At 44.0% G+C, this 576,716-nt stretch overlaps 3 protein-coding genes across 5 annotated transcripts; 2 read left to right on the top strand and 1 right to left on the bottom strand.

The window, feature by feature from the left end:
- Positions 1–190,380: 190,380 nt before the first annotated feature.
- Positions 190,381–517,260, bottom strand: XRCC4 (X-ray repair cross complementing 4). Of its 2 annotated transcripts, XM_066601897.1 has the most exons (9): positions 517,182–517,260; positions 506,191–506,267; positions 465,537–465,681; positions 463,261–463,451; positions 343,116–343,282; positions 336,639–336,782; positions 336,237–336,325; positions 300,270–300,426; positions 190,381–191,153 (listed from the first exon to the last, which is right to left on the bottom strand). In XM_066601897.1, exons 3-9 carry the CDS (start codon positions 465,673–465,675, stop codon positions 191,042–191,044), a joined length of 999 nt encoding a protein of 332 aa, XP_066457994.1. In that variant the 5' UTR covers positions 465,676–465,681; positions 506,191–506,267; positions 517,182–517,260; the 3' UTR covers positions 190,381–191,041. The 2 variants fall into 2 exon arrangements, with proteins under 2 accessions (XP_066457994.1, XP_066457995.1); XM_066601898.1 differs by lacking the exons at positions 506,191–506,267; positions 517,182–517,260 and adding an exon at positions 478,285–478,306.
- Positions 517,261–517,378: 118 nt separating this feature from the next.
- Positions 517,379–545,881, top strand: TMEM167A (transmembrane protein 167A). The gene is made up of 4 exons (XM_066602960.1): positions 517,379–517,496; positions 541,015–541,124; positions 542,808–542,842; positions 545,443–545,881. Exons 1-4 carry the CDS (start codon positions 517,494–517,496, stop codon positions 545,511–545,513), a joined length of 219 nt encoding a protein of 72 aa, XP_066459057.1. The 5' UTR covers positions 517,379–517,493; the 3' UTR covers positions 545,514–545,881.
- Positions 520,028–523,936, top strand: LOC136627668 (lamina-associated polypeptide 2, isoforms alpha/zeta-like). Of its 2 annotated transcripts, none has more exons than XM_066602959.1 (2): positions 520,028–521,398; positions 523,476–523,936. In XM_066602959.1, exons 1-2 carry the CDS (start codon positions 520,342–520,344, stop codon positions 523,502–523,504), a joined length of 1,086 nt encoding a protein of 361 aa, XP_066459056.1. In that variant the 5' UTR covers positions 520,028–520,341; the 3' UTR covers positions 523,505–523,936. The 2 variants fall into 2 exon arrangements, 1 of the variants encoding a protein (XP_066459056.1); XR_010792813.1 differs by lacking the exon at positions 520,028–521,398 and adding an exon at positions 522,273–522,779.
- Positions 545,882–576,716: the final 30,835 nt, after the last annotated feature.

Raw genomic sequence — 576,716 nt, 5'->3', positions numbered from 1 at the left:
ACCTGTATTAAGCACAACATTACTACCTCAGCTGTGTTGGGCAATGCAATGGGATATTTTTATGTACCGCCGGTGGGTTCCAGGGAGCCACCCATGCTGTAGGTGCACACAGAGTTTAACCTACATCTGTCCACTTGTAAAGAACTCCAGTCTGACTGGGGCATGCAGTGTGGGCCGAAGCCCACCTGTATTAAGCACAACATTACTACCTCAGCTGTGTTGGGCAATGCAATGGGATATTTCTATGTACCGCCGGTGGCTTCCTGGCACCCACCCATGCTGTGGGTCCACAGGGAATTATAAATGCATCTGATTCCACTTGTAAAGAACCCCAGTCAGACTGGGGCATGCAGTGTGGGCCGAAGCCCACCTGCATTAAGCACGACATTACTACCTCAGCTGTGTTGGGCAATGCAATGGGATATTTTTGTGTATCGCCGGTGGGTTCCAGGGAGCCACCCATGCTGTCGGTCGACAGGGACTTCACAATAGGGAGTTGTACCTGCCTGTGTCTATGAATTAAAAAGCCCGGTCTGACTGGGGCATGCAGAGACACCTTGACAGAATGAATAGTGTGTGGCACATAGGTTCCCCATTGCTATGCCCACATGTGCAGCTCCTGATGACGGTGGCACAGGATTCTATTTCTCATTGCTTATGTACAGCATTGTGGGCTATCGCCCCGCCCCTTTTAAAGAGGGTCGCTGCCTAGCCGTGCCAACCCTCTGCAGTGTGTGCCTGCGGTTCCTCGTCATGGCAGACGCACTTCTAAATAGACATGAGGGTGGTGTGGCATGAGGGCAGCTGAAGGCTGCGCAGGGACACTTTGGTGTGCGCTGTGGGGGGGAGGGGGGGGTTGGGCAGCATGTAACCCAGGAGAAGTGGCAGCGGAGTGTCATGCAGGCAGTGATTGTGCTTTGTTGGAGGTAGTGTGGTGCTTAGCAAAGGTATGCCATGCTAATGAGGGCTTTTCAGAAGTAAAAGTTTTTGGGAGGGGCCCACTCTTGCCGCTATTGTGGCTTAATAGTGGGACCTGTGAACTTGAGATGCAGCCCAACATGTAGCCCCTCGCCTGCCCTATCCGTTGCTGTGTCGTTCCCATCACTTTCTTGAATTGCCCAGATTTTCACACAAGGAAACCTTAGCGAGCATCGGCGAAATACAAAAATGCTCGGGTCGCCCATTGACTTCAATGGGGTTCGTTACTCGAAACGAACCCTCGAGCATTGCGATAATTTCGTCCCGAGTAACGAGCACCCGAGCATTTTGGTGCTCGCTCATCTCTATTAATAAAGTTTCAGAGCACATGAGTAAAGCTTCATTTACATCACATTGCCGGCATACAGCTGTGGTGTAAAAGAAGAAAAAGAATATTGCAAAGTGTCATCAGAAATCAGTAAAGTACTATATAGTTGGCATCCATTTAATCAATCTGTTGAAATTCTATCCCTTTGCACAATGAAGAGTGTCATAATACCCCTTCAGCCATGATAATGAAATTCACATGGAAGTGTAAAAGAAGATTACGTCATTTCATTCAGAGAAGTACATGCAGATTATTTTCTTGTGCAGCTATGGTTACAAACAATGAAGAGTTGATATGGCAGAAGTTATTAATAGGGGATATTGAAGGATGGGTCACTGCGAGCCTCTCTTGCACTTACTGTAGCAACACTTAGCAGTTTGATGAAGACTTATTATCAGTGGCAACACAATAGAAGAAGTAAACTATTTGTAAAACAATTGTGTCCATAAAATGCACATGTTACTACTACAGAGGACATGGTACTTATGGAATGTGATGCAGATCCAATGAGAATATATGTGTGTGTACAAGGGCATTGGTGTGATTAGCAACTGATCAGATAAAACAGAGAAACTCGTTATCTCATGCTACTTTAGACAAGAAAAAGCTGAAAAATCCAAACCTGAATTGTACAAAAATTTGTATATTTGGAAAAGTAATTTCCCATGAATAATGCTCTAATCCTAATAGGATATCTTGTGATGATGGAACATGATGTCACATAATGAGGAAATGTTGATCACGTTGGGACTATGATAGCACAGAAGGAATTCCAACATTAACCCCTTAGTGACCAAGCTTTTTAGTTTTTTTCCATTTTCGTTTTTTCCTCCCCGCTTTTAAATTTTTTTTTAACTCCTTTACTTATCTGTTGACATAGCTATATGAGGGCTTGTTTTTTGCAAAACAAGTTGTATTTTTCAATGGTACTATTTAATATACCATATAACCTACTGAAAAAATGTTTAAAAAAATTAAAGTGGTAAAAAATTGAAAAAAAATGAAATTCCGCCACAAGCTGCAGCAAAAATTATGCAATAACTTTATTCTATTTGTCAGTATGATTACAACGATACCAAACTTGCATCGTTTTTTTTTGCTTTTTGCTATTCTACTTGCATTTTTTCCAAATAATTTTTTTAAATTATTTTCTGCCTCCATCTTCTGCGTGCAATAGCTTTTTTTTTTTTTCTTCAATGTAGTTATGCGAGGGATCATTTTTTGTGGGATGTCCTGTAGTTTGCATTGGTACTATTTTGGAATACAAACGACTATTTGATCGCTTTTTATTGTTTTTTGAGACAGGGTGACCAAAAAAGCGCATTTCTTTTTTTTGTTTGTTTTTCTTCGGATGACATTCACCACGTGGGGTAAATAATGCATTATGTTGATAGATCTGACTTTTATGGATCCAACAATACCAAATATGTATTTTGGTTTTATTATTTAGATTATTTTATTATAAATATGGCAAAAGGGTTTTTTTAAACTTTTTTTATTAGTATTTTTAATAATTAGTAAAACTTTATTGATTGTATATATATATATATTTTTTTTTTACCCAGTCCCCCTATGGGACAACAACATGTGATGCTTTGATCGCTCCTGCAGTATGATGTAATGCCATAGCATTACATCATACTGCAATCTGACAGGCAGTCTATCAAGTCACCCCACGGGATGTCTTGATAGGCATTCTGCCATGACAGCCCTGGGGCCCTTCAGAAGGCCCTTGTCTGCCATTATACCCACACGGTTCCCTGCGATCTCATCATGGTGTGCCGTATGGGACCCACGAACATCGGTTGGAGGATTTAAATGTCACTGTCAGAATTGACAGTGGCATTTCAAGGGTTAACAGCCCCGATTAGCCGCACAGCTCATCAGAGCTGTTGTCCGTGGGTGTCAGCTGTAAGAAACAGCCGGCGCCTGTGCGATCTCCTTCCATACACGTCCTGCATCGGCAAGACATAAAAACACTATAGGGCGGCCACTGAGGTGTACTTTAGTTACCAGTAAATCTTCGACTTGTACTCAGTCTCACTCCTGAAGTGAGGGTGCCTTTTTCGGGGTGGGTGCTTCACTATTTTTTCAAACACTATATGTGCCCAGACCAGAACGGCTTAGGAGCCATAGCAGAAAACAATTAGTTATAGGGATTATAGAACACTCTTTCGACTATCTATTAAAAATGGATTTCTCTGTATATACATTGAACACACACTAAAAACTCTGAGTGAACCTCCTTACATACAGTTCTGTTGCTCTTCCCCCCTTTTTTACGGTTGTCATGTGTTTTTCTATAAAGTCCAAATTTGGTTCAAACAAAAGCTAAACAAAAAAGAAACAACAGCAATGAATAATCAGACTAGTTAATTAATCCCATCTGTGTGAGGTTATCTGTTGACCTAGCCTTAGTATAGTCCACAAAGGACATGGAAACCTACACATGGGTGTGTTGTGTATCTGGCTATTTACATGTGCCGCTAAATTGCCTATAGAATCACTTTCTTGGTAATCATGCGGTGCAATTAAGTTGTAACATGTGTGGCCACCATTATTCATTAAAAACCGTAAATTACACTCTATACTTGAAAGTGAAATCTCCAGATTTCTAGTCGGGGACTGATTACCCACCCGGGAATACCATTGAAAGATATAAACATGTGCGATCATCAGTTTGTACTGATGGAAAACAGAACAGGAATTAGATTTGAGTGATTACTTATCTTATATTATCGACCCACAAACAAACTCCAGACACTTTAAAGTAGCACTAAACCTTAAGGGTAAAGTGAAGCTTATAGAAGGAGCTGCTAATATCATTCATAAATATGGGTTTCAATGTTTCTTGAGGTTCCCAAAAAGGGGATATTTGAAAGAAGGTCGAAATAATGAAGGCAAAGATTTTTTTCTTATTAGTTTTTATAAGACACTAAGTCAAAGCTTAAATTTCCCTAAAAATGTAAATATATAAAGTATATACCCTGCCTCACATGAACTAACTCATTATAATTCTTTACACATATTTATACTACATAGCATGACCACTTTATTAAAGACACCCACTGAGTAGAGCGTTGCACTTCCTTTGGCCTTCAGAACCTCAGCAATTGCAATTCATCATTGATAGCCTCGATCCACAAGTATCAAACACCATTGCTCTACCTCTACCAGCCTTGACTGCTATTCTAACTTTACGTTAAAACAGCACTATACAGCAGCATCCACTTATCTGACTCCTAACTTGGAGTGACTTTCAATCCAAGTGATGTCCTGCCTCTCCACAGGATGGATCCAAACCTGCTCACCAACGTTCAATAAACAGCAACAAAAGGAGGCAGCATCCACGGCAGTAGCGTATCCAATAAAAGGAGCTTTAATTTATCATGGTCCCACGTACAGCATTAAAACAGATGCAAAAAATGTGGCGACGTTTCGATCCAATAGGATCTTTATCAAGCCCAGGGGCCCATTCTAACTGTCCCATCTGCATGGAGCAACAGAAATCTGGTGTCACAGCTGTCTGGTTCTGTCATGGAAACTGACCAATAAATACTGAAACAGGGGACAGGGATACACTGGATGATGCTTAGAGCACATGGGATTACTGGGTCACTAGAAATGCAGGACAATATGGCTGGCAGTGATAGAAATGGAGGTAAAGCCTAAAGTCTCCTTAATCTAACTAAACCCGCCTGTTATGTTCGTGTGGGCAAATGAGCACCGGACCCACACAAACTGGACTAAGAAAGAATAGGGAACACCAGGTGAACTACACAGATTTGCACCTCTCCCTATATACTACTAGGGTTCGGGTTAGGGTTGAGTGGGGAAATCGCCACAAAAAAGGGCGGCCCAGCGGTGTTGGATCTGGGACCTTGCTGCTCCTAGGAACCCACACACCCTGGATAGGACACAAACATGCCACCACTGACAGAAACAATTGGACAGAATAAGAAGACATACAGTGCCAGAATCACACCATACAGCAGGCAAAATGCAAACACTAATAGCAGATGTTAATCCTATAAATGTCAGGTATTAGTTGACATTTTGATCAAAATATGGCAGATAGCAGGCCACATCATGGCTCCCGGTAATATTACTAGTCCCTACACTAAACAGGAGACCAGTGACATAACCAAACAAACACGAAACACAAACCTTTCTTGCAGCCACCACACATAGAACCTGTGATTGTTCCCAGCAAGAGAAACCATATAATCTTGCAGATATGATACCTTTTAATGGCTAACAAAAATACATGATGTAATAGCGAGCTTGTGAACCTCTTGGGCTCTTCGTCAGGCTAAAAAGGCCTTTTTAGCCTGAGGAAGAGCCCGAGAGGTTCGCAAGCTCACTATTACATCATGTATTTTTGTTAGCCATTAAAAGGTATCATATCTGCAAGATTACTTGGTTTCTCTTGCTGGGAACAATCAAATTTTGTTCTACTGGCTAACATGGTAGCAAACCTTTGTTTTCATCATACATAGAACCTGTTCACACCACAGAATGAGAACAGAGACAGCTGACCACACCCACACCTGAGAAGACAGCTTCATGTGTACTGACACAGAGCGATTGTCTGGCTGACACATACAGGCCCAGCCAGCACAATCCCCAACACCTGAGCAGGAGAACTCCAAAGTACCAGTAGTCCTACAGGTCTCTGGGGACAGACATGACATTGCCAATTAAGAGGAGCATCTACCCAAAAAAAGGGTGACCCCACTTAAAGAAATTCACTAGATTCTTTATACATCCCTAGGTGTAAAATAAAGAAGAGGGAAAATTTGAGAACAAGGCAGGATGGAAAAGGCAAAAGAACAAGACAAGGACAAAGTACAAGAGTAACCAAATTGAGAACAGATGAAGTCTGAAATCCAAAGTGCATTAAAAGAAGTCACAAATGAAACTCAGAAGCACAAGACAAAACATCCCTAACCACTGAGCTTAACCTGAATACAAATGTACTACCAGCATCCTCTGTCAAAAGCAGTTGCAAGAAATACCTTAGGAAAGACAATAATGGGTTTGCTGTAGCAATAGACAGCCCAGCCAGCCTATTAGCACTATAACAGAAGTGAGAGGTTTCTCTCTCAACGTCCAGTGCCAAATGCAACTGCGCATGCTCAGTGCCATCTGGATTAATCTGACCAAGAGATGTTTTTTCACTGCCCAGTGATCCAATTTTTGTGCTCTTTTGTCAACTGGATTCTCATCTTTCTGTTTCTCTTAGACAGAAATAATATTCAAACTGGTCATCTGCTGTGCTAAGGAACGATGAGTTGTACATTTGTACTCAATATTTGGAAAACCAGTGTTCTATGCAGCAACAATTCACTTGACTGAACACTGCTTGTTTATTAGAGCGATTCTTGACATCCTTTTCTGACCCTTTTCCCCAACAAGTTGTTTACATCAACAGGATCCCCTTTTTCTGGATGTTTCTTGATTAAACCATTCTTGGTATACTCTTGATACTGACTATTGCATACAAAAAACCTCACGTGGTTGTTGGTTTTTGAAATATTGACCCTGACTAGTCTAGCACCAATGACCAGATCTCATTCAAAGTTGCTCAGATCAGTTTATTTTCTCATTCTAATGTGAATTCACACTGAAACTGATCCACGGAAAACGTGCTCCCTTGTTTTTATGCTGCACACTAGGGTCTAATTTCCATACACGGAAGCCTCAATTGTGTAAAAGGCCGGTATCTATTCTAAATGGGCTATTCAGCATATATTTCTTTTAATTTATCCATAATATTCAGATCTGATCTTAATATACTTCATGATACTGTGTTTGAAGCCAGTCATTCCCAGGACATCGGCCAGGTTAAATCAATGTGCTAAGCTCTCATGACTTTCTATTAGCCATCTATAAACCACATTAGGAGTATCGTGTGTCTAGATGAGGGAAGTAAGACTATGATGGTCAGCTCTGGGTGTGAGAGTATCGAGTTCTTTAGTGCTTTCCCTTTGGCATTCTCCCTATTCATATTAGTTATTACTTTGTCTTTGACTTATTCTGTACCTCAAAGTAAGTTATTGGCAGTTTGTAAAACATAAAATTGAAAGTCATCCCGGTTTCACTCTTAATCGAAATCGTAGCAATTACAAAAGGCCAAGACTTGCAAATGGGATAATAAATGACTGGACTCTAGCTTGTTCCTTGTAATCCAATGCAGATTTAGTAGACTGCTGCCTGACTGACACACAGTATATCATTCCCATCAATATAACATGACGCAGTTATAAGCTGGATAAAAGAACAAAGGAACATCTATGCAGACAAGCAGCTTTTTTTTATCTATGGTTAAATCTCACAGCGATCACAAAAGACAAAACACTTTAAATATGAATTGTATAAAATGTAAACTGCAAATGTCTATAAAAAGTGGCTAGCAAAAGTAAATATTCAGTAATACAGTTCATATATTTACTACTTCACCAGAGATTTAGTGCCAAGTTGATTTTAAGATGACGTAGATAGAATTTTATCAGTGAACGTCTTTTGTATCAAAGCTAGATGACAAAATATTTGACTTGTCCTAAAGGGGAGATCCAGTCAAAATGATTTTCCAATGTGTCATAGATATACGTGAAAAGATCACATTGGTAGAACTAAATATTAATGTTAAGTGAAGTGAAACAATCAAACACGGTTTCAGGTAGAACTTTGCTAAAAGTTCAGTTCAGCATGAACCCAAATCTCAGGTGATTCATCTCAGCCTAACCTACTAAAATGGCTTTTTCTTACTCTTCCTTTTCTTCTTCCTCTTCATTTTCTTCTTTTTCTTCCTTTTCTTCTTCTTTGTCCTCTTCCTCTCCATTTTCCTTTTTCTTTTCTTTTTTCTCTTTATTTTCTTCTTCTTTCTCTTTATTTTCTTCTTCTTTATTAACTTTGCCTTAAAAACAATTTAAAAGTACTTAGACACATTCCTATGTTACCGGAGTTTTATGCAGAGCCTTTATAGCTTTTAGACAGTATTATACACCAGTTTTAGGGGATTGGTGAAGGTTCAGTTTGGAGTAATTCAGATCGAACCAAACTTTTTGACCAAATTTGGTGAACCAGCCAAACTGAACTTTTGAAAAGTGTGATCCTCACTACTGAACATAATACAGACTGTGACTTTCAGGATCTCTAGACAGCTGAGTAACAACCTATACAGACAGATTAATGGATGTCATTAGTGGTTTTCACCAGCTATTAGCTCAAGATAACTCAGCAATGGATCAGAAAATAATAACAGACTTCTTATAAAAAAGCAACAAAGCTACATATAATTCTGGGAAATGTTTTCTTCATCTGGCTCAGATTTCATTCCAACTAATGAGTTTCCCACAACATCCAGCAGTTGTTTTCTGCAGGACGACTGCAGTATAATCTAAAACAGGGATCCCACCAATTTGCATCTATTCATCTTTGCTTAGTCCTGATCTTGGATAAATTATAAAATTCTGTCTGCCTGCAATCACCACTAGGGGAAGATTACTGTACACGGTTTTATATAGAACTCATTGACTTTAACATTAAATTTTACTTCACTACGGTCTTAAGCTATACCAGATGAAATACTTTTGGAAGAGGTTTGTATATATGTGTAAGACAACCCTTATGTGTCAGATATATTTAATTCACCCTACACCCCACCATGACAAGTTCACTTGAACAGTTTTAAAAAGGGAAAAGTTTGTTCTATAAGAAGTAGATTTGTTTAAAATGTTTTAAGAATCATTTAGTATTTAGAGCATCTTTATGCATAAATATTTTTTACCCTGTAACAGGGGGTAAATTTTAAGTGCTGCTTATGAGACCTACAGTATATAAGCCTTAGGCCTTGTTAACACGAGTGTTGTATTGCATGCGCGTATGTGAGTGCAAAACAGCACTGCACAGATGTGCAAAAAAAGTGCGTGAACGAAGCTGCGTGCCCATTGCTTTCAATGGGGCCGCTGCTGCCGGCGGCCCCATTGAAAGCAATGGGATGCCGGCAACCTCTGTAGTGATTGTCGGGGAAGGGCTTTAAATTGAAGCCCTTCCTTCAAAATCTTCTCTAGCTTGTGTAAAAAAAATATATATATATGTATACACTCACCTCTCCGCCACTGTCGGGGCTTGGCGCATCTAGCCGCTTGGCTCACTAGCTCTGTACTGAGGCTCTTTCAGCAGGCGGGGATTTAAAATCCCCACCTCCTGAAAGGGCTGTGTCTGATTGGCTGAGCGCTCAGCCAATTACAGGCAGTGCTCAGCCATTCATTGAATGACAGCTGAGCGCTGCCTGTGATTGGTGACAGCGGTCAGCCATTCATTGAATTCTGTGACAGCTGTGGCAGGGGATTCTTTACTCCCCGCAGGGAGTGCCATCATCACTGAACACTGTGACAGTGCTGTCACAGTGTTCAGTAATAAGGGAACTACTTGTGGGGAATACTTATGCGCAGCCTGGACCTATGTGGTGCATGCATGTCCTATCTTTTGCAGGTGTGCGAATTTGCAGGCCTGCAAAACACTGACATGTGAACACACTATAGGAAAAAAATGGTTCTAATAGAAAAAAATGGTTCAAATACATGCTCGTGTGAACGAGGCCTAAAGCTGTACACAGATTTTATTAGTACAAGAGCTACAATTTTAACTGTTTTGTACCATTATGACAATGCAAAAAATTCTGTGTAAATATGGCCATGGTTTGGTTGAAGAAACACTCAATTGATATTGTTTAGAATTATGTGTACAGAAATCCATATTGTGTTTCAGGATGTTAAAATACACAGAACAACAGTAAAACTATGCCAAAAATGCAACCTCTGGGGCACATTGTAGTGACAAAAATGGCACAGCATGTCCTGAAAAATAGAACAATGTGAATGGAATCTCCTAATATCCTATTCATCTCAACTAAAAGTTTTGAAGAAGCAGCGTAAGGCCGGTTTCACACGGCCAGAAAACTTTTGTGTGTTATGAGATGTACAAATTTTGTGCAAATATGAACTTCATTTTTTTGAATGAAGTCACATACATCACTGCTTGTCCTATCTTTTTCTGTTCCTTGGAACGGATCGCCCATTGTTTTCAATAAGGCATCACGAGTGCGATGTAATGTTTCCCATTGAAAACAATCCTCTGATGTGGCATTACTGAAGTGATGGGAGACGATTTTGCCAGAAATACCCCTCGTATCGAGTTTCTCAGCCCAATATAGTGCTCGCCTGTGCGATAATTGATTTTCTATTGCTATTTCCACATTCTAGTTAGCAATGTTTTTGAGAAAAAGGGACAAACATAGATAGAACATGTATTAATGGGACATTTCAAAACTTTCGTAAATTCCCATGAAAGGAAGTATGCAACACACTCTGCATTCAATCATGCTGTATGTATGTATATATATATATATATATATATATATATATATATATATATATATATATATATATATATATATATATATATATATATAAGCTGGACTCGGTACATTTCTACCAACTCTAATTCCAACAAAATACCAAATTAGTACTCTGACTCCAATTACACGACTCCGACTCCACAGTCCTGAAATTGACAACAGAATGAGCTTTAGAAAACATCATCTAAATACCTTGTACTGTAAGTTGTTACAGATCTGTAGTAAAAAAACAACAACAAAAATCCATGAAAAATCAGCAAGGTGTAAATTCACCCTAAACCATCTGGCCACTGCAGTAACTTATTGATGCAGTTTAACATTGTCAGTGAGAACTTCTACAACAGTGAACAAGCAGCGCTTAGTATGTGAAAGAAAAATCAAAGCTTATCATACAAATTTCCTTTCTTCTTAATGATCAAATTGGTCTCTATGCCACAAAACAATTAACCTAGATTCTAGTTATTAATCTTAAAAACAGAGGCATCTTCTGTAGTCTACAGTCAGCTGTTCTTCACTTCTATGGGTGATGTAGACCAGATTCAAGTGCATGGATTCCATCAGAAGTAATCTTCATACAGTGTTTGGTAAAAAGTCAATAAAACAGCAAGACAGAAAGTACTCATAAAAGAGAAAAAAGTGTTTTGTAGTACAGAGGGGCTGACAACAAAAGGCAATAGATAACACACAATAGGAGTAAAGATCCATTTACATGGGACTAGCTGTCGGGCAAACGATGCCTGCCACTTGTCCGAGTGATGCTCACTCCTGAGCTGTTACACAGGAGTGAGTATCGTTGGCATCACTCACAGCGCTGCCGGAATAGAAGTAGAGCGGCCGGGGAGCGTTCTTCCCCCACCAGCCTCCATTCACAGTTAGCAGACAGTTGTTCAAGAGTGAACAACTGCTATTTACACTGAATGGTGCGTTACTCGCTTTTTTGAATGCCGAAACGGAACGACTGAACAACTCTTGCTCAATCGTTCAGTCGCTGCATGCATTTACATGGGACAATTAGCATTCAAATTCTTTATGGACCGCAATGCGTTTCAGTATTGGAACAATATCTTCCTCAGGACTTTGATAAACACCAGAATTGAGCCTCATTTATCGAAACATTCTAAAACAAAGACTTTCTTTGTTACCCATAGCAGCCAATCATAGCCCAGATTTCATTTTACCAAAACAGCTTAAGAAATTAAAGCTGTGCTGTGATTGGTTGATATGTGCAAGAAAGACAGTTTCTATAGATGAGGCCCATTATCTTCGGTTTGGTTTTATTTATGTATGTTATTTTTACTGCACTGTTTATCCTTTGTTACATATAATTGATTTCCCTTTTATTTCCATCTTTGACTGTCAATTGATGTAATCCCTGTGTTACATCATGTGTTTATGACATGCTGTATTCACCTGCACTTTTAAAAACACTCTTGAGTATTCTGTGATTGTCAGAGTCAGAAGAAGGATCTGTTCCAGCACTGAAACACATTGGCGTTAATTAGGTATTTCCTCTATCCTGCTGCCTTGGTCCTGTCTAGCATGCCCAGAATCCCCACATCTTCTCTACCATTTCTTCTGCAATAAAACAGCAAGGCTTCTATGTAAGAAGAATGATACCACATCCTGCATACTTGCTCATTTTGCTTTTACTTTGTCAGCACACAGTATGAAGTTGATCGCATACTGCAGTTAGCATTGCACTCCACTATCTCCCTCCCATGTACTTTTTAATAATCTTTATTTCTATACCGCACACATATTCTGCTGCACTGTACATCACTTGACATAATCTATACTTGAAGACATAAGCTGTACTTTACATATGAGATCAGAAGTCAATCCATGCATTCCCATTGCTTTTGATCAAAATTCAATATCTCGATTACTGCAAAGTTCCCTGGTGTTCAACACAATAAATGAAGATGCTTCTGTGCGAATAAAAAAGAAAAAAATATGAAAAAGGAGGAGATTTAGTCTGTTTGCCTACAAAACAGGCTGCAGTGAGCCTATGTTATACAGTTCTTCTTTGAATAAATGGCTTGATCATCCTGTGGCCACTTGGCTATCTATCGGAACCCTGTGGATGTGGATTGATTTGGAGACTTCTTGTTAGGGGATTGGAGGTCCTTTTGGCAGTAGAGGTGTTAAAAAAAGGTCGCAGGACTAGCCGAAACGCGTCCAGCTCCTTGACAACTTGTCTTTCATGATGTCTTTTCCCTGAAAATAAAAGATTTTAGACGTTGAAGCCTACCTACCTCTTTTTTACAATCGCCTTGTTATCCACTGAAGCTGACGGTTTTTTTTGGTTTGGGCTCCGTTTACTATCATCGCCTGGCTACGGGGTCCCCGCTATGAAGGGTGAGCTTTATTTTTTCTTACCACACATCTTTTGGCAGTACAATTTTCTGGCTTTAATTAAAAGTTATCTTGGCTACAAAGTGTGGTAGTATGTCTTTGGTAGACATTACCACCATGCCAGGTGAGTTCTCCTATATTCAAACCACCATCATGTTAGACATGGAGAGCTGTCCTTCCTGTTTTTCCTAAGCGCATGTTTCTTGCCTGTTGCAGGATAGGAAATATCCCTTACAGATGGAAATACAGGAACTTGTCCACAATGCAGAGTATCTGTGGTTACAAGCAGCACCAGGCTGCCATTTATTGAGAACCTGTAACAAGGTATAAGCACCATAAACTAAGTTATTGTCCTCATACAGCAGGTTCACTTGAGTCTGGGGAGGTATTTCTTATACTTACCCGGCTTCCCAATCCAACACTTTCACCCCCCGCAAAAGTCAGCACAGACTGTGCAGGATCACAGCCAATTGTATCGCACTGACTTTCAGGGATGATAGCCCTACATTGGAAAGCCGGGTAAGTATAAGAAATACCTCCCCAGACTCCATGGAACCTATCTTATGAGCACCATAGTTTATGGTGTTCATACCTGTGGACAGGCTCCCTTTAAGAAATAAGAGCCAAGAATAGAGTAACAGCACAAGGTATAAGCAAGGAAATATTTGTTCATCATACTCACAGACAAATCGCATAAGACCAGGTTCACATGGCTGTATGCGTAAAACCCTGCGTGAGTCACACAGGGCTTTACTGTAGTGGAGTCGGCGGTGAGCTGGCCTATTGCCACATATGGCAGCGATATTGTACTGCGCATGAAAGCATATCTTGTGTACACTGTCATGATGCACAGTCTTCCTGGGGGGGGGTTGTTTAAATTTTCCACACTGTTATGTTGTAATTGAGTATGGGCAGCGTTGATTACATGCCCAGAGAGAATAATGGGCTTTCTTGCGTGTAATAGCATGGAAAAATAGAACATGCCACATTCTTTTTTTGCACTCACAGCTTATGCAAAACAGCATAAGGTAATTTATTTGATTGCTTGCGAATTACCATGTATTGCACGTGTAATACACAGAAATCTTACACTCGTCTAACCCTGGCCTAAGTCAGATGTCAAAATCATGACACTGCTGACACAGACAAGCTATACAGGAGCCCTGTGGACACTGTATTCAGGCAGTTACTCCAATCTTGGCCCTCGTTGGCTGAAATATTTTTTTTATTCTAATGATGTATTGAGACAAATTGCAATAGTCCGAATGAAGTCATTATTACTGTCGAGTGAAGTTTTGAAAAGTTCAGTTCAGCCAGTCTGACAAACTTCACTAAAAAGTTTGGTTTGGTCCAAATTGGAACTTTGCCTGTACCCCTAAAATTAGTGTATAACACTGTTTAAGAGCCATGAAACCACCTTATTTTTCTTCTTCTTCTTCATATGTTAGTACTGCTGTCTTGGAGTCCTAGCCTTCTAGGTCCAACTCTGACCATGTGCTTGGTCAGATTTGAACTTAGGACCCTAGTGCTACAAGGCAACAGTGCCAACCACTGAGCCACCTCCTTCCTCCTCCAAAGAAGAAGACAAACACCGGGATATCACAGAAATTCCTTTCAGGTGTTATCTTTGGTCAGGAAGAAAACAAAAGAAGCATGGTGGCTTAGTGGTTAGCACTGTTGTCTGGGAAGTGCTGGGTCCTAGGTTCAAATCCGATGATGCTGATCTTGAAGAGGAAGAAGACTTTTAGTGGGTTTGACCAAGACGAACCACCCAAAGTTCAAATTTATACCAAACATTTAGCAAAGCTTAAACCCGAAACAGGGTTTGACTGTTACAGTTTACTCAACGCTACTAATTATTCAAGCTTCAATGTTTTACATCATTTTATACTACCTACAAAAGAAAACTTCCATGGCAGGGCAGATCTGAAGCCTAGGTCTTCGAGTGCAAAACTTTGTGTTCATTGACTTATAACATCCACTGTAGTTGATTTATATTATACACAATATTTTTCCCACATCAAGTAAATACATTTAGACAGAACTAATAAGTTTCTATATTTCTGGAAATATTCAGAAATCCTATATAGAAAATCCATTCTGCCACTGAGCAAGATTTTATTACAGAACTCTTGACATTGAGTAAGTCAGTTCTTGGCTTCCTTACTGCAATGATCCCATTGGAAATAAAGTCCATGGTAGACTAATCCAACATACTGCTTATAAAGTGCTTTTATCACCATGATTCATCTCTCAAATATTTCATTTAGACTTGGATAACCTGCTTAACTGCTCCCAATAATGTAGTCAAATACAATTTCAGTTGCATGTCCAGGAGTTTAGTGGGATAAAATTAGCTCCTTGTTATAGTGTTCTTGATTATTAAAGGTTGTTGGATATTGAACAGCAACTACTAGGTCTTCAATGTACATCTGTTTGAAGGAAGGAAAAATAGATCACTAGATTACTCATGAGTGTCTGCCACCGGAATACCAGGGACTGGATACGAAGGATGATACTGGGTCACCAAGGAATAGGCATTATGTCAGAAGCATTAGGGTTCTGTGGGTCGTTAAAAATGGGCACTATACCTACTATATTTATAACATCAGAAATAGGCAGCACTCCAAGTGCTTAAAGTGAAGATGAGGTGGTTTCTTTAGTTATCATGTGTGTCACGACGGTGTTACGTTTTAAGGCTTTTTCACATGACCAAGTGATTGAGCACAAATGTTTGTAGGAGCGATCATTTGCCTGATCATGAAGCTGTGTGGATATGCCCCCAATAGAGATGAGCGAACGTACTCGTCCGAGCTTGATACTCGTTCGAGTATGAGCGTGTTCGAGATGCTCGTTACTAGAGGCGAGCACCACGCGATGTTCGAGTTACTTTCACTTTCATCTCTGAGACGTTAGCGCGCTTTTCTGGCCAATAGAAAGACAGGGAAGGCATTACAACTTCCCCCTGCGACGTACAAGCCCTATACCACCCCCCTGCAGTGAGTGGCTGGCGAGATCAGGTGTCACCCGAGTATATAAATCGGGCCCTCCCGCGGCTCGCCACGGATGCATTCTGACAGAGATCAGGGACAGTGCTGCTGGTGCCGGAGCTGCTATAGGGAGAGCGTTAGGAGTGATTTTAGGCTTCAAGAACCCCAACGGTCCTTCTTAGGGCCACATCTGACCGTGTGCAGTACTGTGGAGGCTGCTTTTAGCAGTGTTGCACAATTTTTTTTGGATAGCCATTATCTGCTATTTATCCTTCTCTGCAGAAGTATCGCATCCTGGTGTATAGTGGGGATGCAGACATGGCCGTCAACTTTCTGGGCATTGAATGGTTTGTGAATGGACTCGACTTGGAGGTAAGCAGACTTAAGTGATCATGTAGGATATTGTATTAAACATTTTCTGCATCTTTCATACAAGTTTTATATCTGCTACTCAGTAATTCTTTGTGATTTGTATTCACTTCTGTATGTACAGCCGGTGGGATCCAGGGAGCCACCCATGCTGTCGGTCCACACGGAGTTGTAACTGCATGTGTCCACTTCTAAAGAACCCCAGTCTGACTGGGGCATGCAGACACCTTGACAGAATGAATAGTGTGTGGCACATAGGTTCCCCATTGCTATGCCCACGTGTGCAGCTCCTGATGGCGGTGGCACCGGATTATATTTCTCATTGCTTCTGTACAGCATTGTGGGCTATCGCCCCGCCCCTTTTAAAGAGGGTCGCTGCCTAGCCGTGCCAACCCTCTGCAGTGTGTGCCTGCGGTTCCTCCTCATGGCAGACGCACTTATAAATAGACATGAGGGTGGTGTGGCTATGAGGCCAGCGTGTGGCATGAGTGCAGCTGAAGGCTGCGCAGGGACACTTTGGTGTGCGCTGTGGACACTGGGTCATGCGGGGGGGGGGGGTTGGGCAGCATGTAACCCAGGAGAAGTGGCAGCGGAGTGTCATGCAGGCAGTGATTGTGCTTTGTTGGAGGTAGTGTGGTGCTTAGCTAAGGTATGCATTGCTAATGAGGGCTTTTCAGAAGTAAAAGTTGTTGGGAGGGGGGGGGTCCACTCTTGCCGCTATTGTGGCTTAATAGTGGGACCTGGGAACTTGAGATGCAGCCCAACATGTAGCCCCTCGCCTGCCCTATCCGTTGCTGTGTCGTTCCCATCACTTTCTTGAATTGCCCAGATTTTCACAAATGAAAACCTTAGCGGAGCATAGGTCCCATACAAAAATGCTCGGGTCGCCCATTGACTTCAATGGGGTTCGTTACTCGAAACGAACCCTCGAGCATCGCGATAATTTCGTCCCGAGTAACGAGCACCCGAGCATTTTGGTGCTCGCTCATCTCTAGCCCCCAATCATCTGACAAATGAGCAGCTACTCATTTGTCGGTGCATTCTATTGCCTATCTCCACGTGTGAACAATGAAAGTGTGTTGAGAAGGAATCACTGCATAAATGATTGTTCATCCCCGTATTAGGCAATGTAAAAGCCATTATCATGAATGCCAATCTCATTGATTGGCACTCATCCATTGGCAGGAATCAGCCCTTGAAAAATAACCTTTAGCTATAATTAATATGGTTTCAATAAATTTAGTGCTCTAAAGCTGGTTTCTTCATTTAAATTAGTTTCTGCCCGTAATTGAGTCATGCAATTAAGAGCAGTATTTGGAAACCTAGTTGATATGGTGTCACTGGATTCTTGATTGCTGCAAGGTGGTAGTATTATTAGCTGAGTCAACCATGGTTATATGTTGTTTTATTCATTTTTTTCAGTGCAACGCAAAGTCGCAAAGCATCCTTATTAAGGACTTTGGATGCTAACAGCATAAGAGGACAATTCAAAGCGATCAAAGATGCATGTCACATATACTGCAATATATAGAAGGTTCAGAGTCAACGTTGGTTACATTATCTACATATAGATAAGGTTGAGCATACTAGAACTGATTATTGCACTCACATTTTACCAGCTTTGCCTTAGATGCTTGCTCTTCTGCTGGTTAGAAGCCAACAAAAAGATGATTTGGTATGGCCACATGGAATAGTTTCTAGTATACAGTTGGAATGCACGATGCTCAAGCTTTACATTTAACTTCACAAAACTGTACAAAAGTTACTACTCGGTACATTCTATATCGAGGTCAAAAGAGTATTCAATTATACTATTCATATAACCTATAAAGGACTATATCACTATATATAGTAAAAGATAACCTTACCTGCCAATAATGTTATTAGGATCCATTAGACAGACAGACAAGAGTCAAAATCAGTGTAAAGCCAACCCTCACTTGGTTTTATATATATATATATATATATATATATATATATATATATATATATATATGAGATTAGCATTCATTGTAAGAAGCTGCTTTTACAGGGGCAGATAATCTACTTGTGCTAACAACCATTGACTGACAATGAGCATGTCAGTCAGCACTCATTACCACCATGTGCATGGGCAGATTATCTGCTCTATGGGGACGACTGATCATTAACACTATTATTCATCCCCCTATAGCTGTCATTGTTGGGGTGCTCATCTCCCATTTTCATGGAGACAAGGGCATAGCTAAAGGTCCATGGGCCCAGGTGCTAGAAGTTGAGCTTGGGCCCCCATGCCTACTGCTCTTCATGGCTGCTGGCTGCGATGTGCCCGAAACATTAAGTTGCATCACTAGGTCTCTTCAGTGGCCTAGTGATGCGCCTCTGCAAGAGACGTTGCTAGAATTTTAAAAGACTAAGGGCACAAGCTCCGAAACACATGTGTCACTCTCCACCAAAAGAGAAGCAAAAAAATAAAGCATACAGGACACATATGTTAGAAAACTGATCACAGATGAAGCCTTCTATGATCAGCATCATTCATTGACCCTTATGACCACTTCCAGCCACCACTTAGCTCTGTACACTCTCCCTATGCAGCCGCTACCAACTCCTCGCAGTGCTACCTACACACTAATAGTGCACCATTCTGCTGTTGACCACAGTTACAGTGTGAGATTCTGTTTGCCCCCATAGTTATAATGTGCCCCTCCATTTGGCCCAAGTCACATTTCACACTTTCATTTTCACCCATACAGCTAGTATACTCATAGGCACATGCAAAAAAACTGTCATCTGACTTCGCCCTTATAGTGTAAAACACTGCAAACATCTGCGCTCCCCTGGCCTAGGGGCCAGGTCACTATTGTGACCCCTGCGACCCCTATAGCTACGCTACTGTATGGAGAGATGTGTAGCCAGCCAGCAAGCATTTTTAATCTCATCTAAACAACATGATCAGCCAATGAGCAAGCATTTGTTCATTGGTTGATCATTTTGCATACCCTAAATATTGGTCAGACGAACATTTATAGGAACATTTTGTCTTGAAAGTGTGCCTGTGTAGATGGACCTTTAGGCATGAGTGCACAACCTGCGGCCCAGGGGCCACATGCAAACTAGAATGGCATTCTATGTAACCCACGTGCTTGTCACCGGCATGCTTGTCTGTATTTTGCTGCTTATATGTATTTTAAATGTTAAAGAGAAGAGGAGAGGCGTATAGCGCAAGAACAGGGATGATTAAGTACTAATAGTGCACTGTGTGAACATTTCTGAGACTCCCATATATTGGAAGAATGGGGGTCTCATGACCCCATTAGGGAAATCCAAGAAAGAGTGGCCATACATAATTGCAGCTATTTTCATTGTAGCTTATTGAAGAAACGAAACATTCAGCTGTTACAGAAATTCACATACACAACAATAGAGAGATGGATATATGGTTTCTGCAGTGGGAATGGGCAGAAAAGGGACACCCATTCCCTGGATAAGTGTCAATTCCACTTCCCAATTGGCAGATATTTATGGCATATTCTTTTGATATGTCATAAATGTCTCAGATGATAACACCTTATTTTAAGAATCAAACTGGAAACCTCCTGAGCTCCAGTTGGTATCTCTCACAATCCAGCCTGCGGACAGTTCCCCTGCATGACTCTCAGCCTTGTTCCTTGATCCGAGTTATCTAGTACCAGCGCATAATTATTGCTTCTGCACTAGCCATTGATCAAGCTCCACTTCTGAGTGCTCCTCTGCTTTTTAATTGAGACCTTCTGCTATTGACCCCTGGCTTTCTTTCTGGCAACGCTACCTGCCTTCTCTTTTTTTTTACCGCGACACTGAGACCTTCTGATATGATCCCTGGCTTCCCTCCTGACAACACGACATGCCTCCATCCACACCTGCAGCTACTACACCTGAGGCTCCAACTCAGTGCCTGATACCGCTACACCCTTTTATGTTTTATTGCCGCCCTTGGATTTGGTTCAATCTGACAATTTCACTCATTGACCAGAAAAGGTTGTGCACCCTACTTTAAGAGGAGCATTGGTCTGAAAACTAGTCTAATGGGAAGCATTATTCCTTAGGTTTCACACATTACTGTCTAGCATTTTGGTCAGACGGCTGCCACGTGACGGGTCACAGAAATCAATGATCTTCTGATAATTCTACACATACACACTTGTATATTCTTCTAAACTGTTTTATATTTCTGCAACTCAATGAAACGAGACAAGAAAAAATGTTTTTCTTGACCTACTCGACAATACCGCCCTATGAACTTGCTTTAGTAATCTGCCCAAAAGGTCATTTTTAATCAGCGTGTCCAATCCAAATCTCGGGCACCTAGAGTCCTCACAGCTCCTCACTTTGATTAAACAACCTTTCGTAAAATACTAAAGGACACTTTGTTGATCAGCATTATTTCTCAGTGTGGTTAAAGTGTGAAGTAGCGTCTATTAAATGGCAGGGTGTGATAGAGAGACTGGCGAGCACAATAAAGTGAAAGTGAAGATTGGCCTCAGACATAACCAAATCCAGACAATTTCAACAGCTTACTCATTCCTATTATGCTGCGTCCAGTTCATTAAGTAAAATTTCCCTGCCAAACATCACTCAGTTCTGCCTTCATCTGTTACGGGTGGGGACCTGGAACAGCTGAGATTTAATGTTAACCTCTGTGGAGCTTGAGAGTTCTAGAATGTGAAGAAATTGGCTATGAAGAGCAGCTGGCATGAAATGTAGGAACAAGCAATAAGATATGTTTACATATATAAAGTTATCACCTGTTGCACCTTAATATAAGAAGCTATAGAAAGTGGCTGCTACTAAAGAGCACAAGCAGAAACACATGGTAACAGCACTCAAATACATAAGTCTAATGTGTATACGAGCCACATTAAAAAATGCTAAGTTCTTGGTATATAGATTGATCAAAGTATATTGGCCCATCCACCAACATCTAAGTGACCATGGTATCGGATGGGTCCCAACACTAAGGGCTTCGACGGACGAATGTGTGCACAGATACGCTCGCCGCGGCGAAGCGTATTTGCGCATGAACAAGGTTTGGAGATGGCAATAGTCAGGCTGATACGCGTGTGCCAGCGCATAGTACTATAATTTTAGCGCTTGGAATGCCAGTATATATGCGCGCATGATACTCCCTTCCCATGGATTTGAATGGCTATTTAACACCTAATAAGGGCCAGCTGTCTTCTTTTCCCTGCATTGTCCACAACATCACACCCTTCCCTTTGCTTGTTTTAAGTGTGAGTTGCACATGCGCAAAAACCGGCACAAACATGTTTGTCTGTTAAAACCCTTATACCAGGCATATGATGGTGGAGTGTGGCTGCCTCCGCCTTGTCGCGCACTCCCTCCCATCTGCCTCCTTTCCCTTTACTTACATCATATAAATTAATAAGCTACTTTCCTTGGTTTTATTTGTAGGGGTAGGCCCAAGAGTGATGTATGCTAAAAGGTAGGAACTAGAGATGAGCGAGCACCCAAATGCTCGGGTCCGCGTTATTCGAGTTGAGCTTTTTGTAAAATTCGAGAGCTCTACTCGAGTAACGAACCCCACTGACTACAATGGGAGACTCGAGCATTTTTGTATGTGGGACGCCGGGTGCCGAGCTTTTTCTTTTTTTTTTTTCTTGGTTCGTGTTCGTTCTCTCACGCGCGTGTGGCGGGGAGGGGCCAAAACAGGCACGTCACAGCGGGGAGGAGCGAAAAGCTGGGGCGGGGTCGAACATAATTCGATGCTCGTTCGAGTAACGAGCACCATCGAGTACGCTAATACTCGAACGAGCATCAAGCTCGGCAGAGTACGTTAGCTCAACTCTAGTAGAAACCTATCTTTCACAGGTCATAATTAAACCATATGCCTGGTATTAGTGTTAGGACCCATCCGAAAGCATGGTCACTTGGACGTTAGTGTATGGGCCAACATACTTTGTTCAAACTACATACTAAGAACCTTGCATTTTCTAATGAGGTTAGTGTATATATTTAAGTTATGCATTTTTCTGATAAAAAATGCATTTGAGTGCGGTAGCCATGTGATTCTGCTTGTACCAATCATTAGTGACATTATCATTTACAGCAGCCTATTATCTCAATCCCATGCATTTTATTGTGTATTAAGTAAGAGAAACCAATTGTAATGCATATAAATATAGTAAGATATGTATGATTAGCAAGCAATTTTGGTTAAAAAATTCATTACATATTGAATATTTAAAGGGGTTATTGAGCAGCAAAAAATAAACTGAAATCAGCTCAGATTGTAGGGGAAATTAAAAAGAAGATATACTCACCGATGTGCTGTGCTCCATTTTTCTTCACTTCTGGCTGCAGCAAGCCAATGATGTCACCAACACCAGAGACATGTGAGCATAGCAGCCAATGACTTGCTCACTTTGGCCATTGATTAGCCGCAGACGTCACTTGTTGGGACATGATGACCACTTCTGAAGGTGGAAGTGAAAAACATCTTGAGACCAGGCACCAGCAGAACAGAAGTGATTGGGATCAGGTAAAGTGAGTATGAGTCCTAGTGCATGGGATGACAGCTTAAGCCTCCAACAGTTGTCCCAATGATTGTCGCTCACCAAATAGAGGTGGGGTGTGCCAGAAATCTCTTTCGGGCCATTTGCCTCCATGTAGAGCATTTAGCAGTTGTCCCAATGATTATCGCTCACCGAATAGAGGTGGGGTGTGCCAGAAATCTCTTTTGGGCCATTTGCCTCCATTTAGAGCATTTAGCAGTTGTCCCAATGATTATCGCTCTTGTGCTTAAATACAGGAGCGAATCACTCACTGAATGGAGGCAGAGTACACTGGAGACCTCTTCCAGCTGCTGTCCACCTCATATATGAACAACTGACTGTTTAGACGAGCCAAACATCACTTATTGTTTTGCCTGCATAAACTGAACGATGAACGATAAGAAAAAAAAATTATTGTTTGTCTTTCAGTCGTTGGCCACATTTACACTGCATGATTATCATTCAGTTTTGCACAATCGAGCAAATAACTGAATGATAACTGTTCCATGTAAAAGGGCCCTATGACTTCTTTTTTGCTTTTACTGCCTGAGGCTTTTGTTCCTGGAGAGATAAGACACTTCCACAGGTATCTGGCAGCAGGTTTTACCCTCTCTAGATTCAGAACACTTGTAAACTTGGTCACACTGAGTGTGCATGTGTATGGGGATGAGAAGAAAAATTCCTGTCTAATGTGTATGGCCTAACCCCTGACATATTTCTCAGGTTTATTAATTCTTCCAGCAGAACAGGCATTCCAGCTAATTAGTCTGTAGAAGTAATGACATGAAAATTTCATTTTGAAAAGAGTTTTAAAACTTGAACCAACAACTCTATACCCCAACCAGTGCCCAAGTGTTTCCTTCTAAATACTGCCATACAGAGCTTTGAATCAGCACCTGTGTCAATCAACATCCAAACTGCCGATCAACACCCAAATAATAGGATCACAAGTATCAAAACCTTTCCCAAATAACCAAAAACAAAAGTAAAAATATAATACCACCCACCCTCCTTGACCCAGACGATGATCCCTGGCGTGCGTGTCACAGGTGCAGAGGAGAAAATGCTGTGGTGGATCCCAGGAAATTAGCAATAAGGTGAACGTTGGGAACTATGGCACCACAAAACAATACATTTTTATTGACGACTCTTTTTCATAGGAGAGTTGGTGCTTATGCATTTCAGCTTGAATGACCTTATTCATAGTCTAGAATAACAGTAGAATCCACAACTAAAAAAACCTATAAAGGAAATGATATGATATCTAACATAACAAATAGCATAATATGCATAATGAGATACCTCTCCGACAATATCAAACACTAACAACATAACCTATCAACACAGGTATGCAGGTCGTCAGTATTGGGTCACCCGCCTGGCACAAGGCGGAAACTGGTTTCATAAGTAATTGTTAAGAGAGGCCTATTGGATTTTTAAACTCAACACTTGATATCCAGCAGGTTTTGACTATGGAACAGATTTGATGTACCTTTATTGATAGGTTATATCGTTAGCATATAATATTGTCACAGGGTTAGCTCATTATGCACATTTATGCTGTACAAGCTGGAACGCATAAGTGTTGCTTTTAACATGTGCCCAACCACCTTTTAAAAGAGTCTTCAATAAAAATGTAAGCTTTATGGTGCTGGAACTCACTTCATCTTATTGCTCATTTACATAATAACTCCATCCGTGTTGAAATAATATTGCTATACAGCACCCACATGCCCTCATCTAGTGTCATAAAATTGCCACTTAACGTATACAGTGTCGAAATAATTTTGTAATACACTGATGCAATAATCCAGCCAAACAGAGCCCATGTTGCCTCTAAGTGGATACAATTGTAAATTAGGTTTTCTTTAACCATCATGTCAGTCCATTCCTGTTTTTTCTAACCATATACAGGGACATAGCTAGGATGGGCTATCGGGGCTTGTGAATCAAGTGCTGCTTAGCAGAGGGGTGCCAACAAGCAACTTTGCCTTAGGGTGACTACCCACTAGCATTTGCGAATTTGCTTTTTACAAGGTGTCTATGAGGCTTTCTAATATTAAAAACGCATTGCGGCAAAATCGCAATTTACAGCGAAATTGCAATTTTGCGCGATGCGACTTTAACACTAGCAAGTCCCATAGACCCCTGGAGAAAAAAAAATGCTGTGATTTTCACAGTAAAAAAGAACTGTAGTGGGTAGTCACCCTTAGCTGGGGTATTTATTGTATATGTAAGAATAGGACAGCAAATTAAACCTTGCCCATTGAAGAAAAGAGTAGCTAAAGTACGATATATCGTTGCCATATGGGTGTTTTCTAGCCACTGCATCCTGTAAGAGCTTGTCCATATACATGTATGTTAGCTGCATATTTTATGCATAATTGTTTATCCCAAAACCATCCAGAAGGAAATAGGAACAACTTTCTGTATTACTGTCCTGCTGGGAGTTCTCCCAATTGGGATACCATTTAACTAATAGTAAATAATAAAGGGAGTACAAATGTATGTTCTTATGTAGATGAGCTTTAATATCACAGTCATCTTGAATAATCCTATATGGCTGTGAGCAATCTCATGATTTGCGTGGCTGAAGGTATGTACATAGAGATGAGCGAACGTACTCGTTTAGGGCTATTTCGCAATCGAGCATCGCTTTTTTCGAGTAACTGCCTACTCGGGTGAAAAGATTCAGGGGCGCCGGGGGTGAGCGGGGGGCTGCAGAGGGGAGTGGGGGGGGGAGAGAGAGAGAGCTCCCCCCTGTTCCCCACTGCTACCCCCTGCTCCACCACGCCGCCCCCCAAATCTTTTCACCCGAGTAGGCAGTTACTCGAAAAAAGCGATGCTCGATTGCGAAATAGCCCTAAATGAGTACGTTCGCTCATCACTATATGTACAGTATATCACCCTAGCCCTCCAAAACTCGATAGCATTATTCATTCCAGATATGATTTTAGGGTTAAAAGCTAGCCTCACTTTATTTTAATGGATGAACTTTGCTACATTAAGAGGGCTGATTGTACCTAGAATAGTCTGGCATAGAGACAAGTGGCTTGGTATTTTAAAAAGAGGTATGATCTGTTGCCTTGATATTTATGACCTATTCTATCCATATAAAGATGAAAAAGTGATCTTTTTACCATAATGCAAATAAAATCAGAAAAATGATTACTTTCCTTATCCAAACACTGACCTTTCTAAGCAGTAGAAGTGTTGAAATATGTTGTATATCAAAGTATACCAGTGAGCTACAAAGTAAAATGTTACCTTGTTCATTTACTTTTAGGAAACTAGATACCGTTGTCTACTGGAATATGCCCAAGTACTTTTATGTAATAGTAATGATGAACACATGCTTGCATCATCACTAAATTTACTGACATAACTATAGGGGATGGGATTGCACCCAGGCCCAGGAGCCTTAGGGGGCCCATAAGATCTCTCATTTCCATAGAGGGAGCCCAGTACTATGAATAAAGCATTATAGTTGGGGGCCCTGTTACAGATTTTGCATTGGGGCCCAGGAGCTTCTAGTTACGCCTCTGCATTAAGGGCTTAAGAGAAGTGAGGGGGAGCCCCAAGATAAACGTTTGCACCCGGGCCCATGAGCCCTTAGCTATGCCCCTGAATCTAAATTGTCATGCTTGGGATTGCGGCTCTTTCAACTTCTTCCACAAACCCATGTCATGATATTAATTTGAACAAATGCAAAAACCAACAAATGTAATGCCTTACTATTGAGAGAAATCACTTTCACTTTTATGATCAACCAACTCTAGCTTTGTTGCTGTGGCTAAAAAAATTATCCGATTGTCAATGCTGTCGGCATTTCAGTTACATCATAACTTGACCACACAATAACCACGTTGTGCTCACATGACACCTGGGGGCATGTTCAGCCTAAAATCTCCTGACATGTACACCAAACATATGGCCCAACTGTGCATCTCTATCATTATGCAATTGCATGTGTTGAACACTATTATTATTATTATTATTATTATATTTCTTCTTTACAGGATATATTATATCATACGGTCCATTCAGTGTTTTATATCGAAAACAATATATAAGTAGCATAAAACCTTTGTAAATTGTTCTAAATTTTTTTTACATTAACTCAAATTTTAAGATATTTTTTTTCTATTGTTTACAATAGAACACGTATATAGTGCTGTGCAGAACTAAGCAGAAGTTTTAGGCAGGTGTGGAAAAAAGACTTTTTTCAAAAATAGGTGTCCAAATGAATCGAAATTTATTCTGCTGCAGAACGATGACCTCAAATAAAAAGCTAATGTCATTAAGAACTATCATCAGCATAAAGAAGAACAAGGAGTCCTGGAAGTGATGATATGCCCCCAACAAAGCCCTGATCTCAGCATCATTCAGTCTGTCAACATGAAGAGCCTACAGGTATTAGTGTATCTTGAGGCCACCGGAAGATAGGGGTTTGATAGGAGGAACGCCCCTGTCAGACCCCTAGCTCCCGATTGGCTCAAGATGCAATGGTTTTGCAAGGAGGTACGAGCTACAAACCGGGGACGCAAGTTAAATTGCAGAGGAGCCAAAGCGGGACCCATATAGCTGGAGGAGTCGGACCCGGGGACGGCAGTTACAGCGCTCCCGCATGCTTTGGCCACGGGGGGAGCGAAAGCGGCTTTAAACTTTTACATTGCTACAGGAGTGGTATCCGGCAACAGCAGCGGCGGCCCCACTAGCAGCTGTACCAGATGCTGTGCCCGCAGGGGGAGTGGCAGCATCAGACTACTAGGCTGGTGCTGGGTGACTGAGAGCAGGGGACAGCAGCAGGATGGCACTGACACTGCTCCTGCCTGGTTCGGCCGCAGAGGGAGCGGAATACTTCTGTGCTGCTGCTGGGTGAGTGACAGCAGGGGACAGCTGCAGCGACTGCACTCACACTGCTCCCTCCAGGTTCGGCCGCAGGGGGAGCGGCAGTGGGAGCAGACACTGCCGGAGGTGGTGGGGGGGGCTGTCTGAACCATAGAAAAAGCAGAGTCCCCAAATTTGTCACAGGGATGGAGGGTTAAGGTTAGGGGTTAGTGAAACAGTTAGCCTTATATTATAAGAGTAAGGCCAACTGTGACACTTACCCCTTACCCTAACTCTCCATCCCTGTCAGTAATCACTGCAGCTGCTGCAGGAGCTTAGTAGGCTGCCAGGGCCTGCAGCCCATCGAGCTCTGCAGCCAATCAGCTACAGGGGGCGTCAACCCCCCTGTCAATCTTGACTCTACCAGTTCTTCCTGGTGGTCACAGGAGGTCTGTGATTAGTTCTCCGAGATGTTTGGAACAACCTCTCTGCTGGGGGATGATTTTATATATATATATATATATATATATATATATATACACATATATATATCATCTCTCGGCAGCTGACATGCTGAATGTGCATCCTATAGCATATCCTGGCCTTGTGGTATTTTCCAAGAATGGAACAACTATATATAATATAGTCATTTTTATATATGACCTGTTGTATATTATAATAATATGGAATAATATAAGTAAATTGCTATAATGCAAAGTGTTACAGACATTTTTCCTTGCTGCAGGATACAGTTGTGTCATATTGCAGTAAACTGAATACACAGAAATGCTAAGTGACAATACAAATTACTGTGGCTAAAATTAAATTAATTTATTATGCCAAATCCTTAATAATGGTCTCTTTACAGGATTTGGCTTCTTTAAGTTTCAAATTTGGCATAAAATCATAATGGAATACTTTGTAAAATACACAATAGTTGTCATTTATAAGGGGCCAATATCTCTCTATCCAAACTGGAATCAATTTGTGTCACTATGTTGATTTATGTAGCAAAGCTGTGTCACTTCTCTGTGTAACAGTCTGGAATGACTGTTCTGTTAAGAGGAAGACATCGTTGGAAGGGCATCAGAATACATTCATCAAAATAGTTTCCTTGTCGGTTGCTAGTGTTATCAAGGGTGTTGAATGCCAAAATCCTATGCCATGTCTTTAATATTAATCCACTTAAAATATTAAATCCAAAAAAGAAATAACATGGCCAGCACATCCAGTTCATGTAGTGATCTATTGTTCCTGTGCAATCTATAAAAGAATGAACATGAGGTTCTTAGTGGAGGTTTGGTAAAACTGTAGAAACTTACTTGCCACTTCACAGTGATCCTTTTTAAGTGGGTGCCTACTAGAGATGAGCGAACCTACTCGTTTCGAGTAATTACTCGCTGGAGCACCACGATTTTCGAGTACTTCCGTACTCGGGTGAAAAGATTCGGGGGGCGCTGGGGGGCGGGGGGAGGCGTGACGGAGTGGGGGGTAGCAGCGGTGAACAGGGGGAGCCCTCTCTCTCTCCCTCTCCCCCCCCCCACTCCCCGCTGCAACCCCCCACTCACCCACAGCGCCCCCCCGAATCTTTTCGCCCGAGTACGGAAGTACTTGAAAATCGCGGTGCTCGGGCGAAAAAGGGGAGTGGCCGAGTAGGTTCGCTCATCTCTAGTGCCTAGTTTAACATTATGTGAAGAACCACATAGTAGCAAATGCTGCCTCAAAACAGAGTGAGGAAACAGCCCAGTAGCTATAACGACCCAAGTTGGGCATTAGTCTAGACTTCCTCTATGGTGGTCACCTTTCTTGGGGAAATAAAAATGTCTTTCAGTACTTGCATGACCCCGAGACATAAACCAGGAGCAGATTATGTAACAACCAAATAGTTTAATGAACAAATTTATGAAGCACCTCTTACCACTAGTAGGTAATGAAAAAATCCAAACTCACAAATAAATGACAGGAATAGGAACCAATGGATCATATTGATAGTAGTCAGATAATGGAGCAGATTGTTGATGAAAATAAGATATAACTACCTGAGAATAACTAACCCTAATGCTAGCTTTCCCAATATATTTCCCTAATCTATTACCAATATTAAACCTAACACCAGACACTACTGTCCCTGAGCAACCCTAAGATATCCCTAATGGAAACCCTATCTGAAATACTGTCCCTGACAAACAATGAGAGGGAACTAGGACCAAGAGATAAGAAAACTAAGCTGAGCAGAGTTGGATTAAAGCCAGATACAAACATGGAAAAGCAAACAAGCTGCAAGACTAGGGCTTCTTCTACACTGAGCAATAAATCGTTCACACAAACAAATGGCCAACAATGACAGAGTTCACTCGTTTTCCCATGCAGCCTGTTTATACAGGCAGATAAATCGTTCTCAATTTTGTTTGCATATCGTTCAGTCATTCCCATTCACTGTGCCAGTGAATGTGAAAGACTAAACAATCGCTCTTTACACACAATGACATGCGAACAATTATTTTTATGTCTGCATAAAACAAAGGATGAATGAGAAGCAAATGAATTCTCATTCAGTGTTCAATTGTTGGCTGTGTTTATGTAGTGGCCCAGTACAACGGGGACCCTTCTTTAATGGTGTGTAGGCTCAGTCTTGTGTTGCCAGTATCTTTCATGTTGCAAGATTTGTGTGCATTGGATATCTGCAGCACTGAATGAGTTACGTGTCTGGTATGTGGATGACTGTCTGGTTTTGCATCGTTTTGTCCGTCACGTGATGATGCCTGAGTTATGTGTTCTGAGTCTGAGTGGGAAAGTGGAGAGTTCCGTTCTGTTCCTGTCCGAAAGCGGAGTGCAAGGCAGCTGTCTGTGGGTACCTTCAATTCACAGACACAGAATAGCTGCAAGGATGGCCTAGTGAGTGTGGGGACTACTATTCCCTAGCGGTTTGGCAGCATCTTCTAAGCTGTGAATGAGAACTAGTAGAGTCAGAGAGAGAGAGAGAGAGAGAGAGAAGAAAGTGTGGTATGGGCCAGGACCTACAGATAACTGTTCTGTTCATGAAGTTGAGTAATACGATCAATCGCCTGTCCATTTCCGGAGGCTGTGTCTTAAACAGTACTCGTGTGTGTGTGGATTTACTCCATCACCCAGGAATCCCCCCACGGAAGCTACATGGGAGAGGATTTACTCCACCATCCAGGAATCCCCCACTGTGGAAGAAACAGTGGCATCACGAAATAAAAACAGGACTCAAGGTAATCCATCACTTGGGTTCCCCTTTCATTAACCCGCCCTTGGACATGTCACCGGTTACCCTCCACGGGAAAGCTGATAGAGCCACCGTGACAAGGTCAAACTCTACCCCGCTGTCTCCTAGGTCGTGACCTGCTTCTCAGTCACTGCATTTATGCTTAATTAATCTTTCAAATTCGCACAATCCAACAATTTTTTGAACAATAATCATTCAGTGTAAAATGACCCTAAGCAAGGACTGGATTAGAAAACCACAGGAGCAAACTATGCTAACAGTACGCAAATCTAGGCTAGAAGTTAAAGGCAAAGATAGGAACAAGATATTAGAAGCAAACAAGAAATGCTGGATTTAAAAACACACAACATACACTATAATCAGCAACAGATTGCAGAAGCCAGGAACAAGAAGGCCATCCCCAAAATGAGTCTGGGCTGTTGCAGAGTGGTCAGATTACCCACTCTTATTGGACAATTGCATAACAAGCACCCTAAAACCAAACTACATTATTATTGTAGTTGTAATTATGTCACATTTAAGTCAGGAGGTTGTAGAAGCTGTGTTCAATTAATCCTATAAGGTTATAGTGGAGAATGTAACATTTTTTCAACACTGAAGGTACATAATAATTTCAAACTGAGGTTCTTTGGGCACAACATAGGACATTACTCTGAGAGCCTACCCTCCATAAATACAGAACATGTTTTAATACCAAACATTGTTGTTATCATTGCATACACAGGACACATTATCAATAAGATCGAATAGGCTATTTAGGTGTCAAGTGACTGTCTCCAATGTCAGCTCCAAATGTGGTTTTCTTCTGACTTGACCTACCGGTATGAGGCTCTTTATTGTGCAAGAATCTGAAAGATCCTCTGATGGGAAAGTTCAACCCTATAACTAATATATGCACTCTTTAAATGAGCTTAGCCTTGAAAGCAAACACAGGCTGTATCCAACAAATCACGACCAGAGCCCAAATTCCATTAATGTATTTCACGAAGAAAAGGAAACAACTAATTTCTGAGTAATAGCAACACCCTGCATTTCATCATGTATACAATTAAAAGGCATGTGGAAGTGAATCAGTGTTATCATATTGTTAACACATTCCTATACAGCTGCCAATTCATTTTGGAATGAATGGAAAGCCTCGGACGATAAGCAGAACCCTATTAATGTTTATGATTTATAAAATTAATTCATTCCATAATGTAAATAGATTTCAGTGATTCAGTGACCAGGAATATCTAGATTTGATACAACAAACATGGCTTAAATAATCTAGACCCTTTATTTAACCATATAACATAGTGAGAACTTGCATTACCTTTTCACAACAGATGCATTACCATCTGCCAGTTAGTAATGTGTATATGACAACCAGAGGCCACAATTACTACTTTATGACCATCATAATCTTATATGTGAAAGAGCCTGTGTCTGTGAAATCTTGTGAAAGAAGACATATCTCTGATGATAATCATGAATCTGCTCTGTGGGGGGACACTGTCGTTGGGTGAGACTTAGAAGACCCAACATACAAATGGTTCAATAAATAAGGTAACTGGCGGCATAAGCGGATGCAGGTGAAGACTGCTTTATTGCCTCATCACCATGACAGCAACGTTTCGGCCATATTGTCCTTCTTCAAGCTATTAAAGCAGTTTTCACCTGCATCCGCTTATGCTGCCAGCAATAAAGCAGTTTTCACCTGCATCCGCTTATGCTGCCAGCAATAAAGCAGTTTTCACCTGCATCCGCTTATGCTGCCAGTTACTTTATTTATTGGACGATTTATCAATTGGAGTCTCTCTGGTTTGGATTCCTTCCCTGGCTTCTGCATGTTTTAGCCTGACCCAGTGTGGGACGATTTTGGTGCTGCTAGTTGGACCATCTATTTTTTGGACCACATACAAATGGTTGTCAGCCTGTTCTGTCAAAATTGTCATTATCTGACTGCTTTTATGTTGTGGACAGCCAGCTTATTTTAGAAGAGGTGTAAAAGAGCTAAGGCTCCGGCACAACCTGTATGCAAGAAGGAGAATGAAGCTGATGATATTGATTAAAAAAAACTTTTATTTTGAACCAGCAGGTTCAAAATAAAGCACTTTTTTTAAACATTATCATGGGCTTCATTCTCCTTCCAGTTAGCACTTTCCAACAGGTTGTGCCAGAGCCTTAGCTCTGTTTCAACTTTTCTAGTAACAACATTGAATGCTAACATGACCTTTGGTCAACTAGTATACTAAACTGTCAGTACCTTCTATATATCATCTTCGTAATATTTTCTAGTACCCAAAACATTTGTGTCCCATCCCTGTTATGGTCTCCCCTTAAAGCGGTTGTCCCACGTGGGAAGCAGACAGCTTCATATATTGTCTAGTGGCATGGGTTGGTACTGTAGATTGAGTTCTATTGAAGTGAATGAAGATGGCTTTTGAGCGATAATCGTTATGTCTAAATGTGCCCATCTTTCAGTTTTCTGCCAAATGACGGTTTTCAGTTCTGCTTGAAAACCATTGTTCAGCAGAACAGCTGATAAGCAGGACCGCACGCTGTGCTCGGCCCGTGGTAAGCTGATGACAGCTGATAACATTGTATCCGCCGTTCTCAGCTGTCAGCCACTGGCAGGTCAAAGCAAAAGTAATCAGGAAACAGCAGGTGGTCTGTTCCCTGATTACAGCTCCTGGCGGCTCACACACTGATTCTTGGTACTAATAGGCATTAATGCCAAGTAGTAGTTTATGCAAAATGATCACTCAAAAGCCATATTTTGAGCAATTATCTTTGCCCTGTAAATGCACCCTTACTCTTGCTTAATACAGCCTATTTTAGAAGACAATAGCATGTTAAACATGTCTTAAAAGAGTTTTCCCCACAATTAAGGGCTTGTTCACATCAGTGTTTTGAACGTTTTTTTTTTTCTTTAATGGAATGGATAGTAAAACAGAATGCAACTGTAAACAAACAGGAACCATAATCACAATAGATGGGTCCATTAAAAAAATGGACAGTTTCTATAGTTTTGGGGGGTTTTCTTCCATTTACATCTGTTTTCAAATAATCGTTTTGTATTCTTTTGTCTCTCTAATCTTCTGTGCATGCTCACTTCAAAACAGATCCATCAAATGGACATCAAAGACGACACCAAACAGAAACTTTTCCTTTCAGTTCTGCCACTGGTTGATTATAAAGAAAAAAAACAAACAATAAAAGGAAGTATTTTTTCTGTTTGATTTCAGTTTTTTTGTGTGAAAACAATAGCACAACAGTCTGCACTATTTCCAATAAAAAAATAGAGCAGTAGCAATCTGAGCTGAACTGAATCACTTCAGTACCTATGGAAATGAGAAGTTAGAGTGACCCTTTGGGCCTGGAAAAACATTGATGGCCGCACCAGTTTCTCTGACTGTCTGATATAAACTGTGCATTAGTATGCATCATTAGTCTAAGACATTACACCTGCTTTGATTGACCCATTCTGTCCACGTGGAAAGCGTCAGCCAGTCACATCAACACGTAGTATCTTAGACGAACAATTTATACTATACAGTGTGCTGCAGGTAGTCAGAGAAGCTGGTGTGGCCATCTTTGCTCTTCCAGAACCGGAGGGTCACTTTAAATGGAACTGTTGTTTTCCATTTGGCTGCTCCTCAGATGGACAGCTAAATAGATATGAATAAGCACTTACATTTATAGTATATCAATTTGAAAACTTATAAGTCTGACTGGTGGAAGTCAATTACTGGGACATGAGAATAGAAGTTTCTGTTTTTCCCTTAGACACGTAGAGAGCAACTGCAGTAGACTGCCCCTTACAGAACTCATGGCAAAACCTATACTGCCCTGGTGTGATCTCAATTCTCACTCTGTTTGACTATATTACAAACATCTATTTACTATTGATGTGTGAGGTCTGGCAGCTGGGATAACCAAAATCCTGAGAATAGGAATTGCTGCTCCCCTGCTCTCTTTCTGTCTGTCTCTCTATTGCTTTCTCTGTCTCTCTATCACTCTATGTCTGTCTATCACTCTGTCTGTCTCTCTATTGCTCTGTCTGTCTCACTATCTCTCTCTTTCTGTCTATCGCTCTCTCTGTCTCTCTATCGCTTTCTTTCTGTGTTTCTATCACTCTTTCTCTCACTGTCTCTCTCTCTATCGCTCTCTGTCTCTATCACTCTCTCACTGTCTCTCTATTGCTCTCTGTCTGTCTCTCTGCTCTCTCTGTCTTTATTTCTCTCTCACTTTGTCTCTCTATTGCTCTCTCTCTGTCTCTCTATCATTGTCTCTCTCTACATCGCTGTCTCTCTATCGCTCTTTCTCTCACTGTCTCTCTCTCTACCGCTCTCGTTCTGTCTGTCTCTCTACCGCTCTTGGTCGTGTAGTGTATGGTGCAGCTTAGCAGTGTATGCTGTGTTGCTTAGCAGCGCTTCACTCAGTCCAGTGCATGCCTGAAGCACAGCAGCGCCACCCATAGACTTAACATTGTAAATTTCATCCTGCCTGACAGTCCCTGAATGTATTACACTCACATTTGATGATTTTACGGCACGGGGTGCATGTGTGTCATCTAATGACACCAACATCATACACCAAAGTTAAAGCAAAGGGGTCAAAGTGTGGTGCAAGAAAAAGCATGTAGGCTTATTTATATTTGATGTACATGGATATTCTCCAATAAACTGAAAAGATTGAAGATCTAAAGTTTTACTGTTTGGATGGTTTACACTATATGGGTTCTTGTACATGCTGGGGATGATCCAAGGTAACTAAAGCAGATTGCTGCTAATTGCTGGACTGTACTTGGACTTCCTATTGTCTGAATATCAAGCCAAGTTAGCAGTAATTGACTGCAGTTACCACGGATCATCCACTGCATGTTCAGGCAACTTATTACTGCCTTCTTCAAAATTGGAATTAATTAAGAACTTCTAGGTTCACTCTACTAGAATAGTGCTGAGCGAACCGAAGCAGTAGAACCCTGTTTGAGGTTGAACTTTGCTAAAATTTGGTTTAGCACGAGCCCGAATTAAGCTTTTGGGAAAGTTCTATCTTGAGTAGGGTTCTACTGGTTAGGTTCACTCAACACTAGTCCTGAATGCTGATGTACAGTATAACACTATCTAAGAGCTATTAAAGCCCTATAAGCACTCTCAGACAATTGACTTTTGGAAAAGTTCAGCGAACCTGCCAAACCAAGCTTCTTACTATACTAGAAATTAGAGGATTTGGCAGCAAAATAGATGTTTTCTACAAAATGTCAGAAATGTATTCATTTTTTTAGTTTTAATTTAGACTGATGTTCATTTTACTTTGTGTGGAAGTGAAAAATATATCAATTCATATGGCACACTATCAGATAACAATCAGGATGAATGAATAATATGGGATGAACACTATTATCATTGATTATTAGAGAAAACATTTTTTCAATCCCATTTATTCCCAGCCATTCTTTTTTTGCGTAGCAAAGAGTATCTCATAACAGACAGGAGTGGGTGGTCCCTCCTATTTATTTTTTCTTCTAATTTTTCATTATTGAAAAGGGGGAAAAATGAAGAAGAAAAATAAGAAGTAATTTTTGTTACATGATATGAAGAAGTGAAGTCATTTAAAAAACACATAATAGGTGGAGGGAGGAGGGAGTGGCCATAAAGAAAACAGGATTTGCTGCCTATATGTAGATAGATCACTTTTAGAAGGCTGGGAATCAGACAGCGAAGTGGCTGTTGGCACAAATTGGGGAGAGAGCAGGAAATGAGAACAAGTTATACAAAAGCTGTCATATTTAAGTGAGCCCAGTCTGAGGGTAGGATATTTACATTGCTTCTTCCCTTTTGGGAATGGTATATTTACTCTGGATTAATTGTATCTGACGTTCTGGATTATTTGAAATTGTTTATTGAATTTATGTTTAGGTAGAACAACTTTATCTCCCTCCTGACACAAGACTCTTTGTGCTAAAGTCATTTTCTCAAGATTAAACCATCCAGCCAAACTCATAGTTAGAAAGTCATCTCTAACCTAATGTTCCCACCACAGCAAAAGACTCACTTAAATACTTTTTGACAAAACTTAATTTCATGTTGCTATTATAGCTACAACATTTTCTGCAGCACTGTGCAAAGATCAGCATCATGTACATTAGTTCTTGTTCCCAACAGGGCTCACAATCTAATTTCCTTGTCTCTGACCCCTAAACAGTTGTTATTGTTATTATGATTATTTTTTTAAAGCACCATTAATTCCAAGGTGCTGTATAAGGGTGCATTCACACAAGCATGTGGGTATATAAATGCGCAAAAAAACACTCATCTGCTAGAACCATTGGTTCCCTTATGATGTGTTCACATGTTCGTGTTTTACAGGAAGGTAAATGCACGTACCTGCAAAACATATGACATGCATGCACCATAGGTCCATAGTGCGTGTCAATATTCCCTGCGGGGAGTCCCCTTGTCACTGAACACTGTGACAGCACTGTCATAGTGTTCAATGACAAGGGGACTCCCTGCGGGGATTAAAGAATCCCCTGTCATAGCTGTGACAGCTGTAGAAGAGGGTTTCTTCATCTCCATGGGGAGTCTCCTCATCACTGAACACTGTGGCAGCACTGTCAAAGAATTCAGTGACAAGGGGACCCCCCCTGGGCCTGAAGAATTACTCTGCTACAGCTGTTACAGCTGTGGCACAGGAGCCCTATGTTCTCCCTTTGTTGTCAATGGGACCGGTGCTTCTGCAGCCCCATTGAAAGCAATGGGCTGCTGGCAAACCCTGAAAGGATTTTCAGGGAAGGGCTTTAAATATAAGCCCTTCCCTGAAAATCATCCGTAGAATGTGTTAAAAAAAAATCAGCCCCGTGAGGAGTCCCCTTGTCACTGAACACAATAGGGTTCACTAATGAGGGGACTCCCCGCAGAGATGAAGAACTCCTTGGCCACAGCTCTAGCAGAGGGTCGTGATCTTTTCTGTATGTAGTCAATAGGGCCACCGCTGCTGCCACTGACTCCAAGGCATCCAGGCCCCTCTTGAGCTATTTAGTGAGTTCCTCATCACCACGTCCTCAGTAGAAATTTCCATAGTCTCACTGGTCTTACAGTAAAGAACCCCCTTCTATGTCGGTGTAGAAACCTTTTTACTTCTAGAAGATGTAGAGGATGCCCCCTCGTTACAGTCACAGTCCTGGGTATAAATAGATGATGTAAGAGATCTCTGTATTGTCCCCTGATATATCTATACAGGTCGCCCCTCAGCCATCTTTTTTCTAACCTAAATAACTCCAATTTAGATAACCTCTCTGGGTATTGTAGTCCGCCCATACCATTTATTACTTTAGTTGCCCACCTGAACCCACTTAAGCTCTGATATGTCCTTCTTGAGTAATGGTGCCCAAAACTGTACGCAATATTCTATGTGTGGTCTGACCAGTGACTTGTAAAGATGAAAAACAATGTTCTCGTCATGTGCCCCTAGACCTCATTTGATACACCCTATGATCCTATTTGCCTTGGCAGCAGCTGCCTGACACTGGTTGCTCCAGTTGAGCTTACAGTTAATTAAAATCCCCAGGTCCTTTTCCATGTAGGTGTTTCCCAGTTGTTTCTTCTTTAGTGTGCAATGGTGGCATGTATTTCCTCTGCCCATGTGCATAATGTATGACTTTGACTTTACATTGAATTCCAGTGATGCTGATTGTACATTTAGGAAATGCATTTATTTATTTTTAGAGATGAGCGAACGTACTCGTCCGAGCTTGATATTCGTGCGAATATTACGGTGTTCGGGATGCTCGTTACTCGTAACGAGTACCACGCGGTGTTCCAGTTACTTTCAGTTTCCTCTCTGAGACGTTAGCGCGCTTTTCTGGCCAATTGAAAGACAGGGAAGGCATTACAACTTCCCCCTGTGACGTTCAAGCCCTATACCACCCCCCTGCTGTGAGTGGCTGGGGCGATCAGATGTCACCCGAGTATAAAAGTCGGCCCCTCCCGCGGCTCGCCTCAGATGTCTTGTGAGTTAGCTGAGGGAAAGTGCTGTTCTATTGGAGTTGCTGTAGGGAGAGTGTTTGTAGTGAGTGTAGGCTTCAAGAACCCCAACGGTCCTTCTTAGGGCCACATCTACGTGTGTGTAGGCTGCTGTTAGCAGTGGAGAAATTTATTTTTTTTCTCAAAATCGGCAGTGCAGAGCATTGCACCCGGTATTAGGGACAGAAGTGGTGCTTAGGCAGGGAGAGTGTTAGGAGTGAGTGTAGCCTTCAAGAACCTCAACGGTCCTTTCTAGGGCCACATTTAACTGTGTGGAGTACTGTGCAGGCTGCTGTTAGCTGTGTTGCTTTTTTTTTTTTTTTCTCAAAATCGGCGGTGCAGAGCATTGCACCCTCCATTGATACTACAGGCACAGAATTGTGTAGGCAGGGCCACAACACAGTTATTAGTCATTGAATAGACGCAGTGGACCTATCCTTTTAAACAAAAGGGAAAAAAGTATATTTGCCCTGCCTCTGTCAGTCCTAAGGGCTCTGGGTACGTGTGTGCTGCGTGGAGAACGTAAAAAAATCAGACGCAACCAGCTACGGTTGAGTGCAGCCTTGCGCCAATTTCTTTCCTGCCTGGGAAATACCTGCTCTGCCACAGTTAATAACTCTGCAACAGTAAAGTTCTGTGACACTTTTGCAGGGCCGCAACACAGTGTCAGTTATTAAACTTATTATTCAGTGAATAGACGCAGTGGGCCTATCCTTTTAAACAAAAGGGAAAAAAGTATATTTGCCCTGCCTCTGTCAGTGCTAAGGGCTCTGGGTACGTGTGTGCTGCGTGGAGAACGTAAAAAAATCAGACGCAACCAGCTACGGTTGAGTGCAGCCTTGCGCCAATTTCTTTCCTGCCTGGGAAATACCTGCTCTGCCACAGTTAATAACTCTGCAACAGTAAAGTTCTGTGACACTTTTGCAGGGCCGCAACACAGTGTCAGTTATTAAACTTATTATTCAGTGAATAGACGCAGTGGGCCTATCCTTTTAAACAAAAGGGAAAAAAGTATATTTGCCCTGCCTCTGTCAGTCCTAAGGGCTCTGGGTACGTGTGTGCTGCGTGGAGAATGTAAAAAAATCAGACGCAACCAGCTACGGTTGAGTGCAGCCTTGCGCCAATTTCTTTCCTGCCTGGGAAATACCTGCTCTGCCACAGTTAATAACTCTGCAATAGTAAAGTTCTGTGACACTTTTGCAGGGCCGCAACACAGTGTCAGTTATTAAACTTATTATTCAGTGAATAGACGCAGTGGGCCTATCCTTTTAAACAAAAGGGAAAAAAGTATATTTTCCCTGCCTCTGTCAGTCCTAAGGGCTCTGGGTACGTGTGTGCTGCGTGGAGAACGTAAAAAAATCAGACGCAACCAGCTACGGTTGAGTGCAGCCTTGCACCAATTTCTATCCTGCCTGGGAAATACCTGCTCTGCCACAGTTAATAACTCTGCAACAGTAAAGTTCTGTGACACTTTTGCAGGGCCGCAACACAGTTATTAAACTTATTATTCATTCACTAGAGGCAGTGGGCCTTTCCTTTTTTAAAAAAAGTTAAAAAATTATATTTGGCCTGCAGGCTTGCGCCAATTTCTTTCCTGCCTGTGAAATCAAATCACTGCTAATACAGCATGCTGAGGGGTAGGGGTAGGCCTAGAGGACGTGGACGCGGCCGAGGACGCGGAGGGCCAAGTGAGGGTGTGGGCACAGGCCGAGCCAGTGCGGTGTCCAGGGGTAGAGGCAGGGCCAGACCGAATAATCCACCGTTTCCCAAAGCGCCCCCTCGTGCCATGCCACCCTGCACAGGTCAAGGTGCTCTACAGTGTGGCAGTTTTTCACAGAGACGCCTGACGACCGACGAACTGTAGTGTGCAACCTTTGTCGCGCCAAGATCAGCTGGGGAGGCACCACCAACAGCATGCGCAGGCATATGATGGCCAAGCACCCCACAAGGTGGGACGATGCCCGTTCACCGCCTCCGGTTTGCACCACTGCCTCTCCCCCTGTGCCCCAACCTGCCACTGAGATCCAACCCCCCTCTGAGGACACAGGCACTACCGTCTCCTGGCCTGCACCCACACCATCACCTCCGCTGTCCTCGGCCCCATCCAGCAATGTCTCTCAGCGTAGCGTCCAGACGTCACTAGTGCCACAGTTTGAGCGCAAGCGCAAGTACGACGCCACGCACCCGCACGCTCAAGCGTTAACCGTGCACATTGCAAAATTGATCAGCCTAGAGATGCTGCCGTATAGGCTTGTGGAAATGGAGGCTTTCAAAAGCATGATGGCGGCGGCTGCCCCGCGCTACTCGGTTCCCAGTCGCCACTACTTTTCCCGATGTGCCGTCCCAGGCCTGCACGACCACGTCTCCCGCAACATTGTACGCGCCCTCACCAACGCGGTTACTGCCAAGGTCCACTTAACAACGGACACGTGGACAAGCACAGGCGGGCAGGGCCACTATATCTCCCTGACGGCACATTGGGTGAATTTAGTGGAGGCTGGGACAGAGTCAGAGCCTGGGACCGCTCACGTCCTACCCACCCCCAGAATTGCGGGCCACAGCTCGGTGGTGGTATCTGCGGCGGTGTATGCTTCCTCCACTAAAGCACCTTCCTCCTCCTCCTCCTCCAACGCAACCTCTGTCTCGCAATCAAGATGTGTCAGCAGCACGTCGCCAGCAGTCGGTGTCACGCGGCGTGGCAGCACAGCGGTGGGCAAGCGTCAGCAGGCCGTGCTGAAACTACTCAGCTTAGGAGAGAAGAGGCACACGGCCCACGAACTGCTGCAGGGTCTGACAGAGCAGACCGACCACTGGCTTGCGCCGCTAAGCCTCCAACCGGGCATGGTCGTGTGTGACAACGGCCGTAAGCTGGTGGCGGCTCTGCAGCTCGGCAGCCTCACGCACGTGCCATGCCTGGCCCATGTCTTTAATTTGCTGGTTCAGCGCTTTCTGAAAAGCTACCCCCACTTGTCATACCTGCTCGGAAAGGTGCGCCAGCTCTGCGCACATTTCCGCAAATCCCACACGTACGCTGCCACCCTGCGGACACTGCAACATCGGTTTAATCTGCCAGTGCACCGACTGCTGTGCGACGTGCCCACACAGTGGAACTCTACGCTCCACATGTTGGCCAGACTCTATGAGCAGCGTAGAGCTATAGTGGAACACCAACTCCAACTTGCGCGGCGCAGTGGGAGTCAGCCTCCTCAATTATTTACAGAAGAGTGGCCCTGGTTGGCAGCCATCTGCCAGGTCCTTGGAAAATTTGAGGAGTCTACCCAGGTGGTGAGCGGCGATGCTGCAATCATTAGCATCACCATTCCTCTGCTATGCATCTTGAGAAGTTCCCTGCAAAGCATAAAGGCAGACGCTTTGCGCTCGGAAACAGAGCCGGGGGAAGACAGTATGTCGCTGGATAGTCAGAGCACCCTCCTGTCTATATCTCAGCGCGGTGAGGAGGAGGAGGAGGAGGAGGAGGAAGAAGATGAGGAGGAGGGGGAAGAGACATCTTGGCCCACTGCTGACGGTACCCATGTTGCTTGCCTGTCATCCTTTCAGCGTGTATGGCCTGAGGAGGAGGAAGAGGAGGAGGAGGAGGATCCTGAAAGTGATCTTCCTAGTGAAGACAGCCATGTGTTGCGTACAGGTACCCTGGCACACATGGCTGACTTCATGTTAGGATGCCTTTCTCGTGACCCTCGCGTTACACGCATTCTGGCCACTACGGATTACTGGGTGTACACACTGCTCGACCCACGGTATAAGGAGAGCCTTTGCACTCTCATTCCCGAAGAGGAAAGGGGTTCGAGAATGATGCTATACCACAGGGCGCTGGTGGACAAACTGATGGTAAACTTCCCATCCGACAGCGCTAGTGGCAGAAGGCGCAGTTCCGAGGGCCAGGTAGCAGGGGAGGCGCAGAGATCAGGCAGCATGTACAGCGCAGGCAGGGGAACATTCTCCAAGGCCTTTGCCAGCTTTATGGCTCCCCAGCAAGACTGTGTCACCGCTCCCCAGTCAAGGCTGAGTCGGCGGGAGCACTGTAAAAGGATGGTGAGGGAGTACGTAGCCGATCGCACGACCGTCCTCCGTGACGCCTCTGCCACCTACAACTACTGGGTGTCGAAGCTGGACACGTGGCCTGAACTCGCGCTGTATGCCCTGGAGGTGCTTGCTTGTCCTGCGGCTAGCGTCTTGTCAGAGAGTGTGTTTAGTGTGGCTGGGGGAATCATCACGGATAAGCGTACCCACCTGTCAACCGACAGTGCCGACAGGCTTACACTCATCAAGATGAACAAAGCCTGGATTTCCCCAGACTTCTCTTCTCCAACAGCGGACAGCAGCGATACCTAAGCAATACGTAGGCTGCACCCGCGGATGGAAGCATCGTTCTCTCTCACCATCCAAAACGGGGACATTTCTGCTTCATCAATCTGTGTATAATATTCCTCCTCCTCCTCCTCCTGCTCCTCCTCCTGAAACCTCACGTAATCACGCCGAACGGGCAATTTTTCTTAGGGCCACAAGGCTCACTCATATAATTTTTCTAAACAATTTTTATACGTTTCAATGCTCTTAAAAGCGTTGAAACTTTAACTTCAACCAATTTTTCGTTAAACTGGGCTGCCTCCAGGCCTAGTTACCACTTAAGCCACATTAACCAAAGCGATTAATGGGTTTCACCTGCCCTCTTGGTTGGCCATGGCCAATTTTTCTGATGTACATTAGTACTGTTGATACAGCAATTTTTGTGGGCCCTCGCCTACAGTGTAATCAAATGAATTTTTAGCCCACCTGCATTACAGCTGACGTTACATCCGCTGTGTTGGGCAATGCAATGGGATATATTTATGTACCGCCGGTGACTTCCTGGCACCCACCCATGCTGTGGGTCCACAGAGAATTATAAATGCATCTGAAACCACATCTAAAGAACCCCAGTCAGACTGGGGCATGCAGTGTGGGCCGAAGCCCACCTGCATTAAGCACGACATTACTACCTCAGCTGTGTTGGGCAATGCAATGGGATATTTTTATGTACCGCCGGTGGGTTCCAGGGAGCCACCCATGCTGTCGGTCGACAGGGACTTCACAATAGGGAGTTGTACCTGCCTGTGTCTATGAATTAAAAAGCCCGGTCTGACTGGGGCATGCAGAGACACCTTGACAGAATGAATAGTGTGTGGCACATAGGTTCCCCATTGCTATGCCCACGTGTGCAGCTCCTGATGGCGGTGGCACAGGATTCTATTTCTCATTGCTTCTGTACAGCATTGTGGGCTATCGCCCCGCCCCTTTTAAAGAGGGTCGCTGCCTAGCCGTGCCAACCCTCTGCAGTGTGTGCCTGCGGTTCCTCGTCATGGCAGACGCACTTCTAAATAGACATGAGGGTGGTGTGGCATGAGGGCAGCTGAAGGCTGCGCAGGGATACTTTGGTGTGCGCTGTGGGTGGGAGGGGGGGCGGTTGGGCAGCATGTAACCCAGGAGAAGTGGCAGTGGAGTGTCATGCAGGCAGTGATTGTGCTTTGTTGGAGGTAGTGTGGTGCTTAGCAAAGGTATGCCATGCTAATGAGGCCTTTTCAGAAGTAAAAGTTTTTGGGAGGGGGGGGGCCCACTCTTGCCGCTATTGTGGCTTAATAGTGGGACCTGTGAACTTGAGATGCAGCCCAACATGTAGCCCCTCGCCTGCCCTATCCGTTGCTGTGTCGTTCCCATCACTTTCTTGAATTGCCCAGATTTTCACACAAGGAAACCTTAGCGAGCATCGGCGAAATACAAAAATGCTCGGGTCACCCATTGACTTCAATGGGGTTCGTTACTCGAAACGAACCCTCGAGCATCGCGATAAGTTCGTCCCGAGTAACGAGCACCCGAGAGTTTTGGTGCTCGCTCATCTCTATTTATTTTGCTTTGCTGCTTTAGTACATTATCTGCAGTAGTAACTTCACAATGTAATCACTCACATTATTCCCTCTACCCAATAGAGATCACAATCTAGCTTGCCTACCACATACGCATTACAGAGAATTTCACAGGAAGCCTATTGGTATGTTTTGGGGGTTGTGGCATGAAACACACGCATCCCTGTAGCAGAACAAATAAACGCTGTGCAGATGTTGTCCTGGTCAGTTTTTTGAAACCCAAAAACCCAGTACTACATCTGAAAGTAAAATCCATACAGTGGTATGCTTTAAAAAAATCACAAAATAATATATAGAAGTCATAAAAAACTTATAAATATCACAGAATGACTACCAATAAAGCTTAACATTTAATCATAATTTAGTAGAAATCTCCATAAGCTATAAATATTTAATAGAAACTGTTTAAACAACGCGGTGGACACTCACGGGTCAGGCGGTAAAAAATAAACCTACCTTACAATGGCCCTAGAGTCATGTTCCTGCCTATAATTATATGGAATAGCCACCCTGAAAAGAACAATCCCAACCGGAACCTCCTGATATGCAACTATTGCGCTCTAATAAAACTATGGGCAAAAAATAAAAAAACTAAATATATATATATAGATAAAGAAAAACTATAGTGGTCTTCAGTATTTACATCATACTAAACATTGTCCACATTACATAAATTATGGCTACTACACTTATACCATAAAATATATGTATGCTATAGCCGGCAAGGGCACACCTACTGTATCACTTAGGTTTCAATAAGAAATCCTCTCATGTGCATAAACTCTGACATGTTTCCCTAGGCCTTACACAAGCCATAGTTCATCAGGATGGAGACACTAACAATTCATGAGCATACATTCTAAATTTTAATGGCAGTCATTCCATGATATTTATTGGTACTCTATAAGACAGAAGAGTGCATTAAGTTGTGTTATGCCATGATGGATAATGCTACATGGAAAAAGGAAAAACTTACTTTCCTATAGCTTTCCTGCCTGGCTCATCAGTGTGTGACCTGGCATTACATGTATTTGCTATAACACTTTATATTTCAGCAACACGAATGATCTCCATTTGTCAATGACCATTCTATGCCAAATTAGCCTGTCCTTGGCATGTAAGACTGGCTTGGAATCCTTGGCTCCATTGACTTGGCAAGGAGAAATTTAAGTGGAGGAAGGTTTAAACACTCATGGGGCGAAAATAGGTTCATTTATTTAGGGGGTCTTTATTGCAAAAACTATTGAGCTGCTTAATGTAAACTGGAATCATATTAAACAACATATCCTAAGAGTCAAATAACCGAATATATGAAAAAATAAGCTCTCAAGTGTTATGAAAATTTGTATTAGTAAGATAAATGTTTTATATTTTGAGCGCATAATTCCTCTGAGGCCCCAGGCAGGCATCAGCTGGGATATACCGATATTAATGGCTACTTTTATATGGGTTTAAACTGAGCAAAATAAATGTGCACAAAAGTGACTTAGGGACTTACTATGTTACATTTGGAAACTCACTGCCTGTACCAGGTTAGGCTTTTAACCCCTTCCCGCTCCATGACGTACCGGTACGTCATGGCAGGCTGGTACTTCGCGCAAAATGATGTACCGATACGTCATCGGAATAGTGCGAGATCATGACTGACCTCGCACTATCCCGCAGCGGGAGCCGGCTGTCAGTCACAGCCGGCGTCCCGCTGCAAAAGCGGGGGGGGGCATCGGAAATGCGCCCCCCCGCTGTTAACCCCTTCCCTGCCGCGATCTAAGTAGATTGCGGCAGGAAAAGAGTTCACAGAGGGAGCGCGCTCCCTCTGTGTCTCCGGCCGGCTCCCGCGATGCGAGAGCCCGGCCTGTCACCATGGCAACAGGACGCTAGACACTGGCATCCTGTATTGCCTATGCCTATGCCTATGCTGTATAAGCGATAAGGCATGGCAGAGCAGTAGCTCTGCCATGCCTTATCACAGCGATCATAGGCATAGTGCTGCAAGTCCCTCAGAGGGACTCAAATAGTGTAAAAAAAAGAAAAGAAAAATGTTAAAAAAAGAAAAATGTAAAAAAAAACCTTTTTTGTGCTTTTTCTAATATTAGCATAAAAAAACCGAAAAAAAATTTAAAACCCCACATATTGGGTATTGACGCGTCCGTAACGACGTGTACAAAAGTTGAACACGCTTTTTATTTTGTACAGCAAAAAGCGTTTTTAAAAAACGCTAAAAAACAGAGGCAAAATGCTAATTTTTAGCATTTTGCCTCCCAAAAAATGCAATAAAAGTGATCAAAAAAGCCATACATTCCCCAAAATGGTACCAATAAACACTACAGCTCGTCTCGCAAAAAATATGCCCTTATAAAGCTCTGTACATAGAAAAATAAAAAAGTTACAGGGCTTTGAATGCAGCTATAGAGAAAAAAAGATTTCCAAAAAAAATAGGGTTTTTATTGCAAAAAAGTGTAAAAACCTAAAAAAAATATAAGAATTTTGGTATCGTTGTAACCGTACCGACCCGCAGAAAAAATTTAGTGTGTCATGTATGCTACATGATTATTGCTGTAAAAAAAAAACAAAAAAAAACCTATGGCAGAATTGATGCGTTTTCTCTCCCTGTTATCATAAAAAAAATAATAAATGTTTTACGATATAGTCTATGTACCCAAAAGTAGCACCGATAAAAACTACAGCTCGCCATGCAAAAAACAAGCCCTTATACGGCCGCGTCGACGGAAAAATAAAAAAGTTATGGCTTTTGAAAAATGGAGATGGAAAAATACCAAAAATCGCTTGGTCCTCAACGCCAAAATAGGTTATGTCATTAAGTGGTTAATGAGGATCCAGGGCTGGCTTTTTATATCCAGAGCTTTTTTAATAAGCATTACATTGACCCATGCTTGTAGCCTATCCTGCTAAGTATTTAAATAGGATTTGTCATGTCCTCGGGTCAGTGGGCTGACTGTACAGCTTTACAGGCATGACCCCGCTAAATCAAGTATGGTTTACCTTTTCTGTCTACTAACCCCCTCCCTATCATTTTCCCACAGCAACTTCATTTAGTTTTGCCTCTGGGCATTTTGAATCTGTCAAGTGGGTGGTCTCCACAGCTCATTATCAATGGATGACATCAGATTTGATTGATAGTAAGTGGAGAGGACCCCCCCACACTTGACAGATAAAAAGTGCCAGTATGCAAAACTAATGGAGGTTGGTGTGGGAGAATGGTGTGAGCAGACACAAACAACAAGCTGCAATTGAGTCAGCAGAGCCACAGCTGCAAAGGGTATGCCAGCCAGCACCATTGACCCGAGGACTTGATAGTTCTTCAAATATATGCTCCAAGCATGGGTTGATATGGTGAAAAATAAGGAAGGGATTTTTTTCAAACATAAAGACTGCAAGTTCAAGTACCCTATGGGGACTAAAAAAATGGTAAAAATAAGATGAATAAAGTTTTTTTTAATTATTATAACAAATTAAAAAAATTGAAAGTTTTTAAGAAACCCTTTTTGACATTTTCAACATAAAAAAGAAGAAAAAAATATGCAGTATCAACGCATCCATAAAAGTCTAATCTATTAAAACAATGTATCATTTATCCTGCACAGTTAACTCTGTCAGAGAAGAAACACAGAACACTAAAATTGCCCTTTTTTGGTCACCCAGTGTCCAAGGAAAAGTTATATAAAAAGTGATCAAAAAAAGATATCTTCTCCAGAAGGGTGTCAGTAGAAATTACAGGTTGTCCTGCAAAAGCATGCCTGCACACAACCCTATTGACAGCAAAATAAAAAAAGTCATGGCAGTGAGAAAATGGCAACAGAAAGCAATTTAAAAAACATCTTATTTTATACAGACTGTGCAACAAAAACAACTATATAAATTTAGTATAGCTGTATTCGCACTTATCCAAGAGTACAGTTAACATGTCATTTTTGCCACATGGTTTATGCCATAAGAGCAACCTCCTCCCCCAAAAAACAGAAAAATTGATTTTTTTTCCACTTCATCCCACTTAGACTTTTTTTTACGTATTTCAGTACATTAAATGGTACCATTGAAAAATACTACTTTTTCGCACTGGAAACAAGCCATCAGATGACTACATTGATGGAAAAATAAAGAAGTTATGATTTTTTGACAGCGATACGGGAAACCAAAAAGAAAGAAAACATGGAATTGCTCAGAAGTGAATGGGTTAAAATATGCATAAGGGATAACTAGTCACAGTGGGGAATGTTGTGCTATATATTATACTACTATAAAACAGAATGGTAAAATACAATGTAGATTATAATCCCTGATAAGGATATATTCACACATGGTAGATTCATTGCAGACATTTCGGCGATTGAAAAGTCCTTTTCATACATCTGAATGGGTTTGTCTTCGTAGCTTGTGCATGGATTTCTGTAAGTCCTATTCAGACGTCTGGGACAGTCCCAGAATCAACTGCAGTAACTGTGTCACATGCAAACATGCAGTATCCTTATCCGTGTGCGGCACATATAGTATTACTGCATCCTGAAGTCTCTGCCTTGAATAGTCATCTTTCTTATACTTGTAGCTCTCCTATAGTTTGCATCCCACACCACAACACAGATTTTTCTCATTTCCATATCTTCATTTACAAAATAAAAAAAAGTCAATGGTTTGCTTTAATAGGAAGCAGGCACGAGCAGTGACGTACTAAATTACCCCGCAAGATGATAAAAGAAGCAGGAACTCATAGAAGGTGATTGTGACAGAAAAGCTGCGACGTTCACTGAGCGTACAATGGGTGCTGACAGGCAGATGACAGGCGCGTCATCTCACAACACTAAATGAAACATCAGCTATCTGTATCGGATTATAATTTTCAACTTCCGCAGATAACATAACATGGAGAATCATTAGTGTCATTTGTCTGCAGTGTGTTTCAGAGTTATTGGACATCTTTATTTCAGATCTCATGTCATTATGGAAATGTAGACTTGTTGCTGAACATGTTGGCTAAAGCAGAACCTGGCTCGATATTAAAGAAAATGTAGATGTTGTATTGTGGTTAAAGGCTTTTTGATTAGCAGAACTCACAATTTCATGAACTTTTTGATCTTGATTTCTGGACTTGTAATGTACCCTGCACTGAAACAAAATGACATAAATAACAAAATTATAAACCCCAAAACATTTTCATCTGGATACAAGGGAGTAGATATCAGGGGAGTGCTAAAGTGGCAGCCACACCCCAGCCCTAGGCGTGCGGGGTTCATATGGTGGGGGCTCAGAAGCTGAGCCAACTCCATATATGACCGGTGTTGGCTGCCTCTTATCCCATCTTCAGAATTTATCTCATCATAAAAAAACTACACAATGCCAGAATTGAACTTTTTTAGTCACTCTGTCTGCAAGAAATTTTTTTATAAAGAGTGAACAAAAGGTCGTATGTACTCCAAAATTATGGTACCAATAAAAACCACAGTTTGTCCGGCAAAAAAAATAAGCCCTCACACAACCACATCGACGGATGAGCGACCTTGAAAAACTCCATGTAGATGTTTCCTTAGTCAGATTTATACCTAGGACTCGAGCACTGCAAGGCAACAGTGATAAACTCTTAGTCACAACTAGAGATGAGTGAGCACCCAAATGCTCAAGTCCACGTTATTCGAGTCGAGCTTTTCGTAAAATTCGAGAGCTCTACTCGAGTAACGATCCCCATTGACTACAATGGAAGACTCGAGCATTTTTGTATGTGGGACGCCCGATGCCGAGCTTTTTTTTTTTCTAGGTCTCTCTCTCTCCCCAGACAAAAAATTCGCCAATGACACGCACTGCGTCGTGGCGGGGAGGGGCCAAAACAGGCACGTCACAGCAGGAAGGAGCCAAAAACTGGTGCGGAGTCGAACACGTTCGAGTAACGAGCACCATCGAGTATGCTAATACTCGAACGAGCATCAAGCTCGACAGAGTATGTTTGCTCAACTCTAGTCACAACACTTCCTTTTAATTATTTTAAGGAGGAGCAGGAGAGGAACAAAACAAAAACACACAAAGAGAACATAAAAACACAATATAGATATTGTCCTTAGTGCCGAATCCAGGACTCCAGCGCTACAAGGCAACAGCACTATCCTCTAAGCCACAACATCTCTTTTTCCTTCCCCCAAGAAAAATAACAAACACAAAGAGAACCTTTAAGTGTCAAATAGATATTGTCCTCGGTCAGATTTGAACCTAGGACTCTAGTTCTGCAAGGCAACAGTGCCACTGAACCACCATGCTTCTTCTATGTTCTTTTTTTTTTCTTCCTCCTCCTCCTCCTTCCCACTTCAGAACAAGAAGGAAAAGAAACACATGGGGACCATAAACACTTCATGCATGATCTTGTCCATGGTCAGATTTAAATCCTAGGACCCCAGCCGTGCTAATCGCTGAACCACGCTTATTTCTGGGCTCTTAGAAAGTGTTCAATATTTGTTTTATGGGTTTTTATGAACCTCTGGGTCAGCAGAATCAAATTACCTGAGGTTCAGGTTCTTGCCGAGCTGAATTTAGCAAAGTTGGACTTGAATAAGCGGTTCCACAGGTCTGGTATGAGCATCTCTAGCTCTGAAGTTTGTCTCCCAACACCCAATATCTGATTTAAAAAAGTGAATAGGTCATGCTATATAACACTCATGACATGCAGAGAAAATGGCAAAGGGTCCTTAGAACATTCATTCTTTTAGTCAGTGGGGGTACTAGAGATTGGAACCCCACCAATCTGCAAATTATGACAATTTAATTTTTATTTATGGGAAAGTAATTTACCATTATATCATAAAGCTATTTATTTTTTCTCTCTTTCTCAGCAATCACAGCACAACCCCCAGCTAGGAGCTACAACAACATTCAAAAAACCATATGTATCATTTCAGTTTACATAATCCTGACCAAGCACCTAAAGGGACTTCATGTATATTTTCTCCAAACTACTAAAAGCGAGGATCTTGTGATGTACAGATTGAAATAATAACAATTTATGTCATACTTTTTTCCTTTCTTTAAAAGAAAATGAAAAGCCGTTAAAATCATAAATTGATTATCCTCCACTACAATGTATAGCCATCTACTTTGGTCAGAAGTATATAGTGGGTTTTGTTTATGGGAATGGGATTTTATTCTGACATATGCCGTATGGCACTCTTGAGAATATAGCAGTCTTTATGAAATTACATAAAGTGCAAAATATATGAAATACATTTCTACCTCCAAGATTTTACACAATTATCATTAATCAGGAGATGCGTAATTGTAAATTTTACCATGGTCAGAACACAGATCTCTACATGGCTTTTATATAATCACAGCCAAATTAGTGTAAGAATCATTCCAGCATAGAGGTACTCAGAATCTCTTCAGTAAGTCATTAGTAGCGCTTAGTTTAAATACTTTTTGATTGATCTTTATTCTGTGGAAAGTTTGATGAAGTCTACTATTATTGGCATAACAAGTTTTGACATTGAATTGAATCCCAGAATCTTTAGCGCTCAATCTATGTTTGATGCTATGTACAGTTCAGCTTCATTCACTTAAATGAGGATAAGATGCAATTCCAATCACAGCCCATGTACTAATGTGTCGCTGTTTCTGGGGAAAAAACACCAGACCTTTTTTTCTAGTCCTGGAAAACCCATTAAAATAGTTATTTCGTGAAGGGTAATTTTTTTTGAAATTCTGAGGACATGAAAGCTGTTACTCCCACAATCCTGAGAACAGATCTGGTGCCCAATGCCATGTTCCTACCAGAAAGAGGCAAAAAAGAAGTGTCTAACTGTTCTTCATGGGAAATATTCTTTGTCTTGAGGTTTCTATACCAAAGAGCTTTGTCGCCTTTTGCTTTTCTGCTTGTTGAAGATACCATGTACTTAAGAAATAAGTGGTTGCCCATCCTCATGGTTACTCAAATAGACAGTAGTCTAGAAACATATAGAGAACTTTATTATATATTTAATTACATAAAATACAAAAGTACATATGTAAATATGAATAGCATAACTGCATAAGGCAACTTGACTTGTAAAATGACCGACTATTAATTCGATGAAAGTACTGTTGAGTAATTGATTTTCCTTCCAATAAGCTTCAATGGTCAGCTTTATTATTTGTCTTTTTGTTTTATTTTTTTATACAGTAGATGAAATTTACGTTCTTGAAAATTTTATAATTTTCTCAAATTTAGTGCGCCTTAAACACAAAAAACTTAAGTGTAACAGTCATATCATGTTAATACTGTATATAAGGTCTTTCCAAAAATTTGCTGAAATTGTCAACAGTTAAGCTGATGAGTGATCAAATTATTTATTTGGTGCCGAATTGAGTAATAAAAGGGTGGATATGCAAAATATTTATAAGCAGAGGGTTATAGGATTCATTTGAGCTAGCTGTGAGGACACCAATACTCATATTAGTCAGAGAAGTCTCAATGGAATTATGGGAGTGGTGGCCAATTTGTTTTACATCCAACCGAATAATAGGATATTACGCAATTTTAGACCATATGACAGAAAACAAAATGTTTGAAAACTGTTAAGCTTTAGGGATCTGCCATAAGCCTAGAACACACTAGTGTATTTGGGGCTGTGTGCTGTCCATGTAAATCACATGGCAGCAAATGGTCACATTATAGCTTCTGATGCTTTGCATATTGATATTTGTTTCACACAGACTGATGGTCTTTGTCAAACAAATCATTGCATGTCCTATTCCATGGATGAGATAATAGAATATGCTAATGCACAGGTGTCCTTTGCCATCCAATGCAAGTTGCATCCAAGTCTCTCGGGTGCAACTTGAACACGGGAAGTGTGCACTCAACCTTACTTGAAGTAAATAAGCATTGACCTTTTAAGTATGGCACATTAGATTGACTTTATAATGAAGTATCCCTTCAGAAGTAGTAATAATGAAGCATCCATCACATGATTGGGTGGCTCTCCTGACTTCCTCATAAACATGCATTATTGTCTCTGCCATGTATGCATGTCTGTTTCAATGGGAGGTGGAGAACCAGCTGTAATCAGACCCAAATAACAGTGTAGGGAAATTTTTTGATTTAAAAGGAAAAGTGTCCTGCTTTATTAAACAAGTGCCATGTGTTTAATAAAGCAGGACACTTTTCCTTTTAAATCAAACAATTTTCCTACACTGTTATTTGTATTTGCTGGAACCGCCAGGACTGGGCGGGTGAAGTTTGATCTAGGAAGTGTATCTGTGGGAGCAGTTCAATGCAAGTTCTCTGGAAAGGTGAGCTTCTCGATTTCATTTTTGTGTGTAATCAGACCCCTCTGGTGGCAGCATTTATCTCCAATGGGGAGAAAGGACTTGATACTTTGAAATCCAGCATACCTGATCTTTATTTTGGATACTGTATCTACTGTTTTAGTACTACTAAGCTACCGTATCTACTGTCAGTGGACAGAGAAAATCCGACCAACAATGAACAAGATGGCTAGATACAATCAAGGCCACCATGAACATGTCAATAGCGGAACTGAAAGAAGCAGTCAAAGACAGGAATGCGTGGAGAACATTGATCCATAAAGTGACCGAAGATCGGTTGTGACTGAATGGATAATCATCATCTACTGTTTTAAGAAGTCATTGATTTGTTCTAGATGTTAAGCAGTTTGCCTGTTTGGGTTGATGATGCCTATAGACAAATAAATACAGTTGCTCACAGCCTTTATTGTCTACAGCTACTTAAAAAGGACACTAAACTCGAAATCACGTGATTTGCAGTATACTTGTAAAGCACTTGAATGTTATCTGTTCTTCCTTTGAAGTCGACTTTAAAGTCTGGGAAAACCTGAACTTTAGTGTTTATCGGCAAGATCTCTAACATGTAGTCAATAACGTATCAGCCCTAATTATTAACCTCCTTCAAAACTCAAGATTTAAATTTTTTTATTTACATTCTCTCTTCCCCGCCTTCCAAGAACCATAGCTTTATTTTTCTGTCCATGCAGTTGTATGGGAGCTTGTTTTTTTGTGGGTTGAGTTGTATTTTTTTTAATAGTACCATATATTTTATGGAAAACGTTTTAAAAAATACAGCGGGGTAAACTTTTAAAATACACAATCGCACCATTTTTTGGGAGGTTACGTTTTTACGTCAATTGTGGTGCAGTAAAAACAACATGTACACTTTATTCCATGGGTCAGTGCAATTACAGTGATGCCAAATTTATATTGTTTTTTATGTTTTACTACTTGTATAATTAAAGATGTTACATCCTTTGGGTGCACCTTGACGCAGCATGGCCGTAGGAGTGGTATCGCGTTCAAACAGGATGTGCTGGCTGGAATACCAAAGGGACAGTGAACTGCATATTGGGAACTGGACTCACGGACAGACATAACTGAAGGACTGACAAACGATAAAAACACTTACCTTGCATACCTACATACATAACAGATGGAATTGCTATAAAAGTACGAGGTATAGGTTCATGAATTGGTGAAGTCACTTAATCCCCCAAGCCCAAATTTCAGGATCCTCATTGTCTTGCGGTTCCCTACTCTAACGAGACAACATCCACCAGAACCCTGCCTGCAAGCTGGTTGATCACCCCAATAAGGGCGAGCCCGTACTGTAACTTAAAGACCTCACAAGCCAAGAGATAATACATGATCCAGCAGGCAGGACACAGTTTAAACCAACACACTAAGGCTAGCATACAACACAGAACACCATTAACACTGAACATGCCTGTTTACACCAGATGTCTGGCCACCTGCACAGACACTGAACACGACACGGTTCATACACATATACACTACCGTTCAAAAGTTTGGGGTCACCCAAACAATTTTGTGTTTTCCATGAAAAGTCACACTTATTCACCACCATGCGTTGTGAAATGAATAGAAAATAGAGTCAAGACATTGACAAGGTTAGAAATAATGACTTGTATTTGAAATAACATTGTTTTTACATCAAACTTTGCTTTCGTCAAAGAATCCTCCTTTTGCAGCAATTACAGCATTGCACACCTTTGACATTCTAGCTGTTAATTTGTTGAGGTAAGCTTGTGAAAATGCACCCCACGCTTCTAGAAGCATCTCCCACAAGTTGGATTGGTTGGATGGGCACTTCTGGCGTACCATACGGTCAAGCTGCTCCCACAACAGCTCAATGGGGTTCAGATCTGGTGACTGCGCTGGCCACTCCATTACCGATAGAATACCAGCTGCCTGCTTCTGCTGTAAATAGTTCTTGCACAATTTGGAGGTGTGTTTAGGGTCATTGTCCTGTTGTAGGATGAAATTGGTTCCAATCAAGCGCTGTCCACTGGGTATGGCATGGCGTTGCAAAATGGAGTGATAGCCTTCCTTATTCAGAATCCCTTTTACCCTGTACAAATCTCCCACCTTACCAGCACCAAAGCAACCCCAGACCATCACATTACCTCCACCATGCTTAACAGATGGCGTCAGGCATTCTTCCAGCATCTTTTCATTTGTTCTGCGTCTCACAAACGTTCTTCTTTGTGATCCAAACACCTCAAACTTGGATTCATCCGTCCACAACACTTTTTTCCAGTCTTCCTCTGTCCAATGTCTGTGTTCTTTTGCCCATCTTAATCTTTTTCTTTTATTGGCCAGTCTCAGATATGGCTTTTTCTTTGCCACTCTGCCCTGAAGCCCAAAATCCCACAGCCGCCTCTTCACTGTAGATGTTGACACTGGTGTTTTGGGGTACTATTTAATGAAGATGCCAGTTGGGTACCTGTGAGGCGTCTGTTTCTCAAACTAGAGACTCTAATGTGCTTATCTTCTTGCTTAGTTGTGCAACGCGGCCTCCCACTTCTTTTTCTACTCTGGTTAGAGCCTGTTTGTGCTGTCCTCTGAAGGGAGTAGTACACACCGTTGTAGGAAATCTTCAATTTCTTAGCAATTTCTCGCATGGAATAGCCTTCTTTTCTAAGAACAAGAATAGACTGTCGAGTTTCAGATGAAAGTTCTCTTTTTCTGGCCATTTTGAGCGTTTAATTGACACCACAAATGTGATGCTCCAGAAACTCAATCTGCTCACAGGAAGGTCAGTTTTGTAGCTTCTGTAACGAGCTAGACTGTTTTCAGATGTGTGAACATGATTGCACAAGGGTTTTCTAATCATCAATTAGCCTTCTGAGCCAATGAGCAAACACATTGTACCATTAGAACACTGGAGTGATAGTTGCTGGAAATGGGCCTCTATACACCTTTGTAGATATTGCACAAAAAACCAGGCATTTGCAGCTAGAATAGTCATTTACCACATTAGCAATGTATAGAGTGCATTTGTTTAAAGTTAGGACTAGTTTAAAGTTATCTTCATTGAAAAGTACAGTGCTTTTCCTTCAAAAATAAGGACATTTCAATGTGACCCCAAACTTTTGAACGGTAGTGTACATTGAACATGCCTGTTCACACCAAATGTGCAGACACCTGCAAAGACCCACAGAACACATCACTGTTCACACACATATACACTGAACATGCCTGTTCACACCAGATATTCAGCCACCTGCACAGACACTGAACACGACACTGTTCACACACATATGCTTGAACATGCCTGTTCACACCAGATGTCAAGACACCTGCACAGACCCACAGAACACATCACTGTTCACACACATATACACTGAACATGCCTGTTCACACCAGATATTCAGCCACCTGCACAGACACTGAACACTACACTGTTCACACACATATACGTTGAACATGCCTGTTCACACCAGATGTCAAGACACCTGCACAGACCCACAGAACACATCACTGTTCACACACACATACACTGAACATGCCTGTTCATACCAGATATTCGGTCACCTGCACAGACACTGAACACTACACTGTTCACACACATATACGTTGAACATGCCTGTTCACACCAGATGTCAAGACACCTGCACAGACCCACAGAACACATCACTGTCAACACACATATACACTGAACACATAACAGGCATGCAGGAGAATCAGACCCTAGACTGAAGGAATATCAGCTTCCTTTAGCAAAGAGACTGGTATATATATATATATATATATATATATATATATATATATATATATATATATATATATATATAAATATATGAAGTAGACCCGTGAAGATGGGCTGGCGGGAGGAACTCCACACCCAGCCAGCCCAATTATCCCTCACCTGTGAAGCTGTGCTTACAGAAACCTGTAGTACCACAAGCCCCAGGAGCACACACCTAACAAAAGAATTTTTTTTAACATAAAATTACTTTCTGTTTCCATATTCTAAGAACCTTAACCCCTTCTTTTTTAGCGAACTACACTACATGAGGATTTTTTTCAATTCACTTCATCTTGATTGCACTAGTTTCATCAATAGAAAAAAATGCCAAGCAACATATTGGACTTTAGCAGTCTGAATAAGACTACATATTTTTTTGCTGACCAAAAGCATTGAAAAACTACAGACTAATAGCTTAGAACTAATTCAGTTTTATAAAAAAAAAAGGCACTAAAGCCAAAAAACATATGGAACAACATATATGAAAGTGTTCTCAATTTTGCCTATCCATCAAGACTCTTGACATGGAACTAAAACCTCAACATTTTCTTATTCTCTTTTGACTGTATCCTATCTTCTTTATAGATCCATGACATGCACTGGCCTCTGCAACCTTAGTTTTCAGTCTTGCACATATAAGGTAAAGCCAAGAAGAAAGGAATGATTATCATTGGGACAACCTGTTGGGCATCCGCATCCGACAGGTTGTCCCATGGGAGTACTGTAAAATTCACTGGATAGCCATCTTGACATGTCATTGTGTTGTTAAATATTCCATGTGAACAGCTGCCTGAGATTTCAGACTCATTCTGAATGATCATGTCCGCTTGCTTGTTTGATTTAAGAGCTCTTTTATATGGCACAACCTGTCAGATGCAGATGCCCAAATTTGAATATGCCATAAAAGTCTGAGGTGGGAACACCCCTTTAAGAGGGTTGAACACTACAGACAAACCTTTTGTATGTGCACTAACGGAAAATAAGTACACCCTTAAGGAAATTCCCACTCAGGACCCTGTCTATATTTCAATGTGGAGAACCTCTAAAAAATTTTTGTTCTCCAGGACCTAACTGAGGATGCAGCAGTTGGCTCATTTATTTTGGATAGTACCGCGGGCACCAGGTGAGTCCCCTCCTATTTCTACACATGTTCTGAGAATATATATCTATAATACACCTTGAGCGCTGTTCCTAAAATATTACTACAGGACTTAACAGAACCATATATTACATAGTTGACAGTAGAACACTATGGTGCTAACTACTGCTGACTAGTAATTAGTTCATCGTTAGGAGAGTATTCTAAAGAAGGTTGTTTGTTCTAGGTGAACAACAACTTATTTTACACATATTGAAGCACATTAACTATTGATAACACACCAGTTTTCTAGCGCATATTGCATCAGAAAGCTGCTTTACATACTATGTACCACATTTATGATGTGTCTGGAAAAGAGGTGTGGCATTACTGAAGGTGTGTGGCTTTGTAGGAAAGTGGGTGTGGCCTAAAGACAATTTCTGCACAAAAAAATGTTAAAACATTTTGATGCCAATTAGGTTGTAAAACTAAGACAACTCATAAGTCGTATAAACCTAGACTAGACAGTCTAAAGATGCAGCAGATTTATTATCCAGAAGAGTCACCGTAATAAATCTGGTGCATTTTAAGGGAACATTCACATGGTAGAATCCGTGTCAGATTTTTCCATGCAGATTCTGCTTCTAAATTCTTGGACAGAAATCACTAAGCCACAGATTTTTACCTTGACTTTGCATTTGAGCTTACTTATGTGAATCTCCCAATGCAGACTCACCATGAAATCCACAAAAACTGACATGTCCATTTTCTTTCTTTCCATTCATGGATTTCAAATCCATGTGGGGAAAGAAATCTATGCTGTATACACGACAGTACAGATTCACATTGACAATAATGGAGCAGTTTAGAGATGTGAATTCGTTGTGGAATTCATACTGTGAGACAGTGACTGACAAAGTGCTGGAGGGCGGATACGTGCCACCGAGTGGCCTGGGCTTGGTGGAGGAAGCCAGCATTTGTGTGTCAGTAACACTAAGTTACTGACACGGTGTAGTTTGTAAGTGGCTCCAAGCCGCATAGTCTGGGCTGGCTTTTCCTGGAGTGGTCAAAGCGAAGGGTGGGATGGCCACTCCCACGTACCAGGTGAGGCTGGTAACAGGCCTTATAAAGCCTGGGCCTGCAGGTCTTGGAGGGGTGTGGGCTGAGAAGGCCAGAGGTTTACAGGGAGACGCCCCTAACCTCACCACCACCTGGGAGAGGTGGTGAGACCTCTGCAGGTCTGGGGAACAGACTGGCTGTGCGCAGAAAGAAGTATTCTGACAAGTGAGTAGTCAGGTCTGAGCTATGTGTAGTGAGTGCTCAGATGAGCAGGTGTTTATTTCTGTTTTTACTTTATGTTTGCTGCAATAAACCCAGGCGAAGCCTGGATTAAAGAACTTTATTGCCTGGTGTCACTGTCTCTGGCCGTGGACGCCCTGGCAGCTAACTTACCCTGATGCTAATACCTCACAATACGGATTCCATGTGGATTCTGCATCAAATCCCTGGTAAGAATCCGCTGGGTGAACATACCATAAAACTGTCTAGTCTACGATTGCACTGTCTAATAGAGATGAGCGAACGTACTCGTCCGAGCTTGATATTCGTGCGAATATTAGGGTGTTCGGGATGCTCGTTACTCGTAACGAGTACCACGCGGTGTTCCGGTTACTTTCAGTTTCCTCTCTGAGACGTTAGCACGCTTTTCTGGCCAATTGAAAGACAGGGAAGGCATTACAACTTCCCCCTGTGACGTTCAAGCCCTATACCACCCCCCTGCTGTGAGTGGCTGGAAAGATCAGATGTCACCCGAGTATAAAAGTCGGCCCCTCCCGCGGCTCGCCACACATGCCTTGTGAGTTAGCTGAGGGAAAGTACTATCGTGCTGGTGCTGCTGTAGGGAGAGCGTTAGGAGTCAGTGTAGGCTTCAAGAACCCCAACGGTCCTTCTCAGGGCCACATCTACCTGTGTGCAGGCTGCTGCTAGCAGTGTTTTTTTTTTTTTTTTCTCAAAATCGGCAGTGCAGAGCATTGCACCCGGCATTAGGGACAGAAGTGGTGTATAGGCAGGGAGAGTGTTAGGAGTGAGTGTAGCCTTCAAGAACCTCAACGGTCCTTTCTAGGGCCAAATTTAACCGTGTGCAGTACTGTGCTGGCTGCTGTTAGCAGTGTTGCATTTTTTTTTTTCTTCTAAAAATCGTCTGTGCAGAGCATTGCATCCTCCATTGATACTACAGGGATAGAATTGTGTAGGCAGGGCCACAACACAGTTATTGTTCATTGAATATACGCAGTGGGTCCTTCCCTTTGCTAAAAAGGACAAAAAATTATATTTGGCCTGCCTGTGTCAGTCCTAAGGTCTCCGTGTACGTGTGTGCTGCGTGGAGAACGTACAAAAATCAGACGCAACCAGCTACGGTTTACTGTAGGCTTGCGCCATTGTCTTTCCTGACTGGCAAATACCTGCTCTGCTAGAGTTAATAACTCTGCTACACTATAGTTGTGTGACACTTTTTGAGGGCCACGCCACAGATATTAAACTTCTTGTTCATTGAATATACGCAGTGGGGCCCCCCCTTTGCAAAAAAGCGAATTCAATTAATTATATTTGGCCTGCCTGTGTCAGTCCTAAGGTCTCCGTGTACGTGTGTGCTGCGTGGACAACGTACAAAAATCAGACGCAACCAGCTACGGTTGAGTGCAGCCTTGCGCCATTGTCTTTCCTGACTGGCAAATACCTGCTCTGCTAGAGTTAATAACTCTGCTACACTATAGTTGTGTGACACTTTTTGAGGGCCACACCACAGATATTAAACTTCTTGTTCATTGAATATCCGCAGTGGGGCCCTCCCTTTGCAAAAAAGCGAATTCAATTAATTATATTTGGCCTGCCTGTGTCAGTCCTAAGGTCTCCGTGTACGTGTGTGCTGCGTGGAGAACGTACAAAAATCAGACACAACCAGCTACGGTTGAGTGCAGCCTTGCGCCAATTTCTTTCCTGCCTGGGAAATCAAATCACTGGTAATACAGCATGCTGAGGGGTAGGGGTAAGCCTAGAGGACGTGGACGTGGACGTGGCCGAGGACGCGTAGGCCCAAGTGAGGGTGTGGGCACAGGCCGAGCTCCTGATCCAGGTGTGTCGCAGCCGACTGCTGCGCGATTAGGAGAGAGGCACGTTTCTGGCGTCCCCACATTCATCGCCCAATTAATGGGTCCACGCGGGAGACCTTTATTAGAAAATGAGCAGTGTGAGCAGGTCCTGTCCTGGATGGCAGAAAGTGCTTTGAGCAACCTATCGTCCAGCCACAGTTCTGCGCCGTCCACTGCTGCAAATCCGAATCCTCTGTCTGCTGCTCCTCCTTCCTCCCAGCCTCCTCACTCCACTACAATGACACCTGCTCAGGAGCGGGAACACTCCCAGGAACTGTTCTCGGGCCCCTGCTCAGATTGGGCAGCAGTGGTTCCTCTCCCACCAGAGGAGTTTATCGTCACTGATGCCCAACCATTCGAAAGTTCCCGGGGTCCGGGGGAAGAGGCTGGGGACTTCCGCCAACTGTCTCAAGAACTTTCTGTGGGTGAGGAGGACGATGACGATGAGACACAGTTGTCTTGCAGTGAGGTAGTAGTAAGGGCAGTAAGTCCAAGGGAGCAGCGCACAGAGGATTCGGAGGAAGAGCAGCAGGACGATGAGGTGACTGACCCCACCTGGTGTGCAACGCCTACTCAGGACAGGTCTTCAGAGGGGGAGGCAAGGGCATCAGCAGGGCAGGTTGCAAGAGGCAGTGCGGTGGCCAGGGGTAGAGGCAGGGCCAGACCGAATAATCCACCAAGTGTTTCCCAAAGCACACCCTCGCGCCATGCCACCCTGCAGAGGCCGAGGTGCTCTAAGGTCTGGCAGTTTTTCACAGAGACACCTGACGACCGACGAACAGTGGTGTGCAACCTTTGTCGCGCCAAGATCAGCCGGGGAGCCACCACCAACAGCCTCACCACCACCAGCATGCACAGACATATGATGGCCAAGCACCCCACAAGGTGGGACGAAGGCCGTTCACCGCCTCCAGTTTGCACCGCTGCCTCTCCCCCTGTGCCCCAACCTGCCACTGAGATCCAACCTCCCTCTCAGGACACAGGCACAACCGTCTCATGGCCTGCACCCACACCCTCACCTCCGCTGTCCTCGGCCCCATCCAGCAATGTCTCGCACCGCACAGTCCAGCCGTCGCTAGCGCAAGTGTTGGAGCGCAAGTATGCCACCACGCACCCGTACGCTCAATCGTTAACCGTCCACATAGCCAAATTTATCAGCCTTGAGATGCTGCCGTATAGGGTTGTGGAAACGGAGTCCTTCAAAGCTATGATGGCGGCGGCGGCCCCGCGCTACTCAGTTCCCAGTCGCCACTACTTTTCCCGATGTGCCGTCCCAGCCCTGCACGACCACGTCTCCCGCAACATTGTACGCGCCCTCACCAATGCGGTTAGTGGCCAGGTCCACTTAACTACGGACACGTGGACAAGCACAGGCGGGCAGGGCCACTACATCTACCTGACGGCACATTGGGTGAATTTAGTGGAGGCTGGGACAGAGTCAGAGCCTGGGACCGCTCACGTCCTACCCACCCCCAGAATTGCGGGCCACAGCTCGGTGGTGGTATCTGCGGCGGTGTATGCTTCTTCCACTAAAGCACCCTCCTCCTCCTCCTCCTCCTCAACCTCTGTCTCGCAATCTAGATGTGTCAGCAGCAGCAGGACGTCGCCAGCAGTCGGTGTCGCGCGGCGTGGCAGCACAGCGGTGGGCAAGCGTCAGCAGGCCGTGCTGAAACTACTCAGCTTAGGAGATAGGAGGCACACGGCCCACGAATTGCTGCAGGGTCTGACAGAGCAGACGGACCGTTGGCTTGCGCCGCTGAGCCTCCAACCGGGCATGGTCGTGTGTGACAACGGCCGTAACCTGGTGGCGGCTCTGCAGCTCGGCAGCCTCACGCACGTGCCATGCCTGGCCCACGTCTTTAATTTGGTGGTTCAGCGCTTTCTGAAAAGCTACCCACGCTTGTCAGACCTGCTCGTAAAGGTGCGCCGGCTCTGCGCACATTTCCGCAAGTCCCACACGGACGCTGCCACCCTTCGCACCCTGCAACATCGGTTTAATCTGCCAGTGCACCGACTGCTGTGCGACGTGCCCACACGGTGGAACTCTACGCTCCACATGTTGGCTAGGCTCTATGAGCAGCGTAGAGCTATAGTGGAATACCAACTCCAACATGGGCGGCGCAGTGGGAGTCAGCCTCCTCAATTCTTTTCAGAAGAGTGGCCCTGGTTGGCAGACATCTGCCAGGTCCTTCGAAACTTTGATCAGTCTACCCAGGTGGTGAGCGGCGATGCTGCAATCATTAGCGTCACCATTCCTCTGCTATGCATCTTGAGAACTTCCCTGCAAACCATAAAGGCAGCCGCTTTGCGCTCGGAAACAGAGCCGGGGTAAGACAGTATGTCGCTGGATAGTCAGAGCACCCTCCTGTCTATATCTCAGCGCGTTCAGGAGGAGGAGGAGGAGGATGAGGAGGATGAGGAGGAGGGGGAAGAGACAGCTTGGCCCACTGCTGACGGTACACATGCTGCTGGGCTGTCATCATTTCAGCGTGTATGGCCTGAGGAGGAGGAGGAGGAGGAGGATCCTGAAAGTGATCTTCCTAGTGCGGACAGCCATGTGTTGCGTACAGGTACCCTGGCACACATGGCTGACTTCATGTTAGGATGCCTTTCTCGTGACCCTCGCATTCAACGCATTCTGGCCACTACGGATTACTGGGTGTACACACTGCTCGACCCACGCTATAAGGAGAACCTTCCCAGTCTCATTCCCGAAGAGGAAAGGGGTTCGAGAGCGTTGCTATACCACAGGACCCTGGCGGACAAGCTGATGGTAAAATTCCCATCCGACAGCGCTAGTGGCAGAAGGCGCAGTTCCGAGGGCCAGGTAGCAGGGGAGGTGCGTAGATCGAGCAGCATGTACAGCCCAGACAGTGCAACAGTCTTTAAGGGCCTGGCCAGCTTTATGGCTCCCCAGCAAGACTGTGTCACCGCTCCCCAGTCAAGGCTGAGTCGGCGGGAGCACTGTAAAAGGAAGGTGAGGGAGTACGTAGCGGATCGCACGACCATCCTCGGTGACGCCTCTGCCCCCTACAACTACTGGGTGTCGAAGCTGGACACGTGGCCTGAACTCGCGCTGTATGCCCTGGAGGTGCTTGCTTGTCCTGCGGCTAGCGTCTTGTCGGAGAGGGTGTTTAGTGCGGCTGGGGGAATCATCACAGATAAGCGTACCCGCCTGTCAACCGACAGTGCCGACAGGCTAACACTCATCAAGATGAACAAAGCCTGGATTTCCCCAGACTTCTCTTCTCCACCAGCGGACAGCAGCGATACGTAAGCAATACGTAGGCTGCACCCGCGGATGGAAGCTACGTTCTCTCTCACCATCCAAAACGGGGACATTTCTGCTTCATCAATCTGTGTCTAATATTCCTCCTCCTCCTCCTGCTCCTCCTCCTGAAACCTCACGTAATCACGCTGAACGGGCAATTTTTCTTAGGGCCACAAGGCTCACTCATCTAATTTTTAGAAATAATTTTTATATGTTTCAATGCTCTTAAAAGCGTTGAAACTTTAACTTGAACCAATTTTTCGTTAAACTGGGCTGCCTCCAGGCCTAGTTACCACTTAAGCCACATTAACCAAAGCGATTAATGGGTTTCACCTGCCATCTTGGTTGGGCATGGCCAATTTTTACTGAGGTACATTAGTACTGTTGGTACACCAATTTTTTGGGGCCCTCACCTACAGTGTAATCATAGCAATTTGTATGTTCTTCGCCTGCACTCATGGTACAGAAAGGTGTGTGGGGTTGGCCTACACTTTAGCTACATAAATGTAACTTGGGCCTTGGCTATACTGCAGCTACTGAAATGGAACTAAGACTGCGCTCCCACTATACTGCTGCTTCGGAATTGTTACTGGGGCCTGTCTTGAGTGCTACTATTGCTGACATGGAACTAAGACTGCGCTCCCACTATACTGCTGCTTCGGAATTGTTACTGGGGCCTGTCTTGAGTGCTACTATTGCTGACATGGAACGAAGACTGCGCTCCCACTATACTGCTGCTTCGGAATTGTTACTGGTGCCTGTCTTGAGTGCTACTATTGCTGACATGGAACGAAGACTGCGCTCCCGCTATAATGCTGCTTCGGAATTGTTACTGGGGCCTGTCTTGAGTGCTACTATTGCTGACATGGAACGAAGACTGCGCTCCCGCTATAATGCTGCTAGTGATATGTTAGTGGGGCCTGTCCTAATGCTACGGCTGAAATGTTACGAATTCTGGGCTCTGCCTATACCGCTGCTAATGGTATGTCTCTGGGGTGTGGAAACAGAGGCTTCCCAAAGACATGATGGCGGCGAGGCCATTTCCCACCAACGCGGTTACTGTTAAGGTGCATATAACCACGGACACGTGTAGAGGACACGTAGTGCCTCAAAAACATCCCCCTCCTCCTCCAACAGGGAAAACAAACATTCTTGGCAAATGCCTTTGCATTGGTTCGTCTGGTGGCAGTCCAAGAATTTCACCTTTACCGACACTACAAGAGAGCCCCCCCACCATCCCCCCGCCACGGCCCACTTAATCCTGGCCACATTCCGAAAACCAACAAAATAAAACCGCGCTACTAGGTCCGCAGTCACCACCACATTACCACCAACGCGGTTACTGTTAAGGTGCATATTACCAGTCTGACTGGGGCATGCAGAGACACCTTGACAGAATGAATAGTGTGTGGCACATAGGTTCCCCATTGCTATGCCCACGTGTGCAGCTCCTGATGGCGGTGGCACAGGATTCTATTTCTCATTGCTTCTGTACAGCATTGTGGGCTATCGCCCCGCCCCTTTTAAAGAGGGTCGCTGCCTAGCCATGCCAACCCTCTGCAGTGTGTGCCTGCGGTTCCTCCTCATGGCAGACGCACTTCTAAATAGACATGAGTGTGGCGTGGCATGAGGGCAGCTGAAGGCTGCGCAGGGACACTTTGGTGTGCGCTGTGGGGGGGAGGGGGGGGCGGTTGGGCAGCATGTAAGCCAGGAGAAGTGGCAGTGGAGTGTCATGCAGGCAGTGATTGTGCTTTGTTGGAGGTAGTGTGGTGCTTAGCTAAGGTATGCATTGCTAATGAGGGCTTTTCAGAAGTAAAGTTTTTGGGAGGGGGGGGCCCACTCTTGCCGCTATTGTGGCTTAATAGTGGGACCTGTGAACTTGAGATGCAGCCCAACATGTAGCCCCTCGCCTGCCCTGTCCATTGCTGTGTCGTTCCCATCACTTTCTTGAATTGCCCAGATTTTCACACAAGGAAACCTTAGCGAGCATCGGCGAAATACAAAAATGCTCGGGTCGCCCATTGACTTCAATGGGGTTCGTTATTCGAAACGAACCCTCGAGCATCGCGAAAAGTTCGTTCCGAGTAACGAGCACCCGAGCATTTTGGTGCTCGCTCATCTCTACTGTCTAACCTTTAAGCTGGAGCTACACTGTAACATGTGTCATGAGACATGAAGATCTTGTGTTGCATTGTGACATTGCATCTAAGGATTGTCGATTGTGTCACGTTACAACCTGTGACCTAGCGACACTGTAATATGAAAGTCGCTATAAATCCTAATCGGTTGAATTTAGGTCACAATTTGCAGGCATCTTTTCCACCATAGATGTCAATATAAGTTGCAGGCAAATACAATTTGCCTGAGACCTGTCTATGGCTCTGAAACACTCACATAACAGCAAATCACAGAAAAGTGGTACATATTTGACAGTCATGTGACATGTAGTGCTAGCCTTAGATAGCATTAGTAAATCAGCCCCATTGTGAGAAGACCCAGGCCACTGGACAACACAATTGCACTTCAAAGAGCTGAAAGACATGAGTATCAAGATGGATGGATACAGTTAGGAAACTTGGAGAACCATAACTGAAGGCTGGTCACTTTGAAGAAAAAACCAATGATATAAATGTAAAAAGTTGAAACCAAAATAACAATACTGTTTCTGGAAACACTGATTTTAGCGGTATACCTGAATATAGATGAGTATCTTGTTAATCAGTTTTAACTACTCTTTCAGGCCTAAGTTTGTTAAAAGTTCAGCTTGGTGCAAAACAGCAAGACAACAGTATATATACCCATTTCAGAGGCATTGGTGAAGTTCCGGTTGAGTTCAAACTAATTCGGACCAAACCAAACTTTGATGGAATTCGTTGGACCTGCCAAACTTAACTTTTCAAAAGTTCACTCAACACTAATTATAACATTACAGATGAGCCTTTGATGAAACGTGATTAAACAAAATCTTAAAGGGGTTCTCAATTTTTCCTACTCTGGTCCTCCTGTTCATGAGGAATAAGAGGACTTTCTAACTATTTTTTCTTTACAAATAAACTTGTAGATTGCACAAAAAGGGTGTCCGTGATGCAGCCATGTGACATACTGACAGCAGGAATAAGCACTGCGTGCAATGTACAGGTGTCTCATTCAATCAACAGACAGTAAGAACAAGGGCAAGGGGACATTTATGGACCTGAGCACAATTTTTAAATGCAGGTCAGTGGGTGCCATTGGGAACATGGGCATATTCCTTAAAATATGTAATGAACAAGTCCTTCTATTCTAAGGCTAAATAAAAAATAACTCTATGTACCCCTTTAATACTATCTAATTATATATTTATTAGGATTTTAAATGTTTAACTTCAGAGCACTACTGCTACTGCTGATGCCGATTACACATACCTAGGTAGTATCATCACTAGTGTTGAGTAATTATTGAAATAATCGGCTCATAAGTGACCAACCAAATTAAAAAAAAAAAAAATTGTGAATCGAGACTCCTAATTCCAACATTCATTAAAATCAGTATGAGTGAAAATCAGGTTCTCTAATTTGGCTTCCTTGAACAACAGTGGAGGTGGTGGTAGCAGCGGCTCAGTGGTTACTACTACTGCTGCATTAGTGGGGTCCCAAGCCCAAATCCCGTTTAAAGTCAGATTCAAACCTAGAACTCCAGCACTGCAAGGCAGCAGTGCTGAGCCAACTCACCTGACCTTTCTGCTTAAAGCAGAGAGCCAGTATTTTGACGATTTTTGCTAACAAAAGGATTAGGATGATCTGATCCAATTTAGCAAAAATTGGGCCAATTTTATCGCCCAGCCAATCACGATGAGCAACACTAATTGTCACTATTATTTAAGCAATTTTGTACTAGAGTCATGCCAGGTCACTGAGGGTAAACGTACACGTTATACTCTGCCTTTATTAAGAAGTACCCGTGAGCGGTGTGGGCTTCTGCAATGTATTAATGCCATTACCATACTGCACGCATTTTATGCAGGTTTACAGAATAACCTGTAAGGCATTTGGCAATTCATTTTGTAGGAAGTATAAAAGAAACACATTAATAAGTAAATTCTTTGTTCTCTGAAACATTTCGCCACATTGGATTGTCTCTTAGGATATTTCCTATTTTTATCATTACTGTTGAATACCAGGAACATGGCCAGCTGCACATTCATTATAAGGCATAGCACTGAAAGAAACCGCAACAGTTACTCATGTCATGATTCAACGGTGTCCCACCTAGATATATAGCTGGATACAGAGTGTCTACCTCCCTTATATCACTGGCCTTAAACTAGATTTCCAGACCATGAAGCTATCATTTTGGAAAAGGATAAATCCCATCAAACACTCTGTGATGCTAATGGCTAATGTCTCTTCTATAATGTGCCAAATAACCAAATGACTTTGACCCAGTAATCTAAATCATTGCGGAGGATCACCCAGGAGTTACTGTTATGCACTACGAACGCCATCTGCTAGTATCTGTGTTTTATGTTCTAGTGATGCATAAAATCCTCCATGTGTTCAGTCAAAGATGGAAGGAATTTAACAAACCTTTTATGCTTCTTTCCACCCATTTAAAATGACCGCACCACTTTTACAATGTGACAAGAACTTATTACGTAGGCACTCCCATTAAGGATGGAAAAAGGCTGGTGGTGGATTTTTTCATTTTAGCACATTTCTGACACCCTTTTCTTATCCAAACAAGTCACTTTGTTTTATGTTACACCATCTTCATGAGCCGTTTTTTACAAAATGCAGACCAACATAGGGAGAATCAGATCAGTGCTACTACCATGTAGTTTAGAAAAGATAATATCTATCTTGGGATTATTCCAATTACCAGATTGGAGTCAAGAAGGAAGTTTTTTCCTTAAATGCAGAAAATTGGCTTCTACTTCATTGGGTTGCTTTTTTGCCTTCCTCTGTATCAACATTGGGGGGTAATAGGCTGAACTAGATGGACATGTCTTTTTTTTGGCCTTACATACAGTACTATGTTACTATCTACTTATCTAATCCTATGTTATGCAGGTTCAACTGGCCAATCCTTGAATCCGCCAATGAGCCCAGATTCAGAAACAATATCAGTGCACAGCCATCACAGGACCCATGAGCTCCACCAAAATACAACCCTACGAGCGGTTTCACACACAGACATTTCTTTTAAGTGCCACAGCAGTTTTTGATGCAGTTTTTATTTTTTTGCCAAAGTTAGACTTGAACATGAATGGGAAGTATATGTCCTTCCTTTACATTTCCCATTTCTTTTGAATTCACTCCTGGCTTTGGCTCAAAAAAATTACATCAAAAATTGCCACGAAAACTGTGGATTTTCCCCCCAAAAAAGTTGTGTGTGCATCTATCCTAAGGTCTCTTTCAGACAAACATATTTTACCTGGTACTTGGTGTGTGTTTTGTAGACCATAATACAGAGCTAATGTAAATCTATATGTCTATTCACTGCGTTTGTTTAAAAAAATGCAGCATGCACTACTTTTCTCCTTTTTGGCCTGTGTTTGCATTCATTGACATTATATCCTATTGGGCAAATACAGATGCATATTTGCCCTGTAGAACATAAAATCAATGGCAGGAAATATGGAGGCAAATACTGATAAAATACTGATGACATATGGTAGCAATGTTATCTGTAACACATCCATATTACAAATCCATGTTACAGACATGTGACTATATGCTCAGCTATCTGACACTGGCTTTAGGGTGAATTCACACACAACATTTTTTGGAAAATCGAAGTAGTTTTTTTTTAGCAGTTTTCAATGTAGCTTTTTGAGCCAAAGCCAAAAGTAGAGTCAAATGGAATGGGAAATATACAGAAAGGAGTTAGGTTGGGTTCGCATTGCGCTAGTGAGTATGTTCATGTGTTTCATCTTGGGGTTTTCTCTGAATTGCCTTAAACAGTATTCAGATTAAACCCAGAATGGGATTCACTTTACTCAATCAAATAAAGACCAAAGCTACAAATTTTGGTCTTTGTTTGAAATGGCTTCTATTAATTTCTGTTGTTTTTGGAAGAAAGAACAATGCAGGCAAATCAGGCCAAAAATAATAATAAACGAAAACCATGTTTAACTGGAGACCAAAGTTTGCAACTTTGACCTCTGTGTGACTAATTAACTGTCAGTAGACAATGGTTCCAATTGGGGTTCATCTGACCATTTTCAGAGAAAACTAGACAGTACTATTCAGACAGAACCTCAAGATGGAAAGGTTAAGTGTACACATCAATGCAGTGTGAACCCAGCTATACTTCTTCCTGGTTGATCCACTTTAGACTTTCGCTCAAAAAACTGCATCAAATACTGCCATGGCATTCTTCCAAAAAAAGCTGTGTATGAAGCCACCCTAAATGGGAAACTCTCAACTGATTGTTGTGAGTCTTGAAGGGGGCATCTACTTTGGGCAATTCCTTTACGTTAAGAGAGTTCTCTGAAAATAAGTTGATCACAAAGGGCCCCGCTGATATTATCCAAAGTGATCATTTGTAATCTGCAGAGGAATGTGATATATTTCTGTTACATGTCAATATTATGTCAACAGGATAGTTAGAATTAGTAATTCAATAAATCTACTTAATCCTGATCTATTGATCAGAATTGGGATAATTTGTAGAAAAGGGACTGATGGATTCGACTAGATAAGGGAATGGTCATCAAAAAAAGGGTAGTGAGGTCATCTGAAGAAATATGCATGTAGTATAAATATTAGAGATGAGCGAGCATACTCGTCCGAGCTTGATGCTCGTTCGAGTATTAGGGTGCTCGAGATGCTCATTACTCGAGACGAGCACCACGCGGTACTCGTCTCGATTAAACGAGCACTGACCATTGAATTCAATGAAGCCGGCAATACAGCCGGCTCTATTGAAAGCAATGGGCTGCCAGCGATTGCGGGATGAATTGTCGGGAAGAGCTTAAATATATAAGCCCTTCCCTGCAATTCATCTAGAAATGTGTAAAAATAAAAAATATATATATACTCACCTGGTCCCGGCAGAACGATGTTAGCCCATTGAATTCAATGGAGCCGGCAATACAGCCGACTCCATTGAAAGTAATGGGCTGCCGGCGATCGCGGGATGAATTGTCGGGAAGGAGTTAAATATATAAGCCCTTCCCTGCAATTCATCCAGAAATGTGTAAAAATAAAAAATATATACATACTCACCTGGTCCTGGCAGACGGAGTTCAGCGCGGCAGGCTGCAGTTCTCCTGAACTGCTCTGAACAGCTGTCAGTAGTATTCAGCAGCCGGGGATTTAAAATCCCCGCCTGCTGAATGAGATGCACAGCCTGACCAATCAGAGGCATCCCTCACTCTTATTGGCTCAGGGACAGCTCTCAGCTGTCCCTGCGCTGAGCCAATCAGAGGCAGCCCTCACTCACCCATTCATGAATTCATCCCGCGATCGCTGGCAGCCCATTGCTTTCAATGGAGTCGGCTGTATTGCCGGCTCCATTGAATTCAATGGGCTAACATCGTTCTGCCGGGACCAGGTGAGTATATATATATTTTTTATTTTTACACATTTCTAGATGAATTGCAGGGAAGGGCTTATATATTTAACCCCTTCCCGACAATTCATCCCACGATCGCCGGCAGCCCATTGCTTTCAATGGAGTCGGCTGTATTGCCGGCTCCATTGAATTCAATGGGCTAACATCGTTCTTCTCTGCCACAGCTGTTACAGCTGTGGCAGAGGAGAACGATCTTTACGCTGACAGTGTGTGTGTGTGTGGGGGGGGGGGTCTCACTCTTGCCGCTATTGTGGCTTAATAGTGGGACCTGGGAACTTGAGATGCAGCCCAAAATGTAGCTCCTCGCCTGCCCTATTCGTTTCTGTGTCGTTTCCATCACTTTCTTGTGTTTTGCAGATTTTCACTAATGAAAACCTTAGCGAGCATCGGCGATATACAAAAATGCTCGAGTCACCCATTGACTTCAATGGGGTTCGTTACTCGAAACGAACTCTCGAGCATCACTGAAAGTTCGACTCGAGTAACGAGCACCCGAGCATTTTGGTGCTCGCTCATCTCTAATAAATATGTATAATTCAATTTAAACTTTTCTTACAAAATGTTGAAAAATAAGTGAATAAAACATGAACAAAATAGGAATAGTGCTGTCCTGAACTAGAGATATTAATTCCCGTACGTTCACCATGTAACTTGAGAAGGGGTGAGGGCAGTGTATGAAAGAGACTTGAAGAAAACATTTGTTTGAAAACGTGGGTGGGAAAAACAGTAAGGACTCTAAATGCCTGGGCCAGAGTACCACTTAGGACATCCTCCTACATGAACATACTGTTTACTGAGTATATACAGCTGCTTGAAAGGTGGGTGGTTTGCAGTTTAATGGTACCTGCTTTATTGTACTTTAAAGACATTTACAATTTAAAAAGAAAACTTTAATTGAAGACATTCAAAGCATAAGGTTCCCAAATGCAAAAGGTAACATTAAGCCACCACATGCTTCACACAGTGCTCCAAAATCTAATTGCTTATATTTTAGACAAACTTCTGATTCCCTATTACTCTCTGGTTTATATTCAACAGGAAACAGCTTAAAGGAACAGGACACAAAATAAAGTCTTATGTATAGTAGAAGTCCAATATTCAGGGATCTACAGAAACATAGTGACATCAGCTTAGGCAGCCCAATTAAGAAAAGAGTTTTGAATCTGCTGGTCCCACCAAAAGTGGCTGGTTCAGCCAATATTCATCTAATGTGTATGGAATTTAAAAGGGTCTTATTAGATCAAAAATAGGAACAATTGTGTTAGGGCTGTGCTTGGTATTACAAGCCTCATTCAAGTAAATGAAGCTGAGCTGCAATACCAAGCATAGCCTATAGACAAGAGTGGTGCTCTACCCGGGAAAAAAGCAGTCTCTCTTTTTTTTTTATTTTATAAAGCCTTTAAACTGTATTTAATAGAAAGCTCTACCTTTTTGAGCAGTATATGTTATGTTTATTGCAATACCAGTAATTCCCTAATACATACTGTAAACAAGTCCTCCACGGGAGTGGGGGCGGCAAAGACACACTTGGACCAGGAGGTGAACAAAACTTACTTCAGTTTTATTTTGAGGTAAACTCCAAGCAAAAGCAAAACAGAAAAGTCCTTTCAAAATAATAGGTGCACCACGCAGAGTGCTCAGGTCCATACAATAAGGTGTTGCTCCCTCCTCAGCTTGACAGGCACTGACTCCCTGGAGCTGCAGTCTTTTATGCCCCCATTAACGGGATCAGTGCCTACAGTTGAGCCTCCTAAGAACCAGGGTGAAGTTGTGAACTGGACCGCCACCCTGTCCAGACTAAGAGCCTTGTCACCCTTGCATTCTTTTCCTTATTTTGCTTCATCCAGGTCAAGGGGGCATGGTCGGACACCAATTTGAACTCTCTCCCCAAGAGATAGTACCTCAATGTTTCCAGTGACCATTTTACCGCTAAACATTCACGTTCAACAATAGCATAATTCTTCTCCGCAGGAGATAGTTTCCAGCTTGAATACAGTACTGGATGTTCTTCCCCATTTATGGACTCCCAACCCTACATTAGAAGCATCCGTCCACACAATAAACTCTTTCAAAAAGTCGGCCGTTATCAATACTGGCTGTTGGCAAAGGGCCGAATTTAAATTTTGAAAGGCCTGCTCGGCCTCGGTTGTCCATGCCACCATTACTGACTTGCCCCCTTTCGTCAAGTCCGTAAGTGCTGCTGTAATGGAAGCAAAATTAGGCACGAACCTACGGTAGTACCCAGTCATTCCTAAAAAGGCTCTGCCCTGTTTTTTTGTTAAAGGTCTAGGCCATGCCTGTATGGCCTCTACCTTGTTGATCTGGGGTTTAATGACGCCATGGCCAATAACATAGCCAAGGTACTTGGCTTCCTTCAGGGCTAGTGCATATTTTCCAGGGTTTAAGGTTAAACCTGCCCCTTTTATGACATCCATGACCGCCTGTACCTCTTTCAATCGGTACTCTAGACTACGAAATCGTCTAGGTACGCGGCAGAATAGTTGCGGTGAGACCTCAAAATCCAATCCATTAACCTTTGAAAGGTAGCAGGCACGCCATGTAAACCAAACGGCATGTATTTGTACTGAAACAGGCCCTCTGGGTTTGAGAAGGCCGTTTTCTCTTTGGCCTTGTCAGTCAGAGGTATTTGCCAGTACCCTTTAGTAAGGTCAAGTGTGGTGATATATCTGGCATTACCCAGTCTCTCAATTAATTCATCAACCCTGGGCATGGGATATGCATCAAATTTGGAGATTTCCTTTAACTTCCTGAAATCATTGCAAAACCTCCAAGTACCGTCTGGTTTGGGGACTAACACAATGGGGCTTGACCACTCACTTTTTAATTCCTCTATCACTCCTAATTCCAGCATGCGCTTAACCTCAGCAGAAACTGCTTCCCTACGTGCTTCTGGGCTCCTATACGGTTTTAAGCTTACCTTCATCCCGGGTTCAGTTATGATATCATGTGTTATGACGTGTGTACGACCAGGCCGGTCAAAGAATTTGTCTCTATTTCTTTGTAGGAACTCTTTTGCCTCCTGCCGTTGGCACACCGAGAGGGCCTCACCTACTCTAACATTGGGCAAGGAGGGCTGCGGTGCACCCCTCCTGATGGTTGAGGTAGCCAAAGCTTCTCTATCCTTCCAGAGTTTTACTAAATTAACATGGTACACCTGATACAGCTTTCTTTTCCCCGGCTGATGCATTCTATAGTTTACGTCGCCTACTTTCTCAACGATTTCGTAGGGACCCTGCCATCTAGCGAGGAATTTACTCTCTACAGTAGGCACCAAGATGAGAACTCAGTCACCGGGACTAAAAGTTCTCACCCTGGCAGAACGATTGTACACTCTGCTTTGGGCCTCCTGTGCCCTCTGCAAGTGTTCCCTGACAATGGGCATTACAGTATTAATGCGGACCTGCATTTGAGCCACGTGCTCTGTGACGCTCCTATAGTGAGTAGACTCGGTCTCCCAGGTTTCTCTGGCTATATCCAACAACCCTTTGGGGTGCCGACTGTATAGCAACTCAAATGGCGAGAAGCCTGTGGTACTTCCCGTATGGCAAACATGAGATAAGGTAACAGACGGTCCCAGTCCCAACCATCTTTCTCTACTACCCACTTTAGCATTTGCTTCAGGGTCTTATTGAACCTCTCCACCAACCCGTCCGTCTGAGGGTGTTGGTTCGTATGTGGTCAATTTTAAAGAGTTGGCACAATTCTTTCATTACTTTGGACATGATGGGGGTCCCTTGTTCTGAAAGGATTTCCTTGGGAAGACCTACTCTGGAGAACATAAGGGACAACTCTCGTGCAATGTTTTTGGCAGTAGGGCTTCTTAAGGGGATTGCCTCAGGGTATCGAATAGTATAATCTAACATGACCAAAATGTATTGATGTCCTTTAGCCAACTTGACTATGAGACCCACTAAATCCATTACAGTTCTTTCAAAGGGAACCTCTATAATCGGGAGAGGCACTAAGGGACTGCAGAAGTGCGACACAGGAGTGGTGATCTGACAGGTGGGGCATGACTTAAAGTACTCCTTTATGTCCTTGTATACCCCTGGCCAGAAAAACCTTTGAAGAATTCTGTCCTGTGTTTAATCAGTTCCTAAATGTCCTCTTAATGCATGATTATGTGCGAAGTCTAGCACCTAGCGCCTGTACGGCTTTGGCACAACCAACTGTTCCACCACTTTCCCGCTTGTTTTTGTCACTCTATACAACAAGTTATTATTCATGGCAAAATGGGGGAACCGTTGGTCAGAACCCGGTTCCTGTAACACACCATTTATCACTACGACATTTTCTTTTGCATTGACAAGCGTGGGGTCCCTTAACTGGGCTGTCCCAAAGTTCCCAGGTGCATCCTCCAGATCGGACACATCCTGAACCGAGGGGTAGACTTCCTCTTCAGCATCATCTCCAGCCAAGACCTGGAAAGGAAAAGTTACATCCTCTGATTCAACGTCCACATTTACCCAGCTATCCTGCGAAGATGTAAGGTCAGCTGGGTTTGCGTCAGTCTCTTTAGAAGGGGTTGTCATTTTCCCTCACAAGTCCCAGAATACAGGGAAATCGCGTGCCAATATCACGCTGTGCATTAACCCTTTGACAACATCTACCGTACATCGTAGGTCACGGCTCCGACATGAGTTTCAAAGTTACACTGTGCCATAGGATACACCCTTGTATCACCGTGTATACATACCACACTCATGTGCTTACCTGGTATGAAGCCTTCTGCTACTTGGCTGGCATGCACTAAGGTATAACGATCCACCACGACCTTATCAACCATCTGGGCGGGTGTGTAAATGTCCGGATCCAGCCATTTTTTTACCAGATGGTACAGGTCAAACATCTGCGACCTGGCTGATTGGTCAGAACTGTAGCTCCAATTATGCACTCTCAGAGCCCGGACCGCCGCCATAACACCTAGATGAGCCAGGATCTCTGCTTTTGTAGCCAGGATCTCTGTAATTGGACCTTGCAATATTATGAGAGGTGTTTGCAGTTTTAAAATAGGACACCATCTTGCGTCCGTATTGAGGCATTGTGCTTTAGTGCACCGCATGGACATAACATAAAGACCAGTATTACTGTTTGCTGCAGACCCCTGTGCAGTATGCACCTGTGTTTTATTCCTTCTACTGACTGACTGGCGTCCACACTTAGCCTATACGGATAAATCCTGTGCATGCTTTGTCAGCAGGAGGGATTTCCACCTTTTCTCTCTGGGCTGTGCACTCTTTTTGCAGACTTGTGACTGAGGCCGGTTGTTTAAGTCACAGAGGTTCTAATTAGAGGTGCACAATTTTTGTTACGCCTTCCAATTTACCATCTTTGCCTTGGTATCAGGACCTTTTTAGATAAATCCTGTACACGTGCGTGGTTTGGAGCAGTTGCCTTAAGGGTCCAGAGGCCCCTTTTTTAAAGCGGAGGAACTGTTAGGTTCTGCGTCTGGGACCTGTGGTTCTACAGGTTTCCATGAGCACAGCTTCACAGGTTAGGGTTAATTGAGCTGGCTGGGTGTGGTGTTTCTCCAGCCAATCCCCTCTGGTCTGCTGCATATAAAAACAAGCATCTCTTGGTAGTAGATACTGGTCATTTTAGTGTTTTACTCATTTTACTCTGTTGATGCACTCTGTGTTTACCCAACCTAAAAGCTGGTGCTATGCATGTTTGCTGAAGTGTCTCTCTCACCTTCCCTGAGGACAGTCTGGACACCTGTAGTCCTTGTCTGCATCTTCCCTTTCCTTTTCCTTTGACAGGTGCAGCCTCCAGATGTCCTATGTGTGTGTCAGATGGGTGATGCCTGACATTGTTCCCTGTATGTCAGCATGGTAGCTGACTTACTATCCCCTTGGGGTGAGGACACTTGGACTAGCTATGGTTTTCTATCTGTATGCATGTGAGTTCTGGGTGGGGTTCCTGTTCTATGTGGTATTTAATACCATGTGTGTAGGTGTGAACAGAGACTTGTCTTGTATGCCTTTGCAAGTGGCCAGACATGTGGTGTATGTGCAGTCCTGTTCTGTGTGGTGTGCATTACCGGGTATGTTGGTGTGAATAGCGACGTGTACTGAATGTCTGTGCAGGTGGGCAGACATGAGGTGTGAACTGTCGCATTCTGTGTTTAGTGTGTGTGAACAGTGTCACGTCCTGTGTTTTGTACATATCTCCAGGTTCCTAATCAGGGATAGCCAGGTCCCAGATGAAGACAGTGGGGCTGTCCTTATCAGGACAATCATCCCGCTTTTAGGCAGGGATTCCACACTTTCCCTGATAAGTAAGGGACAGGTGACCTTTTATCTTTACCTGGAGAGGTGTAATTGGTCCTTGCAAACGCTGCCAGTGTATTGCGGTTTTATTAGGACACCATCTCGCGTCTGTGCTTAGGTGTGGCGCTGTAGTGCGCCGCATGGATGTAACAATTATTTTTGTTTTGCCTTCCTCTGGATCAACAAGGCAGGGTTGGACACAGGCTGAACTTGATGGACATTGTCTTCTTTCAGCCTAACATACTATGTTACTATGTTACTCCAATCAAACCTACAGGCATAATGAATCTGCTGAACGCTCCATGTTCCCAGGCTGGGACTATATACAGACTAAGCTTGTGTGACAGCTCCAGTTGAAACTGTTGTGAAGTCCAAGGGTCGGGGGCTGGTTGTTGGACTGAGCCCTTGAGTACTTGTGAGACAGGTATTTGCTTCCATAGTAATCAGAGGATTTGATTTACATGTCAGAAATGATAAAATCACAGAGATGAGAGAAAAAATAAAGACATTATTCACTGAAAAGGAAACCAGTGATGCAACACCTGATAGCCTGCAGGCCAGGCACAATGGCCGTAGACTCTAGTAGAATGCAGTGAGCCATACGATAATTTGGAGGAGCTACTTGTTCAATGCAGACTAATAATGCAATCCACTCACTCAACCCAGCCCAGATTGGGGAGGAGTGACTGCAAACAAACATAGTCTACAAATGTGAACGGATACCAAAGACACCAACCACAGATAGGTGCGCCACACTATACAGGGTCTACTGCGATTGTGCCTGGCCTGCAGTCTATCAGGCATTGCATTACTGGCTTCCTTTTCAGTGAATACATGTCAAAAATGCTCTCGGACCACACCCATATGAAGAAGACACCAGACGCCACATGATGCTTCTAAACTTTACAAACATAGACTGGCTTAATGATAACTGGTACAGATGGTGATAAATCTTACCTTTTTCCAGGTAGGTGTGTAGGGCCTTACAGAAAAGAAACCTCATGACAGGGTAATCACAAAGTCTACACAGCATCCAGTGTAGCTCTGAGCAGGCACAACTCTTAATATCCCGTAGGGACTTCCCATGATCAGCACGCCTAACTCTATTTACTCCCTGTTCTGCTCCAAAACTGCAAATGCTCTCCTCAGTTTATCTTGTCTCTACATTGGCCTCAATTACACAAATTTAAAAAAAACACATGCTTCAGAATGACCCATCAATACCATGTAAACCCTTTACAGTTGCATGACTTTTACTCATTACTGACTGCTTGCAATCAATTTTTGTGCAACACAATGCTGCTGTAGAAGATTCCATCTGCAGTTCTCGCCTTAGAAGGAACTCATGTCATCAATTTGAGGAATTCCAGTGCCTGCAGTGTCCTGATGCTATCTACAATATTATTGCAGTTACTATGAAGCAATATTTTTCCATTGTCATAGTTACTATATATTACAGCTCTTGTTGCAGTGTATTGTAGTTACTATAGTTACCGTATTATACTTACTATTGGAATACCGTATATACCGGCGTATAAGGCGACGGGGCGTATAAGACGACCCCCCAACTGTCACCTTATACGCCGGTATTCAGTGGAGAAAAAAAAAAAATTTTTATTACTCACCTCCCACGGCGTTCTGTCGCGCTCCGGCAGGATGTCGCTCGCTCCTCGTCCCCGCCGCAGCATAGCTTTCTGAATGTGGGGCTTGAAATCCCCGCTTCCAGAAAGCTAATACACACGCCGGCAGCCATGACATCATTGAATGGCTGTGATTGGCTAAAGCACACGTGGCTTCAGCCAATCACACTATTCAATGACATCATTGAATGGGTGTGATTGCTAACACGTGCGCCTTCAGCCAATCACAGCCATTCAATGATGTCATTGAATAGTGTGATTGGCTGAAGCCACGTGTGCTTTAGCCAATCACAGCCATTCAATGCTGTCATGGCTGCCGGCGTGTGTATTAGCTTTCTGGAAGCGGGGATTTCAAGCCCCGCATTCAGAAAGCTATGCTGCGGCGGGGACGAGGAGCGAGCGACAGCCTGCCGGAGCGAGCGACATCCTGCCGGAGCGCGACAGAACGCCGTGGGAGGTGAGTAATAAAATTTTTTTTTTTTACACTTTTTTTTTTTTGTATTACCGGCGCATAAGACGACCCCCGACTGCAGAGCAGATTTTTCGGGGTTCAAAAGTCGTCTTATACGCCGGTATATACGGTATCTTTAGAATTTTCACAATCTTCTGAAGTACTGGTTATTATTATATATTGCAAAACAGGGTTATTTCCAAAACTATCATTTTCTTCATATCTGCAGGAAAAGGGAATTAGTCAAAATTGTAATGAAGACATTACAGACAATAACTGGGAAGTTTTATAAATGTATGCATTTTGAACGCTGCTGGAAACGAATGATGACAATTTATTTTTCTAAAAAAGTGTGTGGCTAAGCAGTTTCTATATTGTAAATTAGGGGATTACATGCTGCATTTTTTTAAATACAGTCTAGCTACTCTCTGTGTACACAATCAGTATTGACTATATTTAACTACTGATAATCACTTCCATAGCGATAAAAAATAATTTGACAACATAGTTATGTTTGTGTGAACAGAATTCGAATGAAAGCTCTCACAATGTCATACGCTGATCAATGTTATAATGGGTTAATCATAAGAGTGCACATAAACTCACAGCCAGAGATTTCTCAATAGACTTGTAGGATATATGCAGTTACAAGCCAGTGAGAATGGAGCAAATTGTAACACATTTGTGAAAATGGTAAAGGTGGCATGATAAATTATCTGTAAGACTAGGTTCATTCCTATGCCAAGCATTTCCATTTTTTTGTTCCATAAGAGAAGCAGAAAGCCAAAAATAACAAATAGCACAATTCATCAGAAAACAAACACAAAGAGTACCTGACAAACTCCATTGGCTTTTGGGTTTCCGTCATAGTTTCCGTCATTTCACTGGAAAATATAGTGCAACATGATGTGCTATTTTTACCAGAAGAAACTGCGATGGAAGCTCCAAATGGAACCTCTGACAGATATGAACACAGCTTTACTTACTACTAGAGATGAGCAAGTATACTTGCTAAAGGCAATTGCTCGAGCGAGCATTGCCTTTAGCCAGTACCTGCCTGCTCGAGACTGAAGGTTCGGGTGCCGGCGGCGGGCAGGGAGCTGCGGGGAAGAGCGGGGAGGAACGGAGGGGAGATCTCTCTCTCCCTCTCCCCCCCCCCCCCCCCCCCGCTCCCTCCTGCTGACAGCCGCTACTCACCGTCCCCCCGCGCCGGCACCCGAACCTTCAGTCTCGAGCGGGCAGGTATTCGCTAAAGGCAATGCTCGCTCGAGCAATTGCCTTTAGCGAGTATACTCACTCATCTCTACTTACTACACATTATGTCACCTTATCTCTGATATATGTATGCACTAACATTTTCTGACAAATAATTGGGGACACCCTAAATAAATGTAACATATTTTATGAGTCCTCTTGCCCACACCATTCTTCTATCAACTTTGTCTAACTTTTGCACTAGGTGTCTAATGCTTATTAAAAAATTGATGTCATGTGTCAGGGCTCGAATCTACAACCTCCTGTGCTCTAGTTGGTGGCTCTCCATAATGAGCTATTCAGCCTTGGACAGTTCCCCTGCATATTTTGACCTTGTTTCAAGATCCTACTATCCAGCCCCTGTTCTAGCTCCGCCTGTTCCTGATTAGGGCTTCCTATAAGAGCCTGGCCATGACATTCCTTCCTTGCATGATTATCTTGCTCCACAGCATTGGTCAAGCTCTACTTCTGCCTGCTGCTCTGCAATTACTATAAAACCACTTGATACCGACTTCTGGCTTCTCTTCTGACTACGCTACCCACCTCATCCATCTATACTGCAAACAGAAACCCCTCATTGCTGACACTGGCTTCCCTTATGACTACGCTATCTGCCGTATCCACCTGTACTGCAAACCAAGACCTCCGTTGCTGACAGAACCTCCGTTCTGTCTCTTCCCTGACTGTTCTCCAGAACTGCAGCTGCTACACATGAGGTTTCACCCTAGTGCCTGAAACTACTAAATCATGTGCTAATTTTGAGCATACACAGACTCTGCAGGTGACATAAGAGATTTAGGAATTCCTTCCTGCTATTTTATATATATATATATATATATATATATATATATATATATATATATATACACACACAAACAACTACAAACAAAAGTTGTACAAATTTTTATATATATATATATATATATATATATATATATATAGTAAAGATGTGATTCTTTGTTTTTCATAGGCTCCTACATGCCTTGATAAATCTCGCCAAACTTGGTACAAATACTCTTCATGATTCAACTTAAAGTGCTAGGGGGTTTAAACTGTTTGTTGGTCATAGCCCTTCACAGATATAGACGAACTAAAAAAATATTTTATTAAACCCTTGTTAAAATTTAAGACGTGGGCTGACAAACAACACAAAAAGCAAACAACAAAGTGACAAAGTTAGAGCAGTTTGGGGATAGGCAGTCAAGGTGGGACTGCTGAACCCTCAGGACAAAATAATCTATAATGATAGCCAGTAACGCATCAAGACTCAATGGTCTATAATAATGTCTGGTGACTCATCAAGATTAGATATCCTGACATATAGTGCCCAAAAAATTTTTCTGGCACTATATGAGTAACAGACAGCTATCTTGATCGGTGCATTAGTGATATTGGACCAATCAGATGCTGGCATAAAGATGCGGATGGATTCCTGGCGTGCGTTAGAAAGAAGACAGAATAGGTTACAGCTCAACGCGTTTCCCTACTGTCGTTACCAGTAGTTCATCAGGAGCTATATATGTTTTATGATAGCACCAACTCAATGAGACCAATAGAAGCTGAAGTAAAGCTGTAGTAAGGCATATGCCTTGACTCAGCATCAGAGTTAGAGGCTCTTGCTTTTGATTTCTTTATTTTCATTTACTTTGATTTGGTACCGCTGCACTTTATTGCTAAATAGGGATAGCTTATTACTCTTAGGTAGCAAGCTTAAATAATCTTTGCCTTGATATTCTTTAGCTCTTGCCAATAGTGCTGAATTTTTCCAAGTAGCTTTACTACAGCTTCTATTGGTCTCATTGACCATTTGAACGAACTGCCCAATATTCTTTCAACTGGGTGAATCGTTTTCTGATATATTTTTGCTCCCTATCTGGCGCAATGTAAAATCGTAAGGGGCAACTGTCCTCTTCTGCATTGTCCAATTCAGTGCTTTGATTCTATACGATACCTCTTCAATTAGAAGTGATAGGGTTATTTTAATCCCTTGCTCATATCAAGTTGGTGCTATCATAAAACGTATATAGCTCCTGATGAACTACTGGTAACGACAGTAGGGAAACGCATTGAGCTGTAATCTTTTCTGTCTTCTTTCTAACGCACGCCAGGAATCCATCCGCATCCTTATGCCAGCATCTGATTGGTCCAATATCACTAATGCACCGATCAAGATAGCTGTCTGTTACTCATACAATGCCAAAATTCTTGGGCATCGTATGTTAGGATATCTAATCTTGACGAGTCACCAGACATTATTATAGACCATTGAGTCTTGATGCGTTACTGGCTATCATTATAGATTATTTTGTCCTGAGGGTTCAGCAGTCCCACCTTGACTGCCTATCCCCAAACTGCTCTAACTTTGTCACTTAGTTGTTTGTTTTTTGTGTTGTTTGTCAGCCCACGTCTAAAACTTTAACAAGGGTTTAATAAAATATTTTTTTAGTTCGTCTATATCTGTGAAGGGCTTCTATACTAAATATATAGACATATCTCTGCCTCTGCGATCTTCTAGTTTGTTGGTCATAGCAACCAATCACAGCACAGCTTTCATTTTACTAGAGCAGTTTAAGGAATGATGATTAGTCGCTAAGTGCCACAGACACAGTTTTTTACACAGTTTCAATAAATGGGGCATATGTGTATAGATGGGGCGCATCATATATGGTAAAATAAGATGTTTTGTGATTACGAATAATTTAGATGTGTGGCGGATCTAGAATTCCTAAAAAAAAACGGAAACCCATCAGACAAGGCAAGCCAAAAGTAATGAAAGTAAAATTACCTCAAGCAAGCGAGAAAAGTGAACACTTTGACCAACGACAAGAATGAGCTAGAAAGAGCCAGGACATCGAGGGCTGCAGAGACCCTGGAACAGTATGAGGCCAGAATTCTAAATGAGAAAAACAGAACAAGTGCATCAAGAGTGGCAAGGCATTACAATTTGTTGCTTGAAGGTTTCAAAAGATGATCTTTACAAGGACTACGATCAACATCTAAATGCTATTATTGGATAAATGAGCCAAACGTCGTATGTAGCTACTGTCACAACAAGAAATTAAAAAGGTAGTCTCCTGGAATTTGCTGTAGGCCTGGCAACCCAGGCAATGTAGCTATATTAGCGAGTGCATTTATAAATGTAATGCTCAGGCTAAATATATTTATGAAGCAATTTTTACAGCACATCAATTTTAATTATAAAATATGGACAGGACTATAGAGTCATCTTCAGTGCTACTCAATTTTCAATTTTTAGCCACCTTTTTTGTCTGACCCAGCACTGTTTTAAGTTTCCATCATAGTCATTTTTCTAGAGTCCTCAGGCAGAGCAAAAGATGAACAAATTTGCCCAACTGTTATTATATGACTGTATTTTGCATCTTTAAATTAGGCATGAATGGGGTTATGTACCATTAAGCAATTTATTACATCCCGTGCTCATAAACTCCTTACGCACATTTGTGGTGACAAATTAGGAAACATGACTTTTCCAGGAAGTTTCACTTTATCTTGAGTTTATTTTGCTGTGTTTGTAGTTTAACTATAGTAAAATAAGAAAATATCTCACATTCAAACAATATCTAAATGTTAAAAAATTACAAACAAAAGCTTTACGAATACTTTATATTTATATAAAAGTTATTTCCCATCATTTACTAAGATGGAGAGAGTTCTGAATTTTACTTTATTTTTTTATGAATGGAGCAAAAAATAAAAAATAAAGATGGGGAAGGAGCCCTTAGCAAATGTTTTATTAGATATCATGAAATTGGGAGTATTTCGGTGACTTTTCCAGCTGTGATATATTGCCGAAGCAGCTCAGGTGAACTTCAGCTGTATACTATAAAAGTCATTTTCCTAGCAGCTGCAGTTTGCGCTTCATTATTGTGGGTTGTCTGCACTATACTGTAGAACAGATGTGCTGGACAAAGATGAATGGTTCTCCCACGAATCTGCTTCTCTCAATTGTTTGGTTGGGCCATTGGATAAAAAATACGTTTAGTTAGCTAGAAGTTGAACACAGAACTGAGATATAACATTCATCTAACTCAAAATAATTGAGCATTAGTTAGTGCTACATTATAAAAGCAGGACGGAGTCAACCCTTTCAGGACTGAGGGCCATTAAAATATTTTAGATTAATGCCTTCGAAAGTTGAGGGTTTTTTTTATTTCATACTCTACCAATTTTTTTGCAGAACATTCAGGCCTTTTTTATAGGATTAAGGGTGCGTTCACACAAGCGTGTTTTTGTGCATACATACGCACAAAAAGACTCTTATATTTGCAACAATGCATTCCCTATGGTGTGTTCACATGTCCATACTTTGCAGGTGCGTGCCTGCAAAGATAGGACATGCGTGCACCATAGGGAATGCACGCATTGTTTTCAACGGAGCCGTGGCTGCTGCGGCGGCTCCATTGAAGTCAATGGTCTGCTGGCTCCCTGCATTCCTTTTCAGGGAAGGACTTTACATATAAGCTGTTTCCTGAAAAAGAAAAATTTTTGTGTAAAAAAAAAAATGCAGGCATTCTCTTCAATGGAGCTGCTGCTGCTGCCGGCGGCTTCATTGAAGACAATGGTCTGCTGGCACACCTGAATTGTTTTTCAGGGAAGAGCTTTACATATAAGCTCTTCCCTGAAAAAGAAAAATTTTAGTGTTAAAAAAAAATACTTACCTGTCCACCGCTGCTGTGTCCCCCGCAGGGATGAAGAACACATCTGCCGCATGCGGCAGATGTTTCCTCCATCCCCACAAGTTAAGAGAATTCCCCGAAAGAATGACGGGCGAGAGCTGCCTGTGATTGGCTGAGCAGCAGCCGCGGCTCCATTGACAACAAGCACGCAGCTGTGTTCACGCACGTTTTTGCTCGTACCTAGGTGCGGACGTATGTACGCACCTAAGTACGCACCAAAACACGCTCGTGTGAACGTACCCTAAGATAGTACTACTAGCTATCTGGCATCTGTACGTGGCGGTAAAGCAGTTGGGTGTAATTTGTTTTTGGTTAAATTTAAAGGGAATGTTTCATCAGAAAATTACCAATTATACCAATTACATTTTTGTGTTAAACATCTTTTAAGAATTTTTGCTGATTTTTTTTTGTTTTCGATAATCTATCTTGTAAAAAAAATCCTACAATCTGGCATTTTTCACACTGACTATCAATAGTGCTACACTTCCTGATCTGTAGAGAAAACTTTGTGTTATCTCACTAACATCGCAGGCAGAATACACTGAAAGCCAATTACTAGAGATGAGCGAACACCAAAATGTTCGGGTGTTCGTTATTCGTAACGAACTTCCCGTGATGCTCGAGGGTTCGTTTCGAACAACGAACCCCATTGAAGTCAATGGGCGACCAGAACATTTTTGTATTTCGCCGATGCTCGCTAAGGTTTTCATGTGTGAAAATCTGGGCAATTCAGGAAAGTGATGGGAATGACACAGTGACGGATAGGGCAGGCGAGGGGCTACATGTTGGGCTGCATCCTAAGTTCACAGGTCCCACTATTAAGCCACAATAGCGGCAAGAGTGGGCCCCCCCCCCCTCCCAACAACTTTTACTTCTGAAAAGCGCTCATTAGCATGGCATACCTTTGCTAAGCACCACACTACCTCCAACAAAGCACAATCACTGCCTGCATGACACTCCACTGCCACTTCTCCTGAGTTACATGCTGCCCAACCGCACCCCCTCCCCCCCACAGCGCACACCAAAGTGTCCCTGCGCAGCCTTCAGCTGCCCTCATGCCACACCACGCTCATGTCTATTTAGAATTGCGTCTGCCATGACGAGGGACCGCAGGCATACACTGCAGAGGTTGGCACGGCTAGGCAGCGACCCTCTTTAAAAGTGGCGGAGCGATAGCCCACAATGCTGTACAGAAGCAATGAGAAATAGAATCCTGTGCCACCGCCATCAGGAGCTGCACACGTGGGCATAGCAATGGGGAACCTATGTGCCACACACTATTCATTCTGTCAAGGTGTCTGCATGCCCCAGTCAGACCGGGCTTTTTAATTCATAGACACAGGCAGGTACAACTCCCTATTGTGAAGTCCCTGTCGACCCACAGCATGGGTGGCTCCCTGGAACCCACCGGCGGTACACAAAAATATCCCATTGCATTGCCCAACACAGCTGAGGTAGTAATGTCGTGCGTAATACAGGTGGGCTTCGGCCCACACTGCATGCCCCAGTCAGACTGGGATTCTTTACAAGTGGACACATGTAGGTTTAACTCCCTGTGGACCCACTGCCTGGGTGGGTGCCAGGAAGCCACCGGCGGTACATAGAAATATCCCATTGCATTGCCCAACACAGCTGAGGTAGTAATGTCGTGCGTAATACAGGTGGGCTTCGGCCCACACTGCATGCCCCAGTCAGACGGGTTCTTTAGAAGTGTACAGATGTATTAAAAACTCAGTGTGCACCTACAGCATGGGTGGCTCCCTGGAACCCACCGGCGGTACACAAAAATATCCCATTGCATTGCCCAACACAGCTGAGGTAGTAATGTCGTGCGTAATATAGGTGGGCTTCGGCCCACACTGCATGCCCCAGTCAGACGGGTTCTTTAGAAGTGTACAGATGTATTAAAAACTCAGTGTGCACCTACAGCATGGGTGGCTCCCTGGAACCCACCGACGGTACACAAAAATATCCCATTGCATTGCCCAACACAGCTGAGGTAACGTCAGCTGTAATGCAGGTGGGCTAAAAATTAATTTGATTACACTGTAGGCGAGGGCCCACAAAAATTGCTGTATCAACAGTACTAATGTACATCCCAAAAATTGGCCATGGCCAGCCAAGAGGGCAGGTGAAACCCATTAATCGCTTTGGTTAATGTGGCTTAAGTGGTAACTAGGCCTGGAGGCAGCCCAGTGTAACGAAAAATTGGTTCAAGTTAAAGTTCCAATGCTTTTAAGCGCATTGAAACTTATAAAAATTGTTCTGAAAAATTATTTGAGTGAGCCTTGTGGCCCTAAGAAAAATTGCCCGTTCAGCGTGATTACGTGAGGTTTCAGGAGGTGGAGCAGGAGGAGGAGGAGGAGGAATATTAGACACAGATTGATGAAGCAGAAATGTCCCCGTTTTGGATGGTGAGAGAGAACGTAGCTTCCATCCGCGGGTGCAGCCTACGTATTGCTTACGTATCGCTGCTGTCCGCTGGTGGAGAACAGAAGTCTGGGGAAATCCAGCCTTTGTTCATCTTGATGAGTGTTAGCCTGTCGGCACTGTCGGTTGACAAGCGGCTACGCTTATCTGTGATGATTCCCCCAGCCGCACTAAACACCCTCTCCGACAACACGCTAGCCGCAGGACAAGCAAGCACCTCAAGGGCATACAGGGCTAGTTCAGGCCACGTGTCCAGCTTCGACACCCAGTAGTTGTAGGGGGCAGAGGCGTCACCAAGGATGGTCGTGCGATCCGCTACGTACTCCCTCACCATCCTTTTGCAGTGCTCCCGCCGACTCAGCCGTGACTGGGGAGCGGTGACACAGTCTTGGTGGGGAGCCATAAAGCTGGCCAGGCCCTTAAAGACTGTTGCACTGCCTGGGATGTACATGCTGCTCGATCTACGCACATCCCCTGCAACATGGCCCTCGGAACTGCGCCTTCTGCCACTAGCGCTGTCGGCTGGGAATTTTACCATCAGCTTGTCCGCAAGGGTCCTGTGGTATAGCAACACTCTCGAACCCCTTTCCTCTTCGGGAATCAGAGTGGGCAGGTTCTCCTTATACCGTGGATCGAGCAGTGTGTACACCCAGTAATCCGTAGTGGCCAGAATGCGTGCAACGCGAGGGTCACGAGAAAGGCATCCTAACATGAAGTCAGCCATGTGTGCCAGGGTACCTGTACGCAACACATGGCTGTCTTCACTAGGAAGATCACTATCAGGATCCTCCTCCTCCTCCTCCTCCTCCTCCTCCTCAGGCCATACACGCTGAAAGGATGACAGGCAATCAGCCGGTGTACCGTCAGCAGCGGGCCAAGCTGTCTCTTCCCCCTCCTCCTCATCCTCCTCATGCTCCTCCTCCTCCTCCTGTACGCGCTGAGAAATAGACAGGAGGGTGCCCTGACTATCCAGCGGCATACTGTCTTCCCCCGCCCCCGTTTCCGAGCGCAAAGCAGCTGCCTTTATGGTTTGCAGGGAATTTCTCAAGATGCATAGCAGAGGAATGGTGACGCTAATGATTGTAGCATCGCCGCTCACCACCTGGGTAGACTCCTCAAAATTACCAAGGACATGGCAGATGTCTGCCAACCAGGCCCACTCTTCTGAAAGGAATTGAGGAGGCTGACTCCCACTGCGCCGCCCATGTTGGAGTTGGTATTCGACTATAGCTCTACGCTGTTCATAGAGCCTGGCCAACATGTGGAGCGTAGAGTTCCACCGTGTGGGCACGTCGCACAGCAGTCGGTGCACTGGCAGCTTAAAGTGATGTTGCAGGGTGCGCAGGGTGGCAGCGTCCGTGTGGGACTTGCGGAAATGTGCGCAGAGCCGGCGCGCCTTTACGAGCAGGTCTGACAAGCGTGGGTAGCTTTTCAGAAACCGCTGAACCACCAAATTAAAGACGTGGGCCAGGCATGGCACGTGCGTGAGGCTGCCGAGCTGCAGAGCCGCCACCAGGTTACGGCCGTTGTCACACACGACCATGCCCGGTTGGAGGCTCAGCGGCGCAAGCCAGCGGTCGGTCTGCTGTGTCAGACCCTGCAGCAGTTCGTGGGCCGTGTGCCTCTTATCGCCTAAGCTGAGTAGTTTCAGCACGGCCTGCTGACGCTTGCCCACCGCTGTGCTGCCACACCGCGCGACACCGACTGCTGGCGACATGCTGCTGCTAACACATCTTGATTGTGAGACAGAGGAGGAGGAGGAGGAGGAGGGTGCTTTAGTGGAGGAAGCATACACCTCCGCAGATACCAGCACCGAGCTGGGGCCCGCAATTCTGGGGGTGGGTAGGACGTGAGCGGTCCCAGGCTCTGACTCTGTCCCAGCCTCCACTAAATTCACCCAATGTGCCGTCAGGGAGATGTAGTGGCCCTGCCCGCCTGTGCTTGTCCACGTGTCCGTAGTTAAGTGGACCGTGGCAGTAACCGCGTTGGTGAGGGCGCGCACAATGTTGCGGGAGACGTGGTCGTGCAGGGCTGGGACGGCACATCGGGAAAAGTAGTGGCGATTGGGAACTGAGTAGCGCGGGGCCGCCGCCTCCATGATACTTTTGAAGGACTCCGTTTCCACAACCCTATACGGCAGCATCTCAAGGCTGATGAATTTTGCGATGCGGACGGTTAACGTTTGAGCGTGCGGGTGCGTGGCGGCGTACTTGCGCTTGCGCTCGAACACTTGCGCAAGCGACGGCTGAACGGTGCGCTGAACTACACTGCTGGATGGGGCCGAGGACAGCGGAGATGAGGGTGTGGGTGCAGGCCATGAGGCGGTAGTGCCTGTGTCCTGAGAGGGGGGTTGCATCTCAGTGGCAGGTTGGGGCACAGGGGGAGAGGCAGGGGTGCAAACCGGAGGCGGTGAACGGCCTTTGTCCCACCTTGCGGGGTGCTTGGCCATCATATGTCTGCGCATGGTGGTGGTGGTGAGGCTGTTGGTGTTGGCTCCCCGGCTGAGCTTTGCGCGACAAAGGTTGCACACCACTGTTCGTCGGTCGTCAGTCGTCTCTGTGAAAAACTGCCAGACCTTAGAGCACCTCGGCCTCCGCAGGGTGGCATGGCGCGAGGGGGCGCTTTGGGAAACACTTGGTGGATTATTCGGTCTGGCCCTGCCTCTACCCCTGGCCACTGCACTGCCTCTTGCAACCTGCCCTGCTGCTGCCCTTGACTCCCCCTCTGAAGACCTGTCCTCCTGAGTAAGCGTTGCACACCAGGTGGGGTCAGTCACCTCATCGTCCTGCTGCTCTTCCTCCGAATCCTCTGTGCGCTGCTCCCTGGGACTTACTGCCCTTACTACTACCTCACTGCAAGACAACTGTGTCTGATCGTCATCGTCCTCCTCACCCACAGAAAGTTGTTGAGACAGTTGGCGGAAGTCCCCAGCCTCTTCCCCCGGACCCCGGGAACTTTCGAATGGTTGGGCATCAGTGACGATAAACTCCTCTGGTGGGAGAGGAACCGCTGCTGCCCAATCTAAGCAGGGGCCCGAGAACAGTTCCTGGGAGTGTTCCCGCTCCTGAGCAGGTGTCATTGTAGTGGAGTGAGGAGGCTGGGAGGAAGGAGGAGCAGCAGACAGAGGATTCGGATTGGCAGCAGTGGACGGCGCAGAACTGCGGGTAGACGATAGGTTGCTCGAAGCACTTTCTGCCATCCAGGACAGGACCTGCTCACACTGCTCATTTTCTAATAACCGTCTCCCGCGTGGACCCATTAATTGGGCGATGAATGTGGGGACGCCAGAAACGTGCCTCTCTCCTAATCGCGCAGCAGTCGGCTGCGACACACCTGGATCAGGAGCTTGGCCTGTGCCCACACCCTGACTTGGCCCTCCGCGTCCTCGGCCGCGTCCACGTCCTCTAGGCCTACCCCTACCCCTCAGCATGCTGTATTACCAGTGATTTGATTTCACAGGCAGGAAATAAATTGGCGCAAGACTGCAGGCCAAATATAATTTTTGCCCTTTTTGGAAAACGAAAGGCCCCACTGCCTCTAGTGAATGAATTATCTAAGTTTAATAACTGTGCTGTGTCCCTGCTTATGTGTCACAGAACGTGAGGGTAGCAGAGTTATTATAACTCTTGGAGAGCAGGTATTTTTTTTCCCAATTAAGGAAAGCAAATGGCGAACCCAGCAGTAAAGCGTAGCTGGGTGCGTATGATTTAGCAATGTTTTTCACGCAGCTCACACGTCTCCACAGGCGTAAGGACGGACACAGGCTGGACAAATAGATTTGTTTTCAGTTTTTTCCCACCAACAGGCAGCACTGCGTATATTCAATGAACCGGAGAAGTTTAATAACTGTGCTGTGTCCCTGCTTATGTGTCACAGAACGTGAGGGTAGCAGAGTTATTATAACTCTTGGAGAGCAGGTATTTTTTTTCCCAATTAAGGAAAGCAAATGGCGAACCCAGCAGTAAAGCGTAGCTGGGTGCGTATGATTTAGCAATGTTTTTCACGCAGCTCACACGTCTCCACAGGCGTAAGGACGGACAGAGGCTGGACAAATAGATTTGTTTTCAGTTTTTTCCCACCAACAGGCAGCACTGCGTATATTCAATGAACCGGAGAAGTTTAATAACTGTGCTGTGTCCCTGCTTATGTGTCACAGAACGTGAGGGTAGCAGAGTTATTATAACTCTTGGAGAGCAGGTATTTTTTTTCCCAATTAAGGAAAGCAAATGGCGAACCCAGCAGTAAAGCGTAGCTGGGTGCGTATGATTTAGCAATGTTTTTCACGCAGCTCACACGTCTCCACAGGCGTAAGGACGGACAGAGGCTGGACAAATAGATTTGTTTTCAGTTTTTTCCCACCAACAGGCAGCACTGCGTATATTCAATGAACCGGAGAAGTTTAATAACTGTGCTGTGTCCCTGCTTATGTGTCACAGAACGTGAGGGTAGCAGAGTTATTATAACTCTTGGAGAGCAGGTATTTTTTTTCCCAATTAAGGAAAGCAAATGGCGAACCCAGCAGTAAAGCGTAGCTGGGTGCGTATGATTTAGCAATGTTTTTCACGCAGCTCACACGTCTCCACAGGCGTAAGGACGGACACAGGCTGGACAAATAGATTTGTTTTCAGTTTTTTCCCACCAACAGGCAGCACTGCGTATATTCAATGAACCTGAGAAGTTTAATAACTGTGCTGTGTCCCTGCTTATGTGTCACAGAACGTGAGGGTAGCAGAGTTATTAACTGTGGCAGAGCAGGTATTTTTTTTCCCAATTAAGGAAAGCAAATGGCGAAACCAGCAGTAAAGCGTAGCTGGGTGCGTATGATTTAGCAATGTTTTTCACGCAGCTCACACGTCTCCACAGGCGTAAGGACGGACACAGGCTGGACAAATAGATTTGTTTTCAGTTTTTTCCCACCAACAGGCAGCACTGCGTATATTCAATGAACCTGAGAAGTTTAATAACTGTGCTGTGTCCCTGCTTATGTGTCACAGAACGTGAGGGTAGCAGAGTTATTAACTGTGGCAGAGCAGGTATTTTTTTTCCCAATTAAGGAAAGCAAATGGCGAAACCAGCAGTAAAGCGTAGCTGGGTGCGTATGATTTAGCAATGTTTTTCACGCAGCTCACACGTCTCCACAGGCGTAAGGACGGACACAGGCTGGACAAATAGATTTGTTTTCAGTTTTTTCCCACCAACAGGCAGCACTGCGTATATTCAATGAACCTGAGAAGTTTAATAACTGTGCTGTGTCCCTGCTTATGTGTCACAGAACGTGAGGGTAGCAGAGTTATTAACTGTGGCAGAGCAGGTATTTTTTTTCCCAATTAAGGAAAGCAAATGGCGAAACCAGCAGTAAAGCGTAGCTGGGTGCGTATGATTTAGCAATGTTTTTCACGCAGCTCACACGTCTCCACAGGCGTAAGGACGGACACAGGCTGGACAAATAGATTTGTTTTCAGTTTTTTCCCACCAACAGGCAGCACTGCGTATATTCAATGAACCTGAGAAGTTTAATAACTGTGCTGTGTCCCTGCTTATGTGTCACAGAACGTGAGGGTAGCAGAGTTATTATAACTCTTGGAGAGCAGGTATTTTTTTTCCCAATTAAGGAAAGCAAATGGCGAAACCAGCAGTAAAGCGTAGCTGGGTGCGTATGATTTAGCAATGTTTTTCACGCAGCTCACACGTCTCCACAGGCGTAAGGACGGACAGAGGCTGGACAAATAGATTTGTTTTCAGTTTTTTCCCACCAACAGGCAGCACTGCGTATATTCAATGAACCTGAGAAGTTTAATAACTGTGCTGTGTCCCTGCTTATGTGTCACAGAACGTGAGGGTAGCAGAGTTATTATAACTCTTGGAGAGCAGGTATTTTTTTTCCCAATTAAGGAAAGCAAATGGCGAACCCAGCAGTAAAGCGTAGCTGGGTGCGTATGATTTAGCAATGTTTTTCACGCAGCTCACACGTCTCCACAGGCGTAAGGACGGACACAGGCTGGACAAATAGATTTGTTTTCAGTTTTTTCCCACCAACAGGCAGCACTGCGTATATTCAATGAACCTGAGAAGTTTAATAACTGTGCTGTGTCCCTGCTTATGTGTCACAGAACGTGAGGGTAGCAGAGTTATTATAACTCTTGGAGAGCAGGTATTTTTTTTCCCAATTAAGGAAAGCAAATGGCGAACCCAGCAGTAAAGCGTAGCTGGCTGCGTATGATTTAGCAATGTTTTTCACGCAGCTCACACGTGTCCACCGCCCGTAAGGACGGACAGAGGCTGGACAAATAGATTTGTTTTCAGTTTTTTCCCACCAACAGGCAGCACTGCGTATATTCTATGAATAATAACTGTGTTGTGGCCCTGCCTATACAATTCTTTCCCTGCAGTATCAATGGAGGGTGGAATGCTCTGCAGAGGCGATTTTGAGAAGCCCAAAAAAAATGCAGCACAGCCAACAGCAGCCTGGACAGTACTGCACACGGATAAATATGGCCCTAGAAAGGACCGTTGAGGTTCTTGAAGGCTACACTCACTCCTAACACTCTCCCTGCCTATGCAGCACTTCTGTCCCTAATGCCAGGTGCAACGGTCTGCAGAGGCGATTTTGAGAAAAAAAAAAATCCCACTGCTAACAGCAGCCAACACACAGCTATCAGTGGCCCTAATAAGGACCTTTGGGGGGTCTTGAAGCCTACACTAACTACCAATTCTTTCCCTACAGCAGCTCCGGTATAAACAGCACTGTCCCTCATCTAACTCACACCGCATCTGAGGCGAGCCGCGGGAGGGGCCGACTTTTATATTAGGCGAACACCTGATCTCGCCAGCCACTCACAGCAGGGGGGTGGTATAGGGCTTAAACGTTGCAGGGGGAAGTTGTAATGCCTTCCCTGTCTTTCAATTGGCCAGAAAAGCGCGCTAACGTCTCAGGGAAGGAAGTGAAAGTAACCAGAACACCGCATGGTGTTCGTCACGAATAACGAACATCCCGAACACCCTAATATTCGCACGAATATCAAGCTCGGACGAACACGTTCGCTCATCTCTACCAATTACACCTTGTTTGGCATTTTAGTAACAAAGACATTTTTTTTCTCTTCTTTGTCACATTAGTAAGGTCAATTTATCATCATGATATCTTGGGATGGAAAAGTGCAGTGTACTATTAAAAATAATCAGCCATCAAACTGCTGATGTAAATATACAGATTGTAGACTGAATAGACTATAGATTATAGTCTCATTTTTGGCTTTTCCGCTTTTTTTTTACTCTCATATAATGTAGATGGCTCTGTAAGGCTTTTAAAGAAACTTGTCAGCACCTTTGAGCCCCATAAACTACATTATGGGTCTCAAAGTAGAGGGAACATGGAGTCCGGGGAGCTGCTTTTTGTACTCACTGAGTACCCCATTCCAGCACTGTGCCCCCAAAAAATCAGTGCGCACACAGCATGACACTTTTCAGAAGGTTGTGTGTGCGTGTTGATTTTTAGGCACACAGCGCTGGAACAGGGGAACCGGTGAGTATAAAAAGCAACTACCCAAACTTTTGAATTACCTCAATTTTGAGCCCCATAATGTAGTTTATGGGGCTCAAAGGTGCCAACAGGTTCTCTTTAAAAATACTTAAAGGTAATCTATCTATCTATCTATCTATCTATCTATCTATCTATCTATCTCCTATCTATCTATCTATCTATCTATCTATCTATCTCATATCTATTTTATTTCTTTGTGAGTTACTGATGAACATTTCTTCTTTCGTAGGTGGCGAAGATTTCCAGACATCTTTGCTGTATTACCTTTATACTAACCGCTAGTATATACTGTATAATCATATGTGCTGTTTAGCATGTAGGAATTTCTCTGTATCTTATTAACATATTCCTTCTCCTTAGCACTAATTACTACAAAATGTGTTACATTTCCATATACCATTAACACATTTACCTTATCCATCTGGGTGACATAATAAAACCCCTATCATTAAAGGGGTGGTCTCGCGAAACCAAGTGGGGTTATACACTTCCGTATGGCCATATTAATGCACTTTGTAATGTACATTGTGCATTAAATATGAGCCATACAGAAGTTATTCCACTTACCTGCTCCGTTGCTGGCGTCCTCGTCTCCATGGTTCCGTCTAAATTCGCTGGCAGCTTGCTTTTTTAGACGCGCTTGCGCAGTCCGGTCTTCTCCATTCAGCACGAGCCGCTTCAGTGTGCTCCCCGCTACAGCTCTTCTGCGCATGCGCAGACGAGCTGTCACTGCTCGGGAGCGCGCTGAAGCGGCCATTCTGCACCATCCTCTGTTAGAGGAAGGTGCAGAAACTGGAGCTGCCCAGCGGAGAAGACCAGCCCAGCCCAGCCGCCCCGAGAAGCCTCCCAGGTAAGTGATGGGTCGGGGGGGGCTGCCGCTGCGCCGGGCTGCGCCGGGGGGGGGGCTGCCGCTGCGCCGGGGGAGCTAGCGCTAGGCCGGGGGGGCTGTCGCTGCGATGGGGGGGGGCTGTCGCTGCGATGGGGGGGGCTGTCGCTAGGCCGGGGGAGCTAGCGCTAGGCCGGGGGGGCTGTCGCTGCGATGGGGGGGGCTGTCGCTAGGCCGGGGGGGCTGTCGCTAGGCCGGGGGAGCTAGCGCTAGGCCGGGGGGGCTGTCGCTAGGCCGGGGGGGGCTGTCGCTGCGATGGGGGGGGCTGTCGCTAGGCCGGGGGGGCTGTCGCTAGGCCGGGGGAGCTAGCGCTAGGCCGGGGGGGCTGTCGCTAGGCCGGGGGAGCTAGCGCTAGGCCGGGGGGGGGCTGTCGCTGCGCCGGGGGAGCTAGCGCTGGGGAGCCGGGGGCTAGCGCCGGTTACCTGCTGTCTGGTCGGCGGCTGCGGGGCGTCTGGTCGGCGGCTGCGATGCGTCCGGTTGCCATGGAGACACAGCTGGCGGCGTCTCGGGAGCGCGCACGTCGGGCTGCAGCGAGCGACTGGGAAAGAGCCGGCGGCCATCTTGAGGAAACTTTTATAACTTGCTGAAACGCTGGAACGGTAAGTACGAACCAGCTAGAAATGTCATTTACAGGGGGGCTTTGTAATGTGTGTTTAATGGGGGGGACTGGGCAAAAAAAAAAATTAACTGCTTCCTCGAGACATCTCCTTTAACAGGCTTTTCCCGATGTGGTGTTAAGAGGCTTTACAAGCAAAAACTGATTTATGACTGAGATAAATACACAAGCGCTCTAATGAAATAGCTTTCACTTACAAATTATGGCGGATAACATCATTATCTACTGTGAGTGTTTATCATCATCATCATTTCAGACATATTGCAGTTACTGTTCTCCTGTTTTACGTCCTCAAATGGATGAAGAGCTGTAATGTTATATGATCCTGCTGAATGAAATTGCATGATTACATTATAGGCTATATTTGATTGCTTGTGGTATCTGTGAGAAAACTCCTGTCACATACACTAAATGGGCAGTTCATTGGCGACATCCACCCTTTTATGATTGAGCCTCTCTCTATGCAAATTAGACACATGACTCTGGAGTGCAGCATAAAATAAGGAGACCAGATGTCACGATTTAGGAGGAACCGTCTGTTTGTCCTGCTTTCGGGATGTCTGGCCTGCTTTTGCACCGCTTTTGAGATGCTGGGTCACCATGAAAGTGATTACCAGCCGGGGTCCCGTAGCTCCCTGGCTGGTAATCACTTTGGTAATTGCTTTGAAGACAAGGAGGGGGTAAGTATATGGGTTTCAGGGGGCTCAATTTCTACGGTAGTAGGGCCAAGTCGGGATCCAGGTGACCACCAAGATGTTGAATATCAAATCTTTTTTTACATCATACAACAGGCAGGTAGGAAATGCAACATGCCTACCTACCTGTTGTATGACGTAATAAAAATATTTGATATTCAACATCTTGGTGGTCACCTGTACACCGACTTGGAGGAGCCTGAGGGTTCTTTTATCTGGACTTTGGATATTCTGCTTTGGTTTGCCACCTGTTTCTCTAGTGAGCAAAAATCCCCCAGCCATCTCTCCTTGAACTATCAGGATCAAGACCAGTGTCAGAGGTGCATCATGGTTTGATATGTGACTCTGGACTTCTAGGTGCTAGTGGAGTGTTCACATTGGGAGCCTCCACTGGGCAGCAGGTAAGTGCCATCCTTCATTTTCCTACATAAGAATCTTTTTGCTTCTATTGAGGCAGATTGGATAGTAAATATTTGGCATTATGGAGCACTGTCCACATTTGTATATTACTATTACCACTGAGGCCAAAATAGAGGCCACTATTACTACTTAGGCCACTGTGGGGGACACTATTACTACTGAGGCCACTGTGGGGGTCACTATTATGACTGGGGCCAATATAGGGGACACTATTCCTACTGAGGCCATACTTCAAGCTGAATTACGGTATGTTTACATGTGACGGAAATGTTGCAGAATGTCCACAGTGGAAATTTCCATAGCAAATTATGCTGAATTTCCGTATCCAAAAAACAGTCAAAATCCACACCATTGCTGAGGATTTTGACTGGAAATAAGTCGCATATCCGCAGCTGATTTCATACTTCCCACTGTCAGCGCTCCCCGGTTTCCAGTTTCTAGTGGCCTGGTCAGATGCAGTGCTGCTGCTCAGGTGATGGTGGTCGGGTGAGGCCACTACAGTGGGAAATCTTCGGAGGACTGAGGAGGAGCGCCGCATAGAATGAAATCAGCTGCAGATACGCATCTGATTTTCAGTCAAAATCTGCACCAATATTACAGATTTTGACTGTTTTTTGGATGTGGAAAAGCTGCGGAATTTGCTTCCTGTCTTCTTTGAAATGGCCCTGTCCTTTTTATAACGACAGAGGTAGAATCATGTCATAATAAGCCCCCTGACAGCACCTTTTTGTCCAGCTTTGACCCTGGGAGAATCTGTTCACTTTAGCATAAAATCAAGTAATGCTTCTTTTAGACTGAATGAGAACTGCACGATTCTCATTTGCAAAAGCGAGCGAGATGCAAACATCATCACAAACTCACATTCGCTATGTGAAACACTGAACAAGATGTGTTTAAACGGAATTACATTGAACAAGCCAACGATGATATTTAGTCCTCCAAAACCTAAACAAGTCGTTGGCTCGCATTTAGACTGAACAATCATTCACTTTCATTCTTTTGGATGTTTTGTGAACAATAATCATTCTGTCTAAACAAACCTTACATTTTCTGTAGATCAATGTTAGTGGGAATCCACATTATAATAAGAAAATCAAGCAATCTAAGTTACTTAAGAAGGCCTGGTCATCAGCGCTCAGTGCTGGCCCTAGGTTAGATAATACCCTGTGGATGCTAGACTAACTGGGTCCAGCTTTTTAAAAACTGCCAACCTTGTGGCAACTTTGTGTACCAAGAATGGTGTGATCAAGGAAAAACATCCAGTAAATGGGGTTCTAATGGACATAAGCAACTCATCGACAAAAGGGGTCAGAGAAGGATGTCAAGAATCATTTTGATGAACAAAGGCTGCATAGCCAAGCAAATTGCAGCCTAATATAATGTGTCTGAATGACCAACTCATCGCTTGATCAGATGAATCAAGATTTCTGTTGCACCATGCTAATGGAAGGCCCAGAGTTTGGTGCATGGAGCATGCATCAATGAACCCTTCCTGCCAGCTGTTCAGAGCATCTCAGTACCTCCATTTAATCAGCAACTGCAAGAAGCCCTTACACACCCACAACTGGTGATTGGCTGGCTAGCCAACACATTGAGGACTCTGGAGGCCGGTGCCCTGTGCCCTGAGGATGGTCTTTTTTAAAGCAGCATGCAGCTCGTTGGCCGGCTCCTCCAGCTATGTCGTAGTGACACCGGCATGCTGACAGCGGTCCGCACACAAGCATATAGCTGGAAGCTGCAGCTGTAGCACTCCTCACAATATAGGGCAGCAGACTGCTGAAGCAGTCCGTCTGTCTCAACCAGAGGCTCCACCACTAACCTTCTGCCAGCTGTAACTCCTCGGCATGCCCGCTAGTGGACATGGCAGTCCGGTGGCGCCATGTGTCAGTGCGGCAGCAGTGGTGATTCTGGCAAAGGGGGAGATGTGTGCTATTCTCAGGGAATGGGCGGCGTACACAGTGCCACTAGTGGACGGGACCGGACCACAGCCACGTGAGTGACAGCAGGGCCGGGTGATCGGGGCGACAGTAGGGGACACGTCAGTGGGGCAGCAGGGAGCTGTGTAAGCGCAGTGGTGGGGGGAGAGACTGATAGCAGGACCAGCTGATTGGGGCGACAGGAACGGACATGGCACACGGCTGACGGGGACATGTGTGAGCGCAGCGGCAGGGGCACTCTGGCGGACACATGTGTGAACTTCTCAGGTCTCAGGGGGATGGACGGTACATCTGTCTATGGAGAGCTGGGCATCCAATGAGCAGATGTACCCATCACCTGAATGTACCCTATAACTGTGTGCGCCCAACCCATGTCTCCACCCATACATCCGGTGGAGACAAGATGCACCAGTACCCACACACATAAGAGCATTGAATACTAAAAAAGTCCTTGTGACAAACAAACAGGGAAAGTGAAACACACAGTGAACAAAAATAAAGCATGTGTAATTATGGCTCAGACATTCAACTGGAATTTCTCAATATGTTCCTAGCCAAAAAACTCAGGCAAATATAAGTATGTGAGCCCGAAGTAGATTCTATCCCTAGTGAGTCCAGGCTCCCCAAGGTCACCACTCATAGGGCACTTCCTGATTAAGAGACTATGGTTCACCTACAGAACGTCATTGGGCCATCTTGTGTGCACACAGTGTCTACACCTCCCTGTGTATTACTGTACCTGTCCATAACTGATAGCCATGGCCTAGTTACTAACCATAACAAATTCTAGAGCTCATCTTAGTAAAAAAGCATTTTCTCTTTCAGGGAGCAGTCACAAGTTGCCAAAATGCTGCGGGAAAATCTGCAATGGAAAAGTTTACTTTTAAAGTGAATGGGATTAAAGCAAATCCCATTCACACAGAGTAAAAAAACAGTTGTGGATTTTCTACTATAAGCGTACTGCAACTCTAACCTGCAGATTTGCTGTGGATCCGTGGAAGAAATTCCCCAATAAATGTGCAGCATTTCCGCTATGTGTGAACACACCATTAAGTGGACTCCATATGGAGGCACGTGGAGTTCCTATGGTTCCCTCTTATGAACCTACACATATACAGTGTACCCCCTACAGGCTCTATATATGTGGCTCTTCATGTGCATGAGACATTAAGGTGCTGACACACATTAGACTAAAGTTGATGAGAATGGACGATTTCAACTAAAACAATCGTTGATCAGTAGAAGTTTAACAGTGATTAATTATTTTAGCCGACCTATCACAGACGGTCATTGACGGGAAATAAGTTTTAATTTTTCGTCCAGAAGTCAAACAAAGGATGTTTCATTCTCACTAAAGTTCTTTTGTCTATTGCCGGGTGTCATTTAACATGTATGGGCAGTTTGAACAACCATGACCGCCTAAAACGTGTAGGGCTGTGTCTGTGAAATAATCATTCACCAGACTATCATTAGTTCTACTTTTGTTCAACCTTTACCGCACTTCTGTGTTATGTGTATGGCCACTTTAAGGCTGGTCAATGATTATTTACTGAAGAAATACCTATTTTTATTCAGAATGAATTTACTGATTGACATGTAATTTATTTTAATTGACTGTCAAAAATAATTCTCTCTTTACTTGAATTTCATAAAATAATGACCTTTAAAAAGAGAAATTGCTTTTGACAAAAACAGCAATTTCTATTCAATTTGTTTTTATTATTGTGGATTGTATTATACAAACCACTTCTTTCATTGATTTCCTTGCTATAGCTGCAGTATGAAAATGTCAAATAGACGTTTAATTAGAAGAACCAAAATGGAGATGAAGAAACAACAGTTTGGATCTTTAGACATAACAAAAAGAAATAATCTTTCCTTTAAGAAGGATTTCCTAATTGTAAATTGCCCTGTAGAACTTTCCCTGACTTAGTCATTGTGACTCTCACCCTAGCAGAATGTATTAATCACAGGGTGGAGTGGGCAGATGTCCCAAAATTAACCATGGACCAGCAGTTCTGGAGGCCTACAGGTGTTTCTAAATCATGATCGAGTACACGCAGACAGTTAAGTGAACATATAAGACAAACCAGACCACGCTGATGTCCTGAAGAAAGAGGACAGGAAGATACGATAACCTGACTTAAGAGTTAAATCGAAGGTTACTGGAAAGTATCTGCAGATCTGCTTCATACTTCAGACCTTTCCTAGAAGAACTTCTATTGGCTTTTATTGACAAACGAGGGCAAGCTGTACCCTGCTGGTAGGAACACTTCATACTGATATGAAATACACAGTCCTGGATCAGGTACATTATGCATTGATTATACGATAATTAACGGGACAGTAAAAAACACATACGTTTGTAGTGCACAGTCTGCAAACAAAAGAGGCTGTTTAAGATACTTTTTTTTTCTAAAGTTAGAAAATGTTCTAAAATAAAAAAAGTACACAAGTTTGATTCCCTGCCTCTCCGAAGCCCCAGACTTTGTTTACATGACTGGAACAGTGATGTGGTCATATACACACATGACTATGGCAACGAATAACTAACTTCAGTGGTTTCATGTCATAAACCGCTGAGACCAATTGGGTTCCGCAGTCATATGGGTATACGGACATGTTACTGCTGCAGCCATGTAAACAGACATCAGTGGGAAGGATGAGAGTGGCAGTGAGAGTGGTAGTGCTGGAACTCTGTAGGATCAAACCAGTGAGCATAGCTTCTTTTTCAATTTTAGAACATTTCCTACCTTTAGTAAAAAATACTTCGACCACGCCTTTAGGACAATAATATGACAACATTGATTTACTTTCATCAAGGGGAATTCATTCCATTCTCCAATATTTTACTATCACATGCCCCTCACATGTACTTAATGAGTAGCCCCATTTTACTATCCTACATCTATGGATGACTGTATATAAAGAAGACAAGTGTCAGAAGTCGGAAAATTTGAAAGAGTGATTTCAATGTAACCAGGAGTGAGCCAAGGAAAAATAGGAGGTTTCTTCAAGAAATAAGCACATTCTGCTGTGCTTTCTTGCACAGTTAAAAAGGGATGCTAAGAATATTACCCTGATAAAGGTGAAATGGACATTTTTGGCTTTCATCAGATAAGGGAACTAATGGCTACATTTGGCCTACACCAAGTATGTTCACATAACGAAATGTGAATAGAGACTTACAAGGCTATCATTAACGTGACCACCATCAGCAATATATTTAATGTTTATAGTCACATAAAAAAGAAGAAAAAAAAACGCTAAATAAAAAAAAAAGTAAAATAATTTTTTTAAACCCTGATTTAAAGGGCTAGTCCAACATATTTTTTTGCTTATAAACATGTTCCCCAAGCTATAAAATAATAAAGAGAGATGAGCGAGCACCAAAATGCTCGGGTGCTCGTTACTCGATTCGAACTTCCCGCGATGCTCGAGGGTTCGTTTCGAGTAACGAACCCCATTGAAGTCAATGGGCGACCCGAGCGTTTTTGTATATCGCCGATGCTCGCTAAGGTTTTCATTTGTGAAAATCTGGGCAATTCAAGAAAGTGATGGGAACGACACAGAAACGGATAGGGCAGGCGAGGGGCTACATGTTGGGCTGCATCTCAAGTTCCCAGGTCCCACTATTAAGCCACAATAGCGGCAAGAGTGGCCCCCCCCCCTCCCAACAACTTTTACTTCTGAAAAGCCCTCATTAGCATGGCATACCTTAGCTAAGCACCACACTACCTCCAACAAAGCACAATCACTGCCTGCATGACACTCCACTGCCACTTCTCCTGGGTTACATGCTGCCGAACCCCCCCCCCCCCCCCCCCCGCACACCAAAGTGTCCCTGCGCAGCCTTCAGCTGCCCTCATGCCACGCCACCCTCATGTCTATTTATAAGTGTGTCTGCCATGAGGAGGAACCGCAGGCACACACTGCAGAGGGTTGGCAGGGCAGCGACCCTCTTTAAAAGGGGCGGGGCGATAGCCCACAATGCTGTACAGAAGCAATGAGAACTCCAATCCTGTGCCACCTCCATCAGGAGCTGCAAACGTGGGCATAGCAATGGGGAATCCATGTGCCACACAGTATTCATTCTGTCAAGGTGTCGCATAGCTCAATCCACACTGCAAGGGGAAAGCCGTCAGCGCTCTGCCCCCTACCCAAGTCAGTCAGTGCCTTTGTGCCAGACAGGTCAGACACCGCGATGGGAACTAAGTTTGCACCAACAGCATAGGGGGGTCCTAGGAAGCCCAAGACATGAACAAAAAATTGATCTGAGCGGCCGAACATGGCAGACTTGCACCACGCCCACGACATAGGCCTCGGCCCACAGCTTCAGCAATCCTAGGCAGGAAGCGGACTTTCACTGCACCAAGGACATAGGCCTCTGCACAAACCCTCAGCAATTGCGGGCCTACAGCGGACTCCTATGCTAGCGTAGCTGTGCACGTCACATTAGCGCTGTATTGCTCCTGTAGTTTGTCCCAATGCAGTGCCCCGGATAGAAGAGCTAACGTCAGATTAAATACAGGTGGGTTTCGGCCCACACTGCATGCCCCAGTTAGACCGGGGTTTTTAATACATAGACACAGGCAGGTACAACTCATTAATGTGAAGTCCGTGTGGACGAACAGCATGGGTGGCTCCCTGGAACCCACCGGCGGTACATAAATATATCCCATTGCAGTGCCTAGCACAGCTGAGGTAATGTCAGGTTTAATGCAGATGGGCTTCGGCCTACACTGCATGCCCCAGTCAGACTGGGGTTCTTTATAAGTAGACACATGCAGTTACAACTCCGTGTGGACCGACAGCATGGGTGGGTCCCAGGAAGCCACCGGCGGTACAAAAATATATCCCATTGCATTGCCCATCACAGCTGAGGTAACGTCCGATTAAATGCAGGTGGTCTTCGGCCCACACTGCATGCCCCAGTCAGACTGGGGTTCTTTAGAAGTGGACACATACAGTTACAACTCCGTGTGGACCGACAGCATGGGTGGCTCCCTGAAACCCACCGGCGGTACATAAATATATCCCATTGCAGTGCCCAGCACAGCTAAGGTAACGTCAGCTTTAATGCAGGTGGGCTAAAAATTACTAGGATTACAATGTAGACGAGGGCCCAAAAAAATTGGTGTACCAACAGTACAAACGTACTTCAGAAAAATTGCCCATGCCCAACCAAGAGGGCAGGTGAAATCCATTAATCGCTTTGGTTAATGTGGCTTAATTTGTAACTAGGCCTGTAGCCGGCCCAGTTAAAATAAAAATTGGTTCAGGTGCAAGTTTCAACACTTTATTGAATTGAGAATTGAAACGTACAAACATTGTTTACAAAAGTTATATGACTGAGCCTTGTGGGCCTCAGAAAAATTGCCCATTCGGCGTGATTACGTGAGGTTTCAGGAGGAGGAGGATGAATATAATACACAGATTGATGAAGCTAAAAGGTCCCCGTTTTTTATGGTTATAGAGAACGATCCTTCCATCCGCGGGTGCAGCCTACATATTGTTTAGGTATCACTGCTATCCGCTGGTGGAGAAGAGAAGTCTGGGGAAATCCAGGCTTTGTTCATCTTTATTATTGTAAGCCTGTCGGCACTGTCGGTTGACAGGCGGGTACGCTTATCTGTGATGATTCCCCGAGCCGCACTAAACACCCTCTCTGACAAGACGCTAGCCGCAGGACAAGCAAGCACCTCCAGGGCATACAGCGCGAGTTCAGGCCACGTGTCCAGCTTCGACACCCAGTAGTTGTAGGGGGCAGAGGCTTCACGGAGGACGGTCATGCGATCGGCTACGTACTCCCTCACCATCCTTTTACAGTGCTCCCGCCGACTCAGCCTTGACTGGGGAGCGGTGACACAGTCTTGCTGGGGAGCCATAAAGCTGTCAAAGGCCTTGGAGAGTGTTCCCCTGCCTGCGCTGTACATGCTGCCTGATCTCCGCGCCTCCCCTGCTACCTGGCCCTCGGAACTGCGCCTTCTGCCACCAGCACTGTCGGATGGGAATTTTACCATCAGTTTGTCCGCCAGGGTCCTGTGGTATAGCATCGCTCTCGAACCCCTTTCCTCTTCGGGTATGAGAGTGGAAAGGTTCTCCTTATACCGTGGGTCGAGCAGTGTGTACACCCAGTAATCCGTAGTGGCCAGAATGCGTGTAACGCGAGGGTCACGAGAAAGGCATCCTAACATGAAGTCAGCCATGTGTGCCAGGGTACCTGTACGCAACACATGGCTGTCCTCACTAGGAAGATCACTTTCAGGATCCTCCTCCTCCTCCTCAGGCCATACACGCTGAAAGGATGACAGGCAAGCAGCATGGGTACCCTCAGCAGTGGGCCAAGCTGTCTCTTCCCCCTCCTCCTCATGCTCCTCCTCCTCAACGTGCTGAGATATAGACAGGAGGGTGCTCTGACTATCCAGCGACATACTGTCTTCCCCCGCCTCCGTTTCCGAGCGCAAAACGTCTGCTTTTATGCTTTGCAGGGAACTTCTCAAGAGGCATAGCAGAGGAATGGTGATGCTAATGATTGCAGCATCCCCGCTCACCATCTGGGTAGACTCCTAAAAGTTTCCAAGGACCTGGCAGATGTCTGCCAACCAGGCCCACTCTTCTGTAAAGAATTGAGGAGGCTGACTCCCACTACGCCGCCCATGTTGGACTTGGTATTCCACTATAGCTCTACGCTGCTCATACAGCCTGGCCAACATGTGGAGTGTAGAGTTCCACCGTGTGGGCACGTCGCACAGCAGTTGGTGCACTGGCAGATTAAACCGATGTTGCAGGGTGCGCAGGTTGGCAGCGTCCGTGTTGGACTTGCGGAAATGTGCGCTGAGCCGGCGCACCTTTCCGAGCAGGTCTGACAAGCGTGGGTAGCTTTTCAGAAACCGCTGAACCACCAAATTAAAGACGTGGGCCAGGCATGGCACGTGCGTGAGGCTGCCAAGCTGCAGAGCCGCCACCAGGTTGCGGCCGTTGTCACACACGACCATGCCCGGTTGGAGGCTCAGCGGCGAAAGCCAGCGGTCGGTCTGCTCTGTCAGACCCTGCAGCAGTTCGTGGGCCGTGTGCCTCTTATCTCCTAAGCTGAGAGGTTTCAGCGCGGCCTGCTGACGCTTGCCCACCGCTGTGCTGCCACGCCGCACGACACCGACTGCTGGCGACGTGCTGCTGCTGACACATCTTGATTGTGAGACAGAGGTTGCGTGGGAGGAGGAGGAGGAGGGTGGTTTAGTGGAGGAAGCATACACCGCCGCAGATACCAGCACCGAGCTGGGGCCCGCAATTCTGGGGGTGGGTGGGACGTGAGCGGTCCCAGGCTCTGACTCGGTCCCAGCCTCCACTAAATTCACCCAATGTGCCGTCAGGGAGATATAGTGGCCCTGCCCGCCTGTGCTTGTCAACGTGTCCGTTGTTAAGTGGACCTTGGCAGTAACCGCGTTGGTGAGGGCGCGTACAATGTTGCAGGAGACGTGGTCGTGCAGGGCTGGGACGGCACATCGGGAAAAGTAGTGGTGACTGGGAACCGAATAGCGCGGGGCCGCCGCCGCCATCAAGTTTTTGAAAGCCTCCGTTTCCACAAGCCTATACGGCAGCATCTCCAGGCTGATCAATTTGGCTATGTGCACGTTTAACACTTGAGCGTGCGGGTGCGTGGCAGCATACTTGCGCTTGCGCTCAAACAGTGGCGCTAGCGACGTCTGGACGCTGCGCTGAGAGACATTGGTGGATGGGGCCGAGGACAGCGGAGGTGAGGGTGTGGGTGCAGCCCGGGAGACGGTCGTGCCTGTGTCCTGAGAGGGGGGTTGGATCTCAGTGGCAGGTTGGGGCACAGGGGGAGAGGCAGTGGTGCAAACCGGAGGCGGTGAATGGCCTTCGTCCCACCTTGTGGGGTGCTTGGCCATCATATGCCTGCGCATGCTGGTGGTGGTGAGGCTGGTGGTGGTGGCTCCCCGGCTGATCTTGGCGCGACCAAGGTTGCACACCACTGTTCGTCGGTCGTCTGCACTCTCAGTGAAAAACTGCCAGACCTTTGAGCACCTCGGCCTCTGCAGGGTGGCATGGCACGAGGGGGCGCTTTGGGAAACAGTTGGTGGATTATTCGGTCTGGCCCTGCCTCTACCCCTGGCCACCGCACTGCCTCTTCCAACCTGCCCTGCTGCTGCACTTGCCTCCCCCTCTGAAGACCTGTCCTCAGTAGGCTTAGCAAACCAGGTGGGGTAAGTCACCTCATCGTCCTGCTGCTCTTCCTCTGAATCCTCTGTGCGCTCCTCCCTCGGACTTACTGCAATTACTACTACCTGAGTGATGGACAACTGTGTCTCATCGTCGTCGTCCTCCTCACCCACTGAAAGGTCTTGAGACAGTTGCCGGAAGTCCCCAGCGGGAACTTTCCAAAGGTTGGGCATCGGTCACGACAAACTCCTCCAGTGGGATAGGAACCATTGCTGCCCATTATGGGCAAGGGCCCGAGAACAGTTACTGGGAGTCTGCCTGCTCCTCAGAATGTGTCATTGTAATGGAGTGAGGAGGCTGGGAGGAAGGAGGAGCAGCAGCCAGGGGATTCAGAGTTGCAGCAGTGGACGGCGTAGAACTCTGGGTGGTCGATAGATTGCTGGATGCACTTTCTGCCATCCACGACAGGACCTGCTCATTTTCTAATAAAGGTCTACCGCGTGGACCCATTAATTGTGAGATGAATCTGGGGACGCCAGAAACGTGCCTCTCTCCTAATCCTGCAGCAGTCGGCTGCGATACACCTGGATCAGGAGCTCGGCCTGTGCGCACACCCTGACTTGGGCCTCCGCGTCCTCGCCTGCATCCACGTCCTCTAGGCCTACCCCTACCCCTCAGCATGGTGTATTACCAGTAGTGCAGAAACAGAACGCTGTAATTAAATGTGCCGCTTATTGGCCTGTAGTTGGAGGCTGACTTTGCTTACGGAACGCACAGCAGAGCCAGGAAAGAATTTTGTGCAAGCCTGTAGTGAGACGTAGGTGCGTATGACTGAGCTATTGGAATTCACAGCGCTGAAGCAGCCAAGTGTCCAAAGGCCACTAGTAGGCCTTAAGTATTTTGCTTCTATTTTTTGAAAGGCTGAGCTGAGACAGCAGACAGATACTGTAGGCAGCGTATATATGTATACTGTTTCCCTCTGGACGGGATGACGGCGGTGATGTAACGGGCAACGCAGAGCCAGGAAACACTTTTGCGCAAGCCTGCTGTAACACTTAGCTGCGTATTAATTAGGACTACTACCCCCAGCAGACACACAGTACACTGAAGACGGTCACAGGCAACCCAAATATAGTATTTTTTCCAAATTTGTTTGAAAAAGCCCACTGCCTATATAGACAGTATATCTCTTTCACCTTTCCCACTGTCCCTGCCTCACCAGTACTGGCCCTATACTATGTAAAATTACTGCAGACTGTTTCCCTCTGGACGGGATGACGGCGGTGATGTAACGGGCAACGCAGAGCCAGGAAACACTTTTGCGCAAGCCTGCTGTAACACTTAGCTGCGTATTAATTAGTACTACTACCCCCAGCAGACACGCAGTACACTGAAGACGGTCACAGGCAGCCCAAATATAGTATTTTTCCCAAATTTGTTTGAAAAAGCCCACTGCCTATATAGACAGTATATCTCTTTCACCTTTCCCACTGTCCCTGCCTCACCAGTACTGGCCCTATACTATGTACAATGACTGCAGACTGAGGACGCAATGCTCTGCACGCCCGCTATACACAAAAAAAAAAATGTGCAACACTGCTAAAAGCAGCCTCAACAGTACTGCACACGGTCAGATGTGGCCCTAAGAAGGACCGTTGGGGTTCTTAAAGCCTAAAATAACTCCTAACGCTCTCCCTATAGCAGCAGCAGCATCAGCAGCACTTTCCCTGAGCTATGTCAGAATGCATCTGTGGCGAGCCGTGGGAGGGGCCGATTTATATACTCGGGTGACGCCTGATCTCGCCAGCCACTCACTGCAGGGGGGTGGTATAGGGCTTGAACGTCGCAGGGGGAAGTTGTAATGCCTTCCCTGTCTTTCTATTGGCCAGAAAAGCGCTAATGTCTCAGAGATGAAAGTGAAAGTACCTCGAACATCGCGTGGTGCTCGTCTCTAGTAACGAGCATCTTGAACACCCTAATACTCGAATGAGCATCAAGCTCGGACGAGTACATTCGCTCATCTCTAATAATAAACAGTCATATACTCACTTCTCCCTGCGCTCTGCATCTTCCACATTGGCAGCTCTGATCTAGCCTGTGTTGGGATGTTTACAGGCTGCAGTAGGCTGTATACAGGATGTCACAAGCTGCTGCAGCCAATCATAAGCCTCCGCACTTGAGTGCTAAGGACTGTGATTGGGTGCAGCAACCTGTCATTCCCCATACTCAGATTGACTGAAAAGGGAGGATCGAGCTGTGGAGACCAGGAGAGGTGCGTTTATGAGCATTTATTATTTTATAGCATGGGGTACATGTTTTCACACAAAAATTATGTTGGACTAGCCTTGAAATAATTTGTGATTTTTTGATAATGCATTCCTTTAAGACATTTTGTTATTATAAGATAGACTATTAGGCTTATTAATAAAAATAAATGTATCAATGCATTTACACCAGGTCCAACTATGCATTATTTTTACCCTATGTCAGATTTGTCAACAGGGTATGGTTGATGAATCTGGCATGTGCCGGAGAAACTCTCGAAAAGGAGAACGAGGTGTAACACAAATCTTACCCTAGAGCTTATAAAATATACATTGCTTGCAATACAAAGAAATTGAAACGCAGACTCATCGTAATCCAGACAAATCCTAAAATAGACTGACGTTACCAGAATGGCGAGCAGTCTAGAAAGCCTTACTTAGTAGCAGTATTTCATTCTCAATCTTGATTTCATTCATGGTCGCACACATGCATTCATCCAAGACTAGATTTTCCACTCCTGTCTCCAACACTGTCTCTGGTCTGGCATTACATAATACGAGATGATCTTAATGAATACAGTGTTGAAGAAAGCAGCGAGATGGAAGATATGGCAGAAATCTGAAAATACATTAACGGATTTAGCTAACCACAAGACGGAAGCACGTTTCTGGGACAAATATACTGGAAGAGAAGGTCATTTGGTACAGCTGCAGGTCAAAGAAAAGCTGGATTATAGGACGGCAGACTCAATAACGGATTTTAAATATGTCTCTATTATAATAAGAAAAATGTGGCTCCCTTTGTATTTATTACTAGTAGACATCGGATAACCATCATTAAAAATGTCTTCATGGAAAAAGTTCCACCAAAAGTGTAAGAATATTAAATTTGGACCAGTGGGGTGGGATATGTGTCTAGACGTGTCTACTTGGTTGGCTTTTAAGTCTTTCTTCCCCAGTCGAACATTGACTATATCTTTGCTATGTTAATACATTGCTGGTACATTCTTATTCAGAAAAGCAGAATTCACGATGTGATATAACCAAGGACTATTCCTACAGAGTGACGCATGTGTATTTAGAGTCATAACATACTGAAGGGTTTAATGCATAAAAAGGGTCCCAACACCGAAACTGACACTTGTGATACTAAATTAATTTACAAGCTTAAATTAGATCTGTCAGAGGGACCCCTTCTCTATGATGTCCATTTGCTCTAATAGATCTATGTAAAGAGTTTGTTCCGAGTTATGAAATGCACTCCAAAGAGTTATTATATTGTGGAGTATTTCCACACTTTTAGGCCAATGATAACTGCAGCATATTCCAGCACACTTATGCGTCCGAAATATGGACAAGTGTCCTGCCCCGAAAGCCAAGCATCATGGATTCCAACCGATGCTACAGATTTATCAGCGCTAACACATACTACATAAGCTCACTAGTCTGTTATTGAGTCCCGCCAAGCCGCAGCTCACCTACACTAAGTGCATAGCACTGCTTGCATTCACTATGAATGGCAGTGGCCACGCTATGCATTTAGTGTAGCACCGTCCAAAGGCACCTGGTGGCCTGCGCTACAGATGTGGCACTACTAGATCTGTACACTAAAGCCCTCTGCTGAGCTGTTGTTGAAAAGAACAATGCAAGACATACACATTTGGGGAGATTCAAGAATGGCAAGCTTTCAAAACTACCTTAGTGTCTTCATCAGGCTTCTAACAGGACATGCTTAAAGAAATATTTACTATATATACACATACACATAAAATGGCACAGACATGGTGTGATTAATTTGCACTTATAACAATAACAGAACAGTATGAGCTAACAAGTATATACTTAATTAGTCCCCAGATAAACATGTGACAGTTTTCTGGTCTCTAAATTGACTAAAAAATTATTGGATCGGGTGAAACTAAATAATGATCGTTCGCTGTAAACATGGCTAATGATTCAACTATAAATGATTCATCATTCACTTATGGCTCATTGTTTATTTTATGCAGACATAAAAATCATCGTTCAGCGATTTTCACGTCAATTTGTGTAAAAAGCAATCATTAAGTTGTTCCCATTGACTGGCACAGCCTGAAAGACCAACTAACATGACGCACTTCAGTCGCGGCTCACCTGCTCCTGCAGCTGTGGGAGGTCGCCACCATGCTGCTGCTTCTTCCCCTGCTTGCTCCCTGAGTTCTGCCTATGGGGCTCGTGCACACTCCCACCCAGTCTCTTAAAGGGCCAGTGCACACTCTCATACTTGTTCCATTCCAAACCTGTCCCTGCACCACCCTAGGCGGGATGCTTAAGCAATTGGTCTCTTACAGCCATTGTGATAAAGCCCCAGTTTGTGTGCATTCCTGGTTCTAACCATGTTTATTGACCATTCAGACTTCAGTGGGCCTGACCTTGGTTATATGTGCACCAGTGCTGCCAACCCTGACTCAAGCCTGTTTCTCGACTACGCAAATGTTCAGACCGTCAGGTACCACGCCTCAGCCCAGTGCAGCATCAGTAGCTGCATAACTGGGACTTTCTGTATATGTTACAGCTTGGGTACCCCGCAGCGAAACTGGTATCCCACTTGCAGGGATTACGCGTGAACACCAAGAAAATGATGGAAAAATGTAAATTATTGTGCAAACTGACTGCATTTTAAAGCACACAACTAACTCGTGTCATTGTTCACTCATTCCAACGATTTCTCATTCTGTGTGACCTAAGGTGCCTGTGGATAGGGGATTACTTAGATATTGGTATGCCACCTTAAGAAGTAACAGAATGCTAAACAATGAAGGAATGCATGTCAAATGTTGTCCAGCACCTTCGGAAACTGAAAATATTGTAGTGCAAAATATTTAATCAGTAGCATCAAGTGTATTAAATTAGTTTAGAAGAATTCAGATCAACTAGGAAGGCACATTTAAGACTTAGTATAAACAGATATATTTCCTTAAAGGATGTACATGAACATGTAACATCGCTCTAGAGGAAAATGCAACAACTTGTCTTGAATTGGTATAAGGAAGACCTATATTATAGAACAGGGGCTTCATCCCATAGCAGAACACTTCCTAAATAAGAGGTCCAGACTGTGTTCTTAGGCTCTGTTCACACTTGTGCAAAAATCACAAATTACTTCACACAGTTTAGCTGAAGCATTGAAAGCATCTATAGGACATCACTTTTTCATAATTTCCTTTTTGTGGCTTAAGAGAAATCCAAGTCTTGTAACCCAATCAAGCTTTTATTGAGTTGTTTGGATTTCAGAGTTTGATCTTGTACCTTGACTTTGAAACTTCGCCTGCAATTTGTACCTCTGGCTTGAACTCACTGTACTTTAAGGAATCACAATTATAAAGCAACTGTCTGTGAGTCTATCCCTGAGACAACTCATCATCCTGTCCAAAATCCAATTCCAAGTTAGACGGACTGTGAATAATGGAAAAATATGTCATTCAATATTAAAAGAAAAAAAATAATTAAGCAAATCAAAAGCACGTATGGAGTAGAGCAACTAAACAAATCATAAGAGTAAGGTGGAACAATTCTTGGGGGAATACAGCCTGTCAACTGGGGTGGAGCTATAGGGGGTGAAGGGGTAGCCATAGCACCCAAGTCCTTGTACCTGAGGGAATCTGAAAACCTCTCTTCCACATAAGAGGGCACCAGTTTTAGAAATGGCATATGGTAGGTATTCCATCCTTTGAGTCACAACTTTGATGTATCCTCCATATCTTAAAGATTTGGGGTTGCTCTAACTTCTAAAAGTAAAAGTTACCATATTTTTTCTCTTACTTCTCAATTTATATGTCTACCTCATGAAGTCACTTATTTTATTTGGAGCCAAGAATTGCAGATACAGTATTACTTCCACCACATGGCTAGGTAACACTGTAGTCATTTTTTTCACTATATTCTTTCAAACAATGTTTTGCTGCAAATAGCCTTATAGTTAGATTTCTACAGGCCACCAAATTGTGGGAGTGATCTTCAGGGGTCCTAAATACATGATACCTATCAATACAACGTATGGAAGTGTCACAAGAATGGGTTTATGCACCTTGGTTTATTCACAGTTCTTTGGTTTCCGAGTCCATGATTGGTATTTGTCTATGTGACCATGGAAGAAAATTAGATTTTATATTTGTATGGTTCTCAAGAATTTACACTTGCCCAGAGGAATAATTGTACTATTTCTCTCAAATCTAGTAGTTCTCACTTCTAATGTCTAATTTAACTTCAAAAGGGTTGTTGATCCAGGAATTATTATATCTCTGGGCACCCCACTTTAAAAAAGACATCGACAAACTGGAGCAAGTTCAGAGAAGAGTTACCAAGATGGTGAGTTGTCTGCAAATCATGTCCTATGAGGAACGGTTAAAGGAACTGGGAATGTTTAGCTTGCAAAAAAGAAGGTTGAGAGCAGACTTAATAGCTGTCTACAAATATCTGAAGGGCTGTCACAGTGCAGAGGGATCAGCCCTATTCTAATTTGCCCAAGGAAAGTCTAGAAGCAATGGGATGAAACTGAAATGGAGGAGTCACAGATTAGATATTAGAAAAAACTTTCTGACAGTGAGGGTGATCAATGAGTGGAACAGGTTACCACGGGAGGTGGCGAGTTCTCCTTCAAGTCTTCAAACAAAGGCTGGACAAATATCTGTCTGGGATGAATTAGTGAATCCTGTACTGAGCAAGGAGTTGGACCAGATGACCCTGGGTTCCCTTCCAACTCTACCATTCTATTACGATCGCCAGATTTTTTTGCCTTGCTCTGGATCAACATTGGAGGGTAATAGGCTGAACTGGATGGACATATGTCTTTTTTTGACCTTACATACTATTTTACTATGCTACTTTTGATCCTGAACAGTTTCCAGTCACATCCATGGGAAATTCGTTTAGAGAATGAGAGCATCACTTGGAAGAAATGTGTATTCAGTTGGAACCTTTAGTAAAGGGTATGTTAGTATTATAACCAATATATGCAGGACTAGATCAAGATTTGTTGAAGCCACAAAGCAAAACATTGGGGCAGACTTACTAATACTGTCTAATAGTTAAAGGGAACCTGTCACCAGGTCATGTTGCCCAAACAATCAGCAGCATGAACCCAGGACAGATATGCCCATTTGGCCCATGTATGTTTTATTCTGAAACACAGTTGTGGCTATGCTCAATCCCCACTAAGCCATGCCCCTTTTTTGAGTATGATGAGAAAAGTTTGTAAAAGTGCCTGAAACAGTTTTCAAATGTTGTGTAAAGCATACAGGACAGTTCTCTGGCACAATTTACATCAGAAAACTGGTGCGATTTCAACAGTAAATATTCTCCATCATGCACTGGGTTCCTTTCAGTCATTAGAATGAGGTGAAAGCATGCTAGCTATGAAAAATCAGACTACAGATGAAAATTATAGGGCTACTATATATATATATATATATATATATATATATATATATATATATATACACACACACACACACAGGTTGATGGCGCTATGTAGAATACCGTATGATGAAAGAATATTAAAAGATTACAAACAGCAGCATACTCAAAATAGTATTTCACAAACTTATATAAAGTGCCCAAATATGAGAGTCATGCAGTGCCCAAATACTAATCATCGGGAAAATGGTGGTGGAGTCCCCTAAAGGGTGGAGATTTGGGGGCGTTTGCCCCTTTTACTCTTTATACAATTTTACATTTATTGTTATACATTTAACTTCCTTGCCCCTTTAAGGGAAATTAAGATAGCAAGAGTGACACATATGAAATATACATGTTTTCTATATCAAACCATTTTTTATTCACTTAAATAGCCTTTTAAAAGTTTGCAAAAAGTTTGCGTGTTTTTGGAATGTATACAGATGCAGGAAAAAGTAAGAGAGGCCTTTAGAATGACCTGGATTTCTGCAGTGATTACTAATAAAATATGGTGTGATTGTTATCTAAGTCACAATTAGGCTGGGTTCACACAGGGCAGATTTACAGCTTATTTGCTGCGGTTTGCCATTGCATATCCGCATTGCGGCCATTCCGTTGCGTTTGCAGTGCAAATGTGTTTGGCAAAAATGCTGTTCTCACAGGGCGTATATTTTTCTGCAGAGCCGCAGTACGGATATGCAACTGCGGCTCTGCGTATTTTGAAGATGCAGCATGTCCATTCTTTCGACCTTTCTGCAGCGCTTTTTTTTTTCCATAGGTCCCCATGAATGCAGCTAAAACCGCTATAAAATCCGCAATTGCTTTTTTTGCCGTGGTTTTTTATAGCGGTTCTGCAGCAGATTGTTCGCATGAGAAAAGAGAGGCAATAAAGTTTGTTCACAGGAACCAACGGCCATTTTAGGAGCTTGGCGCCATTTCAGCCTGGACATCGTGCTGCAAGGAAGCAGGGGCAGGAGCTCCTCCGGCAGCACCACCCTCAGCGGCACCACCACCACCACTACCACCACCACCACCGTGACACCACCGCCTGCCGCGGGAAATACACCGGCAGTGGCGGGAACATCCCCACCAGTGGCGGGAAAACCACCGCCAGCAGCGCGCGGCACCACCAGCTGCCCCACCACCACTACCACCACCGGCAGCGGCACAACAACCCCCAGCGGCACCGCCAGTGACGGGAAAACCACCGCCAGCAGCGGCAGCACCACCCCGAGCCGCCCCAACACCACTACCACCACCGGCAGTGGCACAACAACCCCCAGCGGCACCACCACCGGCAGCAGCGCCACCGCCAGTGGCGGGAAAACTACCAGCAGCGGCGGCAGCACAAACCCCAGCGGCACCACCACCAGTGATGGGAAAACCAGCAGCAGCGGCGGCAGCACCACCACAATCTTCTCCCACGGCCGAAAAAGGTACTGTACAACATGCAGTTATGATCCCTATCTTCATTGCCCTCCCTGCCGAACCCAAAAGTTTTAATGGCTCTAGTTGCAGCATGCCGCTCTATTGCATGTTTGCGGTCTCCTGCTTTTTTGCATCGCTCCCCCGTGTAGTCGTGCATTTCCTCCCTTGCATCGCTCCCCCTGTTGCATGGCCTTGCTTTGCACGGGCGCGGCCCTCATTTAGTCGCGCATTTCCTCCCTTGCATCGCTCCCCCTGTTGCATGGCCTTGCTTCGCATGGGCGCGGCCCCCGTTTAGTCGTGCATCTCCTCCCTTGCATCGCTCCCCCTGTTGCATGGCGTTGATTCGCACGGGCGCAGCCCCCGTTTAGCCGTGCATTTCCTCCCTTGCATCGCTTCCCCTGTTGCATGGCCTTGCTTCGCACGGGCGCGGCCCCCGTTTAGTCGTGCATTTCCTCCCTTGCATCGCTCCCCTGTTGCATGCTGTTGCTTTGCACAGGCGCGGAACCCGTTTAGTCGTGCATTTTCTGCTTTTGCATCGCTCCCCCTGTGTCACAGCGTGGCTCTGCAAGGGCACGGCCACCATTTTTTGCCATTTTCGGTTTTTTCATTTCTCACCCTGTTGCATGGCACTCTTTTGCATGTTAGCGTTATTTTTGGCAATTTCCTATTGTGCACTCCTGCCCCAGTTGCATGTCGTGGATCCGCTTAAATGGAATTTTTTCAGAATTTTCCCTGCAGCCCATTCACTATCTCCAGGCGACAAGTCAATTTCAATCGGACAGTCCTCTTACTAAATCCGTGCTATGGCGTGGTACCAGCGGATGGGGATAAACGTCTCCAGAATGATAATGTTGGTGAGTGAATTGGCAGCTGCCACTACAATTGCCTCCCCCTCGGAATGCAATATTACATGTTCTTTTCTCTCTTCCTTGTAGGTTGAAAGTAAGCCGCAAATTTGGGACCCAGCCAAGCCGGGCTACAGCGACCGGGACGTGAAGGCGGACGCCTGGCTAGCGGTGTGTTCCAGAATGTATCCCGATTGGGACTCTGCCAGTGCTGCCGTTCAAAGTGAGATACGTAAGTTGACATTGCTATTTGCCAGGTTTTGTGTGTCATTTGTTCGATGTAGTAACGATGTCCTGGATTTAACCACACTCTTTATTGCAGCGAGAGATGGATAAAATTATTTTCCTGGCTTGTCTTTCAACTCAATATTTATTTTGCAGTGAAAGATGTGAAGAATCGCTGGCGGTCTGTACGCGATCGTTTTAAAAAGCACGAGAAGGACTGCGAGAAAAGTGGTTCTTCCCCGTCCAAGAAGAAATGTCCCCACCAAGACGCATTGGTGTTCCTGACAACCAGTAGAGAATTGCGTCCGTAAGGTTAATTTTTCTTACATCCGGCTTCTTTCTTTATGTGACATAATTTGAAGTTTTGGTTGTACCTCTCTAAACTTTACTGTTGTTTCTTCCACAGATCCAGCAGGAACGTCGAGGCGGCGCAAGCCGGGAGCGTCCAGAGTTTGCAAGCCGATATTGACCAGGCAGAACAGGAGTCTCAGGATGCTGAACCACGAGAAGGTACCCCAACCTTGGATGACAGCCAGCTGAGCACGCCAGATTTGGACCCCATTTCTGTTACACCAGAAGTGGCGGATCAAAATGTCTCGCGTAGCAGCAGTAATGGCAGCAGAGCAGGGAGTAGTAGGGAGGTCAGTTCCGAGCGTTCGAGTCGCAGCGTTGCAGCTCGACCGCGGCGGAAAAATAACCAACCGGATGCCACCCAAGAAGAGCTGGCGATGTTGCGCCACGCTGACACCAAGGATCAGTGGGACACGATGGGTGCCGCCGTGGCGGCACACATTCGTGAACTAACATCTGAGCGTCAGTGGGCTATTGCACCAGTAATTTACGCAGTTCTGGAGGTTTTTGCAGCTCCAAGGCCCATTGCCGACTGCTGCAACATAATTAAGGCTATGAAAATTGCGGCCTTTGCTGTGCCGCCGTCCACGCGCATGTTGCCTCCACCCCAATCTTTCCCAGACCAACCGGGAAGGGTTTCAGTATGTCTCTCAAGACAGTGGCTACACCGACATGGTGACGGGCGGGTCCCCTTCCCAACCGTCGATCCTGTCAATGATGAGCAGCCCTTTGCATCAAACATTGCAACACACAACCTCTGTCTTGTACTCACCACCATCCAGTTCTCAATCAGGTAGTGGAGAAGGCTCGTTCATGAGTTATACGACATTGCAGTGATCACGACAGTTGCAGGGGGATCACTGCAATGTCGTGAACGCAACCACTGGAAATAGCATCTTCCAAACTGCTGTAGCCTTCTGGCACACTGCACGGGATTGCCGGGTGCCCCAGAAATTCTACCGGATGGCCATGGGAAAGATTGGGGACAAATTTGTACAATGGATCACTGCCGGTTACTCACTGCTCTGATGCTAAATCGACAATGCTGACACATTCCTTCCCTTCAGTTGCATGACTGTGAAATGCTCAAATAGTGGTGTAACTGAACGCGAAGGAATGTCTTTTTTCTTGTTACAATTTCACCCTCAGGGTGCCTTTTTTATTACCTTGCTGGCTGTCCGCCTAGGTTGGGGTTACAAACTTCTCGAGGTCAATGTCCCTTTTTTTTAACTTTTTTTTTTAATGTGTATGATGTACATGTTCTCTCAAATCTACCAAACATTTGAGTTCTGACTACATGAAATATTAATAAAAAATACTGCTGTGAACAGGGGCATTATGCCGGCCTGTTCCCATCAGTATTTTTGCTTGCGGTCTCTCCGTCAAGTTAGGCGATAGCTAATTCGCTAGTGGATTGCCGTGTAACGCAGCGCTTCACAAGAAACTACTGTCATCACGTGCCATATGGCAATTGTTTCGGGGGCTATTATAGCTGGCTTCCTCTTAGCGAAAATTTGGGAATTGTAGTTTTTCATTTTGGAATGAAACGTTTAAAAACCAACACCGCATTCCTCACTTGATCGACAGCTATAATTTTAGTTGGATGTGGACTAGGAAATGTAACGATTCCTAAAATTTAGCAAAAATTTTAAAAAAAGGACATGTACAGAAGCACATTTCTTAAAGGAATTCGCCATGAACATTTTTTTTTTAAATATGTATCTGTATGTGTACTACATGCTTGCACAGAAAGCAACCTACACTTTAGGTGTACATTTTACTAAAAAATGCTGAAAAAAATGACTTAGAGCCTGAGAATTCATGCCCACCTGGTGCGGGCCGGATGTCTCCCGAGGTTGTGGTGCTACGTCCTGCATTTGTATGCGGAACACTGTTTTAATATGTTTGTTTTCCAATACATGCAGTTTGCATAGTTTAATATTTATGCGATTACCAAACATACTTAGAAAAACCTATATACAAGCAATGTTGAGAATAATTGTAGTCCTAGTCCACATTGGGTTTGGAATACACCATTTTTATTAAACTCTCACACATTGTTGTCGGTGAAAAATGGAAGACAAGTTTTTTTTATTTATTTTTTTTTATTTAAATGTAACTGTTATGTGAACAATAGTTAAAATTGCTGTGAACACTCCGGCACATGTGGTGGAGCGTCTATGATGGTGCATAAATAAAGAAATTTGGTTTTGCAATGTAGTCTTCTGCGTCCTTCTGGAGTTGGTCGCCGGGGGATCAAGCTGCAGTTAGGGCTGCACACCACCGACACAGGAGAACTGCCATGGCACGGTGCCTTCGGGACTAAGGAAATACTCAGTGAAGTGTTTGCGTGCCTGCAAAGCGGTAGCAGCTGGGTGACCAGCACCTCAGTTGATGACCATGTCAAAGGCAGGTTCGAGTTCTTCAACATCTACCTCGGGGCGATATTCCCGGAGATAGTTGTGAAGAACACAACATGCCTTGACAAGGTCATCAACTGTGTTAGGGTCTATCATCAGGGTAGTCCCTAGAACTCTTCACTGACTAACCATAATCCCGAAGGCACACTCAATCACTCAACGTGCCTGGCTCAGCCGATAGTTAAAAATCCTTTTCCGAGCATTCAGTTCTCTTCGTGGGTATGGGCGCAGCAGGTTTGGCATTAAAGGGAAAGCCTCATCCGATACCATCACAAAGGGGACTGGATGTGTGGTTCCCGCCAAAGGTTGGGGGGCTGGGAGCGTAACACCATCTCGGAGAATTTGCATCCCAATCTGTGAAGTTCGCAACACCCGAGAATCTCCAGTGCTGCCATAGGCACCGACTTCGATGCAAACAAATTTGCAATGTGCATCAGCCACCGCCATCAGGACTACCGAAAAATATTTTTTGTAGTTATAAAACTTGGAGCCTGAGTGCGCTGGCTGAAGCACACGGACATGTTTGCCATCAAACGCGCCTAGGCAGTTTGGAAATTTGGCAACAGTTTGAAAGCCTGCTACGACACAGTGCCAAGTGTCCTCGGATGGTGAAGGCATCACAATGGGCTGCAACTTCTGCCAGATGGTGCTGCATGTGCACCTCACAATTCCGGTGATGGTTGATTTGCCAACTCGAAATTGGAGATGCAGGGATGCATAGCTCTCTCCTGTGGCAAGAAAGCTGAAAAGAAGCAGAGAAGAAAAAGATATGTTAGTACACTCACAAGACCTACATTGTCACAACAGTTAAATATACACAGTATGCAATTTGTGCACTCTACACAAAATTTATAGGAGAACATGGTAGAATTTGTGGCACAGAAATAAGATCTACATTGCAGCAGGAGGAAGCATTTGGGCTGTTGGATTTACACTTTACAAGCTCTACATTTTTCCTCATCCATTCTCCCCATCCACAACATTATAGTAGATGGGGAGAGAGAATAAGAAAAGACAAACATGTTCCCTACACCCTCATAAACTGAACAAGGCTCCGGAGGGCACAGGTGCGCAGCGCACCGGCGGTAGAGGCAGTTTACTTGTTCGGTAAGTTCAACATTCTCTCTTCTGCCGCTTGGTTTCTGAAGTCAACCAGCGTCACCCTGATGGCCGTGCTAGGTGGCAGAAGAGAGAATGCTAAAGACAACGAACAGTTAAACAGGTTCTCCCAAAGGTTCCGGATCCTGGGTAGACGTTCAAGAGGCCACGGTAGCAACAGGTAACTCCAGCAGTCTCCTGATTGCAAGCAGCAAGATACATGCTATAACTTTTGCTCATTGAGCACTTCGTAATGTGTATAGGCATGGGCAGGAAGGGTAAAAAACCTTTTCTGCCTTCTCCTCGGGGATACTGAAAGAGGATCAGTGCAGGAGTGCACCTGCACCCGATGTGTCTGATGATCGGGTGCTGATGCACTACTGTACAGAAGTGCGTGGTCTCTATCGACATCGGAGCAGTGGAGGCAAAGGATGATGTCGGGACAGACGCAACATAGGGTTGGAATAGGCATGGATGGGGCGAGAATACTCACACCCACGTACATTAGGATAACGAACGACTTTGCAACTCTTGCACGCTGGGCGGGAATTTCGCGATGGAGTCTTCCTCTGGATTTATAAACATATCCGCTGACATAGGATTGCATATAAATGCGCAGTCCTATACAGACGTCCATGGTGTGCAAACGCAAAATACATGACAGAATTAACAAAAGTGATAGGATAACAAAGGTTACATATCGAAGGGTGTTGAGCAGCCTTTCTTCTGCAGTGATCGCTTTCCTCATCTGCGTATCTTGGAACGTCAGGTCCCGGCGCACCAGCTCCAGAGACGCTCAAAGGCCTCCATGGGCAGCCGACAAAATGCTACGAACTTCTCCGGATGGCTGCAGAGAGAGAGAGAGAGAGCAAAATTAAATAACAATTCTCTGTGCAACGTCAAGCCAATTTACGTGCAATACTTGGCTTACTTTTTCAAATCCTGGAAAAGACTTGCAAAATGCCCCTTTGTCCCCCTTTCGGTAAGCAGGGGATGGACCCAGTACCGACGGTAGCGGCGGGAAGCACGATCAGTCTGCAGTAGAAATTTGGCAATAAAAGATATGGCCACCATCGCACTGTAGTGCACACTGTATCAACAAACATTTTCAAGACCAAGGCAGTTAAGCACACATTATCCGATATGAAATAGCTCACCTTTTTGGATTTCTCGGTCTGCATCAGGACAACCAGAAGCAGTAGTTTGCGCCGGTATGCGCGGCGGAGTCGCAGTCTCCGTGCAGTTTCCATGCTCGAGCTGGAAGGCACAAAATGGCCACAGATCCTGCGCTGTTCCTTCCCTGTGCAGAAGTGGGCAGGGACAATGACATCACAGGAAACAGTTGTTTTTTTTTTTTGCTAAGCCTAGAATCTGCACCTAAAACAGCGACTGCCATGAAAAATCGGCTGCGGTTTTTAACGCAGCACTTCTCCTGCGGATTTACCAGCGGTAGAACCGCTGAGAAATATGCGATGAAAACCGCATTTAACTTTAGACATTTGGTGCGGATTTGCTGCAGATGCAGCTAGGTTGCAGCAAATTCGCAAGGGAAAAACCGCAATAAATCCGCGGTAAATCCGCCCTGTGTGAATCCAGCCTTATAGTTTAACCAAACTAATAACACACAAACAGTTGGGCTGTCCATGTAGTTTATTGAGTAAATATCCACACTGCAGGAATTAAAAGTAAGCAAACCTCTGTGTTAAAGACTTATTCAAGAGCTAATGAGCAAAAGGTGCTTCAACTAAGGAGATGACATCGTAAGTGTGCGTTTCACTTGTGCTTTGTCCATTAAATAAAGGCACACAAAGCCTGGTTACTGACAAATATGTTTTTTTCCTCAAGACAGATTAGTTAATATGAACCAAGTCTTAGTGCAAACAACTTTCAGAAGACTTCAGAAGACTATAGAGATGCATAAAACTGTAAAAGCTTACAAAAACATTGCTAAAGACCTGGGTGCACTTTAATGGAGAGTTTGACAAATTATCTACAACCATTCGCTTTTTCTTGCAGTGGTACATCTTTAGTAAATACCATATTACTATTGTATTTGCACGTAATTTCTCTTCCAATTGTGCATCAAGCAGAGAACCTTTTTTCTTTTTACAAGAGATTGAATATTAGATATCTAGATAATGCTTTTGATCAGTAACGCCATCACATAATAATTAGCATTTCCAGTTGAGACTGAGTTTAACAGTTTAAGACTAATGACATTTCTGGAAATGAAGAAGTCGAGGTGAACACCAGAGTCCCAAATGCAACTGCAGCCTGACAGAGCAGGCTTTGTTGCTGCAACATACAGGATGTAGCAGCTGCTTTTCTTATCGTACGCCTTCTGAATAAATTCAATACACTTTTTGTAATTCACATAAGTTGGGTCACTGTTTCTTTTCTTTCTCCCCCTCTATTTCTTGTGCATGCGATTAGATTAGAAATGAGTGCATAATATTATTCTTGAATATGGTGTAAATTGTTCCTTTATTAATTTTGAGGGTGATGGCAAGGGCAGACTGGCATCTTTATGATGGGCATTGATGGGTTCACATAATTAGCTAATTGGGAAGTTTAATGTTTTCAGGTGCAGAAGGAATCAGTGATCAGGAGATCAAAATTTTCTAATACATCTTTTTGTTTAAGGTTTGATGGTAATGTGGCTATAATGCAGGCATTGTGTGCTCAGTCAGGGCAGCATCTGCAGGAACTCTGTAGTCTTCCACTGCATGTTCTTTTGGAGGTCAGCTGGCTTAATGTAAAATTGATTATCGCATGCATGTAGGTGTCTGCAGTAGGAGAATTAGATTGCGAGTCCTACTGAGGCACTAATGAGGATACAATGGTGACACATTTATTAAGCGTCAATAGTTCTCTGTAGTCAAGAATGGTCAAAATTTTATCAAATGCGTAAAATTGGTGGATGTATGAGAATCTGGTGTAAATTCTATTTGTTGGTGTATACTCACTGAAGCATGAAGTGTTGCTTCTACAATGTACGACTGCTCTGCCCCATTTATTGGTAAATACAATGTTGCATGCTCTTTATAAATTTGATGTATGCTAAAGTAGTCAATGTGAGGAAAATAGTAATGATTCATATGCTTCATAGACATGACCACATGCTTGCACAAATTACTCCTCTACTATAGAAGACTTTTTGTGACAGCTATATAAGTGTACAACAATGAATGCAGCACTATGGAATATACAGCTTTGATCAATATTTTAAGCCATCTTTGCATATTAGGTTAATTTGGCAAATTACAAACTTGCAGCAGTTTTTAACCCCTTAACACTTCAGGATGTACAGTTACGTTCTGTGGGGCCATGGTATGTATGAACGGAGGTCACGGGGCGATCTCTCTTCATACAGCGCAGAAGCCAGCTGTTTATTACAGCTGACATCCGCAGGCAATAGTTGTAATCAACCACGCGGCTGATCGGCACTATTAACCCTTCAAATGCTACTGTCAATTTTGACAGCAGCATTTAAATCCTCTGACAATGTTTGGAGGTAACAAAGGCCCCCCACCCCGCAATGAGATCGTAGAAAGCCGTGTAAGTGACATGGCAGCTTAGCAGACTGCCCATCACGCCGTCCCCGTGGGGTGGCTTGATAGACTGCCTGTCAGACGTAATGCTGTGGCATTGCTTCATACTGCAGGAGAAATCAACGCATTGCTAGTTGTTGTCCCTTAGAAGGACAAAAAAAGAAAGTAAAAATAAGATCAATAAAGTTTTACTAATTGTAAAAAAAAGGAATAAAAGTTTAAATCATCCCCCTTTTGCCATATCTATAATAAAAGAATCTAAATCATAAAACCAAAATACATATTTCGTATCGCCGCCTCCGTAAAAGTCTTGATTTATTAAAATAATGCATTATTTACCCCACACGGTGAACGTCGTCAGAAAAAAACAAATAAATAACGCCAGAAATGCACTTTTTTGGTCACCCCGTCTCCCAGAAATAATGCAAATCAAAAAGTCATATGTATTCCAAAATGGTATTAACGTAAGCTACAGGACATCTCACAAAAAATGAGCCCTGGAACAACTCTGTCGATGGAAAAATAAAAAGTTATTACGCGCAGAAAATGGCGGCAAAATATAATTTTTAAAAAATTAAATGTCTTTGAAAAAAAATAAAAGTAGTACAGCAAAAAAACTATACAAGTTTGGTATCGTAGTAATCATACTGACCCATAGAATAAAGTTTTCATGTCATTTTTGTTGCATTTGTGCGCTGCAGATACAGGATGTACCGATGGTGGACTGCCGTTTTGTTTTTCCTTTCTCTTCACTTAGAATTTTTTCCCCTTTTTTCAGTACATTATATGGTACATTAAATAGTACAATTGAAAAATACAACTCGCCCCACAAAAAACAAGCCCTCATTATGGATAAATAAAGGAGTTACAATTTTTTAAAAAGGGGAGGAAAAAATGAAAATGGGTAAAAAAAGGGCCACTCCTTAATGGGTTAAAAACCATCAAGCAAGAACAATCTCTAATATAACAAGTAAATTCAGAATTATTCAACCACTTCATGACATGCATCTTTAGTACTTAGTAAAGCACCTTTGCTGTTATGACCTTCTCTAAACATGATGCATAGCCAGACACCAGCTTCTGATTGTGCTCTTGAGCATTTTTAGCCCATTCCTCATGGGAAATGGCCTCCAGTCCACTAATATTCTTGGAATTGGGTGCTGCAATCACCTTCTTTAAATCCCATCAAAGATTTTCTATGGGATTCAAGTCGGGCAACTGTGGCGAGAGCTCCAGAATCATCCAAGATTACTCCTGAAACCAACCGAGCCTTGGTGGACTTTGAGCTATTCTTGGAATCATTGTCTTGTTGGGAGATTCAATGATGCAAAAGCTTCAGCTTCCTCACAGAAGACATGATGTATTCTCCTAGGATTCTCTGAACCCATCTTGTCCTCCATATGCTGCAGGTTTCCAGTTCCAAAGTAAGCAAAGCAGCCTCACAGCATCCCTGCCAGGCTTCACTGTAGACATGGTGTTCTTTTCAGTATATGCTTCATTTTTCCTTCTCCAGGCATACCGCTGATCCAAATGCCCAAAAAGTGGTTGTGTGAATATTGGAGCCGATTTTACTTTTGATTGAGTAAACAATGTACAGGTCATATAGCCAATGTTCATTTAATTTTGAACTTGCAAACTACATTTCTAACTGTATCTTTTGAAACATTCAGTGCTTTTGCTATCTTATGTATTCTTTTCTTTGTGCAATGATCTCTTTTCTTAACTTTTTGAACCACTCTCTTGATTTAGCCATATTTCTAGCATGAAATCAAATGCTACAGTCAACAAAGCCCCAGTCACTCCAGGTATTTGATATATTTTATCTCAAGCACACCTGATGCAACTAATGAAGTTCTTGATTAGTTGCATCAGGTGTGCTTGAGACAAAACACCTGATTTGCAAATGTGTGCTGTTGTCGGATCTTATTAAGGGGGTTTAATAATTCTGAGACTGCAGTAATAATTAGAAGTGTTATTTTGTATTGAATTTGGAGAAAACACTTGTTACATTTTCTGTGTTGAGCTATGTAGATTGTTCTTGTTTGACTATTTTTTTTGCAAACAGCTGTAAGTTTGCAAATTTGGCAAGGAAACATAATTTGCAAAGGGAGTTGAATAATTTTGATTGAAACTGTATATGTGTTAGTAAATAAAAGCATATTTAAGATCAGAAAAAAAGACAAATATTGCTCACCAAAAATCAGATATGCTGGTAAACGGAAGACAATGGGTCAGATGTTTTATTATGTTGTAAGAGCATCCTGACAACACTTGTGGGTGGCCAGAATAATATTTATCACACAGCTGTAACATCTTATGAATAAAACACATGTTCAGTAGATCAGACCATAGATCCTGTACTATTTTTACAATAGCTCCTAGTGTTGGACATATCTATTATGCAAAATATTAAAAAACTGTCGATCCCCTCCTCTACCCAATCAAGTTACTGAGATGATAATCCAGGCTATAGACACCTCCCGCCCAATCTTCTGTCTTCTACCATTTAACTTGCTGGTGGTAACACCTGTCATAAGATAGCCATTTCTTATCTGTGCAGCATCTGGCAATCACGAAGCTTCACAAGGGTTTGTATATAAGATTTTGGTCCATACATCTACCCCATACAGATATCATGTATAAAAGTTTTCTTCAACTTCAGACACATCTGTTTGAATGAACTTGGTCTTGCTTAGATAAGTGAATTCATGTCTACATAGTGAATACATCAATGTGAAACTCTTAAGAAATACCTTACCTGGACAAGAACAGTGTTCTGCTGGTTCGATATGTGTGATTAAAATCAAGATGGAAGCTGAGAAAATGTCTCATTATTATTTTATCTACTTCCCCATGATGGCCCCCTATTTCATGTAAAGCTAGGCTTCACAATAAATGTTGACAAGCCCAACCATAACTGTGGCCTTTATTGTGTTTCATTTACTATAACAATGGTGAGATGAAACTACCGTAAGCATTGAGTAAATAAGACAATGGAGTATACCATATATAATTTAAAGGAGTTGTAGTAAGTTCTAAAGTTATCCCCTACTCACAGGGAAGGGGATAACTTTATGATAGGTGGGACTCCGGTCAGTCCCCAAGTGAATTGAGTGAAGGTACAGTAATGTGCTTTTGTAAAATATTTTTTAAGTGAAAGAGCCTTTTTTATATATATATATATATATATATATATATATACACATTACTGAATAGGTTTGAGGTTTTTCTTGAGTTTGTTAGTAGATTATTATTATTACTATCCTAATTATAATCATTCAGGATCCCTTTTATGATTATTATTATAATTATAAACTGACATTGCAATTTAATTATTTATTTATATATCTATATATTTGTATGCCGTTCGCAGGTATTCATGCTTATATGCGCAATAATACAAATAGATACAGTCAAACATTTAAATACTAAATATTTATTTATTTTATTAAGTGCAACAATATTCTAATATTAAATATTCGTTGTACATTTGCAATACAGTATACTTCAGATATTAAGGATATGTCCAGCGTCCAGTGAAACATATATTCTGTTTAGATGGTCAGTAATCTCTGTTAAATCAACTATACTGGTACAATGTCCGAAGGTCCTGATAGATGCGTTCCACCAGTACGGTACATGCGTATCAGGCGTGCGTGCCTACGTCACGCGCCTGGTCATGATACCCGGAAGTGATCCGCACATGTCGGGGGAGCGTGTCTACGTCATCCAGCTTCTCTTGACATCCGGAAGTGGTCCACACACATCCCTGGCGCCTCCTGACTATCGACCATTGGCAATTTGAAAATGTAAGTCCCTGTTTTTACCAATATATTGAGCGATGTAATTTATGTTTGTTGTACTTGAAAAAGTCGCGGTGTTTGCGATGAAACGCGTTGTACAAGATTTTATATTAAAGATCATAATTTGATCTTTAGTTTCCCTTTGGGTTTTTTCCTACTGGAGCGCCGAGCCTTTCTTTCCTCTTTTTTATTCTGACGCTTGGTTTCATGGTCGGACCCCACTTCAGGGGTACGACTGGCTGGGAAAGCTCTCCTGTCTACAAGTCGGGATTGTGGAACTATACCCGTGGCCCATCTATTTTGTGGATTTCCTATACGCTGACCTGGACGTGGAGGTGTTTGTGGGAGATCCTTCCCTGGGTTATTCCACTGGCACCAGGTAAGTCCTGCCTTTTCTTTAAATTTGGTTATACCTCTGTGGTTCTTTTGAGCTGGAGCGCTGTCCCTTACAATTGGTTTTTTTAAGTAAATTGAGTTTCTTTCCTTTGAAAACTATTCAAATTTGGTTATTTTTATTGACAATAAAAACATAACAAGCACATGATAATAAACTATATATAACAATAAAGTAAGTTAGCAACACAATGGGGCATATCTGTCCATTTGAGTATCCGCACTATATTTGTGCAATAAAGAAGAGCAGGTAGCCTTAGGACTTCAGTTCTTCGTATAGATCTTCCCAAAGATCGCCTGACTGCTGTTCAAATTCGATTCCAATAAGTAGATTTGTCAAATCCTGTGGAATTGACCAAACAGAACAGCCCTAAATTGTGAAGGGAATATGAAAAGAAGAAGCATATAATAGTAAATTGATTGAGGTAAGCTTCCGAAAAACGTCAGTTTGCAACTTACCATCAGAGTTTTTTTCAATAACAATAACCATAAACCCAATATGAGATCTATTATATTGATATGTCCAATTGATGTTCCAATCATTTAGATCAAAGGCCCATTTACGCAGGACGAATGTCCGGCAACCAATGCCCGACACTCATCCCTGCACATACTTGCTCCCAAGCTGCTGTAGAGGAGCGAGTATTGCTGGATCTCTGACAGAGCGGCCAGCAGAGGGGGGCGGCTGCAGGAGATTTCTCTCCTTGCCCCCTAAACACAGAATAAAACTCAAAAGCTGCAAAATAAAAACACATAAATCACTACCACAGTTGGTAGTCCACAGGAAAAGGCAGAGAGCCTGTGGTTCGTCCTCAAGTCTAATGTCAATCGACACCACATTCATGTTTGGGGCATACAAATCTCATCCAGCCTCACCAAGATGTCTGTAGTGTCCTTAACATAGGAGGACAAATTGATGACGACTTGTTTCAAATAATAATCAATAAACTTGCAGATTGGTTGACATAAACCTCCTATGCCAGACACTATCGAACGTGTCGGTGGTTCAATGGCATTTTTATGTACCTTTGGTCACAAATATAAAGTAGGGGGTCTGGGGGAATTAACAGAGTAGACCATCATAAATTTTCTTAGGTATAACAGTTTTCTCCAGTGCCATATCCGGCAGATGAGAAAGTTCCACTGTATAGGCCACTGAAGGGTTAAATGACAATATTTCATAGGTATTCCTATCTCTTAAGTGTCAAAAAGCCTCTTTTTCATATAAAGTAACAGGCCATATATAAACATATTTCCTCCCTTGTCTGTCGGTTTAATAATGACATTCTGAAGATTTCTCAGCTCAGGCAAAGCTAAGCGTTCAGCTCTCATCATATTATCAGCATGACTCCCACCGTGGATCGCATGGAGCTCCTCTGTAACTAGTTTGCTAAAGATTTCCACTTTTGGGCAAATTGACAAGGGAGAAATGTGGTTGACCTAGGTGCAATAGGTCAGGAAACTACCTGATGCAGCAACTGTCTGTTCAGGTCTAAGGCTATCAAGATCAGTTAAAGCTCTACAATCCACATCATTATCCAATCCAACTAATGAGATCCCTGTATGAAGCTTCTGCAGAAACAAGTTACTTTAGAACAAACACAGGTCCTCCACAGTTGGGCCTTTTCCAGGAAAATGGCGCTGGAGACAGCATGGCACATGCATGGGAATTCGCGAGTGAAAAGACGCCTGATATCCGATACTCCATGGTCAGAGTGAGCGCAGACTAGAAACTAGCATAAATTATAGCTAAAATCTATGCCAGTTTACAGCTAGTATAGATTTTAGATTGAGTGCACAGGAAATCAAGAAGAATGTGACAAATCTATTAAGGCTTGTGCCTCTTAATACAGTAACAATAATATCTTTATACATTTGTCACATTTCATGCCAGCGCAAACTGTACTTGGACCTGCATATATAAAGCCGGTGTCTGAGTAAATCTGCCCCCATATATTTACGGAAAGTCGGTAAAAATCTTGAATTTTCATTAGTCCCTTTAAAGATCTCTACTTGAGCTGCAGTCCGGTACTATATTTGGAGCTATGATGAGCTGTGGACTCTGGGAAGTTGACGAGTGTTTGACTATCAAATTGCCTTCCAGTAATTCACCGAGTAGCTACCAACTGTCTACAAGACGGAATTAGATTTCTAAAGAACAGGGAAAGCTTGGGCTGGTAGGACTTCGAAAAAGGATGATGAAATCACTCAATGTGTTACTCCTCTTCTAACTTCCTCGAAAACGTTTAGGAATTTTTCCCACATTGGCTTCCCTGATCTTCAATCAATGTAAATATTGTCTTTTATATCTAAGTAGGAGGAAATTGAAACACTTTTTTTCGTCAAACAGGCTTTAGAATATTCTTTATTTAACAGATGTCTCTCCTGTTTATCTTTGTCAGTAAACTGTGTATTTGTTGTTTCCACTAAATGCTCTTATTTACAAAGACCTGTCTATTTGCTTCCCCTCCGAAAGAGATGTTGTCAGACAGTTGAAAACTCTACTACCACATCTGATAAGCTCAAAGCACATGAGAAGATGGAAGAAGAGTACACAGCTGACCGAACTAGGAGTTTGCTGTGTTCATGGACAGCGCTACATCATCTCACTGCCAGCTGATAACCAGAGGCGTAACTTGAAGTTTCTGGGCCCCAATGCAAAACCTGTAACAGGGCCCCCAACTATAATGCTTTATTCATAGTAATGGGCTCTCTATATGGAGAAGAGATGCCTTATGGGCCCCTAAGGCTCCTGGGCCCGGGTGCAACCACATCCTGTGCATTCTCTATAGTTACGCCAATGCTGATAACAACAGGCAATAAACTTTCATAACTGCTCTCTCCAAAAGCCTGTAAGGGCATACATGGGTCTATCAAACCCTCTGCTTTAAAGCTACGTTCATACGTAGTCGAATTGGTTCTGATTTTCTGAAGCCAAAATCCACATGATAGTCAAAAATGCTTCAAAATTGGCTATAGAAATACTGATGTTGCTCACAGCGCAGCACACACCGGGATCTATAACTAAATGCTACATTCATACGATGCACTGTTTATGTGATGCCACTTCCATATCACACGATCAGCTTCAGTAGCTATGGAAGGATCGCAACGGAAGCTAGTGAGTAGCTGAGCAGTCACATGTACAATAAATGGCCCATGACTGCCCTCTACTTCTTCCAGGTTGGATGCTACAGACTCTGAGTCTGCAATGACGGATGGGGAACCACCGGGACAGGTGAGAGTAGTCATTTTCTAATTAATCTTACTGTCAGGAGGGGACTTACGGTTGCCGGTGGTGGAGCGGTGCTGGCGTGGCAGTGTGCCCGGGGTCGTTGGTGGCCGTGGTGGTGTTGCCTGGGGCGGTTGGCGTCCGGGCCAGTGGCGGGCGTGGGGTCAGCAGCGCTGCTGGGCGGGGCCTCGGCGGCCGGGCTCGGAGTTCCCCTGTTAGGGGGTGCGGCTGCAGGAGGGCCAGCCGCACCAATGCCAGTAATGCTCTCAGCTGCCACTGATTGGTCCCTGCGCTGAGCCAATCAGAGGCAGCACTCACCCATTCATGAATTCATGAATGGGTGAGTGAGAGCTGCCTCTGATTGGTGAGAGCTGTGACCAATCAGAGGCAGCCCATTCAGCAGGCGGGGATTTTAAATCCCCACCTGCTGAATACTACAGAAAGCAGTTCAGGAGAACTGCCGGCCAGACGCGGCTGAACTCCAGCTGCAGCGGAAAGGTGAGTATACATTATTTTTTTATTTTTACACATTTTAGGATCATTTTCAGGTATAAGTCCTTCCCGAAAATTCATCCCGCGCTCGCTGGCAGCCCATTGCTTTCAATGGAGCCGCCTGTATTGCCGGCTCCATTGAATTCAATGGTCAGTGCTCGTTTAATCGAGACGAGTACCGCGTGGTGCTCGTCTCGAGTAACGAGCATCTCGAGCACCCTAATACTCGAACGAGCATCAAGCTCGGACGAGTATGCTCGCTCATCTCTATTTATCAGGAATTTTTCTGTGGTGGCCAAATCATTGACGGACCTAACCAAGAAGGGCACTGATTTAGTTAAATGGTCACCTGGGGCAATAGAGGCTTTTGTATGTCTGAAGAAGGCATTCTCGTCAGCCCCTATATTGATACAACCTGATCTTAACCTGCCTTTTGTGGTGGAGGTAGACGCATCCGAACATGGGGTGGGTGCGGTTTTGTTGCAAGGCTCTGCCTCTCTTGCCAAATTACAGCCCTGTGCTTTCTTTTCCAGGAAATTTGGTCCGGCGGAGAGAAGCTATGAAATTGGCAATAGAGAATTATTGGCCATCAAATGGGCGTTTGAGGAGTGGAGACATTTTCTGGAAGGGGCTAAGCATCAAGTTACAGTATTTACTGTTCATAAAAATTTGATATACTTAGAGTCCACCAAATGTCTTAATAAGCGACAGGCCCGTTGGGCCTTGCTCTTCTCACGCTTAAATTTTGTCATTATATATATTCCAGGGTCTAAGAACATCAGGGCTGATGCTTTATCTCACAGTTTTGGAGCTCCCAAGCAGGAGGATTGCTACTCTGAAGGGATCTTGCCACCCGGGATAGTGGTGGCGTCAGACATATCCCACCTGATTTTGGCGGCTCAAGCGGACGCCCCGGTTTCTCTTCCAGAAGGGAAGCTTTTTGTACCCAGTGCCTGGCGGTTGCAGGTACTGGAGGAGGTCAATACATCAGTCTTAGCGGGTCACCCGGGAAATTCGTAGTATGTTAGAATTATTTAGACGTTTGTACTGGTGGCCGCGGATGGCCCGGGATGTCAGGAGTTTTGTGGAGGCCTGTACCATCTGCGCACATGGAAAGAGTAGGAGGAGACGCCTTGAGGGGCCTATACTGCGACTTCTTGTTCCATCCAGACCATCGTCACACTTATCCATGGATTTCATTACCGATTTACCTGTTTCTCAAGGATATTCGGTAATATGGGTGGTAGCTGACCATTTTTCTAAGATGGCTCATTTTGTCCCATTGAAGAAGTTACCATCGGCTCCTGAATGGACGTCCATTTTCATTAAGGAAGTGGTATGGTTGCATGGCATTCCCGATGATGTAGTGTCTGATCGGGGGGTACAATGTGGCCAGTTTTTGGCGTGCGTTCTGTAAGAACTTGGGTGTGGTGTTGTCATTCTCTATGGCCTTTCACCCTGAATCCAATGGACAGATGGAACGCATGAACCAAGAACTTAATCAGTATCTCATGCTCTACATGAGCGATCGGCAACAGCAGTGGGCAGAGTTTTTGGCGTTGGCAGAATTTGCTAATAATAACCATTGCAATTCCGCGGAGGTACCTCTCCGTTTTTCTGTAATGTCGGTTATCGTTGGGGGTTTCTTCTGTTTCTGAGAACCCCGCAGCTGATGCTAGAATTGCTAAGCTACAAGATGTTTGAGGTGAGGTCCAACAGAATTTCGAACAGGCCAGGAGAGTTATGTTAAAGGGTGGTGCTAATAAATGCACCATCTTGGATTCTTTCTCCATTGGTCAGTTGGTGTATCTATCCTACAAGAATTTGAGATTGAAGGTCCCTGCATTGAAATTAGCCCCACATTTCATGGGACCTTTCCCTGTTACCAGAGTCATCAATCCGGTGGCTTTTGAGTTGGCGTTACCAGAGTCATGGATGATTCATAAAGTTTTTCATAAATCTTTGCTGAAGAGATATGTCCCTCCTGTGGTTTATGGTATATTTATTCCAGGCCGCCTCTACGTGAGCACCGGTTATTGTTCTGCATGAGATGTTTGGTGAGGCAGTGGGCTACTGTCAGTTAAGTACTTGTAGCTATTTATTCTGTGTAGAATTTATTCACTTTTACTTAATACTGTATTATATACATTGCTCTTTCCATCTGCATTAAATATCTATTCTATCCTGCATCTACAAACAGACTAAACCCCTTAGCTTCCTGATGTGGGACCGCCCCAATCAAGGGGATCGCTCTGCTTCTAGGCTGGGTCTGCTACACCAAAGTTGGTTAGGGCTAGCGTTCCCATCCCCAAATTTTGTGTTTCCTGTATTTTGGTGATATATGTCTATATTGGTCCATTATGGAAATTCATTACGTCTTTGTATGATGTGTTGATGACATCTGTAGAGGACGCCATGCTTGTGTTCTAAGCGAGCGTAACAGCTGAGTTATATTCTGCTCACCTGGGTTAGTTGTGAGTACACAGCATTATATGGGGATAATAAACAATCCTCTGACCGATGCCACCTCCATAGTTGCCAGAGGTTTGAAGGAAGGAATTGCAATCAGATTCTGCATCTAGGAAACTGTACAATCTGGCACAGTTCTGGCTTCTTCCATAGGTGTACACCAAGCTGCAGAATCTGTTTGAGTCTCCAACCATTCATGGACTTTCTATGTTATGATAACTCATATAAATTGTGTGCCGGGTATGACTTGTTATAAATAGTGGTTCGCTCTTTGTACGAGACTCCTCCGCTTCTATGACTGTGCTTCCCTTTACTACTATATGTAGTGTTTTGCAGTTGCCACTTTTTCCTGGTGATTTCCATGAAATAGATTTTGAAGAAATATCAGAACTGAAAATCTGACATGCTAAAGACATACATCATTTACTCTGGATTCCAGGGCACAGTTGATGAATTACCAGTGCCTAAATGCTTCCACTGATAAGACTGAATGCCCTATTATACTACAGTGCTTGTCAGAGCCCAAGGGAGCAATTCATGTTTAAAGCGTTTTCTAGCTGACATCTGTTTTAGTGATGTATGCTTTGCGCTGGGTATATATGACCCGCTGCCTTATACACAGGGGTGTTTATCTAAATAAAACATTAGAAACATCTCCGTAGCAAAATAAACAGAAAGAATGGATTCTTTCAACAAACAATGTCATGGTTCTATTCTGATTTGGACGCCTGGGCTGCATGGTCCGTTAGGCATTGCTTGGCCACTTCTTTTGTCATAGCAAAATAAATAGACTTGGGTTTCACTCTTCAGAAGTTCTCACATTTTGTGAAACTTCATGATATTTATGATTAATTATTATTATGATATGACTAATTTTATTTATTCGTGAAATAAAAGGTGTTAAAGTCAACTCTTCTCTTTTTTTTTTTTTTTTAAACCTAATCAAACCCCGGGAACATACATACTCCAGGCAGATGTTGCTGAAACTCACACTATACTATAGCAGTAGTCTCCAATCTGTTGTGACTAGAGATGAGCGAGCACCAAAATGCTCGGGTGCTCGTTACTCGAGACGAACTTTTCGCGATGCGCGAGGGTTCGTTTCGAATAACGAACCCCATTGAAGTCAATGGGCGACCCGAGCATTTTTGTATATCGCCGATGCTCGCTAAGGTTTTCATTTGTGAAAATCTGCAAAACCCAAGAAAGTGATGGAAATGACACAGCGACGGATAGGGCAGGCGAGGGGCTACATGTTGGGCTGCATCTCAAGTTCACAGGTCCCACTATTAAGCCACAATAGCGGCAAGAGTGGCCCCCCCCCCCCCCCCCAACAACTTTTACTTCTGAAAAGCCCTCATTAGCAATGGATACCTTAGCTAAGCACCACACTACCTCCAACAAAGCACAATCACTGCCTGCATGACACTTCGCTGCCACTTCTCCTGGGTAACATGCTGCCCAACCACCCCGCACGACCCAGTGTCCACAGCGCACACCAAAGTGTCCCTGCGCAGCCTTCAGCTGCCCTCATGCCATGCCACACTCATGTCTATTTATAAGTGCATCTGCCAGAGGAACCGCAGGCACACACTGCAGAGGGTTGGCACGGCAAGGCAGCGACCCTCTTTAAAAGGGGCGGGGTGATAGTCCACAATGCTGTACAGAAGCAATGAGAAATCCAATCCTGTGCCACCTCCATCTGGAGCTGCACACGTGGGCATAGCAATGGGGAACCTATGTGCCACACACTATTCATTCTGTCAAGGTGTCTACATGCCCCAGTCAGACCGCGGTTTTTTATAAATAGTCACAGGCAGGTATAACTCCGCAATGGGAATTCCATGTGCACCCACAGCATGGGTGGCTCCCTGGAACCCACCCGCTGTACATAAATGTATCCCATTGCAGTGCCCTGGACAGCAGAGCTAACGTCAGATGAAATGCAGGTGGGCTTCGGCCCACACTGCATGCCCCAGTCAGACTGGGGTTCTTTAGAAGTGGACACATGCAGTTACAACTCCCTGTGGACCCACAGCATGGGTGGGTGCCAGGAAGCCACCGGCGGTACATAACAATATCCCATTGCATTGCCCATCACAGCTGAGCTAGTAATGTCATGTTTAATGCAGGTGGGCTTCGGCCCACACTGCATGCCCCAGTCAGACTGGGGTTCTTTAGAAGTGGAAACAGATGCATTTACAACTCCCTGTGGACCCACAGCATGGGTGGCTCCCTGGAACTCACCGGCGGTACATAAAAATATCCCATTGCATTGCCCATCACAGCTGAGGTAGTAATGTCATGTTTAATGCAGGTGGGCTTCGGCCCACACTGCATGCCCCAGTCAGACTGGGGTTCTTTAGAAGTGGAAGCAGATGCATTTACAACTCCCTGTGGACCCACAGCATGGGTGGCTCCCTGGAACCCACCGGCGGTACATAAAAATATCCCATTGCATTGCCCATCACAGCTGAGGTAGTAATGTCATGTTTAATGCAGGTGGGCTTCGGCCCACACTGCATGCCCCAGTCAGACTGGGGTTCTTTAGAAGTGGAAGCAGATGCATTTACAACTCCCTGTGGACCCACAGCATGGGTGGCTCCCTGGAACCCACCGGCGGTACATAAAAATATCCCATTGCATTGCCCATCACAGCTGATGTTATGTCAGCTGTAATGCAGGTGGGTTAAAAATTTATTTGATTACACTGTAGGCGAGGGCCCACAAAAATTGCTGTATCAACAGTACTAATGTACATCAGAAAAATTGCCCATGGCCAACCAAGAGGGCAGGTGAAACCCATTAATCGCTTTGGTTAATGTGGCTTAATTGGTAACTAGGCCAGGAGGCAGCCCAGTTAAAATAAAAATTGGTTGAGGTGAAAGTTTCAACGCTTTAATGAGCATTGAAACGTATAAAAATTGTTTAGAAAAATTATATGACTAAGCCTTGTGGGCCTAAGAAAAATTGCCCGTTCGGCGTGATTATGTGAGGTTTCAGGAGGAGGAGCAGGAGGAGGAGGAGGAATATTATACACAGATTGATGAAGCGAAAAGGTCCCCGTTTTTGATGGGGATACAGAATGATGCTTCCATCCGCGGGTGCAGCCTACGTATTGCTTAGGTATCGCTGCTGTCCGCTGGTGGAGAAGAGAAGTCTGGGGAAATCCAGGCTTTGTTCATCTTGATGAGTGTTAGCCTGTCGGCACTGTCGGTTGACAGGCGGGTACGCTTATCTGTGATGATTCCCCCAGCCGCACTAAACACCCTCTCTGACAAGACGCTAGCCACAGGACAAGCAAGCACCTCCAGGGCATACAGCGCGAGTTCAGGCCACGTGTCCAGCTTCGACACCCAGTAGTTGTAGGGGGCAGAGGCGTCACGGAGGACGGTCGTGCGATCGGCTACGTACTCCCTCACCATCCTTTTACAGTGCTCCCGCCGACTCAGCCGTGACTGGGGAGCGGTGACACAGTCTTGCTGGGGAGCGGTGACACAGTCTTGCTGGGGAGCCATAAAGCAGTCAAGGGCCTTAAAGAGTGTTGCCCTGCCTGTGCTGTACATGCTGCCTGATCTCCGTGCCTCCCCTGCTACCTGGCCCTCGGAACTGCGCCTTCGGCCACTAGCGCTGTCGTATGGGAATTTTACCATCAGTTTGTCCGCCAGGGTCCTGTGGTATAGCAACACTCTCGAACCCCTTTCCTCTTCGGGTATGAGAGTGGAAAGGTTCTCCTTATACCGTGGGTCGAGCAGTGTGTACACCCAGTAATCCATAGTGGCCAGAATGCGTATAACACGAGGGTCACGAGAAAGGCATCCCAACATGAAGTCAGCCATGTGTGCCAGGGTACCTGTACGCAACACATGGCTGTCCTCACTAGGAAGATCACTTTCAGGATCCTCCTCCTCCTCCTGCTCCTCCTCAGGCCATACACGCTGAAAGGATGACAGGCCAGCAGCATGTGTACCCTCACCAGTGGGCCAAGCTGTCTCTTCCCCCTCCTCCTCATCTTCCTCCTCCTCCTCCTCCTCACCACGCTGAGATATAGACAGGAGGGTGCTCTGACTATCCAGCGACATACTGTCTTCCCCCGGCTCTGTTTCCGAGTGCAAAGCGTCTGCCTTTATGCTTTGCAGGGAACTTCTCAAGAGGCATAGCAGAGGAATGGTGATGCTAATGATTGCAGCATCGCCGCTCACCACCTGGGTAGACTCCTCAAACTTTCCAAGGACCTGGCAGATGTCTGCCAACCAGGCCCACTCTTCTGAAAATAATTGAGGAGGCTGACTCCCACTGCGCCGCCCATGTTGGAGTTGGTATTCCACTATAGCTCTACGCTGCTCATAGAGCCTGGCCAACATGTGGAGCGTAGAGTTCCACCGTGTGGGCACGTCGCACAGCAGTCGGTGCACTGGCAGATTAAACCGATGTTGCAGGGTGGCAGCATCCGTGTGGGACTTGCGGAAATGTGCGCAGAGCCGGCGCACCTTTCCGAGCAGGTCTGACAAGCGTGGGTAGCTTTTCAGAAAGCGCTGAACCACCAAATTAAAGATGTGGGCCAGGCATGGCACATGCGTGAGGCTGCCAAGCTGCAGAGCCGCCACCAGGTTACGGCCGTTGTCACACACGAACACGCCCGGTTGGAGGCTCAGCGGCGCAAGCCAGCGGTCTGCTCTGTCAGACCCTGCAGCAGTTCGTGGGCCGTGTGCCTCTTATCTCCTAAGCTGAGTAGTTTCAGCATAGCCTGCTGACGCTTGCCCACCGCTGTGCTGCCACGCCGCACGACACCGACTGCTGGCGACGTGCTGCTGCTGCTGACACATCTTGATTGCGAGACAGAGGTTGCGTTGGAGGAGGAGGAGGAGTAGGAGGTGGGTGGTTTAGTGGAGGAAGCATACACTGCCGCAGATACCACCACCGAGCTGTGGCCCGCAATTCTGGGGGTGGGTAGGACGTGAGCGGTCCCAGGCTCTGACTCTGTCCCAGCCTCCACTAAATTCACCCAATGTGCCGTCAGGGAGATATAGTGGCCCTGCCCGCCTGTGCTTGTCCACGTGTCCATTGTTAAGTGGACCTTGGCAGTAACCGCGTTGGTGAGGGCGCGTACAATGTTGCGGGAGACGTGGTCATGCAGGGCTGGGACGGCACATCGGGAAAAGTAGTGGCGACTGGGAACTGAGTAGCGCGGGGCCGCCGCCGCCATCATACTTTTGAAGGACTCCGTTTCCACAACCCTATACGGCAGCATCTCCAGGCGGATAAATTTGGCTACGTGCACGTTTAACGCTTGAGCGTGCGGGTGCGTGGCGGAGTACTTGCGCTTGCGATCAAACACTTGCGCTAGCGACGGCTGGACGCTGCGCTGACAGACATTGCTGGATGGGGCCGAGGACAGCGGAGGTGAGGGTGTGGGTGCAGGCCAGGAGACGGTAGTGCCTGTGTCCTCAGAGCGGGCTTGGATCTCAGTGGCAGGTTGGGGCACAGGGGGAGAGGCAGCGGTGCAAACCGGAGGCGGTGAACGGCCTTCGTCCCACCTTGTGGGGTGCTTGGCCATCATATGTCTGCACATGATGGTGGTGGTGGCTCCCCGGCTGATCTTGGCGCGACAAAGGTTGCACACCACTGTTCGTCGGTCATCTGCACTCTCAGTGAAAAACTGCCAGACCTTTGAGCACCTCGGCCTCTGCAGGGTGGCATGGCGCGAGGGGGCGCTTTGGGAAACAGTTGGTGGATTATTCGGTCTGGCCCTGCCTCTACCCCTGGCCACTGCACTGCCTCTTGCAACCTGCCCTGGTGCTGCCCTTGCCTCCCCCTCTGAAGACCTGTCCTCAGTAGGCGTAGCAAACCAGGTGGGGTCAGTCACCTCATTGTCCTGCTGCTCTTCCTCAGAATCCTCGGTGCGCTCCTCCCTCGGACTTAATGCCCTTACTACTACCTCACTGATAGACAACTGTGTCTCATCGTCATCGGCCTCCTCACCCACTGAAAGGTCTTGAGAGAGTTACCGGAAGTCCCCAGCCTCATCCCCCGGACCCCGGGAACTTTGCAATGGTTGGGCATCAGTCACGATAAACTCCTCTGGTGAGAGAGGAACCACTGCTGCCCAATCTGAGCAGGGGCCCAGGAACAGTTCCTGGGAGTCTGCCCGCTCCTCAGAATGTCTCATTTTCATGGATTGAGGAGGCTGGGAGGAAGGAGGAGCAGCAGACAGAGGATTCTGAGTTGCAGCAGTGGACGGCGCAGAACTCTGGGTGGACGATAGGTTGCTGGAAGCACTTTTTGCCATCCACGACAGGACCTGCTCACACTGCTCATTTTCTAATAAAGGTCTACCGCGTGGACCCATTAAATGTGCTATGAATGTGGGGACGCCAGAAACGTGCCTCTCTCCTAATCCCGCAGCAGTCGGCTGCGATACACCTGGATCAGGAGCTCGGCCTGTGCCCACACCCGGACTAGGGCCTCCGCGTCCTCGGCCGCGCCCACGTCCTCTAGGCCTACCCCTACCCCTCAGCATGCTGTATTACCAGGAATGCAGAAACACAACGCTGTAATTAAATGTGCCGCTTATTGGCCTGTGGTTGGAGGCTGACTTTGTTTACGGAACCCCAGGAAATAATTTGGCGCACGCCTGCTGTAACACTTAGCTGGCTGCGTATTTATTTGGAGAACTACTACCCCCAGCAGACACGGACCCAGAACACTGAGCACAGTGACAGGCAGGCCAAATAGATTTTTTTCCAATATTTTTTTGAAAAGGACCACTGCGTATATTCAATCTATAATATATGTCGTCTGGCCCTGCCTACACAATTCTGTCCCTGATATGTGTGTCACGGAACTGCAGTGTTGCACTGTTATTAACTGCAACAGAGCGGTGATTTCAGAGCCAGGAAATAATTTGGCGAAAGCCTGCTGTAACACTTAGCTGGCTGCGTATTTATTTGGAGAACTACTACCCCCAGCAGACACGGACCCAGAACACTGAGCACAGTGACAGGCAGGCCAAATAGATTTTTTTCCAATATTTTTTTGAAAAGGACCACTGCGTATATTCAATCTATAATATATGTCTTCTGGCCCTGCCTACACAATTCTGTCCCTGGAGTATTACTGCAGGGCGCAATGCTCTGCATGGCCAATATACCAAAAAAAAAAGTGCAACACTGCTAAAAGCAGCCTCCACAGTACTGCACACGGTTAGATGTGGCCCTAAGAAGGACCATTGGGGTTCTTGAAGCCTACAATAACTCCTAACGCTCTCCCTGCCTCCACACTTCTGTCCCTGGACTATTACTGCAGGGCGCAATGCTCTGCACGGCCGATATACCAAAAAAAAAAAATGTGCAACACTGCTAAAAGCAGCCTCCACACTACTGCACACGGTTAGATGTGGCCCTAAGAAGGACCATTGGGGTTCTTGAAGCCTACACTAACTCCTAACACTCTCCCTATAGCAGCTCCGGCACCAACAGCACTGTCCGTCAGCTATCTCACAACGCATCTGAGGCGAGCCGCGGGAGGGGCCGATTTTTATACTCGGGTGACACCTGATCTCCCCAGCCACTCACTGCAGGGGGGTGGTATAGGGCTTGAACGTCGCAGGGGGAAGTTGTAATGCCTTCCCTGTCTTTCAATTGGCCAGAAAAGCGCGCTAACGTCTCAGAGATGAAAGTGAAAGTAACCCGAACATCGCGTGGTACTCGTTACGAGTAACGAGCATCCCGAACACGCTAATACTCGAACGAGTATCAAGCTCGGACGAGTACGTTCGCTCATCTCTAGTTGTGACGCAATGCCACTAAGGCTACCCCTGAGGGCTATACCTAGAGGACCCCTGGTTTTAACTCCTTTTTGAGGGATGTAGTTTCTGCTGCAGTGGTCCTTAGGCTGTTAGACAATCAAACCACTTCTCCAGGAACCCTCAATTGCCATAGTTTTATATATATATATATATATATATATATATATATATATATATAAATTGGAGGGATTTTCACCATGGAAACAGAGAGCAGTAATTATTTTATAACAGATATAATCTGCGGCTCTTTTTTACAGTTTTGAACAATTTAGAGAGCTTTATGATGTTCTGCCTATTCATTTTTTGAAGTTTCCTCAGTTACGACATGCGTTTGCTGCTCAGGATTGGTCGATATACGTGCTTACAGTTAAACACCCTTTGGTGAATTTTCTTGGGTGTTCCAGAGCTATAAAGGGTGTAATATTTTATTTATATGAACAGATGCTTTCTTACTATTTACAGCAATTCTCAATATATAATAATTACCTGAAAGCACTGCGGAATAAGTTGGCGCTATACAAATACCAAGATTTAATATAGATAAAAGAAAAATGGGGGAAAGATTTAGGCTATATAAGTAAATATAAATATGCTGCAGTGTTGCATATTATTCCAATGATATCGTTATCTGAAAGTCAACAAGTATCTCAAGTCTTGTTAGTACATAGAGTTTATTGTACTCCATTAAAGTTATTTAATGTAGGTATTACATTAAACTCGGACTGTCTGAAATGTTATATGGATGGTGCAAATTCAAGGAACTGGTCTGGGATTGTGTAAAATTGTGTGAATTTTGGAATGAAGTACAAGAGATAATTTAAAAATATATCTTGTCAATATTGGTCTTAATCCCAGAACTTGTATACTGTGTATTGTTGATGAGTATACTCTTTTGTGAATTCAGAAATCATATACAGAAGTTGATCACTGCCTGATGGATGCAGCCTTCCTCCCATCAGTATGGGTTTTTGTTGCTAAAATAAGAGAGGTTAAATCTTTGGAAAGTGGGATGTATAAAATAAAGAGGCTGTTTTTTGACTAGGTTTGAGGAAATATGGGGAAGATGGTCTGATATATATATATATATATATATATATTGTAGACATTGAAAGGGTGCAGTTGTGGATGGAGTGTACCTTCCTCCCAGGCTTTTAGGGACAAAAGGTTTCAATAATGACTTATGAAAAACCCTGTGAACCCTCCATGTAGCTGGCAAATCAAGTTCATAACAAGCGGGTTTACTACACGCATGATGACAAAGAGACCCACGTAACTCGGCGCCAGTTTCAAAGACGGAACCTTCAATTTGAGATTTCTAGTAGACAAATATACCTTCTGTCCTATCCTGTAGGGTTCAGATACAGATAGACTCCTCCCACTACGCAACTGCATATGAGCCTCCGTTGCTTCCAGGTTCTTCTGTACTTTTTTCCATACCCCCTGCAGTGCATCTGTGGTGACATCAGCTGCAGGCAACGGTAATGGTCTCAGAGGCCCCTCCGGACGAAGGCGGCGACTTTTACTGCGTGCACAGAGTATCCCTTAACAAAGTCGCGGATCTCCTGAGACATGCCTGGCCACCAGTAGTGTTTAGTACAAAGATCCTGAGTCCCCTGAACCCCCGGATGGCCTGCGAGAACAGATGAGTGAGACTCTTCAATGACTCTAAGACGTAAGGTCTCTGGCACAAACCATCTGCCCTCCGGCACCCCCGAGGGAGCGTCCTGCTGACAATTTTGTAGATGAGGAATGAGATCTGATTCTACAGCTGCCACCACCACCTCAGCTGCCAAGATACTCTCGTGAGCCACTGTCTCACTTTCTGGCGAACCGAAACTCTGTGAGAGGGCATGTGCCTTCACGTTCTTCTCCCCTGGAATATATGTAACGACGAGGTTAAACCTGGCGAAAAACAATGCCCACCTGGCCTGACGAGCTCTGAGTCTCTTGTTGTTTCCGAGATATACCAAGTTTTTATGATCAGTATACATAGTAATGGGATGCCTTGCTCCCTCGAGATGGTGACGACACTCTTCTAGAGACCACTTACTTGCCAATAGCTCACGATTACCCACATTGTGGTCATGTTCCACCGAACTGAACTTCCGCGAGAAGAACGCGCATGGACGATACCCAGATCTCCTGCTGACTTCCTGAGACAAAACAGCCCCCGCCCCCACCTCAGACACATCGACCTCAATGAAGAACGGTCGCCTCGCATCAGGCTGTGACCTACGATGTAGATGTGGTCAAAGGGTTAAGGCACAGTGTGATTTTAGGACATGATTTTTCTGTATTCTGAGATTTATGGTGGAAAATGACAACCTCTTCTAAAGAGGCTGGTGCAAACCCAGCTGACCTTACACCCCCGCAGGATAGTTGGGTAAATGTGGACGTTGGAGATGATGCTGAAGAGGAAGTCTACCCCTCGGTTCAGGATATGTCCAATCTGGAGGATGCGCCTGAGAACTTTGGGACAGCCCAATTAAAGGACCCCACTCTTGTTAATGCAAAAGAGAATGTCGCGATAATAAATGGTGTGTTACAGGAACCAGGTTCTGACCAACGGTTCCCCCATTTTGCCATGAATAATAACTTGCTCTATAGAATAACAAAAATAGGTGAAAAAGTGGTGGAACAGTTGGTCGTGTCGAAGCTGTACAGGCGCAAGGTGCTAGACTTAGCACATAATCATGTATTAGAGGGACATTTAGGAACTGATAAAACGCAGGATAGAATTCTTCAAAGGTTCTTCTGGCCAGGGGTGTACAAGGACATAAAAGAGTACTGTGAGTCGTGCCCCACCTGTCAGAGTACCGCTCCAGTGTCGCACTTCCGCAGTGCCTTAGTGCCTCTCCTGATTATAGAGGTTCCCTTTGAGAGAATTGGAATAGATTTAGTGGGTCCCATAGTCAAGTCGGCTAGAGGACATCAATACATTTTGGTCATGTTAGATTATGCCACCCGATACCCTGAGGCAATTCCTTTGAGAAGCCCTACGGCTAAAAACATTGCACAAGAATTGTCCCTTATGTTCTCCATAGTAGGTCTTCCCAAGGAAATCCTCATGGACCAGGGGACCCCGTTCATGTCCAAAGTAACAAAAGAATTGTGTCTCTTCTTTAAAATTGATCACATACGAACCTCAGTATACCACCCTCAGACAGATGGGTTGGTAGAGAGGTTCAATAAGACTCTGAAGCAAATGCTAAAGCGGGTAGTCGAGAAAGATGGTTGGGACTGGGACCGTCTACTACCTTATCTCATGTTTGCCATACGGGAGGTACCACATGCTTCCATAGGCTTCTCGCCATTTGAGTTGGTATATGGTCGGCACTCAAGAGGGTTGTTGGATATAGCCAGAGAAACCTGGGAGACCGAGTCTACTCCCTATAGGAGTGTCATAAAGCACGTGGCTCAGATGCATGACCGCATTAATACTGTAATGCCCATTGTCAGGGAACACTTGCAGAGGGCACAGGAGGCCCAAAGCAGGGTGTACAATTGTTCTGCCAGGGTGAGAGCTTTTAGTCCCGGTGACTGACTTCTCATCTTGGTACCTACTGTAGAGAGTAAATTCCTCGCTAGTTGGCAGGGTCCTTACAAAATCGTTGAGAAGGTAGGCGACGTAAACTATAGAGTGCACCAGCCGGGGAAAAGGAAGCCGCATCAGGTGTACCATGTTAATTTAATAAAACCCTGGAAGGATAGAGAAGCGTTGGCTACCTCGAGCATCAGGAGGGGTGGGCTGAAGCCCTCCCTGCCCAATGTTAGAGCAGGTGAGGCCCTCTCGGAGTGCCAACGGCAGGAAACAAATAGTTCCTGCAAAGAAAAAGAGTCAAATTCTCTGACCTGCCCGGTCGTACACACGTCATAAAACATGATATCATAACTGAACCCGGGAAGAAGGTAAACTTAAAATCGTACAGGATTCCAGAAGCCCGTAGGGAAGCAGTTGCTGCCGAGGTGAAGCGCATGCTGGAATTAGGAGTGATAGAGGAATCAAAAAGCGAGTGGTCAAGCCCCATTGTCTTAGGTCCCAAACCGGACGGTACTTGGAGGTTTTGTAACGACTTCTGGAAGTTAAACGAAATCTCTAAATTTGATGCATATCCCATGCCCAGGGTTGATGAATTAATTGAGACATTGGGTAATGCCAGATATATCACCACTCTTGACCTTACCAAGGGGTACTGGCAAATACCTCTGACGGACAAGGCCAAAGAGAAAATGGCCTTCTCAACCCCAAAGGGCTTGTTTCAGTACAAAGACATGCTGTTTGGGTTACATGGCGCGCCTGCTAACTTCCAAAGGTTAATGGATCGGATTTTGAGGTCTCAGCATAGCCTAGACGATGTCGTAGTCTATAGTACCGATTGAGAGAGTCACCTTGGAAAGGTACAGGCGGTCATGGATGCAATAAAATAGGAGGGTTTAACCTTAAAGCCTGAAAAGGGTGCAATAACCCTGGAGGAAGCTAAGTACCTTGGCTATGTTATTGGCCATGGCGTCATTAAAGCCCAGGTCAACAAGGTAGAGGCCATACAGGCATGGCCCAGACCTTTAACAAAAAAACAGGTCAGAGCCTTTTTAGGAATGACCGGGTACTACCATAGGTTTGTACCTAACTTTGCCTCCATGGTAGCACCACTTATGGACTTGACGAAAGGGGGCTAGTCTGTAATGGTGGCATAGGCAGCCGAGGCCGAGCAGGCCTTTCAACATTTAAAGTCGTCCCTTTGCCAACAGCCAGTGTTGATAATGGCCGACTTCTCAAAAAAGTTTATTGTGCAGACGGATGCTTCTAGTGTAGGGTTGGGTGCAGTGTTGTCCCAGTCCATAAATGGGGAAGAACATCCAGTATTGTATTTAAGCCGGAAGCTATCTCCTGTAGAGAAGAATTATACTATTATTGAACAGGAATGTTTAGCAGTAAAATTGGCACTAGAAACGTTAAAGTACTATCTCTTGGGGAGAGAGTTCAAGTTGGTGTCAGACCATGCCCCTTGACATGGATGAAGCAAAATAAGGAAAAGAATGGGAGGGTGATGAGGTGGTTTTTTTCTCTTCAGAACCTCAAGTTCACCCTCGAGTATAGACCAGGCAAGTCACAAGGTAACGCTGATGCCCTGTTTATGGTGCATTGTCTCATCACCAAGAAGACCCAGCCCTCTGGTCTGGAGAAGAGGGGGGGGATATGAAGACATTTGAAGGGTGAAGTTGTGGATGGAGTGTACCTCCCAGGCTTTTAGTCTGGACAGGCTGGCGCTCCCGTCCACAGCTTCACCCTAGTACTCAGGAGGCTCAGCTGTGGGCCCTGACCTCATTACTGGAGCATAAAAAGACTGCAGCTCCAGGAAGTTAGGGCCTGACAGCCTGAGGAAAGAAACCTCTGAGCACTTGGTATGGTCCAAACTGCCTTTATGTTTGTTTGGACTTGAGCACCCTGCGCGGTGCCTATGCTACGGTGAAGGACACGGTTTTGGTTTGCTGTGCTGAAAATAAAGCTTGTCGTGAGTTTATCTACGGGTATGGAGTCCAGTGTGTCGCTGCTGCCCCTCCCCTGGAGGACAATAGACCACAATATATATAATAGGAAGTTAGAGTCCCAATTGCATTGAGGTATCGTAGAAAAGCTGATGAGATTTGGAGGGGGCAAGGAAAAAGGTGAGAAGGTGGAGAAGAGTTAGTTTTTTTACTCTTTTTTGTATGGTCCTAAATATTTTTTTGGGTGGAGAAGATGAGGGGGAATTATGATTTGCTTAAATATAGTTATTGCTTTTATTGTTTGGGTAAGGTAATTATATGTTCTATGTATATTATACTAATGCATGTATAAATGTCATGAAATTAAGGGCTAACTATATTCAAAAACGTAATTTCAATAAAAATTATCTGATTAAAAAAAATCAACCAACTCACCCTTTGTGTAGTACTCCTGGAGCATGGATGCCGCCACGACTTGAGACGATGAAGCTACATACAAAAATAAACTTGTTGATTCAGCTCACAGGAGATGCTAAAATTCAGATCTTTATTGGAATAAATTAAACATACAGCCACAAAGAAGCCCACAAAGAAATCAAGGCATTTCAGGCACAATATGCATCCATAACACCAGGCGAATTCTCAGTGCAGTGGCAGGTGACACAAACAGGTCACAGGCACTATAGCAAGGTACTGGAGGGACCGGCAGAGACATAAGTGATATAACAGGCTGAGGTTAAGACAAGTGGAGTTCATGCAAAATGGAGAGACAGCAAGAGGAGAACAGGCCGAGGTCAGGAAAAGTAGAATATAGGAAAACCGGTTACACTGGGAATGGTCTAAAAGGAATTAGGAACATCTACACAGAACCAACAGAAATGAATGCTCAAGCATCCTCCAGTGGGGGGAGAGTGCATTAAATAACTTTGGGAAGCACAAGAATGGGCTTGGGATGGGAAAACTGGGCATGCACAATGCTTCTGTTAGCTTGTGCTTCTGGGACCTGTAGTACTATAGGTTTCTAGGAGCATATTTTCACAGGTATGGCATGTTTGTGCTGGCTGGGTGTGGTGTTCTCTAGATAGCCTATTCCCCCTGGTCATTTGCTCATAAATACCAGGCCCTCTGGCTAGAGGGAGCTGGTTTTCCTCATTCCCCCTTGTGTTTGCATTCATGCTTGTTGCTCTGTGGGTGTGAGCTGTGATGTGTTCTGTGTGTCTGTGCTGGAAATGTGGTGTTAACAACACTGTTCTGTTTTGTATGCATTCCATGTTGGTGTGAACTGTGTCCTGTGCTGCTTGGATCGTTTACCCTCTAGGACAAGTTAGAGCCATAGGTTTCACATTGGGGTCATCCCTACTTGGATGATCTCCCTGCATGCAGGCAGGATTCATGGGGTTAGTTGTCTTGTTAGAGTAGGGACCCATGAGATAATGAGGACCCTTGAAGTGGGCTTGTGGGCTTAAGAAACTTGGCCAAAATTTGAACTAATACCTCGTACCATATCTATTTACATCTGTTTAAGTATGTGGGTATGCTTGGTCATGTTTTGAGTGCTGATTAGTTATTGGTTTATGTCTGTCCGCAAGGATGGAGTCTAGTTTGTAGTTTTACAGTTCCGTCTGTGTTAGACTGTCTGTGAGAATGAGGTCAGTTTCACTGTTTTTGAAGTTCATATAAGAAGTAAACATAGCAGGTTCTTTAAGACATAGTCCACACATGCATGCCCTACAGGTCTGGGCAAAGGCAGGAAGCATGCCAGTGATGGGGACACTGGTGACAATGACCAGCAGCAATGGAGGATGATTGAGGCGGCTGCTAATCATGACTGGCAACTATGACACCTGCTATTCACATGTTGTGATGAAACTACAAATTACAGCATGGAAGTACTAGTTTCACATTAGCTAGCGAGCCACAGGTTAGAAGTCTCTGTGTTAGGGCTTGATAGACATTACATTTTTTTTACAGTGGAATTGCTGACAATTTAATCACTATGGAGACTTTGAAGAAAGTTTGCTATCAAATAAACAAGGGTTCAATTGAATGGATTTTTGTTCTCCAGTCCTTTTTTTCCTAGTGGTGATAAGCAGTTCTGCTTCACACACTAGCTCTATTTAAAATAACATGACAAATCAGCTGAAGTATATTTGAAGGTTATTGGGGGCAACTGGGACTAAAAATGATCAACCATCAGTTAGTCTAATTTCACATGGAAGAGTACGATATCTGACCGTGAAACTTGCCAAAGTGAACTTCACAGGGTATGCGATGCTGTGCCAGGCTCATTGGGTGATGCAAGGTATTCCGATGAAATGCCCAAAGATAGGACATGCCGCAATTTTTTTTTCCTGCACTATGATGCGGGGAAAAAAATCACTGATGTGTATGACCCCATTCAAAGGAATGGGGTTCATTTTAGTGCTAGATTTGTGTGTCTTGTAACGCACAAATCTTGCACGATTTCTTCAGCCATGTGAAAGCAGCCTTACTCTATTGTTATGGTCACGTTATTATAGGAAGACAGTTGTCACAGTTGTCCTGGGACCTGTGGTTCTGTGGGTTTCCAGGAGCACACTTTGGGGGAGGTGTGGCCTTATAAGTCTCCTCACACAAATTCTAGGTGCTTAAGGACAAACAATACCCTTTCTGACCCACATCTATAAGCCTCTCACTAGCCAAGCCAGAAACCTACTGCACACTTATGAGGGGGGCAATCACCGTGAAGCTGCCATCTATGTATGATATTTTGGCTTGCTTACAATTCCCAGTCATTATTATAAGGCTTGTCTAAAAAGTCTAACATTGACTTGCAGGAATGCTGCCTTCCAATAGATGGTGCTGCAGAGGCATTGTTCCATCTCCCATTTGCATATCTCCCAGAGGAGCATGGTTGGCCTTATAAGTCTCCTCACTCACCTTGTAAGTGCTCTCCTTTAGGAAAACCGATACCCTTTCCTGATCGATTCAAGTAAGCTGCAGTTTGGAGAACTCACAACAAGGGCTCAGACAAATTTCCATGTGGCTCAGTAGAGGTTCTGTATAACAGGAACCACCAAAAGCTTCAAAGAACAAAGAGGAGAAAAAGAGAACACATGCAAGCAGTGAGCGTACTCAAAAAATAGAACTACAGTGATTAGTCAATGGTGTACGATTGCAGTGATCTGCTGGCGCAAAGCAAGAGAAGTTTCACAGCAAGAACTAAAGTAAAGTGAGTAGAGCAAACGAACTTCAAAAGCTTCAAAGAACAAAGAGGAGAAAAAGAGAACACATGCAAGCAGTGAGCGTACTCAAAAAATAGAACTACAGTGATTGGTCAATGGTGTACGATTGCAGTGATCTGCTGGCGCAAAGCAAGAGAAGTTTCACAGCAAGAACTAAAGTAAAGTGAGTAGAGCAAACGAACTTCAGCCGGTGAATCTGTATCTTCAGAAACTGAGCTAATCATACATGTGCATTATTTCATTAAGGGCTTGTTCACACGGATGTATGTGTACAACGCTGGAGTCTCCTGCATTGTTGTACACATTTTAGCGTATACGCTTTTCCAGCAGAGATTGCGTATGGGCTGCATATGGCATTGCACATGCCCGGGAATGATGCGATCACGGACATCAGTGTGTTTTTTTCCCTTAAAATTCCCCGCTCTGTTAAGATTAGGGATGAGCATTAAAACGCTGCCCATAGAGGGGCGGAGCCTGACCGCTGAGCAGGATGGAGGTCTAAGTGCAGAGCTCCGTCTTAGCGGCACCTTCCGGGACTGACTACAGCGGCTAGAAGCAGCCCTGATGGGGAAGACAAGCAGAGAGAGAGAGGGGGAGAACCCCAGGGCCCCCCCCCCCCGCTCACATAAAGGGCAAACAGACATGCAGCGCTACCTCAAAGAGCGGAGCGCTCGTTCACCCCGCACCCTTCTCAAGATGGCGCCGGCTCAGGAGGCTGCTGCTTCTCAAAGTAAGGAGGGGGAGGACGGGGCCTCATCGGATGGGGAGGAAGGAGAGAATGTCTTCAGAGCTTTCATGAGGGACCTGTTCTCTCAAGCCTTGCACCCCCTGAAATCAGATCTGGCAGAAATTAAAGAGGATCTTATGCACATGGGCCACCGGGTGGAAGAATTGGAAACCACTTCTGCCTCCATTATCTCCCACTCATTTGAGCTAGAAAAAGCGCTAAAAGAGCACCATGATCAGCTTAATAAAACCTTAATCATGCAGGAAGATCTGGAAAACAGAAACAGGCATAGTAATGTACGTATTAAAGGACTTCCTGAGTCATGGGCTGACGACTGTTTGGCGAAAGTGGCTAACGAAATCTTTACTCTGCTCCTTGGAGAGGAAAGGGCTACTTCTATTATTATTGAGCGTATTCATAGAGCCCTTAGACCTCTACCCTCTGCATCAGGACCCCCGAGGGATGTCGTATGTAAATTGCTTTCATTTCCGGACGCAGTGGCTGTACTGAGAGCAGCAAGAGAGAAAGACCTATGTTACACGGATGCTCCAATACAAATTTTCCAAGATTTGGCCCCATCTACCCTGACCAAACGCCGTGTGCTACGCCTGCTTCCGGAGGCTCTGAGAGGCAAGGGCATAAAATATGTCTGGTTATTCCCATTCGGTCTGGGAATCACCCATAAGGGCCGGAAGCTCAATATTCATTCTCCAGAGGAGCTTCAACAATACTGGCAGTTGCTGGACATTGAACCAATTCAACTTCCAGGGTGGCTTCCGCTGCCTGACTTGCCGAAGTTCACCAGGCTACCCTCCCCAGAGAGTTGGCAACCAGTTTGTAATTACAAGTCCCCTAAAAGCAAGAAAAAGAAATCCAGAGATGATTCTGTGGAGATGGACACTTGAAGACAGACACTCCAATACAGCTGGTGGTTGTCCATGATGACGTGTCTTAAATAGACATTTCTTGTTGGTCTTTCTTTCTACCTTGTTTTCCTGTTGTGCCCTTGAATAGGGCAGTGTAATCTGAGAGATTACTGCGTCTGTTGCTGGGGACCTGTTATTACCCCCCTGCGGGAGTCAGGGTGTTTTTTGGGGATTGATGATTTTTATCTCCCCCCCTCGCTATCTCATTATGCGTTAGCCCTTGCTAACTTTCAACTGTTTTTCTCCAAAAACAGTTGAGACGGTCCCGGACCGTGCCTGCCAGGTTAGGCTGTGTGAGTTTCTTCTTTTGTGTTCTCGATACTGTGTTTGCAGTACCTAGTTGAGGCTCGCCCTCTTCTCACAGAAGGTCACAGAAATCGAGCAGACCCTCTGCTAGTTTTAACCTTAAAGGGGTTGTCCCGCGCCGAAACGGGTTTGTTTTTTTTTTCAACCCCCCCCCCCCCCCCCCCCGGTCGGCGCGAGACAACCCCGATGCAGGGACCTAAAGAAAGCTTACCGGAGCGCTTACCTGAATCCCCGCGCTCCGGTGACTTCTATACTTACCGGTGAAGATGGCCGCCGGGATCCTCTTCCTCCGTGGACCGCAGCTCTTCTGTGCGGTCCATTGCCGATTCCAGCCTCCTGATTGGCTGGAATCAGCACGTGACGGGGCGGAGCTACACGGAGCCGGCATTCTGCACGAGCGGCTCCATTGAAGAGAGCAGAAGACCCGGACTGCGCAAGCGCGGCTAATTTGGCCATCGGAGGGCGAAAATTAGTCGGCTCCATGGGAACGAGGACGCTAGCAACGGAGCAGGTAAGTAAAAAACTTTTTATAACTTCTGTATGGCTCATAATTAATGCACAATGTACATTACAAAGTGCATTAATATGGCCATACAGAAGTGTATAGACCCACTTGCTGCCGCGGGACAACCCCTTTAATCTTAGCTCACTGGTTTTTCAGTGTTTACTGATTTTCTTAATTTTATTTGTGTTGCTTTTCCCTTCCCTTTCCCGCCCTCCCTTCCCATCCCCTCTCAGGTGGGGAAGAAATTGCCCGGGGCTCGGGAAGAATTTATATATGTTTAATATTGGTTTTCTCTTTCCAGATTTCTCCTCCTTTAGCCTAAAGGATACACGACATAGGGGATCTACGTCTCACATCATTTAACGTCAAGGGCCTTAACTCGCCATTGAAGCGCCACATTGTCACATTTCTTCTAAAGAGGTATGACACAAAAATTCTTCTCCTTCAGGAGACTTATTTTAAGGGGGACAGGTGCTTCACGTTGCCAGGTAAACACTTCCCTCAGAGCTTTCATAGCACTCACCCTACGTCAGCCTCTAAGGGGGTGTCAAATCTGTGACCTTTACATGTGATTCCCAATACACTGACGGAGAGGGAAGAGTGTTGTTTCACAAAGGTTTCATAAATAACACAAAAATCACTATAGCCAATTTATAACGTGGACCAGGTTCCCTGGCTACTCAAACAGCTTGAGGTCTTGAGATATTTTGCACTAGGTCATATAATCCTTGGGGGCGATTTTAATGTCACCTTAAACCCATTATTGGACTCCTCCATGGGTCGCTCCCAGATTTCCCAGGTAAGGCTGAGGAGACTCGGCCGGGCCCTGCAGGAATTGGGGATTGTCGATGCTTGGCGTCTCCTCCATCCAACATCAAAAGATTACTCCTTTTTTCCCCAGGTCCATTCCTTGTTTCAGAGACTGGATTATTTATTTATCTCCTCCGTGCTCCTTACGTTGCTCGACAGAGCTATAATAGATCCAGTGACCATCTCTGACCATACTCCTATCCATGTTGTTCTTCGACCCTTACAACAAACTCATAGGGAATGGAGATGGAGGCTTAACGCTTCTATATTAGACTCAGAAGAAGATAATTTCACTCTTTCCAATCTAATCGAAGAATATTTTCAGCTCAACTTGGACGGGGAGGTTGACATCCGTACAGTCTAGGAAGCCCATAAAGCCTACGTAAGGGGGTTAATGATAGCCCTGGGCTCCAGGGACAAGAAACGTCTGCAGAAAGAAATAGACGATAGACTCATACAAACTGCCAAATTAGAACAGACAGTTAAACTTTCGCAAACGAAATCTGCCGGTTGGATTTGTCTCTGCCATTTTTTCCCTTTACGCTAAGCCTCATGCGAGATTAAAAGTAAATGACATATTATCTTCCCCCTTCGATATAAGAAATGGCACCTCCCCCAGACTGTTTATTTTGGCACTGGAGCCCCTCCTATTACAAATCAGACAAGACCTGAACATTAGGGGTCTTCACATAGGAGACAAACTGCTGTCCATGGCAGCCTTCGCAGACGACATTGTCTTTTTGGTTACTAACCCGGATGAAGGCCTCTCCAGACTTGTTGAGCTGTTGAACGCCTTTGGGGGGATTTCGAACTTTAAAATTAATTTTCATAAGTCTACGGTCCTCAATATCTCCATACCCCTGACCCTCAGTAGGGCTCTCAGGTCCTCCTCCACCTTTGTGTGGTCGGAGACCTCACTGGACTATTTAGGCGTCAAATTAACTAAAAAAACAGAAGACTTGTACGCAGCTAACTTTGTACCGTTACTAAATAAAGTCAAGAATCTTCTGAGAACATATGACATTCCGTTCATCTCCTTGTTTGGCAGGAAGAACATTTTGAAGTCGTATGTTCTTCTTATAGTCTTATACAGGACTAGGATGCTATCCATCCACCTTCCAGTAAGTTTCTTTAAGACTCTTCGCTTTGCCTTCTCGGGCTACGTGTGGAGGCAGAGGAGACCAAGACTGGCTTACAGTTTAATGATAAAGAGAGGCTCTGAGGGAGGCATTGACCTCCCCAACATCCCCGACTACTATCGAGCTTCCCAGTTAAGTTATTGGATGGACCTGGTGTGCCCGATCAGAGACAGACTGCTCCCTTTGATGGCCCTGGGACACAATGGTGAAACCCTTATAGAATACCTATGGCTCCCAATGAGGAGCAGATACAGATCAAATGGATTCAGCCCCCTGCTAAGGGGCCCATGCGAGGTGTGGGATGGTCTGAGGAACGATTTAGCCCCAACACCCTCTCCGGCCCTTCCGCTAAGCTTAGTGTACAGACTATTAGGTTTTACTTCGAACCCAGGCACGGTCTTGATATGGAAGAAATTTAGAATGTTTAACCTGGGAGACCTACAGGCATTGGCCCACCTCTCTCCATCAGAGATCCTGCAATCCCTTTTGCCGGCGTATAAATTTGCTCTTACACCGAGCTTCGGTGATTGAGGTACTAGGAGTTTTTATTAAGATCTTTAGATCTACTAACCCCTGACACTTCTCAAAAGGGCATTGAGGGAAACCAATGCCAACACAAGGAAAATCTCCTCCGTACGCAAACACTTTATTATCTCACAGACCATAGCAAAGCCTACCTTTATCACCTCGTGGGAAAAGGAACTGGGCATCTCCTTGTCACAGAGTGATATTAAATTAATTTTAGGGACCTCCTTCGGTCTTTCCCCTTGCATCTTAGCGCAGGAATCACACTATAAACTCCTAGTTAGGTGGTACAAGACACCGCAGTGCCTCTATTCATATAAATTGGCTTCACATGGCAGATGCTGGAGATGTGATAGTGATGTAGGATCCTATCTCCACATATGGTGGAGTTGCCCATCCTTGACACCCTTCTACAGGGGGGTGGAAGAGGTTCTGAGGAAGATTATGCCGAATTTCACGCTCGTGCCCAAGGTGGTGTTCCTGTGGAAGCCAACCTCGATGTTTCATCCTTGCAGGGATAGACTGATGGCTTATCTTATTGATGCAGCTAAGGCCTTGATCCCTCTGCACTGGCAACGTGATGCACCGCCCTCTATGACGCAATGGAAGGAGAAGGTCGATATGATCTTTAATCTCAAAGAATTATGCAGTTGGAATAGAAATTATCATGGTAAATTCCTATGGATTTGGAGTCCCTGGCGTAGTTTGAGGCTCCTGGACGTGTTCACGCACTGAGACGATCTTCCCTCTCCCCCACCTGACCCCATTAGCCTTTCCTTCCCTGGCCTTTCCCCTGGCCCATTTTTTCTTTTCTCACTTATTCCCTTCTTACTATTCGTTTACTTTTGGTTTGTTATGACGGTCTTGTAAATTTTAGCTGACTATTGCCCTGGTTTTTCTGTAAGCAATTTCATTATCTAGATTTTCGGATTTTTCACTAAGATGCGTGTTCTTCAAGTGGCGAGACTCTGACTGTCCGCTTTATTGTACCGTAAAAACTTCAATAAAAACTAATTTGAAAAAAAAAGAAATGCTGCCCATACACAATGTATGCGTACAGACAGCGTTTCATATGCAGAGAAGTAGAGCATGCTGCGATTTATTTCTCCTTCGTATCGACATGCAGTGTCTCCATACAGGTGTGAATGGAAGAATGAAAGTCCATTGACTTTCATTGCTTTCATTCAACACGTATTACGCACGGGAAATATGCGTGTGTAATATGCGGCAACAATACGCTTATGTGAATGAACCCTTAGACTGACAAATTAGTTGATAATAGAGATGAGCGAACGTACTCGTCCGAGCTTGATGCTCGGGCGAATATTAGGGTGTTCGGGATGTTCGTTATTCGTAACGAACACCACACGATGTTCGGGTTACTTTAACTTTCTTCCCTGAGAAATCTTTTCTATATGCGCTCAATGGGGCCGGCGGCAGCAGCGCCAACCCCATTGAGAACATATAGAAGACAAATCCTTCTTCTCTGCCACAGCTGTAACAGCTGTGACAGAGAAGAACGATGTTTGCCCATTGAATTCAATGGAACCGGCAATACAGCCGACTCCACTGAATGCAATGGGCTGCCGGCGATCGCGGGATGAATTGTCGGAAAGGGGTTAAATATATAAGCCCTTCCCTGCAATTCATCCAGAAATGTGTAAAAATAAAGTTCAGGAGAACTGCAGCCTGCCGCGCTGAACTCCTTCTGCCGGCACCAGGTGAGTATATATATATTTTTTATTTTTACACATTTCTGGATGAATTGCAGGAAAGGGCTTATATATTTAACCCCTTTCCGACAATTCATCCCGCGATCGCCGGCAGCCCATTGCATTCAGTGGAGTCGGCTGTATTGACGGCTCCATTGAATTCAATGGGCTAACATCGTTCTTCTCTGCCACAGCTGTTACAGCTGTGGCAGAGGAGAACTTGCTGTGTCGTTCCCATCATTTTCTTTAATTGCCAAGATTTTCACACATGAAAACCTTAGCGAGCATCGGCGAAATACAAAAATGTTCCGGTCGCCCATTGACTTCAATGGGGTTCGTTATTCGAAACGAACACCCGAACATCGCGGGAAGTTCGTTTCGAATAACGCGAACCCGAACATTTTGGTGTTCGCTCATCTTTAGTTGATAACAATCAGATATGTGAAAATGCAGGTTTTAGCTGAACCAATCATGTGCAAGACTTACATTTTTTGGGGGGGATTGAGATGAGGTGTAGATAAAGTCTAGAAAAACAGTGCAAAATTAATTTGCAAGTACCAGCCCATTATTTGAAGCCTACACCAGAGAGGTAACAGACCTGTGAACTAACTAGACTGCCAAGGAAGCGGACATTAAGTCCTTCATTACTCTAGGACGGCAAGGGATCTTAGCACTAACCCTTTCCCTGTCTTAGAGCCCCAGGGCAACTAGCTATAACCACTCCTTTCCCCTAAACTAACAGGGGAACTGACATTAACCCTACAACTACTCTAGTCCCACGGAGAAGATGACTTCAACTACCTTATTAAACAGGCATTATGTAATTATATTATGTCATTGCATTATGGTGTTTTACAGTCACTGGCGGTATTTGGCCCTGTAAAATGTAAATTATTTGAAAATGGTCCTAGTTATACGCATGACTAACTGGAATAAATAGTGGTGTGGAGCCACCATTACCCCAGAAGATAAATCCTGACATATTTGTGATCATATTCTGCAATACCCATCAAAAGTATTTTCTCTGTGGATTTTTATGAGCAAAACCTAGATGTAGGGAACAAATCTTCTCTACAAATCTAAATAGTTCCCATCCTATCATCTTTTATTTCTGTATAATTACTAAGTCCCTAATTAGAAATACAGCTTTCCTATCAGAGGTCAGTATAGTATGTGCAGGAAGTGCGATCAATGGGTCTGCAGTACTTTACTATGAAAGACCTTGGTGATATTCAGAGCTGCATTTATCTTAATCACAGTTCTCACAGGCTCATTCCCCATTACACAGAGCTCCTTTATTGTGCCACCGGCCATTTATACTAATTTACTATGGATTACTCGATACAATAGATTAGACATTAAAAGAGCTTTCTAATCCTGAAAAAAGGGTTTTGTATGTGAAGTAATCAAAGAAATGCATACAGTGCTCTTGTAATACAGAACATGTTCCTATGTGATCCCCAAGAGCGGATATCATAGACCAGTGATGAGCAACCTTTTGAGCTCAATGTGTCAAAATTTGCCAAAAAAACAAGCATAACTCGGGTGGTGTGTCACTTCGAGAAAAAAAACATAAAGTTGCGATATTTATAGTATAAATAACAAAAATGTATACTTGTAATATATAACTGTATTTAATAAACCCAAAACACCCATAGCACAGGCCCTCGCCTCTCGCTGCCTCCCCCTCACTTATCTCAGTAATGGTGAGCCCCCAGCAGTGACAGTGCCCCCCAGAGCAGCCCCCAGCAGCGACAGCGCCACCCACAGTAGCCCACAGCAACGACTGCACCCCCCACAGCAGCCCCAAGCAGCGACAGCGCCCCCCAGCAGTGATAGTGCCCCTCACATCGGCCCTTAGCAGTGGCAGCGCCCCCCAAAGTGGCCCCCAGCAGTGACAGCGACACCCACAGTGGCCCCCAGCAGTGACCCCCAGTGGAGATAGTGTCCCTCACAGCGGCCCTTAGCAGTCACAGTGCCCCCCACAGCGGCCCCAGCAATGATAGTACCCCTCACAGTGGCCCTTAGCATTGACAGCACCCCCCAGCAGTGACCCCCAGTGGTGATAGTGCCCCTCACAGTGGCCCTTAGCAGTGACAGTGCCCCCCAGCAGTTACAGCACCCCCCAGCAGTGACCCCCAGTGGTGATAGTGCCCCTCACAGCGGCCCTTAGCAGTCACAGTGACCCCACAGCGGCCCCCAGCAATGATAGTGCCCCACCAGCAGTGACAGTGCCCCCCGAGACCCATGCACTTACCCCCTCCACGTCCAGCAGTGATGATCTTCCGCGCACACCGTGCCGTCAGTGTGCTGCTGGATGCTCTCGCGGAACCAACAGGTAGGAGATGTCAGGGCAGGGGGAAGGAGGATCCCGGCTGCACACTGACATCACAGTGTGCACTGGGATCAGCGCTGCTAGTAGCCCTGGTTAGTGAATACTAGCACGGGAGCCGTGGCCCCAGCCAGTATTCACTAACAGGGTGAGTGGCCGCGTGTCAGCGATTATAGCTATGCGTGTCAGTGCTGACACACGTGTCATAGGTTCGCCATCACGGTCATAGACCTATAACTGCATCATGGATAGAAAATATAGAATATACAAAACCAATGCACAAATCTCACCCAGTTACTACTGTATTTGGTTAGAGATCCAGAGTTGTCCAGTTGTAAACTATTTATGGCCCATCTTCAGGATAGGAAGCCAATGTGCTCATGCACTTCGCTGATTTCTACAGGAAGCAGACAGTCCCATTCTTTTTTAGAGTGGTCAAGCTTGGCATTGCAAGCATTCAGTGGAACTTTGCCAGTAATAGCAAGTTCGTTTATAAAAAAAAAAATTGTTGTATTTGCATCGCCACCTTCTACCACCCATAACATTTCTATTTTTTCGAGGCAATCTGTAGGTTTTTTTTGTGCCATTTAGGAGTACATGAGGCATTTTGATCACTTTTTATTGTGCTTTTTGCAGGCGGATGAATGAAAAATATCAATTTTTACATTGTTTTATTTACGTAGTTTACGATGTGGGATAACAGACATAATGCTTTTGTAGTATGAGTCATCACAAATGCAGCAATACATTTTTTTTTTTGCATGATAAAATGGGTTTGTAGGGAAAAGGTGTTTCTTTGTTTTTTTTTTAATAAACTTTATTTAACTTTACTGAATTTTTTGTTTTACACATTTTTTTTGTCCTACCAAAGGACTTGAGGAGGTAATTGCTTGATCGCTGGTGACTGTACACTGCACTAATGTAGTGCAGTATATTGTACCTTTGACCAATCGGCAATCAGACCCAGATGGAGGCAGGGTCTGACAGTCTGGCATGCCTAGCAGATCTAAAGACCTAAAGACCTTAACGAGGCCATGAGAATTCAATCGCATTTCGGGGTGCCCATGAATGACTTACATGCCACAATCGCTATTTGTCACGGAATGTAAGTGGTTACATAGTCAGGAACTCAGGTTTCTCCACTCCTGGCAATTAGTGTAGGGTCCAGGTTGTCATTTGACATCTGGGACCCAGCTTTTTCTTGCACAGGATTACTATGCTGACCTTACAATAGCTTAAGGTCACCTAATGAATACTGTAAAAACCTATATGGTTGGTCACTAGGGGATTACATACTGTAAAATAGAAGTGTGTTTAACACCTACAGATGTAGTAAACATTATTTTGACAACTACTGCGTTAAATTTGCAATTACAGCAAACTATAAATTGACACATAACATAGCAAAAGCCAAAGTCAAATTAAAGTTTGCTGAGCTGTGCATTTAACACGTGAAGTGTCAAGATAACATTTGCTACATCTATATGACATCAGCTCATCAATAGGGAATCACAAGATGTGAGGACCCTTGATGCAGATTGTGGGCTTGCATATTTTGGCCCAAATATACTAATGCCTCATATTTATTATTACTTTTGCAGAAAAAGTCTGACTCGGAAATGCCAAGAGAGTCAGTACTTTGGTGCAACTTAAAGGCACGGTTTTAATGTTGTAGCTGACCGATGGACATTCATTGAATAGATTTGACACACTTTGTTGTCTCACACTTAAAGGGCCAATCTAGTATTTTTTTCATTCATTATGTAACTAGCTCCCCAGTATATACAGTGTATATAAAAAGTCTACAGACCTCTTGAAATTCCATGTTTCTGATATGCTAAAAGATAGGACAAAGATGAATCATTTCAGATTTATTTCCACCTATAGTGTGACCCATTATCTGTACAATTCCATTGAAAAACAAACTGAAATCATTTAGAGTGGGAAATAAAAATAACAAAACTATAATAATGTGGTTGCATAAGTATGAACACCCTCTTATATTTGGGATGTGGCTGTGTTAAAGGGGTTGTCCCGCGGCAGCAAGTGGGTCTATACACTTCTGTATGGCCATATTAATGCACTTTGTAATGTACATTGTGCATTAATTATGAGCCATACAGAAGTTATCAAAAGTTTTTCACTTACCTGTTCCGTTGCTGGCGTCCTCGTCTCCATGGTTGCTGTCTAATTTTCGCCGTCTAATGGCCAAATTAGACGCGCTTGCGCAGTCCGGGTCTTCTCCTCTTCTCAATGGGGCTCCGTGTAGCTCCGTGTAGCTCCGCCCCGTCACGTGCCGATTCCAGCCAATCAGGAGGCTGGAATCGGCAATGGACCGCACAGAAGCCCTGCGGTCCACCGAGGGAGAAGATGCCGGCGGCCATCTTCACAGGGTAAGTAAGAAGTCACCGGAGCGCGGGGATTAAGGTAAGCGCTGTCCGGTGCTCTTTTTTAATCCCTGCATCGGGGTTGTCTCGCGCCGAACGGGGGGGGTTGAAAAAAAAAAAAAAACGTTTCGGCGCGGGACAACCCCTTTAAGAATTAGCCAATCACATTTAAATTCAAGATAATTAGTAGTCAGCACTCCGCTGTCGTTATTTACAGCGAGCCTGATTTCCCCCAAATAAAGTTCAGCTCTTCTAGTTGGATTTTCCTTAGTTGCATTTTTCAGCAAAAGCCATAAAGAGCTTATAGCAGATTAAAGGGATCTGATCGCTGAAAGGTATCAGTCAGGAGAAGGAGCCCAAACATCTCCAAGGCATTACATATACCATGGAACACAGTGAAGACGGTCATCAGGAAGTGGATAAAGTTAGACACAACAGTGACATTACCAAGATCAGTAAAGGGGCTGCAGGAATTCCTGGCAAGTACTGGTTGTGTAGTGCATGTGACAACCATCTCCCATATTCTTCATATGTCTGGGCTGTGGGGGAGGATGGCAAGACAGAAGCCCTCTCTAACAAAGAAAAACATCCAACCCCCAAATGTTTTGCCCAAACCTACATCAAGTCTGCCAGAAGTATGTGAGAAAAGGTGTTATGGTCTGATGAGACCAAGGTTGGACTTTTTGGCCATAATTCTAAAAGACATATTTTGGTGCAAAGCCAACACTTCATCACCAAAAGAACACCGTACCAACAGTGAAGATGGTGGAGGCAGCATTATGCTTTGGGCTGTTTTTCTGCTGCTGGGACTCGGGCTTTAGTCAATGTGGAGAGAATGGTTACAAATATCAGTCCATTTTGGCACAAAACCTTCAGGCCTCGGCTAAAATGCTGAAGATGAATTTCACTTTTCAGCACGACAACGACCCAAATCATATCTCCAAACCAACAAAAGAATGGCTTTGCCAAAAGAAGATAATAGATTTGGAATGTGGGTGTCAGAGCCCAGACCTGAATCCCATTGAAAATCTGTGGGTTAACCTAAAGAGGGTGCTACACACGAGATGCCCTCACAATCTGACAGATTTGAAGTACTTTTAGTAAGAAGACTGGGCAAAGATTGCCACATCAAGATGAGCCATGTTGATAGACACCAACCCAAAAAGACTGAATGCTGTCACAAAGTCAAAGGGTACTTCAACAAAATATTAGTTTTAGGGTGTGTATTATAGAATGGTAGAGTTAGAAGGTACCTCCAGGGTCATCTGGTCCAACCCCCTGCTCAGTGCAGGATTCACTAAAAGTGCATTTACGCTTAAAGATGATCGCTCAAAAGAAGGCTTTTGAGCAATCATTTTGCATAAACTACTACTTGGTACTAATGCCTATTAATACCAATTAGTAGCCTGTGAGCTGCTGAGAGCTGTATTCAGAGAACAAACCACCCGCTGTTCTCTGAATAAATTCCCTTTGTTCTACCATGGGTCTGACAGGTGAGACAATGTAATCAGACCTCCCTGGGCAGAACACAGCATGTGGTCCATCTTATCAGCTGTTCTGCTGAACAAAGGATTCCATGCAGAACTGAAATTCATTGTTCGGCAGAAAAGTAAAAGATAAGCGCACATTTACACGCAATGATTATTACTCAAAATATGGCTTTTGAGCGAATTTTGAGCAATAATCGACGTGTCTAAATGGGTTATAAATAGAGATGAGCGAGCACCAAAATGCTCGGGTGCTCATTACTCGGGACGAAATTTTCGCGATGCTCGAGGGTTCGTTTCGAGTAACGAAACCCATTGAAGTCAATGGGCGACCCGAGCATTTTTGTATATCGCCGATGCTCGCTAAGGTTTCCATTTGTGAAAATCTGGGCAATTCAAGAAAGTGATGGGAACGACACAGCAACGGATAGGGCAGGCGAGGGGCTACATGTTGGGCTGCATCTCAAGTTCCCAGGTCCCACTATTAAGCCACAATAGCGGCAAGAGTGGGCCCCCCCCTCCCAACAACTTTTACTTCTGAAAAGCCCTCATTAGCAATGCATACCTTAGCTAAGCACAACACTACCTTCAACAAAGCACAATCACTGCCTGCATGACACTCCGCTGCCACTTCTCCTGGGTTACATGCTGCCCACCCCCCCACCCCCCTGCACGACCCAGTGTCCACAGCGCACACCAAATTGTCCCTGCGCAGCCTTCAGCTGCCCTCATGCCACACCACCCTCATGTCTATTTATAAGTGCGTCTGCCATGAGGAGGAACCGCAGGCACACACTGCAGAGGGTTGGCACGGCTAGGCACCGACCCTCTTTAAAAGGGGCGGGGCGATAGCCCACAATGCTGTACAGAAGCAATAAGAAATATAATCCTGTGCCACCGCCATCAGGAGCTGCACACGTGGGCATAGCAATGGGGAACCTATGTGCCACACACTATTCATTCTGTCAAGGTGTCTGCATGTCCCAGTCAGACCACGGTTTTTTAGAAACAGTCACAGGCAGGTACAACTCCGCAATGGGAATTCCGTGTTCACCCACAGCATTGGTGGCTCCCTGGAACCCACCGGCTGTACATAAATGTATCCCATTGCAGTGCCCATCACAGCTGAGGTAACGTCCGATTAAATGCAGGTGGGCTTCGGCCCACACTGCATCCCCCAGTCAGACTGGGGTTCTTTAGAAGTGGACACATGCAGTTACAACTCCGTGTGGACCGACAGCATGGGTGGGTGCCAGGAAGCCACCGGCGGTACATAAATATATCCCATTGCATTGCCCATCACAGCTGAGGTAATGTCATGTTTAATGCAGGTGGGCTTCGGCCCACACTGCATGCCCCAGTCAGACTGGGGTTCTTTAGAAGTGGACACATGCAGTTACAACTCCGTGTGGACCGACAGCATGGGTGGCTCCCTGGAACCCACCGGCTGTACATAAATGTATCCCATTGCAGTGCCCATCACAGCTGATGTAACGTCAGCTTTAATGCAGGTGGGCAAAAAATTAATTGGATTACACTGTAGGCGAGGGCCCCCAAAAAATTGGTATACCAACAGTACTAATGTACGTCAGAAAAATTGCCCATGCCCAACCAAGAGGGCAGGTGAAACCCATTAATCTCTTTGGTTAATGTGGCTTAATTTGTAACTAGGCCTGGAGGCAGCCCAGTTAAAATAAAAATTGGTTCAGGTGAAAGTTTCAACGCTTTAATGAGCATTGAAACGTATAAAAATTGTTTACAAAAATTATATGACTGAGCCTTGTGGGCCTAAGAAAAATTGCGCGTTCGGCGTGATTACGTCAGGTTTCAGGAGGAGGAGCAGGAGGAGGAGGATGAATATTATACACAGATTGATGAAGCTAAAAGGTCCACGTTTTTGATGGTGATAGAGAACAATGCTTCCATCCGCGGGTGCAGCCTACGTATTGTTTAGGTATTGCTGCTGTCCGCTGGTGGAGAAGAGAAGTCTTGGGAAATCCAGGCTTTGTTCATCTTGATGAGTGTAAGCCTGTCGGCACTGTCGGTTGACAAGCGGCTACGCTTATCTGTGACGATTCCCCCAGCTGCACTAAACACCCTCTCTGACAAGACGCTAGCCGCAGGACAAGCAAGCACCTCCAGGGCATACAGCGCGAGTTCAGGCCACGTGTCCAGCTTCGACACCCAGTAGTTGTAGGGGGCAGAGGCGTCACGGAGGACGGTCGTGCGATCGGCTACGTACTCCCTCACCATCCTTTTACAGTGCTCACGCCGACTCAGCCTTGACTGGGGAGCGGTGACACAGTCTTGCTGGGGAGCCAGAAAGCTGTCAAAGGCCTTAGAGAGTGTTCCCCTGCCTGTGCTGTACATGCTGCCTGATCTCTGCGCCTCCCCTGCTACCTGGCCCTCGGAACTACGCCTTCGGCCACTAGCGCTGTCGGATGGGAATTTTACCATCAGTTTGTCTGCCAGGGTCCTGTGGTATAGCATCACTCTCGAACCCCTTTCCTCTTCGGGTATGAGAGTGGAAAGGTTCTCCTTATACCGTGGGTCGAGCAGTGTGTACACCCAGTAATCCGTAGTGGCCAGAATGCGTGTAATGCGAGAGTCATGAGAAAGGCATCCTAACATGAAGTCAGCCATGTGTGCCAGGGTACCTGTACGCAACACATGGCTGTCCTCACTAAGAAGATCACTTTCAGGATCCTCCTCCTCCTCCTCAGGCCATACACGCTGAAAGGATGACAGGCAAGCAGCATGGGTACCCTCAGCAGTGGGCCAAGCTGTCTCTTCCCCCTCCTCCTCATCCTCCTCATGCTCCCCCTCCTCCTCCTCAACGCGCTGAGATATAGACATGAGGGTGCTCTGACTATCCAGCGACATACTGTCTTCCCCCGCCTCTGTTTCCGAGCGCAAAGCATCTGCCTTTATGCTTTGCAGGGAACTTCTCAAGAGGCATAGCAGAGGAATGGTGACGCTAATGATTGCAGCATCGCCGCTCACCATCTGGGTAGACTACTCAAAGTTTCCAAGGACCTGGCAGATGTCTGCCAACCAGGCCCACTCTTCTGTAAAGAATTGAGGAGGCTGACTCCCACTGCGCCGCCCATGTTGGAGTTGGTATTCCACTATAGCTCTACGCTGCTCATAGAGCCTGGCCAACATGTGGAGAGCAGAGTTCCACCGTGTGGGCACGTCGCACAGCAGTCGGTGCACTGGCAGATGAAACCGATGTTGCAGGGTGCGCAGGGTGGCAGCGTCCGTGTGGGACTTGCGGAAATGTGCGCAGAGCCGGCGCACCTTTCCGAGCAGGTCTGACAAGCGTGGGTAGCTTTTCAGAAAGCGCTGAACCACCAAATTAAAGACGTGGGCCAGGCATGGCACGTGCGTGAGGCTGCCGAGCTGCAGAGCCGCCACCAGGTTACGGCCGTTGTCACACACGACCATGCCCGGTTGGAGGCTCAGCGGCGCAAGCCAGCGGTCGGTCTGCTCTGTCAGACCCTGCAGCAGTTCGTGGGCCGTGTGCTTCTTCTCTCCTAAGCTGAGTAGTTTCAGCACGGCCTGCTGACGCTTGCCCACCGCTGTGCTGCCACGACACGCGACACCGACTGCTGGCGACGTGCTGCTGCTGACACATCTTGATTGCGAGACAGAGGTTGCGTAGGAGGAGGAGGAGGGTGGTTTAGTGGAGGAAGCATACACCGCCGCAGATACCAGCACCGAGCTGGGGCCCGCAATTCTGGGGGTGGGTAGGACGTGAGCGGTCCCAGGCTCTGACTCTGTCCCAGCCTCCACTAAATTCACCCAATGTGCCGTCAGGGAGATATAGTGGCCCTGCCCGCCTGTGCTTGTCCACGTGTCCGTTGTTAAGTGGACCTTTCCAGTAACCGCGTTGGTGAGGGCGCGTACAATGTTGCGGGAGACGTGGTCGTGCAGGGCTGGGACGGCACATCGGGAAAAGTAGTGGTGACTGGGAACTGAGTAGCGCGGGGCCGCAGCCGCCATCATACCTTTGAAAGCCTCCGTTTCCACAACCCTATACGGCAGCATCTCCAGGCTGATAAATTTGGCTATGTGCACGTTTAACGCTTGAGCGTGCGGGTGCGTGGCGGCGTACTTGCGCTTGCGCTCCAACACTTGCGCTAGTGGCGGCTGGACGGTGCGCTGAGAGACATTGGTGGATGGGGCCGAGCACAGCGGAGGTGAGGGTGTGGGTGCAGGCCAGGAGACGGTAGTGCCTGTGTCCTGAGAGGGGGGTTGGATCTCAGTGGCAGGTTGGGGCACAGGGGGAGAGGCAGCGGTGCAAACCGGAGGCGGTGAACGGCCTTCGTCCCACCTTGTGGGGTGCTTAGCCATCATATGTCTGCGCATGCTGGTGGTGGTGGCTCCCCGGCTGATCTTGGTGCGACAAAGGTTGTACACCACTGTTCGTCGGTCGTCTGCACTCTCAGTGAAAAACTGCCAGACCTTTGAGCACCTCGGCCTCTGCAGGGTGGCATGGCGCGAGGGGGTGCTTTGGGAAACAGTTGGTGGATTATTTTGTCTGGCCCTGCCTCTACCCCTGGCCACCGCATTGCCTCTTCCAACCTGCCCTGCTGCTGCACTTGCCTCCCCCTCTGAAAACCTGTCCTCAGTAGGCGTAGCAAACCAGGTGGGGTCAGTCACCTCATCGTCCTGCTGCTCTTCCTCCGAATCCTCTGTGCGCTCCTCCCTCGGACTTACTCCAATTACTACTACCTGAGTGATAGACAACTGTGTCTCATCGTCATCGTCCTCCTCACCCACTGAAAGCTCTTGAGACAGTTGCCGGAAGTCCCCAGCCTCATCCCCCGGACCCTGGGAACTTTCCAAAGGTTGGGCATCGGTCACGACAAACTCCTCCAGTGGGAGAGGATTCGGAACCATTGCTGCCCATTCTGGGCAGGGGCCCGAGAACAGTTCTTGGGAGTCTGCCTGCTCCTCAGAATGTGTCATTGTAATGGAGTGAGGAGGCTGGGAGGAAGGAGGAGCAGCAGCCAGAGGATTCAGAGTTGCAGCAGTGGACGGCGCAGAATTCTGGGTGGTCGATAGATTGCTGGATGCACTTTCTGCCATCCACGACAGGACCTGCTCACACTGCTCATTTTCTGATAAAGGTCTACTGCGTGGACCCATTAATTGTTAGATGAATGTGGGGATGCCAGAAACGTGCCTCTCTCCTAATCCCGCAGCAGTCGGCTGCGATACACCTGGATCAGGAGCTCGGCCAGTGCCCACACCCTGACTTGGGCCTCCGCGTCCTCGCCCGCGTCCACGTCCTCTAGGCCTACCCCTACCCCTCAGCATGCTGTATTACCAGTAGTGCAGAAACAGAACGCTGTAATTAAATGTGCCGCTTATTGGCCTGTGGTTGGAGGCTGACTTCCCTTACGGAACGCACAGCAGATCCAGGAAATAATTTTGCGCCAGCCTGCTGTAACGCTTAGCTGCGTATTAATTAGGACTACTACCCCCAGCAGATAGATACTGTAGGCAGTGTATAATATTATGTATACTGTTTCCCTCTGGCGGGATGACGGCGCTGATGTAACAGAGACAGCAGATCCAGGAAACAATTTTGCACCAGCCTGCTGTAACGCTTAGCTGCGTATTAATTAGGACTACTACCCCCAGCAGACACGCAGTAAACTGAAGACGGTCACAGGCAGCCCAAATATAGTAGTTTTCCCCAATTTTTTGGAAAAAGCCCACTGCCTATATAGCCTGAATATCTCTTTCCCTGCCTCACCAGTACTGGCCCTATACTCTGTACAATGACTGCAGACTGAGGATGCAATGCTCTGTACGGCCGATATACAAAAAAAAGAAAATGTGCAACACTGCAAAAAGCAGCCTCAACAGTACTGCACATGGTCAGATGTGGCTCTAAGAAGGACCGTTGGGGTTCTTGAAGCCTAAAATCACTCCTAACGCTCTCCCTATAGCAGCTCCGGCATCAGCAGCACTTTCCCTGATCTCTGTCAGAATGCATCTGTGGCGAGCCGCGGGAGGGGCCGATTTATATACTCGGGTGACACCTGATCTCGTCAGCCACTCACTGCAGGGGGGTGGTATAGGGCTTGAACGTCGCAGGGGGAAGTTGTAATGCCTTCCCTGTCTTTCTATTGGCCAGAAAAGTGCGCTAACGTCTCAGAGATGAAAGTGAAAGTAACTCGAACATCGCGTGGTGCTCGCCTCTAGTAACGAGCATCTCGAACACGCTAATACTCGAACGAGTATCAAGCTCGGACGAGTACGTTCGCTCATCTCTAGTTATAAATCATGCCACTCAGATATTTGTTCAGCTTTTGTTTGCACATTTCCATTGAAGGAAAACTCACCACCTTCCGTGGTAGCCTGTTCCACTCATTGATCACTCTCACTGTCAGAAAGTTTTTTCTAATATCTAATTTGTGTCTCCTCCGTTTTAGTTTTATCCCATTGCTTCTAGTCTTTCCTTGTACAAATGAGAATAGGGCTGATCCCTCTGCACTGTGACAGCTGAAATATTATGGCGAGTGGTTCAGCAATTACCTCTGCTACGTCCTTTAGTATCCTAGGATGTAATTCATCTGGAACTTGAGACTTGAATTCATTTAAGTTAGCTAAGTGTTCCCTCACCATCTCTCGGCTTATAGATAGCCTGCATTCTTTTATTCCCCCAATAGCGCAGGGAAGATCAGCTGATGTTCCATCTACTTTATAAGAGAAAACAAATACAAAATAGGAATTTAAAAGTTCGTCCTTCTCAACATCATGCTTAACCAATTCACCATTTTCATCTTGTAAGCATCCAATAGCATCTTTTGACTTTTCTTTTGATTTTGACATACCCCCCAAATCTTTTTTTATTGCTTTTGGCCTCTGTTGCAAGCCTCAATTCATTATTAGCTTTTCTGACACTTGCCCTACAGTTTATGCAGACGGCATTATATTCTTCTTTAGATATTTCCCCCTCTTGCCATTTGATAAATATATTTTTCTTAATTTTTAACATGTGTGCAAGTTGTGTGTTCATCCATCCTTGTCTCTTTAAATGCTTCCCATTCTTCCTTTTTTTAGGGATGGTTCAAGAATGTGTTTCCATCCTTCTTGGACATTTCTGTCCTTAAGAACATCCAGCCATTGGATTCTTCCTATCCTCTTTCTGTGTTCATTAAAATCTGCCTTTCTGAAATCCAACCTTGAGGTCTGAGTTTTCTCAGGTCTTCCCCTCTTTTTTATCCAAAATTCAAGGACAGCATGATCACTGCTTCCTATGGTCGTAACCTCTTCAACCATTCCCTCCCTGTTGTATATTTATGCAACCACATTATTTTAGTTTTGTTTTTTTACACCCTAAAAGATTTCATTATGTTTTTGAAGGTGGGAATAAATCTTAAATGATTAATCTTTGTTGGATTTTTTATCATGAAATAACATGGCATTTTAACAGAAGTGTGTAGGCTTTTTACATCCACTATATAAAGGACCATTTACATGGAACGATGATCGTTCCAAAATCGCTAAAAAGCGATCATTTGAGTGATCATTGTTGCATCTAAACGCACGGTCATCGTGCACTTTTTGTGCACTGCTAGCTGATCGTTAAATTCAGGCCAACCTAAAAATTGTCGTTCAGCCTTATTAGCAGTTCTCCGTGGGTAGTGCTGATAGCATTATTTCCTGTTGGAGAACAAAGGAACTGAAAGCAGATAAGAGCCCTCCGGCTATTAATTGCTTTCAGCTAAGGCTTCATTTGCACACTAAATTACTATTATGTAGCTGAGTAGCTATGTAATAGTTTATACAAATTTGTCGTTTGAGCGATCATCGCTGCGTGTAAATGGGCCTTAAATCAGCTAGTATTACCTTGGTTAGTTATTCTTTTTTATCTAGAACTTCCTGGAGTCTTTTTTTCCTCAGGTGGGTCATGTGATCTCATTCTGACCAGCTCAGATTTACTTGGGTTTATGCATTCTCATACAATACAGATAGGAAGATTAGTGTCCTCCCTGAAGACAAAGATGGTACATGTTTTAGCTGTTGATGTTCTGATGCATTATGTGATTGATATCAAAGAACAGTGAAAGAGAAAGCAGAAACCTCATCAAGATGGTGGCTTTTAAGTATCAGAGAGAGGGCTGCACTGCATGGAAGTGACTGCAATATACATAGGAGATCTCTAGCATGTGACATTCAATCAGAAGATGGGATGGAAAATGTGCTTTTGTTGGAGTGGCCCTTTAAGTACAGTTATAGAAAGGATAGAATTTCTTACCGAAAATTCCTTTTTTCCGAGTCATCATGGCGGCAGTAACTGGAGGTTGCCCTCTGACCTTGTAGGGACAGGAAGCAAGAGACTTGAAAAGGCTCCTCCTGCCTCCCATTCTCCAGTATATTTCAAATTACTTACATGGACATGTCTCGGTTTATCAGGAAGATTTTTATTTGCTCCGAGAAAAAAAAACATAGTTAGTCACGTTGAACACAAATAGAAGGGTGCCTTACCCAGACATTAACAGAAATATTATGCCATAACATCGCATGAAAATTATATAGAAGTCTCTGGATATATGTAAATATATACACCCACATGTATACCCGCATATATGCGGGTTTTTTTGGGTGGGAGGGAATAACGTGCCGTCATGATGACTCAGAAAAAAGGAATTTTCGGTAAGAAATTCTATCCTTTTTCCCGGCGTCATCATGACGGCAGTACCTGGAGCCATACCAAATTACTTTAGGGAGGGACTATTGCCTGTAAGACCTTCCTACCGAACGATAGGTCCGAGGAGAGGTCGGTGTTTAGTCTTTAGCGTCGGGGGGATGGTCAAATAGCTTGCCTTCCGAGAGTTCGCCCAGTGACTGCTCTGAGTCCGAGCTTGTTAACGGCGCGTAACTGGGCCTTTTGGCGTCTCTCTTTTCCCGCTGGGCCGGGGGAAGGCTAGAGATGGATGCCCGGACTTCTTCCCTAACAAGGGACCTTATGTGCTCCATGAACGCCGACTGTTCCTCTTTGGGGATTTTTGCCGTGGATTCTGGGCATAATGATTTTTTGTATGCCTCTTCTAGTTTTTTAAAGCACAGGGTGCACTTCCTGTGCCTTTTCTTGGGATACTGCTTTGTTTTGGCAGACTCCCTGTCCTGCAACGATACATGCATAGGGCGTATAAACACGCGTACAATGCCACCTGTAAAAACCAAATTTTGTACATATTGCACCATTTTTTGGTTTTAGGTGTAACAATGTTTGCAGGGCCTCCACATCGGTTTCTCTGCTGGTCATGCTGCCAAGGAGCTGTAAGACAGACCTGAGTCCTGGGGTGCACCTTCTGTGAAGGTGTCTTGCAGTGGAGGCTTGCCGGGGGGGCTTTTTCAAATTTCCCGGGCTCTACTTCCGGGTTTCCCGGGGTGTGATGTCACTGCGTCGTGACGCGTCACTAGCCCTGCCCCGTGCGCTGCCGCGCGGGAAACCTGCCGCCGATGGGAGAGGGGTCCTGGAGCCTCTGGCCCGCTGCTCTGCCTGGCACCGCGGTGATACAGAGGGGGAGGCCGAACCTGTGGTCCGCCGTTACCCCGGACCGCGGATGAAGAGCTTGAGGTAAGAGGGAAGGCGACGCTTCCCCCCGTCAGTCTTTCGGCTCCCTGGAGGGAGACCTCTTGCATGTCCCTGTAGGGACAGAAAGCACTGGAGAATGGGAGGCAGGAGGAGCCTTTTCAAGTCTATTGCTTCCTGCCCTACAAGGTCAGAGGGCAACCTCCAGGTACTGCCGTCATGATGACGCTGGGGAAAAGTTGATTATAGGATAATGTTTGAAATGCTGTGTATCAAAATGTTTAACATTTTTTCCACTAGAAATCATTGGAGCATTTGCTTTGAATATCAGCCAAACACAAAAAGGTTTCTTGTGATTTGCATTATATAACTCAGACTGTATAGATATTAATTTCTCCAAATTCATGACCAATGTTAGAAGCTACTCCCAGTAATAGAAAAGTTTAAATATTAGTATATAATTCACAGTTTTATTTAATTTCCGCAATAAAAAGAAGATGGAAAATGAAACATGGGAAAAAACAACAATTATACTAAATGTTCCATTTTTCTGTCTGGGACTCATTTAGTGATTACTTTGAAGTTGGATGAGTAAAGGCTTTTTAAACATATGGCATCCATTCCTCGAGATTTTGCACAGGTAAACACTTAACTCTACAAATAAAGTTATTGAAACAAGTTCTTAAGGAAAAAAAAACTAGTGTAGATTTAGAATCCATTCTCTATTAATAAAGAAGAATTTTATAGGTACCATTAGGGAGTAATCTAACCACATAATAGTCTTTAAATCAAGGGGCCATTTAAATCTGCTTTTCTGCGTATATCACTGGCACTTTCAAAGCTGGTAGCAGCACCGCAGGGTATTGTGGATTAGCATTTCAGAGAGCGCTCTAAAAATTTAAGCACATTTATGTCAAAATCTAACATATCCTATTAATTCAGAGGCTACCGGGTGTAAGCCAACAGCTTTAAGGAATAAAATAAGAAAAGTTTGTTTTGTATTTCAGAAGTTAGAAAAACAATGAATGGGTAAAGTTCTGTCCTTTAGGCTCCATGCCCACAGACGGAGTGGGATTCACCAGTGATTTTATGCCGCGGGAATCCCGAGGGCACAATAAAAAATCCCAGATTTCCTATGCCCACTATCACTGATAAAAACAGATAATTCTGACTCCTATTTAGCAGTTTGCATTGGTCATTGCAGGTATAGCTGTCATTGATTTTAATTGGAGCTGTACCTGCAATTACCAACACTAACCACTACACAGGGGTCAGACCTATCTGCTTCTGCTCCGTATACTGTTTTGCTGGAGACAATGGATAACTGAAGAGTTGATCGACTAGGATTCAAAGCATCTGACCCCAGTCAATCAACTATTGATGGAAAACAATTAGAGATGAGCGAGCCTACTCGGCCACGCCCCTTTTTCGCCCGAGTACCGCGATTTTCCAGTACTTCCGTACTCGGGCGAAAAGATTCAGGGGGCCCCGTGGGTGAGTGGGGGGTTGCAGCGGGGAGTGGGGGGGAGAAGGAGAGAGAGAGGGCTCCCCCCTGTTTCCCGCTGCTACCCCCCGCTCCGTCACGCCTCCCCCCGCCCCCCCCCGAATCTTTGCACCCGAGTACTGAAGTACTCGAAAATCGCGGTGCTCGATCGAGTAATTACTCGAAACGAGTAGGTTCGCTCATCTCTAAAAACAATGCTTCTTCTTCAGTATGGCTCAGAATACACTGTATACAATATACACAAGACAAAAAAATGTTGGAAATATAATGTAAAAGAATACATAGTGGGGAGATATAGAGGAAACAGACGTTGTGGGGGAAATAAAACAAAATAAATGTGTGTGTGTGTGTGTGTATATATATATATATATATATATATATATATATATATATATATTTCGCATTGATGGAGCGAACAATCATGGAATAATCTAAGTAGCAATAAATAACAATGATAACATAAGACTGATAGAGTAGAAATAGAACATATTAAAATGTGACATGATAAAAGGACATAAAATAATGGTAATAAAAACAATATAAATACAAGAATAAGTATATTGCTGACCGTAATGATAATGGCATACTAGGCGAGTAATACATAGTTTGGGATTGTATGGTCAGAGACAAATGGCAACAGAGCATGTTAGGCTGAGAGTTTGGAAATAAATAGGCATGGCTATGGACACTTTTAAGCTTGAGTGAAAAATGGTGAATGATGGATTTGAATGGAATGCATAGAATGTAGGGATAAGAAAGGGGGAGGGGATTAGAGGGGAGAAAATAATAAATGAAGAAAAAAAACACATGCAACATAACATCACATGCAAGTGCCCCCACATACCACTACTGAAATAAATGCAGGACATACTGCTATCATTCTAACAGCTGTGATGGATTTACTGTGGACTTTCTGCAGTAGAAAAACCCACGGCAAATCCACATTTGGTGTGGATTTTGACAAGGATTTTGGTACCAAGTTATGCGCGCATATCCGGTATCTCTATATCCAAGAGAATACGATGATTATTTGGTAAATTTATTTAGATCTATCAACTACATTAGAGTACATCGAAGAGGAAAGAATCAAGGAATTTTAATTTTTTCCCCCAATCTGTGTCCATTTCCTCAATAAAACAGACAAATAGAAAATACAGTAGTTGCATTTTGATCCTATTATGAAAACATAAATGCTCCGTGAAAAAAAAGTCACAAAAATATTGGAAGACTATGAAAATAAAAAAAATATATATATTCAACTTTAGAATGTATTATTAGTCCAAAACACTTTTTTCACTCTTTGTACTGAAAGAGTTAATGGAATCCATCCATTAATAAGCTCATATTAAATTCTTGAAACATTATAAGACTTTCAAATCATAATCAGGATTATAGACCAATACACATTTCTTATAAATTTTCCTTGGAACAATTGTGGGACAAAGTTCAATATTTTTGATCATTATTTGTCATACTAAATGAAAAATTATTACACCTATGGCAAGCCGGGGTGAGAAAATTAATGTGCCTGTTTTGCAGATCCATGGATTGCAATAAGAGAATCCTTTCACATATTATTCCCATAAATTCACTGGTAGCCTATCTGAAACCTGTCAAATTAATTTCAAATGAAAAATCAATGCTTCATAATGGACGGATAGTGATCAAAAGGTGGATTGGGTGACAATGTTGCTCACTTCTAATGTCAAGTTCTGGAATAGCTCAGAGAATTGTACAAGACAAAGCAGTTCAGCAAAGAACTTAAGGGGAGAATATTTATCTTAAAAATTTATAGCGTATCTACAAGATATGCCATAAATGTTTAAGGGATGCAGGACCCACCTATTGTGTAGTTCACGCTAAGTGACATACTATTACGGAGCAGTGGTGGTGCCAGCTCAGGCGCCTGCATCATCAATTATGGGTGTCGGCTGTATTGTACCCCTAACAACCCACTCCAATGGCTAGGATCAGAAGAAACTCCAATCCCAACCATTTAACCCTTAGATGCAGGTCATCCATGCTGACCATGGCATCAAAGTGTTTAAAGAGAGGAAGGAGGCTCTGTTACCCCCTCTGCGTCCCTGTAATGTGATCATAGGGTGCCAATGGACTAAGAAAGGCCTCCAAGCCTGTTTGTCAGATTTACAGTAAGAGACATAATATATGCTATATACTTATATGAAAATTAGATTATTGCATGTTCAAGTGCCTTACCTGGACTTGGAAAAAAAGTTAAAACAGCAGTGTTTTTTGTAAAAAACAAATCCATTGTAAATGCTGTAAAAATGATATAAAAAAACTAAAAAACAATCAAGAGTTATAACTTTTGAAATGTGGAGATGAAATAAATGAAAAAAACAGTCATTAAGTACCAAACTAGTTTCAATCCTTAAGCTGTCCATTTTCCAAAAAGTTCCTTTTTGTTCTAAGATTTCTCTGACGGTATATCAAGGGGTTGACCATTTGTAGGATCACCAGCAATTGGCTGTAATCATTGAGGAAGCCTAGTGACAAATGCTTAGTTTCTCTGCAGCGCCACCACAGGGCAAATGAAGCATTACACATTGAACAATAAAAGAAGTGGTGCGTCTGTATGTATGTAATGCAAAATATGCTGGACCCACCAGAGCACCCAAAACTATTTGTTGCAGCGATTAAACTCTCTCTAATAGACCCAAAATCTGCAAAATTTTACCCCCTACATCCCCTTAAAATGATATAACCTAATAAGCTATTTCAAAATGGCTTTCCTAAACCCCTTTTATTAGTTTGCCTGAAAATGTACAATATCTAGGCAACAACTTTTGATTCAAGACTGAAATGTATGCAGTATTTAAGAATAAAATGCATTTGTTAAACTGGACATCAACTGTAGCGCAAACACGCTTGTCTTGAAATGAGCTTAGTAAAGAGCAAAGAGAGTCCTACTATGGAGTAAGCAGATGGAAACGATTAAATAGATGTTTTCCCTCATTAAGTTTTCTATAAAAATGTCTCAATCACAATAAAAATATAATAATTGGCAATAATTTTAAAAGGCAAGCAGAAATAAATGATTGCAAATGTAAAGAGAATCTGACATAGCAGCAATCATCCAAATGGTGGTCTGCCGGCTGGTAACACAGACGCAGTACCCTCGGAGCGGCAGTATAAACTTTGAAAATTTCACAGTATATCAAATTACTAAAAATATAATTTGCAGACGTAATGTACCATGTCTATACTGGTAAAGAAAACCCATCATGAGTGGAATGTCTATCACATGAAGTAAGAGAATTACGAATGCAGCCAATATTTAACCAACCATTATTTCAACTCTTTAACCTCTGCTACTCTCTTGGCTCCAACAATCATCCATGTTGTGCTCTTATAGCCGAAACAAAATTTTGAATTGAAATTTAAGATTCCTTTATGCAGTCTTTTAGCACCCAAGTTCTAGTGCAGTCTCTTGGTTTTATATCCAATTGGAAGAGCTGCTACCAAAAAGCCATCCCTTCAGTGAAGACCACCTCTGCAAGCACTTCTCACGGCAGTAGACTGGGTGCTTGGTTTCCAGTTGTTTCTGTACATTCAGAGCGGATTACAAATATTAGAAAGCCAGCATTGTTAAAAAAAATTAATTTGAAGTTCCTAGGTTGATATGGAACCATAATATGGAACAAATTCTTAATCCAAGACTATAGATGGCAAAGATGGGGGAAAGTATGAATGTCAAATTAACATGAAAAAGTTGTATTGCTTTGGTGCATGGCTTGTCCAAAATACTATGATATAAATGGTAGTTTTAAAGTTTGTGCCTTGGTGCTAAGATCTGTCAGGAAAAAACTTTGGGAGCAGTACTGGTCCAGAAGAAAGGGCTGTTGATACGAGCAAAAGACATGTCTCTCCAAGATAGTAGTTTTTGGGCTTGGTCAGTCGCACTCACTGATTTAGGATAATAAGGGTGTTCATAAGTATTGGTTACAGAAAACATTCTGGTTTCTTATGGCAAATTCATACAGTTTCTTTGATGTGCTGTATCAGTTCATTTCCTAAAGATATATGGATCCAGTACATGGGAGGAGACTAAAATTATCAGTACTAGAATGGTTTGATCACCTTAAAGGGTTATCCGACAATTGACATTTATCAGCTATGCATAGAATAGGCGATATAAATCTGATCAGTGGGGGTGTCACTGCTGGAACGAGGGATCCATGTCCTCCTCTCCTCCTCAATGTGGGCTCACTCCACCCCCCACAGTAAGGAGGAGATTGAATAGAGCGTCAGTCAAGCATACATTGTGCCACTCTATTCATTTTTAACAGGACGGCTAGAGATAGCTGAGCACCTGTACTTGGCTATTTCCATCCATAATGAAGAGAGGAGGGGAACATGGAACTCCTTTCATCAGGATTAGTAGGAGTTTCAGTTGGTAAGACACTTGATGATAAAAGTCAATTTTGGGAATGCCCCTTTAAGTAGTCAAGTGCAATTAATAGAGAGAGACAGAAATAATAGTCGGAGGTACACCAAAATAAGATGGGAGGTACGTACTGAGCAATGGACGTGTTTACTTACTATCTGCCGTTTATGCAGCAGTAGTGTATTGTGTATTGCTGCACAGAGATTGTCATTATTTCCGGTCTCCAGAGGGTTTCAAAACCTAAGCCTATTAGGGTTAATTTCATAAAGTAAGAAGCCAATTCTATCTGTGTGTTATTTAGAGTCTGAGTGAAAATCATTAAAGGAGGTTTGTCACTTTTTAATATTAATGACCCATCCTCAGGATAGGTCATCAATAGCAATCGGGGAGGATCCAAAGCTCAGGATACCTGCCGATTAACAATCTCCTGGATGTCCAAACGGGTGGTCAAGACCAGAAGTGTAATAAATAGCATCGCTCTGATTGACTTCAATGGGAGTTAACCTGCTTATTCCACTTCTTGCCCTCACCACCAATGTGAATGTCCGGCCTTGATGCGTTGACAGTGGGTTGGAAAATCAGCTGATCAGCAGGGATCCAGAGCGGTGAATCCCTGCCAATCTATTGATGACCCATATTGTGAGGATAGGTCATCAATAGTAAAAAGTGAAAAAACATCTTTAACCAATAAAATTCAAAAACAGATCTGTTATCTTATTTTAAACAGATGCAGGTCATTAAAGGGGTTGTCTCGCGGCAGCAAGTGGGGTTCAGCACTTCTGTATGGCCATATTAATGCACTTTGTAATATACATCGTGCATTAAATATGAGCCATACAGAAGTTATTCACTTACCTGCTCCGTTGCTGGCGTCCCCGTCTCCATGGCTCCGTCTAATTTCGCTGTCTTCTTGCTTTTTTAGACGCGCTTGCGCAGAAGGGTCTTCCCCCTTCTGCTCGGTCCTGGCACAAGCTGCGTTCTGGCTCCGCCCCTTCTACGCATCATCGCGTAGCTCCGCCCTGTCACGTGTGCCGATTCCAGCCAATCAGGAGGCTGGAATCGGCAATGGACCGCACAGAGCCCACAGTGCACCATGGGGGAAAACCCGCGGTGCATCGTGGGTGAAGATCCCGGCGGCCATCTTGGAGAAGGAAGAAGTAGGAAGAAGAAAGAAGTCGCAGAGCGGGGATTCGGGTAAGTAATATATATATTTTTTTTTTAACACATCCCTTGGGTTTGTCCTGCGCCGAACGGGGGGCCTATGCAAAAAAAAAACGTTTCGGCGCGAGACAACCCCTTTAACTCTTCTTATAAATGTCTCCAGATTTTATATTATTTATATACCTCTTTTTTGTTTACTGTAGTCTTAAAACGGTCAAGGTTTAAAGAAATCTATCATGAAACCTGCAAACATATCAGCTACTCTAATATCTAATATTCAGGCAACTTTATGATGATCTTCATTCTGTAGTTTTCTTACGCATCTCATAATTAACGTATTATTTTGGTTGAGCATTATTATTCTGCACTCTTGTTGTTGGCCTCAGCTTGTCATAGCCAAGGAAACTTATTTTCTGACATGATTATTGATATTTTTTATACTTTTACCCAAGTTTTTATTATTCTATGTATAACAACAATAGCAGTTTCTTGTATTGGGCCTCCCAATCAGTCTCTAATTCTAGTACTCTGATATATTTTGCTTTACTTTTTAGGTAGACCCCAATAGCTTAATAGAATTTCTTATAGGGTTTCCCAGGGCCTACATGCCAGTATTCTTTTGACATATAAAGGGAGAAGACCACAGAATTGCACACTATAGTTTGACAGCTCATATAAACCTTCTACTATAGCTGTCAAATTAGTGCACTTGATATAAATCTATTGTTTCTATTTTCTGTCTGGATGCTACTATACAGAGTAGAATATAGCAAAAAAATGTATGATTCTGTGGAGATCCGAGTGACAAAGAATGTAGGGGGCCCTTTCAGTGTTAACAATGGTGAAGTAGCTTGTCTATACATTCAGCTGTGCGTGGTACTGAAGCTCAGTTCCCTTCAAGTGATATCAATCATTCTACTGTTTTGAAGATCTCCTAAAAGTGGAAATTTGGAGCAGACTGTCTCAACAAGTCTTGCCTAAGACCTGAAAGCAAGATACTTGCATGAACATTACGAGTCCTGACCTTAAATGTGTACAGGCACACTTCTATTTACCACCTGCAAGTCTTCAGCAGTTGCTATTAGAGACTACTCTGTGAATGCTGAGGAGTCCTTGCACAAAATCCATTCGCTCATTAGTGAGTTTAGAGGAGAAAAATCACAACATCCCCAAAACTCAATCTTCTTGTTTAGCACTAAGTAAAATTTAATAATGACTTAGCACTTCTTGATGGCCATGTCAAAGGCTGTACTAAATCCCATAAATATACTGTAACGGAATTTGCAATGCCCTGGGCATGCAACTAACACCACACACATCGCATAACTGCTGCATGGAAAATTGGAGAGCATTTTCTCCTGGTCAGTTTCAGAAACTAGTAGACAGTCTGCTGGTTTCTTCCAAAAAGGCAATTACAGGTACTTAAGGTGGTTGTGCCAAGACAAAGTTATTTCCTATGCACAGGCTATAATTTTCCCTAACATAGGCTATAATTTTTTTACTGGTTGGGGCCCGGCCAGATAGGACCTCTAACGACTCTAAGGATGAGGATCCTGAAGGTCTCTGCAATGGCGGCGGCACATGCCATTCCATTCATTTCAACGGAAGCCCTAAAGATAGCTGAGTTCCAGTGCTTGTCAATTTACAGTGCTCTAAATGAAATTAATGGTGGTGCGCAGGCTCAACTGCCACTACAATCATTCAATGACCTTCAGAATCCTTGTGATTGGGAACTGTGTGGTACCCAGTGGTAAGACCCTACTAGTCAGAAAGTTATCCTCTGTCCAGTGGATAGGGAATAACTTCTTGTTTTAGCACAACCCCTTTAAACTTTTTCACAAAAGGAAATAGAATATCTGCAAATTTTGTATATGATAAATTAGAAAGATTAGTATCAATTTATTGCTAACTTTGTTCAATTACATAACCTTTATTATTATACACTGTTTGAATGAAGACGAATGCTTGATATGCCCACATATATTATTCTGTCACCAAGTTCATGAAGTTTGACTCTGAGCTGAGCTTCGAGGAGGTGGGCCGTGCCAGCTTCTCTCTACCTGCATCATACAGGCTGACTGCTCTATTCCCATTCGTGTGTAGGGAGAGAGCTGTCACTGCATCTTGCGGGTGGGGAGAAGCTGGTGCGGCCCACCTCTCTGAGTCGAAGCTCAGCTCAGAGTCAAATTTCATGTACCTGATGACGCAATCCCTTTAAATAAGAAAATTTACATGCTGGGATTTCTCCTTTTAAACTTTTTAAATACATAGATAGGGAAAACAGTGTATCCTAGCAGCCTAATAATAGGTTATCACATACATAGGTTTATTTTGTTATTTTAAAAGAAATAGAGCAGGGATATAAAATATAAGAAAAAGTAATTTATAAATGTAACCTATAATCTTACATTAAAAGTAGCGATTACCTAATATCAGCTGCCTGGCAGTCTTTGAAGAGTGATATATGACTTTAACTACTAGTCAGTCTTTAAAAGAACATGCAAAAGGGCAAAACTAGTTTGACTTTTCAGCCTCTCTTCCAGATGGTAGATAGTGCTCAGTGTCATTTTGAATACATCAGTCATTAATGCATGGTCTACCCCAAGGCAGTGATGGTCCCACAAGGCTAAACTAGTGTGTAGTATCAGTTAGAAGATCTATTTCATGGTACTTACATAGCAGAATATGCAGGAAAATAAAGCACCTATTTAAGAAACCTCCAAAATGTTAAAGAGCACAATTATCTATGATAGGGTTTGGCCCAACAACAACCTTTATCACCTATCTACAGAATAGAAGCTAAATGTATGATCGTAGGATATCCAACCAGTGGGACCCCCACCGGTTGTGAAAATGGGGATCCAAAGTCACACATGTAACTTCTACTCCATTCACTGTCTATGGGACTGATGGGGATAGCCAAGAACTGTGCTCTACTATCTGTCAGTCCTATAGACAGCAAAAGAAGTCATGGTGCGCATGCGTGACCACCACTCTATTCATACAGGGGGCTAGAGACCCTGGTTCTTGTGATCAGAGGGAGTCCCAGCGATTGAACCCCCAGTGACAATACATTTATCACCTATACTGTTTAGGTAAAGGTAAAACCCCTGGTGCAAGCACCGAGTCATGACTGACTCCTCGGGTGATGCCACATTGTGACGTTTTCTCAGCAGAGTGTTTTTGTGAGGGTGGTTTGCCATAGCCTTCTCCAGTCATCTTTTTACCCCCCATCAAGCAGGGTACTCATTTTACTCACCTCAGAAGGATGGAAGCCGGCTACCTGAACCACACGGGAATTAAACCCGCAACCTTCAGAGACCCTTACTAGAGATGAGCGAGCGTACTCGGAAAAGCACTACTCGCTCGAGTAATTTGCTTTATCCGAGTATCGCTGTGCTCGTCCCTGAAGATTCGGGTGCCGGCACGGAGCGGGGAGCTGCAGGGGAGAGCGGGGAGGAACGGAGGGGAGATCTTTCTCTCCCTCTCTCCCGCCCGCTCTCCCCTGCGACTCACCTGTCAGCCGCAGCGGCACCCGAATCTTCAGGGACGAGCACAGCGATACTCGGATAAAGCAAATTACTCGAGCGAGTAGTGCTTTTCCGAGTACGCTCGCTCATCTCTAACCCTTACCTATACTGTGTATACATGAGAAATGTTGTTAGTGGGCAAAAACCTTTCAGCATCCAATCCCTTCTAAATTTACAGTGAGTTGTTCTTAGATAAAAGTTGAATTCACACAGTTTTACCATATGGTGAACACAACTGAATGCTGCTAAAAAGCCCATATATTTGTTGTTTTGTGGAATCAAGAATAACCTTGTCACCTGGTAGCATACTGTATACATGTTATACAGTAAAGGCACAAATGTGTGGACATCTTGTCTAATTACCGAGTTAAGGCCCTTTTAAACCTTCCGATTAATGGGCAAAACGTTCCAACAAACATTTGTTTGCCCAATTGTCAGCCCATGTAAAAATTGTAATGGTCAACTCATGAACAAATATATGCTTATTCATAGGCTGATCGTTAATTTTCAGCGAGCATAAAAATGCTCGATGATCAGCTGTGCATCTCTCCATGTGAATGTATAGTAGTTACCATTGTAACAAGCAACTATTAACATGTTAGTTTATCGGTGCTTGTTACATCGGGACGAAACTCTGACCCATGTAAAAAAGACCCTTCGCCTTATCTACATAATTTGCCACATTCATACAATCTCCATATAAAAAAATAGTAGTAGAATAGATTCCACCATAGGGATCAGTGAAATTAATATTGGACTCTGATAGGATCCTCCCTTTCTGATAAGTTATGCAAGTTGATTGTAATTGATGTTATCGCCCAGTAATAGGCTCCAAGATCAGAACAGATAAAAAATGTTAAAACGTAGCCCAGATGGCTTGTATGAGTAAGCCTAGATGAATAACTGCCTAAGATCTGTAATACTGCTGTGAATTATGTCTTTGCGCCACTACTTATCAGGGCACCTTTGCTTTGAAGTAGTGAGTTCAATAAACAGTATGTAGTAAAGCTTTCTCTGGTGGTGACTGCAGAAAGTAAGAATGTTATCATTTAACCCATTATTTATGTGGCAGGTTTTGAGCTCTACATCAGAAACACTGAGCAGCTACTGCAATAAAGAAATTAATCAGCACATAATTTTGAACCTATTTAGATAAGAAAAATGACTCATTCTTCCCCCCTAAAACTGGTGCACGTCTAAGCTCATCTCCCAGCTACAGCCATGCACCTCCAGCATTTCTGAGGAAGGGGCATGTTGAGTTGAAACGAATCTTTTGTGCTCTCAATAAAAGAAAAGACAGATTTAAAGGAAACCTGTGATCACCATAAAATAGGGGCCCTTTAACACGGAATGACCATCATTCACTTAATAGCTGGATTGTGAGGAACAAAATGATAATCGTTTTTAGTGTAAACGTGGTCAACAACTGAACGAACGATAATTAGTTCTTATCCTTTGTCATTCAGTTCATGCATGCAGAAAAGCCTGCTGATAATCAACCCACGTAAACCGGCAGTCGTTTATCTATGAACAACTGCCTGTTTACTCTGCATAAAGGTGAGCAGCTGGAAGATCTCCGGCCCGGTCCACCTGCATTCAGTGAGCGATTCACTCCTATGTGAAAGCACATGAGCGATAGTGGTCAGGAAGACTGTTGGGTGCTTAAGCACTTGATAGTCATCCTGTATAAAAGGCCACTAATATCCCTTTTACACGACATGGTCATCATACAAATCACTTGTTAGATAGAGCTCTTTGCACGATAATTGTGCCATGTGAACGCATCCAGTAAAAGAACGATCAGCAATAAATCACTGATCAGATCTTTCATGCAGACCATCAAATCATCGTTGGTATGCTGCTGCATCATTCAGTGTAAGCAAGCAGTCATTTATCTATGAACAACTGCCTGTTTACTGTGAATGGAGACAGGGGGGGCTGGAATGATCCCCAACTCCACCTCCATTCACTGAGCAATGATTGTCCTGTGTAAGCCCAAGAGTGATCATCGCTGAGACGGCTGCCTGAAAGTGATCCCGTGTAAAAGGTTGTATAAGTTATGGTCTTCATAGGCCATGTGCTGTGGGGTCTGCAGATGTACCTTTTGTACTTATCCGGCTCACCATTTCTACGCGGTCACTCTTGAAGGTCAGTGTGTGGACAGTGCAGCGGATTCATCTCCGCAAGCTACACGCGCATGCTCCCATAGAGAACAATGTGCGTGTGCAGTCGTTCAGGCATGACAGTGCAGGAATGGTGATCTGGGTGAGTACATAAAGTACTGTATATCCCCAGACTCCTTGGGACCTGCCCTATTAGCACCATAATTTAGTTTATAATGCTCATAAGTGATGACAGGTTCCCTTTAAATTTTTGGACTCAATTTTTGCTTCTGCATATTACCCTAAATAACATGGAGGCAGATGTATGAGAGGACAACCCTTATAGAATAGAGATAAGCAGACAAAACTGTTATTTATACATGCACAAAACATTGTCCAGACTGTACAACCAGCAAATACGTATTCACTGATACCACCCCATGCCGAGTGAATTTATTCTCCTGACCACAGGCACTCAAGTGCTCATAAACACTTATCTGAGGCCAAGTCAGTTAGCTGTATTACTGTTGGACTATGTCAGGAAACCACAGGCAAAGACGGAAACCCGTACAATCAGTACGTTATGGTAGGAGGCAACCAAATGTTTATTTTTCATGGAGAGGGGCATTTACCCAGGCATGAACATACCATAACACTTTGTGACTCACAATAAAATTTGGGGTAACGCTTCCACAGTCATGTCTCCTTGACTGCACATATCTCTCAGTTAATAAATCATTTTCTGAAACCTAAGGCATGCACTTACATTCACTAAAATTCTTGAAATACTTGCATAATGTTCATATCCTATCTAATGGACCCAAAAGCTGCCGAATATACAGTATATCATTACGTTCCAAAGAATATGGACCCTTCCAGCTGCTCTTGTGATAAACTGAAAGCCTAAACTTCTACATTTAACAGTCTTGATAGCCAAAAAAGTCCCACTTACACTGGGGCCAATTAAATCTTTTTTGACGTTACTATGAAATTCTAGAATTTCTGTGGAGCTAAGAAAAAGCCGACAATCTTTATAAACCAATTTATTCCATTGTTTTCTGTATATAAAAGTCATATTGCAGATTTTTTTTTCAATCATTAACATGGAAACTAGAAAAGTCTCAAAGAGTTGCAAACTACCCTGACCATTACTGTACTACTTAGCTCTCAGCGCCCCTGTAGGGCGGGTGCTCCATCTGTAGCAGCAGTATACATTTATCAAACAATAACAGAGTCAGATATTTTAGAAGTAGATTAGAGTTTTAACTAAATGTCACTGAAAAGGTCATCAGGATCTGGAGAGGTTTTTGATGTTGGTAAAGAAGGATTTACTGATGAAGGAGTCTTGCCAGTTCTCTTCGAAGGGGCTGGTTTACATCTGGAAGAAAAATGAAGAATTATTAGGTTTTGCTCTTAATTTATCTTCTATCATCACATAACAGGGGGAACATTTTGCAATGCATTTACACAGATATCATGTTCTATCACGCTACTTCCAGACATGTTTATTATTGGTGCAAACATATTCTGGACAAGTCTTCCAACGCGACTGTACTTCTACTGACCTGGACTCACAGCGTCATAGGGATCTATACATGCAAGTATGTACAAGTGTACCTGAATATAGATTATATGTAATTATTCATACAAATGTTTAACATAGCAGTTATAGATACAATAGGAAACCGCACTGTCAGACAGATCTTATAAACTCAAGACGTTGGGCTGCAGAGACAAGATGTGGGGGTAGTGCAAATAATTGTATATTTAGAGTCCACCCTAATCTCTTATTTCCAGGAATTTGGTATTTTGAAATACAGTTGTGAATAGCAGACAAATAAAGGCATTGTTTAACCATAAGAGTACCCTAATTCACTGCTTTTCATAACGTGAGGCATCTCTAGTTAGACTATGGGCAATGGGTAGGCCCAAGCTGGTGAGGGGTCCCCCCCTGCTGGACTCCTGAGAAGTTTCTACTTTACGTTCCACTTCCTTCAAGGTCTTTCTTTCAGTTTGTAGAACCTGCATATGATGACGAAGGTTGGCTATACCAGCAACATTGCCAGAAAGAGCTTGTAGACCAGCAGCATCAAGGTGAAGCCACACGAACGTATATTGGCTCGGTTTTTACGCCGAGCCGATATACGTTGTCCTCGTGTGCAGGGGGGGGGGGAGGATGGAAGAGCCAGGAGCAGGAACTGAGCTCCTGGCCCCCTCTCCGCCCCTCTGCACTATTTGTAATGGGAAGAGGCGGGGCGGGGCTAAGTTCCGCGAATTAGCCCCGCCCCCACCCCACCTCTCCCCATTGCAAATAGTGCAGAGGGGCGGAGAGGGGGGCGGTAGCTCAGTTCCTGCACTTGGCTCTTCCATCCTCCCCCCCCCCCCCCCCCCCTGCACACAAGGACAACGTATATCGGCTCGGCGTGAAAACCGAGCCGATATACGCTCGTGTGGCTTCACCCTTATTGTGTAGATACAATACAATTTCAAGCATTGAATGGGTGCACTGTTATATGTCCTGCTTCTTGTGGAGGGTTGTGATTCAGGTATAATCAGAATATCAGAATCTGCAGGCGATCAAATGGTGCAATAAAAAAGAGTGTATATTATAAACTGCTAATGTTTTCTAGGTTGATCTGTTAACTTTGTCATTTCATTGCTTGTGTATGGGGATTGTTCTGAGAAGTCCCTGAATTAGATTTCACCTTGGAAGTTTGCACAATTAGAAAAAACCCCATAGAAAAATAGAAATACACCTTGGTAAATTGACCTGCAATATAAACATCAATAGTATTCTATATATATAATAGATAGATATAATACTATAATAATAATAATAATCTTTATTTGTATAGCGCCAACTTATTCCGCAGCGCTTTCAGGCATGGATAAATGCAAAACAATACAGCAATTACAATGTGAGGTACATTGGGTTTGACACAAATGGGTTGGGGAAGGTACAGGAGGTGCAGGGTTGGGGGGGGGGGAAGTAAGGCATGGGGAACACAGGCAATAAGGAATTTCATCTGCAGATCAATTATTAGAAGGCAAACAGGGTGGGGCACCATAGGGAGGGGCGAGGGACTAGGTCAGGAGGTTTGGTATGCTTCCCTGATGAGGTGCGTTTTTAAGGCACGTCTGAAATTTCGTGCATCGGGAATTGTCCGGATGCCTTGGGGTAGAGCATTCCAGAGGATGGGTGCTGCTCTGGTGAAGTCCTGTAGGTGAGCATGTGAGGTTGGTATTACAGGGGTGTTTAGTCTGAGTGTGTTAGCCGATCAGAGTGAGTGGGCTGGGTGGTGTACTGACAGTAGGGAGGCGATGTATGCTGGCGCAGCACCATGCAGAGCTTTGTGAGTGAGGTAGAGGAATTTAAATTTATTCTGCAGTGGATGGGCAGCCAATGCAGCAACTGGCATAATGCAGAGGCATCTGACTAACGACTGGATAGAAAAATGAGCCTAGCTGCTGCATTTAGTATGGATTGGAGTGGAGTGAGTCTAGTACGGGGGAGGCCAATGAGTAGTGAGTTGCAGTAGTCAAGCAGGGAGTGGATGAGGGTAACCACGAGTGTCTTTAGCGTGTCCGTGGTTAGGAATGGACGTATGTTAGCAATATTTTTGAGGTGCATGTGGCATGTTTGGGCCACAGAATGGATATGGGGAGGTAAAGGAGAGGTCAGAGTCCAGTGTGACCCCAAGGCATCGGGCATGCCGTCTGGGGGTTATGATGGTGCCAGACACTGGAATGGAGATGTTGAGGGGAGGTCAGTTAGAAGGTGGAAAGACAAGGAGCTCCGTTTTAGAGAGGTTTAGTTTGAGAAAAAGGGAGGACATAGTGTTAGAGACAACAGACAGATATGAGATAGATAGATGTGAGAGAGATTGATATGAGATAGATAGATAGATAGATAGATAGATAGATAGATAGATAGATAGATAGATATGAGATAGATATGAGATAGATATGAGATAGATAGACAGATATGAGATAGATCTAAAGACAGATAGATGACCTACATAAAAGAATACAAATGGGGAACTAGGTGAACCTGTAAGATCTCATAATGGTGGATATTAAGGTGCTAAGCTATGTAAAGCTTTGTGGATTGTATATTAAATGAAAAAGCATAATATATACTTTTACAAATGGCATGAAACAACGCAGCGAGGGAGAGAATAGCTAGAGGGCAATGTATTCTCTAAATAATTGAACAATGAAATTGCGTATGAAATAGTATAAATACTAACAAGCTCGTCCTGGAAGGAGGAGATGGAGTTAGCTAGCGGCAGTATATGCCGATACTAAAAGATAAAATGAAAATGATAAATCACAGACCACTTAAAAGCTCAACTAGGTTTTGGCACTTGTATACCTCTAATCTGCTTTTAATCTTCTCCTTGGCCAATTTGGAACTTATTTCTGGAAGCGGAATGAAATCTATCTCTTGGAGACAAGCGGCTTACCAAAACAAGCAGGAAATCTGGCTGCTGTAAGTATATGTTTAGACGTATCTCCCGAAATACAAATACAGACCGTTCCTTCCAGCTGAGCCTATTCATGTGGTACAACAATAACACCCAATAAAAGAAAATTACGTCAAGGATTAGCGTATTATGACACAGGAATTAAACCAACGGGGCATTCCCATTTAGTAGCTTATGATGAAAACTTGTCACGTGACAATCTGACATAAGTTTTCATCATAAGTCTTAAAGAGCTTCCACAAGTGTTTTATAAAAGACTCTTATTATTGTGCATGAGTCTAGAGGTTCCTGTGCACCAATACTCCCATGAGAACGTCTTCTCTATTTCCATCCTATATTTTGGATTCTGTCAGAAGAACCATATGTGAGAACAAATCACTATCTACATCAATTGTTATTAGCCGTTTAGTCGTTCATGACCTTCAGCGACCCAAAAGGCGAGCTCCCTCCATGTTTTTCGGTTTTGCACTGCTTCTTTCAGTTGTGTTATATTCATGCCAGTATCTACGTTAATATCTAGAACCTAACTAATTTGAATAGTGGCAGTTAGGATATAAACACCGAGAAGGATGGTGAAGTGCCTCAACATAATGTCCCTATTATAGAGATGGGTGTTCATACTATTCAGCCATTTACTAGATTCCATCCCCATTTAGGTACACCTGCATCACATAAGAAACCTGTATGGACTTAATATGGTGTCCCGTAGGACTTTACCTTCAAAGGGATGTACCAGAATAGACTTTCATCATCTATGAATATGATAGGTGATAAAATTCTGATATGTAGAGGTCTCACGGCTGAGACCCCCACTGATCCTGACAACAGTGGTCTTGTTTCCTCCTCACTGAGGTCTGCACCCCTCACAGTAAGAAGATTGAATGAAGCAGAAGTCGCACATGCGTGGTGCCTCTCCCTTCATTTATAATGGGACTGGTTGAGCATATGTACTTTGTGACTCAGATTTTTGTCACCGGGTTGGAGATAAAAGTCTGATCTAATATGCGCACCATTAAGGGGTTGTAGTTAAATAGAACATCACCGACTAATGTATATGTAGCATTCCAACTCTTCCCAGACACGAGATACTGGGAGAAAGAAGAATTATGCATGCTGGATTTCAAGCAATGGGAGATGAGCTGCCACAAGAAGTCTCTGGTAACAGCTTATCCTCTCTCCCCATGGAGAACATGTACACGCATGACCAAGCCAAGCATACATGTGCATGATAGTGTCAGAAGGAATTTCTGTGAGCTTCAAGGTGTACGGCGACCTTTACAGTAACCTTATCAGTTCTCTTGATTCGCTGGCTCATCACAATGTACAACAGTTAAAGGAGATGTCTCGAGGAAGCAGTGAATTTTTTTTTTGCCCAGTCCCCCTAATTAAACATACATTACTAATTACCCCTGTAAATTACTTTCCTAGCTGGTTTCTACTTACCGTTCCAGCGTTTCAGCAACTTATAAAACTTTTTCCCAAGATGGCCGCCAGCTCTTTTCGCATCGCTTGCTGTAGCCCGACGTGCGCGCTCCCGAGACGCTACCAGCTGTGTCTCCATGGCAACCAGACGCCCCGCAGCCGCCGACCGGACCCCAGGAATGAACATGGCCGACCTGTCACCCACCGCCAGGCAGCAGGTAACCGGCGCAGCCCCCCCCCCCCATCACAGCGGCAGCCCCCCCGGCCTAGCGACAGCCCCCCCCGGCCCAGCGCTAGTTCCCCTGGCGCAGCGGCAGCCCCCCCGGCCTAGCGGCAGCCCCCCCGGCCTAGCGGCAGCCCCCCCGGCCTAGCGACAGCCCCCCCCGGCCTAGCGACAGCCCCCCCCGGCCTAGCGACAGCCCCCCCCGGCCCAGCGCTAGTTCCCCCGGTGCAGCGGCAGCCCCCCCGGCCTAGCGACAGCCCCCCCGGGCCCAGCGCTAGTTCCCCCGGCGCAGCGGCAGCCCCCCCCCCCGGCGCAGCCCGGCGCAGCCCGGCGCAGCGGCACCCCCCCCCCCGACCCATCACTTACCAGGACAGCTGGGCGGCTTCTCCGGACAGCTCGGCAGCTCTGCACCTTCCTCTAACAGAGGAAGGTACAGAATGGCCGCTCCAGCGCGCTCCCGAGCAGTGACAGCTCGTCTGCGCATGCGCAGAAGAGCTGTAGCGGGGAGCACACTGAAGCGGCTCGTGCTGAATGGAGAAGACCGGACTGCGCAAGCGCGTCTAAAAAAGCAAGCTGCCGGCGAATTTAGACGGAACCATGGAGACGAGGACGCTAGCAACGGAGCAGGTAAGTGGAATAACTTCTGTATGGCTCATATTTAATGCACGATGTATATTACAAAGTGCATTAATATGGCCATACGGAAGTGTATAACCCCACTTTGTTTCGCGAGACCACCCCTTTAAATAAACAGTTAAATGCTAAATTCAGCACAGCATCATAAGTTTTTGTTTTTTTAGATTAAGAAGGAGATGATGACCATTACAGCTCCCAGCAGTTGTTACTTAGGGTATTTCTACATGTGACGACGACAGTCAGGCCACTTGAGCGCTTAACAGCCAACCCAACGATTGTCGCTGAGTGGCGGATTTCCAATGGTCAACTATTCATGACCAATCCTGAAAATAGGTCATCAATATTAAATGCTTGCAAAACCCCTCTAACCACTAATTTCCTATTACCAAGAATATATACCATAGAGATGAGGTGCAGCACAAAGGTTTGACTAGTGCATAGTCATTATTAATTCATTAGAAAAGCCATAGACTGACACCCAGATCACCTTGTAGCCAGTTAAAAGATATGGAAACTGTGCTTGATACAGGTCTTAAAAGAGAGGTTATGTGTAGAGATGAGCGAGTATACTCGCTAAGGCTAACTACTCAAGCGAGTAGTGCCTTAGCCGAGTATCCTCCCGCTCGTCTCTAAAGATTCGGGGGCTGGCGGGGGGCAGGGAGCGGTGGGGGAGAGCGGGAAGGAACGGAGGGGAGATCTCTCTCTCTCTCTCTCCCCCCAACTTCCCCCTGCTCACTGCCGCAACTCACCTGTCACCCGCGCCGGCAGCCGAATCTTTACAGATGAGCGGGAAGATACTCAGCTAAGGCACTACTCGCTCGAATAGTTAGCCTTAGCGAGTATACTCGCCCATCTCTAGTTATGTGAGCTGAGTAAAAGCAGCTGCTTTAATCCAGAAACGAAAAAAGGTTTGGTACGGTAGATATGATACCTTTTAATGACTAACAAAAATACATGAATTTGTTTTATTATGCTGGAGGAAGGATCCTGAGAGGTCCGAAAGCTTGCAATAAGATCATGTATTTTTGTTAGCCATTAAAAGGTATCATATCTACAAGATTACTTGGTTTCTCTTATGGAGAACAATCACATCCAGAAACAGTGCCACTAATGTTCATGGGCCGTTTTTGGTATTGCAGTTAAAAAAACATAAAAGCGTCACATGGTGTAAATGATCCAGTTATTTACCTATTGAAACATTTCAGCTGTATTCTAGAGCCTTTCTCAGAGCTACAATACCAGACGCAGCCCAAGAAGAAATAAGATGCTATTTTTTTGGGGGGAAAAAGCAGTCACTTATTTCTAATCTCATACCTCCTGTCACATCTAAGCAGGACGCAGTGGATTTGAAAACCTGAAATACAAAGCAACTTCAAACCAAACTGTGGTAAACAATAATGAACACTGCCACAAGGAAAACACTGTCCCTAAAGACCCTACCCAGGGAAAGCACTGCCTATGCGCAGATAGCCTGCCCTGACAAGGGCGAACCTGACCACGTCCCTGGGCCACTAGCAGACCCTACGTGGGATAGGAGACGATCACAGAAAACAAGATGAAAGGGATAATAACTGCAGTACTTTACTTTGAGAAGACTCAGGCAAACAGGAGATTCAGCACCACGCTGAATATGTTATATGTTTATATCAAGGATGAACCTGGAGTGTAAATTATAGCCCTTAAAGGAGGTTTACCGTATATACCGGCGTATAAGACGACTTTTGAACCCCGAAAAATCTGCTCTGCAGTCGGGGGTCGTCTTATGCGCCGGTAATACAAAAAAAAAAAAGTGTAAAAAAAAAAAATTTTATTACTCACCTCCCCCGGCGTCCTGTCGCGCTCCGGCAGGATGTCGCTCGCTCCGGCAGGCTGTCGCTCGCTCCTTGTCCCCGCCGCAGCATAGCTTTCTGAATGCGGGGCTTGAAATCCCCGCTTCCAGAAAGCTAATACACACGCCGGCAGCCATGACAGCATTGAATGGCTGTGATTGGCTAAAGCACACGTGGCTTCAGCCAATCACACTATTCAATGACATCATTGAATGGCTGTGATTGGCTGAAGGCGCACGTGTTAGCAATCACACCCATTCAATGATGTCATTGAATAGTGTGATTGGCTGAAGCCACGTGTGCTTTAGCCAATCACAGCCATTCAATGATGTCATGGCTGCCGGCGTGTGTATTAGCTTTCTGGAAGCGGGGATTTCAAGCCCCACATTCAGAAAGCTATGCTGCGGCGGGGACGAGGAGCGAGCGACAGCCTGCCGGAGCGAGCGACATCCTGCCGGAGCGCGACAGGACGCCGGGGGAGGTGAGTAATAAATTTTTTTTTTTTTTCTCCACTGAATACCGGCGTATAAGGTGACAGTTGGGGGGTCGTCTTATATGCCCCGTCGCCTTATACGCCGGTATATACGGTATCTTTAATTATAGACCATCACCTGAAAAGACATGAGTGGTCACATTATTGATGTGGTGGCAATTATTATTTAGAAGAGTAGATTCTAAATACAGGTGTGGAGGCAAGAGCCAACTTACAGAGGTGCAGTATACCTCCAGGGGATTTGTATGCTGTAATTAACCACTTGTCTGTCTAAATTGTTGTAAATGATTTAATATATTCATTACCAATCCTCTAACAGGCCACATTCACAGTCAGGATATGCAGAAGTAAATATGCATTGGACTTTCAGTGGAATCTGAGGCAACAATTGAGGATTTGCTCTGCAGATTTGCAGTTGGATTCACATAGGACCTATGGCCCTTTTTGTACGGAACGAGAAGCTCAAGATTCTCGTTTGCCCAAGCGAACGAGCTGGTGACGTCATCACCAGCTTGTCCCCTCTCGGGCAGCCTGTGCAGTTCTCGGTCACTTCTCATTCTGAATCCTGCACTAAGCAGGGGGTTAGACCCGATGACCCTGGAGGTCCCTTCCAACTCTACCATTCTATGATTCATCCAGGGATTCCCATTCCTATGTGAAACACTGAACGATCAGTGTTGAAGCTGCCCGACAAGTGAACGAGTCAGTGCTGATTTTTATGCCGGCTGAAACTGAATGAGGAACGAGAACCTCACGACTCTCGTTCGTCGTTGGCTCCAATTTAAACTAAATGATTATCGTTTACTTTCATCATAAGCCTATTATTAAATCCACACCATGGTCTGCAAAGATTTCTTTGACATAGAAGGCCCCAGTGAAACATGGCTGGTCCTTAAGGTGTTTACAGGGGTTATTCAGGCAAAAAAAATATTTGTGCAAAACTGCTCAGCCTGCTGTACAAATACAAAATAAGTCATACTCCCTTGACCTCATGCCCTGCTGCTCCCATCTGATGGTGTCTAGTTCTTTACTTCCTGCTGCAGCAACAATGTTGCTCTAACAAAGGGACATGTGATCTCTGGAGTTAGTCACCATCCAACTTTAGCCTTTGATTGGCTGCAGTGGTCACATGTACCTGATGTTGAGGACATCGTTGCTGTGGCAGGAAGTAGAAAGCAGTATTACTGGACAACATCAGAATGGGAGCAACTGGGAATCAGGCGAGGAGAGCATGGTTTGTTTCCTGTTTGTATATCAAGAAAAGCAGCTTTGCAAAAAATATTTTTAATACAAGACCTATTATTCAGCCATTTTTATAATCTTTAACTACTATCACACATTATGATAATTTCCTAACAACAGAAATATCACTTGGGATATAAAATATGTTGCCAACATAAACCTCTGCAGTGGGAGAGGACTCATTTTGTAATTAGACAATCAGCTATGTACAACTAGTTCCCGCCAAAGTCAGAAGATTGGGACCTTGCTGATTGAATGAATATATAATCATCTAACATTTTTAGCATCTTCTTTACATGCATTAAATAATTTTCATGGATAACAGAACAAATTAAAGGGGTTGTCTCATGAAATCAAGTGGGGTTATACACTTCTGTATGGCCATATTAATGCACTTTGTAATATACATCGTGCATTAATTATGAGCCATACAGAAGTTATTCACTTACCTGCTCCGTTGCTAGCGTCCCCGTCGCCATGGATCCGTCTAAAATCACCGTCTTCTGGCGATTTTAGACGCGCTTGCGCTGTGCGGTCTTCTGTGCGGTGAATGGGGCCGCTCGTGCCGGAGAGCTGGTCCTCGTAGCTCCGCCCCGTCACGTGTGCCGATTTCAGCCAATCCGGAGGCTGGAATCGGCAATGGACCGCACAGAGCCCACGGTGCACCATGGGAGAAGACCCGCGGTGCATCGTGGGTGAAGACCCCGGTGGCCATCTTAGTAAGGTAAGGAAGAAGTCGCCACAGCGCGGGGATTCGGGTAAGTACTAAACTGTTTTTATTTTTAACACATGCATTGGGTTTGTCTCGTGGGGCATTTTTGTTCGGCTTTTCATGCCGGATCGGCAGGATATGGAAACTTGGAACTGACTTCTGAAAATGTGATTCCTTTCAAAATATTATCAAGGTCAATGACATTTATTGAGATGACATAAATGTAGGTTCAGCACTAGAGTTGAGCGAACATACTCTTCCGAGCTTGATGCTCGTTCGAGTATTAGCATACTGGATGGTGCTCACTACACTACATCATACAGTGTTCGACCTTGCCCCAGTTTTGGCCCCTCCCCGCTGCGCACGTCAACGGTAGCGTGTGGCTGGCTTGGCGGAGGAGAGGTATCTTAAAATATCTTAAAAAAAAAAAAAAAGATTTACCTCACTCGATCTGATGGTACCCGGCTCTGAGACATGTGACTGCTGCAGCCCATCACTGGCTCACTTCGATCAGAAATTAGCTGCAGTAGTCACATGTCACATGTCTGGGAGTTTCCAGTACAGTAATGTCTGTATCTTCAATGGAGTGAAGGAGGACTTCCATATTCCTTTTGAAGGTTCTGTATGGAAGGACCTGCAGATTGTTAACACATATCTTCATGTGTTGATTAGAATACTAATAGCTTCCATCTGTGGTATGCATTATCTATGGAAACTGTCATAGCTTGAGAAGGCTTCAGGTAAACACATGGTATATATATATATATTCCATACACATATATACATATGTGTGTGACTGCAGCCATGCATTTCGTTCCAGCTAATCTCAGTCGTCTAGTGAGTCTACTTTGGCAATTATTGTCACACCCAAGCAGCTCCCCTGCAAACATCATTACGTTCAACATGTGCTGAACAAGCCTGCCAAAATACATGTACTCTGGATTATGTACTGAGGAGCTGTGACCCCCTTCCTGTTTTTGGAAACCTTTATTGGTGAACGAAAAGGCAGGTCCTATACAGAAAAATATTGGTAAATAAGATGTGAGGCTACAGAGAGGGTTCAGCTAAAGGTGCAGGAGAAGAAATGGTCCATAAAAACATTTTAGCCTTACAGTGATTAATCATGACTACTTTGCTTAATTACACTGTGCTTACATTACAATCCAAGGTGATTAACCATATTTAAAACAAATGCTTTAAAAAAAAAAAAAAAAAAAGATTTTTAAAGCTTTAGCAATATCTCACTTATCTTGAAGTAGAAAGTGTTAGCTATAACACTGGGGCTATCACTAGGAGTTTCTGTATCTCCAAAACTCCCTTGATTTAAAGGGGTTCTGTCAGCAAAAAAAAAGAAATCTATACTCACCTGTGCCTTACCGGGCCATTCACCACAAACTTGCTGCTCTCCTGATGTCCCTCCAGCAGAATTCCTATCGCAGGGCAGAATCTCGCAAAGTGCCAGCTTTTGCCACTGCTCCGACCACTTCCGGATGGCAAGTACTGCCGCCTGGGTCAGTGGTCGACGCGTTGCACACTGATTGGCCTGGCCGCATCTAACCTCTGCAGTCCACAGAGAGTCGATGGCGAGTGCGCCTGTGTCCCCCTTCCCGGCACACTTGCGCACTCGCCGCTGACTCTTTGAGGACGTCAGAGGTTAGACGCGGCCAGGTCGGCATCAGCGTGCAGAAGCCGCTGGGAGATGACTCCTCACGTGACAGCTAAACAACAGAGGGAAGAAATACAAGGGGATTAGGTAAGTTTACTTTGTTTTTTTAACTCTCTGCTTTCCACAGGTTAGACTGTACAGGGATGCAGGGCAGGATGCAGGCGAGTATAATTTTTTTTTTTTAATTGCTGACAGAACACCTTTAAGTGCTATTTTTTGCTACATGAAAAACTGAACATTTGTGTTGCACTATATAGGTTTTCAGCATCATAGCCCCACATGTGTGGAATGATTTTGCTGGCTGGGTGTGTCTACTCCAGCCAGCCAAACCCTAAGGTCTGTGCTCATATATATACCAGTTCCTTTGCGAGAGGCTGCTGGTCTTTCTCCTGTCTGTTCTGGTGTGAGCAGTGTCATGCTCCTGTGTCTCTCTGCAGGTTCTGTTTCATGTGAATGGTGTCATGCTTCTGCGTGTCTGTTCTGGTCTGTTCTAGTGTGAGCAGTCTTGTGTTTCTGCTCATCTGTGCAGGCTTCAGTGTGAACTGTGTTGCGTTTCTTCATGTCTGTGCAGTCTTCTGTATTTTCTGTGCATGTGCTGGACATGAGGTGTCTTTGCAGCGGTCAGAATGTTCAGTGTGAACAGTGTCATGCTCCTACATGTCTGTGCAGTGTTCAGTGCATGTGGTGTGAACTGTGCCTTGCTGTGGGTCCTTTATCATCTAAGTGTGGGGTCGTCCCTAATGGGATGATTGCCTCGTGTTACAGGCAGGTTTCCTGGGGTTAGTTGGCTTGTTAGTGTAGGGACCTGCAAAACAATGAGCACCCTTGAAGTCGACCTCGTGGGTTTAAGTGTCTTGGCCAAAATGCAAACTAATATCTCATATTGTATCTATTCCATCTGTTATACATGTGGGTATGCTTGGTGCATGTTTTGAGTATTTGTCAGTCATTGGTTTATGTCTGTCCATTTCGCAGTTCTGCTGTTCAAGTCTGGTTTCCCCAGTTTGTGAGTGGCGTGGCGTTTATGTCTGCTGCTCAGTTATGTCCACTGTTTCCAAGTTCGCAGTTCTGTGGTTCAGTCGGAGTTCACCTGCCAGCACGTTTCATGTCCAGTTCGCAGTTCTGCAGTTCATGTGTGGGTAAGACTCTGCTGAGTGTTCATGTCCCAGTTTGATGTTACAGTAGTCAAGATAGAAAGAGTTTACGAAAGAACTCAGTAAGGAGGTTGTTCTAAACATCTTGGAGAACTAACCACAGATCTCCTGAGGATTTAGGATTGCTGAAATTCTTCTGTCTCTCCATGTAATCCCAGACAGACTGGATGATGTTGAGATCAGGACTCTGTGGGGCCATATCATCCCTTATAGGACTCCTTGTTCTTCCTTACGTTATTGACGTAAGGAAGAACAAAGAATAACGATGGTTATTAATGACCTTGGCTGTATGTTTGTGGTTGTCCTGCTGCAGAATAAATTTGGAGCCAATCAGACGTCTCCCTGATGGTATTGTGTGATGGATAAGTATCTGTCTGTATGTATTTCTCAGCATTGTGGACTCCATTAATCCTGACCAAAACCCCAACTCCACAATACATGACCTTAGCAATACGTCCTTCAAATATGTGCACAACTATAGCCTGTGGATACATTTAATACCGAGCCAGATTATAAAAAAAGAGAAATTCCTGTCTCTTCTGTTTCAAGACAAGCATGCTATGAATTACATGTCACATTTACACAAACTGAAATATGTATAGCATCAAAGTACAAAAATAAACCACTGTGCGAACTTCACGGTCCTAAATCAAACTATTGTCCGGTTTCTGAGAATCGAATAAATCGGATGGATTGACAAGGTATGTGATCATGGATATATGTCAGAGGCCTAAATAGCATATGTGAATTTTACAAATGAGGCAGAAAGTATGAAATGTTTAGTCTCAGAGCCATTCTCTAGTTAAAAAAGGAATACAGAGGGAAAATAGTAGAACTTAATGGAAATCTGCCAAAGTCTACCAAGAGTGAGTGACATAATTTTCTCCTTAAACTCACTTTCAAGAACATCATACGTGACGCTCAGTGGCGGCACCACCCGTGAGCACCATAAACAAGGGGCCGCTGAGTCCAGGGGTGTGCTTGGGAAGCCGCTACTCGGTCTCTATAATGGACTCAGCTCCGTAGTCCCTGCACACAGAGAACAGTGTGAGTGTACTGAGTGCAGAGAGGAGTCCGAAAAGCTTTATTAGGGGAGTGCAGATGTCAGCCATAATTCAGTAACCATTGTACATACTGAAAGCAGATGCTGTTAATGTAACATAACGCAGCGTGGTATAAAGATGAATCACCCAAAACCTAATTACACATCAAACTTTGCTATTATAAAACAGGGCAGCATATTCAAAAGCAGGACTTCTCAACGAATGCCTGGCGGTTTTTACTTATTTGTTTTACTTCTGGAATATAACTTCAGCATTTGTCTTCCAAGAAATACAGAATGGGTGCGGTAATCTATGTAAAAATATACAGTACAACCTGCAAAATGGCCAATGATACAACACGTCTATAAATCCGGAAGACTCGAAAAGCCTATATTATCCCATGTGATACAAGATCCCACTGAAAGAATATCGACTATAGCAGTTTTTGATATCAGCTTACACATATGTACACTAAATAGCCACTTTTCCTAACACCCATTTGGTAGCGAGCTGGACTTCCTCTGGCCTTCAGAACTGAAGCAATTCACCATGGCATAGACTTCACCAGGAGTTGCAATTATTCTGCAGGAATATTTGTCCGTGTGGATGGGAAGCTTCTTGCAGTTGGTGCACATGAGATGGAGGTGCTGGCATGTTCTGTACAACTGACGGGAAGGGTTTCTTAATCTATGCTGCTTGCGCTAAATTCTGATCCTCATGTCAGCTTGGTTAAACAGAAATCTGAATTCATTTGACTAGGTGATATTTTTCCACTGTTCAGTGCTCCAATTTTTATACTCTTTTTTCCCATTTGCAATCTTGTTTTTCTGTTCCGCTTAGACAGCAAAGGCACTCAAACTGGTCATCTCTGGTTACAGCCCATCAGACACATTAGCTGGAGCAGCAACATTGTAGTCATCTATAATTTGGTTGATTCTGACAAACAGGTGTTCACAGATTCTTGACACCCTCCTCTGACCCCTTCTGTTGTGTACGTCCACAGCTTCCCTTTTGCTGGATGCTTTTCTTCAATCACACCATTCTCGGTATACTCTCCACACCATTAAACAAGAAAACCTCACAGGTTTGGCAGTTTTTAAAATCCTGACCTGAGCTACACTAGCACAAATGACCATACTTTGTTTGAAGTAGCTCAGATTGCTCGATTTTTGCCATTCTCATATGAATTCACAGTGAAAATGATCCATGAAAAACTTGCTCACCTGATTTTATGCTGCACTTTGGAGTCACATGTCTAATTCCCATCAGGGAAGTTCCAATCGTGAACAGGCAAATGTACGAGATTTATCCATGAATATCCACTTGCATTTGCCATCACAGTAGAAATAATACATTACATAACACCCATTGAAAGCAATGGACAGGCCATGTGATGCGTGAACAAAGCAGGTCCTGCAGAGGACTAGAGAGAAAGAGACTCTCTTTAGTTGCCCCCATTGTGGTTAATTGACATAGGTTCCAAATTAGCAGACATCCATTCTTATTTAAACCAGACAACACCATCTAAGTACTGGCCAATACCTAACTCAATGGTCTACAGCATTACAAATGTTGCCTGTGTAGGGGATGTTTTGACTAAATAGGTGCCCAACATAAATAGGAATGTGATAATTGTAGAGAATATTGGCGATTAAAGAGAACTTTACAATCTGCTTTTGTAAAATCAAGAGATAAAAGGTAAGACAGCTATAGCCATCTTGTCTAAGTAGCAAAAAAAAGTCCTATCTGCATTGCAGATACCAAAAATATACAATCCCAGAGGGCTTCCATTTATATACACTATATGGAGTTGGATTTTGCTTTAATTTGGTCTCCTAGAGTTGATCTCTAGGGCTATACCTACATAATGTAGGATACAGATTTTCTGCACATACAGGGAGTAAATAGGATTTTATTCTCCCACATGTCATGATTTAGGATCTCCTATACAATAGACCCTGCTGGTAATTAGTGATACAATAATCCTAGAATGGTAGAGTTGGAAGGGACCTCCAGGATCATCTGGTCCAACCGCATGCTCAGTGCAGGATTCACTAAATCATCCCAGACAGATATTTGTCCAGCCTTTGTTTGAACACTTCCATTGAAGGAGAACTCACCAACTCCCGTGGTAATCTGTTCCACTCATTGATCCCCCTCACTGTCTAATATCTAATCTGTGTCTCCTCTCTTTCAGTTTCATCCCATTGCTTCTAGTCTTTCCTTGTACAAATGAGAATAGTGCTGATCCCTCTGAACTGTGACAGCCCTTCAGATATTTGTAGATGGATATTTGTAGATGGCTATTAAGTCCCCTGCTTAGTTACTTGAACTATAGTAAAAAAAAATCTCAAATCATTGCATGTTGGAGGTACAGTAGGTTTTGAAATGAAGGTGAGAAACACTGGTCTACTTGGCAATTAGATTTATGGGCATTTTCTATTCACTGATCGGCAAGTACAGATGAGCAGCATGTAAATAATTAATTCTCGCAGCAACTCTGTCCTGATCATTAGCACTTAAGACCAAATATGACCGCATACTGTATTTTCGTATATTGCGCTCTACATATCAGCGTCAAAATATAAAACCTCCAAATAATTTAAGTCTCCAAGTTATAATGTTTCCATTTAAAAAAAAAAAGCGAGAATCTTCTCATGGAACGTTGCGTAGCATCTTCCTGATAATCGTCCAGCTGTTAAGCAACACTACATATCTAGAAACATCTGTGTTGATGTGAAAGCACAGCAAAGCCAAATAATTAAAATGGATTTAAATGTTCAGGTCGAGTACAAGTTTTTCTTCATCTGGGTTTTCCTTGATCACAGCCCTTGCTTGGCTAACCTAAATATATTCTGACATCACTTGAGTAAAGAAGTGTTCTGTTTTGTCTCCTAGCCGGGAAAATTCAACCACAATTGATTCTGTAATTGATTCGTTAGCATGCAGAGTGCGCTCTGTGAGCTTGAATAAAGGCATCGTTAATACAATCAGATCACATGTACTTTTCCCACAAGACAAATACATGTGTTTGTATGAGAAATTAACAGGATAAAATACACTCCTGAGATTCAAAGACACAGATTGGGAGTAAACGTCTCCTTGTGTTTAGCTACATAGTGGATTTTAACAGTAGAACCTAAAAGCCTCCCTACATACATATTAGTGTTTAATCATCCGAATCCTCCAATAATGTTAGAGTCGGGCAACTCTCTAATGGGTATGGTACAGGGGTGTAGCTATAAGGGGTGCAAAGGTTGCAGTCGCTACTGGACCCTTAGGGGGCCTAAAGCTTCCTCTATCATATAAGAAAACTAGTATTAGAAATGGCACATGGAAGGTTGGGGGCCCATGCTACAGATTTTGCAATAGGGCCCCCTATATTTAGCCTCTACCTAATCTTTTAGGATTTTAGCATTGTCTCCGCCTGCTAGTGTTCCATCAATGGGTTTCTTAAGAGACGTAACGATACAGAGGAAGGTTGTGTGAGGGCCTCCATGCTGAACTTTTGCATTCAGGCCCACAAGCCATTAGTTACGCCTGTGGGTATGGAGGTGGTTGAACTTTCCCCCATCATCATCAAAGGATCGGGATTTTGAATTTCAATGCCTGATCCCTTTGCTTCCCAAGAGATAAGCTGCTGTCTGGCTGTAGCTTACCTCTCTAAAGCTAGAGCTGATGGAAACTGCTGTAGGACAGATGATCATTTATCTGATAGTTGTTGAAGATGTAATAGCACCTTAAGGCATGTGTTTTAAGGGGAATATGTCGTCAGAAAATGACCTATTATATAAATCCCATTTTTGTGTTAAACATATTTTTAAAGTATTTTTGGCAATTTATATTTATATTTTAAAAATATCCTAAAATCCTAAATATTCACACTGACTACAGAGCTTGATAATAGGCTGATGCTTCTTATTTTGTAGAGAAAACTTTTCAGCAGTCATCTCACTACCACACAGGCAAGATTACACTGACATGTAATACCTATATGTAGTCTACCATTCACAATAGGTGACCATCTGCTCCCTCTCTCTTCAAACTGATCCTACACAGGTCACAGAACATGCCTAGACCAGTCCCCAATACTAATCAATGGGTCAGTTCCTGTCCATTGTGTGAATGACCCATGAAGCTGCTGTAAGCAAGATGACAGCCCCCATAATCACATATAGAGACCAGAATAGAAAATTCTACAATCAAAAAATAAAAACAAATTAGAAAAATTGAGTATGTTTCTTTATCTGATTTTAATTAATAAAAAAATTGTGACATTGTCAATTTAAATGTTATGGGGACATTTATGGGAAGGGGTTGTGGATAGCTACTAGTCAGTTTTCTGGATTCTTCCAGCCTTCCAACATATCTCAGCTCTAGAAGAGGTGTATATACCGAGAACGAAAGAATTGGGCAGTTGAATTCCAACTGGCTGATCTTTACCTCCCACTGACATCAGGGGGTACTGGTGTATCTTGACGCCACCAGGAAGTAGTGCTGGAGAGAGCACTCAACGCCCGGTGATGCCCCCTGTACCTCATTGGCTGATGAGATATCTCCCCTGCAGGTCCTGGAAGGTGAGTATGATGCTCCTGTCTCTGCTCCTTTTCCTCCCCGCTGCTTCTGTCAGTCTTGCGGCCCCAGAAGTTAATTGGGTGATGCAGCTTTAACTGTCCCAGGCAAACAGGTGGTTTACTTAGCTTCACGCTGCTGCTCTGTTTGATTTATGCTCCCCCAGCGGTCACCTCCGGCAGTGTGTTCCCCAGCTATTCCCCGCTGCTGCTGTGCTTGATTTACGCTCTCCAGCCAGCCCCAGATGTCACCTCTGGTACTGTGTTCCCCGGCATGTTCCCCGTTGCTGCTGTGAGTGTGGTAGCCTCCCCGGATGGACCCACATGCAACCTTGGCTACTGTGTTCCCCGGCCCTTATCTGCTGCTAACTTCTGCCCCAAGAGCCAGCAGCAGACTGCATTCCGGCCCTTCCCCGCTGCTGCGGCTCCAGGGCGTGTGTACACCTTCTGTCCGGAGCGAGCAACTTGTGGGGACCATATGGAAGGGTGACCGCTGCGACATATAGCTGCATAGTGTGTGGATACTTTTCCCTGCCCCGGAGGGTTAGGGTAAGAGATAATAATCCCTTAACCGTAACCCTCCTGGGATGCCAAAAATGCCCACACACTGTACTGCTAGGACCTTATTCCTGAACGCTTTTCAGAAATTAGGGGTGTGACAGGGGCATTCTTCCTGTCAAACCCCTGGCTTCCGGTGGCATCAAGATACACCTTTCACAGTGTAAGACAAATTAAAATGAAAATATTTTATTACTATCGATTTAAAATGTTCTGGGCCAACAAAGACACAATCACACAAAACACATATAAGTTCTCCCCTAGCTTGTCCATTTATTAGACGACCCCATGCGATCCAAAGGATCAGGTAAATTTATGCTAATACAACACCAGAAGTCTACAGTGACTTCAAAACAGTCCAAATGCATAAAATAGGAAGACTTCTGGGTGACAACTGAGTCTGTCACAAGAAAGGGGGCCAGGTAGCAGAATAAATATAATGTCCCCTAGTTACAGGCTTATCAGAAGATGGAGCAAAGATAATTAGAGCCCTGCCTCATATATAGGCCAAGGCAAAGTATGAGTATGCTCAGAAAAGAAAAGGGAGATTTTTTTCCCTCGCTCGTATCTGGAAGAGGTATGGTTCAAAGTAAACCAATACCTTATACCACCCTCAAGGTTCAATGTACCAATCACACTTTATAAATGGTTTGTAGTTTAAAGGTTCATTCATAGTTATAAGGTTCGACGCGTTTCTATGTCTGATATCGACACTTCCTCAGGAACCTTTAAGATACTACTGTCACTGTTCAATGTATGTCTAATATTGACACTTCCTTAAGAACCTTTAAGATACTGCAGTCAATATTCAATATAGATGTTAGTAACTAGGAGTGAGGGGAGAGGGCTGGAATGATTATTGCTACTGATGGCTGCAGTAGGCTAATGCCTGGGATAAATCGGCTTATTAGATGAACTATTTGCTAAGAGGTAATCATCACCAGGTAACCTGATGTGACCGGTAATTGAGAAAGCCCTCTAGCTGTCACCAAGACCACGATCAAAGTGAGTGGTCCTAGGACAGTACAGGTGTCAATCCAACAGATGTATACTATTGACAGAACGTAGTCTGTTACCAGATCACTGTCTATTGCTGACAATTCGGCTACATAGGCAGCGGCTATAACTAACTGCCCTAAGCCCACGCCCAGCTCCCAATCTCCCCAGAACTGCTTTCAAAGATGTACCAAAATAATAAAAAGATGGAGAAAGAGATAGCGCGGAGGATGTAGACCGGAGTATATAGTCCCATGTCAATGCAGCCCGAGATTTATAGCAGCCACCACCACACCTACAGGGCAGGTTCCATGATGCTGCACCAATTATGTAACAGGGGGCGCGTCCTATATCATAAACAAAACCATGTGTCATAGCCGGTTACTTAGATACAGCGTATCAACCACCTATGTGCCGGCGTTTTATGCCTACCTGCAGAGGTCTAAATATCGGACGGTAGACGGATCAGTACCAACTGGCCGATCCCCATCGTAGAGGACAGGTGTATGTCCCGTTGGAGAAGTTGCTGAGCCACTTAGTGACGTAAAGTGGGCTGTCCCTTCACGTGATTTCACTATGGGAGTCGCCGCGGTGTGTCATGTGGGGCGGCAAGGGATGCCGGGCCGCCCGGTGACACAATGTAGGCCGTCCCATCACGTGACATCGCTATGGGAGTCGACGGGATGTATCACGTGGGGCGGCACATGACCGGATGCCATCTCGCATATCCGGCCCTCTGCATGCGTGTCACAGGATGTTTGCAGTCTCCCATTGAAGATACATTTTACTCTGCTTGTCACATGATGATAGATTCACATGACCAAATACTGACACTAAACCGCGGCTTCATAATAAAGAAGAAGAACCTGCTACAATACATGTATGACACACTATAAAGAATATCCTTGTTGCTCAATATGTTTCAGGTAAGTTTCTGAATACACAGAAGAGTTATATGTTCATTCCAATTCTGTTAGATTTATCAAGGATCATACCCAATAAAAATGTCAATAATGTGGATATGCAGTGATCCAAAATCAGTAGCTGCCTAAAATAAGGGGCAAAGTCAGTGTTCAACCAGAAGGAGAAAGGTACCACATATGGCTGTCGTGAGACAAAGCAGGGAAGAATAACAACAATGCAGTCTCATATGAAACAATTAAAAGAAAGAGTTTCATTGAGTCCGCTTGGTGACATGGAGTTCAAACGGTAAATCCATGAGGTTTCCTTCTGTAATAGCCGTCGATCGGCATCACCTCTTCGATTGGACATCCGTAATACCTCAATTCCCTGGAAAACCAGTTGTTCCAGGTTATCGGCATGTACTAGCCGCATGTGATCCGATAATGGTGTAGGTTCATTCCCATGATGCATCTACGGAAGTGTTGAATGTTTTTTCCCACGTAGTTACGTGGACAAGGACATGTAGCCATGTACACAACGTGAGAAGTCCGACAATTGATAAACTCACGGTTCTGATATCTCTGATCGGTTGAAGCGCTCACAAAGGTGTTGCTTTTCAGGGTGAACTCACATGCAACACAGTTGGAGCAGGGGAAAGTCCCAGACGGTTTATAAGAACCAAGCCAAGTTGAGTTGGTGGATAATGGTTGCAAATGGCTTTTCACCAGGTAATCTCTCAAATTACACCCCCGTCTATATGTAATAGATGGTGTATCTGGAAGGATTTATCTCAGGTCCTCATCGTTTCTGAGGATGTCCCAGTAGCGGTTGAGCGTATCTCGAACTTGGCTTGCACACGTGTCATAGGTCACAGTGACACGTGGTATGTTCTCATTATCCCCAAGGTGAGGGACCAACAGTTCGCATCTACTCTTTTGGCATGCAAAATCGTAGGCCTGTTTAATCACGTCCAACGGATAACCTCTTTCAAGAAACCTATTTGTGAGCCGATTACTTTCTTGCCCAAACATTATTTCATCGGAGCAATTGCGTCTGAGGCGAAGAAATTGTCCCTTAGGGATACCCATCTTCAAAGGCCTAGGATAAAAACTTTTCCAGTTAAGCAGACTGTTTGTCGCTGTAGGTTTCCGAAATAATGCAGAGGTCAAAGTACCATCAGGGTTTTTCTCCATCACTATGTCCAAGAATGGAATGGAAAACCCTGCTTGTGGCTGAGGTGAAATGCAAATTCAATGAGTTGTCATTGAGTTTGGACACAAAGGACAAAAATGAGGCTTCATCTCCATTCCAGATGATGAACACATCATCTATGAAGCGGAGCCACAACAAGATCTGGTCGGATCAATCATGTAGTTATATCGGGAAGACCACCTTTTCCTCCCACCAGCCCAGGTACAGGTTGGCATACGATGGGGAACAAGGTGTCCCCATCGAAGTGCCCCTGAGCTGGTGGAAGTACTTGGTGTCAAAGAGGAAATAGTTATGGCACAAAATGAACTCAAGGATGTGGGATCGAGCTGTAAAGAGCCTTAACATCGATTGCAACTAGCACAGTATTAGAACCAACCGTTATGCCCTCCAGAATTCCAACAGATCCATCGTATCACGAATATGAGATCTGAGGGATGTGACAAATGGTCTCAGGAGTTTGTCTACATAGATACTTAGATTTTGAGATAGATTATCAACCCCCGAGACAATGGGCCTCCCCCTCAGGGGGCTGGTGCCCTTATGCACCTTGGGCAATGGTGGGAGCTGAAGGATATAAGAACCTACTGTTCAATGTAAATAAAATATAAAATAAAGTTTTTACAAGTTCATTATTTTTTTATTTCACTCCCAAATTAGCAAATTACCGCGCTCCACCCTGTATATAAATGTACAGAATTGTACTGTAGGCTGTAACATTACCATAGGTTGCAATGGGCATGTGAACTTTTGACATACACACACTCTTATATTACATAATGGATACCTTTTTATGTATATTATATGAGAGATCCCTTTTTGTTTTTTCGGCTATACAAATCAATGAAAAGATTGAGTCAAGTGTGTATCATCTATTTAAGCATTCTCCCTTTGGGACTGCCAGAAAGATAAAAGCAAAAAAATTCAAAGTATCCAAATGGTTTAACAAATAACCAAAGATCACCATGAGGGTGCGTTCACACAGAGATTTGATGAGGATTTTCTGCAGCGGAAAAAAAAAGTACCAAAATCCATACTGTTTGAAGACATGAAAATGCTGTGGACTTGCATCAAAATCAGACCAAATGCTGTGGATTTTGATATGGAAAATCCACTCCATATCTGTGGGTGAACGTACCCTAAAGAAGAATAGAATGTGACTGGACTTCACTATAACCATCATCTGTAAGTTTAGGAAACGGATTGCCCTTGTGTACTTTTCCTTCCTTCATTGAGACGACTTCTCCTGCATGAGCACTACTGTTCCCTCAAATGGAATCAGATCCCTTCAGCTGCTGCACCTTATAGGAGCCACCATGCTTTCTACTCTCTCTACAACAAATATCAAACCTCAACCTCATTTTACATGACCACTTGTTCATAACAAAGTCCAGAACAGATTCTTGCCAAATAATAGCAAAGGGACTGTGACCAATTAGGACTGTTCCACTCTCTTGACGGCCACATAGCAGCCGCATAGTCTGCTACTAGGGTATGTCCTGACTGTAATCATTATTATATCATTTTCCTTAAATTGAGGACTTAGAACTAGAATGATATGGTATTAGTGCCTCTGCCACCATATTTCTGCACCCCTCTCTGATGGCAACATAAGATAGTGTCTGTCGCACTGATTACAGTGATAGGTCTGCTGTGTGAATACGTGCAGTAGTTTGGGAGAAACGTACATATCAGAAGCAGCACAAACATAGAGGACTACTTGAAGTAGTCCTGAATATTCATGAACTGCAGGCCAGTCCCACCCAACCTGCACTCTATCCACTAATTGACTGCTGTCTCCCAATTACTGTGCCTATAGAGAGAGCTTCCAATCATTGGGTGGAGGGTGGGGTGGGTGTGGCTAGCCTGCAGTTCATGAATATGCAGGACTAGTTTTGTGTCTGGGTGCTATTAATAAAATGCAAGTTTCTCCAATAGACTAGTCTCTGTAATCAGTGTGACAGGCACTACCTTATGGAGCTCCCAGTGAGCGCTGCAATAAGATGATAACAGATTTCCTATAGGGAACTCCTCTCCATTTTGACTTCCCATACTGCCTGCAAAATACAGACACATCCAATCGAAGACAAGAAGCAAAGAGGGGCATTTATTAAGGACTTCATGACAGTATTTTAGTATAGAAAAAAGGTGGAAATTTTGATGCACACCAACTTTGAACTAAAAATTGCAACTCCTTACCCCTCTTGCCATTTTTGAAAAGTGCTTAAAAAAAGTGATTGGGTGTAGCGGGAGGGGTGTAGCCAAGAGTAGTCTGAAAAATCTAGTATGTTAAGCCATAAAGCAGCACAAATCTATAGATTCAGCTTTTTTACCTTTAAAACAGCCCACGGTGAACAAAATGTATTGCGATGCGTGCATCCCTTAATTTGGTATATTTTACTCCAATGGACTTCAGCTTAAAACTGGTGTATGGAACGTCCGTCTCAATAAATCTCTCCCAAAGTATTGTATATAATTCATAATTTGCAAAGTATGAATATGGAGGATTTAGTAATAATGCCAAATTCTAGGCCTGTGAATTTATTGCTGCTTTCATTTCATAATAAAAATGATTTCCAGCTTTCTGAGCAGAACAAATACTGTCCATGTGAATGAATAAGCCTATAGAGCCGGTTGTTAGTACTTTGCTCTGTATTGCAACCTTGCTTCATGTCTGGCTCTTAGAAGAGATTATTATAACATATTGCCACATTTTATGGTAATCCTGCAGTAACATCCCCATAAATACGTAGGAAACTAGAAAGGAAACACATGATTGTGAATCGGTCTATTTATTACCTTGTGCTTTATAGTTTTACTATACTACAGTGTGTCTGGGATTTGTTTTTATAACAATTTATACCGTAACTAGTATTTCGCCATATGTTCTATATTCACTGACTAAGCCACTTTTGACAATTGTATCCAGTTGATTCAGTAAAGTTCTGTATACATCTTGTGTTCGACATCTACACAGGGTCAATGTTCGCCAAATTCAAAAGCTTCGACGTATGCAACTGTGTGCCCTACAGATGTATACAGTATCCACTGACCCCATTATAAAAAGAAAACCTATTGTTACATTCATGCAGGGTGCAAGTATGGTGTTTCCCACAGACATCATCAATGTATCAGTCCAAGATGTCACTAATGTCCACAATGGACCAATATAGATATATATTACATGGCCAAAACATGGGGAACACACGACGGGGCAAACGACAGTAAGGCTACGTTCCCATGAGTGTGAATCTTATGCAAGTTTTTGTTGCATTGCGAGATGCACAAAACCCGTGTGAATATGAACTCCATTCTTCTGAATGAAGTCTTACACATGAACGATGTTTTCCCTCACAGTGATGCTGCAAGGGGAAAAAAAAAAAATCGCTGCATGTCCTATTTTTTCACGTTCCTCGTTAAGCATCGCCCATTGATTTCAATGTGACCTTAAATACATTGCATGGCACTTGCTTGTCGTGCGTCACTCACCCGCCGCCGGCTCCGGTCTGCACATGCGCCGGCTGCCCGGCAGCCGACACATGAAAGAGCCGGGGCCGCGGGTGAGTACGCACTGCTCTCTGCAGGTACTCGGGTCGGGTTCTGCGGCGAGCATTCTCGCTGCCGGATCCAACCTGCCAGTCTGCAGGCAGCCTTATAGACATACGAGGATAGGAATGCTACCCCTAATCAACTTTGGTGTGGTGTACCCTGCTTAGAAGTAAGACAATAACCCCAATAGGGGTGGCTCCGAATCAGGAATCTAATGGGTCTACTTTGTCCCAGATGAAGAAAGGAATGTATATAGCATAATATTTAGTAGAAGTGAATAAGTCCCATACATAATAAATAGACACAGGATTCCGCTGCCTCACCGATACCTTGATCAGGAGTATAACCGTTGCTCACGTAAAGGCAGGCCCCGAATAAATACACATCCCTTATGACTGATCAATCGGCTAGAGGAAACATCTACCTGTTGGTCAGTCAGTCCATACACTACAGCAGCAGCACCAGGAACGCTATCCTTTCTCCTTAGGGAGAGTACCTAGAAGGTGAGTGAGGAGACTTATAAGACCATTCATGCTACTCTGGATAATATGCAAATAAGGGAGATGTTCAATTCCCAGTCATTGTTACAAGGCTTGCATAAAGAGTCTAATATTGACTTGCAGGAATGCTGCCCTCCAATAGGTGGTGCTGCAGAGGTATTGTTCCATCTCCCTTGCACAAATATTCCCATGTGAATGAAGCCTTAGTAATATATTGGAGTAAAAGCGTAGATTTAAGAAGTGGAGGCCCTTGGACAATTGTCTATTTTATCTTCTCTATAATCTGGTCCTACATATTGTGGTGGCTTAGTGGGTAGTATGTTCACTTTGAAGCATCTGTATGGAATTTGTAAGTTACAGTGCCCGGGACAGCTATAGCCCTAATTGCTCGAAAACCTGAAATCAAATGATAGTCGTTCAGTGTAAACATGGACACCAACAGGGCGACCAGTGATAAGCCACTAGTCACTTTGTTTCAGCCTACCAAAAAATAGTCGCTGGTTGATAAAACGTTGTCTGGTGTAAAGTCACAGTTGTTTATATTCAAACAACTTGCAAACAAATATACATGGAGATCCCCACTATGAAGATCCCCTCTAGGAAAGATATGTTGGCAAACAACTAATGAACAATCATCGCTCGAGTAAGGGAAATGAACGACTATTGTTTGTACACCACAAAGACTTTTCTGAGCGGCTATCTGAATGGCTGTTCCTGTAAAGGTACCTTTAGGCATTTAGGTGTGAGATAGGGAGATCAGATTGCGAGTCCCACTGGGGACAAGGATTGCTATTACAGTGCAGAGAAATGTGTACGATTTCCTTGTTGCAGTTTCCTTATCGGTTTACAAATCCTAATTCAAAAATTAGGGCCAGTAAGTCAGGTGACCCCTTTTTAAAAAAAAAAATGTATAAAATCATAGAGGTTTATTTCGTAAGAAACAAAGATACTTAATATGCCTTAATGAGTTTCTTCACGTCTGTGAAAGCAACTAGTTCCCTTCTATCACAGCAGAGCAAAGGTCAAGAGAGTGTTTACACTAAGCGTAGACAACCCTTGCACTATTCTTTTAAGATGGCCTAGATTTGGCTTCTGACAATTACAGCTGGCTCCTTAGAAGGTCACAGAGCCTGACTTGGTAGGCATCTCAAATGTAACTGCGGCTAAAGATTTAAGACGAAAAGGAAAATTCACAATATTAAAGGGGTTGTCCGGCCATAAACATTAGGTCTCATTACTTCTGTTTGCCAATTTCCATGCACTTTGTAATATACATTGTGCATGGAAAATGAAGCAAACAGAAGTTTTGGACTTACCTGAAGGGATGCCCCCCCCTGTGTTGCTCCTCCGTCGTCCCTGGTTACCACAAGAATCTTCTCTTCTTGTCGGGCCAGCTCTTGTCGGCGCGGGAACGAGCCCCTTCTCATCCGCGCAAGGTCCACGAATTAGCCCCGCCCCCCGTCCCGCCTCTCCTCATTGAAAATAGTGCAGAGGGGCGGAAAGGAGGCAGAGAGGGGGCGGGAGCTCAGTTCCTGCTCTGAGGCTCTTCCATCCTCCCCCCCCTGCACACAAGAAGATCGTATATCGGTCCCGGCTGCAGAGAGAAGAACTGCGCATGCGCGGATGAGAAGGGGCTCGTTCCCGCGCCGACAAGAGCTGGCCCGACAAGAAGAGAAGATTCTTGTGGTAACCAGGGACGACGGAGGAGCAACACAGGGGGGGGGCATCCCTTCAGGTAAGTCCAAAACTTCTGTTTGCTTCATTTTCCATGCACAATGTATATTACAAAGTGCATGGAAATTGGCAAACAGAAGTAATGAGACCTAATGTTTATGGCCGGACAACCCCTTTAAGTCATTTTCAGTCTAAAATAATAATCATCATCATCTTATATAGCGCCATATTTCACAGCACTTAGGGGTACTTGTACAGACAACATTAGACATTACATACAGTATTACACTAAAACAATTCCAACATTATTAGTAAGGGACCTGCACACAAGAGCTTACAATTCATGGGGAAATAGAGGAGAAGCAAGAGGTAAAAGTGCTTGTTCTGTACAATGGTGTATGGAGGTTACTGTAAGATGAAGGGATCAGTTCTGAGGGGGAATGTAGAAAAGGGGTAAACAGAGAAGAGTTAGAATAAGGGAGATGAGATGCCTCCCTAAAAAGATCTATTTTAGAGCATGCTTAAAACCAATGGATATTGGTGATTGTCTGGGGTAGCGCATTCCAGAGAACTAGTGCAGCCCGAAAAAAGTCTTTGAAGCGGAAGGTTTGGATTATGGAGTAACTTAGTCTAAGATCATTAGCAGAATTAATTGATATAAGTGATTTATAAAACAAACCTCGTAAAGTTTCCACCTTAAATAGCAAACACTGAAAAACTTATTTCCCGGAAGCAATCTTATAAGAATATAACAGTTATTAGCCAATATTTAACTAGCAAATAGCTCAACCTTAAACACATAGAGCATAATACCACATCATACCTCTGTACATATGGAGTCTGATGGGCATGATTTATTATTATGGTAGATTCCTACGAAGCTGAAGACATGAAGAATAATATGGACGTACAGTAGATCCTAAGCACCCCTATTACAGCTGTATTATATGACCGTACAAGCAGAGCCGTCATAAAGGTGTGTGCCTGAGCCCATGCGTAAAACTATTACTACACCTCTATAAAGTGTCATATAATGCATATTCTTTCATATCTTCACCAGATGTATAAAGTAGTTGCATCACATTTTATTTTAGATGCAGAAAACGGCTGAAATGGTCCAACCACGAACACATGCTGCAAATGGTCTAATCACTTCCATTAGGTTTCTGCAACTGAAGAACCTGAAGAAACCCACACGGACCACAATGCAACTATAACAACCACCACATTTTACTAGGTAGGAAAATAAAGAGATCTGTCTAACCATTACTGGTCTCATACGTCCTGCATTGTTCTATTGCAAAAATTACTGTCTCGGGGAGCAAAAAGGGTAGAGTTTAGATCCTAAGTGTAACTTGTAGCTTCTTGAAGTTCCACTAACTGTGCAAAAAAAAAAAGTTCCAGTACAACCTTTACTGCCTATAGCAAAATGTAATATAATAAAGAGAAAAGCTGGTGTGCACTCTTATTATGGCATGGTGAAAAAAACAGATGGTCCTTTTATGTCTCTGCTGACCCTGCTTCGACTTATTCTATCTTCCTACATATTTACACCATCCCTACAGGTGTAACATATATATTCATCCAGTTCTGCTTTATGTTTGGTGCAGTGTTGACATTAAAGGTCCTCTAATCTTAAAGACATGGGTGATTTAATATATGTCTGGCCTATTTCATCTTAATGTCTCATTCCCCTAACCCTTTGCTGCTTTTGTCTTTCCATTCTAGCTAAAGTTATAATACGATTATATTATTTTCTTTGTATGAGACTTTGGACGGTCACCATAACCATTATATTCTGTGCAAGGTCAAATGAAGAGGAATTAGTCTTAAAAAGCAAGAAAGACTCAATGGATAAATAAGGTCCCAGAGCAACAATGCAATTAGTCCTGATATTGCACAGATTGGAAAGTGTAGAACATGTAGAGACTGAGAACTCCTGCAATGTTTACATGCAACTGAGTGGGAGTCTATGGATGCTGTAACGGGGCTGGAAGGGCATATATTTAAAGACGTTGGGTCTTAAATATCTCTACTCTGTAACAGACTGATTGATTTTAATGTTTGAGGAAACAATTATGTGCTATTGCCTCTCCCATGGTACTGTCACCTCATGACGGATTAACGAATCATAAGTGATAAGTTGGGTAAAACCCCTTCAAGGGATTTTCCCATCACAGAAAGTCATGGCATATCGCTAGAATATGTCATTACTTTCTGATTAGTGAAGGTCCGACTGCTGGGACCTATGTGGCTGTGCAGGAAACTACGGCACAGTCCATTTCCTATGACTGGAGTTGTGTTTACCTGCACAGTGGGTGGCCTGTGATACGGATCCTTCATTTTACTAAAGATATGCCAACACTTTCTGTTATGGGAAACCTCTTTAAAGGGAACATATGGGAAGTTTTATAAAATCCCAAAAGGTACACACGCTGCAGATATCTATGTTTTACTCTGAAATGCTGTGGCGTTTCAGAGAAAATATTCTAAAAAGCAGCCAAGAACAAGGAGAAGAGTCACAGAGGTGGCTCCCCATTGGCTTTTTCCCACCTGGATCGACAGGTCTACCCTTATACACAAATGGAGAGAGACCAGTCAATCTAGCTAATCCAAGTAAGAAGCTGCTTCCATGGCTGAACTAAAAGGGCATAAAGCCCCATTAGTGACCCGGCCTTTCACTAACTGGCAGTTTATTTATATCATAATTAACCTCTCAGCAGTTTAGGATGAGCTCTGTTCCTTCTACAGGAAAGGACATTACAGTTTTGGACAAACAAAGTTTGTTCTCATTTCAGCGGCTGTAGCTCTGGTTCTATCAGGAATATCAACATTCTTTTATTTTAAAACGAAGATTTGTGGATTTAAAATTATACCATAACCATGTTAGTAGCCCTTACAGAAATGCTGCTATAGCCGTTTGAAGTGGAGTCGGGAATACTGAATTTACAGCTGTCATTTTTCAGTGTGCAGTGCAAAGGGGGGGATGAGGGGGGACCAGCTGCTGCAGAGAAGATCTGCGATCCTCCTGTACATTTCCATGTCCCAAGAGAGGGATCACATGAATTTGTGTCCATGTTAACACTCCCACATCACTCAGAGAACATATTTGCTCTCTGATTGTCACATATAGGTTTTTTTTCCCAGAAAAGAAGTGAAATGATGAGGACTTGCTCATCTAATCACTCCTCTACACTGTTTAACTCTGTAGTCATTACTGGCATCTAAACATTTTTACAGAAAAAAATTAAAACTTTTTTCCTTTACACAAGGCTTTAAATGTTGAAAAAAAAAGAACAAGAAAAAAACACCCAACTACAGATTATTGGTATCCCTACAACCATACAAAGCTGTAACACAAAATGTTATATTATTTATCCTGCAAGGTAAATTTCCTAAAAGAAAAAAACATTTTCTGATCATTTTACTTTCGCAAAATAGGAATACAAAATAATAATTAAAAATCTGTATATACATAGTGGTACCAATAAAAACTATAACACTTCCCAGAAAAATCCTGATAAAGCTCTGTCCATAGAAAAATAAAAATGCTCTGGTCTTGGAGTGTGGTCCAACACAAAAAGTCTTTTTGTCATAATCGTAATGGCTTTATGAATGGGTGAGTGCTGCCTCTGATTGGCTGAGTGCGGGGACCAATCAGAGGCAGCTCTCAGGTGTCATTCAATAGCTGAGAGCTGCCTCTGATTGGTCACAGTGCTCAGCCAATCAGAGACAACCCATTCAACAGGCGGGGATTTAAAATCCCCGCCTGCTGAATACTCCTCAGAGCAGTGCAGGAGAAGAGCCGGCTTGACGCAGCTGAGCCCCAGCAGCTGCAGAGAGGTGAGTATAGATTTATTTTTTTTACGCATTATTGGATTGATTTTCAGGGAAGGGCTTATATTTTAAGCCCTTCCCCGAAAATCACTCCAGCACATGCCAGCAGCCCATTGCTTTCAATAGAGCCGGCTGTATTGCTGGCTCCATTGAATTCAATAGGAAAACATTGCTCCCCTCTGCCACAGCTGTGACAGCTGTGGCAGAGGATCGCGATCTTCAATATATGTTCTCAATGGCATCGGTGCTGCTGCCGCCAGCCCCTTTGTGTTTTCTTATATTTTTTATGTCCCTACAGGGGAATTAAACAATAGCAGCTGTGGTCACTATGGTAAGGCATTACAGGACTTATATACTGCAAAGCCTTATCGCTTGTAATAGCGGTCATAGACAATGGCAAAGCAGGACGATTACATCATTGGGGTCTGAAGACATCACAGAGGGAACGTCCTCCCACTGTGAATCCTACATAAATTGCAGCATGTAGAAGGTTAACAGTGGGAGTCACTGTCCACATGTACCCCCACTGTTGCAGGGCGAACAGCAAGCTCCCACTGCGTGATGGTGTGGGTTCACTTTTGTTCCCGCGCATTCACAAACACAGAACACCGGTTTGCCGCAGTTACATGCGTTCTGCGAACCGGTGTCCCATATTTTTCTGCATGTAAAATTTGCACATGTGACCGCTGTCATTGAAAAGCATTGGTTCTATCTAGTGCAAATTTTTTGACGTGCGGAAAAACGCACGTTAAAACGCCTGTGTGACTGAGCCCTAAAACCGCCTACACCGATAAAACAATGAAGTAAGGTACTTTTCAAAATGTATTTTGTTAAACTTTTTAAACAATTCATACCTTTAAAAAGATAAAAAAGTATAAACTTTTCCTGGACTGCATGGTGGCTCTCAGAGAGTGGGTTGGACTGTCTTTTCTGCCGGACTAGATCTCCTAACGCTGCCCTTTTCTGGCACTGTGCCGTGGATGACGTAGGAGGCGGCAAATGTGCCAGATCTCAAACCAGTGTATTTGCAGGTCATCTGGCTCTTTTGTGGGCAATGCGCTAGACTGAACTGGGGAAGTACCACTAATCCAACAGTTCCAGATCTACGATCAGTGGCACTGATTTTAAGTCATCCACAACACAGTGCCAGAAAAGAGCAGAATAGAGGATGCAGTTCGGCCCAGAGAAACGGTTGAGCTTCCCCGCAGGACCACTTGCCAAGAATTACAATGTGGCGCAGTAATGGTTTATACCTTCTTTTTAAAGGTATGAATTGTTCAAAAAATTTACCAAAATCCATTTTGAAAAGTACATTGCTTTACCGATGTAGGCAGTTTTATGGGCACAAAAGTGATGACAGGTTCCCTTTAAAACAGGAGAAAAAGACTTCAAATTAAAGTATCAAAATAATACCGCCACATAAAAAAATCATAACTCCAGAATTATTCTGCAACATCAAAATATAAGCAACAGTGTAAATGATTAGGATATTGGAATTGAGCAATGATTCTTATCGTTCGTTAATTCCGATGATTGATCTAACTGATGAACATGATGCAATCAAATGCACAGATTCAATCTGGTTTGCAGAAGGAAGCCCATTTGTAACTTACATTATCGCTATTGCTACATCATTAAATCTTATAGCATTTTATTACAAACAAATGTGCTTTCATTTATACAATTATGTCTTGCAGAAACATAACAGTTGCACAAGCAATTCACAAAGTCAATATACATTTTTCAAATCCCTTCAGATACATTAAACAAGATTTCACACATGGCACACTTCAGGATAATATAATGGAAACCATTACATTATCCTCCAGAGCAGATTCAAGGTAGCACAAGCACATTAAAAGCAAAGAACTTGCAGGCACCTTGCACACTGTAAATGTGTGTCATTACATTCCGAGTGATTTTAGGTGAACCATTAGTAATAGTTCATTTTAACAACGGAATCTATCTTCCAGCTAATGCAGTCGGGTGCTTGCTCCCAAGATTGACGATCTTTACATTATAGCTTGCCTTGACATAGCTAAGAGACAATGGACACAAAAATGCAGTTTTTCTTAGACTGCTTGTGTTACAACACTTTTCAGCTAAATGAAATTGAGAAATATATATCCAAGGAAGGGATGCCATCAGTACTGGATTTCCATCTCAAGGCCGTAAGCTCATGAATACTTAGAGGCTTAAGTGTGGACATCAGCCACACCCAAAGTAACACCTGAAACTGCATGTAATTGTAGGCTCAACGTTCACCTTCACCAAGTCAAAGGTGAATCTATAAACAACCGTCCCTTAAAAAAATAAAATAAAAAAAATATATTTTTTTTTCAGGAGCACGCATTTTTATTCACCAACTCAGTTATGATTCCACTTAGTATTGAGAGTGCTCCTTCATATTATTAGTCTCATTAGTATTGTAAAATAAATAAAAAATATGCTACCTACTTAAATTCAAAAAGGGTGGCAAGTGTTGGAACTGTTTTTGGGTGGCCAAAGTGGTTACACAAATGCCACTTCAGTACCCAGATTTAGTGACTCAAGCAGTAGATTGGCATTCCTCATCATAGACATGGCTCTCTAAGTTATTAAGTATCATAAAGTTAACATTTTTGTAATAACAGTAAGGAAAAAAGTTCCAGCAGTTATCGGTCTACCTCCAGTAGCATGGCCAGTCCAAGTTTGTAGTGGATGGTAGAGGACACGGTCAAAGTAGTCCATTCTAGTGGTCCTAGAAACACAAATGCCTCTATGATGGCTAATAATCTTCTGCTGGGAATACACAGCGAGCTCTGGGAAGTGTCAGGACTTGTAGTAAACGGCAGTGTTCAGTAGGTATATAGGTACACGTCATGTTGGCCTATTGGCCATAGAAGACTCAAAGCAATTTACGTATTAGAGAATTTGGGATCTCAATGAGAACTTTTGTTTTAGCTAGGATACATGAACTATTTTTCTAAAGGCATTGTTTTCTTATGACAACTTATATCACAAATGTCAATAGATGGAAGTCTGGAATGAGATTGAGTTTAGAGCCACTGCAAACAACTTGCTCTGGAGGATTTAGACCTCATATTCACAGGCAAAATTGAATTGCGGGGCACCCGCACTGACGATCTACAGTTCAAGCCACCCATAGACAATCATGGGTGCCCACAGCTGAAGTAAATGGAAACCGTCCGATACACGGCACACCCGCAGCTGAAACTGCGGATGTGCCGCGGATCTAGTAGGAAAGCAGGAGATTAAAAAAAAAATTTCCACTGTGCATGTGGGCGGCGCACCTGGCCACATCCACAGTGGAGAAGATGGAAGACCCATACAGCCATGCAGAGGATCTGGACAGGTAAGTAGTGTCCTCATGCCGCGGGCAGTGCTGGATTCTGTGCGAGATTCCCTGCATGGAATCCGTGTGTGCCATGAACATGAGGCCTTAATGTTACATGCACAGCCATTCATCAATGCAGAGGAAATGTGTAGCTGTCCAGAACTTCCCCCTGCTATAACAGCTGATTGCTGGGGGATAAGAGTCCAGAACTATGGTACGATGGACAGCTGATCAATAGTTCACCTCCAATATAAAAAGGGGTTGTCATGTTGATACAACCCTTTTAACCCTTTAAAGACATGGCCTATTTTGGGCTTAAGGACGCAACGATTTTTGGGGGATTTTCATCTTCACTTTTTAAAAGCCATAACTTTTTTCACCGTCGATATGGCCATATGAGGGCTTGTTTTTTGGGTGGTGAACTATAGTTCTTATTGGTATCATTTTTGGGGGCATATGATGTATTGTAAAACTTTTTTTTTTTTTTTTTTGAGAGTAGGGAGAGAAAACGCATCAATTCTGCCATTGTTTTTTATAGTGTCAATCATACAGCATAAAAGACACAATACATTTTGTGAGTTAGTACGATTACGACGATATCAAAAATATTTTTTTTTAGGTTTTTCCACTTTTGCACAATAAAACCCCTTTTTTAAAATTATTATTTTTACATTGTTGCATTCAAAGTCCAATAACCTTTTCATTTTTCCATGGATGGAGATCTGTGAGGGTTTGTTTTTTGCATTACCAGCTATAGTTTTTATTTGTACCAGTTTGCGGTACATATGGCTTTTTTGATTGCTTCTATTGCTCTTTGTGGGAGGTAAAACAAATGAAATAAGCATTTTGCTTCTGTTTTGTTAAGTTTTTTGCTGCGCAGGATAAATAGTGTGCTCAAATTACAGTACAGGTAATTTTGGACACAATGATGCCACAATTTTTTTCATAAAAATAGGTGAAAAAAAAGTTGAACCATAGCAGCTGTGATCACTATAGTAAGGCAGTACAGGACTTATATACTGCAAAGCCTTATCGCTTGTAATAGCGGTCTTCATAGGCAATGGCAAAGCAGGACGATTACATCGCGGGGGTCTGAAGACATCACAGAGGGAGCGTCCTCCCGCTGTGAATCCTTTACATGCCGTGATCTACATAGATTGCAGCATGTAGGAGGTTAACAGTGGGAGTCGCTGTCCACATGTACCCCCACCGTTGCATGGCTAACAGCAAGCTCCCACTGCGTGATGGTGTGGGTTCACTTTTGTTCCCGCGCCATCCACAGGGCTAAGCTTACTTCCCCTTGCGTTAAATAGCCTGCAGCCAGGACGTAAACATATGCCCTGTGGCGTTAAGAGGTTAAGCATACTTGGGAGTTTTTTATGTTTTCATAAGAATGCCAAGTGGGAGAAAAACAGTTTTAACCTATTCCGGCCTGAAGTATCTTGGGCCCTCAGGACCAGACACAGTTTAGTTACTCTTAGTAGTTTAGTACTAGATTAATTATTATAGCTGTTGAGGAGCAGGTTTCACTTTGTAGTTTATTTTATTATCAATTTTTACTTTTGAAATTATTAGAATATATTACTACAGTGTCTGCCATGCATTGACTTCTACTCTATGTATTGTATATGTACTGTATGATCAAAGAAAATATAAAAAATGCTAACATCCATGTGAAAATACTGAATTGTACAGAAACTGCTCTTTATAGGTTTTTCCAGGGACTTCAATATTAGCTCCGATTTTGGTCACCCACCACCATTCAGTTGTTTGATGATGGGCTACAGTGCTCAACAAGTGCTATGGCCTCTTCATTGTTTATCAGGTAGAGCACCATACATTGTGCAGTAACTGTGCCGGGTATTGAAGCGCAATCTCACTCACTTGAAATGGGACTGAGATGTTGAAAGATGTGACCGATCTATGTGATGTCACAGGTCTGAAGAAGAGGCAGCAGTGCTCAACTAAGCACTGTGGCCCCTCCAAACAGCTGCTAATTGGGGGGCACTCAGGAAAACCGATAAAGGAAAATTAATTTACATTTTAAAATATGTTTAAAACTATTGAACATGACTTGTCACTTTGTTGCCATAGAGAATAGATCCGAATTTTAGACATATACCAAATAACTGCAGAATACTAGATACTGTACATAAAGTGGCATTTTCCATCTCGATGGCAACTCACTGTGCATTTTGCAGAAAGATTTTATCTACATTTTCTCTGTTAGCATAGCAAGAGCATTTCAGCAAGCATGCTGATTGTCCCTCATAAGTACAACTTTATCTGACAGAAGCTCTTAAGTGATTGAAATTTTCCATCATGATGGTCTCATTTTCCAAGCGATCTAACAGACTTCCATTTTTAAGAATTTTGCAATTGCTTGTTACATACAAGGATTGCGCTTGAATGTATCAGAATACTTTTTTTTCAGTTTGAATACAATTGTTTTGTTTTTAAAAAGAAAATTGTATGTATGTATAGAGCCACCCTAGTTTTCCTAACATGTGTAAACTTTATAGCAAGACTGAGTTCAGTGTGATCATTATATGTACAAAGAAAACTCCCACCATATACATTGAACATATTCATAAGACTCTATTGGGCATAGGTAGAGGAAGTGTGTATCATCATAACTGTATTGAATTGTATATTTAATGAAGCTTTTCAAAATGCAGGCATTTATAGAGTGGGTTTATGGACAACATATGCCACTCCATGCCTACACATACATCTACATGCACATATGTCAGTGGCTTTCATTACAAGTATATTCAGGAGTATTTCCCAATGTATAGTTCTAATGTACACTGCAAACACAGTGTGAACAGAGCCTAAGAAAAAAACTAAACCCCAAAACCCCACAATGTGGGAAGGGGAAGAAAGGAGAGAGGAGGGAAAAAGAAGAAAAGTAAATGAGAAGAGGAAGGAAAAGAAAAGGAGACAGAGGAAGAAAACGAAAATGCAAGGAATGAAAAGGTAAAGAAGAAAGATTTAAAAAAGGAAAGGAGAAGGAGAAGAAAGAGAAAGGAAATGTAAGTAAAAAGGAAAGGAAATGAAAAGGAGCAAAGGAAAGGGAGAAGGACAAAACAAAGCAGAGGAAAGGTAAAGGAGAAAGAAAAGTAAAAGAAGAATGAGAAAGGAAAGTAAAAGAGAATGAGAAAGTAAAGTAAAAAAGGGAGAAGGAAAAAAAGAGAAAGAGAAGGAAAAAAAGAGAAAGAAAAGGGAAAAGGAGAAGGAAAAAAAGAGAAAGAAAAGGGAAAAGGAGAAGGAGAAAGGAAAGGAGAAAAAGGAGGAGAAAAGAAAAAAGGTAAGGAGAAAGAAAAGAAGAAGAAAAGAAAACAAAGAAAGTAGATGGGAAAGAAAAAAAAGGAGGAGAAAGGAAAGGAGAAGGAAAAATGAAAGGAAAAAAAGGAAAAGAAGAAGAAAGGGAAGAAAAGGAAAAGAAAAAGAAAGAAAAAAGACAGAAAAGAGTAGTTCTAGAATTAAGAATTCATCTTGGCCTTTCTGTCTAAAAGTTCTATACATTTACAAATTGTAGATACTTTTCTACTACTAATCAAAATATCATATCTGATTATATAGCACCTATCCAATCCTATTGACTGAAGTACATTTGTGCACTATACTCATAATAGAGAAAACTATTTTAAGACACAACTATCAGCACATTGTGACTATAATCTAAATAACTCATTGATATGTATATGTACTTTATTTTCATCTGGGCACAACCTTTCATATGACACAACGTCTTTACATTTCTAGGTGTTAATTTGCCTTTACAAAGTAAATTAAATGTGGCAGTAGTTAGATATAATCTTCAACATCATGTTAGCAATAAAATCAGATCTTCAAATGATGAAAGATGCCATCTGTTACTATTCAGTACCCGTTGTGAAAATTATGCCTTTTGGGAATTGCCACCGTTCTTTCTGATTCTTAAGACATCCTTCAAGGTCAAAACTCGTGTCATTTATTAAGTTACTCATTCTACTTTAACTACACGTTTATGATATCCATATGATGGTAAAACGATTAAGTATGAGATGTGTTAGCAAGAGTGAAAAGTAAGTTCAATGGGTTACTTTAAAATATACCTTAAGTGTTAAATACTTGAACAGCTCAATACCCCGAGAGAGGCACAAACATTTACCGTTTTTATCTAGTTTACTGATTTGCAGCTTAGATGTATTATATCAATTTATTAATGTTACTTGTTCCTGATATTGGATACATGAACTGTATTACCAGAATAATAAATTCATTTTATAGAAGTATTTCTAAAAAATCCAATTATTTTCAATTTAGATTTTTATAGTTTGTGTGGAATAAAAATCTTCAGTAAATGTCTTTTACTGAAAGGAACCTGTCTCCACGCCTTATGAAGGCTAGATACATGGGCATGATTGTACAAACTTAAGCGCCAAACACAGAGAAATGAACCCCGACCCTTAGAAACCGATGTCATCCACATTTTTCTGAATTTAGGTCATAAAGAAGTGTATTATGTAACTTTTGTTAGAGCGGGCCTGTGAGGCATGCTAGATTCCTAAAGGTTGCTTCTGTCAGTAGTAATTCACAATGTGAATTTCTTTTTCAGTACCTTTATGAATTAACCAGAGATAAGAGCAACTATAAAGAACGTGTCTCGCTCTGGAGGTCCTGACGTGTCTTCTCATTATTCAATGCTCGGTATTCCCTGTGATAGTAAGTGTTCAATTCCCCTGAAGCTCTATTTGCTCTCAGAGATTTCAACTGATTGCTGTAGACCACAGCCTGTGATCATCTAATCATCAGGGGACTCTTCTAACAAAAATGATTGCCAAAACAAAAACAAAAAAACTTTACAAAAGTGTAAACATCACAAAATGGTCAAGTAGCTATCAACAAGCGAACTAAAAATGATATCGGTTATAAAAGTCTTACGCCTGGCTCTGATAAACTTTACAGACTCATATATTTTAGTTTCTGACAAGTGCTTGGTACATATATATTATGATAGGGTTATATTTTAAAGGCATATTTTGAGACTTTTACCCCTTGTACTAATGATGACTTAACCTGAGGAGCACGGGGGCTATGCTTATTGCACTTCTGGCTTCAACCACAATGCAGACAGAGCTGTCAATATCTAGCTGGGACACAATAAGTGTGGGGGATGAGATCAGCTTATCACCAGGGGTCCCGGGCAATGGATCCATATGGATCAACTTTTGATAGTCTATCCTAAATATAGATTATCAATAGCATAAGGGGTAAATGTCCCAGAATACCCTTTTAACACAGTGCAACTGAGGATATATGCTGTAAAAAGAAGGTGGATAATTAGTAATATAGAAAACAAACCTTGATGCTCAATCTAAAAGATAAGCATTTCCTTTATTTTTGGGAAGTCATCTCAGAGTTTCCCTCTAGGTATTTTAACTGTACATACTATGCCTTCCAAGACAGGCGGAAGATGATAACTTTATTGTTCTAATGTAGTTGTACAACAATTGCCAATACTTAAAAGATCTCAATACAGTTTTGTTGTAATAAAAGAAATGAAATTAATAGCACTCTGGTGGCACCAGTTTGAAAATTTGAGTAAATTTTCACCCAGGGCAGCATTCCATGGTAAAATATATAATGTAAGGTCAATTTGTAATATTCCCTTTAATGTTTAAGGTTCTTTATATTTTACACAGAAACAACAATGACTATACAAGATTCTGTTTGTCCAAAAGAATTTCTATCAGATATATTGAGCACCAACATAGAAAATTTAATTGGCCTTTACTATTGCATTCTCTTTATATGCAACTTTTAATACGAATACTAATTTTCAAATTCATGTAAACACGTTAGCAATCTAACTTTTTGTGAAAGTACATATTTGGCCTTCTTATGGCCATCCCTTTGGTTGACACCTCAAACACAACATGATTTAACTGAAGAAGAATTTCTGCAACATTGTAATTACTTTCAAAGTGAGGGAATTCCTCCTGAATGCCTTCTGTGTCATTTGGTTTTCTCGGGGCCAGTTGGATCCTTCCCTAAACATGTGTTAGTACATGTTACACAAAAATCTTACTTTCATCTGGTGTTTGTTAGTAATGAAAACATGTCATTAGGCTAATTTTCTGTGAGTGATGTTCATTATTGACCTGGTTCATGGGAAAATTCTTCTACAAAGCATTTACCAACTAAGTGTCAATAATCATTCTTTATTTGAATGTATGACCCCAGGATAGAAACATACAGGATCTTATATTGTTCATATATTTAATGCTTTATTTACTCTAATAGTGTATATTTATAGCAACTTAAATGAAAATTTAAAAAATATATATTATTTGCCCTTATTTTATAAGTATGATCAGTCTTATTACACAGCACTTTTCTATATTGGTGCTTATAACACTATCTCTACTCATATTACAGTTATCCGCATGTGCATGGCCACCATCAGAAATATCTGTTCCCAGTAAAGTGAAAAAATCAGGCCCTCGTGAACTTCCTTCCTATATCCCTACCCTTGATCTCATACCCCATTGTGTAAATTTGGTGGAATAATATGATTACGCGGTGTAAAAACATGTTACCCTTATTGTCAACATCAGTGGGCCCGCTACAGGGGATTGAAAGGGTCTTACATGATGCACCCTTTTTGTGCCTTCTTTAGACCTATACCACATATTTGATGGCTTCCTGAGGGAAGACTAACTCGAATCCATGCAGTTTGTTTATTCCAATCTTATAAAATTGGATACATATTCCACAGTGCTGCACACACATTGTCATCACTCCCATTGGGATCTGTCCCCATGGAGGCTCACCATCTAAATTCACCCATAAGGGTCGGTTCACACTTGCAGTCATAATAATCTCTCTGTTACATTTTTAGAGCAAAGAAACAGAATTAAGACAGAAACAAACAGTTCGGATTTTCCTCCATTGAGTTTAATAGGTTTTCTAAAACGTTAAGCAAATGGAAAGCTTCTGTTCCATTAGGTTTCTGTTTTTTTTTTTAAGTGAACCATAAAAAAAAACCAAAAACTGAAATCTGTCAGGTCGGTGGATACCACACACCGATTTGACTTTGGGCTATCTGAGGAGGCAGCATTTGAGGTACCCAGGTTTTCACCCTTGACCCCTCCAAGTGGCATACAGTCCTTGCTGTGGGGCCTCAAAGCGATTACACACACAGATACTGACGGTAATGCCCCTGTTGATGCTTCGCGGTACCTGAAGGTCAGAACAGGAGCATAGTAGAGAAATAGGCTGTAGTCAGGGTTTGTGGCACACGTACAGTAATAAGGTCCAAGCTGAAGGTCAGGGCAGGCAATAATGAAGTCCAGAGGATAGAGCCGAGGTCAGGGAGCACAGCAGAGTAGTCAAAATCAGGCAACGGTCAAGATCACAACAAGCACAACCAGGGGCTTAGTCACAAATGGCAATAGGAGATAAACTGCTTAGGCATCCAACCTAGCATGTGAATGCCTAGCATAGGAGATGCAAGGACAGAATTAGATGGGGACAGGTTTAGGAAGCACATACTGGCCCTTTAATAGAAGGGGCAGGAACACCTACGAGCTCTATGGACAGAGACCTGGGCTAGAGCATGGCTTGTAGAGGACAGAGCTCAGATTGTAAAAGGAGAGAAACAGTGGCAACCAGGCGAGGCTCCAAAGTCAGCTGAGCTGTGGTGATAATGTGTTGTGACAAAAACTGAACAGAAGTAAACTAATAGTTTTCTGTTTTGTTTATTTTTACTCAATGGGAGAAAAAAATTGAATTATTTCTGCTTTAATTATTTTTTTGGCTCCAAAAATGGAACACACAGATGGAATTATGACTGAGTGTGAACCCATCCAAAGCATGTTTTTGGAATGTGGAAAGAAACCGGAGGAACCGGAGGAAACCCAGACAAACAAAAGAAACTCCATGCAAATGTTGTCATTAGTCAGATTTGAACCCCAGCCTGTGGTTATATGCAAGGGTCCCTGAACTATCCTGAAATTATTAGAAATGATCTACTTCTTGACTCAGTAGTATGGAATGAACAAACTTTGTAGCACAATTTTAGAAAGCACTAAACAGGATTCCTGTGTGGACTGGAGCATGTAATTCTATTCCCTTCTTCCACGTTCATACCCACTGGGGGGGGGGGGGTCTATGTTTCTTTTAGCTCAAAAGCGCAGACCTGGCGATATTATTTAGGCAGAGTCATTAGTCTGCTGCAGTGACCTGCTTGATATCTTATATAGCTACTAGGTATTTAAGAGAACCCTATAAAGCGCAGTATACTGCATATTGCTACAGCATTGAATTATATATATATTATAGGTAGCTCAGCGCTCCCAGGTTTGCTAGGCAGGTGTTTGTATTTTTAATCCCTATGCTTCTTAGTTTAATTTAGGTTAATAAAACTTAGATTTTAATGAGAGTATTCAACCAGGGTGTTTCTAGCCCTTCGGGCAATTTTGGTGTTAATTATCCTGAACTAGCCTGATGGCAGTCTTGCTCATGGGAAACCTATAAACCAACATGTTTCTAATATAAATTATCTACTTCTTGACTTATTAGTACGGAATGAACAAACTTTGTAGCACTATTATATAATGCACTAAACTTGGTTCCTGCTTCTACTGGAGCATGTAATTCTATTCCCTTCTTCCAAGTTCATACCCACCAGGGTCAACTTTCCAGGAAGTTAGTTAATCTAAGCACGTTCTTTTAGAGTGGGAGGAATGGCAAAAGCAAACTGATGTAAACAGGTGAAGCTAAAGGTTAGGACTTTTCAATTAAGGAGCGCACCAATAGGAAACTAATGTAGATGTTGCCCTGGTTAGTTTGTACCCATGATTTCAGTGCCACAAGATGGTTAGTTGTAGATCCACCACTGGAAAGAGGCAGCAGATTTATTTTTTGAGCCAACATCTGTATATTTGGTAATAGATTTCATGTAATTTACATCATTCTGCTACTCATACAAATGGCTGTGCAGCATCCCCCCCTTTCAAATAGTAAATACAGCCATAGTCTGCATGGTTTCCAAGGCCATAAAGGATTCAGCGCAAAAATAGCAACTTTGTGTTTCTCCCTTTACCCTCTGCTGTATAAGAGCTATGTGGTGATTTATAGTGTCAGCTATAATGCACATGGGGGGATCCAAGACTCGCAGAATGATGGACTATGGCTATTAGTGCAACTCTGCAGTTAAGCATTAAAGGAGACCGAGCAGATATATAAAAGGTCCTTCTGCAGCACACTTATCAGTGTTATTTACTTGATGCTAAGGGCTCAGTGCCTGCTGCTCCTTGGTTATGTGTCCCCATGACAGCACTTACTGTTCTCTAGTTCAGTTTTATCATAAAGTCATTGTAAGGATCCAAATTATAATTAATGCTCACATCCTATGGAGAAGAGCAGATGATATGTGGACATTGATGTGAATGGTGATTTTTTTCCACTAAACGTCCCTGTGACATAACTTACAAAACGTGCTGCCAAAATTTATGACGCCACTAAAATGGTAGGCTTGAGGCGATAGCTTTATGTATAAATAACACTACAAAAAAACATTAAAAACGGTTTTAACACTGTAGATGGTGCTTCTATTGAGCACTTCTGGTAATTACATAGCATCATTTTGCTATTCAGAGGCGTAACTAGAAGCTCTTGGGCTCCGATGCAAAATCTATAAAAGGACCCCCTACCTACCATGTGCTGTTTACAACACTAGTGTCTTCTTATGTGATAGAGGGGTCTTTGGGCCCCCTAAGGCACCAGAGCTTGGTAGCAACCGTTACCCCTGCACCCAATATAGATACGCCCCTGCCTCTATTATTCCTCCTGGGAATGTATAAATCAATTGAAAACTGGATGTTACCATTGCACTTGACAACACTGACTGAGTGTGCAAGGATACTAACCAAAGGTAATGGTAACACCATTTCTTCAGTTTATTAATAAACTTCCAGGAAGAGCAGAGGAATGGTTGAAATCAGAGTTCTAAGGAAAAATACTCCACTTTTGTCATTTTATGGGGAATGCAAGTAGTTAATTAAACAGACATATCAGGAGAGGTAAAAGGTCCTCTTTAGCTGTCCTTCTGTGCCATAGAAGCTAAAGTCTTAGGGGTGTGTCTGTCAATAGTATAGTCAAATAACCAGCAGACTTGTGAATACAGCTCCGGAAAATAATACAGTCTGTAATTCAGGAATGGTGCGATATAAGTAATGCAATGTATTTACAAAGTTTCTTTCTTTTTTATGTAGATTATATCTACACTGAACGATCACCGCATTAGGAACACCCACTCAATAACAGGTTAGTCCACTTTACGGGTGATCATGGCTTTCAGACGTCAGGGAACAGATTCTTCAATGTGGCAAACATCTTCCATACTCAACTCAACTCATGCCCGCTGCAGCAGTTGGTGCACATTGTGCAGATAAGTGGGAGCAGATCTCATGGCCCTTTCCAGCATATCCCAAAAATGTTCAATTGCGTTACCGTCCAGTGAGTTTGGGGGCCAATGCAGTGTGGAGAATTCATTGTCTTGTTCCTTCAACCACTCCATAGTGATTGAGCTCAATGACATGAAGCACTGTCCTGTTGAAAGATTACACTGTAATCGGGGAAGACTTCCTGAAGATATGGGTGGTGATGGTAGGTTAACAGATTCATATAGCATCCACCATTCAAGAATTGTGGTATTATGACCAATGGTCCTAAGCCATGCCAGGAAAACATTCCCTAAACTGCCACTACAGGCCTGTTGAACCCCAACAATACACCCATGGAATATGGGTCCACACCAGATGTGGACCCAGTCGTCCATATGCTAAAGACACTCGTCGTTGCCCTAATCCATTCCTGACTTGACTACTGCAACTTGCTGCTCATTTGCCTTCCCCACACCAGACTCTCCCCTCCCCAATCCATACTAAATATAGCAGCTAGACTGATCATCCTATCCAGTCACTTCTCAAATGCTCCTGCACTATGCCAGTCCCTGCACTGGCTACCCATCCACTACAGAACTCATTTCGAACTCATCACCCTTACCCACAAAGCCTTTCATGGCGTCATGCCACCATACATCGCCTCTCCCCTGTCCATACATCACCCAGCCCACACACTCCGCTCTGCTAACACACTCAGACTAAACACCCCTCTAATACGAACCTCACATGCTTGACTCCAGGACTTCTCTAGAGCAGCATTGATCGTTTGGAACGCTCTACCCCAAAACATCCGGACAATCCCTGATGTGCAGAACTTCAGACGCGCCTTGAAGTGCACCTCTTCATAGAGGCATACCAAACCACCTGATCTAGTACCCCATCCCAATAATATGCCCCTCCCTATGTCTTTCCACTTTCGCCTATTATGTACACTTCCTGCCCCACACCTCCTGCATTACCCCCATCCTGTTTATGCTCAAAAACTGTATATCACATGTTAGTTCCCAGTTTGGAAAAGTGACTTTTGTTCCATCCGAACAGATGCTACGTTTCAACAGTAATGGTCTTTGTCAAGCTCAAGGAATAGTGAACATTGTGTATAATAAATAGTAAAAGGGCAATAGTAATCAACCAATCACATAACAATACCCCTCCCTCCTTGTAATACCTCCCACCCATACAACAGGTGAGGACAATGTGGGTAAATCACAAGAAAGACAAAACGACCAACATAAAGAGACCCATACATATTTCCACACCTACCAATAGTGATCCCTGTGGCCAAAATCACTCAAGTCACCACGTTTACCTATAACTACCAAATGTTCCCAGAGTAGATGTCACCGCAGTATCTGCACCTGAGAGCAGATTGTGATGTGGTCATCACATGGTACTTATCTCAAGATGTCATGTGCAGCTCTTCTTAATGCGGTGATCGTTCAATGTATATATGAACTCCACAATGGTGTTCATAGGTAAACATTCAGTTAAATCACAAAACAGCAAATTAGTTACATAAAAGGCTGTGTATGATACAGTAGTAACTTCTCATATAAAAAGTAACATGAGATTCCAGTATCAAAGACAAATATATTTATGCTACAAAATCCTATGGAAGCAAAATTACAGAGGCCACTAATGATGGATTGGCAAAATATCCAAACCAGACTACAGGACTGTTTGTGAAATGATAAAAGCAGGAGGTAAAAGGCGGAAACAAAGAGGAAATTGTCTCTTGTTTAAAAACTTTCAATTGCTCTTGAGCTAAGACAAATAAAGCATTACTGTGTATCCTTCATAGTCTCACATAATGTTTTTTTCTCATATTCTACTTCTTCATGTTCACAAGGCCTCTGCAATTGTTTGAAGAGGCTCTGAGCTAACAGCTTTATAGCTTTAGAACAAAAAGCTGGTTTATTTCACAGATGTGATATGAAGCATGAGGGCTGGAGACAGCGCTTCTCTCCTTCTCCTCTGACATGTCCCGTGTTTCCCAATCCTACATCCACTTCATTATACCTTGACAGCCCCAACACATTGGAGGGAGGGTAAACATGAGAACCATTAAGGGCTCCTTAACCATTTCATCCTGTTAGCTCTCACATCAATTGTGGCCTTTACCTTTGTACTGGAAAGTTTTCAGAGACAGCCATGAATAAAAAGATTACATGGTTTTCTGGAAATGCCCTGATTACTAAACTGCAGGCTACTTTTACATAATCTGTTCAAGGTAAGGCTGCTGTTGTCATTTGGGATGAAAGGACATTTGATCAACATAGAAAGTTGATCTAATAATCCATAAAATCACTGTGCAATCAAGCATGACCTGCAGTTTTTCTGCAGGCCAAGAAAGTCAAGTACGGACATGAGCAGGGCGATTTATTTTTTTTAATTCCCCGCTCTGTTTAGAGTGGGGGTGTATAGGAAAACGCTGGCCATACGCAATGTTCAGACTTTACTCCACTTTGCTTTGAATCCTCTATTGAAAAACACTACCAATGGAAAACTAGCATATGTGCAGTATGACGGGGCGGATATGACCCTCCATCAGCAGGTATATGTAGGACAGGAGCGCCATGCAGACTGCGTACAAACAAGGGGGTGACGCTTTGTAGAGAAATATATTGTTGCCGATCTGCTAACATATCAGTAAGAAGCATGTAGTAAAGCTTCCAGGACATTTAGGAAAATAAGATGGACAAACTTCAATTCTTTTTTTTTCTTACGTTGCAATCAAAACTGAGAAACAAAGAATTATCTTATATGTATTGTATCAGTCATTTATCCTTCCTATCCTCCAATTGTCTGCAGAAGGATCCTTCCCCGCTGCTCTGTCTGCAATAAGAGAGAATGGTTAAGCCGTGCTGTATTGGCTGAAGTCCACTCCTCATCTATTTTCTGGATTAAATTGGAAGAGATTGGTAGAGATCTGTTCTTTGCAGTATTTGGACAAAACTGTTTGTTTCAGAAAGTGACATCAGACGCCAGGTAACAGGTGCTGGAAGCAAAAGCGGGTGAGCAAGCCGGGAGCAGGGGATACCGGAGCGGCGCAGGCGCCGCCAGGAGTCGGAGGAAGCGGCCGATTAGCGGGTAGAAGCGGAGGAGCGGGTCCCGGAGCGGCAGGAGGCCAGTGAGCGCGGATGTCGGGAGAGAGGTCCTGCCGGTGAGACTGCAGGAGCTGCCGACAGAGCTGATAAGTATAATCTGTGTGTCTTGGTGTGTGTGTGTGGGTCTAGGTGTGTGTCTATGACTAAGGGAGGGGGTATTAGAGTTATTAGCGTGTGTGTGCAAAGTGTAAGTGCAGCAGGATTAGGGGATTGAGTGAGAGTATGAGCGTTAGTTAAAAAAAAACAAAGGAAAAAAAACAAAAGTGTGTGAGCGGTTGCGCATAGGCGGCAGCGTGTGAGTGGTAGTACATACGCGTCAGCGTGTGAGCGGTTGTGCATAGGCGTCAGCGTGTGAGCGGTTGCGCATAGGCGTCAGCGTGTGAGCGGTTGCGCATAGGCGTCAGCGTGTGAGCGGTTGCGCATAGGCGTCAGCGTGTGAGCGGTTGCGCATCGGCGTGAGCGGTTGCGCATAGGCGTCAGCGTGTGAGCGGGCGCGCATAGGCGTCAGAGTGTGAGCGGGCGCGCATAGGCGTCAGCGTGTGAGCGGACGCGCATCGGCGTCATCGTGTGAGCGGTCGCGCATAGGCGTCAGCGTGTGAGCGGTCGCGCATAGGCGTCAGCGTGTGAGCGGTCGCGCATAGGCGTCAGCGTGTGAGCGGTCGCGCATAGGCGTCAGCGTGTGAGCGGTCGCGCATAGGCGTCAGCGTGTGAGCGGCCGCGCATAGGCGTCAGCGTGTGAGCGGCCGCGCATAGGCGTCAGCGTATGAGCGGAGTGTGAGCAAGTCTATCTTCACTTCCGTAATTTAATTGTAGATCCCTATTAGGATGAGCTCCATGCCTGGCAATGTCATCCAGTGTGCTACTTGTGCAATGTATGCGGTGCTTGATCAGCCGATCGAGGGTGCATACTGTTGCACAAGATGCATGCACGTCGCACATTTAGAAGCCGAAATCCTGGATCTAAATGGGCAACTGGTAACACTGAGAGCCACTGACATCATGGAAAGGAGTTTGGTGCTCACTAAGCAGACACTCGCTGGGATAGAGGCGGGGGCGGATGGTAGTACGGGAGAGCAGGGGGAGCAGGCAGTCAGCTGGGTGACAGATAGAAGGAGGGGAAGAGGGAAGAGAACCAGGGAGGCTAGTCCTGAACTGGCACAACCCAATAAGTTTGCAAAGTTGGCAGATGAGGGGGATGCCATTACAGAGCCAGCACCGCTGCAGCACGACATGCCCTCTGAATGCCAGGGAGATGACTGCTCCAGTGAGACGGGGAGCGCAGGGCAGGCTAGACAGGTCATAGTGGTGGGGGACTCAATTATAAGGGGGACAGATAGGGCAATCTGCCATAAAGACTGGGATCGTCGAACGGTGTTGTCTTCCTGGCACTCGAGTTCGACACATCACGTATCGGATTGACAGATTACTGGGAGGGGCTGGTGAGGATCCAGCGGTCATGGCGCACGTTGGCACCAATGAACAAATCAGAGGTCAATGGAGGGCCCTCAAAAATGATTTCAGGGACTTGGGGTCCAAGCTTAGGGCGAGGACCTCCAGGGTAGTTTTCTTGGAAATACTGCCTGCACCTAAAGCCTCACTAGAAAGGCAGCAGGATCTTAGGGAGGTAAACAAGTGGCTCCGGAGTTGGTGTAAGAAGGAGGGATTTGGGTTCTTAGAGAACTGGGCTGACTTTGCTGTCGGCTACAGGCTCTACCGTAGGGACGGGCTGCATCTCAATGGGGAGGGTGCAGCTGTGCTGGGTGAGAAGATGGCTAGAAGGCTGAAGAAGTCCTTAAACTAGGGACTGGGGGGAGGACAAAAAAGAGAAATAAGAGGGTAGTCAGTGTAGCTAGCGACCTGGGTTTAAGCAATGGGAATGGGGGTCAAGCTGGAGGAGGGGTTAGTACAGTTAGAACTTTCAGATCAGTTAATAGTACCATTAGTAATAAAGTGACTTTAAATTAAAAAAAAAAACTATAAATTGTATGACCACGAATGCAAGAAGTCTGATCGGTAAAGTGGGTAAGCTTGAAGCGAGAATGACTGATGAAAACTATGATATAGTCAGAATAACGGAAACATGGCTTGATTATAAGTGCGATTGGGCGGTGAATTTACAGGGTTATAACCTCTTCAGAAGAGACCGTGGAAACCAGAAAGCGGGAGGGGTATGTCAATACGTTAAACTGTACTTAGTGCCGAGACTACGGGAGAATATAGGGGCATGAGATGAACATGAACAGAAACCTTACTATTAAGGCAGATAGAAGAGGTGTTAAAGCGCAACGAAGTAATTATCATGGGGGACTTTAATTATCCAGATATAATATGGGAAAACGAAACCTGCAATTCTCATAGGGGTGATAAATTCTTGAGAACAATTAAAGATAATTACCTTATTCAACTTGTGCAGGAGCCAACTAGAGGGAGGGCCACTCTTGACTTAGTACTATCTAACAAACCGGACCGAATAACGGGGGTACAGGTTGAGGGGCACTTGGGGAACAGTGGCCACAATATAATCAACTTCCAGCTGTCATTCAATAAGAAGCCTTTTCAGGGAGCGACAAAAGCTAAACTTTAGTAAAGCAAAATTTGATCAGCTTAGAACTGCTATCGGTAACATTAATTGGGACAACATCCTCAAAAATATCAGTACAGAGGACAAATGGGAAAAGTTTAAAAGGATCCTAATCACCTCATGTGAGCAGTTCATTCGCTTTAAAAATAAAAGAACTTCAAGTAAAAGGAAACCAATGTGGCTCGACAAGACGGTAAGAGAGGCAATAAATGAAAAAAAGAAAGTGTTCAAACTACTAAAGCAAGAAGGCAGCGAAGAAGTGCTAAAATCGTACAGGGAAAAAAAATATGCAAAGATAAGATCAAAACTAAGGAGGAGGCTGAAAGACCAATCGCCAAAGAGAGCAAAAACAACCCGAAACTATTTTTTAACTATATTAACAGCAATAGGATTTGCACCGAGAGCACTGGCCCTTTAACAAATAATGCAGGAGAAATCATGGAAGATGATGGAGAAAAGGCAAACCTATTAAATAGTTTCTTTTCAAGCGTATTCATGAACGAAAAGGAATTGCCATATGAGATGCAGGGGACCATAATGAACCCCTCACAAAATATCTCATACCTAATGCAGGAGGAAGTGCGGAACCGGTTAAACAAGATTAAAATCGATAAATCGCCAGGCCCAGATGGAATACACCCAAGGGTACTTAGGGAACTAAGCGATGAGATAGCTAGGCACTATATCTAATATTTATGGATACTATCAAGACCGGGGTTGTACCACTGAATTGGCGCATTGCCAACGCGGTTCCAACTTTTAAAAAGGGGTCCAAAAGTGAGCCTGGTAACTACAGGCCGGTAAGTCTCACTTCAGTAACTGGAAAAATATTCAAGGGGTTTCTGAGAGACGCCATCAAAGAATACCTCAAGGAGAACAACAGTATAACTGCTCACCAGCCTAGATTCATAAAGGGTCGATCGTGTCAGACCAATCTGATCAGCTTCTACGATGAAGTAAGCTCTAGGCTGGACCTGGGAGAGTCTATTGATCTCGTATATCTGGACTTCTCTAAAGCATTTGACACCGTGCTGCATAATAGGCTGATATACAAAATGAGACAGCTCGGATTGGGTGAAAATGTGTGTAGTTGGGTAAAGAATTGGCTCAGAGATAGAAAGCAGAGGGTGGTAATAAATGGTTCGTACTCTGATTGGGCCACCGTCGCTATCGGGGTGCCACAGGGCTCAGTATTAGGCCCCATTCTGTACAATATATTTATCAATGACCTGCTAGAGGGACTGCACAGTAAAATATCAATATTTGCAGATGACACAAAGTTATACAATATAATCAATGCAAAGGAGGACAAGGTACGGCTACAAACGGACCTAGATAAGCTAGGGGCTTGGGCAGAAAAATGGCAAATGAAGTTCAATGTTGATAAATGTAAGGTTATGCACATGGGCAGGAGAAACGGATGTCACCAATATACACTAAATGGGGTACTGCCAGGGAAAAGTGATATGGAAAAAGACAGGGAGTACTAGTGGATTGTAGATTAAACTGGAGTAACCAATGCCAGACAGCTGCTGCAAAAGCTAATAAAGTCTTGGGGTGCATTAAAAGATGTATAGGGGCGAGGGACGAGAACATTATTCTTCCACTATATAAGGCACTTGTCAGGCCCCACATGGAATACTGCACACAGATCTGGTCACTGATGCTCAGAAAAGATGTTGCAGTGCTTGAAGGGGTTCAAAAAAGGGCAACTAAACTAATACATGGAATGAGAGGACTGAAATACCCAGAGAGGCTATCCAAATTGGGATTATTTACCCTGGAAAAAAGACAGCTAAGGGGGTGATCAAATAACTATGTATAAATACATTAGAGGACAATACAGGGATCTCTCCCATGATCTGTTTATACCCAGGACTGCGACTGTAACAAGAGGGCATCCGCTACGTCTAAAAGAAAGCAGGTTTCATCGCCAACACAGAAAAGGGTTCTTTACTGTAAGAGCAGTTAGACTGTGGAACTCTCTGCCTGAGGATGTGGTGATGGCAAAATCCATAGAGGAGTTTAAAAGGGGACTTGATGTCTTTATAGAGCGGAAGGATATTACAGGATATAAATCTTAGGTCAATTGTTAATCCAGGTATACAGGCAGGTAGGAACTATTAGGGGTTGATCCAGGGATTAGTCTGATTGCCATTAGGGAGTAGGGAAGGAATTTTACCCTAAATGGGCTAATTGGCTCCTGCCTCTTGGGTTTTTTTTGCCTTCCTCTGGATCAACAACATAGGAGGATAAACAGGCTGAACTAGATGGACATTGTCATCATTCAGCCTTACATACTATGTTACTATGTGGAGAGCCATGCAGAGTAAAGAGCAGTGTGGGTAAGTTTATCTCCTGTTTAATTATATCATGTATTTCAAGGTTAGGCTTTAGTTACATCTGTGCTGGACATACCCCATTACAGTCTATTGGGGAAAGAGAGGTATATTTCAGCTCACTTGGCGTAGGGATATACGAAGGTGCTGGGAATACTAATATGTGCAGAGAAAATATAAAAGTCCAGTATCCATAGCGTAAATCATAAGACTTCATTCGACTTCTAAAATATACATGGAGACCTCATATCTAAACACCGCCATATATATATATATATATATATATATATATATATATATATATATATATATATATATATATATATATACACATACACACACATAATATATATATATATATATATATATTATGTGTGTGTGTGTGTGTAAGCCCTCATTCACTAACTCACTCACTGACTTGCCACTAATTCTCTAACTTCCTGGTGTTGTACATGCGTGAAATTTGTCAGGAGCATTCTTTAGGTCCTAAATAGGAAGAGTAAAGGGGTCACAACTCGATTATTGAATGCCAATTGCAAACGTAAGTGCACCCCTATGTAATATAGCTTCCCAGTGTCATACAAGCGTGAAATTTGGCACAACAATCTAACTGACCTCTATGTGTATACATATACATATACTAAAACTATGTGGCCTCATTTAATTTTTACCAGGGGCTTCATCCTTTATCATACAATGAGACTGGTCTTGTATAGGAAATGATGAATGGTCCTGTGTTATTTAATTATTTTGAATCAGTATGAAAACATGTTAGGAAATAGCGTAATGCAAATTCCTTAATACGTTATTAACAGAAGTGATATATGCCGAAAAGAATCACCATTAAATAGTCCATTCACAGAATAAAGGCTGCTGTAAATGAGGCGTGTGTTCTATTGACCGCTTTAAAATTATGCCGTACAAAGGAAAACTAAGGTCTCATTCACACCTGTGTGAGACCTCCAATATGATTCCCATTGCTCAGCTCTGTCATAGCGGCCGAACAATGAAAATACCGTAACGATGCCAGATGGACCCCATTGACTATAAGCAGAGAAAATATAAAAGTCCAGCATCCATAGCGAAAATCATAAGACTTCATTCTACTTCTAAAAGATACATGGAGACCTCATATCTTAACACCGCCATAATTATATATATATATGTGTGCGTGTGTGTGTGTGTGTGTGTGTGTGAAAGCCCTCACTCACTCACTGACTTGCCACTAATTCTCTAACTTCCCAGTGTCGTACAAGCGTGCAATTTGGCAGAAGCATTCTTTAGGTCCTAAATAGGAAGAGTAAAGGGGTCACAACTCAATTATTCAATGCTAATTGCAAAAGTAAGTGCACCCTTATGTAATATCATGTCCGGGTGTCGTACAAGCGGGAAATTAGGCACAACAATCTAATTGACCTCTATGTGTATATACTGGGGAGAATCTGCCTCGCCTCTATGTGTATATACTGGGGAGAATCTGTCTCGCCTCTATGTGTATATACTGGGGAGAATCTACCTCACCTCTATGTGTATATACTGAGGAGAATCTACCTCACCTCTATGTGTATTGTGAGACAGTGACCGGCAAGGTGCTGGAGGGCAGGTATGTGTCGCCTAGGATGCTCTCCTATGCTGCCTTGGGGAGCGCTTGGGCAGATACGTGCCACCGAGCAGCCTGGGCTCGGTGGAGGAAGCCGGCAGTATAGTGTTAGTAGCATTAAGTCACTAACACGTTGTAGTGTGTAAGTGGCTCCAAGCCGCATAATCCGGGCCGGCTTTTCCTGGAGTGACCAAAGTGAAGGGTGGGATGGTCACTCCCACGTACCAGGTGGGGCTGGTACCAGGCCTTATAAAGCCTGGGCTTACAGGGCCAGGAGGAGAGCTGAGACCTTTACAGGTCTGAGAGTCCTGGCTGGCTGTGTGCAGGAGCCATTTGTTTCCCAGTACGTAGACAGGGACGCTCCATGTATAGTAAGTGCTCAGACGAGCAGGATTTACGTTATGTTTGCCTGATGTTAAGGCCTGTATTTTGCTTTTGTTTGCTTGGAAATAAACCCAGGCAAAGCCTGGACTAAAGACTTTATCCTATGTGTCACTGTCTCTGACTGCTTATGCCCAGGTTGCTACCGATCCTAAACGCTAATCCCTCACATATGGTGTTTGGATGTGGGCAGTGGTCTTAAAGAGACATACACCAATTAATGGACATTTTGCTGCAGCAGCTGGAGAACCGTTGCTAAGGGCAACCGCCCAAGAGAGATTGACTGGAGAGTGCTGTAACCCCCATGTCCTGGGTGAAAGCTGCAACGGCACAGCCATCAGATACTGCCAAGATGGAGGAACTGATAAAGCAGCTGGTACAAATGAACGTGCAGCAACAGCAAGCGTTGGCCCAGCAGCAACAAGTGGCGGCGACCCAGCAAAAGATCCATGAGGAGGCCATAAGAGCTCAGGCCGAGACTAATGCTCTCCTGGCGCAAAGTGTGCAGAGGTCGTCTGGTTCGCTCCCCACCAGCCGTACCGCGGTACAGGCGGCCTTACAAAAGATGATGGCCACCGATGACATCGAGGCCTATCTTGCGGTCTTTGAGAGAGTGGCCGAGAGGGAGAAATTACCAGCGCCTCAGTGGGCGGAGGTAGTAGCGCCTTTCCTGACAGGAGAACCCCAAAAGGCTTATTTTGACCTCGGTGAGCAGGATGCCAAGGACTATAATAAGCTCAAAGGTGAGATCCTGGCACGCTTGGGTGTGGACACCCATGTGCGGGCCCGACGCGTACACGCCTGGACTTTCACGGACGACCTACCAGCTCGCTCCCAGATGTACGACCTGTTCCACCTGGTGAGAAAGTGGCTGCAGCCAGAGGAGTCGTCCCCGGCGGAGATCGTACAAAGAGTGGTTCTGGACAAGTTCATCCGCTCGTTGCCCCCTGCAATCCAGCGCTGGGTGGGACAAGGGGGTCCCCAGGATGTGGGCCAACTCGTGAGCCTCGTCGAGAGGTATAAAGCCACGGAGGACTTACTGCAAGCCGTGCCTCCTCGACGTTCCAACCCCGGGAACAGCAAGTCGGCCGGAGCACCTGGTAAGACTGTTCCGTATGTAGGGGGTGTCAAAAGTGTCCCAAGGGGAGGCGGCTCAGAGGGGGATCGTTTGGGGCAGAGGAGGAGCCCCAAATGGACATTCGGGTCCCAGGTAGAACCCCAAGGAGACCGGGCCTCCATACGATGTTGGCGCTGTCATGAGCCCGGGCATCTTGCTGCCAACTGTCCCCTCACTGTGGAACCCATGGACTGTGACTCTGCCTGGCAGAGGTCGATGTTCGCACGGTCAGTATGTTCTGCAGAGACTGTGTCAGAGACTGATCGACCATTATGTCACCTAAAGGTGAATGACTTTGCGGTGACAGCTCTACTGGACTCAGGGAGCTTGGTTACGCTGGTGCACTCCAGCCTGGTCGATCCCACAACCTTCACCGGCTGTCGCATGGGGGTTGTGTGTGTGCATGGGGACACCAAGGAGTATCCTATTGCCCTTGTAAGACTTGAGACTCCGTGTGGACTTGCCACCCATGAGGTGGGCGTCGTCAAATCCTTAATGCACACCGTGATCCTCGGGAGAGACTTTACCCTATTTTGGGACTTGTGGCGGCACCGAGGGTCGTCTGCAAGTAATGTTCATGATAATGCAAATGGGTATGAGGTGTGTCCAGAACCGTTTGACCCTGAGGGTACGGTTCCGGCAGTAGGGGTTACCCAAGAGAATGGGGATAACTTTCCCTTAACAGTATTGGCGGGTGAGGTCCCAGAGGTGTGTGTATCAGGGTCCCTGTCCAAGTCCCAACAGCAAGAGTCTAGGGAATTTATACGACGTAATGCGGATGTGTTCTCCGATATACCAGGGCGTACTGGTGTCATAAAACACGACATTATAACGGAACCAGGGGTAAAGGTTCAGTTGAAACCGTACAGGGTTCCAGAAGCCCGCAGACGAGCCATCTCAGAGGAGGTCAAGAAAATGCTAGACCTCGGAGTAATTGAGGAGTCGAAAAGCGAATGGTCCAGCCCTATCGTGCTGATACCAAAACCTGATGGCTCTCTGCGCTTCTGTAACGACTTCCGGAAGCTAAATGACGTGTCAAAATTTGACGCATACCCAATGCCGAGAGTGGACGAGTTAATTGAGAGACTGGGTCATGCCAGGTACTTTTCCACTCTCGACCTTACTAAAGGCTACTGGCAGGTTCCCCTTACAGAGAGCGCAAAAGAAAAGACTGCGTTTGCCACACCAGAAGGGTTGTTTCAGTACATCTGCCTACCCTTCGGTTTGCATGGAGCCCCAGCAACCTTCCAAAGATTGATGGATATCATACTCAAACCCCATCGTCAATATGCGTCAGCATATTTAGATGATATCATCATCTTTAGCGAAGACTGGGACAGCCATCTACCCAAGGTACAGGCAGTACTGAACTCCCTTAGAAAAGCAGGGCTCACAGCAAACCCAAAGAAGTGCGCCCTGGGTCTTGAAGAAGCACGATACCTGGGGTATATAATAGGTAGGGGTATTATAAAACCCCAGGTCAATAAAGTTGAAGCCGTTCAGAACTGGCCACAACCCACAACTAAAAAGCAGGTGAGAGCCTTTTTAGGCATTGTAGGGTACTATAGGCGGTTCGTGCAAAACTTTGCTAGCATAGCAGCGCCCCTAACAGACTTGACCAAGAACAGTAAGTCAGTCATGGTCAAGTGGAACCCTGACGCAGAAAAGGCGTTCCAAGAGTTAAAACGGGCCCTCTGTAGACGTCCAGTGTTAGTCACACGCAACTTTAAAAGGGAATTTGTTGTCCAAACAGACGCGTCCGATGTGGGACTGGGAGCAGTTCTGTCCCAAGAAGTAGAGGGAGAGGAACATCTCGTAATTTATCTGAGCAGGAAGCTCACGCCACCGTAAAAAAATTACAGTATCGTTGAGCGGGAGTGCCTAGCCATCAAGTGGGCCCTGGAATCCCTAAAATACTACCTTCTAGGTCGGCACTTCAGGCTGATCACAGACCACTCTCCCTTAACCTGGATGTCACAGGCAAAAGAAAGAAACGCCAGAGTCACTAGGTGGTTCCTGACACTACAAAACTTCAGTTTTTCGGTAGAACACAGGGCCGGAAAGCTACAGGGCAATGCCGATGCCTTATCAAGGACGCATTGCATGGCGGCTAAAGGTGTCCGACCCCACAGGCTCGAACAGAGGGGGAGGGTATGTGAGACAGTTACCGGCAAGTTGCTGGAGGGCAGGTATGTGTCGCCTAGGATGCTCTCCTATGCTGCCTTGGGGAGCACTTGGGCAGATACGTGCCACCGAGCAGCCTGGGCTCGGTGGAGGAAGCCGGCAGTATAGTGTTAGTAGCATTAAGCCACTAACACGTTGTAGTGTGTAAGTGGCTCCAAGCCGCATAATCCGGGCCGGCTTTTCCTGGAGTGACCAAAGTGAAGGGTGGGATGGTCACTCCCACGTACCAGGTGGGGCTGGTACCAGGCCTTATAAAGCCTGGGCCTACAGGGCCAGGAGGAGAGCTGAGACCTTTACAGGTCTGAGAGTCCTGGCTGGCTGTGTGCAGGAGCCATTTGTTTCCCAGTACGTAGACAGGGACGCTCCATCTATAGTAAGTGCTCAGACGAGCAGGATTTACGTTATGTTTGCCTGATGTTAAGGCCTGTATTTTGCTTTTGTTTGCTTGGAAATAAACCCAGGCAAAGCCTGGACTAAAGACTTTATCCTATGTGTCACTGTCTCTGACTGCTTATGCCCAGGTTGCTACCGATCCTAAACGCTAATCCCTCACAGTATATACTGAAGAGATTTTAAAGCTCCTCTATGTGTATATACTGAAGAGAATCTAACTGACCTCTGTGTGCATATACTGAAAGTCTGTAAAGTACATAAGGAAGCCATGGACTGCAGGGATGGAGCATGCCTTTAAGGCTAAGAATTGCTGCAACCTCCAGTCTGGGGGTAAATTTGAATAAAAGGGGTGTTACCTTTGAGGTTAAAAAGTGAGGAGAGTGGGAGGGATGGCACATTCTGCAGAGAGACATCGGTATATGCAGACTGAGGAGACCCTAACGCTCCTCTATGTGTATACATATTTTATTCCTCGGTTCCTCTGAAGTAACCATGACTTTATGAAAATTTTCAGTGCAAACAGGTAAACACCTGCACCAAATTAACTCAGCTGGGTATATTAGCTAGTTCAGTATATTTGGTAATCCAGCCTTCCCTCCTGGTATGAACAAAACTGACTTTGGATGGTGGATAGCCAGAGATTTCACCAGAATAATTGATTTTCTTCATAGACTTGGCTTCAGACAATTTGAGTTCTTTCGAGCTGTTCACTCTTTCCCAGATTCAGAAATTTTTTGTCTTCAACAAATTCAGCATTACATATTAGCTCTCACCAAAGACAAAACGAAATCTGGTAAAGTTAACTATCTTTGAAAGCCTTTGTAACACAAATGCCAGGGGTCCAGGAATAATTGTCAAATTATACTCCAAGTACGCAACACCCAGGGACAAACTTCCCTACATGCGGAAATGGGAAGGGGAGCTAGGTGAGGAATTGCCAGTTTCGGATTGGCATAAAATTGCCATATCAACTGCAAACTTTTCATTAACGCATCAATTACGGAACCAGGTTATAAAATTTATGCGATGGTATCTGGTTCCTAGAAGAATTTCCAGCATGTTTCCAGGGACATCGGGCTTACGTTTCAGGGGATGCGGAGGTGAGGGTACCTTTCTACATATTTGGTGGAACTGTCCTAGGCTCTGTAGGTTCTGGATTCATGTATACACCCTTATATTCTCCATTACAAATATAGTGTTACAATAATCGTCATGGAAAGCTCTACTGGGCAAATGAATCCCTGACATCCATAGACACATACTTAAATGGATATCTTATTGTTTTCTTGCCACGTGGATAGCTATTGCTCACTTCTGGAGGAAAATTTCAGTTCGTATCGACTTTGTGAAAACAAAATTATCATGGATTATGGTTAATGAGAAGCTGGCAGCTATCTTGATGGATCATGAAGCTCTATATGAAAAAACCTGGTCGTCTTGGCACCAATATTCTCTTACTATGCATCTATGGAATCCAACTGCCAGATCTTTGACTTCTCCAAGGAAATGCAGCTTACCATCAAGCATATCCTCTACCCTTCCAATAAAAATATGAAGGAACATGACATCTGATCTGGTCAATAGAAGAGTTTATCTTAACTTCCTCAACATAGGTGCACCAATATAATAAATAATAAGCACAGCCTAATTCCCCCTTCCCCTCCTGTTTTCTCCCTGTGTATTTCTCCACACTTTTTATGTCTTTCTCCAACCGTTATTTTTGTCTTTGTTCTACTTAGTTTGACACGATTTTATTTTATTACTATATAAGAGGTAAAATTAATGAAGAAACAGAAACTGATATCTTATTTTATGTTTTTAAAAGAAATAATATTTGGCAATGTTACTTTGGTCAATTTGCATAATTTTGTAACCCTTTGACTTTATCCACGAATGTAATGTTGAAAGTCTCAAATGATAAGTTCTGACCATTCTAAAATTAATAAAAATGCTGTTAACCTAAAATAATCATGGAGTTCAAACAAGACGGTATATGACTTACGTGTTTCAGACATCAAAGCCCTCCGTCATAACATACAAGTGTACTATACACATTACACCGATTTTTAAAAGGCATAATACATCCAATCCCGAGTAAGACCTAGCTCACGTGATACAAAATAATCCATTATAACAATGACCACCATAATAAACACAAGTACTGCATATCTTGTATGCATATTCATATACGCACTGTATATATTGTTTACTTATCCATATAAGCATTGTATATATTTTTTGAATATCCATATGCAATGCCCCAGTGTGTAGCCCATGAATATTTTAAAACTCGAATAAGGCCTTATGTTTTAGGTTATGGATGCTGGACTGTGATCTTTTCTCTGATTACAGTCAATGGGGTCCATTTGGCATTGTTCCGGTATTTTCATTGTTCGGCCGCTATGACAGAGCTGAGCAATGGAGATCACATTGGAGGTCTAACACAGGTGTGAATGAGACCTTAGTTTTCCTTTGTACTGCATAACTTTAAAGCTGTCAATAGAACACACGCCTCATTTACAGCAGCCTTTATTCTGTGAATGGACTATTTAATGGTGATTCTTTTCAGCATATATCACTTCTGTTAATAACGTATTAGGGAATTTGCATTACGCTATTCCCTAACATGTTTCCATAGGGATTCAAAAGATTTAAATAACACAGGACCATTCATCATTTCCTATACAAGACCAGTCTCATTGTATGATAAAGGATGAAGCCCCTGGTAAAAATTAAATGAGGCCACATGGGACACAGATTGGTTTCAGTATATGTATTCTTTCTCTTGATGTCTGGTCTTTTATAAAAACAGAACAAATGTAGATCACAAAGTCAGTGCTTCACATTTAGCTCAATCTACACAACGTGAGGCAGAACAATAAAAAGTGTTGCAAGTAGAATTTTAATCTAAAGAAGAGGTTGTTTGAACAATTATTGTAGTTGTCACCTCTGGGATGATAAAAGATGGAACTTCAAGCTGACTTTAAAGCCGTGGAATAAGCAAATTGGATTTTTCTACTAAACAAAACCCTAAAATGAGAGGTGGTCATACACACTGAGGTCCAACCAGTGGAAAACATACACAATTATGTCTGTTATGAAAAAATATTTGTAGTGTGCATGTCCAAAGTCGTAGAAGAGTGACCCTCGTAGGGCTATAAGAATAGCTATCTTACAGACATTCAGACTACAGATTACAGCTACTGTAAAATGAATATCAATTGGTCAAAGCACCATTCACATCTCTTTCTTATAGTGGAAGATGCGAAGAACAGTTAACTCTTAAGATGGCTCCACACCAGACAACTAATGGCCCACAAAATGCAGCGATTTTGAGGAATAGTTGTCCTGTGTAAAGATGGTACCTGACAGGGTACTGAGCAACAAGTCGCTCAGTGGTCGCTTTGTTTCAGCTAACTGAAAAGATTCAGTGATATGAGGTATCTGTAAAGGACCTCTTTGAAAAACAATCTCAAGTATACCATTTCAACCACCTAAAGCTTTGAAGGAACATTAGATGAAGTTTTGGGTAACTAGAATCATCTGTTGGATTGCTCTGACTCAAGGCCACATGGTCATAGCCCTAACGTGCTTATGAGCATGCTACCTACATCCTGAAGCCTGATTATAATAATGGTGCTGTATGGTTATAATTAGAGATGAGCGAGCACCAAAATGCTCGGGTGCTCGTTACTCGAGACGAACGTTTCGCGATGCTCGAGGGTTCGTTTCGAGTAACGAACCCCATTGAAGTCAATGGGTGACCCGAGCATTTTTGTGTATCGCCGATGCTCGCTAAGGTTTTCATTTGTGAAAATCTGGGCAATTCAAGAAAGTGATGGGAACGACACAGAAACGGATAGGGCAGGCGAGGGGCTACATGTTGGGCTGCATCTCAAGTTCCCAGGTCCCACTATTAAGCCACAATAGCGGCAAGAGTGCCCCCCCCCCCCCTCGCAACAATTTTTACTTCTGAAAAACCCTCATTAGCAAGGCATACCTTAGCTAAGCACCACACTACCTCCAACAAAGCACAATCACTGCCTGTATGACACTCCGCTGCCACTTCTCCTGGGTAACATGCTGCCCACCCCCCCCCCCCCCCTGCACGACCCAGTGTCCACAGCGCATACCAAAGTGTCCCTGCGCAGCCTTCAGCTGCACTCATGCCACACGCTGGCCTCATAGCCACACCACCCTCATGTCTATTTATAAGTGTGTCTGCCATGAGGAGGAACCGCAGGCACACACTGCAGAGGGTTGGCACGGCCAGGCAGCGACCCTCTTTAAAAGGGGCGGGACGATAGCCCACAATGCTGTACAGAAGCAATGAGAAATCCAATCCCGTGCCACCTCCATCAGAAGCTGCACACGTGGGCATAGCAATGGGGAACCCATGTGCCACACACTATTCACTCTGTCAAGGTGTCTGCATGCCCCAGTCAGACCAGGGTTTTTTATAAATAGTCACAGGCAGGTACAACTCCGCAATGGGAATTCCGTGTGCACCCACAGCATGGGTGGCTCCCTGGAACCCACCGGCTGTACATAAATGTATCCCATTGCAGTGCCCTGGACAGCAGAGCTGACGTCAGATTAAATGCAGGTGGGCTTCGGCCCACACTGCATGCCCCAGTCACACTGGGGTTTTTTATAAGTAGACACAGGCAGGTACAACTCCCTATTGTGAAGTCCCTGTGGACCCACAGCATGGGTGGCTCCCTGGAACCCACCGGCGGTACATAAATAAATCCCATTGCAGTGCCCAGCACAGCTGAGGTAACGTCAGGTTTAATGCAGGTGGGCTTCGGCCCACACTGCATGCCCCAGTCAGACTGGGGTTCTTTAGAAGTGGACACATGCAGTTACAACTCCATGTGGACCGACAGCATGGGTGGGTCCCAGGAAGCCACCGGCGGTACATAAATATATCCCATTGCATTGCCCATCACAGCTGAGGTAACGTGAGGTTTAATGCAGGTGGGCTTCGGCCCACAGTGCATACTCCAGTTAGACTGGTAATATGTTTATGTAGCAAAAGTGTAGGCCAACCCCACACACCTTGCTGTACCATGAGTGCAGGCGAAGCCCATAAAAATTACTAGTGTACTAACAGTACTAATGTACCTCAGAAAAATTGCCCATCCAAGAGGGCAGGTGAAACCCATTAATCGCTTAGCGTACTGCGGCTTAATTTGTAACTAGGCCTGGAGGCAGCCCAGTTAAAATAAAAAATTGGTTCAGGTGCAAGTTTCAACGCTTTAATGAGAATTGAAACGTATAAACATTGTTTACTAAAGTAATATGACTGAGCCTTGTGGGCCTAAGAAAAATTGCCCGTTCGGCGTGATTACGTGAGGTCTCAGGAGGAGGAGCAGGAGGAGGAGGATGAATATAATACACAGTGATGAAGCTAAAAGCTCCCCGTTTTTTATGGTGATAGAGAACGATGCTTCCATCCGTGGGTGCAGCCTACGTATTGTTTAGGTATCGCTGCTGTCCGCTGGTGGAGAAGAGAGGTCTGGGGAAATCCAGGCTTTGTTCATCTTTATGAGTGTAAGCCTGTCGGCACTGTCGGTTGACAGGCGGGTACGCTTATCCTTGATGATTCCCCCAGCCGCACTAAACACCCTCTCTGACAAGACGCTAGCCGCAGGACAAGCAAGCACCTCCAGGGCATACAGCGCGAGTTCAGGCCACGTGTCCAGCTTCGACACCCAGTAGTTGTAGGGGGCAGAGGCGTCACGGAGGACGGTCATGCGATCGGCTACGTACTCCCTCACCATCCTTTTACAGTGCTCCCGCCGACTTAGCCTTGACTGAGGAGCGGTGACACAGTCTTGCTGGGGAGCCATAAAGCTGTCAAAGGCCTTGGAGAGTGTTCCCCTGCCTGCGCTGTACATGCTGCCTGATCTCCGCGCCTCCCCTGCTACCGGGCCCTCGGAACTGCGCCTTCTGCCACTAGCGCTGTCGGATGGGAATTTTACCATCAGTTTTTCCGCCAGGGTCCTGTGGTATAGCATCACTCTCGAACCCCTTTCCTCTTCGGGTATGAGAGTGGAAAGGGTCTCCTTATACCGTGGGTCGAGCAGTGTGTACAACTAATAATCTGTAGTGGCCAGAATGCGTGTAACGCGAGGGTCACGAGAAAGGCATCCTAACATGAAGTCAGCCATGTGTGCCAGGGTACCTGTATGCAACACATGGCTGTCCTCACTAGGAAGATCACTTTCAGGATCCTCCTCCTCCTCCTCTGGCCATACACGCTGAAAGGATGACAGGCAAGCAGCATGGGTACCCTCAGCAGTGGGCCAAGCTGTCTCTTCCCCCTCCTCCTCATGCTCCTCCCCTCCTCCTCCTCAACGCGCTGAGATATAGACATGAGGGTGCTCTGACTATCCAGCGACATACTGTCTTCCCCGCCTCCGTTTCTGAGTGCAAAGCGTCTGCCTTTATGCTTTGCAGGGAACTTCTCAAGAGGCATAGCAGAGGAATGGTGACGCTAATGATTGCAGCATCGCCGCTCACCATCTGGGTAGACTCCTCAAAGTTTCCAAGGACCTGGCAGATGTCTGCCAACCAGGCCCACTCTTCTGTAAAGAATTGAGGAGGCTGACTCCCACTACGCCGCCCATGTTGGAGTTGGTATTCCACTATAGCTCTACGCTGCTCATAGAGCCTGGCCAACATGTGGAGCGTAGAGTTCCACCGTGTGGGCACGTCGCACAGCAGTCGGTGCACTGGCAGATTAAACCGATGTTGCAGGGTCCGCAGGGTGGCAGCGTACGTGTTGGACTTGCGGAAATGTGCGCTGAGCCGGCGCACCTTTCCGAGCAGGTCTGACAAGCGTGGGTAGCTTTTCAGAAAGCGCTGAACCACCAAATTAAAGACGTGGGCCAGGCATGGCACGTGCGTGAGGCTGCCGAGCTGCAGAGCCGCCACCAGGTTACGGCCGTTGTCACACACGACCATGCCCGGTTGGAGGCTCAGCGGCGAAAGTCAGCGGTCGGTCTGCTCTGTCAGACCCTGCAGCAGTTCGTGGGCCGTGTGCCTCTTCTCTCCTAAGCTGAGTAGTTTCAGCACGGCCTGCTGACGCTTGGCCACCGCTGTGCTGCCACACCGCGCGACACCGACTGCTGGCGACGTGCTGCTGCTGACACATCTTGATTGCGAGACAGAGGTTGCGTAGGAGGAGGAGGGTGGTTTAGTGGAGGAAGCATACACCGCTGCAGATACCAGCACCGAGCTGGGGCCCGCAATTCTGGGGGTGAGTAGGACGTGAGCGGTCCCAGGCTCTGACTTGGTCCCAGCCTCCACTAAATTCACCCAATGTGCCGTCAGGGAGATATAGTGGCCCTGCCCGCCTGTGTTTGTCCATGTGTCCATTGTTAAGTGGACCTTGGCAGTAACCGCGTTGGTGAGGGCGCGTACAATGTTGCGGGAGACGTGGTCGTGCAGGGCTGGGACGGCACATCGGGAAAAGTAGTGGCGACTGGGAACTGAGTAGTGCGGGGCCGCCGCCGCCATCATGCTTTTGAAAGCCTCCGTTTCCACAAGCGTATACGGCAGCATCTCCAGGCTGATCAATTTGGCTATGTGCACGTTTAACGCTTGAGCGTGTGGGTGCGTGGCGGCGTACTTGCGCTTGCGCTCCAACACTTGGGCTAGTGACGGCTGGACGCTGCGCTGACAGACATTGCTGGATGGGGCCGAGGACAGCGGAGGTGAGCGTGTGGGTGCAGGCCGGGAGACGGTAGTGCCTGTGTCCTGAGAGGGGGGGGTTGGATCTCAGTGGCAGGTTGGGGCACAGGGGGAGAGGCAGTGGTGCAAACCGGAGGCGGTGAACGGCCTTCGTCCCACCTTGTGGGGTGCTTGGCCATCATATGTCTGCGCATGCTGGTGGTGGTGAGGCTGGTGGTGGTGGCTCCCCAGCTGATCTTGGCGCGGCAAAGGTTGCACACCACTGTTCGTCGGTCATCTGCACTCTCAGTGAAAAACTGCCAGACCTTTGAGCACCTCGGCCTCTGCAGGGTGACATGGCGCGAGGGGGCGCTTTGGGAAACAGTTGGTGGATTATTCGGTCTGACCCGGCCTCTACCCCTGGCCACCTCACTGCCTCTTCCAACCTGCCCTGCTGCTGCACTTGCCTCCCCCTCTGAAGACCTGTCCTCAGTAGGCTTAGCAAACCAGGTGGGGTCAGTCACCTCATCGTCCAGCTGCACTTCCTCCGAATCCTCTGTGCGCTCCTCCCTTGGACTTACTGCAATTACTAATACATGAGTGATAGACAACTGTGTCTCATCGTCATCGTCCTCCTTACCCACTGAAAGCTCTTGAGACAGTTGCCAGAAGTCCCCAGCCTCATCCCCCAGACCCCGGGAACTTTCCAAAGGTTGGGCATCGGTCACGACAAACTCCTCCGGTGGGAGAGGAACCATTGCTGCCCATTCTGGGCAGGGGCCCGAGAACAGTTCCTGGGAGTCTGCCTGCTCCTCAGAATGTGTCATTGTAATGGATTGAGGAGGCTGGGAGGAAGGAGGAGCAGCAGCCAGAGGATTCAGAGTTGCAGCAGTGGACGGCGTAGAAGTCTGTGTGGTCGATAGATTGCTGGATGCACTTTCTGCCATCCACGACAGGACCTGCTCACACTGCTCATTTTCTAATAAAGGTCTACCGCGTGGACCCATTAATTGTGAGATGAATCTGGGGACACCAGAAACGTGCCTCTCTCCTAATCCCGCAGCAGTCGGCTGCGATACACCTGGATCAGGAGCTCGACCTGTGCCCACACTCTGACTTGGGCCTCCGCGTCCTCGCCCTCTAGGCCTACCCCTCAGCATGGTGTATTACGAGTAGAGCAGAAACAGAACGCTGTAATTAAATGTGCCGCTTATTGGCCTGTGGTTGGAGGCTGACTTCGCTTACGGAACGCACAGCAGAGCCAGGAAACAATTTTGCGCACGCCTGCAGTGAGACGTAGATGCGTATGACTCAGCTACTGGAATTCACAGCGCAGAAGCAGTCAAGTCGCCAAAGGGCAGTGGTACGCCTTAAGTATTTGGCTTCCCTTTTTTTAAATGGTGAGCTGATACAGCAGACAGATACTGTAGGCAGCGTATATTATGTATACTGTTTCCCTCTGGCGGGATGACGGCGGTGATGTAACGGAGACAGCAAAGCCAGGAAACAATTTTTCGCACGCCTGCACTGAGACGTAGGTGCGTATGACTGAGCTAGTGGAATTCACAGCGCAGAAGCAGTCAAGTAGCCAAAGGCCACTAGCAGGCCTTAAGTATTTTACTTCTAATTTTTTAAATGCTGAGCTGATACAGCAGACAGATACTGTAGGCAGCGTATATTATGTATACTGTTTCCCTCTGGCAGGATGATGGCGGTGATGTAACGGAGACAGCAGAGCCAGGAAACAATTTTGCGCAAGCCTGCTGTAACGCTTAGCTGCGTATTAATTAGGACTACTACCCCCAGCAGACATGCAGTACACTGAAGACGGTCACAGGCAGCCCAAATATAGTATTTTTCCCCAATTTTAAAAAAAAAGCCCACTGCCTATATAGCCTGTATATCTCTTTCCCTGTACCACTGTCCCTGCCTCACCAGTACTGGGCCTATACTCTGTACAATGACTGCAGATGGAGGACGCAATGCTCTGCACGCCCGATATACAAAAAAAAAAATTGGGCAACACTGCTCACAGTAGCCTCAACAGTACTGCACACGGTCAGATGTGGCCCTAAGAAGGACCGTTGGGGGTTCTTGAAGCCTAATATAACTCCTAACGCTCTCCCTATAGCAGCAGCAGCAACAGCAGCACTTTCCCTGATCTCTGTCAGAATGCATCTGTGGCGGGCAGATTTAAATACTCGGGTGACACCTGATCTCCCCAGCCACTCACTGCAGGGGGGTGGTATAGGGCTGGAACATCACAGGAGCAAGTTGTAATGCCTTCCATGTCTTTCTATTGGCCAGAAAAGCGCGCAAATGTCTCAGAGATGAAAGTGAAAGTAACTCGAACATCGCGTGGTACTCGTCTCGAGTAACGAGCATCTTGAACACCCTAATACTCGAACAAGTATCAAGCTCGGACGAGTACGCTCGCTCATCTCTAGTTATAATTCTAAGGAACATTTGTATTGACAAGGCCAACTCTTCTGTTGCAGAGTCAATTACCTATTGCATAGTTGCATTTGATATAACTACTACAAATATATTGTTTCTTTTAAATGCTTCCTGCAAGTTGCAACTGATCATACAACTATATTCTATAGTTAAAATACAAACTGCATTTTAAATTAATAGGAATTGTAATAGAATAGATAAACCGCAGAAAATTTACCCCCCCCCCCCCCCCCCAAAAAAAAGAACAAACAAAAAAAAACAAACACCTTTATAAACAAGCAAAAAGCAAGGAATTTCAACTACTTTCAGTCATAAGCTTATTAGGCTGGGTTCATTTATAGCATTTAAAATACACTTTGAAGAAAGGATTGAAATATTTACCAAAACATGCCTCAACACCCACATGACTTACATAATGAATTAGTTGCAGATTTCAATGGAGGCTTCACCGCATTGCAATAGGTGCAATATGTGTAAAAATCATCAGCCAAAGCCTCATAACATTACTCCTGTGCTCCTCCTCCAGGATCCGTCCTCTGCATTCAACACAGTCGGCCACCAACTCCTGTCACAAATTCGCTCATTCCCTGGCACTTGGCCCTCTCCTGGATCTCCTCATAATTTGCCATATGAAGCCTCTATACTCTAGAACTCACTATCCCAAACAATAAGACTCTCCACTACCTTTGAAACCTTCAAAAGGAACCTGCACACTCACCTCTTCAGAAAGGCCAACAAACTACAGTAACCTGCTTCCACTACACTACATATGCGTAGCTTCATGGGATGAAACAGAAAGGGAGGAGGCACAGATTAGATATTAGAAAAAACTTTCTGACAGTGAGGGTAATCAATGAGTGGAACAGGTTGCCACAAGATGTTGTGAGTTCTCCTTCAATGGAAATCTTCAAACAAAGGCTGGACAAATATCTGTCTGGAATGATTTAGTGATCCTGCATTGAGCAGGGGGTTGGGCCAGATTACCCTGGAGGTCCTTTCCAACTCTACCATTCTAGGGTTCTACCTTCACCTACTGTTTCCTTCCTTCCCCTTCCCTTGTAGATTGTAAGCCCTAACAGGTAGGATCCTCTCTCCCCCTGTACCAGTCAGTCACTAATTAGGTTTATTATTCACGTTTTTTTGTTTGCCATGTACTGTAAGCCCTTTTGCATATGTATAGCACCCTGAAATTAGTGACCCTTTAAAAATAAAAATAATATATAGTAATTCTGCAGAACACAATCTGCAGCTTCGCTCTAAGGCCTCAGTCACGCGGGCGTTTTTTTTCCCCGCGATTTGCGGATCGCATAATGGATGTGCATCTGCAAATCGCGTGACCGGGGCCGACGATTCGCTGGAAAAGCTGCACCTAGCAGCGTTTTCAGTGAAACCGCCCCACACTGCCTGCTATCCTCTGCCACAGCTGTGGCAGAGGATAGCAGGCAGTGTGGGGCGGTTTCAGCTGTGGCAGAGGAGAACGATGTTCGCCCATTGAATTCAATGGAGCCGGCAATACAGCGGGCTACATTGAAAGCAATGGGCTGCCGGCGAGCGCAGGATGAATTTTCGGGAAGGGCTTAAAAATATAAGCCCTTCCCTGAAAATCATCCTAAAATGTGTAAAAATAAAAAATACGGAAAAAGACGCGGCTGGGAAAAGGTGAGTATACATTTATTTTTTATTTTTACACATTTTAGGATGATTTTCAGGGAAGGGCTTATATTTTTAAGCCCTTCCTGAAAATTCATCCTGCGCTCGCCGGCAGCCCATTGCTTTCAATGGAGCCGGCTGTATTGCCGGCTCCATTGAATTCAATGGGCGAACATCGTTCTCCTCTGCCACAGCTGTTACAGCTGTGGCAGAGGAGAACGATCTTTAGTATATGTTCTCAATGGGGTAGGTGCTGCTGCCGCCGACCCCATTGAGCGCATATATAGAGCACAGCGATGCACAGAACGCAGATAGGCGCGTTCTGCGAATAGTTGTGTCCTATAATTGATCGCACATCCGCATAAAAAGTGGACATGTGACTGATCCCATTGGGATGCATTTGGTCTATAGATCTGCAGATTGCAAGCGCGTCTGCAGATCGGACCAAAAGACGGTCGTGTGACCGAGGCCTTATACTGTTCATGAAGAGGCTTACCTAAAACCTCATTCACTTTATTGTACTTTTCCTTTGTGGAATTTGAGTGAAACTTTAGCAACGAGTAAAGCTTTGTGTGAAGCCATTCTTACTGGATCTGCTATTTATGCATTTCACTAAAACATAAGAGTCATCTTGTCAAAGGTTTATCTGCAAAAGAGCTTAAAGGTGTTAGATGAGATTAGAAAAAAAGGTCAATTTTTTTCTGGCCTCAAAAACAACACAACTTTTATCCGTGACATATATCTGGCATTGCAGCTCAGCGCATTCAAGGTTACAAGAACTGCTGATCTAAACATTCAGGGGCAAACATACATCATTGTCTTGTTCATGTTCTGAAAAGCAGAATGGAGGATGGCAGTATGTATAGGCTAGGCAGGAAAAAATATATAGTGTAATGTATATTGTAGACTGAGGCTATGATCACACATTGAGCATTCTGTTAGGGGATTGTGACTGCATTTACTTATGCAATCTGCACCCAAATCCTAAGATTCTCCCAGCAATTCACTTGAACAGGGTTTTAAATTTCCTCCTATTTTAATCTTAAAGGGGTTATACCAGAATTGCAAGTTATCTTCTATTCACTGATCGGTGGGGGTTTTATTGATCCTGAGTACGGCAGTCCCGTGCCCCATCTTCTCATCACTGCAGGGTCCCTATTCCCACCCACAATGAATGGAGCCATGGTTGATTATAGCTCCATTCATTTCACTGACAGAAATACCAGAGCGCTTACTGCTCGGCTGTTTCCAGAAGTCCCACTGAAAATGAATGAAACAACCAGCACTCCATTCAGTCTCCTCTTTACTGTGGGCATTGCAGTAAGCCCACAGTGTGGAGCACGGGCAAAACAGGACCCTTGTTCTCGGGATCGGTGGGATTCTCCACCTATCTGCAAGTTATGCCCTATCCACATCCATTTGCAATTCTGGTACAACGCCTTTAAATGCAACTTTTTTATTTTGAGTTTTAACAAATTTTAAAATCCACATGCTTATTTAATCTCCATACAAGACCACCCAGAGAAGTGTATTGGAGCATACTATATCGCCATATGGCTTATATTTGATGGGGAGGCATACTTGAGTTTTTTTTGTTGGATTTATATGGAATCCAGCACAAATAAAATAATGTCATGTTGCATCTCATGTCAAATAAGAGAGGTATTCTCCATTACAAGCATTACTTCTAGGGGAGATTTAGGGTATGCTGCTACTTAGGGAAAATCATATAGATTTTCTGCTGTGGAATCGGCTGTGGCAATTTTGGCTGCAGACTTTCAGTGCAAATTTTACCTCTTCAAACCAAATCCTCATCAAAATGAATGTAAAAATTTGCATTGCACATATGGATTTTGACATGGACCTGCACTAAAATCTGCTATAAGTGAACAAAGCATCTCTATGCAATATGATGCACAATATGGCAGCACATGAAGTCCCTATGGCACCACAATACGGAGCTGCAAGCACTCTCTGTTCATCAGTGACCATTGCTCTGCCGTATGCACAATGCCTTCAATTAAAGATTGATACTTTAAGTAGAATCATTACTTATTGGTTCATCCAAAAGTGAGTGACTCTGAGTCCAATATATATGTATTCAAAGATAATTATACTGTATCTTAATTGTATCCAGTGTTGGAGAGAATGTCAAGTTAACGTTTACTGACAAATGTTACAATATGTAAACATTCTACACGGCCAAAGAGAGTCATTTAGGTTCACTGTACATCAACATAATGTGTTCTGTATGACAGCTATATTCTAGTGTTTCACTATAATTAGGAATTGCCCATGAGGAAAGCTTAACACTTGTGTAAACAAAAACGTCTCATTTCTGTCTGCACATAGATACACGGAGCTCGACAAATACTTGCAATTACAGCATAACCTGCTCTTTTCATGTCATAGTCATGAGAAATAATGCTGCACTACAGCTGCACAATACTTTATGTCGCGATCCCCAAGAAACATTCATCTTAGTATATTCATATGTTGCTCTGGAGGTGTAGTTTAAAAAAAAAAGTGTTTTTATGATGCAGTTATGGGCCAGGCGCTTTTACCGGTGAAATAAATGTATTCTGCTTATAAAAAAAGAAAAAGAAAATCAGGCTAACCAACAGTTTCTCAAAAGTTGAGAGAGCAGACCTAAATAAGCATCTATCCAAGCGAGCAGTAAGGAAGGAACGTAGTTGACAATATTCCAACTAAGGGCTCATGTCCACGGGGAAAATAGGATTTAGGATCCGCAGCGGATTTCCTGCATGCGGATCCGCACCCCATAGGGATGCATTGACCACCCGCGGGTACATAAATACCCGCGGATCGTCAATAAAAGTGATTTTAAAAAAAATGGAGCATGAAAAAATCTGGACCATGCTCCATTTTCATGCGGGTCTCCCGCGGGGACGGCTCCCGCGGGCTTCTATTGAAGCCTATGGAAGCCGTCCGGATCCGCGGGAGACCTAAAATAGGAATTTAAAGCATTTACTCACCCGCAGCGGACCGCGAAGCTCTTCTCTTTCTCACGGCCGCATCTCCCTTGCTTCGGCTCGGCGGATGTGCCCGGCGCATGCGCGCGGCACGTCGACGACGTGCCGGCGACGTGCCGCCGGCGTCAGGAATTCATCCGCCGGCCGAAAATGAAGATCCGGCCGTGAGGAAGAGCAGAGCTTCGTCGCCCTCGCCGGATAGGTAAATTCTTTTAAATTGCTATTTTCGGCGCTCATGTCCGCGGGGCAGGAGGGACCCGCTGCAGATTCTCCATGGAGAATCTGCAGCGGATCTGATTTTCCCCGTGGACATGAGGCCTAAGAACAAGCTTGTTAAATCTTGGATGGAACAGAAGAACCATTAAGGATATTGTGGAGCTTCCTGCACTGTCCATCCCAAAAAAGGCTTTACTTGGTGGACATGCTAGGTTAAAAAATAGCATATTGAAGGGGCTATCCTCTCTAGATAGGATCTGCATTCGTATCGTCTAATCTCAGAGCTTGAACGTTCCTTTCAATAATTAGTTTGGGGAAAAAAGATCTGACCCTGGTTATGGGAGGAGCTTTAGGAGAACTTAACAGTCTACCTGTTCTAGGTATACCCATTGTGTATGTGTGTGGTGAAAGTGCCAGTCACGATGTGTTAAAACTGTGGCTGTTTAATAAAATCTGAAGTTTGTGAAACAAATTCCCCTGCTTGCCTTAGGGTAGGAGAGAGTATGGAGTCCCAATCAGGGCCTCAGGCATCCTCATACAAATTTAATCAAAGCCGACCGTAGTTTATAAAAAAAAAAACAATGCAGGTGGTATAATAGGGGCAGCCTGAAAGATCTATAGATATTTAGGCAACATGTCCATTTTGAGGGCATTTATCTGCCCAAACCACAAGAGTTCTCAAGTGGCCTATGAGAAGGGGTCTTTCAATATATGTTCTAAGAGAGCCTGATAATTCGAAAGGAATAGTTTGGAATGGCTTGCATGCCAAAATATTGTATGGCCTCATGCTGGAGCTCAGTCTCCAGTGCCTCTCTAGAGCTGACCTCTTAAAGGGGTTGTCCCGCGGCAGCAAGTGGGTCTATACACTTCTGTATGGCCATATTAATGCACTTTGTAATATACATTGTGCATTAATTATGAGCCATACAGAAGTTATAAAAAGTTTTATACTTACCTGCTCCGTTGCTAGCGTCCTCGTTCCCATGGAGCCGACTAATTTTCGGCCTCTAATGGCCAAATTAGCCGCGCTTGCGCAGTCCGGGTCTTCTGCTGTCTTCAATGGGGCCGCTCGTGCAGAATGCCGGCTCCGTGTAGCTCCGCCCCGTCACGTGCCGATTCCAGCCAATCAGGAGGCTGGAATCGGCAATGGACCGCACAGAAGAGCTGCGGTCCACGGAGGAAGAAGATCCCGGCGGCCATCTTCAACCGGTAAGTATAGAAGTCACCGGAGCGCGGGGATTCAGGTAAGCGCTGTGCTGTTTTTTTTTTAAGTCCCTGCATCGGGGTTGTCTCGCGCCGAACGGGGGGGGGGTTGAAAAAAAAAAAACCCGTTTCGGTGCGGGACAACCCCTTTAATTTATAATGCTGCCATTTTTGCTCTTGAAGTTAATGACAACTATTCTACCGACATTATTAATATTTCTTCAGCGTTTTCTTTCCTCCCTGTTACTAATAATGTCACCTTTCTGTCCCTATTATTAATGTCGCCTTTCCTTCCCTGTAATTAATAATGCTGCCTTTTCTGCCTCTATTATCAATAATAATTGCGCCTTTTCTGCTCCGTAGCTAATACAGCTGCCTTTTCACTCCCCTGTAATTCATAATGCCACCTTTTATGCCCCAATAATAATGCTGACCCTTATTTTTGCTAATTAAAAGAAAAGTGGTATAGTGGTATACTCTTGCATAGCCCCCTGGAAGCCGTGCCGGACCACCTCTTCATCTTTATTCCCTTTCTGCCTTCCAGCGTCAGTGCGGTACAGGCGTACGTGCCATGACATGTGACTGGCTCTGGCTAATCCCTGGCCTGGAGCCAGTGCTTTATTCCCACCATTGTTAATCCGGGAAGAGCAGTACATTTATAATGTATGCAACCCATATGTTGTTCTTATTGAGTACTATTGACAATTTATTGATGATAATTTGGAAAAGAACACCCCAAACTAAACCTCATTTTATTTACATGCATTATTAATAATTCAGAGAATTTAATTTTTTTGAATCCTATAGATCGTATCAGTTTTCTCTTTTTGGATATACAGCTAACTGGCAATAGAGACAGAATTGGTTGAATGTCGTGTCCATAGGAAACCTATTACCGGAAATTCCATTTTACACATTTTAAGTTGCTACCCACATCATGTCACCAATAAATTGCCCTATGGTGAATATATTAGAGCTAGAAGGATTTGTACCGATGACAAAGAACATAAGGGGAAAGCTAGGGGATATTATATCACCCATTTGAAAAGAGCACAGAAAAAAGCCGAGACATGGAGAGAGAGGATTTGATTTTTTTTTCTGAAAGTTGAAGAGCATGTGATAAAAGTTTGACTAAATCACAGTCACTTTCATTTTCCACCCGATACAGAACTGATATAATTAAAGGGGTTTTCCAGGAAAATACTATACATGGCCTATCATCAGAATAGATCATCAATAGTTGATCAGCCCCCGGACTGATCAGCTTAGCGGGCGCATGCTGTCAGCGCTGCAAATACACAGAGGTCAGAGGGGAGGCTTACGCTCCGACCTCTGTGTATTTGGAGCGGAAGTCTCCGCACCAACCTCCCATGTAGTGGCCGGTGCTTGTAACTGCAGGCATGGCTTTCATTGAAATGTAGGATTCTAGCTGCTCAACAGTCCTGGGTCTTCTTTGCTGAATTTTTCATTTTATAATGCACCAAATGTTTTCTACCGATGAAAGGTGTAGATTGCACCTGGACTCTCTGCACAATACAGCTTTAACTTGCATCTGAGGATTGCACGACTAACTGTGTTCACAGACAATGATTTCTGTAAGTATTTCTGAGCCCATGCAGTGACTTGTATAACGGACATGCCTGTTTTTAATGCAGCAACTCCTAAGGGCCCAAAGATCTAGAGCATCCAATACTGACCATCGGCCTTGTCCCTTGTGTACATGAATTTCTCTGAATCTTTTGATATTATGTACTGTAGATAGTGGGATATTCATAATTTTATGTTGAGGAACATTTTCAGTTTGGTCAACCTTTGGCCATCTTTGCTTCTGGAAGACTCGGCCTCTCTAACATGCACTTTTTATGCACAGTCATGTGACTTAGTAGAATACTAACCCTCCAGCTGTTTTTCATTAGCACCACTAACTTTTCTAGCTTTTTGTTAACTAGGTCCCAATTTTTTTTTGTTGCTGCCATCAATTTCTAAATTCGTTAATTTGTTTAAATGTTATGGAAAAAGGTCTCACTTTGAACATCTGATATGTCTATTGTCAATAAAATATGGCTATATGAGATTTCCAATCTCTTTTTCTTAGCATTTATTGACATTCTACACAGCGTCCCAACTTTTTTGGTATTAGGGTTGTAGATTTGTAGCAAAAAAAAAAAAAAATCGAATTTTGTGGGTAATGTAATATCTCCCAGCTTGTTTTCATGAGAAAATCATACCAAAAGAGATAAACGGTTAAGTACATTAGACTTTTTCAAGTGTGGTAGTGCAAAACAAAAACTTTTCAATCTGTATATAGTAACGAGGCATATAATATCAAGAGTTTCATTAATAGTGACTCTTCACATGTTGTGTATATGATTTATTGCAGTAATGTAATCTCCAATAAGCAGGGAGCATTACGTGGTCCTTGGAGAGCACATTTCTGATATAAGAAAATTCAGGTTCACGCAACTTATCAGGTGCTTCTTGGCACTTTGTAGAATGCCATCAGGGCATTTTGGACAGTTTGACAGTTATTGCGTTAGAAAAAGTGAGGCGGCCCATAAGGGATGGTGATCGGAGCTGTGCTTTAATTATGGGAAAAACTTTTTGTGATTTTTACATTACAAAGGGGTTTAATTATAAGACAGATCTATGATTTTTGTATTAACCAAGTGTTTTTTGTTTTCTAATGAAATTATATATGTGTGTATCTGTCATGCTATCATTTTGAAACATGTCAGCGTTTTTTTTCTTTAGGGGTAGACATGGTTTTTTAATAAGGTTTTGAATAAAGATATTCTTTTATATAAAGAACAGAGAGCTAGGAGTTTGCTAAATCTGATTCATGCACAGATGGGCCTAGCATGCTTCTCCCTTGCATCACTGGATTGTGGATCTGGGGTAACAATCATATGTAGTAAGCAGAATTCCCATTTTTGTACCAAGTTTGACCATTGCAGTGATAACTTCCTGTCTACTTCCTGCAGAAATCAGCTCAGTGCATGAACACACTTGCCCGGCAAAAAGGTGATCAGCACGGTGGCCAACCCCCATCGATTTAGTATTGATGGCCTATCCTAAGTATTTTAAAACTGGACAACCCCTTTAAAGGCTTAAGGGGTCCCGTGAGTTTGGAAACCCTGTGGAATCTATTGACACCATGTTATAGAGCAGGAAACATTCAATATAACTTGTATTTTATTTATTTAAATCCCTCCTCTATGTTTGAGAGTCCAGTGGGTGGTCCTATTAGTGACTGACAGCTTTCTCTGTATGACTGTCCATGTAAAGATAGCTGTTAATCATTCATAAGATCATCCATTGGACTCCTAAACTTAAAAAAGCCGTAGCAACCATGGCTGGACACAAGACAGCAGAACTAGGCTTATGGCAGTTGCTGTTCCTAGATAATAATGGTGTCTTCCAGTACTCAGATACCTCGGGATTTACAGTAGGGCTCAATTATGTGACAACCAGAGAGTCACATTAGCAATTATATCAAGCACATATCAAAAATAGGCAACCAAAAAAAATGCAAGTCTAGGAACTCAACAATATATGATTAAAACAGAATGGTGATGATATCATCAGATAATGGAACAGATGGCAATAATAATCAGATAACTGACAATAACTATTCTTGCTTTACCTGATCTATCCCTAAAGCTGATCCTAACACCAGACACCACAGTCTATCTAATACACTGGCCCTGACAAACAATCAAAAGGCACTAAGACCCAGAGGCAAGAAAACAAAATTGAGAAACGCTTAACTATGAAAGAAGACTAGGCAGACACAAACATGGAAGGAGCAGATGAAAACCATAAGTCTAAGAAGGAAGGATTAAACTGGAAATAACCAGTGACAAGAAGAAGCTATAACAAGATACTAAAAGAAAACAAGGAATACTGGATTTAAATGCACATAGCATCTGCTATAACCAGCAACACACTGCAGCAGCATTCCTACTAAGTGTAACAAAAAGCAGGGATTTAAATGAATAAAATACAAGTTGTGCTAAAGGTTTTCCTACAAAACAGTACATCTATCTGCTCAGCTCCCTTTTTTTTGTTCCAGGCGGGGTGTTGTTACATTGCTACAACAATAACGTACATAAGTTTTCAACATTTGCCATTTAATAGCTTGCATGACATTTATTTAAACAACACATGAATCATTTGATGTATAGCTTCACATATCTCTCATCGAGATAAGATACGTCTCTTACATGCTTGAGTTATGTTCCTGAAAGGGGCTGAATAATATGGGCAACCACCCATAAATAAGTTTCCAGTACCTGCAAAGATTCTCACACAAGACATCATCTTTATTCACTGCAAGAAACTCACCAAGAACAATAACAGTCTGACCGGTATTATGTCCCTTGTAACCACAGCTGTTAAACAGAGACATCCAATCTAGCTTTGATTTAGATACAGTAAGGTTTGTGGTCTGGAGAGAAAAACTACTTCAAAGGTTATGGATTTTATGAACAACAATAAATCTGTGTACATACTGATGTGCCCTGAGGACTGTATACATAGTCTGTAAATAATATACATGGGCTTCATGAAGAAGTCCAGACACTCAAATCAACCAACCTTCTCCGATTTAGCTGGAAACTTTTATGATAGAATTGCAGGTCACAAATATTACATTTAAAAAGTATTTATATTAAGACCAGATAATACAATATTAAAGGGGTTTTGGAATCTTTAGAAAAAAAATGCCCCAGGGTAGAGACTGGCATGGAAAAAATAAAATAGCTGTTCCTCAACCTTCCACACTGTGTCTCCAGTCCAGCACCGCCCACCCTGGTTCCGCTTCTGCTCCGGTCCCGTTCGTTGCTCACATAAATCGCTGGCCTCAGCATTCATGAATGGTACCTAACCAACAATTGACTGCAGTGGTCATCAGAACGATGAATATGACGTCATCACTTCTTGTTTCCTCAGACACCACATTGGAGGGCACGAGGTTGCTGGCACTGGACTGGAGGTAATGTGAAAAGGTGAGTAATGGCAATTTTTTTTCTGCTATTCTGTATTTTGGGGCAAGTTTTTTTTTAAAGTTGCAAAATCCCTTTAAAGTCTAACACTACTCCAAATTTGAATATTCAGGCTTCAATTAGTTCACCACATACCTGAAGTTGAGAGCTGCGCCTGGCTCCCAAGATCTCCAGCAATCAGCTGATTTTACTGGGGGAAGTTACCATGTATAACTGCAGGAATTAAGTATTGCATGGAGGCCATTCAAACAAAAAGGGGGACCATGTAATAAACGGACGACATGACCCACACCAAGGTGACAGCCGTTGTTAGAGGTGTAGGGCATATGAACAAGGGTTGTACTGAAGGGATAACCCATTTTATTACTATTTACAGGAGAACCGGAAGCCCAGACCCAAGAGCAGATGCAGAAGCAGTAGTAAAGTAATAAGCTATGCAGTATTCATGCAGTAACTATTCTGCCGCTTCATCATGGCTGCTCTGGTGCCCACAGCTTCTGTCCTGGAGAAAGGCAGCACAGTATCGCTGAAACACGTTGCACAGTACCTTGTAATTTTATTTGTATATTTTTCTTAATATTAATAAATACTGAATAATTGTTATTATCAACCTTGGATGATTATTTTTAAATACGCTTCTTATGAGCGCAGGAATTTTTTGGTTTAATATTTTGTAACCACCAAAACTACCATTTTTGGTTTTCCTGCTGCCCTCCTGTTTCCCTGGGATGCCCATGTGCACAAGATCCGTATTTACATACAGACTTGGACTTTGGGTATGGCGATAGCCCCTATGTCTGCGGGTTAATGTAAAGTCCCAGAAAAAATCCATTAAGAGCCATGGAATTGTTGTAACAATGCTTTTACATGCAGTTTAATAGACAGTAGTTAGGGATATTATTTTTCTTTATGATACAAAGGTAACCAGCAGACAGGAATTAACAATCAATGTTACAGTACTCGTAGGGTGCACAGGTACGCATAGCGCGGACTCACTGACCCTCGCCCACGCCAATGTTCCTTCCTGGAGGTAGCCCCAAAGGTGGACAGGTCCAGGCCGCCAACACTGACCCTACGCTGCCTAGTGGCAGGACAGGAAGGGATGAATAACTTCAAAAGGGATTTATGAAACACCCTATGCATCCTCCAAGAACTCGGTAAATCCAACTCATAAGCTAAAGGATTAATGACTCGCGTTATGGCAAAGGGACCGATAAAACGCAGCGCAAGCTTTCCCAAGCTTTAAATTCTTTGTGGACAGATAGACCTTCTGACCGACCTCAAATGGCTCCGACACAATGGACCTTTTACAACTACGTAGTTGCATACAACCACTTGCTTCCTCCAGATTATTGTGCACACCATTCCAGACCTCCCGCAACTCACTAGTAACAACATCAACAGCGGGACAAGCTGTAGGAACTGGAATGGAAGTTAGGAACCGGAGATGCCGACCGAACACACAGAAGAAAGGTGACATCCCCGTCGCAGAACGGATACGATTATTTATGGCAAATTCGGCCAAAAGTAAAAACTCTACCCACCGACTGACCCTCTCGCCCACAAAAAGATGCAAGTATTGTACTAGGTCTTGATTTTTACGTTCAGTTTGCCCATTCATCTGCAGAAGAAACGCTGATGAGAAAGACAGAGATGTTCCCAAGTTTTTACAGAAGGCCCCCCATAATTGGGCCACGAATTGCACCCCCCAATCAGAAACTATATTAACCAGTATTCCGTGCAATCTTATAATCTCTCTAATAAAAATCTTCTAATTCGGCGGCAGACAGTAATTTTTCCAAAGCAACAAAATGGCCTATTTTCGAGAACCTGTCAACAACTACCAAAATGGTGCAACAACCTTGTGACAGGGGCAGGTCAGTGACAAAATCCATGGACATGTGCGACCATGGACTACCAGGTATTTACAGCGGCATTAAAGGTCTCTTAGGGCTCTTACGGCGACTCTTACCATGTGCACAAGCTGAACACTGATTTACGAACTCCCGGACCTCCCGTGCCATGCCGGGCCACCAGTAGAATCGGGAACATGGTTCAAGAGTGCCCTGGACCCACGGAGGCCCTGCAAAAACAGAGGAATGAGACTCTTCCAGAACCAATAACTGGCAACTGCTATCAGCAGCTGCCAGACTATATTCAGGAGTCTCCGCCCTTGGGACCTATCAAGCCGGCTGACTGGAGCTTCCAGCCAGCCACTATAACTCACAGAAGTAGAGGGCGCGCACGCCACACGCCGCGCCACCACACCGGAGTATGGCGCCACCGCTTGCCGACCAGAACGTGGGTGCAACACCATCCCAGAAAGCCGCGGCAAACCGCGCCACTGACACCCGTGGTCCCTGACCGGCCTCATCGTAACACAATAACAATAATCAGTATGTGTACAGCACTAAAACAATCAGGTTTGCTTTTTACTGAGAAATGCCACGGCTGTTGAAAAGGAGAAGAAAATAGATGTGTTCAGATATGCAGCACTGGACAAAAGATTTCGGGCACGGGCACGCACTTCTGGTCGCCCATCTATAGGAAGCTTCTCATAATGTTAACAGCTCTCTGTATGATATACTTGAGAAAGGAGGCAGATCTATAAATAAACATCAGAGTATCTGCACTTCTAAAAAGAAACCTGCATGAAATGTGCAATAATGAAGAGGTTAATCTGGATTCTTCAGTAGGTTTGCCGAGGACCGTGAACCCCTCACTCAAATGAGTTAAACTTTGCACACAATCTCTATTGATCTTCTATCCATACACTTTTAAGTGCAGTATTTTTGCCACCTGTTTTTCCTGCTTTTAAGGCCTCTTTCACACTGGTGACAGTTATATCGTGGCGATATTGTGATTTTGTGTCGCTACAATGTCGTGCGACTTTATAGCGCTATTTCGCTGGGGAGTGGGTGGGGGAGTGGAGGGGGCTGGAAATATATGCCCTACCCCGGAAAAATACATCACCTAACATGCGCAGTCCGCTCTGCTGCACTTCTCGAGGGCTGCGGCTCAGCCAATCCCTGCAGTGCTCGTTGGCTGTGATTGGTTCGAGAACTAATCAGAACCAGCGCTTCCTGGAGGCGGGATTTTGAACCTCTGACCCGGAAGCGCTGGCTGAAAACTAAAAGCAACTGTGCCGGAGCTGCGGAGAAGAAGTGCATTGTCCAGAAAAAAAATGATGCTTGCTTGACAAAGGCCCATCTTGGGCCGAAACGTTGCAGTTTTTTATGGAGATTTCAATAAAGAAGGCACCATACGATGCTATATACTAGAGATGAGCGAGCATACTCGCTAAGGACAATTGCTCGAGATAGCAGTGTCCTTAGTGAGTACTTGCCCGCTCGGAAGAAAAGGTTCGGGTGCCGGCGGGGGCGGGGAGCGGCGGAGGAGAGCGGGGAGGAACGGAAGGGAGATCTCTCTCTCCCCCCTGCTCACTCCTGCAACTCACCGCTCACCCGCGCCGGCACCCGAACCTTTTCTTCTGAGCGGGCAGGTACTCGCTAAGGACAATGCTCGCTCGAGCAATTGTTCTTTGCAAGTATGCTCGCTCATCTCTACTATATACCTTTTAAGAATTCCTGGTGTGCTGCTCCATCACTTTTTTTTCTGGACAATACTCTGCAAGGATCCAGGCAGTCGGGGATCCATTGGAGCTTGCATTCTCTCAGGCTCTCCTATTTACGTCTGTATTGGGAGTGACTATTGCTGTGCTGCTGGCTTTTTCTTTTTACTATTGGCGGAGAAGTGCGGCGTACCGGACAGCGCCTATTAGGTGATGTATTGTTTTTGTTTTAAAAGGGCAGGTAGGGCTTATTTTAGGGCTCAAACAGTAGAGCTTCCTAATGTAAAAGACTGTGTTTTCATGCGATGCAACACAAGGAAAGGCTCCATGGGGAAACATGGGCTACAAACCATCACAAATCACAGCAATACTCAGCAACTCGCAATTCCCCCCCCCCCCCCCCCCGCAATGTAGCAGCCTACAAAACATTGCTAGTGTAAAGGAACCCATTGGAAAGCATGGGCTTCACATATATGCGATTTGCAGCATTGTCACATCGTGAGACAATCGCATGATTTAGTTGGCCCGTGTGAAAGCGGCCTAAATCTTGGCCTGGGAGCGACCTTGCTATAGCAGTATAACTACCTTGTGTCTTGTTGCTAATCTCAATATTGCCATATTGTATGACCTGTGAGATGAAACTGTCCTCCACAACCTCACCTTTGTAGTAGAGTTTGGCAGTTCCTCACTCAGTTTTAAGCCTCCTACACAGCCATTTCTGTTTCAGTTAATGACTATGCTTCAACCTACATATAAAAACAATGATGGTCATCCCCTGTTTGGTATAATTGGTTAATCATACACCTGACTATAATCCTACAAAGTCCCTGACTTTGTACAAGTATACCTAGAAGAACTGATGCTGTGTTGTAGCAAAGGGAGGCCACACCAAATAATGATTTAATTTAGATTTCTCTTTTGTTCATTCACTTAGAATTTTCTTAATCTACTTTATTAAGTGTTAATAAACTATTAACACTTCTATTTTATAAAGTATTCTTACTTTGCAGCATTTTTCCATGTCTGCTTGATACTTTTGCACAAAAAAATTCATTTATTTTACATTTCTCCGACTATAAAAGACTGACTGATTTTCTTTCTAACATTGTTGGATCCTAAAAAATATTTTTTGAAAAATCACATTTGAAGAGATACAAATACATAGCAGCAAGGGGTAGATATATATTGCATTGTCTTAGTTGTGCCTTTAAGGGCAGTCATGAATCATTAGGGGGTCCACTGACCAAATATGTTTCAGATATACACTGAAAATAACAGCAAGCAGAGAAAAAGGCAACCAGTCGCACATATCAATGTGATTTCAAGAGTTGCTCGATACAAGTGAAACATAATGCAGATTTTAATGGCCAGGCAGATGTAATAGGAAGAGGCACAAGGATGGCCATATATTACATTGTGATTATGCATATGGTGCAGTAGTAAATAAATTCTCATTAAAGCCCACTGTCTACACTAACCAGATTCTCTCTCTGCACATCTAGATTTTTGCTATAATGAATTCTCAAAAATCATTTACAAGGCAAAATAAGGGTAAAATATTGTAGTCACTACGGTAGAATCCCCATTAGTGGGAAGATATATTATGCTAGTTAAAGAATATTACTGTAAGGCAAAGCTAAATCAAATGCTTAACATAGCAAAAACTACACAAAAACAAGACATAAAGAGCATGATTTTTGCCTATAATATAGAAGCTTATTTCCTTATGCGGTTTTGCAATCTAAAGTTTGAAGGTTTATGTGGACCATGTACTCTGTGCAGTAGGATTTAGGCTGCTTTCACACGGTCGACAAAATCGTGTGATTTTCTTGCAATGTAACAGCGCTACAAATCGCATATATGTGGAGCCCATGCTTCCCAATAGGTTCCTTCATACATCACTCAAATGTGCTGTCCGTTCCGCCACACTTCTTCGCAGCTCCGGCACTTGCATACCATCTTCAGCCAGCACTTCCTGGTCAGAGTTTAAAAAAACCCGCCTCCAGAAAGCGCTGGTTCTGATTGCTTCTCAATCTCATCGCATTGAATGGCTGAGCTGTGGTGCTCAAGAACCAATCAAAGTCAGTGCTTCCTGGAGGCAGGGTTTTTGAAACCCTTGATCAGGAAGCACTAGCTAAAGATTTCAAACAAGTGCCGGGGACCTGCAGAGTAGAAATGCGTTGCAGCGGACAGCGCCCGTTAGGTAATTTTATTTTTTTAATGCATTCACGGTTTATTTTCAGGGTAGAGATTATATTTCAAGCTCCCCCAAAAATCCCAGCAAAAGAGCACCATATTGCAGCAAGAAAACGCAGTGAGATATCAAAGAACACAGCTGCTATATCGCAGTGATTTTCTCGCGGCAATATCGCTATCGCCAGTGTGAAAGAGGCCTTAAGCTAAGATGCACGCCTGCTGTCTTGGGGTTATATTTGACTCTGATCTTTCCTTTACCCCCAACATTCAATCCCTTGCCCGAATGTGTTGCCTGCACCTCAAGAACAACGCAAGAATCTGCCCTTTTTTCATCGTGGAAACCCTCACTGTTGCCCTCATCCACTCTTGGCTCGATTATTGCAACTCGCTGCTGATCGTCCTTCCCCATGCCCGACTCTCCCCTCTCCAATCCATCCTGAATGCGGCAGTCAGGCTCATCTTCCTGTCCAGCCGCTACACGGATACCTCTGCCCTGTGCCAGTCACTACACTGGCTGCCATCAAATACAGAATTTAATTCAAACTCACTACCTTTATCCATAAAGCCCTCCACAGCATCGCAGCACCCTACATTGCTTCCCTCATCTCAATCCACCACCCAGTCTGCGCCCTCTGCTCCGCTAACGAAATCAGATTAAGTGTCCCTTTAATTCAAACCTCTCATTCCCGCCTCTAAGACTTCTCCAGAGCAGCACCAGTCCTCTGGAACGCACAACCTCAAATTATCTCTTCAGGGAGGCATACCATATCACCTAAACCAAACCCCTCTGTACTCCGCCTGATAACATGCTCCCTGTCCTGCTGACTGCAATCCTTGCTAGACGCCATCAACCACCCCCTGCAGTCACACCGATTCAACCACCACATGGCTTAAGTCTGACCATTGTCTATGTGTATAGCTTCGCTCACTCTCCACCTCGCCATACCGTGCGCATCTCCAGCCCCTTTACCTTCTGTACCACTCCATTATTGGTAGTATGTAAGCTCGTTGGAGCAGGACCCTCACCTCTAGTGTTTCCATTAACTGATTACTAGCCATAACAGTGGTTTTGTTTCTGTTCCCCCTGTTTTGTAAGTGATGCAGAATATGTTGGCGCTGTATAAATAAAGATTATTTTTAAGCTAATAAAGTCATGTACCGTGTGCCATATGTAGATTACAATCGTATACAGATACCTACTAGCCTGCATCAGGGCATAGGAAAGGTATTACAATATGACAATCTACGGCCACTTGTTTAACGATAAATTTTTACGCCTAAAATGGCCCTAAGTTTGAGGAAATTTGGGAACGATGGTCTGCTGTATATGACTAGTCAATATTGAGTGCTGGTTGTATTGATTTATGTATAGTATGCTTATGTATCTATACACATATATAGCTATTATGTGGTAATTTTATAAAAAAATACAACTCTCAACAAAAATGATGCGAATAAAAAAAAATAGAAAACAACAACATAGGATTCCTGAGAGGGAAATACCCCTTTTAGATAAGACAAGTTGTTGCAGAAAATTATCCCACTCAAGTTAAACTTTGCTACATCTGTAGGCCTGCATTGGTTTTCAGCTTCTAAATGTAAACAAGAATGTAAATCTTACAAAGGTGAGACATTAAAATTAATTATATTAAAAAGTTGCAAAACTTTTCATTCTGCAGTCATTAAAGGGGTTGTACCAGAATTACAAGTTATCCCTATCCAAGTGATAGGGAATAAATTGCTGATTGTGGGGGTCTCACTACTGAGAACCCCCTTGATCCCAAGAATGGGGTGGGCCACTGTCTCCGGACCTCTTCACTGCAGGCTTACTGCACCCTCCGCAGTGAGGAGAATAAATGGAGGGTCAGTCACATAGGCAGACTGCAGCTCCATTCACTTTCAATGGGATTGTGCAGATAGCCATTCAGTATGACGTCACTGCGGGTGAGAGGAGCATCTCCACTGTGATGAGAAGAGGGGAACATGGGACCTCCGTTCTCAGCATCAGTGGGAATCTCAGTGGAGCAGAGGGGAAAATTAATAATGCCTGTAAAGGGGTTCTCTCAGTATATACATATATAAATAAAATGAGCCTCTGGGCATGGCATAAAATTAAAAAGAAAAGACCGTACTCACTTGTCTTCAGCTCCCCGGGACACAGCTGGGTGGTTCCGGCTATCTCTGTCAGTATGTACATCCAACGGAATTGACTGCTGCAGCCAATCAGAGGCCCCACTGTCACTGTCCAAACTCCTGGCATCAGCGCTCACACCCTAGGGTGTGCCAGGAGTTCAGAACAGTGATGCTGTAAGCAGTCACCTAATTTTCATTGGAGTTACATACTAGCGGACGAAGGCAGAGACTGTGTTCTGAAGACACGCGAGTATGGTCAATTTTTTCACTTATTTTTTTCTCTTTAATAGCGAGAACCCCTTTAAAGGGAACCTTTCATGACCTTCGAGCCCCTTATAAACTGCCTTATATCCTTTAAAAGGTGAGGGAACAGGGGTCTGGGGAGCTGCATTTCATACTCAGCGGGTGCCCCATTCCTACGCAGAAGTCTTTGTGCATGCGCTTTTCCATTCATCTTTATGAGAGAGCGCATACACAGGGCATGAAACACAGCTCCCCAACACCCCGGGTCCCTCACTTTTGAGTTTGTCAATACAGTTTATGTGGCTCAAATGTGATGACAGATTCTCTTTAAGTTTAATTAAAATACACTGAAAAGCAAACTTGCAGTGATGTTTATAATTAGAGATGAGCGAACGTACTCGTCCGAGCTTGATATTCGTACGAATATTAGGGTGTTCGGGATGCTCGTTACTCTTAACGAGCACCACGCGGTGTTCCGGTTACTTTCAGTTTCCTCTCTGAGACGTTAGCGCGCTTTTCTGGCCAATTGAAAGACAGGGAAGGCATTACAACTTCCCCCTGTGACGTTCAAGCCCTATACCACCCCCCTGCTGTGAGTGGCTGGGGCGATCAGATGTCACCCGAGTATAAAAGTCGGCCCCTCCCGCGGCTCGCCTCAGATGTCTTGTGAGTTAGCTGAGGGAAAGTGCTGCTGGTGCCGGAGCTGCTGTAGGGAGAGTGTTAGTAGTGAGTGTAGGCTTCAAGAACCCCAACGGTCCTTCTCAGGGCCACATCTATCCGTGTGCAGTACTGTGGAGGGTGCTGTTAGCAGTGTTGCACAAATTATTTTTTTTTCAAAATCGCCAGTCTGCAGAGCATTGCGCCTTGCAGTAATACTACAGGGACAGAAGTGGTGCTTAGGTAGGGAGAGTGTTAGGAGTGAGTGTAGGCTTCAAGAACCCCAACGGTCCTTCTTAGGGCCACATCTATCCGTGTGCAGTACTGTGCAGGCTGCTGTTAGCAGTGTTGCATATTTTTTTCTTTTCAAAATCGGCTGTCTGCAGAGCATTGCGCCTTGCAGTAATACTACAGGGAGAGAATTGTGTACGCAGGGCCAGAAGACATATATTATTGATTGAATATAGTCAGTGGGCCCTCCATTTCCAAAAAAGGGAAAAATTGTATTTGTCCTGCAGTCTTGCGCCAATTTATTTCCTGCCTGGGAAAAGTAACCGCTGTGCTGCACTTCATATAACTGCATTTCTGTGCAACACATATCTTATCTGATTGAATATAGTCAGTGGGCCCTCCGTTTCCCAAAAAGGGAAAAATTGTATTTGTCCTGCAGTCTTGCGCCAATTTATTTCCTGCCTGGGAAAAGTAACCGCTGTGCTGCACTTCATATAACTGCATTTCTGTGCAACACATATCTTATCTGATTGAATATAGTCAGTGGGCCCTCCGTTTCCCAAAAAGGGAAACACTCTATTTGTCCTGCAGGCTTGCGCCAATTTATTTCCTGCCTGGGAAAAGTAACCGCTGTGCTGCACTTCATATAACTGCATTTCTGTGCAACACATATCTTATCTGATTGAATATAGTCAGTGGGCCCTCCGTTTCCCAAAAAGGGAAACATTCTATTTGTCCTGCAGGCTTGCGCCAATTTATTTCCTGCCTGGGAAAAGTAACCGCTGTGCTGCACTTCATATAACTGCATTTCTGTGCAACACATATCTTATCTGACTGAATATAGTCAGTGGGCCCTCCGTTTCCCAAAAAGGGAAACATTCTATTTGTCCTGCAGGCTTGCGCCAATTTATTTGCTGCCTGTGAAACGTAACCGCTCTGCTGCACTTCATATAACTGCATTTCTGTGCAACACATATCTTATCTGATTGAATATAGTCAGTGGGCCCTCCGTTTCCCAAAAAGGGAATCATTCAATTTGTCCTGCAGGCTTGCGCCAATTTATTTGCTGCCTGTGAAAAGTCTCCGCTCTGCTGCACTTCATATAACTGCATTTCTGTGGAACAGATTTCTTATCTGATTGAATATAGTCAGTGGGCCTTTTCTTTTTAAAAAGAGGGAAAAATTCTATGTGCCCTGCCTCTGTCAGTCCTCAGCGTTCTGTGTACGTGTGTGGTGGGTGGAGATAGTAAACAAATCATACGCAGCCAGCTACGTTTAACAGCAGGCTTGCGCCAATTTATTTCCTGCCTGGGAAATCAAATCACTGGTAATACACCATGCTGAGGGGTAGGGGTAGGCCTATAGGACGTGGACGCGGGCGAGGACGCGGAGGCCCAAGTCAGGGTGTGGGCACAGGCCGAGCCAGTGCGGTGGACAGGGGTAGAGGCAGGGCCAGACCGAATAATCCACCAACTGTTTCCCAAAGCGCCCCCTCGCGCCATGCCACCCTGCACAGGTCAAGGTGCTCTCCGGAGTGGCAGTTTTTCACAGAGACGCCTGACGACCGACGAACAGTGGTGTGCAACCTCTGTCGCGCCAAGATCAGCTGGGGAGGCACCACCAACAGCATGCGCAGGCATATGATGGCCAAGTACCCCACAAGGTGGGACGATGCCCGTTCACCGCCTCCGGTTTGTACCACTGCCTCTCCCCCTGTGCCCCAACCTGCCACTGAGATCCAACCCCCCTCTGAGGACACAGGCACTACCGTCTCCTGGCCTGCACCCACACCCTCACCTCCGCTGTCCTCGGCCCCATCCAGCAATGTCTCTCAGCGTAGCGTCCAGACGTCGCTAGCGCCACAGTTTGAGCGCAAGCGCAAGTACGACGCCACGCACCCGCACGCTCAAGCGTTAAACGTGCACATTGCAAAATTGATCAGCCTAGAGATGCTGCCGTATAGGCTTGTGGAAACGGAGGCTTTCAAAAGCATGATGGCGGCGGCGGCCCCGCGCTACTCGGTTCCCAGTCGCCACTACTTTTCCCGATGTGCCGTCCCAGGCCTGCACGACCACGTCTCCCGCAACATTGTACGCGCCCTCACCAACGCGGTTACTGCCAAGGTCCACTTAACAACAGACACGTGGACAAGCACAGGCGGGCAGAGCCACTATATCTCCCTGACGGCACATTGGGTGAATTTAGTGGAGGCTGGGACAGACTCAGAGCCTGGGACCGCTCACGTCCTACCCACCCCCCGAATTGCGTGCCCCAGCTCGGTGGTGGTATCTGCGGGGGTGTATGCTTCCTCCACTAAACCACCCTCCTCCTCCTCCTACGCAACCTCTGTCTTGCAATCAAGATGTGTCAGCAGCAGCACGTCGCCAGCAGTCGGTGTCACGCGGCGTGGCAGCACAGCGGTGGCCAAGCGTCAGCAGGCCGTGCTGAAACTACTCAGCTTAGGAGAGAAGAGCCACACGGCCCACGAACTGCTGCAGGGTCTGACAGAGCAGACCGACCGCTGACTTTCGCCGCTGAGCCTCCAACCGGGCATGGTCGTGTGTGACAACGGCCGTAACCTGGTGGCGGATCTGCAGCTCGGCAGCCTCACGCACGTGCCATGCCTGGCCCACGTCTTTAATTTGGTGGTTCAGCGCTTTCTGAAAAGCTACCCCCACTTGTCATACCTGTTCGGAAAGGTGCGCCGGATCTGCGCACATTTCCGCAAATCACACACGCACGCTGCCACCCTGCGGACCCTGCAACATCGGTTTAATCTGCCAGTGCACCGACTGCTGTGCGACGTGCCCACACAGTGGAACTCTACGCTCCACATGTTGGCCAGACTCTATGAGCAGCGTAGAGCTATAGTGAAATACCAACTCCAACTTGCGCGGCGCAGTGGGAGTCAGCCTCCTCAATTATTTACAGAAGAGTGGGCCTGGTTGGCAGACATCTGCCAGGTCCTTGGAAAATTTGAGGAGTCTACCCAGGTGGTGAGCGGCGATGCTGCAATCATTAGCATCACCATTCCTCTGCTATGCATCTTGAGAAGTTCCCTGCAAAGCATAAAGGCAGACGCTTTGCGCTCGGAAACAGAGCCGGGGGAAGACAGTATGTCGCTGGATAGTCAGAGCACCCTCCTGTCTATATCTCAGCGCGTTCAGGAGGAGGAGGAGGAGCATGAGGAGGATGAGGAGGAGGGGGAAGAGACAGCTTGGCCCACTGCTGACGGTACCCATGCTGCTTGCCTGTCATCCTTTCAGCGTGTATGGCCTAAGGAGGAGGAAGAGGAGGAGGAGGAGGATCCTGAAAGTGATCTTCCTAGTGAAGACAGCCATGTGTTGCGTACAGGTACCCTGGCACACATGGCTGACTTCATGTTAGGATGCCTTTCTCGTGACCCTTGCGTTACACGCATTCTGGCCACTACGGATTACTGGGTGTACACACTGCTCGATCCACGGTATAAGGAGAGCCTTTGCACTCTCATTCCCGAAGAGGAAAGGGGTTCGAGAATGATGCTATACCACAGGGCGCTGGTGGACAAACTGATGGTAAACTTCCCATCCGACAGCACTAGTGGCAGAAGGCACAGTTCCGAGGGCCAGGTAGCAGGGGAGGTGCAGAGATCAGGCAGCATGTACAGCGCAGGCAGGGGAACATTCTCCAAGGCCTTTGCCAGCTTTATGGCTCCCCAGCAAGACTGTGTCACCGCTCCCCAGTCAAGGCTGAGTCGGCGGGAGCACTGTAAAAGGATGGTGAGGGAGTACGTAGCCGATCGCACGACCGTCCTCCGTGACGCCTCTGCCACCTACAACTACTGGGTGTCGAAGCTGGACACGTGGCCTGAACTCGCGCTGTATGCCCTGGAGGTGCTTGCTTGTCCTGCGGCTAGCGTCTTGTCAGAGAGTGTGTTTAGTGTGGCTGGGGGAATTATCACGGATAAGCGTACCCACCTGTCAACCGACAGTGCCGACAGGCTTACACTCATCAAGATGAACAAAGCCTGGATTTCCCCAGACTTCTCTTCTCCACCAGCGGACAGCAGCGATACCTAAGCAATACGTAGGCTGCACCCGTGGATGGAAGCATCGTTCTCTCTCACCATCCAAAACGGGGACATTTCTGCTTCATCAATCTGTGTATAATATTCCTCCTCCTCCTGCTCCTCCTCCTGAAACCTCACGTAATCATGCCGAACGGGCATTTTTCTTAGGGCCACAAGGCTCACTCATATAATTTTTCTAAACAATTTTTATACGTTTCAATGCTCTTAAAAGCGTTGAAACTTTAACTTGAACCAATCTTTCGTTAAACTGGCCTGCCTCCAGGCCTAGTTACTACTTAAGCCACATTAACCAAAGCGATTAATGGGTTTCACCTGCCCTCTTGGTTGGCCATGGCCAATTTTTTGGATGTACATTAGTACTGTTGATACAGCAATTTTTGTGGGCCCTCGCCTACAGTGTAATCAAATGAATTTTTAGCCCACCTGCATTACAGCTGACGTTACATCCGCTGTGTTGGGCAATGCAATGGGATATATTTATGTACCGCCGGTGGCTTCCTGGCACCCACCCATGCTGTGGGTCCACAGAGAATTATAAATGCATCTGTTTCCACATCTAAAGAACCCCAGTCAGACTGGGGCATGCAGTGTGGGCCGAAGCCAACCTGCATTAAGCACGACATTACTACCTCAACTGTGTTGGGCAATGCAATGGGATATTTTTATGTACCGCCGGTGGGTTCCAGGGAGCCACCCATGCTGTGGGTCCACAGGGAATTATAAATGCATCTGTTTCCACTTCTAAAGAACCCCAGTCTGACTGGGGCATGCAGTGTGGGCCGAAGCCCACCTGCATTAAGCACGACATTACTACCTCAGCTGTGTTGGGCAATGCAATGGGATATTTTTATGTACCGCCGGTGGGTTCCAGGGAGCCACCCATGCTGTGGGTCCACAGGGAATTATAAATGCATCTGTTTCCACTTCTAAAGAACCCCAGTCAGACTGGGGCATGCAGTGTGGGCCGAAGCCCACCTGCATTAAGCACGACATTACTACCTCAGCTGTGTTGGGCAATGCAATGGGATATTTTTATGTACCGCCGGTGGGTTCCAGGGAGCCACCCATGCTGTCGGTCCACAGGGACTTCACAATAGGGAGTTGTACCTGCCTGTGTCTATGAATTAAAAAACGCGGTCTGACTGGGGCATGCAGACACCTTGAAAGAATGAATAGTGTGTGGCACATAGGTTCCCCATTGCTATGCCCACGTGTGCAGCTCCTGATGGCGGTGGCACAGGATTATATTTCTCATTGCGTCTGTACAGCATTGTGGGCTATCGCCCCGCCCCTTTTAAAGAGGGTCGCTGCCTAGCCGTGCCAACCCTCTGCAGTGTGTGCCTGCGGTTCCTCGTCATGGCAGACGCACTTATAAATAGACATGAGGGTGGTGTGGCATGAGGGCAGCTGAAGGCTGCGCAGGGACACTTTTGTGTGCGCTGTGGACACTGGGTCGTGCGGGGGGGTTGGGCAGCATGTAACCCAGGAGAAGTGGCAGCGGAGTGTCATGCAGGAAGTGATTGTGCTTTGTTGGAGGTAGTGTGGTGCTTAGCTAAGGTATCCATTGCTAATGAGGGCTTTTCAGAAGTAAAAGTTGTTGGGGGGGGGGCCCACTCTTGCCGCTATTGTGGCTTAATAGTGGGACCTGTGAACTTGAGATGCAGCCCAACATGTAGCCCCTCGCCTGCCCTATCCGTTGCTGTGTCGTTCCCATCACTTTCTTGAATTGCCCAGATTTTCACACATGAAAACCTTAGCGAGCATCGGCGAAATACAAAAATGCTCGGGTCGCCCATTGACTTCAATGGGGTTCATTACTCGAAACGAACCCTCGAGCATTGCGAAAATTTCGTCCCGAGTAACGAGCACCCGAGCATTTTGGTGCTCGCTCATCTCTATTTATAATTTATTATAGTGATGTCCCTCAGGGCGTGCTATTACAATGCTACATTGCTGGAGGGGGTGACAACGTCTTATCACATTTTCATGTAGCTGTTTAATATTAATCTGTATTATTAAAGTGAATGGAAACCATAAAAGAAGGAGTTTGCCTTAAGATCTCACTGGCTGTCAAAGCTGCACATACATTCAGGTGCTATCAAGCTGCCTGTATGCAAGTCAGATACCATTTTGGGGGTCACTTGTTACACCACTATCCAAAGTTGAACCAGATATATTCAACAATATGAATGCGAATTTCTATAAACCAACATTTTATTGAAAGCCACAATAAAAAAGAAAGATCTATCCTTCACCCATTAGTATCAAGCCAGTTTTGTACTGCATGTATATTGCCCGTACCTCACTTGGCTTGTTGAAGACAGCACGTAGTGCTTGTCTAGCGCCTCAGAACCCCCGTATGCAGCAGTATGAAGTAGACCCAGGAGAAAGGAGGGGTGAGTAAGTAGATCGGTCTGGTCGGATTCATTTTTTGTGTTGTGGCCTTGATCTGGAGATTGGTGCCTTTGCCCTGTGTGTGTTGGGAAATGTGTGTGTGTGTGGGGGGGGGGGGGGGTGCGGAAATACACCCTGCAAGGTGTATATGAGTTATCAGTTAGTGCTGGAGGATGACTGGATGACCAAATGAATCAGCTTCATAGCTGTGATAGCACAATTTCTGATAGCACTTAAAGGGGTTGTCCCGCGCCGAAACGGTTTTTGTTTTTTTTTCAATAGCCTCCCCGTTCGGCGCGAGACAAAACCGATGCAGGGGTTTAAAAAAAACAAAAACGGATAGTACTTACCCGAATCCCCGCGCTCCAGTGACTTCTTACTTACCTTGCGAAGATGGCCGCCGGGATCTTCACCCTCGGTGGACCGCAGGTCTTCTGTGCGGTCCATTGCTGATTCCAGCCTCCTGATTGGCTGGAATCGGCACACGTGACGGGGCAGAGCTACGAGGAGCAGCTCTCCGGCACGAGCGGCCCCATTCAGAAGAAAGAAGACCGGACGGCGCTAGCGCGTCTAATCGGGCGATTAGACGCTGAAAATTAGACGGCACCATGGAGACGAGGATGCTAGTAACGGAGCAGGTAAGTGAATAACTTCTGTATGGCTCATAATTAATGCATAATGTACATTACAAAGTGCATTAATATGGCCATACAGAAGTGTATACCCCAACTTTGTTTCGCGGGACAACCCCTTTAAAGAGACCGCACTCCCATTTTATTTTTCCATTCATTATGTATCTAGCCTGAGGATATATAAATTAAATAGAAACAAGTAAATAAGGTAATACTATCTGAAAACTTCCTTTCACTTAGGTCATGTGATCTCATAGTGACCCCCTAGAAATTACTTTACTCTCTGTCCTCTCAAGAAGTCATCAGAACTTCCTGTGTCTTGAAATCACATGTGCTTTAGCACGCATGCTGTTCTCATTAGATGCCCCTGCACACCGTTAGAATGAAGATGATAGTTCATCCTCCATGACTTTATACTAATTGTCTTTAGCTTAATTATTTTAAAATTGTTCACCCATCAAGCAAAAATATTAGTCTGGAGCTGCTCATGTAATACTGTGCTGATGCATCATGGGAGTGACAGCACAGAACACAGTAAATGGTACATCAAGATGGTGCCTGATAAGCATCAGAAAGGAGGCTGCACTGCATGGAAGTGACTGCAATGTAAATAGGCGACGTCCAGAGTGTGACAGGCAATCAGGTAAGGGGGCAGGGATGAAAAAATGTATTTTCATGGGATTCCTTTTTTAGGTGGCCTTACACATTAGGTAAGCATTATGCCAATTTCAGTGAGACCAAGCCATTTAATGCATTATACCATGTCCCAACTCTCCCCCAACGAGGGGCATGTTGCATAAATCCTTTTGTTTTCAGGGGAGATAATCCTCTGCCAGGTGTCCAGCAGCAGTTTACTTACCTCTCCCCATTGAGAATAAATACATGCTTGGCCAAGTCTGAATATGTATAGATAAGGGGGGAAATCCTGAGCAATAGCTGTTGGCCAACAGCTATCTAGTGTGTAACCAGCTCTCGAGAACATAGAGGCGCACAGGAGTAATGAGTGAAATACTGTGTAGAGTAATGGCTGATTCTCGCTGGCGTCAGCCCGTTAACAATTTCTGTTTTTCTGTTCTGTCTGAGGAAATATTTTCGCTAATTTCCGTTCCATTTGTTTTTGTAAAAGGAACAAATAGCGCCGCTAAATAAGCTATTTGTTCGGTTTAAAAAGCGGAAATTAAACTGAGTGGAATTTAATGGAAAGAAATGGAAGTATTTCTGTTTTTTTAAAAAAAACTCATTGAAATTAATGGGTAAAAAAGGGAAACATTTAATTTTATTTCCATTTCCCTGCTCCTCAAATAGAACAGAGCAATGGAAATGGTTAACGGGGGCTAAAGCCAGTGAGAACAAGCCCGAAGACAATAGGAGCATTCAGGAGGTAAGGTTTCATTATAAGATATGGTTTGGAATGTTACCTGAGGCTTAGCAGAGAGTGAAATATATGTGTCAGTTAGAACAAGGACATAACATGGATATTACCAACACGTCTGCTTTTTCCAGTCAACAATATAGATTTCACGTATATTCCCGAAAGTGAGTTAAATACACAAATATGACTCAGACATAAAAGTGCTGTACAAAGTGCAGAGAAGCCACAAAGAGCTCTTACTAACGCCCTGTAACATCTACATTACATACAATAACGAGTCTGTGGACAGGAATGCAGTGGACCTTCACTGTTTGATGTGTGATAATGATTCATCCAATGCTCAGGTATCTCTTAGAAATAATGATGACAGTGTAATGGTACAGAGTGAGATAATTACTGCTATAGGAGACCAGTGTTCTGCAATCGTCTCAACTTAATTAATAGCGTAATATGTTATCATATTACAGAGTTCACAGAATTAGATGGAAACTGTTTTTTTCTGTATGAATAGAACTCCAGACTGTGCTTCATACTGTAAACATTCCCGTCCCCATTGGCATTTTATTATTCTGTTGGGGTTGAGTCCAACAATAGCGTAGACTGCAGCACCGCTCTAGCATTACAAAATACTGGAACCCCAAAGGAAACTTGTCAGACCCCATCAATCCATCAGCATTAGTTGGAATCTGCCAATGCTCCATTGTAAATGGAAGCCCTATGTTAAAGGGAATCTGTCAGTTGGAACATAGTGTCCAAACTGCAGACCTCATGTTCTAGAGCGGAAGGAGCTGAGCAGATTGATATATAGGTTTATGGGGAAAGATTCCGTAGAACTTGTGTTTTATTCATTTATATCTCTGCACATTCTGAGCTGAACAGTCCAATGGGCGGAGCTATCAGTGATTGATAGCTATTTCTGCATATATAGTCATAAACCGATAGCTGTCAATCACTGATAGGACCACCCGTACCCTCAAGCGATGCGCTGAAAACAAGAGTGTATGTGAACAACAACAAGCTGGACAACCTGGAGTGAGCACAAAACAGAGGGACAAATTTTAAAGAGTATATTCCAAACAGGACATACTCAAAACAGCTTGTCAGATCCATGCTGCTGTGATGGAAAGGAGGAAGAAAAGAGTGTCATTCATGACCATCAAATGCCAGAGTGCAACATAAAATCAAGTGAGCACGTTTTTTGTGGATCAGTCTCAGTGTGAATACGCTCTAGAATGAGAAAATCAAGTGATCTCTATGACAAAAGGGGTCATAAGGGGATGTCAAGAATCATTCTCAAAAGCAGATGATGCAGTCAAGCAAATTGCATCCAAATACAACTCTGGTGCTCCAACTAACATGTCTGAATGCATAACTCATCATTTCTTCACACCAATAGCCTATGCCAGCAGATGAGTAGTTTAAGTGCAATTGCTATCTAAGAGACAGAAAGACAAGACTCCAGTGGGCAAAAAGGCATAAAAATTAGATCACTGAGTGGTGGAAAAGCCTCTCCTAGTCTGATGCATCTAGTTTTCTATTGCACCATGCTGATGGGAGGGCCAGAATGTCATAAGCATCATGAATCAGTGAACCCATCCTGTCAGCTGGTCAGAGTATGTCAATACCTCCATTTAATTTGCAGCAAATACAAGAAGCTATCTTGTCTGCAAAGACCAGAACTAATGCAGAATGGTTTTAACATTTATTGGAATTTATGCCACAGTGAATTGCTGCATTTCTGAAGGCCAAAGAAGGTCCAATGGGCCACTAAATGGGTGTATTTGATAAAGTGGCCATTCAGTGAATATTATACAGAGCATAGAAAGTTACCATTTGATTCTGCATGCTGCGGGATATCTGGAAGGTAGGAGGTATTCTGGAGCCCCACATTTATCTTGTTAGCTGGAAAGGGACACTTTAAGATTCATATGCTTACAAATAAAGGCTAAGTTAAGTAAGCAAAAGCATTGAGCACAGTGTAAACTTTATATACCCTCTGGGTGCAGAAAAGTGATTGTATCATATAAGAAGGAATCGAGTTTCACCCTAGTCGGGTTACTGGAAGCAATTATTTCATGCCTCAGACAGTTACATTCGCATACAGTGTATATGCCAAACTGCATTCCAAGATAAACTGACTACCTGAATCACCGTATCTACTAAAGACTTTTGCTCTAGGACCGTGTGTGATATGGAAAAACAGACTTTAGTCTTAGTCTAGTGCTAGAATGACATCACTTTTATCTGTTACAGGAAAAAAATTGAAAAAAAAAATCGGCAGTAAATAAAAGCTGTTGCACAGTTCATGGGTTGGAAAAAGTCACTGAATGTGTGTTAGCAAGAAGAGCGCAACCAATGGAAGGGAGTATAACTGCAGGATCCAACTAAACCCGGTTTGTTGGTAGTCTGATTCCATGTAGATACAAAGGTCTACATAGGAGCTGTAGACACAAGAACACACTGGTAAGACAATTTTCCAAGTTGCTTGACCTTTTTTTTGGATTATGAAAATTTGGGGGTAAGTTAGCTCATAAGATAGCCATCTCTCAGGTGTAGATGGTTCCTCTAGTCTCCGCTCACTTCCATGTTGAAAAGTCACATGCTTGTCTAAACATGCAAATAAGGGAGATGGAATAATACCTCCACAGTTCAACCTATTGGAAGGCAGCATTCCTTTAAGCCAAAGTTAGACTCTTTATACAAGCCTTGTAACAATGACTGGGAATTAAAAGCAAAGCCAGACTCCATGCACAATGGAGTCTGGCTTTTAATTCCCAGTCATTGTTACAAGGCTTGTATAAAGAGTCTAACTTTGGCTTAAAGGAATGCTGCCTTCCAATAGGTTGAACTGTGGAGGTATTATTCCATCTCCCTTATTTGCATATTACCCAGAGGAGCATGAATGGCCTTTTGAATCTCCTAACTCACCGTCTAGGTGCTCTTCCTAAGGAGAGAGCGTGCTGCAGCCAATCACTTGCCATGTTGTGGTGACCCTAAAAAATGGAAGTGAGTGGGCCCCAGAGGTACTGGGACATCTTGGTAATCATTTTCTAAGTGGGCATTTTTTTTTAACTGAGCATACTGGACAGCCCCTTTAAAAATGGAGAACCAGCATTTTTCCTAGGCTTAGCCCCTGGCTGGTCTGTGCACAACCAACTGTGGAATGGAGATTCCAATATCCCAGAGTTCTGCAATACATTCAAAAAAGATTGTAAACTAGTTACATATGTCACGACTTTTGGCATTTGCTGACAATTTTCAGAATTTATTTGGTATACAACGGCTACATTTTTTGCTATAATTTTTTTTTACCTGATTGTGAATCTGCCCTGCTAGGGCTAATTCACACAAGTGCTTTTTTTCAGTCCATGTGCTGTCCAAATCTACAACAGATTAAACTCTAACCGCACACGAACCTGTAATAATCAATGTGCCAATTCACACATCAGGCTTTACAAGTGGACGTATGGTCTCCGTTAAAAAAAAAGTGATCTGCCGAGACTTGCCGAATTACATCAATAGAGGATGCAAAAGAATGGACAACACATGGATGTTATTGGTGTATTGTCAGTTTTTCACGGATTTGTTGCTAAGAGATGCAGGAAAAAAATTATTCTGGCCTGTTTCAGCTTCCTTGCATGCGTGGAAAAAAGATAACATTCAAAAGGCAGAAAGAAAAAACAACAAATACATATGGATCACATACGGATGTTAAACAGAACTTTACACAGATGAAATAATACCACCTTTTTTGCAGATGCTACATGAACAAATTTTCAAGCATTTGTGTGAATAAACCCCACAGCGCAGAATTTCATCCTCTGACAAATAACAGCAGGTACTTATGAAAAAAGGATTTAAAAAATATGAAAAAATAAATTGTTATCTGGTCATAGAAACATAATATGTAAGGTCGAAAAAACACATGTTCATCCAGTTCAGCCTATTACCCTACAATGTTGATCTGGAGGAAGACAAAAAAAAAACCTCAATGAGACAGAAGCTAATTTTCCCCATTTAGGAGAAAAAAATTCCTTCCCGACTCCAGTCTGGCAATCAAAACAATCAATTTAGCCGCCATTACAAATCCCATATATGATGTGGCACAATTTAAAATTCTGATCAGCAGACATAAAGCTGGGTTCACACAGGGCAGATTTGCTGCGGTTTTGCCGCGGTTTGCCGTTGCATATCCGCACTGCGGCAACACCGCTGCGTTTGCAGTGCAATGCAGCACAAATGAGTTTTGGCAAAAAGCTGTTCTCACAGGACAGATTTTTTCCGCCCAGCCGCAGTGCGGAAATGCAACTGCAGCACGGTTTTTAAAGACGCAGCATGGCCATTCTTCTGTCTTTTACGCAGCGCTTTTTTGTCCATAGACCTCTATAGACAGCAAAATCCGCTGCAAAAAGTAAAAAAGCGCTGCGGAAAAAAACGCTTACGGATTTTTCGGCAAGAAAATCCGCAAGCCAAAATTAACCTTTGAAGCGGTTTTGCCAGAGAAGCAGTTCTTCTGCGGCAAAACTGCAACGGAAAAACCGCGGCAGAACCGCAGCAAATCCGCCCTGTGTGAACCCAGCCTTACTGTGTATACTTTGACACAGAGTTGTGAAATGTATTTATTTCTGTGTTGTCTTAAGAATGCCCTTAAATGGGTTGTCCCATCTGTACAACTGCTTCTTATAATAAAGATGTCAAGTGATCACCTGATCGCTGCAGGTCTCTCTTTTCTAAGCCATTAGATTGGCTGCAGTATTCCTTGCAGTAACTACCAAATGTAGAACAGTGGAGAGGGATCAGCCCTATTCTCATCTGTACAAGGAAAGACTAGAAGCAATGGGAGGAAACTGAAAGGGAGGAGACACCAATTAGATATAAGAAAAAACATTCTGACAGTGAGGGTGATCAATGAGTGGAACAGATTGCCATGGGAGGTGGTGAGTTCTCCTTCAATAGAAGTCTTCAAACAAAGGCTGGACAAATATCTGTCTGGGATGACTTAGTAAATCCAGCATTGACCTGATGACCCTGGAGGTCCCTTACAACTCTATGATTCTATGAAATGTAGAACATTTAACATGCATTATTTGTGTCAGACAGGGAGCTCATATTTGCATATTTGCAGTGGATCTCTGCTTTGGGGATATCCTGAGTGGGGACTACTTTCTATGATGTGCATATGCCCTAATGGAGCATACTGATCTTCTACAACAACCCTTTTACTACTTCTGCTTGAATGAACAATAAGCACACTGTACATGAAAGGGTGCAACGTTCTTCAAACTGTCTTAGAAAAGTGCTCACGTCAGCAGAAGTACCAAAAACGCATCAGCATTAGCCAGACTCTGAAAAATCAGAAGAGATTATGTTCTTTGAAAGGAATTACTGGATGAGGTCTGCACTGCTGCGATCTGGCTGCAAAAATATTTATTCTCACAGTTATGTGGTTAGGAAGTAGGCTAATACAACATTGAAACGTTGAGTGCTGTCTCGTTTAATCTTCCATCTTTCCATGTACCCTCAGCCCAAAATTACAATCATAAGGACATTATTCCTCTGCACTCTATCTACTTATGAATCTTTCTACAAATTGCACTAAAACATCTGGGTGACCCCGACCAAAATCAAGATGACAGCCAGGTTAAAAATGGGTGTTGACAAGTCAGGTGATTGACAGCCTATACAAACTGAACTTTGACAGCTTTTAACGTTTACCTCAGGTGACCCCAGAAAATCATAGAGCAGTGGAAATTAACTAAATAGCTAAATGATGTGACACAGTTTAAAAGGCAAGGGTGGAAGGTTTTGGATATGACATTTGAAGACTGTGGAGAATTTAGGAAAGGAAGAAAAAGGGATTTAAATTGTGAGAATGTGGAACAGATTAAGCAGATTCGCAGCGTGCTGTTCTGCTGACTTTAATGTGGGTAATAGTCTCTATAATATCTGCCTAGGAAACTACAGGTCTTATTATTCCACTAAACAGTGACAATGGTAGAGCTATTAGGCGAATAAACTCTTTTAAGCAACACCATTCACTGTCTTACTTACAACTATCTTACCAAAAGCCTCCTTTGGTTCTAATGACATTGGATACTCTCTGTGGTATACTTTCTACTAACATCTGCTGCACTTCAGCTGGTATTTCCTTCCATTCACCCTGCAAACAACTGATGAGTTCTCTCCAAGAAGATGCATCTGCTCATCTACAATGGTGCAAGGAGAGTTGTCATTGGACAGTTGAGCAATGCAAGTATCTGGGTGTGGAGGATGCCTGGTGAACGCCTTTTGCCTAAGTGTGTTGTGCCAACAGTTAAGTATGGCGGAGGTTTTGTTACAGTCTGGGGATGTTTTATGTGGCAGTGTTTCAGTCTATTGGTTGTAGTAGCAGAAACCATGAACACAGAGGTGTACCCTGACATTCTAGACAATAATAAGCTGCGAACATTGTGGCATTGATCTGGGAATGGTCAGCGATACCTCCAATAAGACACCGTGCCTTTTCATAAATCCAACACTAGCTTACAGTGGTTTGAGGTAAATGTGGAAATCTGCATAACTTTACAACAGGATTTCAGAAGGCTTCCACCAGCCACATTGTAGCTACCATGTCGGCATTCAACATTAAGAATGCAAATAACTGGTAAAGTAGAAATATTGGAATCATATCATTCGGTCATGTAGAATAACAAGTGCCCATGCAGGATTACTAACTAATAACGCTTGATGCATATGGTACCATGCTGGTTGGCAGATGGTACATTTAAACAGAGTCAACTTACATAATGAAGTATGAATATAGAAGTAACATACTATAATAATAAAGAAGGAGAAACAAAAGGAGAAAAGAACAAGATGACCCATGAATGCAGACATCACCAGTATTTGCTAAAAAGGACTCAACTATTAAGGTTCATGGAGTAATGCTCCTTTTACATGGGTCGATTATTGGACCTGAATATTTCTCCAAACGCTTGTTCACCCACCGATTGGGCTGTGTAAAAGAATCAATCATCAACCGAAGAATAAAGGCCCATTTAGACACAACAACTATCGCTCAAAAGTCATCTTTTGAGCGATATTGTTATGTCTAACTGCACTGACATCATGCAGTTTTCGTTAACCAGCACGCTGAAAGACAACAATCAGCCTTAACAGGAATTCACAGCAGGATACAGCTGATACTATTGTTTCAGATGTATCCCTCATCCTAATGACAGGCAGGGTATGAAGAACAGAGTGGTGCAGCTGTGTTCTTCATACTCCACACGGAGCGCACAGCTGTATACCAGCTGAGCGCTCCGTGAACAGCCGGGTTATGAAGAACACAGTGGTCCGAGCAAAGAACAGCCGGATGCAGAAGACAAGCGGCCCCGCTTGTCTTCTACATTCTCGCTTGGAGCGCAAAGTGATCTCTCAACGTTTGAGCGATCATTTGCGCTTAAAAGCACACAACTATTATCGCTCAAAAGTAGAGATGAGCGAACGTACTCGGTAAGGGCGATTTCGCAATCGAGCACCGCGATTTTCGAGTACTTCACTACTCGGGTGAAAAGTACTCGGGTGCGCTGTGGGGCGGGGGGTTGCAGCGGGGAACAGGGGGGAGCCCTCTCTCTCTCCCTCTCCCCCCCCACTCCCCGCTGCAACCCCCCGCTCACCCACAGCGCACCTGAGTACTTTTCACCCGAGTAGTGAAGTACTCGAAAATCGCGGTGCTCGATTGCGAAATCGCCCTTACCGAGTACGTTCGCTCATCTCTACTCAAAAGACATCTTTTGAGCAATAATCGGTGTGTCTAGATGGGCCTTACGTGAACACTTGTTCAATGGTTGATTATTCAGTTTCAGTGAGCATAAAAATGCTCGCTGGTTGGCTGTACATTCTCCATGTGAACGAGGAGCTGTACATCCAGCCTATAGGGACAAATGGTCATAGATTTAATCGTTCGTCTTCATAAACCAATGTGAAGGAAAATTAAAAGATTGCTAATCAATTGACACTCATTAGATTGTACTACGGACTTAGACAGTCTAAAAAGACCGTAAGGTGCAACAAAGCTGTCTAGCTGCTCAAAGTTGTTTCTGTTTTGCTGTTATTTCAGCAAAAAGAAGAAACAAAAAAAAGGAGACTCACCAGATTGATTCTAGGTTTATAAATGTGTTCTCCTCAGCAGTGAATCCTGCATTGCTGGACCCGGTGACCCTTTAGCTCCCTACCCAAGCTACCAGTCTATGAATTATTCTCACCGACAAAGTTTAACCAGGACACAATCACCCAGACCCTTGCATTTCTATTAATATCAGTGAATAGGCATAACAGTTTGTTCCTAGCAGTGTGTGACTGACTGCACAGAGACCTGCTGCATCTGTACTGGGTATTCATTTGAGTTATTATTTAACATGGAAGACAAAGACAAAACTCATCTTCATTCATGAGAAATCAAAAACTATATCAAAGCTGTTAATAAACATAACTTTTTTTTCAAGAAGACAAGATTTGTTGACAAACCCACATTTGCTAATAATTATGTTCTGTAATTAAACAATTAATTGAAACTGCAATTAAAGTATATATCCAGTTGTGAGTTTAAGCATGATATGTAAAGTCAATGCCTACAGAAGAGGATTACCTGCTATTTATTTTCCTCAGATTTTGCCCCTTGAATGTTTTTTATCTAAACTCCATCAGGGTACACATGTGATCTGTGACTACAGTTAATCGACAATGCCTACAGGGAGTCTGAGTCAAACCCCCTGTCTCATCATTGGGCCATGAAGACACACCTCTAATCTCATAATTGGTTCAGGCTGCTCCCTCCCCCTGCAGCTCTGCCTCCTGTGATTGGTTGCTAAGTAAAATACAAGTCTCACCAAAAAACAAATTCATAGAGTGGATTTCCATTATAAAAATGAAAAACAAAATGGTCATAAAATGCAAATCAATACACCAAGAATGAGAAATGAGGATCGGCAGATAATTAACACACATATACTGTGCCAAACAAGCCTTAATAAGGACAAGTGAAGAGAGAGGCTTTATGGAGCAATTAAAAATGAATACAGAATCAGTCTGATTTTTAATTAAAAATGGTAATTTTTATGTCACATCAAGATATCTCCAACCTGTCCAAGTATACTGCGATCAACAATTATGAATGTTTTGAAGCTTTTCTTATTAATTCAATCATCAGATATCTTACATATCAACAAAAAGAATCCTTTTTACAGTCGCTTTTGGTATGAGTCCCATAGAAAGGTATTATTTCCACGATGTATAAGACACTAATTCATACCAGTGAGATCCTCTCCTACAGTATATTAGAAAATGGGAACAAGGGTTGAATACTAAATGAAATTTAGAAGAAATGACTAAAATTCTTAGTGGTTCTCACTCTTTTTCATTTTCCCTGCATCTACAAGAATTACATTGCCAGTTAATTTTTAGATGGCATAAAGCGCCAGAACTGTTACACAGAGCAGATTGGGATTACAGTCTGCGTCATGCTGGAGACCCTTAAAAGACATAGGGACTCTTCAGATATTTGGTACACTTGCCCTAAAATACATCCATTTTGGACAAATATTCAAAAGATTGGTTCTTTCTTAGATACTAAGACAGTTCCAACGCCAGAACCTCCCTTATTAAACTATGTAAATGAATGACATCATCCTCGGTGATACCATTCTTTCTCAACGCTGCTAAATTATTGATCCCCAGATATTGGAGAGAAACAGACTCTCCCTTGATACTAGGATGGTTAAAAGAGAAGTCATTAATACAGAAGAGAGATACAAGACAATACGAGAAGAAAACCAAGAGCAATTCACAAATATATGGAATCAGTGGTTAAACGTTCAAGATTGGTTGATTACAAATACAGATTATGTCAAGCCGAATAGTTGTTATTCACATCACACTTGATTTACTCACTAAATGAAACGAACTCTCATTGAAATGAATGCGAGCCCTGCCTACAGTTACAAGCGCTGGCCACTACACAGAGGTCAGCGCGAAGACTTCCGCTGCTTTAGCTCCGACCTCTGTGTATTTGTGGCGCTGACAGCATGCGCCCGCTCAGCTGATCGGTCGGAGTCCCGAGCGACGGACCCCAGCCGATCAACTATTGATGACCTATCCCGAGGATAGGTCATCAATAGTAATCTCCCTGGAAAATCTCTTTAGGTTGCTAGTAGAGATGAGCGAGCATACTCGCTAAGGACAATTACTCGATCGAGCATCCTCCTTAGCAAGTATCTCCCCGTTCGGAAGAAAAGGCTCGGCTGCCGGCGCGGGTGAGAGGTGAGTTGCGGCAATGAGCAGGGGGGAGCGGGGGGAGAGAGGGAGAGAGAGATCTCCCCTCCGTTCCTTCCCGCTCTCCCCCGCTGCTGGCAGCCAAACCTTTTCTTCCGAGCGGGCAGGTACTCGCTAAGAGCAATGCTCGATCGAGTTGCTAGTATTCCAATGTTCTACTATGGTGGTTCGTTATTGGTCATTAATGGGAAAGCTTTTGACTTATTAAAGTGCAGAACCATCTACTATGCGTTGAAAGTGATTGCAATGTGCGACCATATTTCATATGACGTAAAGATATGTACAAAAGTTGGAAGTTTAATAGGCCACATGAATATATTTAGGAGCAATTCAGAACTGAGCATTATACCTAAAAATGAATACTTGTATTCGTTGACATATTGGCTACATTCACACGGGTGAGAATCTCGCAGGAGTTTTGTGCGTTGTAAGATGCACAAGACTCTCACTAATATGAACTCCATTCTTTTAAAGAGAGTTATTTCCATGGGGGTTTTACCTTAGAGCAATGCTGGGAGAAAAAAAACGAATCGCAGCATGTTCTATCCTTTGCCCTTCTCTCGGAACGCCTTACCCCATGGGACCTTTAAAAACATTGCACGGCACTTGCTTGACATGTGATGCTCATGTAAGTGAGATGGCAAGTGTGATATCGGGCAGAGTTTCTCGGCCCAACATCGCGCTCACCTGCGTGAATCCAGCCACATAGGCTAGAAATGTATCCTCAATAACTGACAATGATTTAAGGAATCTCTAATCCACTTCAGGTATGAAATAAGAAGTCACTATGTAATAGAAACATTTTTTTTTCTCTTGCGCACTAATGGTAGTTTCCTCAATTAAGCCAGCAATGTAAACCATTTTATTTTTCACTCTAGTTACTATGGCTATGCCCAAGAACGTTGCATATAAGTGTATTGTCTAGCACTAGCATAGCTTTAGATGGGAGGAAAAAAAACCTTCTAGAATCCCCTTTAAAGTGCCCCTCCCATTCATGCAAAAATAAAATAAGGAAAACCCAGAGAGATATTTTGTACATTATGCAATAGCTGATACCGTCCATGGGCAATACTTATCTCAAGACGACCCTTTAAAGGGAATCAGTCAGCTTGAACAAGCAGGATGTGCAGAGATATAAATGACTGAAATACAAGTTCTATTGAATCTTACCCCATAAAACTATATGCAATCTGCTGAGCTCCTCCCGCTCCATAACATGTTGCCTGCACTTTGGACTCCATGTTCCAGCTGGCAGACTCCCTTTAAATAAAGTACTGTACCTTTGTTCCTCTTGATCTTCAAGTTGTAGAACTTTATCCTTTACTTGTGTGTAATACCCTTTTTGGCCTCGTTGCCTTCGCTTTCTGCTTGGAGCGATATCTGGGGAATCATCAGGGCTAGCTAAAAGGGATCGACGCTTGGAAACAGGTGGTGGAGCTGCAAAGTTTAATAGAAAAAAGGATTTACTATCAGTGTAACCTGCCATTATACATATTGAATAAATACAGTATGTGTACAGCGCATATACCATGTAGTTCATGGCTGGTGTGATTCTTAATATCCACATGTATTTATGTATATGTGTGTGTATATTACAAAAACACGGATATACGAGGGGGTACCCAAATGAAACAATCTTCTTCTGGTGGGCAAAGCGTTACTAGTACAGGCTTCAATTGCTACATGAATGTCTGCAGAACCCTTCAGAGGGTTCTGCAGACATTTGGTTCTAGTAATTTTTTTCCAACAAGTTGTTACATTTTTTGTCTATTTTGTGTTGGCCGATTCATCTGAATAAAGCGCAGCTGTGAAATTTTGTTTCCTTTTCCAGGGTCCAAAGCGGTCATAAAAAAGTCACATGGAGTGAGATCAGGTGAGGCAAACAGGTGACTGGTTCTTCCATCAGGACAGCGCTGAGTGTTAAGCATGTTTTGATGAAAAGCTGCATGACACCCTTGCCTCCTCCTCCGTATTCACCCAATCTCACTCTGTGCAACTTTTTAAACAAGTTCTTTGGAAGTGGAAAAGCAAACGAAATTTCACAGCTGCACGTTGTTCATATGAATAAGCCAGGCAAAATAGGCGAAAGACTGAAGAACGAGTTAAAGAAAAGAAATCAGTGGAGCTGAACACAAGCTTCCCCAACAACGTCGGCTGGATAGCGCCTCTGAAGGGCTCCACATTCACCTAGCAATAGAACCCTTTTCTAGTAAAGTGCCACCCACCAGAAAAAGATTCCTTTTTAGTTTGGGTACCTGTTCATACAAACGCAAATAAAACAGCATAATATTGTTCATGCCCTACTATCGCCTTACATCTACTGAACGCCAGAATACAAAATCTGTCTCAGATCAACAATATAAATGCAGTTGGCTATGATTATGATAATGGAATATTAAGAACATAAAGGTGTTCAGATACAGCACCCAGAATCTTACACTAAGCAGAAACACAATTATTATTTTTGAACATCTCGTACAGCGTGTGTTTGTGTTAAAATACTTGAAAAACGAAAACGAACACTGTCAAAAAATTGTAATTGGCAATCTAACAAAATGTATATGAATTGTAACACATTCTGGTGTGATTCTTGGACCCGAATCACATATTCAAGTCAATACATTCTGTTTTCTTTCACACACCCACTGAATTCAATGGGAGTCTTTAATGACATCAATTGGACCGCCTTCTTTTTTTTACCATTAACCCTTTGCAATCCAATTTTGGATTCAGGGTTTCCTAGGGGGCTTTCTCTTTCTGCCATTATACAATGGTGTCACCTGCTGGCTAGAGCCAGTACTGCGGTATGGGACATGCTGGAGAGGTCCCCAACAATAGAGCAGCCAGTAATATACAGTAAAAATACCCTGCCGGACGTCTTCCGACATCGGAGCTGTACAGCCTTCAAATCATAATGTCTTCAGACGTCAGATAATGGATTGGAAAGGTTTAAAAACAGGTTGCACTCAAATGACACTAGCTCATGAAAAACACAAAAACATGTAAAACACACCTCCACTTACAATGAAATCGGTCAGTTTTTCACTGACCAAAATTGCACACGTTTGTGTGCATAAGGCCTTAATCAGAAGCTGGTCCTCCTTCTCTTACCCTTGGCGATCATCTCTTAATGCTGAAAGAGAGCCTTACTTGGCCAGACAACCATTGTTGGAGAATTGTAGCAGTACATGGTGTCTCCCTATTCTGACTCATAGAGGTGGGATGAGCGAGGGGTACATGTATGATGTCAATATAGCCGAATAAGGGAAGGTACTGTTCTAATGACACAACTAGAGATGAGCGAACGTACTCGGTAAGGGCGATTTCGCAATCGAGCACCGCGATTTTCGAGTACTTCACTACTCGGGTGAAAAGTACTCAGGGGCGCTGTGGGTGAGCGGGGGGTTGCAGAGGGGAGTGGGGGGTAGCAGCGGGGAACAGGGGGGAGCCCTCTCTCTCTCCCTCTCCCCCCCACTCCCCGCTGCAACCCCCGCTCACCAACAGCGCACCCGAGTACTTTACACCCGAGTAGTGAAGTACTCGAAAATCGCGGTGCTCGATTGCGAAATCGCCCTTACCGAGTACGTTCGCTCATCTCTAGACACAACCCTTATTACTATAAACCTTAACATAATCAAAACCTCATGCAGACTATCAGAAGGAGTCACAGCTTGTTGTTCTACCATCTAATAAAAGTGTCCAAACCTATCCAAAGCAACGGTACGTTGTCCTACTGAACTTGTTTGATAAAAAATGGAAAGCAGGATTACCACCAGTATTTTTTGCACCCATTACCAAAGCTAATATTCAGATTTTGCATGGCTGTACATGCACGTTGCTTCCTATTTTCCTGCTATGTTGGTTCTTGTATTGAAATAAATAATCCTAGTGTCACAATATTCTCTTTTATATTACGATTTTTGTATAAAGACATTTGTGTGGAGAGAGTTGTCCTCTAAGGTGCTGTGCTCTCTATGTTAAAAGCAGCATATTACGCTTTGCTTTTCTGTTTTTTCCCAGGGGATGGTGTTAAAAATGAGTACTTTTTGCAAAGAACTTCAAAAGGATGAAAATGAAATGATGGATTTCTGTAGAGTTCAGAACATGCGGGAGTAGTAGACGTTTTGAAGGCAGCTCCCATACAATGAGTGAACCGTCTAACCAGACGTAATCTTTCAAGTTCACTAACACGCTACTCTCCCCCACTCATTAACTGTCAACTTGTCTTCTTTAATCTCCTTTCCTTAAAGATAACTACATTCTTAGAGTAGAGGTCTTGATTTCTTAGGTGTTCTGATAAGGTCAGAAGAATGGGGAACCACAAGATTGTTGGGACCTGTTGACATCTATATCACTTTAGTAAAGTGAAATTGTGGCTTTTAAAGGGAATGTGAATTTACTACCAGGGTTCAGCTTATAGTTACACTAAATAACATAATGTAGACACAATATGTGAACTATGTATTGATTACTTGACATAAGATGCAGTTCTGGGCAATTCTTTGGAATCTCCACCACCTCCTCACTCACTTTGCCTCCCTTCTTATCTGCCCTGATGTTTCCTTTAGTGTATTCTGTCTCTTTCCGCTTTCTCAAAACCCTCTTTGAGAGAAGTGTTGAAAACACTTGCAGGGGTAGAGAAAAAGTATACATGATATAGCAACAACAAGGAAATGAAGCAATAGACCAGTGTTACATTACACAGTATTGGCAGAATAAATACTGTATAATTACTTTTCCTATTATACACAGAATAAACATGTAATACAAGAATAACAGTAAAGTAACACAAACTGAACTACCATGTTTCCCTGAAAATAAGACACTGTCTTATATTAATTTTTGCTCCAAAAAGAGGCACAGTGTGTTATTTTCTGTAACTCTATTTGCTGAATCATATCCCAACCCGTGACAACTGTAAAAACATATTAGAATAGACATGTTGAGATATCCTATTAATCTGAATTTAAATGAAAGCCTTTTTCTGGAACTAAAAAATTATATATAACGGACAGGGAATATTTAAAAATAAAAAACAAGCTAAACTCGCCTCTTAAATGGCCCAGATCCAGTAAAGGAGGACCAGTCCCTGCCACTCTGATCCCAGCGCAAGCTACAGTGGTCATGTGTTACAATTAAAGGCACATGACCACTTCACAGCCGACATTGTTGGTGAAGGTTATATTAAGTTTCAGTGATTTTTTTCCCAATAAGTTTTCAGTTTTTGCCCGTTTTGTGATGACTGATTTATGTGAACAATATAGTAACATAGTATGTAAGGCTGAATGAAGACAATGTCCATCTAGTCCAGCCTGTCTAGCCTCCTTTGTTGATCTAGAGGAAGGCAAAAAACCCCAAGAGCAGAAGCCAATTAGCCCTTTTGGGGAAAAAATTCCTTCCCGACTCCCTAATGGCAATCAGACTGTTTAGATTTGTTTTCTTTTTCACTGCTCAAAATACTCACAAAAAAAGTCACAGGGAGCGAGATTGGGTGAATACAAAGGGCGAGGCACAGGTGCCAGGCCGGTTTTCATAAAAAAAATTGCTAAACACTCAGCGCTGAATACAATTCAGAGAATCAGTAAATATTAAGGATTTGCAGTGCATGCGATTCTCTTATATAAAAATATATTTGTATATTCTTTTATCTCGTTTAGCAAATAAACGAGAACATTTGTGTTGAAATCGAGAAAATTTTGGAAACAATCAAAATTTTAATTTTAGGCCAAATTACCCAGTAGTCCTACCTCCAGGTACTAGGTTTCCTCCCTCATTCCAAAAACATACTAATAGATTAACTGGATTAGGGCTGTATTCAGAGTTCATGCTACCCTAGGCACTTTTAACGCTCCCGCTCCCTATTGGTGGGTCAGGTTAAAGCTGCTGACACAAACTTTAGATAGCTTAACTAGTATTTGGCCAACACGATCCCTCCCCACTGCTCCATAGACATGGACGCTCAGCTAAGAGTGTAAGGGTTTTACTTGTAGAGCAAGAAAGAAGCTACTGCTCGGTCAACTCTGACAGAGGCTTATCTTCCACGTGAACAAGGTACTCTTCATTCCCCCAACAACAGCTATTGTAGGAGAGTATAGTGAAAGCCATCCACATTAGTTTACATATATGCAACCAGAAGGTTACTGTATAAATACAGTAACAGAACAAAGCTTATTGTATAGATATACCAAACCTAAGCTTACTGAATAGTTACAGAAAAAGCACCCAGCTTACTACATAAATATAATACATATATATATCTATATATCTATATATATATATATCTCTATCACAGGATCATCATCTTTCATCCACTTAGATGGGTGGTCACCCCTAAGTGACACAGATCCAGACCGGATGTTTGTTAAAAGTCCATAAATTTGTCTTTATTGCGGTAACATAACAGGCAGCAAAAGTGACATAATTTTTTTGTTCAATAAATTTTTATTGGATTTTAACATTAAGGCAAAACAATTACATTAACGCGTAAATGATATTAAACATGAGCAGAGCACTCATGGCCCCATGAATATTATTGCAATAAATTCCCATTCAAACAGAGATGCGTTTTGCTTGAAATTTGTCGTCTCGTAAACAGTAACATATGAAAAGACAGGGGTTTGGGACCAGGGGGGGAGGGAAGAGCGGGAAAAGGGGGGGGGGGGGTCCAGGTATTGGGTTCAGTGGTATAGAGGCCAGCCTTGGTCGTTTGGTTTTATGTGCAAGAACCTGTTTGTAGCCATCTGGTGAATGAGGGTGTCTTCCGGATGTCTATCCACATTGCCCAGGTCTTATAGAAATTATCGTAACCCTGGGGGTCATCGGTTAGCCTCAGTCTCTCCATCCGGGCTATTTCGTCCATTGCCCCCACCCACGCGTGTCTGGGAACCTCCTTGTCCTGTTTCCAGAACCTGGGGATTGACAGGCGGGTTGCCAAAATGAAGAACTTTAAGAGGCCTTTTTTGAGGGACAGGGTGTTGGGGGCAATCGACAAAAGCGCCAGCTCCGGTGTCATGTCCAGAGTCTCCCTGCACGTACTCTCGTACAGGTTTTTCATTTGGTGCCAGATGGGTGCGACCATGGGGCATTCCCACCAAATGTGAAGCATCGAGCCGGTCTCTGCTTTGCAGCGCCAGCAGATGCTCGAGGTTGATGGGAAGATGGTATGTAATCTTTCTGGAGTCATGTACCATCTAGATAGAATTTTGAAGTTTAGCTCCTAGATTCTGCTTGCGATGGACATCTTATGTGTGAGCTGAAAAGCCCTAGACCAGAGCTCTCCTGGGACCGGCCGGCCTAGCGCTTCTTCCCAAGCCCCCACCCACCTGGGGCGATGGTCGCCTAGTTTTTCGTCTAGTAATTGGTTATATAACAATGAGACTGTGTGTCAGGGATTTAAAGTCTTTTCGTGGAGAAAGCAATACTCTGCCGTGGACCAGGAGGGAGTGACAGCCTGCAGGAGCGCCGCAGATCATCTAAAAACGTAAGTAATGATTTTTATTCTTTGCTCCACTGTATTGCCGGCGTATAAGGTGACAGTTGGGGGGTCGTCTTATACGCCCCGTCGCCTTATACGCCGGTATATATTTTTAGTGTAACACATTTCTGGATGAATTGCAGGAAAGGGGTTATATATTTAACCCCTTTCCGACCATTCATCCTGCGATCGCCGGCAGCCCATTGCATTCAGTGGAACATGCTGTATTGCCGCTCCATTGAATTCAATGGGCAAACATCGTTCTTCTCTGCTACAGCTGTTACAGCTGTGCCAGAGAAGAAGGATTTGTCTTCTATATGTTCTCAATGGGGTCAGCGCTGCTGCCGCTGGCCCCATTGAGCGCATATAGAATGCATCCATAGCGAGCAGCGGGAGGGGCAGATTTCAATACTCGGGTGACACCTTATCTCCCCAGCCACTCACAGCAGGGGGGTGGTATAGGGCTTAAACGTTGCAGGGGGAAGTTGTAATGCCTTCCCTGTCTTTATATTGGCCAAAAAAAAGCGCTAACGTCTCAGGGAAGAAAGTTAAATTAACCAGAACACCGCATGGTGTTCGTTACGAATAACGAACATCCCGAACACCCTAATATTCGCACGAATATCAAGCTCGGACGAACGCGTTCGCTCATCTCTAGCGAGCACCCAAATGCTCGGGTCCGCAAAGGGGCATACTATCGCTGGCACTGAACACATTAGCTGGAGGTTTGTGGGGACTAAGGGACACCATAGCAAATATGTAGTAAGAATTAGAGATGAGCGAGCACCCAAATGCTCGAGTCCGCGTTATTCGATTCGAGCTTTTCGTAAAATTCGAGAGCTCTACTCGAGTAACGAACCCCATTGACTACAATGGGAGACTCAAGCATTTTTGTATGTGGGACGCCGGGTGCCGAGCTTTTTTTTCTTCCCCTCTCCCCAATTTGCCATTGACGCACGCTGCGGCGGGGAGAAGCCAAAAACTGGGGTCCTGAGCTTTTTTTTTCTTGGTTTGTGTGTTCATTCTCTCTCTCGCGGCGGGGAGAGGCCAAAACAGACACGTCATAGCGGGGAGGAGCCACAAACTGGGGGGGGGGGGGGGGGGTCGAACACGGCTTGATGCTCATTCGAGTAACGAGCACCATCGAGTACACTAATACTCAAACGAGCATCAAGCTCGGCAGAGTACGTTCGCTCAACTCTACTGAGCACCCATCTAAACTCTGTTTGCTACTCTGCCTGTCAGTAATGATCACTTACAGTAGTAACTCCTCTGACAGAGGACAAAAGACAGTAGTATGTCGTTGTGGTAACTGCAATAGGTTGTATGTCAAATCTTTTTTTTTTTTTTTTTTTAGTAAATTCTTTTTTTTATTGAGATAACAAGCATACAGGTTCATTCCGGCATTAGTCACATTGCTGATAAAGCTTGTGCAAGTAACTTAATTGTATCTTACAATAGAAAATTTACAATTTTTCTCAAGGTGTGGGGAGAGGGAGAGTGGGAGAGAGTTAGGGAGGGGGGAGAGTGAGGGGAATCACATGTGGTTCAGAAGAACATGCGACATTAAAAATATCTCCATTGGAGACATTACCAGATATATCAATGGAGAAGAATGGTAGATATAAACAGTTGTATGTCAAATCTATCAAACTTTACAGGAGAGAAAAAAAACACTCCCATTTTGCCCCCATTATCTTGATTTGTCCTATAGAAAGAAAGGGAATTTGACGGTTTCTCATTGGTCTGTTGACATATGACATATTGCAGTTGGTGTAGTTCACTAGATTGGCCACTAAAGTGTAATAAACCAAAATTTGATTATTATTTTTTTGACATACGACCTATTGCAGTTACCACAAGGATGTATTGCTATCATTGTCAAGATAACATCTCAGCTGTGTCAGTAAGCCGGAGAACCAAAGCTTCTCCTCCCATGTGAAGAGGCAGTGAGCACTGAGGAGACAGGCTTCTTTGAGGGATGTGTCTGAGGGATGTGTCTGCTAACATCATGTGAGGAGCAGCAACAGCGTTAGTATTCACCGGCAGTGACGTAAAAGCTCTGTTCATCTGGCTCACTGACCCAGCTGTCAAACCCGGCATCTTCTGCTAGAGACAGAGATTGAATTCCCCACCTCCAGCTAGAGATTGGTCTGATTGGCTAAGTCAGATGTGAATGACAGCCCTCCCAGAGAATCACAGCCAGTGCTGAATGCACCAATCACAACCATTCATTCAGTGCTGGCTCTGATTGGCTTATGTGGGCTGTCAATCAGCTGACTCGGCCAATCAGAGCAATCTCTTGCTAGAGGCGGGGATTTCCAATTGCCGTCATTAGCAAAATATCCCCTGCCAGCTTGACAAGTACAGGGAAGGCTGCACGGAGATCCAGGGACCCCAATGACACTTTCCAGGTGAGTATTGTTTTTTGTTTTTTTTTAGCATCTTTGGCTGCGTTTTCAGCTGTGCTGAAAACGTGGTCAAAACGCTGGCATATCACATGCCAACACTGCTGGAAACCGGCTGAATCTGCGATAAAAGCAGCGGTGAAAAACGCTGCGTTTCCGCAAACGCCTGTGTGAGGGAGGCCTTAACACTTTGCCCCAATGAGAAATAATGCCTGAGGAATCTGGTAGGGGTTTATTCCCCTCTCCACCTTTTTGGTATGCAGCAAACTCGTCAAAATTTTTTTATCTTGTGGCACCTCTGGAAAAAAATCTCTCTTGTTCTCTCTCTATTTCCCACTTTCTCATTCTCTTGTTTAAATAATTTCATTATATTTTAAAGAGGAACTGTCAGCACTTCAGACATGTCTTTCAGTAAATCCTTATATTCCCTATGAAATTATAATTCTGAAGAACCTTTTCGAACAACTGTATGTTATGCTGTTCCTCCTAAAAATGTATGAATAAAATGGTTGCTAAACGTTGGAGTGGGGTGTAGGGGGCAGGGTCAATATACAGTATGACACTGACCAATCAGTAGTGACAGTATAACCCTATGTACGGTTACACCCCTTTGACAAGGGAAATAGTAACCCCAAGTTGTCAACTTATCAATTCATACATTTCTATCAGAAATAACAAAGAAAACATTCTCCAGACTTGTTATATTACAGGAAATGCAATTATTTATTAAAGAGACCTTCTGGTTTGTGACACACTTCTGTTCCAGTACAAGAGGTTTATATTACCTACAGTTGTTCTCCTGTGCAGTCCCTCCAATTTTCAGGTTCTGGGTCCTGATTTTGTACATCTTATGCAATATACAAACTACCTAATCCCCACAGTGCATTGTTAGACTAATGCACTACATTTTCCCTCTGCTTGGCCAGAACTAGGTAGTTAGAAAATTGCTGCAGTCATCTTTGATGCCAGAAAACAGGGCTCGAAACTGGCAGATGGGAGGGGTGGCAGCGAAGAATAATTGCAGGTAATATAACCTTCTGCCTCGGGACAGAATTTTGTCCCAAAACCAAAGAGACGCTTTAAAGAAGATCTGTGAGGAATGGTGGCAGGATCTCTTTAAGGATGCATTTACGCAAGCAAGTTTCACACATAGTTTCTGTGCGTTGCGAGTTGCACAGAAATCACATATGAAAAGAACGCATTATTTTAAATAGGTCGTGTAAATGCGAGTTTCATGTGAGTGCGATTTTCTTTTTTATTTTAAGCAAATTCCCCTAATTTCAAGCAAATTCCCCTTATTCTGCTTGAACATATCATCAAATCAGAGTTTTGCTATTCCGCTACTGGACTCTAATTAGACATGGGAAAGCATACTGAGAATTCAAGAATGCATTAAAGATGGTAAAACAAAACAAAATATATATAAGAAACAATTAGCAGAGTTACTTGGCTGGTCCAAATAGACGAAAGAATGTTGAGATGCCAACATTACCATTCAATCTGTCAAGATTCTATAAATAATAAACTATGGAAAACCACTTTAGTGGATAATAGGTCTCAGATAACTGAAATACAACGGCTTAGTTTTCACCGGCTGTATAATTGGGGCCTCTATCTCTGACCCATGTCAGAGAGTGTTTTACCACCACATAAAGCTCTCATTGTTGCACTGTAAGTCAGGTACTGTCTGCTGAATGCAGCACAAGCTACATTCCTCTACGCTGGTATCATAGGATGTCAGACAGTAGCACATATATTATTTTATACCAGAGTAGGGTCAACAATGTAGAACGATGAGCCCCATCAATCTTTATGATGGATACTGATTTTTTGCCGCCTATACTTTAATATTGTGTTCACTATCCTTCTGATAGCAACTTTCTTTTTAATAAAGTTGGAATGAAAGTACTTGAGAATGATGAAGAATAGATAAAAAAACACAGCCATGTGGAAGACATACTTCAAATTTCACACGGTGGACTATATCCACTGAATAATGGAAAGCGCTGCAAGAAACTTGCCAACCTAATTGGTGTGCTTGAAAAGTCATCTACCAATTGTGCATTGTAGCTAATATTATCTCGCCCAATCGGTATTTAATACAAAAAAATTAAAGGTATTGTGTCATCAGAAAACAACCTAATTTTTGGGCCTCTTTCACACGGGCTACAAAATCTCGCTACAAAACGCGCGGATGTGAAGTTCATAGTTTCCAATGTTTTTTTTTACATGATCGATGTTTTGCAGATTGAAAGAACCCATGGAAACCATGAGCTTCACATACATGCATTTTGTAGAGAGATTTTGTAGCCCGTGTGAAAGAGGCCTTGAATCCAAGTTTTAACTTTTATTTTGGGGGGGGGATTTTTAAATTTATTTTCAGTATGTATATTTAAAAAAAAAAACAAAAAAACAAGTAACTTGCCAATTTCGCTACGAATACCGGGCCTAATAATATTCTGACACTTCTCAGCAGTCATTTCATTATCATCACAAGCATTATAACAATGAAAGGTAATAACTATTTATAGATAACAGGATCTAATAATCACAATTGGTGATGGTCACATCTCGCCTTCTCCCCCTCCCTGTGCAGTGACCTCTCCACTTGCTATTTGTCTATTCAGCTGGCTACTCATTTTACAGGTGGAAGGCTGAGTCAACCTAGAGCCAACTACCTGATTTACGCGGGGATTGAACTCGCAACCTTCAGGTTGTGCCTTAGCACTCTACACCACACAGAATATGCCATAGATATCCTTGCATCCTCTCCAGTCTATTGTGTCTATGGTCCATGAGGCTACCGGATATAACAGGAAGTGTTCTGTTCAGCAGCTTCCAGGAGACTGTTATTAGGCTTGGTGGCCACAGTGAAAACTGCAATATATAATATTTTTTCTAAAATATTCATAGTGATACAAAAAATAAACAGACAAAAAAATATTATTTTCTTCATTGTTTGGTGACATATTTCTTTTAAAGGCAATGTACAGCTTGATAATCAGTTTTTATTTTGGTCCCCTGCATCTGAACACATATCTGAACATATCCCGCCAAAATAAAAGGTATGGAAAGCTGCCTCTGTACACGGTCATCCTCGTATTACAAGGATGTCTCAACTCCAACAGAGTGAGAGCCATTCCATTCTGACTCTTAGAACCTCCGTCTCTAGGGCATATGGACAAGGTTATCGTCATGAGAGATCCTCTTTAAAGACCACCAGTTTACCTCTTCTTAACCTAGGATCTGATCCTAATGCAATCATTATGGCTGTCTCACTAACTTCTCCCAGTGAGCTACATCTACAAAGACTTAAGTCAATTAATTACACAGTCCACTGTGCCCACAATGCTTATTCTCCTTGGAAATCCAAAGTAACCTTAGCTTCTATACCATGATCAAACATCTCTGGATTTCAAAGTTCCTAAAATGTCTAAATAATAAGTTTCACAATAAAAGACCAACAAGGAATATCTGATAATGTAATAACCTGAAGGCTAAAGTATAGCAGATGTCAAGTGTTTTGTCTAGCACATGTAAAATTAATATTGTAGCTTAGGGGGGCCCAATCTGTAAAGCTGGAGTGAAATCTTTATATCTTGAAATAAGTTTGTGAATCAAATTATACAAAGCCCACCATGTGTTTTAAATGATATTCTATATGTTCACGAATTATACCCCAACTACAATGGTAGCAGACAAGCCTCAAATACATGGAAATGAACGTAGTCTCATGTGTGGCTCAAGAGGATGAAGTAGGCTTGGTGGGAAGATCATTATCCGAGTCTTGTACTTGCTAATTATTTTTAAAGGGATACTATGGTGATTTTGTATTCATTTATTATGTAGCTAGCCCCCAAGTATATATAAGTGAGCTAGTATTACCTTGGTTAGTCATTTCTTTCTGTCTAAGTCTTTTAGCTTCCTTTCCCTCAGATGGTCATGTGATCTTACTTCTGATCAGCTCAGATGTTCTTGGTGATTATGGATTCATTTTTAGCCAATGTCTCAGTCTGTGTGATGATGTTACATGGATTTACCAGAAAAACTGCCTAGAGGAGGGTACAGACACTCCAGTCTCAGTTTCTGATGATGATCACACAGCTTTTGTTACACAGTTATAATAGAGGAGATCACAGCTCATCTTCCTGACTGCATACTTATAGTCTGTAGCTTATTTAGGTGAATATAGAAGGTAATGCTAATTAAATCGTCCCTCCTGCAGGTACAAATGGTATAGTTTTAACTAAAGCTGGACTGATGCATCATGGGATTGATTGAAGAAGAAAGTACAAAATCTCACCATTAAGATGGTGTCTGATAAGCATCAGAGAGGCGCTGCAGTGCATTGAAGTGTCTGGAATACACAAAGGAGATCTCTAGAGTGTGACAGGCAATCGGGGAGGGTGAAGGGATGGAAAAATTTATTTTCGCTGGAGTAGCCCTTTAACGATGCAATTTATGCTGCAAGTGACGTAAGGTGCTTTACAATAGGGACAATACAAGCTACCGTATTTATCGGATAAAACAAGGCACAGGTTTACTAGGAACAAACATACAGAGCTGCTTGACCTCATTTCCTATCTGACCAGCCTACATTTCATGGCATGGAGATGAACCTGCTCTCTCCTCCCCATGGCTTTCTCAAGTTATATTCAACACGACACATTAACGCATGACAAGTATTTTATTACCTTTGAGTTCTAATATACTGAATAGTTTTAAGTTGGCAGAATGCATGCTTGCCACCAAAAGGACAAAACCACTAGAAAGTACTTAACCAAAACCATTAGAAAGTACGTTAAGAGGATCTGTCAGCTCCACTGACAAGTATATTCAAGTAAATACATTGACTGTATGCCAAATAAAATAAAAGTGCCGAACCACCTTTTCTAAGACCTATTCGGGTGTGTTCACACATGGGGGAAATGGTACAGAAATTCTGCACCAAAATTTGCATCAAATCCTGTGGCAAGAACTGCACTATTGGTGCAGACTTTGTAGCAGCATTTGGCAAGGATCCACAAGAGACTTCACCCCTTCAATTGAAGGAATGAAATCTGCTGACTGGGAAAATAACCAAGTCATGAGGGGAATGGTTGTCAATTTATTCATACATTGCCAGGAGGAGAAACAGAAGAAAAGTGTTGCTCTAAGAACTTATATTCAAGAATTATTTAATGAGAACAAGTATTTACTAAAACAGGCACTTCACAAGAGGTGAAGGGTCCTCTTTAAGAGAGATACAAAATAAGGAACACTAATACACTATCCTACCAAAAGCAATTGGACTATTGAGAAAGAATCAAAAGTAGTATATATTTTCATATGTTAATACTTAGTTGGGCCTTCTTTGCCCCTAATGACATCAGAGAAGCTCAGTGGCATACTTTCTACTAACGTCTGATACACTTCAGCTGGTATTTCCCTTTATTTATCCTTCAAACATCTGGCAAGTTCTCTCAAAGAGAATGGATGCTGTTTATATTTCCTGACCCAACGTTCTATTTCATCCCAAAGATGTTCAGAAGGGTTCAGGCCAGTCCAATCGTGGAACTTTCATATCCTCAAATCAAGGTAAAACAGTGTTGGATTTGTGACAAGGCACGTTGTTTTGTTGGACGTATTGCTAACCATTCCCAGAGTATTGCCACATTGTCGGCCACACCTCTGTGTTCATGGTTCTGGCCACTACAAACAACGGACTGAGACTATGCCATGTGAAACATCCCCAGACCATAACGGAACCTCCGCCGTACTTAACTGTTGACAGAACAGACTTAGGCAAAAGGCAATCCCAGGCATCCTTCACAGCCGGGTACGTCCATGTAATTGGAAGATGCAGTAGTGTGATTTGTTACTCCAGAGAATGTTCTTCCATTGCTCAACTGTCCAATGACGACGCTCCTTGCACCTCTGTAGATGGGCCGATGCATTGGCAAAAATCATATATCCGAAAGCGTGCAGTTCCTGTCACAAACTATGGCTGACATCTCCAAGGATCTACAACTTATGTAGCATGGTTTAGGACACATGACATGCTAATAAGACACAATCCATTCTTTTACTGATAAGGATGTCCAGATACCTTTGGTAGGATAGTGTAAAAAATTGCCAAACTATAAAACACCTGTCTTCTTGGTGCCAATAATGTGTACATATTATATTGAATATATATGTATATGTGCTACTCTCAGGCTAAATGAACACATTACACTTCTTACCATGTCCGCTCACTGTTGACTACTACAGTTAAGAAACTAAGTTGAAATTTAGGAGAAAATGACATATTAAGTCTGGAAACACGCATGTCGATTTCATGGCAGTTTTTGTGCCAGAGCTAAGTGGATTCAAAAAGAAGGTAAATTATAAAGGAAAAACTGATAATTTTCCTCTCTTTAGTACCCACTGCTGTGTTTGGCTCAAAAACTGCATGTGTGATTCCAGGCTAATGAAGGTTGCTCCAAGGTGTTAACAACCAAGACAACTGCAGATTCCACTGCTCAAATTTACAGCCATAATTAAGGTCTACTGTTTTTTACTAATTATGCTAACTTATTTAGTGCCCTTCATTAAAGCTTGACATTGACCCACTGCACCATGGTCCGCCATCCTGACCTGCACTAACCACCCTAAAACAATTAACATTGCTGGCTCACTTCAGGAACAACGGTTGTTAACTTGTGGTCATAGTGTTTATTCGGTTACTTTGTATAGTGCTTTGCTATAAGCTGGTTGTATATGAATGAGACATAAGAAAAATATATGACAACTAAAATGTACTGCCAAAATTAAAAGCATGGGAAAGTTTAAGAAATTCAATTATTGGGAGGGGAGAGATTTATTTATGTCTATGAGAAGTGAGCAAGAAAAAAAAATCTGAAATTATTAATATAGGAATATGCTTGCTTGGGATTCTCATCTACCGTATGCCAGTCTTCCACATTACAACAAAGAAATTCTCCATTTCCTGAAACCATGTTATTTTTTGAGGTAACTAGGATCTCCAAGTTCTTATTTTTAGTTAACAGCAAACATAACTTGAGCAACCAGTGTCAGGCAGCTGCTGCCAAGACAAACAAAATCATTGGATGCATCAAAAGAAGAGGTCTAGGTGCAAATGATGAAAAGATGGTTTTTCCAATTTACAAATCACTACATCTACATCATCCTCTGCCAGGCGCTCACATGCACTTTCCATTCTTGCATGGGTCTCCTCATGGTGCTGTGAGTTTCTTACATCTGTCTCTAGGACTTTCTTGTTCCCCATGATAAAAGTCAACATTATGGTTTTTGGGCTGACTTTTTATTACAAAAGATAACTTCCATGACATACTATATGCCTTACAGAAACCGGCAGGCAAATTGTTGCTCTTGTCTGCAACACAACTTTATACAAAGGAAATAGTTCTTTTTTTCTTCATTTTGATGAATATAATGACTTTTAATAACTTTGCAAAATGACAACAACTTCTCTATAAAGTATTGTATTTAGATTTAAAACATTTTTTACAATTCCAAACTTGGAACCAGTGTCTACAAACAATGGCACTTCACAATTAAACAAATTAAAATGGTCTTCTAAAGGGGCATCATCAGTTTATGAAGTTTCCCATGCACAGTCTAGTATTAACCTTGCAAACTAAATGAAATTAAAAATAGATTTTTAACATGTTTGGCTTTCATTTTAATTGACTTACTTAAGATGTCTATGAGAACAGAGTGTGAGCTGTTTGTTTGAAATCTTGAAGCCAGGGTACTTAAATGATGTAAGAATATACATAGTTGGTATAGTTACAAGAACAGTGAGGCAGTTTTTATTTTAATATTGAACAGACCAACCTCGAAGTTGTAGTAATCCCAAAAGTGTAATACCTTCATCACCTAGAAATGAGTGCCGAAGAACAATAGGGAGGGACATGTTTTGCTCTAAGCAACTTTTACTATTATGTATCACTATCAAACGAGTATAAACTTTAGGTTTCTAAGCATTTAAAGGGTTCTCCCACAATTAAAGATCGCAATTCTTAGGCTTTTTTTTCCATTTGGAATAGTTTAAAACAAAAGATATGTCTAAATATTCCTATAGCTTTCAGTAACAGAAACCAAATAATCTTGTAGATAAGATACCCTTAAATGGCTGACAAAATTCCCTTTCAGAACGTCCACCTAAGCAACTAATCACCAGTCATCTGGCAGTCACACAGACCCAGGAACTGAATCCCACCACCAGGATACTCTTGCATATATGGTTGTGTGCAGTGATTTCTACTACTGTGTAGACAAGTTAACGAGTAGCGGCACTCTAAAAGGGGCATACTATCGCTGGCACTGAACACATTAGCTGGAGGTTTGTGGGGACTAAGGGACACCATAGCAAATATGTAGTAAGAATTAGAGATGAGCAAGCACCCAAATGCTCGAGTCCACGTTATTCGAGTCGAGCTTTTCGTAAAATTCGAGAGCTCTACTTGAGTAACGAACCCCATTGACTACAATGGGAGACTCGAGCATTTTTGTATGTGGGACGCCCGATGCCGAGCTTTTTTTTTTTTCTAGGTCTCTCTCTCTCGCCTGCCAGACAAAAAATTTGCCAATGACGCACGCTGCGTCGGGGAGGGGCCAAAACAGGCATGTCTTGAACACGGCTTGATGCTCGTTCCAGTAACGAGCACCATCGAGTATGCTAATACTCGAACGAGCATCAAGCTCGACAGAATATGTTCGCTCAACTCTAGTAAAAATTGCGTTACCATAAATGTGATGAAGAAAATTTTCTATGTTTTAGACACTTTCTGACACATCAAAAAAGGGGTGTGTGGCCTAAATGTGCCAGAAATTACGCCAAATTTGTGGCAACATTTTTGTGCATAATTAGATGTAAACTAAGCCAACTAGTAGATAGTTTAAAGCTAGACAGTCTAAGAATGCTCCATATTTATCATCCAACAGAGACACTATGATAAACCTGACACATTTTAAGAATATCTAGTATACGTTTTCCATTGTCTGATATTAGACAATATTAGTAAATATTCCCCAATTTTGCAGCTGATGTAGGTTTACAAAATATATTGTCCTCAATTTAAACAGTCAAGAAAAACAAATGTATACTAGTATATGTAATGACCTACTGGCCTTCATGCAACAAAAATAAAAAATTGAGAAAAAGTGATAATTTTTTTGCAGTAGTTTAGAATACCCGAGACCTATTCATGAGTGAGAAAGTGGGTATAAATGAACATAAATGAGATAATACCTGAAAACTTTCTTAAGGTGACACTCCAGTGTCTTCCTTACTAAGACTCAATCACCAGTGAATGGTAGTTAACAAATATTCTTTTCTTTCACTGGTAGTTTACTAATCTTTCTCCTTGCTGTAATAGAAATCATTCATCCATGTGTCATACAGGCAGAGCTGCAGGGGAGGAGAGAACAGAAGCCTGAAGCAATAAAGGCGGCAGGGGTGTGTCTTAGACTAGCTGCAGACACTGTAGCTAAACTGTAGTCATTGATCAGAGCTCCACCCTAATGGAGATTAGTTAAAAAGCAGGCAAGGAACAAGTACTGAGCAAAATAAATAGCAAGTAAGCATTATCTATAGTATAGGTATTCATTAACCCTTTCCAATCCATTTATTTTTTCTCATCCATTCTCCCCAGCTCCAAATAAATTGGAGCTGGGGAGAATGGATGAGAAAAAATAAATTTTTCCTTCACCCTCCTGATCTGACAGAGTTCAGGAGGGTGCAGGTGGTCACTACACCATGGGGGGAATGCGGAAGTAATGCTTCCGCCTTCTCCCTTCAGCCTCTCGGCTCGGTGATCATGTGACAGCTGGGGTCAGGTGACACAGGCGATCACACGATCGTCGTCCGGAATCTCTGTGCATTACATAGCGCTAACTGATTGCTATGTAATGTGTAAAGGAGAAGGCAGAAAGGGTTAAAAACCCTTTCTGTCTTCTCCTTGGGGGTCCTCGATGAGGACCAGTGCAGGAGTCCATCTGCACCCGATGTGTCTTACAATCGGGTACAGATGCACTCCTGCACTGCAGTGTCGGACCTGTCCCGAAAATGAAGCTGTGGAGGAAAATGATGATGTCGGGGCAGGCTCGATATTGGATTGGAAAGGGTTAATAAGCATTTTTAAGCTCATGACTGGACACTTGATGCAATACATGAGCCTATGATCGAAGGGAAAAAATATATAGGAAACATTTACATTGCTATAATTATTATGCTATATTGGGGTATATAAAGTGAAGAATCACTTTGAAATATTTGTTTAGTTTGGTTCTGTTACCTTTTTTTCTCTCGTTTCTCTTTTTTTCTTTAAGTCAAGATCTCTGGAGTTGCTCCCCGATGCCTTTGTCATGTGCGGACCTTGTTGTTCACCAGTTTTATTGAATACTAACACAACCTTTGAATAGCCTAGATATGTGCAGCTACAGGACTCTAAAACAATGCCTACTGTTCCCTCAGGCTTCATCCTCCCAACCCTAGAGGATTTCTGTTTCTGGGCTCTTCCTAGTTTGCTGGTTTATTTAATGGCTTGTATGGCCTCATTACAGTTTCTTACCTTTTCTTTTCTAATAAAAATGTTAAAATAGAAACATCTGCTTAGATGCCACTAGCATATCACTGATGAGTGATTGGATGCCCCAATCCCCACAGTTACATGACTGAAGATAGATGTGGCACTCTTTTAGCTCAAAAGTGAGAAGTAAAAATGTCAACAGGCTGCCTCATTAATAAGATATTAATGATATGTACACTGGAAAAAAGCTGTGGACTCTTAATTCAACTAATCACTGGGGATCCCAGAACATGAACTTGGATCAATCTTCTGACTCGTCTTAGTATAAAAGTTAACCTTTCCTTTTTAGAATGGCTGTACATGGTGCAATAGAATATTGTAAGGAGTCATACTATCTTAGGGCCCTTTTACATGGAACTTTGCTCAAATAATTGTTCAATCATGCAAAAGTAAACGATAATAATCGTTCAACGTAAGTACAGCCAGGGATGGAACGATGAAAGATAAATTGTTTGCTTATCAATCACCGTTCATTTTATGCATGCAGAAAAATCATCGTCTGTCGTTTGCCAGTCATTTTGTGTAAAGGCGATCATTCAGTTGTTCACAGACCATTCTCAGGCATTTCCATAATCCCTTGACAGTCCAACGATGGACTGAATGAGCCATGATGAAAAAATGTAAACGATATCTATACGTGAAAACAGACGCTGTTTAAAAGCAAACAACTCCGTCATCATTCACTTGTTCCAATGATTACTTGCCCTGCGTAAAATACCGTACATGCCAATCTTGATGTATGTAACAATGCTATTACTAAGAACTAATAAAGATGGATATACATTATTTCAACACACCATACTTACTAATGCTTTTCAAAGTGATAACTGTAACATAGTATGTTAGGCTGGAAAAAGACATACGTCCATCTAGTTCAGCCTATTACCCCCCAATGTTGGTTAGGAGGAAGGCAAAAAAAAAATTAAAAAACCCAATGAGGTAGAAGTCAATTTTCCTCATTTAAGGGAAAAAAATCCTACCTGACTCCAAAGCTCTTTTGCGTCTTACATAGGTGCGCTCACATGTTGTTGCAATGCCATCGATTTTGGTGCATGTCTGCAGCAGTGTTCACCGTTTCAATTGAATTAAAATTTAAAGGGGTTGTCCCGCGCCGAAACGGGTTTTTTTTGTTTTTCAACAGCCCCCCCGTTCGGCGCGAGACAACCCCGATGCAGGGGTTAAACAAGAAAACCGGACAGCGCTTACCTGAATCCCCGCGCTCCGGTGACTTCTTACTTACCTGCTGAAGATGGCCGCCAGGATCTTCTCCCTCGGTGGACCGCAGGGCTTCTGTGCGGTCCATTGCCGATTCCAGCCTCCTGATTGGCTGGAATCGGCACGTGACGGGGCGGAGCTACAAGGAGCCGCTCTCCGGCACGAGCGGCCCCATTCAGAAAAGAAGAAGACCCGGACTGCGCAAGCGCGTCTAATCTAGCGATTAGACGCTGAAAATTAGACGGCACCATGGAGACGAGGACGCTAGCAACGGAACAGGTAAGTGAATAACTTCTGATAACTTCTGTATGGCTCATAATTAATGCACAATGTACATTACAAAGTGCATTAATATGGCCATACAGAAGTGTATAGACCCACTTGCTTTCGCGGGACAACCCCTTTAAGGAGTGAGGTCTACTTCGGGTCTGCACCAAAATCGACAATAAAATCCACAGCAAATCAGTAACATGTGAATGGATTTCCAGGGTGTCTTTCTATACTTTACTTAGTATTATGAATATAACATAGTCTAGTTTTATCAAATAGAGTGGTATATATTTAACCTTGGCCCTGGTTTACCTTCTTGGCTTAGTATAAGCGCTGCGATTGGATCAAGCGCCAGCCAATCACAGCCAGCGCTCGATCATTCACAGCCATTCAGTGGATGACATCACTGAATGGCTGTGATTGGTTTATCGAGCGCCAGCTGTGATTGGCTGGGGCTCGATCCAATCGCAGCACTTACCTACACAACGCTGACAGCGGGGGAATCAAAGCTGAGCAGGGAGATGACAGCGGGGAGAATTCTCAAGCAGCTTGCCACACCGCCGGGGGGACTATTGTGCCGGGGACAGAGATGCAGGCTGGGAGGTGAGTATTGCAGTTTTTTTTTTTTCCTCACTCAAGTATAAGCCAGGGGGGGCTTTTTTAGCATAAAATAATGTGCTGAAAAACTAGGCTTTTACTCGAGTATATATGGTAATTTAGATAATTCTAGAATATTTTTATCATATATTTAAGATCTTTGGGTATACCATGGCTAGGAAATAATCATTATTTGGTAGGGCTGTGTCCCGATCGCGCTGGGGACACAGACGCTGGCTGGGAGGTGAGTATTGCATTTTTTCTTTACCTAGTATATACTCGAGTATAGCTAGGCTTATACTCGAGTCAATAAGTTTTCCCAGTTTTTTGTGGTAAAACTTATTGACTCGGCTTATCCTTGGGTCGGCTAATACTTGAGTATCTACGGTAGTTATAGAATTTTTGCACACCAGTGTAATAGAAAACAAGAAAAGTACAGTTTTTCTGTGTATAGAATCACAGTCAAGTGTATGATTAAGCAGAAAGTACAGCAGTGTATGTATTTCTTTAGGGAGCATAAAAGCATAAGATGTTAGCACTTACATAGTTTTCCACCAGTGCTGCACATGCGAATAACATATGACATCATCATATGGATTGAAAATTCACATATCTTGCAGAGGGCTTTATTGGAATAAACATCATAGAAGCCAAATATCCTATTAGTACTAGTGCATTCTGTGGGAAAATCATGACTGAGTATGCCCTAGTCTACAAGGTGCATTCATTAAAGATTTTCCCTGACCCACTTCCATTTTTCACAGGATGCTGAAACTGCACATGTTTAATGATATAAGTCTCTATAGATTACGTGCCAATTTACAATTCTGAGCTGATCACGGTCTTCCTTTTACAGGTGCTGAAGTGGTGTGAGGTCTAATAATGGACCTAGTGGAATACACAGCAGTCATCAAGTTCCTTTAATTGAAAGGCCGCACACTAATTGACACATTCTATGAGATGAAAGAGCTTTATGGGGAATATTCCCCATGATATAATTTAGTCAAGAACTGGCATCGTCAATTCAAATTTGGTCAGATTTTGGTGGAAACAGCTTCAATTCTAGGGTGACCCGACTCCACTATCGATGAACACACCATCCAGCAAATGAAGGATGCCATTTTGGAAAATGAACGCGTAACCGTTCGCGACCTAGCCCAAAACGTCAACATTAGTGTGGGGTCCGTGGAAAAAATCATCCAAGGCCATATGCATATGCATAGGATATGCACTAGCTGGGTTCCCCGGCTGCTCACACCTTTCCAGAAGCAGGAACAAGTCGAATACTCTCAGGCTCTTTTGACGATGTGCCATGGAAACCAGGAGGACTTTTTCAACAGACTGATCACACAGGATGAAACCTGGGTACATCACTATGATCCGGAGAATAAAGTCAATGCAATGGAAGCATTCGGACTCACCGTCTCCAAGAAAGGCATGTGCCCAACCCTCGGCAGGCAAGGTCATGCTCACAGTCTTTTGGGACCACCACAGAGTAGTCTTGATGGATTTCCTAGCAAAGGGCACCACAATTACTGGGGCATAGTATGCTTCACTGCTGCGGAAATTGCGGGAGGCCATCAAAACCAAGAGTCATGGCTTGGTCACCAAAGGTGTCTGTCTTTTGCAAGACAATGCCCCAGTTTACAACTCACATATTGCCCAGATGGAAGCATGCTGCTGCGCGTATGAAATTCTACCGCATCCCCCTTATTCACCCGACCTCGCACCATCAGACTTCCACCTCTTTCCAACAACTAAGTCATTTTTGAAGGGCAATCATTTTCAAGATGATGAGACTCCAAAGTCACAATGTGGCTTTTGGAGCAACCCGTTGACTTCTACAAGTGAGGTGTTTACAGTTGCATAAAGAGATGGAAGAAGTGTGTTCCTAGCTGGCACCTATGTAGAAAAGGACTGTGCCAAGTTTCGTTGTTCTCAGTCCACAGAAAGTGGTTTAGGGAAAATCTTTAATGAACACTCCTCGTATGTAAAGGGGTTTTTCGACACTAAACTATTGATAACCTATCCTCCGTGCTGAAAATTTATACCTCTTTTGTGGAAGCCTGAAACATTATGCCTTAAACTGCTCAAATAAGTGCCAGGGGACAGTTTCCCTAACCAACCTCAAGGTCACGTCCAATTCAACCGTTAAGAGATGAAATGCTTCCAAACACGCCTTCTGACCGATAGTGCAAGACAGCATGAAAACCTTTCCTCCGTTCCACCATTTTGTTCTCCCCATAGAGATCTCAATGGAGATCGGAAGATACAGTGCTCAACAGTATCAGGAGGAAACTTTATGTACTTAAGATTCCCTCTTGTCAAGAGGATTACAAGTAGACCAAAGCCCATAGCTGTTTATATGGAAACCGTGAATAAGTCACCCTTGTCCTCGGGGCCTGTCACACAGGAGACAATCAAACTTGAGCTCTGCATGAAACCTGAGCATCAAGAAATGATCAGATTCCAGCTCATGTCGTCCCCTAGATTTCCGGTGATTCTCGGGATCCCCTGGTTCTCTACTCATAATCCCTCTATCAACTAGGAATTAAGGACTGTTGCCTTCCCTTCAGAGTACTATAAAGAGAACTGCAAAATGGCACCATCCGCTCCTAACCCAGTGCAAGACCCAAGAATTGCCAGCAGGACTGTGGGATGATACCGGTTAAGTACCAAATGTCAGGGATGTCTGCAGCAAGAACGCTTACCAACTACCACCTCATCGGCCACATGACTGTCCAGTGGAGCTGCTCCCTGTGGTCTCTATTCTGTTCAGGAGGATTTATAACCTCTCGGAACCAGAGTTGAAGGTACTCCGGGAATACCTGTATGAGAACTTGAAAAAGGGTTTCATTCGACCTTCTTCTTCCCTGGCTGGGGTGCCCATATTCTTTGTGGAAAAGAGTGACTCAACTCTACGTCCCTGTATCGATTAAAAACAGCTATCCCCTCTCCTGATTCCGGAATTGCTAAAGAAACTCAGTTCTGCTAAGATCTCTACTAAAGTAGATCTGAGAAGGGCTTATAACTTTATACAGATCCGCCCGGGGGATGAGTGGAAGACTGCATTTCGAACAAGGTACAGTCACTTTGAATACCTGGTGATGCCGCTCGAACTTTGCAACGCCCCGTCACCTTCCAGCACTTTATTAACTACTAGAGATGAGCGAGCGTACTAGAAAAAGCACTACTCGCTCGAGTAATTTGCTTTATCCGAGTATCGCTGTGCTCGTCCCTGAAGATTCAGGTGCCGGCACGGAGCGGGGAGCTGCAGGGGAGAGCGGGGAGGAGCGGAGGTAAGATCTCTCTCTCCCTCTCTCCCGCCTGCTCTCCCCTGCTCCCCGCTGCGACTCACCTGTCAGCCGCAGCGGTACCCGAATCTTCAGGGACGAGCACAGCGATACTTGGATAAAGCAAATTACTTGAGCAAGTAGTGCTTTTCCGAGTACGCTCGCTCATCTCTATTAACTACGTATTTTGGACCAAGTTGTGGTGGCATATCTTGATCACATCCTTATCTTCTCTGATAACTTGAAGGAACATCGAAGGGACGTCCATGTGGTCTTGGAAATACTCCAAAAGAATCATCTCTACAATAAACTGGAGAAGTTCACGTTTGAACAAACTCGGATGCAGTTCTTGGGATACATAATTTCTCCAGATTGCCCGAGTGTGGACCCCAGCAAAATTAAAGCCATGGATTGGTCCATTTCAAGAAATGTAAATGCCTTATTGGATTTGCGAACTTCCACAGAAGGTTTATTAAGGACTTTTCGAAGGCCATCTCTCCCATCACCTCACAAAGAAAGCACAAGCATTTTCTTGGTCCCCGGAGGCACAGCCCGCTTTACAAAATACTTTTTCGCTTCGGCACCAGTGCTGATTCACCCAAGACCAGAATTGCCTTTTATTGTTGAGGTAGACGCCTTCGATTCTGCAGTAGGAGCAATCCTGTCACAGCGAGTCCAAGAGAGGATGCAACTACATCTTTGGGCATTTCTGTCATAACCCTTGTCATCCACAGAGAACTATAACGTGAGAAACAAGAAGCTTCTGGCAATCAAAGTCACCATCATTAAATGGAGACACCTCCTGAAAGGGCTCATCACCCAGTAAAGTCTTTACTGACCATAAAACTTGGAATTTCTCCATACAGCCAAGAGATTATCAGCAAGAGAAACATAATGGGTCCTGTTTTTCTCCAGGTTTAACTTTGTTGTTTCCTACTGACCTGGTTGCAGAAGTGGCAAGGCGGAGCCCTCATCCAGGATTTTGTTTGGGGTCTGAAGGAGGAGCAAACACAGATTGCACAATTCTGTCCCCAATAAATTTTTTGGGCATTGTGCACTCGGAGAACCTACTAGCTAAGGTTAAAGAAGGATATGAAAATGACCCTTTCCTGAGCCGTCCCTCCAAAGATGTGTAGCTTGTTTTTAAGAATGGACTGTGGATGCGAAAAGACCAACTAATTGTCCCTGAGGTTGGTCGACTCGAAGTACCTAAACTAATCCATGATTCCAAACTTGCCGGTCATCTTGGGGTCATAAAGACTTTAGAACTCTTGCTTCGTTTCTTCTGGTGGCCCAACTGCAGGAGGGATGGGAAGAGGTATGTCACCTCTCGTGAAGCATGTGCTTGGAACAAGATGCCGCGAGCTCGTCCTCTGGATTTTCTACAGCCCCTTACAGTTCCACCCAGACCATGGGGATCTATATCTATGGATTTCCTTGTGTATCTGCCCCGCTCAAAAGGAATGGCAGCCATAGTTGTTGTCATGGACCGACTTACGGAAATGGCTCACTTCATTCCCCTCAAAGGAATTTCCATTGCTAAACTCACCGAAGTAATGACCTAGGAAGTATTCCGAGCGCATGGAATTCATGATGATGTGGTCTCTAACAGAGGAATCACTGTGAACCTGTCTTCGGCTTTTCAGCCTCAGACTAATGGCCAGACCGAGACAGCAAACTAGACTTTGCAGCGGTATCTCCACTGCTACATTTCTCATCTCCAGGAAGAATGGGTGGATTATCTACCAATGGCGGAGTGCACCTACAATAATGCCAAACACAAATCAACCGCTCAGAGCCTGTTCTACGCCAATTATGGTACTCATTCCATCTTCATTCCTGGCCTTTCAATCACAGATTTACAGTGTTGTCTGAAACACAAGAGAAGTTGAAGGAAACCTTACAGAAAGCCCAAGATACTTATAAGAAGGCAGCAGACAGGCATCGCCAAGCGGCCCTTACCTTCTAAGCGGGTGATAAGGTGTGGTTACCCACCAAAAATTTAAAACCTCCTGTACCTTCTCATAAACTTGGACGTTGATTAATTGGACCCTTCAAGTTACAGCAAGGATTAGTCAGGTGGCCTTCCACTTAAAGCTCCTGAAAAGCCTCAGAATCCATCCGGTCTTCCACGTGTCCCTCCTGAAGCCTTTTCAGAATACCTTTGCTGAAAGACAACAACCCCCTCCCCATCCTGTAAAAGTACAAGGGCAGGATGAGTTTCTTGTGGAGACGATCCTGGACTACAGTAGGCACCGAGGTGGACTACAGTAGGCACCGAGGTAAACTGCAGTACCTAGTGCAGTGTCAGGGATATGGTCCAGAGGAAAATTCTTGGGAGCTGGCCACCAATGAGCATGGCCCAAGGCTGACAAGAGAGTTTCATGACAGGTATCCAGAAAAAATGGCCCCTGGCATGTCCGGAGGTCAACCTGGAAGGAGGAGGCAACTGTCAGGACTCGAACCTGAGACCTCCTGTGCTCTGGATGATGGCTCTCCCCAGTGAGCTATCCAGCTTTCTGGACAAGCTCCCATGTTGAACCAGACCTTGTTCAATGTTCCTGTTAGAGTAGTTCCAGCCTCCCTGTCCTAGTTCCACCCAGCTTCTAATTAGGGTGAAAGTAGAGTGGTGGAGCTACTCCGTGGGTAGATATACAACATTCATTGGCGAATAGTGATAAAGTGTATGTGGGAGGTGCTTCCGGACACACGTATACATGTGCAATATAGGTCAAGGAGTACACAGTGGAAATGAAAGAAAAATGGCTCAAGACTAAAGATGAGCGAGCACCAAAATGCTCGGGTGCTCGTTACTCGAGTCGAACTTTCAGTGATGCTCGAGAGTTCGTTTCGAGTAACGAACCCCATTGAAGTCAATGGGCAACTCGAGCATTTTTGTATATCGCCAATGCTCGCTAAGGTTTTCATTTGTGAAAACCTGGGAAATTCAAGGAAGTGATGGGAACGACACAGAAATGGATAGGGCAGGCGAGGGGCTACATGTTGGGCTGCATCTCAAGTTCCCAGGTCTAACTATTAAGCCACAATAGTGGCAAGAGTGAGACACCCCCCCGCACTGTCAGCATAAAGATCGTTCTCCTCTGCCACAGCTGAGGCAGAGAAGAATGATGTTAGCCCATTGAATTCAATGGAGCCGGCAATACTTCTGGCTCCATTGAAAGCAATGGGCTGCCGGCGATCGCGGGATGAATTGTCGGGAAGGGCTTAAATATATAAGCCCTTCCCTGTAATTCATCCAGAAATGTGTAAAAATAAAAAATAAAAATATACTCACCTTGTTCCGGCAGAACGATGTTAGCCCATTGAATTCAATGGAGCCGGCAATACAGCTGGCTCCATTGAAAGCAATGGGCTGCTGGCGATCGCGGGATGAATTGTCGGGAAGGGCTTAAATATATAAGCCCTTCCCTGCAATTCATCCAGAAATGTGTAAAAATAAAAAATATATATATACTCACCTGGTCGCGGCAGACGGAGTTCAGTGCGGCCAGCGGCAGTCCTCCTGAACTGCTCTGAACAGCTGTGAGTAGTATTCAGCAGGCGGGGATTTAAAATCCCCGCCTGCTGAATGAGCTGCCTCTAATTGGTCACAGCCTGACCAATCAGAGGCAGCAGTCACACACCCATTCATAAATTCATGAATGGGTGTGTGAGTGGAATCTGCCTCTGATTGGTCAGGCTGTGACCAATCAGAGGCAGCTCATTCAGCAGGCGGGGATTTTAAATCCCCGGCTGCTGAATACTACGCACAGCTGTTCAGAGCAGTTCAGGAGGACTGCCGCTGACCGCGTTGAACTCCGTCTGCCGGGACCAGGTGAGTATATATATATATACACATTTGTATTTTTTTTTTACACATTTCTGGATGAATTGCAGGGAAGGGCTTATATATTTAAGCCCTTCCCGACAATTCATCCCGCGCTCGCCGGCAGGCCATTGCTTTCAATGGAGCCGGCTGTATTGCCGGCTCCATTAAATTCAATGGTCAGTGCTCGTTTAATCGAGACGAGTACCGCGTGGTGCTCGTCTCGAGTAACGAGCATCTCGAGCACCGTAATACTCGAACGAGCATCAAGCTCGGACGAGTATGCTCGCTCATCTCTACTCAAGACCCAATGACTTCAAAAAATGGTGATGATCATCACAATTTTTTGGAGTCATTGCGCCTTGAGCCATTTTTCTTTTTCTTTCATTTCCACTGTCTGCTTCTAATTAGGACTTCCTATAAAAGCCTGGCCCTTCTCCCGGCTCCTTGTGAGATTATTGTGCTTCAGCCGTGATCAAGCTCCTCTCCTGCTCCTCCATAACAAGCAAACCTGAGACATTCTGATACGGACCTCGGACGTTCCTCCCGGCAACGATAATGCCTCCTCAATTGTACTGTGAACCTAAGACCACCTATTACCGACCTCTGACTTTCCTCCCAACAACGATACCCGCCTCCTCCATTGTACTGCGAACTTGAGACCACCTGATACTGACCTCTGGCTTTCCTTTTGACAACAATACCCACCCCCTCCATTGTACTGCGAACCTGAGACCACCTGAAACTGACTTCTGGCATCCACCTTAATACTCTCTGGACCTGCATGGTAGCTTCCCACGTGGCTCCATACATATCCAGTGCCAGAAGACATTACAGGTTGTCTGCGATCTTTTTTATTCTTTTATAGTGATGACTTGTCCTCAGGGCAGTTCACCAATAGATGATCGAAAGAGGTCCGCCAGTCAGATCCCTGCTGATCAGCTGATTACCTGTGGAGTTGTCTCTAATGAATTCAATAAGAGCTGCACCTGCAATACCAACTCGTACCACTGTGCTTTGGTTATCGCTTTCTGTGCTTTCCATAGTGACAGCAGAGCAGGTAATCAGCTTGTTGGCTGGATCTGAGTGGCAGACACCACTGATCAATTAATGACCTATCCTGAGTCCCTTTAACAAGTTCAACATATTTTATTGTTTTGTACAATTTCCTCTTGTTAGCCATTTTTTCTCGTGATAACAGGAAATCCCCTTTAAATACTACCAGTTTTTCCTGCATTATCATCAGAACAAAGTGTAGATTCCCCATACAGTGCTGAGTGATGCATTGCCTTCATTAACATAAACCACTTAACACAGTCATCCACAATATCATTTCTCAGAAGAATTCTTCAAAATCAATTAAAGTATCTCCATGAATCCTTTGTACACAATACCAGTGATGAAGAGAAGAGTGTTAATGATGGCAGCTGTTGAACGCATTTAGGAATTGCTAATTTGTAGACATTTTATGTCCCAAATGTAACATTATCTGAATTCTGATAGGTAGACTTGGTTTGAACTCTTACTAGAAGTAAATAAGCATGATATTCTTAACCTGAATTGAAGGCAGAACAGTTAACATTGTTATGGCAATCGGCCTATTATACAACAGATTGAGGAAAAGTATGCTTCAGAAACTATAAAATCACTGGATACATTCAGTAATTCAATTAAACTGATGCCTGCTACTCTAATTATCTATTAACACCTTCATGACCAAAAGCTTTTCACTTTTTAATTTTATTCATATTTTCATTCAGTTTTTACAGCATTCGCAGTGCAATAAAAAGGATGTATGAACTTTGTTCTGTGGGTCAGTACGATTGTGGGGATACAAAATGTATATAGCTTTTTTAATGTTTTTCTAAACAATAATAGCTTTCTGTCACCATATTCTGAGACCATAACTTTTGATTTTTTTTGTTGTTGATCAAGCTCATTTTTTTTTTTTTTTGCAAGGTGAGCTGTAGTTTTTATAAATACAATCTTAGGTTACACGCACTTATAATCCTCTTTTATTCAAGTTTTTTGGGTCCAGGATATCAAGAAGAACTGAATTCTGCTATTCTACACTTTTGTTTTCTTACAGACTTCCCTGTGTAACATAAATATTGTGATACTTTAATAATTTTGACTTTTAAGAACAGAGTGATAAGAAATACAAGAGGTTTTTAATTAATTTTTAGGGTTCCATAATATATAATACTGTAATTCAACTTCTATATTTTTGGGCTTTCATAGGAACACTTGTTGTAACCCATGGGTAACATGGGAAACTCTCTATGGAGATCTGCTACTCACTGACTTGTATACATTATTTTCTCCAACTAGAAGGCTGGCCATACACACTAGCCATAGATCAGTCAAACCATCCGATTTCACTGGGACTGGCTGATCATCTAATGTTTATAGCGGCCTAACAAGTCTTCTTCAATGGCTAATATCAGTGGAGATGAGGATTGGGAAGTTGGATTTCAACTGCCCTATCCTTTTGTTCTCAAGAGATAAACCGCTGCCAGGGGTGCCCATCCGACATACATCAACAGCTATCTGATGTGTGTTTGGGCAGTCAAAGTGGTACTGGTTCACATAAGCAACTGTAAGCAGAGCCCAAAAACAGACTGTAGGCTGTTTTGCATAGTATGATAGGCTGAAAAAAAGACTATGTTACTATGTAAGTGTCCATCTTGTTCCGCCTATTATTACTCGGACTGATAGCCTGAATGTGAAAAATCGCTGCATATCTTATTTTCTATGGGAGTGCTAAAAGACATCACACTCGCATGTCGTTTTTAAAGCATTTTACTTCTGGAATCACTTGTGACGAAAAGGTCAGTTTTTTACTGAAATCTATCACACTCGTCCGTGTGAATACAGCCTCTTGATTTAACAAGCGCATCATACGCTGGGGAAATTATACTAAGACCGGTGTTGGAAATGGACCTACTTTGGCCATCGGAGCTGCAGTAATTTGTTGTGGCATAAGACAGCCCACACTTTCAAGTATGTGTATTCCATAGGAGAAAATATGGTCAAACTCTCTTCCAAAAGGTTGTTTACATTTTACGATCCATTTTTGGGTTTCTCTGAAGATATGACGTTTAGCCTACAATGCTTGAATAATACATTTGTTGAACTGCTGGAGACAAGATAGGCAGGAGTACACAGCTGAGAAAATGCTACTGTATGTTTAAGGGCTAAGGAGTCTGAATTTGTGTGCCATGCATTTCAATGTGGACAAGCACATTGCTGTATAAAAATATGCCCATATAATAATATTGGGACGTGCTCAATTGGATGTGATATATGCAGGGCCAAGTTTCTTGCTCAAAGCACTATTTTAGACATCATATTATTAGCTAAAATGTATAAAAGCCACGTACAAGAGGCCTTGGGGCAGAGGAAGACAACATTACCTGCCATTAGGGGAAAAGCAGTATTTTCTGTAGTCCGTATGAAGCTACAAAACTCTTTAATTGCCATGTATCTTATTAATTGCTAGCGCCATAAAGCGAACTCCTCCTGCTGCACTTAGGGAGGACGTGTGGACTGATGACTGATTACTTGTATAATTAAATGCTAAGGCGTAGTGTATAAATGTAACAAAACACAGTGAGATGAAATAACTCTTTCCACTGTTCAGCAGATGATCAACAGTTGAGTATTGGCGCACTTTTACTTGCTGACCTGCCTTGGAAATGTTTAAAGTATTAGTTTTATTTTCTAGACAACTCGGGCAAATTCTTTCCAGCACGATGAAGTTGTAGTCACAGTTTAAAAAGGAAGCAGGTGTAGAGTTATAGTTACATCTCTCATCAGAGTTCACAGATGACTGATCAATCCGCGTTTCCTGCTGTAGTACTATGGGCATTGCACAAGACAGATTTCACATCCCTAAACCTTGGATGGATCAGCACTGATATACTATTTCACAGAGTCTACTTCTCTTTAAGGGAATTTGCCTACAAGTAATGATGTACAATTAGGGGTAAGGAACTGCATTTACGTCAAATGTTGTGAAAACCTAAGTCATAAGTTCTTTGTGTGTCTACAACTTTTTTTGACAGTTTTAGACACTTTTTGCACCTCGCTAGACAATTTTGAAAAGTGTTTAGGAAAAGCTTTGTAGCTTAAGAACAGTTTTAACATACAACAAACTGCAACAAATGTTGGCGCAAAACATTGGTATAAAGTAAGCCAACCAAAAGATGGCATAAGAAAGACAAAAAGTATCCAACATATATAGGCAGCTGTACCAAATCCATCACACAGCATAGAGCCACTGTGCTACATTTGGTGCAGCTTCTGCCTGCCTGGTTTTAAGTTTTCTAAATGTAAAACAGTAATAATAAATCTCTCCCACTGAGTTTATGGCTGAATGCATGCAGATATAATCAAATATGGACAATCAACATTGTGTGTCCTTGACTATGGCTCCAGACTAAAATTAATCACCCGGGGCCTTAATTTTAACAATATACAAATCAGATGACCAACTGGTGTCTCTTCCTTTCCTTGTGCTTTGGGTGGATCCTCCGCCAGGTTATTTTTTGAGCATTTACATTATATTGCAAATCAAATAACTGCAACATTTACATTAGACTGTAGCCTGTTCAAAAGGCAGAATATACACTAGACTAAATGAAGACAACAGCAATTAGACCAAGCTTTGGAATGACCAAAGGGAATGTTTATATTAGACTGACCAGCCACAATATTTACACTAGACTGTAGACTGACCAGCCATAATATATACACTAGACTGAGCAACCGCAATATTTACACTAGACTGTAGACTGAGCAACCGCAATATTTACACTACACTGTAAACTGACCACCCGCAACACTTACACTACACTGTAGACTGACCAACCACAACATTTACACTTCAGTGTAGACTGACCAACCACAACATTTACACTTCAGTGTAGACTGACCAACCACAACATTTACACTTCAGTGTAGACTGACCAACCACAACATTTACACTGGACTGTAGACTGACCAACCGCAATATTTACACTAGACTCTAGACTGACCACCCGCAACATTTACACTTCAGTGTAGACTGACCAACCATAACAATTACACTTCACTGTAGACTGACCAACCGCAATATTTACACTACACTATAGACTGACCAATCGTACCATTTACACTACACTGTAGACTGACCAACCGCAACATTTACACGACACTGTAGACTGACCAATCACAACATTTACACTAGACTGTAGAGTGACCAACCGCAACATTTACACTACACCGTAGACTGACCAACCGCAATATTTACACTAGACTGTAGACTGACCAACCACAACATTTACACTAGACTCTAGACTGACCAACCGCAACATTTACACTACACCGTAGACTGACCAACCGCAACATTTACACTACACTGTAGACTGACCAACTGCAACATTTACACTAGACTGTAGAATACCTGAAGGCATCCCCTTAAGGAAGCAGTGAAGTAAACCGTGTGTTGGGGGTGTGCCATTCTGAAGGCCTGTAAGCTGGATTTATATTCTACTATTTCACTTTATATTAATTATTTACTTTCCCTGCATGTGTTAGGCTGGATTTACATGACCGTATTTGTGTGCAGAAAATTTGTGCACGCAATACGTAGTGAATAGAACCCAGTTATTTCAATGGATTCGTTCATAAGCGCGTATTTTGTGTGGGAAATTTCACAATGCAAAAAATATGCAGCATGTTCTATTTGCCTACGCATTTGCACACGTAAATAAACCATATGAAACTAATTAGACTAATTAGCCTTTTTAATGTACTCGACCGTGGCTGTATGCTTTTATGCGTGCGCAAATGTGCATGCTTTGTCCATGCAAAAAAACATCAGTAAAACCATTCCACCTGTTCTCCCCATCAGTAATAGCGCTCCCTCAGTCCTTCTTAGGCTGTATAATAAAAAAAACAAGAAAAAAAAACAATATACTCTCCTCCTTTGTGGTCTATGCTGCTCCGCTCCGGCGGTCCTTTCTTCCACTTCAAGTCCTTCATGACTTCTGGGTTGCATAGTCACATGAGACTACTATGTCCAATTGGCCACAGCGGTCACATACCATATGACAGCGCAACTGGAGGTCAGGCAGGACCAGACCAGTAGAAAAGCGAAGGAGGTGAGCATACAATATATATATTTTTAAAACTTCATAACCCCATTCATCCCCCTGGTAAACTGGAGGCTTAGGGGGATGCCTGCAGCAATGGTTAACGGCGGCCCAAAGACGTGACCGACCCACTGAAATTTTTCCTGGTGGACTGAATGACCAATCCGCCCACGGTATCAGGGAACCTCTGGCAGGCTCTCATGATACGCCAAGGTGCCACGTCACCCCAGTTGGGAATCACTGCATTAGACTGTTGACTGACCAACTGCAACCTCTGCACTAGATTGTGGACTAACGTAACAGAAAACAATGAACACAGCAACTAAAACTGCTTAGTTGTATCTGATAAGTTATTCAGAAACTGTAAAAGGGAAAAAAAACCAAAGCAACGATCTCTGAATATAAAGTGCACTTCTGGTCAGGATGTGTACAAGATCATCTATCAGAACTGCATGATCTTCCCTTCTCTAATACACTATCACTGGAAGGCCATACAGTTGGTGCAGGGATGGCTTCCCTGCAGTCTACTAGCAGGATACATTATTTTAACAAAGTGCAAGTCCAGTTCTTCACATGAACACTACAAACTACCTTCGAGTGGAGCGTATTCACTGGATTAGGAGGAGTGGAAGAAATGAGGGCACACAGATATTACAGTTCCCATATTGAAGACCCAGTGTACCTCTAAATCAGAACATGCACACGACTACCATTGTTAATAAGGAAGATCCTATATTCTTTTTGTTTTTTGTTGGGTGCGTTGTTTGGTTGTGATGATTATTACTAGGAGAACTACTATTTGCCATATTATATTCTTATTTTGTTATAGAATGTATATTTTGCAGGTTATTTTAGTCAATTGCATTCTGGGTATTATTATCTGTAGGAGAGAAGTTATATGAGTGGTCGCTGCTTGTCGGCACACTGTTTATAAGTAAGTCTGGCAGGAAAAGGTTGGATCTGTCCATTAATTATGAGGCAGCTCTTAGAGAAAAGCTGCTGAGGTTCTGAGTCCCTTGGTGTCCATTTTGGTTGGGCGATCTGTGAGAGATGGACACTGCCTGTCAAGAAGCACAACAGGGGAGGAGGTTCCCTATGCTGACCCCTTGTTTGTATGCACTACTGAATTGTAAAGCTGTGGCATTAGGCCCGTTAGTGAAGGTAATACTATGTTTAGTTAGTGGCCAGGTGGACAGGCGTTTGTTTAATGTTATGCACTGTGAAGAGTCTGTAATACACTGTTAACATTGCTCTGATCTGCTGAAGAGAAGCAATAAAAGGTTGTGAATCCAGTTGAAAGAAAAGCTATGTTGTGGAATGAACTCCTAGAGTGTCTCCGACCATCTTATGAGGAAAAGATGACGGTCTGAGTGTGACTGACCGCCAAGTTATCACACATTTTAACTACTATTTTCCACTTTTATCATACCAGTCTCCTCTTTAACCTCTGAGCTTTCCTCATCTGTTGAGCCGTTGTAGTCCGCAACAGGGAGAGTATCAAATGGAATGGAACTGTTGCTGTTGAAATAAAGAATAATGATTGGGATATACAGTATCTCAAGAAAGACTGATGTTCTTTGTTTTACTTCATTTTACAAAAAAAGATTTACTAATGTGATATGCAAATTGTGGAATGCACCAAAAAGAGCGCACTTTCATCAACCACAAGGGTCCACAGTACTCTGGTCTTATCCCCCTATAACTCACCAGACTAAGAAATAAGAAGAGACAGGATTGGTGACCTCTTCTGTGCGGATGGATCCCCACACCTGTTTGTGACCCGTACTTGGAGAACTTAGGTGAAAAGTATTCCACAAACGTCTGCACATACCTTTTCTCTGATGCCTTTTGTTCAGTCTGTGACAACTTTTGATTTAGACTTCTAATTTTTGCTTTCTTCTCATTTAGCACCAATGTAAATCGAGTATAAAGATTTTGCTCCAGTTCCTCCTTACTGGTCACAAATTTATCAAACCTGAAACATAAAAAAACATATTGAACAGGTTGTTTTTTTTTTTTATTTCACTAATTTGTATTGTGTAAATATATTCCGAAGCGCTGTACACAGTTCACAAAAACAGTATATAGAATCCAAGTCCCTGTGTACCAAAAAAGAAGTGCTACTAAGGATCCTTGGAGGTAGATAAACTCTATAACACATACAAGAATTATAAATAAACCCAGGCGGCTTCTCAGATAGAGAAGGGTTAAAAGTAGAGATGAGCGAACGTACTCGGTAAGGGCGATTTCGCAAACGAGCACCGCGATTTTCGAGTACTTCACTACTCGGGTGAAAAGTACTCGGGTGTGCTGTGGGTGAGCGGGGGAGAGGGAGAGAGAGAGGGCTCCCCCCTGTTCCCCACTGCTACCCCCCACTCCCCTCTGCAACCCCCCCGCCCCACAGCGCACCCAAGTACTTTTCACCCGAGTAGTGAAGTACTCGAAAATCGCGGTGCTCGATTGCGAAATCGCCCTTACCGAGTACGTTCACTCATATCTAGTTAAAAGCAATCACACAGTTCAAATTCTGAACAGTCACTTTTGCTCCAGTTCCTCCTTCATGTGGTGAATCAGACAACATAGCCGCTTCCACTGCCTGATGTACAGCTGGCCAACACTATCGGCCTTATTAGCTGTATAATTAATTCGGTTGAATATACCCAATGAGAAGGATTTTTGGGGGGATCCTTATATGAATACCCATATACAAAATTAATGGTGGTACCATTTATACTATATTGCACCAAGTGTTTGAGGCAACAGAAAGAATAAGAATAGAAGCACCTATTACATTGAATAAAAATTGAAGATTTTGTGGTGTTGATAAATGTAACAACCAACAACCAACTTCAATTGTTATCCTGCTCATAAGTAGTTGGACTTGATCTACAGACGGATACGTCTGTCCTACATTGTGAATACATTTCTTTCCTAGCCTATGTCATTATATACAACACTTTGAGTGCACTTGATACTTTCTTGGATGGTCATCAATATTTGGTGCACAATCTATCCATTTATCCTAATAGGAACCCAATATATCACGGAAGAAGTTTGTCACAAAGAAATAACAATGATATGTTAGATTGTGCATACTGTATCTAATAAGTCTAACGCATGAGAGAGATAAAATAAACACAAATACGTGAAACTTGATACATCTTTATTAAAGAGTTTATTACGTCTGTTAGACAAAAAGAGGCATCAACATACTTTGATATATGGTGAATATTTTGTATTCCCTATTAACGCATAATGGGTTCCCTATTGGCTTAAGCTATAAATTTATTTAGATTATCACTGTGTTTGTGAACTGTGCCTTTGACTAAGTCAATTTTATCATTTATTAATAAAAGTTAATTTTTAATCCTAACCTGTGAATAACTGATAGAAAATTTTGGGATACTTTTTTGCCACGGTGAAAGATAAAAAAACATATTGAACAGGTTGTTTTTTTTTTTTATTTCACTAATTTGTATTGTGTAAATATATTCCGAAGCGCTGTACACAGTTCACAAAAACAGTATATAGAATCCAAGTCCCTGTGTACCAAAAAAGAAGTGCTACTAAGGATCCTTGGAGGTAGATAAACTCTATAACACATACAAGAATTATAAATAAACCCAGGCGGCTTCTCAGATAGAGAAGGGTTAAAAGTAAAGATGAGCGAACGTACTCGGTAAGGGCGATTTCGCAATCGAGCACAGCGATTTTCGAGTACTTCACTACTTGGGTGAAAAGTACTCGGGTGCGCTGTGGGTGAGCGGAGGGTTGCAGCGGGGAGTGGGGGGGAGAGGGAGAGAGAGAGGGCTCCCCCCTGTTACCCCCCACTCCCCTCTGTAACCCCCCGCCCCACAGCGCACCCGAGTACTTTTCACCCGAGTAGTAAAGTACTCGAAAATCGCGGTGCTCGATTGCGAAATCGCCCTTACCGAGTACGTTCGCTCATCTCTAGTTAAAAGCAATCACACAGTTCAAATTTTGAACAGTCACTTAACTTAAAGGGAATATTGCATCAGGGAATAACCTATTATATAAATCATGTTTTTTGCATTAAACATATTTTTTGATGTTTTTTTTTTTTTTAAATTCAGCCACAGTCTGTATTTTTTTTAAATCCTAGAATCCTGTTATATTCACACTGACCACAGAGCCTGATAATAAGTTGATACAGCCAGTTTCATAGAGAAAACTTTGTAGCAGTCAGAGACATAATTACACTAAAAGGTAACACCTACCGTGTTCCCCCGAAAATAGGACACTGTCCTATATTAATTTTTGCACCAAAAGCAGCCTAGCAGCCAGCGTTCGGTCCCTCATGCTGGGCTGTGGCGCTCCAGCAGGCTTCCGTGTAGTCCTCAGCACTGAGAGAGCATTTTCTTCCTGATAATGGGGCTTGAATACCCCACCTCCAGCAAGAGAAGGGTGTGATTGGTTAGCAGGAAGAGAATGCTCTCTCAGCATTGAAGACTACAAAGAAGTCTGCCGGAGCGCTGCAGCCCAGCGTGAGGGATCCGAACAACGCCTGCTATGCAAGTATTGTTTTTCTTCATGTAGTGTAGCTATGGCTTATTTTGGGGGAAGGGCTTATATTTCGAGCCTTCCCCCCTGCCCTCGAAAGTCAGGGTAGGGCTTATTATTGGGGCAGGTCTTATTTTCGAGGAAACACAGTATATGTAGATAAAAAATGACCTCTGCACAGGTCACAGAACATGCCTAGTGCAGTCTCCCATACACGTCAATTGGTTAGCTCCTGTTCATTGCGTGAATGGCCCATGAAGCTGCTGTAAAGCAGATCTTCTAAAATGCTCTAAATGCTCAGGAAAGATGGCTGCCACCATAGTCATGTACAGATGACAGAATAAAAAAACTCTACAATTAGGAAATTAAAACAGATGAAAAAATTGGAAAATATTTCTCGATCTGTTAATTAATTAAAAAAAATGGTGATATAGTCCCTATCAAGTAGTATTTCAGTCAGCTACAAAGGTAGTTGCTCGACATGTTCACACTGTTGCCTGGTGTATCGTAACCTTTTACTAGCCTGCCACCACATTATTGGGCCAGAGTGACTAAAGGCCCGTTTACACAGAATAATATACTTCAAACGAACACAATGAACAATAACCATGCAGTGTAAACGCAGCCAATGATCAAATGATAAATCGCTTGCTTTCTGTTCATTTTATACAGGCATAAAACTCATTGTTGGCTCATTCACTAATCGTTTGGTTTAAATACCGATCGTTCAGTCGTTCTCATTCACTTATATAGTGAAGGAGTTCTCCTTTGAATGAGCCAGGCTGTACCTGTCTGTATTAACAGGCTGCCCAAGTGAACTGTGACATCGTTCACTCGCTCAAACTGCAAATCAGCAAGTCTAAATGAACCCTCAGTAATAGTGTAAACAAGTCCAGCAACTACTTGTGGAGCCTCGTTACAATGACCGTGAATTAAAAGCAAATACATGGAGTCTGGCTTTGCTTTTAATTCCTGGTCATTGTAACAAGGCTTGTATAAAAAGTCTGACTTTGGCTTGAAGGAATGCTGCCTTTCAATAGGTGGCACTGTGTAGGATTTATTCCATCTCCCTTATTTGCATATTACCCAGAGGAGCGTGCATGGCCATTTGAGTCTCCTCACTCACCGTATATAGTTGCTCTCCCTAAGGAGAAAAGATAGCGTTTCTGACCCCAGTTTATGTCATTTTATGCTCTAGATTTTACTCCAGCAATTGCTATATACCTGCCTCTTTATGCCCTAGATTTGTTTTGAAGACATTTATCATTTTATATTTTCTCATACTTTAGGACTTTGATTAATGCATGTCATTTTAAGTCCCATATGCGTTTCTAGAATTTTTTGTTCTATATATTTATCAGTGTTTCACTCTACTATGCCATACAGACTTGTATATTTCGTATTCTACTGCCTCATTTATATGCCATATATATATAATTTTATGCACTATTTCATTTATATTAATTTTCATTTTATTTATTTCACATCCTCTCGTTTTATGTTATACATATAATTTTATGTGCCACTACATTAATTTGATGCAATCATATATTCTTGGTAATTGGAAGCTTCCCATTTGATCACACTTGCTCTTTTCCGTATGCACTGTGTAATATTGAGTTAAATGGAGCCCATGTAATTATGTTTTCTCTTCTCTCTTTTCCCTTTCCTCCTCTTACTTACCTCTTCCTTTCTACACTATAGACCTCTGCTTCATAAAGGGGCATGTTTTAGCCTCGAACCGCATTGCACCAGCATATGAATACCTGACATATTGGTCAGAGCTTTTACATTTTTCTTTTTTAATAAAAAATTATACATATTAATTGAAACATCCTTCTGGCGGAGTGTTCTGTTCCATATACAACCATGATAGAATCCTTACAAGTGCAGAGATTTTCTTTTTTCACGTCTTTTTGTACATAATGGTACCTTCACACAGGCTACAAATTCTGCAGAAAATCCACAACCTTTACAGCACAAGCTACTTCTTGCTTTTACACCACCTACTATTAAACCTAAACCTGAAATTTCAACCTCAGTTTCTGGTATCAGCATAACTCCTAGTTAGCACGCCCACTGTCTTGGGGTTAGCATTTCCTTTACTTCCCATATTCAATCTCTTGCTCACTTATGTTACCTGCAGCTCAAACACGTCCTGAAACTGCCTCTTCCTCATTGTGGTTACATCAACAACTCTTATTAATGCCATTACCAACTCTTGGCTTGATTGCTGCAACTTGATACTGTCTCTCCGTTCTTCAATCTACATTGAATGCAGCAGCCAGGCTTATCTTTTAATCAAGCCGCTACACAGATGCCACCACCTGGTGCCTGCCATTGCACTGGCTGCCCATTAAATATAGAATACAATTGTAGTGGCCCAGAACAATAGGGCCCCTCCATAACTATATGCATTCATTTGTCTATGAATTGTCAATGTCTTCTGTGTTACATGAATGATGTGTATTGCATAGCTGCAGCACTGAAAGAATTAACTGTCTGGTATGTGAGCTGACTCTCTGGAAAATGTATCTGTTTGTTTGTCATGCGACCTTGTGATATATATGTGGATGCAAGGTGCATGAGTGAAAGTTCTGAGTTCAGAGTTCTGGGTTCCGTGTTCTGGTCTGGAGAGTGCAAGAGGAACACGCAGGCACCTTCGGCCTGTGTGGCCCGGAATGGAGTAGGCTGAAAGGAATCTACAGCCTGCCCTGGGCTTACTGTACCCAGGAGATGTGAAGGTACCTGTTGAATGTTAGGAGAAAGAGAGAGTTAGGAACCGTCAAGCAGTACACCTTTTCCCTTAAATGTGAGTATTGACCGGTAGAGAGTGGAAGAGAGAAAGAAGTGTTGCCGGGATCAGGACCCACAGATAACAGGACTGTGGTTTCTCCTGTTCCTCCGTGAATCGTCCTGTCACACCCCCCCCCCCCCCCTCCCATCACAAAGACATCTCCAGAGCCTCACCAGGTCTCTGGAATGCGTTACCCCAGACTATCAGGTTATTTCCCAATGCCTCCAGCTTTAAGCATGCTATAAAAATACATCTTTTTAGGTAGGCCTACCATATTCCCTGATATAAACTCTTCTCCATCTATCCTGCGTTTACACTCCTCCTTGGAAACCTGACCTCTTTCTTCCCACTGTATTCTTGACACATACCACTCCACCTCTTACCTGTTTATACATAAATACGGCTGGTGATTGACTCATACTGTAATTTGTATATATGTATAGCACCCATTATATATTTTTTCCCCCCACTGGATTATACAGAAGAAGCTCTTTTACCTCTTGTGTCTCCCCTATTTCCTTATAGTTTGCAAGTTCTTGCAAGCAGGGACTTACTCCTATTGTTCAAGCTGCCTATCACTTTAATACTGTACATTATGTGATATTTTGTGTATGTTCCCTCTAATTTGTAAAGTGCTTTGCAATATGTTGGCGTTATATAAAGATTATTATGTGGATGAGAATTTAAAAATCTCATTCACATTAAATGGATACATTCTGCACAAAATACATTGCACATTCTAAATCCGCAGCATGTTAACTTATACTATGGCTTTTGACAGCGGATTTCAACATTTGTAATGTGTACCAAAATCCATACTATTTACGTGGGCATTTGGCAGTTTGGCCTGCAAAGAATTCAACCCCTGTAAAGGCCCCCTAAAAGTTTTCAAAAAACTTTTAAGAAAGTCTGCTGAATTGTGACTAATGGATTACAACATCTCACACATTCTGCATGTTGCTACATAGAAGCGCATGTAAAAAGTCTTACTGTTCATGCATGTCATTCCAGTCCTGCCGCAGCCTTTCATTTTCCTTCAGCAGATGTTCATTTCTACTATGTAATTCTGTTGCACAGTTCAAGCAGTAATTAATTATCTCTCTGATGATTGCAGCGGGGTCGGGGGCATTCCTGAGCCGCAGCGATCCTAGTTTAAACTGTAAAGACAATAAGATAGAGAAGCAGAGTCACAAGGATAGTCGAACATCCATGGTATACAAAGCTGACAAAAGCTTGTCTGCGTCGACACACAGCACCAACCACATGATCAGGCCTGAAGCTACTTTATTAGATAGCAGGCTTTTGAGTTGCATTGACTGCAGCAAGGTTCCTTGTGACGCTGAGGTCCTGGGTTCAAATCCGATGAAGGACATGTGAATGGAGGATAAGATGAGGAAACAACAATGCGTGGCACAATCTCGCAGGTGTGAAGAAAAGCAAAGATGTTCAACCTTACTTCTCTTTTTATTAATAATTAAATCAGCAAGCAAGACGCATTTTGAGGAACAAGCCTCTTTTCAATAATGCTTGGGGGGTACAGCTATAACTTCGTAGACTTGTTTAGCTGTTTGCCCATAGAAGTAGGCAACAGATCATAAGCCCATAGCCTCGCCATCGAATCCAGGTGGCACAATCAGAATTACAAGCCCAGGAAGAGCAGACTGTGCCCTCAGTGCGACCAGGATGCCGTGGAGAATGAAGCCCATTTCCTAATGCAGTGCCCCAAATATCAGTGGTGAGGGGCACTTACTTCAGGAGACTCTGTGACCAGGAACTCCTAGGGGCAATCTGGTGCCATGGCAATACTTTTTGGGTCAGGTGCTCCGTATAGGTAGGTTGGTATCAGGGTCTATATTAGGGATATCTCACCCCCTGCCCCGCAGCCTTTTTCTGATTCTTTGCCATGTTGGCCAAGTTAGTTAGTTATTTTTTATAATTCCTGCTCACCATGCCTAATAATATTAAAAGATGGTATACGCACCTCTCTCACTTCCCTGCAGTTCCAGTGCCACAACTTCGAATCAATGTTAGCAGGCTGCATTCGGCAGGGATGTCACAGGCTGCTGCAGCCAATCATTAACCTCAGTACTCAAACACAGGTCCGTGACTGGCTACAGCATCCTGTGACGTCTCGTAAACAGGCTGTCCGCAGCTTGTAAACTCATCCTAAAACGGGAGACCGGAGCATATGGTGCTGGAGCTGCAGAAACCCGGAAGCGGCGAGTATACAAGCTTTTATTATTTTTAAGCATGAGGAGCAAAAATTGAAAAAAAAAAAACTTGGACAGTCCCTTTAATGACTTCCTTAATGATCAGACACTGCTTAAACTTTTTTATTTGGAACGTGTGAATTGAATAGCTATATCTTATTCATATAAGACTTTCTTGTTTGATGTTACTGGGGGCACGTATCAGTGGAGTTGTGGCAACAAACTCACCAGAAAATGACCTATTATATAAAGCACATTTTTGTGCTAAACATATTTTTAAAGAATTTTTGGTGATTGTTTTTCCAGTCAGTATATTATCTAATATAAATAAGCCTCCATGCTTTTTTTTGCACCACACTTAGACCCCTTTGCTGTAACTTTGGTGTATGATGTTGGTGTCATTGGATGACACACAGGCTCACCGATGCCGTAAAATCATCAAATGTGAGTTTAATACATTCAGGGACTGTCAGGCGGGTTGGAAGTTACAATGTTAAGTCTATGGATGGCGCTGCTGTGCTTCAGGCATGCACTGGACTGAGTGAAGGGTTGCTAAGCAACACAGTATACACTGCTAAGCTGCACCATACACTGCCCAACCAAGAGCGATAAACAGTGATAGAGACAGAGAAAGAGACAGTGATAGCGAGAGAAAGAGCGCAAAAGAGAGATATTGAGAGAAAGAGCGATAGAGACCGAGATTGAGAGAGAGCAATAGAGAGATAGAGAGCAATAGAGAGACAGAATGAGAGCGATAAAGAGACAGTGAGAGAAAGAGCGATAGAGAGACGGAGAGAGAGCAATAGAGAGACAGAGAGAGAGCGATAGAGACAGAGTGATAGACAGTGAAAGAGCGATAGAAACACAGAGAGAAAGTGATAGAGAGACAGAGATCGATAGACAGAAAGAGAAAAATAGTAAGAGAGAGAGCAATAGAGAGAGACAGAGAGACAGATAGAGAGAGAAATAGAGAGACAGACAGAAAGAGAGCAATAGAGAAACAGATAGAGAGAGCAATAGAGAAATAGACAGAGGGAGAGTGATAAATAGAGAGAAAGAGCAATAGAGAGACAGACAGAAAGAGAAGAGGGACAAAGAAACACAGAGAGAGCGATAGAGAGACAAATAGAGAGAGATAGCAAGAGAGACCGAGAGAAACAGACAGAACGAGAGTGATACACTGACAGAGAGAGCAATAGAGACCCAAAGAAAGAGATATAGAGAGATCGATAGAGACAGAGAGCAATAGAGACATAAAAAGAGCGAGTGATAGAGAGAGAGCAAGAGACAAACAGAAAGAGAGAGCGATAGAGAGAGACAGAAAGAGAACGAAAGAGACAGACAGAGCGATACCGAGACAGAGACACAGACAGAAAAAGACAGAGACAGACAACGAAGAAGACAGCGAGACAGACAAACAGAGAGAAAGAGAGAGTGAGACACAGACAGAGAAAGAGAGAAAGACAGAGAGAGCGAGAGACAGACAGACAAACAGAGAGAAAGACAGACAAACAGAGAGAAAGACAGACAAACAGAGAGAAAGACGGACAAACAGAGAGAAAGACAGACAAACAGAGATTGACCCGTAGGCTTTTTTATATTAGATATCTGCTTTAAATACAAACTGACACTTTAAATAATCCCTTAACCAAGCAGATTTAGAAATTCACAACCAACGCATTTTGAAACTTTTTATGTTCACGTAGCGAACATCGGGTCAATCCAGTACCTTTAAAGTGGTTATCTGGAGAAAATCACTTAAAAATTAGAGCCACATCACTTAAAAACAATTTGAAAAAAAAACTGGTGTCCTAGCGATCCCGCGCTGCAGCCCCGCAATTCACTTGGTCTCTGCTAACAGCAGAAGTCAAATGATCACCGCCTGCCATTAAGAGGCTGCCGTCACCACTCATTCTCCTGGCATCTGCGCTCACACAATATATTGATTTGACTTAGATTTCTCTTGTGTTCATTCACTTTGAATTTAGTTAATTGACAAAAATAAACTATTAACACTTCTGACTTTTTGCACACTTGCCTAGAACGTCTGCACAGTACTGTATGCGAATGATTAAATCTAATCAAACGTAATATTCTGTATGTCTTGAGTATTCTAACTATTGCATAAAACACTACTGACGGTGTCAGGTCACCTTACTTTGCAGTAATTAAAACACCAAGGACAAGTCAAGATGGATTGTACATGATGGAAGTCTCTGGGACGACAAGCCAAGGTAACGTGGATGTAACATTAATGAAAACTACCATGAAATATGGAGAACTATCCTGTTCACATGACTGCAATACAATCATATGCTGGGATCAGTCCATCAAGGACCTCATGTGGCAAGGGTGAGATTCTTACAGCGGCTGTAAATATTGATCTTTGTAAGGTGACATACCTAACTATAAAGCTCTAGAATCGGGCTTCACTGACCTTCACTTGAGTTATACCTCAGAACGCCAAAAGTGTGCGGGAGAATATCTCCTTATATATGCAATACTTTACATACTTTGCAGAAAGTCCTTGTTCACATCTGTGTCATGGCTCGGATCAGAGCCATCGGTGCAGATCAGACACAAAATTTGAGATACAATAGCGCAGCACGTTGCAATATTTTTTTTCTGTGGAAATGCCAGGCTGCTTGCTGGAAACCTGAAAAACTCCGTGAAAGTTAATGGGACCCGTTGTGTGCCACTTCCATGATTTCTGTTGCTCAGTTCCCATGTCGCAGTTGAACACCACAAAAGATGAGTACAAGTGTGAATGAGGCCTGATACCCTCGTTCTAATCTGCTCCAGTAATGAGCAGTCACAGAAATACCAGGAGGAATATTTGCTTAATCAATATGTTGGGGGTCTTTATTCTATGCACAGGGGCTGTCCAAACAATTATGTAAAAAGTCATGATGGAGAAAGAACAAGACAATCAGTCCCTAAATATAAGTGATATTCTATCAACAGCTAACATGTAGTTATATAGTATGCTGTAAGAAACTACAGTAATGTTTCATAAACCTTTTTCTACCAGAAGGGGTTGTATCACAATATGGGATAACTTGCTCACTGCTGAGGCCCCAGCCAATCTAAAGAATGAGGGTCGCACTCTGCCCGTCACTGTGGGGCCCGAACAGGTGAAGGTGGCGTTCCATTAATTTCAGTGGGACTGATGGAAACGCCAAGCTCTTGCCGACCATCTCTGGCAGTCGCACTGACAATGAATGGCGTGTCAGTGTGACCAGCACTCCATTCAGTCCCATTCTCACTGCAAGGGGTGCAGCGAGCCCTCACTGAGGAGGACAGGGGACGCAGGATCGTGGGGGTCTTAGCAGTGAGACCCCGCCAGTTAGCAAGTTATCCCCTATGATATTTATAGCGGATAATTTATGATTCTGGTCCAACCCTTTAAGAAAGAAAATCAATCAGCCAGATATGTGTCAAGCTAAAACTATGCCATCAGCTCTGCTGGCGGTCACTGTAATGACAAGCCACAGCCTTAAATCTAATCTAACGGCTTTAAAAAAAAAGCTGACCATTTGTGTTGGGGAAACTCTTTTTCAACACTTGCATGGCACACTCATAACAGATGGATACAGAATTGATGCCACACACTGGAGGAAGACAAATTAGCTGCGTAACTACATGAAGACAGATAGCTGGTCATTTCTAATCTCTCAAATTAAGTGAAGGATTAAATGCCTAATAACCTGAGACATGTCTGATTTGTGTATGAGTAAGTGCGGGAAACGAAGTGTTCTCTGGTGATTACATGGGCTAATGGTGACATATCATTGGGGTATGCGGGCTGGCTGAACATAGACATGGAATCTTCAGTAATCCCATTAGCAGGTCAGATTCCAGTGTCCGCCTCACTGTGTTATGTGGAGGTGTCATAGATGCTGTCACATGAAACAAATCAACCTGAGTCATTACAACTCTTTCTATTTGATGTTCAGATAAGTAAAGTTTACAAAGTTACATTCTATTTGGAAAATATTGGTTTGGTTTATATTGACCATGTGTCATAACAAACACCATCAAGACATTAATTGCTTATAATAAACTCTGTATCTCAACTACTGTACTTTCTTTGTAAGCAGGAGAGATCAAAAATGTATTGGTTAAGGGGGTTTTAGGCTGGGTTCACACAGGGCGGATTTGCCGCGGTTTTGCCGCGGCAAATCCGCCCGCGGCCGCTAATCTCGGGATTAGCCAGCCATGTGGACAAGATTTCTCAGAAATCTCGTCCACATGGGACGGCCAATCTGCTGCGGTAAGTCCGGCTGAAACCGCGGCTGCGGCCGCCGCAGCCGCGGTTTCAAAAGATGCAGCATGTCTATTTACTTTTAGTTTTTTGTTTACTTTCGTCGCGGCCGCGCTCTCCTCTATGAAAAACGACTTTTTCCGTGGCGGTTCTCCCGGCGGAAATCTCGCAGTTTTTGTGGCGGCCAAACCGCGGGATTTCCGGTGGGAATACGGCCCGTGTGAACCCAGCCTTACATGCACAAATACTATTGATGATTTATCCTCAAGTTATGCCATCAATAGTTAATTAGCCGGGGTACACTACTAGGGAACCCGGCGATCAGCTGATCGGGTGCCCACCATACACAAACTGCTGCTCTGACCCATGTAGTCGGCAGTGCTTGTAATGGCAGGCGCAGCTCTCAGTGAAATATTTACATCAAACGGTGGACCCCAACTGATCAACTATTTACGAGCGGATCCTGGGGTCGTCAATAATATTTGTTCCTGGAAAACCCCTTTCCCCATTTCAAGAACGGAGATTTTTAAAAAGAATTTTCTTTCACCCCCAGCTTCCAAGAGCCAAAACATTTATATGTTTCCATCACATAATTCTTCCTTTCTAGAATGAGTTGTAATTCTTTATTCTGCAAGTCAGTATGATTACGGTGATACCCAATCATTTTTTTTTTTTTGTTGTGGAAAAAAAAAAGTTTGGTAAAAAGCCATTGCTTTTGTCGCCATATTCTGAATCCCATAACTATTTTTTTTTTTTTTTTAAATATTGCTTAAACTGTGTCAGGGTGCTTTTTTTTTCAGGATGAGCTGTAGTTTTTATTGGATGCCATTTTGGGGTACATAAGACTTTTAGATCACTTTTATTCAAGTAACAGGATGTCCATAAAAACTACAAAATTGGGAATATTAAACCAAGCCAAAAGAAACATGCACAGGCAGACTGTTTTGGGGTGTTTGCCCCTCATCAGTATGCAGTAGGTTTCTGGCTTAGCTGGTGGTAGGCCTATGACGTGGGTCAGAAGCGATGTTGTGTCATAGGCCCCTCACAGACTAAGCCAGGAACAAACTGTTTTGGAGTGTTCGCCCCTCATTAACATGCAGTCTGTCTGTGCGTGGTTTCTGGCTTGGTTTAATATTCCCAATCATTGTGGATTTTTTATAAGGTCACTCTGAAGTAAAGGAATGCTGCCATCCTATAGATGGCGCTGTAGAGGTAGTTTTCCATCTTTCTGATTCGCATAAATTTCCCAGAGGAGCACTGCCTTATAAGTCTCCTTACTTAGCTTTTTGGTGTCCCCACATCCCTTCTGGGTGCTCTCCTTGGGGAGAGACTATACCATCCCCTGAACCACTCACCCCCTAGGTGTCCTCACACACTTTTTATGGGTGCTCTCCTTAAGGAGACATGACACCGCTTCTGACCCTGACCCACATCATAGGCCCCTTACAGGCCTAGCCAAAAACCTCCTGCATACTGATGAGGGGCAAACACCCCCAAAAGAGTCTGTCTATGCATGGTTTCTGGCTTGGTTTAATATCCCCAATCATTGTGGATTTTTCTATAAGGTCACTTTAAATTGAAGGAATGCCGCCATCCAATAGATGGCGCTGTAGAGGTATTTTTCCATCTTTCTGATTTTTATTCATCTCTGTCACAGGCAAGGCTTGAAAGGCATCCATGCATAGCAGCTGCCACACCGATCCATCAGCAACTCACAATCACATTGTGAGGGTGCCAACAAAGCAACGGAAGGCCTACCCCTGGCCTAGTGCCTAAAGCTTGCTGAGCGCTTGTACTTGGCCATCTCTGTTAGGTTGCGGTCAGCTTTAACTGCGGCATCTAAGTAGTTAAAGGGGTTGTCCCGCGCCGAAACGTTTTTTGTTTTTTTTTCAATAGCCCCCCCCGTTCGGTGCGAGACAAACCCGATGCAGGGGTTTAAAAAAAAAAAACGGATAGTACTTACCCGAATCCCCGCGCTCTGGTGACTTCTTATTTACCTTGCGAAGATGGCCGCCGGGATCTTCACCCTCGGTGGACCGCAGGTCTTCTGTGCGGTCCATTGCCGATTCCAGCCTCCTGATTGGCTGGAATCGGCACGCGTGACGGGGCGGAGCTACGAGGAGCAGCTCTCTGGTACGAGCAGCCCCATTCAGAAGGGAGAAGACCGGACTGCGCAAGCGCGTCTAATCGGGCGATTAGACGCTGAAAATTAGACGGCACCATGGAGACGAGGACGCTAGCAACGGAACAGGTAAGTGAATAACTTCTGTATGGCTCATAATTAATGCACAATGTATATTACAAAGTGCATTAATATGGCCATACAGAAGTGTATACCCCCACTTTGTTTTGCGGGACAACCCCTTTAAGGAATAGGAACTGAGCCATTGATGGTGGCTTTCAGCTGTTGAAAACCCACAGGCTATAGAATGGGCTTCTCATACAACCTTTGTAACCCCTTTCATATTGTATAGTAATGAGACTGGGAAGGGGTTAAAGAAAACTGGTCAGCACTTTATTCCTCAGCCATCTTTTTTTATTAACCTCTGCATTGTACATTCCTCACTTATCTCTCAAGGCGACCCATGAATATATTGATAAAAACCTGTAAGTTTTGCTTGTCATTATTCCATGTTCCTACACTATCTGACACTGATTAGACAGAGTCATTAGCTGATTTGATGGTGACACCTTCCCATCTGCAAAATCAGCTTTTGGGTTAAGGTCCCTTTACATGGTGCAATTATTGCCCAAATTATGACTGGAAACAGTGAATAATAGTCCGAGTACACGCGGCTGCCGACAGGCACTGAGCAACATATCGCTAATGTGTTGGAGACGCTACATTTTTAGCTCACCTACAAACCAAGCGACTGTTGAACTGTGTAAACAGGAGCTGCTCAGTCCCTGAGCAACTGCCTGTTCACTGTGAATGGAGAAAGACTGTCCGAAACTTCTCACAACAACTATAACTCCTGTGTAAAAGAACGGGAGCGATAGCGGCTGGGCCGGCCGATGGGCACTAATACACCCGGCAGTTGTCTCCTGCAGAGGGATCTTCAGATCCTCAGCTATCATCGGACTGTGCCAGCGACTCTCTTGTGAAAGGGCTTGTCTTTGATATGAGAACATCCTTAATTATTGGAACGCTTCTATTGGTAAAGGGGTGCTTTAAATAATAAAAACGTGTTAGTTAAATATTTATTTAGGCGACTCCGTCAGTAAAAATATTCCGTTTCCAAAAATTTACAAGAGCGTCACAAGAGTAGCATCGCTGTCTTTAATTCCTGCTCTAGAAATATTTAGATGTTTAAAAAAAGATTGTGTGTTATTTGTGAGGTGCGCTGGCAGGGACATAAAGAGAAGCCCGAACAACGTGCAAGTAAATATCCGCCTGCAGTGGTACACAGCCACTCACTGTGTTCTAAGATGGGAACGTTTAGTGCAGAACAAAACAATATCTTCTCAGATAGAAAATACATAATGCTGGACCGTCTGAGAAATACTTTCTTTCCAGCTGTGTAGTCACTTAAAGGGGTTGTGCCGAGAGCCCCCATCATCATATGAACCATTGTGCCCCCCACCTACCCTCGCGTGAATGGAGAGACCGTTAATGTGGGTGGTGCCACTCTATTCATCTCTACAGGACTGCTGGAGCTTGCTGAGCGCTTGTACTTGGCCACCTCTGACAGGTAGGTGGGGCTGAGCCTGCAATACCATTCCACAATATAGGGAGTTGATGTTTCCTGCATGTAACAACTCTGTGCACCAACACAGCGGCGCAGGCGAACAGCTGATTGGCTGGGGTGGAGGATGTTGGACCCCCATGAATCTGCTATTGATGACCAGTGCTGAGGATAAGCCTGGAAACCTAATTCTCTGAGCAAAGACTCCTGTGAACACCACAGCTGCCTCGGTTGAATATTATTTCCATGAATTTTCAACCTCTGGATGTAAACAAAAGAGTTTAGATTCAATATGGTACTGACATGTAGGGCCCATGTGGTAAATGTTATTTATTAGCTATTTTACATGGCATGATGGTCTTAAAAACAGAAAAATTCAAAGCTTGAAAATTGCAATTTTCTCAAATATTTTTGCAAATTTAGGTTATTTTTATAATGGCAAAATGTATTAAGAGCAAAATTCACCACTCACTCTAAGTACAAAGTGTCATGAAAGTGATTGTGGGTTTTATTTTTTCATAAGTAAAAGCATTCTAAAGTTATTACCACTTAAAGTGACATGTCATTTTTGAAAAATGGTCCGTGTTCAGGAAAGTCAACACTGGCTGCAGGAACAAATCTGAAATGTGATGGGACATATGAAGTAATATTACCTTGTGCCCTTCTTCTACACTACTCTGCCTTAGATTCCCTCTTTTAGGGTCCTCTCCGCGTTGTCACAAAATAGCCACCTTTGCTCTCTGAGAAGCTCTATGGCCATTTTGTAACAATATAAAGGGCACCATAAAACACTGGGTCCATGGTCAAGTCATATTTCATATACTCCATCACATTTCAAATTGTGTCCCTGGATCGGAGGATTACTTTAAAAGAAACCTGTCATCTTCGGACAGCACCATAAAATAAATTATGATACTGTTCGGAGAGGTGATAGGGAGCCAAGCGATGTATTCTTCAAACCCACCCACTCCCCAATTCTCATGATGTCCACCAGATAAGTCCGCGCTTGGTCTGAAAATCGGACTCTATCCTGACCACTGTGGGCATGTTCTCCCATAGAAGTCTTATAGCACTTGCTTATTTTTCCTGTTTCCAAGATATCAACTTGAAGAACCAGTTGTTTGTTTCCTAATCAATATCAGCCCTTGACAGGTGCCACCATAATGAGTCAACGTTATTCATTTTACCCTTCTGTGTTCTAATGTCACGGCTGATATGTGTATGTCAAAAATAGCTGGACCACTGTGCTACAGATGGTATATACTACCTTCCAGACACCCCTCAGCTCCTTCAAGTCAGCTGATCAGAGGGGTCCCAGACACTGGGACTATACCTATCTGCTTTTGATGACCTATCCTGAGGCAAGGTCATTAGGAATTGTGAACTAAAAAACTTCTTTAAGGTCTTATTGCCTAAGATGTATGACTATGAGGTCCAGTAATAGGATCCATCTCTATGTGGGCCAAGGGCAAACGTCCCTTTTGTTTGTCCAACCTAAACTTATATGAAAATTATCCTTTAAGTCAACATGAAAGCATTTAGATCAATGATGAAATAAAATTAAAGGAGATGTCTCGAGGAAGCAGTGAATTTTTTTTTTTTGCCCAGTCCCCCTAATTAAACATACATTACTAATTACCCCTGTAAATTACTTTCCTAGCTGGTTTCTACTTACCGTTCCAGCGTTTCAGCAACTTATAAAACTTTTTCCCAAGATGGCCGCCAGCTCTTTTCGCATCGCTTGCTGCAGCCCGACGTGCGCGCTCCCGAGACGCTACCAGCTGTGTCTCCATGGCAACCAGACGCCCCGCAGCCGCCGACCGGACCCCTGGAGTGAACACGGCCGACCTGTCACCCACCGCCAGGCAGAAGGTAACCGGCGCAGCCCCCCCCCCCCCCCCCAATCACAGCGGCAGCCCCCCCGGCCCAGCGGCAGCCCCCCCCGGCCCAGCGACAGCCCGCCCCCGGCCCAGCGCTAGTTCCCCCGGCGCAGCGACAGCCCCCCCCATCGCAGCGACAGCCCCCCCCGGCCCAGCGCTAGTTCCCCCGGCCCAGCGACAGCCCCCCCCATCACAGCGGCAGCCCCCCCCCCCCGGCCTAGCGCTAGTTCCCCCATCACAGCGGCAGCCCCCCCGGCCCAGCGACAGCCCCCCCCCCTGCCCAGCGCTAGTTCCCCCGGCGCAGCGACAGCCCCCCCCGGCGCAGCGACAGCCCCCCCATCACAGCGGCAGCCCCCCCGGCCTAGCGCTAGTTCCCCCATCACAGCGGCAGCCCCCCCGGCCCAGCGACAGCCCCCCCCCCCCGGCCCAGCGCTAGTTCCCCCGGCACAGCGACAGCCCCTCCCATCGCAGCGGCAGCCCCCCCCCCCGGCGCAGCCCGGCGCAGCGGCAGCCCCCCCGGCCCATCACTTACCAGGACAGCTGGACGGCGGGACAGCTGGGCGGCTTCTCCGGACAGCTCGGCAGCTCTGCACCTTCCTCTAACAGAGGAAGGTACAGAATGGCCGCTCCAGCGCGCTCCCGAGCAGTGACAGCTCGTCTGCGCATGCGCAGAAGAGCTGTAGCGGGGAGCACACTGAAGCGGCTCGTGCTGAATGGAGAAGACCGGACTGCGCAAGCGCGTCTAAAAAAGCAAGCTGCCGGCGAATTTAGACGGAACCATGGAGACGAGGACGCTAGCAACGGAGCAGGTAAGTGGAATAACTTCTGTATGGCTCATATTTAATGCACGATGTATATTACAAAGTGCATTAATATGGCCATACGGAAGTGTATAACCCCACTTTGTTTCGCGAGACAACCCCTTTAATGTTAGTAAATCTGAGATACAGAGAAATACAACTGAAAAATCCTCTTGAGGTGCCACAGATATAAAGGCGAATAACAAATGACAGGTAGGGTGAAAACGTATTGGGTGTGCAATACTGGTTAGTACCCCATTGTATGCAAACAGGTGGTGGACACAGGTATCACTTATACTGAAGGGTAGGTCCTCCTACCACAATGAACCACAGTCAATATCCATGACTCAAGCAGATGGTCATTTCATACGCAAGTGGAGAAGAGAAAAATAGGACAGGGCACTAAAGGACCAACACAGTATAATTCAATGTGGAACATTGTAACTATTCCTTCTTCCCTGAATAAGTGTCAGGTATACGAATTACCATTTTCCACACTGAATAGTATTAACCCCTTGAGTGGCAGGTTTCCTACCACCCTGTCGTGCCCACCAGGGCAGGATTTTTAAAATGGTCTAATCATTGAATTTCAACTAGTTTTGCAGTTGCGTCTCAAGAGCCATAACTTTTTCATTTTTCCATTGACACAGCCATATGAGGGCTTGTTTTTTGCGGGACAAGTTGTGATTTTTTAAACAAGGGGGAGGAAAAAAAGAAATGGGGAAAAAAGAAAAAAAGGGGCCATGTCATTAAGGGGTTAAATAATGTATTAACTTCCTTCTCTGGGTCATTACGACGCACACGGATACCACATGTGTGATTGTATTTTTGATTTTTTTACAAAGTAAAGGGAGACAAGTGTTTTTTTTATTTTTTTAATAATTTTTTTACTTTTTTTTTTTATTATTTTTTTTAAATTTTTTTTTTTTTGTCCCTTTAGGGGACTTCCACAGGGACCCATCAGGACCCCTGATCACATTCCGGGGTCGATGGTGACAGCCCTTTACATGCTGCAGTGACAACCCTTTACATGCTGCAGTCACATAGACTGCAGCATGTAAAGGGTTAACACAGCAGAGATCGGAGGTTTTCTCTGATCTCTGCTGTAAGAGCTGGTACCTAGCTGTCCTCTGACAGCTAACAACCAGCTCTCCCTGCCACAGAGACCATCGGCTTGCTTCTGACAAGCCGATGGTCTCTATGGCAACTTGTAAACAAAGCAGGACATTGCCGACATGTCGGCAATATCTTCTGCTGGTTTTTCAAAGCCCTTGCACTGCTCTGTGTGGGTCTGTGCAGGCAGAGCACACTGCCACAGCTTGTGGCATTGTGCTCTGCAGCTCCCATAGTGATACATAGCCCGGAAATCTTCCGGGCTATGTTGCTATGAGCAGTGGAGCTCGTCCCCGGAAATTTTCCGGGCGTGCCACTCAAGGGGTTAAAGGTCCACGCCAGTGATTTTTTTCATTCATTATGTAGCTATTCCACCAGTACATAAGTGGGCCAGTGTTCGCTTGGTTAGTTATTTCTTTTTGTCTGAAGCTCCCAACCTCTTTTTCCTTAGTTGGTCATGTGATCTCAATTCTGACCAGCTCAGATCTACCTGGGGTTATGCTATCTGAAACTAGTCAATTTCTCAGTCTGATGCTGTTGCATGAATTCAACCACAGAAACTTCCTAGAGGAGAACACTGACACTCCTAACCAAATACAATGATGATCACACAGCTCTTGTCACACAGTTATAGTAGAGGAGATCACAGCTCATCACCATGACTGTATATTTATGCTCTGTAGCTTATTTAGAAGAATATGAAAAGTAATGATATTTAAACTGCCCCCTCCAGCAGGCAAAAATGGTATAACCTCTAACTAATGCTGTACTGGGATATATGTTAAATGTGAAATTTAATTCTCTCACCACCGATATGGTGTCTGATAAGCAGCACACAGGTAGCTTGCACAGCAGAGAGGTGACTGCAATACATAGAGGAGACCTCCAGTGTGTGACAGGTAATCAGATGAGGAGGGCAGGGATCGAAAAATGTGTTTTTGCTGGAGTGGCCTAATAAGTAAACTTGTAATGGAGCTGGTTAGAAATAGAAGTAGCTAATGTTCCCAAAATAATGGTAAATTACATAGGAAATTAACAAAGAGGACTGTCTAGGTAAAAATAATTTTATAAGACCAGTAGAAACATGTCATACAGAATTAGGAAGAAAAGCGTCACTTGCATACTTCTATTATTACTTTTGTAGGTAGGTCATTTCCCAACAACAAGAAATCTTACTCTGACGTAAAGTGTTTTCTCTTGGAAGAAAACAAATCCATTTTCCATGTTGCTTCGCTAGCAATGGTAAAATCTAATCCATCTCTTGGCAGGTGTCAGGGAGCCCACCCTTTGGCAGACTGATGGCTTTCTGGCTTCTTTAAGACAAGACCTTGTATAATACATCAGAGACGTGAATGTGAAGCAGCATTCTTATAAGTTGCTAGAACTGTCACTATATCTCCAACTGCAGAAGATACTCTCACTTGTACTACGAGTTTCATGCTTTCTTAAAGGTATTCTTAGTGAATCACCATCTGCATTCCCACAGCGTCTTGTGAAAAATGTATACTATTCAATTAAAATGTAGTGGCAGCACACAGCTAGAAGGGCTCGTATAATCCTTGTCAAGACATTAAGACGAATAGCAAGATTGGATTCGAGGAGAATGAGAATTAGATAAATTCTTGTGATCTATGGCGCTAACCTATCTCATTCAATCATTACACTGAAATGCTAGAGAAAAGTCTAATGCAACAGGAGAGAAATCTAGTAGTGGTCGATTTGGAGAATATATTCTTACAGTATAATCATACCACAGACCTGCGGAGCTACAAATCGAGACTGAAGAGAACTTCATAAATGAATGAGAATAAATCAACAAAGTTATTTAAAGTCCCCCAAAGCAAGAACTGTGTTGACCAGGATCTGATTCCGTGTGTACACTGAAAGCTGTATTCACTTTTTTCCATCACTTTAAGACGTGCCTCAAAATCACCTCATATAAAGCCGTTTTAGATAATGTCTCCACATAAACCATGTGGTTTTATGTGTAGTATAAAAAATAGTGAGCTTCCAATAGGGCCATCTGCTACTTATACTGCATTGGAGTTTCCTTGTGTCTTACACCCTGTAAAAAGCAAAGATCCTTGTAAAGTCAAGATCGCTTTTGAGGTGAAGTTAAAAAGTACCTGTGGCAGCATCATAAAGCACTGCTGGCACGAGACAAAGGTGCAATAATAATAATAAGTAAAGGCGTTCTTAAGTTGTCAAGAAGGGGTTAAAAAATGATCTGAGGGAAAATCTGAGTTTGTATGGCATCAGATGGTATGTCCACAGTCATTGTGAAAAGAATTTACAGGCAGCAGTTCAAGACCCACAGGGAAACACTGACATGGAAAAGAACTTGGGGATTTTAGTTAATTGTAAGCTTAACTGGAGCAACCAGTGTCAGGCAGCTGCTGCCAAGGCAAATAGGATCATGGGGTGCATCAAAACAGGTAAAGGTTAGACTTTTGTCATGTGGGTGTGTTCCTCCCAGTAAGACATGCTGTTCGTGGGGTCTGTGTGTCCAGGATGCTACTGACTTCCGTAGCTCTCATATATCAGTACTAGAGTTGAGCGAACATACTCTGCCGAGCTTGATGCTCGTTCGAGTATTAGCGTACTCGATGGTGCTCGATACTCGAACGAGCATCAGGCCGTGTTCGACCCTGCCGCAGTTTTTGGCTCCTCCCCGCTGTGACGTGCCTGTGTTGGCCCCTCCCCGCCGCACAGCGCATCATTGGCAAATTTGTTGGATGGAGGGAGAGGAAGAGACACTCCCACTGTAGTTAATAGGGTTCATTACTCGAGTAGAGCTCTCAAATTTTACGAAAAGCTCGACTCGAATAACACGGACTCGAGCATTTGGGTGCTTGCTCATCTCTAATCAGTACACTTTCATTCCTGGACTGCTTTCCCCTTCTACAGCCCATGAGTGATCTCTTCTCCCTTGTTCCCATAGATACTGATGCTGAGAAGTACGTAATTCCTTCCACCCCTTGTAAAGTTTATAGTGGGCCCTCCGCTTTCTCTCTATACTTGTACACAGCCTGTGGGATTCACCCTCCTCTGCAAACTGCCTTATCAATAAAATAAAATAAATCGTGTTATTTGTATAGCGCCAACTTATTCTGCAGCACCTTCAGGTAATTTGTTATTTACCCACCACCAAGCTTGGTACTCATTTTACCAACCTCGGAAGGATGGTGGGCTAAGTCAATCTTGAGCCGGCTACCTAAACCAAGTGGGGATTGAACCCACAACCTTCAGGTAGTGAGCGAGAGCTTAGGACTGCATTTCTGCTGCTTAAATACTCTGGTTCCACCCCCTCTATTCTCTGATCTGCTGTGCCAATCCTCCCCTCACCCACTATCTTTAAGGCCCCATATTCAGAAGTCAGTATTTGGTCAGTATTTTGCGAGCCAAAACGAGGACTGGAATCTTTTAGATCCACTAACGGTTTTGGCTTCCAAGTACTGATGCAAAATACTGACCAAACACTCATGTCTAAAAGGGCCTTATACTTACAAAAAAGAGGAAGAGCAGAGAGAGCTGACACATTGTCAAATTTGTGAGACTGAGCAGGAAAGTCACCTATGTGAAGAGTTATGGAGTCTACGCAGCAAAATGGATGGAAATTTCTAATGAAGACTACTTAGAAAGTTGTTCAAAAAGGTTTTCTGCTCCATAAAAAACATTGGTGGCAGTGGGATGCTGAAAAAAACCCAAAAAACTTCAATATTTACCTCGTAATGCCTGATGATCCCCTGCTGCCACCCCATCTTCACTGCTAGTCTCTGATTACGTTGGCTGCAGTGGTGATGTGTCTGCCAGTATATGTAACCACCGTAGTCAATATCCTCCCAGCAGCCGCCCTGATCGGAACATTATCAGCCAAGTCCCATATACATGGCAAGGAATATCTCCTTCTAGCTCATGTGACCTGTATACAGGACGACACTGGGCCAGAAGCCAGCAGTGACACACCACTGGATCAAAGGACCAGTGCATTGGTGATAATGTAAGTACATTACCAACTTGCTGTGGACAGTGGGGGGGGGGGGGGGGGGGGGCATGTTAAAAAAAATAATAATAATAATTGGAAAACCGCTTTAGATTCATATTTAGGAAGTGAATGAACAATAAAAAAATTCTGTGCAAAAGGTGTCTGCAGTTTAGGCATATAGAGGGAAAGTTATTAAGACCGGCGTTTTATACAACAGTGTTCATATCATACTTGTCGCTGCACCTAATATATGAAAAGGTGCGCAGCTCTTCATACATGACGTGCATCTTGGCTCCTCCGTGCGCTTACACAGAAATCTACACCAGTTGGAGTGGACATAGATTTCCGGTATAATTCACGCCAGTTTCTGTGGTATATTATGTTATAACTGTGTTGGGCTGGGGTGGTATTTTTGAGAAAGTGAAATAGTGCAAACTTTTTGCATAAGCAGTGCTTGGGCCAGACTTTGTGACTTTTTTACACCTAAAAGAGGTATTCTAAAATCTTTCCCATTCTCTTATTATTATTTACAAACAGGAGCATTAGAGTCCAGCAGCAGCAGCGATTATGCCCACTGGCACTGGTAATCACTATATAATGGCACTTATGCCAGGGGAAGCACCAAAGGAAATCTGAACTTCCTGCTACTAACTTTGTCTATTATCCAACTCACTTATGGGTGCAAACAGTGTGATTTAGACGATAATATTTTGAAAGATAAACCCATCTAAAACATGTTAACACACAATGGAAAGCCACAGGTTCTGCCATATTCTTGGAGCATGTTCACACAGCAGATTTTTTTCACAGTGATTGTGATGCAGTCTCAATGCTGGAATTGGCATGAAATCAAACTGAATGTAATCTCTTCTTGTTTTCAATGGGAATCCGCACCATGGTTCATAGGGCATAGATTTGAAATCTGCATTGCAGGAAGACAAAGGACACGATGGCTGATACTGTCAGAGCTGATACTGGCATGGATATCACACAACTGAAGGAAGCAGTGCAAAACCGAAAAACATGGAGGAGCTCGCCTTTAGGGTCGCCGAGGGTCGTGATTGACTAAACGGCTAACAACAACAAAATTGCAGGAGGAAGAAGGGAGGTAATCCAATTTAAAGAAGGAAGGTATTCCAATTTTTGGCACAGATTCTGCCCAGAATTTTCCCTTTGAGATGTATTTGAACGCCCCACCAAAAATCTGTAGGTAAAACTCGCAGATTTCCAAGCAAATTCCTCTTTAAACCAGCGCCTGATGTTTATCCCTTAAAAGAAATAAGGTTGCAAATCTGCCCTTGTAGAGTATGTGAAAAACGTAGTGACATCATATATTTGCAAATAAAACAAAAAACAAGCACGGCAGAGGCGATACCGGCCATCAGAAAACGACTGGCGGGTTAGCCAAACAAACAATCAATGAGCCTTTGAGTGCTGCGGACATTCTGCTAGTTACACAGAGAAACTATTATTCCAACAGATTTTTAGTCTGGAACACATTAAGATTTCTTCGTTCTCTAATCAGTCAGCGAAAGCGCTTGATTTTTTTTTTGTTTTAATGCTGAGCCACCATTATCTCAGGGGAAATTGTGTAAAAGTAGCCATGACGTCCATAGGTGTGGCGTGGAAGCACTATAGCCGTATGTTACATTGTCATGGAAATACAGAAGCCCTAGTAGCTTATATTATTTACTGGCAGAATGTGAACAGTAAGACGGTATTAGCTGCCAAGAAGCGTAGAGCTATGTCCTGGCAGACGGGAGACTGGAACTGAAGGAAGGTCGTCTCCGTGAAATTAGATGGAACTCAACCTTACTCCTTCATAACAAATGACACGGATGAGATTAGAAATGACCATATCATTAGTACACCCTATGCTATATAATGCTCTCGTTAGAGGTCGCTGTTGCTATAGCAGCTTGTGTACATAAGGTAGGGCGCCCGCTTCCTGCGTAGAAGCAGAACCAGCACACGTGTGCTGCCGGACGCTGCGCCAGGAAAGTTTCTGCCTTGTCTTCTTTTTCTCTCCAGCAAAAGCTTTCAGGCTCCTGGATGGAAGAACCATCATGTGAAGCTTTACACAGAGGAACACTTTCTACGCCATAGGAAAGTCATGCCTTCACCGCAGTTTATGCTTGTTTTACGACAATTCCACCCAGCGTGAAGTGGTAGAAATCATAGCGTGTGCAGCTCCCTCATGGGGAATCGTTACTTCACAATGGTTTTTCCAGGACTTAAGACACTAAAGATCTATCAATCTTTAGGATCGGTCATTAATGTTTGATCCGTTGAGGCTTGACCCTCACCGATCAGCAGAATGAAGGGCCGGCCTTTTTATCTTATAGGTACAGAACGGACAACTGCACTGTAGCTCAGTCCCATTATTCTGCTCATCTAACAAACAAATACAGCAATAGTCAGACCTTCACCAAACTTTTTTCACCCATTGAGTAAACCCCATTGGTCATATATGTGTGCGGCTGCAATATTTCTTTAAGCCTCTCATAAATGAGCCCAGATTCAAGTTAGCAAATGATGTATTAAATGCTATAAACGTTTGTTTGATTCTTGCATCTCGTTCTAGATTTGGCACAATTTTCACACCATTTTAACAGAAATTTTTTTTAGACTCACTGTGGCTAACGTATGTAAAAATAGCAATAAAAAAGGCAATACAGCCATTCCCAATTGAAGCAAAATTACCGTATATACTCGAGTATTTGCCGACCTGAGTATAAGCCGAGACAATAAGTTTCACCACAAAAAACTGGGAAAACGTATTGACTCGAGTATACGCCGAGCTATACTCAAGTATATACTAGGTTAAAAAAAACCTCCATTCTCACCTCCCAGCCGGTGTCTGTGTCTGTGTGACAAGCTGCTTGAATTCTCCCCTCTGTCACCCCCCGCCGTCATCTCTGCTTGGCTATGTCAGTGATGTGTAAGTAAGCTCTGTGATTGGATTGAGCGCCAGCCAATCACAGCTGGCGTTCGATCCAATCATAGCGCTTACTTACACAGCACTGACAGCAGAGAATTTGAAAGCGGAGCAGGGAGAATTCTAAAGCAGCTTGATTGGCTGTGAATGATCAAGCACGGACTGTGATTGACTGACGCTCGATCCAATCACAGCTCTTACTTACACAGCGCTGATGGCGGGGAATGACAGAGCCGAGCAAAGAGGACAGTGGGGGATGACAGCGGAGAGAATTCAAGCAGCCTGCCGCATAGCCGCCAGAGACATAGACGCCAGCTGGGAAGCGAGTATGGAGGTTTTTTTTAAGCCTTTCCTGACTCGAGTATAAGCCAAGGGGGGCTTTTTCAGCACAAAAAAATGTGCTGAAAAACTAGGCTTATACTCGAGTATATACAGTAGTATTTAATGTCTACTTTGGTATTCTTAAAGTCGCTTCTACAAATAAAACTAAGTAATCAATAAGCATAATGTATGCAGCCAATGGAAGACTGAAGTCAAAGGGTGTACAAGGGCAATCTATGGCTTTACCTTCAACATTGATTTCATTCTCCTGGGTACTCCCACTGTCCACAATTATCTTTAGAGCATCTCTACTATTGCTTCTTCCTTATGATATGACAGATGCTGCTACAGATGCTGCTGTGTGTAGAAATATCATAGATCAGTGTTTCTCAATTTCGAACATCAAGATCCCCGTAGCAGGTCATGCTTTTAAGATATCCTATAGAGAGAACACCTGTAGCCATTTCTGACACACTGACAATAATTATATCACCTGTGCAATATTAAGAAAATCCTAAAACCATGACATGTTGGGTGGTCATGAAGACTGTAGTGGAGAAACACTGCTCTAAATCAATGTTTCTCAGAGTGTCTAAGCCAGTGTTCCCCAACTCCAGTCCTTAGGGACCGCCAACAGGTCATGTTTTCAGGATTTCCTCAGTATTGTACAGGTTATGTAACTATTGTCGGTGCCTTAGACATTGCCACAGGTGTTCTTACCATAGGATATCCTGAAAACATGACCTTTGATGGTCCCTGGGGACTGAAGTTGGGGACCCCTGGTCTAAGGTAAGCACCAGGCCACTCAAATAAATGAAATTACAGAAACACCGCCCAATGCTATAATTATTCACTGTATTGCACCAATGAAAATCACACCTTAAAGGGGTTGTCCCGCGCCGAAACGGGGTTTTTTTTTTCCCAACCCCCCCGTTCGGCGCGAGACAACCCCGATGCAGGGGTTAAAAAAGAACACCGCACAGCGCTTACCTGAATCCCCGCGCTCCGGTGACTTCTTACTTACCTGCTGAAGATGGCCGCCGGGATCTTCTCCCTCGGTGGACCGCAGGGCTTCTGTGCGGTCCATTGCCGATTCCAGCCTCCTGATTGACTGAAATCGGCACGTGACGGGGCGGAGCTACACGGAGCCGGCATCCTGCACGAGCTGCCCCATTGAGAAAAGAAGAAGACCCGGACTGCGCAAGCGTGTCTAATTTGGCCATTAGCCGCCGAAAATTAGACGGGCTCCATGGAAACGAGGACGCTAGCAACGGAGCAGGTAAGTGAAAAACTTCTTATAACTTCTGTATGGCTCATAATTAATGCACAATGTACATTACAAAGTGCATTAATATGGCCATACAGAAGTGTATAGACCCACTTGCTGCCGCGGGACAACCCCTTTAAGCAAACACTTGAGACATTGTATCTACCCCCTAGGATACAAGTACTGCCAGTTTATGATGATGTTAAAATGACCCTCCAGTTTGGGGACAAAATTCTGTCCTGGAATAGGAGGTACAGGGGAGTATATTACCTGCAGTTGTTGTTGTGTCGCCCCTCTGAACTGCCGCTTTCATGACCTGTACTTAGCTGTCTAAAATGACTGCAGAAGTTTTAAAACTACCAAATCTCTCACCATCTACATGCTCTCCCTTAGGAGAAGAGATAGCGTTTCTGACCCACATCCCAGGCCTCTCACTAGCAAAGCCAGACTCCTACTGTACACTGATGAGGGGCAAACACCCTGAAACAGCTGTCTGTGTGTGGATTCTGGCTTGGCTTTCAATTCCCAGTCTTTGTTACAAGGCTTGTATAAAGAGTCTAGCATTGAATTGAAGGAATGCTGCCTTCCAATAGGTGGTGCTGTGGAGGTATTGCTCCATCTCCCTTATTTGAAAACTACCTAATGCACACTGTGTTGTAGTCTCCAATTAGCCTGTGCTGATCACATGTGCATTAAAAGGTACATTAGTAATCTTAACACTACCAATGCACTGTGGAGGATTAGGTAGTCTGTTGATTGTGTTGGGCCATCTTGGATGGTTGAAAACAGGATCCCAAACTAGCGGATCAGGGGGGCTGGCAAAGAAGAACAATTGCAGGTAATATATCCCTTCACGCCTCTAGTCCCAGGGCAAAATTTTGTCACAAAACCAGAGGGTCACTTTAACATTGTTTCATTTATACAGTCCTTCTACATGTATAGTGAAAACAAGGGTACATATGCTTGAGGTGTTCAAGAAGGTAGACAAGCCCTTCCTATTAATTATCACAACTGTTGGGATTGGGAACATACTATTCAAGGCAAATGCGACAGTAGGGGGAAGTCAATATCTTATTAGTTTAAAGGGGTTGTCTCGAGGCAAGAGTGGAATTTTTTTATTGCCCAGTCCCCCTTCTTAAGCATACATAACTATGCACACGTGTAAATGGGTTTTAAAGCTGGATTCTACTCACAGTTCTTATCGTTCAGCAACTTATATAACGTTTCCCAAAGATGGCCGCCGGTTCTTTTCCCAAGGTGCACCGCGCTTGCTGTAGCCCGACGTGCGCGCTCCCGAGACGCTACCAGCTGTGTCTCCCTGACAACCAGACGCCCCGCAGCCGCCGACCGGACCCCGGGATTGAACGCGGCCGACCACGGCACACGCTCTTGGGCCACAGTCACCCACCGCCAGGCAGCAGGTAACCGGCGCTAGGCCCCGGCTGCCCCGCGCTAGGCCCCTGACAACAGACGAAGGCTCCGGGGCCCAGCGGCAGGCCCCTCACTACAAATGTAGGCTCTGGGGGCCAGCGTTAGGACACCCGGAGGGGCCCACACCAGTTAGTCACACATCACCCCCGACCCATCACTTACCTGGGCGGCGGGACGGCTGGGCGGCTTCTCGGCACGGCTGGGCAGCTTCTCGGCACGGCTGGGCGGCTCAAGTTTCTGCACCTTTCTCTAAGAGAGGATGGTAGCAGAATGGCCGCTCCAGCGCGCTCCCGAGAAGTGACAGCTCGTCTGCGCATGCGCAGAAGAGCTGTAGCGGCAAGCACGCTGAAGCGGCTCGTGCTCAGAGCAGAAGAACGGACTGCGCAAGCGCGTCTAAAAAAGCAAGCCGCCAGCTAAATTAGACGGAGCCATGGAGACGTGGATACTAGCAACGGAGCAGGTAAGTGAATAACTTCTGTATGGCTCATATTTAATGCACGATGTATATTACAAAGTGCATTAATATGGTCATACAGAAGTGTATAACCCCACTTGCTCCCGCGAGACAACCTCTTTAAGGGACCATGTAGCCATCTATACCTTGGACTCCACTATGCAGAAGTATTAAGGAATACTGTAATCTTTTCATCTGTCCTAATATTACAGATACGTTTGCTAGAATCCACTTGATTTGGAGGGATCAGTATTCCTTGAGCAGAGTGCCCTGGAACCCGATAAACCTAAGACTTTGGATGTTGGGAAAATAATCGACCTTCAAGTCCAGCTGCATACGACTGGGTCGGTTCACGGATCCCACAATGGAATCCGACCCGGTGCCTGGTCGGTGACCCCACGTACCTGTCTTTTTTCTTCTTAATCTGTGCTGTGTATGGTCAGGACGGTTCGTTGTCGGACATGTGCAGTACAGATTCTCCCGCACCGCCGCTAGGCGATAGTGTGGTATCCACGACCTGTCTGCAATGTTTATTGCGGACAGGCTGCAGGTCGGACGGCTTCCATTGACTTCAATGGAAGCTGTCCGTGCGGACACCGCACTAAAATAGAGCATGCTACAATTTTTCCTCCGCGTGCATGAAATTGCAATTGATTACTGCTCGTGTGCAGGAAAAAGCACTTTTCCATAGCATCCTATGGAAGGTACTTGCCGGGGGTATTCTCATATCAGACTTTCAGGGCATATCCACAGGATATGCAATGAAAGTCTAATAAATGTCGGACCCACCTCTAGGACTCCCACTTATCTCAAGTTCTCGCCCCTGACCCAGCTGTATGTGGTGGCCAGAGGTGGTCAAGAGGAAACAACAGAGTGTGCTTTATTACAATATTTCTCATTTGCTGTTTCAGTAACTTCTATGGGAGTTACGGAAACAGCCCAACCAGCCGCGCTCAGCCGTTTCCATTCTCCCAGCCACGTCATAAAGTATGGTGTTATGATCGGACCAACCTCTTTAACATATTAAAAAATGTGGCATGTTCCTGTACTAGCAGGCAAAAGGTGCTTTAGAAGGTCCTAAAATATAAAACTAAATAGCAATACAATATTGAGAGCTGTCTGCAAAACACAATCACTAAGAATTCCAATAAGACAAGGCGTTGTGTAGTGTTACACACAATTGCCAATCTAATACCGTTTTTCCATATTCCAATTATCCCTGAAACAATGAACACATTAAGTCTTTTATCCTAATATCCTGAATCAGCGCTAATTACCGCCCACCATGAATGGAGGAAAGTCATATGCTAAGACAATAGAGAGAATCCTTTAACCGCGTTTACCTTTCAAGCCCACCCAGTAAGGAAGAAAGTTCTGGGAACGTCATAGAAAAGTAAGCTCTAGAGAAGACTTCATGCACAGCACCTTCACATGCAATCTACTAACTGTTTCAGTATACTTAAAGGGCAGCAAATCAGTCCAGCATTGCCTTAAACCGTTACGACAAAGTACTGACTGCATATTAACAAAAGACAGTAATGTAGAGTATAATCGTTTTGCTGGGACTCTTAAGCCCCTTTTACTTGGGACAACTGTCCCAGCAATGATCGCTCCTGGGCTTCTACAAAGGAGCGACTATCACTCAGTGAATGGAGGTAGAACGGTCTGGGAATCGTTCCGGCCCGCCTGCCTCCATTCACAGTAAACAGGCAGTCGTTCATAGATGGTCAGGAGGTGATCATAGATGAATGACTGCCTGTTTACACTGAATGATGCGGCGGCAGACCAATGATGATTTTATGGTCAGCATGAAAGATACGATCAGCAATTTATCAACGGTCGGTCTTTCCCTGCATGCGTTTACACTACACGATTGCTCAATCCAACAAGAGATTTGCAAAATAATCATCCCGTGTGAAAGGGCTTTAGGTTGGCTATACACGGGACAACTGTCGGGAGCTTAGAGGGGTATTCCCATCTCAGGAGTACTATTTCAATGTGTTCGAAATCACAAAACAATGCATTCACCCATAAGATGTTTATTGCCAAAGTGCTCCGTTCTCCAGATATTGCAGCTCTTGGTTCCTCTGCCCTCTGGTTGTTTACGGCTTGTTGCCAGCAAAACAGACCATCTGTTCAATGGAAAAAAAAATAGCAGAGGAGGTCGGCCCTTTTCTTTCATCTAAATCTGATGGTTGGTATCTCAGGAGAGCATGCGCACCAGCTCCCGGCTTGTACACCAGCTACTGTTGTGCTCTACTATTTCTTTCCATAGAAGAGGTGGTCTGTTTCCCTGGCAACGAGCAGTAAACAACCAGAGGGCAGAGGAATCAATATCCGCAACATCTGGAGAACGGAGCATTTTGGAAATAATCCTCCTATGGGTGAATGTATTGTTTTCCAATTTTGAACACATTGGAATAGGATTATTGGGATAAAAATACTTATTTAAGTGCCAAGTAGGCGTCCCAATGATTATCCCTTACTGAACGGAGGCAGGGCTCCCCAGAGATCTTTTACAGCCACCTACCTCCATTTATAGTAAACAAGCAGTCGTTCATAGATGAACAACTGTCTGTTACATGGATCGAAGAATGAGCTGAAAACCAAACAACTCATACAAATGAGCAATTCCTATTCACTTGCCCTGTCGGTTCCTGTGCTTACATGGGATGACAGTCACTTGTAATCGCTCATTTGAGGAATAACTCGGGCGGCTATGTGCCAATGTAAATGTACCCTTAGATCTATAGTACTTTGTCTTTGTTCAACCTATAATAACTGGTAACCGATGACATTCTTCACCCCAAGCAAGGCTGCAGATGGTGTGGACAAAAAGATCTCTACTTTAGAGAACTCCAACATCTATAAAAGTTAGTTGGAAAATGATTCTGCTTAGTCATATTTTGGTATATTTGATTTTCCTTGGTGTGTGAAATAAACCAACTTTGCATTCAGGCATTCTGGAAGAATTTAAAGAGTGTAGAGAGGAAGTAACAAATTTATAGCCACAGATGTAGTGATGGCTATTGCAGGTCTCTTTTCCACGTTAGTTATCCATGGAGCGGTTTCTTCAGCAGATGTGATCATTTTAATGGAAGTCATTGAGTAACGGGTTATGCAATTATGATCTGTGAAAAACGCACCATGGTCATCGCGTGTATATGTGCGTTTTTGGTGCACATGTGTTTTTTACATCCATGCTGCATGCGTATTTAGGATAACGTGAGGCATGTCAAAACTATTGTTCAGTGGAGTTCCCACTCACCACTAGAAAGAGGGGGCTTAAGCACTCAACCAAGCACTGTGCCCCCTCTACGGTCCCCACTGGTTCTTGGCTGTTTTAAGCAGTTAAAAACGGGCTCATAGAGGTGTATAAAATGCTCTGTAGACCTATATGAAGCAGAAACCAAAATTGGCAACAGCACGCAAAATAAATTTACTATCAGAGGTATATATACCTATAATCTAATCACATTAAATAATGCAAGGTTCTTAGTATGTAATTTGATCCAACTACATTGGCCTATCCACCAACGTCCAGGTGACCAAGCTCTCAGATGGGTCCTAACACTAATACCACCTGGTATTTGGAGTGTGGGACTGGACCCAGAAGGATAGGAAAAACAAAAGAGGAAACAGGGGTGGGAGGAGGACTTTTACAAGTCAAAGAAAGACAATCAGACAAGGGAAGGGGAGAAAAAAAAAGGGGATAAACACTCATGATTAAGTTTCAATAATGGAATAATGACTAATTCAAATCAATAAAGAAAAAAAAATACTACAGAACTATATGCAAACAATGGTGCTATTCTAACAGGGTCTAGTTACTGTTTAGTTGCACTCTCATGATGACCATGTGGCCTCAAATTTGGGTAACTCGTCTCCTAATATACTAACCAGTCTGTCAAAATATCATATTTCCTTATTAGATGCAGCTAAGTCCCTCATACTGCATCTTTGGATGCAAAAACTCCCTCCTACGTTAGACCAGTGGATAGAAAGGGTTGACCTTACGTACAACCTGGAAGAGCGCATCAGCTGGGCAAGAGGAACGCATGAGAAGTTCTTACACATCTGGGACCCCTGGAGATTGTTGAGGAAGGACCTGGTAAAGCCCAAATGACTGCCCGAGTGTTGAATGGAGTGGGACAATAAGTTTACCTTATATTGTAACAGAGTGATCTGTATTAGTTTATAAAGGAGCTATACCCCCCTTTCCCCTTTTATACCCTCCCTTTTTTCTCTTACCATCACTTGACTCCATTTTCTTTTCTTTTTCTTTTCTTCTTCTATTTTATTGTTGTAGGTTAAATGGTTCTGATCTTCTATTTTGCCGTGTCTCAATCAAGGCGTGTACACGGGTTTTGTGTATATTATTTCGCCACTGAGTGATAATTGGGAGATTCAAGGAGTGGTCAATGTATCTTTGTTGCACTCTTATGTAAAATGTGATATGTGTTCCTATACAAAATTTCCAATAAAAGATGATTTAAAGAACAAAAAAAAAAAAAAATTATATATATATATATATATATATATATATATATATATATATATATATATATATATATATATATATATATATATATATATATATATATATATATATAGTAGTTCTTTAATTTTGACAAAGGTCTTGGGAAGTGGATGATTGGCGCTACCACTTGGCAGCAGACCTAAAATGCGCTGCTACTAGTTGTAACAATTAAGGAAGCCCCACTATGTTCACATCTAAAAGTGCGGACTATGGAGAGACGAATGCTAGTTCCCAATTTTGAGTTCAGGAGGTGATCAATTATATTTCATAGTGCCTGGACTATAAGGCAGTACCACAAAATGTGCGCCCAAGAACCAACATTTCCAGTTGGAGAAAGAAAGTAGTTGAGGAATGCGGAGAAGACTTTTGCGAGCTTTTCGGGAGTAAGGTACCATCTAGTGAGAAGTTTGTAGCATGTATCCTTTATGCTATTAAAGCGAGAGACAGTGCTAGTCCTATCGAATATATAAACTGCCAAGGACAATTCTCAGGCATGGGGCCTAAATCTTCTTCCCAGGATCTCAAACAGGGGATAAGGCCTGAAAAACAGAGATGGAAACTGGGAAAGATAAACCCCCTTTGCTTCTAGGAGAATTACGGCATAAGACCTCAAAGACTATGCTCTTATCTTGAGTTTTTTGAGCCTGATCCATCCCAAACAATGGTTGCCTCAATAGTGGAAACAATAATTTCACTTAATGACTTATAAAAAAAACAGTCTCTAGTTAAAAATTACAAAACAGCCAGATAATAAAACTCGAGCTGTTTTTGGCAATCAATGCGTTTAAATGGCGGGGGGTGGGGGTGATACATTTGTATGCTCATCTGAAACCTAATCTGATCTGTTAGGTCAAGCATACTGAGGGTTAATGGGAATTGTTAGCTGATTTTTCTTTCTTTGCTTGGAAACTAAGCTGTATGCCCTTGTGAATAAGCATGAGATAATGCCTAGACTGAGGAAAAATAAAAGTTTTACCAAAGTGTGCACTACAAACAATTTTCCAGAATGAGTAATAGCATGGATTTAATGTGAACAAATCATGGACTGTTTGCTTGCGTTCGCTCTACTGTTCTTAATATTGCTTAGAAACTCCACCTCATGAAGCTGTTAATTATATAAGCATCTTAAGGAGAAAACACAAATTGCCCCTCTTTTCATATCCTACGAGAGCTTTAATGATGTATTGACATGTACTTGCCTTGTAAAACATTGGGGTGTACATGTTTTGACAGTGAGCTTAAAGCCATAGGTGAACTTTTTCAGAAACGGTAAAGTTTCCAAGTACCTGAACACTCGGGTTGGTGACAGAGTTTGTGTGACCTGCATGTGTTCTCACGAAAAAAAGGGAATTGAGTAATTAAACAGCATGTAAACAGTGTGTAAACGGTGCCTGCGTTCGGCTGAGGGGTCTGCTGGCAATAGCAGGGACTCTGACATTTCTCAACACCCTGCAATTAAGTCCTTGGGAAAGCAATTTTTTGGGTAATGACATTATATTGGATAATTGCTTTGCATTCAATTTGCAACTTAAAAGACAAAAAAAGGCTGTTCAAAGATGAAGCACTATTCCCGTATACTGATCAGTCATGAAAGGTGCTTTAGGGTATGTTCACATGGCCCGCATTTACAGTGCAAGCATTGGAAAGAAGAATGTAAGAAGTCCCATCAACACACTGCGGAGAAAATCTGCAACGTGAATTGACTTGTTCTGCTGATATTAGATCCGCAGCATCACGGTTTATGCTGCCGATTTTGAACGCAAATTTTACTCATCCCACTGAAGAATATGAAACAAAACTCGCACCATTTGGTGCAGATATGCCACTGCGGAAGATATGCAGCAAATCTGCAACCTATGAATATACTCTCAGGGTGGTATTATAAATTGGCATTTTTATTTGCGAAGGGGCAGGGGCGCAGAAAAAAGAAACACATAAAGGGTATGTTCACAAATGGCAGAATTAGTGCAGATTTCCCGCAGCGGAAATTCACATCAATTTCCATGTCAAAAACATCCCTACCTAAGATTGGATGGGTTGGCAGTGGGACGAGTCAGCAATGTTGGAACTAGAGAGTAGTCAGATGGAATCTGAAGTCAATTAGGATTGATAAATCCAGAGATTGTAACAGAGGGAAAATCAGGAGTTCAGGCCAAAAGTCTAACCAGAAATGCAAATGGAAGACGACAAATTAAAGCAGCAAGGTAAAAGTCAAGGTCCAAGATAGGAAACCTGGCTCCAACACAGACAGGCGATAGGATAAATACAGGCTAGTGGCAGAGTCCAAGAACAGAACCTGGCACTCACACAAGGGTTAAGTTGGCAATGCCTGTTGAAAAGCGTATTCCTAGCTCAGCTTTTCATAGCAGAGATGGGAAAGCAATGCTACAGTTACCGGCCACCCTGCCAAATCCCACGAAAACCACCAAGCGCTTCAATGCATTGCGGTTTCCATAGCTTTCATTGAAGTGAATGGCAACAACAGAAACAGTGTAGCATAACTCAGGGAGTTATGAAAAGATGGTCAAGCGCTGTGCTATGCTGTTACCGTAGCTTTCATTCACTTTAATAAGAGCTGAAGAAACAGATCCGGGCTGAAGCGTTCGGCTCTTGTCAACAGAAGGTCGGAAACAGAGGGCCAGGTTTTCCCATCTCAGACATGAAAAGTCAAGATGGAAATACTCTTTTAAAACAGTCTGCCAAAATTGGCTTGCAATGACTGCCAGACAGTAGTGTACATATAGAGTGAACCCACTCCAAAAAAGCACCTCTTTGAGGTGACCACCCACTTAACCAGAACAGCTTTTTTGTTGCCAGATTTTCGCTTCCAACACATATTATGTATACTGCCCATCTTCCTGAAGAAGACCACCTCCCCTTGAAGACCAATCTAATTTTAGAGGTCTCATTATATCAGTCATTCTAGACTAAAGGTGCGTTTAGACTGAAAGATGATCGCTCAAACGGCAGTTTGAGTGACAGTTTTGAGTGATCATCTTTGTATAACTCTTAAGCAGCTAATTAGCTACTTAAAGAGTTAAATGAAGGCAGAGAAGGACACCGCTGATAACTCAGAGAAAAGCAGCTGTTTTGTATATGCAAACAGCTGCTCTGTTCTTGCAGGTAATCAGCTGAGTCCCACTGAGCTGATAGCTCCGAGAAACAGCAGGAGCGCTGACAGCTCCTTTGTTCTCAGAGCTGTCAGCTGTGTCCTGCTGAGTAGTCCCAGTGGGATACCAGCTGAAAGAATGCCATCAGCGCCACCCGCGCTGATAAGAGTAAAAATCAATGATGAACGAATAGTGCACGGTAAGTGCACGACGGCTGCGTGTTTAGACACAACGATTATCGCTCAAAAGATAGCTTTTGAGCGAATTTTGAGCAATCATCGTTGTGTCTCAATGGGCCGTTAGGCTGAACGTTCACTCTCACATAACAATATAGCTTGTTTATTCAGCAAAAGACACCAAAGGATAAAATTGACTATTTACTTTTCAAAACTAACATGTATTTCCTCACTTACTCTGCCTTTATTTGCCAAGACTAAGAAATATAAAAACTATTAAGCCATGAAAACATGAAGAAAGCATAAAATACTCTTGCTTTTCATGGGAACGAGCCACTGGCTGCTATGTCAATAAATACTGTATGATATGATTTCCCTAAGGTGCGCACTCGCAGTGAATCAGGAGATTACTGCTCAGATACCTCAAAACACAAAGAAGAATTTTTGTAAAGATGAATATGTATTTTATTTAGATGAATGCAGTAACATCTATTCAAGAGTCTACCCTAAAATGGGAATTACTCTGGCGTAACTTGCTTTCTTACTGGAAGTGTTGATGTTGAAGTGTTGCCAACTCTTGCTCCAAGTAAATTAAACTTATCTGATGCTTGCTCATGTTCTTACTCTCAAATAATGCATTTTGTTAAATAAGAGGGTGGAAATATAGAATTTTGCTATTTAACCATATTGTCTTTTTGAGGGCAAGACAAAATTCTTCAAACCGCATCATTCATCACAAAAGTACAGGCATATGATAGTCATTTTCTATGACAAGTTAAAGTGATTGTATGTCTTTCCATGCTGCAATACTATAGAGTCCATTAAATGTGTCTGCAGGAGAAGATTTCGAAAGTGATTTAAGAGCGACCAGCACTAAGAAATGCATTGAACTGAAACTGGAGAGTATTTTTCTAGGTACTCGTTGTAGTCGTTGTTAAACCATGCCTACAGTAGGGCTAAATTGCAATCGATGATGTAAAAAACATATAACTATAAATAAAATAAAGCTTAATAGTAAAGATCCCATAGAGAAGAGGTCCCCAACTCCAGTCCTCAGGGACCACCAACAGGTCATGTTTTCAGGATATCCTATGGTAAGAACACCTGTGGCAATGTCTGAGGCACCGATAATAATTACATCACCTGTGCAATACTGAGAAAATCCAGAAAACATGACCTGTTGGGGTCCCTGAGGACTGGAGTTGGGGAACACTGCCATAGAAAACTGCTTCTCTAGCTTTTGCTAAATCCTTTTAAACTATATTACTCCATCACCAACAACCACCTCAGGGAGCACATTGGGTTCTTTCAGCCAAGGACCCTCCAGTAAAGATGATCATGGTTGATAAGCCTACACAGGCAACAGACCACTCATAGTAACTAAATAAAAGTCTATGGATATGTTTTATTAACTGCAGAGCGCTAACGATCTCATGTTACTAGCAAGTCTTCATGTTTCACCTAAAGTGAAGGCACCAACAGATGATTCCTCCCTCCAAAGTTCTACTTTCCTGCAGTCCCATCTGGAGATGTTGAAGCTTTCTTTGACCCGTTTCCGCTCTACTATGAGACTCTCGTTGCCCAAACAGAATATTTTGATTTAGACTCTACTCACATGGATGAGTTTAACATTCGAGTTTTCAATAGGAGTTCTAAATTAACTCAATTGTTTCACCTTAAAAACTAATTTAAAACACGCATACACTCAGTGTAATCAGTAAATCTTTCACTGACTGAAATCACACGTGTTCATGTGAAAACACCCATCCTTTGCACAGTCTGTATGACAGCATCCAGCAGCAGAATGAATTTCTTTATATAGATTGCAGGCCTGATCATACTAAAACAGGCCAGAAGACCTCTCTAGGTATGTACCTACTGGGATCCCAAGAACTAGTCAGCAGATAGAACTAACGGAGGATAATGAGCTACAACTACACAACATACAGTTGTTTCACGGCAAGTAGAAGAAACATGGCTGGGTTGTTAGGCACCGAAATATGACGTCTCGCCAGTGGTGTCCCAAACTAAAATAATAAAGTGTACTATACTTACGCCTAAGCTCAGGACTGTGACGGTAACAAGAAGGCATCCTCTACGTTTAGAGGAAAGAAGGTGTCATCACCAACACAGAAGGGGGTTCTTTACAGTAAGAACAGTGAGACTATGGAACTTTCTGCCGGAGGACGTGGTGACGGCAAAATCGATAGGAGAGTTTGAGAGGGAACTAGACATCTTTTAGGGCACTATGACATTACAGGATATAGACATTACATAGCCAGAAGGGTAGTTGATCTGGGGATCTACCGAAAGCCAGACTTCGAGTCAGGAAGGACCTTTTCTCTGCAGAGCATTGATCCAGGAAATTTTATGACTGCCATTATGGAGTCCATGGGGTAAATTGGTTTCTATCTCATTGGGTTTTTTTTGCCTTCCTCTAGATCAATACAAGGGAAGGAGGGGGGGGGGGGGGTGTAAACAGACTGAACTGGATGGATTTTGGCCATCCTTGCATACTATGTTATGAGACCTCCAGGATTCAGCACTGCAGTCCCAGTAATTACTTTGACAGATAATGTTACAGGAAATCAGCGGACCACTGCAGCATCACTGATCGTTCTCCTGCATTGGTGCTCATATTCCGAGTTCAGGAACGTGACGCTGCAGGCTCTTGTTGACTGCAATGGTCACCTGAATTACTGTGACATCATCTGTTACCGGAACCACAGCAGGGTGCTTTTGAAGTGGGGTCGTCTAGTAACTGGACAACCCCTTTAATATTTGCGTTTGTATTCTGATTTTTTGTGAGTATGTCAAGAGCAGTAGGACCTAGAAAGCTAAAACCCGATCTAGAACCTCTGGAAATGCCCAATTTACCTATATGGCAAATTTGGTGAAGATTGGTCTAGTTGTTTGGCTGTGAATAAAGAACAGACAACAGAAATTAGTGTATATATAAAGAGATTATATATACAAATTTATACATTTTCCAATGTAGTAAAGAAAAGGTATGCAGACAAATACTGGCCAAGTATATGCCGAGAGGACATGTTTTGGAAGATGCTGGGCGCCTGGGGGCATAGAGATACGTTATAGGTATACGTTATAGGTACATCATATACTTCCGATATATACCTTCAACCATGGACTCCATAGATTTTTCGCTGAAACAAGTGATATCATTACTACGTTAAATACAAAGAGAATGTAATTTTTTTTATTTACACAAATCCCCCATATTTAATAACGTATGGCTGACTTTTTAAAAATATCCCTTTCCTGTAACAAATCTATTAAAATACTAAAAAAAGGCCACCATCAAATATTCTATGGGAGTTTTCAGTGACATTGAGTAGGCCATCATCCACATTATAAGTAATGGTGATGTACAGATATAAGTTATTATTGCTAATAATGCCAGTCTTTGTTCACAGGGTATTAAGTAGCAGTCGTTTGACTCCAAGTAAAACAAATGCTGAAGTACAACTACCACCCGGAGGCTATTTAATTGCTAACAGTCTACAGATGGAATCCATTTTGACCATTGATTAGTAGGACACAAATGACCCAATGAGCAGGGAATTGCTGGAGCTTGTAGAAGAGATTTCCTCTCTAAACCACTTATGAATATATAGTAAAAAAAATAGCAGACCTGATCTGAAAGTTGGCTTAGGTAAAACTTTAAGTAGCACTGACAAGTTTCAGAAGACTGTCAGAAATTAACATATTGCAAGTAACACTGGGATCGCGAGGGAATATTATCTGGTACACAACATCTGTGTTATATATAAATGTAATGAAAAGAAATATTAAAGCATAACTGCACTTTCAGATGGCTTTTCAGAGAGCTGTTCTGCATGTACATGAAGAATAACACTATTTATGGCAATTACATGACTTGCATCCTATATTTATCACCGGTTTTGTCTTCCGCATCTCTAATTTTCAGTTGTCCCTGAACTGGTAGGAGGAGACTGGCTGCTATGATGGTTCCAGACACTGCACATAGAGAAAACAGCAGATTCAGCTCCCTAAGTCTCTGAAACATAGAGAGAAATAAGATCATCATGGAGGATGCTAGAAAAATACTGAGCAGTGTAGATGTGAAACCAGTAGCTGTAAATCACTATTATCTGCAGCAGCTTCTTTCCCACCTCTTCTCTCCATAGACTTCTATGGGCAGTATGAGTCATCAACCTTTCAGTAATCTATCTTGCTATCTCTGTTAGAAGACACAGATTTCACTTGACAGTAGGAAGTGGACAGCAAATTAAAAGTAAAGGGGATATGGGTTTAATTGTACCTGGTCACCACCAGAAGTTAGGGGTAGTGACAAGGTACCAGTTGTCAAACAATTTAGTAACGTTCCCAGCTTCTGATTGGCTGGGGGGGGGGGGTTACTAAATTCAGACAGGGCAGGAGGACAGCGGCAAGGCAGGGAGCGGCGGTGCAGGCACAGCCAGAGGCACCAGAGGAGACCGGGCAGTGCCGTTCTGAGACAGCAGGAAGACAGCGGCGAGCCTTGGAGCGGCGGCAGAGACAGAGGAGGCAGAGGCACCGAAGGACACCGTTGAGGCTGGGAGCGGCGTCCTGTTGAATCTTCCAAGTGCCGTCCTGACATGGCAGGAGGACTGCGCCAAGAGTGGGAGCGGCGGCTGAGGCACACGGACAGCGGACCCCAACTGTGAGTGACTGGGGCAATCGCCGGCCAGGACAGAGCTGACAGCCGGAACAGCGGCTGCAAAACAGTGGCCACACGGAACACTAAGGGAGCGCAGGGACAGCTGCAGCGTGTGCATTGATTTGGTGCCCGTGATGGAGGGTTAGGGTTAGAGTTGAGCGAGCACCCAAATGCTCGGGTCCGCGTTATTCGAGTCAAGCTTTTCGTAAAATTCGAGAGCTCTACTCGAGTAACGAACCCCATATATCTCTCTCTCTCTAACCTGCCTGCCAGACAAAAAGTTTGCCATTGACGCGCGCTACGTCGCAGCGGGGAAGGGGGGGGGGGGGGGAGAAACAGGCACGTCACAGCGGGGAGGAGCCAAAAACTGCATCAAGCTCGGCAGAGTACGTTCGCTGAACTCTAGATAGGGTTCGTTTTCCTATTAGGAATAGAATTTTCCTATTCCTATTTCCATTATTTACAGCTAACAATGCAAGTCTAACAGGAAAACTAATTCCTAACCCTCCAGCATGGGCACAAAATCAATCTAGATGCTGCTGCTAGGACCTTACTGCATTCACCCAATCGGCAGCTGGGGACGTTCTTCCATCCAAGCCCTGTCAAACCCCTAGCTTCCAGGTGGTGACAAGGTACAATAATACTGGGGACACCTAGGAGGTAAGCAGTTTAGAGGGATACTTAAGCACAAAAATATCATTTTAGGTAAATAAAGTAATATGAACTTTTACTAGTTCTAACTTAAGTTGTCTCAAAGTGCAGTGACCATTTAGGCCGCCTGCATACAGGTGGAAATCCCGCGGGATTTCCGCCGCTGGAAGCCTGCATAGGATTGCGTTAACATACGCAATCCTATGCAGACGGCCGTGGTTTGGCCGCGTAAATCTCACGCGGCAAATAAACTGCGGCATGCTCTATTTCTGTGCGGGGCCTCGCAGAGCCCCGCACAGAAACTTCACTCACCCGCCGCCGGCTCCGGTCTGCACATGCGCCGGCTGCCGGCACATGAAAGAGCCGGGGCCGCGGGTGAGTACACGCTGCTCTCTGCAGGCGCTCGGGTCGGGTCCCGCAGAGAGAATTCTCGCTGCCGGATCCGACCTGGCCATCTGCAGGCGGCCTTAAAGGAGATGTCCCGAGGCAGCAAGTGGGGTTATACACTTCTGTATGGCCATAATAATGCACTTTGTAATATACATTGTGCATTAATTATGAGCCATACAGAAGTTATAAAAAGTTTTTTACTTACCTGCTCCGTTGCTAGCGTCCTCGTCTCCATGGTGCCGACTAATTTTTGGCCTCCGATGGCCAAATTAGCCGCGCTTGCGCAGTCCGGGTCTTCTGCTGTTCTCTATGGGGCTCCGTGTAGCTCCGTGTAGCTCCGCCCCGTCACGTGCCGATTCCAGCCAATCAGGAGGCTGGAATCGGCAGTGGACCGCACAGAAGAGCTGCGGTCCACGAAGATAGAGGATCCCGGCGGCCATCTTCAGCGGTAAGTATTGAAGTCACCGGACCGCCGGGATTCAGGTAAGCGCTGTGCGGGTGGTTTTTTTAACCCCTGCATCGGGGTTGTCTCGCGCCGAACGGGGGGGGGGGTTTAAAAAAAAAAAAACCCGTTTCGGCGCGGGACAACCCCTTTAAGGATTTTCATGTGTATTAATATAAATAAATTGAAAATCAGAGACTGATATGTATCACAAATGCCAAAGTTTCTTATACAAATATAAATATATGACTAAACACTAAGTCTGCAGTAAAGGTCACCACAATATGTGTCTTAAACCCCAAAATCTTCCCCAAGGTGTCTTATAATGGTGTTAAGGTCAGATATTATGGAGAATTCTACTGCAGGTTTAGTGTTTTTTAGACTCATTTAATTGTTTTTCAGTGTGTTGCCTACTGCACCCATTTATTATATGGCACTGACATTCAGTATGTCTTAAAGTGCTGCCCGTTATTTTCTAGCTTGCTTTAAATGTAAATAAATATTGGGGCCTCTAAATGATAAAGGAAACTGCAAATAACAACAAGACATGTAGTCCACAGCGATTAATTAGATGACAACTCTTATTTACAAAGCTATCAAGTAACCAGTAAGTTACCATCATATAATGCGTCCAAAAATAAAAAAAAAGTGAAGGCACATGCAAAACAATAAAATGCTCCTTAGTTTACTGTTTAGTATCTGTATGGCTAGGAAAAACACATCTGTGATCCAGGCCAAAAAAATTTCCCCTGTCTTTATACTTATGGACATCATAGAGGGTGGTCTCCAACTGAGAAATCCTATCTATATGCCATTCATCCGCAAGTCCGCTACACGGAAAATGTTTGTCTTCCCCTAGCAAAATCAGCTCTTGGCAGGGGTGAAGAGAGTTGATCTATGATCAAGTGGCCACCCAACAGCTCTCATATTCAAAGAAGTCGGTCAGCAGAATTTTCTGCTAACATATATGTTAACCATAGGTTTGGAATAGGAAGACAAAGGTAGTCATACTGCTTTTCAATACATAGAGCTTCCAAGGCTCCAAAATGATCAATTTTGCAGTATGCAAATGAGTTGTAAACCATCCAATCAGGGGTTGACATACTGGGCCGATTGATGGCTGGCTTTCCTTTGCTTGGCCCAAGGTTTGCCCCTGCCTAGAACATGACATTTCAGCTCCCCTGGAACACAAGGCATCTTCAGCTCAAGAGCCCATGTACTCAGCCATCTCCAGCAGCCCCTCTCAAATAAATGCAGCAGCATGCATGCTTGGCAGCTGTCCCATTCAGGTTCCTCCTCTTTGCCGGGGGGTGCAGTGAAGAAGAAAGGGGGGCAGAGGAACCCTATTCTTAGGATCGGTAGGTGTCTCAGCGATGAGACCTTCACCAATCAGACCTTCACCTCACATAACCAATGGCTAAGTTATAAAAGTGATTTTCGAAATGCCCCTTTAAAGAGTTATTTATTATACATTGTTTGTGCCCCACATGCCCAAAACTATATAAAATGAATATGCTCACCACGGTGAGTGTATGATATCTATGTAAAATTGTAAAGCCTCTTTAATACGCTATTATCCTAAGCAGTATTGCAGAAAAGAGGATATCTGAGGAGGTATTTGCAGATGAGATGTTCTTGGCTGTAAATCCTGACCTAGTGAGCATCGAGCACCTCTGTCACCTCACTGGTGATTTGTTTATTTTATTTAACTTCTTGTCCCTAGCTGTACAAACCTTCCCAGGGTGTTCTCTGCTAGTTCACACACTGCTTCACCTTTGCTCCTTTATTCTAGGTTTATTTATGGTCCCAGCACTATGCCAAACTTCCTCTGAAATCCCCAAGCTGCCCATTTAGCAACCTGACAGTCCTTTCACTGGGGTGGTCCTAAAAGATTTCACTCTCTCTCATCTGCAGAAATGAATGCACACAATATAATACGGATTACCTATAGAAAACATGTTTATTGCAAACAATATTCTAAACTGCCCTAGTAATATCCAGAGAAGTTTGACTTGCATAGTAATACTTGTGAAAGCCTAAGGAAAGTCTATCTACAGAGGTGTGGAGGCCGAGGATGCATGTTTATTCCAATGGAGAACGTGAGAAAGGTGAACAGTAGAGATGAGAGAGTATACTCGCTAAAGACAATTGCTCGATCGAGCATTGCCTTTAGCGAGTATCTCCCCTGCTCGAGACTGAAGGTTCGGGTGCCGGTGCGGGAGAGAGGTGAGTAGTGGCTGTCAGCAGGAGGGAGCGGGGGGGGGGGGGAGGGGAGAGAGAGAGATCTCCCCTCCGTTCCGCCCCGCTCTCCCCCGCAGCTCCCTGCCCGCTGCCGGCACCCGAACCTGTAGTCTCGAGCAGGGGAGATACTCGCTAAAGGCAATGTTCGCTTGAGCAATTGCCTTTAGCGAGTATACTCGCTCATCTATAGTGAACAGCTTAACTTCTATCACAACAAAGGGTTGGATATAATGAAATCCAACATGCCAGATCCTTGTTGCCTCTGATACTTGCCCAAAGGAGGCAGCTCGGTGTCCCCCAGGCACATTAGATTGTCAATAGAATTCACTTACATTAGATAATTATTTATTGGATGCTTAAGATCTCGCCACTTTAATAGGGTTTTCCAAGAAAAAAACTATTACACTTCTGCCTTTGACAACAGGGTCGGTCGCAGAAGTATAAATGCTGCTTCAGCTCCCACTGATTTAAATGGGAGTGAAGCCAGCTAAGGTACTTTCGATTGGTACTGGTGTATCTTGTCTCCACCAGAAGAATGGGTGGAGACAAAATGCGCACCTACAACCAACGCTCACAACTTGAATGGCTGGGCAGGAGAATGGGTGCCCATCATTTTCCCTCCCGCCTCGTGTCACTCACCCCTCGGCCGCTCTCCCTTGTCTCCTTACCGGCTAATGCGCTGTCAGTCTCCTTGCTGCCATCACATATTACAGCCATTATGCGAGGCCAGCCGGTGAGGAGACTGACAGCAGCTGACCAATTGCACCGGAGCGGAGAGGGAAGAAGGCAGAGCACCGGGGGCCAGTGACAGGTGAGGGGATGGAAGTCTGTAAGCGGCGGACACCTTGCAGCGCTGATGGGAGTATGGCGGGGAGAGTCTCCACGGGGGACACACTGCGCCAGAGCCAGTAGGCGACAACTTTCAGGAGGAAAAATAATGTTATAGCAGCGGACATAGAATGGCAGGTGGGGAGGAGGGAGAATGACAGCGCCGGAGGCGGGAGGGGAGATGGCAGAGTGCATGGGAGAGCCGAAGCCGGCAAGGGAATAATGGGAGAGCAGCAAGAAAAGTCACTTACAGGGTCGCCAGCAGTGAGAGCTCACATGGCACTCCGGCGGGTGGAGAGTGACAGGAGCAGAGATGAGATGTCGCAGCTGGGGAGATGATGGGCACCAATTCTCTTGCCCAGCCAATCAAGTTGTGGGCGTTGGTTGTGGGTGTGTACTTTGTCTCCACCCATTCTTATGGTGGAGACAAGATACACCAGTACCCTTCCGCTTCCATTTCCTACGATGACGTCCGGACCCACTGCACTGACAGTGCACTGAGTGATCAGCTCATTCCAGGAATCTGGAGAGGTGGGTCCCCAATGGTTAACTATTGATGACCTATCCTAAGGATAGGTCATCAATAGGTTTTGCCCAGAAACCCTATTTAAGGGTATGGTCACACAGATGAAATGCTGCAGATCTTCCACAGTGGAAAAATCCACAGCACTTCCGCTTCGAAAGCCAACTCAAAGTCCGCATCTTTAGTGCGGATTTTGATTGCCATTCAGCTGTGAATCCGCAGCCAAGCTGAACCTGCAATGCCGTCCCACTCAGCTACTAAGCACCAACGATGCTGATCAGGTGAGCACTGCAGTAAGAGGAGTATCGATGTAGATTGAAATCAGCTGCAGATCCGCAGCTGAATACCAGTCAAATTCTGCACCAATGGTACAGAACGTTACACGTATTTTAATGTGGAATATTGATGATGTATCATCAGGATAGGTCATCAATAGTTAATAGGCTGGGGGTCACCGCTCAGCACCCTGACCGCTCAGCTGTGCATGTGCATACTGTCATCGCCACAGTAACAGAGGTCAGAGCAGAAGTCTCTGTGCCGACCTCCCATGTAGTGACCAGCACTTGTAACTGCAGGCACGATCCTACTGATTTCAATTTCCCCGTTTTCTGTAGCAGACATGAATTCTGTCCCTTCTTATAGAGGAGTGATGTAGATTTGCTTAAGTGACTGTAACAATCTGGTGCATGTTCGGAGCCTCTTGTAGTAACCCAGGCATACTGATAGCGTGGTCAGTAAAGCCAGAGGTTGGTAAAAGGTAGGCATCTGTTGCAGTACAGAGTCGCTGGCAGGTAGCGTAGTCAGGAGAAGCCAGAGATCAGTACACGGTAGTAGCAGTTCCGCTCAGAGGAGCAGGCCGGTGGTGGAGCTTGACTATAAGCTGGGAGCTCAATAATCACGCAATGACGGAGGTATAATGCCAGGTTTAAATAGTGTGCATAATCAAGAGAATGGGGCAGAGCCAGACAGGAAAACAGGAATTGTATTGAAGGAACATGAAACTAGGTTTATGCAGGAGAGCTATGCAAAGGGCTGGATAGCTCAGTAGGAAGAGCCGCCGCTTGGAGTACAGAAGCCCTGACAGGGACCCTCCATTCCTGGACAGCACTCTGACTACCTAATGCACACTGTGGGTCACAGGGACAGCACTGGACAGACAGACACACTACACACAGCTTTGATTGGCCAGTGCTGCCCTTGTGATCTGTACTAGCCAATCAGAGCATCGTGTATTGTCTTAGACCATTGATACATACTAACACCATCTTCATTTGTCCAGGACCTGGAGGGTCACTTTAAGGTATATCTAGAGTATGTGTCAATATCTGCGCTTGTCGTCTCTTCTTATTCTACTCCATTATAGAAGCAAAACAATGAAAATGATGACGGAGTGGGATCCAGCACACTGGTTTTCCATTACGTTGCCTGGCATTTTACTGGATAAAATAGTGCAGCATGCCGTGCGATTTTGTCCAGAATTTTCTTCTAGATCTGCGCTGGAGGCTCTGAAGATGGCTTCTGACACGGATATAAGGACAGCCTAACGTGACCATAAATATGAGCTCTGGTGATCATGATGCCAGGGTTAAGCGTCAAGCAATGGTTACTGCGGAAGTATTGCTGTAATTCACAACATCTACTCACTGGTTTTACGCTAATTTTAAGTCCATTGTGCCCAACCAGAAAAAATCACTCTTTTATATATAATATGGTGGCATATTTGTATTTTCCAAATATTAGGCTCCGAAAAGGTTAATCGGAGGTGGCTTTAAAAAGAGCAACTTCTGTTATGTTCATTATTGCTGGTAATACGGCTTTGCAGATTACAACGTCATGCATTAAAGAATGTATGACTTCCCCAGCACGTCATGTTAGCATACAATGATATCTACTGTCTAGTTTCCACAGCAATGTGCATGTTTGTCCTAACACATTGGTGTGTGTGATTCTCAATACATCTCAGGGACTTTGTGTTCAGATTCACATTTTTTTTTCCACTTACAGTAGTACAAGAGCCAGGACTGCAATGACTTCAATTAAATCTACATCAGTCGCAAACCTGTCCAAGTTTTAGGAAAAGCGAGGTCATTGCTTGCAAGAGCATGCTCGGTGAGGCTGTACTGCAGCCCGGCGTTCTTAATTAATTATTTCAGAAGAATAAAACTAATTTGTTTCCTCCTTAGCAGCTGTATTAGTTGCCACAACAATATCCCCGAGAAACTAGTATACGCGATTATCAAGAGCAGAGGTTAAAAATGACCATTGGCTTTAAAGGGTTTGTAACCATTAGAAATAAAACACAACAGTGTTTCTGTCTAAGAGCCACCCACACGTTTCAGAGCGAAGCCACAGAGTGCATTATAATAGATGGAACTAGTCCCTGTAGACGGGCTTCCTAGAAGGAATCTATTCATTTCTCAAGTAATTACCATAGCCGCTGCCAAAAAGAAGATTTACTGACAGTACTGACCATAGTAAGCAGAGTAAATACCCATAAGAGTACATGCAATCAATATATACTAATTTAGACCCGCATCCTTTATAGACATAACAATTTGGGTCTTTTTTATTTTTTGCAGGACAGGTTGTAGTCTCTTTAGATAGCAATTTACTATATATACTATGTACTATAGCATCCATTCTTTAGTAATTCAATTCTGAGCAGACCAGTTAAAATGTTTATGCTGACATAGGGTGTATATATATATATATATATATATATTGTGAGGAGGTGACCGGCAAAGTGCTGGAGGGCATATATATTTCGCCTAGGATGCTCTCCTATGAGGCTTTGGGGAGCACTTGGCCAGGTACGTGCCACCGAGCAGCCTGGGCTCGGTGGAGGAAGCCGGCAGTATGGTGTCAGTAGCATTAAGTTACTGACACGTTGTAGCAAGTAGGTGGCTCCAAGCCGCATAATCCGGGCCGGCTTTTCTGGAGTGACCAAAGTGAAGGGTGGGATGGTCACTCCCATGTACCAGGTGGGGCTGGTACCAGGCCATATAAAGCCTGGGCCTACAGGGCCTAGAGAGAAAGCATCTGGCTGAGAGCCAGAGAGGGCATCTGGCTGAGAGCCAGAGAGAGGGCTCTGTGGAGCAGGGAGCCCGGCTAGCCCAGCGTGTGGGCTGAGAGAGCTAAGACCTTTGCAGGTCTGAGAGTCCTGGCTGGCTGTGTGCAGGAGCCATTTTTTTGTTACCACTGTGTAGACAGGGACGCTACCTGTATAGTAAGTGCTCAGACGAGCAGGATTTACTTTGTGTTTGCCTGATGTTAAGGCCTGTATTTCGTTTTGTTTGCTTGGAAATAAACCCAGGCAAAGCCTGGACTAAAGACTTTATCGCAAGTGTCACTGTCTCTGACTGCTTATGCCCAGGTTGCTACCGATCCTAAACGCTAATCCCTCACTATATATATATATATATATATATATATATATATATAAAATTTACTGTAAGTGCTGTCACAGTTGTGGAGGTACAAATGTATGTGTGTGTGTGTGTGGGGGGGGGGGGGTCACTTCACCTGCATATGGTTCCTAATAAATTAAAACATGACACCTGAATAAATGAAAGACTGTAGTTGGGAATGCCATCCTGTGTGTGACATTTTGATAAGGGGAAGGAACACATCATAGAGATAGAGATTTGCCCCCTTCCCCTTAGCAACATGCCACACACAGGATGGCATTTCCAACCACCACTTCCATGTGTTTAGGCATCTCCATACCTTTGGACCAAAGGACACTGCTCTCTCCTGGTTCTCCTCCTAGGAGACTTTTTCAGAGTCTCCTAACTGTTAGGGGCCCCCAGGGCTCAGTCCTTGGCCCTGTTCTCTTCTCTATCTACACAGTCCCGATCGGACAAACCATCCGCAGATGGCACCCAGTTATACACCTCTTCCAGCAACATCTCTGCAGCTTTTCTTTAAAACATCACTGACTGTCTATCTGCTGTCTCTAACCCCATGTCTTCCCCTTTTCTTAAACTTAACCTCACAAAAACTGACCTTGTCTTTCCGCCCTCAACTAGATGACCTCCCCTCAACATTTACATATCAATATCTGGCACCATCATAACCCCTCAGACAGCATGCCCGCTGCCTTGGGGGTCACACTGGATTCGGACCGCTTTTTTAGCCCCCTTATCCAATCTCTGGCCAGAACATGCCACCTGCACCTCAGAAATATTGCTAAAATCCGTCCATTCCTCACCATGGACACGCTAAAGACACTCGTTGTCACCCTCTTCTATTCCCGACTCGACTACTGCAACTCCTTGCTAATTGGTCTTCCCTGCACCAGACTCTCCCCTCTCCAATCCATACTAAATGCGGCAGCTAGGCTCATCTTCCTATCCAGTCACTTCTCAGACGCCTCTGCACTATGCCAGTCACTGCACTGGCTGCCCATGACTTACAGAACTAAATTCAAACTCATCACAATACTCTCCATGGTGTCACACGACTGTACATCGCTTTCGTCTGTGCAACACCCAGCCAACACACTCCGATCCACTAACACACTCAGACTAAACACCCCTCTAATACAAACCTCGCATGCTCACCTCCACTTTTCTAGAGAAGCACTAATCCTCTGGAACGCTCTACCCCAAAACATCCAGACAATTCCGGATGCACAGAACTTCAGATGCACCTTAAAGACGCACCTCTTCAAAGCAGCATACCAAACCTCCTGATCTAGTCCATTATCCCCACAATATGCCCCCTGACCCTCCCTATGGCTTTCCACTTTTGCCTATCAAGTATATTTCCTGGTCGATACCTCCTGTACTACCCCAACCTCGTTTGTGCCCTAAAAACTGTGTATATCACATGTGATCACTTGCTCCACCTCCTGTGCCTGTACCTTCTGTATCACCCAACACCCTTTGTCTCCAAATAATTGAATATCACATGTAACTCTTGTAATTTTTGTAAATTTTGTATTGTTTGTGTTCCCTATGTGCCTCGAAAGCGCTGTGGAATAAGTTGGCGCTATAATTATTTAATAATTTAAATTATATTATTATTAATGGCAATCCAAAAGAAATGGCTTTATTCGGCTTTACAATGAAAACAATAAACAGCCTAGCCCACACATGGGCACTACCTCACTTCTTGAACCCTAACTAAACACTAAGGATAAACAAGACATTTACTGAGGACCGTTCTCAGCACTTTGACTCTCACTGAGCTCAAGCTAATCCTTTCTGTATATCAGTCTTCATGGGATAGACCTCATGTCTGTCTTCAACTGGCCTTGGTTCACCTGCTGTCTGCAGGACAGGAACCCCAGCCCCTGCTAGGAGCTCTCCCTCTGGAGTTGGCTAGCTAAGATTGTGGTCAAGGATCTTTTTTTTTCATTCCTGGTTTAGGTGGCACTCTATCGTCCTCTAGCTCAGTGTTCCCCAACTCCAGTCCTCAGGGACCGCCAACAGGTCATGTTTTCAGGATTTCCTCAGTATTGCCCAGGTGATGTAATTATTGTCAGTGCCTCAGACATTGCCACAGGTGTTCTTACCATAGGATATCCTGAAAACATGACTTGTTGGTGGTCCCTGAGGACTGGAGTTGGGGACCCCTGCTCTAGCATCACACTCTTACATTTCCTCCCCCTCAGCTCACAACGTACGGGGTGAGCAACACTGGGACAAGGCATATTATTATGAACTCCCTCTTCAATCAAGTTATCAATGTCTATCCACATTTTGGTAATCGTCACAATTTGTTTCATGTCTGTTCATCTCCCCTTCCATACATTAGCATTTGACTTTCTATTCTGCTTATTTAGTTTTCTGCTTTGTACAGGTTTCTTATTGCATTAAGATAGGACCCAGACAAGTAATAGACTATACACTAATCTTTAGTAGTGAAAGAGAGCTTGTACATTGCAGTCTGTTCTTCCGTAATGACACTTTTAACCAGCTCTCGCAACTCTGTTCACATTGTATATCACGAGTACCACCATATATTGGACGTTCCTCCTTGAAATGCAGCTGTTATTTTCCTGCCTCTATGTTGGAAGCTTTCTCCAATTTTAAAGCTTTCTGCAGATCACCTGTCCAGTTCCAAACTTTTCTCAGAGCCAGATTCTTCTGCGTAGCTTTCCTCCTCAGTTTTTGCTATAGCACCTTCTGAGTCTTCCTCCTTTTGGTCCACTTACATCTATAGCTTAGCAGATTCTGTTTGTAGATCTACAATCCAACTACAAAAATTAGATGTTTTCCTCAAACTGAATCTCCATGTCTTCCATCTGGTGTTCCAAGCCTCTCCTGGTCTTGTGCAGTTTTCCATAAGCATCAGCTTTGCCCTCATACAACTTGTGCGTGGCTTACAGGATTTTCTTAATTCTTCTGTGATCCACCCATAAACTCCCTAAGCTTTGGACATGGAAAGACAACATCTCCACCATTTCTTTATCCTTGTTTTGCACCAAAATAGTCATTTTTACATTATTATCATGAGCCACCAAAAGCTGCCCTTCCAGGCTGCATATTTTAGCTTGAGAGCTGCATTTCTCTTCATTCAAGAACCCTAAAGCCGCCTGCAGACGTCTGGGTCGGATCCGGCTGCGAGAATTCTCACAGTAGGGCCCGACCCGAGCGCCTGCAGAGAGCACCGCGGACTCACCCGCTCCCGCAGCTCAGTGTGACGTGCGAGCCCCACACAGAATTAGAGCGTGCCGCGGTTTGTTTGCTGCGCGTGATTTTGCGTGCTGTAACGCAATCCTATGCAGGCATCCAGGGGCGGAAATTCTGCGGGGAATCCCGCCTCGGAATTTCCGCCCTTCTGCAGGCGGCCTAACTCTTCTCTGCCATTCCTTTACTTCCCTGTTTACTTGAACCTCCCTTGAGTCTGCTCTGACCGTAATGTCTGCTTAGATTCCAATTCTGTATCTCTCTCAAACAATCCATTCCTCAGTTGTATATCTCAACTCTCAACATCCGGCAATTCAGCTAAAAGTTCTTTACACTTTCTTATTTGGGACCTCGAATATTGTGAACAGCTTTGCATGAAGTCACTTTGTTTACACTTAGCATGTTCAGCATTTTCAAACTCTTCCCAATGAATCATCAAGATCTCTTAACTTTTCAATAATGCATTCTTTGACACTATTATCTTGAACATGCTGTTCCTTTAAGTCTTGTAATTGCTTTTCGAGCACTTGCTTTTGCTGCACACTCTGTAGAACCTTATCAGACAGAGCACCTTTCATCTCACAAAACTCCTTCATATTCCGTTCCAAGCAAGCTCAGCACCATAATTTTACATTGACTTGGCTTTAACCTCTTTAGAGTCAAGCTCTTTCTGTAAACTCCAAATCTCTTTCTCTGACATCTCAAGCTGCCACTGCCAATGAGATAGTTCATCCTCATAAATACAGCCCCTTGAGGGCTGTAATGTCATCTTGAAGCTGCTGCACCATAGTGTTTCATGAACACCAGTATGTGACACACATACAGCAACACCAGCTTCAATCATGGACAAAGGTGCTTCATAAGGCTGCCTGTCCACGGGCGTCTCCCGTAGCCGCCGCCAGCAGGGGGATCTCTACGGTGAGCCTATCAGATAGATAGGCTCAGTGCACAGAATCGCGGCAATTTACAGCATGCTGCGATTTTACAGCCACGAGCAGAGAATCGCACTGATTCTCCGCTTGTGGACAGGGGGGGGGGGCTGCACTTTCCATAGCAACGCTATGGAAAGCGTACACTATGTTTCCTGCAGCCGGATTATTGCTGCAAGGAACACAATGCAATAATGCCCATGGACAGGCAGCCTAAAAGTGCTTCATCAAATCGAATCCCTGGCATACAACTCAATTGTTCGACATGAAGTCTGTGGATGTCGTTCCGGACTTTATATCTCTCTGCTTTGAGACTGCTGTACCGGCACACCTGCGCACATCTCTTCTGCTTTCTTGCACACTAAGGCCGCCTGCAGACGGGCGGAAATTCTGCCGCTGGAAGCCTGCATAGAATTGCATTAACAAACGCAATCCTATGCAGACAGCTGCGGTTTGGCCGTGCAAAATCTCGCGCAGCAAACAAACCACAGCGTGTTCTATTTCTGTGCTGGGCTCGCAGAGCCCCGCACAGAAACGTCACTCACCCGCCGCCGGCTGCGGTCGGCGCATGCACCAGCAGCCGGCACATGAAAGATCTGGAGCTGCGGGGCGCCGGTGAGTACGCGCTGCTCTCTGCAGGCGCTCGGGTCGGGTCCCGCGGCGAGAATTCTCGCTGCCGGATCCAACCGGGCCGTCTGCAGGCGGCCTAAAAGTTGATTTTTCTTGGCAATGCTTCAGTATCAATGGCATACAATATTTAAGAAACTTCTCTGTTTATCCACAACAGTTGATAAAGTCCATACAGGCTTGGCCGGCGTTTATTAAAAAGGATAAAAAAAACAAAATACAGCCTTAGGGTGCATTCAGACAATCGTATATCGGCTGGGTTTTCACGCCCAGCCGATATACGGCGTCCCTCTCTGCAGGGAGAGAAGGCTGGAAGAGCCGGGAGCAGTGCTCTGAGCTCCCGCCCCCTCTCCACCCCCTTTGCATTATTTGCAATGAGAGGAGGTGGAACGGGGCGGGGCTAAGTGTCGGCCCCATCCCGCCTCCCCTTATTGAAAATAGTGCAGGGGGTGGCGAGGAGGCAGAGAGGGGGCGGGAGCTAAGAGCACTGCTCCCGGATCTCCCAGCTTCCTCCCCCTGCAGAGAGAGATGCCGTATATCGGCTGGGCGTGAAAACCCAGCCGATATACAGTTGTCTGAATGCACCCTTAACTTCAGGCATAAACACAAATCCTGCTTATCCAGCACTTACTATACAGAGTTCTTTCCTGTCTATACATACAGTTTGCTGCAACCGCATGAAAAACCACACAGTCCAGTTTCTTCCCTGGGTCAGGGATACAGTGTCCCATGAGATCAGCAGCTTCCAGCATCTAGCTGCACTCGGCCTCCTCCCTGTCTGAATAGTAGAATTTATGGACTGGGTTAACTACTCAGCCTCTACACCTGGGGAGCTTGCTCCCCCTAATAAGACCTGGAGTGGAGGGGGTGGAATGGACAGCCCCACTACCAAGCCTGCCATCCATTCCTCACGGTTTTTTTCCCCCGTGTCCCACGCAGTGAGACACGGACTCCCTTCATTCTTAACGGGCGTAATACTTGAACCCAGGTGGAATATAGCGACCGTCCAGAGTTAACACCATCAGTGTCTCACTATATATAAAAAATAAAAATAATGAATCTCAAAATAATGGAAACATTCAAATGCTCTGGATGTTTCATGAGACTTTACATCAAAAGGAACCTATCAGTAGAAATTAGGATGTAAATCTGCTGCCGTAGCAATATTCAGCATATGATGTGTAGGTTACATGTGTTTGTATAAAAACAGCCTTTTAGTTTTGCCCCCAATTCTTACTTTTCATCTTGCATACCCTGTATGCAAATTTGCCATCTTGAGTCACACAAGCGGGGCCTCAATAGCTCTGAGTCACAGAGTCATCAGCGAAACCTAGCCTCTTCTCCTGGCTCTTGAGTGCTGAAATCTTAGACAAGTGCTGTGCATCCCTCATGTCTTCTGGCGCAGTGCATTGGTGCAGTCAAGGTGTATACTTCACTGGCACACTGTACATGAGCTGGAAGACACAAGCATGCTGCTTGCACCAAGATTCATGTCAAGAGCCAGGGGGCGGCAGTGATGGTGAGCAGGAGGAGAGGCCAGGTTTATGGCCAGGGTATGCAAGATAAAAAAATAAAATTTGGGGGTGAAGCTAAAATGCTCCTTTTATACAAAAACAGGTGTGCGGGTGCATATCACATGTTGAATAGAGCTATTGTGGTGGACTTAGATTGATATTTCTGCTGACAGGTTCCCTTTAATAACATGTAGGACCGCAGTTAATACAGCATGAATTTGGTTTGGAAAGGACTTGCATACAAGGAAGAATGCTGTCTAATGGAATATTAGACCACTTATCATGCAACAAGTGTTCAAGCCCCAGTAGAGATGTTGGTGGGGAATATTATGTTCTCACGCTTGTTTCCAAAACAGACCATAGTGAATCACATCTCCATGCTCCTAAAACCATGTCTGCACACAGTGATCTACATGGATAGGAGCATTAGCATCCTAGATAATCAGGAACCAATGTAGGCACTATTGGAGGAACCTGATCAGCTAAAATGTCAGTATAGCCCTCGGCAGTCCCTCTTCCTTTTAAGATAATGATGGGTCCTACAGAAAACCATGAGATGCTGCCCAAACCATGACGGATCCACCACCATGCCCAACTATGGGAAGCAGAGAGCTGGGATAACAGGCTTCGTTTGGCGTTTAACGGGCTTAAATATGTCCCGTGGTTGGAAATAACATAAAAGAGGATTTGTCAGACCAACAAACGTCTCAGCAGCCTAGGGTTTGTGCTTGTGGCACCGTTTTACTCATCTTTGTGCATTGGTTAGTGTAAGCATTGGTTTGTGAATTGCTGCTCTCCTGTGAAAATTCAGTCGGTGGAGTTTTGTCCTCACTATAATGGTCGAGACAGGATGCTGGAAATGATTGAGCTCTGGCTCTAGTTGTCTTCCCACTAGAGGTAGCAATCCCCTTCTACACCTTTCTGTCACCGAGTGTACCGTTTCGGCCACTATTGCATTCAGCAGAAGATGTTCTGCCTTCTAGGGTGTATGCTGCCATGGCTAATGATAATGCACCTTTGAATGCACCAAGTAAACTCCCAGTTTTGCTGACAGTTGCTCCAACTAGACGAGCACCAGCAATCTGCACTCTTTGAAAATCTGTAAAGTTGGACATCACACAAAATCCACAACACAAGACGTCATATGCAGCTAAACTACTGTTGATTTACATAAACTATACACTTTAACAAAAAATAGGGGGTGTCAAGGTAACCTGTACACCCCCACCACCACCAGCAGATGAAGTAAATAGTCTACATTCTAAAAAATCCCTCTCTCTTTCTGTCTACAGCTTCTATGCCTATCTACGTTCTCGATGGTAGCAGAATACATATAAACTTGGTATAGTTTGATCCTGTATTCATACTGCCACCTATCTATCATCTACTAATCTGCCAAATACATGTTAGTAAGACAAATGTGATGGATGGAAGGAAGTCTGACTCTGGAATCAGACTACACAGGGCTTGTTTGTAGTCTGTTACCATGGAGAAACATAGCAGCTGTACACATTAAACAGTGGGAGATTTCAAGGCTGGGTTCGCATGGGGTGGAATTGCGCCGGCAATCTTAAACCCGAGCCTAAACAGCAAAGTTGAAGAGTGACGCACTGGAATGGACATGCCACGCAGAATTAAAAGCTGGCGCAGGGTTTGAAGCTGCCTTTCTGCCGTGGAAATCTCGTGGAATTTCCGTGCATTCCCACTGCGGTCATTTCGCAAGATTTCTGCAGGCTCTCCGCCCCGTGTAAGCCCAGCCTATGAAGTACTATTTACAAAGTTGCAGAATTTACAGCAGTTTCATCTGCTGTACGGTTTCTGTTATTTAACCAAACAAATCGCGCAGTTCACAGTGCAGTTTATCCGGCCAAAATAATGGAAACCGAACGGAAAGGAATTGTAGTCAATGAGAGATGCAACCAAATGGATAGGCTCTAGAGATGAGCGAACGTACTCGTTACGAGTACTTACGCACCCGAGCACCGCCATTTTCGAGTACAGCGGTACTCGCGCGTAAAGATTCGGGGGGCGCCGTGGTGGCACGGGGGGTAGCAGTGGGGAGTGGGGGGGGAGAGGGAGAGAGGGCTCCCCCCTGTTCCCCGCTGCTCCCCCCCGCAGCGCCGCGCCTCTCCCCGCCCCCCGGCGCCCCCCGAATCTTTACGCCCGAGTACTGAAGTACTCGAAAATGGCGGTACTCGGGTGCGTAAGTACTCATTACGAGTACGTTCGCTCATCTCTAATAGGCTCCCGTTCAAAGGATTAGTCAAATTTAACAGAACATGCTTAGAAGGTGAGACCATGTGACAGATCTGCTAAAAACAAATATAAAATATGCTACATTAATAAAATGGACAGCAAATGGTCTGTTTCTTTTTTACAGAATCTTTGGTACTTGCTAGGCTATGGCTCAAAAGTGGTAATCTCTGTAATCCAAAGATTTTAATGTCAACGACAAGGTTTCTCTACTGGAATATAAAGTTCTTTGGGAAAACATAACCCAATGTCCATAGATAAACTAAGTGTTACTAAAGACTAATGGGGATGGAAATTACATGGGCTGATGAGTGGGCAAATGGGCAGCCCTTCACACTAGAAAGGTAAAGGGTCTTAAAGGGACCAGATCACCAACGACTGTTGTATTAATTAAAACCTAAAAGCTAAACATTTTCAAAACTTTCTAACGTGTTTTTATTTTCTGATTGCCGATCTATACGTGACCATGGAGACGGCTAACTTTCCTGAGCTACATTTAATAGCATTTAGAAGATATGATTTACAGGAGCCTAAATGTCCATTTAGACAGGACGAACGTCGGGCAAAGGATGCCCGACGCTCGTCCCGCATGTACTAGCGCCCGTGCTCCTGTTGCACGGGAGCTAGTATCTCTGGCTCGCTCACAGAGCGGCCAGCAGGGGGTCGGTGGGGCTGAAGGAGACTTCTCTCCTCTCGCTCCCCTGCCCGTCTCCATTGACATAACACAGCGGCTGTTCAGTACTGAAGGCTGCCATTTACACTGAACGATCAGCGATCTGCTCATCATCCATGCAGCATAAACGACGGATGATGAGCTGAACGCCGGTCATTCAGTGTAAATAGCAGCCGTTCAGTGTAAACAGCAGCCGTTTAGTGCTAAGTCAATGGAGAGGGGTGGGGGAGCACAAAGAGAGAAATCTCCTCCAGCCGCCCCACTGTGAGCCAGTGATACTAGCTCCCGTGCAGCAGCACAGCAGCGAGTGTATGTGGGAGCAAGTGTATGCGGGGACGAGTGTCGGGCATCATTTGCCCAACATTCGTCCCATCTAAATGGGCCTTTATGGGCTAGTTACACAATGGTCAGGAACTGACCTATTGACTTTTGTGTGGAAGACTGTTCTAGACAGGTTCTCTGACCTGTGTAGAGGTCATTTTGCAGGGAAGGGAGTTACATATAGTTGATAACTTTCAGGGTAATCCTTTCTGTGATGTTAGTGAGTTTACTGCCACAAAGCTTTATCTACAGATCAGGAAGTGACAGATTAGTATTAGGCTCTGTGGTCAGTGTGAAGAATGCAGGATTTTAGGTTGTTTTAAATATAGATTGTGACTAAAAATAAAAAAAATAATAAAAACCAAGTCTTATAAAAAACGTTTAAACACAAAAAAGTAATTTACAGTTCATTCTCTGAGGACACGTTCCCTTTAAAGGGAACAGTTCATTCAGCGGTCAGTCACTTAAATACTGATTGATACATTTTCTGAAACGTATTTCTGAAGGTTTGCAATACAAGCCCTAGGTGAGTCCAATGATGCTCATGCATATTCATATATGCATAAACTTCCTCCCTCTCCCCCCCTCATTATGCTGACAAGTTTCCCAGTGTTACTGTGCATAGAAGAGACCCATCAGTGTCTGAAGGGAGGGGGTGGGCAGTGGGACATATGAATATATATTAGTTGAATTAACTCATATGTGCATATATGAATATTACTGAGTCAATATAATTCATTTTGGGATCATACCATAAGCTTCAAAAGGAAGTTTCACAAAACTCCTACAATGATCAGTAGGGTGAATACCCACTTGCTTTTTCCTTTGCGCGTTTTTTTTCACGCAATATTGCTGCTTTTTTTTAACGCGATTGTCAATGGGACTTTCTAATCTTAAAAACGCATCGCACAAAAATTGCAAAGCACCAACTTGTGATGTGTTTTTAACATTAGAAAATCCCATTAACAATCGCGTTAAAAAACCGCAGCGATATCACATGAAAAAATGCGCAAGAAAAACGCAAGTGGGTATTTACCCTTTGGCCCCCTGCACATGGGCGAAAATTCCGCAGCGGGATTTCCCGCAGAATTTCCACCCATGGAAGCTGTCATAGGATTGCGTTAGAAAACACAATCCTAGGCAGACGGCCGCGATTTGTCCGCACGAAATTCCGCGCAGAAAACAAATTGCGGTATGCTCTATTTCGGTGCGGCTCTCGCAGAGCCCCGCACAGAAATGTCACTCCCCGGCCGCCGACTCCACTCTGCGCATGCGCCGGCTGGCCGGCAGCCAGCACATCAAAGAGCCGGCGCCGCGAGAGAGGGGAGTGCCGCGCTGGTCCCTGCATGGGCTCGCGTCGGGTCCCGCTGCGAGAATTCTCACAACGGGGTCCGACCCGGCCGTCTGCAGGCGGCCTAAGTAATACACTGCTGAAATCAGCATGTTTGTCACTATGCTACAGCAGACAGGGCATCATAAGGGACCTGCCAGTTTCCCTTTAGAGTAAGGGAACCAATCAATAAATTCCTCTAATTAAAAGCTATGGAAACCTTTGTGAATGAAAAAAAATCAATAAAACACATCTCACTAAGTCCCTGCAGAAAAAAAATGATGCTATTATCTGGTTTGTATTGAATCTTCCTTACCATGCATTTAGAAAACCTCATATTTGGCTTTCAGGCTCTCCCATGTTCTGGTTTCTAGCTTGGGGGGCATTCTCAGCACTGATCAGCTGATCTCTTTCATGAACGTGAACAAGCTCGGCTCCCTCTCCCCTCTTTTCTTTCAGAGACTGTGTAGCATAACCACTCCCACTCAAAACTACACAGCTATCTCTCCTCTCTCTAAGTACCTGCTTGTCCCTTTCCAACGGACTGTTGATGAGCGCTATTGAACTCCTCTACCACCTCCAGCATTGACATACCGTCCCCCGAATAGTAATTTTCTCTGCTCTGCCATTTGTTTTCCTGATCTGACAGGAAAATGGGTTAGGGGGAGGAACTGAGAAACAACACATCATTTTACTTTGACTGATAGAATATGCTAAGATTTCAGTCTTCTGGTCTGTAATGCCTTGGAAAAAATTACAAGAATAGATATTAAGCAATCAGAAATTTTTAATAAAAAACAATTACAAAAAGGTTTTAATTTCAAAAAGACATTGATAAAAAACAGAGTGCATATGTGTATATATCATATTAATTATTAGCATTTTATTTTATACTAGCTTCCTGAAGATTCTCTACTCTTATTCCTTTCCTTAACCAATCTGAAAAAAATGGCCAATCAGTCCCATTAGGTCTCAAGAATGTTGTATAATGTACATGAATATAAATTTTACTTTATAGTACATGTCAACCAAGAATAAACTAGCAATAAAACAGGACATTTTACATTCTCAGTACAGTTAGCTTTCAAGCTTCCCATAAACACACAACCTCAACACCGATAGCTCCATGGTGTCACACAGCACCAACTGATCCGCAGAGCAGCACTTCTCATGCAGATACTAGAAGGGAATCATTTCAGTATGATGCAGGGACTGATTTACTGCATGTTACTGCTGTGCAAACAGATATTATTTACAACAATACATAGCAACATGTTACTTTTCGCTGAAGGAAATGTTGAAGCATCTTGGAAAAAATACAGATGTTACTCATTTTAAGAGCGGGGTCACCTGTTTACATTAACTTTCCGGTAAGGATGTCCTCAGCCTCGAGAAGTATAGCAGAAAATACAGTATTATGTATCATGTTCTTCTACACTGCACAGATCATTATTAAGTTACTAAACATATGGTAGAAATCTAGGCAAGAAACACTAAAACTTAGATTTACATTACACTATGAGCAAGAACCAGAGGGCTGACGAAGGACTGGCGGTACATAAGAAGAGTGTGCTGGACAGTGCACTATGTGTACCTACAACTACCAATTACATTAGATTGTAAGCTCATGTGAACACATACATTTTCAATGTCTGGATAGCCAAGCTGAACTTTACCTATGTTTTATATTATTAGGCATCCACGTGGCTCACTTATAGTATTTGCTCTTATATGTCGCTTTTCATTCATCTTTCTGTAAATATAGAGTTAAATACCAAAATTCGGGCAGCCTGCAGCCGCCCCTGATGGAGCTCAATACACTGCATTCAAAGATAAGCCAATATGCAGTAAATTCTACCTAGTGACAATCGTAAGCAGCCAGAATGTAATGAGGTATTTCCACTTTAGACATTGATGGCATATCCACAGGATATGCCATAAGTGTCTGATAGATGTGGGTCCAAATTTTTGGAGATGACCTTATCTCCTGAACGGGGATTCCATTCACTTCTATGGGGGTTAGAAAAACAGTAGAGCGAGTAACTCACAGAAGTAAAGCGGGAGAACCACGCATATATGTGGCCACCTCTCTATTCATTTTCCACCTAGATGCAGAAGCCAACAGATATGCCTTTAATGGGGATATGACAGGAACGCTCCTTAAAGGTATGTTCACACTTAGCGGAGGTGCTGTGGATTAAGGCTGGGTTCACACAGGGCGGAATTGCTGCGGTTTCGCAGCGGTTTTGCCGCAGAAGAAATGCTTTTGCGGCAAAACCGCTTCAAAGGTTAATTTTGGCTTGCGGATTTTCCTGTGGAAAAATCCGCAAGCGTTTTTTTTCAACAGCGTTTTTTACTTTTTGCAGCGGATTTTGCTGCGTCCATAGAGGTCTATGGACAAAAAAGCACTGCGGAAAAGACAGAAGAATGGACATGCTGCATCTTTGAAAACCGCGCCGCAGTTGCATTTCCGCATTGCGGCTGTGCGGAAAAAATCCGCTCTGTGAGAACAGCTTTTTTGCAAAACTCATTTGTGCTGCATTGCACTGCAAACGCAGCGGTTTTGCCGCAGTGCGGATATGCGACGGCAATCCGTGGCAAAACCGCAGCAAATCCGCCCTGCGTGAACCCAGGCTTACTGTCCAAGTCAAAATCCACCCTGCCGCATCAAAAACCTTTGGTGCGGATGAAGACTAAGATTGAGCCGAGTATCCGCAGTGGTTTTCAGTCTGCACTGTGCTCCCTTCACCACCGGATACTTTGACCTGCCAGCCTCATGAGTGCGGCACCGCCACCAGCCAGATGATGCCACTTCCACATCACATGACCAGCGATGGTGGTTGTGTTGAGCTCTTGGAACTGACAGCATGAAGTATTCAGAGGTGAGGGAAGCACTTTGTAGGCTGAAATCTGCTGACTGGCTGCAGTGGTCATACGCTTTTGCCCGGCCTGTCTACCTGGAAGTCACCGCTGATACCAGTGCCAGCTGTCCGTTGTGTCCCAGGGCCCTAGGAGAGGGGAGTATACCCTCGTTTGTTATTTTAGGCAGGGCCCAGCTGGGGAACAGGGTTTTATTTTAATGACAAAACCCATTTAACTGAGCTTAGTGTCATTAGAAACAAACCCTAACAATGCAGACTATAAAAAGGATGGGGAAGATTTATCAACTTTTTTGGTGTAAAAAAAAGTCACAAAATTTGGCACAAGACCCGCTTGCACAAACATTTTGTGACTGAGATGTAAGCCACTCTTCACCAATTCCTAAAAACAGCGGAGTAACTTGTCAGGAGGCGGCGTGGACAATGTGGACTGATAATCCACTACTGATGACCTATGCAGAGGATAGGTCATCAGTGAAATAGAGGGCAGACAACCCCTTTAATATAGTCTATTGGGGTCCAGAGTTCTGTTTCACACCAATTCCTTTCTGCTCCCTCAGGTAATTATATATAGTATTTATGGCCCCAGGAGAGTCTGATATAGATTCAGCTAGGTGTAGCTTCTATTGAGCGTTTACTCTTCTTTTATATGAGCCAAAAGGAGCTTCAACCTGCTATTGTATATCACAGAAAGGATTAACGTAAAATAAACTGCTAAGTCTGGGAAAAAAATTAAATGGTAAACCGCTTATCTTCCTGCTTTTCCAACACTTTCTTGTGATGGTAACTTCTATAGATTATATATAGAAAGAGCCCAACACGGATCACAAACTGAAACACTCTCTTGACCGCACTAAAGCCCTGACCACCGTCCTCTGATAACCTCTTGCCATTCCCAAAACGGACAAAGGATCTATCTCTAACCCACTTTACCCTGCCATGCCTACGTGAATGATGAGGACGCCTTTCTTCTTATCAATACTCAATTCAAGAGAACACACGGGTCACATCCAACTATCTATATTGTTGAAATAAGTATCACTTCCATCCATATGTACGAGAGAGGGCATGTCTGTGCATGAGTGGATGTCCTCCTCAATCTCCCTGCAAGACACTTAACCCTGCACTATTGTACCGGTCTAGTATCTATAGGGCATCTACAATATATAGGGTTACCGCTGACCTGCCATTACAATGTACTTTACATATATACACACCAAGTATGCATTTTACATGACAGCTACAAGCTTGATCACAAGAGGAAAAAGTCATTGCGAACTGTGTTGTGCAACCGTGAAGACCTTTGACATCCTAAGAGAAGGCAAAGCAATAAAAAAAAATATCACAAAAGTGGAGTAAAAAAGGGGCTTAAAGGAGATGTCCCGAGGCAGCAAGTGGGGTTATACACTTCTGTATGGCCATAATAATGCACTTTGTAATATACATTGTGCATTAATTATGAGCCATACAGAAGTTATAAAAAGTTTTTTACTTACCTGCTCCGTTGCTAGCGTCCTCGTCTCCATGGTGCCGACTAATTTTTGGCCTCCGATGGCCAAATTAGCCGCGCTTGCGCAGTCCGGGTCTTCAGCAGTCTTCTATGGAGCCGCTCGTGCCAGAGAGCGGCTCCGTGTAGCTCCGCCCCGTCACGTGCCGATTCCAGCCAATCAGGAGGCTGGAATCGGCAGTGGACCGCACAGAAGAGCTGCGGTCCACGAAGATAGAGGATCCCGGCGGCCATCTTCAGCGGTAAGTATTGAAGTCACCGGACCGCCGGGATTCAGGTAAGCGCTGTGCGGGTGGTTTTTTTAACCCCTGCATCGGGGTTGTCTCGCGCCGAACGGGGGGGGGGTTTAAAAAAAAAAAAACCCGTTTCGGCGCGGGACATCTCCTTTAAACAAGTCTGAAGTAACTCTGAAAAAGTAAATATATGAGAAATAGGGTAGCAATGGAAAGAAAAGTGAAAGTAATCCCATCAGTTAGCTGTTAATACACTACCAGCAAGACATTTGGGAATTCTGACGCCGCCATTTATATGGGTATTCCCAAAATCAACTTTTATCACTTATCTATTGAGTAGATGATGCAAGTCTGATCAGTGGGGGTCCTACTACCGAGGTCCCCACCAATCCCAAGAAAGGGAGTCCCATGTCCCCCTGTCCTCCTCACTGCACCCACGTGGCCACAATAACGTGGAGATAGAATGGAGCAGCAGTCAAACATGTTCAGTGGCAGTGCATGCATTTTAATGGGGCTGACAGAGATAATCAAGTACAAGCGCTCAGCTATCTCCAGCAGGAGACTGGGGAGGAATTGTGCATGTGTGACCATTCAATCTCCAAGTCACTACAGGAGGTGCAGGGAGAGGAGAGGGGGACACGGGACTCTCTTTCTCAGAATCAGTAGGGACCTCAGCAGTGAGACTCAGACTATTATCACCTATCCTATACAGAGGTGATTAAAATCTAATTTAATACAACTCCTTTAAAAGGGTTGCCCCAGAATTTCAAGTTATCCTCTATCCACAGAAACCGTTGAGACGCCGACAATCTCAAGAACAGGGGTCCTATGTCCCACGCAGTGATGAAGAGACTGAATGAAGCGCTGGTCGTGCAAACGAACCAGCAGTCCATTCACATTCTGTGGGACGGTCGAGATATCAAAGGGGCACCCGCTCGACTATTTCAGTCAGTATTTGGAAACAAATGGAGAGCTGACCGGACATGTACGTTCAGCGCTCCATTCAGAGTGACATCACTGTGGGAGCAGTAGTGACCCCTATAGTGACAGAAGTCCCATGCATAAAATCAGCAGGGGTCTCAACGGTGAGCAACCGCTGATCAGTAAGTTATCACGTATCTTGTGGATAGGACAGAACTTGAAATTCTGGTACTTCCCCTTTAAAGGTTCGTCTCATAACGACAACCCATGTCTGTATGTTCTAGAATGGCATACAAATGTTGTAGAGGATCATTCCTGACTTTGGACCTCTCTCTACAAGCCAGAATCTGACCATCTATGTGTTATATGGTAAGCAATTCATTAATGTATGACCAGATGTGACTTCCTTCGGCTATAACAGCTCATCACTCAGGGTTAGAGTAATCAGACCAGCTGTGCCATGCTGGCACTTATCTAAAAAATGTTTTTCTTAAGAAATCCCCCTTTCCTTTAATATGTCTACTAGTAATAACAATTCTAAGAACAATAAGGATTAGAACAAGAAGTAGAAAGGGGTGAAAACAAAGTTGTAAATGTACTTTTCACATGCTGGACTTTTTTGAGTGATGCTTGCATATCACTAGAGTCAGGGCCAATTCTGCATTTCTCCGATTCCTGAGTAATCAGAATCAGACTGGGTGGACATGTTTCTTGGTAACACAGATTATGAATTAGACTATAAAAGCTCTTTAAATGGAACATATCATCCATATTTTTACTAATTAAAAGCAGATAGTGAAAAATATTAAACTTTTTAAACTTGCTTTTATTTTCAGATCATAGATTTTTTTATTCTATTGTCTGTACATGACTTTGGAGGCGACCATCTTACCGGAATTGTTTTTAACAACGTGTATAGAGATAGGTTTTATAGCAGTGTGTTGGGCCATTCACATAATGGACAGGAGCTAACCTATTGACTTCCATGGCACAGTGTTAAGGGCATGCTCTGTAAAGAGTAGAGGCCACTGTGCAGAGAGGGGTAGGAGGTGAGCTGTGATCATCACCTATTGTGAATGGTAGATCTATGTTATTTATACATAGTTGCTACCTGTCATCGTAATCCTGTCTGTGATGACACTGAGAGGATTGCTGAAAATTGATCTCAGCAGAATGTGAAATATCAGCCTATTACTAAGCTTAGTGATAACTGAGAAAATAACAGAATTTTTTTTTTTAACAGAAATCGTGACTTCAAAAATGTAAAAAATTATTATTAAAAAGTCTTTAAAAATATGTTAAACAAAAAAATACGTGATTTTTACAATAGGTCATTTACAGTAATGTCAGAACACTCCTCTTTAACGGTACGTAGCTCACAGACTAAGTCCATAAAAAGACGTTTCTAGAGCTTCATCGTTATGGACGATGGAAAATGATAAATACATTATTTTTACAGTCTCCATATGCTTCTACAACTAACCACAACAACATATATTAACATAAGATACAAATATCTATGTAGACATAACCATATGTGATGCTAACAGTTAAACGTAATTAACCCCAGCATGTTTAGGATTACTTCTATACTGTATATGTTGGATTGGCCAAGTATTATGTTCTAGGGAATATTATGTAAGACTATATTGAGGGATAATACTTAGAGCAATTCTGCACTACATTTACGGGATCTGAAAGCTTTCCAACTCCAAGCCTGTTTTCCAGATGCTCCTTCTACAACAACCTCCCCTATCAGGAAGCTTCCTGTTGAGGCTTGTCATGGGGATAATAAACAAATCTTCTACCAAGTTTTCACATCACTGCTGGATGCACGTTCTACCTTTTCTTTCTCATATAGTAATATGAAGTGTGTGGAAAGACTTATTTTGTAGCCATTTACTTGTTTGGTATCTCCATCTGATTCATTACAACGATTTAAATAGAAGGATGATTATTATAGTAAAAGCAGGGATGTGAAGTCAAAGTCAGTAGAAACGTAGAGGCTCCAAAAAGACTTATGGAATAGAATGCACTTAAAAATTACTTCTTCATTCGGCAATCAAGGTTCCACATATAGACCAAGATGTAGCGTTTCCACATATAAACAGCACTGTAGCAAAAATGTAGCGACATTTCAGACTACAGCGTGCTTCATCAAGCTACTAGAGATAGAGGTAGAATTTATGAGAACCCCTACTTGTATCGGACAACCTGCAAGGGCTCCTTCCCACGGACGGATTTCCGCAGAAATCTGCTGTGTTGCCCCCTGCTATTAGGTTCTATTGAACCTAATAGCTCAATGCTCACGGTGCGGAATTCCACCGCGGAATTCCGCACCGTGAAATCACCCGACCTCACCCGCGGCATGCTCTATTTGCCGCGGGTGTACGCGCTGACGGCTTCCATTGCAGTCAATGGAAGCCGTCCGTCACACTATCTTCCGCTGTAGCACAGCGGAAGATAGCATGAAACCGCTTCCCCGCCTACCGCCGCCGCGTCATATGACACGGCCGGCCGCGTCATGTGACGCTGTGGGCGTGTCAAGTGACGTGGCCGGCGTGTCACATGAAGTTGCAGCACGTCACGCCGAAGAGTCATGCAAGACGTAGGACGGCCGGATCCGCAGGTAAGTAATTGGGGTCTCTGGGGGGGGGGGGGGGCGCCGTGACGGGCTCCGCCGCGGAATTCCGCGGCGGAGCCCGTCACAGCCATGTGCAGTCGGCCTAAGAGATAGGGGGGTAATGAGAGAAGCCCCTAGAATCCACCACGATGTGCTGTACAGAGGTGTCAGGAGAACCTGTTATATTTAAGAAACCTTGTTAAAAACTCAGGTACGCTTTAAAACTAACCATTATACAGGAGTCATTTATCAAAGAATCGGAGCGTTAATTGAAGTTGGAGTGTATAAAAAAAGAGAAGTTAAGGTCGGAGTTGGAAGTCTGGCTTACCGACTTCACAGTCCTGAGTGAAAGTCTGTTCTTGTCATGACAACGTGGCAGCCAAATATCATGAAAATAAGGTTTTTACTTTTATGACCCGTTAATTAGAGAGGTAATGAAAATATGGGGACACCTCCATTACCTAGAACCAGGTGCCTCAAGTCCTGACGGCTGACTGCTCTTGTATAGTCATTCTTCACAGAAATAAATGAGACCATGGGAAAAGCGGAGTGCTCACCTTTTTGTGTTTTTGATACAGTTAAATCTTTTTGGGAGAGGTGGGCGGAGTTTACACAAGCCTAACCTACTTTCTGGCCAGGACCGAGGACTTGGTGGTCCATATTCTTGGTAACAGGGAAACAGAAAAATGTAGTAGTAGTTATATTTTCTTCTCCGTTCATGTTATAAGAGTTTACTATAAGGCCACCATGACAAAATTTGATGCTTAGTAAAAGCTGCTATTAAATTTTTCCTACTTAAAGTAAACTATTGATGGCCATCAATAGCAGATCAGCAGAGTTCATCAACGATCAGCTGTTTGCCAGGCTGATGTGCTCATTCATTGAGCCCATTTCTGCAGGAAGCAGACAGCTCCATTCCAACTATAGTGGCCAGGTTTGGTATTGCAGACCAAGTTCTCAACAAAATCAATAGGAACTTCACCTGTAATACGAAGCTTGGCCACTGCAGATGGAACAGAAACATCTACTTCCTGTAGAAAAGAACTGAGTGCATGAGCACGCCAGCCTGGTGAACAACAGATTGTTGGGAAACCCTTGCTTATCTACTATGTTTTAGTAAAAAAAAGTTTAGTTAGTGTAGAGTCAAGTTTAGAGTCTTCTTGGGGGGTGGGGATGGGGGGTAAATTTTTTCCATGCAATGTACTGGGCACAATATTTCTGCTCATCAATAATACTCAGCGATCTTTCCATAAATGTTCACTGTGTGGTGATGTACAGCGCTGCAAAATAAGTACGTGATGTATAAATATGTAAAATAAATAAAGGTACATGCAGCTATATACAGTAGTTGCAAAGCATGGTCTTTGTGAAGGGGTCAAACCAGTGATATTCAAGAATAGAAAACGTTTGTACTGCACTGAGGGAGTTCTAGCATAAAGGATGTAAATGTCTAAATTTCCCCTCTGCCAGCTGTGAAATGGAGAAAATCTTGGTTGTTTTGTAGTTACCCCACAGTAAGCAAGCAGCTTGCAGAGAACATGAGAAGTAACCCACTGAGCCGTCTTCTAGAAAGCCTACTCCTTACACATCCAAATGGCCAATGTAGACTTTTCTCACAAACTGAAGGACAGAACAGGCGACTCTACACATCCCACCTTTCATTCCTTGTTTGCTCTCTCTGTTCTAGCTTTAATGAACTTTACCCAGGTTTTATACGTATGCATATAGCAACTGTTTTTGGCAGTTTCATGTCCAGCTTCACAACATTTTCTTTAGCTAGGTGATATATAACAGTAAACATGTCCACCTACCATGGTGGGCACATACAACAGAGTTTCTCCATTGCCCACTTCCATTTACAGACACTAATGCGGGGTTAATATTGAACCCACCACTGACAAGTGCGCAGGCGAGCCTAAACCATAGCTTTTAGTTTGATGACTAACAGTGAACAATCTGAGATCTAAGCAGTAATGCATACATATTTTACTATGCTTCCTATAGAAATGGTTCAACTAATTCGAGGGGTTTTGCAGGCAAGTACTATTGATGACCTATCTGCAGGATCATCAATAGTTGATTGGCAGGGATCCTAGCAATGATCGGGTGTCAGGGCTGATACACACAGGGGTACGGAGCAGAAGCTGCTGCTCCGACCCCTGTGTAGTGGCTGGTACTTGCAATTGCAATTTGGGTGTTACACTCATGCAGACCGTGTGAACACAGGCTTACATAAATGCAATCTGAATAGAAGGCTGGATGGAAAATGGGAAAGGGCATGCACTCACAAACGGACAGTGTACACACCAAAACATAGAACAGACGCGCATATCAACACCAAATACTTACCAATGAATATACATAGGCAGTTGGAATAGCTAACAAGCATGTACAACATGTACGAGGTATTGGTTTGTATTCTGGCCAAACCACTTAAGCTCACAAGCCCACATCAACGGTCCTTGTTATCTTGTGAGTCCCTACTCTAACAAGACAACTAAAACCACAACAAGAGAATCTTGCCTACAAGCAGGGTGATCGTCCTGACAGGGAAGACCCCACGCAGGAACCTAAGGGCCACTGTCTCGCCCTAGTTGGTAACAGGCAGAAACAGAGCAAACCCAAACAAGACATCGATTACACAAAGCATCTGAAAACCTACAGACATACAGAGAAAACAGGGCACTAGAGTCCACCTACCAACGGACGAAGTGTACAGGACAAGGCTAGGGTGTCCACCCACCAATGGGCAGGTAGGACAAACATGAACCGGGAATCAACAAACAACACCCGGGTGGAACAGAAATAGGACATCACCAAAACAGACATACTCCAAAACAGAACATCAGACAGAAATCAGACAAGGGAAATACAGACAGAAATCAAGCTGAACCGCATGCATGCAGACAACAAAGGAGACTGACAGAACAAAGGGCTGCACAAGTTAAGGGGTGTAAAGGTATAAATGTCCAGCACCATCTAGTAAGAGGGGCTGGTATATAGGTGCAGCAGACCGGCGGTCATTGGCTGACTCTACAACATCAGCCAGCCAAATCAACCACACCTGCAGCACTGCCCTCCTAGAAACCTACAGAACTACAGGTCACAGGAAATCAATGTGACAGCACCCTCCCCGCTTCAAGAGTGAGGTCCGAGGTCCCTGGACCCACAGGGCATATAAGGATGCAAAACTCCACATTCCTGACACAGTGTCCCACAGGACTTATTCTAATGGGTCTAGTGCACACGTACCTATGTCATAACCAGCAGAGAGCGCCACTAGATGTGACCTCTGCAGACTATTGCACCTTACAAAGACTGCCTCAGACGCAAAGATTCAGCACCATAAGGGCTCATTCACATGGCCATATGAGTACAACTCTGCGGGTCTCGCAGCGTTGTACTCATCTCAGCGCCTACGCTATGCCGGCAGAAGAGCCGCAGAGAACGCGTACGGGCTGCGATAGACACTACGCATGCCAGGGACTATGATGTCACAGAAATTTGCAAAGGCCCATTTAGACGCAACGATTATCGCTCAAAATTTGTTAAGTGTCGAAAGTGAGTGATAATCGTTACGTGTAAATGCGCGCCCATCGTGCACTTGTCGTTAGTCATTCGTTCATCATTGTCTTTCAGTCCGCTTAAAATCCATTGTTTGGTAGCTCGCTTTTCGTTTGGTTTAAATGAAATTCTATCAGTCGTTTAACGATTTTTTTACCTTTACTGATGCACACACCTTTCCAACAAACTATTGATCAATTATTGTTTGTTGTCCATTATCGGCAATTTTCCAGCGATAATCATTAAATGTAAACAGTCATCTTTAAATGCAAAACCATCGTTCACTTTTGATCGCTTAAACGAATTTTGCGCGATAATCGTTGTGTGTAAATGGACGTTTATGCTGGGTTCCCATTGATCGGTTTTACCGTGGAAATCCTGCGGTTTTGCCGCAGCGAAAAAACGCGAGATTCTCACAGGTTTACGCAGCTTCAAAACCAGCAGCACTTAGCCGTGGGTTTTGGGGTGGCTTCGCCACATGCTTTTCTGTTGCGGCCAGCTCTCCCATAGAGAGGAGCGAGACCGCAACGGGGAAAAAAAAATGACATGCTGCATCCCGGGAATCCACGCCGCAGCGCCAGTTAATGCCGGCTTTGCAGCGACAGATTGCCTTGTCCACATGGCTGGCTAATCCCAGGATTAGGGGCCACCGGCGGATCTGCCGCAGCGAAATTCCGTTTCAAATCCGCCCTGCATGAACCCAGCATTTGGGGCACTTTCCAAATCTCGGAATATAGGACTATGGTAAAACCTTATGTGCCGGACAGAATGAGAATGATGGACACTATCATACATCCTTGTAACGGCTGTCACACAATCACTACTACATCTCAACCTAGAATTGTTCTGCTCTTTTTCTCCATCCCGAAGTAAAGCTTTTTTCTTACGCTGCTCTGCAAATAGACTTCTGATTGGCAACTGGAATTTCCATGCTTGATATGATGAAAGGTCCATCACTTTACTTATTGATAAAATATGGCTGTATATACTGGGAAGAGCAGATTATCACATCCCCAGGTAGCAGTAAACATACTCAAGACCTCCTCTAATCAGTCAGCTATCAATGGATGTCCTGTCTTTCCTTTTGTCACTAAAACTGCCTGAGAAACAAGACGAACTTTGCCTGACCTTCTCTACCTAAGAAGCTAAGCAGGATTTCTAGAAAGGATTAAGGCCTCATGTTCACGGGGAAAATCAGGCCCGCTATGGATTCTCCATGGAGAATCCGCAGCGGGTCCCTCCTGCCCCGCGGACATGAGCGCTGAAAATAAGAATAAACTCACCTGCTGCGGTCTGTGCGTGTTTTCCTTTCTTCGCGCCCGGATCTTCTTTCTTTGGCCCGGCGGATGCGTGCCGCGTGCATGTGCCCGGCACATCCGTTGAGCCGAAGAAAGAAGTTTCCGGCCGCGAAGGAAGGAAGACCTGCATCGCCCGAAGCAGGTGAGTTTAATTCAGGCGCGGGTCTCCTGCGGATCCGGACAGCTTCAATAGAAGCCTGCGGGAGCCGTCCCCGCGGGAGACCCGCACCTAAATGGAGCATGTCCAGATTTTTTCCTGCATGCGGGACCCGCGCCTGCAGGGAAAAATGACATCCGCAGGTATTTAACTACCTGCGGGTGTCCAATGCATCCCTATGGGGCGCGGATCCGCATGCAGGAAAAACGCTGCGGATTTAAAATCTAAATTTGCCCGTGGACATGAGGCATGTAGGCGTATTGCCAGAATTTACCAACAGGATAGGTGATAAATGTCTGATCTCTGCGGGTCCCACCACTGGGATCCTGCTCTAGTGACCAATCATAAGAACAACCGTCCCATGTGGCCCTTTTTCCTTTACTGCAACCCCGGCAGTGGGGAAACATTAATGGAGCTCTAATTTTGATTAAGTTATTGACCTTCGGCTTGTCTTTCAGCCTCATTCCGCTTGTTTCCTAAGGTTTACATTTAGTTCTTGTTGTACTTTTCTGGTCACTGACCTTAAAGGGGTTGTCTCGCGGCAGCAAGTGGGGTTAAGCACTTCTGTATGGCCATATTAATGCACTTTGTAATATACATCGTGCATTAAATATGAGCCATACAGAAGTTATTCACTTACCTTCCCTGCCCTGGCGTCCCCGTCTCCATGGCTCCGTCTAACTTCAGCGCCTAATCTCCCGATTAGAGGCGCTTGCGCAGAAGAGTCTTCTGCCTTCGGCTCTGTCCGGCAGCAGCAGCGTTCTGGCTCCGCCCCCTTGTACGCGTCATCGCGTAGCTCTGCCCTGTCACATGTGCCGGTTCCAGCCTCCTGATTAACCTCATCCCATCAACAGGATTTCTTGGACTATTGAAGAAAACCAAGGACTTTTACCTCTTGTGTCATGGTTGCTTCTTCATAAATTGTAAGCCGTTGCAAGCGGAGTCCTTATTCCTCTTGTATGAATCGACCACTAGTTTGTCACTGTCATACGTGATTTTATATATAGTTGTATACTGTGGAATGTAAAGCTCTGCAGAATATGTGTATACTATAGAAATACTCCCGGTACTACTAATAATAATGGCAATGTCACTAGCGATAGTCAATACAGCAAAGAGATCAACAGCACTACAAACCTCGAAAGATGAATGCACGCCTCTTCAAGTGGGAATTATCCTTACAGCCAAATGAAAAGGTGCAAAATCCTGGACCCTTTATTCCATAAATGTAAATACATTTGCATTTATAGAATAAGATGACCAGGATTGGACACCGCAATTGTGTGTTGTCTTCTACTTTGGTTGTTTGACTAGTGATTATCAAAGGAAAATGTATGAAACAGACCGGATGCCCATCCAATGTATGAAACAGACCGAATGCCCATCCAATGTATGAAACAGACGGGATGCCCATCCAATGTATGAAACAGACGGGATGCCCATCCAATGTATGAAACAGACGGGATGCCCATCCAATGTATGAAACAGACGGGATGCCCATCCAATGTATGAAACAGACGGGATGCCCATCCAATGTATGAAACAGACGGGATGCCCATCCAATGTATGAAACAGACGGGATGCCCATCCAATGTATGAAACAGACGGGATGCCCATCCAATGTATGAAACAGACGGGATGCCCATCCAATGTATGAAACAGACGGGATGCCCATCCAATGTATGAAACAGACGGGATGCCCATCCAATGTATGAAACAGACGGGATGCCCATTCCAATGTATGAAACAGACGGGATGCCCATTCCAATGTATGAAACAGACGGGATGCCCATCCAATGTATGAAACAGACCGGATGCCAATCCAATGTATGAAACAGACCGGATGCCCATCCAATGTATGAAACAGACCGTATGCCCATCCAATGTATGAAACAGACCGGATGCCCATCCAATCAACAGTACATAAAATGGTATATAAGTATACTTAGGGGTTAGAACAGCTGTCTTGCAGAGCTAGGGCCTCAGGTATGAATCCATCCAAAGCCGACACAGGGCTTGTATGTTCTCCTCGTGTTTGTGTGGGATTCTTCCAAACTGCCAGGTAACACTGGCCCTGGTGCGCATGTGTTTGAGATGGGGAACTTAGAATGTGAGCCCCATGGGAGACAGTAATGGCCCTTTTACACGGGCCGTCAGCAGTCTAAACGACTGCAAGAGCGCAGACATCACCGCTTAGGTAGTCAGCCCTTGTGCAGAGAATTTAGATTAAAAGAGATCACTGTCATCTCGCTCAGCGCTTCACTTACTATATGAAGCGACGAGCGCTTACAAGCATCGAGAAGCCAGCTACCCAGCAATTGTTTTTCCGCTAACTGAAAGTCATCGATAAAAAATGCAAATGAATGGTGAGTGGTTTTTTTGCATTTACACGGAGCGATTATTGCTCAGATATGTTCGTTTGCAAGAATTTTGAGCGATTATCGTTACGTGTAAATGGGCCATTAGTGATGCAGATACGTGAACAGTACTGCGGAATATGTTGGCACAGTATAAGCAAAAGAAAAAGGAAGAATACATAATGAACAACATCAAAATGACCAAATCTAGGTGAATCCATCATACATTAAATGAAGTAGAACTGTTATACTCCTTTTACATGGGACGATCGAACATGTGACGTCACCGCTAGTGGTTCAGGCTCGTACAGGATGTTTAGACAGGCGGATCATGGCTGAGAGTCCCTCACTTCTGGCTCAGCGCTTCACATTCCTGTGTGAGACACTGAGCGGGGAGCGTTTAGATGTAAAGAGAAGTCAGCGAACCAGCGATGATTTCTATGCTGGCTAAAGACTGAGCGACAAAAAGTGCCTGATGGCTTTACGTTTAGAGGCAACGATATCAGGCCCTTCTGTGTGTTTGAACGAATTTTGAGTGACAATCATTACGTGTAAACGGGCTATTACAGGCTACACATGCTGAATTCTCATTCTGACTTGTGGATGTAAAAGAAGGACTGTGCAACTTGTAAAGAAGAACACTTAGGTCATCTCAAACGACCGGATTTGAATTGTGGTTTATGCAATCGGCGTCTGCGCTGACTTTCCGCGGTAAAGCGCAGGCATTGAAAGGCACACATTTTCTTTCACACTCACGAATACAAATTGCGTATTCCATGAGCTCAAGAAAAATCACAGCATGCTCTACTTTACCGTGGAAATCAGTGCGGACCGCCTTCATTATTGCGTATGAGCTGCGGGTATCTGTGTCATCACTAAGCGATGACATGGGAAATACAAATAAAAAAAACTGTACAGTACTGTGCATGACCGATGGTGAGCCTCCATGGTTATACGCAATACAGTGAAGTGCCGTACGCAGGTTCATCGGTCAGGTTCACAGCCGAAATCTGCAGCAGGCCACCCGCATGCAGAATCCGACCCGGTCGTGTGAGCCTGGCCTCAGTTATATATGTTCTTTAATCTACTGTATATTACAAAATATCCGTATAACAAAAACATCTTTGTTCTCGAATGATTAAAAAAGGGAAAGTATTCAAAAACGTAAAAAGAAAGACTCTACAGTGAAGAAAGTATGCTTTTTAATGTAAAAAATAGGCACAATCTATGAAGAGTATGGCTATGTATCTAACGCATATCCTAAAAAACATCCAGGATCTTGATGAACGCCCTGGTTTACTAGAGAGACAGAAGGAAAGCACAACCTGCAGGGCATTGTTTGCTTAGGTGGCAGTGGTTTAGCTGGTAGTGTGTGTGGCCCAGCTGGACTACCCCAGGTACCCATGTGACACTTTACAATGTGTGCTCTCCTAATTACCCTAATAGCCTGCAGCAAACCAATTTCTAAAAAGGAAAATAGTTGATCACAAATCCAACCTCTACAGGAATAGTCGTTCAGTGGTTCACTGCAAATAAATATTTGTGTTACATTTTGACCTTTATGTTAATTGAAACAATTTTTGTGACTGAATAATTACAAAATCGCTTCATGCTGCGCCTCCAAGTATCAACATGACCATTGACTCTGCGTGGGAGAGACAGATCTGATCAGTGGCAAACTCTTTCTGCTCATTCAATTTATTGCCGACATAAAAGTGGCCTTCGAGGTTGTAATCTTAAACATCCAAGACAGACATTTTACTTTTCAAGGACCAAAGTATAAAATTCAGGGAAAATGTTAAAAAAGCTAAACAGACCTCTAAAATAAATGGTCATAATGAATGTTGCACTGTCATTCTAACATCCTTTTTACAAAGAGATGCCACTTCCAAATCACCTGACCTGCTGCTCGGCACTCACTAGACTCGCATGCACTAACCGCGGACAAGAAACTGTTCCTCAACATACAGCAGAACTGTAAGAATCTTGGGACAGTCACGTGTCATCCAATGCTGTGTGCCCCGTTCTGTGCATTCATTGATGAATGGCTGAGTGCTCCCTCTGATTGGCTGAGCGCTGTGACCAATCACAGGCAGCACTTAGCTGTCATTCAATGGCGGCTGGGCGCTGCCTCTGATTGGTTACAGTGCTCAGCCAATCAGAGGCAGCACTTTTCGGGGGTGGGGATTTTTCAATCCCGGCCTCCATAAGACAGAATACGACTGCCGGGGACAGAGAGAAGAACCAGACGGCTCTTCTAGGTGAGTTATTTATTTTTTTTGTTTACTTTTCTTTACAGCCAACGATGATTTTCAGGGAAGGGCTTATATTTTAAGCCCTTCCCCGAAAATCTTCGATGCAGTGGTTGCCTGCAACCCATTGCTTTCAATTGGGCAGCAGCTGGCCCCACTGAAAGCAATGGATAGCATTGCGGACCTGTGCCACAACTGTGACAGCTATGGCAGAGGATTTCTTCATCCTCGCGGTCCCCGCAGGAATGGAAGAATCCTCTGCCATAGCTGTCACAGCTGTGCCAGGGGAGCACAATGTACTCCCTATGTTTTCAATGCGGATGGCACTGCTGCCGCCGGGCCCACTGCAAAAAATGGGCAATAGTGCAAATTTTTCTTAGCGCTGCGAGGCTGCAGTAAAGGCATTGCAAATGAGAATGAAACCATTGAAAATCATTGCTTTCATTTTCATGCGTTTTCACTCACTCTCACAACGCAAGATAGCCCATCGCCAGTGTGAAGCCGGCCGCAAGGATTTACTGTTCAGGTCATCTTGTTCTGTTATTGCATTAAATTAATCTGGGTCCCTTTGTGTGTATATATACTGTATATGCTTCTTCAGTTGTATCCTGGAATAAGGTTGAAGAAGAAGAAATCTAAGTGGTTTTTAAAGCTTGCTGTAACTTTCTTTTAGCTGGCCATTAAAAGGTATCATATCTACAAGATTACTTGGTTTCTCTTACTAGGAACTATAATATTACTAACTTTCAATAAAGTGAAATGTATGCAAGTCAACAAAAATCTCTAAGTGAAATGTCATTGAGATAAGCAGCACCCAAAACTGTTGTGAAAAATGGTCTTCTAAGGGAATGAGTTTATCAAACAAGAAGGCAAAACACATAGGATGTAAAGAGTTAGGGTGCCTTTCCACTAGCCTTTTTTTATCGCTGCGTTTTTTTTTCACGCGATTGTCAATGGGACTTTCTAATGTTAAAAAGGCAACGCAACGCAACGCAGTGCACCAAAAACACAAGTTGTGCTGCGTTGCTTTGCGTTTTTAACATTAGAAAGTCCCATTGACAATCGCTTTTTAAAAAAGGCAGCGATAAAAAAAGGCTAGTGGAAAGGCACCCTTATACAGAATCCTTCCCTAGAATGCCTCATGCCCACGGCCGGGTTCTATTCTGACTGGGAAATTTTGCAGCAGAATCTGACCCGGTGTCCCCTAGAGACCCTATACCTGTGGGTCGAACCTATTGCACACATGCTAGAGAGGCGGCACGCAGAGCCCTCCCTGCTGGCACATGCCGCCATGGGCCGCTTGCCACGTTAGTGGAATGTCACTATTACTCCCGAGGCCGCTGTGGGATGTCACTATTACTCCCGAGGCCGCTGTGGGATGTCACTATTACTACCGAGGCCGCTGTGGGATGTCACTATTACTACCGAGGCCGCTGTGGGATGTCACTATTACTACCGAGGCCGCTGTGGGATGTCACTATTACTACAGAGGCCGCTGTGGGATGTCACTATTACTACCGGGGCCGCTGTGGGATGTCACTATTACTCCCGAGGCCGCTGTGGGATGTCACTATTACTCCCGAGGCCGCTGTGGGATGTCACTATTACTCCCGAGGCCGCTGTGGGATGTCACTATTACTCCCGAGGCCGCTGTGGGATGTCACTATTACTCCCGAGGCCGCTGTGGGATGTCACTCTTACTCCCGAGGCCGCTGTGGGATGTCACTCTTACTCCCGAGGCCGCTGTGGGATGTCACTCTTACTCCCGAGGCCGCTGTGGGATGTCACTATTACTCCCGAGGCCGCTGTGGGATGTCACTCTTACTACCGGGGCCGCTGTGGGATGTCACTATTACTACTGGGGCCGCTGTGGGATGTCACTATTACTACGGGGGCCGCTGTGGGATGTCACTATTACTACAGGGGGCCGCTGTGGGATGTCACTGTTACTACCGAGGCCGCTGTGGGATGTCACTATTACTACCGAGGCTGCTGTGGGATGTCACTATTACTACCGAGGCCGCTGTGGGATGTCACTATTACTACCGAGGCCGCTGTGGGATGTCACTATTACTACCGAGGCCGCTGTGGGATGTCACTATTACTACCGAGGCCGCTGTGGGATGTCACTATTACTACCGAGGCCGCTGTGGGATGTCACTATTACTACCGAGGCCGCTGTGGGATGTCACTATTACTACAGAGGCCGCTGTGGGATGTCACTATTACTACAGAGGCCGCTGTGGGATGTCACTATTACTACCGAGGCCGCTGTGGGATGTCACTATTACTACCGAGGCCGCTGTGGGATGTCACTATTACTACCGAGGCCGCTGTGGGATGTCACTATTACTACCGAGGCCGCTGTGGGATGTCACTATTACTACCGGGACCGCTGTGGGATGTCACTATTACTACTGGGGCCGCTGTGGGATGTCACTATTACTACCGGGGCCGCTGTGGGATGTCACTATTACTACCGGGGCCGCTGTGGGATGTCACTATTACTACCGGGGCCGCTGTGGGCTGCCACTATTACTACCGAGGCTGCTGTGGGATGTCACTATTACTACCGAGGCTGCTGTGGGATGTCACTATTACTACCGAGGCTGCTGTGGGATGTCACTATTACTACTGGGGCCACTGTGGGATGTCACTATTACTACCGAGGCCGCTGTGGGATGTCACTATTACTACTGGGGCCGCTGTGGGATGTCACTATTACTACCGAGGCCGCTGTGGGATATCACTATTACTACTGGGGCCGCTGTGGGATGTCACTATTACTACCGAGGCCGCTGTGGGATGTCACTATTACTACTGGGGCCGCTGTGGGATGTCACTATTACTACTGGGGCCGCTTTGGGATGTCACTATTACTACCGAGGCCGCTGTGGGATGTCACTATTACTACCGGGACCGCTGTGGGATGTCACTATTACTACTGGGGCCGCTGTGGGATGTCACTATTACTACCGGGGCCGCTGTGGGATGTCACTATTACTACCGGGGCCGCTGTGGGATGTCACTATTACTACCGGGGCCGCTGTGGGCTGCCACTATTACTACCGAGGCTGCTGTGGGATGTCACTATTACTACCAAGGCTGCTGTGGGATGTCACTATTACTACCGAGGCTGCTGTGGGATGTCACTATTACTACTGGGGCCACTGTGGGATGTCACTATTACTACCGAGGCCGCTGTGGGATGTCACTATTACTACTGGGGCCGCTGTGGGATGTCACTATTACTACCGAGGCCGCTGTGGGATATCACTATTACTACTGGGGCCGCTGTGGGATGTCACTATTACTACCGAGGCCGCTGTGGGATGTCACTATTACTACTGGGGCCGCTGTGGGATGTCACTATTACTACTGGGGCCGCTTTGGGATGTCACTAATACCGCTAAGCTGCTCTGGGTGGTTCACGAATACCACTGAAGCTGCTCTGGGGATCACCATCACTGCTGGGATATGTTTACAAGAGGTGAAAATGCTGCAGAATGTCCTCAGCAGAAATTTCGGTGGCAAATTCCACAGCATTTCCGCATCCAAAAGCAGTCAAAATCTGCACGTGGTCTATTTTAAAACCGCTTTGTCCTTTTAAGAACGACTGAGGTAAAAATCATACGTCATGATAAGCCCCGCCCCCTTGGCACAGATGGCTGGCTATGACTGCAATGGAAGCCGTCCTTGCGATTTAACGCACCGATAGACCATGCTGCTATTCCCCCCTGCGAGCGGAAAACCGCAGTTGATTTCTGCTTGTGGGCATAGGAGAATCTTTTAACATTGCATGTGTGTGGACGGACATTGCTGCGGAATTCACAGCAGGCCTCTGGCCTGTGAATTCCTCAGTGAAAATCCGTCTGTGGCCATTGGGCCTAAACCACATATGAAACTGCTCAGCTCCTCCTGCTCCATTACACACGCACGCACACAGGGTGGTTCAAAGCTATAGACACCTGAATAAACAGTGGCATGTTTCAATGCTGCCAAGGAGAAAAGAAATCTGGGAGAGGCAGTGTCCAACTGAGCAGCCATTTTGAAAGCCGCCATCTTACAACTAAATTGATATTTTAAATTGGAAAGGGAAGCATGTGACATATGAATCACTAGAAGATATACCCTGCGTTGCACAGTGATTTTAGGACTAGCAGTCCTGGAATATACAAAGTGAGCCACAACAATGAGCCGAGCACCGCACTGTTATGGAAGTCGTCCAAAATAAAAAGCTGTTGCCCATAGCAACCAATCACAGCGCGGCTTTTATTTACCTCTGAAGTATAAGAAATTTTACGTAAGAAAAGAGGATATCAGAATGTACGCATAAATATGGGGAAGCACGGATGCTAATTAATGCCATGTGAATGTATTAGCCACATATTATACTGCTGAGGTAAAATAACAGCTGTGCTGTGATTGGTTGTTATATATTATACCACTGAGGTAAAATAACAGCTGTGCTGTGATTGGTTGTCATATATTACACTGCTGAGGTAAAGTGAAAGCTGTGCTGTGACTGGTTGCTATGGGCAACGGTTTTCAATCCTCGGTTGCTCCATGTATTCCTGTCTAGGGACAGATGATTTCCTGAAACACACATTGTCAGCGCTCAGTCTGAATCTTCTAGTGGGAATTACTTGTAGGAAATAACCAGGAATACTAAATCCAGTCCGTAGAATACATTAGTGAAAGCACATTTGGGGGTTGCTGCATTAAAATTCAAGGAAAGGCAAAAATATGCAAATGAGGTTGCCAAGACAACAACGTTTCTCCAGGTTGAGATTATACTAGGAGCAAACTTTCATGTCAATCGGCCGCACCGTTTGTGCGTGATGCTCCACAAACAAACAGATAATGACAAATATATAGAAGATGTAACGAATTTGACGAGGAATCTGAATCTGTGCTTAAATGTCGTACATCTTTATCTTCAGGTTACTAACATTTTTCATCTACTACATGATATGCTCCATGTCCCCCCGTTATTTCGAGCAGTGAAGGATATCCTCTCCTCCCATTCACGATGCACTGAGAGTTATTGCACAGGCATCCAGGTTACGCTGTTGCATGTACGCCACACCTTGGATTTTCACTGCGTAAACCTTGGACTTGACATCACTCCACAGGTAGACGTCCTAGGGGTTGAGATCTGGCGCGCAGAAGCCACTCCACCAGGCCAAGACATCCAATCCACCTCCTCAGAAACTGGTGATCCAAAACTTTGCAGACATCATGTCCGCAGTCCGTGTGTGTGTGTGTGTGTGTGTGTGTGTGTGTGTGTGTGTGTGTGTGTGTGTGTGTGTGTCGCGGGGGTGCACCATCCTGCTGGAAGAACACTGGGAACGGCCGCAGTGCAGAGAATGACGCGCCGTTGTGCCGGTGATGACGCAGCGTTTTCAAAATTGACATTTCGGAATCACCACAGGACGGACGGCTTCCACTGCCTGCAATTGAAGCCGTTCATGCGAGTCTCGCACAAAAATAGAGCAAGTGAATTCCGCTCTTGTGCGTGGAAGAATCATTTTACATTGCATACTATGGACAGACATTGAGGTGGAATTCACGAGTGTCTGGCCGCAAATTCCACAGCAGAAATCCGTCCGAGTGCATTGGGCCTATGTCGGCCCAAACCCCACAGGGTTAAGTATTTCTGGGCAGCGCACCCCAGTCTTGGGGCTATTACCCACTAGCAGTTTTTTTAACACTGCGATATCGCTGCAATTTTTTTCGACGGGACTTTCTACTGTTAAAATCACATCGCACAATAATCGCAAGTTTGGGCTTTTGCGATTTCTGTGGATGCCATTTTAACATTAGAAAGTCCCATTACAAAAAAATGCAGCGATATCGCAGTGTTAAAAAAGACGCTAGTGAGTAGAAGCCCTTAAATAGTTTTTAGACAAATCAAGAGTCTTTGTGGCGCTATCTGGGAGGTAATCATCTATTATATATAATTCACACTCCAAAAGTTCGAACAGCTTCTGAAGATAAAAAGCTTACAACATTCCATAAGGGGTAATCAGGAAAACGTTAGCTTTTTGTACATGTTACTGTAGGTAAGGTTGGGACATCGAAAACCAATATATTGAAATATCGATATATCACTAATGCTTTGGCAATACTTTTCATTGATATTGTTATGTCCGATATATCGGTAACATCGATAGTTTAAGGCGATATAGTATCGATTTTCGTAAAGAAGAAACGTGTCTTGTGGTTTGGTAACCAGATTTTCTTTCTTTAGATTCCGCCCTTTCCTTTGTGTTGTACAGGATGGAGTTTTGCTTGAGGCACTAATGAACTTATAAGCAAGTTCTACGAACTTTTGGAAAGTGTGAGGTGACTCTGTCACCAATAAGGTTTGTTCCAGGAAAACGACTCTCAGAAACAGTGGGGTCTTCGGCCCCTTCTCCACATGCGTTTGTTCATCGGGTTAGACGCAGGCTCTGAACGCTTGCATCTAACGTGATGGCTGTGGGCAATGCTTTCTAAATGAAAGCATTTCCACATGCAGATGGAGGGCTGCGCTGAAGGCACTGCGTTCGCGTCGAGAAAAGCAGACACGATATGTCGTGCGTTCAGCATCTAACGTGAACGCAGTGCCTATAGAAAAGATAGGAGACCCATCTTACGCAATTACAATTGCGTTCGGGGCACTGCGTTCGCGTTACCAGGCCTTGCATTGTTTACAAGTTGCCATGGAGACCGTTGGTCCCTCAGCAGCAATTTGAAAAAAATGCAGGGAACGCAGCCCCGCAAACACACACACACACACACACACACACAGAGATCATGCTCACATCCATCTTCTGGCTTCCTTGTAGTTGGCAGGACCTCGTTCCAGTGTGTTTGTTGGCTCATTAGATAACGATTGTTGTGGCCAATAATAAAAAAAACTTCTTTTCATATACCTAATTGTAATTCTATGTTTCATCTGTAATTGTTTTATTTTCATTTGTAACTTCAATATATTTTCATGATGTTATTAATAGTTATAGTTTACTTGTAAAACTTTAAACTGTTGAATTTATTATTAACATAATTTTTTTGGTTGATTGTGTTGCTTTATTTTTATACAGCATTTAAAAAAGTTGAAATATCGATAGCTTTCCACCGATATTTTACAATAATCGATAGTATTGGCTATCGCTGAACAAACTATCGACTATCAATATTTGTGTGTCGTTGTCCCAACCCTAACTGTAGGTACCTTTTGATCGCTAGCAAGGGGTGCGTGATGTTGTAGCCGGCTTGCGAACCTCTCGGGTTCTTCTTCAGGCTTGGATCAGCGCCTTATGTTAAATACTTTTTCTTTCTTAATGTTGGACAAATTGACTGACAAAAGAACAGATTTTATCTGCTCTAAGCTTGAAATTAGTTAAAGAATTCGGCTTGTCCAGCAGTAGAGAAGAAATATTGCATACTGTTAATCATATCTACAAAATAGAAACGAATATATGTATGCGTAAAATTAAGAAATTAATTTGGGATTTGAATGATTATAAAACCAACAACTATATTTCCCAATGAATACAAAAAGAAAAAGTTACAAGTTAGTAGACCCCAAAATTCGCATAGATTCAATTATTCATCTAATATAAACCATAATGAAAGAGAAGTACCTCCCCCCCCCCCCCCCCCCCCAAAAAAAAAAAATTAAAAATTCTTGGTTGGGTGAAATAAGAGTATACACTAATGATAATCATCACAATAGAAATAGAAGTAAGAAAAAAAATCCTAATAAATATTTGAACACAGTGAGACAAGAAAACTATAGGGAAGAAGCAAAGAGCTACACATACACATATGATCACAGTAGGAAGAATTATCATATAAATCATTTTAGAGAACATAGAGACGCACATGAATCTAGAACAATAGAAAAGGAGTCAATACAAGAATGTAGGATTAATAGAGATAATATGACACAAAACGATTGGAATCACCCAAAAACACCAGAATATGTAGCGGCCAATAACACTATATCCCATGTAGCTCGTAATCCAACTATAAATCCAGAGGATAATATTCACTCCATGGTTACTGTTGACTCCACAGTATGTAGTATTAAATATAGGGAGAGTCCGCCTCACAATCCAGTGAATTCTTCTTTGCTTATTACAACAAAGGGAACAGTAGAAACCCCTAGGAGACAGAATAGCGTTTGTATATATTTTACTCCAGAACTCATACCTCATCAAATAGAAAGAGCCCTTTTGACTTCACCGCTAGACTACTCTCAAACAAAAAATCTAAATATCTGTTAATCTAATTCTGCAATTAAATAATAAAGAAAAACAAATAGAAACCGAAAAGCAAAAACACTTTTTCAAGGAAATCATAAAAACAATCAGGTTTTTTTTAGAACTACAGGTGTCGGATCTTCATTAGAGATGAGCGAACGTACTCGTCCGAGCTTGATACTCGTTCGAGTATTAGCGTGTTCGAGATGCTCGTTACTCGTAACGAGCACCACGCGATGTTCGGGTTACTTTCACTTTCATCTCTGAGACGTTAGCGCGCTTTTCTGGCCAATTGAAAGACAGGGAAGGCATTACAACTTCCCCCTGCGACGTTCAAGCCCTATACCACCCCCCTGCAGTGAGTGGCTGGCGAGATCAGGTGTCACCCGAGTATAAAAATCGGCCCCTCCCGCGGCTCGCCTCAGATGCGTTGTGACATAGCTGAGGGAAAGTGCTATCGTGTTGGAGCTGCTGTAGGGAGAGTGTTAGGAGTTAGTGTAGGCTTCAAGAACCCCAACGGTCCTTCTTAGGGCCACATCTAACCGTGTGCAGTACTGTGGAGGCTGCTTTTTGCAGTGTTGCACTTTTTTTTTTTTTGCTATATCGGCCGTGCAGAGCATTGCGCCCTGCAGTAATACTCCAGGGACAGAATTGTGGAGGCAGGGACAGAAGACATATATTATTGATTGAATATAGGCAGTGGGCCTTTTCAAAAAAATATTGGGCAAAAAATCTATTTGGCCTGCCTGTCACTGTGCTGCTCAGTGTTCTGGGTCTGTGTGTGCTGGGTGTAGTACTTCAACAAAATCATACGCAGGCAGCTAAGTGTTACAGCAGGCGGGCGCCAAATTATTTCCTGGCGTTCCGTAAGCCAAGTCAGCCTCCAACCACAGGCCAATAAGCGGCACATTTAATTACAGCGTTCTGTTTCTGCATTACTGGTAATAAAGCATGCAGAGGGGTAGGGGTAGGCCTAGAGGACGTGGGCGCGGCCGACGACGCGGAGGCCCTAGTCCGGGTGTGGGCACAGGCCGAGCTCCTGATCCAGGTGTATCGCAGCCGACTGCTGCGGGATTAGGAGAGAGGCACGTTTCTGGCGTCCCCACATTCATAGCACATTTAATGGGTCCACGCGGTAGACCTTTATTAGAAAATGAGCAGTGTGAGCAGGTCCTGTCGTGGATGGCAGAAAGTGCTTCCAGCAACCTATCGTCCACCCACAGTTCTGCGCCGTCCACTGCTGCAACTCAGAATCCTCTGGCTGCTGCACCTCCTTCCTCCCAGCCTCCTCACTCCATGAAAATGAGACATTCTGAGGAGCAGGCAGACTCCCAGGAACTGTTCTCGGGTCCCTGCTCAGATTGGGCAGTAGTGGTTCCTCTTCCACCAGAGGAGTTTATCGTGACTGATGCCCAACCATTGGAAAGTTCCCGGGGTCCGGGGGATGAGGCTGGGGACTTCCGACAACTGTCTCAAGACCTTTCAGTGGGTGAGGAGGCCGATGACGATGAGACACAGTTGTCTATCAATGAGGTAGTAGTAAGGGCATTAAGTCCGAGGGAGGAGCGCACTGAGGATTCTGAGGAAGAGCAGCAGGACAATGAGGTGACTGACCCCACCTGGTTTGCTACGCCTACTGAGGACAGGTCTTCAGAGGGGGAGGCAAGGGCAGCAGCAGGGCAGGATGCAAGAGGCAGTGCGGTGGCCAGGGGTAGAGGCAGGGCCAGACCGAATAATCCACCAACTGTTTCCCAAAGCGCCCCCTCGCGCCACCACCACCAGCCTCACCACCACCAGCATGCGCAGACATATGATGGCCAAGCACCCCACAAGGTGGGACGAAGGCTGTTCACCGCCTCCAGTTTGCACCGCTGCCTCTCCCCCTGTGCCCCAACCTGCCACTGAGATCCAACCCCGCTCTGAGAACACAGGCACTACCGTCTCCTGGCCTGCACCCACACCCTCACCTCCGCTGTCCTCGGCCCCATCCACCAATGTCTCTCAGCGCACCGTCCAGCCGTCGCTAGCGCAAGTGTTTGAGCGCAAGCGCAAGTACAACGCCACGCACCCGCACGCTCAAGCGTTAAATGTGCACGTAGCCAAATTTATCAGCCTGGAGATGCTGCCGTATAGGGTTGTGGAAACGGAGTCCTTCAAAAGTATGATGGCGGCGGCCCCGCGCTACTCATTTCCCAGTCGCCACTATTTTTCCCGATGTGCCGTCCCAGCCCTGCACGACCACGTCTCCCGCAACATTGTACGCGCCCTCACCAACGCGGTTACTGCCTAGGTCCACTTAACAACGGACACTTGGACAAGCACAGGCGGGCAGGGCCACTATATCTCCCTGACGGCACATTGGGTGAATTTAGTGGAGGCTGGGACAGAGTCAGAGCCTGGGACCGCTCACGTCCTACCCACCCCCAGAATTGCGGGCCCCAGCTCGGTGGTGGTATCTGCGGCGGTGTATGCTTCCTCCAGTAAACCACCCTCCTCCTCCTCCTCCAACGCAACCTCTGTCTCGCAATCAAGATGTGTCAGCAGCAGCAGGACGCCAGCAGTCGGTGTCGCGCGTCGTGGCAGCACAGCGGTGGGCAAGCGTCAGCAGGCCGTGCTGAAACTACTCAGCTTAGGAGATAAGAGGCACACGGCCCACGAACTGCTGCAGGGTCTGACAGAGCAGACCGACCGCTGGCTTGCGCCACTGAGCCTCCAACCGGGCATGGTCGTGTGCGACAACGGCCGTAACCTGGTGGCGGCTCTGCAGCTCGGCAGCCTCACGCACGTGCCATGCCTGGCCCACGTCTTTAACTTGGTGGTTCAGCGCTTTCTGAAAAGCTACCCACGCTTGTCAGACCTGCTCGGAAAGGTGCGCCGGCTCTGCGCACATTTCCGCAAGTCCCACACGGACACTGCCACCCTGCGCACCCTGCAACATCGGTTTAATCTGCCAGTGCACCGACTGCTGTGCGACGTGCCCACACGGTGGAACTCTACGCTCCACATGTTGGCCAGGCTCTATGAGCAGCGTAGAGCTATAGTGGAATACCAACTCCAACATGGGCGGCGCAGTGGGAGTCAGCCTCCTCAATTATTTTCAGAAGAGTGGGCCTGGTTGGCAGACATCTGCCAGGTCCTTGGAAAGTTTGAGGAGTCTACCCAGGTGGTGATCGGCGATGCTGCAATCATTAGCGTCACCATTCCTCTGCTATGCCTCCTGAGAAGTTCCCTGCAAAGCATAAAGGCAGACGCTTTGCGCTCGGAAACAGAGCCGGGGGAAGACAGTATGTCGCTGGATAGTCAGAGCACCCTCCTGTCTATATCTCAGCGCGGTGAGGAGGAGGAGGAGGAGGAAGATGAGGAGGAGGGGGAAGAGACAGCTTGGCCCACTGGTGAGGGTACACATGCTGCTGGCCTGTCATCCTTTCAGCGTGTATGGCCTGAGGAGGAGGAGGAGGAGGAGGAGGAGGATCTTGAAAGTGATCTTCCTAGTGAGGACAGTCATGTGTTGCGTACAGGTACCCTGGCACACATGGCTGACTTCATGTTAGGATGCCTTTCTCGTGACCCTCGCGTTACACGCATTCTGGCCACTACGGATTACTGGGTGTACACACTGCTCGACCCACGGTATAAGGAGAACCTTTCCACTCTCATACCCGAAGAGGAAAGGGGTTCGAGAGTGTTGCTATACCACAGGACCCTGGCGGACAAACTGATGGTAAAATTCCCATACGACAGCGCTAGTGGCCGAAGGCGCAGTTCCGAGGGCCAGGTAGCAGGGGAGGCGCGGAGATCAGGCAGCATGTACAGCACAGGCAGGGCAACACTCTTTAAGGCCCTTGACTGCTTTATGGCTCCCCAGCAAGACTGTGTCACCGCTCCCCAGTCACGGCTGAGTCGGCGGGAGCACTGTAAAAGGATGGTGAGGGAGTACGTAGCCGATCGCACGACCGTCCTCCGTGACGCCTCTGCCCCCTACAACTACTGGGTGTCGAAGCTGGACACGTGGCCTGAACTCGCGCTGTATGCCCTGGAGGTGCTTGCTTGTCCTGCGGCTAGCGTCTTGTCAGAGAGGGTGTTTAGTGCGGCTGGGGGAATCATCACAGATAAGCGTACCCGCCTGTCAACCGACAGTGCCGACAGGCTTACACTCATCAAGATGAACAAAGCCTGGATTTCCCCAGACTTCTCTTCTCCACCAGCGGACAGCAGCGATACCTAAGCAATACGTAGGCTGCACCCGCGGATGGAAGCATCGTTCTGTATCCCCATCAAAATCGGGGACCTTTTCGCTTCATCAATCTGTGTATAATATTCCTCCTCCTCCTCCTCCTCCTGCTCCTCCTCCTGAAACCTCACATAATCATGCCGAACGGGCAATTTTTCTTAGGCCCACAAGGCTCAGTCATATAATTTTTCTAAACAATTTTTATACGTTTCAATGCTCATTAAAGCGTTGAAACTTTCACCTCAACCAATTTTTTATTTTAACTGGGCTACCTCCAGGCCTAGTTACCAATTAAGCTACATTAACCAAAGCGATTAATGGGTTTCACCTGCCCTCTTGGTTGGGCATGGGCAATTTTTCTGATGTACATTAGTACTGTTGATACAGCAATTTTTGTGGGCCCTCGCCTACAGTGTAATCAAATTAATTTTTAGCCCACCTGCATTACAGCTGACGTTACATCAGCTTTGTTAGGCACTGCAATGGGATGTATTTATGTACCGCCAGTGGGTTCCAGGGAGCCACCCATGCTGTGGGTCCACAGGGAGTTGTAAATGCATCTGTGTCCACTTCTAAAGAACCCCAGTCTGACTGGGGCATGCAGTGTGGGCCGAAGCCCACCTGCATTAAACATGACATTATTACCTCAGCTGTGATGGGCAATGCAATGGGATATTTTTATGTACCGCCGGTGGGTTCCAGGGAGCCACCCATGCTGTGGGTCCACAGGGAGTTGTAAATGCATCTGTGTCCACTTCTTAAGAACCCCAGTCTGACTGGGCATGCAGTGTGGACCGAAGCCCACCTGCATTAAACATGACATTATTACCTCAGCTGTGATGGGCAATGCAATGGGATATTTTTATGTACCACCGGTGGCTTCCTGGCACCCACCCATGCTGTGGGTCCACAGGGAGTTGTAAATGCATCTGTGTCCACTTCTAAAGAACCCCAGTCTGACTGGGGCATGCAGTGTGGGCCGAAGACCACCTGCATTTCATCTGACGTTAGCTCTGCTGCCCAGGGCACTGCAATGGGATACATTTATGTACAGCGGGTGGTTTCCAGGGAGCCACCCATGCTGTGGGTGCACACGGAATTCCCATTGCGGAGTTGTACCTGCCTGTGACTATTTATAAAAAAACGCGGTCTGACTGGGGCATGCAGACACCTTGACAGAATGAATAGTGTGTGGCACATAGGTTCCCCATTGCTATGCCCACGTGTGCAGCTCCAGATGGAGGTGGCACAGGATTGGATTTCTCATTGCTTCTGTACAGCATTGTGGGCTATCGCCCCGCCCCTTTTAAAGAGGGTCGCTGCCTAGCCGTGCCAACCCTCTGCAGTGTGTGCCTGCTTTTCCTGTGGCAGACGCACTTATAAATAGACATGAGGGTGGCGTGGCATGAGGGCAGCTGAAGGCTGGGCAGGGACAGTTTGGTGTGCGCTGTGGACACTGGGTCGTGGGGGGGGGGGGGGATTTGGCAGCATGTAACCCAGGAGAAGTGGCAGCAGAGTGTCATGCAGGCAGTGATTGTGCTTTGTTGGAGGTAGTGTGGTGCTTAGCTAAGGTATGCATTGCTAATGAGGGCTTTTCAGATGTAAAAGTTGTTGGGGGGGGCCCACTCTTGCCGCTATTGTGGCTTAATAGTGGGACCTGTGAACTTCATATGCAGCCCAACATGTAGCCCCTCGGCTGCCCTATCCATTTCTGTGTCGTTCCCATCACTTTCTTGAATTGCCCCGATTTTCACAAATGGAAACCTTAGCGAGCATCGGCGATATACAAAAATGCTCGAGTCGCCCATTGACTTCAATGGGGTTCGTTTCTCGAAACGAACCCTCGAGCATCGCGAAAATTTCGTCTCGAGTAACGAGCACCCGAGCATTTTGGTGCTCGCTCATCTCTAATCTTCATCCTTCATCTCCTTCAAAGACTGCCACAACGATAGTAAATTTTCCAAAACCTCCGGGCCTTACATCATTAAGCAGAATCAAGACCTATGGGTCTCCCATTGTTCTATCCAAAATTACCCAGTTCTATCCCCTATTATCACAAACACCAGCGGTACAAAATAAAAAGTTAGACAAAGAAGGGGAAAAAAGAGGGGGCAAAAGACCCTAGAAAAAAAAAAATCCGCCTCGCCAATGAAAAAATAATTACCTTTGATCAAGCCAAAATATGTGGCATTTTTAATATATCCAACTATCAACTAAGAAGGAAAGAAATGGAAATCTTAGCAAAGGGCTTATCCTTTAGTCCAACTAGAACGTCTAATTTATTTGATTTGTTTGTGGATCTGAATGCCTTTCTGAGAAAATTAACACTGAATAGGTACTTTATCATTCATGGAAATGAGAAAAATACTGATAGGATACGATCAAAAGATGGAGTATTGGATTCTGAATTTGCTTTGGAAGATCCAATGTTAATGGATCTAAAACCTGAATCAGGATTCTGTCTTACAGAAGCAAAGGGTGAATATTTAGAACTATTCTACCAGAATGTGTTAGGAGACTTCAGGAAGATTTGCAACACTAAAACACCTGTGAAATCTAATCCTACCAAACCCTAGGAAAATGTTTTGGATAATTTAGCTAAAGTTGAGAATATACTTATAAGAAAGGTGGATAAAGGGGGTGGGTTGGTCAAAATGGATAATGACGACTATAATGAGAAAGTTCTAGGGATTTTGAATAATACTCATTATTATGAGAAATTAAAATATGATCCTACTGAAGAAATTACGCTAGCCTTGTATGACATGATGAAAAAAGCTGTTGGCGCTAACAGCATATCACAATGTAAATCGAAATATATTTGTGGAGTTTCCCCAGAAACTCCATATTTTTACCACATATCTAAGATTCACAAAAATATATTCCAGCCACCAGGACGTCCCATAGTGGCAGGTATGAATATGTGGATGCACAATTCCAAAGGTATATAAAGGATCCGCCCTCATATATTAAAGATTCTTGCTATTTGTTAGGTATCCTTAAAGATGAAGTCTGGGAAGAATCTTTTTTATGGTGCACATTGGATGTTGAAGCGCTGTATTCCAATATCTCCCATGAATTGGGAATTAGTGCTTTAAGTATTGTCCTTGGAGAAGACCCCTCATGCCCCAGCAACGAAGGGATTTTATTTTCGAAGCAATCTTGTTTATATTACACTAGCTTACCCGTCGCACGTTGCTGCGAAGACAGACATACATAACATTTGTTTTTATATGTCTAGATAACAACCAATCACAGCGCAGCTTTCATGTTACCTCAGTGGTATAATATATAACAACCAATCGCAGCGCAGCTTACATGTTACCTCAGTGGTATAATATATAACAACCAATCGCAGCGCAGCTTACATGTTACCTCAGCAGTAAGAGAAATAACAACCAATCACAGCGCAAATTTTATTCTGCCTCAGCAATATAAAAAATATCAACCAATCACAGCGCAGCATTCATTTTACCTCAGCGGTATAATATATAGCAACCAATCACAGCACAGCTTTCATGTAATCTTAGTAGTATAAGAAGAAGCAACCAATCACAGCACAGCTTTCATGTTGCCTCAGCAGTATAATATATAGCAACCAATCACAGCACAGCTTTCATGTTACCTCAGCAGTATAAGAAATAGCAACCAATCACAGCACAGCTTTCATATTACCTCAGCATTCTCAATATCCAGCAATTATCTTGCGAAACATTCCATACATAAAATTTGGACGCTAATTCTTTGGCGCTTAGAATTGAATAATCAAGTTGGGACCCATTAACTTTTCCTATTTATGACATAATCAATGCTCGTGCCAAATTTCAAGTTTTTAGGACATTGGGAAGTGAGAGGATTAGATTCCGTACGTAAAATTTGGACGCTAATTCTTTTGCGCTTAGAATTGAATAATCGAGTTGGGACCTATTAACTTTTCCTATTTATGACATAATCAATGCTCGTGCCAAATTTCAAGTTTCTATGACATTGGGAAGTGAGAGAATTAGATTCCGTATGTACAATTTGGACGCTAATTCTTTTGCGCTTAGAATTGAATAATCGAGTTGGGACCCATTAGCTTTTCCGATTTATGACAATCAATCCTCGTTGCAAATTACATCGGAAAGTGAGAGAATTAGATTCTGTACGTAAAATTTGGAAGCTAACTCTTTTGCGCTAGAATTGAATAATCGAGTTGGGACCCATTAAATTTTCCTATTTATGACATATTCAATGCTCGTGCCAAATTTCATGTTTCTACGACATCGGGAAGGGAGAGAATTAGTGGCAATTATGGAAATCGAACGATCTACGTGGGGGGGGGCGTAACTGTCGACGACGCTCGCACGCGCGCCATTTATCATAGCATAGTTGTACTATGCCTATAATCTTCCCAGGAGTGTACTCAACAACTTCCCAAAGTTTCATGGAGATCGGATGAATGGTGTAGTAGCGCATAAAGGACAAACAGACACGCATACATTCAATTTTATATATATAGATAATTTTATATTCAGATGTTTTACAGACAGATATTTGAGACAGCCATTGGGACAAAATGTGCCCCCAGTTTTGCGAATCTACTAATGGGAGTTTTTGAAAGAAACAGATTCTCAGACCCACGTATAATCCTGTATAAAAGATATATAGACGATATTCTGATCATTTGGAAGGCAGTAGAGAAGATCAAACAATATATATTAAGGAACTAAATAACAATGAATACAGCTTAAAATCCACGGATACGATAAATAAGGATAGTATTGTGTTCCTGGATCTCGAAATAGTATCAGAACAAAATAAAATAATCACAAGAACACATTTTTAACCAGTTGACACCAATAGTTATTTGGACTTTCATAGTTGCCATCTTAAAAAATGGAAAACTAACATTCCCTATGGTCAACTGCAAAGGGTCTGTTACGGTACTAGTAGGGTGCTTAGGTACGCACACCGCGGGGCTGCCTGATACACACCCACGCCACTGTCCCTTCCTGGAGATAGCCCTGATGGTGGACACGTCCAGGTCGCCAACTCTGACCCTACGCTTACTAGGGGGGAAAGGCAGGAAACGCAGTACCTATGCGAGAGACTACTACCCACTAGAACCGACAGGAAAGGCAGATGACAAGAACCAACACGAAACAATACAAACAAAACAGAGGCAGATGGTAAGGCCTGGCTGATAACAGCAAGGTCTAGCAGACAAACTGTAAGAAGCAAGATACAAGTAGAGGCGGACTGGAAAACCCTGGCTGATAACAGCGAGGTCAATCGGACACGCTGACAGAAGCAGGATACCAAACGAGGCAGAATAGCCAGCAGACTGAGGGAATGGCACAAAAGTACCAGGGCCAGATTACCAGCAGGGCACAGTAGCTGAACTACTCAGCAGACACTGAAAACTGAACATAAAAGCAAGGTCTAACAGACAAGCTGACAGAAGCAAGATAGAAACAGAGGGCACTGAAAAACTGGACAATAATTGGCCACTCCCAGGCAGCATGAGCTGGATCTTATAGGGAGACGGGAGGAGCCGATAAGTACATAGACCTGTCAATCACCAGCAAGAGTTGTATGCATATAATGAATAAAAGAAAAGAGGTCAAAATAGACCAAACAGACGATAATAAAGCAATTTCTGACATGGAAGACAAATTTTGTCATTTATTTGCTAGTGTGTCCCTGTAATAAAATATAGGTAGACAGAACTATTAATGCTCTTAGAACCAGAATATCGGAATATAAGAGTAATATCAGGAATGGATTCCTTAAACATAGTGTTTCACAACACTTTAGCACCCACCACAATTATGATCCTTCCTCTTTAAGAGTAACTCCCTTGGAATGCATTTACACTAAATCAATTAATGATCTTCGCACCAAAGATGTATTGGATCTTCAAATTAAATACATTGGTGCCCAATGGATTAAATGAGATGCTTGAAAAGATATAGGAAATGTCTGTAAGCTATGTTAGTTGGATGATTGCACATATGTATATATATATTGAATATTATCCTTTTAGCCCTGGGGGTGTATCTTTGTATGCATATATATGTGTAATTATTGGATGATAGTTGTGGTACTTCTTGTGGTATAAAATCTATACATAACGTTTAACCGAATTACATGTTTAGGTCTGTTTTTAAGTAATATTTTATATACACATATACACATATACATACACATATATACATATATATATAAACTTGTTTTTATATAAATGATGTTTTATAGGATATTGCTTTTATGTTAGTTTTAAAAATATTTGTAAATGTAGATACTCCCGAACAGAGAAATTGCAAAATCTGGTCTAGCTGAGCTATAACTAATGACCCGTCTATATATGTCTAGTTAGAATAGATGTGTGACGTCATGACGTAGTGTTTGGAACACATACGCACCACATGATGCGCCGCTGCGTTCTAGCATGCGTGATGACGTTTTCTATCTTTCTGAACCCAGAAGCGGGGACGCTCGTGCCGGCTGGACGCGACCGGACATGTGAGCCAATGTCTTTTATATAAATAATTGTGAAGTTTTATTGTGTCCCATTGTGCCTGAGAAAGTCGCAGTCATAGCGATGAAACGTGTTGCACTTTATTTGGAATAAAGAACATAATCGGTATAACGGAGGGTGCCCTGGAGTCTTCCCTGTTCGAGCATCGAGCTCTTTTTTATTTATTTTCACTACACTTTGGATTTTCACTGCATAAACCTTGGACTTGACAACATCCTAGGGGTTGAGATCCGGCGCGCAGAAGCCACTCCACCAGGCAATGACACCGAAACTACTTTCTCAGAAACTGGTGATCCAAAAATTCACGGACATCATGTCCACAGTGTGTGTGTGTGGCGCAGTGCAGAGAATGATGCGCCGTTGTGCCGACGATGACGCGGATTTGTGGCGATTTCGGAATCGCAGCGGGACGGTCAGCTTCCATTGATTGCAATGGAAGTCGTCCTTGCGAGTCTCGCACAAAAATAGAGTATAGTGTGATTCTTTCTCCCAAGTGATTTCCGCTCGTGTGCATGGAAGAATCATTTTACACTGCATGCTATGGACAAACATTGCGGTGGAATTCACGTCTGGCTTCTGGACGCAAATTCCACAGCAGAAATCTGTCCGAGTGCATTGGGCCTACGTAAGCCAAAACCCCATAGTGTTAAACACAGTGAAAAATCAAGAGTCTTTGTGGCGCTATCTGGGAGGTAATCATCTATTATATATAATTCACACTCCAAAAGTTCGAACAGCTTCTGGAGATAAAAAGCTTACAACATTCCATAAGGGGTAATCCGGAAAACGTTAGCTTTTTGTGCATGTTACTGTAGGTACCTTATGATGGCTAGCAAGGGGTGCATGATGTTGTAGCGGGCTTGCAAACCTCTCGGGTTCTTCTTTAGGCTAGGATCAGCCCGGGGAGGGGTGGTGGGGGTGCAGGCTCGCTACTGCATCGTGTGTTTTTGTTGCCCATTGAAGGGTATCGTGTCTACGGAATGTCGTGGTTTCTCTTGCTGAGAGCAATCACATTTTGCTCTACTGGCTAACATGGTACCAAACCTTTGTTTTCATTACACTTAGGCCTCATGTCCACTAGAAAAATACAATCCGCGCAGATTTCTGCACGGATTTGCTTTAAATGGTATCTTTTTCATGCAGATATCCGCATCTATTGATCGCAATGTGATAGCAATGTGGCCGATTAACGGGGAATCCGCACTAAAATGGAGCATGCTGTGTTTTTCTTTCTGCGTGTGAAAAACGCAAACCAATTAAAATGCCATCCGCGGGTGCACAATTCAATTTAATTGACTGCAGATGGACAAGGTTTCCCTATGGGCACAATTGAATGCCTATTAGTGTTTGTCTCTCTGCTCAGACTGTCTTGTGTCTTTTCAAGTTTCAAATTTGTGTGTGTGAACATTTAGGCCTCATGTCCACTAGGAAATTCGGGCCTGCGCGGATTCTAAATGCAGAATCCTGCAGCGGGCCCCTCCTTTCCCGCGGACATGAGGCGGACGCTGCTGGTTCCTGTCCGTCGCGGCCGGATCGCCTTTGCTTCTGTCCGGTGGATGTGCTTGGCACACCGGCAGCATGCCGTACGCATGCATCATGCACTCTTTTTTTTTGAACCCATGCTCTCCCGTGCTGAAGAGCAGAAATTCAGCTGCGGGTGTACCGCAGATCCGGACAGCTTCCATAGGCCTCCATTAAAGACTGCAAGAGAAACGCACTAAAATGGAGCATGCTGCGGGTGTTTTCCCTCACATGCGATTGGCACGGCAGGGAAAAATGACATCCGCAGGTATTTACTTACCTGCGGGTGTCCAATGCATCCCTATGGGCGCGGATCATGCGTGCGGGACACTAGCACAAATTCCTAAATAGATTTATCCAGTGGACATGAGGCCTTATTTAGATCAAGAGAAGTGTCCCCCTCCCCTCTGCATCTGTATGTTATAATTATGTGCCATCCAAACACTAGTTTCATTCATTAGCCTGACGAAGGGGGCAAGATATCTCTCAAAGCTTGCTGTAACATCTTGTATTTTTGTTAGCCATTGAAAGGTATCATATCTACAAGATTACTTGGTTTCTCTCACTGAGAATAATCACACTGTAGGTTCATCATGATTGCCCATTGCACTGTATCTTTCTGACAGTTGTATGATTTTGAGTTTGTCAAAGGAAGGTGCAGTAAAGTGACTGATGTGAGCAACAAGGGTGCACATACCACAAAGGCCAGGGACAAACTTATTATACAAGCCTCCTATGCAGCTGTACTAAATCCCAGTAGGTAAAGGGCCCACAGTCACCTTACAAGTAGCTCCAGAGTGGTTATAAAATGGTATGTAAGGGACTGAGCAACAAGTTTCATGGTTCACCATTGCTAATGGATTGTTAGGGTATGTCCACATGGGGTATATTGTCTGCAGCGACTTGCCGCTATGGATTTTATCGCAAATCTGTGGCAAAATTAGCAATAAATCCACAGCAAAAATTTAACTTGCGAATTCCTTCTATCATTTATGTGATGCGTATGCATATATGGTGCCTCTATTCTGCCCCAAGGGCCAGATGTTTCACGTTTCTATGCTATGTATAGGTCTATGGACCCAAATATTACCAGTGCCCCTATACATCTACACATATTCATTGCAGCGGCATTTGGGAAGCGGCTTCCATTTTCTGCAGTTGTACCAAATTAGTTTGTGAGAATCCTTTTGTGTTGATACAACCCACATACATGATTTGTAACTTTGTTTCTAGTTCTGTGGATATTCTGCACCTTAATGTAACTTATGACATTCTGTGCATTTTATCTTAGCCTGAAAAAGTGTGACGACATACCAGAAATGTTGCTTAAGTGCTGTATAGCCTCAATAGCGGTGCGGGAAAATTCAATAAACATCAAAGATCCAGGGCAGCTCTCCCATCTACGGCGGGGATTCCATTTTCCTGCTCAGTTTGGGGAGCAGGAAAGGGGAATCCCATGGCCGAATGGGTCCATCTTATGAAGAAACCAAACAACACAGAATGGACTTCATTAACTATAATGGGGTCAGTCCGGTTTCCACTCAGAGGCCTGGCATCTTACCGGAAGGTAAAACACTGCATGCAGCACTATTGCTTCCGGAATTTTGTGCCGGATCAGCAACTGAACTTCCGGACAGAGGTCCAGGGCAGATGTGAAGGCAGTCTTTCAGTTTATAAATTACCTAACTTGTATTGATTATTATTTTCCATGAGATAACCCCTTTAATGATTCGTGAGACTATTATAGCAGTAGCCAAAACATATTCATTTAAAAAGGCAACACTATTTTGGCTAGAGCTACACGGTGACTTTGGTAATATGACAAAGTATTTAAAAAGTTAGTAAACCCTGCTACTATGGTAAAAATTTGGTAATAAATATACAAGATATTCCCCATAGTAAGAATTTGTTTATTTCCTTATGACTGCTCTAATTACAAATATAGAGTGCACATGATAGCATGGGGATATTTATGTCGGTGGTGTTGTTACCATTACTGTTGTTCAGTAACTATCTTTTCAACAAACATGCCCCTTTAAATGTTGCTTCACAAGATTCCACCATAACATCACACCACAGTATCAGTTGTAATGGCATTACAGCTCACCATCATTACTAATAGAATGTTCACAGCCCCTGATGTCACTTTCGTCAGTGTTTGGCTGATATAGAGCTATTGACTCACTGCACTTGGACTTTACTTAGAATGTCTAGATTTGCTCTGGACCACCTTCAGGTGCAGGCAGAACCACATGGGGTTCTTGCCAACTATTCCCCTGTTCCCATGCTTCTACCACCCAATGGTGTTCTCAGCTTCACTTACTGGCTGGTTATGAAGCTAATAGCAGACTGCAAGAAAAAATGCAGCCATGGTGTAATAACCGTAAGTTATCTGCAGGATTTACAGGAGAACATCCAGGCCTTACTACAACAAGTAAATAGCGGACACTGCGCCAAATGCATACACAATAATGGGTAATGGTAATAATAAAAGATGACCACTGCGGCCAGATAAACACTGTAGCATCACCATCCTAAACTTCTGGCATCGGGGGTGTGGCCTGGCCATGGTGGAGGACAGCAGCAGGCTCTGAGAGCTCCGGAGACCAGGGGCGCCGACAGCCCGCAGCGAGGCCAATAGCACGTACCAGAAACCACAATGCGCAGCAGCAAAAAGTCCAGACCCCAGAGACGCCCCGCAACCTTCTCCAGGACTTCCACGGGACGGGGATTGGAAGGCTTTATCCTCGGAGGCCAGCGGAGTGGGAGGCAGCAAAATGGCGCCGGCGGCGGTCAGGAGGAGGGGCCGCGAGGGATCGGTGCTTCTAGGCAGCAGCCAGCGGAGAAAGGGGATCTCCCCTGCTCCCCCACAGCAGCTCTCGCGGCGGTCAGCAACAGTGAGGAGAGCGGAGAACTGAGCCGGGAGATCGGCAGCAGCATCCCCGGCCCCAGAACTGAGAACCCCACGTGGAGCAGAGCAGCTATCTCAGCGGGGGGGGGGGGGGGGGGGGGGAGCAGCACTGTATACAGGCGGCAAGCAGGAGGAAAGTGGGAGGTAGGACGGAGGGGACTGGGAGGGGACCGCAGCTGCCTCAGAACCACTTCACCCGGCCCCCAGAGGACTTAAACCAACACCAAGGGGAGATGCAAGCCTCCCCTAGCAAGCAAGAAAACCCCTCGCCAACACATGGCAGCCCACAAGATGGCGGCTCCCGCTACCTGCCTCCCCCTGTATATGCAGCAGACTCAGCAGTTAAAGTAAAAAATAAAAGTGTGAGGGGCAACGTGAAAGGGACCCAATTTTATAATGGACATTCCAAAATATGCGCACAGCCCTTGGAGATAGCACATGCCACCGAGAGCACAGGCGGACAGCCCCCCTTGGCCCACCAAGCAGAGGGAGATGGAGCCATAGACCTGGTCCAGTCCCCCAGTACAAGGGCCATGAACCCAAACATAAAAGGGGCTCAGAAATATACACAAGCCCGACAGTCCTCACAGGAAAACGACCCCTGCATCGCACAGGAACCACAAGCGTCCGACGCAAATAAATCACCTATAAACTTGGGCATGATGAGAGGCAGTAGTTCGGAGGCGCCACAGAGAATGGAGAATATAACGGGGAGTCCACATGCCCCCAGCACACCTCCTCCTTACTAGGGGACCCATGATTATATGATGATCGAATTCCGCGAACTGCGCGCCCAGCTACAATCTATTCCCACTAGGGAAGACATGGAGGCTTATGTCTCGTGGTTAGAATCGGCATACAAAACCCAGCTCTGCTCTGTCCGTCAAGAGGTCCACCATCTCGGAGAGAGGGTATCGAAGACTGAAGGCGACGTGGCATCCCTCGCTGACAGAGTGGAAAGCCACAAAAATACCTTAGCAACGGTATCCCACCAGCTACACTTCTTAATGGACTCCCTAGATGACATCGAGAACAGGGGTCGCAGGAACAATATTCGAATCAGAGGCCTCCCTGAAGACATAGAGCCCCCAAGATTAGAGATGACTGTTAGAAACATCTTTAATGACTTACGACAGGCACCACCGGATGCCCCTTTGGAAATGGACAGATGTCACAGGGTCCTCGGACCACGGTCTAGAGACCCTGACAGACCATGCGATATAGTGTGCAGAGTTCACAAATATTGCCGGATTCATCCAGATTCACATTGGCAAAAAGACGGGCCCTTCGCCCCCTGCTGGAAGAACTCCGACGCCGAGAGATCGGCTACAGCTGGGGAATCCCTTTTCGCCTCCAGGTCTGACATAGAGGAATCACGAGTGAGCTGCGACATCCAGAAGAGTTTCCAGCCTTTTGCGAACCACTCAACCGACCGATCCCAGATATCCTGGGCTGGCCAACCCTACCAGCGTTACCGGGGCATGAGCGCCCTCAACAGCCTTACAGGGGAAATAGAAGGAAAAGAAGACGCCGAGAAGGAAGAGATGGAGCGCGTTCGCCACCAGGCCCCCCCTGTGGCTGACCAGGACTTAAAGGACTGTGATATTACCTTTGCCTAGACAGGTTTTATATGCTGCTAACATGTTGTTTCTGTTGACACTTAGCTACTGGTTTCCCATAAAAGTTGCATAATGACTTATTGTTGCCGCGCGGTGGGCTGGGGGTGCCTTCCGGGGTGGTCTTCCGCCGTTGGAAAGCACGTCCTAAATTGGGGGGCCCTAGACGGACACTAGGTCATCTGAGGGCGCTTATTAAACGTTTTTTCCTCCCCCACCGTATTTTGTTTTCGGAGGCTCAGGCGTCTTCCCCACTTGAAGGGGGGGCGGGTGAGCCCCAATCGACCAGTGAACGTGTCCCATTAAATGGACCGCTGACAATATAATACTGAGTAGAATTTTACTTCCTTGCTTGAGTCTTTGGTTATTTGCTTTCTTAAACTCCTGTTTGTACCTTTCTTCCCCACTCCTTCCCCTTATTTCCTTTTTTCCCTCTAGTTGAATCTCAGGGGGGAGCTAATTCTCGAAGGCGTCCCCTGCTCCCAGATCTCTGGGACCAAACCATACATATAAACAGCGTGCTGAGCCTCGCCTTTCCAGCCTGTCTGTGCCCCCGGAGGCAGATTGCGGGTGGCCTCTGCTGTATTGCTACTACTACCTACAATTATGGCCAAATTAAACTTTTGCTCCCTCAATGTTAGAGGCCTCAATGTGGCGCAGAAAAGAAGCCAGATTTTGTACCAAATGCATAAATTAAAATCTCATATTTTATTCCTACAGCAGACGCATTTTCGTACAGGTCATGTTCCAACCCTGAGGGACCGGCGCTTTGCGGCATGGTACCACAGTACAAACCCCACCACCAAATCGAGAGGAGTATCAATTGCGATACACAGAGCAGTTCCACAAGAGGTCTTGGACACGGAGCTGGACCCGGAGGGGCGTATGTCTTTCTGAAGGTCCGTATGTTGGGTAGGCTCTTTACCCTTGCGTAGTGGTACCTCCCCAATCAGAGTCCTGCACAAGTGGGTAGGGCTATCCTGGGCAGGCTAGCAAATTTTGCAGAAGGGGTTATTGTACTGAGAGGCGACTTTAACTTCCCACTGGATCCGGAAAGGGATTGCTCAGCGGGACAGGCATCAATCTCAGCGACACAACACCGATTGTTTCACAGCGAACTTAGGCGGCTCCAGTTGGTAAATGTTTGGCAGGTGACACCCCACCGAACGTGACTACTCGTACTTCTCACCAGCACACAAGTCTCACAGGCGCATCGATCTGATAATCACAAGTCACCATGCTCTGACATGGAACCCAGAGGCATCTATTGGCTCAGCAATCTGGTCAGATCATGCACCAGTCCTTCTCTCCCTGGCAGTACCAGGCATGTCGGAGAGACCATGGTCATGGAGGTTGAACGATAACCTCCTGAAGGATGCGCTGTGCTGCGCAGATATTCAAAGCACCATTGAAAACTTCCTTGCAGATCACTCTGCTGACCCAACCTCTAAAGTGATCCAGTGGGAGACGCTCAAGTGCGTTCTAAGGGGGGTGATCATTAAACATGGGTCACGTTTGAAAAAGGAAAAAGCAGCTAAAATAATCTCCCTGCTAGATAAAATAGCAAACCTAGAAAAAGAGTTCCGCCAATCAAGAAAACAATCCACGCAGAACGAGCTACTAAACCCAGGTAAAGAGCTAAGACATCTATTAGACCAAAAATATCTGCGGTTCAGGGACAATATGAAGCGGTACTCCTACGAGCATGCTAATAAATGTGGACGCTCGCTGGCGCGATTTTTACATAACAAAACGAGCACAACACATGTCCCCCATATAGTAGATAGTACAGGGCGAAAGAAGCACGACCCTCGGGAGATCGCAGAGACCTTCAGGGCCTATTATCACGACCTCTATAATATACATAGATGCATATATACAGAAGACAGCCCTTCCCGGTATCTCGGGAGAAATTAGGGAGTCTCTGGACTCCGAGATCTCGGCGGAAGAGATTAACAAAGCTATTAGGTCCTCGCCAGTGGGGAAGGCCCCGGGCCCAGACGGGTTTACCCCCCGAATTTTTAAACAATTCCGGGAAGCCCTCACTCCTATTATACAAAGGACGTTCAATCAAATTTCGCCCTCAGTTCCCTTCCCCCCTCAATCTCTTATGGCCCACATCACAGTGCTACCTAAACCAGGCAAGGATGCTGGACTCTGCTCCAGTTATCGCCCCATATCACTTCTTAATATTGACGTTCAGATATTTTCCAAGATATTGGCGAACAGACTGGCTCCCATCCTCCCATCTCACATCCACAATGACCAAGTTGGATTCATAAAGGGGTGGGAGGCTAGGGATAACACCAACAAATCCCTCCTCCTACTGAGTCAGGCCCAACGTTTACTGCAACCATTTTGCCTCCTCTCGGTGGACGCGGAGAAGGCTTTTGATCACGTGAGCTGGGAATTCCTGGGTGCCGCGTTGTCACATCTGGGTCTAGGTCCACGATTTCTGAACTGGACTCTGGCGTTATACGTGAGCCCCTCAGCGCAGATCAGAGTAAATGGCCTCCTGTCCGACCCAGTGCCTATTAGGAACGGGACGAAACAAGGATGCCCACTGTGCCCTCTCCTATACGCTATCTAGCTGTGGCATTGCGGAATAACCCGGATGTGAGTGGTCTGCAGGTTGGGGGCCAGCAATGTAAAGCAGCCCTATACGCGGATGATCTCCTTCTATTTATATCCCAGCCCCGTATCACATTTCCAGCAATCCTGCAGGAATTCGTTCATTTTGGCTATCTGAGTAACTTCAAAGTAAATCAATCATTTGACTTCAGTTGGCCATATAAAGCTATTGACTGACCACGCATGGACTTTGCTCTAGACAGCCTTCAGGTGGAAGCAGAACTGCAGAAGGTTTCTGCCAACTATTCCCCTAAAGAAGTTTAGGCCTCCCCTAGTGTAGGCCTAAAGAAGTTGGTCTTGAGGCCTACACTAATATCATATATCACCTACACCAAATACCCAGACATATAGTATTTGTAGCTGTATATAGCAGCAGTAAAGTGATGACATAAACAACATCCTCCATTGTGCACATTTTCATCTCATGATTTTCTCTATTTTCATCTTTATAGGCTGAAGAAAGACCCCAAATTGAAGATCTGACCCTCATTAAAGAACCGGCTGAAAAAGTGTTGTGTGTAGTTGAACATCAGACCCCCTTAGTGGAAGACCTGGCAAGGGTGCTTCTATATCACAAGTCCTTGTATCCTGATCTTGACCTAGCTTGACAAAGGCCGCTGCGTCGGCCGATACGTAGCATTTGCGATCTTATCTTTGGATGTCTCAATAAAAGATGAGGTTTTTACCATGAAGAATATGTTGTGAGATTCGTATCCCTGCAGTGCTGCTTCTTGGATGTTTTTGGAAATTGCTGATTTTGGTTCTATTGAAGTCTGGACCCTCTATTGAAGTGTGCATAGGATACACCCACTCCCCCACTATTGTGGCAATTCGGATGGTTGTGCTGCTGTCTTTTTTGACTGCTTATTTCTTGTATCCTGATCTTCTCATGGTAAGAATTTCCTGCCTCTGTCTTGCTCTATTATCAGAATCGATGTGCAAATGCTGCAGATTTGATCATAAACATTATTAGCGGAATGTTATGTTTACAAGTCCCTTACATATTAAAGTGCGGTTGCTGGAGAGAAGCTGCAGTATAAAGTCATTCCACCCAATACTGAAATTACCAAGTAAATCCAGGATTAGTCGTTCCTGCCTTAATAATATGATAATTTAGTGTTTGTGAAATTTTCCACATATGAATTATATCTTTTATAACGATCAGAAAATAGCAGTAAGTGATGCCGTAGACGGGCAAAACCTGAACCCAGACCCAATACGTGACCCTGTTCCCAGTCAGCCGTGGCTAAAGAGTGATCTGATTGAAGGTAAGCTGAATAGTCAGGCTCTGAGGGCTCCACCTCCATATCTAGACCCGCTATTCTGTAATACTTTTTATGGATCGTGGCCATTATTTGGAGAGAACCATCTCTAGAGAAGATTAATTTTTTTGAACAAAATTAGGTGGTCATCTCAAAGAAGCTTTGTTGTACCGAGACAAAATAGAGAACACCAAAGAATATGTAGGTTTTCCCCTTATACGTTGTATGAGTTGTGTCCAGGCTGTTACTAAATCTATTATAAGCTAGAATGAAGAGGGATGATATATTTGGGGTGATCTTTATGGCCTTCTATTGCCCAATCCTCTACTCTCCAAAGTTCACTCCCCTTCTAGTGATTGTGTAGGGCTGATCAGACCATTTAATGGTACAGTAAATCTATTTATGCATAAAATAATGAAATATCATCATAATACCCATGTAACTAGTATTAAGAACATTTACAGAAGTCAACATTTACATTTTCTTCATGATATTGTAGTATTACATATAAAGGAGTGATACGTTATGTTTTTTCACTATTTTAGGACCACCTGTGCTGAGAAATACCGATATTGGAATATGCAAGACATCAGAAATCGACAAATCTGCCAGTGTAAATATTACAGATGGAGTTATGTGGCCACTAATGTAGAATGATACACATATATGGAGGATATCGCTTTATATTAAAGATGGCAAGATGGCCGCCGTCCTTACACTTCTGGGCAGAGAAGTAGCAGTAACTTTTTCTTCCCCACTTCTACCCTAATCACTAATTCCAGCAACCTGATTGCTTGTTTGGGTTGACTAATTCACCAAACAACCAATCAGGTTACTGGAATTGCTGATTAGGGCAGAATTGAGGAAGAAAAAGTTAATATGCCCACCTTCCCTGCAAGCCAGCCAGCCCGACAAGAAAAGAAGATGGATTTGTCGTATCCAAGGATGACTGGGATCAACACAGGGGGGGGGGGGGGGGCGCACCGCTGTAGGTAAGTATAGAACTTCTGTTTGGCCAATTTACAGTGCACAATGTATATTACAAAGTGCATTGTAATGGGCAGACAGAAGTGCTCACATGAATTTATTACATCCGGACAACCGCTTTAATGTCTGTGGAGAGTACTTGTATCACGCCCTTTACATCTCCTGCACATAATTTAGAAGGGAGAACTTTCTGCATCAGAACATTTTATTTATCTGCAACTTATGTCTTAATGTAATTTCTTCCTCTTGTTTAGAGCCCAATCAGTTCATTAGAACAAACGAGAAAGCCATGTAAGGGTGACTATGAAACCCTGAGACTGATCAGCAGCGGAGCTTTTGGGTGAGTTTTCTGTTAGTATGATATACAATCGTCGGGGTCCTTATGACAAAGTTTTTGCCCCTGTGCCCTGCCAGTTCTGTGTTATAATTTATACAAATCCACATCATTGTCCACATCTAATTGTTACCATTAAGGTCAGCGAGGATGTGACATGGATAAGGACTGTGCAGACCTCCCATATGTGAAAATATATATTTATAGACATGCGTTTCTAGTGATGGCCATACATCTGGTATTAACCATTAGTACAGAAGATCGATTAATAAGTTCTATAGACAGACTGTTAATATGAATTCATTATAAACCATGGATTTTTTTCCTCTCCAGGGCCGTCTACTTAGTGTGTCATAAAGATTCAGATCAGATATATGCTATGAAGAAACTGTACATGCAAGAACTTTATGGGCAAAGTGTCAGAAGTGCCCTTCTAGAGAGGGACATCCTAGCATTCGCAGAGTGTCCCTTTGTGGTGTCTATGTTGAGCTCCTTTCTAACTAGAGACCACCTGCGTATAGTCATGGAATACATAGGAGGTAGGACATATATGTATAGTATTTATATTTAGACCACGTCTGCTTCAGTCTTATCACCTCATTCATAACTAGAATTTCTCCATGTGGATGGTTTACATATTATACCTACAGTGCATTTACCATTGGCCAACTATTAGCAACATACCTAATAGTCATGGATGTCCGTGAAAGTCTCAACTTAGCATGTCAGTAACTTCAGCCATGGACAAGATGGTGATTTACATCTCACTATTATGTCAAATGAGATATTGCATCCTATAACTAACGCCCTGCCCCAATGCCTCAGCCTGCTTATCATCATACATCATGCGTGATCTATGTGGTGTTAATCTCTCACGAGCCATGTTTGCTTTCTATTGTAGGAGGAGACTGTGGGACCCTTCTAAGAATTAGTGGCCGTTTACCCGTCACCTTGGCCGGTATGTACTTGCTGTGGAATACCTGCACAACTATGGCGTGGTGCACAGAGACCTGAAGCCTGACAAGTAAGTGACCCTTGTAGTGTAATAAAGGGAAGAATGTTGCAGTCTATCATAGAGTCAATGGATTATCCCTTGGATCTGAAACCTTTTTTTCTGTCACAGCCTCTTGACATCATCAACCGGACATATTAAAGTCACCAATTTTGGGCTTTCAAAACTTGGCCTCATAAGACCAACGACAAACATCTACAAGGCTCCACTGACATCACCAGGGGATTCCATGACTGCCGGGCCAGCTTTACTCCCAAGAACATAGCTTCTTTACACATCTCATCTATTTCTTCATCTTTGCAACGGTTCCTTCTAGAAATCTTTCCCACTGATGTTATTTGTAATTACTATTATCACTGATCATCACCTTTATTTTCCATTGATTTCCAGATGTGTGGCACCCCTACATACCTAGCCCTATAGGTGATAATAGAGAAAGGCTATGGAAGACCTGTTGACTGGTGGGCAGTGGGGGATCATCCTACATGAATTTCTTGTAGGATCTGAACCATTTGTTGGCAAAACCAAAAGTGATATTTTTATTAATCCACATAAGAGGTGATTTAATTGACAATGGTTTCTATATTTGCTATGTTAAGAACCATTGCTTTATATTACAATCCAGTGAAGTGGTTTTATTTTCTGTAATATTTGCTTTTCTATATCACAGATGATGTAACTTGGGATTCCGACAACACCGTTCCAGACCCCGATGCTCAGGACACGATCACTGAGCTACTCAGAAAAGATCTTACATATAGACTTGGGACAGGTAATTATATAATACTATTTATATTTACCTATTACACCTTGGACTCTGACCAGACATAAAGATCATGTCCATGAGGATCAGCACTGAGAAACTGCACTTTATCTGCTTGTCCATTTCTAGTTCTGCATATTAGGACTTCCAGTATATGTGATATACCGTCTCTTCATGTCGGTTCTGTTATGTCTTCAATTAAGATTAAGAAAGTGTACATACATGGAGCTATCTCTGATAACGTCTACATCACTTTTTATTTTACATTTCCAGGGGGAGCAAATGAGATCAAAAGTCATCCCTTCTCGTGTGACTTGGATTTTGACAACATCCTAAGTCAGAAGCCAGGGTTCCTTCCTCAGCTTGAGTTGGACATAGACACCAGCTACTTTTATAGTAAGTGGAAGACTTCATCTGAACCAAGCTGCTCTTTGTCTTGTCTTCCTGTTTAGGTGACAGACGGTTCTCATCATTGTTAGTGATGAAATGGTGGCTGTCTATCACTGTGTGTTTTACTGTAATGAATAATCGCCAATCTGTCACAGCACACACATCACCTTATATTAAAAGGGAAGGTTTGTCCTTAGTATCACGGTGCACGCCTACCACGATCCTGGATCCTGGATCAAATGTATAGTAGAGCCAAACAAGAAGGAGAGAAACAGCACTCCAGGGAATTAGCTCAAAGAGTTGTCTTTATTGTGCACAATAAAGACAACTCTTTGAGATAATTCCCTGGAGTGCTGCTTCTCTCCTTCCTGTTTGGCTCTACCGTGTGTTTTACTAATAATCTTTGATAACACGTGAACATTTATGATTTGCAGCTCGCTCTGAGATATATAACCATATGGGTTCAGAGAATGAAGAAGACACAAGCGAGGACAATGGTTGCCTTGTGTTACAAAACTTTACATCCTCTTCTAACCAGCTTTCTAAAGTGAGTATGTGATCACAAAATTTGTGACATATGCATTTTAAAAAAAAAAAAAAAAGGAATATAATTACGATATTGTGTTTCTCCTTATATTTCCCTGTATATTTAGCTCTATACCACCAATGCCAGGATGATGAACAATGAAGAGAGTTCCCCTGCGTATAGCCTAGAAGACTCAGAAATGGGAGTAAATAATAATAATAATCTTTATTTGTATAGCGCCAACTTATTCCGCAGCGCTTAGTATATTATGGGTTATCATTAGAAGGTCCAGGCTGATAAACGTGCAGATCATCAACACAATACATGAATAACACAATCCTAAATGCAGCATCCACCACGCCATGATTGGTTATTGCTGGTATTTTGGCTACAGAAGCCCTTGATCATAAGAGCTCATTATACCAGCCAACCAGACATTTCCTGCACCGCAGCATCTGCAGGTAAATTGTAGTATTACATATACCACTATTTTAGTGGTTCTCTGCTCTGCATAAGGGCATGATGACGTGCACTGTAGGTTTCCTATGATGGACATGGACAAGGGGAGTCAAGGATTAGGTGTAAAATGTGGCCTAATATAGAAGTCAAAGAGGGAGATTCCCTGCTCAAAATTATCTATGTCTTAATAGACAGGTGTTTTTCCAATGTGACGACTCCTTATTTGTTCTTACTTATGATTTACCCATTTTCCTTTTACCAAACAGGCAAAAATAATCATCTTCTAGAACAGATAGTGGAGAATCGCAACTCTTTAGGAATAATACAGTAAAATCGACAGCTTTCAGATCTGATGCTGGAGCACCTTTATATTGTAGAGAGGATGCTGAAGAACCTTTACCCTCCACACCTAATACTAGCTTGCCTTCCTCATCCACCTCATCTTCATCTTCTAAAGCTGATGGCGACAATCAGTGGCATAATAAGATCAGATTGTCATCCTCATCCACCTCATCTTCATCTTCTAAAGCTGATGCACATAATAATATCAGATTGTCATCCTCATCCACCTCATCTTCATCTTCTAAAGCTGATGCACATAATATTAGCTTGTCATCATCATCGTCATCTTCAAGAGCTGATGCGCATAATTAAAATAATAATAATATCAGCTTATCATCCTCATCTTCTAGGGGTGATGCTGAAGAACCTTTACCCTCTAGAGTTGATGGTGGAGAGTCTTCACCTTCTAGAGATAGTGGTGACAATCAGCGGCATAATACTAATATCAGCTTGTCATTCCAATATGAGGACTCCTTGTTTGTTTTTACTTCTGATTTACCCATTTTCCTTCTACCAAACAGGCAAAAAGAATCATCTTCTAGAACAGATACTGAAGAATCGCCACCCTCTAGGAATAATACTGTAGAATCGCCACCTTTCATATCCGATGCTGAAGCACTTTTACACTCTAGAGAGGATGCTAAAGAATCTTTACCCTCCACACCTAATAATATCATCTTGCCATCCTCATCCACCTCATCTTCATCTTCTAGAGCTAATGGTGACAATCAGTGCGTAATAATAATATCAGCTTGTCATCCTAATCGACCTCATCGTCATCTTCTAAATCGGATGCGGGTAATAATAATATCAGCTTGTCATCCTCATCCACCTCATCATCTTCATCTTCAAGACCTGATGTGAGTCATAATAATAATGTCAGCTTGTCATCCTCATCCACTTCATCTTCTAGAGCTGATGCTGAAGAACCTTTACCCTCTAGAGTTGATGGTGGAGAGTCTTCACCTTCTAGAGCTAATGGTGACAATCCGCAGCATAATAATAATATCAGCTTGTCATCCTCATCGACCTCATCGTCATCTTCTAAAGCTGATGCGCATAATGATAATAATAATAATATCATTATGCGCATCAGCTTTAGAAGATGACGATGAGGTCCATGAAGATGACAAGCTGATATTATTATCCCACTGATTGTCACCATTAGCCCTAGAAGATGACTCTCCACTATCAACTCTAGAGGGTAAAGGTTCTTCAGCATCAGTTCTAGAAGATGAAGATGAGGTGGATGAGGATGACAAGCTAATATTATTATTATGCGCATCAGCTTTAGAAGATGACGATGAGGTCGATGAGGATGACAATCTGATATTATTATTACACCACTGATTGTCACCATTAGCTCTAGAAGGTGAAGACTCTCCACCATCAACTCTAGAGGGCAAAGGTTCTTCAGCATCAGCTCTAGAAGATGAAGATAGGGTGGATGAGGACGACAAGCTGATAATAATAATAATAATATCAGCTTGTCGTCCTCATCCACCCTATCTTCATCTTCTAGAGCTGATGCTGAAGAACCTTTGCCCTCTAGAGTTGATGGTGGAGAGTCTTCACCTTCTAGAGCTAATGGTGACAATCAGTGGTGTAATAATAATATCAGATTGTCATCCTCATCGACCTCATCGTCATCTTCTAAAGCTGATGCGCATAATAATAATATTAGCTTGTCATCCTCATCCACCTCATCTTCATCTTCTAGAACTGATGTTGAAGAACCTTTACCCTCTAGAGTTGATGGTGGAGAGTCATCTTCTAGGGCTAATGGTGACAATCAGTGGGATAATAATATCAGCTTGTCATCTTCATGGACCTCATCATCATCTTCTAAAGCTGATGCACGTAATAATAATAATATCATCAGCTTGTCACCCTCATCCACTTCATCTTCTAGAGCTGATGCTGAAGAACCTTTACCCTCTAGAGTTGATGGTGGAGAGTCTTCACCTTCTAGAGCTAATGGTGACAATCAGTGGCATAACACTAATATCAGCTTGTATCATTCACATTGTCAGGTATGTGCAGGTCTATAGCATACCTTATTATGGCTTGTGATCAAAACTATATTATTCACTTTTTCTCTGTAAATTCCCATGTACATGGCCATATACTTTATATTTTCTGTGTTACAGTGGTCCTGAATGTGTTGCCTGATATGGGTCGATAATTAGCTACTTTGTATCTTAAATTTACACAGAACTTTCATCTTATAGTTTCTGTAGGAAAATTGTGGGACATGCTGTAACATATTTCGTAGTACAGAACTATTTACTAATATGGAAGAATGTAGATGCCCAGGGAAGCCCCACATAAGGGCCACACATGCCTACAGGACCATATTACTTAGTACATGAGGCAGTCTTCTGTCATATATATGACAGGTTATCAGGACTATAGACTGCGAGATTAAAATACCACCACTACTATATAGAGATAGCATTTTATATATGATTTTATCATTAATATTTCTCAGAATATCCAGTTCAGAAGAAAATAAGAAAAGCCACATTAAAGCGGAGGAAACAAGAAAGTGAAAATATATAGAAAGAAAGTAGAACAAGCGGTAAGTGTGACGATAAACACCATGTATGTAATGTCAGTGGTAAGAATCCTTGTGGAGCGGATGTTCTCTGTCAGTGATGAAATTGTCATATGTATGATGACCGAGAACGATCTAATGCTTCTGCATGGATAAGAGTCCTCTGCGGTCCTCAGAGCCATATTTACAGCTCATGCTGCGCTTAAAGGGGTTCTGTCATAAAAAAAATAAATACTTATCTATTCCTCCCCATCAGTCTTCTTACCACATCTTCTCCTCAGCGATCTTCTTCTGGCCCCTACAGTCTCTGGTCACCTCACCGCAAGCCAGAGAGATCCTCTTCTTGTTTTGGAGCATCTATTCTCAGCCGTCTCTATCCTGCAGGTCAGTGTAGGTTATGTCACTAGTGATGTAACCTTCACTGCCTAGCAGGGAATGCCGAGCTATTGCAGAGACTACGCATGCGCACTGTTTTGCAGTGAGAGTTCATATACTATAGTCACGAGACAACACACATGAGCAGTCTCGGCAATGGCTCGGAATTCTCTGCTAGACAGGGAACATTACGTCACTAGTGACATAACGTACACTGACCTGCAGGAAGGAGACTGACTGCCTGCCTGTGAATGTACGCTTCGCCCCCGGAAGAAGAGGATCCCGCCAACGTGGGGAGAAGATGCGGTAAGAAGACTGATGGAGGAGGAATAGGTAAATATTGATTTTTTTTTAATGACAGAACCCCATTAAGCCTGAATACGACCCCATTAAAATCTCATTTAGGCTCGCCAATTATCCTGATGATTTGCTTCTTTTTGAACACTTACAATTGTATTTGTTCAGTGTTAAAAAATGTAAAGATCAACAATAAAACCATAATTTATCATCAATTGTAACAGCATAAAAATAATCACAATTGATCAACATGAACGCCCCTCAGAGACATTTATATATGGCATTGCTAAGCCAGGTCCTCATATTTGGAAATACAGAGCAGACTTTGCTTTACCCGAATCTGGAATCTGTATATACAGATTAACCGTACCTCAAATAATAGTAAAAACACCATTTTATTAGTAAGTCCAGCAGGAGACAGGGAAGAGGCTTTAAAAAATAAAAACATTTTAAAGGGCTATGGCCGCCCCCAACTCTACACCACCCTAGGCATTGGACCTACAGTGCCCAGTGCCAACTATGGCTCTTGCTGTCCTTGCACAGTGGCAGCACTGTAATATCTGGAAACATGAAGCCCTATTTCTTTCATTATATTTACCTCTTTTCTCATAGGTTCTATTTTCCACCTGTTGTTATCATCTAGCCGGCGTGAATTATCCAGGGCTGCTCGCAGCATTGGAGAAAGCTACATTTTTGCATGCTGTCATCCCACCAGAGACATATAGAACAAAGAAGACCTTTACATCTGTGGCATAAAGGACCAGAATGCATGCTCAGCTGTGTTCTCAACCAATGGACATGACATTTACTGAACTTTCACCGTAGTGAAGGTGCCACCATAGGCAAGGGAAGGGGGGAGCTTTCATACTGCCGTTTGGGTACCGCCATAGGGGTATCTCTTTCCCACTGCCCCTTGGGTGCCGCCATAGAAGGGTCTCTTTCCCACTGCCACTTGAGTGTCACCATGGGGGGGGGGGGGAGAGTCGCTTTCCCACTGCCTATTGGGTGCCGCAATAGGGGGTTTCTTTTCCACTGCAACTATGCTGCCGTGATAGGGGGGGCCTCTTTCCCACTGCCACTAGGGTGCCGCAATAGGGGGTCTTCCCACTGCCACCAATATAGGGGGTCACATTACTATAGATTTGCTGGGGATTCACAATAGCTGTAACAGCAAAGTGAATGAGATTTAGAAAATGAGCCATGGTTCCCTAGAAGTTTCCTCTACTGGGGTTTTTTCCTCTCCTGTGTGCTGAACTATGACTTTTCGTGCGTCAAAGGCTCATTAACTTCATCAGGGCCAGGGCTGTCACCATCATTATTAGGCCCATATTCAATATTATATTTCTTACTTCTAATGGAAACTTCTATATTTGACAACTTGAATAAAGTTAATATTTAAGTCATCGCATTCTAGCTGAAGTGTATCGGAGTCGGTTACTGAATCTTCATAGTACTTAAAAGAGCAAAGGTGGTTCGACAGACCACAAACATGAAGAGCTGAAGCTTATGGCTTATAAAGAATAATTGCCTATCCTCTGAAGAATCACATACTACAAAATTCCAACTTCCTCTGGAAGCAACAGTAGCATAAGAACTGTGGGTCAGGAGATTCATGATGTGTTCAATTGTCAAATAGTTGTATTATAAGCCTAAGATTCCCACATGCAATACCAACCCTAGAGTGGGGCTCTATAAAGCACACCACCACTGGACGCTGGAGTAATAGAAGTGTGCCCGAGGGGTGATGGATTACATTCACCATCTGGTAGTCTGTTGGATGAATGTGGTTTGGCAAAAGACTGGATAGGGTCATGGAGGAAGGATAATGGTCTGAGGCTGGTTCTCAGGGTTTTACACCGTACTTCCAGTAAAGGCTAATAGTAATGCTACAGCCTACACAGACAATTTACACAATTTTTGCTTTCAACTTTGCAGCAATAGTTTGGAGAAGACCCTTTCCTGTTCCAGTACGGCTCTGCCCTGCTGTACAAAGCGAGGTCCATAAATATATGGTTCACAAGTTTGGTGTGGAGGAACTTGACTGATTGCACAAAGTTCCATACAGCAGGATGGTATGGCTAAGAATCCATCGCTGATTCAGAACATGTAAATGCTTTTTCCAGATGTGCATATCCTGTTTTCAAACATACTATAAAAGAATAGTTTTTTATTTTCCTCTGGTTCTGAAGTACTAATACTATTGCTTAAAAAATCCCACAGACACTCCAAATTATTGTGGAAAGCCTTCCCTGAAGAGTGGAGGCCGTTATAGCCACAAAAGGGAGGTCAAACTCCACATTAATACTCATAGCATTAGAAACTGTTATCTAACAAGCTCATACATGTATGATGGTCAGGTGTCCTCAAACTTTGGTAATACAGTATATATGGAATATCTTCTATGATTTAAAATTTAATACAAATTATATGTTCCAAATTAATTGGGCCTATGTAACATAAAAATATCTTGATACATGCAAGCTTGCCACTCAGTCAGTAAGTGAGTCTCCAACCCAGCAGTTATCACATGGGGAGGCCATTGTAAAAGATTTTTGTGTTTGCCGATGTCACATCCATGCGGCTCACAAGCACCACGCTTAGCACGGATGCAGTGTGATGTTCACGACTACTAGTAGATAGACTTATGCACCGAAGAACAGTGCGCACAACAACTGAAATACATAGCCCAGATGTAAAGCCCGTGCGACACAAAAGACTAAAAACTCAGCACGGCAACAGGGAATGTACACACAGTTTGAAAAAGTCACAGTACGCTATGCGGGACGGTAGCACCACTCCAGGAAGAGGAAAGGAAGTCTGGCCCTAACCTAGCAGGGAGGTGATGGGTCCCTGCCTAAAGCAGGGTCATCGCCTTGATAAAAGGCGGCCCCACTGTCTTCTTTCTGGGCCCTGATTGTCCCTATAGGAACCCCTGGAGAGATGAACCGACACACAAATCAAAAACAGAAATGAAAAGCAACAATACAACTTAAAAAGAACCTGCAGCCACTTATCTGCAAGTAGAAAAAACACCCAGCTCAGCAGAGCTCCAAACTCCAACTTCTCCACTATGGAATGGAATAAGCAGCACTGATCACCAGAAGGGGTAAGAATATATAGCTACACTTCACCTGAAAAACTAGCAGAATGAATAGAAAACCATACCTCCACCCTAATCCCAGGCATGGCTAATCCAGCATGCATCCATGCAGCAAAGGCAGACAGCACCAGCAGACTCTGCACATGGTGACCTGCTTAATGAAGACAACAGGTCTTTAACTGTGTTGAAGCCACCATGCCACGACATGGTCTCGACTGTCAATCCGCAACAGCTGATCTTTGCATTAGAGATTGCTTGAATTGGGGGTGTTACTGGCACTGTTAGGCCGGCTGTCCACAGGTGTTGTGATATACCGCTGTGGATTTCCACCGTGGGGGAGCACTGTCACTGCGATTTCTAGATCAAAAAGATCTAGAAAAGCTTGCACAGTGGGCAGCGACTAACAGAATGGAATATTGTGTCCAGTTCTAGGCACCCAACTTTAAAAAAAGACATAGACAAACTGGAGCAAGTTCAGAGAAGAGTTACCAAGATGGTAAGCGGTCTGCAAATCATGTCCTATGAGGAAAGGTTAAAGGATCTGGGAATGTTTAGCTTACAAAAAAGAAGGCGGGAGACTTAATAGCGGTCTACAAATATCTGAAGGGCTGTCACACTGCAGAGGGATCAGGCCTATTCTCATTTGCACAAGGAAAGGCTAGAAGCAATGGGATGAAACAAAGGGAGGAGACACAGATTAGATATTAGAGGACACTTTCTGACAGTGAGGGTGATCAATAAGTGGAACAGGTTGCCATGAGAGGTTGTGAGTTCTCCTTCAATGGAAGTGTTCAAACAAAGGCTGGACAAATATATGTCTGGGATGATTTAGTGAATCTTGCACTGAGCAGGGGGTTGGACCAGATGACCCTGGCGGTCCCTTCCAACTCTACCATTCTATGATTTTATGATTTTATGCACGATTTTCCGTGATGAATTCATCTTTATTATAGGTTCATCGTGGAGAATCACGAAAAGCTGTGATTTTTACTGTCGTGTACATCGGGCTGCGCTTTCCATAGTTATCCTATAGAAAGTATTCATTGCGTTACCCACGTCCAGATTATCTCCGCGGGTAACGCAGTGAAATATCACCCGTGGACAGGAGGCCTTACTTGTTTAATATAATCCTCACCACCTCAGAATGGCAGTTTCTAATATATAGTAACAGAAACACACGTTTCAGCACTCACGCACATTTAATATCTGAATAAAATTGCACAACTGTTGTTTATACTAACTGCATAAAAAAATGCAATGTTCTTTACGCACATTTTGATCTAAACATGTCGGCCCATCCCCTACTTCCAGGTGAACCTTATTGGATGGGTTCCTAACTCTATAAAGCATCCAAATGAATAGGAAAGTTGGATATCTGGCTATATACTCAAACTGAAGCATGTGGGGGAGATGGGTGAATGGAGTAGGAAAATTCTCTACCACCAGATTTTTTTTTGCCTTCCTCTGGATCAACATTACAAGATAATAGGCTCAACAGGATTGACATGTATCTTTTTTTCAGCCTTACACACTATTTTACTATGGAAGTATTTTAGCTACACCAGTATGTCTGTGTGAGCCCCTCTGTCTTCCTATTGCAGGCCCTTCCTCCTTTTCTCTCCACAGACTTCTATGGGCAGAATGAGACGCCACCCCCTCCACTTCCTGTTATTAGTCTTGATTTCTCTGTTACTAGTGATGAACTTCACTTGACAACAGGTAGTGGACAGCAAATTAGAAGAAAGAAAGACCCCTAGTGGTCAGCACTTCAGAGGGTTTTTTCAGCACAAAAACGTCATGTTTGGTAAATAAAGTAATTAGCAGTTTTGCTACTTATCACATAGACACAAATTTGTTAGACGTGCATTGCCTATGTGAACTGTTCATTCATGGCTGTAGTTTCTGTGGGTGGTCCGAGCTGACAGAGTCTCTTTAAAGAGTTAAAGTGAGCCCGTTAAAACTCAGTAAAGAAATGACAGAGTTGGAAATCCTCTCCGCTGGTGGTAAAGCAGGCAGTTGTGCGTCCTAAGAGCTCTATAATGTCAGAATGAATAATACAGGCACAGATTTTCGTTTGAACATCCCAGATGATATATGTTACCAAACCCTCCTAGAAGTTTTCTATGCGTCTGAAGTGTGAGAGCTTGAGTAAGCACATCTTCATGGAAAACATATGTTGAACCGTAAGCAGAACCCCCTGCTGGATTTCTTTGTTTTCTGATTCAGGAAATAAACAAATCTAAACAATAAGAAAATACAGTACATCCATTTCCTGTGGATTATTTATATTGCAATTCATGTGAACAAAGGGCTGTTCTAGCGAAAATAACCAGAACGGGATGCGTTTCGGGAAGGTTGAGATGCATGCCCAATCTTAAAGGAGATGTCCCGAGGCAGCAAGTGGGTCTATACACTTCTGCATGGCCATAATAATGCACTTTGTAATGTACATTGTGCATTAATTATGAGCCATACAGAAGTTATAAAAAGTTTTATACTTACCTGCTCCGTTGCTGGCGTCCTCGTCTCCATGGTGCCGACTAATTTTCGCCCTCCGATGGCCAAATTAGCCGCGCTTGCGCAGTCCGGGTCTTCTCCTCTTCTCTATGGGGCTCCGTGTAGCTCCGTGTAGCTCCGCCCCGTCACGTGCCGATTCCAGCCAATCAGGAGGCTGGAATCGGCAATGGACCGCACAGAAGCCCTGCGGTCCATGAAGACAGAGGATCCCGGCGGCCATCTTCAGCAGGTGAGTATGAAGACGCCGGACCGCCGGGATTCAGGTAAGCGCTGTGCGGGTGGTTTTTTTAACCCCTGCATCGGGGTTGTCTCGCGCCGAACGGGGGGGGGGGTTTAAAAAAAAAAAAACCCGTTTCGGCGCGGGACATCTCCTTTAATGCATTTGTTTCTATGACACGCAGCAAGATGTGCGACAGAAACCAAGAACTTCACATCTCTCAAACATAATGCATTGGGGAAAAAATTATTCTTCGCTCCCCTATAACCTCTCAGGACACAAGTTTACTTGGTGGAAGAAGCTAGATATTGAATCAAGTCTGTGAAGTATTTTGAATATGACTGTTACATTCGTGCAGGGAGTAAGTAGAGCGCCCCTTCACAGACATCACTAACATGTCAGACCCAGATGTAAATAATGTCCTTATAGACCAATATAGACATGGATGATATCACCAAAAGGCAGGGGGACACAGAATAAGGCAAATAATAGTAACAGTAGTACAGGAATGGGAACGCTACCCCTAACCAACGTTGGTGTGACTGACCCTGCTTAGAAACAGAGTAATAAAGTAATAAAGAAGTTATACGCCAACACAGATTATTCAAAATAAATAAAAAAACAGTTTGTATTGAATTTACAAAATATTGCAAGAAATACGTAGGAAGATAAGGATTAGAGATGAGCGAGCGTACTCGCTAAGGCAAACTACTCGAGCGAGTAGTGCCTTATTCGAGCACCTGCCCGCTCGTCTCTAAAGATTCGGGTGCCGGCGCGGGTGACAGGTGAGTTGTGGGAGTGAGCAGGGGGAGCGGGGGGGGGGGGGGGGGGGGGGAGAGAGTGAGAGAGAGATCTCCCCTCCGTTCCTCCCCGCCGCTCCCCGCAACTCGCCGGCAGCTGAATCTTTAGAGATGAGCGGGCAGATACTCGAATAAGGCACTACTCGCTCCAGTAATGTGCCTTAGCGAGTATACTCGCTCATCTCTAATAAGGATTAAATATGTCAGTCGCATAGATAAAATAAGCGTGATTACCAACCCTTAACAGGAAGCATATGAGACCCGTTGTTATAGAGAGGAACACTTTAAATTATCCTGGGGAACTGGAGGATCCCTAGTCTCGACTGGGAAAGTTTGGATGGGATGAAGGCACTGCACCAGACCACCTGACTTCCCCTTATCACCCCACTGCATTAACAGTCTCCTACTCAGCCGACGCCTACACTGAAGCCTGCTACCGGCCACCAACCGATGGCCTCTCACCACTTCCAACGACTTCTCCGATCCCAACGGTGCCTCTTCTCCTCCTTCTCTGTCAGCAGTTCCTCTCACTGCCTCCAGTATCCTATCCCATCCCTTTCCTTCCTTCCTGTCTGTCTGTCTGTCTGTCCACACACTTCTATCTCCTTGCTGCACTTTCTAGTCTTTCTCTCCTGCTCTGCTCTTGGCCTCCTTCCTCATCAATAGCTAGACTCCATCTCCTAACTGACAACGTACGCACACTTGAAATTACTCTGACTGGAATTCCTCTACCAATCACAGACCTGTTGCTGGGTGGTGAAATGTCCAATCAAAATAATGCTCCTGACATAGACTCCGCCCCCTCCTTCAGAACGGCCACTGTGACTAGGAAAACCTGATAGTGGGAGAAACCAGGGGGTTTCACCCACAAGGCACTTCCACTGACCCCGGAAGAATACAGAGGAGGATCCCCAGGGACTTACTGACCCCAAAAATACCCTGTGCGACCTTTGGGGCCGTTACACCATAGCTGGAAAACGTAAAAATCTCCAGATAGGTATTTTGCTAATAGCACTTTTGCCGACATTAACCCTTTCCAATCCAATTTGTATACTGGAGGGGTTACTCTTTGTCTGTTGTTCTACAACAGCGCTATCTGCTGGCTAAAGCCAGTACTGCGCGAGGTGACATGTTGGATAGGCTCCGGCAGCATAGAGGCTAGCAATGTACAGTAAGAGAACCCCAACGGACGTCTTCCAACATCGGAGCTGTACAGCCTTAAATCATAATGTCTTCAGAGTTCAGACAGTGGATTGGAAAGGGTCAAAAGCAAGCCAATCTGGCCTTCCTAGTCCTCAGGCATGAAATGAAAAATAAGGGATCATGCAGTACTCCGTGGAGATGTGCAAACTCCATCAATGCAGTTGTGTGTGGTACCACACTGATTTTTGTACGTTTCCTTGTACAAGTAGTGTTCAATAAGGGTATCTTATTTGCTCTATTTCTTTCTGCATGAGGTGGAAATGGGTACTGTATCAAAACAGAATAAATTAGTTTAAAGCAGAATCTCCAACTGATGTACATTTCACTCATGAATGAAAAGCCCCACTTATACAGCATCCAAAGGGATCTATCTGTCTCCATTGACTTATATGGGGGGATCAGAGTCCATACACTATTGATGGAGAATGCCCCAATGTTTTCCTATGGCAGGGTGTGACTGCATAAGAAAGCACGTCTGTGCAAACAAACCATCACATGGGGCGACGGTAACCTACATGTAATAACAATGCCATTGTATATGAACTCTATTGGACTGGTATGGATCTGTACCATATGGAAGCCAAACATTACTATGGAAGGAACAACCAGAAACAACGATGGTCTGCACTGTTTTCCTAGAAATATTATAGGTTCCGGACGCTTCCATTCTGCAGAATAGGCCACTTAGTATGAGATAACATGGAAAGTATTCCTATTGGTTCCCATGCCATTTTTTCCTTGCAGAGTACTATTCAAGTCACATGCGATATTTTGCAATTGTAATCTTATATGATATTGCAATGTGATTTTAATATTTGCACTTTCATAAAGAAAGCTTCTACCCCAAGTTATATCCTATATGCCCTTATCACAGAGTTCTAAGAAACTATGTTCCAAAATTATTTGTCTATGAGGAATACAAGTGTGTACTAAAATAGACAAGAGAGCAGATAGTGTCAGGTTACCTTTGAAGACCTAAGTTAGGGTGCTTATACAGTGCTGGGCCACAGTTTTAGGCAGGTGTGCTAAAAAAAGGTGCAAAGTAAGATTTTTTTTCTAAAACTAGAAGATGCCTAAGGCAAAGCACCGCGATTTTACTTTCGCTTTCGGTCGCAGCTCCCTGCAGCCAGCAGCGGAGTTTAGCATACCTTATCATGGGTGAGGTGCGCCAAACGTCAAAATGAGAACAGACTCCGCTTGAAAGTCACAAAGCTGGACAGCACTGTGATCAAGCAGCTATCTGAGAGGCTCCATTGAAAACAATGGGAGCGGTATACCGCGATTAGTGCGACGCTAAAAACTCAGCGGTAATCGCGGAAAAAAGCGCCTGTGTGAGGGAGGCCATATTGGCTTCAAATTTATTCTACAGAAGGACAACGACCCCAAATATCCATACAATATCAATAACAACTATTTCAGCGTCAAGAGGAACAAGAAGTCCTGGAAGTGATAATATGGCCACAGAAAGCCCTGATCTTATCATCATCCAGTCTGTCTGGCATCACATGGAGAGACAGAAAGTTTTCAGCAAGCTACATCCATAGAGGATCTCTGGTTAGATCTCCAAGATGTTTGGAACAAGCTCCCTGCCGAGGTCCTACTAAAACTGCATACAAGTGTAGCTAGAAGAACTGATGCTGTTGTTTTGAAGTTAAAGGGGCGGTCTATTGCAATGTGCCCACAACTACTGAGGAGTCACATGCAGGTTGTAAAAGGCCACAAGTGGCTCCCAAGTCAGCCAGAGACTGGGGAATACTGCTGTATAGGAGCCATCTGACATTTAAGCCCGTCTGCAATGTCAAACTCCACGGGAAAGCAGGAGTTTGGGGGTGGGGGTGGGGGAAACCTCCACTGCACATGTGCGCCGGCCAATGAATGCTTCCGCACACATCTGCAATACAGGAAAAATACAACCCAGACAGGTACGCAGGGTCACCGGCTGCAGGCAGAGTCGGATTCCGCTGCGGGCTCCCGCATGCAGAATCCAACCCTCCCATGGACATGAGGCCTTAATGAGTACCGATAACTCGACTACAATGTACTGCAATGCTGTAAATAGAGTTATCACAATGCACCAATCACACTAACGATTGCTACAACTGATCCAGATAGAGAGAAATAACTGTCTGTAGTGAATGCAACATTTCATGTTGATGACACTTTATCAGCAGTCGCTTGTAGAGAGATTGTTCTGTTATGTACTAGATAGTACTATTGTGTAAGGCAACCATCATGGATACACATATTATCATTGCTGCCTGACTTCATTTCTCTCATCTCTAGTAATACCAAGTATTGTACTCACCGCTATATCTTTTAATGTTTTCTCATACGTAAAACAATACATTTCAGGGTTTTCTTCATCTTTCACAAGGTCAAAGCTATACTTGCTGCCAGTCTGTGGCGCGGTGATTAACGCTTTTTTTAACTCTTCAACATACTTCGAACGCTCCATCTCCATATCCGCTGCTTCTCTGGACAAATCCTCCTTGGACACTGTTTGAAAAAGAGAATATTCAGTGGTAAGAATTCCAGATATAAGGACTAAGGCCTCATGTCCACTTGAAAAATACAATCCGCGCAGAATCTGCCGCGGATTTCTGCGGGGGATTCACTTTAAATGGTATTTTTTTTGCATGCAGATATCCGCACACATTGCTATCAATGTGATAGCAATGTTGCCGATCCGCGCGGCATCCGCGGCAGAATGGAGCATGCCGCGTTTTTTCTCCCGCGCGTGAAAGACGCAATTCTTTTAAAATGCCATCCGCGGGTGCAAAAATCAATTTAATGGACCGCGGATGGCCAATGATTCCCTATGGGCAAAATCCTCTGCAATTCCATTTAGCTAGTGGACATGAGGCCTAAAAGACTCTGAATCTTGGACATGGTAGTGATAGTTTGTTTAGCATGGTGTCCTGACATTGTTTCATATTGATTAAAAGAGTCATAAAGAGGAAAACTAAAGTACTGCAGTGTATACTAACATGCGTCGTCATTCTTTAGAGAGACTGACGCGATCTCATGACTTTTTGTGAATTATGTAGCTCATCATTACCCTACTATTATATCTTATAATGACTGCTTCTATTCAAGCTAACACAAGCATTATAAGCTACAAGAAAAAAAGTAGGCTGCTTACAATAATGATTTTGGTTTTTAAAGACCATTATGATGAATAAGAGATTTATCCTAATAAAACAAACCTCTAATGTCTAATTAACTGATAAAGAGAGATAAATGTTGTGTTGAGGCCCTTTTACACGGATCGATATTGTTAAACGTTGTTCAAATCCCGGCGCTCCAGTGGGAGTTTGAACGATAGTTGTCCTGTGTAAAAGCACACAGAGACCGAATGTCTGAGCGAGAGTTGTTCGGTCATTCCGTTTGTGCATGCAGAAACCTGAATGATAAGCCGTTCAGTGTAAACTGCAGTCGGTCAGTTCTGAACGACTATCTGCTTACAGTGAATGGAGGCAGGCAGAGAGACAGCACTCCCGGCCGGCCCGCCTCAATGCTGGCCGTGCTCTGAGCGATGCCAGCGATACTGCTAAGAATTGACTTTATTAGATGTATTACAAAGTGTCTTATATTCACCTGTATTATTGATCTATGCAATGCTTGTTGAAACAATAGTGACCATTTAACTAGAATTACACACAGGGAGGTTTCTACTTGCTGATCTTTACCAACTTCTACTTTTTGAATCTATAGTATGCATCACACCAGTGGTTACTAAGCTTACTACCCTGTGGGAACCTGTGACCAGTTTCTTCACTCCCAGGGAACCCCTTACTGGCAGTCCTACTCAGAAAACTTGGTGTAGAGATGGGTAATATATCGTATAATTCTGTCCTACTGCCATTTGTAGGCTGCGATCCATAGACTGTTTTACCAAGCATCTTTGGACAGGGTTGAAATCTGTGTGCCATCTCTACTGTGTGACAGGCCATAGTGCTGCTATGTTCTAGGAAAGTCCTGGCCAGGTTCCAGGGAACTTCAAAGTAAAGAAACAGTACTTTATAGATATAGACTTTATACTGTAGAGAGGCTCAACTCATACCATAGTCTATTTATCCTGATTTTCTCTACTCCACATAATACAATGGCTAAACAACAGTAAAGAATGATGTTAGTTTGACTTTTACCATTAAGCAAAAATGTATTAAAAGCAGTGCTAGATTTGTATTTGATCGGGTTTACATGTGGCAGATATGTTTCACATTTTCATTGCAACTTTTGCACTGGAAGTCCATGAAAAGTTACAATATAGTACATGTGAATGGCCTTCATTCACATGTACTATACTGCCCTCCAATACATATGCAGCCCTTCAACATGTAGCGGGGAAATAAAACTCAATGCGTAATTAAAGACATGATAATATTTAGTATCGGTGACCAATGAGAAGAAGAAAGATGATCGAAATAGATGGAAGGTTCTGGAAATGCTTCACCCAAGAGGATGAGTCGTAGATTTCTAGGTAATATTTTCATATATCAGCAGCTAAGTAACATATAAAAATGATAATGGATGGACTGTAAATAAAGCATCAGCATAAAAACGGTTTTTTGAATTTACCTTCACCGACCCATGCAGTGTGCCCATCACAGAGAGTTAAACTAAATCCACTGTCTAACTCTTTCTTCCAGGCTAGCTGCAGGAAATATGTAGCTTCTGGTTGGGATGCAATTGTGATTTTCCTCACTTTTTTCTCCATGTTGAGCTGTAAACATAAAATAATTATATATGTAAATATAGAAAAATATCAAATGAAGTTACAAGGGTTCTCAAGAAAATTAGACAAAAGCCGCCTGCACATGGCTGGTTAGGATCCACATGTGGGATCCCACAGCGAAATCTGACCCGGTACCCAGCTGGTGACCCCTGTGGACCTATTCACAGTGTTCCTTATCTGTAATGCAGATGTGCCAGCCAGCGCGCCAAGGCACATGCGCAGTACAGATGACGCCGTGCCATTGCTAGGCGATGACAAACATGGATCGGACGGCTTGCATTGACTTCAATGAAAGCCATCTGCGCCGAAATTAGAACATGCTGCGATTTTCCCTCCGCGAGCGGCAAATCGCAAGTGATTTCCGCTCGTGGACACGGAAAAGCGATTTTCTATAACAGGTCTATGGGCAGTATTTGCTGTGGAATACGGAGGCGGATGCCATCTTCGGATTACGTAATGCAAATATGCCCTTGTGGATTGGGCAAAGACTTCTCAAACAAAAAAAGACGAAAAAGCAGAAATTCGTTCCCCCGTGGTTTTAATGCAGACTTAATACATATAGTCATGATGAAGGAGCCGCTGTGAGGAGCATGCCATAACAGCTTAATCTGTAAGTAAGTTCACGTCTATTCTTCAAATTGTTTAAATACTGTATGTAACATCTCATGTTACCTGTTCATGCTCCCCCTGGCTTATAAAGTGTTGGTGCTATATAAAGAGAGATCATTACTAGTATCAGTACTCAAAGCTGAACACTACAGACCAATCTCTTAAAGCTGAATGCACACGGAAGGAAATTCAGAGGTGAGATTTGACGCAGAATTTCCACCGTTGCACGCTGCCATAGGATTGCATTAGTCTATGCAATCCTATGCAGACAGCCACGATTTGACCGCGTGAAAACGTGTGCGGTAACATAATCGCAGCATGTCCTATTTCAGTGCGAGCCTCACAGCGGCTCGCACTGCCGTGTCATCACTGACGCGCTCGCTCTGCACTATGCATGTTCGGCTACGCGCCAGCCGGCATATCCACAGAGCAGAGTAAAGACGCTGGACAAGTAAGCCAGGGGTCACTGTGGGCGCACAGGGTCGCATCTTGCTGCGAGAATTCTCACAGTCGGAACATCTGCATTCACCCTAATACACAGCTGCACAGGTTTTGAACAGCTGTAATTCTCCATACTGCCAACTACAAAACTTTTTGGTCAAGTTTACAAACACATCTTGTTTTGTATCTTGCAATTTGATCTCTACGAATTTCCAAACGACGATAACAGATGAGAACGTTTCTACTTCGGTATTGAATGTCAGACAAATAAACAAGGGACAGACGACAGGACTCCAGCACTACTGGTGGGAAGAAGGAACTTTTTTTAGAATGATGTTTATTTTACCTTAGGAGCTATTCTTTCATCACTCCAAGCCGGACAATTTGCCACCTCCACGATAGTCACATTCAATACTTTTTCAGTCTTCTCTGAATTTATCTAGGCTGATTTCCTACATTCCTGAAAAGCTACAAGGTTTTAGTTCCATTTAATCAATTAATTTCTATTTTTATTTCTGCATTTTGTTAATATTGTTTTTGCTTACTTCAGATTGTCCAAATAAGTGTCATCTTACATTTATAGATATTGTCATGATGATCAGCACCAATCAAACAGGCCGATTCAGACTATGGTGGATGAACGATTGTCCATACGATTGTTCCTCCCCATAGGTTTCATCACAGTCAATAACACCTTCCTGTGTAAAGCGGGGATATGTGCCTTCCACAACAATGATTTTGGGGCTGCATGAAAGATGTGATCACCCAACGTAGGAGGGTTTGCTCATTCATCAGGTGATCGCCGGCACCTTCACACTGGAAAGTTCTTTGGGTCAGTCTCCGGACTAAAAAATCTCTTGCTCAATTAAGAGGGCAAATTAAAGGCCCTCAAGAGACACAGAAAAAAATGCTCCCGAGCACATGGCTGTACGCCATTACTGGTAAATGGAATTGCTAAATCTGTAGGAATAATAAAATACTGTCCCAGAGTAAAGAGAGAATTGCTGGCTTATCGTCAGGATAAGCCATCAATATGGGATCCATTGCAGTCCACTGCTCCGGATCCCGGCTACGCTGTTGGTTTATGAGGCCACGTCACTGGTGTGAGCGCTGCAGCCTCCTCACTGCTTACATCTGAGAACAATCCTGTTCATACTCAAAACACTAATATTTATAGTGGCCATTCTGAGTACTGCAGGCCTGTCTTATTGATGGGGGACTTTTTCACTAAAAGGGCAGCAAAACTGCCTGTCCATTGGTCCCTGCAGCGCAGAGACCTGTTTTAAAGAGCAGAGTGGCTATATTTTGCTAAGATGGGAAATATTTTACTGGGAGATACTGACTGGATGGCATTAAAGGAGGTGAGCAATAGACAATGTGGTAGGTAGGCCAGAGAAAGAAACTTTCCAGCAAACATAGCTTTAATAATTAACCCTCTCCAATCCACTGTCTGACCTCTGAAGACATTATAATTTAAGGCTGTACAGCTCCGATGTTGAAAGACGTCCGTCGGGGTTCCCTTACTGTATGTTGCCAGCCTCTCTGCTGTCAGAGCCTATCCAACGTGTCACCTCATGCAGTACTGGCTTTAGCCAGCATATAGCGCCGTTGTATAACGGCAGAAAAAGAGTAAGTCCCCTAGGAAAACCAGGATACAAATTGGATTGGAAAGGGTTAATCCATACTGGGAATTTATTGTACAAAATAAAGTAAAAAGAGACTTCCAGTAACTCACTACCAGGCTACAAGCGTGTCCTTCCTTAACTTGTCTCTGAACCCAACATATCGTAAGATGCATGGTGTGAGATATTAAAAACATATGCATCAGACGGATGTCATCTGTCAGCCAAATGTCTCCCATAAGCCCCCATGTTAAAAAAGAAGTATACATTTAATGTATACATTTTTTTTACGGAGTGACTGTGACAAACGCATTTGATGGATACTACGCCATCTGTTGGTCATCCATCACCTATAGGCTCCCATGCTAAAGAAAAACATTATATATACACATACATTTTTTACTGGATGGTAAAATACTGTATAAGTTGGTATCATGACAAAAAGGTTTGCTTTAACTCCTTTTTGAATTAAATTAAACCTTGCAGTATAAGTTGAGCTCTCCTGTGTGTATAACAAAATTTTGGTCCATATATGACTCAAATCCTGTATTTTTTCCTGTTTTCCCCTCTGCAGGCTGTACCAGTAATTCTCAGTTGTCTTTGAGCTGGCCAGAGGAGCCTGCTGTTATACTGTCTTCTATACACTGCATATCAAAGTAACAGGAGAGTCTGTTTCCAAACTCTCTGTAACACACATACATATCATCATGTAGGACACTAGGGAAGTACTGAGCAGTGGAATTTCAGTAACAAAAACACAGTAAACAATCACTATTAAATGCAACAATTGTGTGAGTCTCTCTCCCTTCAGCTGCTCCCTCCCCTCTCCACAGTGTTCTATGGACAGCATGAGCCATCACCCTCCTCTACTTCCAGTCATCTGTCTTGTTATCTCTATTACTAGAGATGGACTTCACATGACAACAGGCTATAGGCAGCAAATTAAAAGCAAGGGAGATCCCTATTGGCTAGAAATAAGAGGATTTGCACTTTTGCTAGGCATAGTAATAAAGTAGTCATAACAAAAATTGATAATGACATCAGGAATATCTCAAGAACTAGAGCTCCTAGAACAAAATCAATGGCATTTTTGGAATCAGCGGCACAAAAAGTCCCAGGACAAAATCTAAAATTCAGTTTCAGGCACCATGATTTTTTTTGTTCCCCGGTGTTATGGGCTCTATATACATTATTATTAGTAATATTTTAAAAGTACAATTAATTCCAATATGCTGTAGAAATGTAGAATAGGGTTAAACTACATTGTGCAACATATAAACTGCTTATACTGAGTACTAATATACTCAGTTTACTATATATATATATATATATATATATATATATATATATAGTTATATAGTAAACATCCACTAAATGACTAAGAAATTGATATGGAGGGAGAGAGGACCCTGCCCACAAGGGCTTCCAGTGTATAGGGGAAGGAGACAGTGGGTGAGGGTAGGATGTGCTCATCTTGTGTTGGCAGCAGGGTTACTGGAGGTTGTAGGCTTGTCTGAAGGGGTGGGTTTCCAGGTGCCCTTTGACACTTTCCAAGGTGGTGGAGAGTCTGATGGGTTGAGCTAGTGAGTTCCAATTAGTTGATGCATGGGAGAAATCTTGCAGATGATTATGTGAGGAGCACACTAGGGGAGAGTAGAGGAGGATATGTGTGAGGAGGTATTAGGATATCAGGTCAGAGATGTATGGAGGGGACATATTGTGGACAGCTTTGTTTGTCACTGATAATACATAACTTGAACTAGGTTCTCTGGTTGATAGGCAGCCATTGAAGATATTGACAAAGGGGAGAGGCAGAAGAGTAACACAAAGAAGGGGAGTGGGGGGTTGGGTTGGGAGTGGTTGGGTGGGGGGTTGGTTAAGCCAGGCCGCAGAGTTGAGAATGGACTGGGGGGGGGGGGTCAAGGGAATTGGAATGAAGGTCACAGTGAGGGATGTTGCAGTAGTCTAGATAGCAGATGATGAGGGCATGAGTAGCATTTTTCTTGCCTAAATTGTGAAATTTTCATGGCATATAAGCCAAATGTGGTGTGAACGTAGCTTTGCCACTAATATTGTAGCTTAGAGAGGATAGATAATATTCATTTTACGAAGTGCTGTTACTTGAAAGCACAAAAAATTGCAAATAGCTTCTTTGGGGAAAAAAAAATTGCCAATCTATAACACTCTGAACTTAAAAGATCCAAAATACAAAGCATGACATACGGGAGATTTTTGACAGTACTATATTTTTCCTATTCTATCTAAGAGATTGCTGAAAGAAAAGCTCCACTTAGCTGACAGCCAATTGGACTGACTGGGCTATTGCCACTGATCAAAGGTAGAGCTAAAAGATTCCCAGATTATCCAGAAAGATCAGTCGTGTGATACGTTCTTGAAGAGAATCAGGTGTCAGGTGGACGGCAGCAGCGACAAGGACAGCAACTGCCAGGAAAAAGGGGAAGAGAGATTGGAAGATAAGGAGCCCTTAAATGGGAAACATATGAGCTTTTTGATGTACTAACAAATGAAAGTGTTGTTAATGGGTAGAATTTCAGGTAGAACCTCTTATTCCGTGTAATGACATCTCCTGACAAGGTGTTAGTACAGCATATCTATTGTATACACCACTGGAAAAAAGCACATAAAAGGTAATGAAATAGTATGCAGACTTATAACCACAGTCCATTGAAGATGATGATGATGATGAACTGCTTATCGGGGTAACAAACTTGATTTAGAAGAGAGCCGTGGATCTCTGCTGCGGCTCTGGTTACAGAAGACTGCGGATCTCTGCTGCGGCTCTGGTTACAGAAGACTGCGGATCTCTGCTGCGGCTCTGGTTACAGAAGACTGCGGATCTCTGCTGCGGCTCTGGTTACAGAAGACTGCCGATCTCTGCTGCGGCTCTGGTTACAGAAGACTGCCGATCTCTGCTGCGGCTCTGGTTACAGAAGACTGCCGATCTCTGCTGCGGCTCTGGTTACAGAAGACTGCCGATCTCTGCTGCGGCTCTGGTTACAGAAGACTGCCGATCTCTGCTGCGGCTCTGGTTACAGAAGACTGCCGATCTCTGCTGCGGCTCTGGTTACAGAAGACTGCCGATCTCTGCTGCGGCTCTGGTTACAGAAGACTGCCGATCTCTGCTGCGGCTCTGGTTACAGAAGACTGCCGATCTCTGCTGCGGCTCTGGTTACAGAAGACTGCCGATCTCTGCTGCGGCTCTGGTTACAGAAGACTGCCGATCTCTGCTGCGGCTCTGGTTACAGAAGACTGCCGATCTCTGCTGCGGCTCTGGTTACAGAAGACTGCCGATCTCTGCTGCGGCTCTGGTTACAGAAGACTGCCGATCTCTGCTGCGGCTCTGGTTACAGAAGACTGCCGATCTCTGCTGCGGCTCTGGTTACAGAAGACTGCCGATCTCTGCTGCGGCTCTGGTTACAGAAGACTGCCGATCTCTGCTGCGGCTCTGGTTACAGAAGACTGCCGATCTCTGCTGCGGCTCTGGTTACAGAAGACTGCCGATCTCTGCTGCGGCTCTGGTTACAGAAGACTGCCGATCTCTGCTGCGGCTCTGGTTACAGAAGACTGCCGATCTCTGCTGCGGCTCTGGTTACAGAAGACTGCCGATCTCTGCTGCGGCTCTGGTTACAGAAGACTGCCGATCTCTGCTGCGGCTCTGGTTACAGAAGACTGCCGATCTCTGCTGCGGCTCTGGTTACAGAAGACTGCCGATCTCTGCTGCGGCTCTGGTTACAGAAGACTGCCGATCTGCAGATTTAGACCTTTGTGCAAATCTGTGTGCAAAATTCCTTACACAAATTCTGCACAGGACATCGCACAGAATGTGTCAAGAAGTGGCATGTCATTGATTTACCCCATATATGGATTTGAAATCCGTGTGCAGAACAAACTCCATGCTATAGAGACTATGTAGCGGAATCCCAGTGAAAGTAATGGGATGCAGAGTCGCATGAATTCTGCGTCACATCTGGACTCCGAAGAATCTGTCATGTGAATATACCCTTAACCCTTTTCAATCCACTGTCTGACCTCTGAAGACATTATGATTTAAGGGTGCATTCACACGAACGTATATCGGCTCGGTTTTCACGCCGAGCCGATATACGTTGTCCTCATGTGCGGGGGGGAGGCTGGAAGAGCCCAGGAGCAGAAACTCAGCTCCCGCCCCCTCTCTGCCTCCTCTCCGCCCCTCTGCACTATTTGCAATGAGAGGAGGCGGAACGGGGGCGGGGCTAAGTTCCGGGAATTAGCCCCGCCCCCGTTCCACCTCTCCCCATTGCAAATAGTGCAGAGGGGTGGAGAGGAGGCAGAGAGGGGGCGGGAGCTGAGTTTCTGCTCCTGGGCTCTTTCAGCCTCCCCCCCTGCACATGAGGACAACGTATATCGGCTCGGCGTGAAAACCGAGCCGATATACGTTCGTGTGAACGCACCCTAAGGCTGTACAGCTCCGATGTTGGAAGACATCCGTCGGGGTTCTCTTACTGTATATTGCCAGCCTCTCTGCTGTCGGAGCCTATCCAATGTGTCACCTCATGCAGTACTGGCTTTAGCCAGCATATAGCGCCGTTGTATAACAGCAGAAAAAGAGTAAGCCGCCTAGGAAAACCAGGATACAAATTGGATTGGAAAGGGTTAAAGAGACTGTTACCATTTTTTTCTACCCCTCTCTGAGGGCAGCACAAGGTAGTGCCTGTCAGTGATACGTCTGCTGTGTGATTCTGTGAAGTAGTTTGGGTGAAACTTACATTTTATCAGCTTAGAGGACAACTGGAAGTAGTCCTGGATATTCGTGAGCTGCAGGCTAGCTCCACCTACCCTGCCCTCCAGCTAATGCTTGACAGCTGCTTATTACTGTGCATAGAGAGAGCTGGAGGGTGAGGTGGGTGTGGCCAGCCTGCTGCTACTAATCAAGTGTACACACAGCAGACATAGTGTAATCAGTGTGACAGTCCCTACCTTTATGATGCTCCCAGTGAGAGCTGCAAAAACATGGTGACAGATTCCCCTTAAGCTTCATCCACAAAGACTTTTTGTGGCTCTTTCTAGCCTTATAAAAACAACAGTTTCATGCATTTTTGGTCGCTGCTTTTTTTATATACGCATGAAATTTTTTTCAGGTATTTTTTTTCTATACTGAAGTCTATGAGAGAACACCTGAAAAAAAGCCAACCTAGGTAACCTGGGCTCACATGACCGCAGTATAAAATGCAATGTTTAACAGCGGTCTGGGCCAGCGTATATCAAGCATGCTGTCATGCACAGGCTTTCTTGTTTTTTTTTTTTTTTTATTTCCCTCCTTGTCGCTCAGCGACATTGTATATAAATGACGCACACATGTAATTGCGTATGTGCTGCGTTGTCATACACACCCACAGAAAAAAATAGGGCTTTCTCCCGTGTAACATGCGGTAAAATAGAACATGTTGCATTCTTTTTTATGCACGTATTGCGCACAATTAAAAAACTCTAATGTGACTGCAACAGCAGAAATCAATGTATATGAATTGCCGCAATGTGCAGCATGTTATACATGCACACATCACGTGCGTAATACGCAATTCAAGTAAACCCATGTGAGCCCGGCCTATGTTGCCAGGGAATAGATTTTTGATTGGAACAACTACTTTGCATACACAGGTAGTAGATCAGGCGACAAATCAAAAATAAATAGCCTTTCACATTCTAGTGGCAGCAAAAGCTTTTACAGCAAAATGTTGGAAAAGTTCAGAAGTTCTTTCTTTGTCCGAGTTGATTCATTGTGTTAATAATTGCAGAATGGAAGGCACTTTAGCAGCAGTTCAAGGTAAATCTGGTATTTATGGGAGAGATGAGCAGACACAATATTTGTTGTCAATATACTCTGAGGAAATTTCGGAAAAATTCTATATTGCGAGTCTTTGTTTGACAACATTGTAAGATTTAAAACGAACAAACTATAGTGTTAACCTCCAAATATATTCTCCTGTATACTTTGATACTGCTGTACATTGTATGGTATTATTTGTGACATCATTTATGCTTATAACAAAAAAAACGCAATGCATCCAAAAAAAAAAACAGAACAGAGTCGGAGTTCCATTTTGATGGAGTATTGCTGTGACATCTGTGGCTGATATTTCTTCCATATGGAAATTCACTCTTAAAATCAACAGTGTGGCCATAAGAGAAGGAAAAAAAATTGAGATAAAATCATAAATGGAGTTGGAATATTAGGGGGCATTCAAACAGAGCGGATTAGTTGCGGTAAAAAACGCATCAAAGCTGCAGCAGTAAAAGTGTGTGCATGTTTGCTGTGGTTCTGCTGCACTTGCGTTAAAATGCACCAAAACCATATGTGAATTTACCAGTGCGTTTTTTGGTGTGGTTTTTACCGTAACCAAACCATTCTGTGTGAATGCACCCCAAGCGTAATACAGAATACTGATAAATGCACGTATGTGCCAAGAGTGGCTATTAGTCTATGTGTCGAAAGAAGGCCAGAAATTTGTGTGTTTTTGGAGAGCAAAGATTTACAGCTCACACGAGCGTATTTTGGTGGTGTTTTACGTGCTGTAGGAGTATAGTACACAGAATGGCCTGTAGGGGGCTATAGACAGGCATTCTGGTGCCTAAGAGAGAGAGAGAATACCTGCAGGTATAGCAGGAACTAAGATAAAAGGATCAGTTCCTACCACACTCAAGTGGAAGTTGACAGTCCAGCAGAACTGAAAGGGTTGCAAGCCTGAGGTCCAGTGTGGACCAGTGAAAGCCTCGAATCTGATAGGGAGGATGACCATAGACTCTTACTCTGGCGGGGGTATGGAGAAATAGACTTTTTTAATGTAATGTACTTTGCGGTATATGAAAAAAAAGTAGGAGAGTAACTTCAACTTGCCACAGTGCATAATAAGCAATGCACAGCAAATATGAATGCAACATGTGTATTCACTGCATATTTTATGCACCCATAGAATATAATCATGTGTATTACCGGTATGCACCTAATATGCACCAAAATTAGATATGCTGTGTTTTTATACGCATGTCTGAAAAACGCAGATCTGATTATCCCAATGTAAAGAAGCAGAATTTACACATTTGGGTGAGCAAAACCTTAAAGAAATATGAAAATCATATTTTTTGGTATAAAAGGGAAGTTTCACATAAATCACTAACAGTGGAGAATGATGGTAGGTCAAAAGAGTAAAAGCTCCGACACTACTGCATACCAGAAAGAGAAAGGCTTCTACATATAAACAGCCAGAAAACAAGGTCTCCGAGTTCTGTGGGTCACGCATGACCCTTAGAGGGCGACCCATGGATTTATGCATCGCAGAAAACACAAAGTGTCTCCAAGACAAGAGAATGCCCTCAAAGAAGTAAAAATCTGCTTGATGTATTTTTTCAGCTTTCCGTTTATTATTACAATCTCAGTGATGCTCAACATAAACAGATGCCGTAAATCACGCTTAACATGCAACCCGACCAGCGTTAATGGGAAAACCATAGACGCTCATTCAGGCTTAAAACTGGGAAAGGGAGTTGATTTCATTAAGCTGCACAATAAGACTTGAAGCAGCTCCTGGGAACTTAACACAGAGACAAGTTCACTGATTTGTTTTACTACTCTTTTTAAAAAAAAAAGAGGCTACAGAAAGAGTGAAAAACCATTTTAATTTCTGCATTTTACTTTTTATAATATACATATATGTAACCCCTTCACGCTCATCCCCCTCTTAAATTAATGCGTGAATAACATGGTCCCACTGAGATCATCTTGTTAATTTAAATTGCCTGCTTTGACAGCCATTGAGTTTTTTGTGCTAACCTGAGCTGCAACAGTGCTAAAAAGTAAAATGATATACATAGTAAAACTGCAATTCAGGGATCAGGAGTCCAGTGGGCGGTCCTACTTGGTGATTGACAGTCTCCCCTGTACAAGTGTGCATACACAGAGAGCCGTCAATCACTAAGCAGAACTGCCTACTGGACTCCTAAATCCAGGATGGAAGGACGAAAATTGGACTCTTTTCAGAGTCCCGCGCACGCATGCTCTCTTGTACAAGTCTACGGGAGAGCACTCACGCGGGACTCTGAAAAGAGTCCGATTTACATGCAGCGTGTGAAGTTCAGCGTCCGGCACTGCTGGAAGCAGGAGAGTATAAAGAAATACAGCACCCGCCTCCCTGTCACCTCGAGTAACAGCACCACTAGTCAGTTAGTTTATGATGCTTTGGGCAGGGGACAGGTTCCTTTTAAATGAATGAATGAATGAATGATCATTTTGTGCAAAAACCTGTTGCCTGGAGTTCGGACTGCATTTTCAACATAATAGATTCACTTTTTAATAATGAGATGGCCCTCATTTATCAAAACGGTCTTAAAGAAAAAAGTTCTTTGTTGCTCATAGCAGCCAATCACAGTGCAACTTTTACCTGAGAAGTTTCAGAACATTCCGCTGAGATGTCCATTGTTTTGATGAGAAAACCAGCGCTACACAGAGCTATATTTTTCTCATCAGATGTGACAAAAATCTGTAGTAGTGGCTTCAAATTAGGCTTCCGACACAGATGTGAACAGAACCCTAAAAGTATTGTGTTTCGCAGAGACCATCTAATGTTTAGGTCACATGGAATTCAAATAGGGGGTTGTCTTCAGGTTGGTTCAGCATGTGCCGTTATGGTGGGATATATTGTTGCTTGATAGGGTATAACTTTCTGATGGATGAGGCTGAGACCGCTGCCAATCTCAAGAGCGGGTGTCCTATGTCCTTCGTCCTCCTCATTGCAAGGCTACTGCACCCCCCCCCCCGCAGTGAGAAGGAGACTGAATTAACTGATGGTCAGGCAAGCACACCATTCACTTTCAACACGATTGCTGAGTTAGCCGAGCGGGACCCACTCGGGCATTTCTGTCAGCCCCATTGAAATAAATGGCGTAATGACCATGCATGTGCGGCCAGCGTCCGGTTCAGGGTGATGCCACTGCAGGGGAAAAACAACGCCTGTAGTGACAGGAGAGCAGGACACAGGACTCCTGTTCTCAAAATGGGCCAAGGTCTTATCGGTGAGATCAGCAAATGATCCCATATCATGTGGATAGGGGATAATGTGAAATTCTGGTACAACCCCTTCAATGTGTTCCTGTCACACAGAATGTATGTTGCGCCAAACATACAACCATTACCCCCAGCACAAAATTTACCCTGTTCCTACCCTACTTTCTGTTACGCCTTTACTACAAAGAAAAAAAAGAATTCAAATTCTGTACTTGGATGATTACCATCCATGTACAGATGAGCGAGAGCCATTTATAACTAAAATTGGCTTTTTGTTTTTGCTGCTATGGTGACATCACACATTACAATATACATGTATGTATGACATCACTACACACAGGAGAATTGAAGGATTCATTTTGGAGGTAAATATTACGCATAAAACAAACGATCTCAAAAGACAGCAAATGAAAATTAGGAAAAACTGAATTTTTTTCCCTAAATTTTGATTATTTTTCTCTAAAAAGAGAGTTCATGATTTCTGGGGTAAAAAAATGGCTTATCCTAAAACCCGCATGATTTGTTAAGTAGTGTTCCCACGCCCATTCAGGTAATGTTGTCACTCACATCCTGCTGATAGGAAGGCTGCTAGACAGCCTCATCTGAAACATCCTAGATACATGCAAAACCTGAATTCTACATCTACCCTGATGCTAATTACACAAGGTGTATGCAGATTCCTCAGTAGTGACTCGGTATGATATGAACTATTCAGAATACAATGGGTGTGCCACTTGTGAGACATGCCGACCCCGGCAATACTCACTGGTACTACCCAATTATTTAACTAGGAAAATCTGACATGGTTCCTGTATATGTGAGCTGTTTTTATAACATATCTCATGAGGATATATCACTTACACTGTAGTTTTGCTGGTATGACAATTCCTGTTCCACTTGCTTCAGAACCTGATAGTTGACACCCTTACTGGTCCAGGGTGGTTCACATCCCACACTGTGGTGACTACTTCTTCCTGTCTATTAGACATACATTATATCAGCCTGCTTCCATGTGAGTGACATGGTGCTGGCACTAACTTCACGGCCTCTTGCAGGCGGCGTCTGCACTTCAACCACTGTCTGCACCGACAGATTCATTACGGCTTAGAGAACTACAAAGTATTTCCTGGTCTGTCATCACCCATTCTGAAGTGTAACATCACTTTCTCGCCAAATCAATGTAGAGCACAAATGGGCTCCTACTGCTTACCGAGCGGCACTCGTCATTACTACCATTTTTTAGACGGGGGCTTCCAGCACCTGCCTGGTGAACTGGGCCACTTTATAGTGTCTTTTTTTTGGTCCGAGGGCCCCGTTGTAAGATTGAATAACTCCCACTGGCCACAATGAATCGTTATATAACACCAACACCTTCTGTAGGATTTCTGAGACACATATCAAAAAGTGTGGCTTCCTCTAAATCCCACCTATCAGAAGAATTGGGGGTTCCCTTCTTCCAGATACGGCACTCCGGACAGGAAGCCATGAGTACAGGTCTCTCCAATGTAAACGACTGTGCAAAGGTTTTAGTCAGGAGTGGACAAAATGCTGCGAAGCAAGAAAGCTTTCAGAAATAGAAGTGTTCATTTCTTTTTGTCAATTAACAAAATACAAAGTGAATGAACAAAAGAGAAATCTGAATCAAATCATTATTGGTGTGGCCGCCCTTCGACTTCAAAACAGCATCAATTCATCTAGGTGTATTTACACAAAGTCAGGGATTTTGTAGAATTAAGAGTCAGCTGTATGGTTAACCTCGGTTAAGCTTGCAGAAACAGAAGCAGGTCTGAAGCAGCTGATATGGAAGATTAAAACTGAAAGGGAAAAAATGGGCCTCTAACTGAATTTAAGGAAAACGAAAATCATGACAATTGCAAAAAATGGCCCAATTCAAATAAATGAGGCCATAGAATGCGTGAAAGACTTATGGAAAATCTATGCCAGAGATAAAACGTAGGATAGCATTGGGGCGAAGCGCGATGCTAAACATGGACAAAATCTGGAAAAGTAGGGATATCGGCATCGCAACTAAACGCAGAATGGTGCAAACCACCGGTTTCCCCATAGCCATGTATGGATGTGATAGCTGGGCTGCGAATAAAGCTGATAGAAGGAGGATTGATGTGTTTGAGCTGTAATGCTGGTGAAAGCTGCTGCGTTTACCCTGGACGTCGAGAGGAACAAACAGAGAAGTCCTGAATCGTATAATACCCAATAAATCACTGGAAGGGAAGATGACCAGGCTCAGACTCACGGATTTTGGATGTGTAATGTGAGCAGAGTCCCTAGAAAAATCTATAATGCTTGGACAGATCAGTGGCAAAAGAAGACCCGGCCGCCAAAGGACACAATGGCTGATACTGGCATGGATATCACACAACAGAAAGAAGCAGTGCAAAACCGAAAAACATGGAGGGAGCTTGCCTTTAGGGTCGCCGAGGGTTGTGAACGACTAAACGGCTAACAACAATGGTTAACCAATCATACCAAACAGATGATAATGATCATTTTTTTCATATGTAGGTTGAAAAACGGTCATTAACTAAAACAAACAGATGTGTAAGAGGCTTAAAACTGGGTGAGGAACAGCTAAACTCTGCTACAAAAGGCGAGGTTATGGAAGACAGTTTCAAGTCACAGCTTATAGCAAGAGTACACACAGCAATAAGACACAAGCTAGTTGTACTGCATCAGCAAGGTCTCTCCCAGGCAAAGATTTCAAAGAAGACTGGAGTTTCAAGAGTTTTGCAGTGATGCAGACCGTAGATGCAGTGGTCGGCCAAGGAAACTTAGTGCAGCAGATAAAGAACACATTGTGCTTACTTCTCTTTGAAATTGCCATATGTCCAGCAGTGTCATAAGCTCAGACCTGGCAGAAACCAGTGGGATCCAGGTACACTCAACTATTGTTCAGGGAAGTGGTCTTTATGGAAGAATTGTGGCCCAAATGCATACCTTCCATGTCGAAAGAAGGTTATTTAACACAACTGTGCCCAAAAACATAGGAATTAGGTTGCAGAAAAATGGCAGCAGGTGCTGTGGACTGACGAGTCAAAATCTGAAATATATTTGGCTGCAACAGAAAGCAGTTTGTTCACCGAAGAGCTGGTACATGAGTGTCAGAGGCAACAGTAAAGCATGGTGGAGGTTTCATACAATTCTGCGGCTACATTTAAGCAAACGGAGTTGGGGATTTAGTCAAAATTAATGGTGTTATCAATGCCTAGAAACAAAGGCAGGTACCTACCCATCATGCAATACCATCAGCAAGGCATCCGATTGGCACCAAAAGTATTCTGCAGCAAGACAACGACTGCAAACACACTTAACCCCTTCCAATCCAATTCGTATCCTGGTTTTTCTAGGGGGCTTACTCATTTTCTGACGTTATACAATGGCGCTATATGCTGGCTAAAGCCAGTACTGCATGAGGTGACAGGTTGGATAGGCTCCGACAGCAGAGAGGCTGGCAATATACAGTAAGAAAACCTCGGACGCCTTCCAACATCGGAGCTGTACAGCCTTAAATCATAATGTCTTCAGAGGTCAGACAGTGGATTGGAAAGGGTTAATCTTAGTACAACACTTGTATAGTGCCCACACAACCAACATACTTATCAGAAGTACCCACACGGCTACCCTGCCCACTATGTGAGAAAGCTAAACTTTTATATGCGGCACACAAAGTGTGAGACTTGGAAGACGCTCCTTTGATCGAGTCACATGGAATCCCAGTGAAAAGATGGGAGCTCAAACCTTGTATGGGCAGCAGTCCGTGATCCATTGTAAAACCACAGTCTGACATATTCCCTGTAGTTAGGACACTTACGTAAATAAATGTATAAAATGTTTTTTAAAAAATGGAGAAAAAAAAATCTATTTGATTTAAAAAATGTTTATTAAAAGAGAAGTCTGAAGAAGTAAAATACACCCATTTGTTAGTGGATGGCAATACCCCCGCAGCAGAAGAGCGCAATTGCTTTTCTTCTACACATTTTTGAAGATATAAATTAAACGCTCCATGTATATTTTAAAAACATATGGCACCAACATGAAGTATAACTCCTCCCTCATGAAAGAAAGCCTTGTGCAGCTACATTGCATCGAAAAAAGGGCATGGCTATCACAATGCAAAGAAGAAAAATCAAAATATTGTTCTCACCCTTAAAGTCAAAAATCTGCAGGTTCTCAGGGGTTTTCCAGGTCTCTGAGTCTGATGGCTTTTCGTTAGGATAGGCCATCAATATGAGATCAGTGGGGGTATGACCGCTGGCACCCAGATCATCATCTGCCCGTTTCCCCTTACCATGCAGAGCTCCATACATTTTGAAATAGCTGCATCTGATACTGCAGATCAGTCCTATTCACGTACGGTGACCGTCGTCATCAAAACAAAAACATAACTCCAGAATTGTGCTTTTTGGTCACCCCATCTTCAAGTAAAGAATGTGACAAAAAGTGATCAAAAAGTCATATGTACCCCAAAATACTACCAATAGAAATATAAAACACAGTTCCTCTCACAAGAGACAAGCCTTCGCACAGCTGAATCAACAGAAAAGTAAAGAAAAAGTTCTGGTGGTCAGAAGATGGACAGAAATTTTTTTAAAGATATTTTTGTTTTTAAAAGTAGGATAACAAAAATAAAACTATATAGATTTGGTATTGTAATCGCAGTGATCCACAAAAGGAAGCTTTTATGTCATTTTTGCTATAGTGTTTTTGACATAGAAACGAGACACCTCAAAATGGCGCGATTTTGCTTTTTTACCGACTACACTCTGCTTAGAAATGTTTAAAAGTTTTTCAGTATATTATATGGTAAATTATTAAATGGTACCACAGAATAATGCAAAAAACAAACCCTAGCACAGCCGTTCGACTATCTTGCAATCCCATTGAAAGGGAATGAGCGGCCAACGTTCCATTCAGTCTCGTCCTCATATTAGGGGATGCAGTAATCCCACATTGAGGAGAAAGGAGGACATGGGACCCGCTATGCAAAAAAACAAACCCTCAGAGAGCTATATTGGCAAGGTTAACAGAATAACCTTTTATGTATTGCTTTTCACACTGTGCCCTTATTTGGCTTCTGGGGTTTCTGTCAGCTGGAGCTCTTACAGAAAGTTTGGCCATATACATTTAATGGATGCCACTAAGTGACATCCATCACCAACATAACGCTGCTGTAAAAACGTAAATAAATAAAAACAAAAAGTTAAACCTTCCACTAGATGCCCTTGCATAGAATAGCGCAGCCGACTGGGCTATTCCATCCAGTAAAAAAAAAAAAAAAAAAATGGAAGCCCCAATGGAAACCACCTAGATGGAAGTCAAAACGAGCTTGTAGGGTGAATGAGGCATCTATGGTTCTGTTTCCCGTATGATCTGGGGGGGATAGACTAAAGACGCAAGGCGAAAAGTGATTAACATTTACTGCAGGTAGTTTAAAGGGGGTGTACCAAGATCACAAGTCATCCCCTATACACAGAATCCTGAGCACAGGGGTCCAATGTCCTATTTTGTTCTTAATGCGAGCTTACTGCACCCTCTACAGTGAGGAGGAGACTGAATGGAACGTTGGTCACTCAGCGCATTACCGCTCCATTCACTTTTAATGGGACTGCAAGATAGCTGAGCGGCATGTAGTTGGGTATTTCCATCAGCCCCTTTGAAATAAATAGAGTACCAACTGCACATGCTTGGCCAATGTTCCATTCACTCTGTTGTCGCTGCAGGAAATAGGGGAGTATGGGGGTCATGAGACTGACAGGCAGAGGGGAACACAGGACCCCCCTGTTCTTGAGATCGGCAGGGTCTAAGGGGCGAGACCCTCACCAATCAGCATAGTGTCCTGGACACCTTGTGACTATGGTACAACGCCTTAAAAATTTTTTAATCTCTTAAACAAAACCCTGTACGGAAGCTTCCGTTATCCCACGACTATACATATTCCATTACTATCTGAAGATTAATTTTAGAGACGAGCGTGCACAATGGCGGCAATAAATCGACACGGCTTCACGTTAAAGGCCGCCAATTCCGAAAACATCATTCATAAAGCAGAGACTGTGCGACACAAGAGATTAACAATGGCAAAGCTGCAACATATAACATCGCTGCTCGCGTCCATTACATTGATCGCCGCGTCTAAGCTTGTCTTGTACTCCTTATGAATGTACGTACAGTTGTATCCATTCAGAAAATAAAAGATTGATTTTTCCATTTCCCTACAGTCTTCCGAATGAATAAAGCTCAATATGACCGCTTCATTAGTAAAACACAGTTCTTCCTTTCTCGACGCCCATCGCTTGACGCGTTGAACCATAGAGGTTTCGGGGGCACCTGCAAGCACGGCGGCTCGGAATAGCTCGAAATGAAGATGACATGAAGAAAAGTCATTTTTAGCAATCAATGCCACTTTGTTATAAGTAGCTGCAGTGGATCTTACAGCGCTGGCTTCCGCCCTCTACCCTGCGGCCATTCAACGCCAGATAGAATATTCTTTGTAAGTTAATTTCAACCATGTCTTGTTTATTCAGAAGACACTGTATAAGGGAATTGTTCTCAGTCGAAACCTCTGTCAATTGCAAATCAGCCAACAGCTTCTCCTTTTTTTCTCCCTTTAAACATTACTTAATTTAGCTTCCACAAGCCAAAGGAAAAGATATGGAAGACTTCAGATAAAGCCCTGAATAAGGTCTGATTAACACTTCCTTCTCCCACCTGCGGGATCCTTCAGAGTCTCTTGTAGGAGTGCTGATATGTAACGTGACCTCTTCTCCAGCCCCAACAAAGCGCTGACTCTCCACTCATCCCAATCTGTCATTCCTTCTGCTCCGCCAGGTAAATTGGACAAACCTAATCATTTTCCCGAGTCCATAACTTAATAAAGCAGATAAAATCTTATTGCATGCTTTGGCTGTATACCCTTGATGTAACAACTTAACTTTATTTGTTGGCATTGCGCCTCTATTGAATGTGCAAGAAAAGAGTCGGAAAAAGGCAAAAATGCACAAAGACCTCCAAGTAAAAGCGGAGAACAAAAAGAGCTCATTAACATGCTTTCCGCTACCTCGTCTGCTACTTGGCTGATAATCTATTAATTGTTTAAAGCCGGTAATATGTAAATGATGGATGCAATGTTGCCTTCCTGTAACGCCACTGAGGTAATGTAAAATGCCGCTGTCACGCATATCTATAGACGGAGCCGCGGACGCTGCTGCGCTTACAGTAGGTTACAGTGTCTTATGGTAGTCACAGGAAGCGCTCCCTGGAATTAAGGATTGGAAATGCCCATTTACCAGCGGACAAAGTATAGAAGCACAATTCATCCAGTGTCTACAGGGATGGAGAATGAAACGCCAACTGTCTCCTGGAAGTGAACTTGAGTACAGAGACATCTTACAAAGAGACTCAACAGATTTACATATATATCACACTCGTCATTTCCAGGAAGCGTCTACCTAAAGATCCGTCCAAATGTATTTTTACCCCCTTTATTTTAGACTGCTAGCCCCGGCGAGCGTGACCTATGATAAATATATATTTTTAAAAACTTTTTGGTTTTCGAAAAAAGCTCGTCAGAAATTGCTAAAGATTATTTAAACACTAGAGATGAGCGAACGTACTCGTCCGAGCTTGATATTCGTGCGAATATTAGGGTGTTCGGGATGCTCGTTACTCGTAACGAGTACCACGCGGTGATCTGGTTACTTTCAGTTTCCTCTCTGAGACGTTCAAGCCCTATACCACCCCCCTGCAGTGAGTGGCTGGGAAGATCAGATGTCACCCGAGTATAAAAGTCGGCCCCTCCCACGGCTCGCCACACATGCCTTGTGAGTTAGCTGAGGGAAAGTACTATCGTGCTGGTGCTGCTGTAGGGAGAGCGTTAGGAGTCAGTGTAGGCTTCAAGAACCCCAAAGGTCCTTCTTAGGGCCACATCTACCTGTGTGCAGGCTGCTGCTAGCAGTGTTTTTTTTTTTTTTTTTCCCTCAAAATCGGCAGTGCAGAGCATTGCACCCGGCATTAGGGACAGAAGTGGTGCATAGAGGCAGGGAGAGTGTTAGGAGTGAGTGTAGCCTTCAAGAACCTCAACGGTCCTTTCTAGGGCCAAATTTAAGCGTGTGCAGTACTGTGCTGGCTGCTGTTAGCAGTGTTGCATTTTTTTTTCTTTCTAAAAATCGTCTGTGCAGAGCATTGCACCCTCCATTGATACTACAGGGACAGAATTGTGTAGGCAGGGCCACAACACAGTTATTGTTCATTGAATATTCGCAGTGGGTCCTTCCCTTTGCAAAAAAGGAAAAGAAATTATATTTGGCCTGCCTGTGTCAGTCCTAAGGTCTCCGTGTACGTGTGTGCTGCGTGGACAACGTACAAAAATCAGACGCAACCAGCTATGGTTGAGTGCAGCCTTGCGCCAATTTCTTTCCTGCCTGGGAAATACCTGCTCTGCCACAGTTAGTAACTCTGCAACAGTAAAGTTCTGTGACAGTTTTGCAGGGTCGCAACACAGTTATTAAACTTATTATTCAGTGAATAGACGCAGTGGGCCTATCCTTTTAAACAAAAGGGAAGAAAGTATATTTGCCCTGCCTGTTTCAGTCCTAAGGGCTCTGGGTACGTGTGTGCTGCGTGGAGAACGTACAAAAATCAGACGCAACCAGCTACGGTTGAGTGCAGCCTTGCGCCAATTTCTTTCCTGCCTGGGAAATCAAATCACTGGTAATACAGCATGCTGAGGGGTAGGGGTAGGCCTAGAGGATGTGGACGCGGCCGAGGACGCGGAGGGCCAAGTGAGAGTGTGGGCACAGGCCGAGCCAGTGCGGTGGCCAGGGGTAGAGGCAGGGCCAGACCGAATAATCCACCAACTGTTTCCCAAAGCGCCCCCTCGCGCCATGCCACCCTGCACAGGTCAAGGTGCTCTACGGTGTGGCAGTTTTTCACAGAGACGCCTGACGACCGACGAACAGTGGTGTGCAACCTTTGTCGCGCCAAGATCAGCTGGGGAGGCACCACCAACAGCATGCGCAGGCATATGATGGCCAAGCACCCCACAAGGTGGGACGATGCCCGTTCACCGCCTCCGGTTTGCACCACTGCCTCTCCCCCTGTGCCCCAACCTGCCACTGAGATCCAACCCCCCTCTGAGGACACAGGCACTACCGTCTCCTGGCCTGCACCCACACCCTCACCTCCGCTGTCCTCGGCCCCATCCAGCAATGTCTCTCAGCGCAGCGTCAAGACGTCGCTAGTGCCACAGTTTGAGCGCAAGCGCAAGTACGACGCCACGCACCCGCACGCTCAAGCGTTAAACGTGCACATTGCAAAATTGATCAGCCTGGAGATGCTGCCGTGTAGGCTTGTGGAAACGGAGGCTTTCAAAAGCATGATGGCGGCGGCTGCCCCGCGCTACTCGGTTCCCAGTCGCCACTACTTTTCCCGATGTGCCGTCCCAGCCCTGCACGACCACGTCTCCCGCAACATTGTACGCGCCCTCACCAACGCGGTTACTCCCAAGGTCCACTTAACAACGGACACGTGGACAAGCACAGGCGGGCAGGGCCACTATATCTCCCTGACGGCACATTGGGTGAATTTAGTGGAGGCTGGGACAGAGTCAGAGCCTGGGACCGCTCACGTCCTACCCACCCCCAGAATTAGGGGCCACAGCTCGGTGGTGGTATCTGCGGCGGTGTATGCTTCCTCCACTAAAGCACCTTCCTCCTCCTCCTCCTCCTCCAACGCAACCTCTGTCTCGCAATCAAGATGTGTCAGAAGCACGTCGCCAGCAGTCGGTGTCACGCGGCGTGGCAGCACAGCGGTGGGCAAGCGTCAGCAGGCCGTGCTGAAACTACTCAGCTTAGGAGAGAAGGGGCACACGGCCCACGAACTGCTGCAGGGTCTGACAGAGAAGACCGACCACTGGCTTGCGCCGCTGAGCCTCCAACCGGGCATGGTCGTGTGTGACAACGGCCGTAAGCTGGTGGCGGCTCTGCAGCTCGGCAGCCTCACGCACGTGCCATGCCTGGCCCATGTGTTTAATTTGGTGGTTCAGCGCTTTCTGAAAAGCTACCCCCACTTGTCATACCTGCTCGGAAAGGTGCGCCAGCTCTGCGCACATTTCCGCAAATCCCACACGCACGCTGCCACCCTGCGGACACTGCAACATCGGTTTAATCTGCCAGTGCACCGACTGCTGTGCGACGTGCCCACACAGTGGAACTCTACGCTCCACATGTTGGCCAGACTCTATGAGCAGCGTAGAGCTATAGTGGAATACCAACTCCAACTTGCGCGGCGTAGTGGGAGTCAGCCTCCTCAATTATTTACAGAAGAGTGGCCCTGGTTGGCAGCCATCTGCCAGGTCCTTGGAAAATTTGAGGAGTCTACCCAGGTGGTGAGCGGCGATGCTGCAATCATTAGCGTCACCATTCCTCTGCTATGCATCTTGAGAAGTTCCCTGCAAAGCATAAAGGCAGACGCTTTGCGCTCGGAAACAGAGCCGGGGGAAGACAGTATGTCGCTGGATAGTCAGAGCACCCGCCTGTCTATATCTCAGCGCGTTGAGGAGGAGGAGGAGCATGAGGAGGATGAGGAGGAGGGGGAAGAGACAGCTTGGCCCACTGGTGAGGGTACACATGCTGCTGGGCTGTCATCCTTTCAGCGTGTATGGCCTGAGGAGGAGGAAGAGGAGGATCCTGAAAGTGATCTTCCTAGTGAGGACAGCCATGTGTTGCGTACAGGTACCCTGGCACACATGGCTGACTTCATGTTAGGATGCCTTTCTCGTGACCCTCGCGTTACACTCATTCTGGCCACTACGGATTACTGGGTGTACACACTGCTCGATCCACGGTATAAGGAGAGCCTTTGCACTCTCATTCCCGAAGAGGAAAGGGGTTCGAGAATGATGCTATACCACAGGGCGCTGGTGGACAAACTGATGGTAAACTTCCCATCCGACAGCGCTAGTGGCAGAAGGCGCAGTTCCGAGGGCCAGGTAGCAGGGGAGGCGCAGAGATCAGGCAGCATGTACAGCGCAGGCAGGGGAACATTCTCCAAGGCCTTTGCCAGCTTTATGGCTCCCCAGCAAGACTGTGTCACCGCTCCCCAGTCAAGGCTGAGTCGGCGGGAGCACTGTAAAAGGATGGTGAGGGAGTACGTAGCCGATCGCACGACCGTCCTCCGTGACGCCTCTGCCCCCTACAACTACTGGGTGTCGAAGCTGGACACGTGGCCTGAACTCGCGCTGTATGCCCTGGAGGTGCTTGCTTGTCCTGCGGCTAGCGTCTTGTCGGAGAGGGTGTTTAGTGCTGCTGGGGGAATCATCACAGATAAGCGTAGCCGCTTGTCAACCGACAGTGCCGACAGGCTAACACTCATCAAGATGAACAAAGGCTGGATTTCCCCAGACTTCTGTTCTCCACCAGCGGACAGCAGCGATACGTAAGCAATACGTAGGCTGCACCCGCTGATGGAAGCTACGTTCTCTCTCACCATCCAAAACGGGGACATTTCTGCTTCATCAATCTGTGTCTAATATTCCTCCTCCTCCTCCTGCTCCTCCTCCTGAAACCTCACGTAATCACGCTGAACGGGCAATTTTTCTTAGGGCCACAAGGCTCAGTCATATAATTTTTCTAAACAATTTTTATATGTTTCAATGCTCTTAAAAGCGTTGAAACTTAAACTTGAACCAATTTTTCGTTAAACTGGGCTGCCTCCAGGCCTAGTTACCACTTAAGCCACATTAACCAAAGCGATTAATGGGTTTCACCTGCCCTCTTGGTTGGCCATGGCCAATTTTTTGGATGTACATTAGTACTGTTGATACAGCAATTTTTGTGGGCCCTCGCCTACAGTGTAATCAAATGAATTTTTAGCCCACCTGCATTACAGCTGACGTTACATCCGCTGTGTTGGGCAATGCAATGGGATATTTTTGTGTATCGCCGGTGGGTTCCAGAGAGCCACCCATGCTGTAGGTGCACACGGAGTTTAACCTACATCTGTCCACTTGTAAAGAACCCCAGTCTGACTGGGGCATGCAGTGTGGGCCGAAGCCCACCTGCATTAAGCACGATATTACTACCTCAGCTGTGTTGGGCAATGCAATGGGATATTTCTATGTACCGCCGGTGGCTTCCTGGCACCCACCCCTGCTGTGGGTCCACAGGGAATTATAAATGCATCTGTTTCCACTTCTAAAGAACCCCAGTCTGACTGGGGCATGCAGTGTTGGCCGGAGCCCACCTGCATTAAGCACGACATTACTACCTCAGCTGTGTTGGGCAATGCAATGGGATATTTCTATGTACCGCCGGTGGCTTCCTGGCACCCACCCCTGCTGTGGGTCCACAGGGAATTATAAATGCATCTGTGTCCACTTGTAAAGAACCCCAGTCAGACTGGGGCATGCAGTGTGGGCCGAAGCCCACCTGCATTAAGCACGACATTACTACCTCAGCTGTGTTGGGCACTGCAATGGGATATTTTTATGTACCGCCGGTGGGTTCCAGGAAGCCACCCATGCTGTCGGTTGACAGGGACTTCACAATAGGGAGTTGTACCTGCCTGTGTCTATGAATTAAAAAGCCCGGTCTGACTGGGGCATGCAGACACCTTGACAGAATGAATAGTGTGTGGCACATAGGTTCCCCATTGCTATGCCCACGTGTGCAGCTCCTGATAGCGGTGGCACAGGATTATATTTCTCATTGCTTCTGTACAGCATTGTGGGCTATCGCCCCGCCCCTTTTAAAGAGGGTCGCTGCCTAGCCGTGCCAACCTCTGCAGTGTGTGCCTGCGGTTCCTCCTCATGGCAGACGCACTTCTAAATAGACATGAGGGTGGTGAGGCATTAGGGCAGCTGAAGGCTGCGCAGGGACACTTTGGTGTGCGCTGTGGGGGGGAGGGGGGGGGGGCCGTTGGGCAGCATGTAACACAGGAGAAGTGGCAGTGGAGTGTCATGCAGGCAGTGATTGTGCTTTGTTGGAGGTAGTGTGGTGCTTAGCTAAGGTATGCCATGCTAATGAGGGCTTTTCAGAAGTAAAAGTTTTTGGGAGGGGGGGGGGGCCCCACTCTTGCCGCTATTGTGGCTTAATAGTGGGACCTGTGAACTTGAGATGCAGCCCAACATGTAGCCCCTCGCCTGCCCTATCCGTTGCTGTGTCGTTCCCATCACTTTCTTGAATTGCCCAGATTTTCACACAAGGAAACCTTAGCGAGCATCGGCGAAATACAAAAATGCTCGGGTCGCCCATTGACTTCAATGGGGTTCGTTACTCGAAACGAACCCTCGAGCATCGCGAAAAGTTCGTCCCGAATAACGAGCACCCGAGCATTTTGGTGCTCGCTCATCTCTATTAAACACTAATGTGATTACATTTTTCCACTCGACATACACAAGTTATAATAGTAATGTTAGACTAAATAAAGTATTATTAGAGTATTATAATGAAATTATTTTAAATGACTACTCCGACAAAACAAATTTTTCCATCACCTGATTGTCACACTTTGGAGATCTCATATGTATATTGCATTGCAGTCAGACACCATCTTGATGCTACGATTTTTCCCTGCTTTAACTTCTCTATACTATGTTAGCTTTACCATGATGGCCAACTAGAGTCAGTACCATCTCTGCCTGCAAGGAGGACAGTGTGAACATCAATTGTTACCATGCGGCCGCTGCCGGGGCCGCGGGTGGTTAGTCGGCACGGTCATTCACTGCCAGTTATTGGTTTCTGTCAGTGTGTCTGCTTCCTGCCTCTGTCAGTCTCCGGTCTTCAGCTTGTTTGCTATATTTGCCAGCTTATCCATCTGCCTCGATCTGCTTGCATTTTCTGTTGGTTTATTCATCTGCCCTTCCTGTTGGTATTCTACCCTGTTCCAGATTGGTACGCCAGTATCCCTCCTCGGTCTCTAGCGAGACTAGGACCCATCGCCCAGTTGCCTGCCTGGGGTTAGCCAGAAGTGGAGGCAAGTAGGCAGGGACAGGTGTTGCTGTCTAAGTTCTAGGGCAACCCGGGCTGGCATATCATCTTGTAGGATACCGTAACATCACTATTCTGTATACTCATCACTACTCTATATAATAATAATGTGTAGCTTAATTAGGTGAATATGCAGTCAGGAGGATGAGCTGTGATCTCCTCTATTATCACTGTATGACAGGAGCTCTGTGATCATTATCAGTAGCTGTGAAATGAGTTTCTGCCAGCACCACATTGTGTGGTAGGGTCAATGTAATATCACACAGGTATTATGACTGAAAAGCTGACTCCTTGAGAGAACATAAAGCCACGTAATTCTCAGGTGGTCAGAATGAGATCACATGACCCACCTGAAGAGAAGGACTCCAGAAAGGAATAACTAACCAAGGTAATACTACTGGGTTATACATACTAAGGTACTAGTTACATAATTAATGCTAAACATTCACTAGAGTGGCCCTTTAAAGTTAAACTCCATGTTCATCCCTGGTGGGTATAGTAGCCAGTTCATTCTAGTTTCCCAACGCAAACTAATCTTATGTTGGTTCAGAGCCTCAAAACCAGGGCTGTAAAGTCAGTAATGGCCCTTTTATATGATTATCGCTCAGAGCCCCGCCCTCCCGCTGCCATCAGAGGTGTTTGGAACTTGATTACTTAACTCTTACTGTCAAAAACACATGTATGCCTTGCTGAACTAAGCATTCAGGTGTATGGGGGAGTCGGGAGAAATAACGGTCAGCTGAACTCGTGTTAAACAAAGAAATATTGAAAGTGTATAGGCAACTTTACTTTCACCGCATTGAGCCTTTGATTTAACAGCCATTGAATCCTTTAACTATTGGCCTGGGTGAAGTCTTAAGGCATTGTGAGACCCAATGTAAAAATATAGGGGGGAGATTAAGATTAGCATTCCACAGCCCGGTTTTAACACTACCCTCGTTGGTGCACCCTTCTTCATATATTAGGCATATCTCTGCTGCTCTGTGTGTCTATACAGAAACCTATGCCAGCTAGAAGCTGGAGAAGATTTATGGTATAATTTAGGCCAGTTTCTAGCGTAAACTATACATAAACATGTCAGTCCGTGGCGGCCACACACCATCCCAAAGAGCAAGGATGAGTGAAAAACTCCTGCGCTAAGAGGTCTAATCGAAAAGGAATATACACCAGTATTGGATAAGGTTCACCACAAGAAGAACACTTACTTTGGAGGGAGGGTTTTAGGAAGAATCTAAAAAGACACCCCCTGTTGTTGAATGACATGAAATGCGGGTGTGAACAGTAGACCATGGATGAGTCCGTTCGACACGTCTCACATGGAAAGTCCATTTTAATTGTTATATAAATTTGATAGGCAAAACAAAATAAAACAGAAAAGTGCAGGAAAGTAGAAAAGCATACCTGTCAAAAAGTCACAAAACTTTTGAGCAAGCGGGCTTTGCACCAAATTTTGCAACTTTTTTTTTTTTACGCTCCATAAATCTCCCCCATAGCGTCTTTTAATAGGGATCAGACACTCTTAAATTAATGGAAGACGACTCTGATCATATCCAGTAGCTTCTACATGAGTGCATGTAAATTTAGTAGCCAAATTCATGCATCTATGAGTAGGAGAGCTTGTAAAATGTCATTTTTGCATCTCATTTGTAATTTACACCAGGCAGTTCTAATCTGCTTTACATCATGATAGCATTTTACTCCATAAATTCTCCTATTAGTACGTAGCTAAGTGAGCTTCCATGTAATCTTCTGTCACAACGAAGTAAGCAGCCAGTTCTAATATCAGAATCTTAACTGGCTTTACAATCCAGTGAAATGCCGTGCCCGAGGTAAAGACCCTTTGGCCTCATAGGGTGCATACCACACGAGTGACAGGACTCAGAATAGAAGCTACTTTGACAGGCCAGGGCTGAGCCGATTGTAAAAAAAAATCCCAGCACAGACACGGAGGCCAGCGATAAGAGGATGCTAAGCTCTCTGTAGCATGTGCAAAGTAACTGATAAAACCTCAAAAAAGTTTAAGATAAACCAAAGAATTAAAAAAAGTAGAAAGTACTTAAAGATAAATGGATGAGTGTTATAATTTACGCTATACATGTAGCTGTGCTGATGACAGCGCTCTGCTAAGGCTGCAATTTTATTTTTCACCAACAATATTATATTGTCCATACAAAACTAGGGAAATCCTGAAAACGTGAGCTGTACTTAAGAACTGGAGTTGAGAAAGACGGATCTGGGAGGCCGAGCAGACGGGTTATAGGCATGAGATTTCTGTCCAAAGACAAAAGATTAGATGTCCAATAGCACTCTTGGGCCTCCCTCACACAGGCGTTTGCAACATTTTTTAACGCTGCATTTACTGCAGTTTCAGCAGCATTGGTAGCATTTTGACAACGTTTTGGCTGCACTTTCAGCACAGCTGGAAATACAGCCAAGGACGCTGGAAAAAAAAAATGGAATACTCACCTAGCAGGCGCCGTCCAGGGCCCTGCTGCTGCTCTCCAGAGCTCCGGGCAGGTTTCCGGGCACTTGTTAGCCTTCGACAGACCATCTTATTGAATGGCTGTGATTGGTTCATTGAGCGCTGGCTCTGATTGGCTGAGCAAGCGCTCAATGAACCGATCAGAGCAAGCTCTTGCTGGAGGCGGGGTAATCAAAACCCAGTTACCAGCTAGAGATGCTCTGTCGGCAATAACAAGTGCCCAGGAGCCTGCCCGAAGCTCCGGAGAGCATTGTCAGTGATCCAGACGACGCCTGCTAGGTAGTGTTTAGCACTGTCAGAAACGCGGTACCAAGCTGTGCCATGCTTTCAGCAGCACTGAATCCGCTGCCTATTCATTTCAATGGGCGACGCACAGCTGAAAACGGGCAAAAATTGAACATACATCGCTGTCAAAGCGCAGTGTCGAAAACGCTGCGTTTTAACGCTTGTGTGAGCAGCCCCATTGAAATGAATGGCAGTATTGTATAGCATTTAGTACAGCGCTGAAAAGGCAGCACTTAACGCTGTACAAAAACGCCTGTGGGAGCGAGGCCTAAGGGTCATTTTACACGGAACGACTGTCTCTTTCACTGAATGGAGGTGGAGCACAACGGAGATCGCTTCCAGCCGCCAGCCTCCATTTATAAGGGCCAGTTGGGAGTTGCTGATAGAGTTTACACTGAATGATTATTTTTCAGTCTTACACGATCCAGTAAGAAACTGAAGGATAATCGTTCAGTGTAAAAGGGCCCTTAGTCAATAGTACTGAATTAGACAAATATCTATAACCATACTGAGAAAGATCACCATGTGCACAAATAAAACACAGGTTCACCTTAGCTATAAACTAACAATTCTAAACGGGAAGCGGTCACCACCTTAGAGTACCATAAACTACGGTAAGTTATGGTACAGGTCCCGAGGAATCTGGGGATGTAGATCTTATACACACCCAGCTTCCTGTTCCTGCACTGTCACTCGTGGAAGTCGGCACAGGCGGGCCCATGTCTGCAGGCTGTGCATGCACACACTGTTCTCTATGGGACCGTGCGAGCACAGCTGCAGAGATAAGTCCACTTGTGCCAACTTTCACGTGAACGGAAAGTCAGGCAAGTATAAAAACTACATCCGTGGCACCCACCCTATGAGCACCATAACTTAGTTTAAAGGGTAAAACAAATCTCCCTCTCCCATACCGTCTTATTAAAATCCATCATTTAAAGGGTAGTAGTAATCATCACTACTGAACTATCCATTCCGTTCTGGCATTCTACATGAGCCCCATTCTAACTAACCAAATCCTACATATCTCTTTGTGCGTTCCTATGAGGAATGCATAGAAAGACTGACTTTCGGGCCATACAGCAGACGCTGTAGGACTCGGCTACTCAGAGTGAGGGTCATGAGGTAGAATACGCGTGTAGAACAGAGCGGATAATTCAGCACCCAGTAAGGGATTTGCCTGCACTACTTTCACATGATGTGGTACTTTACAAACAGAGGGGAAAAATGATTTCCTGGAGAGCTTCTTTAACGCAAACATTAAATTACAACCAACTACCAGCCAAACAATCCAACATGAGAGTTTTGTCAAATTATCTGTCAGCAGTCAGTGTATTGAAAGAAAGAACATAACCAATAGTCCACAAATGAGCATAACTGTAGCGGTTCAGGCACTAGGGTGGAACCTCAGATGTAGCAGCCGTAGGTCTAGAAAGTAGTCAGATGGAAAGCCAGGAGTCAGCAACGGGTAGTCTTGGTATGCAGTGCAATGGATGAGGTGGGCAACGTAGTCAGGAGGGAAGCCAGAAGTCGGAGCAGGTTCAGGAGAGGAGGATTGATCAAGGCAATAGAGCACAATCTTGCACTGGAGGAGTGTCAGCGTCAGGCTTTGATAGTGAGCCTGGTTGGAAGCAGGGTGGGGCCACGACAGGGAGGCAGGAACTAGAATACACTGGATCATGGAACAATGCTAGGTTCAGCAGGGAAATTTGTCCAAAGGCTTGGATGGCTCAACAAGTAGAGCTGCCGGCTGGACAATAACAGCTATGCTTCAACCCCCAATTACCTTCTATCTTTGGCCCTTCCAGAACGTCAGGAGCTGTGGTACAGTACAATTTTAATTTCCCTACTCTTGATCCTAAACTGTGCTTGAGCACGAAGAAAGCAGGAGAAGATATTGGGTAGCTGTGTTAGTGCAAAGGGGGAGGGGGGGGGTGCTAATTATTAGCAGCAGCTTTCCCCTGCAATTGTTGGGATGCAAGTGAACTCGGATCCCAGTCATTACATAGGCCATGCAATGCTCCCTGTGGGGAAAAAAAAGTATGCAAACAGAACATGAAAAAGTATTGATTTGGTGTGGTAAAAATAGCTTAAACACGCTAAAATAGAGCAGACAGTGTTGGAAAAGTGCATCGTTGTCTGAGAACCCCCATTAACATCAATGGAGGCGTTGTACAGCGTTTTTAGCTGGTGTTGTATTTACGCCAATGATTGCGAGAGACTCAGAAATCGCGCCTTAAAACAATCCATTATTTTCAATGGGTTAATTTAAATGAGCGATTTTTCGCTCATGCCGATAGTCCGAGATTGAAAAATTGCGGCATATTTTATTTTGGGGTAAATCTGCTGCGAGTATCACCCTTTCTTCATGTAAGCATAAAAAAAATTAAAATCTCATCGCACTTACACACTAAGATATTGCATGGCGATTGGCGGCATGTGTGCATAATACGCACCAAGATAGAACATGCTGCAATTAATCTTGTTCGCATATGTCACACAATGTGTGAGCAGCAACATGGCCACCTATGGCAGATTGATACAGTGTCTTCCACGCACAAAACCGCGTGCGGAATACGCTGTAAGAATACGTGTACGTGGGCTCGGCCGACAGTCACCATTCACACTCTCTGGTTACAAAGTCTGCGACAATGTATAACAATACAACTTGTAGAGCTCTGGTGCAAACTCCAGGATAATACTGCGCAAAAGGCCCGCAAACCAAAACATATCCGATGATTTCCTTTAAATTTCCGTGTTTCTATGTAAAACAATAGATGCTCGGAGGTGATACTAAGTTATGTCACAGACCTGCTACCCCCGAGAGTGGATTATTTACCGTGTGCTGAAAGGATATCCAGGAACATCTGCTACATCATAATGGGGCACGGTGCTGAAGACTTTACTGTCCTTGGCGTTAGTCATCTAGTGAATCTCACAGTTTTATGGGTTCAGGAAATAGCTTTCCAATGGTTCAATGTGTGCAAAATATTTGTATGCAGACAACAGATCACCCGAGTTGCTACAACATTTACTCATCGGGATGGAAAAATCTCTGCAAGACTACCGATAGTTAACAATGCAGAACTGAAGAGCCTAAAGGTTCACCAGGCCAAGTGTGGCTACACATCATGGCCAAGTAATGTCCCCCACAACGGCCCCCCTCCCCCCCTGACGGTTTCCTCCACCCTGCACATGGAGCTACAGATCATCACATAACTCACGAACAGAAACTCTAAATAATAGTTACACCTCAGTATTACATTTCACTCTCACGGGGCTGTAACTCCTGGGAAAGTAATGCAGCATTTAGAAAGTTACCCCACATGTATTATTTCCTTATATCCTTCAAGATGCGGCTTTTTTCAATTTTTTAGTTTTATTTGGAGTTAAAAGCTTTTAAAAAAAGTTTTGTTTTTTTTACATTTTTTAGTTGTTTATTTTAAAAATTAGTATATTTACACTAAAATAAAGTACAGCAATAGGTTCCTTATTTTGATATCTAACTTGTATAGTTTTAGAGTAGAGGGTGGATATGGCAATGGTTTGAGTTGGTGTAGGGGAAAACCACCAAACAAAAAGGTAATAATCCAATCGACTTGGTTTATTCACACAGACCAAAAAAATAAAAGGAACAAACTGTTTCTTCAGCAAGCAAAAGAAAGGCAATGTCCTTCATACCATTAGCAGCATCAGCAGCTATAACAATAGCCGGAGCAGTAGCTCTCACCCAGCTTTCCTTACAGAGTTAAGGCTCTTTTACATGGGACGAATGTTGGTCAAACGATGCCCAACACTTGTCCCTGTGTATACTTGCTTTGCTCCGGTGCTGTTACACAGGAGCGAGTATGGCTGGATCACTAACAGCGCAGCCAGCAGGGAGGTGGGAGGGTTGGAGTACTGAACTGATTCTCGTCCAGTCATTTAGTTTCTCCATCTTTTATGTGGGACGATTATCGCACAAAACCCTGCAGGAACGCGGGTTTTAAATGATCGGAATGATAATCGTCCTGTGTAATTTAGGCCTTAATCCTTTCCAATCCACTGTCTGACCTCTGAAGACATTATGATTTAAGGCTGTACAGCTCCGATGTTGGAAGACATCCGTCGGGGGTTCTCTTACTGTATATTGCCAGTCTCTCTGCTGTTGGAGCCTATCCAACGTGTCACCTCATGCAGTACTGGCTTTAGCCAGCAGACAGTGCCATTGTATAACGGCAGAAAAAGAGTAAGCCCCCCTAGGAAAACCGGGATACAAATTGGATTGGAAAGGGTGAAGTCTTTTGCACACTTTTCCACTGTAGCTAGGGTATCCAGAGGAGCCAGGTTGAATAGCGGAACATACACTTCCATTTTTTCATATATAGGGCACTCATTGAGTGCTTTGTAGCTTGGAAAGAAGGCGGCTGAAGCAGTTAAAAAAAAAAAGCAGTCCTCTGGGCCCTTGGTGGTGTCTGACAGCTGAGGACCCAACTTGTCCTGTTTGATTGCAGGAAGAGAGGCTTTAGTGCCACGCCAAAAAAGAAGAAATATGGGCTCACCTCACCAGCAGTTTCTTTCAGTATTGCAGGAAGATCTGGAATTCAAACAGGAGCTCCATCCTCAAGTAGCCGCCGGCAAACGGCCAGATTCCATATGAACAAAAAGTAGAGATGGAGGGGAGCTGCTACCGTTAAAAAAATTCCATTCTTTATTGAATAAAAAAAAGCATACAGCTCACAGGTTCGCGCTGAACGCGTTTCGGCTAAGGTAGCCTTTGTCAACAGCCTGTGACAAAGGCTACCTTAGCTGAAACGCGTTCAGCGCGAACCTGTGAGCTGTATGCTTTTTTTTATTCAATAAAGAATTTAATTTTTTTAACGGTAGCAGCTCCCCTCCATCTCTACTTTTTGTTCATTTAGTGCCACGCCGTATTTTTGCTATTGGCTGGGATTAAAGCCCAGGACCAAGCGCCGTAAATTTATGGTGCTTGGTCCTTAAGGGGTTAAAGAGTAAGTTCACTATTCAAAAACTTTTGACATGTCACACAGACACGTCATGGTTTTAATCAGAGGGAGTCCAGATACTGAGAATGAAGGGACTGAAGTATTCACCCAAGTGCTGTGATCGGAGGATCGGCCATCTATTTTTTTTTGCCTGAGAAACTCCTTTAAGTCATTTGAACAGGAAAAACAGATGTCTTACGGCAGACCCAACCGTCACTGAACGGACCCCAGAAGCTTTAATTGGGTGTGTTAAGCTTTTCTTAAGTCCTCCGATATTTTACAGGACAACATACTGTTGCATGCTGCACTATTTCGTCCTGTATTTTAATAGAAGCCTGCGGCGGAGACGATGAACAAAGCCTTAGGGCGGCTCATACAGGCGGATTGCACACACAATACACATAAATATAGCCCACTGATTTCAATGGGTTTGTTCTAATATCCTTCTTATGCGGATGCATTTCTCTCCAGGACCTGCTATATTTTTGTGTGCATTTGTGCACCGAGCCCCCATAAATGTCTATGAAAGGTGCACAAAGGCGTGCTTGTCTGCTGCGAACATGCTCTGTGAGCGCAAAAAGTAACATACGCCGATACAGAGAAATACCTCATACATAGTGCAAATACGCTGAGCTGAGACGTGCGCAAAAATGCATCTGCCCGTGTCAAGCCGCCCTTAATGTAGTTTTTGCTGCACGGTAACATAATTAACGAGGTCTTTACTGACCTCAAGATTTTCTCACGCAAACACAAATTAAGGAGTAAATATCGTTAAATAACGAGATCTCTCCACTCGTCACGTAGGTAACCTGCTGGCTTCATGCCTCAAGTATGTGGACTACCAGCCATTTACAGAGTGGATCTTCAATCCTTTTAAAATGTGGTATTATCAATACGAACAATGGCGCAATATAGAGGAACGCAATTTTATAGCGAAGGTAACGGACAAAAAAAAACATTCGGAGATGTCAAAAGGCTCCACTTTCCATTAGCGGTCTTCTGCATGCATGAAATATGCTGGAGGGCTTACATGACAGAACACTACAAGAGGTCAAGGGGCAAGGAGAGCCTTCTTTCTACAATGGGAGACGGTTGACCTCTCTTCTGCAGTCAGGGAACATTTTCTCTGAGATTCGAATTCCGTATTTCACTATAATAGTCACCAGAAAGCCCACCAAGTGATGATGTCACTAATGGCCTCCATGGATCCTTTACAGAAAACAGCATTACTTTAATGACCTAGAACATCCTTATTCAACCCATAATGCTTCATTTAAGTCCTCTGTTTGGAGAATTCTAATGCAAGTGTTCACATACTTATAAGGAAACGGAGGAAGCAGGGATATAATAAATATACTTGTACTTCACACCCATGTCACCATTATTCTGCAAGCACTGGTCACACGACTACAGAATGCAGCAGATGTTCTTCACTACAAATTAAGACTTTATTATTGCTAAACTATCTTATATTAAAGAAGTTATTTAACCCCTTAAGGATACGGCCTACTTTGAACCTAAGGATACGACAATTTTGGGCGATTTACATCTCTACCTTCCAAGAGCCATAATGTATGTTACCATGGTCATATGAGGGCTTATTCTTTGCCTAATGAGCCACAGTTTTTGTTTGCAGCATTTTGGGGAACTTGTAATGTATTGCATAACTTTTATTACATTTTTTGGGAGGGCAGGGAGAAAACGTGCATCAATTCTGCCATTGCGTTTTTGTTTTGTCTTACTTTACGGTGTTCATTACATGGTGTAAATGACATGATAGCTTTTTTCTATGCGTCAGTGCGATTCTACTGATACAAAATAGATACTTTTTCATTTTTTCCACTTAAATTAAAAAAACTATACTTTTTGCATTGCTGAATTCGAAAACCCATGGCTTTTTAGGTTTCCATCGATAAACCCGTTTGAGTTCTTTTTTCTTGCGTGATTAGTTGCCTTTGCCACAAATAATGTATTGCAGGACCTTTATTTTATTTTTTTTTTTTTTGGAGGGCAGGAAGAAAAATGTATTTATTTATTTTAACAGTGTTCATTCAACATGCAATACAAATGATATGACAAATAAAAGTTTCCCTGCATTTACATCGTATGCAAATAAAAAAGCCAACAAATGCGTTTTATCATATGGCAGAAATATACGTGGCTTTTAAAGCAACCTATTTATCTTCAAGAAAATGTGCAAAACAGATGGCCGAAAAGCTGAACGCTGACGGGAAAGCGAAGGTTTCTCCAAATACTATTTCTTGTAAAGCCGTATGGCACCGCAATGTAGACATTAAGTATCCACTGGAGGGCCCTAATAGGAGGGATCGCCCCTCATCCTCACCAGAGCTTGTCCTGAAGTATAATCTATTATACCGTACTATGGCTAGGAGACGGACAATTGAATATTGTTCATCAGAGTATTCAGAGTTCTGTATGTCAAAAGGTTTCAAATGCATATGTGGTAAAAAGGGATTGTCCCAGATCAGACAGAATTGGGGTGAATACAGAGGATATTGTAGGTATTTTCCCCACTGCTGAAGCGCCAGCTCTCCGCTACCCCCCTCTGGGCGGAGTCTATAGGGCTGTAGCGGTGATGGCATGTCAGCAACAGGTGACAGCTGCAGTCAGCCACTGCCCTCAGTAGTACCCCGGGGAGGCCAATGCATTGCTGCAACAGTCACGTGTTGACAACATGATGTCAGTCCAGAGGGGGATAGTGGAGGGGCACTGGAACGGTGAGGGATTATAAGGAACGCTTATTTTTTATTTTACACCATCTCCTGTCTTTTCCACAATTTGGTCTGAGATCGAACGAGTCCTTTATTGTGTGCAGCTCAATGTGCAGTCCACTGTTCCCTAGAGATGGTCACTAACTTTCAAATCGTGCTTATGTAATAGCCAGTGTGCTAACTATCAAAACTGTGATTTGCTTTATTTACCCTAAATCCCATTCTTGTACTTAAAAGTAAAGTGCTGGCCACTAGGGGGTCTCCCTTCCTTCCAACTTGCTATCCACTGCCTGTTTTCAAGCAATGTTATCTCTGTCACTGGAGAAAAGAAAGTGAAAGGGTGGGTGAGTCATCATGCTCATTGAATTCTAGGAAAGCAGAGGAGAGTGGGAAGGAGGAAACCTGAAGCAGACTCACAGAGATGTGCTTGGAGCTAATGGTGAGTTATTTGCTGCTGTTCATTCACATCTCCACTGCTCAGTACTGCTGTAGTGTCATCTATGATGCTGTCAAGTCTCTGCATGTGTTAGGCCGGCTGCACACGACCAGGTCGGATTCCGGATGCAGGATCCCGCTCCAGATTCCACAATGCAAATCCAGCCGTGTGCAGCCGGCCTTACAGATAGACAACAGAGTCTGCAGTTCTCTGTGCACAAAGTATACACAACAGCATAACAGCTTCTGAAAGAACAGTGAATAGGATATACATCCTGCAGAGGGGAAAATGGGTCAAAATACAAGTCTTATAATGGCCATAAATAGTTTTATTTCTCATGTACACACGTATGACAGATTATTCTGAAACGTTCAGTATGCCTTAAACGATCAGGCAGTGCCCCACCACCAAGGAAAGTCTTCTCCCTGAGTTCTGCACTAAGAGATCGGGAAGAGCATCTATGAAACACTTCGCCTGATGATAGAACAGCATCGCTGTACTGTTATAGCTGCTAGTCCTCTCTAACACCCTCACTGCCCTAGATCACCAGGAGTGCAGCTCTTAACCCATTCACTGCCCTCGACAGTTGGTGTTACTAGCATTTTCACTGTCTTAGACCATCAGGGATTAAAACATTAACCCCTTCTCTGTCTTAGACTACTGGGGATGATGTCATTAACCCTTTCACTAGCCTAGATGACTAAGGATGGTGTCATTAACCCATTCTCTGTCTAAGACCACCAGGAACACTGATGTTAACCCACTTATCTGTCCTAGTCTGCCAGGGATCCTGTCAGTATTCTGCAATAGGTATACAAAGATTAACCCCATCACTATCCTAGATGACCAGGCAGAAGTATAATAAATGTTTTCTCTGACCTAGAAAATCAGGGGCAGTAACCCATTCTCTGCTATGTACTACCAGGAATAACCCCCCCTTTACTACCAAAAATCACGTGAGTTATAGACATTACTCCGTTGTCTGCCTCAGACTACAGGGATGTTGCTACAAATCCATTTAGTTGCTGCTTTTTTTCAGTTCGGCCATTAAAGAAAGAACAGTGCCCAAGTCCCTAACTGTCCAGCTTGTTAGCTACAAAAGCTTAGAAGGAACATTAATGCATTTGGTGTTCCAAAAAGATTACTGCATGCTCTATTTAACCCTTTCCAATCCACTGTCTGACCTCTGAAGACATTATGATTTAAGGCTGTACAACTCCGATGTTGGAAGACATCTATCGGGGTTCTCTTACTGTATATTGCCAGCCTCTCTGCTGTCGGAGCCTATCCAACGTGTCACCTCATGTAGTACTGGCGTTAGCCAGCATATAGCGCTGTTGTATAATGGCAGAAAAAGAGTAAGCCCCCTAGGAAAACCAGGATATAAATTGGATTGGAAAGGGTTAACAGTGTTTCCCAACTCCAGTCCTCAGGGACCCCCGACAGGTCATGTTTTCAGGATATCCTATAGTAAGAACACCTGTGGCAATGCCTGAAGCACCGACAATAATTACATCACCTGTGCAATACTGAGGAAATCCTGAAAACATGACCTGTTGGCGGTCCCTGAGGACTGGAGTTGTACACATCATTTTATTATACTCTGTATACAAGGAAGTCAATGGAGACCTCCATATAACTTCTGTGTAATTTCTATACTAGGGGCATGCACTGCTTGAAACCTCAAATTGCTTTTCTTGTGTGTAAGGCCTCATTTATAGGGACATATGCCATTTTGGTCCGTGAAAAACACGCAGTGAGCACTGCGTGTGTATGTATGTGTCTGGTGCCATTTTAGTGCGGATGCTTTTTTGTGCGAGCTTACTGCATCCATATTCATTGTGTTTTCCATGCAAGCTAAAAAGTGCAAGAAGGCCCAAATTAAGGTCACTTTTTTCCACCGTCTCCTGGCAACATGCATAAAAACACACTGAATATGCAGGCAACTGCATATTTGTTGCATTCCATAGACTTTAATGGGTGATTTCGGTCCATGAGTACGGATGAAAATAGAACTTTCTGTGTTTTTATGCGAACAATCGGTCCACAAAAAAAAAAAACATTCACGTCAATACACCAATGCGAATCAGTTGTGTTGTATGCTGTCTGTAGTATGTCTGTAAAACATACAGATGTAATAAGGACAGAGAGTGACTGGGTCCTGCGGAGGAGTGGGTGGCACTGGGGTGTGATTGACACGTCTCTTCTCGGGTCCTGGTCTGTCACAGTACTATGGGGCTCACCACATGAAACACAGTAATCACATGTATACATATACACACCAGACGGATGGCTAGTACCAATTAGCACCAATCTAGTGACAGCAGGTCACATCCATGTATGTACTCTCCACTGGAGTTACAAAAAGTGCCAAGTGCTACCATTACTTTGTATTCTGAACGTTTTATGGACGGGTCCTGAATATTTGAAAGGGGTTGTACCAAAATTATAAGTTATCCCCAGGATAGGGAATAACTTGCTGATCGATGGTGGTCTCACTACTAAGACCCCTTGTTGATCTCAAGAACATGGGTCCTGTGTCTCCTTCTGTCTGTCACTGCGGCGGTTACTTCTCCCCACACAGTGACATCAGAATGAATGGAGCACTGGCCGAGCATGCACAATCGGTGCGCCATTCATTTCAACAGGGCAGAGGGAAATAACGAAGTGCTTCCCACTCTCCGCAATCCCATTTAAAGTGAATGAGCTGTCAGCTTGCTTGCACCACAATCACTTCATTCAGTTTCCTCCTCACTATGGGAGGTGCAGGCACCCTGCAGTGAGGGGGAATGGGGACACAGGACCCCTGTTCTCGGGATCGGTGGGGATCTCAGCAGTCATTCCCTATCCTGTAGACAGGGGATTACTTGTCCTGGAAAACCTCTTTAATTCATACATTTTATACGCTAAATATTAAAGTGTAACTGTGCTTTCAAAAAAACTTTCTACTTGTCAAAAACTTTGATCGCTGGGGTTCAGGGTGCTGAGACCCTCACTGATTGCTAGTATGAAGCAACTGAAGTGTTCATAAGGACAGTTTCACTGCTCACTAAGTGGAAAAGGACGCAAAGACTTTCTGTTCACCCAGTGAGCACTGATCCCCGTCAGATGATCAGCGGGGGTCTCAGCACCCGGACCTTCAATGATCAAACGATTTGCCATGTCTACATGACTTATCATAAGATGCTTTAAATGTTACACTTTAATAGATCTTACAATCAATAGAACAAAACTATCATTGGCGCTGTTTAACACCGAGATCTGTCTGGTTTTAATTTACGGAGTATTGTGTAAATGCTTTCTCTAATGGAAGCATGGGTTTTAGCTTGGTGAGCAAAATATCAAGCACTGCAGCTAGACATTATTTATAAGGTGAACAGAGCATGTTTTCTAATAGGGACGACTGGAAATAATGAAGTGCCACCAGAATAGTGCTGGAAATTCAATATCTCTATGTTCAGGGAAAAGAAAAAAAAGTAGCAGAGACTATCCAACTTCCAGCTCAGATACCTGCGGGGAGAGTAACTTCACTGCTCAGTGGTCCCTCGGGCTATAAGATGCATTAACTCGGGAATTGAAGAGACAGAACGTCTGGCTAAAGCTTCCTTAGTCACGTCTCCACTTGATGACAGGATACTTATTTTTTCGGCCACACAGAAGCTGCAAGAGGCCTGGGAAGTTGGAGGCAAATGGTCACCAGGTCTATGAAAGTAACAGTGTTTTGGGTCATTGCCTCAGTTTTGGGAATTGGTAATTGGATACTTGCATTGGGGGCTCAGTGAATTCAATGGGTATTTCAGAGCTATCCCTCACAACATTACCGTAAATAGTGTATTATAGTACTTACTGTTATTAGAGCAGAGCTGTGGAGTCAGGGTCAGGGGCGGCTGCAGTCGGGGTCAGTAGAAATGTATCAACTTCAGGCTTCAAAATAAAAAGGTTACATTATTAGTAGATAATCTATTATGCCTGATGTTACCATTTCATTACTGTCACTTTGTTATTACAACTGTTCCATGAGCCATTTATGAAGGAGTCGGAGTATGCGAAAATAGAGTAGTTGGACATTTGGCTTAACTCCACAGCCCTGTCACAATAGAAAATCTGGCAATCTAAGGCCGGACTCACACAAACAATCCATCTTCCGCATGTAGGTTCCCACAGCGAAATCTGGTTGTGACCCCGTGTACCTGCTTTTTCTGTACTGCGGATGACCACTGATGCTCGCCGTCGGTCATGCGCAGTACAGATTTTTGTAATAAAAATTGTGGATGGGCTGCGGTTGGGACAGCTTCCATTGACCTCAATGGAGGCAGTCCGCAGCAAAACAGAGCATGCTGTGTATTTTCCTCCGCTCGCGGAATATGCAATTCATTTCCGCGAGTTTGAAGGAAAAAGTGATTTTACATAGCATTGAAATGCTGCGGATCCTCCGTGCAGATGGCAATCGCGGATTACGCAATAGATATACGTCCGTGGGTGACTCTGTTCACATTTGTGCTGATCGGCCGTGTTGGTTTCTATTGCTTGGCTCCATCAAAAGGGCTGAACAACAAAAATCAAGGAAGTACTGGACCACCAGGGACAAGGATGATGTCCAAGGAGAACACATTGACTATAATGGAGTCCGTCGGTTTTAGGTCATGCCACCCTGCATTCTACTGGACAAAATATCACTGTTTTGTCTGAGAACTCGGACCAAATTTGCAATTAAGCCAAGTTTATAAAACTATGCTCCACACTAAAAAAATATATACTTCGGAGCTATATTAGATTTTTAATCACCAAATTTAAAAACAGGTCTAATGTTAGAAAAAATATATATACATTTACTATGGTATGCTACTCAATACTATAAAATTACACATACACATCCAGCAGTTCCCCTCACAGTATAATAGTCACATCCAGAATGTTCCCCCAAGCGCCGTAATTCACTTCTCAACATTAAAAGTGCAACACCAAGAAGGACAAGCCATAAGGTTATGCAAATCGAGGAATTAGAAGGGATTGCCAAGATATGCAAATGATCACATCTTCAAGCAGCTAGCTCCAATCTGTACATGTGGAAGGGGTTTCAATAGTATAAAAGCCAAATCAACATTAAATGCTTCCAGCCACAAGAAACCTCAAAAGTCGGATAAATTCCTGTAGTCTGTGCGATTTCTCCTGCTCATTGATGTGCCGGTTAGCGCTGCTTATTGCAAACCGTGAGACCTTGGTTTGTCACTCCCGTAGATCACTATGAGCGTAGGCCGAGAGGTCAGCACTGGTCAATGTTGCGTATCCTATTGGTTTGGAGAACAATGACGATCTCAAATGACAGCAAGAGATGCCACCACTTTCAAAGGCTATCATGGTGCAGATCAAGATGGAGGCTGAAATGCGATCCTATCCATTTCACCGCTGAGTTATGCTTTTGCCTTGGATGCAATGATGGCCAGAGATTGGTCTGGAGACCATATATGCAACGCCATGAAGAAGCCTTCACGAGGGAACGTCACACAGGTCCCTATTCCTGGGATTTTGGTGTAGGGTAACATAACGCACTGAAGCCAGACCCCTATAGTTCATTGCAGATACACAAACAGCTCAGTATTATATTGATTTGGTTGTGGAACCAGTTGGTACTGCCATCTCTACGAAGTGTCCCAGGAACCATTTTTCAGCATGAAAGCGTCAGGCAGCAGGTTGCCAGTTCAACTGTCAGTAGCCTGTGTGGCCTAAATGGGCTACCGTGGTCTGCAGCGTCTCCGAATTTGTCACCCATTGAGAACAACTCTAATGTTATTAGTGGCAACTGCAAAGGGTGACACCAGCAGCACATCTTGATTTGTGTGCCCAAGTGCATTAACCATGGTAGAACATTCCTCAGAAAACAATTAATAATTTCACTGATAGTATGCCAAGGAGTGCAAGTTTTTTGCACGTGATGCTCATACACGATACTGAATAAATCAAGCTTTGAACATTTTGTTTCCATTCTTTCATCCTTTGCATATCATTAAAGGGGTTGTCTCGCGGCAAACCTCAAAATTTTACCTTACCCCATTCCCCCTGTCACCCCCCTGGCATAAAATAGCAAAGTAAAGCGGTTTTTAAGCCGCTTGCTACTTACCCATCCGACGAAATAAGGACTTTAAAAAATCTTCTCCCAAGATGGCCACCGGTCCTTTCCCAGGGATGCACTGCGGTTTTCTCCCATGGTGCACCGCGGGTCTTCTCCCATGGTGCACCATGGGCTCTGTGCGTTCCATTGCCGATTCCAGCCTCCTGATTGGCTGGAATCGGCACACGTGACGGGGCGGAGCTACGCGATGATGTGTAGAAGGGGGCGGAGACAGAACGCCGCTCGTGCCTGGACCGAGCAGAAGGGGAGAAGACCGCACAGCGCAAGCGCGTCTAAAAAAGCAAGAAGACATCAGAATTAGACGGCACCATGGCGACGGGGACGCTAGCAACGGAGCAGGTAAGTGAATAACTTCTGTATGGCTCATATTTAATGCACGATGTATATTACAAAGTGCATTAATATGGCCATACAGAAGTGTATAACCCCACTTGCTGCCGTGAGACAACCCCTTTAATATGTCTATTGATCCTGTGACTTCCATATTTCCATGCCGCTTCCTTCCTGCAGTTGCAATTTCACAGTTGAGTATGGTAATTCCATCTACCAAATTCCTCCAATTGTATAATAAGCACATCTAAAATGTACCCCAACCCAGCAGTATATTAATCACATCCAGAGCCTCCCCCATACATCCACAGTTTAATAATTCATGTCCAGAGCGTTGCCTCTCCAGCAATAAAATAATCTCGTCCCGAGCATTCCCCTTCCGGCGGTAAAATAATCACAGCCAGAGCATTCCCGCTCCAGCGTTAAAAAATCCACATCCAAAGCATTCCCCCTCCAGCGGTAAAAAATTCACATCCAGAGCATTCCCCCTTCCAGAGATAAAATAATCTCATCCAGATCATTACGCCTTCAGCAGTAAAATAATCACATCCAGAGCATTCCCCCTCCAGCGTTAAAAAATCCACAACCAGAGCATTCCCCCTCCAGCGGTAAAATAATCACATCCAGAGCATTCCCCCTCCAGCGGTAAAATAATCACATCCAGAGCATTCCAACTCCAGCGGTAAAATAATCTCGTCCCAAGCATACCCCTTCCGGCGGTAAAATAATCATGTCCAAAGCATCCTCCCCCCCCTCCAGCGGTAAAATAATCATGTCCCGAGCATTCCCCCTCCAGCGGTAAAATAATCATGTCCCGAGCATTCCCCCTCCAGCGGTAAAATAATCATGTCCCGAGCATTCCCCCTCCAGCGGTAAAATAATCATGTCCCGAGCATTCCCCCTCCAGCGGTAAAATAATCATGTCCCGAGCATTCCCCCTCCAGCGGTAAAATAATCATGTCCCGAGCATTCCCGCTCCAGCGGTAAAATAATCACATCCCGAGCATTCCCGCTCCAGCGGTAAAATAATCACATCCAGTGTATTTTCCCCCTGCTGTATAATAATCACATCCAGAGCATTCCACCCACAGTATAATCAGCACATCCAAATTTCTTCCAGAGCTGTAATCACTTCCAGAGTGCCCCCCCCCCCCCCCCCAGCAATGTAATAATCACACCCAGAGATTCTCCCCTGCCATGAGCAGGAGCCTACACACACTCTTCCAGCTCCCTCTTCACATTAACTACAATCAGGAATCACTCTACCATGACATGAACTTCAGCCAGGTGCCACAACTCCTGTATCACATGAACTGCAGCCAGGTGCCACAACTCCTGTATCACATGAACTGCAGCCAGGCACCACTCTCCATTCACATAAACTTCAACGGGTTTTCCGTAACTTAAAAAAAAAAATTACAGGCTTAAAAATGTGAAACAAAGGAGAAAAAAATGTATACTTACCTACTCCAGTAGCTCCCTATCCAGCGCTGTAGCTCCAGTGCCCGCTGCTACAGTGTTTCTCTGAAAACAAGACCCTGTCTTATATTATTTTTTGCCTGTAAAGAGGCACTAGGCACTAGTTATTTTCAGGAGGAGGTCTTATGATACTGACTTAGCAGGCTAGGTCCAGGTCCCTCCAACTGCTCTCCACAGCTCCGACGTGCTTCCTGCAGTCCTTGGCCACTCATACAACATCACTTCCTGGTTACGGGATTCATAAATCCTGCCTCCAGAAAGCGATGGCTCTGATTGGTTCTTTGACCACTGCTCAGACAGTCAATGCAGCGCTGGATGTACCAATGCGAAGGCTGTGATTGGTTTATCCAGAGCTGCATTGATTGGCTAAGCAGAGGTGGAAGAACCAATCAACAGCCATCGTGTTATAGTGGTGAGATTTATGAATTGGCCGCAGTCAATCAGAACCTTCACATTGGTTCATCCAGTGCTGCATTGATTGACTGGGCAGCGGTGGAAGAACCAATCACAGCCATCGCTTCCTGGAGGTGAGATTTATGAATCCTGTAACCAGGAAGTGATGTTGTAAGAGCGGCTGAGGATTGCGGGAAGTGCGCCAAACCTCTAGAGAGCAGTGGGAGGGACCTGGACCAAGCCTGCTATGTGATGTATTCTTTTTTTTCTTTTTATGTCATGTAACTAGGGTTTATTTTCAGGGTTTGGCTTATATTTCAAACCTCTCCGAAAATAACGCTAGGGCTTATTTTCAGGGTAGGTTTTTATTTTTTGGGGAAACAGGGAAGAAACCCAGAAGAAGCAGACAGGCGGTCATGCACTGTTCATTGTGCGCAAGGCCTTTCAGCAATCACAGATTTAAGTGGTAATTCTTCCATGGCTGCTGACTAGAGATGAGCGAGTGTACTCGGTAAGGACAGATACTCAAGCGAGTATCGTCCTTACCAAGTACCTGCCTGCTCGCCCGCAAAGATTCGGGTGCCGGCAGGGGGCGAGGAGTGGCGGGGGAGAATGGGAGGGAGATCTCTCGCTCTTCCCCTGGCTCCCTCCCGCAACACAGCGCTCACCGACACCGGCACCCGAATCTTTGCGGGCGAGCAGGCAGGTACTCGGTAAGGACGATACTCGCTCGAGTATCTGTCCTTACCGAGTACGCTCGCTCATCTCTACTGCTGAAGCTTGTGATTGGCCAGCATGTTGCAGACATGTTCAGGTCCCAACACTATAATGTGACTTTCTGCTAATCCCGCATCTAATGCTACATTTCCCCTGCAGCTGCCAGGCTACAGCAGAGGCTTCATTTGGCAAGAACAGATCGCAGAAGGTTACACAAGCTGTGCTTCAAGAAATACCCCATTAATACCCATTTAAAACTGCATTTTTAGAATGACAGGCAGTTTCTGATAATGATAGTGATAATGGTAACCTGAGGCCGCTCCTAGACCCAGAGCGGCTGACTAATTACAGGACTGAGGGGCTTCTCACTCCTTTCTACCACCTTGTGTCCGCAGGGCTCCATTAACGCAACCTCTTAACGGCCTCCAGAAAAGTAAATCAATGTGGTTAAAAGGCAACGTCATTAGCAGAAGGGAATGTGAGAAGTAGACTCCAGGGTTCATGTAATGTTGGCCAGATTCTCAAAAGGGTAGAACTAGATTCTTCAAAAACAATATTTTCGCTAATCACACAGCATCGACAGGCAAGATGACGCCGCACGTTTCTTCAAGATCTTCCAAGGCTGCACGTGATAGCTGAAGTACTTCTGTGGAGCAGATGGCGAGCGGCATACATCCTCCAACCAGTAACTTCTGATCAGCCTGTTATCACAATGCTGTTAACCTGCGAAGAGGTTTTATAGTTGGGTTGTGTGGGGGAGCACAAGACGCTCCCAGTAGTGTTCTCAAGGGCATGCCAAGCATCCTTACACAGCTGGTATCCATCTTCGGAACAGATACTGTTGCAAAGTCATGGTACGCAATCATTCAGGAAAGCTGATCACACGCAATCTCTTTGAAAGCCACTTTCTCTTTAAAGACTATGCAGACCTTTGAACTTTTTTTTCATCAATGTGTTTTCGAAAATGAAGACCATTTATAACTGGTTTTCATTAGAAAAAAAATCTGATTCTTTGATTTCTATGCTTGTATCGCTTTCCAAGGCACTGCAGACTGGAGGACTGATTTTAGCAATCTGCCTTTCCACAAAATTACAGATGGCTGTATGACAGCACCAGAGGATAGTAGAGAAGATCTGGAGGACAGAGCAGAGCAGGGAAAGCTACTGTTACAGAGGGCTGTAATGTAATCTGGGTAAATTATCAGCAGTCAGGGAAAATAGGACCAGCAGCTTTTCAGAGAGATGATATAGCTGTGTAGTATTGAGTGGGTGTGGTTATGCTACACGGCTTCTGAAAGAGGAGGAAAAGCTGAGCTTGTGCATGCTCAAGAGACAGATAAGCTGATCAGTGCTGGTAACACCACAGAGCCAGAAATGTGAATATAGGAAAGCCTGCAAACCAAGTATGAGAAGGCAAACTCAATGCAAAAAAAACCCCAAAAAAACAGGTAAGTGCATAATTTTTCGGAAAGGATTTTTAGAAGATATGTGTGTATTGTTTTTTCATGCACAAAGGTTCCCACAGTCCACTGCTGGTGTTACTAATGTTTGTGAGCCGAGCAGTAAACGTTAAGACTATTTAATTAGCATTTCTTGCCTTGGTTCCCTTGCATTACAATCCTGTGTCTGGTGATTATTCATAACTACTATGGCTTGTTTTACATTATGTTTTTGCGAAACCACATTGGCGGACATTTATCACATCAAAGCTGCCGTAAAAGAGTTGTAATCTTTAGTGTAAACCTTGACTGCAAAGAAACAGTGTGACCGTGAATTTACACTACCTTACGCCACTTTTTAACAAGTGGCCGTGGCTTGTCAGAAGGAGGAGTGGCCGTCAGATTTAAGTACGACTTGCCCCAGAAACTGGCATAAATTATACCAGTCTACTTACGGTTCATGGCTAGCATAGATATCTGAGTAGTTGTAAAGCCAGCCTGCGCTGTGCCTTATGCATAAGGAGGCGTACATCTCTTCATACATTGGGCACATCATGCACCAGCAGGGATCATATTCAGGCTGCTCGAGGATCCACCGCTTGGAATCCTTGTCCATCCGCTGATCATCTGGCCCACTGTCAGTAATCACAATTAAAGGGGTTGTCCCGCGCCGAAAACGGGTTGTTTTTTTTAACCCCCCCGTTCGGCGCGAGACAACCCCGATGCAGGGGTTAAAAAAACAAACCGGAGAGTGCTTACCTGAATCCCGGCGGTCCGGCGTCTTCATACTCACCTGCTGAAGATGGCCGCCGGGGTCTGCTCCCTCCGTGGACCGCAGCTCTTCTGTGCGGTCCATTGCCGATTCCAGCCTCCTGATTGGCTGGAATCAGCACGTGACGGGGCGGAGCTACACGGAGCCGGCATTCTGCACGAGCGGCCCCATTGAAGACAGCAGAAGACCCGGACTGCGCAAGCGCGGCTAATTTGGCCATCGGAGGCCGAAAATTAGTCGGCACCATGGAGACGAGGACGCCAGCAACGGAGCAGGTAAGTATAAAGCTTTTGATAACTTCTGTATGGCTCATAATTAATGCACAATGTACATTACAAAGTGCATTAATATGGCCATACAGAAGTGTATAGACCCACTTGCTGCCGCGGGACAACCCCTTTAATAGAAGCACCGTGCTTCTATTACACTTCCTGCTCAGGACAATCAGCTAATGAATGGGGATCCCACATAGTGGATCCTCAACGATCGACTACTGATGACCTATCCAGTGGATAGGTAATCAGTTAAAAAAGCCTAAAATATCCCTTTAAATGTCTCTATTGCTCTCAGGCCACATGAGCGAGGAATGTGATGTCGCATACCTGAGAAGAGGCTGCCACACTCTCTCTGCACTATGGCCTCTTCAATCAGTTGATTGGTGGGGATCCCTAGTGGCAGCCCTTGTCAATCAACTATGGATGTCCTATCTGTAGAATACACTTTTGTTTAAAAGTTTTAGGTAGGTGCGGAAAAAAATGCTAAAAAATAAGAATACTTTCAAAAATATGTTAATAGTTTTTTGTCAAATAAAATACAAACTGAATAAACGAAAAAGAAATCAAAACCAAATTTATATTTGGTGTGACCACCCTTTAACTTCAAAACAGCATCAATTCTTCTAGGTACACTTGCACACAGTTTTTGAAGGAACTCGCCAAGGAGGTTGTTACAAACATCTTGGAGAACTAAGCCCAGATCTTCTGTAGATGTAGGCTTAGCCAAATCCTTCTCTCCATGTAACCCCAGACAGACTGGATGATGCTGAGATCAGGGCTCTGTGGGGGCGTATCATCACTTCCAGGACTCCTTGTTCTTCTTTAGGGTGCATTCCCAGGAACGCATATTGGATCGGTTTTCACGCTGAGCCGATATACGTCGTCCTCCTCACCTGCAAGGGGGGGGGGGGGGGGATGGAAGAGCCAGGAGCAGGAACTGAGCTCCCGCCCCCTCTCCGCCCCTCTGCACTATTTGCAATGAAAGGAGGCGGGGCTAAGTTCCAAGAATTAGCCCCACCCCCGTTCCACCTCTCCCCATTGCAAATAGTGCAGAGGGGCGGAGAGGAGGCAGAGAGGGGGCGGGAGCTCAGTTCCTGCTCCTGGCTCTTCCATCCTCCCCCCCCCCCCCCCTGCACATGAGGACGACGTATATCGGCTCGGCGTGAAAACCGAGTCAATATACGTTCGTGTGAACGCACCCTTACACTGAAGATAGTTAATGACATTGGCTGGATGTCTGGGGCCAGTGTTCTGCTGCAGAATACATTTGGAGCCAATCAGATGCCTTCTTTTTTTTATTAAAACAATTCTTACGTTGCAGCATTTTTTTCAAACCTAACACTTTTACAAAGTACTGTATGTCATCAATAGTTGAGGATGGAAACCCCTTTAATAAATCCCCCTATAGCTATGACTAAAGAGCTCCTGCAGATAGTCCTCTCTGCCACGGACATCCTCCTGAGGTACCCCAGTGGGAAGGTATGTTGCAGCAACCCATCAGATGCCATATTCCCAGAGGGTATTCCCTGACCCGTCTGTCTGCTAAATACTCGTATCCCCCATGAAATAACAAGAACATATGTTCTTAAAATCCCTCATTGGGCCGTTAATCTATTATTCATACTGGAAAGAATAGAATAGTGTTCTGTTCACATTCATGCTGTGTTCAGAGAACTGACGCAGTAATGAAGAGCATTAAGTCACATTTACACACAATGATGAGCGCTCATAAGCCATGATAATCGTTGCGTGTAAATGTGCCCATCATGCACTTTTCATCCATCACTGAGTTGTCCCTGATAAGACAAAACCCCATGCTGAGTTCTCCCTGGGCAGCGCTGATAACATTCTTTCAGCTGCTGTCCCGCTGGAGAACAATAGTGATGTATTTAGAGAACAGACCACCCGCTGTTCTCTAAATACATGCAAATGAAACTAGTTAGCTACTAATGCCTGATTAGCCCATTAGTACCTATGCAAAATGATCGCTCAAAACAGTCAGTTTCTGACACATTTTGAGCGATCATCTGTCCGTGTAAATGGACCTCAGGACGCGGCCACACAGCTGGGCTGCACCAGCAATTTGAACAACATCCCCCCTGTGATGCGGATCCGTGCGGCTGAATGATAAATTAATTCACTAGCCGTAACTTGTGAACGCCCAAATGCTTCGCCTAAAATTGTGCGGTCATTAAGGCCGGCTTCACATTTGCGCTTGCAATACGCAGGGACTAGAGCCCAATGCGTTCGTTCACATTCATGTATTTTCCTGCGGATTTCAGTATGCTCTATTTTCCTGCACATTTGCGCACCCGAAGTCCCTATAGAAGTCAATGGGGTGTATAATGCATGCAAAATACGCCAAGAGACGAGTGAAACACTGCGGAATTGCGCAAGAAAAAGAACACATTTGGAACTCATTAGACTAATTAGCCCTTTCAAATCGGTCTGTCTGTTTGCCGCATGCAAATGAACATGCCTTGCGGGTGCAAAAAGTACAGCAAAAAACGCGGATGTGCGCGCAAAAAAACATGATTCATTCTGCAAATATGCAGCGTTGAGGCACGCACAGATACACATACGCCCGTGTAAAGGGGCATAAAGGGGTATTTCCGTCTCAGCTTCCTACGGCCAAGATGGGATAGCCCAGCCCTCTGTTTCCAACCACCTCGGCCCGGTCTGTGTAGTTATGGAGTCCGTATAAGCGGGCCTGTCTTCAGCAGTGATAGGTATGGATGGGCGCTGCGCCTTCTAGCGATCCCTGGGGTCTCATCACCCAGAATACCAGCAACCAAAACTTTTGACAAATCCCTAAAAACTTTTTAGAAAGCAGAGTTCCTCTTTCCTCCACCCGTCAGCCGTACGGATCCTCATCACTGGCAGGGCGGCGGCAGCTACATGTGACCGGACCCGGAAAGCATGGAAAAAACCAACTGCTGTCTTTCCAAACCAGCGCCAGGATGTTGCCGTGCTGCATGCTGCCTCCATTCATTTTATTAGAACTGAGCAGCAATACCGGTTACAACCTCAGGACAAGTGTGGCGCTACAGCAGGAAAATATTGGTAAACTGCAGTTTAAGGAGCTTTCCGCAGTTTCTTGCCGGGTAGTATACGCACAATGTCCCTGGTGTTGTAAATAGGTCGCTAGGGGGTACGGTGTATATAATGAGGGGCATGCTAAATAGTTCTCAGGTATCCCTCCGCACAAGTCACTGTGAGGCCTCGCAGCACCCTCCCCACAGTGCTACCAGCAGAGCTGCTGCCACTGCCAGCCTCCACCATGCACAGGATACCCGCTCCTACCTCACTAAGCGACGGAACTCTCCGCTTCCGACATAGAAGCCGCGACTTTCGTTTGTACTTCACAGCCAATCAAAATTCATTGCGAGACCGCATCACGGCACATAGCAACAACGGGCAGAATCCTCGCAGCCTATGAGTGTCCGCCACACTGTTACCGCAGCCGCTGCCCAAGCCTTTATAAGTCAATGACAGTTGGACTACAAGAAAATGGCCGCTGTGCAAATCCAAGAGAGACTAAAGCGGGTGCAGGGCGGAGGTGACGTAACCGGAGCGCCTCATCAGGAAGTGTGATGTGGCTGAGAGGGGATCACTATGGTAAGTTATGTGCTGGCTCCTGTGTGTGTAGTTGTCACGGCTGCTGCCTTGTACTGCACGTCCTGCAGAGAGCGCGGTATGTGCACAGACTGGCCGAGGGAGCAGTCACCTGCAGAGACGACCGAACCTGCCTAATGGTAAGACTGCCCATGTTGTCCACAGCAGCCAATCACAGCGAAGATTTCATTTTATCAGAGCGGTTTAAGAAATGAAAGCTGAATGTTGATTGGTTGCTAGCAGCAACATAGACAGTCTTGCTACTAGAGAATGTCTGCTACTTGCGGAATGTCTGCAGCAGGCATTCAAAAGCACAAAAACGCCATTAAAAATGCACCATTTGAAGAGGCAACTTCTGCAGTAACTCCCTGCCGCTGTGACGGACTTTGTATTACATTTCGCATGTCAATTTGTGCTAAAAATCGTTTTCCGCAGCGTGCTAACACGATTTTTTAAAAATCCCATGACACTTTGCTGCTACTGTAAACTCCGCGGATTATCTGTGCGGAGGGACTACGTGAAATTTCAGTGGCAAATCTGCCCAGAGTGGGCAGCGAAAATGTAATGTACGGGGTTATGTTTGGCGCAGGGTGTTAAGGCAGCAGAAATTGGCACTGTTGTATCTTGTCTCCACCAGAAGAATGGGTGGACTCAAGCTGCACACTCACAATTTGATTGGCTGGGGCGGAGAATGAGTCAAGGCTGTCTTCGCTGGTACCCTGCCGGTGTCCCATGTGTGCTCTGAACTCCACTCTCATACTTCCCTAACTGTCTATCCGCTTTCGGATCCGGTACTTGTCAGTAAGCACAGTAGGCTCATAGATTGTTGTTGTTAGGGTGGCATGTAATAAGTCAGCGCCAATCTGTAACCGCGGACATTTAGTCCCTGCGCCAGGTGAGCTGCACACAAGCCAGGCTCCGTAGGAAAACGTATCCTCTGTATAAAGCGTCTTCGTTTTTGTATATGTTCAGTAGGGTTAGGTTGATATTTTGGGGTATGCTTTGCAGGGGAGAAAAAATTCTTCCCGCTTTTGGTCACTTTTGACTGGCTGAGTTGTTGGCCCAACCCAACGAGCGCCAATTGACACCTATGATGACGGCACGCGGTTTATAGCCTTTCACACTGGCCAAAAGTCAGGTTACGTGTAAAAACTGTTGTAAGTCCGATCCCTATAAGCCGGCTGTAGATCTCGCCGTTCACACGCAGAGATGTACAGCCAATCAGCAAACGCTAAACCATCAGCTAATGAACAAACATTTTCTCATTCTTCGGCTGGTCTTTGGACATTCTATCTGTCTGGGTGTCCGGCAAACGAGCGCTCGGAGGAGTATTGGGGCCCAATAACTGTCCCTTATAGAAGTACCATACCAGCGTGGGAGCGCCCAACAGCTCCGCCAGCCGACTGCCACGCTGTCACACTGCCGAGTGCGAGTTGTACCAGGGATTCTTGGGCGTCGTGCACAGCAGCCAGCTCGCTGTCCACCTCATCCAGGAATCTGGCCACAATAGGACATGCTGGCTGCAACTTTTTTTTTTTTTTTAACCACAGCCCGTGAAAAATCACTGGGCCAAAAAGTCAGTTAGTTTGTGGGGTTTTGTTTTTTTTTTCCATAACTGATTCTCCATGTAATGCAGAATACAAACTGTGTAAGTTTCAAAAACCAGGAAAAAAAAACCTATAAGGCAATCTGTTAACAAGAAGTCTGCAGTCGGGTTATAACAAGTGGGACATCTGGTAAAAGTTGGGCCCCCTGCACACGCATGCGAAATCCGGCTCTGCCAGCAGCAGCCGGGCATGCTTCCATTTTCATCTGTGCTGCGCACGGCTCGCCGTCTGATGTGCAGTACAGATATAATATATATATTTTTCCAGAGCGTCATCCCGACGGCCCCATTACATATGGAGGTTGCCCTCTGACCCAGGTAGGGACAGGAAGAGTTTAAAAGCACCTCCCTTTCCACCCGTGCTTCAGTGTCTTCCTGTCCCTACGGTGGGACAGAGGAGCAGCTCCAGAGCTGCAGGAGATAGGAAGCTGCGGAGGCAAGAAGACTTACCGCAAAGAAATACTTACCGCACGCTGTGCGGCCCCCCTGGAGGGGTAGAGGTCGGGGCCGCACACTCAAGAGTCCCTGCATCCCCGACCTGCGCCGCCGACGGAGCCGTCAGTCGCCTAGTAGCGCTGGTCTCCCTCGCGCGGATCGCATGTTCGGGCCGCCGCTGCTGTGATGGGATAGTTCCTCCTGGCAGGGGAACGGCAGCGGCGGCCTCCCTGGACCTCGGGCGCATAGCGGTGACGTCATCCGGCGTGGTGACGTCACGCGCACAACGTAGGGGGCGTGGCTACTGGCGAAAACCCGGAAATGGCGCCAAATTCGAAAATCCTCCCCATAAAAGCAGGCTAAACTCCATGGAGGTTCCTGCTGACTGCCAGACAAGTGTATGTGAGTATGTCTACCTGCGACAGCTCAGCACGTGAGGGAGAGAATGACACCCTACCAACTGTAAGTAGGCTATACGCCAAAACATGCGCAAATGGTCACTTGTACAGCGGATGCATATATGTTCCCTTTCTTGTCTCCCCTCTCCCCCACTTTCATGGGTAGATGGATAAGGAGGGTCCAAAGAAAATGGACCCGAGGAAAAAATCGAAAAAATGCGTCCTCTGCAACAAAAGGCTCGAGGAGAGCTATAAAAAACCCCTATGCGAGGAGTGAGTGTATTACCGCAAGTAATGCTCCTGAATCCAACGCTTGCACTGCTATAACAGTGAATTGCTCTGCCTTCACAGATGCACGGGGAAAATTCTCGCAGAGGAGAAAGCAGCATTCAAATCCGATATCCGCTGCATGATAAGGGAAGAGCTGCAGGCTTCCATGGCGTCCCTTCCCCAGGCCCAGCCAGGTCCGTCACGGGTCCCTAAAAGACCTAGACAGACCGAGTCGGCGAGTTCGATCTCCGGTGAATCGCTGGAGCTCCTATCCGAAGGGGAATTAGAGGACCCACCGGTTCCCATAGAAGACGAGAAGAAATATTACTTCTCATCAAGCGACATTGCGCACCTCATCAAGGCGGTGAGGGAAACAATGCAAATTGAGGAAGATAACCCGCCGAGAACAATCCAGGATGAGATGTTTGGCGGCCTCCGATCTAGAAGAAAGATCATGTTCCCAGTCAACCAGACGCTGCAACAAGTGATCACAGATGAATGGCAGGAACCGGAAAAAAGGATCACTGTTCCAAAAGAGATCCGAAACCGGCTCGCATTCGCTACCGAGGACGTCCGCCTGTACAGGGAAACCCCCAAGGTGGACATCCAGATCGCAAAAGTGGCCAAGAAGACCCTCTTGCCCTTCGAGGACACCTCCCAGCTATCCGATCCGATGGATAAAAAAATCGACGGATTAATGAAGAAAGCCTGGGAGGCAACATCCCTCACCATCGAGGCTAACATAGCCTCAACCTCAGTGGCTAGATCCATGACGCTCTGGCTAAACAGGCTAGAAGCCTCCATAAAGGATCGGGCCCCCAGAGAGGAGTTGGCCAGCTGTCTCCCCCTCTTAAAAATGGCTACCGCCTTCCTGGCTGACGCATCAGCGGAGACGGTAAGATACGGGGCAAAAACCGGAGTCCTCAGCAACTCAGCGAGAAGGGCACTATGGCTGAAGACTTGGGCCGCAGACATTACATCCAAAAATAAGCTCTGCGCCATCCCCTTCCAAGGGGAATATATGTTTGGGCCCGTCCTGGACAAAATCCTGGAAAAAGTCGGCGACAAGAGTAAAACCCTGCCTGACAGACAACCGTTCAGGAAACCATCCTTCCCGAAGAGGACGCGCCAGCCTCCTCCCGAAGTTAAAGGGAAAGGGAAGACTGGAAGATGGTCGTACCCCAAGGGAGGTCGGGGTAAGGAAGTCCAACCCTCCCCTGAACAAACAGGGGGTAGATTAGCGGGCTATTTAAGCCAGTGGCAAGGGGTAACGTCTAACCCCTGGGTACTCCGAATAATCGAAGTAGGGTACCAAATTGAATTCCACTCGCTACCCCCTAGGAGATTCCTTATAACCTCCCCGGGGTCCCTACAGGAACAAGGGAACCTCATAAAAGGCGTTCAGGAACTTAAGGACCTAGGGGTCATTGCGCTAGACTCCCACATCCAGGAATCCCGGCTTCCATCATCTAGGAAGGAAGACCTCACCCAAAGAGTAAAATCCTTCTGTCAGACTACGGCGGTTTCCATTAGAGAAACAATGAAGGTGCTGGGCATCCTGACGGCTTGCATTCAGATAGTCCCATGGGCACAAGCCCATACCCGGCAATTACAAGGATTTATCCTTGCCAACTGGGACAAACGGCAGACATCCCTGGATAAGAAGGTGAGCCTGTCCGTCCGAGTCAAAGAGTCCCTACGCTGGTGGACCTCACAGAGGAACCTAAGCAAAGGTACCTCTTGGTCACAAGAATCTACCGTACCCATCACAACAGATGCCAGCAAAACGGGATGGGGAGCCCAAGTAGCCGACCAAAATCTACAGGGGATTTGGGACCCCCAAGTAGCTAAACGCTCATCCAATTTCAGAGAACTAAGGGCAATCTGGGAAGCCCTTCAGGCGGCAGAACCCCTTATAAAAGGAAGGCATGTCAAAATCCTAACCGATAATATGACAGCTCTGTCATTTGTTCGTCACCAGGGGGGAACGCGACACCCACACCTGCAACGACTGGCAACAGAGATACTCCGCTGGGCGGAATCCAACGTGCTGTCCCTCTCAGCGATCCACTTAAAAGGGTCCACAAACGTCGCTGCCGACTTCCTGAGCAGACAGAGCATCCATCCAGGAGAATGGGGACTGAATCAGCGAGTCTTCGACCAACTAATCTGCCAGTGGGGAGAACCGCAGATAGACCTGTTCGCCACGAAGAGAAATTCAAAGTGCCAGGACTTTTACTCGCTGAACCCCAGAGACAATCCACGCGGGGTAGACGCCCTGTCCCAAAGCTGGGACATGGACCTAGCCTACGCCTTTCCTCCCTTCCCACTGATCCCCCGCACCCTCAGGAAAATCCAAACCAGCCGGGCGTCAGTCATACTAGTTGCCCCTATGTGGAACAAAAGGCCCTGGTATCCCCTGCTAAAAGCCTTGGCGATCCGGGGTCCATTCCTACTACCAGCCGTAGAAGATCTTCTCCTCCAGGGCCCACTAACATACCCAGGGGTCGAGAAATTGAAGCTAGCAGCATGGATGCTGAAAGCATGATACTGCGTGGGAAGGGACTCTCCCATAATGTAATTACTACCCTAACAAAAAGCCGTAAACCTATCACGATAGCTATCTACGATAGGATATGGAAAAAATTCACAGAGTTCTGTAAAATAGAGCCAGGGAAAATCCCAGGAATTGACATTCCCGTAATCCTGGAATTTTTGCAAGCAGGCCTAGAAAAAGGCCTTAGTCCTAGAACCCTTAAAGTCCATACAGCAGCACTAGGGTCCTATCTAGATTTTCCCTTGGCAGAACACTGCTGGGTGCGTAGGTTTCTCAAAGGGGCAGAACGGCTTCGACCCTTTGTTAGAGAAACCTTTCCTACCTGGGACCTAAATATAGTCTTAACTAGCTTTTGCCAATCCCCCTTCGAACCCCTCTCACAACTCCCCTTGAGGATGCTCACACTAAAAGTTACCCTTTTAGTTGCCATAACATCGGCTCGGAGAATAGGGGAATTGCAAGCATTACATTGTATTGAACCATACATGGTAATACAAGACGACAGGATTACCTTCAAACTAGACCCAGCCTTCCTTCCGAAGGTAGTGTCAAAATTTCATAGGGAGCAGACGATCACTCTGCCCTCCTTCTGTCAAAATCCCCGTAACGAGAAAGAGAGAGAATTTCATAACCTAGACGTTAGGAGAGCTGTTCTAGCGTACCTAGAGGCCACCCGCTCTTTCCGTAAAAATAATAACCTCTTCATTCAATTTCAGGGGCTGGCAAAAGGAAAGACGGCAACTAAGAGCACCATCGCGAGGTGGATCAAGACCGCCATCCAAGAGGCATATAAAGCCAGGGGTCTCGACCCTCCGGGAAAAATTAGAGCTCACTCCACTCGCTCTCTTTCCTCCTCTTGGGCAGAAAAAGGCCAGGCGTCTGCCGAGCAGATCTGCAAGGCGGCGACCTGGTCGAGTATACATACATTTACCCGACATTACAGGGTTAACGTCCAGTCGGACAAAGACCTGAGTTACGGACGTAAAGTCCTTCAGGCAGTGGTCCCACCCTAGGGCCACGTATAATTTGGTATACTCCATATGTAATGGGGCCGTCGGGATGACGCTCTGGAAAGACACGGATTACTTACCGGTAGTCCCTTTTCCAGGAGTCATCACGACGGCCCATAGTTCCCTCCCCTTTAAGAATAATTTATGTTCTTTAAATGTAAATCTGACCGAATAAAGGTAAAATTTGGTTTAGTAAACATTGTCCACCGTAATGATTTATAAGTCACTGAAGCACGGGTGGAAAGGGAGGTGCTTTTAAACTCTTCCTGTCCCTACCTGGGTCAGAGGGCAACCTCCATATGTAATGGGGCCGTCGTGATGACTCCTGGAAAAGGGACTACCGGTAAGTAATCCGTGTCTTTTTTTAAAACTCTTGCTTTTCCCGCAACCTGTCCGCCGTGTCATTGTGAAAGGGCCGCTGATCGGACGGCTTCCATTAACATAATTTGAAGCCATCTGTGTAGAATCCGCACACAAGAATGGAGCAGGCTGCGATTTTTCTTCTGCTTGCGGAAACTGCAGTTGGCTTCCATAAGTGTGCAGGAAGAATCGATTTCCCATAGTAAGCTGCGGACGCTATTTGCTGCAAAACTCCGCAGCAGCTATCTGTCCAAAATCATAGCAAAAGTGGGAGAATCTGGGAAGCAAGGGAGAAGTGCAAAGCATGTGACTGATACTAAGGTATGAGATGTACTAAAGAACCCGTAGAACACCACGGACCTCCTGCTGCATAAGCACAGTGTACACAGAAGGATACTCCGTCCCTGGCGGAGGGCAGATAGCCTCAACAGCTTCCATTGTATCGTGTATTGGCACCATCAAGTATTCAAGTCCGTACATCCCGTATTCTAGAGCACAATGGGAAGGGGGGGAGTGGAGCTGCCTTAGTTTTTAGCAATGAGGCATCTGTTAGTAATTCACGACCCATGGCGATGGCTGTGGTTGGTTCATCGAGCGCTGCAGTGATTGGCTGAGCTGTTGCACTCGAGAACCAATCAGAGCCAGCGCTTCCTGGAGGCGGAGTTTTTGAACTTCTGACCAGGAAGTGTTGGCCGAAAACTACAAGCAAGTGTGCCGGAGCTGCGAAGAAGTGGTGTGGCTGAGGCCACTGCCTCTTAGGTGATGTGGTGGTACTTTTCTTAAGCAACCCGCTGCTTCAGCGACTGGGCGTTTTTTCATACATCTAAAGCTCGGGTCTTCTGCCTGTGAAAAATTGTCCATTGACATGATTTTTAGTGCAGCATAGCTGTGTGCGTTTTTTTTTTTTTTGGCTGCGCCTGCACTAACACCAAGCCCTTGTGAAAGGGCCCTCAAGGAGTTTTAGTGCTGATCTATCCTACTCGTTTCTGGTCCTTTTAATTGTAAGTTTGAAAACCTAAGTAAAACAAATGTAAATATGAGGCCCTCATGCATATGGATGAGGATGGCATTCATGAGACAACCCGTTGTCACCATATTTATGGTGCGGAGGGCGGTAGAAGCTAGGAACAAAATCCCAGAGTTCAGCACTTTTATTTTACATTTGTTTTTTTTTTCTTTAAATTTACAATAAGGGGAACAAATGGAAAATGAAGCACATTGTAAGGCTGCCTGACCACGGGCCTTGCGAAATTCGCCATGGGAGCCACCGCCCAGGAGCAGGAGCCGGCAGGCTCACTGTGGAGATCCATCTGACAGATAGGCTCACCGCGGCAATTTGCAGCATGCTGTGATTTGCCGCCCGCGAGTGGAGAATCGCACTGATTCTCCACTCGTGGACAGGGGGCTGTGCTTTCCATAGCAATGCTATGGAAAGTGTTCACTGCGTTCCCCCTGGCTGGATTATCGCCGTGAGAACGCAGTAAAAATTCACCTGTGGACAAGAGCCCTGTTGTATATCAAGATGCTGTGTGAAATAAACAGGTGACCCTCCACAAGATACATTTCTTTGGACCTGATGCAAACATCTCTACTGGAAGGGTTAAAAGTAAAGTAATAGCCAAACTGCAAAAGGAAGGCAAGGGAGTCGGGGAGGAACCTTCTGTCATGGAGGCAGAGCCTGGGAAGGGGCTACAAGGCTGTGTGGTAGCGTCTCAAGTGACCGCTATAAGGAGACTTGGGGCCTCTTTACACAGACGATTATCGTTCAACTGAGCCAAAATGAATGATGGTCATTAAATGCAGCCAACGACCGAACGACAAATTGTTCGTTTTCCCTTCGTTCCGTTTCTGCAGGCATAAAAGTCATGGTTGGCCCGTTCACTAATCCTTCCATTTAAATGGCGCTCGTTGAGTCCTTCTCATGGACTTGCACTACTGAACGATGTCAATGATGTATCTGGCTGTATAGACAGGCCGCACAACGAACAACCGAACTCTGACATTGTTCCCTTGTTCAGACAATAAATCGATTGCTCTAAACTGACCCTAAAGGCTGATTTAGACGCAACAATTATCACTCGAAATTCGCTCAAAAGCCATTGTTTAAGTGATAATCGTGTCTTTCTTGCGCCCGTCGTGTAGTTTTCGTTAAAGATTCGCTCATCTTATGGGCAGTGATGCGGCGGTTCGGATTCGGGCCGACCTTTATTAAATGGATCGAGATCCTATACGACTCCCCGGTGGCCAACATTAAAACTAATATACATGTTTCTGCCCAGTTCTCCTTGAGCAGAGGCACAAGACAGGGCTGCCCTCTGTCCCCCGCCTTGTTTGCCCTCGCCATAGAGCCTCTAGCGATCCAAATCCGAACGTCACCAACAGTGAAGGGATTTAAACTGAACAATTACGAAGAGCGCATAGCGCTCTATGCAGATGACACCCTTCTCTTCCTTCAAGACCCGGAGGCGTCTCTAAACGCAGCCCTGGCTATATTTGGCGCATTCGGCACACACTCTGGCATTAAGGTTAACTGGGACAAGACCCATTTACTGGCGATGGACCCTGCGGCCGCCTAGCTCCCTCTGCCCGCCCCGCTGAGTTGGACAACCCAGACCACCTACTTGGGCATAAAGGTCTCAGGGGAACTATTCGCTTTTTACAACTCCAACCTGGTCCCTCTCCTGGACTGGGCTGAGGAGGTGGCGACACGCTGGGCTTCCCTCCCGCTCACGCTGGTGGGCAGAATAAACCTGCTAAAAATGAAACTGCTACCAAAATTCCTGTATATACTGCACAACTCCCCTATTTTAGTCCCCAAAAAATTCTTTATCAAGCTCCGTGGGATCGTGCTGCGCATACTGTGGAGGGGCACTACACCCAGGATTAGGTTGGAGACTCTGTGCCTCCCGTCGAACGGAGGGGGACTAGCCCTACCACATTTCTATTATTACTACCTGGCCAGCCAGCTAGTATACGCGGGATGGTGGCTATGCTCGTCAAATTACAACCCGGCAGTGGGCCTGGAACGTAGAATGGTGGACCCTGCTCAGAATCTACGGGGGCTGCTACTGAGCGGCCCCTCATCCTCGATTGGCCTTCTACCCACTCCCATGCTGGTGACACTGGAGGTCTGGCAACGGGTCACGAGCCTGTCCACTACAGAGGAGACTGCGCGATCCCCACACACACCCCTCTGGAATAACCCTAAACTGCCACACTTCCAGCGCTTCCCGGAGTCCGCCTTTTGGAGACGCCGGGGCATCAATGTCCTCTCTGACATAGTCAGCGAGGGCAAGTTCTGCACCTTTATGCAGCTACGGATAGCCCATGGCCTGCCCGAAAACTCCTACTTTAGGTACTATCAGTTGCGGGATGTAGCCAGGGCTCAGTTTGGGGGTTTGTCTATCCCGCTATCCATTACATGGCTGGAGAGCCTGGCGCAGATGTGCAACCTTGTCAAACCGCTGTCCAGTTTTTATGCCCATACAGCGCAATACCTGGCCCCGCTAGGCGAGAGGGCCGTACAGAGATGGGAGGGGGTCATCCCCGACCTGACCTCAGGGGAGGATGAGGATATATTGGGGGGATCTGGTCCCTCCCCTGGTTAGCGCTAGAGACAAGCTCATCCAGGTTAAGTTTCTGCACCGCATATACTACACCCCCTCCAGGCTGTGCACAATGGGCCTGCTCCCTACTGCAACGTGCCCGCGATGTTTGGTGGCGGATGGGACGGTCATGCATGTGCTCTGGGAGTGCGCAGTCCTACAGGAATATTGGAGAGACGTACTGGTCTTCATGGAAACACATCTAAGGGCACCGAGGATCATGCATCCTGGAACATGCCTCTTTGGGCTTGTGGGGGACCTACCGGTGGCCGCAGCAACACGTGCACTGTACAAACTGCTACTCTTTTATGCAAAAAAGTGATCCTACTTAACTGGAAACATCCCGGGAAGCCGACTAGGAGCGCATGGGTCCGGGTCGTTAATGCCGAAATCCCAATGTACACACTGACATACATGGCCAGGGGGTGCCCTGAAAAATTCGACAAGATCTGGGGCGGCTGGGTGAGTTGCCCCGCGACAGCGTCAGGAGAGCCAAGCCAGGTGGTAGGGGGGGGGGGGGGGGGGAGTGAGGGAGAGAGAAGGAAAAAGAGAGACACCTGTTCAATCTGCTCTCTACATTAAAACCCTATGCTCAGAAAACTTTTTTTCTTTATAATACTCCTCTATTCTCACAGTTCTTCTTAAGAGAGCCGCGCCAAGGGGGTGGGGGAGTCTAAATTCAAGTTTTTGCTCTCCTGATTGTTCACAGATGATCTATTCTAAGGTTAAACTGCTGTTTAGTAATAACCGATAAGATTAAAGTTAGAGTTTAAGGGGGGGGGGGGGGGACACGAAAGAAATAAAAAATACTAGCCAGGCATAACATGCTAAGAAGAAATATGTGTATGTATGCAGGCAAAAGGTCACTTCTACCCTCTTTTTCATGCAATGTATTACCTGCTGAGCCTGACACCTGTGGTGCCAGTTATCCATGTCTGTATGCTTGTTAATTTCTGGCTAAATAAAATCCCTTTAAAAAAAAAAAAAAAAAAAGATTCGCTCATCGTTCCACTTTCAGTCCGCTTAAAATCCATCATTCGGCCGTTTGCTTTTCATTTGGTCAAAATGACATCATTAGGCAATTTTTTTTTTCGGCGCGTTTTCAATGCAAACCTTACACAACGACTGAAAAGCCCAACATGTTCCAACGATTTTTGTTAGGAAAACCCGTCCTTTAAAAGCAAAACCATTGCTGACTTTTATCGTTCTAACGAATTTGGAGCGCTAATCTATGTGTCTAAATAGGATTTAAGGGTCTGTAATTTTGGGACGGGAGGGTTTTTGTTTTGTTTTTTTTCCCCATTTCAGCAATTTTTCTTTTCCACACATGTGAAAACCGCATAGTACAGCATACAAATTGCACATTTTTATTGTGGGAACTTATCGCCAAGCTTGAAACTCGCACATTTATGACTGTAATATGGGTCTGATTTGCACTCTCGCCGACGTACATGCAGCCTTATCCTGCCTTCAGATACAAGAAACAGGGAATTAACCCCTTAACGACCAATGACGTACCTGGTACGTCATGGAGCGTCGGGGTATGTATGAAGAGAGGTTGCGTGGCAACCTCTCTTCATACAGTGCGGGCATCAGCTGTTTATAACAGCTGACATCCGCGGGCAATAGCCGCGAGCGGCCGCGCGGCCGATCGCGGCTATTAACCATTTAAACGCCGCTGTCAATTCTGACAGCGGCATTTAAATCCCCCGAACGATGTTCGGGGGTCCCGCACGGCCCCCCCGCGGTGAGATCGGGGGAGCCATGCACGTATCATGGCAGCCGGGGGCCTAATGAAAGGCCCCAGGGCTGCCTTAGCAGACTGCCTATCAAGTCATCCCCGTGGGGTGGCTTCATAGGCTGCCTGTCAAAAAGCAGTATGACGTAATGCTATAGCATTACGTCATACTGCAGGAGCGATCAAAGCATCGCATCTTAAAGTCCCCCAGGGGGACTTCAAAGTAAAGTAAAAAAAAGAATCAATAAAGTTTTTTTTTAATTGAAAAAAAAAAAAAGTTGTAAAAGTTTAAATCACCCCCCTTTTGCCATATCTATTATTAAAAAATCTAAATAATAAATTAAAAATATGTATTTGATATCGCCGCGTCCGTAAAAGTCCGATCTATCAAAGTAGCACATAATTTTTCCCGCACGGTGAACGTCGTCCGAAACAAAAAATGAAGAACGCCAGAAATGCACTTTTTTAGTTACCCTGTCTCCAAGAAAAAACGCAATAAAAAGCGATCAAAAAGTCATATGTATTCCAAAATGGTACTATCAGAAACTACAGGACATCCCGCAAAAAATGAGACCTTGCTCAACTACGTCGACGGAAAAATAAAAAAAGTTATTGCGCGCACAAAATGACGACAGAAAATAATTGAAAAAAATTTTATGTCTTTTAAAAAAAAAAAGAGGAGTATAGTAAAAAAAAACCTAAACAAGTTTGGCATCGTAGTAATCGTACCAACCCATAGAATAAAGTTATCATGTCGTTTTTGTTGCCATTTGTGCGCCGTAGAAGCAAGACGCACTAAAAGATGGCAAAATGTCGGTTTTTTTCCATTTTACTCCACTTAGAATTTTTTAAAAGTTTTTCAGTACATTATATAGTACTTTAAATAGCACCATTGAAAAATACAACTCATCCCGCAAAAAACAAGCCCTCATACAGTGACGTGGATGGATAAATAAAGGAGTTATGATTTTTTTAAAGGGGGGAGGAAAAAACGAAAATGGAAAAAGAAAAATGGCCGCGTCATTAAGGGGTTAAAGAACACCCCATGAGTATATTGCAGGACCTGAAGGGGCCGTGTACAACAGAGTATTAGTTGTGTCTGCTGCGTTCCTTTAAAAATGTCATTGCTGAGATCTATTACAGATAAAAACTGATTAATTGGGCTGATTTACTAATATATGTATTAAAATGCATCAGATTTGTCAGAGTTTCAGGTTTGATGATAAATCTATCAAATGTAAAGACTATAATGTCAAAGTTTATACCACCATTTAGTTGGATTAGTTTTACGCCAAACTTTGTCAAAACTTTTTTTGCAAGGAAAAAGTTGCACTTAGGCCTCAAACCACACTCCTTTCAGACTTTGTGAAAACTGTCTCTAAGGCTGGCTGCACACAACTAGATTTGAATTGCGGAATACGCAATTGTCACCCATGCAGACTATCTGCGGTATTCTGTAGACATTGAAAAAGTAGAACATTCACAGATTTGCAGAAAGCGATTTCTGATCATGCGGGAAGAACAAATATTTAAAAAAAATCTCTGTACTGCACATGACCGACAGCAAACATCCGCAGTCATCCACATACAGAAAAGAGAAGGTACGCAGGGTCGTGGGCTGGGGTCAGATTCTGCTGTAGCCTCCCGCATGCGGAATCTGGATTGCCTGTGTACAGCTGGCCTTATCCAGATTATAAGTGTGGTGCAGCAAATATAAGCGTTTTCTGGCTTGTGCCAGAATACTGGTGTATTTTCCACTACAGGCAACATCTGAATGAAGTTTGTATGTTCTCCCTGTGTTTGTGTGGGTTTCTTCTGGGTACTCGTGCTTCCTCCCACATTTCAAAAGAAAAGAAAGAAAAACCTACTAATAGGTGAACTTATACAGTGAGGCCCAATAGGGACATCAAGTGATGGACAGTGCTCTCCATTCCAGCTCCTAGAGATGGGTCATAGGTCTGGCACCCTGCTCTTTGATGTCTGTACTCCCCTAATAGGACATACGAACAAGGGTTGTCTTCTTGGGACATTACCTTTAACTGCTCTGTAAGTGTTTGTCATAACGTGACCACGGATCACATAGTATATAGGTCAGGAGCGTGCCTGTACATGGTGCAGAGAGTGCCTAAGGGTCTCTGTACTCCATTCAAGGGGTCCAGGGTACTGTTGTATCTTGTCTCTACCAGAAGAATGGGTGTAGACAAGCTGCACAGCCAATGCCCACCACTTGATTGGCTGGGACGGACAATGGGTCGAGGCTGTCTCCACTGGTACCCTGCCGGTGTCCCATGTGTGCTCTGAGTTCCACTGTCATACTTTCCCCAGCGACCTTCTTCCCTTGCAGCTTCGGCGCTGTGAGTTCCCTTCCCTAGGCACCAACAGCTCGTTCCTAGACCAACTGGCTATCTGGATCCTTGGATTTGCCCAGCCTTAACTTGAATATACTGCTGAGGAATGACCAGTATTTTAGAATGTATCCCAGCCCTGCAGACCCAGAGAACGATGTCACTGTAGTTACATTTCCAATGTATGTTTTTTCCACATTTTTTTTTCTGGTGGTCTTTCCTGTACACTTGGATTATTTTATTACGTCCATAAAAGTGAGATACTATGAATAGAATTTCATTTTCAGTCTTTCACCGACTTTATTGGTTGTGATGACAAACCTTTCCAATGTAAGCGTGTACATCTGTTCTGCAGTGTCTCATGGGAGTAAGGGAAAAGTGCTTTTTTTCCCTCTTCTTTAATATTCTTGCAAAGGTGTTTCTGCTTTTCTTCTTTGTAGTTTTGGCCCAGATTTGCGTAACATTTTCAGGAATAAATTTTATCAAGGAATTGATTTCCTTAAAGCTACAAATTTGGGTACAAACCATTTTTCAGCAAGAAAGTGACTTTTTCATTTGCCTCTCGCACCAGTTTTTTATTTATTTTATTTTTTTAAGCTTAACTGAGTTTTTAGATAGCTTTTTAGCATAAGCTGCTATGTGTGTACACAGGGAATAATTATACGATTTCTGGCCATAATGACTTGTATCCTGTAGGTTTTCCTATGTGCAGGGTGAATATCTGATGCTCCATCCTCTCAGAACTGGTGTGAGGAGCTGCTGCTGTGTGTTCTGTGTTATATAGACTGTACACAGAGAACTGTAGAGATCCTGCTTTCTATCTATATTACACACCCCACATCAGGCAGGAGTATGTAAAAAGATTTAGCAGTGTATAAACAGATCTCACCATTAACTCTACTTGTAGCTCTCCTTGTGTGAGTGTTTTTCCCTCCCCTTCCTCTCTGCACACATTTCAATTAGCATAATGACAACACCTGCTCTACTATCTACATCCCCTTGTCAGGCAAGAGCTAGCAGACAGTGAACAGCAAAGCAGGAGAAGGGAGATAAGAGATTTTTCAGCACAAAAACATCATCTAGGTAAACAAAGTACTTAGCAGTTTTCCTAATATCACATAAGCACAAGTTGTTTGAAAAGTTAGTGATAAATTGACATGTGGGTGTGGCTCAGCAGGAGGGGACGTAGCCTCTTGGCTCAGCCTGTGGAAAGAAAACGTAACGTCATACTCTCCTCAATTAATGCGGCTTCGTTCCAACAGTGACCAATCCCTGCTACACTTGTTCTTCTAGCTCCAGCAATGACATCCTGTCACAGGGTCGTGTGACTGCTGCAGCCAATTAACAATTGATTCTAAGTTACATACAGCTGGTAACTGGCTGCAGCAGTCATGTGACCCTGGGAGAGGATGTTCTTGCTGGAACTGGAAGAGTACAGTGGGGGATTGGACACCCTCAAAAAGGAAGCTATGGGGAATCAGGTGAGATGAGCATGACTTTTGTGTGCAGCGCGAAGTATAATCCTATTTCCCTTTTTTTTTTTTCTCCAGAGGCTACTATAATTTATACCAGAAACTGGCATAAATCATATCAGAAATCTACTCCAGCTCATAGCTGGTGAGGATTTGTTGGGTGCACGGACAGCCTGAGATGTGCCTAATGTATTAAAGGGGTTTACTGGGGCTAGGATATTGATGACATATCCTCAGGATGGGTCATGAATATCAGACCATTGGGGGTTCGCCTCTTGGGACCCCAGCTGACTGAAGAGGCCACAGTGCTCTGGTGAGTGCCGTATCCTCTTCTGAGACCTGTGATGACACATTTATTGGTCACAAGGCCTAAGAGCAGCTCAGTCCTATTCAAGGGAAAGGACTGAGCTGCAATACCAGGCACAGCTGCTATGAAATGTACGGCAGTGTAGCTGGTATGTAGTAAAGTGACAGTGGCGCTCTCCAGTCCACGATGGTCACTTCATACAGGCAATTGGGAGGGATCCCAAGTAACCGACCCCCAGCGATCTGATCTTCATGACCTATTCTGAAGATAGGTCATTGGTATCTTAGTACCAGAAAAAAACCCTTTAAGAGGTGTGCGCCTCTCCTTAACACATTATGTGTATCTTACTCGGTCGGGGATCATATTAAGACCGGCACCAAAAACATCCGTCCCTAATAACTTCCCAGCTTTACTTTTGTTAGTGAACTCGAAGACAGATTATCATTGCTTCAGGGCTGTCCAGAGTCTGGTTGGACTTCCATAAGCAGTGATGTACCCTAAGGCTACAATATGAAATGGCCATATTTTAAAATAAAATCCTATTAAAATCTTTATCATGTAGTGGTTTTCTATGTAAATGTATCATTTTCTTTTAATGTTAGGGTCATCTAAAACAATGAGAAGGGCATCTTGTCTTCACCCACCTCTGACTGTTTGCCAGTGACCTTCTCAGGATAAGAGCTAAGAGACTTCCTGGACGTAGACATTCAAATCTCAAGTGATTTTAGATTTTTTTTTTTTTGATCAGTGAAACAGTTAGAAGTATAGTGACCGTCCTGGAGGAGACTCTTAGAGCTTTCTTGAGAAAGATAATGTGAGCACTCGGACGAATGTGGGAAACAGAAGGAGGCAGCAGAAAAGGATGCGATTGATCCTCAAACCTGCAGAAAGAATGATGATCATTACATATTTGAAGCATATCTGTATTTTCGGACTGTAAGACAAAACCTGACTAGAAGTACCCCAATAGTGAATACGGAAAAAAATATTGCCTACTACTTTTAAATGTTCCTAATTGTCTAATGAATTGCAGTGGCTACCGTTATTAACTTTGGTCTAGTGAAGAATAGGGGCCTAATGGTTAACATCCAGCTCCTGTTGAGGTACTTTTACACGTAATGATAATTGTTTGAACAAGTAAATGACAGCGTGTTACACCGAACAATGAGCATTCTAATCCAAATGATCCAGCGTTTTGTTTTTGTCCCCCCCCCCCCCCCCCAATCCCTTTCTCCTCCCCCTAAGGCCTAATTCCCACGGGCAGATTTCCGCGACATTGCCCCGCAGCTGTTAGGTTCTATTGAACCTAATAGCGCAATGCTCACGGTGCAGAATTCCACCGTGGAATTCTGCCCGTGAATTCACCTGTAATCACCCGCGGCATGTTCTATTTGCCGCAGGCGTACGCGGACGGCTTCCATTGCAGTCAATGGAAGCCATCCATCACGCTATCTTCTGCTGTCATGTGATGCTGTGGGTGTGTCATGTGCTGTACTGCACATGTGCGCTGGCACGGGATGCGGGGCAGTGGATCCAGAGGGGAGTATGGGGTCTCTGAGGGGGGGGCCGGTGTCGCCATGACTGACCCCGCTGCGGTATTCTGCTTGCGGAGCCCGTCACGGCCGTGGGCACTAGGTCTAAGGATTGTCGTTTTGTGTAAAAATCGCCTTAAAACCTAGAATGTCCAGTAGAGCAAAATGTGATTGTTCCCAGCAAGAGGAACCAAGTAACCTTGTAGATAATGGCTGACAAAATTACATGATGTTAATGCGAGCTTTCAAACCAACACCGGGTTCTTCCTCAGGCTTAAATAGATTAGATCTGAAGGGGCTTGTGTGTGTAATAATTTGTTAGGGGGTCACCAGGCCTGTGTGTTATCTCTGCTCCAGATTTCTCATATTCTCCACTGATGCAAGAAGCCCCCTCCGAGGTTCATTCCGGTCTTGACAGCATCAAAGGTTGCTATAAATTTGTACTCCCATATTCTTCTGTGACATTGGGATTTGTAATTGCCTTTTAATGTGGTAACTTTCATATGTTCTATGTTGTGTCCGTGACTAGAGCAGTGCTCCGCCACAGGTAATTCTGTCTGTGTGGCATTGAGACCTCATCCTCACTTTCAGTTTTTGCACTGTTTCTCCAAAAGCACCCCTCAGCAGGACATTTACTGCAGTGGATCAGGTACACCACAGTGAACATGTGAATGTCCCCAGGATCTTATAGTCCTGCTGTGTGTTGGGGATTTGTATCCTGTCCGCAGTCAGTATATGTGAGCAGGTCTTACAGCTCCTTACATTGCAGGGATAAGTTCCTTTTTGTGTGTCAGAGGGCAATACACTCCTGATTATAAAGTTCCTCAAGTTTGGCGGTTGCCTGTAACACAGAAGGGGAGGGTCCGGGAATATGGTTTTCAGACGATCCTCCTTGTGTAGGGTATGGTGGAGTTTCTTTGCTGTTTTCCTTACTACCTCTAGCTGTGAATTGTAGGCCATTACTAGAGGCACATGATTGTTTCCTTTCTTCTCTGTGTATTGGAGTAGTTGATTTCTGGGTATTCTGGTGGTGATTTGATCATCAATTGAGGTGCGATGGCAGCCTTTTTAAACAGACCAATGTATCAGTCTGGAACCCACAACGTTTGGCCAGGCTCACGCGAGTGTTTTGCCAATTGCCATGTACTATCATGGTGTGCATAATATGCACCAAGATAAATGAAAAAAACGCTGTGATTTTTCTTACGTGTGTACTTCATGCAATTTGTGTGAGCAGCAACATGGCTGTCTACGGGAGATTCGTATGGTGTATTCCATGCACAAAACCGGGATACACTACACTAACCTGCTCGTGTCTGGCCTTTAGCGGATACAATTGTAACCACTTATCAGCTGATGACTGGGGAAGGTAATGGCAAACCACCCTGCGAAAACAGTCTGCCAAGATAACATCCTGATGTGACGTCACCCGATGAGTCGGCCAGCAGGGGACTTTACCTTACCATCAGCTGAGAGCAGGACTACTGTTGTCCAGCCGGGGTATGTAATAGTGTTCTCATTCACTGCCTGAAAACTAATGTCTGAGAAGCGCTGAGGAATTGATAGAACTAGATTAGAAAATGTTATTAACCTTAGGCCGCTCACAGATGCATTCAGAAAATGGAACTCCTAATCGGGGCGTTTTTTGCCACGATTTTGAGCAGCGCTTTTGATTGCATGTCAGTGTTCAACAGTGCTTTTTAACGCACCCATCATTGTGAGCAAAAATAGGGAAGGCAGCGCTTTAAAATCGTGGTGTTAGAAATGTCACATTCGAGCGCAGGTCTGAGAAGCCCCATTAAAATCAATCTGTGCTAAACGTGGTAAAAAGCGGTGTGCGAGAGAGTGGTCTAAGAGAGGAAGGCCTTTTAAAATGTTGTAGGGGCCAAACTGGACAGTTTCAGAAGAAACCATTTATCTCTTTGGAAGAGGAAGGCACATATTTGTCCTGTTCTCTGGACAACAGGGATTTGAGGCCCTTCGTTCTCGAACATTGGCAGTGGTCATAAACATCAGACCCCACCTAACTGGCTTACAAAATAGAAAAGGGGACGTCATGGAGAAAATCCTTTCAATCTGCATGATTAGTGTTAAAGGGGTTCTCCCTAATTATAATTATTTTTTTTTAGACTTATTAAAAAATATTTTGATTCCCAGATATTCCAGGACTTTTAGAATAGCGCCACCTGCTGCCTTTGTTCTGTGTCCACCTCAGTAGTTGTCACACATGCTCAGTATTGCTTCTCTGCAGTAACGATGTCTCACACTCATCCCTAAGAGCACCTTCACACTGGCAATCGCAATATCACGGCAAGATCGTGACTTTTTTTCCTGTGATTTTTTTCAGCATCAGCGCTGCTTTTTCTTGTAAAACATCATTGCCGCTGCAGTTTTCTCGCGGGTCTTTTTCACTCGCTTTTGCTGCAGTTTTTTTGTACAAGTCAATAAGACTTTCTGATGTTAAAAACGCATCATATTACATGAAAATCATAAGTTCATGCTTTGTGATGCGATAAAAAGGAGGCTCCATAGGAAAACATGGGAGATAAAAAAACGCAGAAAGATGGGACATGCCGCTATATTTTTTTCCTCGCAGCATCGCATGAGTGAAAACATTGCAAATGTGAGGGAAAACAATGAAAAGCATGGAATTCATAATTCTGCGTTCTCACTCACTCTTGCATCGCGTGGAAATCCACATACCCAGTGGGGCGGAGAGAAGGAAGACAGAGCAGATGGAACAATTACTGAGGTGGCGCTATTCTAACACTAGTCCTGTAATATCTGGGGACAAACACTTCTTTTAATAAGTGTAAATACAAAAGGTTTTCATAATTATGGCCTGGATTTAACTAAGCAATATTTTAATTGATTTTCAGTTCACTTTTAGTATATTATCAGTATCATTTTTTTAATTATAATTGCAGCTTTCCTGTGACTCTCCCAGGTTATTCTAATTTTCTTGGACATCCAGAAGTGTCCTTTCTCTTCCTGTCTGTAGTTGGATTGACTATGCAGAGGTGTATTGATGCACATCCTTTGCTCTTGTGGAGACCTACATTAGGACATGAAGATGGAAGACGCAGGTCTTGTCCTTGTAAATCAGATAAGACACAAGGTTAGACCCAGGACAGATGGTCCTGATAGCCGGGCTCTGGTATCCATTGCCTTGACAGCTTTCCAATTGGTGCCTGAGGCAACGCTAATGTTTTGTCTTTAGAGTATATCAAATGGTTAAACTCAATTTCAGGCTTCCAGTGCGGTATACGTGAGGTCAAGCAAAGTCAGAATGAAAGTGATCCGCATCCCCTTGAGTCTTTCACTTTAACTCTGAATTGCAGGGTATTCTTAGTGAAGCACAATTGCACACACGCTGCCGGTGGATCAACGCGCCTCATCTTGTATTTCTATATCTTTGACCTTGCAGAGGCTTCACAAGAGGATGCCCAGTATTTTATTTCTATCCTGCCATTTAAAATCGCATGTGGTGGCCATTTTCATAGTAATCCATTCAAGTTGAATTGCAGCCGCTATACAATATATCCTTTGGAGGGGTAGATGCCAAAATGAGTTCCAGCTGGTTGGATGAGAAAGCCCTCCTGGCCAATAATTCTAAATGAAATTTCTAATCAAGGGTAACATTATGCTTTCTTTCATATTATGAGCTGGTTGTATGGGGATTATATTGTCGGATATATACTAAATAAGATAGAAGGGACCTCTGCATATAATTGGAGACATATGCAGGTGCAATCAAGTCATACGGAGCAACAATAAGGACATGTGCAGGAGCCTTAAATACCTATTTCCAATCTCAGACATTTATGGTGTATCCCACAGATATGTCATAGATGTCTGATAAATGTGAGCCCCACTTCTGGCTTTGCGCCTATCTAGAGAGCAGCCCCTGACTCGCCTATTACTGCTGTCTGAGGTGGCCAGGATGTACAGAAATGGCTGAGCGGACTGTTCTTTACTGTTCAGAAACTCATATTGGAACGACTGCACAAGCTATACTATTTTCTCATCTTTGAACTGATACGCCTTGATACGCTGTTTATGTAACTCCTATCCACTTTTATAGAAGATATGGGGTCAACATAGAAGAACTTGCCCGATTTGTTTCTGTAAAATGCAGCCACCTCAACATGACCATTCATGCGGAACGCCCTAGGAAAATGCTCTAAGCGGGAATACAATCAAAAGAACAGCAGAGGGTGCTGTAATAAGTATTAAAATAAACACTCCACTGAAATACATTTTTCCATCCCTATACCCCTTACCTAACTGCCTGTTATACTCTAGACGTTGCCTATGTATATTGCACCCACTTCTACACAGTGCAATCTCCTGTCCAATGCTTAGCTGGCACCATCTCGATCCTTTCACTGTGTTCTGTGCCAACAGTCCCATGATGCATCAGCACAGTATTACATGAGCAGCAGCTGAGGACTGTACCATCTTTGCCTGCTGGGAGGCTTATATCGATTGTTTTGGTTGGCGTCGGTTTTGGGTTATTTTCTTTCCTAAGCCGCCTGCACACGAGCGGAAATTCCTCAGCAGGATATTCCGCGGAATTTCCGCTGCTGGAAGCCTGGAAGTTAACAAACGCAATCCTATGCAGACGGCCGCGTGAAATATTGCGCGGCAAACAAATCGCGGCATGCTCTATTTCTGTGCGAGGCTCGCAGAGCTCCACACAGAAATGTCACTCACCCGCCGCCGGCTCCGGTCTGCGCATGCGCCGGCAAGCCGGCACATCAAACAGCCAGAGCCGGCGGGCGCTGGTGAGTACGCGCTGGTCCCTGCAGGTGCCCGGGTCGGGTCCCGCAGCGAGAAACCTCGCCGCCGGATCCAACCAGCGCGTCTGCAGGCGGCCACATGTATAAATTGTTTTATTCTGTAATTTTGTTTTACTTAGTAAAAACATAATTGCATAAATATGGCCCCCATCATGTAAGACCTTTGGGGGACAGTCACGTGTTTGTCAAATTAAAAAAAAAAAAAACACTTTCCCACTGTAGCTGGGACATCCATAGGAGCCCAAGTTACAGGGAAAACAACCTCTGTAGTGACATTAGTCACTGGCAGAGCTGGTCAGGGTCTACTACGACCCTGCAGCTCTGCTGTAGCAGGGAATACTGGCAGTCACGTGGCCTCCCTTTTGAAATATACCAGGGATACCTCTGTAGAAATGTTTTTCTCAGGGGTGTACATCGGGGCAAACTTAGCATTAAAATGCTCTACTACCAGCCTGATTTTATAAAAGCTATTATAATTGTGGGCACTGCGTATGATCATTATAATGCAGCAATTTTATGACCACTTCAAAACGTGTCCTTGACATCGCGATGTGGAATATTTGGGTGTGGTATCGAATATCCATGCTTCAATAGGCCCTGATGGTCGGCTTAATTACTAGCCCCATACATCATACAATTCCCCCCGAAATTTTGTGATTTCTGATGTATCCACAGGGGTCCATTGGTGGGGTTTTGCAAAACTAGATGTGGGCTTTTCTCAGCTGAAATTCTGGGCATATAAATTAGTTTGGTAACAATGTGGGCAATAAAATCATTCCAAGACAACAACATTAAAGTCCTCCCTCTGAGCCCCGCTGTCAAATTGTATCCCTGGGTTCCTAAAACCTCCGGGGCGCTGCGTATGTAGACCTGTATCGTGGGGTTTACTGCTTTCAGTGTTTGTGTGTATATATTATCTTTTTGATGCCAACAACCTTTTCTTTTCAAGGTGTAAAGATTTGTGTAACTAGATATACAATCTGTAAGTGCTATAAAATGAAGTCCCTTCTTCCTAAAGCCAGATGGATGGAGAGGAAGTTTCCTGATGTGTAGTCAATTGTTTTGCCATTTTGTTTTTTTTCAGTCTGCAATTTTTAACTTCCAAAGCCTGCTGACGGTGATTCTCCTGCTTATATGTACGTGTGCGTACCTCCGAGCCATGGTTCCCAATCTGCTGGATAAAAACAAATCTGGGTACGTAGCCTCATCAGAACACCTCTGTATATTGTGCGCACTTCTCGTTACACATCACAAAGTACTGTGCTGTATCCTGGTTTTCAGGGACCTTTTCTACACAGTAGAGCTAACTTCCCATCATACATTCCTCTGCATATCTCCCACTTCTATAACCTACCTGTATTCTTATATTTTGGGTTGGAGCTTGCACCTAGAAAGCATTCGGTGATTAAGTCAATGATGGGTGAAATTTAACCCCTTAATGACTTTCTTTTTCAATTTTCGTTTTTTCCTCCCCCTTCAAAAAAATCGTAACTCCTTTATTTATCCATTGACGTCGCTGTATGAGGCCTTATTTTTTGCGGGACGAGTTGTATTTTTCAATGGTGCGATTTAAAATACCATATAATTCACTGAAAAACTTTAAAAAAAATTCTAAGTGGCGTAAGATGAAAAAACCACGACATTCCGCCATCTTTCAGTGCATCTTGTTTCTACGGTGCACAAACGGCAACAAAAGCGACAGGATAACTTTATTCTATGGGTCAGTACGATTACTACGATACCAAACTTGTATAGGTTTTTTTTTTTTTTACTGTACTACTCCTTCCTTCTTTTTTTTTCTTTTTTTTTTCAAAGAGATTTTAATTTTTTTCAATTATTTTCTGCGGTCATCTTGTGTGCGCAATAACTTTTTTATTTTTCTGTCGACTTAGTTGAGCAAGGGTTCATTTTTTGCGGGGTGTCCTGTAGTTTCCGATAGTTTTAATTTGGAGTACATACGACTCTTTGGTCGCTTTTTATTGGGTTTTTTCTGGGAGACAGGGTAACTAAAAAAGTGCATTTCTGGCGTTCTTTTTTTTTTTTTTTTTCGGACAACGTTCACCGCGCGGGAAAAATAATGCGCTACTTTGATAGATCAGACTTTTATGGACGCGGCGATACTAAATACATATTTTTATTTTATAATTTAGATTTTTTTAATTATAGATACGGCAAAAGGGGGGTGATTTAAACTTTTATAACTTTAATTGTAAAAAAAAAAAATTTTTTTTGTTTAGCTTTACTTTGAAGTCCCCCTGGGGGACTTTAACATGCGATGCTTTGATCGCTCCTGCAGTATGACTTAATGCTATAGCATTACGTCATACTGCAATTTAACAGCCAGTCTATAAAGCCACCCCACAGGGATGGCTTGATAGGCAGCCCTGGGGCCTTTCATTAGGCCCCCAGCTGCCGTGACACCTGCACGGCTCCCCCGATCTCACCGCGGGGGCTGTGCGGGACCCCCGAACATCATTCGGGGGATTTAAATGCCGCTGTCAGAGTTGACAGCGGCATTTAAATGGTTAATAGCCGAGATCAGCCAGCATTTTTCTAATGTTAAAAATGCATCATAAGTTTGTCCTTTGCGATTTTTGTGCGATGCGTTTTTAACATTAGAAACTCCCATTAACCTTTGCATTAAAAAAACGCAGGTGTGTGGGAGCCCTAAGGGTAGTTCATCAGTGTCAAAGTCCTGAGACATCCCTTTAATGACATCCGTTGCATAACCCCACGTTTCAAGCTACTATGTGATATGACTGCCTAAATATAGACTATTCAATGCATTAAGCTCATATAATATAAAGGAAAAATACAAATGTACATTGTGATTAGTAAGTACAAAACTTTTAATTAGCTACTTTCATTATATTGCAGAGTACTTGGCATTTTTTGGAAGTGTGCAAGAATTGGTAAGTCATCTTTTCACTATAACAATCTAGACAAGCCTGTTCGTTCTTTCACCTCAATTATTCCACTAGAAGTTGACCATTCTGTCACAATTTAAAGCGGAAACACCATTTCTAAAAACTTTTGACATGTCACAGGGACATACAGATAGTTTTGATCAACAAGAGGCCAGGTGTAGAGACCATCACTGATCGCAGGATCAAAGCAGCAAAAGCACTGTTAGTGCTCACTAGCTGAAGATGGCAGAAGTTCCAGGAATGTTTTCTATTGTGGAAGGATTGTCAGCCACAATGGGAAGCAGCTAGGCCAGGATTTGGGTTGGCCTTAGCTCGGGTTCGGCAATGCTTCAAGAAGTCCCACTATCCACCGTTTTGGAACATATCTATGGGAAGCATAAAATTCAGAAGATTAAAGTGTTCCCTCCAGTTTTTACTGAGGAAGCCTCAAAGCATATCATCATTTTTTTTAATTACTGGAATTATAAATGTCAGGTTAATTTATCCTCTGTGAGCCTTTTATACATGGATGTTTCATGATGCACCATTTGTTTCTGTCTTTACTCAGTTACACTTTAAGGTGGCTAAGCCCATGTACTAGAAAAAGGGGCTGCAATTATTTTTCCTCAAACATGGCTTCATGCTAGATTAAAGGAATTTTACTTCATTACAACTAAGCAATTTTGTCCTTTAGATGCTGATTTAATGGCGATGTAGATTAAAGGCCTGTCCTTAGTATAGGCAATCAAAAGTAGATCAGTGAAGTTTTCTGCTCACGACCCCCACATATCAACTGTTCAGAGTCCGTGTTATCACACATCGAGCTAATTTCTGCAGGAAGCTGACAGCTCTGTTCCCACTGTAGTGGCCTTACTTGGTATTACATTGCAAAATTGCTGTTCGCTTTAATCAGAACTTTGCCAGTCATACTAAGCTTTGCCACTGCAGGGGGGACAGAGCTGTCTCCTTGCTGCAGAAATCAGCTCAGCGCCTAAGCGTACGGACCTGATGAACAGCTGATTAGCAGGGAGTTTAAGCAGCATCTCCCCACCCCCCTACCCCGATGACCTACAGTGTTTCCCCAAAAATAAGCACAACCCCAAAAATAAGCCCTAGCTAGGCTATATTTAAAAAAAAAAAAAAGCAATATATTACCCAGCAGGCGCAGTCTCTGTCTTCCCACTGGTCTCTGGAGCTCCAGCGTGCTTGCTTCAGTCCTCAGACACCGACAGAAGATTGCTTCCTGGTTATGGGATTCATAAATCCTGCCTCCAGGAAGCGATGTGTCTCATTGGCTCAGCAGCGCTTGAGAACCAATTAATGCTGCGCTCGATGAACCAATGCGATGGCTGTGATTAGTTCTTCGTGTGCTGCATTGATTGGCTGAGCAGAGCTCAAAGAACCAATCACAGCCATTGCTTCATGGAGGCGGGATTTATGAATCCCATAACAAGGAAGTGATCTATTGGCAGACAATGACTGAAGCAAGCACGCTGGAGAGCAATGGAAGGACCTGACCGAGCCTGCTATGTAACTAAAATAAGACCTAGTGCCTCTTTTGGGGCAAAAATTAATATAAGACATGGTCTTATTTTTGGGGAAACACTGTAGTATTGATCTATTTTGTGGCTAGGCAATCAGTAGATTACAACTGGACAGCCCCTTTTCAAAGTACACAAGTTATTTTATTATGCTCATGCTTTCTTCTACAAAGGACCTATTTTTATCAGTAGAAATGCTCAATTGATGTAGGAGGCCTTCTTTGTTTGAAATCACTGATTTTGTCCATAATCTCATTACATTTTGCATCAAGCCAGGAATCCCTGGGTCACACAATCCTTCATCTTAGAAGGAATCGGTTAGCAGTTTTGCCGATACTCCTCTTTGTCCAGAACTTTCCCATCTGCTACCCAGAGAAAATGATGCTTTGGCCTCCTGCATATTGCTCTAGTTGTGGGCTTTCTCACTAAAGTTCTCTCCGCTTTGTGCATTGAGCAGCTTCACAGCTCTGACTGAGATGTAGCGTCTGCAAAATGGACCATACCGTTATCAATTAGAGCTGTATAGCAGCCTAATGGAAAGGGGCTCCAGAGTACTTGTGATAACACGTAGGGCATTGAAACATCGTTTTGTCAGGGCAGCAAATACTAAAGTCCAGGACAAAGGTAAGTGTAATCCCCCTCGCCCTTCCTCTATCTAGCACCGCCAGCATTTTTTGCATTGGCAAAACTGTTGATAGACTCCCTTTAGGAATGTCCTGCTGCCAACACCAACGATCCGTAATAAATATGCATGATGCCAACACTTGTCTAAATTCATCACTGATTTAGTTCTTCACTAATAGTATAGCAATGTGCCATAATGCTCATCGCAATGACTGACAGGCTGCCTCCTGCACAAGTGACATGCTAGACTGCCATCTATTTTTAAGGGGACTTCAGATGCCACAAACATGTTGGTCTTGGATTGCATCCATCGTTTTTCCACATCTTAACTTTTATCACATACAATATGCAAAATATTTTCTGTCCTTTAATCGGTCGTGTGATTATTGTGACTTTTTACCAGTTGACAGAAAGTCATGACATTTTCAATTCATTTTGTAGGTGAAAGGAAAAGTCCGTACGTGGGGGTGTGTTGTGTGCTGATGGCCTTCAGTATACTCTTCATGCAGTAATCTGACGAGGATTCCAGCAAACTCCATTTGTGTTACTTGTGGAATAAATATCTTTATGCTAATTGTTAATATGTGCATAAGTAATTTCTCTGCTGCGCTAAGTACCTGACAGCTTCGGTCTTCAGTTATGAGTCTGAAACACTCCACGGATCCTGTGGATGCTTAATATTGGAACATGATGGACAGCGCCATGTTTTTCCTTCTCAAAATGTTGTCATTTTGTAGTGAAAGTGATATTTATCTTGAAGAAAATCTGCCTCTTTGTAAAGGTCTAGTTAATTATTTCAAATGTTGCAATCGAAAACCAATATTATTTCACCACCGTGGTTTGAATTGGTAAATAAATTTGACATGTTTTTCAGAAATTATTTTTTTGCAACTTTTCCTTTTTTTTTCATAATCTAATGTTCAAAACTCACTGAATCCTGGAAACACTTTCTGCTCGGGTTCCAAATTCAGCATAAATCACACCCTAACGTAATCCACACATCCAGATAAACAACTTGCTGCTACCACCAGTGAGTTCTGGGTCCGTAAGTACTCGACACACACCAGAGGTGTAACTTGAAGCTCCTGGGCCCCAATACAAAACCTGTAACAGGGCCCCTAACTATAATGCTTTATTCACAGTACTGGGCTCCCTATATGGAGAAGAGAGGCCTTAAGGGCCCCTAAGGCTCCTGGGCCCGGGTGCAACCGCATCCTCTGCATCCCCTATAGTTACGCCAGTGGCACACATACATACAATATGAATTTGGAGATCATACAAGAAACAAACTTGTTAAAGAGGTTTTTAAATACTTGAGTATTGATGACCTATCCTTGCAATCATCAATATCAGATCGATGCAGGTCCAACTCTCAGTCCCCCGCCAATCAGCTGTTTAAAGGAGTCATGGCACTTAGTCGAGAGCTTGCACCTCTTCTTTAAGCCTAGAGCATCATGGTAATCCATCCATCCATTCTGTAGCTCAGTCCTATTCAAGTGAATGCAATGTATGGTGCTGTGCCTGGTATACAATGAAGAGCCCCTTCAAATGACTGATCTCAGGAGTCAGATCTCCACCAATCTGATACTGATGACCTGTCCTAAGGATCAATATTTAGGTACCAGAAAATCCCTTTAGGCTGGGTTCCCACGGGACTCTTTCCAAGCAGAAATCTCGCTGTTTTGCTGCAGCAAACAAATTTGAGATTTCCATGGGATAAGTGCAGCTTCAAAACCACCAGCAGTTAGCCGTGGGTTTTGGAGCGACTTCGCCGCATGCTTTTTCCGTTGCGGACGGCTCTCCCATAGAGAGGAGCAAGGCCGCAGCGGTAAAAAAAAAAGAATTGACATGCTGCGTCCCAGGAATCCACGCTAGCTTTGTCGCGACGGATTGTCCGCCCCGTGTGGATGAGCTTTTTGACAAATCTCGTCCACATTGCTGGCTAGACCCGGGATTAGTAGCCGCAGGCGGATTTGCCGCAGCGAATTTCCGCAGGGAAATCCCGTGGCAAATCCACCCTATGTGAACCCAGCCTCTAATGTTTTAGCCTTTAATATAAAAAGTACTGTGCTCACAAAGAAAAGGACAAAATGGTTACTTAATAAAAAGGGGAAATTTCAGAAATAACACTTTCTTCTGTTTCTTCTGAAACAGGAAGAGCCCACTACTGCTCACCTCTTTGACTCAGATGTATGACTTGAAGACCTCAGATGCAAAGGAGCTCAAAGTAGGTTTTGTTGTTCTGTAACACAGCAGTGTTTCTGACTACAACATACGTGGGCCAAATGGGCATATTTGTCATAGGCCAAAACTGGCTTGGGTGGCAAGTGGATACAATTAGCATGGGTGTCCCCTGGCCCGGTCCTCCAGATGTTTAGCGCTGGCTGTCCTGCCTTCCCTGAATACAACTCTATCCGCATCCTTAAGATGCAAATACAATTGAACACAGTGATTGAGCTGGAGAAGGAAGGGGACACTCGCTACCCTTCCTGCATCAATGCTTTACATGTTTGACAGCGTGGAAGTTACCACACCGCCTGCATCACTCTGCTGGAGTCCTGCCAGAAGAGCCCAAACCTTCCCTACCAGGTAACGTCTGGGATTTCATGGGAGCCATTGTAGAGGAGTATATCATAATAGGGGGCCAGGGGTACATTGGGGCAACTTCTAATCCTAGGCGCACAGATAGGGGCATATTTTTATTCTGGGACATACTGAGGCGCAAGTTTTATTCTGGAAGCACGATGTGACACATTTATTTAGTGCCAAAGTGTTGTGCATAATTTTGTTGATCACACAGAGGCATATTGTAGTTTAGAACCACATTCTGAGACATATTTTTACTAAAGGGGTAGTGTATGTAGCACTGTTATTTTCAAGGTCACCGTATTGAGATATGCTGCAAAATTGAGGCGCAGAAGACACTTCAGCAGCAAATTCCACAGTGTTATGGCCAGGAGTAGTCATCATGATTTAGGCTGGTTGGAGAAGAAAACAGAATTAATCCCAAGTCCCTACATGTCCAGCACCACAGCTCCAGTTTTCCCTATGATAGTGCTGATATGCTGTAGTCAGCCTGTGTACGGGGCGTCACAGGCTGCTGTAGTCAGAGAAACTTTCAAAGACCGCATCCTGGTTGCATTAAAAAAAAATCAGTTTTTTTTTTTTCCTCCATCATGCAATATTTTGACTGTCAGTCTTCTGCTGAGTTTTTTTATTTTACTTTATTTTAGACTGCTGCAGCCAATCTCAAACATTGTTTAACCACAGAGGTCTGATTGGCTGAAGCAGTCTGATGTTTGGCTCACAGACTACCGCTGCAGCTTGTAAACAGACTCAATGCAGTGTACAAAGGTGCAGAATTAGACATGGGGAGCCAGGAGAGGGGAATATAGGATTGTTTATTTTTACAACCCATTGCATTACATATGTATATAAATCTGGTGACTGAAAAATTAAGGAGGCAAGTAAAATTTTAATTTAGGAACCAATGGCTCCTGTGTCTGATTTTAGTACTCTAGTCACTCTTTTTGTCTACAGCGTGATGATGGATGGTTGTAGTCTTGTTTGCTAAACAAGTCTCAGCATATCCTTACCATTGTTTATAGGTGTTTTCCGGAGATAATACTATTGAAGACCAAACCCTGGGATTGATCGGCTGGGGTTCGTCGCTCAGGACCTCGACCAATCAGCTGAGCTGCGTGCATTCTGTCAGAGCTGCAAATACACAGCGGTCGGAGCGGAAGTCTCAGTGCTGACCTCTGTGTAGTGGCCGGTGCTTGTAACTGCAGACATGGCTCTCATTGAAATCAATGCGAGCCATGCCTACAGTTAAAAGCAGCGGCCACTACAGAGGTCTGTGCGGAGACTTCTGCTGCTTCAGCTTCGACCTCGGTGTATTTGCAGTGCTGACAACATGCATCCACTCAGCTGATCGGTCGGACCCCAGGCGTTCAACTATTGATGACCTATCTTGTGGATAGAAGAAAATAACTTTGCTTGACAAAGACCTAATACAGGTTGAAACGTCGCAGCTAATTTACTGTTAGAGAAATAAAGATGGTTGGTTTTTACTTTGCTTGAACTGTTACTGAGTTCCTGAGTGCTGATTGATCTGATCTCTATCCAGTGGATAGGTCATAGGTAGAGATGAGCGAGCACCCAAATGCTCGGGTCTGCGTTATTCGAGTCGCGCTCTTCGTAAAATTCGAGAGCTCTACTCGAGTAACGAACCCCATTGACTACAATGGGAGACTCGAGCATTTTTGTATGTGGCACACCGGGTCCCGAGCTTTTTTTTTCTTCCCCTCTCCCCCTTCCCCAATTTGCCATTGACGCACGCTGCGGCGGGGAGAAGCCAAAAACTGGGGCGGGGTCAAACACGGCGTGATGCCATTCGAGTATGTTCGCTCAACTCTATAAAGTAACAAGTTTCCATGTCAGCTGGAATCCTGGCAATGGCCTCCATGTCTGTTATGTAACTCTGCCTATTGGGCCCCAATATGTTCCTCACAGTGGTGCCATTAAAAAAACACAACTTGTCCAAAAAAAAAAAGTCCTCATATGGCTACGTCAACAAGCTATAGCTCTTGCAATGCACTTATGAACATCACTTGGTCCTTAAAACAAAAAATAGTTAAACTCACAGCCACCAATTCTACTCTCTTCTACTGAGACCCAATCTGCTTTGAGCCTTTAAAGCATGCACTTCAGAATGAAGACCAGAATTGTGATTGCAACCGTAATCTGATTATTCTTTTCCCAAACTGGTTGAGAAATACTACTGACATTATTTGACTGTCATAAAATGTTTTGTTCTTTTGTTTATTTAGAGCAAGTAAACCCCTTTCTATCTCTTCTGTATTTCCATGGATGGCTATGTGTCATGCAGCGTTAAGAGGCCGTGGGAGTTCTCCACATACTTATATCCTGGCCTGTAACAGTCATAATTTGCAGTTTGAAAACAATTATTCTGTTATTCACTGTATGTGTGTTTGCATGAGCAGTTTGGTAATGTGGGAACGGATTTAATAAGAAGAGTGATTTGCGGTAAAGCACCCTGCCATTAAAATACAAATTCTGGAATGTAAACTCTGCAAATTCCCTCTCAATCCAAACGCAACATTATCTTGTTAGTTTCATTCGTCCTGTGGGACCTTGGCATGAGATATTGGTAAGGCTTCAAACCTGGATCACTGTGAAACCGGCTTCTCTGTCTGGGAACATGTACCCTGCGGGATGCAAGGGCGCAATCCTGAAGCATCCATGTAATGAAAGTGTTGGCTTACAGGAAAATGACAATCTATATTCTGTTAGAGTTAAAGAACATTTTGTAACGTCGACTTGTTGGCATATTTGCCACGCCATAAATAAATTGGGTGTGTTATTACATAAGCTATGCCTCCAGAAGGAGAACACATTGACAATTTGGACAGGCGCACACGAGCGTATGCGTAAAACGTTGCATGTATCATGCAGCGTTTTACCGCTGTGTGAACTGGTGCTTTGCTGTATATAGCAGCGATTTTGGACTGCACATGACCATATCTCAAGCATGCTGTCCTGCACAGTCTTCCTGGTTTCTTTTTTTTTTTAATTACTTTTTTAAATTAATTTGTTAGGCACCCATAGAGAACAATAGGGTTCTAATTATATATGCAAATGGAATGGATCAAAGTAAATCAATGTACTTTCATTAGATCTATTTACCGCGTATTATATGCCCATATATCACAATTAAATTACCCTCGTGAGCCTGCCCTGTTAGATTCTGTATGAATCCTATAGGAAAACAGCTGTTATATTGCATTATATTCTGACACAAGTCAGCCCCATCTGCACAGCCCGACCATACAGGAGGGAGATTGTTCAAGCTGGCGGAGTGGGGGGAGGGAGTTTAGCACATTAGCTGTGCTAAGCTCCCTCCCGCGCCCTTTGCCAGCAGGCGGCAAGGGGCAGAGAGTTGAACTCTTTTCCCCCAGGTGATGGTATTCCAGGCTGCTGCATATATATGCCACAGTCCGGCCATCTGAATGGGTGAGAAGATGGGAGATGCAGTCGCGACTGCCTCTCGTTAATGCAATTTTCGGCCGCGATGCGGACAGCCGAAAATCACAGAGACCATGAGAATAAAGCCTAACAGTGATCTGAGGGTCTGCTTATCAGTAAATAAATACATAGGTATAAAAAAGTATGTAAGGTATAAAAAAGTATGTAAAGTGAAAAGGAGTGAGCATAGGAGGAGCGGAGTATAAACTGAGCTTATTTGCTGATGACTACTTACATTGACCCAACTGTTAACATCCCTACGCAATTTGATGGCACTGCTCGATAAATGGGCGAAGCTCATGGGACTTAGGGTGGGTTCACACGAGCGTGTTTTTGTGCGTGCATACGCACAAAAACACGCTTGTATTTACAACAATGCATTCCCTATGGTGTGTGCACATGTCCGTACTTTGCGGGTGCCTGCCTGCAAAGATAGGATATGCGTGCACCATAGGGAATGCACGCATTGTTTTCAATGGAGCCGTGACTGCTGCCGGCGGCTCCATTGAAAACAATGGTCTGCCGGCCTCCTGCATTCTTTTTCAGGGAAGAGCTTTACATATAAGCCCTGGCCGGAAAAAGAAAAATTTTAGTGTAAAAAAGAAAAAATTCAGCCATTTTCTTCAATGGAGCCGCTGCTGCTGCCTGCGGCTTCATTAAAGACAGCGGTCTGCTGGCACCACTGAATTGTTTTTCAGGAAAGAGCTTTACATATAAGCTCTCCCTGAAAAAGAAAGATTTTAGTGTAAAGAAAAAAAAAAATTTGCAGGCATTTTCTTCAATGGAGCCCATGCTGCTGCCGGCGACTCCATTGAAGACAATGGTCTGCTGGCACCACTGAATTGTTTTTCAGGGAAGAGCTTTACATATAGGCTCTTCCCTGAAAAAGAAAAAATTCAGCCATTTTCTTCAATGGAGCCGCTGCTGCTGCCTGCGGCTTCATTGAAGACAGCGGTCTGCTGGCACCACTAAATTGTTTTTCAGGAAAGAGCTTTACATATAAGCTCTCCCTGAAAAAGAAAAATTTTAGTGTAAAAAAAAAAAAAAAAAATGTACTTGTCCGCCGCTGCTGTGTCCCCCGCGGGGCGAAGAACACATCTGCTGCATGCATCCCTACTAGTTAAAAGAATTCCCTGCTGCTACATCTGCCACATCTGTCACACGTCAGCTGCGGTAGAGAATTCTGCTGCCGGCAATTGATTTCAGGGAAGGGCTTTAAATATAAGCCCTTCCCTGAAAAATCAAGTTAAAGCGGTTTAAAAAAAAAAAAAAAGATACTCACCTTGCTTTAGCTGCCGGGGCTCAGCAGCATCTTCTCCTGCTGTCCCCTGCACTGTGGTGCTGATCTATCAGCAGGCGGGGATTTACAATCCCCGCCTGCTGAAAGAGCTGAATGTGATCAGCTGAGGTGCTTAGCCAATCACAGGCAGCTCTTCCCTGAAAAGCCATTGACGGGATGCCGGCAGCAGGATTCTCTACCGCAGCTGTCATGTGTGACAGCTGCGGTTGAGAATTGAAGAATTCCCTTTGCTGCATCTGCCACAGATGCAGATGTAGCAGCAGGGAATTCTTTTAACTAGTGGGGGTGAAGGAAACATCTGCCGCATGTACGCACCAAAGTACACACAAAAACACCCTCGTGTGAACGCACCCTTAGAGTGAATCCCGATAAATGTGATATAGCCTTTTTTAACTCTCTCCCTTCCTTGATAAAAATAATTGACTTGAACTTTGCCTTTCAATATCAATACCATTATATTTCATATTTAGGCATCAATTTGACCACTTCTCTGGCAACTCTCTACGAATAGAACTATCCACCCTTGATACAAAAACTCTCGTCCAAGCTAGTTAAATGGGTTGACCCATTACTATCATGGGTGGGAAGGATACATATTATTAAGATTACTCTATTTCCCCGCATACTATACCTCTTTTGGACGCTGCCTATCCCAATTGCCCGTATAGTTTTGGCAAACTTTCAACGACTCATTTTTAACTTCATCTGGATTTCTAAACGTCCTAGAATCAAAAATAATCCAATACATTACCATAGAAGAAAAGGGGGGTCTCTCCTTCCCTAACTTAAGGAAATATTATATAGCAGCCTGAATGGCTGAATGGATTGAGATGTTGGGAGGCTCTGAAGCTCCATTATGGGTTGATGTAGAAGTGTTCAGAATAGGACCCAATTCATTTCCAAGCCTGATGTGGTCGGATAGTCCTAGGGTAACTAATCTGGGAACTACTAGCCTGCTCTCTTATTATACTATGCTAATATGGAGAAACATACATTTCCTGAGCTTTTTTTTTTCTTTTTCCTGTGTGTTCTCTCTCTCTCTCTCTCTCTCTCTCGTAGTGAGCACCATCGACTATGCTAATACTCGACAGCAGGGACAGCTGTGTGGGTGTATCTGGAGAAGTAGAGATGAGTGAACGTACTCGGTAAGGGCAATTTCGCAATCGAGCACCGTGATTTTCGAGTACTTCACTACTCGGGTGAAAAGTACTCGGGTGCGCTGTGGGGCGGGGGGTTGCGGAGGAGAGTGGGGGGTAGCAGCGGGGAACAGGGGGGAGCCCTCTCTCTCTCCCTCCCTCCCCCCCCCCCCCCCACTCCCCGCTGCAACCCCCTGCTCACCCACAGCGCACCCGAGTACTTTTCACCCGAGTAGTGAAGTACTCGAAAATCGTGGTGCTCGATTGCGAAATCGCCCTTACCGAGTACGTTCGCTCATCTCTATGGAGAAGTTAAAACCTCCAGACACATTGAGTTCCCTGCTGAAAGCCAGAAAGAGATTGGCTGCTGAGGCAGCTACAGGAGCTGCAAAGTCTGAGGTCTGGTGTGGACCAGACTGTGTCCGTCATGAGTCTGACAGGGGAGGACTCCCCCTAGATGCCCTTGCTGGGTAAAGTAACAAGGACACTGCGGTTTGTGAACCCTGAAGCTGTTATGTGTTCTAGTGCATACGCAGTGTGTTGATACTGTGATAAGTTTTATGTGTGCAATAAAACTGATGGAAAGTCAGATATTTTAAGTAATTCAGTTTTCCAGCATCTATCTGAGAGTGGTGCCAACCATCTTAGGACCTGAAGTTGGCCATCCACATGATCAAATAGACATATACCTATACATCTATGTATGTCTATATCTATGCATGTCTATATTTATATCTGTAGGGTTGCTTAGATTACCCAATTCTGAGGCTCTGTGTCCCAAACCATGACAACAATCAAGGAATGCATGTATTCTAGCCAACAATGCTTGAAAGTTTAAAGTTATTGTGTTATTTGACTCTGTGTATGATCGACCCCCCCCTCCCCTTCCATTTAGAAAAAAACTGCATGCCCCTACTACAAGCTTATGCAGTCATCTTCTGCTTTGATACTTGATCTATGCAGGGAATATACCTCTATTAATACATAAACTTGGCTTTTGAACATTGCACTTATCTCTAGTTAGTATGGAAAACTGAACATTGTGTGCTTACTCGCATAGTATAAATGGATATTCCAACAATGACATGACCTACAAAGTCTTTCAAAAATATATTTAAATGTTTTGCATTAAATAACAATGAAATGCCCAGGAAATATTATTTCTTATGCCTTTTATTACTTGTTTGGGTAGAGCCTTCTTTTCCCTAAAGTAATGAAAGTTCACATTCTTGGCAAAAACTGCTTTGTACAGTTGCAATTGGGATATAGTGTTGAAACGCCATCTGGATGAAGTACTGTGCGTGGAGTTTTCCATGATATTTCTTTTGTCATCTGCTTACGTGCAGACTGCAGTAGACTGTTTGAGCAAGACAATACAATTTCCCATTATGATGTCTATAGTATTAAGAAACAAGCCAATAGGATGGAGGCAACAGCAATAAAAGGTCTGCCATGCTATAGAAGAGTTGCCACAAGGTAAGCTGAGCCCAGTCACTTTAAGAAATGTGAAAGGTTGTGCAGTAACACTAAGGAGGCCCAGAAGTATATAGCATGAGCATATATCTTCTGGCTTCATTCAACTCTGAGAGTGTAATTGTAAAGGAAGTGGATTGGTTGAGTAGGAAAACACTAGGGGGATATATGATAAGAATATGACATTACTTAAATTGGGTTTTTACTCTAAATTTATTTTTAATTTTTTCGTTCTTTTTAAAAAAAAATTTATGTGACTATCCACATACAAATAACCTTGAAACATTTTAGTACTTGATGTCTTTCCATTAGGTTGTCAGCTTTGCTGTATATACTAGCACAATATGAAGAGTGAGTTAAAAGTTTTATACCAGAAAACACTTATCATCTATCCAAAGGATAGGTGATAAATGTGTGATCAAGGTGGCATCTCACTGCTGAGATCCCTACTGATCCTTGGCAGGAAGGGCCAATGTCACCCCTCCCCCTCACTGTGGACTTACTGCAGTGAGGAGACTGAATAGAGGAACAATTGCACATGTGCGGTGCTCTTCCATTCATTCTCCATCGATCAGACTTTTTTTGCCTATACAAAGGCTAGGCAATAAAAGTGTTTTCTGGTACAAACTCTTTAATGGTAGCAGTTTTGTACTGTTAGAGACCTAGATAAGGCAAGTTAGTAACCATAGACCCACAAATAAAGTTCTATATGCATCTCCTTGGTCCTTGGGGAAAGCGCTGTACTCCATACCAGGCATTTCTACCTATCATAAATTCATTCTGTAGTCTGATTGTTGAGGAAGGTCCCATGGACCAAAATGTTTGACACTAAATGCCTCTCGGCCTGCTACCTGACCCTAACAGGGGGCAAGGGAGAAGACCAAGCCACTGTACGAATAACCAAGAGAGAGGGAAATAAACCGCAACTTAACTAAAAGATGCTCAGCTAACTCCAGCAATGAGCTAATTGAGGGGTAGGAATATAAAGCCCTCCCTACCTGCTGATAGAAAAGACCTCTCTCAGAGGTGGAGGACTCTGAGGGAAATATGAACATGCAAGTATACGGATGCAGATAGTAGCAGGCAACCCCCACACAAAATCTGTCAAGCAGCAACCTGTATAGGAGCAGAGTGACTAGTCTGCTTCCGCATCGGGGCTAACATACCAAGACACCGTCACAACCAATGAGCCGCGATACCACTCTTATAGAGCTTCTCTCCATTCTGGCTCGTAGATGTGAATCCTGAGTGGAGGACCCCTCTGTATGAGGTTCATAAGCTCTAATAGGACATATGAGCAGAGCTGAAATACTGGAACTTTAGTTTCAGACAATTTAAAGCTCTCTGGAATTCTTCATTATTAACCTTTTTTTTAACTCATCTTTTAACTCATTTTTCTATTGGAAAAACATAACAAAATGTACAATATATGTGAATACATATAGTATTCTACAGCATGTTACACCGATCTATACAAACAGTGAATTATCTGTATAAGCACTGGAGGAGTCTGGTCATTTCATGGCATTGAGTGTCTGCCATCTAAACCACTTTGTTTAGGTCTGAGGTTATTTTTCAACCGAGCTGTAACAACTTGGTGGCCTTGAACTGTTCTCAGTAGCAGCCCAATAGTGAACAGTATTTCAGTTCTTCTCTAATTGAATTATATAGAGAGGAGCACTTACACTGAATGCTAATGCCGTATTTCTGAAATATATACTGCCTGTTTTGTCTAGCCAAACTCTTCAGAGGACCACAATTCTATTACATGACTTATTCTAAATGTCTTATTGCAAATGATCTTCCTGATTTGAAACCCTCATAACTCACCTTTAATGACAGTCCAATACATAAATTTGATATCAAAAGAAACAGAAAGGCGAAAAGTTTCATTTAGCAAAACTGTCTAACAGTAAGATGTCCTCATTGCCCCTAGAAACCAATCAATTACAGAACACCTTACATTTCCTAAGCTGCTGAGGTAAAACGAGAGGCGCGCTGTGATTGGTTGCTATAGGCAACAGGATAATCTTACTGATTAGATGGTTTTGCTAAATAAGGCCAGTAGTCGTCGCTAGAAAGATACGACCGTAGTAATTATTAGGAAATTATAGCATCAGTGTTTTTGGTGGCGCAATGTGTCAGACAGTTCTGCTACATGTTTGTGTCAGAGAAACATACAGCTCTGTTACATGCTAGCATCCCACACAGCTCTGTTACATGCACATGTCACACACACAGCTTTGCTACATGCGCGTGTCACAGACACACTCAGCTCTGCTACATGTGCATGTCACACATACAGCTCTGTTACATGCGTGCGTCAAACACAGCTTTGTTACATGTGCACGCCACAGACATACACAGCTGAACTACAAGCGCATCACACACATACACACAGCTCTGATTCATGCACGTGTCACAGACACACACAGCTCTGCTATATGCACATCACCGACAGACACAGCTCTGCTACATGTGCGCGTCACACACACAGCTCTGTTACATGCACACGTCACAAACACACATCTCTGCTACATACACGCATCATAGACGTACATAGCTCTGCTATATATGCGTCACAGACACAAACACACCTCTGCTACATTACATGCGCATGTCACAGACACACACAGCTCTGCTACATTACATGCGCATGTCACAGACACACAGCTCTCCAAGATGCACGTGTCACATACAGCTGTACTAAATTGATTTCATTGGCCTGTGCTGGTTTAGGATGAGTGATGACATCACTGTCATGTGACCCTGGACTCCTCACACACAGGTAACTATTCATAACAGGCCATGACATCATTACTGGCCACATAAGCACATGGCTGCTGTAAGGCTCTGCATGTTTTATACTTTAGGGCCTGCAATGTTGTCACCATCATGTTATTAGGGGCAGAGCATGAGAAGCACTCACACACGGACAAGTCGTCGTTAGCACATTGATGAAAAAAAAATGTGCTGGTTTAGGATGAGTGATGACATCACTGTCATGTGACCCTGGACTCCTCCCACACAGGTAACTATTCATAACAGGCCATGACATCATTACTGGCCACATAAGTACATGGCTGCTGTAAGGCTCTGCATGTTTTATGCTTTAGGGCCTACAATGTTGTCACCATCATGTTATTAGGGGCAGAGCATGAGAAGCACTCACACACGGACAAGTCGTCGTTAGCACATTGATGAAAAAAAAATAGCTGAAAACAAAGGACAGGAGAGCCTTTTGTGTCCTTGATTTTCATGTCTACCAGTCTGTTCGTGTGCAATGTCATTGTTGAACACAGTTTGGTGAAGCTTCACCCAGCAGGCACACAATTCATAAGTGGTGCTATAATGTTAGGAAAAAAGTCATTTATGTAAGATAAAGTCATACGTCTGTCCACCAGCAAGCGTGGAAACAGCGGAGAGCATCCGGGAAAGTTTCACATGAAGTCCTCAGAAATCCACCATCAGAGCAAATAGAGAATTGTACGTCCCGCAGTCGACTGTGTGGGAGATTATGTGCAAATGTTTGCGATGTTATCCCTATTGACTGCAATTGCTATAGACCCTGAAACCGGATGACAAAGAGAGGCAACGTTCTTCCTGAAAAAATATGCAAACTATAATGGAAAGTGATGGTTTCATATAATCTTGTGTTTAGTGATGAAGCCGCCTTCCACCTTTCTGAAACAGTTACCAAATGTAATGTCAGAATCTGGGGGAGGAAAATCCCTTATGTCTACGTGGAGCGTGACTCCCTCAAGGTGAATGTGTTTTACGCTATAACCTCCTTTGTCCATGAGGAAACAATCCCGGGAATTTCAGACCTGGATGCTACAGATATGGCTTCTGCCGCAGCTGGAACGGGAAATCCCGGGTTTCATCTTCCAACAGGATGGGCACCCCCCCACACTGAAGACACAAGTAAGCTCAATAGGGGACTACGAAACAGGTGGATTGACCGTGCAGTTGGTGACGAGAGTGAACATCTTCCTTGGCCCCCACGTTCTCCGGACCTTACATCTTATGATTTTTTTAGTGTTAGAGTCTACACACCCCCCTTACCACCCACCATGTATGATCTACCAATACTCATCACAGAAGCCATTGAATCAGTCAATCGTGATATGCTGCAATGTTTATGGCAGGAACTTGATTACCGGCTCGATGTATGTAGAGTGACAAACGGGATCAAATTGAATACCTCTGAGATAGAAAACATTTTTGATGTTGTGCAACAAAACTTTTTGAGTTTCTGTCTACATCAATTTATGTATCCGACTGTCATTAAATGTGAGTCATGAGGGTTTCAAATTGGGAAGATCATTTTTAATAAACCTGTATTTCTTATAGTACATTGAACTTTTCTTCACATGCTTGCTTGTCACCTTTTTTCACATTTACCTTTCCATCGCCATTAGGCCCATGCACAGAGCCGTATTACAGAGCATTGTGCTATAGATCTCTAATATAATTATTACAAATCCATAGCACAACTAGAAGCAATGGGATGAAATTGGAAGGGAGGAGACACAAATTAGATATAATAAAAAAACTTTCTGACAGTGAGCACTCGTATTAAATAGAAAAATTTCCCCCGCGCTCGTGGGTTCCAGCGGAGATAAAGGACACAATGTCCGTAAATAACTTTAAATGGTTTATTAATTCCTTTGCTACGCGTTTCTGCGGGCTTACCCGCTCTCTTCAGGCCTGATATAAGGTGCCGGTCAATCTCCTGGACAGGAGTTTTGGCCGAGCACCAGGTGAGTACTTAAAAGTATCTCACATCTTTTTAAAAATCGTTTTGTGTGAGTAGGCGCTGATCCTTGTTATTTCTGACAGTGAGGGTGATCAATGACTGGAACAGGTTACCACGGGAGGTGGTGAGTTCTCCTTCAAAGGAAGTGTTTAAACAAAGGCAGGACAAATATCTGTCTGGGATGATTTAGTAAATCTTGCACTGAGCAGGGGGTTGGACCAGATGACCCTGGAGGTCCCTTCCAACTCTACCATTCTAGGATTCTACATGGACCCATACTATTCCTGTGTGCACCTCCAATGTTACATGGAGGCATCAAAATGACTTGTGTTATGCTCCATCTCATATCATATTATGCTGCAAATATTCACCTCAAGAATGCATTGCTTCCAGGGAGGAAGATGTTGCATCATAAAGGCGCTATACTACAGTATATTGAATGTCTATGTAATACAGCCCATAAGGAACCCATAAGCAATGTCTATGGAATTAGTATTATTAACAAATGATATTTAGATGATCATTATTTTTATGCTGCTCTGTTCTAGAAGCAAAAATGAATACAATTAGTTTTTAGAAATTCATATCATCTCTTAAATTAAGGAAAATAAATCACTAGAAGACAACATTTTGTGTGTTTTTGATGTACTCATCACACTCTTCTATTTTTCCTCTGCATTTTTAGAAGAAATTACACCTGACCGAGCAGGAGGCCACTCTAAGGCATTCATATCAACAGGTAGTGCAGTGCCTATTGTGGTGAATGCATTTACCTCATCGACTGCTCTTCTGTGTTCAGACAATTCTTAAGAAACCATGTGGTTCATAAAGTAGAATAATATGTCTCTCCTTATTGAGTCTTCCTTGTTCATGGCCATTATCAGTTTCTTGTAAATAGTCTCTTTCACAAAATTTCAGAGGTTCTAAAGGTCAGCACTATAGTCCATGTGGAGAAAAAGAAGGTAGCATCTAAAAAAGGCATTTCGCAGCACTGTATAATAGCATGTATTATATACTTTTACAATTTTGCTCTTTGATATTGGAAACAATCGAAATTCTTATTGACAGTCACACCTCTAACAGCTTAAAGCTGAAGTGTACCTGAGCTTTCAACACGTTTTCTAAACTAAAACAGGCTTTTCTTACCCGCTCATGTCCATCTTGTTTCATGTTTTTAAGGTCAGATTTTCAGGTGGCCTTCTTTATTTTTCTGTTGCCCTGCTATTTGCAATCACCTTGCAGTCAGGAGGTGTGTCGCAGGCCTACCATTCTGCCAGTAGTTAACTTTCCTGTACTTCCTTTCCCTCACTTTCCATGTTGCATTGCTCTGTCTCTGGTTCAATCAGCAGGAAGGCAGTACCTGAGGGCCCACCCTTTGCTTTCTCAGGACAATTCACTCATTCAGAGACATTCTGGCCAAATGATTAGTAGACCAAAGATAATGTATACACACATGCGGTGTAACAGCAGGATAGGCAGGGATTGTAAAGATTGCAGACACAGTATCTGCAGATCTGTCAGCCTGTGAGTGCAAGGAACAGCCTGTGAAGACAGCCCATCCTCCATGTCCTAGAGTCTCAGTATCTATATAAGATTAGTACTTAACAGCAGACGGTGGATTGGAGAGGGGCTAGAAAAGGAACCCCTACTGGTTTCCACTTCAAACTTCATTTACAGTGGTAAAATTTACAAGATCGATGACACACGCAGACTATTACAAGAGCATACATTGTTTGAAAAGTCAGTGCCTGATTAACTATTATCCTATAATGTAGTGGAAGAGTTGGTTTATCTGGATAAGATTATTTTACAATGCCTGCTCTAAAGATGGCACCTTCCAGAATACAAATGAAGCCACCAAAGAATACTGGGATTTTAGGTTTAAAAAAGTAATACATGCAGCTCTGGACTGTATCTTCAAAGTTAAAGGGGTCATCCAACCAAGACATTCATTCAACCAAAACATTTATCACTTATCCATAAAATAGGTGACAAATGTATGATCGCTGGAGATTCAACCATTGGGATCCCCAGGGATCTAAAGAAAATCACACCTCAAGTGTCCTTAGTCAATGGAGTGGCGGTGTGTATGTGCAAACTCCATTCCATGCACTGTTTATAGAGATAGATGAGAACAGCACTTGACTATCTTGCTATCTTTGTCAGCTCCATATAAGTGAATGGAGAGATTGCCACGCAGGGATACTGCCGCCACATTCACTAGGGATCTTGTGGTGTGATGTTCTCATGATCCTTGAGAGTCCTAGCGGTTAAATACCCAGCAGTAATACAATACTATGTTAACGTTTTAGAAAGAAATGTAAAAAATGTGGAAAACTAACATTTTTGTTTTCAAAAATAGAAGGTATCTGATTGCCTCCAAATTTATTCTGTAGCACGACAACAAACCCCAAACATCCAGCCTATGTCATGTTTTGGTAGAATAACTGTTTTAGTTACCTTTCTATTTAGACAAATTTTAGATGTAATCAAACACCAGCTCTGTATTTTTACAGCCATTTATAAAATGAGTGCAGTTACATAAGCAGTTGCAAAAGGCAATTACTCTACTCTTACCCTCTAATATAGAAATAAAGGCAAAACTTTAAAAAAAAAGGCAATATAGAATTTCCTGAATAATAATTGATAATTCACTAGTAAACAATAGAGATGAGCGAGCATACTCGCTAAGGGCAATTGCTTTAGCGAGCATTGCCCTTAGCAGGCACCTGCCCACTCGAAAGAAAAGGTTCGGGTGCCGGCGCGGGGGAGCGGTGAGTTGCGGCAGTCAGCAGGGGGGGAGAGGAAGAGAGAGATCTCCCCGCTCTCCCCCGCAGCTCTCTGCCCGCCGCCGGCACCCGAACCTTTTCTCTTGAGCGGGCAGGTACTCGCTAAGGGCAATGCTCGGTCGAGCAATTGCCTTTAGCGAGTATGCTCGCTCATCACTAGTAAACAATGAAAATGTTTATGACTTGAAAATTGTTAATTTTTATTGATTTCAACACTCAAAAAAAGAAAATGAAATTTAAGATTCCTCGTTAGCTCTCTGCTCCGAGATGTAGCCCATTAAAGATGGTAGAATTGTATTACTGGTAATTACTATGTAATCTGTGTCCTTTATGCATAAAACTCAGACTACTGAAGAACTTTGTTATGGCAATGAACAGTACCTCAAAGGAAAATTTCCACTGTTGAGTAAAGTAAAAGTTAAAGGGGTTGTCTGGTTCCCAGGCAAAATTGCTGCTGTAGCTGTAACAGTCTTAAAATAAGGAAAAAAACCTCAGCTGCGGGGATCCATCGTCATTGCTCAGCCATCCTCTTGGTGATTATTGTAGAAGATGCCATAACAGGAAGTCACTTGACCACTGCAGCGAATCAGAGGCTGTAGTGTCTCCGTTCTGAACTCCTGGCATCAGGGCCCCCAGGATGTGAGACCTGATGTCAGGAGATCAGGCATTGATGCTGCAGATTCTGATTTGCTGCAGTGGTCAAGTGACTTCCTGTAATGTCATCTTCTACAAAAATCACTGGAAGGATAAAAGAGTAATGGTGCAGAATCCTTGCAGATGAGAATGGGTAAGTACTGCTCTTTTTCTTATTTTAAGATGGTTGCTTCCCAAATTCATGAAGATGAAAACTTCGAGCAAGTTCTCCAGGATAATAAGAAAGCAGCCTTGGAAGCCTTTAAATGTGCTGTACATATTTTTTTTTTGGATAACAGCACAGATGAAAACTGTGTTGAGATTAAAAAACATCTTTCTAGAAAAGTATTACCATTTCAGCTGCAACATGTCCCTTAAAATCCACTTTTTTTCAACTTTCATCTTGACGGTTTCACTCCCAACTGCGACTGATGAGCATGATGCGAGTTTCCACCAAGACATTTCAGCTCTGGAACAAATATATCAGGGTAGATGGAATGCTTCTATGCTTGCTGACTGCAGTTGGATAATAATGTGGTTTTCCAGGTGAATTTTATGGGTCATCAATAGTTAATCGCCATGGACCTGCCACTCAGGATCCCTGGCAATCAGCTGATTGTCCGGCCCACTACTAGTGTAGTATAGCCAGATGTCATTATCAGAGTTGGAGCAGTCTGACTCAGCGGTGCCTTCACTCCTATTGAAATCAATGCCTCCTATTACACTTCCAGCTCTGACACGAAGATTGGATGTGGAAGTATAATAGGAGGTAGCCCTCTAAATGATTTCAGTGGGAGTGGAGCTGCCTCTGAAACTTCCTGCTTCGACTGCAACAACAATGTCTGGCGCTGCTGCACTGATAGCTGGCTGGACAATCAATTAATCGCTGAGTGGTGGGTCCCCAGTCATTTACTATTGATGACCTATCCTGAGTATAAGTCATCAATAGAGTTTGCCTGGAAAAAAACCCTTTAACAAGAGAAGCCCAAGAAGATGAGTACAACATACAAGCAAAGAGAAGTTGCTATTGTGAATAGGCCACTAGGTTGAAATAGTACTTTGGTTTTGCTGTATCTAATTTTGTGGGTTTTTTTGCAACAGGCTGAATTAAAATATGTCCATATTTAAATTGTTGTCAGAATATATTAGATCATTGTCATACTGAGCTTCATTATAACCACATTATTTTAGTAGTATAGTGCAAGTAATACTTCTCAACACAACTTTTGAAGTCATATTCGTTTTTACTGACCCTAGGTTAGTGAAGTTTGACTAATTTTTGAAAAGAAACAATTTTTTTTGTTGAACAGTAATAATTTGCTTTACAGATCAGATATCATTACATACTGTATATTGTTTGTGTATGTACTTTGTAGTTAAGCTGCACACGTAATCCATGAGAAATGTTCTCTAGATGTCCCCCATATAGTGAGGCTTGCTTGTTCTTAGTGTTATATACTCTGTTCTTGGACAATATCAATACAATTTTTCCATGCTGCTCAGCCCTTGGCTAGAATCGATGTTTTTAATTGACACAGTTTGTAGACAAGATGATGTGGATAGTTGTTGGCTGAACACATGAAATTCACACTTAAACCAAAAGTTAAACCTTTATGCTATTTATGCCATGTTTCAAAATAATTATTTTATGCTGAATGTGCGCAATCTCATCTGAAGAAAAATTATGACTTGAAAATCTTAGACATCATGTTGTAGATTTGAGGTCATACAGAAAGAATTTCATCCACCAACTTTGAATTTTAACAGGACCTCTTTAAGCTTTTAAAGTAACATCCCCAGGTTAGACAAGCCTAAGTGAGACAGGCTGACTGAAAAAGTGCATTTCTGGCGTTCTTTATTTTTTTTTTCGGACGATGTTCACCGTGTGGGGTAAATAATGCACTACTTTAATAGATCGGACTTTTACGGACGCGGCGATACCAAATATGTATTTTTATTTTATTATTTAGACTTTTTAATTATATATATGGCAAAAGGGGGGTGATTTAAACTTTTATTACTTTTTTTTTTTACAATTAAAAAAACTTAATTCCTCTTTTTTTCACTTTACTTTTAAGTCCCCCTCGGGGACTACAATATGCAATACTTTGATCGCTCCTGCAGTATAGCATTACGTCATACTGCTGTTGCGTCCTAAGAACGTGCAACCTCAATAACATAAATCAAAGGCACAACTGTGCAAAAGGAAACAAAAACTAAGGGGAATGCTCTCCCTATCGTCCCCTAACCTGGGAGGGGGCCCTGCCTACTCGGCAGACCGACCGCGCTGATAAGTGCGAGCCTGCACTCGAGCCTCGGCCACTAACCAGTCCCTAACTGGGAGCCCTAGCGCAAAACAAAAGGAGAACAAAACCAAACCAAACAGCAAAGAACTTAGCTTATCCAGCAGAGCTTCCACCACTCTGTGTTGCTTCGTCGCTGTCCAACATAGAACTGCAGTGAATCATTGACCAGCACAGGAGTAACAATTAGCCCTGCTTAAATAGCAGCTGAGCTACTTAGCGCCAGGTGCTGACTGACATTAATCTTGCAACCACCACACCTCTCAGCTCCAGGAGAGATAGGAATGCTGCTAAACCCTGGACTGGCCTGAAAGCAAGGTGGGAACCTCAGAACGGCTGCAACAACTGCATTCTGACAGGCAGCCTTTCAAGCCACCCCACGGGGATGGCTTGATAGGCAGTCTCTCAAGGCAGCCCTGGGGCCTTTCAGAAGGCCCCCGGCAGCCATGACACCTGCACGGCTCCCCTGATCTCACCGTGTGGGGGGGGGGGGGGCGTACAGGACCCCTGAACAGCATTCGGGGGCTTTAAATGCCGCTATCAGGATTGACAGCGGCATTTAAAGGGTTAATAGCTGCAACTGGCTGAACGGCCGATCGCGGCTATTGCCCGCGGGTGTGGTGGGGTTAATGTCCCAAATTATCTAGAGTAGAAGAGCTTTATATTTTTAAACACTGCCAACCCATCCTATGCCTTTGCTATTGTCACTGCAGTGCAGCCAGCTTCCCCATTCTCAGAAGGAGTGGTGCCACTACTCTGTACACCACTATAGGTGCTAGACCCCACCCTTACCCTACGCTCAATGGACACACTGATTCTCTATCATGCAAACGCTCAGGATTGACAGTGGCATTTAAAGGGTTAATAGCCGCAATCGGCTGAACGGCCGATCGCGGCTATTGCCCACGGGTGTGGTGGGGTTAATGTCCCAAACTTTGGTCATCTAGAGTAGAAGAGCTTTATATTTTTAAACACTGCCAACCCACCCTATGACTATGCTATTGTCACTGCAGTGCAGCCAGCTTCCCCATTCTCAGAAGGAGTGGTGCCACTACTCTGTACACCACTATAGGTGCTAGCTAGACCCCACCCTTACCCTACGCTCCATGGTCACACTGATTCTCTATCATGCAAACGCTCCATATTCTTCATCCAGCACCCATATTCATGGGTTGGTCTGGTTGAAGTCCAGGAGCATTCCCTCCAGGCTATAGCTTTATCAGCAGATCTAGCCAAGTTCATCACTGGGCAGCATTTTTTCTTGCTAAAAGCGCATCTTATAGTTTGAAAAGAATGGCATATGAGCACCACTGAATATCAGAACAAACATGCTATAGTGTTACAGAAAGCAACTGAACCCCTTAAGAACCACTTGTGCACCTCACAGACACTTCACACTGTTGTTTCAAAGATTTTCTGCGATGGAAATCAATGAGCGTCATCTCCATGGATTTTTTACTCCTTAAGTGCCAGCCCACAGGCCGCGGCAGTAAGAATGTATCTGGCAGGGGACAGATTACATGCCCTGCGACCCTTAGTGGCACATCAGTGCTCGGCTGCAGTAAGAATTACCCAGGAATGCCTATGCCAGGTTGCCACACTTCCTCGGCTTGCCTAGTTAGTAGATTCTCACCAATTGAGTATTTATGGGACCAGCTGGGATGCCACCCTCGGCCATCTATGAGTGTGCAGGATCCAGAGGTCCAGCTTCAATATATGTGGGCAAATGTGCTGCAGGATAACACATGGAGCCTCCTATAGCCTCTATCCAGGCTAGAGGTGGCCCAAGAAGGTACTATAGCCTCCTTTGAACTGTACAATTTTCTACCATAAAATTATCCCTTCACTCTAATAATGGAATCACTTACATATATCATCACAGCGTTCACACCTATAATGTTTCATCTGATTCCAACAACTCCTTCTAGGGGCATTTTTTGGTCTGTGTATATATAATGTATAGTTAGGGGTCAGACAATCATGTTTTTGCTGCTTATGCATTGTGCTGATGTAAAGTGCTCTGGAGAAGTGTTTGCTAGGATGCACAAAAAACTGGCAGGAACCAGAAAAGAAATTTTGATGCAGAAGGGAATTACTTTGTATACTGTAATGAGGTGAGGGGTAGAGTCTTGGATGGTGTGTATATACCACAGAGATTGCTGGACTCTGGAGTTTGCATGAGATGGGGGCTGTCTGGGTCGCACGTGTATTCCAGCCCAGGGAATACCTGAAGCTGGAACACACCTGAAACATAATTGCACAAGGAGCAGGAAAGCTCAGTAAGAGAGGTGGTTTTGCAGAGTGTGGTCAGCCAGAACAAAGGGAGGACAGACTGTGTGCAGAGTCCCTGGAAAGCCGGGTGGAGTGAACCTGGAGAGCCGAAGGAAGCTAAACCCTGAGGAGAAGGGTTGGGTGAGAACCCCTACATAAAGTAAAAGGACTGTTATTTTGTGTGCCTTATGGACAGTATCGTGCTGGAGAAAGCCTATTTTGTTTATAATTGAGAGTTTGGCAATAAACCACCCTGAATTACCATCACCTGCTCTGCTGTCGCCGGGCTTCCTAACGTAGAAATATATCTGTTGTTGGATCCTGCTTACAGTACCAACGATTCTATGCAGGAATACCGTGATTCTAATTAGTGAATAATCCTTCTAGTGTTACAGATTATTAGTACAATCTGAGCATATGCCGTACCATTCTTTTCAGCAATACCAGGCTGTTTATACAGAGTGATCTGCTGTTGACAACAGAGGATTTTTGGTGCGGTGTAAAAGAAGTGATCACTAGTAGAGATGAGCGAGCATACTCGTCCGAGCTTGATGCTCGTTCGAGTATTAGGGTGCTCGAGATGCTCGTTACTCGAGACGAGCACCACGTGGTACTCATCTCGATTAAACGAGCACTGACCATTGAATTCAATGGAGCCAGCAATACAGCCGGCTCCATTGAAAGCAATGGGCTGCCGGCGAGCGCGGGATGAATTGTCGGGAAGGGCTTAAATATATAAGCCCTTCCCTGCAATTCATCCAGAAATGTGTAAAAAAATAAATATATATATATATACTCACCTGGTCCCGGCAGACGGAGTTCAGCGCGGCCGGCAGCAGTCCTCCTGAACTGCTCTGAACAGCTGTGAGTAGTATTCAGCAGCCGGGGATTTAAAATCCCCGCCTGCTGAATGAGCTGCCTCTAATTGGTCACAGCCTGACCAATCAGAGGCAGATCTCACTCACACACCCATTCATGAATTCATGAATGGGTGAGTGACTGCTGCCTCTCATTGGCTCAGCGCAGGGACCGCCTGCCGGGACCAGGTGAGTATATATATATATTTTTTTTTTACACATTTCTGGATGAATTGCAGGGAAGGGCTTATATATTTAAGCCCTTCCCGACAATTCATCCAGCGATCGCCGGCAGCCCATTGCTTTCAATGGAGCCGGCTGTATTGCCGGCTCCATTGAATTCAATGGGCTAACATCGTTCTTCTCTGCCACAGCTGTTACAGCTGTGGTAGAGGAGAACGATCTTTATGCTGACAGTGCGGGGGGGGGGGGTCTCACTCTTGCCACTATTGTGGCTTAATAGTGGGACCTGGGAACTTGAGATGTAGCCCAACATGTAGCCCCTCGCCTGCCCTATCCATTTCTGTGTCGTTCCCATCACTTTCTTGGATTTCCCAGGTTTTCACAAATGAAAACCTTAGCGAGCATCAGCGATATACAAAAATGCTCGAGTTGCCCATTGACTTTAATGGGGCTCGTTACTCGAAACGAACTCTCGAGCATCACTGAAAGTTCGACTCGAGTAACGAGCACCTGAGCATTTTGGTGCTCGCTCATCTCTAGTCACTAGACAAATCATCATCAGCATTTCACTTGGTCAGATTTTGAGGAACAGTCGTTTCCAATCATCTGCCCATGTAAAAGCCCTTTAACTAAATATTTTTCAATGAAAAGGACAATTACCATTTTAGTATAAACACTGTGACAACTTGGGGGTTGTTAGCTCAGCGGATTGCCATCTTTCCTCCACCAGAAAGATGGCAGCACACCAGAATACCATATCCAAGCCAGACGTTTTAGTAAATCATCCTTCTTTTTGCAGAAGAACAGCAACAATTACAGTCTTCACACTGTTGTTAAACATCACGATGATGCAAACACATCTCTGGCAGTCTAGTCACCAACTTACAATCTTCAATCCTGGTTAACATACAGGCCTGATGCTTTAATATAATGTCCCTCAAATCATACGCTGGCTCCCAGCTTCAGACTCCCAGTCTGTACCTCACCATCGTAGAATAGCAATTGTAGCCAATGGACCTCTTAATCGAACTAATGGACCCTAATAGACAAAGAGTTCAGCAACTCTGAGGTTTTTCTGTTTTGCAGACAAATCCGCATCGGGGTCTGCTGATTAACAAGTAAAACTAATGCTTTGTCTGCTAGATTTCCTTACAGAGACTGCTCTCACACCCCTAGTGATCAGTTCTGGTACTGCACTCCTACAACACATTGGATAATATTTTACAATCAATGATTCCTCAAAGCATCAAATAGTCTGTAAAGGTGAGTATAATAAAAGTATTGGAATATTATTTGATACTTTTGTGACTTTTTCATTTGCACCGGTTGTTGTTATTGTAACACAACAACACAAACAGTATATTCTTGTTAAAGATGGAACATTGTCTTGTTTGGATGAGATTTTTGTGGTTTACAAAGTTGTTATAAAACATGCTTTAAGAAAATGGACTGTGTGGTGGCATTGTGGCAGGGCCTTCAGAAAAAAATTGTGTTACTAAACCTATAGCTAGTGTTAAGAGTGATTGAGACCGTTCACACTTTGCAGCATATTCGGCTAATTCCTCCTATATAAAATGTACATTTATTAAGGCATTTTAGAGCATGCTGTATTTGCAAAAAAAAAAGCTAAAACGCTGTGAATGTAGACTTTTCAATTATTGCTATTGACTTTATAATAAGATCTGGCCAGAGTGTTCTGACCTAATAACCCTTTAAATGCTATGAAAGATGCTGCTAAATATGTGTATCCAACGTAAATAGTACCAAAGAAAGTCAAACTTTCTCCTATAACTATAGTCATTTACCATTCATTCATGCAGTCATTCAAATCCAAAGATTCCCTTCTTTGCTTTTTCTTTCAAGGTTCTCAGTTAGGTTTTTCCAAATTAAGAGCAGTTTTGTTATTGTTAGTGTCTTCCTAGGCTTTCCCCTTTCTGTAAGTGCTGCGCCCTCTAATTCATAAACTTACTGCTTTCAGACATCCCATGTGATTCTTAAAAGTTTCGACTTGTTTATTGTTAGCTGTTTATTAGCCGTTGCCTTAGCTGAAGTAGTCAGTTCCTGTAACCTTCTTGTCCCGCATCTGATGGAGGACAGACTATGTGACATAGGAGCGCTCCACCCAAACACTTCATTTTAACCCCTTATCATGTTGGTCTCAGTCTAAACATTAGACCAGTGTTACAAGGAATCCAGTTATTTATTCTTCATTTTGTGTGCCCTAACAATCTTCTAGCGCGCACAAATAATATTCTTCCTGGAGTGCCTAAAGATTTCCTAATATTTATCAGTACAGCAAAATTACTATTCTGTCTCTAGATGGTAAGCCCTTGGGGATCAGGCTAATTGTAGATTTCATGGAACTACATTGACTTTTTTACATTCTGTTTATTGCTTTTTTCAGGAGATAGCGAAGCAAACAATTATGGTAAGGATCAAAGTGCAAATCTAGTACAGCAGAACAGCATACCATTTCAAAGGAAGGGAATTACATTATATTTTAATGGAACAGAGTAGTACAGCAATATGTACAGTATATGGAAAAAAGCAGTTAAAGATTTTGGGTTACTATATCTACAAAAGTGAGGTAACCATGGGTAATAAAACATCCAAAATAAGATAAAATGTTGTATTGTAAGTTTTAAGTGCCAGGGAAAGTGAATAGAGAACAAAGTAAAGACATTATTAAAACACAATAGCCTGGGTTTGGAATATAAAGCCAGCCCTTAATCCCTTGCCCCTTTCCCTCATATACTATAGAGAACCCATTTAAAATGTAAAACTGAGGCAAGCCGCCATGGGGTGGGGAGGGGGTGAGGGGTTATGGTGGCTTGAAAGGTGAAGACTAAAACATAAAACTAAAACTGAGGCATATTAAGCATAGAGTATTGCATACAGTGGGGTCCTTGAGACACATTCATAAATATTTGTGATTTAAGAAAGACTTGTGAATAAACTAGAAGAGTGCTAGGTCTTCTGAAGTCCTGATAAGTGGTGGGGGCAATTAAGAACCTGGTCCTTGACTATGAGTTAGGCAAGGAACAGCAGGTCCTTCAGGACAGAAAAATAAAACTTATAGGCATTGGAATGTAGAAACACAAAAACAAATAATTTTTCCTAACACTAGAAAAGTAGTAAAACATAAACAATATAAATGTAATATCATTGTAATCACATCAACCCAGAAAATAAAGTGATTACTTTATTTATACCACACGGGAAGGACAAAACTCAAAAACTATTGCTATTTTTTCCTCTCCCTTGAAAAAATATAAGATAAAAATGTCCAAAAAATTATATTTACCCTAAATGGTACCAATGAAACAATGCACGTGTAGAGGACAGCACTTTGACAGTTTCCTTTTGTGCAACTGTCCATAGACCTCCACTTCCAAGAATCCAGTGCAATAGAAAGTCATTCTATTCGGCTTAAATATTGCCCTCTAATTTTACTTGATGCAGCATATCTGAAGTTATTGATATCTGTCTCGTGATCTTATGACTGTCTATTACATTGTACTAAAGAAAACTACAGCTTATCATGCTAAAAAAAATTCCCTGATGGCAAAAAAATAAATTTTTTATGGGTTTCTAGTTCACCAACCACAACAAAAATTTTTTTTATTGTGCAAAACTAGTAATACCTTAAAAAGAACTGCATACATTTGCGATTGCCATAAATGTATCAACCCAGAAAAGAAATTTCCTACTTTCTACCGCATAATTAAACACCCCCCCCAAAAAATGGCAAAATAGCTTTGATTTTTCATCCCGCCAAAAAAGTAATAAAACTTATGTTTTATATTGCCTCAAAATGTTCGATTAATAAATACAATTTATCACACAAAGAACAAACCTTTATACAGCTATATCAGAAAAATAAAAAAAGTTACGGTTCTTAAATATGACAATAATGAAACAAACAATAGAAGTTTTTAAATTATTTCCCAAAATGTGCCAGTCCCTAATGGGTTAAACATGAGGCTCTGCACGTTAAATGCTTTATGATTAACATATGTTATATTTAATATTAAGTAGAAATATTATTGTTAATAACTGACACTTCTAGATAAAGGAAAAAACATTTGTGCCAAATCTACAAAACCAGCAGAGAATCTCTGTTATTTGTCTTTGTCTGTGTTATTTAAACCTTTGCCATTAACCATCCCTATGTATATTTTGTATCTATATGTACACATATCTACAGACAGTATCTGTATTGTACTTGTTTTCTGTCTCTAGTAAAAAGAACATGACAAAAACAAGTGATAAAATGTGCTGCTGCATATAACAAAATGCAGACACAATCTTTGACTCTTGCAGAAATGTTGACCAATTTTTGTGTCGAAATTCCAATCTTCTGGGAGAAAGTTAACCTTGATCATGATGAATATTAATGCTTTCTCTTATATTCCTCTCCTGGTATTTAGACTACTGGGAAAGTCAAGAACTCTGGGCCCCTTAAGTGGTTGCATACAATATACATTTAACATTAGGGCATTGTATGCATTTACCAGAAAAGATGTTGCCAATATATTCCAGAATCAGAGAGGTAACTTAGAACACTTGAATATCTTTCTCACAAGAATCCTAGACTTGATATCCCCATAGGAAATTGTATTGCATGTACATCCAGAGCCAACATAAAATAGGAAACAGATTTAGTCTCACCGCAGTGCTGAACACACAAGAAGACAAAAAAAAAGGATACTCTTAGAGGTAAATTTTCTAAGCTCCACAATTCAGAATCACTGTTAACAATTGTGCAATTTTTGTAAGTAGTTGATGACTAAGTGATAAAAACATTCCTGTCTTATTTATCTTTTCTGAATAATATCCTTGGATGAAGTCACATTGTGAAACTGCAACATCCTCATAGAGCATCTTGATAATTTGGATTCTGTGTATTGTAAAATTTAAGGACTTTATACATCCCACCTGTCAAGTCAGTTCCTGTGTTTGTCTTGCAAGCATTAGAAATAGGCAAGTATAGGGTTCTGAAACATGTGACAATGGCCAAATTGTGATGCCTAAGCAACTGATTCAGAACACTTCTGAAATGGCAAGTCATATGGAGTGTTTTCCTCCATGGTGAAAAGAATTTAACTCTTTATTTGCAGAGAGAGAAGGAACTGTTGGACTTGCAACAGTGACACAGATTAAAGCACATTTTCTTGAGATAGATGATAATCTTGCATTACATTTGCAGACTGATTATTTCTGTACCCTTCCCAGGGAATTGACACAAGACATTGCATTTGTAAATTTCCAGGTTTTCTCTGTGGCTTTGACTATTACTTTGCCCGTAAATTATTGGACCCTAGAGACTACTAAAATATAACTTTTATTCCTAATAGTTAAAAAGGTATAGAAGGACAAACATATACATATATTCAAAGAATAAGAAATTCTTGAAGATGATCTGGTTAATGCCACTAAAGCGCAACAATACGGACTGATTTGGATAAGCTCCAGGGAGGACACCTATCCAACTAGTTTAATCAGTCTGAAACGTGACAGATATCTTAGATGTAACTATGATTACAGCGCAGGTGTCATCCTAATAATTGGGTGACTACTTCAAGAAAGCCTGAGCGGTAAATTTATCCCTACGCGTTTCCCCCATTAAAGGGTTCCTCAGGGGCAAGAGAAATTAGATGAGTTCAGTCCGAATAAACCGGACAGTGGCTTACAAGATTATGTATTCAAGAAAATGCTAATTCTAGTCCAGATGAACCGAATAGGGCTAAATTTACTGCTCAGGCTTACCTCCAAATTTGAGGAACTTTATAATCAGGAGTATATTGCCCCCTGACACACAAAAAGGAACTTATCCCTGCAATGTAAAGAACTGTAAGACCTGCTCACATGTATTGACTGCGAACAGCATACAAATCCCCAACACACAACAGGACTGCAAGATCCCGGGAACATTCACATGTTCCACACCCAATGTTGTGTACCTGAACCTGTGCAGTAAATGTTTTGTTGGGGGTCTTTATGTTGGAGAAACGGGACAAATGCTTAAAGCTAGGATGAGGTCTCATCGTCACACAATTAAACAAAGACAGAATTACCTGTGTCCGAGCACTTTTCTGGTGATGGACACAACATAGAAGATATGAAAGTGATGATACTGAAAGGCAATTTCAAGTCGCAAAGCCATAGAAGAATTTGGGAATATAAATTAATAACATCTTTAGACACTTTCAACAGAGGGCTAAATTCTTCATGAGGATTCATGCGTGACTGGCAAGTATGGCTTAGAAATCTATAAATATGCAAATAAGGGAGATGGAATAAATCCTCCACAGTGCCACCTATTAAAAGGCAGCATTCCTTCGAGTCAAAGTGGGACTTTTTATACAAGTCTTGTTACAATGACTGGGAATCAAAAGCAAAGCCAGACTCCATGTACATACAGCTGTTTCCGGGTTATTGCCCATCATCAGTGTACAGTAGGAGTCTGGCTTTTGCTAGTGAGAGGCCTGGGACAGGGGTCAGAAACGCTCTTTTCTCCTTAGAGAGAGCAACTATTTACTATAAACTAAGTGAGGAGACTCAAATGGCCACGCACGCTCCTCTGGGTAATATGCAAATAAGGGAGATGGAATAAATCCTCCACAGTGCCACCTATTAAAAGGCAGCATTCCTTCGAGTCAAAGTGGGACTTTTTATACAAGTCTTGTTACAATGACTGGGAATCAAAAGCAAAGCCAGACTCCATGTACATACAGCTGTTTCCGGGTTATTGCCCGCCATCAGTGTACAGTAGGAGTCTGGCTTTTGCTAGTGAGAGGCCTGGGACAGGGGTCAGAAACGCTCTTTTCTCCTTAGAGAGAGCAACTATATACTATAAACTAAGTGAGGAGACTCAAATGGCCACGCACGCTCCTCTGGGTAATATGCAAATAAGGGAGATGGAATAAATCCTCCACAGTGCCACCTATTAAAAGGCAGCATTCCTTCGAGTCAAAGTGGGACTTTTTATACAAGTCTTGTTACAATGACTGGGAATCAAAAGCAAAGCCAGACTCCATGTACATACAGCTCGAAGGAATGCTGCCTTTTAATAGGTGGCACTGTGGAGGATTTATTCCATCTCCCTTATTTGCATATTACCCAGAGGAGCGTGCGTGGCCATTTGAGTCTCCTCACTTAGTTTATAGTATATAGTTGCTCTCTCTAAGGAGAAAAGAGCGTTTCTGACCCCTGTCCCAGGCCTCTCACTAGCAAAAGCCAGACTCCTACTGTACACTGATGATGGGCAATAACCCGGAAACAGCTGTATGTACATGGAGTCTGGCTTTGCTTTTGATTCCCAGTCATTGTAACAAGACTTGTATAAAAAGTCCCACTTTGACTCGAAGGAATGCTGCCTTTTAATAGGTGGCACTGTGGAGGATTTATTCCATCTCCCTTATTTGCATATTACCCAGAGGAGCGTGCGTGGCCATTTGAGTCTTCTCACTTAGTTTATAGTATATAGTTGCTCTCTCTAAGGAGAAAAGAGCGTTTCTGACCCCTTAGAAATCTATAGCACAGATAACACTGCTGGCCTGGTGACCCCCCCAACACTAATTCAGGGACCATAAAAACTTCACTCCTTTATAAGTGATTACTTAAAGATGTTTGCATTTCTGTGGTAGTGTTCTTTTAAGTTCAAATTATTCACATCCATGTCTGTGTCTTGTCATAAGTATGTGTGCATATATATGCAGTCATGCTTTAAGTTTGATGGTGTTTCTGAGAGGAAGTGACATCAGCCGGTGGAAGTGATATCAGCGGCCGGGGAGCAGAGAGCAGGAGCAAGAGAACGCCGTAGCGGCACTAGAACCACAAGAAGATGAGGAGAGCCGCTGGAAGTATACGTCCAGCGGCTGAAGAGTAGAGAGAAGAGGAGAAACAGTTAGCGATGCGGAGCGGCAGTAGGCCAGAGAGCGCAACTGCCGGGAGAGAGGCC

The sequence above is a fragment of the Eleutherodactylus coqui genome, chromosome 5 (assembly GCF_035609145.1).
Source record: "Eleutherodactylus coqui strain aEleCoq1 chromosome 5, aEleCoq1.hap1, whole genome shotgun sequence".
NCBI lineage: Eukaryota > Metazoa > Chordata > Amphibia > Anura > Eleutherodactylidae > Eleutherodactylus > Eleutherodactylus coqui.
This window is presented reverse-complemented; position numbering and strand designations above follow the sequence as displayed.

Excerpts from the sequence above, each read along its gene's own strand:
- XRCC4 (XM_066601897.1), bottom strand. The coding sequence starts at position 465,675 with ATGGAGAAAAAAGTGAGGAAAATCACAATTGCATCCCAACCAGAAGCT. Across the intron at positions 336,783-343,115 it reads TGGAATGACATGCATGAACA|GTTTGATAAATTTGTGACCA; the intron begins GTAAGACTTTTT and ends TTTATGTTTCAG. Across the intron at positions 300,427-336,236 it reads AGAGGTTAAAGAGGAGACTG|CTCCACCACCTGTTTCCAAG; the intron begins GTATGATAAAAG and ends TAAACTTTGCAG.
- TMEM167A (XM_066602960.1), top strand. Across the intron at positions 541,125-542,807 it reads CTGGATAAAAACAAATCTGG|AGTACTTGGCATTTTTTGGA; the intron begins GTACGTAGCCTC and ends ATTATATTGCAG. Across the intron at positions 542,843-545,442 it reads TTGGAAGTGTGCAAGAATTG|GTGAAAGGAAAAGTCCGTAC; the intron begins GTAAGTCATCTT and ends TTCATTTTGTAG.
- LOC136627668 (XM_066602959.1), top strand. The coding sequence starts at position 520,342 with ATGATAAGGGAAGAGCTGCAGGCTTCCATGGCGTCCCTTCCCCAGGCC. Across the intron at positions 521,399-523,475 it reads GTACCCCAAGGGAGGTCGGG|GGGCTGGCAAAAGGAAAGAC; the intron begins GTAAGGAAGTCC and ends ATTCAATTTCAG.